Below are 511,918 nucleotides of genomic sequence, written 5' to 3'. Positions count from 1 at the left end.
TGCCATAAAATAACAAAAAATGCTGTCAAAAATGAACGCTTCATCATACAGAAACTTAACTGTAATTGTTTACTACAGTATACGTAGCAACTATGCATCCCACATTTGACGTTCCTCAACGACAGCTTTCAAGTAATTGCACAGAGATTTGTGGAATTCGTAAAAAGAATCTTGTGCTCTCAACAATATGTAATATGTAGTAACAAAAATAGTAATATGTAATCACAACAATTTAATCAATACCACAATACATTTATAACATTTAATGGGGTTAGGTACCTATTTTTGTCCCATTAGGGAGGGTACAACATTATTTCATTATTAATTTTATTATTTCAGCTTCTTTGCTTTGTTATTAGGTTTTTATTTCGATTATAGAGGTTTCAGCCTTAAGGTCATTCGCCTCTTATTAAGAGCCAATATAATAACAAAATTCTCTTGAGAATGGTGAAAATCTTCTGTTTGAGCGCAGCAAAAACTCTAATCGAGTACCCCAATTATCGCAACACCATTTGAGCAAATGCGTTGAGCAAAGATGGCAGACGCTGCTCTAACCAAAGGCTTCAGATGGGTAGGATGATAATAGAAAAAGGGTAAAAATAGGCGTATTACCCTATATGCTCTTTTAAAAACGTTTTCAAAAAATAATCAAGTGTCCCCAAATTAGGGATCGAGTCTCCACTAATCAAAGAATTTTCCAGTTTTTTGTTGTTTTCCAAAAACGCTCATAGCTCATGTCCAGTATAATATTTCCATGTAATTTTTTTATGATTATCAGTCAACCCTAGAAACAATATAAAACTACAAAAAATACATAGTTTTTGTATCATTCCACGGAGAAGGATTGAAAAATAAAAAAGGGGATCAAGTCTCCTCAGTCTCCCCTACAGGATCAACATTAGGCTACGAATTCTACGTTACCTTTTTCGTTTCGGTAGCTCATCACAGTACAGGAGTAAACTCTCTCTCTCTCTCTCTCTCTCTCTCTCTCTCTCTCTCTCTCTCTCTTATATCAAAGAGTTTCCATAGTTATATTTGAGATTAACTCGAAAATACAATCGTTGTGCTTACGAATATGGGAGATAATCAATATAGAACCAGCAATATTCGTATATTCGTTGAATGAATAATAAAATGCATCATTCTTTCTTTCATGAGCCGCTCTTCAAGGTTATAAATTTTCTTCTTGGACAATAACACCTTGCATGCATGAAGAACTAATCTAAATTAACCCTTACATGCCCAACTTTTGAAGTAGAATACTTCGAACGTTTCAATATAGGGGTCCCGTTTCAAAGTTTCTGCTGAGATATTATCCCAGTTTTCAAATGTGAATAACTTCTGTTTTACTGATCGAAATCGCTATATTTTTGCACTATCTGATTCCGTAAAATGAACTGTTACTATGAATAACAAAAATAATGTATTTTGTGAAAGTCGTAATTATCAGCACTGATTGGTCCGACCAATTCAACCAAGCAGCGAGCGTTGCTAGGACCGCCTCTTTGCCATCCAATGAACCGCGACACACATATAAAAGCAGCACATAAAAAACGTCAGTTTGCTTTCTGACCTCGTAGTAGTTGCTACGTTCCGTCAGCTCAAAGCAATATATCCCATGACAGCCGCCAGGCATCATTTCAATAATGTACAGGCTGCATCCGTTCTGCATCATTTATTTAAGTGAAAATTTCTTGAGGTAATTACGATAGAATAAAATGTTGATCGAGTTTTATCAGTTTCCAGAGTAATTCTACAACATGATAATTTATGCCCAACGTCCATTATGCCTAACTTATATTATGCCTAACGTCATTATGCCAAACGTCTTTATGCCAAAAGTCCGCATGCCTAACGTATTTATGTAGGGTGACCATATGAGGCGAGTAAAAAACCAGGACAGTAGAAAGGGGACTCCCTCCCCCCCCCCCCGTTACCTATCAATCGACTGTGCCTTCTATACAGGTTTTCAGCAATTACAAAGATCTTGGGTCGGGCAGGTAGAGCTTCGGCAGTAAAAAAAGTTCTGTGGGTCTGGGAAGAACAGCTCTACCAGAAATTTTTTCGTGGGAATTCGATCACCGTGCTTTTTAAGATCTACACACACACGCGAAGTTCTTGCTACACCTCCACCAGCGAAAGTTTTATGATGTTGTTGGAGAAATCGGAAAACCTGAATTGAGCAAATGAGACGAATTATTATGAGATCATCTGTGCAGGAACAGCCGAGGAGTTTTCAGCACTAAAGCAGAAACATCAACGGTTCCAAGTAGCCATGCCCATGCGCGAAGCCATGTAAATCACATAGTCTGTTTTCACTCGGTTTATCATTTTCGTCCATGCTGTCCTCTTGATGTTGTATGGGTTTTCACGATTACCTGGTTTGAATCGTTTGTGGGACCAACGGGTCACGATCGTGTATCCGTATTTTTGTCATTTACTTTATTGTCGGGGGTGCTGGCAGTTGATTGGTAAGAAGCATCACAATGATTGGACACGCTGTGTGTAGATTCTGTTGTTCTAGCATTTGTTGGTGACTGAGTTGCAACTCCGGTTGTTGGTGATTTAGTTAATGTTGTTGGATTTGCTCGCAGTTGATGTTGTTTCATTAGAGGCTTTCGCACATGGTTTGGCACGTAGGGATCTGTCCTTCATATGTGCACAGCGTGATTTCAGATGTGCTTGCACTTTCTATTTCGTATTGAATGTTCAGGTATGAAGGAATAGGTTACGTAACTCGCATTCTCATGATACGAACACCATTGGATATACCTGGCAAAAAGTTTCTCCAGGTTTCAAACTTTCACCGTTACGTACTTCGACATCAATAGTGAATTTATTGGTTGTACGCGGGGATAGATCGTGCAGACGCGCACCGGTCTTATCATCGTCAATCTAAATGTAATGTGCAACGACGTGTTGCATGCTGTTTCCCATAGCCAAACTTTTCGCCATGGCCAAAGTTTTAAATACTATCAGTACCGCATTACGAGTATACGCCTTTATAAATTGTTCCACTTCCCGAACACAAGAGCGGATTGGACAAACGACCACTGTATTGTATCGAAGATTGTTCAAATTTTCCTTTTTATGAAATGGATTTCCAGTAAAACGAAAAACTGCCACTTGCAAGAGAGCTCCAGAAGAAGCAGAATCGCCAAAACTTCGATGTGTCTTCTTAGAGGTAGGTACTTAAGGAAATTTTTCAGATCCCGGAATCATTATTTCAACGACATTGATAGCGGCCACAATTTGGTCCACAACTGGAATCGGTTCGATGACCGAATGTTTCATAACGCCTCTTTCTCTTTTCAATTTCCATGTAAAAAGTAAGTTGGAAAAAGAAATAACGAGGTATTATGGAGAGATTTAAAAAGGCATCGGATGGTACAATTGAGAGATTCGAGTGTATTAAGTTTTGTGTGTCGTACTCTGGAGCAGAGTGAATAAAGCGAAAACTCAATAATTTGAAATATAACGGGTGCTCACTAAAAAAATGAGAATGATTTCAGTACCTTTCTGTAATTAAAGAAAAGAGCGTAAATTCTTTTCTCTCCAAGAGAATTGCTCTTTGTACTCCCTATAAATGGGAGACATGTTTCTTTTCGCTCGGGCGCTGTCAGTTCAATCGAAGATGGCGCCTCCGCGAGCGTGTTGTGCGGTTTTACGAAACACTTGGCCATCATGGAAAAAAAGTTTACGGTAGACCACTTTCGAGACGAAAACGTGCCCGTGTGTACAGTTTGCCAGATCCTGGCATCCCTGAGCGTGGAGCGAAAGGCCGGTAGCGGCCGCCGGCGAAGATAATGACGAAGAAGAAGAAGGAAGCGTTGAAGAAGCTGTTCGACAACAAGGACGAAACGAGTTTGCGTGATGCCGGCCTTGATTCACCGAGCTCTCAAGATGGAGGACATCATCTGTCGGAGGAAGACTCTGTCCCCCGATGACACGGACGAGCAGATAGCGATCGTGAAATCGCAGTGCCGGTGGATGACGAACAACTACCGTGAGACGTCGTTCGTACTGCTCTCAAACACCCACATTCCAGGAAATGACAGCTACTATTCCAGTGACAACTCGGCCACACACCCTTAAATAAAATATAAGTTTAAGCATAAATTTAAAAGAAATGTTATGCTGTACATCGCCATATCGGACAGAAGGATTTCAAAACCGTGGTTCAGCGGTCTGGCCATTAATCAACAAGTGTACCAGAAGGGGTGTCTTTAGAAAATTCTTCTGCCGTTCTTAAAGGAGCATCATATGGTTGGGAAGTACGTCTTCTGGTCGGACAAGACGTCTTCCCATTACGCCAAGAAGACGCTGAGCAGAAAAATATATCTTACGTGCCGAAAGAGAGACACCCGACTAACTTGCCCCAGTGCCGTCCCATTGGGGTTTTTTTCGGCACCCTCAGTGCTTTTGTGTATAAAAATAATTGGCGAGTCAAGGATATGAAGCAGTTGACTACCAGGATCCAGAATTGTATCCAGAAGAAGGACGTCAGGTCCGTCCAGTGCTCTTGTGAGAGCATCGTGACTAAGTTACGTCGTACTACTGATCAGGGCCCCATCTCCAACATTCATTCACGTTTTTTTGAAGAATAAACATTATGTTTTTAATAAAAAATTCTGAATTCGTTGAAGATTTTTGTTTTTGTTTTTCAACTACATGACTCTTATTTTTATTGAACACCTGTTATTAGGCTTACAGGAGAAGAACCAAGACAAGTCAAGCTTTTGCCACGAATTCCCAGGACACCAGGACAGTCAGTGAAAAACCAGGACATGTCCTGGGAAACCAGGACGTATGATCACCCAAATTTATGCCTAATGGGGTACACCCTTAAGAACAGCCAACCGTACTAGTACTCATAAAAATATCTCCAATTGACCCCCTTAATCTTAACAAAATTCAATCACTACCCCCCCCCCCCCTTGTGTATTGAACGGTATTTCTAGTTTTAAGATGGTTGTAATATTGGTCCATTTAAATTAACATAATGAATTGCTTTCTTGCTCAAATTCCAAACTGTATTACTACACACCAAAAAAATCTGAATTTTATCGTCGACGTAATTGTAAACAAGATACAATTCAACAAACCGTAATTTACGAAATGACGGAACATTACCGTGTTCCGTTTAATTTTACATGAAACATATACTTTACATGCGCAATGACATAAAATTACACTTCCCACCATTCAGAACAAACGCTGTATGTGGAGTAAAATTACATGATTTACGAAATTAAACGTCATGTAAAATTAAAATCAAACGTAAAACTAAGTCATTTTTGATGCTCGTATATGTCAGAGTCAGGAGACGTAAATTTACACTATTTTTTCTAGGTGTGTACTCATAAAAATGGATCTAATTGATGCCCCTAATCTTAATAAAATTATATTGACCCCTCTTGTAAATCGATATGTATCCCTAGCTCTAAGATAGCTGTAAAATTCTCTAAGTTTCATTATAGAAAATCCAGTTTTAAAAAACTTCAAATGTAAAACAAAGAACTTGGCACCTTCAAGTTAACGTAAACGTGCTTCATTAAATAAACGAGTTTATTAAAAATGCGTTTCACAAAACTTTTCCGAAATGTAGTCGTATCAAGATATTCTATAGTTTCTTTGAACAAAAAATACTTTGTGAAATTAGAACCTTTTCATAAGTTTTTTAAAATGATTATGAAATTAGCTGTATATTGCCTTTTCACATCAAGGCGTGCATTCGTCACGTTTGGCGAACACCAAACTCATAATAAAACATCGTAGCTCCCGAATCATGCAACATCCTAACCCTACTTTGTATTATTCAGTTGTGACCTTGTCACCATTTGGTCAGCTGATCGTAGATTCCAATCAACCAAACCTTACCACCCACCGAACGTCGACATTATTTACCCTGCGAATCGAGCAACAACAGTGACAAGACGAGCAGCGCAACGAATATCGTAGGGACTTCACCCGAATGAAAAGAAAACTGGCTCCATAAATATTAAGTGACTGGAAGGTAATTGAGTTTTTTTTGTCTACCGGGCGACACGACCCCCAACAGAGACGATGTCCCCGTAACGTGAGTCCCGTCCGAGTTCTTTTTCGTATACCGAAGAAGGTGGAAAGCAAAAGTTTAGCACCTCTGGGTGGCCGGAACTAGCTTCGCTTCCTTTCGCACAGTTGCTCGATAATTTCTTTCTGAAAGCTTTCTGTATCTCTTTCTTCGCTCTTCTCTGCTCATATTCAGAACTTTATTTCACGCTCGTTTAATTCGTTTTTGAACGCATTCGAGACTAACTTTACGTACTTTCTCATTTCGATCCGGTTGCCTGCGAGGCTCTTGTTTTTAGGGCTGTCGTAAAGTTTTATCACTAGCTCAGCTCAGGAAGTTCCGTTGAATAACTTTCGAATGTAATCATTCTTACACCACCTTTTTTGGCCTGTTCAAGTTTTCCACAGTTCACGATACTCCTCGCTTTGTTTTAAGTTCTTGAAGTAAAAACAAGCTCGTAATGCTCGTTTAATCTTTATATCCGATTTGAGAGTTTTCCTCCTAAACAACCGGCTGCTGTCCTCCCTCCCGCCAGAGCAGTCGTCGCAGTCTGCCAGCTCATTCGGCGGATGGGAGTCAAAACTAGCGCGCGAGAATAATTAATAGGAGGCAAATTTTCTACGGCCTATTGTTATAATTCTTCGGCCGGCTTTCTCGCTTTACGACTTTTACATCGAAAAATACTTCAGTGCCGTTGGTGAGAGGCTTGGTGCCTCATTTCGTCTCGGCTGAAGCAATTACTTTATTCGCTAGAACTGGCCCATTTATGGCGATTTTCCAACTTTTCCCTCCGGATGGCACAAAGCCGGAGCCGTTTAATTAAAGTTCGTTTGCGATTGCTAGACAGCGGGCCTAAAGTCCAGTGACCCAAAAACAATTTGCAAGTGAACGAGCGTTCTTAAGATCGTTTCTGTCCCTGTGATACGGGAGCAGGGAGAGGCAGCTGCTGGAGATGGCTTTACTCTGCCGTCGGTTTCAGTGGTGAGGCATGCGGGGGCATTTGTTGTTAACACGCTCCTGGAACTTTTTAATCCCTATTTGTCAGGCAGAAACTGCGTTTGGAGCTCCGTTTTGCAGAAAAACAAGAAGCTGTTTGTCGGGGATTTGCCATTGAAAGCTGCTTATGATGCAATTTAAGTGAGTTTCAAGGAACTGAACCACAACGAAATTGGATTTATATTTAAATTGTATCACATCTTTCCTGCTGCTTTCCATCGAACTGCAATCGGCAAACTTCAGATAATTTTCTATTTGACAGCTTGATCAAGACAAACGATTTATGTGATCCATTTACGCATCGGGCGAGGCTCGTAAAAACGGTTCCAGCATACACTGCAACAGATGCCTATTGCAGTTCCCAGTACTGCGCGAAGAGAGGTGCCACTCTGCAGCAGCACACACGAGCGACGCGGCGTAACTAATGAACCTCTCCCTTAGCGTCCTCGCATGATATCGCGATGGCATGCATGAGACATGAACCTTTTAAAATTCCATTCTTTTCCCCGGGTCGGAGTCAGTTTGGCTCTGCATGTCAGTCGAACATACATATGTGCGTGCTTGTCCGTCAAAAACGAAATGATCCGCCCTGTTGAACCGATCCGATCCGGACACTATTGCGGTGCCAGTATTCAAGCGAGGAGAAACGGTTAATGAATTGTAAGACCGAACGGACTGTCGGTCGGTAGGAAGGGGAGTCCACCGCTGCTCGGATATCGCCACTCATTTATAAATTAAGATAATAGGCTGATAAATTTGAAGGTGTCCGTCGGTGCTGTCTTTTCCCGCGCTATCACCTTCCACAGTAATAGTTTCAAAGTGCTGATGACATGATGTATTTTTATTCCCCCAAAATGGCATTCGGTGGAAATGTATTATTTTAATGGGTTTAAAATATGTCGCTACGGAACAGCGGTAAAATCTACGTTCAACGGCTACTTTCGGTGGAATTGATTAAGGGACCAGGCCCCTTGTTGCCTAATAAAGAAAATTTAAAGATAAAAAGGTAATAATTTAGGGTTGTTAGAAGCAATGATGTTAAATTCAATGTAGCAACAAGTAGATAAAAGAAAATAAAGATAAGCTTTATTAGTATTGCATTATTAATAAACCTCTTGCTTGAATGTGCATTAATCATTCATAAAATGAATTTCACAAAGTAAATCTCAAAACATATTTTATATGTATTTTGTACTAGTGGCAAAGGAGTCAAGGCACTGATCTCACAACCCTGTCATTGAGTACTGTAGCCCCGTCCCTGGAAGAATTCTCAGTACCGGTTGGTCGGTGTTAAATCAGACGTACTATGTCTCAAAATATCAAAAAGTGAGATAATGATAGCACTGGATAAAGAATTTCTATAGCTACAGATTTGAAATAAGTTGCAATAAGCGAGAATATTTAGAATTATGACGTAAAGAGTGCAGCGATTCAAATTTTAAACTCGTTTTTCTCGAAGTCAATCTAATGTCACTTAGTCCGGTCTGAGCTTTCACCGACCAGTTGATATGTAGCCCTACAATTCTTCAGTTTAGACTATCAGCACCGGGCGTGGGTATAAGCAATTTACTAACCGTCATCATAACACGACACCGCACCGGCGGTTGGTAAACAGGTTGGGAAATGGAAACTTATCGTTTCGGTTTACAGCGAGTGTCTATATTTGGTAACTTCTTCCAACCGACGCCAACGTTGCTATTTGCAGAAAGGAGGCAAAACAAAGGAAAATGTAAAAAATAGGATCTGCGTGAATTTTGATTCGACTCATGAAAGATTTTTATTTTAAATAAAATTATGGATTGAGCTCAATAAATAAAACTATCGGTTGTGAGACAATAAATTATTTGATTGAATTCAATAACATTTTTTTAAAGTTTACAGAAATTAAAACAATTATTGAAATTAAAAGTTTATTGTAACTTTAATGAAAATATACTTTCAAACCTCGATTCACACCAATTATTTTGTCGTTTGATACAATGAACAGTATTTGTTTGTATTCAATTACCCACAGTTTTGATTATGCTGTATGTTTTCTGCGTGGAAGTAAAAATGAGTGCATATAAGCAGCTTGGATTGAACTGGAACACGTAGCATTATGTCAAGCTGGGCATGATGTGTCCCAGGATCCGATTGATGGGATGCTAGCAAGAAGCTGAATTTCATTGGCTTTGAAGCTTGTAAAAGCCCGAAAATTTTTATATGTGGAGGCCAATACGAAAGCTAATGATAGTGTCCAACGAAAATCGAAAATCGCTGCGAACAAATGGTGATGATTGTGGGGACTGTGGAAACTAAGATTCGAGAAGAAAGAAAATGCGTGTATTTTTCTCGCGCAAAGTTTTTAATTCAGGACCAGTAGTAAAAAGAAGATCACAACGATAATGGTTTATCACACACTCTGCAGCGCTTAGTTCAAAAACGCTGGATTTAATTGCTAATAGATACGCATGGCAGGACACAGATCACACCTGTGACATCATCACCATCTCATTTCATCCGGTGGTTCATCATATTTTCGAGGGATAATATTGTGTTGTGGTGTACAGTCGTGATTCGCTGGTTGGACACTTGTTAACTGGACCGCTTTTTAGTTGGACCTCCGCTAGTTGGACCATTGTCCAACTAAAAAGCATCTGAACATACAATCTCGTGCCAAATTTACTTTGACAATCAATCTGACAATATTTAGAGATAAGAACAGATGCATTTACACTGCCAACATCTTCTTTGGAGAGTTTTTGACATTTGTCAGTCGGTCCAACTAGCGAATCAAATTCGTTAGTTGGACAAGGCTGTGGCCCAACCAGCGAATCACGACTGTATACTACCCAAGATCGCTTATTTGCCCCGTTTTCTATGGGATTTCCTATCTTCATGGTAATGACTTACGATCATAGGCAGTATAGTGAAATGCATGAACGTGAATGCACTTGGAATTCAATTCACTTAGTCTGTAAATAAGGGGAGGGCGGGAGTAGACGGGGTTGGGTGGTTGTACTTAACATTTTAACATTTCTAATATTGTTCTTAGAAACAGTAACACGAAATGTTAATTAACTTTATAATTTATTGTTGGACAATGAAATTTCTTGTTTCAAGACGTTTATTATAAATTTACTAGAAGTATTCCTCGTCGAACAATGTGTAAATGTCCTATAATTCTAGGATAGCCACTTTTGTTAATTCGTTGCAATAGTTTTTGACTTACTCCGACAATTTCATGCAAACTGTGGATACATGGATGTGGATTTGATGACCAATTTGGTATGCAGCGAAATTTGGCACTACCCCGCAGGACCGTTGTTTGAAAGCAAGATTCCGTGTTATGTCATTTGCCATACTGATAAATTGGAATCAAATTTATAATTTTTGAGCAATAACTCATTATTTGATTCCATCTTTGGAATTACCGTATCGACGACAAAATGTTGAATTCAGTTAATATATATCTGTATTAACTTGCCACAAATTCGTGTGTACCAATTTGCTCCAGGGTACGCACTTAATGTTTATTTCTTGAAGTAGTATTTCAGCTCCAGCGATACAACCGATTGTAATTAGAATTATTTGTGTTATTGGCGCAGGAATACTACACAGTTAAGCTTTTTCGGGAAATCAGCCGGAATACGAATTACGAATACGAATTAGAACCAACCAGAATTTCCGATTGAACTTTACCCATAGGTGCACGCAAAGTTCATATATCGATTACTGGAAGGCTATTGGCCGATAGTAGCGCCGGCTAGCGGCTACTTGTTGCCAAAGGCCCTGTTTATGTTATAAAGCCTCGCACAGAGTGAACCCAAATCTACCTATCGAACAGTCAGATGGCTACCTATCGTGCAAAGTAAACAAATATTCTTCTTTCGGAGAACATGCAAGAAATGTATTAGTTAGTTAATATCATGGCGAAATATTTCAATCGTCGAAACAAGACACTGTATTCAGTTTATTATGCTTTTTTTGTAACAATGTAAAATAAATTACATGGAATAGTATCAAGAATAAAGTGCTATAAGCCACGAAACAGTGGGTTTTCAATTCACTCCATATTAATTTATTGTGTAACTCGGTTGAAGTCACTCAAAGTTACAGCATAAATTATGGGTGCCAGAAACAAAGAAGGTGGCATCATTTTAGGCAGCGTTGCGCATTCCTCTGTACGGGACTCTATAATCCCACAGACACTAATTGTTGTTTGCTTAAAATGATAGTTATATGTTTTACACATACAATCTGAATTGGATGTCATTTATTAATAGCAAAAGTAAAATTACTTTTGGTACGGGTCAAAATCCACATTGAGGGGAAATTTCGGAGAAACTATTGTTGGTTCAACGCAATTTACAGGAGTCACGAAAGAGTTGACGATACTCCTTTTGTTCACGAGCATTGGATGTGTTTGGTGAATATTGGTGTGGAACTTCCTCTCAACGTGAATTTTGATAATTGTCTTTTAAGCACAAATCTCCGATCAACATGGGGAACATGCTATTTGAACCTGTCGCTACTGATTCCTGATTCTAGTTCTAGGTTAGTTAGATGAGATATGATTACTATAACAACGTGCTCCGTGTATCAACCTAGGAAAACAACGCATTTTACGCAAGTTAATATTATTATCGAAGCCACACATAAAATACAATCACTTAATTATTTTTGTTTTACTGTATACTGTTCTGTCCAAGTTGTACAGTAATGTTTTCATTTCGAATGGTTACAGTCCAGCGTACCAAGTATTCATGAATAAGCGCACTATTCTGCGATTCAAAATTGCCTTTGAATATACTTAAAACCCAGATATGTTTACCCGGCTATGCTGTCTACAATATGACCACAGCTGATGGACATTTGGGTTACAAAATTTATGTAAAAATCAGTGTAAACGTCTATTATCTGGGGTATGGCAGTATTCTCACGTACATTAACGCGCAATTTTTCTCCCATCCGAATATATTTGACTGCAGCGTCTCAAGGACGTACGTCAGATGGCTTCCGTATAATTTGGTAAAACCCAACTTTCTCTGGCTTTTCAATATAGTATTAGCTCCTCTTCAAAGGCTTCGAAATACATAAAAACGATAGCGTATTCGAAACTGATCGTTCGTATAAACTGTTTCCGCAAAACAATCGTTGAATGGTCGTAAAGGTTCCTTCTCCGCAAGTTTGTTTGTAATATCTAGCATGACATCCTTTTCATTACACTCCTGATTCAGAGCGGCCGTAGTATGTGCTTCAGACAATAACTTCTGGGTAAACATTAGATATTAGAATTCGTTGTCCGTTCCGAACCCATAACATTTCTTAGAATTTTTATTACATAGAGAATTTTAGCATATTTGAACAAAAACATGTCTTACTCAATTCAATAATACAATGTTTATTGCTTCAAACGGCAAAATTAATGGTATGAGCATTTTTTTCATTGAAACAATAACTAACTTTTAATCTCAATAAACATTTCCAGTTTGAATAATTTTACAATCATTGCAATAAAATATTTTTAGAAAAGAGAACGATGTTTGTTACTGAAATGGTTTTATTGAATTCAATAAATAAATGTATTTTCTTTCTAGCGATATTTTTTTTTTCGCTGAATAAAGTCCATATCATTAAAAAAACGATTATTTTATTGCATGATTGCAAAAAAATGTAACGTAACTATAATAACAACTACCGGTGTAAAAACAGATTATTATTTTGGCAACCTATTTACCAACGACCGGTGCGAAAACGGGTGTCTAAATAAAATATTATCGTTTAGCGTAATCAAAATACACACGCATTTGCTTACGCACCGGTGCTGATAGTCTTACTAGAATAAGTTGCGAATCCAGAAACGTATTACAAAATCTCACTATGCGATTTTAGTGCCAAGGCTTTTTTACCTTTCTCATTTGAAAAGGTATTGTGTCCACTCTGAAAATTGGCAACTCCGTCCCGGCCCGTCCGAGTGTCATATACCATTCAACTCAGTTCGTCTCGATCGGAAAATGTGTGTTTTTAAGAGAAGAAAAATGTTCAAATACTCACTCAGGGAACGGGGTTGGTGAACCACCTGACCCGCTAAAAAAACTCCTCTTGCGCGGAACCTGATTCTCCCCGGCACTACTTTACCACATTACTTCGGCGAGGGGTTTTTAGGTGCATAGCACCCACTCTAGTGTACCTAATAGGTAAATCAGTCAGCAGGGTTAGAGCACCATTCCACAGTGTTTTTTCATCAAAAGCGTGCGAAAAATTATTCACGCGAAAACGGTAAAGCGTACAGCAATGATGTCTTCTGGAATATTTTATAACGATCCAAGACCTTCATTTTGATGCTATAGTTATAGTGATTAATACCCCTTGAAGTGAGATTTTGGATATAAATTTTTCAAAGTATAAAAAACAAGATAAAGTATTCAAAAATATTGAAGAACTTGTTTTATGTACAGGTATACCTCGATAGTACGTACATCTTCGCTTCGTTTAGTGTACGTACTATCGAAACGTATGTACTATCGAATTACAAAAATAAATTTCAAAATATTACTTTTTATGTTTAATATTGCATGAAAACTTACAAAAATAAGAATCCCCGTATTAGTGGTAAACTGTTCAATCACTGTGTACTTGGTTTTAGAAGAAAGGTTTGCTACAACCAGAACGGTTGAAAATGGCATGTAAAAGCATTTCCTCGGACTTATTCAGTTCCTTGACTACGTAGGATTTGTCTGAATTTCGCATAAAATATTCTGAATTTGTAATAAAAAAACCGAAAGGAATAAGATGTCTCTGAATATTGTAGGATATTCGAGAGTTATTGATAAATTCTTTGAATTTGGTAGCATTTCCGCGAGCGCGATGCCATTAACAACATATTGTTTTTCTATTCCTTTATTTTTTGGTCGCAAAACGGATATTTAAATATATTTGCAATGGCGATTAAATTTTAAATATATTTTATGACAACAAATGAGCTTAAAGATATATAAAGCATAGTTCCCTGTCATACCTTAATCCTTGAACCATGCCAATATGTTGAATACTTCCTTTAATTGCTCGCACAAGTTTCACAAAAGAAGTATAGAGGGAAAAAGGCTCGTTTAGCTGTGTTTGTCCAGATCTGTAAGTCATATTAGTCTCCATCAAATTCGCTGGGCGTACTTGATCCGAATCTTATCCATTCCATTCAAAACATAGTATCTCCTAGAATGTAATGAATTCAGCACTCACATTTTATGTGCATATTATTTGAAAATCAATTAGCAAAAATCGTATTATCATTGCTCTAGATAGTATACCTTAAAAGTTACTAAAATCATTTTTGGTCGTCAGAAAAATTTCTTTGAATTTTACCGGTTACTTCAAAGTTAGTAATACTTCTCTGATACTTGTGAGACACCGTACATAAAGCATGCAATAGTTTTTGGTCAAACTTTCATAATTTTGTGAAGTTAACTGTGAGTTTTAGAAATTTACTTGAAGTTCGTTGTAATTTATTTGTTTGAAGTAATACTGTAAAGCTTGAAGACACCCCTTGATGTTTGATTTTTTTTTCCATAAATCCTTTAAATACTCTTGAAATTTCGTAAACTTTCCAGATCAAGATCGCACGGAAAGCCAAAAATCAGCTCTGCTGCTAATTTAAATTTCTGATTTTAGATTAGTTGATTTCAACTAGAAAATCGAAAAATAACTAATCCATTAGTTGAAATTCAGCTCATTTTTTTCTGAAATATTTTTTTTATTTTCAGGGGAAGCAATTAGTTAAATGAAATCCTAGACACAATCCAGCAAAAGATTAAATAAAAACACTTTTTGCACTTTCAACTACGTATGTTATTAAAACCAGGAGTTCGAATGATGTTTTTAACTATATATCTCTAAAATACTTTTCTGTTTTTTGTTGAGTTGGAAATGCTGGCTGTATGAACACAGCACGAAGATAAACAAATATTTTTGGCTGCTTTTTAACTACAAAAGTAGCTGAAAATAAAGGTACATATAGTTATTCTCTAATGTCAAATCGACAGATTTAATTTTAACGCGGAAGAGTAAGTCGTTGATTGTGCTAAAAATGTTATTTCGAATGTAAATAATAGGTGTTTTGTGTTTGTTTCTAAAGTGTGAGAGTTGCATGAGCTGTAAATACTATATTTTAAATGCAATTTGCCAAAGCAATGATTGGAATGATTTCAGCTAAACAGTGCATTTTTGAACAATTCTGTTTTTACACTAGTTGAAAATATTGGCTGTATGTGTCCAGCACATCGAGAACGATTTTAAATTGGGCTACAACTAGAAAAATATTTAAAACTATTACTGAGCAGTTAACGCTATTACCATATGAGTAAAATTCATGTAAGTGTGATTGCATCAAAAAAGATTTTATATAAATAATGTACGTTTAACAACAAGTAATAAAATAGGTGTGTTGGGAAAACACAATATTGATGTTAAATTACTTAACCCTTAAATGCATACTGTTGCCATTTGGCAACATACTGAATTCTGTGATATAAAGCCTTAACAAGAGGTATATATCGTATCCATCCAGAAAAATGACTACCAATGAAAAATTAATTTCATGCATTTAAGGGTTAAAATTGACGGTAAAGTTAAAGGTTAATAGCATGAAGTTAACGTCAAGTTATTTTTTTATTTTCCTAATACTGAACCTGTTGCTAATCAGCTGCGTAGTGAAGCCATCAGAACAGACCAAGCCTGTATCACCTCGCCTGCTACTGAAAACAGTCTACGATTAGACAATTTCCTGGCAGTTCAGTGGCAGAGCATTCTATCCGAGCCGAGCGGAAACTACATCGACATATTTTATTTATTTTTGGGGCATATTATGTACATACTAAAATACCCCAATGTGTTGCAATATTGCTGATATTTAGCAATAAAATATCGAAGATCACATGCTACTACTACTTCACAGATTCGTCTTGGTGATATTATAACGTAATAATGTTTAGCAAACTCGGTAATAACGTAATAAAACGTATTTCGTATTTTCAGATTTTTTTGTAGACAGATGATTGATGCAAGATCACACAACCAATTAATCAAAGGTTGCGAATTCCATCCAAGATATTGGATTGTACTTGCAGTAGATTTCGTCACTTACATAGTTTCAGCTCGGAGATGGCGTAAGCCGTAAGCTGACCTAGTGGCACAAAATGTTAGGTGGCATTCTTATAAGTCGGCAGAAGCGATCATCATGCAATCATGCAATTGTTCAGTAAGAATAAAATATGTTGGTAAGTCTGCAAAGGTCAAGTTTAGTAATTTGCGAATCGAAACTACAAAGATTTCAGAAACCTCAGACGCATTTTACGAAACACGCCAAACAAGACAATAAACAGGATCTTCTCGACTAGGTTTTGGCCAGAAATCAGGACCGCTTTCCGGGTCGGACCAGATAGAACGAAAAGATTCAACGGAATCCTTATATAATGGCTCCGAACGAACATCCAAAAACGCATCTTTCTGGAACATTTTTACTTTGCCAAATGGGTGGCATGTACGTATGGACGAATTCGATTTGTAGGTAGCTATTGTAGTAATTCGTTCATCTCTGTCTGTGAAACCTGATCGTCGCAGTACACATGATCTATTTACTCCAAAGTGTTGACAACCACTAAAAGGGAATATACAAACTGGTAAGCATTTGTGGATATATCGCGTGGAAATGGCTAAAAATAATCACATTGAATACTCACAACCGAGACCACAAGAGAACTCTTACTAAATATTTCATGTTCTCGCTGGTAGGCATTATATATGTAGATTTTGCAGATTCACTGAAGCCTCATAAAAAATCCGAAAAACTTGCAACTTCGCAGATTATTTTGAATATTGGACAGGGATACCAGATATATTTTTCTAATGTTTTCACATTTAATAATAAATGTCTTCATTTGTCTTCAAGAACCAACACTTTGAATCGGTTACTGCTTTTGAGCAAAAGTTCTGCCAGAATCCAGCCAGATTTTCGAATATTATTCTGAATGGGTGTCTTCAAAATGTATCAAATGTCTTCACATCATTTCGTATGTCGGTCGATCGGTCGGTCGACAAGAGCTCAATCTTATAGTTACTATATTCATAGGTAGGCGGAGACACTGAGCGGAGCCAATTTAACATGTCAAATGCTGGAGCCAATCGAGCATGACGTCACACAACAACATGTTCTCTTTGGATGTCTATGGAAAAGGTATTGTTATTATGGAGACAATTATTTTACTCTTTCCTTGTGTTATCGAACATGGAGAAACGAAAATAAACAATATATTTTCTGTAACAGCGAAAGATATTCGCACAAGTATGAAACCACTTCATATCTTCGTATTCGTTTCGCTTAACGTACATGTCAAGTGCTTACTCAGGACGTCAACAATGAAACTATTAAGGTAGAGCTTGAAGATTTGCATGGGATGTCATTGTTTTCTTCCTGAAATAAATCTGCCAAATTTCCGGCTTTTGTGTCCGTCTAACTATGCATATAGTAACTATACTCAAACCTACTAAAGTTCAGCCGGAAATGACCCGGAATTCTGGTTGATTCTAAATCGTATTCCGGCTCCAGTGACACAACTGATTCTGACTAGAATCGGTTGTGCAATGGAGCAGGAATGCGAATTAGTACCAGCTAGGGTTCCGGCTGAGTTTAACTGGGATGGCAGATTTTTGTATTGATTAAAGGATGCCAGATTTGCTGATATGTTACTATTTTACAGCGAGGCTGCAGATTTTTGGAATAATTAGGTAGTCTCCGTCATTTCCCCAGTAAAGTTCAGCCGGAAATGAACTGGAATTCTGGCTGGTTCCAGTTCGTCCACGGGCTCCAGAGACACAACCGATTCTAACTAGAATCGGTTGTGTCACTGGAGCCGGAATACAAACTGGAGCCAGCCAGAATTCCGGTTCATTTCCGGCTGAGCTTAACTGGGTCTGCCGCACTACAAAGTACCTCAAATCACCCAGTAAGTTCAAACGGGAAATGAGTCGTAATTTTGACTGGCTTCAGTTATTCACAGGAAATTAGCATAAAATGCTAAAAAAACAAGATTGCGAAACTGCTATTTTTTTAAATTTAACCTCTTCAATTCCGCAATGTTACAAAGCAGAAAAATATTGATTAGTTTTCGAACGACTATTGGTCTTGAACCATGAAAAAAGCTTATGAGGATGCAAAGGAATCGACTGGCTTATTTAGGAGACACAATCCCTGTGACAATACATTTTTAATGTGTTTAAACAACAATATTTATATTCATAAGACATATAATAGGATATCAAGACAGTACTGTTCTGTTTCAATAATTTTGTTGTCATTTGTGGCTATTTACAGGTTTGTAGAATTTGTGATGCAAATAAAAGGGAAAGTGAAAGATGACGTCATATGAGTAAAAATCGTCGAAAAAATGACAATTCAGCGAGCTTGTTTACATGGTGTTAGAATTTAAACCAAGTTTCTTGTACTGGGCGGAATCAAAAATTTTGTTAGTCCATGGAAGTGAGGTTATACATTTCCATGCAATGTTCTATACTTACCATTCAATCTGGTATCTCTAAAATAATTAGTTGGAAACCCAGTAAACGAAACGGCTACCAGGCAGGTTTAAATAGATGTCGACGGCCGGAAGGCTGTTGAATCTGTTTTAGGCAGGGATACGAGCTATATTTTTCAAATGTCATTTAATAAAAAAAATATTTTCATTTGTCTTCAACGACCAGGATTCCAGGAATTATTGATTTTGAGCCAGAAATCAGCCAGAATACTGAAAAAAATTCATGGAAATTCAAAAAAATGTCTTCGCAATATTTAAAATGTCTTTAATATGAATACATGTCATAACATCTGCCCGGTCAAACCATTCGGAATTTCATTCGGAATCCTGAATGGAACCAGTATGGATTCCAGCTTAAATGCAACAACCGATTCTGAAACCGATTTGAGTCGGAATCGGTTGTTGCATTTGATTTGGAAACCACACTGACTCCATTCAGAAATCCGAACCGGTTCCGGAATGAGTTTAACTGGGTGGCATCGCTAGTTCTAGGGTGCCCGTCGCAAATTACCGTTTCCTGTAAAAAAAACTGCCCAGTTAGGTTCAGCCGAAAAATTAACCGGAATCCTGGCTAGTTCCAGTTCGTATTCCGGTTCCAGTAACACAACCGATTCTAGTTAGAGTTTCGGCTCATTTCCGGTTGAACTTTACTGGATGAAAACAGCGCAAAAAGTGTAGGAAAGTGTTCGTCGCTATTACAGCTCCTTTAGCGCACGAATATGCAGGAAAACTAGATTTACTGGTAAGATTTCAAAATGATTTTCAATGCATTGTTTTCATAATAAACTTATATTTTAGAACAACTTACTCGACGTGCATCGACCTATGATATCCCAATTCATCAGATAAGTACAAAATATTTTTTATTGTAGGACTGTTTACTTTGTGTATCATTTTCCAGTATAGATGTGTATGCAGTCAATGACCTTGGAGATATTGCAAACTTCATTGACACTTCATTTGTGATGAAACTAGGTATACGTTTCCACTTTCCTGAAAGCCTATGAACCGACTAATTGAGAATTTTTCCTGATTGAGGATCGAATATTTTACGAAATCATTCCGGCACATGATTAGTTATATAGTAAGTAATTATCGATATGATTAAACTGTCACGATATGCATAATAGTTTCACTTACATAGAAAATGGGAGTGCTATAAGTATCACACAGGAAAATGCTTAAAAGTGTACTGTATGGAATACAGAAGTAGGAAATTTAAGATTCTAATCGGTTTATTCATTTAATGCATTTTATACATATAATCCATTTTACTTATTTTATGTTACTCTTTTCATTTTTTGCATTGTAATTCTTACATTTTATTCAGTTTTTTCATTTTATTATTTTACTATTTTTTTCAGTCATTCATGTTAATGTCAATGTATATAACTTTATTTCTTCTATTAATTTAAAAAAAAATAATGCCTTATTTTTCATTTAATGAGCTGAACTAATTTGATTTATTTATGGTAAGAATGATTTATTTATTATTTTATGTAATTGATTTTTTTGCTTTATGATGTAAAAAATTTCATTTGCTTTATTGATTTTATATAATTTTTCAGTTTGTACATGGTTTTATTCGCGCAGGACTTGCTTTATTTGAGTGCCTACTTTTATGAGTTCTGCAAACTAATGAATGATCCAACAGTGATGTATGTAAGAAACGTCTCATCTTTCTGCTAGGTGGATCAAGTTGGTTTTTCTCTATTGATTTTTCAACAATATGATTCCTACTTTTAAGACCAATCAATCGAAATTGATTTTTTGGTGCAAATTAGAATATCAATTCAAATTCCAATTGAATAAAATCATTGTAGAAATAAAGCTCCTAAAAGCAGGAATTATATTCTTTTAAATCAATAAAAAAACGCTACATTCAACCAAAGCTGTCTTATATTTAAAATATTGCCATTCTAAATTTAATTACGAAAGATTTTAAATTTGAAAACAAAATGGTTTAACCTCAAAAATGATATCTGTTGAAATCAACTAAAGAAAAACCTAGATTGAACAAAACAACTTTTTTAAAATTAGTATACTTGTATTAGAAATTCAACTAAATATAGATGTTTTTAAAGCAAAAAAGAACTGATTTTAGGGAATACATTGGTTAAAACCAACAGAAAATAGTACTGAAATCAGCAAAAATTATAGTTGAGAAGATGAAGAATGTGTCTCCGCTAAAAGTGACAGCATCGTTTTCTCGCCAAATTAACAGAAAAAATAGAAATTCCAACTAGCATTTTAGCTCTATTCAGGAGGATCGAAAACAACTAATCAAAATCAGCAAATTGAGGATTTGCTTAGTTGTCCTAAATAATAACTAATTAAATTCAGAAAATCAACTAAGGTTTTCGCATCTGAGCTGAATTTTGGTTCTCCGTGCGTAAAATTTTTTGAAGTTGGCAGAATTACCCCGAGTTTGGTAAAAAATGAGTGAATATCGTCAACACTCTGCTGTTTATGTAAAATGTTTGAGTGCATGAAAATTCTCTGAAGTTTGAAGTATTTTCCTAAATTTCATACAACCGGCGAATTGCCATCCTTAAAGCTCATGTAGATTCTCTGATGTTTGACAAAAAAAAACTATGAATGATAGGAATATCGTACAAATTGTCTGTAGTTCTACGGATTTCCCTGTAAGTTAGCAAGCTCCCAAAAATTTATAAGACTTTCAAGATACTTGTAGGCCGTCCCTAAAGCTCGTAGGATTCTTTTCATACTAGGTAGAATTTCATGATGCATTTATGGTTTACTTAAACTTTGAAATACTTTGCTGGAGTTTGCAGAACTACTCTGAATAGCACAGAACTCTTGACATAACATGCAGAAGTAACATGGAACGAAAAAAAAAATTGTTGGTAGGTGTACGTTAGAGCGCCCAGAAAAATAAAGAATTTTTGAAAACTCAATCGGCCCACCCCTGAGTCGATTCCTAGTCCCACCAGGAGTACTTGCGCCAAATTTGAAGCAAATCGGACAAGTCTAGCTACCGGACCAACGTGCCTGAAGTTTGTATGGGATTTTTCGACAATTTACATGGAGAAAACCCACTAACTCGCATTTTCGCCGCTAGGTGGCACTATATGCATCGTATTATCACTGTAAGTGAAAATAAGAAAAATAATTTAATTGCCTACAACTTTGTCGAAGACTGTTAGTCAATCCGGCTTTGGTAAAAGAAGTTATTAAACTTTTAACGAAGTGATGTCTGAGTCAGTTTTGCATGGGGCCTAGCAGCGCATAGTTGTGGATCGGTACTCGATTACCACCAACTATACATTTTTGTGAGATAATGGTTACATTTAGCTGAATAGTATATTCACAAGAATTGTAGTACATAATACGAGTTATGTTTTGGTTAGAAAATTTTAGTTCCACCTGTAACCGCATAGAGGGCGCCAACACTAACTTTTCATAGGAGTGAGATAGAATATCGAGATGCTCGGAAGAATTATTTAAAAATGCTTGCTCTACAACTTTGTGGAAGACACCTAATCTCTATCTCTTTTCGTTAAAAAGTTAGTGTTGGCGCCCTCTATGCAGTAAAATGTGGAACTAAAATTTTCTAACCAAAACATGACTCGTGTTACTTACTACAAATCTTCCGAACATACTATTGACCTAAACCTAACCATTATTTCACAAAAATGTTTTGTTCGTGCGAATCAAGTACTGATCCACAATCATGCACTGCTAGGCCCCATGCAAAACTGACTCAGACATCACTTCGTTAAAAGTTTAATAACTTCTTTCACCAAAGCCGGATTGACTAGCAGTCTTCAACAAATTTGTAGTCAATTAAATTGTCTTTCTTATTTTCACTTACAGTGATAATATGATGCATATAGTGCCACCTAGCGGCGAAAATGCGAGTTAGAGGGTTTTCTCCATGTAAATTGTCGAAAAATCCCATACAAACTTCAGGCACGTTGGTCCGGTAGCTAGACTTGTCCGATTTGCTTCAAATTTGGCGCAAGTACTCCTGGTGGGATTAGAAATCGACTCAGAGGTGGGCCGATAGGGGTCATTTTTTTCCTGGCACTGTACGTACTATCGAGGCAAAATGTACATACCATCGAGAATACGTACTGACGAGGATACGTACTATCGAGGTATAACTGTATACGTTTACTGAAGACCAAAAATCTCTATTTATAGTACACTCGAAGTTGTTGACCATTGTTTGTGAATGACCCCTGACAAACATTTTTTTCAACATAACTTCTTAAATATCATAGATAAAGCTTCAGTATGTTCGGCAAAGTTGTTCGTATTATTAAGATACATATCTTTGCAGAAGATGTGACTTTCAATGGGAACACTGCTACCACATCCCGATCAGAAGAGCATAACAAAACAATAAAACTATTATAACTATGGTTGATATTTGTAACAACTGGAGTTATATTCAGATAACTGAATTGAAAGTGGATTGCGGACAGTTTTCTATACTATCAATATTTTAACATAATCTATTATGAGACCATCAATTTATGAATTGATCGTTTGTTACTAGGTCACTGTCATTAGATGATTATATCTAATACAGTTCTCTTACAGATGACGTATATACTTTTGGAAAAAAAAATCTCATTTAGTTTTAACTTTGATAAAATCATATCAAATTTTGTTACAATTTTGTTATCATTAGCCAGGTATTTGTTTTATTTTTTGTTATTTTAACAACTAACCAGCCGGATTTATAACAGGTTCTGTTTCAAAATATTTTTGAAATAAATAACTCCAGGTTTTATAAATCAGTTATGCCCTTCTGATCGGGCATCGAGAGACATATGTGCACTTTTTTCGGAAAAATTCGCGAATGTATTCACAGATGAGGCACTAACTATTGAGCAAATGGAACTCGCGGCTAGCAGAGCTCCACTTGTAAGGCAAGCTTTGGGTGCTATCGGTGCAACGATGATTACCAGAGCTTCCTCTCGGCTTAAGTCGTCTTTCAATCCGGGACCCGACAGGTTCCCCTCCGTTATCCTGAAAAGGCACATTGAAGCTTTGATTACTCCGCTTCTTCATATCTTTCGAGCATCTATTGCTATAGGAGTTTTCCCTCTTGCTGGAAAATGCGAACATGTTCCCAGACAAAAAGAAGGGTAATAAACGAGACGTCAATAATTACCGTGGAATAACTTCATTGAGTGCAGTTTCGAAGTTGTTCGAGCTGGTGATTATGGAACCTCTTCAAGCTCATTGTAAGCAGTACCTGAGTGACGATCAACACGGTTTCACGTCCGGGCAGTCAACAGCGTCTAACCTGCTGTGTTTAACATCGTACATAACAGAGAGTGTGGAACGTCGTGCTCAAGCCGCCGTTGTTTACACCGACTTATCTGTCGCTTTCGATAAGATAAATCACGATAACGCAATCACAACAATGGAGAGATTTGGAATAAATGGTAGTGTTTTGCAGTTGTTTCGATCCTACCTCACAGACCGAGAGATAGCGGTTGTCATAGGAGATTGTCAGGCCCCCACGTTTATTTCTACGTCAGGAATACCTCAAGGAAGCCACTTCGGACCGTTGATGTTTCTGCTACACTTCAATGATGTACATCTAGTTCTGAAGATTCCACGATTGTCTTTCGCAGATGACCTCAATATATTCCGCCTAATTCGTTCAATTGAAGATTGCAGATTTCTCCAACAGCAGCTTGATGTCTTTGCTGATTGGTGTAACATGAACCACATGTGCGTGAACCCGAAGAAGTGTTCGGTAATATCGTTTTCACGGAAAAAGGATTCGATTCATTTCAACTACCGTCTACTAGAAACAGACATTGAACTTGTTAAAGATCTGGGAGTGATTCTGGATTCTCAACTTACGTTTAAACAACACATCTACTATGCAGTTGGTAAAGCATCTCGAGCACTGGGATGCATCTTCAGAATAGCCAAAAATTTTACGGATATCTATTGTCTCAAATCGCTCTACTGTTCTTTATCGCGATCAATTCTAGAATATTGCTCTGAAGTTTGGAGTCCAAACTACAATAATTGCGTTGAGATAATAGAGTCCGTTCAGCGTCGCTTTTTACGTTTCGCGCTTCGTGGATTGCCGTGGAGAGATCCTTCCCGACTACCTCGCTATGACAACCGGTGTCAGCTAATTCAACTAGAGCCCATACATGTTCGAAAGAATACTGCAAGAGCCTTGTTCATCGCTGACACTCTGTAAGGTCGTATAGATGCCCCAGCTATTTTGGAACAAATCAACAAAAAGTCGCTCCTCGAACACTACGCAACAACATTATGTTCAGATTACCATTCCGACGCACTAACTACAGTATGTATGGAGCCATCACTGGTCTGCAACGAATTTTTAACCGGGCAGCTTCGGCATTTGATTTCAACGTTTCTCGACAAACTCCGCGTATACGTTTTTCCAGACTATTTAATCAATTAGCTAACAACACTTGACCTTTTATTTGTTTTTAATTATTGTATGACTATTGTTTTTGTGTACTTGATTGTTAGAAATTAGATTAGTATTAAGGCCAACATCATTGGGGCTTTGATATGCCTGTTGATGTATTGAACAAATAAACAAATAAGTACAAATAAGAGATCATCAGTCTATCTCTTGCGACTTAGAAGTGATTGAGTAATTTTTGGTAAAATTAGCAAAAGTTTCAATGATAATAACTTTTGAACGGGGAAAAATGGGCAGCGAGGCTTTAGTTGTAATCAGAAGTTCTACGTCAACGTTGTAAAACTCAATATAGTTTCCTTGTCTATCGTTGTCTCCAGTAGTGTAATAGATGATTTTAAATATCTATTGTTTTTCAAAAAAAACCTGTTACCTGGTTACGTTCAATATAACATTGTGAAAATGTATATAGCATTTTATTTAAATCTTCGGAATATCTTGAGATACAAGCATTTTACAAAAATGTTCATTTTTGCTGTTTTCAAAAATGGTGGGGTAAACCCGACCTTCTATGTTTTGGTTGATTTAGTGCACATATTACTCAAATTTTATGGTTTTTTAATGATAAATCAATGAATGTTGTGTTATTGAATTGTAACATGAAGAAAATGGAGTTCAATATCAATCTTGGAATGCTAAAATCACGAGCAGTAGCACGTAATGATATTCCCATTTGCATCGGAGCAATTGCTCGACGAATACTACAATCATCACGTTTTTGTGTCTTTCGTTTGTAATTATGAACCATTTTGCATAAAAATAAAAAATAATAACAATAAAAATATATTTCAATATGATAAATAAAAATTTTCTTAGCAAAAAAGCGGGCGGATTTACCCTAATATTTTGAGGTCGGATTTGCCCCACCGAGTCCTTTTTCATTACGATGCAATTAAAAAATATATGAAAAAGGTTGAACTAAATTCATCTATGCTCTTTGTAGGACTTAAATCAAAGAATTTAAATCCACTTACATTTATTATATAATCACTTTAAGAATCAGAAATATCCTGTAGTCAATGATGCAAAAAAGTCAAATCAAAAATTGTAAAAATACACTTTTTGTCGTATGAGCATCTTAATGTAGACCAATAAAATGCTGTCATACCACCATTATGATTATTTTCGATGCTCTACACGACAACATTGATATTAGTTCGCGTAGTGCTTCTGATTTTCGGTAACAGAGGGGGGTCGGGTTTACCCAACGGTCGGATTTGCCCCACCTTACCCTACCTTAATCAGCGTAAGTTCAATGTTGTCTTCATGTTAACTTCATGGTGGAGAAGGGAAGGGATATAATTAGTGGAAGGGGGAGAATGCGTAGAATCATCTAACTTATTCTAGTATACGGGGTGGATGAAGGGAATGCAGGAGGGAGGTTGGTCTGAGGGGTGGGGGGTGAGAGAAGGGGAAGGGAGGTTGAGAGGTAGGAGGTGAAGGAGTAGATGGAGGGTTCAACACCGAGCATATTATACCATCCACTAGGTTAGTGAAAATTGGTTCAGTTATCACCGAAGTAGCGTTAGATCTGAAATATTCCCGGGACTTCCGGAATTATCGATAGTAGACAACATAGTCCAATCTTTGATTTGCCATCAGTGATCTAGGCCTGCGAATCGAAGTAATTTGATGTTAATTTCAATAGATTTTAAACCAATGAGGTATTACGATTGTACCGGTTCATATGAGAAATTACTGTGTGACCGCAATAACCAACCTATAAACCTCCCAGTCATTGGGAGTATTATATATTTCATTTGAAATCAAGTTTGTAAAAATCGGTTAAGAGTTTGCTGGAAAATAGGTGTGACATTCATTCGGGAACTTAGAGAGATTGTGGTCAAAACTACTTTGATTGGCCATCAGTGATCTAGACCCGCAAATCCAAGTATTGTTGAACGTGTTTGAATATGTATTACATCATTCGGACAGCATAGGGTTACCAGTTTATGTGGGAATTTGCTGTGTGACCGCACTCTTCAGTCCGTAACTCCGGAACCGAAACTCCGATCAACTAAAAATTCAGTGGAGTCTTATTGGAGCGTTATACCATTAATTTTAAACTAAGTTTGTGCAAATCGGTTCAGCCATCTCTGAGAAAATTGAGTGCCATTATTTGACACACACATATATACACACACACACCTACACACATATATACACACATACATACACACAGACACTTAGCGATCTTGATGAACTGAATCGAATGGGATATGACACTCGGCCCTCCGGGCCTTGGTTGGAAAATCGATTTTTGGAGTGATTGCATAGCCTTTCTTTATATGAGAAAGGCAAAACGTCCAATATCTCCGAAAATACACGAGATGAGAAAAATCATGCGTTAGTAAAATTTGTGTATTTTGCCGAGGAAAATAACTTCGTAGAATATATGAAAACCGTAGGAATGAAAATTGAAAAGATATTTAAAAACATGTTTCTGGGGCCCATGCAAATATAACGAGCTATAACTTCTCAAGCAATTAAAGAAGAGACTTCATGTATTCAGAAAAAATATTCGTGAAAGTAATCTCTACTACTTTTTTGAAGACATTAGCTCATTTCCTTTACGAAACAAAAAAATTGTTGAAAAATCATACTAATAGGAGGATTAAACACGAAAATCATAGCAGTAAATGACAAATCTCGCTATTTTTGATAAGTTTTTTGAAAACACTATTGACGTAAACTCTGACGTTTCCACGTTGATAAGCTATCATCATTTGAAGCACCTTATTTTTAATTACCAAATTACATTGGAAATACACGAGATAATGTTGTAATATAGAAAGTTGTTCATTTTGATAATTCAAAACTTTTTACGGAACATACCGAACTTGTCAAAATGATATTTCAAGAGTTACATTATTGTAAATCTATCTCACTTTTAGGGAGATTAATCAATTAAATAACAAAACAATATGAAAGGACTTGAAGTATAGACAAATTCCTCCGAAGACATCATTGATCCAAATTTAACGATTTAGGCGTAATTAATTTGATTATGGAATGATACGAATTGCGCACGACTTTGACGAAAAAAACACTTCTCGTGCTAAATGGCACCACCTCTCCGTTGAGCTATACAGCTCCCGACTTGCTCGCGAACTACTCCATCAGGTTCCTGACGATGGACTTAGCCTACTCAGACGGAGAATATCAGAACTTCTCCCGAAACCTAGCCAACCAGCCTGGAAATATGTACAACAATTTTGTGTCTAATTCCGTAGTATCTAAAATTACCAGAAATAATGTAAATAATGGATACTGTAAAAGCAGTAATTATCTACTCCATGATTGGCCCGTACAATTCTACCAAACAGCGACTGGAACTGCCTCTTTGTCATCCAATGAAATGCGACACACATATAAAAGTAGAACACATGAAAAAATCGTCAGTTTGCTTTGTGACTTCGTAGTATGCAAACGTTGTATGCTAGACCAAACTCTTCGGAGCAATATGCGTATTCCATGACTGCCGCCAGCAATCGTTCCAATGATGCACAGGCGCGCCAGTTTCATGCATACAATGATCACATACCACAGAAAAAGCGCTGTAGATCGGGTGGTTGGGCGTGAGCAAGGGGTTTCCAACAGCATTGATTACATGTCACTCCCGAAAAAAATTACCTAGATTACTTCATAGTTATAAAGATTACTTCTTAGAAAAACAGATTACTAATTAATTACTCGATTACTGTAAAATTCCTCGATTACTCTGGAATATTTGGAAACAAAGCGAGTTCTTGTTGGAATTACTTCAGATTATTCAATTATTTTAAGCGGAAACTGTTCATGCTTAGCAAATTTATCGCTATTTTATTACATACACCTTTAATACATTCTAGCTCTGCTGGATTATTCTCAGTACAAGAAATCCAAACCATGTGAACCGACTAAAAATTCAAAACGAATATTCGGATAAATAGTAAGCTGTGGTCTGCTTGTTTTTTTATCATTTCACACAATCTTTAACAATTCTTATAAAATTAAAAAAGGCAAGCGGCAGGCGTCTTCCTCTTAGCCCCCTTTTGTACAATTTGCTTGTAAACGACATCTATGAATATCTTGTAAATATTAACACGCTAATGCCACTTGCAGATGATAGAGTGGTCTCCGTAATAGGATCCAAAGCCATCGATCTGCAAGATACTGTGGATAGTTTGTCTGCTTCAATTTTCAACAGGGTTGAAGGTATCCTTGAACAAAACAAAGCTAGCCGTATTTTCAAGGAAGCACTATTCAGCATAAGTACAGCTCCTTTTAATAGGTCAAACTATCGCTGGTAAAATATTTTGTCATCTGGTTCGACTCGAAAACCACATTAGAAATCTGAATTAGAAGTGGCAACATAGGATCAATTTTTCAAGTTTTTTTCAATTCAATAATCAGAATATAGTGGGGTGCTCCGACTCATCAAAACTCGACGAGTCTCCTGGCTTCAGCACATTCAATCAAAATTAACCGCTTTCCACAAACTGCTTCAGTTTATGTCTCAGAATCAGTCGTGATTTGGGATATCCTTGGGATCGTTGACACCCTGCCTGTAAACCATTATTTCTTCGTTACGGATAGTTTAAGATCGTGAAAAGCACTCCTAGATTTTTTTGGGGAAATCACGGAAACTTCTGATTTTTTTTCTGAGAAATCATACCAGATTAGTGCCTTAGTTTTGGCCCCTTCTAATTGTTCCATTCCGGGTAATGAGAAGGCGCAAACTATAGCTAAGGTGAGTTCATTAGAAAGTGATTTTTACGGAAGATCAGTTCACTTCAACGAATTTTACATGTGATTTTCTCTTCACTGGACACTTGAAAGAAGGCAAATCTCGTGGAGCAGTAGAGACTTAGGGAGGTGGCAACATTCTATAATCCCACAAGTGTCCACGAAAGCCTGTTTCAAGGGAATAGATATGGGTTGTAATTTAATTCAAGTGAAGCCCATGCCAAATCATTATACGTTGGATGTCCATTCCCAGCATATTGGGCTTGTAGAGAACGATATTTGAACTTGTGGCGAAGGATTATCACGACATCGAACATGTTGTCTGGTCATGAAACGAGTATTGTGGCGCCAGATCTCAGATAAATTATTTCCTTTGGGTTCTGGATGCGTTTGGCGATAAATATCCAAACACAAGCTATTTCTTCTCTTTTCTCTATCATTCTCTGATCTCTACTACAAGACCAGCAGAAAATCTATCGCTGCACTATTGAAAACCAAATGCAAATAATGGATTGGAAGTCGGGTCTTTAAAAAAGACCAGCCGCGTGCCATAATTGTGCAAGTTTGTGTTCGTCTTGTTTCTGTCATCGTTGTCCGCCCTCTCTTTGATGTCCCTTAATATGCTCTCTATTACTAAATTCCCCGAATGTCGCTCTTGTGAATGACCCCGTTGTGAATTGCAAAGAATTGATCCCCCACGTGAATGTCTTTCCAAAGAATATCTTGCGCGCCTACCAAGAGCTGAAAAGTGTTTTCCTAGTTTCAATTGTTAAGGGGTCTGGTGTAGAGGGCAACAATAATCTACTTCTGTTTTATCCACTTAATTGTTAGTATTGAGTCTCTAGAAAGGTCTCCCGCAATCTCTATGGCCACGCTGAACTTATTTTGTTTTAAACCGCCATGCATTCCACGTGCGTATTTTTATAACACATGCAGATTTCAATCTAACGGCAACAATTTTCGAAAAACTGACAGCGGTAAAAATAGAGTGTAAACAATACACTCTAAACTACTTCTACCCAAATTTTTAAGAGAGAATACCCAATGGGTCATATATCATTTTTAGAGGATATCAAATAATTCGGAAAGATAATGCTGTTATCTAATACGCGAATTATCAGATATTTAAGCAAATCAATACTTTTTATCAAAGGCACGCTAATGGGTATAATTTTTAACATCAGCAAATAATGTTTGATCTCGGGAAATGGTTTGACATGATGTACTCGTTATTTAGCACATAACTGGTGAAAAACAGAAATTTTAATGAGTCGTCCATAATCAAGGATTTTTTTTTAAATTTTGTGTCATTCTGGGTATAACAGACACAATAGGATAGGGAAAGATGGACATATTTCTTGGGTGAAATACTGCAAAATGCCGTTAAACTGTACACCCTTGGGCTATTTTTAAATTTCGAAACGTTGTGATATACCGACAGAAAACTAAATTTATTAGTTGCGAAGCTTTTCACTCTTCCCTTGTCCTATCTTCATCTTTATTAACACCACATGTCCATCTTACCCATGCCACGTGCCCATCTTACCCATAGCACCTTTGAAATGACGATTTTGTTCTTCATTTTCACAACCATTTTATCTTTTAGTTTGAAATTTAACTAGTATCAGTTACTGTGTTCATGAGATATGATCTCAAATCACGCTTGGCGTACAATTTGCGAGCACTGCATCAATCGATGAGTCGCATTTGCCATTTAACCATAAGGTGGCCGTCTTAGGCACAGTTCCCCTAAACCGCAAGTAAAATGTAATGAGAAATTCATATGTGAATTAACCAAAAAATATAAAAAAATGATAGCAAAAATGTGAAAATCAACATAGAACGAGTCTTGTAGTAATAAATTACTTTATGATTATCCGATTACATAGTATTCCTGGTTGATTACGCGAATTATTTTAAAAATACAGACAATTACCCTGCTTATTATTGATTACCAAAGTAATCGACGGATTACCGAATTATTTCGAAAAAGCGAAGTAATTCTTGATTAAGTGTCACTATTTTGGCTCGTTGGAAACCCCTTGGGCGTGAGAGACCCCGCTCTCTTGCTCTTTAAATTATGTGTGGCGTGTTCAGATAAATTCAATATTAATTCATCAAAAGGGCGAAAGTGTTTTTTGTAAACAAACTTGTTTCGCTCATTAGTCTGCTGCAGAGTGGAATTTCAAGAAAAATATGCGTTAATGTAAATTTTTACCCTTCGTAGAAGTAATTTCAATTGTTTTCTGCTTTGAAATTATAGTAAATTAAGAGAAACCTTAAAAATAAAAGTTTGTTTACAAATCTTATTCGCCCTTTTGCAAATTTAATATGGAATTCACCACGGCCCGTGCTCCAAAGTGAACTGCGTTGTATAGACTCATCCAGCTGGGTCGGTATTGTGCCGCTTTGACGTTTAAAGTGGAAGGTAAACAAATCTTTCACACGGCGAATAGTGAAGCAAGCAGTGGCGTAGCCAGGGGGGTTTTGGGGGCTAACCCCCCCCCCCCCAAACCAAAATTAATTGGATTGAAAAAAAATTGATGCTGACGAATTTAATTTAATATTCCACAAAATATTTTTGGAAAAATATTCTCTGATCACTACATTGAGAACTGTGTTTAAAGCGTCATGAGAACTTTTGGAAAATTGTGGGAAGGGGATCTTGTAACTCATCTCTTAGCCAAAATCCCATAGTTGTCAAATTACTTCAATGTGAAATAAAATAACTGTCTGAATTATTATGGGCTCAAAATATGGATTAGAGACAATTTTTCGAATGGGAATCTAAATTTGAATAGGTTGATTGCATAAGCTTGTTTACCGAAAACTTACATACATTTCAACATTTGCTGAAAATGTATTTTTTTAGATTGTGTAGAGTTTAGACAACAATTCAATATGGTTAACAACAAGAATAACATTTCAGAAACTAGTTGAAAGCTGATGTAATTTTGTCTCTAGCAGGTCAGGATCGGTTTTATGAGCATTGGATTTTTGTTGTATTATCAACTATATGAATAGCCTCTTAGCAGGATGCAATGAATGGCGTACTTAAATTTTGTGTGCTACGTACTAGTACTGCAAGTTGTGAGGTTGACTATTGAAGAAAAGTAAAATTAATGCTCGATAATTTTTTAACGGTGACGATCACATTCATTCGAAACTGCCAAATTTCGATGTTAAGTAACATTGAAGAATTTCAAAACGTAAAACTGTTCATCTGCTGATAAAATAATTTTGACGGTTAATCCTCCTAGAAGTAATTAAAGAGAAGAATTACTCTTCAAGCAAATTTGAGTCGAGACTTAATGTCTCCAGCAAAGTTTTCGAAAGTGCTATTTCAAACCACTTTGTCAAAGACATAAATATCCCACATATTCAGAGTATCGAAATATAGTAGTAGAAAACCTTTACAACAAGCTATTCTGTGTTTAATAAATCTCTTCTGCGGTAATTAAATAATAAATTCACATTGCGTTCAAGGTGCCTTTGAAGCTTACAAAAAAAATAAGGGAACTGGATTTAAAACAAATAATTCCCAGATATTAAAAGGACTCAAAAACACAAAGAGTGATTCCATTTTCAGGAGCTAGCATCAATTCGGCGCAAGCTTAGTCCGCCCACCAAGTTAGTGTCGGATTCTGATGAGATGAAGTCGAAACGCAAGTTTCAGTTCCATCCATCCATAATTTAGTTATAGGTTTTGTGTTCTCAACGCGCAATGATTGTTTCAAACAATTTTATTCGTAGCACAGAAAAAAATAGTTTTCACCTAAATTTTTCTTCACTAAGAAGAAATATAGCAGGCCCAGTCCATTTAAATCCCTATATGTTGAATTCATGTAGCCTTCATATTTTCAACAAAATTGTTTGAAATGACATTATCAAAAGCTTTGCTGAAGGCACCATGTCTCTTAATATTTTTGAAAAATTAATTCACCATAATTATCTCTATGAGAGTTAATCACTAAAATTTCTATATCAAAGCAGGCGCTGCTTTATGTTGATAACTTCCCGAAGTTGTCAAACCTTCAAAGTCAAGGATTATTATATTAGGTGATCTTGAACGTTGAAAATTTTTTAGATCATTTATCCCACTTTAAAAGATCGCAATTTTTTACTTCATTGACATATTATACAAGAAAATAATCTATAGAGGTTTGAAAACTGTTCCATGTTGATCCTTCTTGTTTGTAGACTGTAATGACATCTGTTAGACTACTTATGTTTTTGAGTTTTCAATAATTTATCAAACTCATATTAAATTTTAGCATTTTTTCAAAAAAAATTGCGATTTTCAAAACCCCCTCCAAACCAAATTTCTGGCTACGCCACTGGAAGCAAACAAACCGCTTCTGGGACTGAGCGGACGCGCGGCTGTAGTATAAAAATGCGAGATCTCAGTGTGCGTATTTTAAATATCAAATACAGTGAAGACCCGTTTTTATCGGCCCCTTGGTGAATTTTAGACTGATAAAACAGAGACATTGACAAAAATTTTCATTTTAAGAAACCGAAGCTTTTAAAATATTCTTCTTTAGTCCCTAATTGTAGCCTCATAACTTTTCTGATTGTTTAGCTTAAATTTCTCTTAAGGGGGTCAAACAGTGCAAAATTTAACAAAAATATATTTTTTTTGCTTATTTCGAAAGAAGAAGAAATAGATAAGAAAGTTATGCTCAAGAAAGGATTTACTCGAATTTAACTTGGTTCGTCTGCTAGAGCCCATCAACCTACCAACTATCAATTTTCATATGAGGCCGATAAAATCGGGTCAAAAAGCTGGTAAAATCGGGGGTAGATAAAATCGGGCCTTCACTGTATCTCAATACACTGCAGTATACATTGGAGTGCGCTTTTTGGTACGTTTTCTGCTTGCAAGCGATAAGGGCCCTTACACGCTCAATAAAAATGTCATTACTAAGTAATGGCATTACTGAAATTGTATGGGAATTCCGTCATTACTCACCTTACACGATCATTAAAAGTGACATCACTGCTCAGTAGTGACATTACTAGCGCCTCGTGTAAGGGACCCTATAGTACGGGTGCGATTGACGATTTGATTAAATGTGGTACCTATAAATAGTTGTAGCAGATCAACAAACGAGACGAGAAGATCGGATGCAAAAAATCGATGTTTCGAGATAAAAAGATCGATTTTGAAAAAAATCGCATTGACTTCGCCCATTCCTAGGTGGTTACGTTGTGCGAAGGAAATGATGTTGGCTTATTGGATTCTGATATTATAAGCTTCTGCTTATGAAATGATACGAATTGCTTTACGTATCATCGGAAAGTTTTCTAACGATCCGTAGAACCAGATTAATTGTATAATAGGTGCATGTATGACGGGATTTGTGCATCCACGGGTTTATTTTATGTTCGGCTTAATGACTCACTCAATGTTCTTTTACTTACTTTGTTTGTGAATTTCGCGGCTCAAAGTTAAATGCTTTATTAAAAGTAATGTCCTGGTACTACATTCGCTGTCGGTTATTATCATTTGTGATAATTGCAGAGTTATTGCAAGAATTCCACATTCACTTCAATAATCAGGACCGATGGGTAAGGTGGGTAGTATAGACAGTACTACCCTAAAATAACCTAGCGGATTGAAACTTTGGAGCAAGCCTAACAATTGAACTTTGCCACGCATCGCAAGTGATTTATGTGAATGTAATGCAAACATGCGATATATTTCCAGTAAAAACGTACAGGTACCATTATATTTGGATTTCTACAAGAAATACCGAAATAACTGATTTTAATGCAACCATGCAGAAGATAGTAAAAATTGCAGTATTCGAATTAACTGTATAAGTGCATTCTACTTCACTTCGGTTATGTCCCAGACATTACCCACCCATCTTTTACCCTTCGGCTGACCTTTTCCTTAATGGAATAAGTTTCGTTTTCAATTAATCTCATCAGCTTAATCAGGGCTACTTTTCTTGCGGGACATCATGCACGACTAGGAGATACTCAGGAACAGAGGTTAAAATATTCGCTCATTCTCACGACAAGCAGTTTATTGCACAGCTTTTTCTTCCTTAGTAAGCAACTTTTCACCTTTCAAGAAATTGCGAGAATTTGCTGACAATGCAGTATGGAAGCGTGATAATTTCGCAGCTTCGAACCTCGTGATAAATTAAGTTCAAGAAAAAACATTAATATATTACATTATAGAATTTATTTCCCAAAATTATTGCTGTATTTTCATTCTAAGGATCTGTATCTACTCATTTTTGTGAATTTTTGCGAAACCTGTAGTTATTCGGCAGTTTTACATTAGGCGCGAAAATATCATCTTATTATACCGCGAAAAGATGAGATCCAATGCTGTCTTGTCGAGAAAAGTTGGAGAGCAAACAATGTTACATCGTATGTTTGCCTTTTTATTGCTGGTCGAAGTATGTGAAATATCGCCTTATTTTGTTCACGAATGCGAAAATTGTAAACTCTGCTCAGGAACACAAAAAGTATTTTGGTTTTTTGGAACTAATTAGCTTAATCCTGTCACTACGTTAGTGTCGGATTATGATGAGACGAAGTCGAAACCCAAATTATGGGAATTCAAAGACAATATCGCAGAAGGATTCGGCTACGTGCCTTCCTTTTGCCGACTAGCTAGAGCCTGTGTTCAACTAATATTTCCAATCCATGATATTTGTTTTGCAAATGTTTTACATCAATCTTGCACTAGAAAAAACTCACACTTCGCCTGCTAAAATTCCAATTTAAGAATTCAATTCAAACACTAATCGAACTTTGAAATGACTCAATTTTTCCTCTAAACACGTATGACACTGCCAGTTAGTCTTTTATTTTCTCGGTCCCAGCTCCACCATAATACACCACACGTCAACTAGTGGGTGATGTTCAAGTTCATCCTTTGCACGTGGTTTCGAAATCGCCAGCAATGTTTGTCATGACGGTCGATATCGATTCGGATCTGGCAACAATTCAAAAATACACGCTGTAAGCTTACTACCATGCCATGGAAACGATTTGAGGACAGGGAATCACCAGCGTACTTGCTGATACCCACACACCTTTTTGTTCCGGGAATGCTATCACTCGTCATCACATTTTCGTGGCAAAACCATTCCTCATCGAATCGAAAACCTTTATTGATGATGTTAAATTTAATGATTATTAGCGATAAGTCAGCCTTCACCATTCCTCATCGAATCGAAAACCTTTATTGATGATGTTAAATTTAATGATTATTAGCGATAAGTCAGCCTTCACCATTCCTCATCGAATCGAAAACCTTTATTGATGATGTTAAATTTAATGATTATTAGCGATAAGTCAGCCTTCATGGGCGAATGTTTCTTCTGCGAACTGGAATAGTGCGAGTGTCATACGACATGATTATGGGAAAGACATACACTCATTTTCGGCGATTGATATCAAATACTACTGAAAACTGAAGTGTTCGTTTTCGAAATGTAATAAAAAATCATTCTGTCCACAATTGGGTTGCCTTTCCCACTGTTTTATACAGTTGCCATACACCACCAAATGAAGTGTTAAAGCATCGAATTGTTGCTCTTGTGTGAAGCAAACTGTTCGCATCGCTGGCTGCTGATGGGTGGTCTCCGGCATCGATCTCCGTCGTGCCGTAAGAGTTCCCCGCGATAACATCTCAGACTGTGACAGTTGACGCTGGTGGCGTTTCGCAACCCACTCACATCGCGGGTCGTCGTCGTCGTCGTCTAGTGTTGAGTTCGCGGGAAAAAGCTCTCTCAAGTCGAGCTCGACGTTGTGGGTTGAGGTTGAAGTTGGTTTGCCATGACTCGTGACGTTCTCTTTAAGCTTGGCGGGGACCAATTTACTGGGCGATCCACCTGCTGAAATCGATATTTTGTATATTGTTGGTGTAATCGTGACATAGAGTTGGGGTGGCGCTATTGGTGCGCCCTAGGAGCCAGTGAAATTGAAAATAAATTTTAATTCCCCATCCTTAATGGGAATTTAGACACGTTATTAGATTTCATAGATCGCTATTTTATGCTCGCTTTGTGATCATGGTGCTCTCTAAGCCCTGCACACTTTTCTACGGGGCTGATTCCACTTTATGACCGAATGATTGGTGGTATCGAGATATGGTGGAAGTGAATTGGATGTAAAACAGCTTGTTGGTGCCATAATGGGTGCCTATCAAGTTGGCGGATTGGGTGATTTATCGGTATTTGTAAGATGATTCCACGAACTTGTGTGGCGCGCTGAAAGGATGGACTTATTCCTATATCAACATTTGATTTAGCGTAGGGTCATATTAAGAGCTGCAATTTCAGTTCGAGTTATCAGGTTGCCAGAATTTGAATAAACGCTACTGAGGAGGAAAATTGTTTCCTTATCTGTTCTTTTTCTTTTCAATTAAGCTTCTCATAAGCTTTAGCAATTCTTTTGACCAACAAGTCTTCAGTCGCAACATTGATTAAATACTTTAAGCGGCATTCGATCCTTAACCACAAATACACACCGCTGCGCCTACCAAGTTATTTTAATTACAGACAGTCAACAGCCAACTGTTTGTGGCTGTCCACTTGCAGCTGTCAATAATTAAATCCAAACATCTTCACCATAATTGGTGCCCACTCAACGCCAGCCCTGTGTCGAAAAGTGTAAACTTTACACGCACTTAGATGTGCCTTCTTCTCTTTGCACCAGTCTTTGGCTGCTTTTCTTTTCTATACGTATGATAATTCCCGTACCTTCCTCCTGGCGTGGACCGAACCATATTTGCTTCTATCCAATATTTGCTCAGCTTATATCTAAGACGGCTTTCTTGTGCCAACAAACAACACCTTCCCGAAAATAATAATACAAACCGATCCGGGCGTCAAAGCACTCAGAAACGGTTTTTCTATTTTTGTAAAAGAAAACATTTTTTTTTTAGGTGTAAAAGGTACACAGAACGGTCCACTTTACAGAAGGTGTGGAAAATTTATCTTTTCTCATCCGATTTGTACCGTCGAGTTTGCTGAAACTTTGCCCTACGGAATGATGAAACGGTACCCACGGCCGAGCGTAAATGCCATGGCTTCCAGTGCATGGAACATCGCCAACAGGACAAAAGGGCAGGCCATTGAACTGTGGCTCAATAAATGAAAGATTATGATTAGTGGTAGAATGGTGTACACTCGGTTTAGGCGGGCTTCATAACCGTGCAAGTGGGTTCGCCACTTAAGCTCACACCAGAGCCCATCGATTTGTTAATTTGAAATTCATACTGCTATCGGGTCTCGAACAGGTGGGATGCAGGTACGGCACGGGGCTCTCTCTCCGAGTGGCACGGTTCGTCGGGTGGGATGCTGCACACGATGTATAGAAATGTGGCAAACGAACGATGGACGATAGTGAAGAAATGATATTCAAATTGGACTTGAATTTGAACAATGCCAGCGAACAATACAAAGCGGCTCAGATGGGGAAGGGTCCAACGTTGGCTGGGAGAAAGGAACCTGCTGATCTTGTCTACAATGACACCATCGATTTTCGGAAGGGCCTTTCCTACGATATGAATATGTTATGCAGATTGGGGACCAGCGGGCGGTAGAAAATTGGATGTATCAAATGTTTCTGTCATAGACGTAAGATACAAATGGAAACTTCGATGGACAACATTTGGAGAGTCTTGAATTATCCAATCAATCATAAGTATTGATTTCCTTTTAACCATTTAGATCGAAGGGCAAGGCAAGCCGTTTGCTCACAAATAATTATCGATGTGTAATGCTTCCTGAAGCAAAAATGATATATACGATGTTATATTACGAACAGTGTTACGCAGTGAATGGTTTTAATCAATCGATGGCAGCTTTTTGTATTCACTATTTTACCAAGTTTTAGCAACATTGTATGCAATTCCACGTCTTTGTTTTTCGGCGGTGATGCAGCATGTTTACCATAAGCTTATTGAAGTAAACGAACATCCATATACCATGAGAACATTTTAGGGTAGGGTAGTGAGTAAGAAAAACTCCACGCTTGTCCATGGGGAGATAGGAGGGAGTATGAAAATGGTCTGCATAGACTCTTCAGCATAAGACACTCATATATTCGTCTATCTCACAGAAAGAAAGGCTATGCAATCACATCGAAAATCTACTTTCCAACCGAGGCCTAGAAGCTCACCATTCTCGTACCGTTCGATTAAGTTCGTCGAGATTGGAAATGGTCTGTGTGTATATTTTAGGGATGTTCAAGAACACTTTGAACAAGGAAAAATCTACAAAAACCGGAACCAGATTCCTCTCCAACACTACCTTAAATTGGGAATGTGTTTTTGTGTCCGTAGCACTCACTCTAAGCCAGCTATTTAGTATTTAGTTCCGTCAGTAGGGTTACAGCACCATTCACACAAAGTGGCAATTTCTGTATGGTAGCCCTTCGACTTCTTTGTGCCATTCAGCACAACAACTTCTTGAGCCCTTTAACTTCCTATCCGTTGCCATTTAGCATTGCAACTCTTTTAGACGCTTGACTCCCTTCGCGTGTCATTTAGCAATACTCTCATCCATACAGCTCCCGACTGGTACACGAACTACTCGATAAAGTCCCCGACGATGAATCTAGTCTACTCCGACGGAGAATTCCCCGGCGAGAGAAGTGCTTCCAAAACCGAACCAACCCGAAAACAGTTCGGGTATTCCAGTAGAGCAGAGCATCCGGTTCACTGGTGCCCCGATGATCCGCAACTGGTGGTGTCTCGTTGCAACCTGCTCATTCTAGTTCCCGGCAGTGAATCTAGCTTACGTCGACGAAGCATTCCCCAGCAAAAGAAGTTCTCCCAATACCGATTCTTGTTTGATTTCCGCTATATTTTTGTCGGGCCAAGAGGTAGGGTGTCGTGGTCGGTCCGGCAATTTGGTATCCAGTGCGCCGACGCCCCGTCGTCCCATACTCGGTGCTCTGCTACTCGACTAGTCCTCGGGGGCCTACTCCTGTCCGAAGAGTTTCCCGGCAAAGACTCTCCCAAGACCGCTGCTTGCTGTTCCTGACGCCATTTCCGCTGTAGAGTGGTCATGATGTACGTTACCACTCTTTAGAATGCCGTCCACATGTTTACGTCGCTTATCATTCTGTAAAGGAAATCATCCGGGTTGATGCCCGGTAGAACCTCGGACATTCGAAGACCATATGCTACAGTGACGTCATTACACTATAGGTAAGTCCACCTTTCTTTCTCTGTAGTGTACCACATCGTACCGTCTTTCTCACGTTTCTGGCGTTTCATTGATTGTAGCACTAGATATCTTCCGCCAGGGTAATGCAGATGGGGATCATCCCAGCGACAACGCATACTACCTCTAACGATATTGTACTCTAAGCGTTCGTGAATCGTACGGTCATCTACCGGAACGTCCTGTTTGGTTTTTCGCGGTTTCACGGCAAAGGAACCCTACATCGCAGTATCGATGACGAAACACTAGATAGCAGACGTATTATTCTGCTTTCCAGGGCACCGATGTTTGGCATGTTATCGCATTAATTGTATTCGCCAACTTTTCGCAGTCGTAGTCGTCATAGTGGTTCGGTCATCTATTATTACTCCCAATTGCTTCAGCGCACGTTACGATGCAATCAGGTGCCCTTCGACGTCGACCTGCATTTGCTGAAGCGCTTTGCAGTTGCTGGCTATCAACACCTCCATCCAGTAGTGAGCTATCTACAGCTTGACCCCGTCATCCAGCTCTCGATCGCGTCTTTTATCTCCGTCACCAAAACCTCCATTTCTGCCAGTGTCTCATTATTTACCGTTATTGACACGTCGTCCGCGAAACCCACGATTTTCACTTGCCTGGGCAGTCGCAGTGTCAAAACCATGTAGTAAATACATCTCGTTCCAAAGAGTTGGACCGAGAATGAAACCCTGAGGAACGCCCGCTGTGACTCGCATTGACTTCATTCGTATTGTACAGCAGCACTCTGCTCTGGAAATAGCTGTTCAGGATCGAGCATAGATACTCGGGAACCATCAACCTGTGCAACGCTGCGGCGATGGTTCCCCAGTTAGTGCTGTTAAATTCATTGTCCACTTCTATCGCGACCACAGCGTAGTATCGATCTCCTCCTCGGTTACGATTAGATGCCTTCTCGGCACCCTAGAGCGCAATCCGAATTGCATCCACTGCACTGTGGTCCCAATGCTGTATTTAGGAAGACAAAACTGTTTGCACCCAAAGCACTGGTTTTAGATATATGGTATCTTCGGCAAACTTTCTGAGAACTTTTTTGCCGATTTTTTATATTAATTGAATTAGGGTGGTCCTTGTGGTTAGGGTGTTTAAAATTTCAACTTTTTAGATATGTAAAATTCGGCTACATAATGTTCTACACAGTTATAAAACAATTTAATTAAAGCTATTTTGCTGAAGAAAATATATAGCTATCACTAATGGTTTTTGAAATGTTTAAGGTAGGGTGGCTCTTGAAAAATTGGATTTCTAATATTATCTCTTTATGTGTCAATTTCTCGCAAAAAGTTTGTTCTAGAAGTTTTCAGAACTTTTGTAAATGCATATTTTTGCCAAAACAATAAAGTAATTTTCTCATTTATAACTATTCAAATAAATGAGAAAATTGACCTGAACGATTTTTGTTAAAAAATATACCATTTCCTAAACATATTTTTTTATACAGAAATAACGTTCCCGCTGTTTTTATCAGGAAAACTAGAAAAGTTCCAATCTTTCAAATAAAATTAACAGATTGAAAATCCATCCGCCATCTTGGAAGATATATAAATTTGGAATAAAACATTTTTGTTTTAAAAATCGCCTATAACTACGCAATCAAAAGATATTGCAATTTTATCACTTCGACAAAAATGTGCATTTACAAAAGTTCTAAAAACATCTCAAACAAGTATTTGCGAGAAATTGACACATAAAAAGATATTAAAAGAAAACCAATTTTTCAAGAGCCACCCTACCTAAAAATTTCAGACAACAACACACATGAACCGATTGAGATAGCCATATAGTTTCTTCAGAAAAGTTGTTCCTATTGTAGAATTGTAGAACATTACGTAGCTGAATTTGACATATCTAAAAAGTTTATACTTTAAACACTCTAAGCACAAGGACTACTCCAATTCAACAAATGTGAAAAAATCGACAAGAAAACTCTAAGAAAGCTTACCGAATATACTATATATATATATATATATATATATATATATATATATATATATATATATATATATATATATATATATATATATATATATATATATATATATATATATATATATATATATATATATATATATATATATATATATATATATATATATATATATATATATATATATATATATATATATGTATATATATATATATATATATATATATATATATATATATATATATATATATATATATATATATATATATATATATATATATATATATATATATATATAAAACCAAAGGTTTGGGCGCAAATAGTTTTGTCTTCCTAAATACAGTTTTGAAACCATAATGCACTGTCGATACTCCTTTGCGGAATCCGAACTGCATCTTGGACCGTTCACGCCTACTCTCCGTGCATTTTGTCAGCCTGTTAAGGATGATTCTTTCCAGGAGTTTTCCGAGTATATCCAGCAAAGGCCTATACAAGGACGGATCGCCCGGAGGCTACCCTGGCTGTGGCAAGAACACCAGCTTCTGTACCTTCCCCATTTTGAGGAAGCTTCATTTAGACATTTCTGCAGCGCTATCCTGAACAACTCCGGGTATACCAGGATCGCAGCCACGTTTAGTATTCCATCCGAACCGACGCGGCGGCTTTCTTTAATTTCAGTCGCTTCGATGCTTCTACGAGCTCACCATTAGTCATTTGCCGATCGTCCGTGTTGTGTCAGTGTCCAGACAGTTGGATCGTGCTTCACGAAGAGACCCTCGACGATTATCTTCGGCTTACCCGGGCACATTTCAGCTGGAGTCGACGGGTCCTTCATTTTCGCCATCACGATGCGGTACGCGTCGCCCCAGCGATTGGAGTCTACTTCTCGGCACAGCTCCTAGTAGCAATCTAACTTGCTAAGCTTGATCTACCGTTGCGCTCCTCACTATCTGATTCCGATACTACCCTCAGAGCCCATCTTCTGACTCTGAAACAAACAACGCGCAACGTACTGATCGTCTCGTTCCACCAGTATGCTGGACGCCGTCTATTGCGTGGCTCTACAAGCCGTCATAATCCTTCTTGTTAGATCAGTCGCATCCACGTTCTCGGCCCACCGTCCGGCCGAAGTGCCTCAACGACGAAGAGGTCTTTGTTGAAGGCTTTCTTCTTCCACTTCCGCTCGCCGTCCCTCCTTCTCCGTGCTGCAGCAGAGTTCCGTTGGCCGATACGGTAGCGAATCGCCTGGCGGTCGCTATGGGTGTACTTCTCGTATATTTTCCACTCCATATTCTACGCCAGTGAAGGAGTACAGAATGTGGCGTCGATGATAGACTCCCTCCCGTCTCTCCAAAATATGCTAACGGAACCTTCACTTCCCAATTGTACGTCTAACTTTGCTAGAGCTTCCTGCAGGGTAAACCCTCTTGTGTTGGTAACTCCACTGCTCCACTTCGCAGCCCAGGTATTGAAGTCACCACCAATGACTACCGGCTTTTGGACGATCAACCGCTCGGTTAGCTGCTCCTAGTCGAGCTGTTAGTCATGGGATCCTTCTTCAACATCTCACCTCTTTGAGTACATTTGTTTCGTACCAAGTTTTACCCAAATCCCTCAGGTAGGTTTATGAATATTTTTTGTTTTTTAGAGAGCAGAAAAAGTGTTAAAAACAACCTGAGCAGGAATAAAGTGTACAAAAACCAACAACTCAGGGAACGGGTTTGGGTAGTCACCCAACCCGCTAATTCAACTAATCTTGCAAGGAACATGATTCCTCCCCGGCACTACCTTACTTCGGGAAGAGGTTTTTACTCCTATCCAACTACTTAGTAGTTAGTTCTTTCAGTAAGGTTACAGCACCCATCCTCGACACACTACCAGTTTTCGACCATGCACACAACGTGGCAATTTCTGTATGGTAGCAGGAAAGCTAGCTATAGGTCTAGAATTAGTGCTCTTATCCTACGAGGACAATCTGGGCGGTAAACTTCAGACTGTCTAATTTACTGAGCCCTTCGGTTCCCTTGTGCCATTTAGTACCACTTTCTCGTTGAGCTTCAGACTTATTCGCGAACTATTCGGTCCAGTCACCAACGATGGCTCTAGCCTTGTCCGACGAAGAGTTCCCTGCTGAGAGAAGCTCGAAAGCGAGCCAACCAGCCAGGTGCCGAGGTCAGTTAGGTGGTTTCGATGGAATAGTGCGTCTGGTTTGCTGGATCCCCGGTGCGACGGGTGGTGTCTCGTCGCGGTCTACTCAGTCTAGTTTCCGGCAGTGTCTGACTATACGCTGACGCAGTGTCACCGTCAAAAGAAGTTCTCCCGATACCGATTCTTCTTTGGTTTCAGTATTATACCTTTTTGAGCCCTTTGTCTCCGTGTCCGGTTCCATTTAGCACCGCAACTCCTTTAAGCCCTTGAGTTATCTTCTTGTACCATTTAGCAATACTTCCTTGACGAGCCATTCAGCTCCCCGACTTGTTCGCAAACTACTCGGTGTAGTCCCCGACGATAGACCTAACCTACTCCGACAGAGAGGTCCCCGGTGAGAGAAGTTCTCCCGAAGTCCATCAGCTAGGTGACGAAGTCGATTTGGCGATTCCGGTGAAGTAGAGCGCCCCGATGGCCGGCGAGTGGTGGTGTCTCGTCGCGGTCTACTCAGTATAGTCCCCAGCAATAAATCTAGGCTACGCTGACGGAGAGTTCCCTGGCGAAGGAAATTCTACCAATACCGATTCTTCTTTAGTTTTCGCTATATTTCTATTGGAATAACCGGTGGGGTGCCGTGGTTGCTCTGGCGATTCCGGATGGAGCGTGGCGTCCGGTTCGCTGGCGTTTCGACGTCCCATACTCGGTGCTATGTTGCAGTCTACTTGACTAGTCCTCGGCGGTGGATCCAGCTTATTCCTGCGGAGAGTACCCTGGCGGTAATTGCTCTCTCGAAACCGTTGCTCGATGTTCATCACGCCGTTTCTGTTGTAAGACGATCATAATCTACATCATAATTCTGTTGACTGCGTTCCACGTCTTTACGTCGCTTGTCATTCTGCAAGCTACATTATCCGGGTTTATGTCCGGTGCTCCCATTTTAATTAGCTCCCTGCTCGTCGCTTCAAACCTCGGACATTCGAAGACCACATGGTCAAGTGTCTCCTCGACGTTCACACACTCCGGGCACAATGGTGACGTTGCGTACCCGACCCGATAAAGATACTTTCAAAAGCAGCCGTGGCCCGACAGGAGCTGTTTCAGGTGGAAGGTCATCTCTCCGTGCTTTCTATTGACCCACGTCAACAGGTTTGGGATGAGCCGGTAGGTCCACTTTCCTTTCCCTTTCCATATTGTCCCATTCCTGCTGTCACGTCACCATCGAATCGATTCTCATCATCTTCCTCACGTTTCTGGCGTTTCTTTGATTGTAGCACTTTATATCCTCCGCCAGGGTAATGCATATGGGGATCATCTCGGTACGACCAACAGCCGAAACGTCCTGTTCAGCCTTTCGCGGTTCCACTTGGTTTTCAGCGCCGCACTCTAGGCAAGCACCCCATATCGCAGTATCGATAACGAAACACTAGATAACAGACCGACTTTTCGCAGGTATAATCGAAGTGGTTGTCAAAGCTCAACCGGTCGTCGATTATCACTCCCAATTGCTTCAGTGCACATTTCGATGCAATCACGTGCCCTTCCACGGTGATCTGTATCCGCTGAACTGCTTTGCAGTTGATGACAAACAACACATCCGTCTTGTGGCCATCTAAACTTCTGCTTCGAGAAGAGACCCTCAAGGATTAACTTTAGCTTACCCGAGCATATTGCAGCTGGTGTCGACGGGCCCTCATCTTTGTCATGACGACTTAGTACGCGTCACCCAGGGATTGGTGTCAACTTATCAGCCCAGCTACTTATGGCAAACTTGTTTGCTAAGCTTGAGCTCCCGTTATAAAGCGTTCCTACTACTACTCATTTAAACAATAAGCTGCACGCCGCGCCGTCTACTGTATGGCTCCAGTTTTCGTCGCATTGCAACGTCACAAGCAGTCACAATGCTTCTTGTTAGATCAACCACATCAACGTACTTGATTCCGCTGTTCGCCGAAGTGAGTCAACTAAGAGATTTTTTTAAGACTTTCGTCTTCAACTTTAGCTTGGCGGTCGTACTTCTCCGTGCTGCAGCAGGGTTCCATTGGCCGATGCGCTAGCGAATCGCTATGGGGATACTTCTCGCACACTATCCAGCCCAAGTAGCAATTCTAGTTTTATAGCACACTACAAGTGTAATCCAAGTTTTAAGGAGGACTTCAAGAGTGCCATAAAACCTGAAATGTTACTAAAATGATGGTCATGTTCGCCGTCAGTCAAGGACTACAGAATGTGGCGGAATGTCTCCGATGTCCGTTTCGTGAACCAATAAGCTTCCAGTTTTGTCACGATACCAGAGACCATTTAGCTCCCCGCTTCGCTGTAGTTCTCGGCAGTAGACTTTTTTTTTACAATGGAGAAGACCTTTATGTCCTAGTCCAGTACACGTGCTATTGGTAGGGTCCAATCTACCGCACGGGGTGCACTGGGGGCGTGTCGGACTCAAATGGTGACCAGCCATTAATACCGACTAAACTCCATTGGGCTCCGCCATCATTCCTCCCAGGAACTACCTCTCGGTATTACTTCTGGGGGGATGGCTGTACTAAGTGTACTCATTCACTCTCACTCACGCGATCATACATCCTGTATGAGGCTTACTTGGGTGCTCTCTCAATCGCACTTTGATTCACTCTCAAACACTCCCACATGAGGCTGACTTTTGTGCTCACCTTTTACGTTCCATGCGAGGCTGACTTGTGTGCTCACCTTACTCATTCCTTGCTAGGCTTACTTTTGTGCTCGCCCTACCCATACCATGTGAGGCTGACTTGGGTGCTCACCCTATCACCTGATTCACTCTCAATCGTGCCACTCTATTGTACCTTTGTCACTCCCTCTGGCATCCCATGTGGGACATTTTTCTTAGGCCCCACTTCTGACATACCACGCGAGGCTGACTTTTGTACTCACCTTTTTCATTCCTTGCTAGGCTGACTTTTGTGCTAGCCTCTACCAACCTGTGAGGCTGACTTTTATGCTCACCCTTAACATGCAGTGTGAGACTGACTTGGATGCTCACCCTTTCACTCCTCTGCCACGCCATGAGGCATCGATAGCTTAGTTCCAACATACTACGCTACGACCCTCCCGTCTTGGCATGAGGCAGTCCACTTATACGCCTATACACTCACTCTTCTGTCTTGCTTCGGGGTGGCTGGGTTTAACCCTTACGCGGTTGCCATTCGCTGCGCCAACCTACCTCGGCATGAACAGACCATTCACTCTCTTATTTTGCGCTTGGCCTTTTTCGCTCCAGCTCACCAATCACTAGTTAGCCGTGCCCGTCGTCTGTTGCTCGGTTCGCCAGATTACCTGTAGCCTACTGGCAATCTGGATAGTAGCAGCCGAGACTGCGTTCCACTTCTCCATCGATTGACACATCCGCTGAATAAGGGTATCAGGGGTTGTGTCCCAGCCACAGACGTCAAGCATTGCTCTTCTTTCGACGTCGAACCGATGACATACGAACAGTATGTGTTCGGCAGTTTCATCTACACCTGGGCAGTCCGGGCAGACTGGGACCTCCGCGTGCCCGAACCTGTGGAGGTACTGACGGAAACAGCCATGGCCTGACAGGAATTGTGTCAGGTGGAAGTGAACTTCCCCATGGGGTCTTCCCACCCAGCTCGATATGCTAGGTATCAGCCGGTGAGTCCACCTACCTTTCGAGGAGTTGTCCCACTCACGCTGCCATCTGGCGACCGAGGTCGCCCTGGTGCGCTCGCGGGCTCCCCTATTTCCACGTAGTTCAAAGCACTCCTCATCTTCCCGAATGACCAGCCCGACGCAGGATGCATCGTGTGATACCGTGCGGTAGGCAGATATCACTCTGAGGCACATCACGCGGTAGGTGCTCTCCAGTTTCTGTAGGTAACTGGTTACCCTCAGTGCTCTTGACCATGACGGGCCGCCGTACCTGAGGATAGATACGGCAACGCCTGCCAGTAACCTACGTCTACTGGCGCACACCTTTGAGCTGTTGGGCATCATTCTCGATAGTGCCGCAACAGCAGTCGACGCTCTCTTGCACGTATAGTCGACATGGCTGCCGAAGGTCAGCTTGTCGTCTATAATGACTCCGAGAGACTTCAGACTTCGCTGTGAAGTGATCGCGACTTCTCCCACATGGATAACTGCATGTTGTGCCGACTTGCGGTTGTTGACGATAACTACCTCCGTCTTATGATGAGCGAGCTCCAGGCCTCTCGCGCTCATCCATTCCTCCACCGTGCTAATCGCGTGTTCTGCGGTTAGTTCTACCTCAGGAATTGACTCCCCGTAGACCTCCAAGGTTACGTCGTCGGCAAAGCCGACGATCTTGACCCCAGGAGGGAACTTCAGTCTCAGAACCCCGTCATACATGAGGTTCCATAGCACCGGGCCTAGGATCGAGCCCTGCGGGACTCCGGCGGTAATCGGAACCCTTTTCTGACCGGCATCGGTCTCGTATAGCAGTACGCGGTTTTGGAAGTAACTTTCCAGGATCCGGTACAGACCCTCCGGTAGGCTAAGCCGGTGTAACGAGAGCGCGATGGCATCCCAGCTTGCGCTGTTGAATGCGTTCTTCACGTCAAGTGTCACTAACGCACAGTATCGAATACCTCGCCTTTTTCGTTGGATCGCTATCTCGGCAGTATTTATCACTGAGTTGAGAGCGTCCACTGTGGACTTACCCTTCCGAAAGCCAAACTGGTTGCTTGACAGACCGTCCGTACCTTCCGCGTACGGGGTGAGCCTGTTGAGGATGATCCTCTCAAGCAGTTTGCCAGTCGTGTCTATCAGACAGATTGGTCTGTACGCCGATGGGTCGCCTGGCGGCTTCCCGGGCTTCGGCAACAGCACCAGTTTCTGCCTTTTCCATCTATCGGGGAAACGGCACTCGTCAAGGCATCTCTGCATAGCTAGCCTGAACATGTTCGGGTTCGCTATGATCGCTGCCTTGAGAGCGTTGTTTGGAACTCCATCCGGCCCTGGAGCTTTGTTCATTGCTAGGGATTTAGCCACTGCGAGTAGTTCTTCATTCGTCACTGGAGCCACCATTTCGATCGTGCCCGCACTGTCTCGTAGTGCAGGTGGCCAGAGGCTTGTGGCTCGAGACGGGAAGAGTACTTCGATAATCGTTGCCAACCGGTCCGGAGACCGTTCTGGGGGTGAGGAGCCCCCTTTGGTCTTGGCCATCACAATCCGGTAGGCGTCACCCCACGGATTCGCGTTGGCACTCTCACACAGGTTGTCGAAACACGCTCTCTTGCTGCTTTTAATAGCCTTGTTAAGGGCTAATTTCGCAGCTCGAAACACTTCACGGCGGTTCTCTCTTGCATCCTCGGTGCGAGCTCTTTGCATCCTACGTCTAGCTCTGAGACAGGCTGACCGTAGAGCTGCAATCTCGGCACTCCACCAGTATACCGGGCATCTACCGTTTCTTGGCAGTGTTTTCCTCGGCATAGTGGCGTCGCACGCGCGTGATAGAACAGCTACCAGCGCATCCCCGCTTAGACTATCGGTGTTGGCCTCCAGTCCCAGGGCCGCGGTGAAAGCTTCGCTGTCGAAGTGATTGGACTTCCACCCGCGTACCTGACAGGGATCTCCCGCCCTCGGATGCTGCACACCATAGTTGATCTTAAAGCGGATTGCTAAATGATCGCTATGGGTGTAGCCTTCGTCTACCCTCCATTCCATGCCTGGAGCCAGACTCGGGCTGGCAAAGGTCAAATCAATCCACGCCTCCACTCCGTTTCTACGGAATGTACTAGCGGAGCCATCATTAGCTAGCACAGTATCGAGTTTTGCAAGCGCCTCCATTAGCGCTTGACCCCTGCTATTTGTACAGCGGCTGCCCCACTCCACTGCCCAAGCGTTAAAGTCTCCCGCTATTACTACCGGTTTCCGGCCCACGAGGTCCGACGAGAGCCTGTCGATCATCTGGTAGAACTGTTCTATTGGCCACCTTGGTGGGGCGTAGCAGCTGCAATAGAACACACCATTGATCTTGGCAATCGCCACACCCTCGGCGGAGGGGTGTATTACCTCTTGAACCGGGAACCGTCCCGTTGTACAGATTGCCACCATTCCAGACCCGTCCGACACCCAATTGCCGTTGCCGGCAGGGATGCTGTACGGGTCTGATAAGAGGGCGACATCTGTCCTCGACTCCGAGACCGACTGCCACAGCAGCTGTTGGGCTGCTGCACAATAGTTAAGATTTAGCTGTGTGACTCTCACGGCTTCTTCTTATTTAACTCGCCGAAGGGATACGAAGGTCCGCCCATAGCATGTTTATGGGCTTGCTTCTTAGCGGTGCAGATAAGGCACTTATATGCCTTAGTGCACCCCCGCTCTTTATGTCCCTCCTCGCCGCAGCGACGACATAGCTTGCTCCTATCTATGCCTTTGCATTCGTATGCTTTGTGGCCGGATTCAAGGCACCGGTAGCATCTATCCACTGAAGGGGGCTGGGGTATACTAATAGGGCATACCGACCAGCCGATCTTCAGCTTCCCTTTCTCGGTTACCTTTTTGGCATCCGCATTCAGTAGCCTGAGGTAGGCTACTTGGGTGCCAGAGGGTCCGTCTCTCAATCGCACAGAGGCCCGCTCGATTGTGACGCCGCAGTGCTCCTTGACGGCTGCGACGACGTCTTCTGCGGTCGTGAACTCGTCCAAGTGCTTGCACTGGAGAGTTGTTTCCGCACCTAGCGACCTGATTTGGGCGCCCTCACCAAGGACCTCTTGGGCCAAGGCCTTGTATACTGCACTTGATTGTGCGCCTCGCTTCAGCACCAGGAGCATCTCTCCCGTGTTGGTGCGTCTTACGCTACGCACATCCTGCCCAAGGGCCGAGAGGCTTTCGGCCGCCTTCATCGATTTAAGGACATCGGCGTATTTGTCCTTGTCCAGTAGACTTAGCCTCCACAACGAGTCGACCGGTAGGTGTCGAGGTCTGCCGCCAATTTTCACTACAAGGAAATGTTCCCCCAAGATAACCTTTCTAAATGAGAGTTCCATTTAAAATACTAGGCATAGTTTTGTTGAACATATTAATTTTTTTACATTTCTTCGAAATTTTTCGGGGAGGGGGGGGGGTGATGGTCTTATCATGCTATTTCTGGTGAATGGATTCGCCGCGTCTACTCAATGTGTGTGGGTTTCTTTCTTTTTCTCCATTTTGTTGGGTCTCAACTCCGAGCCGGTATCTCCCTTCGTTGTGCGTAGTCACCTCTTATGATCACATGGTTATCTATGCAAGTAGGGAGACCATACTAGGGTTGACACTATCCTTCATAGCGAGTCGAATCGACGTGAAATCGGGAATGTTCCATCCGAACCTAACGGCACCAACTAAATGATGACGAACGTACCCGGAGACCTACCATGATTTTAACGGAACGGCGCCAACTGTGCTGTTGGCCCACTCGCCATTTGATTTCAGTGTCATTCTTTTTTTATTATAGGGGTTTTAACCTTATGGTCATTCCCTCTTTTCGGGTTAGAGAAATCTCTTTCGGAAAAATCTCTAACCTTATGTGCAGGGTTGGGAATCGAACCCTGGTGAGCTGTGTAGAAGGCAATCGATTTACAAACTACACTATACCCGTACCCCGTGTGTCATCCTTTCTTACTCAGGGAGTAGAAGAGCGCGCCTGTCAGCCCAAAGTCGCCGTCCAATTCGTTGTCGGTGTCCTGTCTGTGGACGTTCGCCATGACCATTATGCCGCAATTGGGATGTTGCTGCCGTCGATCTTGATGTGCCGGTATGCAATCCAGTTGAACTAGGGTGCTTTTACTGCTAAGATCTTTGATTACTGAAATCTCAGGATCTTAGCAGAAGCGGCACAAACTCGCTCCGTCGGAGTTATTTTCGGAATTAAGACTTTTTACAGAGGGTTGACAGAGCCTACCCGAGCAGAAGAAAAGAACTCCGGAATACTAAATTCAGGTATTACATACCAACGATTGAAAATCACATACATTCTCCGTCAGATGGTCCGCTCCCAGCATTGGACGCCCAGTAGGCGCAATGATCGTAGAAACAGTTCTTGGTAATGTTGAGCAGGGTCGCCTCTGGGTCTAGATCGGCATCCCAGAACACTAACGATCGCCACTGCAGTACAGAATACCATCAGGTACACATCTTCCAAGGACTGTACAAGTATCAAGTGCATAGGCGGAACATTGTCGTTCTTGATCTGAAGTGTGCAGGTCATATTATAAGAAAACTATAGTTTCGGGAACCTGGAATACGCCGTAAGGAACATGTCATGATACTATGCTATCCCTTTATTCACATTGAAGACCATATTACAGCAACAATGAACCTTCTGGAAATGATTAGACTCCAGCTGTAGGTGCCTTCGACACCACCACAAAGCCGCGGCCTCACTCGCGAATAATACATGGTTTGTTGCTTCTGTTCAGTTTTCTCTGCACCTCCTGTTGAATCAGATCGATCAACGTTTGGGAGAGCATATTATTGCAAATGATTGTGTTTTTTTTACTACAGAGGTTTTAACCTTAATCGCTTCTTTTTTCGGGCTATAAAAATCTCTTATGAAAAATTTCTAACCTTATGTGCGGGGTTGGGAATCGAACCCAGGTGAGCTGCGTGCAAGGCAATCGATTTGCCAACTATGCTATGCTTGCCCCTAATGATTGCGTTCTGATTCAAACTTTCATCAAATTCTGGGTAAGCCTCATCGTATGTATGCATTGCGTTCTATACAAAGTCCAGCAAAAGTTGAGGTGCCCTCTCCGGACGATAACGTGGCCAAAATTTTTCGTGTTCGTAGCTCCATTCTGGAGTTACGGTGATATGCCGCTTCTGGCGCAGAGAGCTCCTACAAGCAAAGATCCACCGGGGTTGAATACTCCATCCTCACCAAGATTACTTGCACTGCAGCCACATGATCTTTGATTCCCCTTCCCGCATCCTTCATCCATTTGAACAACTTCCACTTGTACTTGTGGAGTTCAACCTCGGCCCTGATAGTAGTGCACCAAAGGTAGTTGCCATGGGATGGCTCATGGCCGATACCAGGGATTTCTGGAGAGAGTTTGTCCGAGTGAAAACCGTCGACGGAAGGGTCGTTGACACCTTCATCGTGTACAAGTGACTAATAGCGTCTCGAATTTCCCCATTACAGCTTTACCAACCGGTCACATACAGACACAGGATTAACAGTATCACGCTTGGTCACTAATTGATAAACGTAATTAAAATCAATTAAAGAGAATTCCCGCTCACGGTACATTCTATTGGCAAGCTCGATTTGAAAATAGAGAACGCACAACGCTGAAAACAATATCTAGACTCTTATACTAACCAATTAATTAAACACCAGTTTTCCATCGTCGGTTCCTTGTTCATATTTAGCGTATTGAAACAACACAACCGTCACCGAATTATTTCTGTCAACGGCTGTTCCCATCTTCGTCCGTACAACCATCACTAGCCAGCCAGCGAGCGACATAACAACACAGCATAGCACAACATAAACACCGAAAGCATTCATTATTCACGTGTCTATCAAACTTATACCCGCAACACCGCTGTTGCATCATGTTCCGCTCTCCCTTACTATTTAGCTATTCTGACAGCTTCTGCAGCAATATCAACAGCAACAATAAAAGCAGCATCACAGCAATAATACAAGATATGATTCCAGCGCATAGCCGGAGCGACAAGGGGGAGCATTTGGACACAAAGAAGGAACGCTGAAAAGACGAACGAACGAGATCAAAACAAACACCGGGATTACATCGTGTCTGCCTGCCGTGGATCCCACGCATTCCATCGATAAGCGAGAGAGTGGCGACTGTACGACTATACTCTTTCTCCCGTGCAGAGCTGCAAGCAAAACAACACAAAGTGAGCTACTAATTGAGCTACCCATGTGACGCTACAATACACCTCAAACAGTTGAAGCTTCGGCCGTGCAACACAACTGTCACAACGAATGAAACGCATGAAAGAGATTACGAGGGCACGGTTCGTTCCGAACACTCAGTTGTATCGTTGCTTCGGGAAGGATAGGACGCGAACCTTTCATTCGGCTCGTGCTGTGTACGGTGTTTGATGAATTGCGTGGGCTCAATTTGTATGCTATTTTGCGTGCGGAGCCCTGGTTGGGGTTAAAAAAGGATCAAGTTTGATTTTTTGTTGCAAAAACAAGTAGGCAGGTGAAAGCAGACGGAGGGGCTCATCAATCAATCAAAGCAAACGGACTCTTTTTCGCCGTGATAGCCGGACGAACATGCTGGTGTATTACTGGGCAGAAACTGTGAAACGATAGTGAGCAAAAGGATTGCAGTTAAAATCAACCTCACAGCGAATGGTTTGCCAGCGCCCAGGGACAAGCAAATCATATCGTTTCTGCAGTTAGTGATATACATTGGACGATGGTGTAAAAATCGAACAGGAAACGTGGATCAAAGTGAGCGTTCGTTCCGCCATCCACAGAATCATTTTTCGTGTTGCTATAGTCATCATAGAACTAGTTGCCAGCTGTCTACTGTTCGGACAAGTCCCCAGTGCCCGATAAGAGAGCTAACGGTGAGCCAACCATCAGAATGAAATAGAAGCAGATTAGAGTGAAATTGTCGAGGCTCGTGCCCTTCGTTCTGTTTTTTTTTCGGTTCCACCACTTATACATTTCGCTCAAAACCAACAGAACTTCTCGTTCCAGTGCGGTTAACCCCAACGAGGTCTCCACCCCGGAACTGGTAGACCTACTTTCCTGCACACGGTGACCGAATATGTGCGGTGCAAAGCAAAACTGTAAATAAATCGATGTGGTTACACGTCTAGGACCCGGTGGCAGGTGGATTTTTTGCTATGCTCTACCATTGTTGGCAAATTGGAATAATAATCGGTTTTACAAGCTGGCCAAGCAGTCAAGTTCTGGAGGATCGGTGGCGAGTGCTTTCACACAGGGGAGTACAACGACGCGGTTTGTGAGCCGCTTGTTTTTCATCCGCAAAAAAAAACAACTGAACAATCTGACTCGTCCCACAGAGCGGCACGATACAAATGGCATTATTAATTCCGGAAGTGTTGATGGAGTGGCATTCATTAGTGCTGTGATTTGCCAAAAACGGTACCACTAATTAGGGCCCAATCGAGTGAGGTGAACAATAGGGCAAACAATAAAAGCCATTTTTGTGCGTTTATTTAACTTTTTGCTCCAGTGCGTGTATGCGTGGGTTTGTGACAAATGCTATTGAAACGAGTGGGTTATCATTAGCATTCTCGGTATAGCAACTACAGCGGAATTGTGGAATCAATAAAGCGAAATTACCGGTAAATCAATTCACTGTTATTGTGCTGGAAATTTTTCCGGGAGCTTTTTTGTTGTGGTGATTTTAATTTTAATTAATTGATCTCAAAATAAAGACTTTTTTATTTATCAATGTTTTGTGTTTTATTTCTCGTTATGATTATTTTAATTCGTTCTAAGTATTTTTTAGATTATTGTTCAAATCGTGGGAAACAAAGGCATAAAACCAGTAAATTTGTTTGTGCAATGGAGTTTATATTTGTTATTGCGAACGGTTTGTTGCGTTGCTCCTAAATGCTTTTAGTTGATTATTCCGTTAAATCCTAGTACTTCATTCCGCATCTTAATCGCACATACACATTTTAATTTTTTGTTATAGTTCGGGACAATCGCAAAGCAGGACAGGATCGCGCTGAAATGAAATGTCTAAAAATATGACAGCTCCTTATTTTGATGTGATATCAGAGGAAATAGTGCGAAAATCAAGACAATTTTTTAAATTTTTCTTGTGAGTTTTCAGATGACAATGTGTATTAGGGTGGGACAAAAAATAGATTCTAGCTCCGAGCAACCTTTTTGGTACCATTTGGGTCCTAGAACAACTGTGCAAATTCTTAGCTCAATCGGTGAAACTATATTTTTGCGCCCACTGTTTAAAGTTTACACGGGATTTTGCATGGGAAAGTTAACTTTTACAAAATAATTCCTCCAGGAGTCGCCCATTACTTCCTGAAAATAAATCGTTATGTGGTTTGTATAGGAAATTCAACAAAGAAAAAAAGTCTCTAAAACCACGAAACGATCTGATGCTTGAGAAAAAAGTTATTAAGCAGAAACCGATTGATGCTCTGACGATTGATAAAATATTCATTTTTGCTAGCACCACTGCCGTTGGTTGTCCAATTATACGCAATTTTGTTTTAATCATCTCTTAACGTATCTAAATTGTTTATCTATACTATTTGGCCACTTCGCAAGGTTTTGAGGGATAAATTGAGGCTTCTTTTGTACATAATAAGAGAAAGTTAAAATTTTTGTATATAATAAAACCGTCAAAAGCAGTGTGGAATTTTCATCAATCTTCAGGGCATCAATCGGTTTCTGCTTAAAAACTTTCTCCACAAGCATCAGATCGTTTTACAGTCTTCTAGACTTTGTTTCCTTGACAAAATTCATATAAAAATCACACATCTGTTTATTTTTAGAAGATAACGGGCGACTCTTGGAAGAATTAATTTGCCAAAGACAATTTTCCCATACGAAATCCCATGTAAACTTTAAACCGTGGGCGCAAAAATATAGTTTCACCGATCGAGCTAAAAATTTGCAGAGTTGTTCTGGGAGCTAAATGGGACCGAAAAAGTTACTCGGAGCCAAATTTTATTTTTTTCATGTAACCATGTCCCACTCTAATGTGTATGTTGATGATTCCATCAATAAAAATATTTCGCACAGCGAAATGTAAAGGTCTTGAACGAGATTCTGATTCAGTGAAGGGGGACACCTTCTGCTTTTAATACAATTACTTTCGGTACACTGGATCTAGACAAATGGATTAAACAGCGCATTAGGGTTCGTCGCGGTGCGGATGTGGGCGGTAAATGGATTGTCCGCACCGAAACCGCAAAAAAAAAAATAAAACCGCACCGCTTACCGCAACCGCACCTTATTTACCGCACCGCACCGTGCGGTAATGCGGTAAATGCGGTAAAATTTTTATATTTAAAAAAAATAGTGTTGGAAAATTGTTCATTTGTGTAACAGTATATAAAATTTTTTTTATTTTTATTCACACGAAATTTAACTTTAAGAGACTCCTCAGAATGTAATGTTTATAAAAAAAACAACTTTTTCATTTTCTATTAATAAAATTCCGTTCATTTTAAGGCAAACATTATACATTCAAAAACGTTCTACTGCAGTAATAGGAAAACTTTTATTTTAGCAACCCTTCAGTTAATTGAAAAATGTGGAATAAAAATGTAATAAGAAATTAAGTTGGATATTTTTTTCTTTAAATTTTCATATTTTCAAATTCAAATTCACCAACAAAAATTTAAAGTCGAAATACCAGTACTTCTATACAGTAGCGCATATATTCCAATACAGTGAAATAAAAACATGTTGTATTTCATCAATAAGAACGATTCCATATTTGACGAAAAAAATGAAAAAAATCAGGTGTCCTGTCTCAACCGGTACAGAATTATTGAACATTAGAAAAACTGCAAAAATTGTATGATTTGTAGCATACAGCAGAAATGATTTTTTAAAAATAGGGGGTTTTACGGACAATATATCTCAAAACTCTAACTTCCGCATTCTTCAAGAAACAGATGTATTCTCATTCAAAAACTAAGATTGCTCCCTTTAAAAATGTATGAAGTGTAATTTTCCTAAGGCTAGTTCGAAAGTTCTTGCATTTAATGTATTTTCCTCTAATATTTTTCCAATAAGCCAAAGGCAAAAACTTCAATTGCAGTGAACGGGAGTCAAACTATGTGGTGTTTGCCAAAAAAAAGCTTCAAAAAAGCTACAAAATAGTCTTAACTGAAAAATATTAGGACTTAATTTGGTAGAAAATTATAGTAAATTTGAATGGAAGTACGTGAAAAAAAGTTATGTAGCATACTTTTTGAGAAAGAGTCCATTAAAATTGACTGTAGAAAAATTCACATTGAATTTACACAGCAATCAAAGAAGATAGAAATACGATGCTGATGAACGAATGATAGAATAATCATCCAAATTTGGACCCCTCCTTATTTTGGACACTTTCATACATTTGTATCCTTTACTGCCAATTATTGCAAATTCGTTTGGTTTGACGAAGATAATTATATTCTTTGGGTTGTGTTTAAGTCCCAGCATAATTAGTTCATCTCTAATTCCTTTAAATTAGTCAAAATTCGCAATTGAAAAATTTATTGTTTTTAAATGATCTAATAATTTTGTCTCTATTTGGATCTTGCATTTTATGTATTTAAAATGGTTAGTTTGTGAATTTTTACTTAGAAGTATCAAATAACTAGTCCAAAATATGTCGCAAAAATAATAGCGTCAAAATATTTCGGACACAGCTAGATTTTCTTTTGTAATAGCAGTCTGTTTATCAATTTAGAATAATCAAAATTATCACTTTATCAATTATTTTTTTGCGGTGCGGGTGCGGCAAATACCGCGCGGTTGCGGTAATTACCGTAACCGCGACGAACCCTTCAGCGCATTATGTATTAGTTTATCATAGAAACCTATACCACCACAATATCAGGATGTTTAACAGCATCTTTGTTTATGATAGTGCTAAGCAATTCGGAGCGCCAACAACGAATTTGTCCTTGTTCCGATATTTATAAAGTAGAATACTTCTATCGTTTCAATATAGGGACCCCGGTTCAAAATTTTCGGCCGGAGTTTGTCCGAGTTTTTGAACGTGAATATCTGTTGTTGTACTGAATGAAAATATTGGATTTTTGCGCTATCTGATTGGAAATATATGTATATATATATATATATATATATATATATATATATATATATATATATATATATATATATATATATATATATATATATATATATATATATATATATATATATATATATATATATATATATATATATATATATATATATATATATATATATATATATATATATATATATATATATATATATATATATATATATATATATTCTGTACGATGTACAATTACTGAAAATAACGAAAATAATAGATTTTGTGAAACCAGTTATCTGGTCCGTACAATTTGCTTTCAAGCGAGCCAGATTAGCTTCACCTCTTTGGCGATGGCAGTAGATTATTTTTGTTCAATGGCCGGCCCCTTTGGTTTTAAACGTAAACCGAACTAGATACAAAACCGAGGGTCGTGGCATTATTCGTGTATCTCACTCGTGCTGGCTATACCAGCATGTTGCACAGTGTCGCCTAGCTGGACAAAATCTCAAAATTTTATTTTGCGTTTTTCTTATTTTAACATTTTTCTCTGTTTGTAAGTTGGTAGAATAGAGTCTTCTCAAAATATTTAGTCTTGCGGATGAAAGTTCCATTTTTTTTAGAGAACCTCAAAGGTGAAATGAAAATTCTGAAAAATCTATATTTAAACCTATGTTATTCAAATGAGTATATCTTTTTAGTTAAGATTCCGATTAAAGTCGAACTGCCCTGTTAACCAGGTGTCGTATAACGATGACCAACAAAAATCGTATAAGCATACGATTTTTATCGGAATCGTATAATGGTACACCGTATGTATACGAATTATACAAAATTTATCTTAACTAGTGCGTTATGATGACTCCTTTACGATTCTCGTATATAAGTGCAAACTATGTCTTATAATGTATAACAAGGATCGTTATTAGCGCAGAAACATGACACAATTACGACTTGAATGTGTGTCAGTAATAGCCAAATTAATCCAAGTATTGTACGCCAAGGTTCGTACAGCAAAAAGTGGTGATGCTAATTTCGAATGAAATACTGGTTTGGTACCGACTGTAATTCAATTCCCAAAATAAAATATCAGTTCTGTTAGGTTTAAAAAAATCGAAAATTTTCAAAAAAGGGGCTCCGTTATAAGTTAATATTGCCACCAATTTGTTCCCATGCTAGCATGGTTGCATCGTGCCATAAAAAGGAACATAGAACTATGGAAATATGGGCCTTAAGGTAGGACAGAGAAAGGGTAAAATTCGCAAACGAAAAAAGCAGTTTTTCCCACACCGTATATCAGATCTTCATAAAAATCAATCAGCAGTACTGTAACAACATTCTACATACGCTGATTGATTTTTATGAAGATCTGACATACGGTGTAGGAAAAAACTGCTTTTTTCGTTTGCAAATTTTGCGCATTCTCTGTCCAACCTTAAAGGTAATAGTTAAAATTATGAATTTTCTATATGTTGTTTATCTTCAAGACTGGAGCAGTTACTGACGTTAGCAGAACAATAAATATAAAAAGCGTGGAGAGTATTCGAAGAACTTGAAACATGTTGAAGCTAAAGTGTATCCTAAAGTAAATTTTGAAAACGATAATAAAGTTGACTGAGACATCCTTTTGTTTATTTTTATGATTTGATAAATTTCGCAAACAATTTTATTGAGTTTCCATTGACGAAAAATATCTACGAGGATTTTAAAGCCAATTTGTATGTATGTTCCGTAAGAGAAAATCAAAAGTTAGTTGGTTTTATATAATTACAGTTTATTTAAAATATAATATGCAATTCTTCTAGATATTTTGGCGAAGATTTATAGCTTATTTACTATAATGAACAAATGATCGAAGGACCTCGAAAAATTTATACAAATTTGACCTTTATTGGATTATTATATTTACACAAATGACATATATGTAGGGGACGGTCGGGAGTTGTGAACCATGGGGAATTGTGAACACCTTCAATTCCCGCTAAGCTATAGATGATAAAAATGTGGTAACTACTGTTAAATGTTTCTACTGTCATGACGTCTCTTTCTTATTAGCAAATGTTGCATTAACTCATGTTCCTTATGTTTAGGTAACTAGCGACTAAATATACCAACCAAAAAGTTTTTTACTCGGTTTTATTTGTGGAGTCCCGTTATGTAGCTGATTTCAAAGTAAATTAGTGCAAAACGTTCCTTGGGTAATTGGCTTTCATCAACAAAAAAAACTGGAAGAACCTTTAGTGTGTCCATGGAGATACGTTTTTTCAAAAATATGTAAAGTGGGGAGTTCTGAACCACCCTTAGTGAAGAGTTGTGAACCGTACATTTCAGTGGGTTATAGTATTTTTTAAGTAGAACAGTATCATAATTCGAAAATCAGGGATGAATCATACATATTATGATATAAAAATGTTCAATTTAATGAGAAGAACAGGATTCTGCCGCAATTTTAATTTCGCCGTGCCGCAACCGCGAATTCAAGTGGCTTGGCGCGAATCACATTGTCGCCGACTCATTGCGAATCAGATCACTTTTCCATCTCATCTTAAGTTAAGATATATCTTAAAATTTATTTTCTATAGCCTTAATAAAAATAAATGACAAAAATGTTTCATCTCTTCTACTTTTTGCGATGGTTCACAACCCCCCACCAAACTAAAAATGCCGATTCCTCGCATTTCACGCATTCTGTCATATCTCAAACAAGACAATGATTTTTTTAAATTGCTTCAGCCTGCGGATGTATTAAGGTGTCCTTAACAAATACCAGGTCTGACATTGAAAATCGACCAATATTTATGGTAGTTATGCTCCGAAAACAAAACTATGTTCACAACTCCCCACCGTCCAGTCGTATATCAGAGTATTATAATAATAAGCGTTTTCCCAAGAGTCATTGAGTTTGGCCCGAACTAACTACATCTATCAAATGGTGTATGGGATATGTTGCAGGCACGTAAGCTGATGCTTCGAGGCTCGAGACCAAGTGAATCCATTTTTATGAAAAAAATGCTAGAAACGTTTTAGGATGCAAAAATTTGGAAGTATTTCTCGTTCTTAAAAAAAACAGGCAGTCGAAAGATGTGCCGCCGCCATTCTTAACTTTTATTTTATATTAATTTTTTTCAAAAGTCTAATATAATCGTAGATAGTACTGTTTTGAGTCGTAATAGTGTATAAAAAGTTTCTGTTTCTTGCCACATGGAATTAGAACAAGTATCGACCAGAGTCGCATTTATGGACTTATTTTATCGTATATTGAAACCCAATTATATTTCAATGTAGATATATTACCTCCACTTTTGTCCATATATAGCAAATTTGCGCATTGTATACGACTTACTCTCCAGCGTGACTATTTTCCTGGTTGGAAGGATAAAAAGTCAAAGGCTGTCGCTAAGAAACCGGCTGCGAATATGACCAAAGCTGCTGCTGCAAAGGCGATAGCAGCTGAAAGCCACCAAACCATCAAAGGCAATCAAGTCGAAAATCTCAAAGCTAAAAAAGGCCCATTGCACTGCCAAGAAAGTTACCCCGAAGAAAATCACCGCCGATAAGAAGAAATTTGACACTTCTTCAATGTTGCCAAAACAGTCCTTCTCATGACTAACAAAATCTACTTGTAAAGAATTATTGCTTATTTTTCGTCACACCTATTTCCCATGAATTTTCTAGCTTGAGCAGCAGAACACCCATTCAAATAGTGATAAATATTCTCGATTAGCGAGAAAATTACTATTTAACAATGAGCTGGTTATAAATAAACAAATCAATAATAAATAGGCGGCTTTAGCTATGCTAAACACACAAATAAATTAGTAATAGTCCGATTTTCTGTTTCTTTATCAAACAGCAAATGTATTACTAATTAGCGGATTTTTCTCTGATCAGCAAACATGCGCTTTTTAGCACCAATAAAAAGGTAGCTAGGTAATGTTAGAGATATAACTGAAGTGAAGTAAAATCACCGACGAACTGACGTGCCACATGGAACAAAAAATGCGTCAGATGTTGTCCTAATTGTTTAAATTACAGTACGTTGTTACACTAGCGGCAACTGTACAATGGTTCGCGTGGTAGTCTTCGTCGATAACACAACAGTATGCAAAACACAAGGTGTATCGACGTTGTACCAGGTATGCTAAAACGAACAAACTATCTTTTAGCATGTTGAAGATCGTTTTTCCAGATTTTTATTATCCTATGTATGCACTATTTAACAAAACTGTCTGTTACAAGCAAAAAGGAAAATACAAGCATTTTCAATGAGTTCTGAGTACTATTTTGTATATTACCACTACATACGCAACTGAGGAAATTGCACACCTTCTGTAATATCAATATACTTATAGAGAAGCCTGCCCAGATTCAAACATGGCGAGGGATCTGTCGTAGTTTGACAGTAATGATCGCTTCATTTCAAAACAATCGTTTTTTTTTTATTTGACACTTTTCGAATGCTTCTGTCATGTCGGTTCGTCGGTGGTAGAATACAGTTTAGGCTTGACGTATTCGTATCCTTATTGACGAATGCTGCCTCTTTTATTAACTTCTGAAAGGTTTAAATAAAACCAGTTATTTCGGTATTTCTAATAAAAATACCGAAATAACGGTAAACTTGTATCGAATTTTCTACTGTTGCCGAATGGATTGTTTCACTATCATCGTTAAGGGGGGCGGATGGTGTAAAGTGCTCAATCCGAGAGTTATTTTGTTTCGCGATTCTTAAGGCAAGACAAAATGGATTTTTTGTGTAATATACATATACGAGCGTTCCAAGAGTATACGTCCAACCATTACCACGTCGAGGAGCGTCGCGGCGAACACGATAACTCTTGATAAAATTCAATAAGATTTGTAAAGCTTTGGCTTGTAGTCAAATAACCCAAAACATTAGAAAAAAGTTCGAGTTTCGGAAAATGGCTTCATGAACTGAAACATCTCACGTTTTACTGTAAAATTCGCTCAATTTTCTTCATATTAATAGGGAAAAAACAAATTTTATTCAGTTTTCTGTAGTTTATCAACAAGCTACACATATTGTGCATTCTCGTAAAAAGAATCAAGTCAATTTGTTGATATGTTTTTAGGTAATCGTGTTCGCTAATTTGAAAAACGCGGTTTCGAGAAAAACCCTATTAAAGTTGCCGATAGATTGAAATCTGGGTATGTTACAGTAAATACGTGCGTGGAATGCATAGCTGTTTAAAAGAGGTTCAATACTAACGATTAAGCGAATAAAAAGGAAATCGATTTTTTTTGCAACCTACACAGACGCCCAATGCCCTTTTCAGGGTTACCATACGAGAATCTATATGTTCGAATATTTTGAATATTTTATATTTGTTTATTTATTTATTTGTGAAGCAGGGAAATGTGTTCTGATTTTCCGGCATTTCTATTAGAAAACGTGGATAACTTAGGATGGCCATACATCTTGGCTTTCGACTGAATGTCCTGGTGTCCTGAGATGTCGAGGAAAACAAATCTCAATCATCTTGCAATCCGGGACTCGACAGATTCCCTCTGGTGTTTCTCCAAAGGCACGCTCAAAACTTAGTTTCTCATTAACTTTCAATCATCTTTTGAGAGTGGCATTTTACCATTTGCTGGAAATCCGCAAATATGTTTCCAGTTCATAAAAAAGGAAATAAGCGAGACATCAAAAACTATCGTGGAATGACATCATTGAATGCTGTCTCGAGCTGGGCATAGGGCTTGCAGCAGTTTTTCGATGGATGGGAAAACACAAATTTTCATTGATTCTTGATTAATAATATAAGAATGACAAGCTGCTTGAAAATCAGTCGATCCTTAACAGCCGAACCGGCTGGTTTGTTTAATCGGTGCCCTCTGTGTCGTGAACAAACAATAGCGATTGTTTCATTTACAATAAGATGGCGGTGTATGCGGATGTAAATAAGCATCAAATGTACTTCTCTTTCAGAAGCGACCTTCAAATGGTGAATCGGATAAAACTTTATCCAAAAAGTGCCACTGCTCCTTTTGTTGTTTTATAAGACAACGAGAATCTTCCATAAACGTAATGCAGAATTCAGCTACCCTTCATAGTAAATACAATTCAGTACTCGAAGTGAGAAAGATGACCTCAGAAAAGCTTAAGATCAATCTTAGCAATCGAAATGAAGTAAATGACCTGATTAAAAGAAATGATTTACGTTCAATGTTCCATCTAAGTATTCCAATCGATCTAATCGAATCTGATGGTGTCATCGCCGACCCATACATCTGTATAGCCGATGTTATACGTTTTGGCGTCGGAGTGTTCAAAAATCCAAAGATATGCCCTGTTGCCGTATTGACTGCCCGTCGCCTGGCTCAATATTGCAACGAGAAGAAGCATTTTGTACCGTCGTCCAATATTAGAATAACCTTAAGTGGCACCGTGCTACCAGATTTTCTGCGAGTTCATAGAGTCTTACTACCCGTACGCATCTTCTACCATAAACCTATGGTATGCACACGATGCAAACGATTTGGCCATACAGCAAAGCATTGTAACAACAAGGACCATCCAACAATAAATTCCGAAACTGATCAGAACGGCCAGAAGCGCCTTATGCTCTCACCTTTTTCCAGGAGCGCCAGGATATGGGAGCTCGGCTGTATGCGGCCCATGGGTTGATATGTAGACTTCCTCGCTCCGTAGTGAAGCCGACGGTGATCACAAACCATAGCACTATTTTCGCCATGGTTTCCGTAAACAAAATGATATACCGTCATCACAGATCGTTTCTACGTCAGGTAAAGCCCAGGGAAGCTACTTTCGACCGTTGATATTTCTGCTTTACTTGAACGACGTATATTTAGTACTGAAGACACCTCTCCGGTCCTTCGTTGACAATCTCAAAATATGTGTTTCATCCGTCTAATTGAGGATTGCAAATATCTCCAACAACAGTTTGAAACATTCGCTGATTGGGGTGTATAAAAAATTCGTATGACAATTTTGCAGAGCTCTGCCTATCAGAGCGCTAAAATAACCGACATTGTAGAGTAGGGTATCGCAAAAAAAATTTATGGATCACATGAGAAATGTTTCCATCCTGGAAAAATGGGGGAAGTTGAGGTATTAGGACATATAATCCAAAGAATGTGAACTATAGAGTTAATGTCAAAATTTTTTAGGTTTCTAAATTTTACCGCTAACGAATCCGTTTTTGCTGTATTCCTTGGCATTTTTCACGTTCAACAAGGTACATTTTATGAAAATTGATTGAAGAATAATAGAGATATATGCACGAGAAAATGATAAATGATTTTGGGGCCAAAATGACCCAGTACCCCCCTTTACCTTTTTTTTCTAGAAACAGTTATATATTCATTCAAATACTAAGGTTATTTCCTTTAAAAAGAGGTATAAATTGTTATTTCCTAATTGCTACTTCAGAAGTTATAGCATTTAATATATGTCTCCTTCATATTTTCCCATAGAACCAATTTCAAAAATTTAAGGCGAAGTGGGCGGAAGTCAAGAATTGTCCAAATGACGTGAAATTTGGCATCTGAGCTGACTTTGACATTTATCACAATATGAGAGGGGGGGGCCTTTGAGAATTCGAAAAAAAATTTGCAATGCTTTATTGTGGAGAAGGGGTACACCCCGAGTAACCCGAGCAAACGAAAAGCCCATAATACCCCCATGCTCATGGGGTTTGTCATAGGTGTTTGAAATGGGTTCAACCCATGAAAACACCATCACCATGGTCCGGTAAATCCCATATAAAATACCATATGTTGGTGTATTTATGGGTTATTGAGACCATTTTATGGTGTCTTGATGGTTGTGAATTTTGGTGGTGTTTGAACCCATGAATATTTGCTCGGGAAGATGGTCACGCTCACAGTTTTAGTATAAAGGACGCTTTTCAAATAATTTGCCTAATGGAGTTTAGTTACTAACAGTACACACACTCGTTTGAACCTACATACCTGCCAAAATATCAACAAAAACTACAAAAATGGCAAAATATGTTCGTAAGTCTAATTTTTGTACGTGTTTCTTAAAGTGTGGCGGTTCCAGAGTCGCGTATTTCTATATTCCGTTGATTCTGTTGGATGCTTAGGGTGTTCATTAGACTGCTTAGAAAAATAAAGAAATTTTGAAAACTCAAACGGCCCACTCGTGAGTCAATTCCTAGTCCCATCGAAAATGCTCGCTCCAAATTTGAAGCAAATCGGTCAAGTCTAGCTACCGGATCAATGTGTTAGAAATTTGTATGAGATTTTTCGACAATTCACATGGAGGGAGCCCACTGGTTCGTATTTTCAGCGCTACGTGGTACTGTATGCATCAGTTTATCACTGCAAATGAAAATAAGACAATCCTCTGTTTACGACTGTCGGAGTTTTTAGGGTAAAGTTGTTCGGCATGCATCTAGACAGATTTTCTCTTTCTCTCCTACGTTTCGACAATGTGTTTTTGACTTCCTCAGGAATTGATTGTTTTTTGTCTGTTTGTCTATGATCCTTTTGTGATAATATCTCGATGCTCTTTTCGTTCGTCACGTTTCGACAAACAGACAGAAAACATTCAAACCCTGATAAAGAGAAAAATACATTGCCAAACTGTAGGATGGAAAGAGAAAGTCTGTCCAGATTACTTTAAAGAGACCATGCCGAACACCCTTACCCTTAGACTAAAAAATAGCAAATATATTTTTTAGAATTCAACGGTGATATAACCCTTTAATCGGCTAAACGATTTTGTTAGTCTACCTTGAGTACGGTGTTTTCGTTTTCGGTTTGCGAGGGGATTTGAGCTTCAATTTATGGTTAAGCTGAATAAATACGGAATAAGGTAAAAAAATTCACAAAAGTCGCAATTTATTCTCAGTTACTTGTTGGTGAAATGAAAAGTTCGAACAGTACATTGGCAAAGACATTTGTAAGTTTGTTGCGAATATGAAACATTCAAGCTCACAATAAGTGCACTATAAAGCATATATCTTGTATGTGTACCGTACTCGTTACAACTATAAAACCTCAATAATGATAACAATTTTAATTAACACATGTTAAACTAAATTTTTACAATAAAACTGACGACGTTCTAAACTATATAAGTTGCTATGCAACAGAAGTTATCGCATGTTAACCGGTAGCTACCGCAAGGTGCTCAACGCAAGTTTGGACATGCCCGTTGATCGAGCGCGCGTGGGCTGTGACTAGTGCGTTAGCGTGGGCATCATCGAAATGCGCTGCATGTTGGAAGGTGAACGTTTGCCGCGTCATTTGACATATTTTTTTTTATTTTTTCAGCGCCGAGAACATGAAATTTTTTTAGATTGTATATTAAAAATGTATGTAAAATGCAGCTATTAAAACAAATATTCCGTAAATATAAATTTATATAACAGTGTAAACATCATTTTATAAGTGTGCAAAATTTCATACAATTATCTGAAGTAGTTTTTGAGATATAAGAAATTGAAAAAAAAACACAATTTTACTGTTTTCAAAAGTTCAAAAGCTATTGGCAACAAAAAAAGTAATTTTGAAAAAATATTTATACCAAAAGTTACACTCCATATCCCCTACACAAAAACATATGTTTCATGAAAATCTGTGATTTTTTGGAAATTTAGAAACCCACTTGACGTGGTTTCACTCAATGTTATATTATTATTAATCATATATCCAAACCAAAAAATATACAAGAATCTCTTCTTAAGAAATTTTGGTGGTATCCAACGGGGAAAACAGTTCGAAAAGGTGAGTTAACCGAAAACAATAATGTGAAAATGTAACCCCAGAGGCAGGATTAGAACCTGCAACGTTTGGGACTGCGGTCCAATGCGCGAACCCTTACACACTCAATTTGGCTCGGTAATTTCCCAACAGCTGCGTAGTCAGCAAATTTAGAAACTGATATCTCAGTACAGTGAGATTAGTTTGCTGATTTTTGGTGAAATGTTTTCCGAGTCTCATCACTCAAACGTTACTTTTACTCTGTAAAAAATAATGTTTGCTGAATATCAGCTGTTGAGATTTCGGCAAAAAATTCAAAAAAAGCTAAAATTCGGCAGAAAAAATTGTGTATGCTATCCCTGGGTTATGATGACGTCCCAGGAAGAACGCATGATTATCACATTGACGACAGTTATTGCACCCTGCAAGAAGCGAAATTAATTTTTATATGGACTTATATGCGTTCCCTGCACCGGTTATTCCAGTGGCAGTACTATTATTACTCCAAACATTTCAAAGAGAACTTTGAAATGGTTGGAGTAATAATAGTAACAGGGCAAAAATAGGCTCTTTACCCTATTAGCAGAGTGGAAATTAATCAAGTGGAAGTAGCGAATGGAGCGCCCGTAAATAATAAAACTTTGTTGTGCTTTCCATCGATTCGAGTTAATTTGTTGCTAAGGAATGTTTTCGTCTATGCGCAACAAAACCATAAATTGCTACCATGCACGCATGCAACCGCAAACAAATTAGGTATGCCTTGATATACACACTTATCTGAAATATTGAACCCAATCGAACAGTGTACAGTTGCACAATGCTCGAATCAAACAGCTGTGTGAGTATATCGGGTACGTACACGAATGAAAGATACGCACCAAGGAACGCTAGTGATGATGGGTGGAGTGAAAGAGACAACTAGTGCCACGACGCTATGTTTATCAGGGATGCCAATTATTTTTCCGTAAAATCTAATATTTTTTGAAAAAACTGGAATTATCCGGATGGTCTTAATTTTTTGGGAAAAGTTGATTTATGGCGCACAACTGAAACACCACCAAAGGCGCCAAAAGATTACGCTACGGTCCTGTCAGTCCCATTCAAATTTATATATGGTGTTGATGAAAGGTGCATGAAAATATTGCACACTCGTTTACTCAGTTCCGTTAAAACACAAGTGGGATAGATATGAGGTCATTGGCAGTAAAGCAACTCACCTCCATAAAGTTGTGACAGATATCATGGAGTAAGCTAGATCAATTGTCAGCGAGAAGACAACTCCATGCCGTACCGTGAGTATTGACGTCTTCGCAACGCCGCACGGTGGCACCTGTTCATACAAAGTTGTGACAAAATTATAAAAATTGGTCTAGGTGGCTGAAACTGTGTGTTTAACCCTTTCATGCCCAACTTTTTTATCAGTTTTAAAAATTCCATGTTTCATTTCTTCGACTACTTTCATGTAAACCCATTTGAAGGCGTTTGTCGTCTATCCAGCTATCCAATGCGATTGGCTACTATGATTAACGTCTATATTAGCCCTTTAGCTAATATAGACGTTAATCATAGTAGCCAATCGCATTGGATAGCTGAAATGGTTGACAAAACTAGCAAAAACCACTAAATTTTCAGTAATATGATGTTGTTTAGGCAACCCATTTGTAAGGAGATTTCTGAGCTACAGGGCGTCTCCATATAAGTATTTCCAAAAACATAGATATACCAACTTCGGCGCAAAATTGCGCAGAATGAGGCCTATATATCTTAAAACTACACTAAATTTTGAGAAGTGTAAAAATAAATTACTGATATGATATTAAATTTTTCAATTGGGTTTTATTAATGCAGAGCAAAAGTAAATCAGCATTGCATAAAAATCTCACATCTATAGTTTAGCATATTCATTCTTCTTTTCAAATAACTTAAAATTGCACCAATCGGCTGTGTAATTCTTGAGATATCGCTATTTGTAATTCTAAGGTACTAGCAATTCTAATGAATTGAATTGAACATAAATCCTCGACTTCACTTGCTTCAACGTTAAAAATTCATTTTTTCAGCCGATTATCGTAAAATTTTGAGATGCTTTTAAACAAACTGAGAGAAAAATAAAATAAATATTCACAAAAGAATTACAAGGCATTGATTTTGGGGGTTTTGTCACTCGTCGTGTTACTGTGCGCGGGAGAGAGTTCCATCCCAAGCAACCGAAAGATCGTATAATGAAGCTGCAAACGCTTCTCGTTTTAAGCAATTTTCTATCAAGTTTCAATAAAACATAAGCAGCTTAAAATTTTATAGCGTGCTGTTTTAGTATTTAAGCATTACGAACTTTTGGTTGCTTGTGACAATATCACAAAGTTGCCGGTGATCAACGAGTCATCACTAAGTTGAATCTCTGGTTAAAATGTCACATGAGATTTTTGGTCTTCCTTGAAGAGTTGAACACTCATTGCTTCATCTCTAACTTGTAGGACCAAGAGCTTATTACTTCGGCTTTGTGTCAAAGCATCCTCAAGGTGGTATAATTGGTGACCTCTCAAGAGATACAAATTAAGCCTTTACAAGGAATCTCATCAGCCAATAGCTATTGGGAGCAGTAATAGATGACCCCACATAGATATTACTCCTGGGCTAAGAGAGCATAATGAATAACTGTTGTGAGTGGCGTAGCTCTTAGTAGTTCTGCAAATAATGCTAAGAGCGTTTTTTAAAGAAATGCTTCAGATTCCTCGAACGGTTACCCGACACGAGTTTGAAAAGGTACACAATTTTATTCCGCCCAGTGCGACTGTCATTTAAAATCGTTGCTCGCCGATGGGTCCTTGAAACAGTCAATCCCGTGTTTCAGTAAGACTAACTCGAATCGGTGAATACACTGTCGATCTCAACTTTGTGAGCGGAGATGTAGACTCGGTAGCTCTTCATGAAAGGCTTATCGCCAGTGACGTAATTTGCTTACTTTAGACAGAATACCTCAATTCTGAGCCTATCCGGGCGAACTTTCAAGATATCTGTCACGGGAGATATAATAAATTGAAAAACATGTCAGAGGAAAGTATGTGGTCAGTTATCTTCACTTGATGTATGACTGTATGCTACCGATTTTCTTCGAAACATGTGTAAATACATCCCAAGCAACCAGAAGTTCTCATAATACTTAAAAAGCGCACTATAAAGTTCACACAAAGTTCCTAGAGAGCTTTCAAGCTGCTTAAGCTTTAATGGAACATGAAAGCTGCTTAAGCCGCTATTAGAAAAAAAAAAAAGCAAAATTACTTAAAACGAGAAGCTTATGCAGCTCCCTTATACGAACTTTTGGTTTCTTGAAATTTGTCAGCAATAAAGCATCTTTATTTTGCTCGCATGTGAAAAAAGATGGGTAGTACATAATCGGAATTCCGTTATGGAACTTGGACTAGTGATTTAAATATAATAATTGTCTCCTAAATATACTGGGTTTGATATACAAATATAGCACATGGAAAAAGTGCCTGTGCAAATTTTGTACTCAGTCAAAAACGAGCATTAGCACCTTGAAAAGTTCAGTTTGGCCTTACTAGTTTTTGTGAGCATATTTTGGGGGCCACGAAGGAGTTAACAATTTATTAACTTCTTCTGACAAAGTCGGATTGACTCGCAGCCTTAGATAACATTTTTGACCATTAAGTTATCCTTTTTATTTTCTCTTCAAGTGGTAATCTGATGCATGCAGTGTCACCTGGCGGTGGAAATGTGATCTAGTAGGTTTTCTCCTTGTAAATTGTCTAAGAACCCTATACCAATTTCATGAACGTTTGTCCGGTATCTAGACTTGTCCGATATGCAAATACAGGTAACTGAAACTCAATCAGGAAAGTGTGGAGACTAGACTGCCCAGAAAAATAATGAATTTTTGAAAACTCAATCGGCTCACCCCTGATTCGATTCCTAGTCCCACCAGGAGTACTTGCACCAAATTTGAAACAAATCGGACAAGTCTAGCTACCGGACCAACGTCCCTGAAGTTTGTATGGGATTTTTCGACAATTTATATTGAGAAAACCCACTAACTCGTATTTTTGCCGCTAGGTGGCACTGTATGTATCGTATTATCACTGTAAGTGAAAATAAGCAAGATAATTTAATTATCTACAACTTTGTCGAAGACTGCTATTCAATCCGGCATTGTTAAAGGAAGTTATTAAACTTTTAGTGAAATGATATCTGAGTCAGTTTTGCATGGGGCGTAGCAGTACATGGTTGTGTATAAGAATTCTTATTTTGCACGGACTTCGAAATCGTATCAAAGTTTTGGGATGCCAATTCCATCGAACTACATATTTAATTTGGTAGCATTCTAGAGTTCAAAATAATTCACCAAGAACGCTCTACTACTGAACCCATATCAGACAACACATATTTTGCTTGTTTAATTGATTGTATTTTTGTGCTTCCGATTCCCCGAATTTGACTTTACCATTAGCCAATTTCCACATATTTTCTGGTCGGATTGCAAGCGCAAAAAAATCGTATATTGCGCGCGGTAACCTAGCCCACCGATTGTTGACTGCTTTAATTTGATTGCTTTGCAATAACCTTGTTTTAAAGCGCCGCATTCCAACATTTCCGTTTATTGATCAATTTGGCATGACTTATTTACTTGATTGGAAGTTTGTTCGAAAGTAGTTCCGAAAAGCATCCCTATCCTACAATTACTGACTATAAATAACCCAAGTCCGTACGTGCAAAAATGTAGATTTATCATCGAATCGAATACCTGCAGCAGCAACTATCGAAGGGATGTTTCATTAATTACACTTCACCCATGCATGGCACTTTGCTAGGAGAGGAATTTTCCCAGAACGTGATTCTCCCTGAAAACTCTTTTCCAACCTCATAACCGTTCTCGTTATCCTTCCGCATCATCGCTGATCCCACCACCAGCATCAGCAGTGTGGTGGAGTGTAAGGGGGGAAATTGCAGCATTCCAATAAATTGTATCCCATAAAAACTCATTCCTCTTTATATAGCAGACTCCGGCTACTCTGAACCGATTACTTTACGAAAGGTCCCTTTTTAACCCCAATTCAAACGGACCCTCTTAAGCGCACACATACATATACACACATACTCACAAACATGTAGCAAAAGTTCTCATGTTCCAGTTTTTCCCTCCTCTCCCCAATGGCAGAGCGCGTGCTTCCAATATTTCAAGCCTTACTAAGCCTGATATATTATTGCATGGCAGCGTATCAGACTCCTTCTCAGGGGGTTGTTATCCAGCTTTTTCCGTTTACTCCATGCTGCAGCTAGCAGGATGCTCCAACTGTGTACTGGAGGATAGGGAAAAAAACAGATAAAAATATCTGGGCGAGTGTATGCACAACTTAAGGTAGGCATTCCAGTGAAACTTCGCACTGTTTACATCACACCGCAGGTACGTCTGTTAACCAGCCAGAAGTGGTGGTGCTGGTTTAAGAGAAGACTTTCCGAGCGCTTACGGCTTACAGGTTCCGGAAATCCCCAGATTTTTTCTTGCTTGAGATGCGATAAGTAGCATTGAATTGGGGCCGACCGGGAGTTGTTATCATGGCGAAGAATTTGGCAAGATAAGAGTGTTAAATTGTCATATTAGGTTGGGCTGGTAGCCAAACCGGCTTCAGTATGCTCGAAATGTTTTCCTATTTAGGCTGCGATCAAAGGAGTGGCCTGGTTTAAAAGGACAAATAGTATATGTTCTTCGCGATTTTGTTTTCACTTGGATACGTAAGTTCAAACACGGTCGTTGCTCGCGTTCGATTGCGGTGTTGCGAATATGGAAGTTCTCGCTAGCAGTATTAAAGTGAGCCATGAATCTCTGAATCCCCTATAAAAATTAAAGTTTGTCTTGACGGATTATTGAAGCAGAATTGAAACATACACACTTAGAAAAAATGAAAATTACATTTGACGTAAATAACACTGCGACGTATTTTCCCTATCTCAGTATTCTTTATCTCGATAACCCTCTCTATCTCGATTATTTCGTGTGCCCTTTCAGATTGGCCGTATCTCGATATTTTTTTCTATCTCGTTATCACCCGGGATATTATTACGCGCATCCGACAACAATGATGCGTTAAAAGATTCGAAACCATTCTTATTCACAATGTCCGAAAGAGGTGCTGCGTCATAATGTCCGGGATCTTATGACGCATACTGATATTGGGATACAAGGACGCAGAGGTATTAGGTCATAAAGTATGGGATGATATGACACACTCATAGTTTCGGATATTATGACGCATAGGCACCGCGTCATGATGTCCCAGCTTATAAGGTACCAAAAATGGGTGCATCATAACGTCTGGGACATTGTGGCGAACAAGGGGTGCGCCAATACATCGGAAAACAATTGTGCGCCATAAAGTCTGGGACGTTGTGACGCACATCTGTTTTCAGATGTTATGATACACCCGTTCTGTGTCATAATGTCCCAGACGTTATGACGCCCTGTCGTTTTCAGATTTTATGTCGCAATGGACATCTTGGATACCGTGACGCATTCATAGCGTTGGATATTATGACGCACAATCACAGCGTCACAAGGTCATAAGGTTCTAAAACAGCGAGCGTCATAAAGTCCGGAATACTAAGACGTACAAACGTGACAATAAGATCCGAAAGCAAGAATGTGTCATATGACACAGATCTGTTTTCGGATGTTATGACGCAGCCAGTTCGTCGAGATCGGAAAAAAGTCTGTATGTGTAGGTATGTGTGTGTATGTTTGCATGTGTTTTTATAAGGTTTAAAAAACTTCAAAACAGTGCCTGTAGCCTGGCACTGTGTGCGACTCACGACTCACGACTTACGTTCACTAAAAACACTCCTTGCTCTTTACGCCGTTCTTCCCCACGGAACTACGTCAAGGTATTACTTCTTGGGGGGTTCGTTGTGCTTTCGTCGCACTTCTTTCTTCCGCTCTATCTCGGAGCATCACTCTGTTAAAGAAATGACCCGACCTTTGAGCTTTGATTTAACTCTCGACTCTTCTGTTGTTTCTGTTGTAGTCTCCAACTATTACGTCGCCGTTTACCTCTTGTCCTCATAGAGCCGTTTAGGTTCTGATTCCTTGAGCCATTTAGCTCATGTTTCCGTGAGTCATTCAGCAGCTTTATCACATTGGATAGTCCCCGGCGGTGAACTCATCCTACTCCGACCGATAGTTTCTCGAAGGAGAACTTTCTTCCAACGCCGATACCCGCTTCCTTGAGACATTCAGATCCCAGCTTTATAGAGATCAGCTGGGATATTATCGTACTCCGACTGAGAGTTCCCCGGCAACGGAATTTCTCTCGTTACCGGTGTTTGTTTCGTGAGCCAATTAGCTCCCCTTTTCGTCACGATACTGTCGGGTAGTCCACGGCGGCGAACCTATCCTACCGTGAATTCCCTCGCGGTAGATTGTTCCCGATACTGATGTTCATTTTAGTGAGCCATTTAGCTCCCTACTTTGTCTAATCGGTCTAGTCCCCGGCGGTGGACCTAGTCTACTCAAAAAGCCAGCCAGTAGATGATGAGGTCCATCCAGCAAGCGTAGCTTCCGGTTCACTGGCGCCCCAACGATCCATTGCTAGCTATTCGACATGATCAACTCGGTCTAATCCCCGGCGGTGGATTTAGCCTACTCTCGAGCTACCCGGTAGGGTGTCGAGGTCGGTTCGGCGATTCCGTTGAAGCCTGACGGCCGGTTCGCTGGCGCCCCGATGACCTAAATTCGGTGCTACGTCGCGTATTACTCAATTGGTCCTCGGAAGTGGATCTAGTCTGCACCGTCGGAGAGTTCGCCCGGAAGGTTACCTTAGACCCTCCTCTAACTTCCTCAGATCATGATCTTTAAACGCGTTTTCTGGCTTTTAAGCAGGCAGCCCGGAGGATGCTGAGCCTTTCGTTCCACAGCCTTGCCAGTGCTTCCAATAGGCTCTAACCTCTTAAGTTGATCAGCCTGCTACCCCAATCCAAGACCCAAGTATTAAAGTCCCCTCCTATAACAACTGGCGATCGTCCGACTAACGAGTCGGTTAGTGCGTTTAGCATCCAATTGTACTGCTCTGGTGTTCATTTTGGGGCAGCATAGCTGCTTCAGTCGAATTTACCGTTGATCCTGGCGATCACGAAGCCTTCGTGTGTGTTGTCCACCACCTCTTGGACATGGAAACCGCCCATTACTTGGATTGTCGCCATCCCTGCACTAACCACCACCCAGTTACCATTATCGGGATGAGCACGGTACGGCTCTGCAATAATAGCAACGTCGCACTTCGTTTCTGTTGTTGACTGCCACAAAAGTTGTTGTGCAATGTCGCAATGATTGAGATTAAGCTGGGTTATCTCCATCATCATTTGCTGTCTTTGCCTTTTTGTACACAGGGCATTTGACGCCGCCCGTCGTGTGTTCATTTCCGTCCTCCGGTTTGCAGATCATGCACCTTGGTTGATTCGTGCAGTCTCTAGTAATATGCCCTTTTCATCTGCATTTTCTACACGGTGTAGACCTGTCCGGGCCCTTGCAGTTCCTAGCCAGATGTCCGGGTCCTGCAGTTCGTAGCCTTCAGGTCCAAGCAGCTGAAGCATCGCTCCATCTGCTTGGTAACTCGTGGAACGACTCTATCTTGCTTGTGTCCGTCAACTTGTTGGCAACGGTCACCGGTAGTCGAATGGCCGCCGTTTGAGTGCCTCCATACGATTTCCAAATCGGGATAGTCGCCGGTACTTCTAGTTTGCACTGCTCGATGCACCCTTCAGATCTTTAACGGTCGTTATATTCATTCGACTACGGTTTCCTACGACAGAGCTCTAACGTTCGTTTTGCTGCCCGAGGATTTGGCAACGAGCTCGCGGTAGGTCAAGTTCTTAACGGAAAGATCCTTCTTCAGCTCGAATACCATCTCGTCCTTCTGAGCGTGCTTCGTTTTAACAACAAACTCTCCCAGCTCCTTAAACTCTGGGTCGTCTCTCACTTTCTTGAGACGTAGGACGTCGTATCGTTCACGTCGATGATCAGTGCATCGCCCTTGTATCTCTCTTGAGAAGGCTTCCGTTTTTTTGCTCCTTATGTTCCTTCTTCTTTTCTCTCTTTTCCCTGCTTCGCCTGCTGGCTTCCCATAATGCACCAACCACGGTCCTTCCCAATGTTCCTCTGGTCGCTGCAGCCCTACACCTCGCTCTTCTGCTTTTTCGGGTCCTGTTGCTCCCCTGGCGTGTCCCTCACTCTTTTCACCGAGCGAGTATTGTGGTGACTCTTCGGTATCAGTTTCTGCCATCGCGTATACTTCCATCAGAACTTTTTCGGCTGATTCAGCTCTCAATCAAGAGCACCTTCTGTTCGTGCTCAGTAGCTGTTACGGTCGATTTCATACTCGCACTAGCTGCTTGAATTGGTGTGCACATTGTGCCTGTCCTTCACGAACTCATAGAGCTCGTCGAACTTTTTCTTCACTTCCGTCAAGTACGACTTCCCAAGATGTGAATAATTCTAGGTTTCAAATCGCACAGCAGGGTGAAGAGCGCACGATGAACTTTGCACACAGCCAGGAAACGGGTACAAATTGTACTGGCACCATAAAAATTAGTACACGGCTTAACTGTGTGTAGATTAATACCACTACTGTTGAATATCCATAGCGGTTACCGTTTATTGTATCGCCCGGACGTTATAGTCTTGATGTTGCACGTTTGACATGCAAGCTATAAATGATTCAAACGAACACGTGGCAACTTTATTTTTAAACTCTCCGTATTTGACGGCTCTGCTCGGAATAGACTGACGCATATATGAAACAGGTCTCGTTTTTCGAGAGCTATTCATATTTTACGGGGTTTTCGATACTGCACTACTAAATTAAATAATATAGCAATAAAACATAATTTCAGTTAATTCCGAATTGTTTTGATGAAAAAAGGCGTAAATCCATCCATAATTAACGGAGATATGAGCGTTCAAAATAGTGGCACAAGAACGTCGCATCGATAGATTTTAGGTTTTAGAATGACACGTAAACTCAGATAGAATAGTTATGAAAACGCGAAAATTTAAGTATTTATTATTGTTCTATGCATTCGGTGATCAAAATAATGAACAAAGTGATGCGTTAAGATTTGAAATGGAGCAGGTTTTATGACAAATGTAGGTACACTAAAGTTTTTTCACAAGGTTTTTTGCACGGTTTTTTACACCGCTTTTTCACACGATTTTCACGGGTTTTCGCAAAAGAATTCTAGGTCCTTTTAAAGGCACAAGATAGACGATTTATCATCTTGCGCGGATTTCGTAATCAACACAGTTTCTGCTTTAATTCCAAGACCTTTAGAATGCATAGATTTTGAATTTTTGGAAACGTGGAAAAGACTATCTTGAAGATTCCTTCTGGCACACACATCAACAATCTGGTTGCTTTTGGAACAGTATTAACAAGTAAACGCCAAATGTCCATGTCTGAGGCCATTTTGGAAACCAAAATGGCGTCTTCCGGTTCAGTGGAATTCTCTAAAACCCAATCAACATGGGTATTTTTGGTACGGGATTGATGAGTGGACGTCAGATATCGATGTTTAAGGTCATTTTGAAAACCAAGATGGCGACTTCTGGTTGAGTGGAATTCTCTAAAACGCCATAAATACGGGTATTTTTGGAACGGGATTTTATTTTAGATGCCAAGATGGCCTCAGTCATCTCCATTTGCAATACCAAGATGGCAACTTTCGATATCTTCTATAACCCAGTCAGTATGCATATTTTCAGAGCGGGCCTAATGAGCGCATGATATAGATCAATGTGTGAGACCATTTTGAAATACAAAATAGCGACTATAGGCTTAGCGATACTCTGCATAACTCAGACAACGTGGAGTGTTTTGGAACTTTATTGACAAATATGCAGTGCCTCAAACATCGATATCTGGCATCGTCAGGCCCGTAATGATATTGTTTTGTAATTTAATGTAAACATCCGTCAGCAGCATTTAACTTTAATTTAATTTATAATGTGGATCCCTTAACAGGAAATCTATTTCCACTGGGATTCCACCTTAATTAATTATCTTAACCTAATTGCACATCAATAAATGTCTGTCTCAGCTCAGTTTGTTTTATTTGTTTTGTTTTTTTTTTATTGCCATTGTGCATGGGCTGAGACAAGTTGCGTCCACAAACCAGGGGGCTCTTGTATGAGTTCTTTGGTGTGGGAGAGTGTGGTGGGCAATTTAAAAAAAAGAGAGAGAGGAACACCCATATTAATTGGGTTTTAAAGAATTCCACTGAGCCGTAAGTTCAAAATGGCCTCAGACATCGATATCTGGCGTCTATTCATCAAGCCCGTTCCAAAAATACCCATATTGATGGGTTTTAGAGAATTCCACTGAACCGGAAGTCGCCATCTTGGTTTTCAAAATGGCCACAGACATTGATATCTGGCGTCCACTCGTCAAGCCCGTTTAAAAACTACATATATTGATAAAGTTTTAGAAAATTCCGTGAAGCCGTAAGTCGTCATCTTGATTTTTAAAATGGTCTCAGGCATCCATATTTGGCATCTACTCGTTAATACTGCTCCGAAAACAACCATATTGTTGAAGCGCGGGCCAAAAGGAAACCTCAAGATCCGACGTTTCCACTTTTCCAAAACTCTTCAAAGAAATTAGAATAAAAATAGAAGCCATTTACCTTCAAAAGGAAATTTTTGATAAAACTCCGAAATAACCCCTTTTCCTAAATGCGTCTAAGTCTTTGCATTGAATGTAACGCGTTTTTTGCACGGTTTTTGGAATTACGGCGGTTTTCTTTTGCGCTATTTTCCTTATTAACACGGTTTTTGCCTTTCTCATATAGAAAGGTTATGCAATCACTTTGAAAATCGACTACCTAATCCTGACCCGGAGGGCCGAGTGTCATATGCCATAAGATTCAGTTCGTCGAGATCGGAAAATGCACGTGTGTGCATGTGTGTATGTCGAAAAAATGTTTCGCAGAGATGGCTGGACCTATTTGCACAAACTTAATCGTAAATAGAAGGCGCAACCTTCCCATCGGCTGCTATTGATTTGTTTATTGATTGGATTTCCGGTTCAAATGAACGCCTAAATCAAAACTTATTACAGATTCGAAAAGTAGATAAAATTTCACTAAAGATTTAATAATCATAAACTGAATATACTGGAAGAGGATTGTTTTATGATCGATAATGTAACGTGACGTTACAACGCGTCACAAATTAGAACTTTCAACGTATTTCTATAAAAGTCAAAATATCTGCTCTATAAGATTTTTTATCAAGAACAAATCTTCTATGATGTATTTCTAAATAGCATAAGAATAACTATATGTCATTAAATATATTTTTTATTGTTTTGTTTCTTATTAAGCATCTTCGAACTTTCGTGACGTTACAACGCTCCTTTCTGAGAAAAGCGATATCTCATTGCGTTGTAACGTCACGAAAATCTTCAACAATTCTAAAACTCTGTAAGTTACGCTGGTGCTATTGTTTTAAGTAGATTTTAAATATTTATCAAATTTAGCCATGATTTAATGATAATTAACTCGAATACCAATATGGGGTTGTTGAAAAATCACGATACAGTTTATTTTTTGATTGTAGCAGAAATAATTGATCAAACCAAGAATTTTTTATTCCATATATTGTTGTGGATAGATTTGAGCCACTTGACACATTTATTTATTTGACACGGCTCAATACGGTAGTTTAACGGAGCCAAAATAGCAGCTTTTATCACATATTTCACAAACAAAAATAAATTGGCAGTATTGCTTTCTTTAATTTGGTAAGGAATCAGGTTCCCGATCCGAGTTTATAGCATGATATTTGTATTGTTGAGCGTAAGCAAGAGGATTTAAATGACAAAGCGAGTACAATTTAAGCGCCAGACAATCGACAATGCTAAGTACTCTGAAATATTGTATATATAATAGTTACAAAGATTCAGAGAAATAGAATACGTCACATCGCCGTGATGTTACTAAAGAATGTGTTACATCCAATCGTCTATTCGACGGGATTTTAAATGTCTGCAAACACCAATAAACATCCTTCATCTATCTTTTTTGTGCTCATTTGAGATGAGCCAAAGCCTTTTTATCTGACTCTAAGCAATTGAGACGATTTAGTGCGGTCACCCAGATAGGTCTCTGTAGACCTAATTATGTTTTTGCAACCTCCCGTAAATTCGGATAGATACCCGTCTATATTGGATTTAATACGTCAGGTATTTCGATTATTTAGCTTTTTCGACGATGTATTTCGGCTTGTAACGGAAGAATTGGTTAGTTACTAACTGACGGCACGTGCGACTACAACAGAGGTTGCGGACAACCTTATAACGGGCGTCTCGTCAATGATGGCGAAGTGTAGAATGGTTGATTACTGTGAGGAAAGATATGTTCAGGGAACGCATTATTATTCATGGCTTAATACTAACCCGAGAACAAAGTTCAAAAATTCCATCGCATGTCCTGGACTACGTTGCTGTTAGCGTAATTGCATCGGAACGTGCCATATGACCGGCGCCCAGGAGAGTACAGCGTAGGTGGACTTTTAAAAGAAATATAATGTGACGTTGCTCAACCGTTTATTAAAAATACCTTCTCCAGGGCATTCAAGTGTTGTAGATCACATCTTACATAAAATTTCGTTTATTTTCAAAATCTATAATTAGATTTTATAAAGGAGCTCATTTGAAAAAGTTATAACAGATTTATAGAATGAAGGTTAGTCAAATCGTTGTAACGCCACGAACGAATGTGTCCATGGTGTATAACCCCTTAAGCACTTAAGGATATACATTCTGAAGTTATGAATATCCCGCTAGTATAATTTCCTGTTCAAGAAACAACTTGAAAGCGTTTAAATAAACCATACGAAGTAACATTTGACACTACATCTGATAAATCATTCAAGCGGCTGATAAAAGTTGAATTTAGTGACGTTACAACGCAAAGTGTATTCTGTTGTAACTTTAGTTCCGCACATCCAATAAAAGAAATTGTAAGCTTTTTAGAAAAGTATTTTTAAATACAAAGAGAATCCGGAATATAAATCAGAACAAAATTTTAGCTTTTTAATAAAATTAAAAAATAGGCATTTTTCGCGACGTTACAACGCATAAACAATCAAAACTTCTACTAGTTCAAAAAGTATTAGTGGTCAAATCAAGGAAAAAATCTTTCTAGTTTTATTGCTCTATACTCAATAACGAACAAATTCCTTTGAACAGATAAAAATTTCTATAATAGTTTCATGAAATAGAGCTTTTTTTAGAAGTCAATAATTCAGGAATTATTTTCCGTGAAATTCAACTTCATTCTCTAAATATTTTTCAACTATTTGTCGAAATGCCAATAGTTGAATTACATAACTTTTCAATGGTTTAAACACTGCCGAATCTAGGAAAAAATATTGTGATATCAAAATAAGACAAAACAAAAACGTCCTTCTGGTGTACAAGCCCGCGGAATGTGTCAACTGAACTGAAAAATACTTTCGTAAAAGGAAAATTTCAAAATCAAATTTGTATTTTTGATGCCAAATGACTTAAAAATACATAAAACGTCGAGATTTGATTTCGAAAAAAAATTTAACCAGCGATTGACTTTTTTTGGGATTTGGCACATTTTTGCCTTTCTCATATAGAAAGGTTATGCAATCACTCGTAAAATCGTCAACCTATTTATTTTTACTTATGTAGGTGTTCTGCATTTTAACAGGGGCGTAGCTTGGGGTATGCGATGAGGGGTTGCCTCCCCACATCACACACCACTTTTCGTGAAACCCCCTCCCTCCCATCAAATCCCCACCTGCAAGCCACTCCACCCATAAAGCCACCTCCTTTCAAAGCGCCTCATCAGATCCTACTCAAACGATCACCTCATGCACGCTCTCTCATCCTAATAACCTTCAACTAGTAGGCATACCAAGATAGGCTGAGGGGGTGGTTCGGTTGTGGGTTATATATCCCCTTCACACACACACACACACCCGCATGATAAAATAAGTTTACCGAAAGACGAACATTGAGCTAATGCTAATTGAGCTTATTAAATATTATGCGAACCCTTCGGACCCTCCTCCTGAATCCGCCGCTGGTTTCAAGTATGACTAATTTTGCTTTGTGCTCTGCACGAGCAAAGCAATTTTCTCCTTAATGAAAGAAAAATAGTTTAGTAAATTGCGCATTCCATGAAGTTTTTCGAGCATATTTTAAAATTTTTCAAACAACGAGCTGTTAAGGGTTGCATCAGGCTTGCCAACGTTGTCGCCTAACGGTGGAATGTGTAAAGCAGAAGGATAAAACATCAACCTTTTTTACAGCACATTACCAATTTGTTTGAAATTTATGTTTAAAATTGCTCCCATTTTTATGTTCATAGCACTTAAAAAATACATTTCAGTTTGAACGCTGCCGTCGTTTAATATTTTATCAGGATAATCCCCGAACCGTCCTTCCACTGCTATAGTTTTACCGATAGCTATCAGTAAAACGTTAATCAGGATCGATTAGGAAATATTGGAGCCCACGGATACCAGCCTGGGCAGACCAACCCTCGCATAAATTCACTCAATTGAGCAACCTCCGAACCGGACCGGGGTCCCATCAAGCCTCCATCTTCTGAGTGGTTGGATGAAAATTCCTCGTAACACATTAAACGCGAGCAAGACGCTGACGCTGGCCAAGCACACCGGCACCGGCCGGAAACATTCCGAACCGTCTCGGCAAACGCGAAACGCATACTTATGGTAATGGGATCGGACATCGATTGCCTGCAAGGTTGAGATGCGCATCAAGCATTTCTTTTTAGTCTTCATCGAAGCAACACAAGAGTTTCGAAGCACGATTGTGAAGAGGAAAAGCACAATTTTCCCAGACCGATTACTTAAATTTTAGGCACCCAACATCATACATTTTAAAGGCCGTCAAGGTTTTTACCGTCATCTAGCATTTAGTAATGGTTTTGATGAAGAATGAAACGGTGTAACGAGTTGGACAATATTTTAAAAGTACATAACTATAATACCAACTATGAGATTTTTTTTCAATATTCAGTTTTGAGTTACCAGTTTTCCGATTTCAATTTTCTGTGCTCAGTTTCAGTTTCCCACCTTATCACCTAAGAATTTATCTCACATTTTCCATTCTTGTTTTTCTTTCATTCCAGTGCATCAAAATATTCAGCATCCACACCCAATTGTCATGCTGCTCGCATGAGTAACGTCGAGCCCAGAGCGGAACAACATACCACAGCTCGTCTGTTCGTGACACAATTTCCACGTACTCTTTTTCAACCATCCAGCCCAACCAGAATAACATCATCTCCAGGGTGAAATTATTCTTACATGTGAAAAAAAGCAACCAGCACCGTGTGTCATACACGGATTCCAGATATTCCAACCCACTGTTAAAGGGACCGCCATCCACACACAACAACTAGACATAGCAGAAGAACAAGAGCAGAGGAATTCTTTGACGAGGTGAGGATTTTTTCACTCCCCTCACGGCACTCTTGCGCCACACGACAGTCAGATGCTCTGAAAGGTATGAGTTATAGTATGGGAAAATATTAATAGCACCGATGGTCGTCACACCCGTCAGAAAGCACATTAATTTCCACCAAGCTGACTGTTGAGTAGGACCTGTGCCTTTGCGAACTAGATTGCTGTCGGTCGCTGGCGGGTTCCTCCCAGGATCTGTCAGGACCCCTGAGGGGAAAAAAATTCCAGTGTCTTGGACTAGAAGCGAAGCGAAAAAAGAACTACCGAAGAAGAAGGATATTAAAGCTTCCGCGCGAATCCTTTTCTCACCTTACAAATATCCTTAGGTACGTTCAGCGACAAAAAGGTGCGCTTGTTGGAACTCAGCCAATGTGATTTAAGCTGAAAGCGGAAGAAAATTTAAATTACCTAACACCGTGTAATGATAAGTGATTATTAAGTGAACGATCTCAGATAACACGCTTCTTTCTGGCCCGGCTCTGGGTTGCATCGCTGAAAAGAAGGCCAAACGACTGCTGATAGCGGGAAATAAATTGCTTTTCGCAGTACCAAGCCCCGGCCGCTGGTTGGCTTTGCAAACGAAGAAAAATCGCGGGTTTTCATCGTACTCCGTGTATGTGTTTGTAAACGCCAAGGAGGGATATCTGAGCCTGGCAGTCATCACCGCTCGAAGAAAGGCTAATAAAAGAAAAAAAAGTTCGTACAAAAGCAGTGCAAGAAAAATAAATTAAAAATCATATTCATTGATAAATTACACTTTGTGTTCCGTTGAGCCTCCTCGGTGTTGAGTGCAGCTCAAGTGAAGGTGGGATAAAACTTATTCGCTGACCCAGTTGAAGCCGGTGTAAATAGATAAGGACTTAGTTGCGGAAGAAGAAATACGAGTGGTTTTGCATTTCTACTCGAAACAGATGCATCGGATGTCGGATATAATCAAGTAAAAGGTAGGCTTATTTAGCTTAGCTTGTGGTCATTCAACAATTCACTTCACTTTACACAATGATTGAAGACGGTTCGGTGCACGATTGAATACTATCCGGTTAACTCTTTCATGTCCATCTTTTTTCTAGTGCATATAGGGTTCTAAATCTATTTTTTCTTAAAACTGTTCAAGGTACACAAAACTTTGTTTTGATCAAAATAGGTGTTTCTATCGCAGTTATAGAAGCTACTGGAATTTAACCTTTCGATGCTCAATGTAGAATATTCAAAATAGTGCAATTGGACTATACACTGTTTTAGTCCTTTCCGATGCAGATAAAAATTGCGTAGTCGTACTTTTCTATTATTTTCCTGTACGCACGTCAAAGATCCGAGGTCATGTGGTTAAAACCATTGTCAAATAAGACCGATAGTGCAAAACAACCTCTGACGAAATTTTACATTCTGCGACATATGTGAGAGGAGGAGTAAGCTAGAATACGACGTAAAATGTTTTACTGAAAAAATATATTTTAAAAAAAATCGTTATATACTGGGAAAGAGGCAGCAAAATATTTCTGAAATTTTGTGACAGACTGCGAAGTCAGTAGTGGACAGCTTTTACATTTCGTAATTTATGAATGGTCCCCAAGTAGAGTCGGTGGATCTCTTCAATTTAAAGTAAATACAAAATAGTTGTTCATCTTTTGCGCCCAAAAATCCTATTAAATATTATCAGCGTTGTAAATTAAAGACTGGGTGGTGCAGGGTTATAAAAATAGGGGAAGCCCTATTCGGACCTACTTAAGCAAATCGACATTTAAGGTGAATAAATTTAAAAAAAAAATTACTGGTCGAAGGTCCTAATTATTAGTTTGAAACCTCAGCTACATTTTGGTGCCATAAAAGGTTCATTAGCACCACTCAATGGCAGCGCTAGGCGACGATTTGCAAACCTTTACGTTTTTTCCAATGTCTGGGTAATTCGAACCTCCCTACGGGGCAATTCAGACCGTCATTTTTCTTTAATTTTTTTATAATGGAATTATATTTACCTATATTTCAAAAATTCTTATAACTTTAAAAAGAAAAAAGTTAAGTAGTTGGTGTTTTAAAGCAAATTATGCGCCCTAAAATAATCTTCGAATTGTCCAAAGGGCACTTTAACGTGAAATAAAAACTTCAAAGATTATAGAAATAAAACCGTTTTTTTAAGGAACACCCTAAAGCTTACATTTGAATTTGTCGTGCAATGGAAAATATAAAAGCTAGAGCTTGCATATCTTCAGCAAATTTGTCAAAAATGTGTTGCTCTACAACTTCATCGAAGACAGTAAAGCTCTATCTCAAACCGTTAAAAAGTTCTATTTTAAATATTGCTAAATTTAGAACCACCCTATCGGTTTAAACAAAAAGAAGGGCCTTGCAAAGTACAACAACTTTGCCAAACATGTTGTAAGGCTAAGTCATTTAATTTTTGCAAAAAGTTAAAATTCCTACTAAATTCGCATTCTGGACCACTGTGCAGTGGGGGTAATTCGGACCTCCTCGAATTCTCACAAAAAAACAAAACTTTCTGACTTTCGTACATATTCGTAAAACCGCTATTCTGAAGCATTAATTTTGGGAGATGAATGTGATTCTTTGTTCTTTGTAGAAAGGAGATACAACGTGTTTCATTTTTTGGTCATCCTCAAAACAAAAATCATTATAATGGTAAAACCGTGATGAAAGCAATAAACAAAAGTGAGAAAAATAAAAGGTAAGTGGTTTGGAAAGCTTGAGGCTTGTATTAAATGGAATGATTTTTGTTTGGGTGAAAACAGAGATATTTTCGAGACGCTCACCACTTCTGTGCGAAATGAGCCTACGGGGCTATTTTTTATATTCGGACCCCCTATTCCGTCAACCACCGTTCAGCGGCTTGCAGCTGCGCACACCATTGCACACGCCACAGCAAAGAAAATATATGGGCCGCCAGTCGACTGCTGTGACTTACCGGTTTATGTTTTTGTAAAGCAATTTTTTTTTTGCTTCTTAAGAAGTGTCTCTTATAAATTTAGAATAACGGTTATAGGGTGTTCCTTAAAAAAACGGTTTTATTTCTATAACTTTTGAAGTTTTTATTTCACGTTAAAGTGGACAATTCGAAGATTATTTTAGGGCGCATAATTTGCTTTAAAACACCAACTACTTAACTTTTTTCTTTTTAAAGTTATAAGAATTTTTATATAAACAATATAACTTTTTCGATTAGAATAATCTTCGATTCGGGCACTGAACATTAAATACTGTTGCTTTCATATGAAATAGCATGCTTTGTAGTATAGATCACCAAAAATGGCAAATACGATATTTTTTATATCTTGCAATATTTACTCAAAAAATAGTATATTTTTAGTAAAAAGTATGTATAACTTTCTAATGAGCGAAGCTAGAGGTTCAATATAATAAGATAAATTGTTCTCCTTCTAAATATCTGAAAGTATTTCTAAAGTGATCTTAATGAAAAATCAAAACTGCAAAAGTTATACAAAGAAAACCATTTTTTAAGAAACACCCTAATCTTTTTTTTGGTAAATTTCTTGTAAAATGAGAAGTACACGACATAGAGTTTCAGTGTCTTCGACAAAGTTTTTTTAAAATTTTATTTTCTTAAATTTTCTGGAAGACAGCGAAACTCTATCTCGAACCATTAAAAAGTTAATTTTCTGATTTAAAAAAAAATTAGAACCACCCTACCCATTATTTAAAATAATAGAAAAGTATTGTCAAGTAAAATATTTTATCATGAAAACGAAACTACATTTTTTTATATTGTCCACCGTGAAAGTAATTTAAACATATTACAAAGAGTCAATTCATGAAAAACCAAATTTTCAATATTCAGTTTTCATTTTTTTCCAAACTATCCTTCAGATGTTTTTCAGAGTTTTTGAAGACGAACATTTTCTTCTAATACATCAAAACTCTAGCTTTTATTGTTCAGAAGATATAAGTACTTAATTTTTCAAAAATAGATTTTTAAATCAATTTTATGAAATTTTAAAAAATATCGTTTTCGTAATTTTTTGCTCAAATATAACTCTAATCATGATCTTATTTATAGTTCAAACAAATTAAACAAATTAAAATTATCTTTTATTTTCCCCAAATGAGTGATATTGTTATTCCAACCCCATTTTTGGCGAAAAAGTGCTCATAACTTTTCAACGTAAATAGCTAGATATATGGAGCCATGAAACAAATTATTCGCCTTGAAACAATCTTTAAGTTGTCTGAAGACTGCTTCCGATTTAAATGAATACAGCGAAAGTAATTTGAATAAAACTGTATGTCTAAGAAACACCCTAAGTTACGACTTTACATTTGTTGTAAAATAAAAAGTATAACAGATAGAGCTGACATGTCTTCAGCAAACTTTTCCAAAATTTGTCGTTCTACAACTTCGCTGAAAGTCGTTTGGCTCTATCCAGAATGATTAAAAAGTTAATTTTTTAATCTTGGTAAAATTAGAACCACCCTAACTGTTGTTTTAACAAAAAGAGGGGGTTCACAAACTACGAAAACATCTCCAAAGACTTAATAAGGCTAAGTTGTTTAGTTTTAGTAAAATCTCAAAATTCCTGCTAAATTTGCATTCTGGACCACTGTGCACTGTCGTGATAGCCCCGGGTCCCCCTATAATTATTAATTTACATTTTAACGACATTCAATTAGCTAGAGATTACTGGGTAGGGATCTGTTTACTTCACATCCTTGCTCTCACTTGAGTACTGTGGCTCTAATTTTCATTACTTTCCTTACGCAGTAATCTCTAGCTAATAGAATGTGGTTAAAATGTAAAAAAGAAAATGTGACTAACATAGTCGAAATGAAAAAGGAAAAAATAAAATTATTGATTTGTCCAGTTTATGACTTGAGAAGGCCGAACATGTACTAACTGAAAACTGAATGAAATTTTGATGGATTCCAATGGAAAACAATTCTGAAATAAAAGCAACTGCCAAAGTCCTTATACAGGAAGGTCCTAGCATGCGTCAAAACGAAAACTACCTCTGTGCTCGTATGTGTGACAGTTTCAGTTTGCTTACTAAATAATTTGCTTCGCGATAAATGACGAAGCCTACGCCAAGACCGGTAACTGTCGACTGTTTGTACAGAAATCTTTTTGCGTCAATTTCAAATTTGCCAATCTAGAGCAAGCACGAAATGAAGGAAAAGTCGAAATTTACCCAGATATTTCTAATCTGACAGGTGATTTGCGGATATGCTGGTATTAGAGCTCTCTAAATGGCTTCTAGAATGAAAAGCTGTGCGATATATAAAATAGAGAAGTAGGTAGAATTGTAAGGGTAAATAAAATAAGGGCAAAAAAATCAATACAACTCGAATCTATAAATAGAGATGAGCAGCAAAATAACCAGCAGTGCAATAATTGCAAAGCAGTTTACCGTTTGAATTGCTTTGAGCATTATTGATCGATGTTTAGCGTTAAAATCATCTATTATGAAGTCGATGAATTCTGACCGATTTCTTGCAAGATTTTGCAAGTCACCTTTCCAGAAAATAATTTGTTGACCAGTGAACTGTAAAGTCAAATACGCTGCAGCAATCAAAATGATGCCAAGATCGGCTTTAACTTCGATTTCTCGATCACCTTTGTGTCATGAGACGGGAGGACGCAATGTGTGATCATGCGATTAACCGCTGTTGCGATTCCTCTGCCGAATCCAACAATTCGATCGAATCGATAAATAACAAAATTAGAGTTACTTTTCATTTTAATATTTGCTTTTTAAACATTTTCGATCACAACGGCATTATGTATCCTCGAGAAGTTGAAAAATTCGTCTTCGCACGTTTTTGGTGAGCTTTCTAATTTAATAAATTTAAATGATTATTTGAAGTTAGTATTAAACTTTAACTTCATTACAATTTTTTTTTGCAAATTCCCACCCAGTTCGAAAAATTTCAAACATGTAGGTAGAATTTAGCATTGCCGTCATCAATTGAAACATTGATTTTCGCAAGGAGTTCAAGTTTTCTTCCGTAATACTACCTAGATCTATTGGAGCTAAGGAAGTGTTGTGTGAGAGCGAAATTGTAGGTGTGGTAGCCGTTATGTTGGCCGTGTTACCTGCCACTGAAGCATATGATATCACACCACTGTAGGATGGTGTGACGGAAATAGGAGACCTTGGAGAGGTAGAGAAGTTGATAATCTATTTTGAAGCGGATTAATACGTTTAAAATAGTTTTTCTTAAAGTTTACCTGAAGAAGTAGGTAATTTTTGCCTTTCTTAATAGAAAAGCATTGCAATTGCTCTGAAAACCGACTTTTTAACGGATGCCCGGAGGGCCGAGTGACATATACCATTCGATTCAGTTCGTCGAGTTTGGCAAATGTCTGTGTGTGTATGTATGCGTGTGTATGTATGTGTGTGTATGTGCGTCTGTGTGTGTGTACGCGAACACAATCTCACTCACTTTTCTCAGAGATGGATAAACCGATTTTTACAAACTTAGTCTCAAATGAAAGGTGCAACGTTCCCATAGGCTGCTGCTGAATTTCTAATGGATCCGACATCCGGTTCCGGAATTACAGGGTGATGAGTACGATCACGCAGAAAATGTCGATTTTAATAAATTCTGCAATGAATGTATAATGGTGAAAAATTTTCCAAAATGTGACCACAACTGCTTCGATTTGTAGTACTAGGTCATTAACAGCCATTCAAAGTCTCTTTGGTCACATTGGCCACCATCATCGGTTCCGGAAGCCCCGGCGGAAGTATCCAAATTCAGACTAACAGTCACATCGGTTTCTCGGAGATGGCTAGACCGAATCAACCAAACTTAGTCTCAAATGAAAGATGTTGCGTCCCCGTAAATGGCTATTAAATTTTATCCCCAACCGACTTCCGTTTCCGGAGTTACGGGTTGTGGCGTGCGATCACATAGCAAATTGTAATTCAAACCGATACTCCGATGGAAGCAAAAAAAGTAAAAATTTCGCTAAAATGTCTCTCAAATAACTTAACTTTGCAGTTCTAGGTCACCGTCGGCCAAACAAACTTTCGTTGATTACATTGACCACCATAGACGGTTCCGGAAGTGCCCGGGAAAAGCGGCCATCTTTCAAAATTTACGAACTCACATCAGTTTCCCGGAAATGGTTTGGCCGATTTTCACAAACTTAGTCCCAAATGATAGCTATAATATCCCCACAGATGTCTATAAAATTTCGTACGGATCGCTTATATGGGTCCGGAAATATAGACTAAATCGTCCGGTCACATATGAAATTCCCATATAAGTCGGAACTCTATTTTTTTTTTCAAAGGGGGGACCCCATGAAATTTCAGAAATCGAATTCGTATTTTTGATGCCAAACATCTTGAAAATGCATGAAACGTCGAGATTTTATGTTATCTCTAAAATTTTTTTTTATAAAGATCGACTTTTTGGGACTTTGCCGATTTCGCACATTTTTGCCTTTCTCATATAAAGAAAGGCTATGCAATCACTGTAAAAATCGACTTTTTAACCGAGGCCCGGAGGACCGAGTGTCATACACCATTCGATTCAGTTCGTCGAGATCGGCAAATGTCTGTGTGGGCATGTATGTGTGTGTGTGTGTCATTTAAACTCACACAATTTTCTCAGAGATGGCTGAACAGATTTTCGCAAACTTAGTTTCATCTGAAAGGTATAACGCTCCCATAAGCTGCTATTGAATTTTTAGTTGATCCGACTTCCGGTTCCGGAGTTACGGGTTGAAGAGTGCGGTTACACAGCAAATTCCCATATAAACTGGTACCACCATGATGTTCAAATGATGTAAAACATATCAAAATTGATGTAACATTACTCTAGTTTGCGGGTCTGGATCACTAATGATCAATCAAAGCAGCTTTGACCACATTGGCCACCTATTACGGTTCATGACGCCCCCGGGGAACCCGCCAAGTTCCTAAGCTAATATCACACCCATTCCCCAACGAATTCTCTACCGATTTTTACAAACTTGATTTCAAATGAAAGATACAATAATGCCATTGACTGCTGCTGAATTTAATTCGGTTCTGACTCTTGCTTCCGGAGTTACAGGGGTGTTAGTAAGGATACACTGGAATTTCCCATATAAATATATATGAATATAAACAACGCACACATTCTCGTGATTCATGATTGAGAAAGGCACAATTGCACCGCTAGGTGGATTAAAATAGGTTTTTATTTGTTGTTTTTGTTACTTTGAAGAGCAATTATAATTTTTTTCTCGAATAGGACATGCCCAGAAATTCGATTTATGGTTTTCGCTACAATTAGCGCATTTGAAACTTTTTGTGGTTTCTTTCACTGAACAAGTGTCCTTTATGTGCAATTTATCTCCACAGAATGGAATCCAAATCGCAATTTTTTGTGCCGTGCCCAAAGTCTTGGCTTCTACGACACTGGGTCAGATTTTAAAATCTGCTACCATGTTATCTATAATGTGCTTTTTCCAATTCTTTTAAATTACTAACCTCATATTAGCCAATGAATTAAATAAAGCTCCTGGTTAATTCCAGAGCGTGCTGGCGCGTTAGTATCGCTAAGCTTTCTTTTCATAATAACTTGTGAAGGAGAAAAGCCAAGTGAATTTTTAAATTCGTTGGATATTTCGTCCAAACTTTGACAACACAGCCTTGAATGGTCTATCAGTCCGAATTAAATTTATACAACTTCTCCGTGAGATACTGGAGTAGTCGTTTGTGGCCAATCAAGTCCTCCGCTGTAACTCGACATTCTCCTTTTCTGCCAATCTGAAAAGAGACTTTCACTTCCGGAAGGAACGTCGAAAGCTCAGTTCGAAAGGCTTCGAAGTCGGAGATCATCACTGTTATAGGCGGAGGTGATTACGTTTTCTTCTCATTGGTATTATGCACAATGCGAGGAAATTTCCAAATTTCTTCAGCTTCACATTCGGATAAAACATCGAATGAGTTGCTGCAATCAATTGATTTTCGGGTGGAGAAGTTACCCATTTTCGTTTATTTTTAATATTAGGCACACGGCCTTTCGGTAGGACCTAGGCGTGTTGGAAGAATAAAATATTTCTTTGGGCTGAATTATGCTTGAAAAATGTTTTAGTCATGGAAAAGACCGATCGATCGAAAATATAGGTAGTCTTGAGAAAAATTGTTGCTGTTGAAAAACTCTAGGTAAATCGGTAGTTATCAAGATTTGTGACTGGTTCGAACAAAAGTCCAATCCGATATGAAAATAGATTTTGTATCTCTTCTATTTAAGAACAGCTCATGTTTAAAAGAAGGAGAAATTACCACTGATTTTGTTTTGTATTATCTGATATGTAAGTATGTACTGATCCTAATTATTGAATAAGTAATAAACATACTTTACTTTTTTAAGGAGGGCGTCTGGTGTATAGGGCAAAAATAATCGACCTCTTTTTTTCTGCTTATTTGTTAGTATTGAACCTTTTGAAAGGTCTCCCGCAATCTCGGTGGCTAAGCTGAACTTCTTTTGTTTTGCATTCTACGCGGGTATTTGCTATAACACACGCAGATTTGAATCTATCGCCAACAATTTTCGAAAAACTGGCAGCGTAATCAATACGCTCTAAAATACTACTACCCTAATTTTCAATAGAAAATACCCAATGGGTCATTTTCTACAGCGTGTTTTCCGTGATGCAATTTGATGTGGGGCACCCTTTAAGGCCATGCATAAATGATGCAGCCTTTTGGGGGATAGGGGGGTTTACCAAATTTGTGACGAAGTGTTACGAAAGAGAGATGTTAGAGTCAGTAGTTGTGTTACGTAGCATTAAGTTAAAAAAAATTTGACGGGCATCAAAACCGCTTGATTAAGGGGTTACACCACTGTAGAGCACGAAAAAATTTAAGGGTTGTGTGCAGGATACGACCACGGTGACAATGAAAATATAATTCGCGGCGTCGGCGGTAAAACATGATGATGAGTTATGTTCTATTAACGTCCATGCGGTAAACGTGGGAGGAAAGCCCAACTCCTACCAGCAGAAGGCAATAAATTCCTCACATTTCCTTGCGATCACGGCAATATGAGCGTGCATAGTCCTAGTTTTCTGTGTTATGTTTATAACTGATTCGCTCTAGAATACCTATCATTCAATTTCATTGCTTTCGTTTCTCTTAGTCTTAAATTTGCCGAAAACAGTCCACAAAATCGATACAATAATCGAAATATCGCACGTTTACTCTCTTCACGGATATGGTCGGACAAAGTTTTCATTTTGTCGAACATCAATTAAGTTATTTGATACCAACGAAACGTACGCATATTTTATGTGTTTGGATATATACAATCAAAGGTGGATTAATCTAATGAAATGGAAAACCCAGCGTTATATTTTACGAATACTTGAAACATTTTACATCGTTTATCATCATATTAAAAGTATGTACAGTTTTTCCACACATATATCAAAGCTAAATAGAACTACTTAGACAGTGCGAAACCATGCATATGATAAGCATTTATTTTAAAAAAATTATTGCGTATTTGAATAATTGCTTTTAAACATACTTTTGTTGAGTCGATAAGGTTAAACTTCGAGTTAAATTACAATATATTCCTTTCGTTTTGTTTAAATGACTTAAAATTAACGAATATTTTAGTCACGTTTATATTTTTACATTATAATTTCGATCAATGCATACCGTTTTAAATAACAGCCAGTACGGTGCCAGGGGCCATGTATAAATGACGTAGCACTTTAGGGGTAGAGGGGTGTAGCAAATTTGTGACGATGTATGTCGAGGGGAAATATTGTGACAAAAAACTACGAGGGGGAGGGAGGGATTTGAAATTTGCAGAAAAAAAAGCCATTTGTGTACGGCCCCAACGTGTAGGGTTACGATATGGGTCGAGCTAACTAGGACTCAACATTTTTGATACGCACAAATTTTAATCTTTTATGCGGAACGAGTACCTAAACAAATCGAAATGAGCAAGAGAGTGTGCTGGTGTAAATACACCAAGTTTCAAGGTGTTCCACGGAGCTCAAAACTATCGGCTTTCCAAATTTGAAAACCGTCGATTTGTTTTTGTCAGTTTAAAAACTCTAGTGTCGCAAAAAACAACGCGGTACTAAATTCATCGCAACGGCATGCTGACTAGCACTGACACTGAGTGCCGTAACTTTCCAGTTGTGCGATGCAAAGCAGTACAGAGCGCACTGCATAATTTAAATATATCTGTCGGCTCAGCTATCATTTCCGCTCCGACGTTCGACCAGAGAATGAGCTCACCCGAGCAATGCTGAAAGTTATATATCCGAGGATGACGTCATCCGCAAAATCAATACAGCCAATCAGAGCCATGGCAAGGAGAAAGGAGACATCACGAGCGCTTGGCAGCTGGATGCCTATTGCCTAGACCTATCGTCGTCCCCACCCCCAGCGGTAGCAGTGATTAAATGCAGCACTCATCGCAGCGTATTGTCTATATGCCTGATTGCTGCAGATGTTTATTACGGCCCAACGTTCGACGGGAGAATGATCTCGCTCGAGGAATGATATTCTTCAAACAGCCGAGGATGACGTCATTCGTAGAAGCGTAGTGTGCTGGGTGATCAAATCTGGCGTACGACACGCTATAGGCACGATGTTACTTGTCTGGCAAGAGCGAAACAACTGCACAGAAGAGTATTCGTTTCAAAAAGCTGACCAAAACCATTAATATAATTTGTTGTACGAAAAAGATCCGGTAATGAATGGAAACCAGTGTAATAAGATGTGCTAAGTAGTTTTCATATGAAATTAAATTGTAATTATGTTTGTCTGCTTCTTAAAGTGCGGTTCTAACTTTCTGTAACAGTGCCCGAATGATTCGAATGCGTCGTTTCGAGCAAATGAGACCATTTTGGTGCGCGTGATTCGTGTTCCATCTATTTCGTTCAAAACGTTGTATTTTTACAAATATTTGAAATAAACCGCTCAAATTTTGCACAGATATTCTCAGAAAGTAGGCTAGTAGTTTAAATATATTAAAAAAGCAGTCAATTCTGAAATCGCTTTAATAAATGGTATGAAACTGAATAATTCATCGTTTTGCAAAATGGTTATTGAACCTCAAACTGGCTGAAAGTGGCAGCAAATTTACTCTCGATTCACTTACTGGGACACTCATTAATCTAATGATATTGAAATATGAGGTGAGAAATGGTGAGAACATAAATAAATATTACTTTATAATACCAGCATATTTGGGAAATATTGTACAATATATTCAGCTCGATTATAACTGTCATATTCATTGAAATATGTGATTAATTTCGATTGTATATGCATACCAATGGATTTAGCAAATACTTTAGGACTAGCCGATAGATACTCCTGGTTTTTAGATAAATGAGAGTAAATATCTTGACTTTTTTTACTAGAATTCATAGCTTTTATTTTATTCTAACTCTGACATCTCATGCTGATTCTAAATGAAATAAATAAATCAAACAAGGCTTCCAAATTGCGTAGTAGCTATCTAGGAATCCAGTGATGTTGGATTAGAAGCTATTGCGCGAGTTTGAAATTGTCGCTTTTGGCCAGATTTTTGGGTCAAATACTTCTCATTTATTTATAACTTTTCGTATTCGTTTCAGTCACTAAGGTGCTCCCTATTGACGGCTCTGCAGCGATTGACTGATGTATGGGAGTTTTCACGTTTTCCGAGATCTATTCATTTTTGCTTGTTTTTCAATAATGTGCTATTGACATACAAAAACACTAAAGCAATAAAACATAATTTCAGTTAATTCCGAATTGTTTGGTGATAACCAGAGGGAAATCCGTTCATGAATAACAAAGTCATTGGCGTTCAAAATAGTGACGCAAAAACATGACATCGTTTGATTTTAGATTTTGGAATTACACCCTGCCCTAGATAGTGCAGTAAAACATTTTCAATGTCAAAATAACCATTCTTCGAGAATTTTTCTTGGCGCAATAAAGAGGTAAATTGAGATCGCAATAAAGAGGTAAATTGAGAGGCGCAATAAAGAGGTAAATTGAATTGAGATTGGTGCAATAAAGAGGTAAATTGGGATTAACAACATAAGTATTCAATCACACAATTTTTTTTTTCGAGCAATTTCATCGCAAGATGGCGGCTGTACAGCATTTCCCCCCTGTGCGTTTTTTAGGAAGGGGTCCATGCCTGCAAATATTTCTTCCGTAGTTTTTGACCCCGAGCCAACAACTAAAACTTTTCTGATTCTGATTGTTGGCTTTGCAAAGCACAACAACCTCCCTAAATATATAGTAAGGCTAAGTTATTTAGTTTTAGCAGAAAGTTAAAATTCCTGCTAAATTTACATGCTGGACCACGTGCGTTGGAATGTGTAGAACAAAATCCATAGTGGCCATGGTTTTGTGACATGTGTCCTGTCGCTTCGTGTGAAAACAGCTTTACAGTCTACCCATCCAACCACTGGTAGCACTGATATACCAAATCGTAAATTTTATATCAAGAGCGCAGTTGCCAATTATACTTCATATACTTGAATGTGCCCACAACACATAGGAAAAATATAAAACATAAATATTTTGTGATTCAACTGTGCGGCGTTCCCATTGCTGTGAGACAAAAGAGTTTCGTCACGGTATTTAGGTACCCTTGGTACCACTGTTTGACAAAATAGATTGATTTAATGGGGAATCAAAATATTAAAATATTAAGTCATTCAGCACAACTGAAAATTTTGGAATTGTTTAGAACTTATGAACGTTTAATAGCGTCCTAGATATTGTAGAAAAATATAAAATGCGCGCACAAAATTGAATAAAGGTTAACCTACTTATCATTTTTCAATGACAACCATTCCAACCTGTCTACTTCTACCGCTCGCTGATTGATTCTTACAAACAGCAAAATATCGTTGTAAATGTTAGCACCGCTGTCAATCGAAATCTGGGTTGAAATTCAAACAGTATAATATGCTTCCTTACGCCAACTATCCGCTTCTGTAACAAATTGAGCAAAATATAACCCAAAAGCTTTCTCAAAATACTGGGACGATACATATAGAAAATGAAAAATGTTTCAACAGATCTCAAAACCGAGAAACACTAGACCTGATATCATCACACACCAAAAAATAATGAAATTTAAACGACATGTATATCAATACGAATGTAAGCATACAACGATTGCATCAAAAATTTGATTGAAAATTACGTTAAAATCAATTGGAGCATCAAACAGCATACAATTTTACACTTTCTCTCGTGTAATATTACATGTCATTCATTTTACAGCAGTATTCGAGTAAAAATACATTGAAGTGCATTGGTTTTCCGTTTAAAGAAACTGTAATTTTCAATCAACGTGAAAAATTATAATATTATACGTTGAAAAAAGAACGACAAGTTCTGTGTATTTGTGGTGGACCTTAATTTTACATTTATATTCATGCTCCAAATATGTGCATGAGAATAAATTTAAGATCACAAAATATTTTTTTTCTGCTTATATTGGACTTATTAGGCGGAGTGCGTTTCAATCAATTGGTTAATTTTCCGACGATCGATTAATTCTCGACAAACATATGATTACGGCGTGAAAACAACTGTCAAAATTCCCTTTGAAGGAAATTTACGGACAAACCATTACTAACCAAGCATAGTTAAAAGCAGTTAATGCAAGAGCGAACTTTTCTCGTTGGTTTACTATCAACATCTGTGACAGGCGAGTAATGTTTTTTTTAAATTTCCATTTAAAGTGAATTTTGACAGTTGGCTTAGTTCCTAATCATATTTTTGCTGAAAATTGTGCTTCATTCGGAACGAATATTTTGGTTCGTCTTTAATTTTCAGTATAACAATAATAATGCCGTCTCTCTACTCTTCTCAGCGAGCAAGGTAATACAAAAACCTATTTTAATCCACCTAGCGGTGCAATTGTGCCTTTCTCGATCATGAATCACGAGAATGTGTGCGTTGTTTATATTCATTAAAAGAGTTCGAGTTCTGAAATTTTGAAAAAAAAACAACCACGGTAATATTGAACTGAAAAAAGGTGCGAAATCGGCAAAGTCCCAAAAAGTCGATTTATACAAAAAAAAATTTTTTTCGAGATAACATAAAATCTCGACGTTTCATGCATTTTAAAGATGTTTGGCATCAAAAATACGAATTCGATTTCTGAAATTTCATGGGGTCCCCCCTTTGAAAAAAAAATTTGAGTTCTGGCTTATATGGGAATTTCATATGTGACCGGACGATTTAGTCTATATTTCCGGACCCATATAAGCGATCCGTACGAAATTTTATAAACATCTGTGGGGATAATAGAGCTATCATTTGGAACTAAGTTTGTGAAAATCGGCCCAACCATTTCAGGGAAACTGATGTGAGTTCGTAAATTTTGAAAGATGGCCGCTTTTCCCGGGCACTTCCGGAACCGTCTTTGGTGGTCAATGTAGTCAACGAAAGTTTGGTTGGCCGTCGGTGACCTAGAACTGCAAAGTTAAGTTGTTTGAGAGACATTTTAGCGAAATTTTTACCTTTTTTGCTTTCATCGGAGTATCGGTTTGAATCACAATTTGCTATGTGATCGCACGCCACAACCTGTAACTCCGGAACCGGAAGTCGGATCGGGATGAAATTAAATAGCCATTTACGGGGACGCAATATCTTTCATTTGAGGCCAAGTTTAGTCGAATCGGTCTAGCCATCTCCGAGAAACCGATGTGACTGTTACTCTGAATTTGGATACTTCCGCCGGGGCTTCCGGAACCGATGATGGTGGCCAATGTGACCAAAGAGACTTTGAACGGCTGTTAATGACCTAGTACTACAAATCGAAGCAGTTGTGGTCACATTTTGGAAAAATTTTCACCTTTATACATTCATTGCAGAATTTCTTAAAATCGACGTTTTCTGCGTGATCGTACTCATCACCCTGTAATTCCGGAACCGGAAGTCGGATCCATTAGAAATTCAATAGCAGCCTATGGGAACGTTGCACCTTTCATTTGGGACTAAGTTTGTAAAAATCGGTTCATCCATCTCTGAGAAAAGTGAGTGAGATTGTGTTCGCGTACACACACACACAGACGCACATACACACACACACATACATACACACACACACACATACATACACACACACAGACATTTGCCGAACTCGACGAACTGAATCGAATGGTATATGTCACTCGGCCCTCCGGGCCTCCGTTAAAAAGTCGGTTTTCAGAGCAATTGCAATACCTTTCTATTGAGAAAGGCAAAAAAATTATCACTATAAAACGTGGAGAACGCCTTTTAAACCATCGTACCCACGTGCTCTATCTACGCAACACGCACTCGGAAAACGCGCCTATTTTTAATGATAGATAGAAATCGATCGTTGTAACTGCCTGTTGGCATATCGCACGAAGTGAACGAAATGTATTTTCCATAATGACCGAAACCGTTTATCTGTCTGTTAGAGTTCGAGCTCGTTCTCGTTCCGGGAAAGCGGGGGTGGTAAAAACGTCGGCTACCATCATCATCATCGCAAACGTGCAGGCCGGGGGTTGAATTGGAAATGAAATTGGGCACGAATGATGAATTATTCCAGCTGCAGTCGGGGCTAAGTTATTCACTCGGGGATGTTATTTACATTGTTTGACAATTGATTGTGTTTCAATTTCTGGTCGGGGTTGATGCGGCTGGCTACCGGATGGGATTTTCCCCTATTTGCCCAGCGAAGCCTATTGGAAATTTGGCAGAAAATCCAAGGATGGGGTAAACTTGTTATTTGCTTTTGAAATAATCAGTTTTCATCGTGGAGGTAAATATTAGCAAAATGAGTACTAAACTACCTGTAGGATTATGTTGATTGACTAATGTCATTTTCGTATTCAGAGGTGGTACACCAGTTGTAGTGAAACAAACAGACAAACGTATTACTTTTATGATAAGTAATCGAAGTACTATCGTAGGAATAAGGCTAACAGTGCGCTTTATCGCGAGGCCGGGGAACTCCCATTTGCTCGTGATTTGTTGAACAATTTCACGTTTACTTATGTTGAAAGACAAATGACACGTATTGTAAAACCCTTTTGCCCTTTCTACTTCTTCGCACCAACAGCTATTCTAGTACAAGCTACCGAGCATTCTCGTAGTAAAATCATGTTTTTAATGTATAAAAGTTGTCTTCTTTACCAAAACTCACAGTTTAATTCATGATTATTACAAAAAAAAAATTACCAAATCCATATTAAATTTACAAAAGGGCGAATAAGATTTGTAAACAAACTTTTATTTTGATGGTTTCTCTTAATTTACTATAATTTCAACGCAGAAAACAATTGAAATTACTTCTACGAAGGGCAAAAATTTACATTAACGCATATTTTTCATGAAATTCCACTCTGCAGCAGACTAATGAGCGAAACAAGTTTGTTTACAAAAAACAGTTTCGCCCTTTTGACGAATTAATATTGAAATGTCAATCGCGTGAGATGCAAACCGGTCGGTCAGCTCAGAGGTTAGGGCGGTGGTACCATCAGCCACTCATTGTTTGTTCGAGCCCCAGCTAGGCGGGTTTTTAGTGCACGATGCTATAGCGTCGCTGTTGTGCTATCTTATGACAAGCGCCATTTAGCACATTTCGAGAAAAACGATTTTTAAAGTTTGAGATTGAATATCTTGAAACTGATAAATGGTATAAACAATCCAAAAAAGACAATTGATGCTTCTATCTATTTTGCATTAATCTCTCAAAGATTACGAAGATCGGTTGACTATGATGCGAGTTTTTACTATGAATGTAAACAAAAGTCGTACTCACACGTGTCGTAGGCGTGTATTGATGACAAAATTTGTATGACGTGTCATAATCGTGCATGGAAAATTTTCCATAGAAAAAAATCATCACGTTTTAACTTTAATTCATATCTTTGGGTTCATATGGTCTATAAATATTCGATGAAATGCATTTTAAAGGAAATGAGTCAGAGAATCTAGAAAAAATTGTTATTCTTGATTACAGTGTTGCCAAATATCTTTATTTCCAGTTCAAAACTAAAACTGTGTTTTTCTCACAACTCGTATAATTTTCTTTCGAAAATGTTTATGCCATTGTGTTCCTCAGACATTTTCACACATAAAACCGTCTAAAACTTCATTAAAACTTTAGCCAATCCCTAGATATAGTGATTTGAAGCAAAAAACTCACAATTTCTCATTATGTTTCTAGCTATATCTAAGTAACCAAGTAGGATTTCTAAATTCTGAAAACGCCACTTTGTAGAGATTTTTCAAACAAGTAATGTGGCATATCTAACTCAGTTTACCCCAAAATGGCGTTTGTCATAAGATACAACAACAGCGACGATAGTTCTTCTTAGTGGAGAAAAATTTAGGTAAAAACTATTATTTCTCAACTAAGGAGAAAATTGTTTAGAACAATCTTTGCGTGTGAAAACCCCAAAACCTACAACTAATTTAGTTGTGGAATTTGCTTTTCGACTCCGTCTCATCAGAATCCGACACTAATTTAGTGACAGGACTAAGCTAACGCCGGATTGACGCTGGGTAAGCCAAGCCAAGTTTCGATTTCATTAATTTTCATCAGTTTAATGACAACCTGTTTTCTTGCGGGACATCCCGTATGGCTAGGGCATTGCTCAGAAATGCAAATAGTGGTTTCGTTTTTTTTTGGTGTCAGCTTAGTCCTGCCACTAAGTTAGTGTCGGATTCTGATGAGACGACACCGAAACGCAATTTCCATAACTAAGCATAGCCATTCATATGTAATCCCAAAAGGCTCTTCTCAAATATAGTTATTCGAATAACTCAATTCCATGTACTTGTGTAGGCACTGCCTAAAAACCTGCGTGAGAAAATTTTTAGGCAACGCCGTCAATCGTTTTTTCCGTTTTTCATCTGAAAATATCAGGATGTATCTTTGTTATATATGATAGATATTAAAAGTACTCAAATTTTGAAGAGTTTAAGCGAGGCCCGGAAGGCCGAATCTTATATACCAATCGACAAAGCAAGATTAGTTGGAACAATGCTTATGTGTGTGTTTGTGATGGACCAGCGACGCTAGGCAATCGTTCGTCCCTTTGCCTTTGCGGAAGCCAAATTTTGTATCTGATCGTAAGCCATTTGCTTCGACCCAATTGTCGAGGCGAAACAAGATCATTTTCTCGAACAACTTTCGGATACAAAACAGCATTCCAATCGGTCGATATAAGTTGTGGTCGGCAGTTGGTTTTCCTGGTTTTTGGATGGCGAACAAGGTTACCGCCAAGAAATTTGTTAAATAAATTCATCAAGTGACTCTTGGCATAGTCTGGCAGATTCTTCAGCAAGTTGAATTCGATTCTGTTTGGCCCTGGGACTCTATTGTTACATGTTAAGAGAGCAAGTGAGAACTTCACCATCGAAAAAGGTGTTTCGTTCGCGCTGTCGTGAGGAGATGCGGCGCGGTAGATCTTCTGTCCCGGCTGAAACCCGAAAAAGCCTTCGTGACCTATATGACGAAATCGGGTATCCAACGGCTTGTTAGTATTGTTTTGGTGTTGCATTCACCGGTCCATACCTCAAAAAGTGTCCATGGATGTTTCTCTCGTTATCCGTCAACTAATCGGCATCAGTAGCTACGTATCTATGTAGCTTTCATCGAACTTTTCATTCGCGTTTCTAACATCGCGTACCGTCGATAGCTAGCGTGTAACCCGTTGTCCTGTACGTGGCGGCCTTTTTCACGTACCCGTCTGAACACTAATTAACACACTAATTAACACTAATTAACACTAATTGCGAGATCGTCCGCGAGAGTTCGCTCCTGTAGTCTGAGATGGAATCGCGGTATCGAGAATCAAGCCAGCCAAAAACCCATATTCTTCCTCTATAGGAGGTGTGGACTCGATTTGGTTAGATATCACGGACGCGTAGTTTTTCCAATCAATATTTCGTGTGAGGTCATACGAAATATTGATTGCATTCGGCGGTCCTGAACCGTTAGCAATCATAGTTACGATTGGCAGATGGTCGCTACAGTGCGCTGTGGTCCAAAATGTGAATTTAGCAAGAAGTTTAACTTTTTTCTAAAATTAAATGACTTAGCCTTACAATATGTTTGGCAAAGTTGTTGTACTTTGCCAGACCCTACGTTTTGTTTAAACAGAAGCTAGGGTGGTTCTAATTTTACCAATATTTGAAATTGAAATTTTTAACGGTTCAAGATCTTCTTGACTATCTTCTATGAAGTTATAGAGCAACACATTTTAGACAAATTTACTGAAGACATGCAAGCTCTATCTTTTATACTTTCCACTGCACGAGAAATCCAAATGTAAGTTTTAGGGTGTTCCTTGAAAAAACCTTTATTTCTATAACTTTTGTAGGCTTTATCACACACTAAAATACCTTTTGAAGAACTTGAAGATTATTTTTAGACGCATAATTTACTTTAAAACATTAATTACCAAACTTTTTTTGTTTCAAAGTTATGAGAACTTTTATGTAAAAAATATCGTTTTTCAAATAGAATTAACTTCGATTAGGCCAATTAACATTAAACGCCGTTGTTGTCATATGCAACAGCATGCTTTGTATTATATATTACCAAAAAAATGACAACCACGATATTTTTTATATCTTGCAATATTTACTCATAAAATAGTTAATTTTTAGTAAAAAGTATGCATAACTTTCAAACGAGAAAAGCTAGAGGCTCAGAATATTAGGACAAATTGTTCTACTTTAAAATATCAAAGTATTTCAAAAATGCTCTTAATAAAAAGTCAAAACTGCAAAAGTTATATAAATAATACTATTTTGGTATATTTCTTAAAAAATGAACAGTACACACCATAGAGTTCCAGTTTCTTCGACAAAGTTTTCAAAAGTTTTTTCTTCAACTTTCTGAATGGCAGCGAAACTCTATCTCGAAGCATTAGAAAGTTTATTTTCTGACTTTAAAAAATACCAACTATTTTAAATAATAGAACCGTATTGTAAAGCGCACCGTAAAAGTAATTTAAACATATTACAAATTGTCAATTCATGAAAAACCATTTTTTTTAATATAACTTTTTCAGTATTCATTTTTGAAGACTACTTCAGTTTTAAATCAATACCGCAAAAGTTATTTGAATAAAACAGTTTTTTTCTAAAAAACCACCAAGAAACATCCTAACCTGCGATTTTAAAATTGCTGTAATATGAAAAGTATGACAGATAGAGCTTACATGTATTTAGCAAACTTTTCCAAAATTTGTCGTTTACAACTTCGCTGAAGGTCGGTTGGCTCTAGCTAGAATGATTAAAAAGTTAATGTTTTGATTTCGGTAAAATTAGAACAACCCTAACTGTTGTTTAATAAAAAGAAGAGGCACACAAACTATGAAAACTTCTCCAAGACTATGCAAGGCTGTGTTGTTTAGTTTTAGTAAAATATCAAAATTCTTGCCAAATTTGCATTCTGGACCACTGTGCAGATCAGGGTTGTACCTTGCACATACAATCGAACCGTAGCGATGTCGAGCAGAGGGACAAGTCTAAGGCACTCAGATGCGCTGGAGAGGCCGGAATCCGTGGCATTTCACCCGTGTTCACATTGGTCATATGGAAGTTGTCATAAAGATCGAGGAGTGAGGTAAATCGATCGTCACCATGTAGACAACCTCATGCCGTACAGTGACCTCGTTCGATAAATTAGCCATCGAAGGCTACAATCGCTGAGAGAAGAAGCCATTTTTTAGTAATCTGTAACAAGCATTTTTTTTACTGTAGGGAGAAAGCTTATCAAGAAATTTGAGAATATTTGGGATTTTTTATGTCCAAGGAAGTTCTGAGAATTCCTTTTCTGAGCGTAGATTTCTGAGACCAGGAGCTACTTGCTTCGGTTTTGCTCCAGTACTTCCTCAAACTGTTATTTTCGGGGGACCTTGAAGAGAGACCTTTAAGCCTTTACAGAAAAGTAAATGTTCTTCCTTTTTCTATTGCTTCTAGGCACAGCAGAAGATGCTCCCTCCTGGGAGTCATCAGAATTGCATTCGTTACTAGACAAGTTAGCATAGAAGTTCATAGGGTTCGATAGCGTGGCTATCTTCAGCATTTCTGCAAAAGATAGCTTAGAACGTTTCGGAAGGGAACGCTTCAGTTTCTACTTGCGCTGTTTGTACGCGGGACATGTTGGGAGATCATGTGGATTTGCCCTACAGTGAAGACACTTTACAATACTCCCTTCCATAAGAATCATCCCCATGATTCCCACCACATTTCCCACAAAGAACCTTATTGCTACAATGGGAGACAGTGTGTCCCAGTTGTTTGCAATTAGTACAGTTCATGACCCGCTGCACTAAAAAGCGAACAGGTAGACGAACTTTTGCAAAGATGAGGTAGTTGGTTAGAGCAGACTCCATGTGTCAGCATATCCATGTAATTAAAACTCGAAACGGAGACGACCCCACAGATTTTAACCTGATTAGCTGATACATATACTTCGTACTCCTTCGTAAAGGGCCCATAGCCAGCAATTATTTGCCTGCTTCAAACTATTTACCACCAACCGTTTATTAGGGTGAATTTTCAATTTTTCTGACACGGCCGCATGTCGTTCCGTCAGCCGCATATCGTTCCGTCAGAACTCGAGAAATCTGCAATAGATTTAAAAACTTATTGTCTTTCGCCCAGACGAAGGTCACCTATGACCCGGTCGAGGAACCTGGATAAATCTTGAGCCGAGGAGTCGGTTATTTTTTCGACCTCCATCTCACCTTGAGATGAATCATTGTCAGGGGAAGCCAGTTTTGTACGGGTCTAGGGCCCAGTGCAGGAATGGAATGTAAAATAATGTACGTGTACGAATGGGACTGTAAAATAATAGCGGTACTTAAGTTCAGTCGAATGTGCCATTCGCACTTCACACATCAGCAGCAGATAGAGAAACATCACTGCAGGAAAATCAATAGAAGCAGGCAACTAGAGATGGTAAGGCTCGGGTTTTTAGACCGGAAACCTTGACTCGACAGGTTTCGGGTCGGGCTCGGGTTCTGTAAATTTAAACTTTTCGGGTTCAGGTCGAGTTACGGGTTTTTAAATTTGAATTTCTCGGGTTCAGGTCGGGTCCGAGTTTTTGAAATTTTAAATTTTCGGGTTTTTCGAATTAAGAATTATCGGATTCGGGTCGGGTTCGGGCTTTGAACAGATGCACAACACCCAGTCTCTTTTGATAGTATTTAACTTTACTTCGTTATACGAATGGATAACACATATAACTGTACTACATTTTACCACCTTTGAATCGCTAGAATTCGTCATATTTTATGATGCCCATATATTATGTTTTTTATTCATGTATGTCATGTTCTTCTTTTCAGATTCGCAAACTATCCGAATTATTTTATTTTTTAAACGAGTAGTCATAAGAGAGCATTCAACAGTAAGTGTTTCGCTTATAAAATCATAATGTTTTTTTAAGATAATCAGCAATAAACCAAACCAAAATAAATTTGTCGGAAAACATTGGTTCAAGTGAGTAAAAATCTACGGGAAGTAGAGACGAACTATCAACGATGGCACTCATATGGTAATGGTATGCTAACGCCACTATCAAAACAAAGGTACATATATGAAACAAACACTTTCTGTCAGATTGTCCCAGGGCTGGGCCGTTGCATGAACCGAATTTCTTAATGAAAATACATGAATTTCCACGTCAAAATATTGTGTGTTCAAGCCATGATCGGATTTGTAAAACATTGGAGTCGTTCCGAGAACTCCATTGGAGATGTCGAAGCATCTCTACTGGTGCTCATTCCACACTAGCTAATGATGTGACATCAAGAACGCGTCAAAGAATCTTGATTGACACCCTTCGACATAAGTTTGACCATACCAACCAGTAACGCGGGTGACGTCGTGTAAACTGTCGATAACGAATTGCCAATTGACATGGCTTCATTTAATACATGTAATAAATTATACAAAATTCCTCTTGCAGGAATGGTTTTCGATAAAAATTTAGAAATTTTGGTTAAGTATGACGGGTAAGGTTGTTTAAATCTGTCATCATTATGCCTCTTGCTTCCCCATGCATTAGCCGCCGATTTATCCTATTTTCCGGTTACGATATCGACGATTTGGTCGGTGTTAAGTCAGACCGGACTAAGTGACAATAAATTGATTTCGAGAAAAACGAGTTTAAAATTTGAATCGCAGCATCTTTAACATTATAATTGGAAATTCATTTCTGCCATAATTCTTGTTTATTGTTACATATTTGAAATCTGGAAAAAGTCGATTGTAGATGAAGAAATTCTCTATCCATTGCTATCATTATCTCATTTTTTTATGTTTTGCGACTTAGTCCGGTCTGACTTAACATCGACCATTTATAAGTTTCTCAGAACATTACAAATTCGACGTTCAATAATTGTAAATATAAATGCCAATTCCTTTCGCCAATAATTCGTTTTGCCATAGGCAGATATAACTGAACATGTATGATGCAACTTCAGGTTCGAGTGATTCTATAATTCTATTGGGTGAGTTTTTAATCCAGCTCGGGTGCCTAAAATTAAAAATCTTCGGGATTTTTGGTTGATTCTCCGCATTAACAAGTCCCGTTCGGATTGAGTTTCTCAAATTATAAATTTTCTGGTTCGGGTCGGGTTTTTTAATTTTGAATTATCGGGTTCGGGTCTGGCTCGGATTTTACAAAATTTTCATATCAGGGTTCGGCACAGGTCCGGGTTTTTCAATTTTAAAGTGTTGGGGCCGGGGTAAGGTTCAGGTTTTTTTAAATTTTACGATTTCGGGCTCGGGTCGGGTTCGTATTTTTCAATATTCAAACTCTCGGGTTCGGGTCGGGTTCGGGTTCGAAAAAATTGAAACCCGACCATCTCTGAAGCAACCCAGCTTTTCGTTGTAACACTTCATGCTTGCTGCCCGTTCCTATTCTTGCTTTCATAATTAGCAAACTATTAGTCAAATACCGCTTCAAATTCACTGACTTCAGGTCTGTCGATGGCTGTATGTATGCTAAGCTTCATTTTTCCGTAAATGAGTAATTTAAGCTTTTCAAATATATCTGAAAATGTAGCAAATACCTCGAAAAGCTAGTAAATTTCATCTCCTTTCCAAAAATCAGGATAAAAAGCTTCGTTTTGCTTCCTAAATCAACCCACCTTCGTAGGAAAATCACATGCAATTATAACTTGTATTATAGCCACAAGTGTCAGACGACATCACTTCTTCTATCCCCATGATCTACGTTCGGGCCTGGGCCGCGCCGTTATTAATTATTAATTAACGATTTGATTTTTACAGTAGTTATTCGATGAAATATGACAAATAGTTCCCATGCATCATCATTTATTGATATTCTGCGGTGGCCTAGATTAATAAAGAAGTTATAACCAGGGTTGATTGCAAGACCTCAAGTTCAACCATACTACTATGTGTGCTGTGGAACCGACAGAATTAAAGCAGTTCATTGTGAAGCGTTATAGACTTAATAAGACTCATTCGTCTTACCTAACCACTGGTTTTGGTTTCACTGTCTTCAAAATAAATCCGCTCTAAATCTGTTCAGTGCCGGAGAAGGATGAGTTCTTGTTGGCTCCAAAGGCATACTGTGAGACATGAACGATTTACATTGATGAGATGCCGACTCTTTCACTAGAAAACAAAGGATTAGTTTTAAATATACACCGGAATGAAGAGTTTTACTTCCACAAGCATTCCGGATAAAAACTGCAACCAGCCTCACTTTTCTTATATTTTAATCTCTTTGATTGTATTTTGCACTTCTGCAAGGCAGCATAAAAACAAAATTGTTGTTAACAGATTTATAACCCTTTCCATCAGTCCGAGCTAGCATTCCTAAACTATTCCAATTCCTCTATCTGTCTATGAGAAAACTGCATTGATTCTAGGTTGTTCAGTTCATGCCCCAAGTATTTTCCTCTCGCTAAGCTTTGTTTCATCGAAGTGAAATTTCGTTACTCCGTCCTATCTGTGTTTCTTTCCATGTGATGTCTGCTGCTGTCAGTAGTTGCCCTTATATCTATCTATATTGGAGGAATCTTTCCGACTAGTTGTAGCTTTCGCTTTTTGCTTTCTCTTTACCCGGAGGGCCAATTTGGCGTTCGTCACAAGGAATAAAAGTTCAAATCACAATCAACAAAGCACAGTAAGATTGTTTTTTCCACTTTCTAACCTCATTCTTTTTATGGTAAATTGAGTTACGATTTAAGTCCAGGATAGGACAAATTTTAAGCTTGTGTTCATATTAATTATAATAAACAGTTTTGGCCATTTTGGTTATCGTTCATTATTGAATACTCGTACCATTTTCGGGATTTGTACCCTGAATGTACTGCAGTGTCTTAACAAGCCAAAAAATCAACACAAAGTATCATTCAAAGCCTCGGAGGATTTCCACTGCCGCTTTTCAGGCTTGAAAACAAGAAGGGGAACACTGTCGAGAAAAAAAACGAATCAAAGAATATTATGTTTGCACATCCAGGATTTATTTCCTCGTGGGCCTCTTCCGCATCCCATACCATCCACCGGGCCGGAAAACTTGGCGAAGGGAGCCGGCCTCTGTTTACCCTCCAACAAAAGTTGCACTTTTATACGCATCCTGGGATGTGTCTGAGAGCGATGCCGCTCGGAAGGAAAATATATTGCAGAGGATATGAGTCAACCAGGCAAACTGTAGAAGGAACCCTGCAAATCGTCCCGTTGTATCTTATACGGTATCGAAGTCATGATCTGACGTCGACCAGAGTAACACCCAGTTGCAGGCCGGGCTTGTTTTGGTACACGAAGTTAGTTCCTCTATCTCTGTAACTTCAGTCGGGGTTGGTCAATGCCTCCTTCTCTAGGGAATCCGGCAGGAAATTTATGTTTAGCATCATCTAACGACATAAAACATTATCCGAGAATGCCATTTTCCGTTCGGTTGCAAGTTGAGCTTCCGGTTGAGCAGTGCTTGCGACTTATTCGTCTTCCCGTTGCTTGCTACTGTCTGACTCCGACAGGGGTGGGGGGAGAAAGTGATAGCGATAACGAGAAGATATGGGTTTTCATAGGAGGTGGACGGAGCAAAGTGGCATTAGGACAAATTTAATATTAGCTACTTTCATTAGATTTTGAGGTCGTTAGCCGGATGTGAGTGAAGGCAACCGGAGTGATAGAAGCGGGAAATGACATTTGCCAGTTTATTTGGGCTGCCTGGGATCGTTGGAGAGTTTTACTTGAGCTGATGGCGCTGAGACTGGACGGGCTGATTTACTTCACCCTTCTTCTTGGAAAAGTATTGAATTTCAGCTGAAGATTTATTTATTTTATTGAAACTTATTCCACTAACTGAACATTTGCTGAATTTGAATGGAAATTTGGTTTATTTTTAATTAATTTATTTGACACAGCACAATGTATGAGCTTAACTCTCCGGAAGTCGCGCAAATGGCTCACTGAACGAGCAGCCGCATCTGCTCTAAGACGATTTCGCTAGAGTTTCAGAGCAGCGTGCACTCAGTGCACTAGCGCGACTGGTGGAAGGTTAACGGAGCTTGTCGTTATGTATATACAACTTACAAATAGTTGAACCACCCACATTTATTATGTTACCAGTCATGCAGACACAATTTACGTGCGAGGATTTTATCCGCCGCGGTGTGACGTCTTAAGCATCACCTAGCAACGCTTGACGATTATTAGATTTACTTCCCTGATCAGGGCCGGCGGATGGCATTTGGAACAAACATAAAAGTTAAAATCTGCCACGCATGTATCTTGGTCACACAATGCGAGTGTTTTCAATTCTCGATGTACCACGACTCCATTTGCACAAACGCACCGCAGACGATTTTATGTGAATATATTACAAGAGAGTGTATAGCGATGTGACAAATTCCTATTGATAGACCCCTCACCCTATGCCAACCTTACTACCCATTCGGACTTAAAGTGTGCCGGTCGGACCTGTCCTTGATTATCGGGTGCGTCCTTACTATCATCGTTAATGTTGTCTTGTAGATCACGGTGAATCGTTTTGACGAATCTTAGATTTGCTGGCCACAGCTGTGGAGCCTTCCTCGTTGTCATCTGCTTCTTTTTGGCGATACTGATTCACGGAAACGTTCGTAAATTCATGAAAAAAGATCACGATGTTGTGAACTGAATGATTTACGAAAATCGTGATTAAGTCCCTGTAGCTATGAATAAAAACCTCGTATTTATGAAATTATTTATATTTCCAAAAAACTAGTCCGCCCCGAATTGTGACCTATTTGGCGAGCACGAATGGTAAGTCGTAACTATTATACTAGGTATCGTGAACTAGTTCATGAATACATGAATAGTATTTAATGATTATGAGAACTATTTCACGAGCTCGGATCGTTACTAATATATTAGAAATCGTGAATGATGATGATATGATATAAGATATATGATTTTGTGAACTGTTGCACGAGCACGGGTTGAATTGTGACTAATATATTAGAAATCATGAATTAGCACACGAGGATTCAATGGATTCAGGAATACAGCTTTGAGTTGTGTGAAATAGTTCAAGGGAAAATATTCAGAATGTTTTGGTTTTGTGAACTAATGTTCCTAAATCTATGAATGAATGAAAAAAACTACGTAGGACTATACTACTTAATGTAAAATATTTATTTTCTTAGTACATTTATAGTAATAATAAACCAAATATATTTCTTACGTATGGTTTAATCACAACCAATCAACATCGAATATTACATATTGAGCCAAACTTTTTTGGTTATCAGGTCATTTCATTTGTAGTAGGTGATCGAATCCGATTAAACTTTTTTAAGAAGATCTGAAGAAAGAAAACAGAAAACTGTGACCAAACTAATATCTGAAACTAAATCTTTATAGCATAAGATCAGCTTGTAAAAAATTTTCGATTGTGTGTGGTAAAAAACCCGGACCAGTGAAGAAAAATCAAATTTTAGACAATATAATATTTATTTCATGTATAGACCAAGCATTCTAGTTATATTTTGCTATTATTATAACTTTCCTAAAGTACACATACAAATGTAGCGAATACAAATATACGTTTTTGCAACGGTTTTTCAAGTGGCAGTGCACAGTGGTCAGAAACGCCAAAAACGTGAACTTAATTCACTAGAGGCCAAACCATCGAGTATATTCACAGAGTGTCTTTGGAGGAATTGTTCGTATGTATATTGCCCACAATCTGATAACAATTGAAATTAGGCATGGCTCACTATGATCGAACTAAAAAAAATTAACATTTTATACTGACGACTTAGAATTTTTTTGTCTTCGACAAAGTTTAAGAAATGCTCATAGTGAAGAATTTTGTTGAAGAACTTGAGCTTGTAGGACTAAAAGTTATCGATTTATAAGGCGTTTTCTATGGCAACCCCCTTCAATCTAGTTTTTAATATAACTTTTTTCATTGTGACTTTTCATGCAAACTATGTTCAAGACAAATATGTAGGTATCAAAACTACATAATATTGTCGAAGACTATATGTAAAAATACTCATTCGTTTCAAAGTTATTGAAGATTTTTACATTTTTTTACACCAACTTCTACTACGTATAAAAAAGGAAGGTGCAAACCAAAATGCACGAACTGGCACTTTTTTAACTCACTAAACTATGCACAATAAAGCTAAGAAGCTATTTTATGGTTCAATTTTACATAATCTATGGATCAAATCACTCCTTTTTATGGATCATTCACACTGTTTTATAGATTTTCAGTTTTGTTTTTGTGGAACATAAACAACTTTTTTATGGATCGTTTTTCAATTATTTATGGATCATTTTTGTTGTTTTAGCGGCGCAGACTTAGGGCTGCCATTTCTTACGCATCCTACACTCTCACTCTACTAACTCCCACCCACTCCACTTTCAAACCCATTCCATCAATCTTTTCAAATATAATCACATGAAGAAAACATTGAATTCACGCTGATTGAGCTAGCTAAATATTATACTCTTTTGCTAAAAGTGAGTCAGCGTCTACTTTCGTGATAGTCCTGGAATACGTTCTAAGTATAATAAGAATATAATAGACATTTCCACCATTTTATTGAACATAACCAGCCAATGAATCATAGTTTGGTTTAATGAGGAAGGCACAATCGCACCATTAAAATGGATTAAAAAAGGTTTTTATGGAGTATTTTCAATGATCTATCACGGTGCAACCAAAATATGTCACGGTACAGTTGTGTACTTTTATTGAAGGAAGGATGAAGACAGTCGTACACAAAACCTCATTAATCTGGAAATTAGCATAAGCATAAGAGATCGCCCGTAGTTGCTACTCCGTTATTGACCAGAACCAAATTGCAAAATGTTCATTGGAACAACATGCTTGGGAATAACATGATGAGCCACATTGTACAATCTATTCTGATCCCTGCATGCTGATCAATACCGACGCCGGCCACGTCCGAATGCAGATCTTCTGGGAAAGGAAGGAATGTTAGTCCGATACATGTTGCTACTAGAGACCGAGGAATCCTCTGCATCTCCACATGTATCACGGGAATGGGAGAGTTGTTAGTGTGCCAATAGCGTTATCATGTAATAATTGCTCTGGGCAGCCGGCTGTCGAGAATTTGGGAAATTTATCATGTGTTGTATTAATACGATTAGCAAAATAAGCAACTTGAACTCCGGATAGCCGGCTTATATTTCTTAATAATATTCAATCACGCGACGAATTTTTTCGTGGTTTCTATCGTGTCGGTGATGATTTTACCCGGCGATCGTTTGAATAAAATGAGGAATCTTATACAGAAGGTTCATCAGACTCTTCCATAGGTGTCGCGAAGTTGGTGTTCTAGGATTCGCTCCATTCGACCTGTACATAGTTTATTAGGTAGTAGTTTAGTAAGTTTTCGAGAACACGATCGCTCGAAAAAGAAGATCTTGTTTAGTTTTTGGTTTTTAAACTCTGGGTAGCCGGCTACCGAAAGTATCCTATGTTTTCTAAACAAAAGCAATTTCCACTCCACACAGCCTATCGTGGATGTATTGCCTAGAAAAGCTAATCTTATCTGCGTAATGGGCCGGATCACTATTTATTGCGACATTATTTAGACTAATTTTGCTATACCTTCTCCACGATATGTTTTGTGAAACCTCATTAATCTGGAAATTGAGTATTTACAGGAAATTTCATGTTTATTTTGAAAAAACTTTTTTTTTTTATAAAGAAAAGTGACTAATTTATGAAAAGGTTGATATTTCACGAAATAATACTTCATGTCTAAAGAAAATCGAAAATAACTATAAAACGGCTACATTTGCAAGGAGAATTTTTCTAAAGCATTTTGAATTGCAAAAAATGAAGAACATTCCATAACTAAATTATTTAAAGTTTTTGCAAATTAAATGAATTTTCCGAATATTTTAAAGTTTTTCTTAGAAATTTTTTTATTGTTATTTTCTCTATGCACTGTGTTTTAAAACGTCGTTTTCGTGCTCAAAATTAATAGCGTCTAATCTGTTGACTTTAGAGGTATAGTTTGTTCGGAGAAGTTGTTGTTCTTATGATTGCCCATCCACAGGAGTTTACCGTTCAGTGATTAATTCACCTATAAGTGATATACGAAATTTATTTTCCAAACTAATTAAGATAGAGACTTTCTGTCTTCGGCAAAGTTGTAGCACATGTTACTACAAAAGAAATTGCTGAAGACATAATATATCTAGCTTTAGTAGTTTACGAGTTATGTAACATATTATATAGAAGACCCCTTAAAATTACTTTTTTCATCATAGCTTTTTTAGACATTCTCGTATCTTCTTGGAATCTTCCACAAAGTTGTTTGCAGTATCAAAACACATATTTTTGCTGAACATAGTTAATTCCTATCTGTTGAATTTAAAAAGATATTCCAAATTTTACGATATTTTTGGGGTAACTTCCACCTTAAATAACTCGTTAAGGAGCAAAAAGGAGCAAACAACATCATAACACACTGAAAGTACTAGCTTTTTACTTTTATATAGTCTCCCGATTGTTAGTCGACACGATTCTCCCCGAGTGTTATGTTCAATACAATATGCCATCGCAGTGGTATAAAATGAAATATCCAAGCGCACTGCGGCGAACAGCTTCATGTTTTTGTGGTAAATTGCATAGAACACGTTCGCCTATAACATGTAATGCATATGGTTTGCTTTTCAAAAATCAAAATGTAGTTTTGGATGTGTTGAACAGTGATGTCCCTATCCTCTGTGCAGTAAAGAGAAATTGAAATTGCTCCCCACACTCTGGCAAGCAAAACGAGAGCGCTTCTCTTTCGTTCATATACACCACCGTATTTGATATGTGTAGCGCACGTTGATGGCAGAGGTAAATTTTCATGCACCCAACACTGGAACGATCTAGAGTGTGGAGAAGAGCTCTTGAAATTCTCTGTGGCGCGCTCAGATAAATTCGCCACCGCGCGCGCCCCAGAGTCGCTGTGGTGTATTCACTGGCGTGGTTTCACTGGCGTGTATTCACTGGCGTGTGATCTTTGGTTTGTTTTCGTCTTACAAGCGGCATTGTGGGTGAGTGAATTTGCACAGGTTATTGCGTTGTGTTGTGTGGATGGCGGTATTCGAGCCTAGGGGCAAACAAGGAAAACGTTTTACGTATCAATGTATCGGCTGGTATAAACAAAGTTTTATAATGATCTGTAGTACAGGTCGGACTCGATTATCCGGGGATTCGATTATCCGGGGATTCGATTATCCGTGATTCGATTATCCGGGGAAAATGATTCGATTATCCGGGTGTTTTGAAAAAATTCTAATTTCAACTATAATGTCTTATTATTATTGAGGGTACCATTTATTTTAAAAAGGAGCAACAGTTCATGATTTCAAATTTATTTGAAAATTGAAACTTGGGCTTTCTCAAAAAATCCGCATTCGAGAACATCGTTGTGGTACGAAGTGGAGTGAGTCGTTTGTCTCGTATATCGAATATTCCGTACCGACCTGTGTTTCAAAAAATAGCATCCAATAAATTAATATAATTCAAGTTGTAATGATCCGATCGAAAAGAAATAAATAATTAGACTGTATAATTTCTAAATAATAATTAAGCTTTTTAATTTTAAATAATAATTAAAATCTAATATAATTTTAAAATGCAAAATATTTTTTTTGTCTTGTATTATCTTGTCAAACACATATAACATCTTAGATTCTCTAGGCATTCTAGGCACCGACTTGCGCAGCTAAAGCATAGTTTATGTGGAACACAATATACTGAAGACCATTTTAAAAAAAAAAGTTCGCGAGGGATATCGAGGGAAAACAATATTTAAAGCTAAATTCAATATTTTTAGTTAAATTCTCCGAATAAATATACAAACATACTTATATTTCTGCACGCCATATTCCCCTAAACCGAATAATTATCATTCAATACACAGCTAGTAGTAACGTTGTCTGATAAAAATACTAATATTGGTAACTACAGTTCGAAAAACAAAAAAAATCAGACTAGCAATCGAATATCAATATTATTCAACTTATCGGTAAATAGCGAACTACCCTATGCATTCTTCTACATAATAAAAAAAATCAGTTCATTATTGGCGAAATCAAGTTTGAAATAATAAAACATACATCTATAACCATCTAAACGAGAGATAAAACATGCTTTGGCCGAAATATTTGTTTTGTATTATTGGCCTATGGAGGAACCACTATGCAGCGGCTGCCATAAGCGCGACTTCCGGAGGGTTAAAAATACTTCCCTACCTCTTTATGATGCAATTACAGTTTCCTTTATTTTTAGGCTCGCGTTAACAAAACAAACTTATAACATAATATTTTTGGAATTGCATGTTTTCTTTTTAGAAAAATTTCACAAAAAATTATTCACAAAGAAGAATTAATTCCCTACAACTCACTACTCACTGTACAAATGTCGTTTTTCGAACAATATATTTCGAAAATTGCACTTAATTCAAGATCACATACGTCCCTTTTTATTGGGCGAATGACCATCTGGTTAAAGCCCTCAATAAAAAATTTCAATTACGTCCTTTTTAGTATCACTCTTGAATAAAAATGTTTAGTTTACCTGTGGAAAATTTCTAGTCTCCTATACAGATCAAACTTTTAAAAAAAATATCAGGCTCGAAAATGGTCACCATTTTTGACGTAATTGAATCAATCTTGATGGAATCGCTCTACAGCAGAAAATACAAGTTACATAACTTCAATTGTGTTTTCTCCAAAATGAATAAAAGTTTAAGATCTTCATAATACTGTCTCAAAAAAAAGTCGTAAGATAATATACAGGTTAGACATCCCATGCCTATGGTTGGTGTGGTCCAAAAAACTTGTTCGAATTTAAAATCAGACACGCTAAAAGTTATAAAAAAAATGTTAAAATATGGATTTTATTTGCCTTTTCATCTCCTTACGGTATATTAGTCATTTTCAAGTCGTGCATTCAACAACTAGTTTTAATAAATTATAGGCATGGGAAATTTTTTGAGCTCGCCATTCATATTGTTTAATATTAGAGGATATTTACATACGGAAAAAACAGCTTAGCGCAATAATTGATAAAAAAAAAATTCGCTTGTGTTTACCATTTTTGGATCCTGACCATATATACTTTTTGTGTATGTTACCGACAGTCAGAGTAACTGTGACTACACAAATATCGCATGTTGTGAGCTCCGATATGAGACACGCATCAAAAGCATCATTTGCAAAAATGCATGCACCAGGCATTTCACGTGGTAATTTCACAATAAAGACATTAATTAGTAACTTTCTAACATAGAAGTTTCCTTCATGGAAGTACGATTCTTGAACCAATGCTATGGAAACTTTGCCTTCCTCCATTAGTAGAGATAGATTAATAGTTACTATACGTTACATGTTGGTGATTGATTTGTGCCCTTTTAACCATTGTTGATTAGAAAACTGTGCATTTCATTTCCATCATATATTGCACACCAAGCAAGTTGGGATACAAACGTATGCAACGAGCCAAATCAGGTTTAAATGAGACACGATTACAATGATTTACGAAGAAAATACCAGTCCGCTGTGTCAGAGATTCGTATAACACAGTAAAGGCAAAACCCCAAATGCTCCGTGCGCATCTGTCATATTTTAGACCTTCCAGCCATCAAGTCCTCGGCACGAAACTACATCTTGACTTAGGGGCTCCTGTTTTTGGTCACCTGCTATGACATGGGAGCAGGAACCCATTGGCTCTATTCTTGGCCGAATACCACACGGCATCTGGGCAAGTTCGCACTTGACCTGCCCCCCCCCCTCCGTTCCACCATGAAGCCACCAGTGGGATCTATTAATAGAAGTCGTCAGTTCCTTTGACATGCGATAGAAATACACTGTCATAAAACTTGTTTGGGATTAAAGTTCAACAAACCTTTCAAAATTTTCTATTACCAGTGGATGCACAACTTCACATCGAATAAGTAAACGAGAGGAAAGATGCCGGAACCGGTTTCCTGCTAGTACTCCAAGACTTATCGTATGGGTCGTTTGCATGCCTTAAGTTGCATGCAATTCATAAACAACTATACTGTATTCGTTCCAATTTAAGAGTGAGAGTGTTCGCAACTGCACGGAATCAGATTCCTTTAATGAAAGCATCGTTGTTTTATTCAATCTTATCACTTGGATGAGCACCCCATCAAGTTCCAGTTCTTGTTCTAAGAAAATTCATCTTGGGCTTTCGTTCTATCAACCAGCTGAAGCTGAAGCTGATCTACATCACGCTTCCGTGAAAAAGGCCATCTTTTTTTTTCTCCGTAGAGAAATGGATTTCCAGCTTCAGTGCCTAAATTAATAAATTATTCAAACTTATCTTATAATGGTCATTGAAAATCTATAGATTTTGGTTCTGTAACAGAAACCACACCATCGTCTGCAAGTTGCCTTAGAGTGTAACAACACACAGCAAATAACGAAGCGTCCACTAGCAACTGCAATTATAAGGAAACGCCCAGTAATTTTAGAAGATTGTGCATCCACGATAATAAAAGCTAAAAAGACAGAGCTCTTTAATGGTTAAATTATTTAAGTGAAAAAACTATCTAATTTAAATAATCAGCTTATAGAATCTTTGAAATCAGACGACACCATACGACTATTCACTACAGACAGGTTGGACGTAATAGTCTCTACCAGAGAAAATCTTTAAAGCAGTTCGTTGCTCTACATTAAAGGGTTCGAAAATGATGACTAAGTCGCCATTTCAGCCACGGTAGCTAATAGGTATGTGACACTGCTGGAACGTTGACAAAACGACACGAGCAGTATGTGACCTGATTCCTAGCTCGTCTCGAAGTTGATGTGCTTCCGTCGTCGTTTGTTTCCCACCATAAAAGCATCAGCGAAATCGTTCTAAATCGGGCTCTAGCAACGGTGACGACCAGAGTTAAAAATAATCGAAGCTCTTTATCGACGGCTGAAAATGAACCTGATGCGACTCGCAGTGAATAGAAAAAATAGTCATTCAAATATCCATATTATTCATTCAGTTGAATATCGTACAATATATTCATTTCACTAATTATATAGGAAAATGTTTTCAAATGCCGGTAAAGCATATGAAACAACAATCATCATCGCTTACATTGTGCCAGGGCATACTTGGATGCGTTTGATTCGTTGCTGCACGGCCGCTTCGTGTAATAATCGGAGACGAATGAAAATCTGCATGGATGAATGGGCGGTTTGTTCGTTTGACGTTTTCAGCTGCGTCACTGAATATTGAAAAAGAATGCGGCTGAATATGATCAATTTTCATTCAATGAATTTGAATATTTTTAACTCTGGTGACGACGAACGACAGAACGGGCATCCGAAGGCTCGACTAAAAAGTAACGGAAGAAATTTTCATTCACACCAGCTATGGCGTGTCAGGTATCGTAGCTTTTGGGCAAAGTAGGGAGAATTTTTGCGCACATGGACCATATTTTGAAAGGTTAATATTCATTCATGAGCGAATTTCCTGGTGATATTTTTACATTTGCTAACGAAACGCGGCATTAAAATTATTTTAACAAGCAGCTCAAATTAATAACAAGCAAGAAAATAGCGATTTTTATGTCATTTTATTCAGGGAAAGATGCAAACCTCTGGCGTGTAATTATTTTGGCACTTGTTTCTCATTCACCGTTCGCGTGAGTTGAATGACATCAGCAAAACTTTTGGCATCACGTTTTGTGTGCGGGCCTAGCTAGCTCCACCGGCAAAAATGCAAGGACGTCAACCTCAACTGTTGCAGTGCCTCAATGAACTGACGTCAGTCGGTCGGCGCAGTTGGCAGCATCTCAAGCAGCGTTGTGGCGTCACACAAAAAATGTCTACAAACAGAATATATAGAGCATTTCTTGAGCGTTTTTTCAAAACGTCATATCTGCAATGAGTTACTCTCTGTTTATACTTTCTCTTTCGATTTTTACGGCGTCACTATAACACTTTTCACTTATTTTACAGTACAGATCGAAAGACGGTGGTTTTAACTAGCATATTATGCAAAGAGCTGAGGGATAAATGTTAAAGTGACCGAATTATTAACAGAAGAGAAAGTAAACAAAGAGAGTAACTCATTGCAGATATGACGTTCTGAAAAAACGCTCAAGATTTGTGTTCCGTAGCAAAACTCTTTGAAGCCCCTCCATATAGCCATAACAGCAACGCGTACGGTACTTGTCATATTAGCATGCTGTCAGTCACTCTAATATGAACGAACGGAAAAGGGGGCGAGAACGATCTCGTCATTTTGGTACTCGGCTATGACGTTTGGAAGTCTAGAACTAACGAGTGATGATGAGAAAAAGTTGACTCGAACGAACATCTATATTATATTGCTCCACATTCCGCACTCAGTTTCCCGGCCAATATGAAATAGATCTTGGCACCGTCATGTCAGATCCAGCTATCAAAAATCAATTAAGATGTTAAAGTGAGCATCCCATTCTAACAAAGAGAAAATATAGGAAAAAAGTTCCATGCTTCGTTTTCCACTGTTTCTCGCAATCAACCGCGTTTTGAGTGATGATGGGCAGAGCACCAAATTTCAAAGAACGCAAACTCGTTTTCTTCGGGCAACTTGACGCGATGGCGATGATGATGAGGATGACATGGAAGTTGATCGATTTCTGGCATGGTAGGACACCAACTTTAGCCACCTTCATCATTGCTGTTGACTATGGTGCCCCTTTCTCTCTGACACACGCACGAACACCCGTCTGTTATCTGTCAATTTCCAACGGAGTGCTTCCGGCTTTCTGTCGATCAGCATATTAAGCTGTCAGTTTCTTTGTGTTGTGTTTTTAAATTTTCGGAGATGTTTGTTAATTTTGAAATGCTGCTTCTAATGCATCACAGATTTACGCATTACAGAATTAAAACCCTGAATTCCAGATAATTTCATATTTAAAATTAAATGCAGCAGTACACATGTTACATAGATGTCTTTAATAATGGCTTGAATTGAATCAATTCTGATCTATCTGCTAGGGTTCGTCGCGGTTGCGGTAATTACCGCAACCGCGCGGTATTTACCGCACCCACACCGCAAAAGCTGCGGTGCGGTGAGATGCTTTTTCCGGCGGTTGCGGTGCGGGAAATGGACTTTTACCGCGCGGTAATACGGCAACCGCACTTAAAAAAATAATTGATAAAGTCTGCAGTCTGCATTAACAAGTTAATTAAAACTATGACTTTTACCATTTGAGAAGGACGCAACTAGATTTATTTTCTGAACGAATGCTTAGCAATGTCATTATTAGGAAAATCCCTCTGTCAGAATGTTCGAGTTTTACTTATTACCCTACAATAGAGAAACATAAAAAAACATTTAATTGCTCTAATTTCCATAGACTTGACAATCATTTGAAAAGAAATCCTACTATAATCTGTAATATCACCTAATAAACATCTTATCATTCAAGAGCCTAACGACCTGTTCAGGGAATCATCCAAACAATATATGGAATCGTTGGACTATATGGGTTAAAGTTCGTGTATAACATTTTTTTTATTAGGGTCGCTACTTGATTTTTTACATTTTGGTTATTCTAATATGATAAAACATACTGTTCCAAAAATAAAATCTATAAGCTGTGTCCAATATAATTTGTCACCATTATTTTTACGACATATTTTGAAAACTATTTATTTTATATTTCAAACTAAAAATTTACAAACGAACCTTTTCAAATAAATAAAACGCACAATCCAATCATTGAAAAAAAATTGAATTGTACTGTCAAATCCAATCAAAAAATACATAATTTCTCCCGATTCCTCTTGGCAATCGTGGAATTACGAATCGTTTTCGATGACATTTTCTCAACTGTGAATTTTGAATTATTTGGAGAACTAAAAGACTAACTAATAAAACTTAGATTTAAAAACAACCCACAGAATGTAATTATCACGAATTTGAAGGATTTTTTTTTCGCGTGCGTTCATTGTTCGTCCAACTGGGAATATTTTCTACCAAATTAACAAATAATATTTTTCAGTTAGGTGTATTTTGTGACTTTTTGAAAGTAAAGGTTTAGAAGTTAGTGTAGGGCATTGCGACCTTTTTGTGTTTCTCAAAGCCATCCTTCATATTGTGACAAGTGTCAAAGTTAGCCCAGATGCCAAATTTTGCATAATTTGGACAGTTTTTGCCTTAATTCAAAATTTATATCGAAAACTCAGCGTAGGGGTTAGATTTTTTTTAGATAGAATGTGTATGCAAAGTTTAAAAGAAATCAGTTAAGTAGTTTTTGTATGGCAGGTACCACCGCAAATCGTGTTTTGACGTAGGACTACGTCTTTGTTTTCGATATGGGGGTGCACTCTGCAAATTCTACAAAAATGGTATGTAACGAAAAGTGGTCCAATTTTAAATTTTTTTGCGCAAATCGCCCCGAAATACTTCTAAGAATAGATTCCAATAGATAAACCCAAAGATTTTTGATATCATAGCATTAAAAAATTAAATAATATACAACCTTGTCAAAATATCGCGCATCAACACACAGAAGATAGCGCTTCCCAAGCCCTGTACGACGGATTAGTGTACCTAGCGCGCAACGCTAGCGAAGCAGATCACTGCGCTGTGTTTTTTACAGCCAGTGTAGCTGAGCTAGAAGTCCGTTACACTGGCTGTGGAGGGACGTTACCCTGTGTCGTCCAACAGGCGACCGCTCCAACTGCTTCCTAAATGCCGCTGTAATGTTGACAGTAAATTTTTAGTTTAACTAGCACATGTATTTGCCATTTGCGCTTGAAATTAAGTAATGTAGTGGTAGTAATAAGCTTCCCATATTGGTTTAAACGCAAGGACAGTTTTTAAAACAGGATTTGATTAATTAGTTTAGCTCATCTAAGCAATTTTATCAATTCTGTAATTTAAAAGGAATTTTACGGAACTTGGTGAATTTGGCCCCACTTGCAACTGGTATAATCAACCTGCACAAAGTGTTGCATAACGCAGGGCTGTTTTTTGGAACAAAATCATTCAGCCCTTCGCTATGCAAAATCACGATATTATGACAGATGGGCTAAGCGCGGCCGTTCCTTTCAATCGAGAAAGGCCGCGTGGAATTTTGGTGAAACGCGCTAATAGTGTCGTAGTGGTACTAGTTGTCTCTTTCGCTCTACCCATCATCATCAGCGTTGACTTATTTTGCATTGTACGCTTGGGTTCAATGTTTGGGGTGAATGTGTTGGTAGGTAGGGGATTTGGCGGTAAAATGAACACGTTAAGCAAAGTCATTATTTTCTAACTAATAAGTGAATGAGATATTACACCTTATGTTTCTTGTTAGACATGTTTTGTACATATCTGGTAAAAATACTTCGTCATAAACACATTTTTTCAAACATGATTCTTGATTTATAAACATGTCCAAAAATGAGACATGTTTATAGCGAGTGGGTAAAATGAACATGTGTCGGTAGTAAAATGAACATCTTCTGGTGACCTGCAAAATGTCCTGTATGTATGCAATGCGCAGCGTTGGAAAGCATTTTCCGATCAATGCTAATATCCCAACAAATCATGAGCTTTGCATACACACAGGGCATTTTGCAGGCAAAAAAAATTGTCACGGAAGAATTGAATTTTACAATCCTGTGGCATCGAAACACATCTACAAACTTGGGGTTATTCATGGGTGTTTGAACTTTTAGGATCTGTTTGAGAGCAACTAGAAAGTTTGTTCTATACATGAGATGTGATTATATTGTCTAAAATTTGATTTTCTTCACTGGTCCGGGTGTTTTTTCCCACACACTAAGTACTAAGAAAATAAATATTTTACATTAAGTAGTATAGTCCTACGTCTACAGTTCGTGCAACCCCTTAGGGCTGCCCCTTGTAGTTTTTTCAGAGACTTTCTGCAAAAAGTTTCGTCACCGAGTCGTTTGTCGATATTTTTGCATGGAAAAATTACAGCATGTTATTGAAATGATATACTATAATGTACAAAAGCTTTTATCAATTCGCTTCACGAAAAGTTAAAAAAAAATAACAAAAAAGTGTTTCTTTTTGCGCCAAAACCCTTACCCCTCTTAATAAAATTTGCAAAGTTGAATTTTTTCATAAACGTTACATTATGAGGAGTCCATCAAAGTTACCTTGCGTGTAAATAAGAATAACATTTTGTTATATATGGCTTAATTTTTAAATATAATATAAATAATTTTTAAACATACATGATTTTTACCGCATTACCGCGCGGTGCGGTGCGGTAAATGAAATGCGGTTGCGGTAAGCGGTGCGGTTTTATTATTTTTTTGCGGTTACGATGCGGACTATCCATTTACCGCCCACATCCGCACCGCGACGAACCCTACTATCTGCGGTCAAACAATTTGTTTAAAGTCAGTTGTATCGTGATCGTGATTCTCTTTCACTGCTCCAGGTCTTCGCGTCACACATTCGAGCGCTATGTTGAATCGAAAATGCATCACCTTTTTTCAATCGATTCAACGTCACAAACGGTGCGGATAATTCTTTGGGAGTTTCATGTTTTTTTTTACTCATCTAGCGTCATACGGATCAGGTTAATCAAACTTATCACTAAGCTATTTTCAAGCTTTATCTGCCATAGTTCGATTAGTTTCATTTGGTACATTTGGCGAATTTCCCTAAAAACCTGGCCATAAGTCGAAAAAGGTTTTGATTGACCTGCAAAGGTACACACCAGAATTTTTTGTGGCGCAGATTACGATTTTGATATCAGATTTACAAAATTCAATATGGTGGATACAAAATGGCCGACATTTTACTCTATACATAAGTAAATTTTCACGAATGAAGATTTAATGGTTCCAGTTTATACCAACAACGTTTATAATGTATCGAGTTAAATGGTGAGTAGTTAAATGATAGAATTTGTTGATTAGCACGCATTGAGATGTTTGGGTGACTAGATGATGTAGATTTAATCAGAATTGCTGTTATTAGTCATTTCAAACTATGCATTTTGAAATATTATGGAACATGATGATGATTAGGGTTCGTCGCGGTGCGGATGTGGGCGGTAAATGGCTTGTCCGCACCGCAACCGCAAAAAAAATTAGTAAGACCTAACCGCGTACCGCACCTTGCATTCTTAAAGCATTAAAATTAAAGTTGAAACACCGGTACTCTATAAATTACCTTATATATCCCAACAGTGGCGTGGTAAGAAAATTTTTCGGGGGAGGAGGATTTGAAATTTTTTTTGATATATATGAAAAAATGTTCAAAAACCAACAACTCAGGGAACGGATTTGGGTAGTCAAGGTAGGAAAGCTATCTGTTGGTATAGAATTAATGCTCTTCCCCTACGAGGACAATCTGGGCGGCAAACTTCAGACTGTCTAATTTACTGAGCCCTTCAGTTCTCTTGTGCCATTCAGTACCACTTCCTCGTTGAGCTTCTGACTGGTTCGCGAACTACTCGGTCTAGTCCCCGACGGTAAATCTAGCCTACTCCGACGAAAAGTTCCCCGGCGAGAGAAGTTCTAGCCAACCAGCCAGGTGCTGCGGTCAGTTCGGCGATTCCGATAGAGTAGGGCATCCGGTTTGCTGGAGCCCCGGCGCGACTGGTGGTGTATCGTTGCGGTCTACGCGGTCTCGTTTCCGGCGGTGAATCTGACTGTAAGCTGACGGAGAGGTTCCAGACGAAAGAAGTTCTCCCGATACCGATTCTTATTTGGTTTCAGTACTACAACTTCTTGAGCCCTTTGGCTCCGTAACCGGTGCCATTTAGCACTGCAACTCCTTTAAACCATTTAGTTCTCTTCGTGGGCCATTTAGCACTACTTCCTTGATGGTCCATTCAGTCGACTTGTTCGCGAACAACTCGGTCTAGTCCCCGACGATGGACCTGACCTACTCCGACAGAGAATTCCCCCGCGAGAGAAGTTCTCCCGAGATCGAGCTAATCAGCTAGGTGCCGAGGTCAGTTCGGCGATTCTGGTGAAGCAGGGTATCCGGTGCACTGGTGCGCCGATGACCCGCGACTAGTGGTGTCTCGTCGCTGTCTACTCAGTCTAGCCCCCAGCGGTGAATCTAGCTTACGCTAACGGAGAGTTCCCTGGCGAAAAAAGTTTTTCCAATATCGATTCTTCTTTGGTTTTCGCTATTTTCCTGCCGTGGTAGGTCTGGCGAATTCACATGGAGCGTGACGTCCGGTTCGCTGGCGTTTCGACGACTCATACTCGCTGCTCTGTTGCAGTCTACTCGACTAGTCCTCGGCGGTGGATCTAGCTTATACCTCGGAGAGTTCCCTGGCGGTGATTGCTCTCCCGAAACCGTTGTTCGATGTCCATTGTGCTGTAATACGGTCATGATCTACATCAGCGTTTCTCAACCTTTTTCGTACCACGGACCCCTTGGATATCACACTGGGTTGCTACGGATTCCCCATAGTTAAACATCAATTTTGTATGCTATCAATATGTTATTTTCAATTTGTTAGGAAACAAGATTTGAAATTTCATTATGCACTTGGAAAATATATTTTTCTTCGCGGATTCTCAGCAATGACTTCGCGGTACCCTAGGGGCCCGCGGATATGATCTATATGATATGATATGATCTACATCATATCTCTGTTTACTGCGTTCCATGTCTTTACGTCGCTTGTCATTCTGTAGGCTACATTGTCCGGGTTGATGTCCGGTCCTCCCGTTTTAAGTAGCTCCCTGCACGTCACTTCAAACCTCGGACATTCAAAGACTCTCCTCGGACATTCAAAAACGCTCTGGTGTCTCCTCGACGTTCTCACACAGGCACAGTGTTGACGTTGCGTACCCACACCGATGAAAATACTCCTTAAGCAGCCGTGGCTCGGTAGGAGCTGTTCAGGTGGAAGGTTATCTCTCCGTGCTTTCTATTGACCCACGTCGACAGGTTTGGATGAACCGGTAGGTCCACTTTACTTTCTCCGTATTATCCCATTGCTGCTACGTCACCATCGAATCGATTTTCATCATCTTCCTCACGTTTCTGACGTTTCATTGATTGTAGCACTTGATATCCTCCGTCAGGGTAATGCAGATGGGGATCATCTCGGCGTCAAGGCATACTGTCTCCGGTACGCAATCGCCACTCGTACGACCAGCAGTCGAAGCGTCCTGTTCAGCTTTTCGCGGTTTCACTTGGCTTTCAGCGCCGCACCCCAAGCAGGATCCCTATATCGCAGTATCGATGACGAAACACTAGATAAAGACCCGACATTTCGCATGTGTAATCAACGTGGTTGGTGGAGCTTACTAACCTAAGCTTACTAACCAGAGCGCAATAGAGAGATTTTAAACAGTATACGTCCTTAAAGTTCTTCGCTATTCAGAAGATGAACCCAAGCTGTCTTGATGCCTTATCCACAATGGATGATGTATGTGGTTTGAACGTTAGTGCCGAATCCATGATGACTCCGAGATCCTTGACGTTGGAGTGTCTTGGAATACTCCAGTCGAAGAGATGGTAGTTAAACTGAATCGGATGGCGTTTCCGCGTGAACGTAACGATTGAGCATTTACTCGAGTTTAAAACTATTCTGTTTAGATCACACCACGGACTAAAGCTCTCCAATTCACTCTGAAGAAACTCGGCATCGGTTTTAACCCGTATTTGTCGAAACATTTTCATGGCGTCAGCAAAAGAAAGGCGGGGTTCTTGTAACTTAATGTTGACGTCATTAAAGTAGAGGAGGAATATCACTGGACCGAGATGGCTTCCTTGTGGGATGTAGCGAAGAATGATGTAGATAGACAGTCCTTAATGCTGATTTGGAGTTGCTTTCCATCGAAGTAGGAACGAAACCAGCGCAGTAGTTGTCCATGAAAACCGAGTTTATCCAGCTTCGCTATTGCGATATCATGATTGATTTTGTCGAAAACCGCAGAAGTGTACAAAACATGACGTAAAAATAACAGTGTTAAATTATTTTGGACATAGCTAGATTTTCTTTCATAATAGCAGTCTGTTTATTAAGTTAGAATAGCCAAAATGTAAAAAAATCAAATAGCCGTAGGTCGAATGCAGATTATATTCGGAATATTTTTTCTCAAATCGTTAGCAATCCCAATGGAAATAATGATAATTCAATGTTTTTATGTTTCTCTATTGAAAGTTTAAAAGTAAAACTCGAACGTTCTGACAGATAGATTTTCCTAATAATGCCGTTTCTAAGCATTCGCCAAGAAAATAAATCTGTTTGCGTCCTTCTCAAATGGTAAAATTCTAGTATTCATATAATTTTTAATGCAGACGTGAGACTTTATCGATTATTGTTTAGAAGTGTGGTTGCGGTAATACCGCGAGGTAAAAGCTCATTTCCCGCACTGCATCGGCGGGAAAAAGTGTCTCACCGCACCGCAGACGAACCCTAATGATGATGATGATGATGATGTATTGAAGCCACCACCAGTGCAAGGGCTACACCAATGGCTTCAGTTGCTTTTAACAACAAGGACAAAAGTATGCTAGCGAACGACCTTCTGTTTATCGCTGTTTGAAGGGTTACAAAGATACATATGTACATATCGAAATCATGAATAGAAACATAGTTTAGTTGCGTAAAAGGAACGTCATCTGCCAATTTAGTGAACTCATTTCCGGAATATCATGGATTTATTCTTTCTCTTGGTGACATTCACCATTTTCGGTTTAAGTTCGAAGAAAAAAGAGAACAACCCTCCAAAAAGTCAGGAAACTGAGATATAGTAGGTCGACAAAATTACATGCTTAAGTTCACTAGCACCTCCTAGTGGAAAAATCCCATACTATTTGATATACCACCTCGAAGGCTTTGATCTCGTGAGCAAATTTGCCGAATGCCCTGACTCGTTAAAAAATCAGGAAATTGATACACATTAGGCTGAACAACTGACATGCTTACTAGCGCCACCTAACGATAGTTTTCTGAAACTTCCGTTATACCACGTCATATAGGTTTTGATTTGCTTAGCACCCTCGTCGAAGATACTGACTTTTTAAAAAATCTAGATCTTGAGATACAGTAAGCTGAAAAAATAACATGCTCACTGGCGCCACATAGCGGCAGAATTTTATTTCAAACTATATTATGTTCCATTGACTAGCTCTCGATATTCTGAACAAGTTTGTATGGGGGTGAGCGTAGTGTATTGATAAATCGATTGCCTTGGACGCAGCGCACCTGGGTTCGTGTCCCGACCCCGCACATAGGGTTAGAAATTTTTCATAAGAGATTTTTCTACCCGGAGAGGCGAACGACCTTAAGGTTAAAACCTCTATAATCAAAATAAAAAAAACAAGTTTGCCGAAGGAAATAACCCTTCGCATGGTCGAGATCACGAGATATATTGAACAGAATATCGTTTGGTCGAACCTACCACATCGCGCGTTCTATTCAGGGCCGTCTTAACTCCACTCGGGGCCCCTGAGCACTACTGAGCTAAAGGGCCCCTATAATTGAACAAGTATAAAATACTGCAGGGTAGGAAAATTAAAAATGATCCCCAGCATCCCGGAGCCATTTCTACTCCATGCCAGCCTGTGACAATCAAAATATGTAAGGAAAAACACGAAGTAAGATTTCAATCATTTTAGATATCGCTTTAATGTCTGACTGATAGTGGCAAAGGGCCTAACACAATGTATGCGGAGGTGGAAGTTTGAACAGAGTAAGGGACCACCACCAATTAAGTTATGCTCTCCCCGGGCGGTGTAATCTGATCTTCATAGTTGTAAGACGTTGTTTGAGGATGGAGAGTGCCTCTGTCAAGAAGCAGGAATGGTGGAGTAGGGCGAATTAAACGTCTATTATTTGAATGCTATCCAGACTAATATATCTTTGTACATACTCCATACCGTGTAACTTAAAGCGAATTGCACTCCTGCTAATATTTTGAGGAACACTGAACAAATCTGATTTTCTCAGCACTGAAGCCATTTTATTCCAATTAATTATTGATCAAATTTCGTTAATATATGGACATAAAATATTGTAATTGATACGTAGCTGTCAAAGTTTAGAAACAATAATTTTGACCGTTTTTCGTTTATAGTATCAACACATTTTTGAATATCCCTTGGTAATAAATGTCAAGAAATATTCATGATATAAATCACAACAATGTAAATGACGATTCATTTGATATTCCTGATACGATAAAACTGGAAAAAGTCTCTTTCGAAATTTAGAAAAAGCCATATTTTTTCTTTCAATCACCATTCCAATTTCGTTTACAGATGACAATATTGAGCATTGCAGCCTTAAAAATCAATCGATGTGTGAGTCGCCTTGAGGTTCATTCATTTTCAATGCTCGCATTTTTTGCTGATGGAAAAGAACTGACTATTCTTTGAAATATTGTCTCTTTTTGTACGAATTTTTGGTGATGTAGATTCTTGTTATATATTCTGATAAATGTTTATTGTGATCGGCTCGGGAAGGCGAAGAAAGCAAACATGTGCATTTTAAATAATCCATGTCAACAAATTGGTATTTCGAAAACGACGCTGGTCGTTAAGTGGCAAGTCCATGGTTCAGACGAAGGAGTCGCCTCTCTGGAATTAAATTTGAATAATAAAATGAATAATGAAAATAAATTTGAATAATACCTAAAATTTTTACTATTCGAAAGTGAAAATGTTCAATAGCATAGTTGCTACGTAAACAAATTTTAAAATGTTTTCATAACGAAACATCAAAATTACTCGACCCTATAAATATGAGTGGTAAAATTCAGTTCCTCTTTAAATATCCCCAACTACATGCGGGGAATGGAATCGTTTCCATTTGAGCCAATATATTCCGATTCCTGACTTTGATTCTTGCGCGCTCTGTGACGCGTAATATGCTTCTGCGTTTGTCATTTTACCGTAAATCGAAATTTTGAATTGAGCAGAGCATAACTTAATTTCAAATTTAAAATTTTTTACTTCGGCGGGACAAGAATTCTTGTGGAAAAAATATTGGAACCAATCGACAAAAAAATTGTGCACACAACATAGGTCACCAAATACCCGAGGTTAATCAGATATGTTGAGAGGTACGCACATTTGCTTTGACTCCGATGATCAGATTTAGGGTAAAGATCGGGTTAATTTGTATAGACTCACACAGATCACACTTTCATGAAGGCATTTTAAAACTTTTTTTGCGGCAAAACGGCATGTCTTCATGGCGGCCCAATTTTTTTTTTGTATAGCAAAGAGTAATAGAAAAATAACATTATTGTTTCTGTACCTCAAGAAGTCCAGAAGTCACTGTTAGAACCTTCCATATATATTACCGTTCACAGTCCCACACATCATGAATATTTGACACATCCACAAATCGCTTGCCAAATAAGGATTTTGTAGTGAATTTCGACATAATCTTCCTCCACTTTCCCTTGAGCTATACCCTTGTGCAAATTCTGTCACCATGTTATGGTTATCGCTCCTGCTTGGTGCCTTTCTATCTTTGTATACGTGTTGTAGAAAACATTCCAATTGTTTTGCTCAAAATAAACTTGAATTGACGCGTACACCATCCTGGTCATGCAGTGCCTCGTTTTCTGCCGCTACCATAATTCCGCTTGATTACCTGCTCTTTAATCACATGGAAAAGGTGCAATGTGCGATTCTGAGCTCCTACTGATCCATTAATATTGACTCAGTAGAGAATTATAAACAATTGAATGCGGCTTTTTTTGGAATGTAGCCTTTAGAATTATTTTTTAGTCCTACATTGGGGCCCCAAAATCCCGGGGTCTCTGGCCCTGGCCCATTGTGCCCGTCTTTACGGTACTGGTTCTATTGGTCTTGTTTTATCAAATAATTTCAGATTGTTTTGTTGCTTTTGAGGTATATCAGTGCACAAAAATTGTATCTTGTCCAAACCATGAATTCTGAAGAACACATAGTGGTTTGGCATTGATAAATGTCTTTGCCACAAAATGATAACGAAAAATCTCAAAGTGTTGCACAAAGTACAACAGCGCGAGTGCTCGAGGGTTAACGAATTATGTATTTTTAGACAGAACAGATATACGACCATATCTGTGAGAAAAGTGTTATTTTTTTGTAAAATTTTTCAAGAGATCTGTTTTTTTCACCCTCGCTTAACTTTTTACCCAGTACCTTTAAACTTGGCTTAAGCGTTAAGCGAGGGTGAAGAAATCGGCCCTTAGTCTCACAAAGGCTAATAGACTAAATAAGTGGCTTTCGCAATAAAAATACTTTCAAGTCAGTCCTCTTAAAACTAGCTTCATTTAGATCTTAAAACTTTATGTCACAATATAACCTACAAATATCCCAATCTATCAGGTGAAGCAACCTCGTGCTCATCTCCTCCATCCCTTCAACAAACAACAAACCCAAAACGCTTCCCTTCACCAGAAATTGGATTATATTTCCCAGCCTTCTTTGATGGTCAAGTTTCGCTATAATCCCGTACTAAACCTGAACCCGGGCAACCATACCACTAATGTTCATCTTATCAAAAGAACGTCATCTTTGCGAAAAACGTCGCTCGGAAGCCACCAAGGAGCCCATTTTCTCAAAAGCGCCGCCGTCCCCGCAATATCCATCGCTCAATATTTTTTTTCGTTTCTCCACAAACCGAAGCGGAAAGCAAATCGAAAGCACTAGGATTCTCGAGCAGCCAGGATATGCCTTTCATATTACTGTCAATTTGGGCAAAGCTTTCCGCCAAAAATATGGCAAAAAATCTGAACGTAGCTCACCCACTCCACCTTATTCCTACAAAAAAAATGAACCATGGTTGGGTGAAAACCTGGGTACTTTGTAAAAATCAGGTTCAGTAATCGGATTTCCTCCCGCTTCCCGATTCTCCCGTTGGCTCTCGGTTCGGTTAGTGTGCCACCAACCACTACGCTCTTAAGCCGGTTGATTGGAAGAGTTCGTCGTTTTTCTCTTTTCTTTTCCTTTTGATAGGTGAATGCAGAACCGAAAATTCAGGTTCAGATTTAACTTTCTTCGAACAGGCTCCGGCTGGTGGTTGAGACGGGCAGGATGCACATGAGGAAGTCACTGGATACTTTGATATGTTTTTTTTTTCGCTGTGTCCTTGCCTCCGTTGCACGGATTCTTATAGCTTCTGCATATAGATGGCTGAAGAGATGGTTCAGATTTAACGATTGAGATTTGGAGCACGGTCCAAAAAAAATCGAAGGATTTTGAGGAATATGTACTGCCACCGCTGGGCGATTATAGGACGGTTTTGACAAAGAGTTTAACCGAAATATGATGAAGGGAGTAGTGGGATGCCAGGTAGGACATGGAGGAGATTTTCGTTACCGTAACCTAGATTTCCAAGATAAAACGTTCTTTCCAGTGCAAGTGGAGCAAATTTCGTTCGGTGAATGAGGTTGGCTTTCCATCTAAGGAACGGGATGCAACCATGGGTGAAAAATGGTTATGATTGACGGTTTCTATTTTTAGCTGAAGTACTTTCTCGCTTGAGGCTATCGAGTGATGGTTTTTGCAGTGTTGAAGTAAAATCAATTGATTGAAAACGAACGAACGATGAAGCATACTGGAGGTTTGCAAACAATTGAAGTTCGATTTGGAATGGTCGAATCAGGGGATGCAAGAGATTTACCAAACGATTGAACAATATGTATGTGAATTGTGCTGCATAATACATGGTCGTTTGACTGCTGAATCTGTTTGTCGTAGCAGTTAGCTGATGATATTTATTTTGAAATTCTCACCCACTACCCGAGTGGCTTGTCCACAATTTACTTGACTCGGCGCTTTTGTATGAAATATTAATATTACATCCTGTTCACCGGTCGATAAAACCGTCAGAATGCGACAGCCCAGGCTGCGAAAGACAGCAATAATTAATTACTAAACTGGCCGAGCAACGATTGGAACAGCATAACGACCTGGGTGCAAATGAGAATGAGATTGTTATGTCCCATCTTCCCAACCATACCAACCTAGGTGCAGAAGGACGTTGATGATGAATTTCACCCTGGTCGGTACGCATGGTAGGTTTCTCTCCCGGGCACCATACGCCACCCACTGGACGAATGGCACAAGACACTGGTTGCTGGTAGAAGTGCGAATGACGTTTACGCTTCAATTTAAAATTAAATTATTTAATTAATTAACTCATGATTGGGCTGCAGCTAGCGCACTGAAGTTGCTCGGTCAGTCAGTCAGTTGGTCAGCTACGCTAATTTTACCCCGTTTGACGTTGATTGAAGTCACTAGCCTCGGTTGGCTCCTGCGTTCCTGCGCCGGCTAAATTGTTTGTCGGTACGGTAATGTTCTGCGACACATGGTTCTGATATTGAGTTTGTTCATTTTGAACCACATACGTGGCGCTGAGAATGAAAAACCACGGGCGATAGTTCTAGTTTTGGAGAAAAAACGTCGGACTTGAGGATTTATGTATGTATGCATATAAATGGGTTGGTTAGTAAACTTTAACTGAATATACTTAGCAGCTATTATATAACTCTAAATAGAAGGATTAATTTGTCAGCTTGCAGAGAAAACTCTTAGAACAATCATCCTGCTGTTGCTATTTAGCCGAGCTAGCTAACTCTAAAGAGATGAAAAATTAGTTAATCCATTCATAAGAGACGTTAATCAACTGGGAAACACTTTTTTTGTACAGTTCTGTTATTTTGACGCAGCACTTTGCTGCAGGCGAATGTACTCAATTAGTTTTAATTCTGCAAACTAGGGTTTTATAATGCGAAATTATATCAAAACAAACTAGGGGGAAATATTTTAGGAAAAAAAAACTTTAAATTAGGTATCAGTTCGATATCCAAAGGGGATTAATTGAAAAACTAATTTTAGTATAGATGAACACATTAAATGTTTGTATTATGAGTAAAAAATATGCGTGAATTAATATTTTCTTTTCATTTTAAACAAGGGAAATCTTTTAAATTAGATTGGAACAAGGGAATGTACGCACATTCGTTTTCGAGCGCTCTAGCTAGATACAAGTGTTTTGCTTCCAGTCCGTGCGACAAATAAGAGTGCTAATCCGCTTTCAAGGTTATCTTGTGCATACTCTGCCTCTTCGAGGTTTTGGACTTTCATCTTCTCTAGTGCGTGTGTTAACCGTTAGGCCGCATTCCTCAACCTTTTGTTCGCAAAGTGAGGATTTCACAATATCCAGCTATATAAGCTGAACTGGTGCGTCGTGGGAAACAAATATACAGATAAGTGAAATCTACCTTTTTTGATACATTTACGACTTTTTCCCGTCTGCGCGGGTGCTGACCCCGCGCGTTGGCAGTGTCGATGGCTCCCTCCCCGGATGGCCAAATGGCTGTCCAATCGACTCCCAAGGCTCTCCCCCCAACCAAACAATATCCAGACCTCTCGACCGGTCCCTTTATGGTCTTCTTTCGACCCACGACAAAATCGCTGAATCCATTACAGATTTCGAAAGACCTGACGGAACGATTCTCGGCTGTGACCGAAATAAAAAACCTATTTTAATCCACCTAGCGGTGCAATTGTGCCTTTCTCAATCATGAATCACGAGAATGTGTGCGTTGTTTATATTCATTAAAAACTTTTAAATGCATATATTACATTTTATTATTATACAACACATGACAACTATATACAAGAAAATAAATCATTATTCGAGTTCTAAAATTTTGAAAAAGAAAAAACAGCCATGGTAATATTGAACTGAAAAAAGGTGCGAAATCGGCAAAGTCCCAAAAAGTCGATTTTTATAAAAAAAATGTTTTCGAGATAACATAAAATCTCGACGTTTCATGCATTTTAAAGATGTTTGGCATCAAAAATACGAATTCGATTTCTGAAATTTAATGGGGTCCCCCCTTTGAAAAAAAATAGAGTTCCGACTTATATGGGAATTTCATATGTGACCGGACGATTTAGTCTATATTTCCGGACCCATATAAGCGATCCGTGCGAAATTTTATTGACATCTGTGGGGATATTATAGCTATCATTTGGGACTAAGTTTGTGAAAATCGGCCCAACCATTTTCGGGAAACTGATGTGAGTTCGTAAATTTTGAAAGATGGCCGCTTTTCCCGGGCACTTCCGGAACCGTCTATGGTGGTCAATGTAGTCAACGAAAGTTTGGTTGGCCGTCGGTGACCTAGAACAGCAAATTTAAGTTGTTTGAGAGACATTTTAGCGAAATTTTTACCTTTTTTGCTTTCATCGGAGTATCGGTTTGAATCACAATTTGCTATGTGATCACACGCCACAACCTGTAACTCCGGAACCGGAAGTCGGATCAGGATGAAATTAAATAGCCATTTACGGGGACGCAATACCTTTCATTTGAGGCCAAGTTTAGTCGAATCGGTCTAGCCATCTCCGAGAAACCGATGTGACTGTTATTCTGAATTTAGATACTTCCGCCGGGGCTTCCGGAACCGATGATGGTGGCCAATGTGGCCAAATAGGCTTTGAATGGATGTTAGTGACCTAATACTACAAATCGAAGCAGTTGTGGTCATATTTTGGAAAAAAAATTCACCTTCATACATTCATTGCAGAATTTATTAAAATCGACATTTTCTGCGTGTTCGTACTCATCACCCTGTAATTCCGGAACCGGAAGTCGCATCCATTAGAAATTCAATAGCAGCCTATGGGAACGTTGCACCTTTAATTTGAGACTAAGTTTGTCAAAATCGGTTCAGCCATCTCTGAGAAAAACGAGTGACATTTTTGGTTACATACACACACACACATACGCACATACACACACATACATACATACACACATACATACACACACAGACATTTGCCGAACTCGACGAACTGAATCAAATGGTATATGTCAGTCGGCCCTCCGGGCCTCCGCTAAAAGTCGGTTTTCAGAGCAATTGCAATACCTTTCTATTGAGAAAGGCAAAAAGGTTCGCTCAGACCGGCTTAGGGTCGTGTTGACTAACTCAAAGCAGGCATACAATATTGCTTGCTGCGAGCACTTTACGAAGGACTATTACGTGTATATTCCAGCTGTAAAAGTACAGACTGAAGGCGTTGTCACCGATGAGAGTTTGACATAAGAGGATCTGCTGCAGTACAGGGTTGGCCGTTTTAGAGACCGCTTACTTCAGCCAGCGAAAATACTAGAGTGCAAGCGTTTGTAATGAGTAGTACCTGCGAGGGATGGTTAAAAAACGTACCCCCAATAAATCGGGTTGCCTTTGCCGAATTACGTCCTCTTGCACAAGGTTCGTCTGCCTGTGCCTCTGTTTGTACCGCGGGTCATGAATTGCACAAAGTGTAAACAGTTGGGTCACACAGCCACCCATTGTAACAATAAGGCCCGCTGTGTAAAATGCAGTGAGCATTATGTGGATGATTCGTGCAGTAAGAATGCTGAGAAGTGCCCTTACTGTGCAGAGAACCTGCATGATACCTCGGCATGTCCCGCGTACAAACTACGCGGGGATGAACTAAAACGTTCCCTTGCGGGACCATCCGAACGTTCTTGCGCTGAAATGCTAAAGAAAGGTACGCCGCCATCCTAAACAAACATCTATGCTCACTTGCCTCCCGACGAGGGCGAGGCTGATGACCCATAAGAGGGAACATCTACTAGGGCGCCTAGAAGTTATAGGAAGAGGAGGAACATTTCCTCTCCTAAAGTTCGTTGTAAAGGCCAGAAGGTATCCCTTGACGGGACTCCGAAAGTCACATCTATTGGAAGTGTTGCAACCAAACCGAAGCAATTAGCTCCTGGTCTCGGAGGATTAAACTCAGAGAAGGAGTTCCCAGCACTTCCCGGAACATCAAAAATCCCAAGTGTTCCTCTGTTTCAGTTCGAGAATAATCGCGGCACTGGAATTACCAAACTCTCGGACATTGTGGACTGGATAATAAAAACTTTCAATATAACTGATCCTATTAAAAGTCTTATGTTAGCTTTTCTCCCTACAGTGAGAACTTTTATGAAGCAGTTGACTGCTAAATGGCCCCGCCTTTCAGCGATTGTATCCTTCGATGGCTAACTCATCGAACGAGGTCACGGATTTGATCACTGTTCTACAGTGGAATTGCAGACGTATCATCCCAAAAATCGATTCCTTCAAAATTTTAATAAATAATTTGAGTTGCGATGCATTTGCATTATGTGAAACTTGGTTAACTTCCGACGTAGATCTCAACTTCCACGACTTTAATATTATTCGCCTGGATCGAGACACCCCCTATGGAGGAGTGCTTTTGGGGATCAAAAACTAAAACTATTCCTTGTACAGAATTAACCTTCCCTCGATAACAGGTATTGAAGTTGTCGCTTGTCAAGTAACAACCAAAGGCAAAGCTCTTTGCATAGCTTCCATATATATCCCCCCCAACACCGCGATTGGGCATCGCCGGCTACATGACATCATAGAATCCCTGCCTGCACCGCGACTAGTTTTAGGAGACTTTAACTCTCACGGTACGGAATGGGGTTGCCTTTATGATGATAATCGTTCTTCTTTAATTCACAATATTTGCGACAGATTCAATATGACAATTCTAAACACGGGAGAAATGACACGGATTCCTCCCCCACCAGCGCGGCCAAGCGCATTAGATTTATCCCTTTATTCGACCTCGCTACAGTTAGATTGCGCGTGGAAGGTAATCCCTGATCCCCACGGTAGCGACCATCTGCCGATCGTAGTCTCAATCAATAACGGCTCAAGGCCATTGAAATCAATCAATATTTCGTATGACCTCACACGAAATATCGATTGGAAGAGCTATGCTGCCGCGATATCCGACAACATGGAATCTACTCAAAAACTTCCTCCGGAAGAAGAGTACGGCTTTTTGGCTGGCATGATTCTCGATAGCGCTAATCAAGCACAGACAAAGCCATTATTCGGCGCGAACATACAGAAACGTTCTCCTAATCCCTGGTGGGATAAAGAATGCTCAGACGTGTACGCAGAGAAGGTCGCCGCGTGTAAAACCATCCGGAACAACGGGTTACCCGCTAGCAATCGACTATATGAGACGTTATAAACGCGAATGAAGAGTTTGATGAAAGCTAAGAAACGTAGTTACTGGCGCCGGTTCGTTGACGGACAAACGAGAGAAACATCGATGAGCACTCTTTGGGGCACGGCCCGGCGTTTGCGAATCCGAAACAGTACTAAAGAGAGTGCAGAATATTCAAACCGTTGGTTATTCGATTTTGCCAAGAAGGTTTGTCCGGATTCCGCCCCGGCACAGAAGATCTACCGCGCCGCGTCCCCTCAGGGTAGCGCGAACGAAACCCCTTCGATGGTGGAGTTCTCACTTGCTCTCTTGTCGTGTAACAATAAAGCCCCAGGGCCAGACAGAATCAAATTCAACTTGTTAAAGAATCTGCCAGACTCTGCAGAGACGCTTGTTGAACTTATTTAATAAGTTTCTTGAGGCTAACATTGTCCCACACGATTGGAGGAAAGTGAAAGTCATCGCCATCCAAAAACCAGGAAAACCAGTCTCCGACCACAATTCGTATCGACCGATCGCAATGCTGTCCTGTATCCGGAAGTTGTTCGAGAAAATGATCCTATCCCGCCTCGACAATTGAGTCGAAGCAAATGGCTTACTGTCAGATACACAATTTGGCTTTCGCAAAGGCAAAGGGACGAACGATTGTCTTGCATTGCTCTCAACCGAAATTCAAATGGCCTATGCTAGCAAAGAGCAGATGGCATCAGTGTGCCTAGATATTAAGGGGGCTTTTGATTCAGTTTCGATCTACATTCTTTCAGAGAAGCTGCACCAGCATGGTCTTTCAGCGACCTTAAACAACTTTTCACTAAACTTGCTGTCGGAAAAGCACATGCATTTTTCAAATGGTGACTTATCGACATCACGATTTAGCTACATGGGCCTTCCCCAGGGCTCATGTCTAAGCCCCTTTTATACAATTTCTATGTCAACGACATTGATGAATGTCTTGACAATTCCTGCACGTTAAGGCAACTTGCAGGCGACGGCGTGGTTTCTGTAACGGGACTCAAAGCTGTCGACCTACAAGGACCATTACAGAATACCTTGGACAATTTGTCTGCTTGGGCTATTAAGGTGTGTATCGAATTCACCAAGGAGAAAACTGAGCTAGTTGAATTTTCTAGGAAGCGTGAATCAGCACAACTACAGCTTCTTTTAATGGGTCAAACTATCGCTCAGGTCTCCACAGTACTTAGGGGTGCCATATTCGGTATCTGAAACAGAAATGCCAACAACGGATCAACTTTCTTCGTACAATAACCGGAACATGGTGGACTGCCCACCCAGGAGACCTAATTAGGTTGTATCAAACAACGATACTGTCGGTAATGGAATACGGATGTTTCTGCTTTCGCTCCGCCGCGAACATACATTTCATCAAACTCAAAAGAATTCAGTATCATTGTTTGTGTATCGCCTTAGGATGCATGCAGTCGACCCATACGATGAGTCTCGAAGTGATGTCCGGCGTTCTCCCGTTGAAAAATCGATTTTGGGAACTGTCACATCGATTGCTCATTCGATGCGATATCTTGAACCCGGTGGTGATTGAAAATTTCGAAGGTCTTGTTGAGCTCAATTCTCAGACCCGTTTGATGTCCCTGTACTTTGACTACATGGTGCAGAATATTAATCTTTCTTCTTAAAATCCCAACCGTGTGCATTTCATAAATACTTCGGAATCTACTGTTTTCTTCGACACATCCATGAAAGACGAGATCTGTGATTCCGGAACCACATACGCCCACAAGTGGTTCCAAACATTTTTTATAATAAATTTCGTGAAGTCGACTACTCTAAGCTGTTTTATACTGACGGATCAAACTTCGAAGGGTCCACTGGGTTCGGAATTTTCAATCAAAAGTTCACCGCCTCCTACAAACTCAGTGACCCTGCTTCTGCTTACGCCGCAGAACTAGCTGCTATTCAGTATACCCTTGGGGTCATTGACATACTATCCGCAGACCATTACTTCATCGTTTCGGATAGCCTCAGTTCCATTGACGATATTCGCTCGGTGAAACATGGAAAGCACTTCTCGTATTTTTTGGGGAAAATACGGGAGCTACTGAGTGCTTTATCTGACAAATCTTTCCAGATTACCTTGGTGTGGGCCCTTTTTCATTTCTCCATTCCGGGTAATGAGAAGGCGGACTCCTAAGCTAAGGTGGGTGCCCTAGAAGGTGACGTTTATGAAAGACCAATTTGCTTCAGCGAATTTTTCAGTATTACTCATCATAGAACCCTCGAAAGTTGACAAAACTCGTCGAGCAATGGGGAGCTAGAAAGGTGGCTACATTTGATAGTCCCCAAGGTATCGACGAAACCTTGGTTCAAAAGGATGGATGTGGGTCGTGACTTCATTCGTGTGATGTCCCGACTCATGGCAAACCATTACACGCTGGATGCACATCTCCGGCGTATCGAGCTCGTAGATAGTGGTATCTGCGCTTATGGCGACGGCTATCACGATATTGAGCACATTGTCTGGGCGTGCACCGAGTACAGTTCCGCCAGGTCTCGGCTTATGGACACCCTCCGGGCCCGAGGAGGACCATCCAACGTCCCGGTTCGAGATGTTCTGGCAAGCCGTGAACTCCTCTATATGTCCCTAGGATACACCTTCCTAAAAACCATCGATATACAAATTTAACTGCCCCTTTTTCTATCATTCTCAGAAGTGCCTTTTTCTGCCTGTGCCATACATCCACGAAGGTTTGATGCGACTCCAAAGCGACACATTCGTACAATCCACACTCGAAACTCGAAGTCTTTCCGATCCGCGTCTAATCCGTACAAGGAAATCGTCTGGAGGAATCCCTGCCGACTCGAGGAGGAACACCCGGTGTCCCAGTACATAATTCTTCCTGATGAAGACCACCCGAGTCAGTAACCTATGCCGTTGATCTCCCGATGCCTGAAACTGAAAGTTAATAACTTTCTCCCCTTCCATCTTTGTCCACCTTCCCTCCCCTGACTCTTATACCCAGAAGTATCACCCCCTACCCCCTCCCTCTGCCTAATATCTTCCCGAAGCATTTAGCTCTTCCTGCCTCTTCTAGTTCTAGCTATTATATTATATAAACTCATTGAAAATGCCCAAATCTACTACCACAAAAAATAACTCTTATTAATCTCCCCGAATCTTTACAAAATTAAATCACGCCCTCTAGTTATTCCTAGTTTTAAGATAGTTATAAAAATTGTTCCCCTTAATTAAAAAATTATTTGCTTCAATAATCTGCCTACTAAAAATGTCAAACCATATTGCCATAAAAACTAAATGACCCCCTTAATCTTACGAAAATTATATGACCTCCTTGTGTATATGTATAAGATAGCTATAAATTCTCCTTAATTTCATTTAAAAAAATCAATATCCAATCCCCTAGTTTTAAGTAATTTAAAATGTAAAACAAAACAAAATTGGTACCTTTAAGCTAACGCAAACCTGCCTTATCAAATAAACGAATTGAACAAAAAAGGGAATGTACAACATCAGACCGGGGACAATAGCAGACCACTGATAGGAAAGATAAGTGAGCTGCAATGGGAAAACAAAATGCATACGATGCTCTCTATTTGTAGCTTCAGATTTTCGGTAATGGCGAGGTCGACCGAATAGCGCTTTTTCTGGTATGGATTAGTACCACACTGTGTTGTCAAGATGGTGCGTATATTGTAGAACTCGAGTTTGTTGGCTCATATCTGGAAATTATCTGTTCATAAATTTATGAAAAAACCAAGATTTCGTGAACTGAACTGTTTACGAAAATCTCGATTCAGTTACTGAAATCATGAATAACAAACCTTGTATTCATGAAATGATTTGTGTTTTCAAAAAGTTAGCTCACGCCAAAACTATACATGGCGTTAATTTTGAATGTTTAGTTGGGTTTCTGCGGTTGTTCCCTGGACATATTTAATTTTTTTATAGGATTAGTGTTTATAATTCTGTGATTTTTGAGCGACTTAGTGGAATATTATATTAATCACTTCATCAATGTTTGTGTCAGTATGAAGAAAATTCCCTCTCTATGGGGAAGCTGCTGTCAAAGCCTATCGGCAGATGGTAGCGACAAATACAGCCATTGATCCATCCAGGGCGGTAACGATTTTTTATAAGAGACATTGGGATGGGTCCATTAGTAGGTTTTAGGGCTGTGATAGTGATCACGATACTGTTTGGGAACCTGTGATAACATCATCACAGATCCTCTATGGTGGAGTGGTTAATGCAGCCAACTAGAGACTGGGAGATCACAGGATCGATTCATGCTTGAGGACATATCTTTTCTCAGTGTGTCCAATAAAAGGTGAATCTGACACCGCTCCGGTTTTTTTCTCTGTCTATTTTTAATTGGTATTTTTCAAGGTGTCATCTGAAGATTCACTGTCACTCGCCCAATTTTCAATATTTTGAAATGAAAATTTGGAGAAATATTGATGTATTATAAAATTGCCTGATCGGACAAATATTTTCTTTAACGCAAAAAAAAATCGTTAGCGATATGACTAAAACCCACCTCTCCCCGCCTAAGAAATCTAGTACCCGGCTGGGACGACACATGACAAACAAACAATCCGCTTCCCACGACAGTGGACTCGTACCAAAGTAACCGAAGTAACGAAATTCCCGTAACAGGACAAAAAATTCAAAACCATTTTTGAAAGGGTTGATCCACGTAAACACAATATTAAAAGAAGCTTCTTACGTTCTGCAACTACAACTACAACGAAGCCGTTTCGGCGTGAATGTTTAATTGATTGTTTAGAGCAAAGAAGCTCTATCAATCGATCATATTATGTATAAACGACATTTTAAAACTATTCGTTCTGAACGGGAGTTCAAAGTACTGCTAAAATAATTTTCATCAGCAGTAATCGAACTGGAGAAAAACAGTTAGTGTTACTCATCGGTCTCCATCCTCTTTGGAAATATAATGCAACATCATACAAAATAACTTCGCTTCGATTACCCCCGCACCCGCAGCGTGGAAGTAATTATGGAACCCTCGCAAACAAAACAATCGATCGCTCAGCCCCAGTCCTAAAGGAGCAACTCAGACAAACGTCAAACAATTACAATTACCGAATGACTAAAGAGGTCTCATTTACCCAGCCATTAATCAGAGCTCTCTGCCCCAGAGCAAAAGTGGTCCTCTGCTGTCAAAGCCGATAAACGATAGTGCTGAACCCATGCCAGGAAATGACACAGAAAGTTGACGTGAAACAAGGTTTACTCATTGTCGACGGCTAGGGCAAAAATTAAATAGCTCAACAATAATAGAAATGTTGCCTCAATGCTCCCCTCGTCGTCCCTTCCGAGCAGGACCACATTTTGCTTCAACAGGAGCGTCTGTCAATCTCTCCCTCTCTCTCACTCTTCCACTGTTACGAACAACCTTAACACCTACCCCATCAATCGCTGTCACTGTCATCAATCCGCCGGGTAGCGAAACGCCATGGAACAAGGTGGGGGGGGGGGGGAAATGCCGCACTCCGCTTCAACAAAGAAAAGACTGATGATTTCTTTGCCCGGCCGTATCCGTAGCCGTGGGGTTGGAAAATTGCGCCCCGTTCCCTGTCGTCAAAATGTTTGCTCTTCGTTCGATACCTCCCCAGTCCATCCAGCAATTTTGTTTTTCGCTTTATTGCACAACCCAGGAACCACTTTGATTGGTCTCTGATGAGGAATTAAATGATGGAAAAGTAAAACCGCAAAATCGATTTCGGAAAACGAGCAGAAATTGAGTTTATCGGCTGGTGGGGGAGGATTCGGTTCCCTTGACCAACTGGTGGTCTGGGTCATAATTGTATCAGTATCAATAATAATAATTATAATAATAATAGTAGTAGCTGAAATATGAAATTATACTTGGTTATATGACTGCGAGGGACAGCTGTGACGATTCGTGCCTACATACCGTGCTGAATCATATGCCGGACAATGGAATAGCGAGAAAAGTAATATTAAGCTCGTTGCGTTCGTATCTTACAAAAGTTATGCGTTAATGTTCTAGTCAGATTCCGGGAATATTTAGCGTTAAATCATCAGTGCCCGAGATTTGCAATGTGGGACGATGTATAGGAAGTTGAATAATTGAAATTTGGTCGAGTTGCTGCAAACGACTGGAAGAGACAGATCGTTTAGGAAAATACGGCTTTATTGATTGAGCTGGTAATCGAGCGAGTAAATCTCAATTGGCCAAAAAGCTTGCCGGGCAAAGAATCATTGAAACGAAAGCTGTATTCCCAATTGCCTTTGGAATAAATGCCGTTCAGTTAAAGCGGTTGCTTTGAACGATTAACTGTGAAAACCCAGATGATATCGTGCGTAATTTGGTAAATTCAGTTGATTGATGGCGCTGTACAGCGGCATCTCTCCATACAAAGTTGTGAAAAAAATATTAAAATTGATTTATATGGCTAAAATTTGAATTTTTAGCGAATTCTGGATTACAATGTCCATTTCAGATACCAGATTTAAAATTTAAAAAAAAATCTTTTTTTCGATAATTTTTATGCAAATCCGTTTGAAAGCGGTGGACTTTAAACGGTTAGTATACACCTGTATAATAGTTACCCATCAAATCTAATAACAGAAAAGGTTTCTAAAACTAGTGAAAATCAATAATTTTCCAATAATATGGAGTAGTTTGGATAACTAATTTGCAAGAAGATGTATTAAATACAGGGCGTCTCCATAAGGCTATTTTCAAAAACATGTGTACAAAGTCTTTGACGCAAAAATGCGCGATGAGATTAATATATCCGGGGACAATATGAAATTCCTAGTCGGATTTATAATAAGTGATGTATGGAAGGCCATCTCAAAAATTGTAATGCAGATGGATATGAATTACTGATAACCTAACTGATAATTCTCTTGGGTTCAGACACTATACAGCCCTTTAAAAAGACTATAAATGTGATTCGTGTCAAATTTCACAACCATCCAAAGTCCATGAAATGGCCTTAATGACCCATAAATAAACTTAAATATGGTTTTTATATGGGATCTACCGGACCATGACGGTGGTGTTTTTATATTTTTTGTTCTTTTTTTTTTTAATTTCGACTAATATGTAGTCACATTCACTTTTTTACTTTTTAACGACATTCAATTAGCTAGAGATTACTGAGTAGGGAAAGTTATGAAAATTTTGAGCCATAGTACTGAAGTGAGAGCAAGGATGTGAAATATACAGATCGGAAAACAAGAACAGGCCAAAATCTTTCGGACTAATCTTTTGTCTTCTGCTGGCAGGAGTCGAGCTTATTATGAATCGCTCAAGTCTACCAACATGTATCATGGCAAAGACAGACTTGTCCCTTTTTACCATGAGAATCGATCGGTGTTTTTATAGTTTCCAAATGCTGCGAAAGCACCATGTAGTGGGAATGAATTTGGACCATACGCATCCCGATCAGAAACACATAACAGAAATATTTCATAACTATATCTCGCATTGTTACTTGTTATAAATTTCTGTTATTTTAACTACTAACCAGACCTAATTTATAACACAATATGTTACAAAAATTGTGTTCTGTTATAATCTTGTTATTTCATTCTGATCAGGATGGGGATATTATGGGCTTAACGTTTGGTCGGGAATGCATTCATTTTCTCAACCGCTTTGTCTTGATGCAAAACTAACGTAAATGATTTCTGTGCGAAACAAAATTGAATCTACAGTTCTCAACAATCATGCTTCTATCTAATGAACAGAAAACCACTCCAATCGGCTGTGTACTTCTTGTTCTAGAGTTATCGTCATTTTAAGTTCGAAGATATTAAAAATTCATGTGAAATGAATTGGTTATCGTATCGATTATCGTAAAATTTTGAGATAATTTCATTCAAACTTAGTAAAAATAAAAATAAAACATTTGCCAAAGAATTCATAACTTTGATTATTTCGGTTTTGTCACACATTGGCCTACTTTTTGATGGAAAATAATTACAACTTTTGAAAAGTTATCCGTGTTTTATCTGGTTTCGAGTGTCGACTCCGCACATATGGTTAGAAATTTTTCATAAGAGATTTTTCTAACCCGCAGAGGCGAATGACCTTAACGTTAAAACCTCTATAATCCAAATAAAAAAAGACATCTTTGTAGAAAAAAATTAATTTGGTGCAGATTTTAAAAAAAAGTGCATGACACTACCCCATCGAAATTTGAGGGGGCGCTGTGGTGCATTATTTTTCAAGTGTAATTGAAGCACCAAACGTGTTGAATCTGTGATTTGATTCAAGGCAATACAGCAAAAACAAATAAATGCAATTAGAAATTAAATAAATACAAAAAGAAATTTTCACTTATGTAGAACGACATTTTTATAGTATTGGTGTAGATTTCAGAAGAAGAGAAGTGCACGACAACAGTATTTTTTAAGTTAACTTCGACAACTGAGTAAAAAACAGAAGAAAACCCAAAACGGCAGGAGTTTTTACTTAGAAAAAGGGACCTTGAATATTTTTCTGTGAGGCAAGTACATTCCCATTGTCAAAAACACCTCTGTCGTTCCAGAAACGTGTAGTATACAATCTGGTGCCACACCTTTACTAACGATCACAAAAAGATAGCTATTATTGTATGCATATGCTCCGTCGATCACAAGGAACGTACTACCTTACAGACAGCTAATGAATCTTTTTATTTCTTTAATCAAAAAAGTCAATTCCTGGTATTACCCCTTGCGCGATACACTCGTATTCTTTACTATCAACCAGGAAGCAATTTACGAAGCCAAAATGGATCCATGAATATTATTAAAAATTTGGATAAACGATAGGATCATACTTAACTGTGCATACTATATGAGCAATATCATAAAAGTGAAAAGCTATTTTATGATTTTGTGAAAGAGTTCACGTGTATGAATGTTAAACCATCGCCAATATATTGTGAATCAGCTACCAGTTCATTAGACATAAATACATTCGTAAACAATATTCTAGAATTTGTCAAATAGTTCATGAGAATTTGATTTTATGAACTAATGCACCACCACGAAAACCTACACATGATCAAAATGTAATGCATGATGAATCAATTCACATCGCATAATCGGACCGCAAACAATGTTCCTAGATTTATGGATGAAATCACGAGTCAAAATTTTATTTATTAATTATGTTTATGAAGTTGTGATCTAATTCACGGACAGATTTGTTAATGACATAGCGGAAACCAAGACTGCAGTTCACAAAGTATGTTTGATGAAGAGTCTACTACTATACCAACGACTATACTTTGAACTTTAAGTTGTTGGGATTAAAGATGTGAGAGAATATTTATAAAATCTTCATTCGCAGGGTGACATCTTGTAGCGATAAATCGATCCGTGCAGTGTAATGCTACATATAATAGTGGAAATAATCTATCAAGGTTATCTTTCGCGTCCTCAACTCTTCAAGGTTTTGGTTTTTTTTCCTCCTTTGTGTATGCGCGTTAACCGTTATTCGACCAGTAGAGCAGTAGCAGTTTTTCGATTCTTGTGAGCTGCCTGGATACCGTTATCCAATATAAGTACCACTATCATATTACTAGCCCTATTATTGTCTGTCTTACCAACGTGCACTGGACAATAGGTCCGAGCAAAAATGACTTCCCTTGACAGTGGTTCGTCTCAAGTTGAGATGAATGTCGAAATAAAATCGACTCCACGACTTAAGGTTCAAGTTACCTTTTTGCCTTTCTCATATAGAAAGGTTATGCAATCACTCTGAAAAACGTCAACCTAATCCCGGCCCGGAGGGCCGAGTGTCATATCCCATTCGACTCAGTTCGTCGAGATCGGAAAAAGTCTGTATGTGTGTGTGTATGCTTGTATGTATGTGTGTGTATGTGTGTGTGTATGTATGTGCGTATGTGTCAAATAATGTCACTCATTTTTCTCAGAGATGGCTTGACCAATTTGCCCAAACTTAGTCTCAAATGAAAGGTGCAACCTTCCCATCGGCTACTATTGAATTTTGGATCGATCGGAATTCTGGTTCCGGAATTACGGGTTTCAGAGTGCGGCCACACAGAAATTTCTCATAAAAACTATAGGAAAAATTAAAAATAGAATTTTTATTTTTGATGCTAAATGTATTCAAGGTGCAAACACGAAAAAAAATTGACGAAGATTCACTTTTTTGGATTTTGCACATTTTTGCCTTTCTCATATAGAAAGGTTATGCAATCACTCTGAAAAACGTCAACCTAATAAAAAAAATTTTCGACTCGCATAAGGTTTCTGGATTTTAACAGGGGCGTAGTTGATGGTTTACGGAGAGGGGTTACACCCCCCCCCCTCTACTGTTCACTCTCCTCCTTTAAAAATCTCCTTAAATCACCCCTCAGACCACCACCTCATACCCCTCCCTTTCAACCCCATCATCTTTAAACCACCAGTACATTACAAAGCATACCAATTTAAGCTGGGTAGTCGTTCGTTCATGGGACTTTCGCCCTCCTCACATACCCATCCCCGCATGACAAAATGAGTTTGCAAGCAGATAACATTGATCTAATGCTGATTAGGCTAATGGAGTATGATATTTTTTTGTTTCACCGTCGACACGTAGCTCATCAATTTCGTGGCTGGCATGCCATTGTCTATAAGTGCAAAGTGTACTAAGAATGTAATGGACATTTCCACAATTATGTTGAACATAAAAAGCCTCCGTGCCATAGTTTAGAGAAATGAGAAAGGCACAATTGCACCGCTAGGTGGATTAAAACAGGTTTTTAAGCATGTGTTAGAATTGAACGCTTGGAAGTGTGTGTAGGAAAATTTGTGTTCAGCTTTGCCACCGGATTATCCATTTAAACCTTTTTAAAACTCTAAAAGAAGAATATCAGTCGATTTATTAGATCATCACGATTCAATTCATGCATAATACCTGCTGGAAAAACCATCGGCTTAGCTAAATGGTGCTTTTGAAAAAGTGGCTGTGGTTTTTTCATTGCGCAGTTGTGTTGCGTACCCCAGCTCGGTGTGGTAGTGTGATAAAAAATCACAGCCACTTTTTCAAAAGCACCATTTAGCTAAGCCGATGGTTTTTCCAGCAGGTATTTTGCATGAATTGAATCGTGACGATCTAATAAATCGACTGATATTCTTCTTTTAGAGTTATGAAAAGGTTTAAATGGATAATCTGGTGCCAAAGCTGAACACAATTTTTCTTACGCATACTACCAAGCCTTGAGGTAACTTGAGCCTTAAGTTGTATCCATCCTTCCCCACGGGGAAGGATCGTTATCTTTTTTCCGGACTAAAGACAAAAATGTTTGAATTTATTGCCGATTTCTCGAGTTCAGACGGTGTGATTTTCAGCCATGACAAAAATATTAAAAGTTCGCACAGATAAGTTAGAAGCTTGCAAATGATTTTACGAAGGAGTACAGAGTACCACCTAGTTGGGTTAAAGTTGACGGGGTTGAATCCGATTTGAGTACGAAGTGTGCGGATCTGCTGATATATGGAGTTGGCTGTTTTGAAGACCACATACCTCAGCTAGTCAAGATACTGGACAGCGAACGTTTGCATTCGGTATTAGTCACGACTTTTGCCGGGTATGCTCTACCTAAGTAACTCCTCTTTGACAAAGTTTTCGCCTGTTTGTGCTACGAGTCATGAGCTGAACTAATAGCAAAGAACTGTGACAAACAGCCAATGTATCCATAAGGTTCGATGTGGGAAATGCGGAGGAAAACATGTGGATGACTCCTGTGGAAGGGATGTTGAAAAGTACTGTGGGGGAAAACCACTTGCTCTTCCGACATGTCGCGCGCTCAAACAGCGCGTGGAATATCTTCAAGGACACTCGAAGTGATCTTTTGCAGAAATGCAAAAGATAGCTCCGCCACCGGTCTCTACGAATATCTATAGTAACTTGTCTGCCGACTCGGATGCCCCAGGAGGGAACATCTTCTGCGACGCCTTGAAGGAATAGAAAAAGGAGGAAGATTTTCTCTCCTAAGTTTCGTTGAAAAGGCCAGCAGGCGTCTCTACAAGGTCCTCCAAAAATAACAGTTCGTGGAAGTAGCGGTACAATACCGAAGCAAGTTGCTCTTGGTCTCAGAAACTTGAGCTCAGCAAAAGAGATCCAACCACTTCCTGGGACATCGAAAGCCTCTAGTATTCCCATACCTCAACAAAGAAAGAAACTAGCGCTGGCCCAATAAAATCCTCTGATATTGCGGATCATATTTTCACAGCACATGGGGTTAAAAAAATTTCTTATTTTTCTAACCCGAAGAGACGATAGACCTTAAGGTTAAAACCACTATAATCGAAATAAAAAAGATCCAAGCATTGATATAAGTTATTAATAAGAAATATATAGTTTTAAAAGGTGTCTATAAGTTGCATACTGAAGAGTTGGAATAAACAAATAAATAAATAAGTCACGGTGGTAGAACAACTTTATTCGAAAAAATCGGCATCGCTAAAGCTTCAACATGTGATAGAATGGACTTTTCTCTTTCATTTGAAAATAAAATTAAAATATTCTGTCGGGGGCTCCAGAACAACTTTTTATTTTAAAGGTTTTTTGTTTGAAAACTTTGATTTTTCAATGAAACTGGTTCACATGTTTGCCCCTAGGTAGTACTTTAGACATTCAATCTGATAGACAATTTCATTGTGTACAACTTTGTAGAAAACTACATCGCGTTCTAAAATCGCCAGAGAAAGCTATTAAATTTTTATCAAAGTTTCGCGCGGGGCCTATTGGTTAAGAAGCTTTATTCCAAAAACATTTTTCTTTGTAAAAAATGGATTGTCTTATTTTAACAGTGTTCTCAGAAGAACCTGAATGCTAGCAAAGTCCCACATTTAAGCGTAAAAATCATAATTCCAGATTCCACCGTTCTATGCGCACCAATGATATTTTAGGAGCATGGAGCTATAGGGAAGAGTAGATGAAATTTGAACGAAATTAAGACTCTTTTGAAAGATGCTGGGTAATGCAACAGAATGAAACAGTTTTTTTCTGTCACAGATATATTTGTTTCTTCTTTTTTTCTTCGCTCATTCTGGAGTATGCTTGATGTAATCTTGAATCAACGTTTTTGCTCGTGACCATCTTGTTGGATATATTTGGCCTAAATTTTAACTTTATATTTGATCAAACTCGATTAGATATTCAGTCATTTGATTTGATTTCGATTGAGAAGCCAGATTGACAGTTTCATGAAGGATAGAAAAATAATTCGATGAGATTTTTGTTCAAGTTTGTTAACTTTTGGGAATCGCTGTACATTGAACAGAAATCGCAATAGTAAATGAGAAATAAAGGTTTTGTCTATTGGACGAAGATAGCGATCTCAATATAAAAGTAGATATAGAAAGTATCACCTTTACCTGAAAGACGTGTTTCTGTTAATGTCTCCAGATTCTGAACTGAACTGGCAACTCTAACTTCTTGATATGTTGTCCTTGCTCTTATCCCATATTATGAGGGAAATCTTCAATAAACAGACTTGTATTACTTTGAGAATTTACTGAATGTATGGTCCAGCCTGATATTTTCTTGTTCGTTTTCTGTTGTCATCCGTGTTCAACGAGTAATGACTCCGGAATTTCTTCTTAAAGGAAATTATGAAATTTGGTAATTTTTCTAAGATTGTGTGAAGTGTGTTCGATTTGGAAATAAAATTTGAGGACAAGCAAAAATCTGCATCTATAAATTCTGATGAAATTAATTTACCCCAAAAGATAACAAACATGGATCCAAAACTCGAAGAGCTTTTTTTCAATCATCTTTCTTTTAATGTTGATAAAGACAAACAGGATTCTCAACCCAAAATTGCAATAAAATCCGTTTATTACAATTACTCGAACTGTCTACTTTAGTTCATTTAAATATAGAGCTTTGAATTTAAGCCGATTGTATTTTACCAGGCAGAATAGGATCAGGAAGAACGGTCATTCTAGTTTACATTAGTTTTCCCCTAGAGCGAGAAAAGAAATGAAAAAGGGATGATAAAATCCGTTACTACATTAATCATCATCTTGAAAAGGTATAAGATTATCGAATAAATTTGGTCAACACCTTTCTACACCTCCTTGTTCATAATTCATTTTTGCCCAAGACCAGGAGAAATCTGAAAATATATTTTTTCTGCTGAGAATGAAACTTTGTATACTTTGAAATTTATCTGAATTTACTGTTCATTTAAACCCAACAATTTTTTGTAAGTCCTTGTTAATCCTTAGGCACCGCGCACACCTAAAGCTGGTAAAATTGTAATAACTTTCTCGGGTGATTTTATATCGATTTATAGCATTCTACGAAGTTGTAGACAATGGGATTGTTCATCAGATTCTCACTTTTAGTATTTTTTTAATGCCTATAGTACCAATTAGTAGCAAAAATGCGATTTAATTTCATTAAAAAACTTAAGTTTTCAATCAAATAACTTTAAAATAAAAAGTTGTTCTAGACCCCCCGACAAAATATTTTCATTTTACTTTCAAATGAAAGGGAAAAGTCCATTCCTTCATATCCCGAAGTTTTACAGATGCCGAATTTTTTTGAATAAAGTTGTTCGACAAAGATATCGTGAAGTATGCAACCAAACAATTCACACGAACGTTGAGCATTCAAGGTGACTTTAGAATAGCATACCCACATCGAACAATCTGCAAATATTCAATAACACTCGGAATGTTCGGTCACGAATATGGTAATATTATCAATATTACTAACCAAAGATTGGGATCGTTGTAACGGAACGGGAATATACACCAACAGTAGCTTATGAAGACACTGTGCCATCGTCGTGTATAGTGGATATACAAAGATACATTCAAATAAATTGACTTGTTTTCAATACGATTAAAAGAGTATTACCGGGAACTATTAACTTCACTTGAATTTTTCTATATAATAATATGCTTCGGTAAATATTCTAAGCTAAACTCTAGATAATTATTAAATCAAACTGTTAAATCAAGCAGATAAATTGAAAACAGTTAAAATACCAAACTTTTACTTGCGAACGCTTTGATGACGCTGTTGAACTATTGGAGGAATTTGAAACAAAGTTTCCCAGCCACGGATCCATTTTCTCCACCTATACCTTTCGTGTAACTTTTCGGATCAATAACCAAATTGCTGCTAATGCATACTTTCGAAACTGGGCACCATCTCCGATACCAATATCGATTTAAAACTTGACAACCAATTCGCCTCTCGTTGCCCAATTTTGCTCTCCCCCGTAACTCCGTCCTTTGATTTTCAATCTTTCCCATTCCAGGCTCGCTTCAATTAAATTACAATACACCTTCATCCTCATCCCACTAAATACCTTCGGCTAGGAGAAAAGAATCAATAATAGCTTTTCCCGTCTTGTCACCCGGCTCTGCTCCGGTTCGCCTTCCGCTTATTTAGTGCAACAAAAGACAATCCTCCTCCTCCTTCCAAAGTTTCAAACTTCCAGAAACTTGAATTTGAGCCAACGATCGGTGGAAAGCGGAAAACCGAAATCCAGTTGTTTCATAGAATTCAATCGACATAAAGGTGAACCTCCCTTGCCAGACTACCGCTGTATAAATGGGAAAGGTACTGGCGAGGGCGTTTTAGTGAAGAGGTGGAACTTTTTGGCGCGCGACATCATCTTCAAGAATAACATTCCAGGATGTCATTTTCTCGTAGGTGCTAGTTCCATCCCACGAATTTGCGAATGCCGCTCTCGGAAAGCTGCCGGGAGGTGGAGAACCGGAATCGTTTTAAACTTGACAAGGACCGACGATGGATGCGAATTGGAACGGGTGAAGAATGAATAAACGAACAAACGAACGCGACATTCGAATCGACTTTCCTGGCTGGAGCGGGCGAATTGAACTTTGTAGTGAAAGAACCTTCGCCACGCTCGCCCGGGGCATTGTTGAGGTTGCGACGATGGAGAAGTATCCGAAGGGCAAACTGACTGCCATGAATGAAGAAGCAAAATTTAATTTACCGAATTCAGAAAAGTCGCTCATGCGAAACATTGCAAGTATGTAGTTTAAAGATGGTGGATCTTGTTTAATTTCAGTGAAGAGATTTTGGTGCACCTGTTCGAAGCTTGACAAAGCGTGATGAAAGTCTATCAAAAATCAATCAATCCGATTTGAAGGCGAGAATTGATTGGATGAAAGTGGGTGATTTGTAACCTAGCTAATGGTTAAATTGAGCATCATACAAAGTAACACCTCAAAAGTGCTACTCAACCTTCTTTGATCATAATCCACTCAACCGAATCAAGCTCGTTATGCACCAAAAGCAAAGGGCTGAATGCAAAAATCCTAACGAAAAACAAATACACACAGAAAGTTCTGTATGGAAACATTTGCAACCTCAGCTCTTCTTTTCCATACAAATGGTACACAGGCTAGAAGGCTGACGAAACACGGCTGGGAAACCCCAAAAGTATCAATTTTCCTGTACCGCACTTCGCACACATGGTTTCAAGTGCAAATAGGAGCCAACACCGCACCGTCTTCGAGAACATCGTCGGAGGAGCCAGTCTGAGGAGTGCAAAGGTAAGCGGCATTCTCCAGGGCTGCACCCTTCTCCCTCCCCCAGGCAGGCGAAAGCCATTGCCGAGAAATTGTAGCATTTCCTTGATATGCGTCTGTCTGGGCTGATGGGAGAAAACGCTCGAGGACTTGGCCACAGTCGTCGACATCGTCGGTGTCGTCATAGCCAGCGTCATCGGAGGCAAGAACTAGCAAGGAACCATCCATCCGAACACCAGCACCGTGAGGCTCGTTTGTGCCGTCATTCAGTAGCAGAGTCGGTCATGGTGGTGGTAGTGGCCTCAGTGTGGAATGCCAGGAAGTTGTTGAGTAGAGACTTGCCACCCGGAAATGGAGTTAAGTTTTGCTATAATATTTACATTCACTTTTCACTGCAACTAAGTGGATCGGCGGAAGTATGTGTACGTGCACCGTCAGCCGTATAGTTGTGCAAATTCTGATGAAAGCAGGGCCGGGGGATCTGATGGGTTGCTATTTTCGTTCCCTTGGCTGGAAATCAGAAATCAAAGTTTTCTGCTAAATCAAATAGAAAACTATTTCGGAAGCACGCTTCAGCTGCCATGGCTTTGCGGGGCTTTCGCCCGGTGGAATTCGAACAGTTGAGCAATTCGGTTTCTGGTTAGACGAGGCAAGAGTTTTGTATTATGTGTAAAGCGTTGTAAAGCGATGCTCATTTTGGTAATTGGCGAGGGTTCTTTCGAATTGCGATGTTTGTCGATATTCACATGAGCAAAGCAATATAATTATGTAGCTGATACCTTTATGATGATATATACAGTAAATTAAAGATTTGTTCAAATTTTTGCAAACAGCGATCGTGTATTATTTGATAAAATATGTTTGAGATGTTTGTGCATAGGAACAAGGGATAAAAGCCTTGGGGCCACAGTCTGCTTCCTCATCTAGTACAGATCAGAAGTCAAAAAGCCGCTTGCGAATAGCATACAATCAAAAAGTATTGCCCCCGCCGCACTGCTCTTACGAGTATATGTGTAACATATACATTAGGGTGGGACAAAAATTAGATTCCAGCTCCGAGCAACTTTTTAGGTACCATTTGGGTCCTAGAACAACTGTGCAAATTCATAGCTCGATCGGTGAAACTATATTTTTGCGCCCACTGTTTAAAGTTTACATGGGATTTTGTATGGGAAAATTAACTTTTACAAAATAATTCCTCCAGGAGTCGCCCATTACTTCCTAAAAATAAATCATTATTTGGCTTTTATAGAAAATAACAAAGAAACAAAGTCTCGAAAACCACGAAACGATCTGACGCTTGAGAAAAAAGTTATTAAGCAGAAACCGATTGATGCTCTGATGATTCATAAAATATTCATTTTTTCTAGCACCACTGCTGTTGCTTATCCAATTATACGCAATTTTGATTTAATCCTCTCTTAATGTGTCTAAATCGTTTATCTATACTATTTGGTCACTTCTCAAGGTTTTGAGGGATAAATTGAGGCTTCTTTTGTACATATTGAGAGGATGTTAAAAATTTTGTATATAATTAGACCGTCAGAAGCAGTGATGCTAAGAAAAGTGAAATTTTCATCAATCTTCAGGGCATCAATCGGTTTTTGCTTAATAACTTTTTCCAAAATCATCAGATCGTTTTGCAATCTTCTAGACTTTGTTTCCTTGATAAATTTCCTATAAAAATCTACTTATTTTTAGGAGATAACGGGCGACTCTTGGAAGAATTAATTTGCAAAAGACAATTTTCCCATACGAAATCCCATGTAAACTTTAAACCGTGGGCGCAAAAATATAGTTTCACCGATCGAGTTAAAAATTTGCAGAGTTGTTCTGGGAGCTAATTTGGACCCAAAAAGTTACTCGGAGCCAATTTTTTTTTTCATATAACCATGTCCCACTCTAATATACATACTCACAGAAAAGTTCTGTTACCCCCAACTGCGAGTAAACCACAAATAAAGTTCGCCAATTACGAGAGATCCCAATCGCGATTTACTTTTCGCAGACCCGCCTTAAACCTGCAGAGCGCGATGTGGAACAAGGTGAAAATGGAACATGTGTGTTCGGGTGTTGTGAATATACATATACCGTCTTTCTAGACTGTCGAGGGCAGATCTTCTCAAGGTGTTAACTGCATACAAAGAACCCAATGCACATACCCTGGGCAAACGCCCACATTCCAATTCGGTAACCAGACGGTACACTATGGTAAGCAATGCGCCAAAACAGCTAAAGAAAACTCATCTATAACCAACACCACCAAACAGCCTTCGACATTTTTACACCACACCACAGACAGCCGGCCGAAAAATAAATGCCGGACAAACAATATTGCACGGTATCCCCAAGCCTATAGCTAAAATACCTAAGGGAGAAACAAATAAGCAACAGGACAGTTATCCGAATGTCGCTCGCAAAAAGCACCAAACATTTAACAGCAAAAATCAAAGCTCCAGCGACGACGACAGGGATGCAAACACAAGCGGAGGAGATGGTAGCCGGAATGATCAACAAGCGGCACAGGGTAAAGTTGTCCATTGTTCATGTTGATATTTATTACTCTTTGTGTTATCTTTATGATATACCGATCAGGAATCATTGCACAGTGGTCCAGAATGGAAATTTAGCAGGAATTTTGAGATTTCACTAAAACTAAACAACTTAGCCTTATTAAGTCTTTGGAGAAGTTTTCGTAGTTTATGACCCCCGTATTTTTATTGAAACAGCAGTCAGGGTGGTTCTAATTTTATCAAGATCAAAAAATTAACTTTTCAATCATTCTAGCTAGAGCCAAACAACCTTCAGCGAAGTTGTAGAACGACAAATTTTGGAAAAGTTTGCTGAAGACATGTAAGCTCTATCTGTCATACTTTTTATTTTACAACAAATTTAAAGTCGGAGTTTAGGGTGTTTGTTCGAAATACAGTTATATTCCAATAACTTTTGCTGTATTCATTTAAAACTGAAGTAGTCTTCAGACAACTTCAAAACTGTTTCAAGGCGAATAATTTGTTTTATGGCACCATATATCTAGCTATTTCTATTGAAAAGTTATGAGCACTTTTTCGCCAAAAATGGGGTTGTTTAGAATAACAAAATCACTCATTTGGGGCAAATAAAAGATAATTCGTTTTGAACTATAAATAAGGTTATGACTAGAGTTATAATTGAGCAAAAAATGGCGAATGCGATATTTTTTACAATTTCATTAAATTGATTTAAAAAAATCTATTTTTGATCTGAACAATAAAAGCTAGAGTTTTGATGTATTAAAACGAAAACGTTCGTCTTCAAAAGCACTGAAAAACAATCCAATCCAAAAAATGAAAACTGGAAAAGTTATATTAAAAATTTGGTTTTTCATGAATTGACTCTTAATAATATGTTTAAATTACTTTCACGGTGAACAATATAAAAAATGTAGTTTCGTTTTAATGATAAAATATTGCACTTTACAATGCTTTTCTATTATTTTAAATAGTGGGTAGGGTGGCTCTAATTTTTTTAAATCAGAAAATTAACTTTTTAATGGTTTGAGATAGAGTTTCGAAGAAAATGAAAATTTAAAAAACTTTGTCGAAGACACTGAAACTCTAGGTCGTGTACTTTTCATTTTACAAGAAATTTACCAAAAAAAAAATTGGGGTGTTTATTAATACATGGTTTTCCATGTATAACATTTGCAGTTTTGATTTTTCAATAAGATCACTTTAGAAATCACTTTCAGATATTTTGAAGGAGAACAATTTGTCTTAATATATTGAACCTTTAGCTTCACTCGTTTGAAAGTTATATATATATATATATATATATATATATATATATATATATATATATATATATATATATATATATATATATATATATATATATATATATATATATATATATATATATATATATATATATATATATATATATATATATATATATATATATATATATATATATATATATATATATATATATATATATATATATATATATATATATATATATATATATATACTTTTTCCCAAAAATAAAGTATTTTTTGAGTAAATACTGCAATATATGAAAAAATATCGTATTTGCCATTCTTTGGTGATCTATACCACAAAGCATGCTATTTCATATGAAAGTAACAGTATTTAATGTTCAGTGCCCGAATCGAAGATAATTCTATTTGAAAAAATTATATTTTTTATATCAAAGTTCTTATAACTTTAAAATGAAAAAAGTTAAGTAGTTGGTGTTTTAAAGCAAATTATGCGCCCTAGAATCTTCAAGTTGTCCAAAGGGTACTTTGGCGTAAAATAAAAACTTCAAAAGTTATAGAAATAAAACTGTTTTTTAAGGAACACCCCAAAGCTTACATTTGAATTTCTCGTGCAATGGAAAATATAAAAGCTAGAGCTTGAATGTCTTCAGAAAATTTGTCTAAAATGTGTTTATTTACAACTTCGTCGAAGACAGTATAACTATATCTCAAACCGTTAAAAAGTTCTATTTTAAATATTGCTAAATTTAGAACCACCATAGCATCGGTTTAAACAAAACAGAAGGGTCTTGCAAAGTACAACAACTTTGCCAAACATGTTGTAAGGCTAAGTCATTTAATTTTAGCAAAAAGTTAAAATTCCTGCTAAAGTCGCATTCTGGATCACTGTGCATTGGAATATTAATATGATATTAATGTACTCATACAACGATGATGTTGCAGTAGGTTATATATTCTTTCACAATTATCTTTGAACGCTAACGGTTACACAAATTAATGTCTATTTGCTTATTCACTGAAGTCTCTTTTTATGCGTAGTAATTCAACTTTTTAAAGCGAATTTTCGAAGTTTTTGATTTTTGATTTGCGTTTTCCACATGGATTTTCAGAATTCCGTTTTGAGTATAGACAAATTTTAGATACAAGTGGTCGCAGAACTTGTCAGGTGAGATGTTTGATTGACTTACTTGGTTTCAGATGGACTAAGAGATGACATTACCTATTTTCTGAGACACTCGTCTGACACACAACTTCGAATCATAAAAAGCTTTGGAATCGTGAAGTTATCAAAGAGCTTTTCTAAAGATTATAATTTTCCTATAAAACTGATTTCAAAGAATATGCAGGAAGTATCAAGCAATCCAAATGAAATAAATTAACGCGAATTGGAATCAAGAAGCATTTTTAAACTAGTTTTTCATGACTTAGTCAAATGAGTATACAATAAATTTTCCTCTAACCTATGCTGCATATTGCGAAAACGATTTTTCAGGTCACAAAATACTATCTGATATATTATACCGATCTCCAAAATTTTCGTAGTGTATTTTGAGGATCTTGATAAGACTTACAGTGCAATTGCTCCAATTTATGCAGGTTTTTATGAACATTTCAAACTTATCCAGTTTGTGGGTTTCTAATTCGTGCGTTTTTTTAATTTTTTAAACTATCGCCTATCGACTTTTTTATTTTGTCCTCCGCATAAAGTGTTTGAGTTTACTTGAGTATTATATCTTTTCATTCCCCGTAAGATAAGTTTGATATTTAATGGTTGAACTGACAAGTGATTTGAATGAATTTTAGATAATTCTTGAAAAATCTGAAAACTTTAATGCAAAAATATTTTAATTTCCTCCTTAAAATATATCAAATTTAAAAAAATGTGTCTGTTACACTCAAGAAATATTCAAGAATTCGTCACATCGAAGAAACATCAACAATTTCTCGAATTTTCTCATATATCTGTTATATTCGCAATTAATAGATATAACTTCTGTGAGAGATTTGCATTTCTAGCAATTTATTAGGTGCGAGATGATTTTACTGGTTTGTTTAGTCTTCCCCATATCAAAAATGTCAATAACAAATCCCCAAAAGAGACTTATTTTGAAATCTCAAAACTCATTTGTTGCTTTGAATCTATGCGGAATCCTAAATAAGATCTGTCGTATTCTCCGTAAAATAATGTACGTAAAATATTCGCTCAATGTTACTATGTCGCATCGACATTATTTCTAAAACCATGTAAAACACGTTAACGTACAAGAGAAGCGCCAAAGCGCACTATTTAGAATCTAACAAACGCCTCCTTTCCTAATCTGAACAGATATTATAAAGCTATTCAGTCAATCGTCATATGGGCAGTTGTATTAGTGAGTAAAACTGGATAAAAACAAAGCGAATGACACCAGGCTTGGGCAAAGTTCAATGTGTGTGTTCTGGAAACGTCTTCTGCATCTATAATCGTTTTTGCCCTTGACAGATGCGTGGAATATTATGCTAACATTAAACATCAGTCGAAAACAACGTCGTTGGTTCATGCAGAAAGTTTCCCCATCAAACTCAGAACACCCAAGTTCAAAGCGGCAATATCGACAAATAATAATCTACGTGTCATACATTCATGCAATCATTTGGCAATGATCCATAAATGACGTAGCATTTTTTGAGAGATTTTAACACCCCCCCCCTTTCTTATCGTAGCATTTCGTCACAAACCTCTAAATACCCCCGTCGTTATTACGTAGCTTAACGGTAACCCCCCCCCCCTTTGTCACCATAAAAAATTTAAAAAAATCGATGTTAGAAGAAACGGGTAAGATTGATGTGACATCCTATTCCCCTTTAGAAAAGCTACGAAGCATGACATGACCCTCTACCCCCTATCGTCACACATCATCACAAAATACAAAACTCCCCCTCCCCCATATAATGCTACGTCAAAAAGCTTCTGCTGCATGAAGCTTTTTGCTCCCAAGCAAAAAGCGCCCTAATGTATGCTTTATTTTTATCGTATTCAATTTTTAGACGTGCACGCTAAAATCGTTCATATTATACAATAAGTAATACAAGCTATGTTGGGGTCAATTATTCTGTCTCAAGTTGTTATGATCGTGTTATATTGCTATCAACGTTTGTTATAATTGTAGAGAATTTTTGTTAGAATTTTTGTTATTTTAACACCTAACGGTTTCTACTTTGTAACAAAATTTGATAGAAAATTTTTCGTAACAAAATATCAGCACGAGTTATAATTGTGTTATTTCCTTCTGATCGGGTATAAAAGTATATTACTCCTGTAGATATGTCCATACAAAGTTTGATAAAAAATGTTTCCTTTTCCATTATTATGTAGTATGCAATTTGGAGCATAGTCTTAAGGTGAGAGGCGGGGTCCTACCAGCAGAAAACAAAAGATTCTTCACATTTCCTTTGTTCGATCATGTCCATGAGCCGGCCTAGTCCTAATTTTCCGTGCTTAGTTTATAACTGATTCCCTCTAGTATACCTAGTCTTTCAATTTCATTGCTTTCATCTCTTTTATTCTTAAATGTGCCGAAAATAGCCAACAATATCGATACAGTAGAACCTTGCGGCAGTTAAAACATAGTAACAAAATACTGAATGTCTTAGTTACTCTTGCATTCAGCAACAATCCTGCTCTATTTCAAAACTCAGAGTATAGCTTCGTTTCAGATATGTACGAAACAATACGTTGTATTCATATTTTCAAGGCATCATTAAATTTTATCAAGATAAGTACAACCCTTGACAATGATTTGGGAACAACGCAACAATGAACACAAACAGTACCGCATTAAATGTTGGCTCCTGAATGAAGTATTTATTTGAGTTCTTCCGTGATTCATATTTTTATTCAGATAGTTTATTTGAACACCTAATATTTTATTGGTTTACAATTTTAAGTTTTCAAATCTGGGACGCCACATTTTATTTGAAATTTAAATTATTTTGATAATAATGCAATGGCCATTCTAAAACTAGGAATATTGATAATACACAAAACTTATTAATTGAATTTCGTAAGACCCAAGGTATTAACTGAATTCTAAATAAGTAAAGCAATTAAGAACATTTTTGAAGACTTGGAATACAATTTAGAATTTTAACAAGAAAGACTCTGGTTTAACAATTAAAACTAGGAGAAATACTTTTTTGATAACAGGGAGAAGATGAACACAAACTTGCACCATTATAGCACACGAAAGACCACTCGGCTGATCATTTTTTGGTGCCAAACGGTCCGGCCGTTACAACATTCGGTTTCCAATAGTGATAATTATCGCAAGCACATCCAGAATCTAAAAGAAGTCGTTAAGTTGAGATCTCGTCGCTGTTGTGCTATCTTATGACAAACGCCATTTTGGGGTAAACTGAGTTAGATATGCAACATTACTAATCTGAAAATTCTCTACAAAATGGCGTTTTCAGAATTTTGAAATTTTGCTTGGTTACTGAGGTATAGCGAAAAAAGTGATGAGAAATTGTCAGTTTTTTGCTTTAAATCACTGTATCTTGGGATTCGCTTAAGTAATGTAGAAGTTTTAGATGTTTTTATATGTAAAAATGTCAGAGGAACACAATGGCATAATATTTTTTAAAATAGAAATACATGTATTGCGAGAAATATGCAGTTTTACTTTTAAATTGGCAATCTTTCATGTTTGGCAACACTGTTAATAAAAATTACTATTTTTCTAGATTGCTTGCCCAATTTCCTTCAAAATGCATCTAATCGATTGTTTCTAGGCCGAATAAAGCCGAAGATATTAATAAAAAGTTAACAATTGATGCTTTTTTTCTATGGAAAATTTTCCATGCACAATTATGACACGCCATACAAATTTTGCCATCAATACACGCCACCAACACGTGTAAGTGCGACTTTTGTTTACATTTATAGTGAAAACTCGCAACATAGTCAACCGAACTTCGTGATATTTGAGAGTTTAATACAGAATAGATTGAAGCATTAATTGTCTTCTTTGAATTGTTTTTACCATTTGTAAGTTTCAAGATATTCAATCTCAAACTTTAAAAATCGTTTTTCTCGAAATGTGCTAAATGGCGCTTGTCATAAGATAGCACAACAGCGACGATCTGGCAATACAATACTCGTCTCATGTTCGATGTCGTGATAATCTGTCGTGACAAGCTTAAAAATTATTCTCCATAAGCCAAATATGCCGAAAATGGTTTTCGTCGTTTTGGGACAATGGAATATTTACACCTTTCTTAGTATATATTGCTCCACGATACTTGCCTTCTTCAATTGTATCCTTTACGAGAAAAATAAATTCGTTGAAGTTGAAGGTCTTTCATAAAAATCACATTCTAATGCACTGACATTAGCTAAAGTTTGCGCCATCGGGAGTTTCTGTGGTTACCCCAGAAAATACGAAGAGTGCTTTCCACGCTTCATCAAACGGATTGTCTCTATACAACTTAGACTATCTGTAATGATGAAGTAGTGATATTCTTGCGGGCCCGATGTTCCACTGGCTGGCTGCTTTCTTCTCACAAAAAACGTTTTTCACCGGAGCTTTCTTCATTCCTTTAGCGAACTCGTTCATCTTGAGGTTAGAATCGCACGTTTTGATGAAAATCGTAGATTATTTGAAAATGCCAAAATTTAATATTTTATAAACTATTGAAAATTCAGAGCCATAAGTAGTCTAATAAACGACATTACAGTCTATAAATGCAACTTTTAAAGGAAAATAAATACACTGGAACCTCCATTTACGAACCAAACCGGGGGTTCGTAAATTAGTTCGTAAAAAAGTGTTATTTGGGATTTAGTTCGTGAAAAAGTTTGCTTCACATTTTTATTAAAATTCGTTGGTTGAGCAATATTCACGATAACCCTAACAATATGGGTATTTTTGAAATGGGCTTGACAAATAGATGATGACAATGGACAATTGAAACCTTTTTGAAATCGAAGATGATGACTTCCGGTTGAGCAATATTCACGACAACCCTAACAATTTAAACAGGAATTCGGCATCTTAAGTTTAAAAATAACTTCAGATATCGATTTTTGTCAGGTACTAGTCAACCCCGTTCTGAAAATACCCATATTGTTGAGGTTTTAGAAAACCTATCTAAACCGGAAGTCGCTATCTTGGATTCCAAAATGGCTCAAGATATCCATTTCCGTCATGAACTCGTCAACCCCATTCCGAAAATACTCATATTGTTGAGGTTATCGGAAATTTATAGAAAACCGGATGTCGCCATCTTGGATTAGAACAGGCTCAAGACATCGATTTCCGTCATGCACTCGTCAATTCGATTCCAAAAATACCCATATTGTTGATATTATAAAGAATTTTTCTAAACCGGAAGTCGCCAACTTGGATTACAAAATGGCTCAAGACATTGATTCCCGCACTGCACTCGTGAACCCCATTCCAAATATCGTTGAGGTTATAGAGAATTTATCTAAACTGGAAGTCGCTATATTGGATTGCAAAATAACTTCAAACATCGATTTCCGTCATTAACTCGTTAACCCCCTTCCGAAATACCCTACTTTTATTAGTAACAGTTAGCCAAGAATACGTAAAAATGTTAAACAACTTCTTACTCAAACTTTTTTTACGAACTTGGTTCGCTAAAAAAGAGTTCGTTATTTCGAATTTTGTTCGTAAAAAAAGTTACGTAAATCGAATATTACGTAAAAAAAAGTTCGTAAATGGAGGTTTGGTGTATTCGAAAAATTTTTCAACGGTCAAGATCACATAATTTCGAAATAATCAACTTTCAAAGTTTAACAACTTCGAAGAAGTTTTCTTGCACAAAACAGCACATTTTTTATATTAAAATTTTAGTGATTAATTCTCCTGGAAGTAATTATGAAAAATGAACTCTTCAAAAATAATAAGAGACTTTGTGCCTTCAGCAAAGTTGTTGATAATGTTATTTTAAACATTTGAAAATATCGAGAAATAAAACAACATTTAGGAAAAATTTACAAAACCAGTGCTCTTCGATAACTTTTTTGTAAGCTTAAGAAATTTATAACTTAAATGCAATGTGAATTTAGTTGTTTAAAAATCGCAGAAAAGATTTATCAAATACAGTAATATGAGAATAACTCGTTTTAAAGGTTTTCTTTTACATATGGTTGGTGTTAAGTGAGACCGGACTAAGTCGCAAAACATCAAAGAGAGACAATGATAGAACAGGATAAAGAATTTCTTCAGCTAAATTAGACTTATGACAGATTCGAAATATGTAACAATAAGCAAGAATTATGACGAAAATTAATGTTTAATTACAATGGAAAGGATGTTGCGATTCAAACTTTAAACTCGTTTTTCTCGAAATCAACAAATTGTCACTTAGTCCGGTCTGATTTACCACCGACCACATAATCTGCCATATTTCGATACTCTGAATATATGGCGTATTCATGTCTTCAACAAAGTTGTTTGAAATAGGAATTTCTAAAATTTTGCTGTAGACATTAAGCCTCGAGCTAAATTTTCTTGAAGAGTAAATTCTCTATAATTACTTCTACTACCGCCAAAATTAATATACTTTCATAAAAACGATAAATATCCCAATTTAGCACCTCTCTTTTATTTCACGTTTTTAGAAGTTTCCTCCTGCTTTATGGAACCGATCAGCTCCAGAGTGCCACTATGTAACCGCCGTCGCCCTTACCTCTACAGAAACTGAAGCGAGAGCGACTCGAGGTCCAATGACTCTTGAAGGATTCCCCGCGGGTCCGAAGTATACCAACCGCCAATCCGGTACACGACGACTTACTAGACTGAGGCGCTAATTTGTTTCGCTGATCTCCCGTTTGCCCGAACGTTGCAAGTTTTGCTCTTCTTTCCCGGTCACCATATACGCCTTTTCTCACCTGTCCTTGATACAACTGCTGCTACACTGATATATAAGCCCCCTCTGAATATCTTGACCAAGCATAAGTCTTCGTTAAAAAAATCAAATTTGTATTCTGTATTCCTAGTTTTAAGATAGCTGTAATTTTTACTCTTTGTTAAAACTTTTGTCCTTCATCTTGTAAATAGAATTGTATCCCTAGTTTTAAGACATCTGTGAAATTTCTCATCAATATTTGTTCCCCCTTTTGTGTACCAAACTATATTGTTAGTTTTAACTCTTAAAGGCGCAAAGCAATTTTTGTCAAATTTTCTGAAAATTGTCTCACAGTTTTAATACGTCACTATGATAATTTTGAGATGGTTTTCACAATGTTGTTTTAAAACAACACTGCGCATTTAAGGGTTAAGATAACTGTAAAATATTTCGTAAAAACTACTCCCCCTCTTGTATATCAAACTGAATTCCTTGTTTAAAAATTTTTCATGAAAAAAAAATCTTTTGCCCCCTCTCTTGTATATAGAATCTTATCTCCTCTTAGTTTCAAGATATCCAAAATGTAAAAAACAAAAGAGTTTGGTACCGCCAAACTAACGCATTTGTTTGATGGGCACAAACGAAATGAATAAAAAAAACCGCCAAAATTATTCTATCAAAAAATGTGCTGTTTTACGTTGTAACACCCCCCCCCCCCCCCCCTCTTCCACTGGCTACGCCATTGTCTGGCACCCATGCCGTTTGATTAACCTTCATGATGTCCTTTAAGTATTTTTGGCAACTTTCATTAGTGAAATTAGGATAGTACTTGAGCGTGCGAAGGATTCAGTGCTCCGAAATTTCAAATTTTCTATTTCTACTTGTATTTACCGAAACCAACATTCAGATTCACCGCCTCTCTCATTACTTTTCAACTGACTAAAATTTCATTCAGAATCGAATGCTTGAGTGCAGGGGAAATATGAATTCCTTTACCAACGAAAGCATTCATTTCATATTATGTGGACAGTTTGAAAGCAGAAGTTGGCATCTTCTACCTTTTTGAGTATAGGTGAACTGCGTAATCTATATCTAGTGCACTTTTGCTCAAAAATCCCTCTCAGAGCAAGCATAGAAGCCAAATTCAGTATGCTTCTAAAACCGAACGTATCCGAACCTTAAATGCGCTGTGTCGGGAGAACGAATAACGAGGGAAACGAAACAAACATTTCATTCATCGCGGCGGACATGAATCGATTTTCGTTTCTCTTTCAAGTTCACGCAGCGTTGTCAATTTTTTTAAGCTCTGGAAGGATCAATTTCTTGGATTTTTTAAATTTGCATGTGTATTGTTCTACAAAATTATGAAACAATTAAATTGAAGTAACTTTGCTGAGTAAACTATGGTAGCTCTGGAAAAATTAGTTTTCATATACTATCTTTCCATGTGTTAATTTCTCGCAAATGCTTTAATCTAGAGACTTTTTGAACTTTTATTGAGCCATTTTTTGCCCAGGTTATCAAGTCTCTATCTCTTTTGTTTGGACGATTGCAAGGGACTTTCATAATAAAAATCAAATTCAAATGTCTTCAAGGATTGCTAATGAATTTTTAATCTGTCAATCCCATTTGAACGATCTAAGGTTCATTAGTTTTATGTAAAACTAAACTTATGTTATGTAAGAAACTTTTTAAATTATCCGGAAAAATCTAACACTCAAAATATAAAAACTATAAATATTTATACCTACCGTAATATAATGCCACATTTCTCTATTCTCATTTCAGGTAGGCATCATGCACACAAAATACTGTGAGTCCTGTTAATTCCAGAGAGCTTTCAACAATTACTACATGCTGTTTGATGAATGCAACATCCTAATACGCACAAACCGCTCATTATAAACGAATTTGGTGCTAATAGACCAACTGCCACACATTCGCTCTGTCACCATATTTCAATTTCAGGGCCCTACCGCATGGATGTCGTACTGCCAAGTGAACCGCCCATCATATTTCATCGTGGAGTAGCGTATCGCAGCGCGTAACGGCTTTCACTTTAAAACACTGCTCATTTTTTCGAGACCCTTTATCACAGCGTTCCAGTTTCAGTCGGCTGTCAAATTCACATAAATCAAATCTAATATCTTAATATGTGTGTTCGGTTTGTTCCATCGTAACCGATGAGAGCAGCTTAGTAGTGGTTGGAGATGTTGGTGGGAGGCGTACCGAATAAAAAATTCCTAACAACCACTAAGTTGATGGCTGTCTAGGGAATACACCCTCGCTCCCCAGATATGCACGCTTTCACCAACAGTCCACACATATGGTTCCGGTAGGTATAGTGAGTGGTGGGGCATCGGACTGAAAAAGGCTGGAAAATACAATCACCGAAAGCCAGTGGGTGGGTTGTGGTGCGGCGGAAACTTTTCCGGGTTGGAGGAAAAATGTTGCTGAAGACCACATCCCAACCTCCCAAATGATGGGCTCTCTCAGAAACACTCATCTGGTTTTGATAATCCACATTATGGTGGTGCCTCTCGGGGGGCAGAGTTGGACCGATTTGTTGTTGGAGGAAATTTCACAGTAGATTGTTCTGCAAAGTTTAGCTTTAACTCCGACAATAGTTCGATTTGGATTTGGAACATGCTTTTCAAAGGCTGAAGATGTGGGTAATAAACAGGTCTAGCAAATTGAACGAACCCTAATTTGAAAATCCCTCCCTGAACTCTATAACAATGCCCCCAGTGAAAATTCGTTCATGTCAAAGTTTTGCGCCACATTAAAGGTTTTCATTCAGGCGAAGGGAATAAACATATTTAACCACTTTCTAACGCTAAATTGTAGTCACACAAGGGGCGAGCAGTTTTCGGGAGACCCCCGTCAAGACGATAAATTGCTTATTTATGCCGTTGGGTATGTGAGATAAAAATGAAAAATTATTGTTTTTAATCTAGTTTTGTGTTAGCAGTTTTTTTTTGTCGTCCTACCGACGCATGGTTGGTTCTCGGTTTCATGTTGGTATCTATACATGTTTCTCTTCTATCTCGATGTCATGTCTAATTACAGCGATAGGAAAGGCGTGTTGGGATTTGAACATTCAGCCGGAAGTTTCAAGCGAAAAACGATGATGTCAGTTTGTTCGATTTGGGGTAAATCTAACATTTCGAGATGGGTCAGAGTGGGCTAGATTTCGAAAGTGTTTGGATAAGGTTGTATACCATGCTAATTGGGCAATGACATGGGTTTAGGGATCTAGGATACGATGAGAAAAAGTTTGTCTTGTGACAAAATGAAGACAACTTTGAATGCTGGTAGTTTACTAAAGGGAACCCTGAATCGGAGTTGTAAGGAGATCGAAATCACTTTTTGACTGCAGAGAATGAACCCGATGTGATCGTGCTGAATGGAATATTCATTACAAAATCTGTGTGATTCATTAACCCTCCGGCACTCGCGCCGTTGTATTTAGTGTACCACGTTTAGAAACTCTAGCGAAATCTTCTTTCAGCACCAGCGGCTGCTCATTTGGGAAGCCATTCGCGCAAGTGCCGCAGGGTTAAATAATTTTTTTTACGATTCCATTTATTTAACTAAATATCTAGAAATATATTGCTAACTAATTTTAAATCATTTAAAAAATAACTACAACCGCTTACATTGTGTCAGGGTCTACTTTGAGTCGGTTGATTTGTTGCTGTATGTTCGCTACCTGAAATAATTAGACACGAATGATAACTTGTATTTAATGATAGCGCGGCTACTTCGTTTGACATTGTCGAATGCCTCACTGAATATTGAGTGCTAGGCGAATATAATGGAATTTCATAAATTGAACTACGATTATTCGCAACTCTACCCTGATGCGCCAAAAGATATTAATTTTCTTTTAATTCATCGATGGATTAACATTAATAGGAAGTGCCACAGCATAGTAAATATCCGAAATTTTGTAACTTTTTTCAGTTTATTGTCCCTTGGTCATGTCTTCCTAGAAAATCTTGGTCAAGTCTGCCCAACATTAGTTATTGCGTTCAATGTCGTGCAAATTTTCGTAATAACTATTACAATGTTCCGATTGGTATAAAATCATATCGCTACTTCATAGGAAATAAGATGATATATGAATACTTTAAAAGTATTTATTAGTCGAGTAGATATGTCTATACAAAGTTTGATAAAAAAATACCCTCATTTAAAGCATATTTGTTAATTACGCCATATTTTCTATAAGGAAAGGATTTAGCATTCCAAACTTTTAAAATTACCTTAAGAAATCTGGGCGGCCAACTATTCACTGAACCCTTTGGCTCCCTTGTGCCGTCACGACTCTATTGACCGCATTCGCCGTGATCACCTCGCTTGTCGTTCTGTAGACGACATTATGCGCGTTGATGTGTGTCCCTTCGAACTTCGGACATTCGAAGACCACATGCTCCAGTGTCTGCTCGACATTCTCAAACTCCGGGCATAACGGTGGCGTTGCGTGCCCGAACCGATGAAGATACTTTCTGTTGCAGCCGTGGTCCGACAGGAGCTGTGCCAGGTGGAAGTTCACTTCTCCGTGTTTCTTATTGACCCACGTCGACAAGTTTGTTATGAGCCGGCAGCTCCACCTTCCTTTCTCCGCATTCTCCTATTCCTGTTGCCACGTCGCCAGCTAATCAATTTTTCTGTCTTCCTCACGCTTCTGGTGTTTTTTGATTGTAGCACTCGATATCTTCCGCCAGGGTAATGTAGATTGTAATCATCCCGGCGATAGCGCATACAGCCTCCGATGGTATTGTTCTGTACGCGCTCGGGACTCGTACGACCATCAACCAGAACGTTCTGCTCTGCTTGGTTTTCAGCGCCGCATCCCAGGCTGACCCCCCATATTGCAGTATCGATGACGAAACACCAGATAGAAGACGCCTCGTGCTGCTTCTTGGGTGAACTACTTTTGGCATGATCCTCGCTATTCCGTTCGATGCCTTCGTTGATCTTTCGCAGGCGTAGGCGACGTTACTAAAACTCAAGCAGACGTCGAATATCATTCCAAATTGCTTCAGTGCACATTTCGATTCGATCATGTACATGTGCCTACCGAGGTGGTCGATCTGCATCCGCTGAACTGCTTTGCATTGGCTTACCAACAACACCTCCGTCTTGTGGTGAGTTATCTGTAGCTTGACCCCGTGCGTCTAACACTCGATCGCACCTATTGTCTCTATCGCCGACGCCTCCACTGCTTCAAGTGCCTCCCCCATCAACGTTAGTGACATGTCATCCGCGAAACCTAACAGTTTTACTTACCTGTGTAATCGCGGTGTCAATACCCTACCGAACATCCCGTTCCAAATAGTTAAAACCATGCGGAACGCCTGTTGTGACTCGCATTGACTTCTGCCCTTCGTTCGTCTCGTACAGCAGCACTCTGTTCTGGAAGTAGCTCTTCAGGATCTGGCATTGCACTCTCGCGCATTGTCCGAATTGCCTCCACTCTCGATACTCCTTTGCGGAATCTGTAATGCATCTGGGACAGTTCACGCTTCTGTGAACTCGTCGTTAGTCACTTCCCGATCGTCCGTGTTTGTTCTTTCTTCTTCTTCGCCATATTGTATCGGTAGACGGGTAGTTGTATCGTGGTTCGGGAAGAAACCCTCAACAATAATTTTTAGCTTACTAGGACACATTGGCGCCGACGGACCCTACATCTTTGTCATCAAAACTTAGTACGCGTCCCCCAGGGATTGGCAGCTACTTCTCGGTACAGTTTCTTACGGTAAAGGGGATTGCTAATCTCCTGTTTCAAAGCGACCCTAGCTTCCCGAAACGCCGTCTTGAGCTCATCTCCCTTTCTCCGATCCTGCTCTCCAATCCAGCCTCCTGGTTCTGAGACAAGCAGCGCGTAGTATGCTGAGCGTCTCGTTATTCCAGTAAGCTGGAGGCCATCTATTGAGCGGCTCCTATTTTCGCGGCTTTGTACCGTCACAAGCCGTCATAATCCTACTTATTAGATCACCCGCAACCACGTTCTCGGCTTAGTTGATTGGCCCAAGTGTATCAACGAAGAGGTCTTTATTGAAGGCTTCCGTCTTCCACTTTCGCTTGTTAGTCGTCCTTCTCCGTGCTGCAGTAGAGTTCGGCTGACCGATACGATAGTGAATTGCCTGGTGGTCAATATGGGTATACTGCTCGCACACTCTCCAGTCCATGTTCGTCGTTATGGAAGGACTGCAGAATGTGACGTCAATGATAGACTCTAGGGTTTATTTTTTTATGAAATACATGTAGACCCTATTGGTGGACCTGTTTCCAAATATCGGTCTGCAAGGTGGCTTTTAATTATTATGAATTATATTCTACATAAATCGTTCAGCTTACGCCTTTGTGGGGAAATAAGGTGGGACCATCATCATAATAATTCTACACACCTAGAAAAAATCGTGTAAATTTACGTCTTCTGACCCTGACATGTACGAGCATCAAAAATGACTTAGTTTTACGTTTGGTTTTAATTTAAGATGACGTTGATTTTTGTAAATCGTGTAATTTTACTCAACATATGGTGTTTGTTTTCAATGGCAGTAGGTGTAATTTTATGTTATTGCGCATGTAAAGTATATGTTTCATGTAAAATTAAACGGAACACGGCAATGTTTCGTCATTTTAAGAATTACAGGTTGTTAAATTGTGTCATGTTTGCAATTACGTTAATAATAAAATTCATAATTTTTTGGAGTGTAGAAGTTAAACATTGCTAGCTTCCGTTGTACTGAACGATATGTTTATATTTCTACACTATTTGGTTGAAATAAAATTTCAACCACCTTGTACTAAATTTCAAAGTATTCACATAAGAGACGTGAAAAATTGTTTTCATTTTTTTATTAGCCGCATTCTGATTGGTTCCAATTATTTACTGGGTGGCGCATAATAAAACTGTGGCCTAAGCCATATTTGTATTTAGTTTGCGCTTAAACCTTTATCTATAAAAGAACGAACAGCGATTTAGTAACTAACAATTTTGGACTTGCTGAACAGCTTCAAATGGGATGATTTGTAATCATTAGTTATTGGAAAATTCAGCAAAATTCCATAGTTAGCAGGAATTTCGGAGTCTTATTTTGCATAAAAGTCAGCACCAATTTACAGCAAAACGATAATGCCGAGAGAGAATGCAACCAACGTACCCGGATTTACATTCTCATTTCGATTTACTGTTGATAATAGGGTTTCTTACATTTACCATACGTTGAAGTAGACGAAAGTCGCACCGCTTAGCAGTTATTGAATTCAAAGTGGTCTAGATCTCGAAATAAAAGAAGGTGCCGCATTCAAAAAATACCTGCTGCTGCAATGAGACATCAGTTTGAACATTCAATTTCACTTTGAAACGTTTCTAGAAACTTTTGAAAAAATATTCGAGTACCGGTAACTTACCGGTACTGGGGGGTTCAGAACCGCTCCCTCCAGACTCTCTGAAATTGTCTAACGGCACCTTCATTGCACAATCAGACACCTAACTTGGTTTGAGTTTGCTGCAGGATACATCCACGAAGTCACCACCAATGACTACCGGCTTTCGGGCCGAACAACTACTCGGTTAACTGTTAACTATTTTGACATTCGGCTGAACTGATCCACTACTCACTTTGGAAGTGCACAAAAAGATGCATTTGCTCACGAGTTTTCAGCAGTTACTTTAAGTTGTTTGATGACTGTTGTTGATTATTCTGAGGATGTTATTGTCAAAATAAAATGGAAAACCGAAGTATTGCTTATTAATCCGACAGTTAACTCAGAGCCTCTCGCTTGATCCATGAAATGGCACTACCATTCATCAATGTAGTTCTCGACATTCCTCTTTCTCTTCAACATTCTCTCTATCCTCTGCGTACTTGAGCTATTTTGCCCCGAACTCCACTCAGATATTACACAGCAATAAAACTCCGCAAGCCATTTAGCTCTGGTTTCTGTGAGACGTTTAGCGCTCATTTTCGAGAGCTATTTTGGACTCGTCTCGATGAGCCATTTAGCTTCTGATAAAATGAGCTATCTTGCTTCGGCTTCCGTGAGCCATTTAGTTTTCAGCTTTGTCGCGATCTACTTGGATAGTCCCCGGCGGTAAACTCACCTTAATTCGACTTCCAGAATTTATCGAAATCTACTCGAACATTTCCCGGTGGTAAAACTACCCTACTCCGACTGAGAGTTCCCTGGCGGTAGAATTTCTCCCGGTACCGATGTCCGTTTCCAATTAGCTCCCCGTGTCGTCGCGATCTACTCGATATAATCCTCGGCGGAAGAACTAGCCTACACATAGAGCCAAGTGGTAGGTACCGAGGAAACTACAAGGAAATATTCTCAGCAGATAACTTTTGAGCTACAAAGATGAGATTTTTTTTAGGTGAAAAAATTCTGTGGTCACGTCTTCCTTCAGAAGGGAAGTAAAGCCGTTGGTCCCCGGTCCATGAATATGATGGATCGATATCAATTCCAGATAGTCACCTCTCTGGTCTTTGGCTATGAAGAAGTAGAACCAAACTTCTATACTCTTACTAACAAATATTCTCCTCCCGTGATACTTGTGGAGTGCGCAGTAGTATATACGGCCTGTAGCAAAAGCAAGTATCGGACTAACATTCCTTCCGTTTCCTTCCGCGATCTACGTGCGGGCCTGGCCGGCACCTGTATTGATCAATAAACTTTTGTAGTTGCACATTCAAAGATATTTCGCTACTCCCAAGCATAATTATCTACTGATTCCCTGTGCAACTTCAGCTAGTACAGATCGATAAAGGAGTAGCAGTCAGGGGTGGTCGTACAAGCTTAAGCTCAAGCTCAATATTGCGTTTAATGATGTTAGCGGGGAATGAATAAAACATAACAACCAGCATAGGCACGTGAATGTATGTATAGCACGAGGTGATGTGATTTTTTATACTGCAAAATGGCAGGAGATGCTAAAATTAATTGCAATAGATTGTTGCTAGCAATTATTACACGATATTTTTCTTTGTTTTGATATTTCAAACTTCATTTTACATTCAAAATTTCTTAAAACGCGAGTGTTAAAACCTGAAATTATGCGAAAACTACGTTTACAAAACAAGAAACTATTTTTAGACTACACACTAATTTTTTCTTGAGTAACTTTCTTCTGTTGTGTACAGGGTTCCAAAACTATTTTTCCTTGGAATTGTTGGGATCATGAAACACGAAAAAAACTGTTTTGATCAAGATATGTGCTTTTTTCGCAGTGCTACATTCTATTCAAATATTACATTCCAGTTCTCAATACACTTCTCCTGCAATATTTACTATAATCAAATTGCATGAAAAAGATAGAGGAGATGGTCTAAATTGATAGGCATTATTAGTTTTCATAAATATTGTTTTTAACTTTAACTGAAGCTGTCTTTGGTAATACTGCTCTAATGAAATCCAATCAATTCTTTTGCAATAACTTCAATTTTGCTGATTTAATTAGCAAATCTGAATGCTCAAATGAAAGCTGATAGCCCCAGTTATCAAACTTATTTGTTTCTGTAATAAAATCTTGGCGGAACCAACAGTTATAGCTGTTTAAAGTTATGGTGCTCTACACCATAAGCGGGAAGGGGTTAACACTACATATAACGTGAACAACATCGCATCGTAATTTCACGCTGAGCATAGGTTTTTATGTGTTTTAAGCAGTAAAATTGGGTGCCTCCACTCGGCGAGCTTATGATAGATAGCACTCAACTGAAATTCATGTATACCATTTTTCGACCAAACATCCGTGTTTTGTACACACACAGAAATATTTATTGAATTTAAAATTTGAGCCCAAATGGAATCCAACAAGTGAGTCCTTGTGCCACAAAACTTGTCGCACGACCAGACAACATGCTCAATGTCGAAATAAACATCACAAGCGTATATACCACTGTCCACAAGTCCAATAAGCCGAAGATGCGGATCCAACGTGTAGTGAATTGACATAATTTAGGGTATTTATCATCAACGAGCGCAACCTCAAACCCCCACCTATCCCCATAACCCAAGGCTTCGTTGCTACCTTCGGAACAGTAGAGTGTAGTCAACAACCATGCTTTCTTTTCTCCATGAAGTCTACAGATTTTCGTGTGTCCGCTGGAAATGAGAAATGCCGAAGAATATGTGTAAGCAAATTGATCATTCCTACGCGTGGGCTGTGAAGAAGTTACCTTAGTGAAGAAGTCGACTTCTTCATTATCCGGGATGGAGCAATCAAGTGGCGCCCGAACTACGGTAATTAGTTAAGATTCTTTAAATACACCCAGGTTTTTACGCGGTTTTTTGTGCGATTTTTTACGAGGTTTTTTTACGTGGATTTTCGAATTAACGCGGTTTTTACGCAGATTTTCGAATTAACGCGGTTTTTTATGCGGATTTTCCAATTAACGCGGTTTTTGCAAAAATATTCAAAAGTCCTTTTGAATGCAAAAGACTTAGAAGATTTTCGGAAAGATGGCAGAGACGGGTCTGGAAGATTCCTTATGGCCCGCACCGCAACAATTTTCGGAATGGTCTTGAAGAGTAGGTACCAGAAATTTATGTTTGACGCCATTTTGAAATCCAAGGTGGCGACTTCCGGTTAAGCGAAATTCGCTATATGGGTATTTTCGGAATGGTCTTGACGAGTAGGATACAAAGATCGATGTTTGACGCCATTTCGAATTCCAAGATGGCGATTTCCGGGTTAGCCACATTCACTATAACCCAGTCAATATGAGCATTTTTGGAATGATCTTAACGAGTTGGTTCCAAAAATTGATTTTTGACGCCATTTTTAAGTCCAAGATGACCATTTCCGATTTCGCGAGATTCGCTGTTACCCAATCAATATTGCTATTTTTTGAAGTTGTAGTACAAATAGTTTTAATTAAACAGTTGAATTTACTTAAATTTAAGCAATATGTTTAATTTGAAGAAATTCAAACCCCCAACTCACGCCAAATGCGTCTCTTTCTTCTCTCTCTTCCATTCCGCACTCTTTTGGATGAACACATAAAATTTTTTTGCATTTTGCTGGTTTATGATTAGATCTTATATATGAGGGTGATTTAGATGATTGCCTAGATTTTTCATGCGAGAATTTCGGTAAACCGGTAGTTGCCATCTAGAATTTTAATATGACGTTTGTCTGCTACTCGTCAAAACTATTACAAAAATACTCATGTTGATTGAGTTGTAGAGAATCTCGCAAAGCCGGAAGTAGTCATTTGGGATTTGAAAATGGCGTCAAAAATCAATTTTTCATGGAAAACCTTGAGGGGAAGGTGCAGATTTATTTATCTCTGGCACCTACTCGTCAAGACCATTCGGAAAATATCCATATTGATTGGGTTACAGCGAATTTCGCTAAACCGGAAGTCGCCATCTTTGATTTCAAAATAGCGTCAAAAATCAATTTCTGGCACCTACTCTTCAAGACCATTCCGAAAATATCCATAACCCAAGAGCGCATAAGAATGTATCATGGTCGGTGGTATAGCTGTGTTCAGCATTTCTGCAAAAGAGTACTTAGAGCCCGTGCTGAGCTCCATCACGGTACTGATGGCAAACCTACTAGACAAAAGAGAATGAAACGGTTAGCTGTCAAAACAGTAACCAATGCCTAATGAGTTACGGCTCTCACTCCAATGAATTGACAACAGTAAGACAGTTCTCTTCTAAATCTCTCACTCATTCGAATTATTACTAAGAGGAATAGAAACTGATCATCATTTTATCTACAATATAAATACGGTTATGACGGTCATCTTGTTACAAACAACGAGCTAGTATCATCAAACAGGGGGTTCCACACAATTAACTTTGCATACAAGAAACAGAAAGGTGGAGGAAAAATCGTTAACCATACCAATATAAAATAAATGGTACTCAATATGTCTGTCACTTCAATACACTCTACCTCGCATGGCTTCTGTGAGAGATAGTTAACTGAAACACTATGCGAGGAAAATGGAAATGAAATAACGGTCATTTTAGTGACACGAGCAGCGGGTCTTTAAAACTGCCAACCTCGTGCGCTTGCCGATCCATGCATGTCAAACTCAACTGGATGGCGTTGCCATTGATCTCTACTTGATAGGCGGTTACATAGATACGGAACTCTTAAGAATATTATCTCCAGTAATGTTCTTTTCTTACTTTAGACTGGAAACCATTGCCCTTATATTCCACTTATACAAATTTTGTAGAATATTTCCCCGTAAATAAAACTACATGCGCCAATTTCCTTACGCAGAAAACGAATATGGGAGCATTCACAAATTACATAACGCTTTTATGGGGGAAAGGGAGGTGGTCCGAGAAATTGTGACATATTGTTACATATGGGAGAGGGGGAGTAAACTAGAACGTTAATTTCAAGGAATTTGTTACGTAATAAGAGAGAGGGGATAGAGAAATTTGTGACAATTTGTTACATGGGGGAGAGGGGAGTCAATTTTGGGCAATTTTTGTGTTACGTTATTTATGAATGGTCCCTATCAAATGGGTTTTGCAATATTCGGCAGTCGAAACTGAAAATACACAGTTGGGCAATTCGGTAAAGCTGGCATGGGATGTTAGTTTGAACTAATTATAATAAAGGGTAAGCCGATAATCATTTCAATACTTAATATTGGTTGGTAAATCGGCTACAGTTATTAAAGATAAGCCATAGTTTCACAGTAGTTCAGTATATGTATATATTTCAGCTTATATACGTCGGTTAAATTTTGGGATGCAAAATGCCCGAAATTTGCGATTAATACCCGCTATCAGAGCCTGTGCAGTTGTTTCCTGTTCATTTTTATCAGTATTTTTGCCACATCAATATCTATAGTGCTGTCAGATTATTGGTGACGGTTAGTACAGCTAAATTCAGGGGGTACATTCTGTAGAAATAACTGTGTGCACGTGCACAGTTAAACTAAGCGATGGAACTGAGATGTATATCTGAAATTCACCCATTGTAGTGATAGTTACTGACTATTGGCGATAACTCTTGATACTAACCCTAGACGCTAACTCTAATGCGTTGGTGGTTTGAACTATATGTAGGCTGATACAATTATTAGATGAACACAACTGTTGAGTTCAGGAAGTGAGAATCTTTTAGAAACCCAACTGCGATTTTGTTAACCAAACGCAACAAACTGTTCCGCCACGCTCAGCTACCTGACTCGTTGAGATACCGAACTGTCTTGTACCACAGTGAAGCCTCATTTCCTCGCATAAATACAATCCTTTAGCTGGCGCAAACACTTGGCAGTTTGACCGCTTCGCCTTTAATCTTTTGCAGTTCGCTCTTCGAACGGACAGAGCAACTGAAGTTTTATGACACTTTCAGAGGAGCTCATAAAACTTAGATTACTCTGGTAGTGTGCTATAAAACTTTAAAAGTTACTTGGGAGTTCCGGACAGTTTTCTGGGTTCATTTCGTTTGGCACAAAATTCGAGGAATTAGCTAAGTAAATTAGACCAAACAACGGTTTTAGATCAAGCTGTCTCAACACGGCAACGACAAATGGTTCACTACGTTTGCTACAAGTGCATATGGCCTGCCAAATCAGGTACGTCGAAGCGAATTTTGACAGCGACCGAAAGTTTTCGGGCGCGGGAATTTTTAGAGGTGTATATTTCTGGTAAAAATGTTATCAGATATATGCAACATATGCAATGCGCGTGGTATTTGTATCTCATGCATCCCGTTCAAAATACAAGAGAGATCTCTTAGGACATCAGTCCTGATGGAACATTAAACACAACAAAGGAATGCAACAAAGTTATTAGCCTTTAATAAAAGATGAACCAATATATAAATATAAATGTTGATTATGCAAACGGATTTTTTATTTTTCCGAAATGAGAATATAATTGAAATGGGATTAGAAGAGTTGATTGATTCTTGTGTGTCGAAACCTTTGTTTGAACTAAATTTTGAAAAGTGTCCGAAGCAATTTCGCAAACACGCAAGTTTATAGGAATACATCATAATATAAAAATGTTATGAATGCATATAAGCACAACTGATTTAAGACCCATCCATTATGATACGGTGTTAGTAAACGTTACTGTAAATTGAGTTATAAAATTCATACACACCCCATCGGCCATCACTCATCATCTCACTTTGCGGTTCATGTCGAAATCCTATACTCTTCACGTAGCAGTTCATTTACGTCTTCGTTCGTTCGGCACGAATCAATACCTCAAAGATGAGCCAATAATCGCGGGCCATAAACTGGTGCTACGAGCAGAACAAAAGTATACCGCATAATTATGTTCGAGCATGAAAAAACGAAACTTGTCTCGTCATAAACCACAATAGACCGTAAATCTTTAAATCGGTGACACTTCACCCGACAAAGCTGATCATCATCAGCAGCAACAGCAGCTACCGTACTTCAAAAGCCGAAACATCACACGCAACATAAGCTAGCTACCGTTTTCACAACCACAAGCCACCCCACCCCAACGAATTAGCCGTTTTTCCACTCATTTGTGTCTTCCTCGAGGTTTGCTGCGTTCCGACCGCAAGCCGACTTTATTGTCTTCAATTTCCATAACCACTCCGAAAACGTGTCACTTTCCGCGCCTTTTGGTTTATTTTAAGCACTCAACCGTCAGGGACAATAACAACGACAATAGCAGAAAGGCAAGAAAGTGACTGCATTGTTTTATTTAGATTACTCCAGTGAAAACATAAATTTGTTAAAGTGGTGTTTAATTTTGGATTCGGTAATGATCGATTGTGAGATTTGAAGAACTGTACGATTGTTTGCTTGTTTAAAAAGCACATGCAATAATATTTAATATTCTAATATCCTCAATCGACCACGAAACACGACCAAGTTAAGACATCGAAGTAGTCTATCCGTTTCCCACAGTCCTCGCATCGCTGTGGTGTGTGATGAAAAGTGTTGTGACGACCAAGAGTGGCATCATATTTATAGCAGCACACTTCAAAACGGCAACGCGTGACAGCATTTTCAATAGGAAAATTGAAACCGTTCAGCAACTTCTACTTCTATACATACTGCGGTTGCTAGTAGGGGCGCTCGGCGGGATGAGAATGAAAACCACCGGATAAGCTGGAGGGCGGGAAATTCCGTTCAACGTGGGAGTATCGAATATCAAAAACAGTACTCCATACGCGATTTACGACTGGGAAAGCGAAAGGCGATAGAGTTTAGCCAGTGTCGGCGTTGTTGCTAGCCTCGGTGTTTCACAACCGGAACATTACACTACAGCCACTGGAATATATGTAGGTATATAGGACGTTCCATACGGTTTCTCAATTTTTAACTTCGGTTCAATGCTTTCATAAACTTTTGCTCTTTTAACCCTGTGAGAATTTTCGCTACAAACGGAACACCCACAGTGGGTAACCAATAAAAATTGTTAAATTATTTCATAGGAGAGATGGTGATTCTAGCTGCAATCTCGGAATTAGCTTTTTTCGCTTGAACGAGGTCAAATATAGATACTGATACCAAATCAAAAGTTGATCGCTTTCGATTTTAACTATCTAGACTACAATACTTTTTACAGTTGTTCGAGATCATGTAAATGATCTGATAATTCTGATGAAGTACAGGGGATGTCTTCTCGTGGACTATGGAATCGACATCAAAATGGATTGCAGGCAGATTGCTGTACAAAAGTTCATCTGGCCACAGAACGAAGTAATGTCCTTAGAAAAATCAAGTTTATTTTCATCGATAAATTAACCCATGAAACGGTTGATCTAGCAAGGAATTTGCAACTACAGGCGCAAAATCAAGCACTCGTCACTAACAAAATGATGGACTCGAAGCCTGCCGGGAGCAATGTATAATACCTTTAATTAAGACTAAGGCCGATGACATGCTTACGCGATTTGCGAAGCGGTAGCGGTAAGCGAAGCGAATGCGTTTGACCTATCTCTTTGGTGTGTGCATGTAGAACGCGTAATACTGTCATAGTAAAAGCGGGGCGAACGTGGCAAAACACTATGTAAAGTGCTCAGACGCGTCCGCAAACGCTTCGCTTTCCGCTTAAGCTTGTCATCGGCCTTAGGCCGCAGGTCAAACGCATTCGCTTCGCTTACCGCTACCGCATCGCAAATCGCGTAAGCATGTCATCGGCCTAACACAGGTCCAATGAAGATTTGATAAACTTTGAGAAGCTGTCTCATGAACTTGTTTCGAGCTCATACAATACGAAAGAGGTTCGTCATCAATAATTATCGTGAGTTACTATACAATCTTGAGCTGGTTATTATGGGACCACTACCAGGCTCAATGCTAGTAGTATCTAATCGACGACCAACATGGCTTCACTCCCGAACATTGAACAGCGACTAAACTGCCGCGTCTAACTTTCTACATAAAAAGAAAGTATAGAACGTCGCGCTTAAACTTATATTATTGGCCGCTTTTGTTAATTGACCCTCGCAACAACAATTGCTTAAACAGAGATATTTAGAATTAACAGTAGTTCTTGCAGCTATTTCGATCGTCGTTTACAAATCGAGAGATGATTGTGGTCATAGGAGATTGCCAGGCACCCATATTTACATCTACGTCAGGAATAGCGCAAGGAAGCTAGTTGGGACCGTTGATGTTTCTGTTTTACTTCAATGTCATGTAATTAGTGCTTAAGATTCCTCACCGGTCCTTCGCAGATGACGACGAGTTTTTCTCCAACAACAGGTTGATACTTGCGCTGTTTGCGCTTATAAGAAGAACCGCATCTGTTTAAATCCTAGAAATTTTTTATGACTTCCGAAAACGGAAGGAAAATTTCGCCACGTAGGAGAGTGGAGGGAGACCCCTTTTGACTGTTCTGGGGTTTTTCTCGCCTGATATGGTCACCCTAGTCATGAAGCTCCAGTTTAAGGAACAATTGTACAAGCGAATCGTCAACAGGTGTTGGATCGACGAAACTATGCAATGCAGTAGATACGGCGATGAGACCTTCCGCGTGATTTACGGCTGTTCACAAAACTATATTAACAGCATATACATCGCCAAAAACCTGACGAGAATGAATCCTACCATCTAACCAGGTCTCGGTGAGAACAATTTTGTCGTAATGAAAAGAAGAGATTGCTAGGAAAACTTCATCGATTTATGTGCATAGGCCTCGGACGTTCTGGGAATAAATCGTTAGTTTACCATTCAAGTCTGCGATAAGATTTTCCTGTGATTTTACGATTCTTGATTGAGTTTTTTTTTTTCATTCATTGCGAATTTTCACGCATTCGGACAATACAATGTGCTACTATGGACAATTCATCTAAACTAGGCTCAACTAAATCCCACCTGATTCTGCTTTTTTTTCCAACAAATTTAGCTAAGATACAAAGTAGATGTCGTGGATGATTTCCGAGAGTGATTGGGATTGAGAAAGCGAAAAACTTTCGCCTATTTATTTCGGATTACGTTCAATTTTTCCAGACACGAACAAATCGATTATTTCGAAAATGCATCAAATAGAGGCCCCTTTTAGATTCGGTAATTGAATCATTAGGTTTTCTTTTACTCACATTCCCTCTAACAAGTAGAAATAATAATATGCATTCTCTCTAACAGGTGGAAGTTTAAGTATGTATATACTTTTTGTTTCATTGGTTTAGGAATTGTCTAGTTTTACTGGTTAGATTCAATAACGATCTATTAATTTTTGCCTACATAGATCGTAAATTTTCTATCTGTTTTCAGAACTGCAATATTGTTAACTATCTATAAGGTTCTCATACTTATCTAATACTTACACTTCCTTATTATAAACAGTCGTTATCATAACAACAAGTAAGTCATGCACAGGAACACATTATAGAGCCTTTTAATGGAACGATCTCCGCCAAAAAATTAAAAGTCAACAGATTTCACAAGAAATTCACCCAATCAATTAGTGAGCTATTCGGAGTTTAAGTTGATTATTAATACAACAAATGATAAATCTCCAAAATTCTTGGCATCCGGCAACCCAGAGCAATTATTATTTTATAACACTATTTGCATACTTACTAACAAATTTCTCCTTCCCGAGATACATATGGAGATGCATGGGATTCCTCGGTCACTAACAGCAACATGTACCGGACTAACATTCCTTCCTTCCGCAGAAGATCTACATGCGGACGTTGCCGGCGGCGGTGTTAATCAGCATGCAGGACTTGACTAGCATTGAAAATATGCAATTTAACTTTACATAAGAATAAGAATTCCCCCCGTGGTTGTTACTCCGCTATTGACCAGCACCAATTAAAACTGAAAAAAATTAATTGAAACAACACGCTTGTGAATAACACGATGAGCTACATTGGTAACTGATATTTTTTATGCTAGTCAAGTCTGCTGTCCACACTAATTAGACAAAATTGAAACGATAATCCCTTACTAAAAGTTATGTTTTTTTTTAGAAATGGGAATTGAAAGTTGGTTCTAGTGCTATAAGACATTTCTTATTGTAACTTACAGTGATAATACGATGCATACAGTGCCACCTAGCGGTGAAATTGCGAGCTAGTGTTTTCTCCATGTAAATTGTCGAAACAAAATTTCAGGCACGTTGGTCTGGTAGCCATAGGCGGCTCCAGCCGGTTGGCAAAGGGGGGACACACCTTTCTGACAAAAAAGTGTCGAATTTTGTAAAATTAATTCTTAACACGGTTCGAACTTAGAGATATTCGAATTGGGCGAATCACATCATCCTTGAATGCAATCACTATTCTTTTTTCTCTACTAATCGTCAGGGAGTCCATTTCGCTATTGATTTTGTTAACATAAACAACACGTGCTGAATATTTTTGTTTTCCAGATAGTCGAGCCCAATTTTACACAATCGATCAGGATACAATGGGTGATATGAAGGGTTTCACTATATCAGGTCTGTTAGCAATACAGACTCAGAAAGCATTTACAGAAAAACGAAATAATATTTTAATATTAGCTTCAAATTTAAATACCAATTTAATTTCAGTTTATGATTGACATATCAGATATCGAAGTTTGTTCTCATTTTGTTGCGCTTTTTTTGTTTATTTATTTTTCCTCGGCAAAACATCAAATTGAATACTTGCTTGGTTATCAATAAGAAATTTCAACATTTCAATGAATTTTCAGCTTACTTTCACTGATTACACAAATAGAAATTCTGTTTGATGTCATGGGTAATTTTTCTGACCAACATCGCCCCAACATTCATATTGGAGCTAGTATTTTCAGAAAAACCGCAGAAAACGAAATCAGAGACCAACTAGCACAAGTTCAAGTATAAGTGTTGATTCAACCAGATTCAATGAAGGTCAGTCTGTTGAGAAGCGTCGATTCTCATTCGTTGGCCATAATTGATTAAAATCCAATATTTAAACGCAGCCTTTGAAGGGTTAGAGTAACTCGATTAATCTCAGTTGAAATACCTATAGGTTTCACTCAAGGAAGTCACTTAGGACAATTGATTTTTAGTTTATTCGTTAAAAATCTATGCCATTACGGCAAAAAACTAAACACTGAACTGTGCGGCGAATCCGTCTTTGAGGAAGCTACAAATGTCACCGAGCAAATAAACGACCTAACAGTAGCCCCAAACAACAGAAACTGGCCAGAACCCGGGCCCGTTAGCTGTACGACCAAGTGCTGGCGAAATTTGATGGATGTGTATTGATCGACAATGAAGTTTATGCGACAACCCATTTCAAATAAATCCAGGGCTCGAATTTTACAAGGCTGCTCACGGTTTCTAGTAGATAAAAATTTGTTCTCGAAACAAATGGTTTAACAAGGGAACTGTTCTTGTCGCAAGAAAATCAGCAGTTCCATGACGGCCCAATTACTTGATGGCCAAATCAAGCCAGCTGTCATAACAGCAAGGACTTGTTTCAATGGTCGACAATGGGGGTCTGTTGTATGTGTGTTTTTTTTTACTTTGTGGTAAAGCTCTTACGCCGACCCAGCACACGTTCAATACTTCGACCATACTACCGATTTCGTCCATTGCACAGTGGTCCAGAATGCAAATTTAGCAGGAATTATAACTTTTTTGCTAAAATTAAATGACATAGCCTTACAACATGTTTGGCAAAGTTGTTGTACTTTGCAAGGCCCTTCTTTTTGTTTAAACCGATGCTAGGGTGGTTCTAAATTTAGCAATATTTACAATAGAACTTTTTAACGGTTTGAGATAAAGCTTTACTGTTTCCGATGAAGTTGTAGAGCAACACATTTTAGACAAATTTGCTGAAGACATTCAAGCTCTAGCTTTTATATTTTCCATTGCACGAGAAATTCAAATGTAAGCTTTAGGGTGTTCCTTAAAAAACGGTTTTATTTATATAACTTCTGAAGTTTTTATTTTACGCTAAAGTACCCTTTACACACCTTGAAGATTATTTTAAAGCGCATAATTTGCTTTAAAACACCAACTACTTAACTTTTTTCGTTTTTAAGTTATTGGAACTTTTATATAAAAAATATAACATTTTCAAATAGAATTATCTTCGATTCGGGCACACAACATTTAATACTGTTGCTTTCATATAAAATAGCATGCTTTGTAGTGAAGATCATTAAAAAAAGGGCAAATACGATATTTTTTGTATCTTGCAATATTTACTCAAAAAATTGTTTATTTTTAGTAAAAAGTATATATAACTTTCTAACGAGCGAAGCTAGAGGTTCAATACATTAAGACAAATTGTTCTCCTTCAAAATATCTGAAAGTATTTCTAAAGTGATCTTAATGACAAATCAAAACTGCAAAAGTTATACAAAGAAAACCATTTTTTAAGAAGCACCCTAATTTTTTTGGTAAATTTCTTGTAAAAAGAAAAGTACACGACATAGAGTTTCAGTGTCTTCCACAAAGTTTTTTCAAATTTCATTATCTTCAATTTTGTGGAAGACAGCGAAACTCTATCTCGAATCATTAAAAAGTTATTCTTCCGATTTTAAAAAATTTAGAACCACCCTACCCACTATTTAAAATAGTAGAAAAGTATTGTAAAGTGCAATATTTTATCATGAAAACGAAACTACATTTTTATATTGTTCACCGTGAAAGTAATTTAAACATATTACAAAGAGTCAATTCATGGAAAACCAAATTTTTAATATAACTTTTTCAGTTTTCATTTTTTACAACCTATCCTTCAGATGTTTTTCAGAGTTTTTGAAGACGAACATTTTCTTCTAATACATCAAAACTCTAGCTTTTATTGTTCAATAGATATAAGCACTTAATATTTCAAAAATAGATTTTTTTAAATAAATTTTATGAAATTTTAAAAATATTGTATTCGCCATGTTTTTGCTCAATTATAACTCTAATCATGACGTTATTTATAGTTCAAAAAGAATTATCTTTTATTTGCCCTAAATGAGTGATATTGTTATTCAAAACAACCCCATTTTTGGCGAAAAAGTGCTCATAACTTTTCAACGGAAATAGCTTGATATATAGTGCCATGAAACAAATTATTCGCCTTGAAACAATCTTAAAGTTGTCTGAAGACTACTTCAGTTTTTAATGAATACAGCAAAAGTTATTGGAATAAAATTGTATTTCGAAGAAACACCCTAAGCTCCGACTTTAAATTTATTGTAAAATAAGAAGTATAACAGATAAGGCTTACATGTCTTCAGCAAACTTTTCCAAAATTTGTCGTTCTACAACTTCGCTGAGGATGGTTTGACTCTAACTAGAATGAATAAAAAGTTAATTTTTTGATCTTGGTAAAATTAGAACCACCCTAACTGTTGTTTTAACAAAAAGAGGGGGCTCATAAATTACAAAAACTTCTCCAAAGACTTAATAAGGCTTAGTTGTTTAGTTTTAGCAAAATCTCAAAATTCCTGCTAAATTTGCATTCTGGACCACTGTGCATTGTATGCCAGAGTGAGGGACTCTAAACAGAGAAGATAACTGTGAACCCTACTCCTCAAACCTCTACCAAGGAGTTCGACATTTACCTGAACCCCCGGATTCCATTTGAAATGACTAGTTCGAAGGGAGTTGGATGCCGTGGTCGATCCAGTGATTCTGTTTGGAGGGTGGCTTCTGATTCACTGGTACCCCGACGACCCTATAGTGGTGGTTTGTCGTTTTCGGTGGTGAAGTTAGCCTCGGCGGAGAGTTCACCGACGAAAGAATGTCTCCCGCAACCGTTGACGAACGCGTTATTCTTGCATTCCGACAGAAGGCTGAGGCCAATCCAGCGTTTCCGGATGGATGATAGTTCCCCGACGATTCAAGCCGGCGATTCGGTGCGGACTATTCGGAATAGTCCCCGACGGTGGATCTTTCCTACTCCGACAAAGAGTTCCCCGGCAATGGAAGATCTTCCGAAACCGATGCTACCCGGGCATATTCCGAGGCCGATCCTGTGATTCTAGGTGAGGGGTTAATTTCCAGTTCACAGGCGCTCTGACGACCTTTTGCCGGTGCTACTTCACGATCTACTCGAGCTAATCCCTGGCAGTGGGCCCAGCCTTCTCCGACAGAGAAATTTCCCGACGTCGAAAATCCTCTCGAAACAGGGTCGATTAGATTCCAAGGTCAGTCCTGCGATCTATCGTCGAGGATGCGTGCGCTCAGTCTAGTCCCCAGCGGTGGATCTAGCCTACTCCGGTCGCGCCTGCCTGTCTACCTTCTCTCTCTTCAGCAGACTGACTTGTCGAGTGCCAAGGTCGGTCCGGCGATTCCGGTTGAAGTGTAACTTTCGATTCATCGGTGCCTCGATGATCCGAAGCCGTGTACTGCTACGTTGCTGGTCGTTGCTCCTCTCACTATCTTCGTTGCAACACTGACATGATCTGAACAACTGTTCTGTTCTTCGTGTCCCATTTTTCTTTGTCCGCGCACATTCTTTGAGCAATATTGTTCATGTTAACGTCCTCATCGACAATGGTTCTCATTTCGTTTTGCTCGTGCTCGAATCGCGGGCATTCAAAGACCACGTGCTCAGACGTTTCCTCTGCATCAGCGCGCGCGATGCAGTATGGCGATCTCGCGTGGCAGAACCTATTTCTTGAAACAGCCATGCCCAGATAAGAACTGTTCACCCACTCCGAAAGGGATAGACCTAGTCGATGTGTCCATCTACTGTTTACTACGTTATCCCACTGAAGTTGCCACTTGTTTAAGGTATCAGCTGGGGCTTGTTTACAGACTCCTCTCGTGCCTCGATCCCTTTAACACTCGCTACCTTCTTCGAATAGAAGGTTTATGGGATTCGTTCCTGCTATCACGTAGGCTGCCTCTGACGAGATAGTTCGATACCGCTAGGCAGGGCCATCAGCCTGAACGTGCTGTTCAGCAAAGATGTGTTCCTCTTCGTCTGCAGTGCCGTTATCCATGCAGGTCCTGCGCCAGTAGTCGCTTTTTACTGCCGCTGACCGCCCAATTTTTGGGCATGATCCGAGGTAGTGCCGAGATCACTTTTACGGCCCTTCCGCATGAGTGATCGATGTGGCTATTAAAGCTAAGTCGGTCGTCTATCATTACTCTTAGTTGTCTAACTTCCCGCTTTGAGTTTATGATACACTCTCCGGCCGAACCCTGCTACACTACCTTGCGGTTGCTTATCAACACCATCTCGGTTTTGTGGTGAGCTAACGTCTGCTTTTTCTCGCGCATCCAATCTTAATCTTCCACAGCATCTAACGCCTCCGTTGCGAGTACTTCCATTTCCTATAGTGATTCGCCGATAGCTTGAAGCACCACGTCGTTCGAAAAACCGACAATATTCACGCCTCTGGGGAGGCTCAGCTTTAGCACTCCATCGCTTGCCGGTTCTGAAAGTAGCCTCTCAAAACCCTATAGAAGTACTCGGGAACTCTCAGTCTGTGCAGCGCATCAGCGATTGTAGCCGAACTATCACTGTTGAAGACGTTTTCTACGCCCAGTGTAACTACTGCGTTGTTCTACTGATGAGTGTGTCATTTAACTTCAATTATCACCGGATAGATTTCTGGAGGCGATGGCATTTTGATGCTCGTCAAATTTTTACTCTACGTTGGTAATATTGGACCAAAACGAGCCCGTCGGGATTCCCGGATTTTCGGTAGGGGAATTGTGGGAAAAACCGACACTGTGGGTAAAATCGACACCCCACAACTTTTCCTAGAAATCAAATTTTTATTCATTTCATAATGATACAATATTATTAGTACGTTTATTTAGAGCATTTGAAGAAAAATTGGATTTACGGTAGTGCGCCGAATGCCATAAAAATTAACAAAACATTCGACAGCAGCGTTCATACTCGTCTGGATGCAAAATTTCGTTGGTAGATTTTAAGGTTTTAATCGAACGAAAGCTTTTCAAATCACCCCATTTTTCAGTACCTATTATTATAGGCCTGTCCTATGATCAACTAGGTGCATTGAAGACGAGTTTGAAAAATTCAATATTTTTAATTGCTTTTATAAAAAAATGTGCGCTGTTGGGGTAAAACCGACACCCTATGGTTAGGGTAAAACCGACACTCTGTTAAGATGGTTGTGTATAGTTGCGATTCATTTCAAAATACTGGGGATCTTTGTGACACTTCAATTAGCCTCTTAGAACACTATAGTATTAGCAGAAATACACAGAAATACTTTTATTGTGTTTATTTCTTGTAAGTCTCTTTAAAAATCAAAGATTGGAATTTTTGCTTATCTGATTCTGACGAAGCTTTTGCTATTTCTGCAAAAAGGTCATCAAACCGAATTTCTAGTGTTCTCTTGGTTTGTCATAGACGAATTTTATCACAATGAGACAATGATATTATGTATACCCCAATAGATCGTTGATGATCAGAGTCCGAAAAATCAAATCTGAAAAAGATAGTTTTACTAAGAAGTGTGTGTGTCACTTATAAGTGAATGAATCCAATTAGCAGAACGTAGAGCGCTTGAAAATCTTCTCTTATGAAATAAAATGACACTGGAGGTTGCAATGATGTACGCAAGGATTATTTGGAAATACTCATATCAATAAATAATCCTATAGCATAAAATACTCTTATTTATAGTACTACGCTTTCGAACTTTCTTCCCCTCACTACATGATGAAGCAATAAAAAGCACATATTTGCATCATACATACTCACACTTTATTAATCACGCATATATCTCATTTTTAATAAAGATAAAGATTTTAATAAAGTGGAGAGAAAATAACTTAAAGGGGGTGTCGATCTTACCCCTATGGGGTGTCGGTTTTACCCGCAGTGCTTACAAAAAGTCACTTTGTTTTCCAAGTTTTACAACCAATATTTTTTAATGAAATTAATTTTTTGAAGCGCTGAAAAAATTAAGTCTTGTTAAGAATTTTCTGAAGAAGAATTCTGCATAAAAATTATAATTTTATTGGTTTTGTGGCAACTTAGAAAAAGTGTTAAGCTTAAGGTGTCGGTTTTAACCATAATTTCCCTACCAGTACCACAACCCTAGTAGAACTATACTTTGCTTGTTACTTGCAAAAATTCGAAATTTGTTTAATACCAAATTTAATTGTCTTTTACTTGGTTTTGTTACAAAGAACAAAACAAACTGATCACCTTGTTGATCACTCCTAGAATATTAGCATGTCGAAGTAGGAAAATGCAATTATCTTTTTACCAAAACAGTTTCTGGTCGAATAGGAGGGGGCACGTGCCGCCAGTGCCGCTAGCTAAACTTGTCCGATTTGCTTCAAATTTGGTGTGAGTACTTCTGGTCAGACTAGCAATCGACTCAAAGGTGGGCCGATTGAGTTTTCAAAAATTCATTTTTTTCTGGGAAATCTACTGGACACCTTTTCGAAGTGGTCTTCGGAATAAGTTATGTAAATGTCCAATAACACCTTTAACGTTATTAAACAACTATGATATTGGTTCAACATAAAAAACAAGTACTGTTCGATTAATTAAATCATCTCAACTGGGCTTAGTACTTTGTTCGGCAATCTAAATTGTGTATCATTTATACTAACAAGATAGCTTAGAGCAGGAACACATTTTGGATCTTTTAGCTCACTCCCACCATTAAACATCACGTTCCACGATCAAAACAAATGAGCTGTTGTAGTGACTCGCTTAGCCTTTGACTAACCCGTAAAATCCTCACAAGCGCTTGACTTTCGCACTCGAAATCCCCCCTGAGACTGTTCACAATGTGACAGTCTTGTCATATTTCTAAATAAACTAATATACTAATGAATAGTGGATGATTTACCCAAACCGACCACGCAGCTGTTCGACCGTAACTTTTGTGTCAGTCGGTTGGTCGGGCGAAGAATCACACTCTTTTTGCGTTTTCTCCGCTTTGTGAACAAACTTCTAACGATTCACCTCCCACCGTGATTCTTGGTAAAGTCGAAACAAAAAATCCGTTGACTCATTCTATGAACCTATCCAGGCTATAAAAAAGCGTAGCGTCAGGCGAGGAAAATGTCACGATCATTTCCCAAAATTTGCCGGTAATTTAGTAACCAGCGGTAAGTCGCCTCGTGTGGGCCTACATATAATGAAGACGATCCAAAATTTTCCTGCTACGCTTGTTCGGCACATTTTTAGAACGAATCGGCGAACCGAAACCTGATGGGCCTGGGCCGCGGCGTGCGACAAATGACAAAATGTTACCAAATTAGCTAATGGGACATCGCCTCGCCGGAGCACATGTGTTCCCTATTAAATCAAACATCTCCGGGTGTAGTGCGGCTGACGAGACTTCCTCGTCGTTGGAGCACCATGGACAACAGTTTGCCATTTGACACAATTTGTGTGCTGGGTTCAGAAATACTTTTCATTGCCAAAACAACAGAGAGACAGGGAGAGAGAAGTGCGTCAGATGGGTCGTAAATATATTTACAAACAAGACTGTAATGATGATGACATACAATTTTGAGAAATTGCCGCAGAAATCTGCGGTAGGTACTACGGTGATGAGTAGTCGCGACAGTGAACTAGGGGGGTAATTGCGTCTCCGGTTTGCTTGTTGTTTTAGAAACCTCTGGTACTATGGACATTTGAAGTCCATAGTAATGGAAATCCATGCAAAAAAAATGAAAAAATGTCAGAAACTACTTCTTTTCTTGCATTCGTTTTTTTTTTTTGATGGGCCACGTATCTATTTGTAACTTTCCTTTTGAGACTAAGAGGAACAATTCTACAACTACCTTTATGCTAGGAATTGATAGATATAAAAGGATAATTGACTTTTATTAAGAGCATGGCGAAGGGGTCAGTTAGAGCTATTTTTATAAGTTGTACAGTTTAGCATTTTTTTTTTTTTGAAAGAAAGATTTTTGAAGCAATTGGCTGTATCAAACTACTGGGACTACTACTACTACCTTGGGCTTTGGTGGTGAGCTTCGGCATTGGAATTTCACCTGGAATCAGTTCCATGCCTGAACTTCCAAAGATACTATAGGAGTAATAGGATTCTGGAAGCCTTTGGGCTCGTACGTCTACAGTTGGTACCGTAAAACGGAGGAACATTGATGATTTCCCAAAGAGTTTACCAACAAACTGTTTAGAAATCAAGTAGTTGTAATCGTTTGTATTTATAGAACAAGTATTGGTACCAACAAATGTAGATTTTCAATTTTTGCTGTCAACGAACTAGTCACTTTGATCAGGAGAATCATTACATCGAAAAGAGGAAGTAACTTCATGCTCATCATTGTCACGTTCCAACGTATCTCCATCAACAACAATAGGTTTTTCAAAATGCCAATAACATTTCCTATAACTTTCCCTTTGACATCAAAGCGAAATTGTAAACCATTTGAAAGCTACATGAAAACAACCAAAATATGATTCAATCATAAGACCCTAAAGTTGAATAATATTTTGATTGTTTTTGAATAGCTTTCAAATGGTTTACAAAACCGCCTTGATGTCAATAGGAAAGTTACAGAAAATGTTATGGGCCTTTTTAAAAACCTATTGTTGCTGATAGAGTCGCAAGTCGCAATAAAACAAAATAATTGTGTTCTTAAAACAAAATTTCAAATATCTCGAAAACTGCCACGTTTCAGAAATTTTTTTATGAGCATTTTGATTTAAAATGGCGTTAAGAATCTATTCAAAAATAAGAAGGCGTTAAGAATATTCAAAAATAAAATTGTATTTTTGACTGCAAATAGTATGAATTAGAAAAATATGTAAAAAGTTATTGTTAGGAAAACTTTTTATTGAAAGCTTCTCCATGATCCAAATACACTGAAAAGGTTTCTTTGACATTTTATGAGGGGATAATGTGAATAACTTTTCTAAAGGGCATAATCACACGAATTAATTGTTTTTGTAGGAGCAAAATTCCAAATATCCCGAAAACTATCGGATTTCGGAACATTTTTGTAAAATGCGTGTCGATTGAAAATTATCCTTAGAATTATACAATTAGCATGAAATTGAAAAACACGTATAAAGTTATCTTTAGAAAAACTTTTTACCGATAAGTTCTCCATCATGCAATAAAAAATGGCTTTTTTGCAAATGAAACCTTTGATATAAATTTTTGTTTTAGTGAAAAAAATACATTTTTTCAGTGTATATTTTTTTCGTATAGACGAATATCGCGCCAACTCGACAAATGTTGGCAGCACTCTCTTAGATTTTAATGAAACTTTCTGTACATGAGAACTTTGTCACAGAAAGGCACTTTGCATACTTTGTTTTTTCCAAAAATTATCTAGACTGTCTTTTGAAAAGGGTCAAACTTTTTTTTTTCCATTTTTTTTCAGATGGCTTAAAATGACTAATCCTACAAAAATGTCGTAGGAATTATTTTTACAAAATTAGTCAAATTTTTGAATAAAAATATTTAAAAAATTCTTCGTCGACTCCTACACTGAAAAAGAACCGATTTTAAAAAATTCAATTTACATAAAAAAACATTTTTGATTTGGATGAAATTTTGTTCCAAGATAGGTAATTATGTTCCCTTCCTACCGTCAATACTTCAAGGGGGGGGGCACTTCTAAGGAAAAAAAAGTTATTTGAAAAAAAACTTTTATTTGCCCAAACTGATTTTTTTCATTGTATTTTTATCGAAAACTAAACCAATGAAAGTCATAATCATCCAATTTCCCAACTGCTAGTTGCCTGATATATAATAAAGAATCAGTAACGAATTTGGTATATATTCATAACAAACTTGAATGTAAACTTTCAAATGAGCAAAATAATTTTTTAACACTAATAGGTTTCTACTTTTACGTTTTTTAAATATTTAGCACGATGACGAAGTCGACCAATAAATCGACACATAATGACCACCACAGCGAGCCGTGTTAAACAACCCCCCATTAAGCTGTGGGATAATGCTTGCAAACACGGCCCACAGCAAAAATCAATTCGCATAGACCTGCAAGTCGGCCACGCCAGCGCGCACAGACCAGTGGTCGTGCGGTGTATGAAAAAACACCACACATATAAAAGGCCCATAAGCTCTCTCGGTCTCCTCGATGCAGGATAATGCAATAACCATCCTAACCCTCTAAAAGGCAACGAGTCTCAGAGGCCCGGCTAGTTACAATTCTCCAGTTTCAATGAACTTGTAATTTGATTTACAAACGATCTAGCGTTTTCGGGCTTTCGATTCTATCACTGATAAAATGACAAAAAAGAAGCTGAAATCATTGGGTCTTAAGAGCGATGCTTCGTAAGGTCACAAGTAAAGCTTGTTCATGCACTGAAAGAACGTCGAGACTATGCTATGATCTCGTTCCTAAACGATATCGTCATACAGCGTACTGACTCATCTTATATATTGTCAAAATTAAATTAATATGTTCCTATTCGTCAATTACGCAATAGAAATTTGTTCGCGATAGGTCATCACCGTACAGATTACGCTAAATTCGGACCACTAAACCGGATGATGGCTATATAACGAGCATTGTGAAAGTATTGACTTTACCATGCTCCGAACAAGTTTGAAACAATTTTTCAACTCTGCAAAATTATAATACTGTATCGATTTTGTTGGCTATTTTCGGCAAATTTGAGACTAAGAGAAACGAAAGCATGAAATTGAAAGACGGATAGGTATTCTAGGGCGAATCAGTTATAAACTTAGAACGGAAAACTAGAACTAGGCAGGCTCATATGGGCATGATCGAAAGGAAATGTGAAGAATTCTTTGTCTTCTGCAGAGTAGGAGTTGGGCGTTGCACCCAAGTCTACCGCATGGTCATCATGTTTTACCGTCGACGCCGGCGAAATTTATTTTTTGAGCCGAAATCGCTGATCTTTGGCAGTTTAACTTCAAAATTAAAATTTTTCAACTTTTCAATATTGTAACCGTAATTGATTAACTCAATATGTTCTACATACTTGTAGGTGCGTCTAAAATAAAATATTTTGTTAATAGCTGATAGTACATATAAATTAAAAATAATATAAACACATTTTTATGTTATAAACTGTCGTGCATGAATGCTCACCCAAACAATGGGTCACACTATATTCTGTTCCTAAGTAATATTTAATTTATTCTTTGAATAGTAGAGTATCGGAATAGTTAAAGTTTGACTGCTCCAAATTGCACCTGAAAACAGAAATCTTTGATGAAAAGAGTGCAAATTTATATGAAAAGCATTTTTAAAAGTCAAAACATTATTTTGGCAGTGTTAATTCCTTCAACAAAAAGTTGTATTTTTGTGATACTTGCAAGTTTGTAGAACATAATAAATTAATCAACGTTTTAGCAAGGAAAAGACGGAAATACTGATTTTTAGATCATATTTTAAATAAACAACAATTTCGCCTCAAAAATTGGGTCTGATGTCTACAGTATCTTCGGCGAAGTTGTTTGAAACACAATATTCTATAACTTTGCCGAAGACATCTACCCTCTAAAAATATTTTGAAAAAAAAATAACTTTAGTTTTATCAAAAAAGTTTTTCTTTACATAGTTGCGGAATAATATCATCACGAAAAAATGTTGTCTCAAAAATGACAGCTAAGGCCTAACGGTTTTGCCCCACCTTTATTGTATTGGTCCCACTGTGGTGCGCTCGTCGTAATGTTTGGCAATTTATTGCTTTCTTTGAAAATGCTGTAGTATATTCCGTCGATTCAAGCAATAAAACTCGGTTTTTTGACCTTGTACATTAAATAGTCAACTCCCTTAAGAATGTTTATTTTAACAAACGTCAAATATCGCATAAATTTAATTTAAAATGCCTCAATTTTTTCCCGCTTTCACCATGTAAAAATTTTATAAGGCTAAGAACTTACTATTATTATTGCGAAACTTTTTGCCCATTTTTCGTCCATTCAGTTTTAATTTCAATTAAAACTACGGGCCCAAATAGGATCCGGGCCCCGAGTCAATTGCTCCGGCTAACTTCCCCCCTCTCATATCGAGACTGCATCCGAGGGTTAATTCGAGAGTTCGATAGGTTAGCTCGTAGCGTCGCCAATTTGACAAAATGAGGCATTTTAACACAGGCTAAGAAGACGATTATTAGGATGCGGCCGCCTCCTTGACCAGACTCCAGTATTTAGTCTGTTCAGCTACGTGCTAGTAGCTGGGGCTAATTGGAAAGAAATCTTCCACTCGTAGATTTTTTTTCTTCACCAATTGAAAAAGCTCTTATCAGCGCTATCCAACCAGTCTGAAAAATGAAAATTAGAGATTCTTTTCCTTTAGCTATTATTTAGATTTTAGTTTTTTGGAAAGTAATATACACGTGCGCCGCAAATTTCGAACTAAATAAATTGTGAAATCAGTCGAGAGCTACTGTTAAAACTTTGCTATAATCGGTTGACGACCTCTACCAATCATGTGAGAATCGCATTCATAAACAACATAAGAGCTTCAAAATTTAGTACTGCATTTAGTAGCATCCAATGTTCGAATATGTACAGCGAATCACGCATCAAAACCAACGCCAACAGCAAGTATTCTGTACAGATCTACTAAAATTATCATAAAGCCCCTCCGTGTGTATGGTCATTTTATGGTCTTTCAAAGGTTGTGAAATTTGGCGCGGTCTTTATTTATGGTTTATTTAACCCTCTACCGCCCATTTTTTTGTTTTGCTTAAAAAAGCTATTGTACATTGTTTTTGTAATAAGAAAGCCGAAAAACATATTGTCAGCTCACGAAAGCAACGAATTTTTCATTTGACTCTCAAAAATGTCCTACATGGCCGTTTTACGAGTCATGATTGTATTGCTAATAACTTTTCTTTCTGAATCGTTCTCAGCATAATTTCACAGTTACAAAGGAGTACGATAAGCTAGCAAACCTAAAAATATTTATTTATTTTCTCCAAAAATTTAAAATAAGCATTAACATTTTTAACTAAATTAATACAGAAAATAGTTTTTTCCTCGTTTTCCTCTAATTTTCAACTTTTAACGTTGAATGTATTCAACATAGTGATTTCAAAATGCAAACAATGCTTTTGTATGATAAATGGGAATGTTGTGAAGAGGTTTTCGTAGTGGTGACAATACACAATCGTGTTTTGAATATTCTTCAGCGGTTTTCCCGTAACCCGCCAAAAGGCGGGGTTGGGCGGCAGAAGGTTAGAGTCCTAATGCTTTGTAAACACACTAAAATTCATGAACCGGATTTCCTAGAGCGTGTCTCAGTGCTGGAAGGTGATTTGTAAATTCCAATAAATTCATAAGAATATAGTTGTCAAACATATTTCAAATGTATAAGAAATTTGTTTCTTATCGTTACTGGACCATCAAAATTGTAGGCTTGTAGCACTATCTTACGTACTTTACAACTTCAGTCGTAGAATATAAATAAACTAACATTAAGTAATGAGTATGCGTCGAAAGCCGTTTCGAGTAGGTGGTGTGTTTTACTATATTAGATTTCGCAAGTCATAAAACTCGCAAAGTAGTTCTGTAATCCAACCACCACTGATCAACAGCAGTAATTAACCCCGGTCAACCCCAGTTTATCCTTCCAGTCAACAACCATATCCATTAGTCTTTCACGCCTTTTTCCCTATAATCCGTTAAAAGAACAACGTCCAATCCTTCACACCGCCTCAGCCACCCTTCACCAGAGCACCGACCAACTCCCCCTCCATTATAAGCTAATTATCTAATGTCTCATATTTCAATAAATCATAACTATAGGGAAGTCTCGACCCCGCACCATTGCCCGCCCTTCCTGTTACATCGTAGCACGTCCGTAGCTTCCATCACCCCGCACCACCCCCGGTCACCGAATGGATGCTTCAGTTTTCCCAGAGGGAGATTCCGGTCGTGAAAAACATCAAACTCAAATGTAACCATTCATTATCCCATTAACAGTCAGCCGCTGCAACCGACCGAACGTACGGATGTGTACGAAGCGTAAACTATGATTGGTCGCGGTTTACAGCACCGACGGCGAGTGGGAGGATGGGTTGTGAAAATAGTGTTTTTATTACGCTCACTCTAAAAGTTTTTATTACTCCCACTTTTTTTCGGTCCAACGCGATCTCTCCACCCTTTCTACACCGACGTTCCGACGGTTTCACTGATCTACTTCCAAAGATTCGCTGGCCACGATGGCATTGCCCAGCATTTAACTAACGTCTCCCGCGCGGATAAGCGGAACGCTTGTCTGATGCACCCAGACTGAGAGCCGTCTAGGAGCGGAAGTGGAAAGCGCACTGCTCGGGAGTTTTAAAATATTTTGACACAATTTTATTTGCTTTTGCCGTCGTCTTCACTGGCATGCCATGCCATGTACTGTTGCTTTGTCCCGTTGGGAAATTGTAAACCATACCGCTATCCCGGGCCCTGCCGTTGTTTCTCCTGACTGGGGTTTACGCTGCAATGCGGTTTGCTGCAAGTTCCTGCCGCCTGGCGTGATTTTTCTGGCTTCCAAAGATAGCGTTTTGAAGCGGAAAGAGAGCAGCAACTGTAAGTCGTTTTGTATATTTTTGTTTGTACATTTATTTGGCTGAAGCTTTTTAGTGAGAATTTACACAGTTTGCTTATATAAGGTAATGTTGAGATTTTCGAAATAATTGCCTAGTTTTACCATATTAGGAAGCGTGCCTCACTATTTCATTAATAACTCGACCTGTAATCTATGGAACACGTATAAATTGGCACCAACAGCTTTGCTTTGTTGCTAAGACAAATATAATTACGCAAACGCCACGAATATGGTGAAATGCTAGTATTTGAGCACAACGAAAACTCAAATCGAATGCCCCAATTGTCGCGCTACCATTTGACCAAATGTGTTGAACAAATATGGCATACGCTGCTCTAACCAACTGCTTCAAATGGGTAGCATAATAATAGAAACTGGGCAAAATAAGCTCATTACCCTACATGCAAAACGAATGATGACCTGGACCATAACGAAAATAATTACTAGAGACCCCATTGCACAGTGGCGGATCTTCGAACAAAAGTCGGACAAAACCTGAAATGTTGCCTAATTTGGCTGAAAAACACAAGTTAAGTTAATTTTGAGGAGCGGAGCTTGTTTTTGATGTCAATAGCCATAAAATATTAGATTCATTTTTCCATATAGTGTCATTGAACCATTCTTATGACTATAATTTCATTTTTATGATAGATTTTCCGTTACTGTTCACCAATATCATAAAAAATGAAGAACACTATTTTAAATCTATTATATAACGTGCTAGATTGCTGTAGATTTTCAAAATATCTTGCACAAAACACCATGCGTCTCCATATCAGTAACACAAATTATAAAATGTCCTCACATCCGTTTTCGCAACGCGGCGCAGAACGAGACCATGATAAAACTGCTGATGGCATAAACATCAATCACATCCCTCCACGTTTCAAATTCGATAGTAAGCTCTAGAATAAAATATTATGATAATGTGCAAATAAATTTCGAAAACCGTGACTATGGTCCTAAAATCAAAAACATAATTCATGACAAAAATAACAAAAATCGTGTCTAAGATCCTGAAATCATGAACATAAATCACTCTACTCGTGACTAAAACAACGTGAATAAAATTGCGAAAATTGCGACTTAGATCCTGAAATCATGAATATGAAACACATTATCCGTGAATAAAATATCAAAAATCATGACTAAGATCCTGAATTCATGAACATAAATCACTCTACTCGTGACTAAAGTGCCACGATAACGTGAATAGAAATTATAAAAATCCTGACAAAGATCCTGATATCATGAACATAAATCACATTATACACACAAAAATCCTGACTAGTATCCTGAAATCATGAGCATGAATCACTATACTATACTATGTTCAAAATACCACGAAATAGAAAATAAGAAAATCGTGACTAAGATCATATAATCATGAACATAAATCACGCTACCCTGTCAGAAAATTTCCGGTAGCAAACTCATGAATAAAATATCACGGTAACCTGATGAGAAATCACAAAAATCGCGAATAAGCTACTGCAATCATGCAATCATCGTTTAACTGTCGGCTGTATATTCCCAAATTGTGAACAAGGATCACAACAAAAACTGAACATATCCAAGGAATGACCACAGTAACCCTACCAAACATTCGAATGTAACGCCATGTATACATTCGACGTGAACTAGTTTTTTTGCAAACACAAATAGTTTCATGAATACGAGGTTTATTATTCACAATATGAAGAACTTTGTCACGGTTTTCGTAAATCCTTCAGTTCACGAAATCGTGATCTTGTTTTCATGAATTTATGGACGGATTTTTTTCCGTGTTCCTACTATGGTTGAGTAAAATGAGCAGGGACTGTTATTTGCTTTATTGTGGCCGCATTTGCACACCCATTAGTCATCAGATAGCGCTTTATGTGTCACTGAGAATTCGTTTGAAAATCAAAACAATGGGGTCTCTAGGTCCATGATCTGAAAATTTTTGCGTAAGCGTTTCTACATGTAATAATTTCTAAAAAATGGTTCGATTATCGCATTTTAAACAAAAAAACTATCTGAGAACGAGTTACAGGGGATGAATACCTATTTATGTACGAAAAAAATATACACTGAAAAAAATGTGTCATTTTTCACAAAAACAAAAATAAAATTTATGTTAAAATTGCAAAAAAGCTCATTTTCTTCATTTATTATATTTTGTCAACAAAAACCTGAAGAGACAAGAAATATTTTGAATATGATTGCATGATGGAGAACTTATCGGTAAAGAAGTTTTTCTAACGATAACTTTATACATGTTTTTAAATTTCACACTAATTGACATACAAAACTGTAATTTTATTACAGAATATTCGATTCTAATTATCATTTCAAATCAAAATGCATTTAACAAAAATATTCCAAAATGCGATAGTTGTCGAGATATCTGGAAGCCTCTCTAAGGAAATTAATTTGGTAATCAAGTGACTAAACGTTGCTCCAAAAAAACCAACTATTTTATAACGGGTAACATTGAATATATTTTAATACAATATACAATTTTTTTAATCAGGGGCGGCGAAAAACTTTACGCCCGAGTAGGTAGAAAGCTTAGGGTGAGGGGTCCATTAGTAACGATTTTTCCCATTTCGCAATGCACACGCTTACATTACATTCACATTAAATCACGTTCGTTTATGCAAATGGAATTGTGGTACATCGATGTTTTCAAATGTGTGTAGTGCGAGATACATGCGTTGCGCATCTAAATTTTTTGAAATGGTTCAAAATTTCGAGTGGGTGATTACCCACTCGGTTATTTTCGGTATGGGTAGTACTACCCATACTACCCACGCTTTTCGCCGGCCCTGTTTTTAACGACATATTCAGGATATCTGAGTCAAATTTATGCATAATGCCAAACTGAAATAATTGTTGGAAACTTTGCTTGCATTTCATTCCAAACCGTTCTCCTTGGCAAAGATCAACAACAACTCGGTTACCTTAGTCACATCCCAACTATTCTCCTTTGCTGGTAGAACGAAGAACTTACTCACCTTGTCAATTGCTTAAGTTGTGCTAAGAAATTACTTCCAGGTCGAACCGGTCATTAACACACATGCCAAAATTAGACCATCCAACTAACGAGTCAATTGAGGAAAACTTTCCTTCGACACAGATAGGATGTAGATTGTATAAGTCCAGACCGAAACTGACCAAGTGTATCAAAAGTTGTGTCATGTCTTCTGCAGTGGAGAACGAAGAGGAAGGCATTCCAAAAAAAAACACCTGTACAATTTTGTCCGGTTATTAGGTCGTTCTGTCTCGACCGGGTCGTAGACACCGTAAATAAATAGGTTAGAGCAGCAGCAATCTGAGCTCAGGCACACCACACAATAATTAGGGCATCCGGAGGCTTAGTTTTTCATGAAAGTGGAAATAGCAGGCTTTCTGTTCATTTTTTTTCGGTTACCATGAATGTCTTGCCGAATGAGAATATGTATCCAAACATATTTCTAGTCTATAGGAACAGAATTGAATCTAGTTCAGTTCAGATAGGTTTCACTGTTATATTCCTAAATTTCTGCATTGGCGTAAGCCGTCGAAGATGCCAGTTTATGTAGTTCGCAGCCGTGTGCTGGATGTTCGATGTTGGAAATATATAGGGTAGAAGTATCATTTTTATTTATTTATTTATACTGGTCTTCGATTTTCTCGTACAGACAGTTCCTTAATTAATAATAATTCTATGTTTAAAGGTAGTCTTAGTAATGTTAAAATCATACTTGTCAGCTACATCATTAAAATTACGACAGCATACATTGAACGGATTGTTTTGTGAAAAAAGAGTACGATACATCGGTAACCGAAAGAAATCAGTTCGTCTGGTGGGTCTAGGTGGTACGTTGAATCGGAGCTGGCTCAGCAACTCTGGGCTATCTATATTGTTTTCCAGAAGATCGAACACGAAGAGGCGTTGCAGTATTATCCTCCGACTTGCAAGAGTTGGCAAACGTAGAAGATTGCATCGATGTTCATAGGGCGGTAGACGAATAGGATCAGTCCAAGGTAGTAACCGCAGAGCGTAACGAACAAAGTGACGCTGAATTCGTTCGATGCGATTAATTTGAACAGCATGATAGGGCGCCCCCTCCCTAATTTTCGCCCCCCTTGTGGAACAATCACAAATAATTCTATCTGCTTTACGATCTAGACCTCCGCTTTCGACTATTATTGAAAAACAAACTAAGACGAATAAAATGTGAAAACTGCCCTAATTTAAACAAAAATATTTCATAACGTATTTTTAATCGTAAATATAATAATACCTGTAGATCACTTATTTTTCCGACTATTTTAACTAAAAATGGCGACAATTTTAATCGCGGGGAAAGTTATGTAAATTTTGTGAGTAAGAGTTAGAATATTTGATAGTAATGTTTTAGAGCATTACAGGAATACATGTCAACTCACATCCGCGTTTATTACCTTTATTTAATTAAGTTTGAACAATTTTAAAAAGTGGCGAAAATTAACGCAAGATGAAACTCAATTCTAATCTTCGCCCCTAGCGAAATCCCATATAGCGTTCTTTTCTTCGTATGGGTTTCTATCTTCGCCCCGTTCCACAGTGGTCCCAAAGTAGACTATTGATTTTAGCTATGCGATGTCTTTGAGGAAATTTCTTGAAATAAAACGCTTCTTCTTTCAATCACATCGGATCATTGACTAATCCCCTTAATAGTGAGTTACGAAATTTATTTTCTTCAATCATTCAGATAGAAAAATACTCATTTCAATAAAGTTGTAGAACAACTTACCAGGAAGATTTCTTTCGAAAACTCTTGGTTTTCGAGATACAGGGCGTTGTTTGTGAAAGGCCCCTCAAAAACAGTTTTTCCACCACAACTTCTTTTATGGACCTTCAAGCGATTTCTAATGTTCTAGAAAGTAATATAGATGGCTGAAATAGATAATTTTCTAAAATACCATAACCTTTTTTCGCTTCGATTTTCGCTATTTATAGAGCTATTCACTCTTTCTAAGGTCAACATCTCTAAACCGAGTAAAAAAGGATAAGCTACTTGGTAACTAAATGAAAGTTACCTTTTTTATATACTGGAAAAATAAGAGCGCCCCAAGAATGCTCTCTACCTATTCAGTTGCAGATTTTGGATTTCACAACTAATTTACGACAATTAAGCGACAATTAATCCATGAGTCATACTTCACTTTTTCGAAAGTGGTAGTGCTAACTTTATGCACATTCTCATATATATATGGGCGATGCGATATTCGTGAAAAAGTAAATAAAGCAAAATGCTGTAAAGCTTCGGTTTTACTAAAATGCGAGATCATGTCAAGTTCTTACCCTGGGTCCTAGCAAAAACATGTCGCTCATCTCCACTAGACAACACAGAGTTCCTGGACACATGACCAGGAACTCTAGTGATAAAGGGAAACTCTCCTCTAGCATCTGAATCGAATGTTGAAAGTTAAGCATCAGATTCACGGTCCGCGCGATCATTCTAGAACACACACGGTTATGCTGCGCTTGAGCTTCGTCCATGCACAACTACACCCGCGATCTCATGGCGATGAACTGAACGATTTAACACTTATGAACTCATAATCATGTGTCATGAGTTGGTTTCATCCGAAGTCTCTTCTCTCAGCCCTAGTAGCGTAGGGCGATGCTTTCAGTTAGACTAATCATTTGTGAAAAAAGTAAATAAAACCAAAAGTTGTAAAACTGCGGTTTTACTGAGATGCGAGTTCATTTACCCACGAATTAAATACACCCGTATATTATTAATTTTGCTGGTATGACGAAACGTACACAACAACCATAGGACTAACAGTAGTGATTTTTTCCATTCTTTCAATCGGATGCCAATTGTTGTAAAAACACATATTAGTCAATCATATAAGTAAGTATCTATAAATGATTGCTTCCAATTTTCGTTCTTAGGTTAGGTCCACACGATGAACTAAATGTTGCAATCAGTAGCACCATTTTAGTTGTCTTCAATGGTTACCAATAACTGTCCATGTTTGGAAGTGACGCGACGATACAGCGAACAAACATCAATAGGAAGCGAATGCATCGCATCTCAAGCTATTTATTAAAATTTTTAAAGAGTCTATTTTTGGAATAATACTTCTGCAATTCCACTGTAAAACAGTGATCAAATCCGTGACCTCGTTCGATGAGTTAGCCATCGAAGGATACAATCACTGAAAGGAGGGGCCATTTCGCAGTCAACTGCTTTAAAAATGTTCTTACTGTAGGTAGAAGAGCTAACCACAGACCTTCAATAGGATCAGTTATGTTGAAAGTTTTTATTATCCAGTCCACAATGTCGGACATATACTTTGATAATTCCAGTTCCGCGATTATTCTCGAACTGAAATAGGGGAACACTTGGGGTTTTTGATGTTCCTGGAAGTGCTGGGAACTCCTTCTCTGAGTTTAATCCTCCGAGACCAGGAGCTACTTGCTTCGGTTTGGTTGCAACACTTCCAATAGATGTCATTTTCGGAGCCCCATCAAGGAACACCTTCTGGCCTTTCCAAGGAACTTTAGGAGAGGAAATGTTCCTCCTCTTCCTATAACTTCTAGGCACCCTAGTAGATGTCCCCTCTTTGTGTGTCATCAGCCTCGCTCTCGTCAGGAGGCAAGTGAGCATAGATGTTTGTTGAGGATGGTGGCATAGATTTCTTTAGCATTTCTGAAACTGTATTCAGCAAAATTTTAGGGAATATAATAAGAAACAACTTTGCTGAAGAGACTATGTATGTATCTTTTGATTTTAATACACATTTGTGAAGTTTTCTATCATACACCCCTGAAAATCACTTTTTTCAATATAACTTTTCTGGGTGATTTTTTAGAATTTCTAAATGTTCTAAGATTTTGTTTGGCATAAGAAAATACACAATTTTTGTTATACAAGTTTATTTCTATATCTTATATCTGTTGAGTTATCGAAATTTTTAATGCAAAAAAGCAACATTTTGGTATGAAAAACACTCCAATCCGCAAATTTCCGCAGACAAAGCCATATTCATTCGAATCTATAAAGCAAACGCTATCGAATCCAGCGATAACAATTTGTCGCATGCTGTCTCTTGAATGCAAAATTATATAATCAAAAGATGACTAAAAAACCCTTTTATAAGGCCATTCAAAAATTACATCACTCATTTAAGGGTAAAAGAAGGATGTATGAAGCATGTTGTTACATGGTGGAGAGGTAGGAAGTGGGGAGGGGTTAACATAGCTTACCAACTACAAAATGGAATTAAATATTGAAAATATATCAATACAATGTTTTCAATTCTAAAATCTTTTAGTTTGGATTGAAATTATAATAAAATGTCTTTCTGTCCACTTGTGTCGCTTTCAGTGACTGTGTGATCACCTGGCCCGACCAAAAGATTTTTCGCATCCTCCGATGACGGAGTATTGTTCTTCGGCGGAAATCCTCTGATCTATGAAATTAGGGGATCAGATTCTTCAACGATCGGCGTACTAGATCTGTGTTGGTTTCTACTCTGGAGGACTTTGGAGTATGATCCTCTCTGTAATTTCGTGAGGCTTCGTTCATGGATTGTGTGGTTTCTTATGAAAATTGACCAAAAGGAATTGGGAAAGCCGAGCTCACTTTGGCCCCATGAGTAACGATTTTATGTACCGACGCTGGAAATCATACAGGTCAATGATAATTTGTGAGTTTTAAACGCATATTCACCAAAAAATTTACGATTTACTTAAGGTACCATGAAAAAGCTCGTCGTTGCCACCAAGGCTTAGCGTTCTAACTATGTGTTATTTCATTTCTTTTTCCAACAGCAAAAAACTTGATAAGCTATGTTAACCTCTCCCCCCCACCCCTCCTACCTCTCCACCATGTAACAACATGCTTATACTTCCTCCTTTTACCCTTAAATGAGTGATGTAATTTTTGAATGGCCTTATAAAAGGGTTTTATAGTCGTCTTTTGAATATATGATTTTGCATTCAAGAGACAGCATGCGACAAATGGTTATCCCTGGATTCGATAGCGTTTGCTTTATAGATTCGAATGAATATGGCTTTGTCTGCGGAAATTTGCGGATTGGAGTGTAATTTCATACCAAAATGTTGCTTTTTTGGCACTAAAAATTTCGATAACTCAACAGATATAAGAGATAGAAATAAACTTGTATAACAAAAATTGTGTATTTTCTTATGCCAAACAAAATCTTTTGAAACGAAAAACAAAACATTTTGAAATTCTAAAAAATAACCCAGAAAAGTTATGTATCATAGAAAACTCCACAAATGTGTATTAAAGTCAAAAGATAGATACATAGTCTCTTCAGCAAAGTTGTTTCTTATTATATTCCCTACAACTTTGCTGAACACAGTTTTTTATTATTTTCATAAATGACCAAACAAAAATTTTCTTCTCAGCTCAGGGGATTAATCACCAAACTAATACTTTAATGAGATTGGGAATATTTTATAGACAAACTTTGCTGAAGACACTATAGCTCGAAAATCGTTTTTTCGTGGTCAAAACTATTTGGAAACACTGTGCAGTGGCTGGAGGCTGGCCAAAGCCTCAAAAATTTATTTTTGAGATATTGATATTTTATAGTTTTCCTAAATTGCTCATTTATTGAATTATATATATATATATATATATATATATATATATATATATATATATATATATATATATATATATATATATATATATATATATATATATATATATATATATATATATATATATATATATATATATATATATATATATATATATATATATATATATATATATATATATATATATATATATATATATATATATATATATATATATATATATATATATATATATATATATATATGTTCACAACAAGTCGTCGTCAAGTTCGCACGCTTTTATCGTTCGATCCAGGTGCCGTGCGCGATATTTCATTTAGTTTTTTATTAATTCAGCTTTTCGTGTGTGTACATCAATCATAATGAGTTGCGAAATTTGCACTTTCGACACTTCCGCCGATACAGTTATGTGGACGTGTATAGGTTGCCCAAGAAAATTCCACGCCGCTTGCATTGGAGTGACTATTCCGAGGGGATCACTGCGGAAGAAGGACAAGAGGGTGGACATCAACTCGTATCTATTACCGTGCTGTGAATCATGTCAAGAATTGATGCAGGCCAAGATTGAGTTCAAAGGGCTTATTGAACAACAACAACTTCTGGAATCACAACTGCAAGCCAATACGGAAGTAATGCACCGGCTCGCGTTTCAACTGGAGAAGCCTAACATAGTTCACGAAGCGATCGATGGCCTAGAAATTTTGCTTACAACAATAAAACAGGAATTGATAGCAATAAACAAAAACAGCAGTTTGACTGGAAGTGTTGTTGCCATTAAAAATCACATTACCTCGCTATTCGATACAGCAATGACGACAACGAAAAATAATGTCTATAGCACGCTGAAAACGGTAACGTCAGAGCTATCAGCTGAACTGCGCACCATGAATGATGAAATAAACCAGCTTAATCAACTGTCTCTGGACACAGCGGCTAGTATTACTATGACGTCAAACCCGACGCTGGGGATTGATATTCTTGACGAGCTTAAGTCTCTGTCAGCGAACATATCCAGCAGTCAAAACTTCACAAATTCTGCGCTAACTATTGATATCCTCGACGAACTTAAGGCGCTTTCATCAAACATAACGGCAAGTCAAAACGCTACATCATCGCTTGATTCATGCCCCAGTTTGGAAGCCGAATTAAATAACGACAAAAATATCGATAACTCAGGTTGGCGCTTTTTGGGTACAAGGAAAGTATGGAAAGCAGACTGGAGCGATTACGATGCACGCAAATTAAGAAGCCTGAATCAGCAAAAACAGGCCGAAAAGGCTAGAAGACGTAAAAAAAGATCGAGGCGAAATAATAATAATAACGTTAATGAAAAAAACAAAAGCACCACAAATTTTCCTCGACCTGATCAAGAGCAAGCAGCGCGCCACTCACGACAACCAGTTAATAGTAACCATACGAGTAATACCAATCGCAGAATCACATTTAGGGCCGGCAACACCCACTATAACAAAAACCATATGAGTAGTCACTACAACAATAGTTTCCTGCCACCGGATAGAGTGCTTCTTGCGGCTGCAAAAGATCATTTCTCAGGACCCCCCACGAACTATAGGCCAACAATTCAGTTTCAAAGAGGACCGACATTGAATCCCTATCCAGTGGATGATTTACCACGGTCGACGATGCAAATGCACCCAACATCGGAGCGCTTGTCAACAGTTTTGTGTAAGGCGTGCCATTCTCAACATTCGTGTTTTCGACGACATTGACGCATTCCCTAGAAGAAGGAAATGACGAGGACACCGCAGTTTGCCAAGATTCGACGCCATTTGAACGACAACAAAAAGAGGTAATCTCGATTCCTCAAGTAGAGTCGTCAGTAGAAATTTTAATTTACTGTCAAAATTTTAATAGAATGAAAAGTGCATCGAAAATGAATGAAATTCACAAGAATATTTTAAGTAGCTCCTATACAATTATTTTGGCTACAGAAACTAGTTGGGACGAAAGTGTTAGAAGTGAAGAAGTTTTCGGGAACAGCTACAATGTGTTTAGAGCTGACCGAGACATTCATATGTCTGAAAAGAAGTCAGGAGGGGGAGTTTTAATAGCAATTACATCAAAATTTAATGCAGAAATCATTACTACAAGGAAATTTAAAGAATTTGAGCATGTGTGGGTTAAAACCCATCTGGCAGGTGAAACACATATATTTGCCTCTGTGTACTTCCCCCCAAATAATGCCCGCAAAGATACATTTGAAAAGTTTTTTCTTATTGCCGAAGACATTATAACAAAGCTCCCCCCAGAGGTAAAAGTTCATATTTATGGTGACTTCAATCAACGAAGCATTGACTTCTTTCCAGACACTGAAAATGAAAGCATTCTACTTCCAGTCGTTGGGGATAACGAAACTCTGCAGGCCATATTTGACAAAACTGCAAGTTTAGGACTTAACCAAATTAATCATGTTAGAAATCAGCAAAACTGTTATTTAGATTTATTATTCACAAACATTCTTGAAGACTTCTGTGTCACCGAATCATTAACTCCACTATGGAAAAATGAAGCGTTTCATACAGCAATAGAGTTTTCTGTATTTGTACATGATAACAAAAGACCCGATGACTGCGAGTACGAAGAGGCCTTTCAATTTCAATTGGCAAATTTTGACAACATAAAACAAAGACTAAGCAGTATAGATTGGCAAACGTTGTTTAGAAATGAAACAAGTATCGAAAATTCAGTAGACGTCTTTTACACAAAATTGTTTGATATAATAGTTGAACAAGTACCACTGAAAAAAATTAGGCGACAAGGCAACACAAAATATCCAGTTTGGTATAACGAGCAAATTAAAAATTTAAAAAATCGTAAACAAAAGGCCCACAAAAAGTATAAAAAAATCAGAAATGAAAGGAACTTATTTAACTATTTGGACATTTGCGATCAACTAAACCTATCCATTAAAATAGCATTTGAAGAGTATAACTCAAAAACCGAACTTCAAATAAAATCTTGCCCAAAAAATTTCTTTAATCATGTTAAAAATAATTTAAAATCGGAAAACTTCCCTTCAAAAATGAAACTTAAAGAAAATGTCGGTGTCAACGCGGAACAAATCTGCAATCTTTTCGCAACCTTCTTTCAAGACATCTATACCACATTTTCTGAAGAAGATCGTGATCGCGAATATTTCGGTTTCTTCCCAGAATTCACCACAGACATTGGCGTCAATCATGTCAGTGTGCAAGATATTATGGAGGCTCTAAACAAACTAGATGCCTCCAAAGGTTCTGGACCTGACGGGATCCCACCCGTATTTATGAAGAACTTAGCGTTGGAACTCACAGCTCCTCTGTTTTGGCTTTTTAACATGTCGCTTGAATCTGGCATTTTCCCCAATTTATGGAAAAGCTCGTACCTGGTACCCATTTTTAAAAGTGGCAAAAAATCTGACATATGTAACTACCGTGGAATTGCCATTATGTCATGTATGCCTAAACTCTTTGAAGCAATCGTTAACGAAAAACTATTCAATCAAATCAAAAACAGAATTACTAACATGCAGCATGGGTTCTTCAAAGGACGTTCAACTAATACAAATTTACTAGAATTCGTTAACTACTCATTGATTGCAATGGAGAATGGAAACTACACTGAAGCTCTTTACACGGACTTTAGCAAGGCATTTGATCGTATCGACATACCCTTGCTATTATTCAAACTGAAAAAATTAGGAATTGAATCAGGTCTTCTCAAATGGCTCGAATCATATTTAACTAACCGTCAACAAATAGTTAGATTTAAAGGGAAGAAATCGAATCCCATTCAAGTCACATCAGGAGTTCCTCAAGGCTCCCATCTAGGCCCTCTTTTGTTCATTTTATTCGTAAACGACATATCATACATTCTCAAAAACATAAAAGTTCTTATCTATGCCGACGACATGAAGCTCTTTTTAGAAATTAGGAACGAACAAGACATAAAGATATTACAGGAAGAAATACATATGTTTTACCTCTGGTGTAACAAAAGCCTTCTGCAACTAAACGTAAAAAAATGTAATGCAATAACTTTTAGTAGGAAACGAAATACACCTGACATTTCAATCACTCTAGGAAATCAAGTGGTACAAAAGTGCGAAAGAGTTAAAGATTTGGGAGTCATTCTAGATTCAAAATTAACATTCATTGACCATTACAACACAATCATCAATAGAGCAAATAACATGCTTGGATTTATAAAGCGTTTTAGTTACAATTTTAAGGATCCATATACAATTAAAACATTATACATCTCGTATGTAAGGTCAATACTGGAATATTGTAGCATAGTTTGGTCACCTTTCTCAATCACACATGAAGAAAGAATAGAATCAGTACAAAGGCAATTTTTATTGTTTGCACTTCGCAAAATAGGTTGGACACGATTTCCTCTCCCATCTTATAAAGCTCGCTGTATGCTCATTAACATCCAAACACTAAAAGAGCGCCGAGAATATGCAATGGTTTCATTTCTAAACGATATAATTTCGTGTCGTATTGATTCAGTCGAACTTCTATCTAAACTTAATTTTTATATACCTTCCCGGCAGTTACGAATCCGAAATACATTTATGACAAACAATTATCGTACAAATTATGCCAAGTTTGGACCATTAAATCAGATGATGGCAACTTACAACAAGCACTGCGAAGCTATTGACTTAACAATGACAAAAAGCAAATTAAAAAAATATTTCAATTCTATTCGCTTATAAAGAACATCCTAAAGTAGTGCTATGTAAACCAGATAGTGTTTAGTTTAGTTATTAGTATTTTATGTTTTAAGTGTATACTATATTTTATCGTTGTAACAAAACGGTCTACTCTTGTTTGACGACAATAAATAAATAAACAATAAATAAATAATATATATATATATATATATATATATATATATATATATATATATATATATATATATATATATATATATATATATATATATATATATATATATATATATATAGATCATTGGATAAGAACACGATTTTTAACATGAGTTTAAACGTGGCAAAGTCCGGACTTTTTATTAATTTTCATTTCCGAAGCCACACACCAAAAAAATCTGAATTTCATCGTTGACGTAATTGCAAACTTGACACAATTCAACAAACCGTAATTCACGAAATTACGGAATATTACCGTGTTCCGTTTAATTTTACATGACATAAAATTACACTTCCTACCATTCAGAACAAACGCTGTATGTGGAGTAAAATTACATGATTTACGAAATTAAACGTCATGTAAAATTAAAATCAAACGCAAAACTAAGTCATTTTTGATGCTCGTATATGTCAGGGTCAGGAGACGTAAATTTACACTATTTTTCTAGGTGTGCACCATTGCTCTGTTCACTTCAAATGCATGTTACTAAAATACATTCGGTAAATATGCTTGGAACTATGACTTTTTCGTTTAAATATGTTTGAGGTGGTAAGATCAAAAATACTTTTTTCACTAATGTATTCTGTACAAATTTCGGAATCATTTCGGATCGGTCACGTAGTATACATTCTATGGGAAATAATTTCTACTTTTCGAATATCATAGTCTCGTTCCGCGCCTAGGTGCGCAAAAAGGTTTAAGGAGATTTTGAAGCTTAGTTGATGATATGGAGGCACATGGTGTTTTGTGTAAAATAGTTGGACAATCTACAGTAAACCAACACGTTATACAATGGATTTAAAGTAGTGTTCTACTTTTTACATTTCATTCAAAAGAAATGTATAGGATTCGCTCAAACTTTGAAAACTTTTTCCGAGGCCCGGAGGGCCGATTTTCATATACCAATCGACTCAGCTCGACAAATTGAGACAATGTCTGTATGTGTGTATGTATGTATGTACAAAATGTCATGTAATTATCTCAGCAATGGCTGAACCGATCTCATTGAAACTAGTTTCAAATGAAAGGCCTAACGCTCCCATTTGACACTATTATTTTTGTTTTTCGATATGTTGTTTACTTTCTGAGATATGGGTGATTTTGTCAAAACAGGGCTGGCTTGAAGCGAATAACATTCGAAAAAGGCAACCATATCGTGAAATAAACAGAAACAAAAAGCTTATGAAAATACCTTTCTTACAAGCTATAGATTGTCAAAATCTGTTCACGAGCGGCGGAGATATTAAACATTTTGTATTTTCATTCTTCGCTGACCAATTTCCACTAACTAAAAATGAGACGGTTCCGTACAGAGTATTGCTTTACTGGTTTTTTAGGGTCAAAACTAAACCGAATATCCGAATAACCGAACTAAATGAATATCCGGGTATGCAAACACATCTACGTGATTCAAGGATTTTGATTCCGAAAACATTTTGTGAATTTACTTAATAATCAATTACCTATTTCTCAAAAATTAATAAGCAAGTTCATTTCAAAGACAAAATAATGTGTAAATTCACTTCAAAGTGCAAATTTGTCCAGAGTTTTTTTTTCGATTATAGAGGTTTTATCCTTAAGGTCATTCACCTCTTCGGGTTAGAAAAATCTCTTATGAAACATTTCTAACCCTATGTGCGGGGTCGGGACTCGAACCCAGGTGCGCTGCGTACAAGGCAATCGATTTACCAACTACGCTACATCCACCCTCATTGTCCAGAGTTGATGTATTTATCTGTTGAATTGAGCAATGCGTTCACTCGTGAGATAGACGTTGGATGGTATATGAATACATCAAGTAATCCTCCTAGTAGTGAGAAAATAGATTTCTAATATAAATATATGATTATTTCATTTAAAAGATTTTTTTCATTTAGCATTGTTTTTATTTATTTTGTTTATGTGACCTAATTTTATCTATTGTATTCATTTAATTCATTGTAGGCATTCCGACCAGTTTATTATCTTATGAATCTTATTCGAATTATTCATTTATTTTATTTTATTCACTTTTTTCTAATATTTTTTTCTGATATTTTTCCGGTTCACACTTTTATTCATATTAATAATCTGACTAATTTTGTTCAGTCATTCACTTTATTCATTTCATCTAGAACATTTTTTAGATACAATATAATTTCTGCTATTAATTCTATTACTTTTTAATATCGCTGATTTTTTCATTTGAATAATTTAACTGCTTAAAAACAAACAAAATGAAAAAATGATAAAAAGACAGAAAAGATTTTTATTGTGATAAAAAATCTTTATTTTGTTCATATTATTCATTCCATTCATTTTATTGATTTTATTAACTCTCTGTTTATCCTGTTATTTATGAACAACATTTTCAAATAGCTTTACTGCCCATGCTCGCAAATCAGTCCCATAAAGACAAATATGCATTCATGGGCAGTATAACTTTGGGCTTGGACAAGATTTCTTCACAAAAAATTAAAACTAATAATTGTTACAATCACCGTTTATTTGAGCGCTAATAGTTACAAGAAAGATCCGTAAAACTCAAGTTATTGCAATTGCTTTGATTGGATTTCACTAGAGCAGTGCTGCCAGAGACATTTTCAGTTATCGGTGAAAAATTATATTTTGATATATCTTCGTTTTCTTCAAATATTGTTGAAAACTGATAAATCTTATTAATTTGGACTGCTTTCGGCTACCTTTTCTGCCCAAACGAACCATTGAAAACTTTGCAGGAGATGTGTATTAAGGATTAGTATGTAAAAATTCAGCAGCTTCTAACACTGCTAGAGAAGCATCTATCTTGATCAAAACAGGTTTTTCGTGTTTCTTTACTCTAACACTTTTAAGAAAAACGGTTTTGGAACCCTATATATGCTACAAAATAATTAGGTATGAAAGAGTTAATTTAATCCATATTATTCATATTAGGTATTTATTTTATTATTCCAATTTTTATGGTTTTATTCATATTATTTATTTCAATCATTTTATTAAATGGTTAGATTTTCCCAGAACACATATTTTATTCTGTTTCTTAATTTTATCAATTCGGTTTAGCCAGTCCTTTATGTTATTGTATGATAGCTTGTTATCCTGAAACAATTTAATTTACTCTCTTAATTTCATTACGTTTTAATATCGTCTGATTTTAATTTGAGCTAATTTGATTTATTTATTTTATTAATTTGATTTATGTTAATCATGTGATCGGCAAGCTAATGCATAATACAACAGTGATATGTGTAAGAAATGTCTCATCTCACTGATAGGTGGATTAAATCGGTTTTTATATTACTGACGTTGGTGAACAGTAACGGAAAATCTATCATGAAAACGGGATCATAGTTATAAGAAAGGTTCAATGACACTGTATGGAAAAATACATTTAATATTTTACTATTTTATTTTAAAATTCGCTTAAATTGTGATTTTCAGACAAATCAGATAACTTTTGAGATTTTGTCCGACTTTTGATGGAAGATCCGCCACTGTGCGATGCACCAGTCCAATTTATAGCTGGCACCAGTCCAGTTTATAGCTGGCTATTGTCCAATCCTCACTATGCGAACAAAAGGCTGATCCAAACTTCGAGAGGCAGAGAATGCGCAAAATAACCTTGAACGCGGATTAGCACTATTCTTTGTCGCTGTATATTTACGGACTGGAAAAAAAACACTTGCGTCTTGATCGAGCGCTTGTAAACGAATGGCAAGTTACAATTCTTGAGTTTTAATAAATTCGTAAATATCAACAGAAATGATCGAGCGTCCTAGTGTTTTCCATGCTCTCACTGATAAAACGTCAAAAAGCTGCTTAATTTCACTATGTCTTGTTTCACGACTTAACTTACACTTACGACTTACTTACGATTTTAACTTACATTTTTAATACTTAATTGAATTAGGGTAATGGAAATCACTGGTCCGCCTTTTGACACCATTGTTTCAGGAATAGAAAAATTCTCCTCAACAATAAAAATCAACTTGCGATATTTTTAACTCAAAAGTTCAGTAATATATAAAGTAAATCAATTTCATGGAAAATGGAAGGATCTGAATTTATAAAAAACCAACTTGTAACTTGAAGGATTATCGCGTGATGCCACAGAACTGGTAATAGCGCCAAGACGCTAGATCAAGAAAGTAAGAGTTGAACCGTTTCTCCGTATCTACAAATCGCCTACCAGATCAGAGGTTTAAGGACAAATTTCAACATTCTCTGGGACGGTAAACTTGGACTTGTCACACAGGGAACATTAGGATTTAGTTTTTACTGCCATAGCTTGGAGATTATTTTCGCTAAGAACGTTTCAAAATTTGATACAGTTTCTAGTGACTAACTCAAGTCATCATAGTTAACCCTCCGGCACTCGCGCCGTTGTCCACTGGGATAATAAGAAGATATATCCGCTTTTTTCACATAGTCGTAAGCCGACGTTAAAACTCCTCGCTATTAGGTGATATGAAAAGTACCTAACTCCACTATCATTCATGGGCGATTTTGAATATTCCATATACACATGTCATGAAAAGTTAGGCCGTAGCAGCCGCTGTTCTGAAAGACTATTTCGTTAAATTTTCTGAAGGTGTTGCACTACGCACAACGGCGCGAGTGCCGGAGGGTTAACTATGATGACTTGAGTTAGTCACTAGAAACTGTATCAAATTTTGAAACGCTCTTAGCGAAAATGTAGAACTGCCAGACTGGACATTGTCCAGTCTGGCAGTTCTACATTAATACGAGTTGGCTCAATTAGCCTCGCATACCTCTAAAATTACTTGACTATAAAGATTATTCTAAAGTATGCCGGAAAAGTGGAAAAGTTTTCCTGTAAATTTTATTTCTTTCGATTACCTTGAAGTTGATATCTCCAACGCTCCGATTATCTTTCTTATTTCAACGAAACCCCTTGCAAACTTTCATTCCAAACCGGCCTCCCCCGGAACATGTCTTGAAGAGCATATAAAACTACCCCTTGTTCCCTAGGATACCCAGTGCGTTCATCGTAAAATCCTTTTAACTGCACCCCAACTTGGATATTGTTCTGCATTATCGAGAATGAACGTACTTAGAGACCGTTCAGAAAAAAAATCCCGACCATCTAAAACTTCCAAGCATTTGTCTGGGAGAGAAAATACCTAGCCTCTTCGAAGAACCTTTCACCAGTACGAGCAGTCTTGACAGCGTTGAAGCTCAATTTAAAGGTTAGTATACGGTAAGTGGCAGCCAAAAACGGAGAAGACGAAAAAAAAGTCCGTCTTGGGAAAGGACATGTCGTCTGGCTCCCGTTCGGAAAATGGACCGTAAAAATGCACATCGAGAAGGTGATATTTTCCTGTACGATTGCTTTGGGAGAGACCCAGGTGGCTAGTGTCGAGAGGTCATCTCCAAAATAATCTTCCGAAATGGCGGCACGCGGAGGACGAAACGGACGACTGGTCTGGCTTGGATCGGTAGCTCGGTTGCGCCAGGAGGAAAACCTTCGGAGAGTTGTAGCGTAGAACGTGAGGATATTACTTTGCCATAATGTTGAATAATCCATGTGGTGCCAGGGACGACAGGCGGATGGATGGCCTTTGAATCGTTTTGGCCGAAACGACCGAGCCCGGAACGGCTGCTGGCGTGCACTACGAGCCGCTCTGTGGAAGTGGCCATGGAAATTTATGTTTGTCTTGAGAGTATTTATAATTCTATTTCAGGTGACTTCGTCTTATTTCCTTCCGAGTAGTCCTTGCTCCGCTTGGCTAGAGTATGTTGCACAGTAAAATGCTTGAATCTTACCATATATTTTGTAGAAGATTTGTTTCGAGAGAGTCAGGCGATCGTTTCTGTCTGAATCGAACCGTCAGATGAACAGTAAATTAAAAGAATGAATCCGAAGTAAAAGCTAATAGACGATGTTTTCGCTACCGTTCTATTCGTTGTTTCGCAGTCAGACACCAGGTTCAGCAATAAAAACCAGTAATAAACGTTTCCAGCTACAAAGAACAATTTGTACACTTCATTGAGCAACGAGATCGTTTTTTTCCAATAAACCCAAGTTTTGGCAGCCATTAAGGAGAACAACCGATAAATAAAACAAGACCAGCTTCGAAAGATAGTAAAACTGAAGCACCATCAGTTTAATGCTCGGCTATGCTATCTTCTAGTCTATCTATGTGCAGCAAAAGCGGAAGAATTTTCATCAAGATGGAAAATTTACGCACTCCTTAGTATCCTCACCGGTTTTTCTTCCCCTCCTGATCGCAGCCGATGTAGCAATAAAAACCGAACAAACTCCTCCGCTCATTATTATCCAATTCCCAGGACGAGACTTTCACCAGTTGTTCGAAACCTTTGCCCAGCCAGTTAACTGTCTAACGTTTTGCTATCCGAGTCGGGAAAAAAATCAATTCCTACAGCGTATAACTTGGGGCAGAGCTGTGAAAAGCAAATTAATAGCCTCTTTTCTCAGCAGATCTACTTTATTCGTGCTTTCTCTGTCGGATACCTAGATACATACCTATAGCGCCGCAGCCACCGCTGCAGGGGAGAATTTTACGACTAGTGCTAGTACCAGAACCGTCACCTATTCTCGAGAATTGACCATTAATTAGAGTTCCGGTGAAAATTGTTCGGTGGATAAGTGTTATTCGGTAGGGATTGAGTAAACGTCGATTATTGTCGATTCGCGTTGCCTGTTGAATCACTATTCCATAGCTATAGTTTGACTACATTTAGTTTTGGTGGATTGGTGTCTTTACTAGATATTTATTTCAAGGATTATTAGATATGCATTTCAAGGAGATCAAATTCTACGAGTGGGAGCAAGCATGCAGCAGGAATCAGTACCGTCTTTACGCATGGGCACACTGGGCTGGGGGCAGGGGCCTCGGGATTTTGGAGGCCCGTACAGAGGATGGATATAAATCAATAACGAACGTTAGTATTAGAAAAGGTTGATTATTTGTAAGCTTGTTTGCTCTTTGAGCATATATATCACATGGAATATGGATGTGAATCACACCCAAACTGCTCTGCTACTGATGCATTGGAATATGTATTTATTTATTTATTTATTTATTTATTTATTTATTTATTTATTTATTTATTTATTTATTTATTTATTTATTTATTTATTTATTTATTTATTTATTTATTTATTTATTTATTTATTTATTTATTTATTTATTTATTTATTTATTTATTTATTTATTTATTTATTTATTTATTTATTTATTTATTTATTTATTTATTTATTTATTTATTTATTTATTTATTTATTTATTTATTTATTTATTTATTTATTTATTTATTTATTTATTTATTCATTTCTCATCTGACCTCCATGGTCTACATGAAATATAGAATGAGGAAAAGCCCATTTGGAGTAAGTGCATCGAACACCCTCCAAATGCGCGTAAAAACCTAATTACCTTTTCTCCTATACATATTAAACAATATTGTACATAACATTACATTGCAATATACTGTGTTGAATTTAATAATACATCAAACGAATTAACGTCACTATCCAAATCTTATTCACTAAGTTAACCGTTTACGCCTATTTTAAAAAACATCACATGATGCAGAGAAGTCAACACATTCATACACATTATTAAAGACCCTACACATCGCCCTTATGGGTTCGTTCTGTCCACAATCAGTACTTTGATAGTCAAGTCTTGAAAAAATCCCACGATCTTAAACTTCTGGGAGGCACATTTACATTAATCTGAGATAGTATATTTGGGGAATCTTTTTTCGCCACAACTTTTCCTACGAACACGGCTCTGCAGGACCGGCGGAAAGCGTGGGTAGTATGGGTAGTACTACCCACTCGAAAATAACCGAGTGGGTAATTACCCACTCGAAATTTTGAACCATGTACCGCAATTCCATTTGCATAAACGAACGTGATTTAATGTGAATGTAATGTAAGCGTGTGCATTGCGAAATGGGAAAAATTCCTTACTAATGGACCCCTCACCCTATGCTTTCTACCGATACGGGCGTAAAGTGTTTCGCCGCCCCTGCGGCTCTGGATATATTTCGCCTTTTTGAAAAAGGGTCCATTTCAAGCAGACGACAGTGTTCAATCTAAGGTGGCTACTCTATCGGGTTACGCCATAGCAGGGTTTTAAGAGCATATCGGAGAAACCTAACTTGTATAGATTCAATTCTGTTAATCCAGATGTTCGAGCACGGGCACCAAATGATAGCTGATGCTTCCAAGATGGAGCGTACAAGAGAGAAATACTTTCAGGCAGTATGGATCAGTAAACTCTTAGGTTATTCTAATAATAAAACCAAGGTTCCGGTTGGCATTCGCAATGATGTGGGAATAGTGATCTCTAAACGTCAATTTAGAATCCTGCTGTACACCAAGGTCCCTGACAACTGACACTCAATCCGGTAGTTTCCCTGAGATAGTAAAATACCACAAAATAGGTTTTTTTCTCTTTGCATGAAAGAAATTACTGAGCATTTGGATACACTGACAGTCAATCGATTTCGAGTACACTAGTTACAAAATTCATCTAGTTGTCGCTGTAGTTAAATAAAGTCCAATTCAGATCGCACAATAAGAAACAGTTTAAGGTCATCTACATGAGGAAGTGCATTGCAAACGTCATTGAAGAACAAGGAGAACTACAAGGGTCCAAGATTACTACCCTGTGGCACATCTGATAAATTTATGAAGTTATGTGACTCGACATTTCCGAGTTTGACAGATAAGGTACGGCCAACAAGGTATGATTTAAGCCACTTAGTGAAGTGGAGTGAGGCATCCAATCTTTCTATGTTCGCCTGTAAGAGCGAGTGATCAACACGATCGAACGCTGCTTTGAGATCTGTATAAATAGTGTCTACTTGTGCTCCGCATTCAACACTTTTAATAAAATTTGAAGTGAATTGTGCTAAATTCGTGGATGGTGATCTACGATAGATTAAAAATCAGTTTTAGAGGAGCGGAAAGGGTATGCGCACATCTTTTTGCCTTTCTCAATAGAAAGGTATTGGAATTGCTCTAAAACCGACTTTTAACGGAGGCCCAGAGGGCCGAGTGACATATACCATTCGATTCAGCTCGTCGAGTTCGGAATATGGTTGGATGTGTATGTATGAGTGTGTATGTGCGTCTGTGTGTGTACACGAACACAATCTCACTCACTTTTCTCAGAGATGGCTGAACCGATTTTCACAAACTTAGTCTCAAATGAAAGGTGCAACGTTCCCATAGGCTACTATTGAATTTCTAATGGATCCAACTTCCGGTTCCGGAATGACAGGGTGATGAGTACGATCACGCAGAAAATGCCGATTTTAACAAATTCTGTAATGAATGTATAAAGGTGAAAAAATTTCCAAAATGTGGCCACAACTGGTTGGAATTGTAGTACTAGGTCACTAACAGCCATTCAAAGTCTCTTTGGCTACAGTGGCCACCATCATCGGTTCCGGAAGTCCCAGCGAAAGTATCCAAATTTAGAATAACAGTCACATCTGTTTCTCTCATTTTAATGAGTTTATATTAAAAAATTCTCGTGTTCATGATTAAGAAAGGCACAATTGCACCGCTAGATGGATTAAAACAGGTTTTTAAATAATGCCAGGAAGCCCATCTGGACCAGCCGATGTCGAAGATTTCAATTTTTCAATAGCAACTACAATATCTTCTTCCGTAAAACGGATGTTACCTAGGTTCATCACGCCCCTTGGATCCTCTCGTAGCCCGATTTCAACCTGTACTAGAGTAGTCGGAACTGTTTCAAATGCACTCGAAAAATGTTTTGCAAACAGGATACAGATGCCGTGAGTCGTGCTAGAAGTTTCATTTGCTAAAATCATATGAGAAGGAAGTCCACTCTCTGCACTCTTTTCATTTACAAAAGACCAGAAACGTTTAGGATTTCACTCAAGGTCAGATTGCGTTTGTAACACATGCCGAGAATAGAGGAAGCTGTTGTAAGCTTTGTAATGTTACTAGGATATATGAATTCTCGCTTTGTATTGGGATTTCATCGGTTGGTGTAGTGCCGAAGCGCGGTTGCCCTCCGTCGTTTAAGTTCTTGGAGACGTCAATTGAACCATAGTGGTTTTGGTATAGGACGCGGTACTGGAACATATATTTCAAACAATTGTGTCAGGATCGATGAAAACTTTTCTACTGCGTCATTTACATCGGTTGCGCTATTCAGCAAAGTTACCCAGTCAATCGTTTGCAGTGAGTTGGTGAGTCCAGGAAAATCGGTTTTTGAGAAATTATACTTCAAATCGTGAAGACTCTCGTCAAAAATACCCTGCCCAAGACAGGTCTGCTCAACTAAGAGGGGAGGATGATGTGAATCTATTTCAACAAGTGCTTCATCTGCACGACACACAGGGCAGTTCTTGTATGCGTAAGCATAACTAGGGTTGCCACCTCTGGAGAGGCTTTGACCCGGAGATTTTCACTGACCTAGGGGGTGGTGGATTTTGAGTGGAACTAGACGGAAAGCGATTGCTCGGCATTTTAGAGCACTTTAATCGTTATTTATTACTACGTTAAAGTAAAGCTGTAAATTTTAACGTTTCAGAACGGTTTTATCGGTTTAATCTGATGTAGCATTTCACTTTCCCGACTGAGTGTTAAGAATACAAAAGCACCAGCTACTCTCGCTGTGCAGGATAAGTCGAACGAGAATTGCTCTCCAACGGAAAAAGAGCAGATGAGGCAGGGCTGCGGCATCACATGGGAAGCACTATGTGGTGTCAGTTATTCATCACCAGAGGTCGCAACAAAGGGCAAACATACCTCCCTAGCCAACAGTTAAGGGTCGCTTCAGGAGTAGCAACAACACCGGAAGAACTCGTTTGATGTTCAGCTAGTCAGTCGGATTAGAACAAAGCTGTCATACCTTGGTGTAACAGTGAAGTAATTTGGTAAAATTGCAGCAAAATAACTTTTTACACCATTTTGAGCGACTTAAATAGTGCTGCTGTGTGGTGTCCGGCGGGCTGAAATCTTTTTGCACTATTTCAACCAAGAATAGAACCTCTGGGAACTGCTCCCATGTCGTAAGAGGCGACTAACAACATGCTAGGAGTTCCTAGGCCGAGGTTTTGCTCCGTACCGAAGACTTAATCTGGACGGACCTTAAGGTTTTACATATTACCCTCTTTCCAGTCTGTATTTAGTGAATCACTGACATATACTCACCTTTTCTGATTCGCCTTTCTTGATTGTGTACCAACGTTTTAAGTTTCTTCTGGCGGTTGTATATTAGCCGTAAATGACGAAATCTAATTCTACACTAAGTAACAGAATATATTAATATACCGGCACTTCCACGCCAAGGTTTAACTTCCAAAGCTTTGGTTTAAAAACCGTTTTTAAAAAATGGAAACTTTCATGTAGGAAATTTATTGAATTGGCCTAAGATGGAGCTGTCGAATTTCACAAAAAGCTTTTTATGTTGCAAGTGATCTGTAGTTGTGTTAAATTAGGTATTTTTCTATTATATTTGAAACCGTCTACCGACAAATCTACATTTACGAATACCTCCAAAAGTGACTTCTTGAGGTCTCATGAAGGCCTGACACTAGCTTTATGATACTTTTGCTTTTCTAAACAGTAATAAAAATCTCAACATTCAAGAACTTCACTTTGTCAGAAAATGTAGGGCCATCGGAAGCTAAAACTTCGTAAAATCGCACTCCTGGTCCTTTTTTCAGTGCAGTACTCTACGTCACTCGTTCAAATTTGCACCGCTCTTATGGTAGTCGGTATTTGCTAGTATTACTGTTCTCCCATCCATTCTGGTAGTCAAACGGTGGGATAGCAAAATTCTTACAAGTTTCCTATCTCATGCCTCCACGCGAGTCTAAGTCTATTGATGACATTTGGTCCTTAGACCGCAGAATGAGAGGGTGCGAACAGAATGAGAGGGTGCGAACAGATCTAGTCGAAAAAACATTGCCGTAAAAATGAATAGTTGATCGGAAATTAGCCCCAATACGACTAATCTGACTAGTATCTATGAACACGGGTCAATACGTATTGAAAATTCGCCGCGTCTGTTTTTATGAACCTAATTTAAAGCTCCGTTATTGCTAACAAGCCCGTGCATCAGGTTAACAATCCTTTATATTTCCCTTCAGTGTTCGGTATTATCGCTCGTATACTTGTATTCCACAAACAATCCGATATGGAAAATAAGAAATACTTTCCTTGATTTATAACATCTCGCGCTATTTAATATGCTGTCACTTGGTAGTTTTCAAGCCAATAAATATATCGTAGAGAAGAAGTAGCGAGTTCTGTCCAAATACTGTTGCAATAAATAGTGATCCGGCCCATTACGCAGATAAGATTAGCTTTTCCAGGCAATATTCCCACGATCGGCTGTGTGGAGTTCAAATTGTTTTTGTTTAGGGAACATGGTATACTCTCGGTAGCCGGCTGCCCAGAGTTTAAAAATAACCAAAAACTAAACAAGATCATCTCTTTTTCGAGTGATCGTGCACTCGAAGACTAACTAAACAACTACCTAATAAAATATGCTTTACAGGTCGCATCGTTTGCTTGGAGCGAATCCTAGACCTGATACCCTTCCAAACCACCAACTCCGCGACACCTATGGAAGAGTCTGATGAATCGTCGTCCTTCCGTTAAGTAGGTGGAGCATCAACACTTCCCGTCTACCTTATCCTTTATCCTTCCCCGTGAACGATGGAGATGGGGGCGGCCGGCAATGATGGCTATCATGCTGTTGAGGTTTTAATATGGGTCGGATTGGTATGAATTCCTACTTACCACTTCCTAAGCAACTCTTATTAGATAATCAGCAGTCAAACATGATGAAGTCAGTGTGCAATCCGCCAAAATCATCGTCACAACGCAACGCAACGCAACGCAACGCAACGCATTTTGAGCGACTTAAATAGTGGGATGCAACATTTCAATTGTAACATATAGCGAAATATTACTTTTCTTAATTGATAGTAAATTTGATTTGTTTTCATTGCTTTGTGGAAGAAGTCAGCAATATTTGGTGAACTCATCTTTGCCATCTTAAAATCACAAAATAAATCTGAACCAGAGTAATAGTTAACTTAGACTTTTTAAATATTTTGTAAAGAATCAGTTAATTCCATAAAAAATGAAATGATGCTTCTTCCCCCCAAACCCGGAGAAATTGATGTAAAATCCGGAGGCCCGGAGATTGCTCCCGAAAACCGGAGTCTCCGGGTCAAACCCGGAGGGGTGGCAACCCTAAGCATAACCGAAAGGAGTAGTTTTCCATACAAGACCGGGCTGGTTGTAATCTCCAAATAAAAACCTGTTTTAATTCACCTAGTGGTGCAATTGTGCCTTTCTCATTTATCAAAGCTATGATTTAATAGCTGGTTACATTCCATATAACATTGTGGAAATATCTATTACATTCTTATTACACTTGGTAAGTATATGTAAGTGCACGACTGCCACGAACCTGATAAGCACCATGTTGACGCTGACACACTAGAAACAACCAAAAATATAATATGTATATAGCTTAATCAGCGTGAGTTCAATGTTGTCTTCATGTTAACTTCATGGTGAGAAAGTGGTGGGAGAGGGAGGATGCGTCGGGAATCATCTAACTTATTGTAGTATACGGGGTGGATGAATGGAATGCATGTGGAGGGGTAGATGGAGGATTCAATACCGAACTTCATATTATACCTTCCATTTGAGACTAGGTTAGTGAAATTTTTTTGTCATCGCCGAAGTGGCTTTAGATCTGGAATTTGCCCGGGGCCCCGAGACTTCCGGAATTATCGATGGTGGACACACGGTGTGTTTGGTAGAACAATTTTATTCGAAAAAAATCGGCATCGCTAAAATTTCATCATGTGATAGAATGGGCTTTTTCCTTTCATCTGGAAGTAAAATTAAAATATTCTGTCGGGGGCTCCAGAACAACTTTTTAGTTCAAAGTTTTTTTGTTTGAAAACTTTGGTTTTTCAATGAAAATGGTTCACATTTTTGCTCCTAGGTAGTACTTTAGACATCCAAATATTACCAAAAGTGAGAATCTGATGAATAATTTCATTGTGTACAATTTTGTAAAAAACTACATCGCGATCCAAAATCGCCAGAGAAAGCTATTAAATTTTTATCAAAGTTTCTAGATTCGCACGGCGCCTATTGCTTCAGAAGCTTTATTCCAAAAACATTTTCATTTGTAAAAAAAATGGTTTGCCTTATTTTAACAGTGTGCTCAGAAGGACCTAAAGAATGCTAGCAAAGTCCCAAATCTAAGCGGAAAAAACATAATTCCAGATTCCACCGTTTTATGCACACAAATGATATTTTAGGAGCAAGGAGATATAGAGAAGAGTAGATAAAATTTGAACGAAATTAGTACTCTTTTGAAAGATGCTGGGTAATACAGTAAAATGAAACAGTTTTTTTTCTGTCACAGATATATTTGTTTCTTCTTTTTTATTTCTTCACTCATTCTGGAGTATGCTTGATGTAATCATGAATCAACCTTTTTACTCGTTAGCATCTTGTGGGATATATTGGGCCTAAATTTTAATTTTATGTTTGATCAAATTCGATTAGATATTTAGTGATTTGATCTGATTTCGATTGAGAATCCTGATTGACAGTTTCACGAAGGATAGAAAAAATAATTCGATGAGATTTATGTTCAAATTTATTAACTTTTGGGAATAGTGAACACAAATCTCAATTGTAAATAAGAAATAAAGGTTTTGTCTATCGTACGAAGATAACGATCTCAATATAAAATCTCAACATAGAAAGTATCACCATTACCCGAAAGACGTGTTGCTGTTAATGTCTCCAGATTCTGAACTGGCAACACTGTATTCTTGACATGTGGTCTTTGCTCTAATCCCATATTATGAGGTAAATCTTCAATTAAAAGACTTGTATTACTTTGAGAATTTACTGAATGTATGGTCCAGCCTGATATTTTCTTGCTCGTTTTCTGTTGTGAATCGTGTTCAACAAGCAACGTTTACGGAACTTCTTCTTAAAGGAAATTATGAAACTAAGTTTTGTTCTTTTTTCTAAGGTTATGTGAAGTGTGTTCGATTTGGAAATAAAATTTGAGGACAAGCAAAACTCTGCATCTATAAATTCTGATGAAATTAATCCACTCCAAACGATAACAATCATGGATCCAAAATTCAAAGAGCATTTTTCTTTCAATAATCTTTCTTTTAATCTTGATAAGAACAAACAGGACTCTCAACCCAAAGTTGCAATAAAATCCGTCGTTTATTACAATGACTCGAACTATCTACTTTAGTTCATTCAAATATAAAGCTTTGAATTTAAACCAATTGTACTTTACCAGGCAGTATAGGATCAGGAAAAAGGGCCATTCTAGTTTACATTAGCTATCTCCTAGAGCAAGAAAAGAACTGAAAAAGGCATGATAAAATCCGTTACTGCATTAATCAACATCTTGAAAATGTATAAGATTATCGAATATTTTTTGCCAACACCTTTCCACACCTCCTTGTTCATAAAGTGCCGTCTTCGCCCAAGAACCAGAGGTATCGAAAATATATTTTTCTGCTGAGAATGAGACTTTGTAAACATTGAAATTTATCTGAATTTACTGTTCATTTAAACCCAACATTTTTTGTAAAAACTGATAAAATTTTAATAACTATCTCCGGTGATTTTACATCGATTTATAGCTTTCTACAAAGTTGTAGGCAATGAGATTGTTCATCAGATTCTCACTTTTAGCATTTTTTGAATGTCTATAGTACCAATTAGTAGCAAAAAAGCGAATTAATTTCATTAAAAAGCTTAAGTTTTCAATCAAAAAGCTTTAAAATAAAAAGTTGTTTTAGACCCCCCGACAGAAGATTTTAATTATACTTTCAAATGAAAGGGAAAAGTCCATTCTTTCATATCCCGAAGTTTTACAGATGCCGATTTTTTTTTAATAAAGTTGTTCAACAAAGACACCGTGGGACTATACATCCCAATAATTTTTGATTCGCCATCAGTGATCTAGGCCTGCGAATCGAGGTAAATTGATGTTTATTTCAATAGATTTTAAACCTATGCGGTATTACGATTGTACCGGTTTATATGAGAAATTCCTATGTGATCGCAATTACCAACCTGTAACTCCGAAACCAAAAGTCAGAACTGAATGTAATTCAATAGCATTCAATGGAAGTATTATATCTTTCATTTGAAATCAAGTTTGTAAATATAGGTTAAGAGTTTGCTGGCAAATAGGTGTGACATTAGCTCGGGAACTTGGCGAGTTCCCAGAGGGCATCAAGATCCGTCATAGGTGACCAATGTGGTCAGAACTACTTTAATTGGTCATTAGTGATCTAGACCCGCAAATAAGTAATGTTGAACGTATTTGAAGTTATATTACATTATTCGGACATCATATGGTTACCAGTTTATATGGGAATTTGTTGTGTGACCACACTCTTCAACCCGTAACTCCGGAACCGGAAGTCCGATCAACTAAAAATTCAGTGCAACCTTCCCATCGGCTGCTATTGAATTTTGGATCGATCGGAATTCTGGTTCAAGAATTACGGATTTAAGAGTGCGGCCACACAGAAATTTCCCATATAAACTATAAGAAAAATTAAAAATAGGATTTTTATTTTTGATACTAAATGTCATTAAGGTGCATGAAACGTCGAGATTTGATGCAGACTCGAAAAAAAAATTGACGAAAATTCACTTTTTTGGATTTTTCCATGTTTCTGTCTGGATAATGGCATCGTGCTCTGCGTCGGATACTGCTACGAACAGCTCATCGATCTTTGTGCGTAGTCCTCTCACGTTCTGGTAGTATCCCGATCAGAAACGCATAACAGAAATATTTCAAAACTATATCTCGCATTGTTACTTGTTATAAATTTCTGTTATTTTAACTACTAACGAGACCTAATTTATAACACAATATGTTACCAAAAGTGTGTTCTGTTATAATCATTTTATTTCATTTAGATCGGGATATCCTGAGCCGGGAACGGGAACTCATTTCATGGAAGGCAGTATCTGATATCTAGCTTCGGAGGAGCTCGGTGTCTTCATAATTTGAGTCACGGATGGCTAGGTGGATGTCAGCTACGGAGCCGGAAGTATGTTGTCCAACGATAGACTAAAACCGAAAATTACTTCAACCCGATCAGAATGAAATAACAAGATTATAACAGAACACCATTTTTGTAACAAATTGCTTTACAAATTAGGTCTCGTTAGTAGTTAAAATAACAGAAATTTATAACAAGTAACAATCCGAGATATAGTTTTGAAATATTTCTGTTATGTGCTTCTGATCGGGAAGGGGGTGCAGTATCAAAGGTAGCTTCCAGAGGACATATCGTCGCTGTTGTGCTATCTTATGACAAGCGCCATTTAGCACATTTCGAGAAAAACGATTTTTAAAGTTTGAGATTGAATATCTTGAAACTTATAAATGGTATAAACAATCCAAAGAAGACAATTGATGCTTCTATCTGTTCTGCATTAATCTCTCAAATATTACGAAGATCGGTTGACTATGTTGCGAGTTTTTACTATAAATGTAAACAAAAGTCGCACTCACACGTGTCATAGGCGTGTATTGATGACAAAATTTGTATGACGTGTCATAATCGTGCATGGAAAATTTTCCATAGAAAAAAATCATCACTTTTTAACTTTTATTCATATCTTTGGGTTCATATGGTCTATAAACATTCGGTGAAATGCATTTTAAAGGAAATGAGTCAGGGAATCTAGAAAAAATGGTTATTCTCGATTACAGTGTTGCCAAATATATTTTATTTCCAGTTCACAAGTAAAACTGTGTTTTTCTCACAACTCGTATAATTTTCTTTCGAAAATGTTTATGCCATTTTGTTCCTCAGACATTTTCACACATAAAACCGTCTAAAACTTCAATATAACTTGAGCCAATCCCTAGATATAGTGATTTGAAGCAAAAAACTCACAATTTCTTATCATGTTTCTAGCTATATCTAAGTAACCAAGCAGAATTTCAAAATTCTGAAAACGCCACTTTGTAGAGATTTTTCAAACAAGTAATGTGGCATATCTAACTCAGTTTACCCCAAAATGGCGTTTGTCATAAGATAGCACAACAGCGACGATATACCCTCTTCGGCTTTACCTGGAGAAACAGTCGTGAGGTCATCATAATTTGAATTGCAGATGGTTTGATGAATATTAGCTACGGAGCCAGAAGTATGTTGTCCAACAGACGACTGGAACCAAAAATTATATTGAGGGGGTGCAGTATCAAAGATAGCTTCGGGGGGATATAACATGACATAATGAAACAATGCCAATATGAACATTCAACAATATTCCACTTTCAGTTCAAATTTCTGCCATTTCTAGCAATGCCCTAAAGACTTTGAAAGAGCATCAGACTACCAAGCGGAACGATTCTAGTGGCAGTATACGCGGCACAAGAAAGCCAGAATCGCATTGGACCAATTCAAACGTCACTCAAACAACAACGTGTGGAAGGGCTCTAACCAGTGTGACAAAGTGAACAAATCTGTGTTTGGCAAACATTTGGCAGATGTGACAAAATGATTCCAGACATTACATTCATATTAATGACCGTCAATTTTCAATCCTCCACTAGTTCTGAACCAATAATGTTGTTTTTTGAACTAAAAGAGATCAACCTTCAAACAGTCCAGAACTTCGCCGTATCAAGAAAATCTGTCTTCAAGCCAAACCTAGGAAAAATTAAAAAAAGTTTGTTATTAAATTGTTCGGCACCTCCCCAATAGTGCCAAACTAGACTAATTACTGTTTAGATTTTCAATATATTTGTTCAACGTAATTTCAAATTACTAAATCGTGTAGAGTAACCTTTTTGAGGACATTATCCAAAAGTTACACACTAGATAACAAGGAAAATATGTTTAGCAACCATAATATATTTTTTTTTTTTCTCTTCTCGTTACAGGTAGGCATCTGTCTCATACACAAACACGACACATCGTAAGTCCCGTAAATTATAAAAAGAACTTTATTTATGATTTCTACTATAACGTTCACAAACACGATTGAGCATATAATGTTAAATAAATCGAATTATGTTTTGGCGAATGACCCTAAGATTAAAACTTTCATAATGTAAACAAAATAAAAGTCAACCATGATGTGGCAACATTCAAGCTACCACAAGCCGATTAATATAAATGTATTTTGTGGTTGTAGACCAACCTATCGCACAAAAAAAATTCGAAAGGGGTCTGAAATTTCGATTTTAAATGAACATTGTACAATTCGTAATACTTAATAACCTTATTTAATGAATATCAGTTTTGTTGGTCCATCATCAGTTTGTTGGTGCTTGGAATGATTTTGAGTTTGAAACTAATATAAAACTGAAACTAATTTAAAATTTCTCAACAAGTAAAAAATTTCGGAGGAGGTCCGGACCCCCAAGACTCTCCCTCTGGATCCGCCACTGTTATCACACATTCCTTTCGTCACCATATTTCATTTTTTTTTATTTACACCTGTGTGATAGACTGCCACAGAGAGAGAGAGAGAGGGAGAGAGAGAGAGATCCCATCATATCTCATCGTGAAGTAAAGTTTTCAGTACAACACTTATTTTTGCCCTTCTCAATAACAATCAACCTGAAAATCGACGTGTTAAACAAGGTCCGGAAGGTCAAGTCTCATATACCATTCGACGCAGCTCGTCGAGATCGGCAAATGTCTGTATGCGTGTGTATGCATTTTTTTAATGTCACTCACTTTTTTCTAGAGATGGTTGAAACAAATTGCACAAACTTAGTTTTATATGAAAAGTACAGTGCTCCCATAGGCAGCCATTAATTTTTTTCGGACTTCCAATTCCGGAGTTACGGGTTGAAGAGTGCGGTCACCCAGCAAGTTCCCATATAAACTGGTACTACTATGAAGTTCAAATGACGTAATATATGTTAAAATGGGTGCAATATTACTTGGATTTGTAGGTCAAGATTTTCGACGCATCTTCCATCATTACGTTATACGCCATACTAAAAGTGACAGAGTCAGTTTGTTTGGCAACTACATTTTCTTCTCGTCCAATTTCAACGCGAGAAGTTTCAGTTGCCAATTTCCTGTTACTGTTGTTATCTTGTCTAAAATTGTAGTCTTATCAAAATATAAACAAGTTCATTTTTTACAGATCCTTTGGGAATCACTCAGTATCAGTCTTTTTCTTATTGCAGAATCCAAATACTTCAGCTTCCCTTCTATCTCCATTTTTACTGCAAACTACAGTCTCGAATGAAAGCTATTTAATGCACACACACTTTTATCTACATGACTACATAACTACACACCAGACATATTAATAATTGCTTGAATAAATGGGAAAGGCACAATAGCACCACCAGGTGGATTCAAACAGGTTTTTGCCTTTCTCATACAGAAAGGGTATAAAATTACTCTGAACATCGCAAACCTAATCACGGCCTAATAATTGATGTTGTCTAAGATAGGTTTTCTGTAGTTAGGGCTATGCGGTGAGATATTGCCCCACCCCACATATTACACACCACCCTTTCCTAAATCCCTCTCTCCCATCAAGTCCCTCCATCAAGACACCCTACAGATCCTCCTCAAACGACCATCTCATCCACCTTCCACCTACCACGCCCCTCTCAACCAAAATTACCTTGTCCCAGTAGACATACTAAGATAGGCTGGGGGTGATTCGGTAGTGGGATATTCACACTTACACTTTTCACTCACCCTTCACACTCACACTCCCTCATGATGAAATAAGTTAGCCGAAAGACAACATTGAGCTAATGCTAATTAAGCTAATTAAATATCACATATATTTTTTTTTTCAAGCAGAGGCGGATCCAGAACAAAAAAAAATAGTTGGTTTGAAATTTTGATTGTGAAATGAAAATATTTCGTAACACACAATAACCGCATTTCATAAAATTAAATGAAAAATTTGGTTTGAAAAAATTTACTGCACGTAATTTTCATTCACGTTATCGTGATATTTTAGTCATGAGTAGAGTGATTCATGTTCATGAGTTCATGATCTTTGTCACGATTTTGAATATTTTTATCAAGAGTTGTGTAATTTGTGCTCATGATTTCAGGATCTTACTCGCGATTTTTGTAACTTCTGTTCATGTTATCGTGATATTTTTTGGTCATGAATAGAGCAATTCATGTTCATGATTTCAGGATCTTTGTCACGATTTTAGATATTTTTGTCACAAGTTGTGTGTTTTGTGTTGATGATTTCAGGATCATAATCACAATTTTCGTAATTTCTGTTCATGTTATAATGATATTTTATTTTAGAGCTTACTTTCAAAGAGTAATGTAACTAATGTTCATGATATCAGTGGTTTTATCATGGTATTCGCAAATTCTCTTCGCCTTATCGTGATCTATAATTTTTTGTTACTAATAGTTTTTTACTCAGAATAACGTGACAATATGAACTGGATCATTAAAATAAGACTTATTCGCGATATCTGGTTCTATATCACGCACACTATTTGAGGTTCACTATGCAGTTTTCGTTTTCTGTCCGAGCATCACAATGAACCATTTCAAATGAATAACGATGTTCGAGGTTCTAATATTTTTTTATATCTACTGCTCGTACCTATTACTGATCGCTAGCAACTGGGTATTTCATTAAAAATTGTATGGAACAAAAATTATTGCACGAATAATACTCCAACTTTTGTGATAGAGTTCACGTAAAAATTTCATTACCATGTTGCATTAAAATTGCAAATGATTGGGGATATCTTCTAAATATCACAAGCACACAAATAGATACTAGATAGTTTGTAAATCTTGTACTAGGAATCATGAACCAGTTCACGAATACATGAATAATATTTTATGATTTCGTGAACTTTTTCACGAAAACTAATGATAAGTTGGGGCTATTAAACTAGGTATCATGAACCAGTTCACGAATACATGAATAATATTTCATGATTTCGTGAACTATTTCACGAGCACGGATATTGGATCGTAACTAACATATTATAAATCATGAACCAGTTCACGAATACATGAATAATACTTCATGATTTCGTGAACTACTTCACGAGTACGGATATTGTGTCGTAACTAGTATGTTGGGAATCATGAACCAGTTCACGAATACATGAATAATATTTTATGATTTCGTGAACTATTTCACGAAGACGAATGGTAAGTTGTGACTATTATACTAGGTATCATGAACCGGTTCACGAATACATGAATAATATTTCATGATGTCGTGAACTATTTTACGAGCACGGATATTGAATCGTAACTAATATATTAAGAATCATGAACCAGTTCACGAATTCATGAATAATATTTGATGATTGGATTGGGACTAATATATTAGGGATCATGGATTAGTTCACGAGAATTGAGTGGGCTCATGCATAAAATTCCGAATTTCGTGAAATAGTTCACGTAGAAATAACCAGAATATTTCGATGTTGTGTTCTATTGTTCCTATAACTATGAAAAAAAATCATGAGTCAACTAGTTAGTTCTAACTAGTTCGTGACGGAAACCGTGACTGAAGTTCACAAAACAAAATCAAATATTCCCATAAATGAAAGCGTTATGCGGGCGTTACTGAAGGGAAATTGAACTTAATTTTAAAAGCCATGATTTTTGGTCATGGTCCTGTTTTCGTAACGTAAAAACGTGATTGTTTCAGAATTCATGGCACTTTATTCACGATTTTGGGAACATTTTTTACCGTATATGTACAAATCGTACTGAATAAATAAGAGACATTTCCACTATTATATTGAATATTAAACATAGCCATGCAATCCTAGTTTGTACAAATGAGAAAGACACAATTGCACCACTAGGTGGATTAAAATAGGTTTGATATTTGTTTTCCATCGACCTCTGTCAGCATTGAGTGCCTATCAGCGACACCAAAGAGGTGACTCCACCATTTGGATCCTAGATATCGGCCCATCAACACATCAACGGCTTCACTTCCCTTCCGAATGAAGATGTGACCACAAATTTCTCACCTCAGAAAACCCAACAATCTTGTTAATCAATTTCATAAAATGGCAAAGCTATGAGTTATTCAGTGAAGCAACTCATTTTTAGCAGGGATTGGTACCACTGCGGCCATTGAGCTGATCAATTATGGCGTCAACTAGATACTGGAATACCTTAATTGTGGAAAAAAGTGCAGCTCAAAATTTAAAACAGTGGAATATCCAACATATACATATTCAACATGAACCTAAAAAATGGAAAACTGTGAAATAGTAGCCATTTTGAAGGTTTTTTGGAAATTGCGTGTTTTGAGGTAAAATTTTGACTGTTACGTGCAATAAAACTATTGAAGATCGATTTCTTAGTAATTTATTATTTGTTTGTTAGTTGTTGTTTCTGCTCAAAAGCTTGAAAGCACGCGTGTTTTTTTTTGAAAAGTGCCAATAAGCAGAACAATAATGAGTTATTAAATGTTCAAAGAATGAAAATGTTACTACCAATTTACTGCCAAGAAAGTTTTTCAGGGGGGAAATATAAATGAGTTACAACTAACGTAGTCATGAGAGAACATGGTAATTTATGATTTTTAATATACTACTACTGATTGTTTTCGGAAATAATATTTTATCTTTAAAAAAATCTATGGCTACTTTATACTGCTTCAAAATGCATAGTTATTTGAAGATTAATAATCTCAGTAAACTACTTACTATGGTTTACAACGTGAAATGCTGAGAGTTTAGAAGTAATTTTTCTTTGAATATTTTCTTGTAATTGATTGGGTCTATTATATTTTCTATAATAATAGTTATGTTTATTAACAGATATCTTGTTTACCAAAAAAAAAAATAAAGCAAAGAAAATCGTGCTATAGAATCATATACACCAAATTAATCGGTTCTGTCATGCCTATCCTACGGTAGTCCATTACTGCTCGATTCTTCCATTCCAGCCATTAATTTCGTTAGATGTGCAGACAACGAAATTTTCCTTCGCCGGAAAAGTACCGGGCAGGAGGATGAATATTAGAGCCAACCGAGTACAGCCGAAACGCAACACTCACTAACCAGTTGCACCGGAATGTGATCTACTCCCAGGGGACATCGCATAGCTCGTAACGTCTATCGGTGGGCTATGGCGATCCGGGTTGATGGGCCAAATGGGCACGCCTTTACTGCGCGGTCGGTTGCAAACGTGTCAAAGAGGCAGCTCGGCATCAGTAGCAGCACATTAGCGTGTTAGATTTATTGCCTTCCTTAGTGGGCAGACAAAATATGGTAATATTTAATCAAGATTTACACAAATTTTGTCACTTCGCTGCAGTATGACGGCGTTATGGATGAGGAGACTTAACCGAAGTGCGGTTGCGGTTCATCGTGTGATGAACGGTCGGTTTCAGCGAACAAATTAATTTTTGTCTCAAGAGCAGCTAACGGATGGACAAAAAAGTGAAACTTCAGCTGGGAGTGAATTGTTTGTATGTGAGTTGCATCAAACCACGAAAACTGACAGAAATAAAAAAAATCCGGCAATTAATTACCAACCAAATGGAAGCAAACAGATTCGACGCCGCACCGCTGCGAAATGAGTGACGAGGAATTGAAAATTTGTCTGACACCAGTGTCGGCAGTCATGGCGCGGTATTTTGCGAATGGAATGACAAATCGTCTTAAAAGGCATTTGCTTCAATCTGGAAATGCAGAATTCCCTCCGGAAAATTTTCAACATATTTATACGAGAAAAACGCAACTACGTCTGTGATTGCAGCAGACTGGAAAGTGACACAGTTTATGCAGCAGCAAAGAAAAGCTACGTTTCACGAGGGTGCCGAGGGGAATTGCGGGGAAAATTTATGCTGTCTTTTACAAACATTGCTGTGATAGTTTCCATTTGGCGCTTCGTTTTTGTTGCTCTTAGCCCGCAGTGAGGGTAATTATTCATCGGTTGTTTTGGCGTTGTGAAGCAGAGAAAAAGAAAAACATGACACAGCACACACAGGAGACATCTGCAGCTAAAGAATGCTGAGCCTGGCTCGTATTCACGCTCTATGAAGCTGATGAAGATTGTATTTTTAATCCCAACCGAGAACAACAAGAATTAGGCGGGCTAATTTTGAAACATGGAAACCTGTCAATGCGATTTGGTCCGAGTGCCGCTCAGCGAGGGAGGAGTGACGACATTGAAGATTCTCACATTGTCCGGGCCGAGCTGCTTTGGGGGTGATGGATGGTTAAACAACAGCTGGGAGAGCTAAGAGCGCTTCTGAACAATAAATTTCGATGCCTATTTATATTTGAGAAAGTGTAAAGTAGCACGTGCAAAAATAAGAAAACCAACTATTCTGATTATCCGGTAAAATGTTCTAACTATAGTACTCAAGCAATAGCAATAATATAGCGGACTGCTTTTATTTGACAAATATACTTGCAATCAAATAAGTACACTATAGGTTTCAATATAGAAGGCGGAAAAATGTAACAGAAACTAGACTTTAGACTTAAGTGTATGCAACGTTGAGCAATCATTTTTAAACTTGAAAACTATTACTTGGTTTGTATACTCCATAGTACTTGTAGATTTTAATCAACCAGATAATAAGAACAACAAAACAACTACCAGTATATTTATCTGAACTGAACTATTTCAGAAGGATTTACCTTAGGACACGTATCTGAGTGAAAATAGAAAGATATTTTCCAATATTTAGTCAACTAGACGACTTGGATGACATTGTGGATACGACAAACTCGTTCATACACAGCAGTATTCTACAAACAAGCTTGTCCACTTCGTACTGTAATATCGACTTGGGAAACACCCTCGGTGGAGGGCTGAGCTTTAAAGAATTAACAAGGATATGAGAAGGAACCGGATATCAGGCATATCAAGGAACCGGTGAGGGATTCCATGAGAAACCGGCCGACCGCAAAATATGACCATCGTCGATTCGAACGAAACTTTGCAGGTGTGTTTGCTGTATGAATCTCCATGATATTCTCTGGCAATTGGAATATTTTGATACAAGAGTAATTTTTCAAAAGGGCGTAAGCGTTTCTACGTGCATGAATTTCAAATTTTTTTTGTTCGATCACTGTATTTTATACAGCAAAACTTTCTGAGAACAAGTTACAGGGAATGAATACTTCTGTCCGAAAAAAATATACACTGAAAAAAATGTTGTGTCATTTTTCAAAAAAAACAAAAATTTATGATAAAAATTTAAATTGCGAAAAAAACCATTTTTTTAAATTTTTTATATTTTGTTACCAAAAACCTAAGAGAAAAGAAACATTTTGATTGTGATTGCATGATGGAGAAAAAATCGGTAAAAAAGTTTTTTTTAACAATAACTTCGTACATGTTTTTAAATTTCATACTAATTGACATACAAAATTGTAATTTTATTACAGAATATAATTCTAAGCACCATTTAAAATCAAAATGCATTTAACAAAAATCTTTCAAAATGCGAAAGTTTTCGAGATATTTGAAATTTTGCTCCTTCAAAAACAATTAATTCGTGTAATTATACTCTTCTTAAAAGTTATTCGCGTTACCCCATCAAAAAATGTCAAAAATTTAATGTTTATCGTTTTAAAGACGTAAAAGCAACTTTTTTAGTGTATTTGGATCCTGGAGAAACTTTCAATAAGAAAGTTTTCCTAACAACAACTTTTGACATTTTTTTATAATTCTTACTATTTGCAGTCAAAAATACAATTTTCTTTTTGAATATGATTCTAAACGCCATTTTAAATCGAAATGCTCTTAACCAAAATTTTCTAAAATGTAGTAGTTCTCGAGATATTTTAACTTTTGTTTTAACAACACAATTATTTTGTTTTATTACGACCTTTTCATAAGTTAGTCGTATTTCTCCATCAACAATAATAGGTTTTTCAAAAGGCCCGTAAACTTTCGTGCAACTTTCTCTTTGACATCAAGGCGATATTGTAAACCGTTTGAAAGTTACATGAAAGTAACCAACATATATTTCAACCATACCCTGGTAACAATTTAGGTTTTATGGCGGTTTTATAGCCACTCATAAAACTTAGATTGCACTTGTGCGTGCTATAAAACTTCAATTGTTACTTGGGTAGGGTCTGTTGATTAAACTATATAGCTGAATCATATGTTGGTTTACTTTTTTATTGAAAGCTTCTCCAGGATCCAAATACACTAAAAAAGTTGCTTTTACGTCTTTAAAACGATAAACATTAAAATTTTTGACATTTTTTGATGGGGTAACGCGAATAACTTTTAAAAAGAGCATAATTACACGAATTAATTGTTTTTGAAGGAGCAAAATTTCAAATATCTCGAAAACTATCGCATTTTGGAAGATTTTTGTTAAATGCATTTTGATTTTAAATAGTGCTTAGAATTATATTCTGCAATAGAATTACAATTTTGTATGTCTATTAGTATGAAATTTAAAAACATGTACGAGGTTATTGTTAGGAAAACTTTTTTACCGATTTTTTCTCCATCATGCAATCACATTCAAATTGTTTCTTTTCTCTTTAAGTTTTTGGTAACAAAATATAAAAAAATTAAAAGAATGGGTTTTTTCGCAATTTAAATTTTTATCATAAATTTTTGTTTTTTTTTTGAAAAATGACACATTTTTTTCAGAGTATATTTTTTTTAGACAGAAGTATTCATTCCCTGTAGCTCGTTCTCAGATAGTTTTGCTGTATAAAATACAGTAATCGAACAAAAAAATTTGAAATTCATACACGTAGAAACGTTTACGCCCTTTTGAAAAGTCGCTCTTGAGTCAAAATAATCTTATTACCTGTGCAAAATATTTAGTCTTGCATGACGGTGAAACGTGTAAAGTTTCTTTGGAATCTAAGATGGTCGGTCACGATTTTAAAGATTTTCGGACGGATCTTCGTGCAATTCCTCCGGTATCACCGTGATGACTTCAGGTCATCTCGTAGTGCATAAAAGAAATGTCTTAGATCTGTAGAGGGGCTGGTTGGCAAAACTTATGCACCAATATCTCAAGCCAGCACGAGGTTTGAAGGTTAAATAAAATTCTCTCGAAATTGAAAAATTTTCAAATGAGTTACTTAAAAACCAAATACGATGTTTATGTGACGGACAAAAACAATGTTCGCAATCAGTGATGCGAAATGGTATTTTCAAATGCCAGCAGATTCTTTAGCTAGGATGACAGAACACCACTCTGAGGATATCTGCAAATACTCCTCTTCCTTATCCTTGCCTGTCTCTGTAACGTGTAAATAATACGGTTAGTAAGCATTGCGTTAATCAAATCCAAGATACATGCAGATACTCCATGTTTGCGTGTCCTTTTTACAATAGAGTGTCCTTTCAATCATACGCACCATCAATATCTAGGAATACACCTAAGCTAGATTGCTTAAGCAAGAAGGTCTTTTCAATGTTTTAAACAACATCGTGTAGCAGAATGATCGTGGGTTTCCTACGCTCATGGGTACGTTTAATTTTGTGTAGCTCAAATAAGCTCACATTCCTAGCTTGTGATCGATTTCACGGTGCTACAGTGACTTTTTATGTTTCAAATGCTCTTGTATATGTTGTATGTCTCATCAAATGCAACGCGAAACAATGTTTGAAAAATGTTGTATATTCTCAAAATCTTGATTTATGCAAAAAAAACTTTAAAGATTTCTGCACTATCAAATTCAATCCGCTGTACGCTGTCAATTTTCCAACTGGTTTTGGATTTTATAACGATCCTGGACTGCATAGACTTGTCAAACCGTATACTATGTTCTTTTGTAGAGCCATCTTAAGATAATATAGGGCTCTTGGACATTGTCAAACCAAGGCGCCTATAATTCAGCAGGTATACACAGATGTAAAGTTACATTCGATAAAAAGCACACCACAGAGATTTTTTTTCCAGTGTAATCTCAATTGGAAAGATATCAAATGGCTTGAAATACCTTTGCGTACATATCTCTTAACTGCAACAAGATATTAATATCCGCAGTTTACAGCATACCAATAGAATTATCGCGTGATAATCTACGACAAAGACAGACTTGTCTGTCTTTGCCGCGGAACATGTTCGTTGTGTTGAGCGATTTGTAGTAATCAGGCATTGTAATTCTCTCTCACTCACGCGAGAAGAAGCTTATCCGATGTCCAATTTTTCCGAGATAAGATGAGTCGCAAAATTCTTTGTCTCCACAAATAGCGTGAGGAATAATACTCCGGATAAAATTTATTTTGTTTTTCCTTCTCACCGGAGAAGGTGATAATATTTTAATTTCGCGGAAATCAATAAAAGCAATCAAAATATACACTCAATTTCAAAGAAAAGCGGCAAAGAAGTAGGATAGACTTGTTTTTTCGTGTTTTGGAGCAGCAACAGCAAGGCAGCGAGCGCAAAAAGGATACCGTGATAAACTTATTCGCTCATTCTCCGGCGGTTTTATTTATCCGGAGAAATAACACGTTGTATTTATCCGGAGAAGTTGTGTGAGTGCCAATAACTTTTCGTGTGAAAATGTGAGTTTTTATTGTCGCAGTAGCAAATTATCCGAACGCATTTACTCATACGAGCGATAGCGCCTGGTAGTAATGCAGCTTAAGCTCGACTCCTGCCAGCAGAAGACAAAAAATAGTCCGTAAGATTCTAAGCCTGTTCCTAATGACCCTGACACTTCTATTTTTCCGATCCCTATATTTCACATCCTTGCTCTCACTTGAATAGAGGAAACCGAGGTGATTTCAAACTAAAAATACTTTTGTTAAACATATAGGAAAGATGTACTACAAAAGTGCTTTGGCCAGATTTCTAACGGCATGGTTTCACTAGCATTGAACTCTCCCCTGCTTCAACTCTCCTCAGTCTCAAGAATCAGGAATCAGTAGCGTCTGACTGAAATGGCACGTTCCCCATGTTGATAAGTAGTAAGTGGTAAGGTTAGGGGTAAGGAAAATAACGACACAGTACAATTAAAACAGAGCATTCTGCACCCCCGGAGGGATGCTGAACAATCTGCAGATGCTACAATAGCAGGAATAAAAATTCCAACCCCCGGAATGGTTTAGAATTTTTCTTTAAGCAGTGATATATCAACACTCCCGAAGAGATATTGTCATTCAAATACGGCTTAAACTATAGCTCTTTACTATACTGGGTTAGGAACAATAACAAATCCTCAAATTTCAGCTCTCTGTACAAAGGTTCATCTATGTATGGAGAACCAAAAATCCGGATACGCAATTGCATTACTGCAGGGCATTTGCATATCAAATGATATGATGTACCGTAATCGGATTCACAAAGATCACATGAATAATACTCAGCGCGCTGAATAGCAGTCATGTGATAATTGAGTTTGCAATGTCTAGTCAGTGCCCTGACTATAATACTGCAGTTGTACTTGGAAAAATGCAACAAATTCTTTGACATTTTCGGACTCACATCCGGCAGAAAAGTCTTTGTTTGAACGCAAGTTTGCAACCCACGCCAATGGTTGGCATGTTCGAATGCAGCCCAAGAGCGAATCTTGTTCTTTATCCAATTTATCGACAGTGGTAGAACTGGTTCTGGACCAACGAAATCAGGCACAGCGCCAGCTCTAGCCAATTCGTCCGCCCATTCATTTCCAGTAATACCGGAATGACCAGATACGCATAGAAGGTAGGTAGCATTTGAAATGCTAAGTTCTTCGATTTGACATGCGATTACTAATATCGATCTCGAATCTGCGAATCTGCGAAGTGCCGATTGTACGCCACACAGAATCGCGAAAATTTCTGCTTGGAATACGGTACAAAGTGTGTGTCAAAAAGACAGTTGAGTACTACAGCTTCGTCAGACGAGAATTCACCATTAGCAGTTCTAATCAAACTGACATGAAAGTCTTTCGATTTCGAAAGTAACTTATTTAATCTACTGGTCTCGTTGAGACTTGAGACATTTGCTTTTCCAACCACTTCGTTCAGAGGATCGAAGGGCTTTTCTGTATGCTCTCCTTCAACTCTCCTCAGTCTCCCTTTCCCTACTCAGTAATCTTTAGCTAAGTGAATGTCGTTCAAAAGTAAATGAAGTATGCTATATCCACATTATATTCATTACTAACAAGGCGTCTGCAACTCAATCCTCTTAACTTAAAATCTGGATTCCTACAAGAGGTGCTAAAAATCCTACACCCCTTTTTAGCAACGAATCTGACAATGGGTGTTGCTGATATGAAAACTAATTTTATTGGCATGTCTTAATGTTAGAGCATATTAAGGTAAGATAAATCTAGTCTGACAGTTAAGTGCAACCGTCAGACTGGATTTAGACTAAGCTGATCAACTCTGACGAAAATCTGTGCACCATCCATCAACGAATCCTTATCGTACGCACATTTTTTATTGTTTTCTTGCAGATGCTAGTGCTGGTATGATTTTATATACCGTCTTATCGCATGGGCACACTAGGTCAAGACTAGGGCCCCAAGATTCCCGCGCTCCTGGTCCTGGACTACTTTACCCATGCGATAAGATGGTAGACGGCCGAAAATCTGTTTCAAATTCAAATTCAAGGAAAAATTTAACAATTTTGTGAACTTGACGATTTACGAAAACGGAAATTAAGAATAATAAACCTCGTATTCATTAAACTATTTGTGTTTCCAAAAAACTGGTTGACTCCAAATATATACATGACATTAGAATCAAACGTTTGGTTGAGTTACTATGGTTGTTCCCTGTACACGGCTAGTTTTTTCGTATGATACTGGTTTATAATTTGGGAATACACAACCGACAGTTAAACGAAGTTCATGATTTCAGTAGCCTAAGCACAATTTTCGTAATTTCGTCATGAGTTTACTGTCAGATTTTCCTGTCAGAATAGCGCGGTGTTTTATGTGTATGATTTCAGGGTCTTAGACGCGATTTTCGTAACTTCTATTCACGTTATCGTGATATTTCAAACACGAGTAGAGTGATTTATGTTCATTGATCTTAGCTACAATTTTTGATATTTTTGGTATCAATTATGATCATGATTCCAGGATCTTCGTAATTTACATGCACGTTATCGTGATATGTTATTCTTGAGCTTACTTTCAAATTTGACACGTGGAATGATGTGATTCCTGTTCGTGATATCAGCAGTTTTATCATGATATTCGTAATTTCACATTATAGTGATATGTTATTTTTTGATTACTATCGAATTTTTGACTTGCAGTAACGCAACAATATTATCTGGATCATAAAAGTTTGACTGATTCGCGGTATCTTGTTCTGTGAACTATATCACGGACACGTTTTGTAACTCTATAATATTTTTGGTGCTCACCGCAGATTTCGTTTTTGTCCGGACATCACACTCATAATTTGGTGAACTGTTGGATAGTAAGGATATTGAATCGTAGATAACATATTAGAAATCATGAATTATTGCACGAGGATTGAGCGGATTCACGAAAAAAATTCCGAGTTTCATGAAATAGTTCACGAGTAAATATCCAGATGTTTTAATTTTGATGTTCCTAAATCTATGACTAAAATTATCAGTCACCCTTTGATTTCATGAATAATATTCATTAAGTTCTAAACTAATTCACGCACAAAAACTCGATTTGGGAGTAACATAGTGGAAACCTTGACTGAAGTTCACAAAACAAAAACAAATATTTCCCCTAATAGAAGCGGGCGTTGCTGAAGGGAAATTGAACCAAAATATAAAACACATGATTTTTGTTCATGGTACTGTTTTCGTAACCTAAAAACGGGATTATTCCGAAATTCATGGCACTTTATTCATGATTCAGAAAAGAGTTTCTTTTCTGTGTATAGGCATTTCCCTCGGATCAGTCATGCCTGCCTTTTTGTAGGCAATGAAGGCGGTGTTAAGAGGAGCGTCTTGTATAAAGTGCTCAAAACAAAAGTTATGTTGTTTTACGATTTTGAAGGCACGGCAACAATGGATCTTTTGTGTAATGTTAGGATCGTTAAATACATTCATTGTGCATGAAAGAAAATATTTTCAGTCACACACTTACGAGCGTTCCAAGAGTAGACGTCCAACCATTTACAAATAGAAGAGGGCCGCGGCGAACACGATAACTCCCGATAAATAGTCTAATACGGGAAATTCAATAAGTTTTGTAAAGCTTAGACTTGTAGTTAGTTGATGAACCACAAAAATAGAAAAAAAGTTTGGGTTTCGGAAAATGGCTTCATAAAAACCGACAAATCTCATATATTACTGTAACATTCGCTCATTTTTTTTCAAAATAATAGGGAGAAAAATTTTTTTACTCAGTCTTCATTGTTTTATTATAAAACGAAAGGAAAAAAGATAATCTAATATGAGATTCTAAAATGATGTTGAAGAACAATTTCCATCGACTGCCGGATTGTTTACCAACAGAGTTCCGCAAAATCATAACACGAACCGGATAGCTTACTACAAAAGCATATGTTACTTCTAAGTGAATGAATCGTAGTAACAGGGGATATATTCTTCTTGCACAACGGTCTTACTCCTTAGAATGGCTTCACTAGCGATAATAATGCTTTAAAAGATTAAAAAGGAAAATCTTTACCATAATACAAACCAAATGTTGAACGTTATTTATTCACACCACACATTCGTATGCTCTTCTTCTTGCTACGCAATGAAATTCCAGAAAGTATGAATTTGCATCATACCTACTCATATACACATAATTACATTTTATCACACATAAACAACACATTTTTAATGAAAAAACGCTTTTAATCCACCTAACAGTGTGATGAGACATTTCTTATAACTCTTATCACTCTTTTCGGATATTATATCGTTTGAGAACATTTAGAACTTGATGCTTCGCGATGTTTTTGATAACACATACTACATGGGAAAGTGGCAGGACTCAGAGAATCGCTCAAATCAGCATAGGACAACATCAGTGCTAGAAATCTCAAATCAAATCAATGGGAAGCGAAAAAATGGCCCATAAAATAGACATAGCTACGAATTATTGTTAATGCTCTGTTAATAAAATATCTAAATTGTGGTGGGAAAACTGAATTTTCCTAAAGGGGTTATATATTGTACTGAGCCAAAAAAATCGCATTTTTTTAATCGATTTGAAGTTTATACTTTACTCAAATCACCAACGCGACTGAGAACTAAGAAATCAACGCTTTTTCTTGAAAAGGGCGATACTAGCAGTGACACCATTCAAAGAAAATTAACAGTGAATATTTCCAGACTTGGTTTTATTTCCTATTTAACAACTATTGTGTTTTTTACATCCTAGATTGCATGATTCAGTGATCGAAACCCAAAACTTCATAAAGTATTTGAAATTATTAAATTAAAATTTGTTTTTGCTATTGAAATTTACAAAAAGATGGTATCGCCCCTTTGGCGATTGTTTACTTTTTCGGTCCCACCTATCAGCATTGAAGTATCGTTCTTACGTTTTTTTACAATAACTACCGTTCTACACCACCGATTTCGTCCGGGTTTTTTCTCAATAGCGATCATTGTTACTATTTACACCTGGTATCAGCTTGATAATCCTAAAAAATACGAAAATGACAGTTTCGCTTCTAAACTGCTAGCAAAAAAAGTATCGCCCTGTTTGTTTGCATGGAGCATGGAGGGCGAAACTTTAAATAAACAAACAAAAATACAGTTTCGCCCGTTGTATTTTTTGCTGTAGTTTAAGAAAGCAATATCGTAGAATCAAAATTTTAGGTTAATTGGTTGCGTTTCAAAGCCCTCATTCGCATGTATGAAAAAAGCCTTATGTTTACATTTGTAAGTATCGCCATTTTCACAAAAAAGGGTTGAAATGAAATCGCAGCTCCGGATATCACGCTATCTCTGAAGTGCATGCGTGCATAGTTCCAAATTTTACTTCGACATCGACTTTTTCTAAAGGTGACTTCCCAGTAGTATCCTTGATTTGAATTATTATCGCTAATCCTAATGCCAAAGAACAAATAAAAACCTCTCGAAAACGAACCGTTTGGGAAAATCATCATCATTACTGGAATTTTCATTTTCACGAAACTTTTCGATAACCTTCCGTCACTTGCGTTAATGCACTGGGTGCACAGTGCTCTGAAAATCTAGCGAAATCGTCTTAGGGCACCAGCGGGTCTAATTCAGAGCTATCTGCGCGGCGAGTAAAGTAAAGAATACCAAAAATTAATTTCTATTCCATAATTTTCAGTTCAGCAATTCGAGAGATCGTGCTCACCGCAAGCCATGAAAAATAGACTACGTTGTGAAGCGATGGTCACTACTTATTAAAAAATCACGGTTAAATAAAAAATAAAATTATTAAAAAAATTTCAAATAGTTCATAATTTTCACAAACTTATTAAGAAAAATTGTTTAATAATCTTTCGTAATATTGTGTAAGAAAAAAGCTGAAAATTTCAGTATTTTCTCTATCTGCAACATATTAACCCTTAAGTATACCAATTAATTGGTATACGAATTGGAATAGGTTCGCCAAATTTTTGAAGAAGTTTAAAAAAAACCCCTTGAAAATTACCTAAAAATTGTTGTAGTTCGATATAATAAAAAATCCCCAAAAATGAAATGTACCTATTAATGTGAAACACAGTGAATAATACATACAATAAAGACCCATTTTTATCAGTCTCATGGCGTATTTTAGGCTGACAAAATGGGGACATTGACTAAAGCGGGCAATTTTTTTTTCTTTATAATAAACTAAAGCTGTTAAAATATTCTTCCCGTCCCTTGATGTAGTCTGGTAACTATTTCTAATTATGATGAACTTTTTATTTTTGCATATTTCCATCTTCATGATAAGGAAAACATGTTCAAGAAAGGATTTACTCGAATTCAGTCTTGTTCGTCTGCTAGAGCCCATCAAACATATGTTCATATTTGGCTGATAAAATCAGGGTTTCAATGTATTATAATAGATATTCAGCGTTCGAAGAAGTTTCTTGTGAACGAGTGTAGAACGACTTTGTTTCTACTTACTTGAAGTCAGCGGCGTAGCCAGAAAATCGGTTTGGTGGGGGTTTGGTGAAAATCGATCATACTGTCCAAACGGCATAATTCCGAAACCGTAATTTTTGAAGTTTTAAAATTATGCAGAATTAATTTTTCAGAAAATAGTAACAGAGTTCGTGTCTAGCGAATTTGTTGAGACTTTATTGTAGTCATGAATATTAACCTGAGAAAAATCACCATAAACACTTCTTGGACGATATACCGTCAAAATTATTTTATCAAATGATGCGCTGTTTAACGTTTGTAAAACTCATCGAAGATACTAAACCTCCGAAGTTGGCGGTTTCAAAATGATGCTATCTTGACCTTAAATTACTGATTTTAAACATTTGACCTATACATATAATTGGTCATACAACAAAAATCAAATACTCATCAAAATCGATCAGAACCTGCTAGAATCGAATGGACATCGTTATTTTTCATAAATTTCTCTCTACATTCGGAAAGTGTTATCCTCGTTATTAATCATATTACGTTTTCGTCTCAACTCGACCCATTCCCAAAAAAACCTGTCTTAATCCACCTAGTGGTGCAATTGTGCTTGTCTCATTTGTCCAGACTACGATTCCATGGCTGGTTATGTTCAATACAATGGTGGAAATGAATATTACATGTTCAGTACGATTTGCACATACATACAATGGATCGACAGCCACGATCTAGAGATACTATGTGATACTGAAACATCGCTTGAAACCAGCGGCGGATCATTTCAACTTGTTAAGAAATTTTAAACTAGTTTTAATTTTAAAGTAGCAACCCCTCACTGCATACTCCCTCCGGGCCGGTATGATTGACGATTTTTAGAGTGATTGCATAACCTTTCTATATGAGAAAGACAAAAATGTACCAAAGTCCAAAAAAAGTCAATTTTTGTCAAACATCTCAATGTTTCATGCATTTTAAAGTCATTTGGCATCAAAAATACAAATTTGATTTTGAAAATTTTTCATTTCAGTTTATATGGAAATTTGCTGTGTGATTGCACTCTTCAACTCGTAACTCCGGAACCGGAAGTCCAATCAATAAAAAATTCAATAGCAGCCGACGGGAAGGTTGTTCATTTGAGACTAACTTTGTGCAAATCGGTCCAGCCATCTCTGAGAAACAGAGGTCACATTTTTTCCACATACACACATACATACACACACAGACATTTTCCGATCTCGACGAACTCAGTCGATTGGCATATGATACTCGGCCCTCCGGGTCGGGATTAGATTGACGAATTTTAGAGTGAATGAGAAAGGCAAGAACACTTTTAGCAAATGTTGAAAGTTATGCATTTTTTTGGTGAGCAGTTCTATGTTTCATAGACATTAAATCAATTTTAACTTCTCTTCCTATTTAATAAAGACCCTTATTACAGTACATCTCTACAAAAACGAGATCAATTTGAAAATAAATCTGAGGACTATGATTGATTGCAGAACTCTGTAATTTTCTATTGGAATGTTTTCAGGCAGGAATTTGATATTGATGCTATTAGACAACTGTGAAATCAAGATCAGTTACATATCAGGACCCCATTTCGACAATTTATCAAAAGTCCTCATGATGTTTACAACAACAGGTTATCAATCTACGGATCAGATAATTGTTATTGTAATATTGAATTAAATCAGTCTGCATCAATAAATTTTCAACTTCAATCCAATATTTTTTTTGGGTGTGGTGGGGGGGGGGTTGGCTAGCGTTGTATGGTGGTCAACCCCAAAACCTTCTCTTGGCTACGCCGTTGCTTGGAGTTATTTATTTCGCTTCTCATTTTCCGATATGTTTCAGATCGATCCGATGGTTATAAGTTAGAAAAATTGCAGTCAGAAGGTTCGCACAAATGAACATTTTTGCACTGATAAGTTATCAAGTTCCTTCCAGACAACTTGGAAGTGTTCGGTGATTATTTCTAGCGGTTGTAGATAGAAAAATAAAATACAAAATTCGATTTGTCGAAATAATGTTTGGCTTATTTCAATGGATTATTTCTATATTGAACAATAAATAGGCGACAAAGAGTAATCCACAAACAACAAGCCATAACTTTTAAAGTATTCAAAATAGATATTTGAAGTCTTCAGTAAAGTTATTCGCAAAAGTAAGAGCTACAAATTTGTAGAAGGCATCATTTCGATATAATCACTTCCAAGAAAATTTGTGAAAATATCTCACTCATAGGGGGATCAATCAGCAAAAGCTCAATACCAAAAGAAAGGGCATATTTCCTCCATTAAATTCTCCGAAGATACTATTGACCTGAAATAAGCCGTTTTGGCGTTAATAATAGATTACATGTTTTTGGTCATATTTTTGGCAATGGGAAATGATAAAAATCTTTCGTCCGCATTTAATGTTAAATATCTCTTTTGATAATAGTCCGATTTCAACAATCTATAGCTTGTTCGAAAGGTATTCGTTAAATCTGTCTAAAAACATATAAATTTTCAATCTATATAGTTAATTTCGGCAGATAATTCAAAAAAACTGCAAAAAACGTCATTTTTACGCATTCAAACATTCATATCTTGGAAACTAAACATCAGAATCAAAAACAAATTAATAGCGTTCATACTGTTTTTTAGTTCTTTCATTTAAAATTCGTATGGATAAGATCGGTTCAGCCATTGCTGAGAAACACGAATGAGAATTTGTCCGTTACATACACACACACACAGACACACACACACAGACATTGTCCCAAATCGTCGAGCTGAGTCGATTGGTATATAAGACTCGGCCCTCCGGGCCTCGGAAAAAATCTTGAAAGTTTGAGCGAATTCTATACATTTCTTTTATAAGAAATGTAAAAATTGGACAAAAAGAAAGCTAACAGGGCCCATGCCACTTCTAGGTGTCGGTCTTATCCACAGCGTTTTCTAAATGTTATTTTTCTCCATTTTTTGACAACCAATAATTTTTAATGAATCCAATTTTTTTAAAACGAATTATATCTTGTTAAGAGCTATCTAAACAAGGATTATGCACAGAATATAAAATTTTTAGAAAAATGATTGCGGTGTCGGACTTGCCCCCGGTTCCCCTATCATGTTCACAAATTTGAAAAAAGCGGTTTCGAGAAAAACGCTATTCAAGGGTGTCCCACATCAAATTGCATCACGGAAAAAACGCTGCAGAAAATGATCCATTGGGTATTTTTCTTGAAAATTTGGGTAGAAGTAGTTTAGAGTGTATTGTTTACACTGTATTTTTATCGTTGTTAGCTTTTCGAAAATTGTTGCCGATAGATTGAAATCTGCGTGTGTTACTACAAATTCGCGCGAGGAATGCATGGCTGTTTAAAACAAAACAAACTAACAAAGGATAAAACAGAAGTCACTACACCAGACGTCCCTCTTAGGTAATTTTCGAATAGAGTTTTTTAATGGAACTAAGGTTCTTGAATCAATGTTATTGAAGCTTTACCTTCTTCGGTAGGCTGAAGATTGATTTGTGCTACACTAACCATCCTTGATGATAAAGCTGTACATTTCATCTTCAACAGATATGGCACAACAACTAGAAGACACAGGTTGTAATAGCGAGCAGGTCTATCAGGTTTAAATGGAACACGATCGTAATTTGATTCCAGCGATTTGCGATGAAAATAGCGGTCCATTGCGTCAGAGATTTGCATAACACAGTAACGGCAAAACCCATAATGCCCCTCGCTCGACTAATATGTTTTAGACCGTCCTGTCATAAAGTGGGACTAGGAACCCGGAAGATCAATTCTTGACCAGATGCCACGCGGCCCCTAGGCAGGTTCGTTTACTCACATCGAAATTTTATGATTGCAATTCTTAGTTGGTTAAATTATGCTGGTCGGAGAGAGAAGCTGACATTGAAGGACAGCTGCCATAGATGACAATGTAGCCTGTAAAAAGATATATAGTTTAAATATTTCCTTATAGTCCCCTAAATTTTGAAAATATTTTTTTGAAACATTTTTCTTTAAAAAAATTCCCGCAAATCACTCAAATTTTCAGCTTCCACACTAGGTAACCCCTTAAAATGCCAATGGTAATATATTTATTCGAAGCTTCAAACTGTGAATTCGAGAAAACTCCTTGATGCTTAGCAGTTGTGTAAAATGTATGAATCATGGTTTAATAAAAAATAAACAGCTGTACAGAAAAATGGTTCGAAGCATTAAATAGGTAATTGAGGTAGATGGGGATCACTGATATGCAAATACTTATGGCATTTTCGTTTTTGACAGTGCACTACACCGGTGTAGTCGATGCTATACTCATTCAAATTTGGGTATAATCAGTCTTTCCCTTTTATTTGCACTACACCGGTATAACATCAAGAAAAAACAAAAACGCTATTAATTTCAAACCCGAACTGGAAACATTCTTTCGCGAGTAGTGGAACATTATGGTACTCTGCATTAGAAGAATGCAAGCAGCTATCTTTATGAGGAAAATAAACAAATAAGCACCGTATGCATCTCAGCGCTGATAATTTCCCTCGAGTCCTGTTTCTTTTTATGCAGAATGAAATATGATGAAACACTATCTTGGGTGAAGGCGGGCAACTGACACGGATGGTTTATATGGTACATTTCAACTATATAGGGGTTTTCGAGGAAAACAAACAAGGTTTCGAGATATTTTGGGTACAATTGAAAACAATGCTCATGGTTTAATGGTAATTTGACAAATTTCTTTCTACGTTGAGTATCCTGCACAAAATAGCTGCAGTACACATAACCGATCTTCATGAATTTTAATAAATTTTGAGGGAATTATCTGGGGCTAGTATGCATTAATTTCAGATTTTGCATCACTGGACCATAAGACTAACTCGCAGTTGCCTCATTATCTCCATTTAGGCTGAGCGATTCATGGGCGATGTGTGAATTGCAATGGTTGCTTTAAGATCTATATTGCTTGGGATTTTATACATAAAATTTGAATTTTTGTGGTTCAAAACGGGGATTGACTCAAATCACCCTGATATTTTAAGTGATTTTTTGTAAAACAAAGCGAAAACGATGACGATGCAAATGCTAAAATTAAGATATGCTCAGTTAACGGAAAGCGCTACTTTAATTGTCAAAATAAAATCATAGCGCCTTCCGTTCAGAAATAATAACTGTCCTAGTTTGCTTCAACAGCTTAATTTAAGAAACTTCCCCAAAACTGCTTTGAAACTCAAAAGTTGCGAATGTAAAAACAACCAAAAATAATTATTATTGGCGACTCTAGACAATGCGTCTAAAAAGAGTTAATACCAAGGGAAAGGAACCGAGAAGTGGTCAAATCAACACGAAAACTAGGCTTTTGATATAGATGAATAATTTCTCCCGAAGATGGTTAAATCCGAAAAGAATAACAGGTTTAAAATTTTTTTGGTGATAAGCGTGTAATATGCAATTATGCATATTTTTTGCACAGAATGAAACTGTACTATATAGTTTGAGTTTTCGGTTTGGTACTATTTTTGGCTCCCACCTAATTGATCTCACATATGCACGCTCATTCACAATAACCCAATATATGGTTCTTCACCCAGTTCTGTAAAGAGTAAATGAAGTGATGGCATTTTTTTAAATTAAGTTGAAGTTTTTGAGCTTGGGAATATAAATGACAACATTAAGGTACATTTTGCTAAAATCAGAGCAACAAATACTCGAATTCAGCGTACAAAGTAACTTAAAAATCATGCCAAGCCTACCTGTAATTTTATGAAACTTACTCGAAGTTTAGTTATTGTAAATCGGCGTGCAATAATGTAATCAAGCATGGTTCTCTCTTCGTTCAATGTGAAATTTGCTACAATGAATTTGTTATGAGAATTATTTTGCGCCAACATCCTCTAAATTTAAAACTTTAACCTATAGTTACACATGTTTCACTATAATCTCATGAGTCAGTGGTATCAACATACTGATTCCCCTGCTGGCAACATTCATTCGGTGATGGCAACTTACTCTAGTAGAGCCACAACGTTTCATAAACCTAGGAATAGCCGTGGATCGCCAAGTCACTTTAACACCAGTCTCGCCAATTCCCCAGCAAGGACCAACCTGCATGGTGCAGCAACCGAACCGAGGTACTATTCTAATTACGAATCCGTCAGACACGTCGAGCATCGGATGACGACGATGCTGAGACTACGGATAGTGTAAGGCTGCTGCATGTAAGGGGTAGCTTGTTAATTTTATTTTCTCATATCTCATTTAAATAATTTGCAAATGAATTCTCCAAGCAACGACGTTGCAACACCCAATGGTGCAGTTTTTCTTTCGCCGCTGAGCACTCACTGAGTGCTACAAACAAGCGAACCGACTTGCGATACACTGCAGCAAAGCTTTTGTTTTACGTGGATGAAATCTCAAGTAAGGTGGATGTACCGGTGATAGTGGAACTAACAAAGAACCACCATAGTAATGAAGTGCAATTTGAGGATGCTGCGTAATATTTTTAAAACTATATGCATTAATGAAATATGTGTACGCAAAGTATGATAGGTCGAAAAAAGAATTACCTTCATTCAAAAGGACTGTATATAAAATAGAAAATGAATATTTTGGAAGGCAACTCGTGTTTCTATAGTTGTAACTAATATGAGCTGCAACTAGTATGAGCTACAAACTTTGTGCATTTCGAATTAGCGTGAATAAATCACCAAGATCACATTGCTGTTTGTTTAATAGTCATGCCCATGGAGTAAACAAAGATCCTTCGAGTGGCTCATTTGATCTTTTAATGATTTGTCAATATTAACGAAGGTTACAATATGCAAAGCACAAACAAATTATTAATTAATGCATAGGCCTGGCCAAGCCCGAGGTCAGGGAAGAAGGGTTCGGTTGATTTACATTCTACATCGGTATAGAAATAGCAGAAGCCATAATTAAGCAATCTGAATATTGTGACTTGCAGGTAAAACATTCGAAAGTTCGTCTCACAGCGCACAGTGGCACGACGAGTGACAAAACCCCAAAAATCCATGTCTTGTAATTCTTTTGTAAATATTTGTTCTATTTTTCTCTCAATTTGAATAAAATTATCTAAAGATTTTACGACAATCAGATAAAAAATGAATTTTAAACATATCGTTGAAGCAAGTGATGTCGAGGATTTCTTATCAATTCAATTCATAAGAATTGAACTTCGAATGGCGATATCTCAAGAACTACACGGCCGATTGAAGTAGTTTTGTAATTTTTTCGAAAGAAGAGTAAATGTGTTAAACTATAGATGGTAGCTGTTCGTACTGTATCAAGAAAAGCAATTGAAAAATTGCACGTCACATTAGTATTTTATCTTTATTCGTCTTCCAATTTTTGTGATGGTCTCCCATGGGTCACTTATTATGAATCTGACTCAAAATTTAGTGTAGTTTCGAGGTAAATATGCCTCACCTTATGCATTTTTGCGCCAAAGTAGTTATATCTATAATTTTGAAAATATCTATAAGGAGAATGTAGCTCATAAATCTGCTTACAAAATTGGTTGCCCAAACACCATGATATTACTAATAAAATTAGTGATTTTTACTAGTTTTGTCAATCATTTTTGCTATCCGATGTGATTGGCTAGTTTTACGTGTATATTAACCCTTTAACGACCAACGCCTTCAAATTGGTTTAAACAAAAGTTGTCGAAAAAGAGAATTATGGAATTTCAAAACTGATAGAAGAAGTGGATTCAGTGGCTCAAAATTAGTTAAAAACCCAATTTAGCCACATAAATATTTTTTTATAATTTTGTCACAACTTTGTAAGACCAGCTACCACTGTGCAGCGTTAGACGCGTGGCAGACATCTACGTGAAATTACGAGATGTGTACAAATAAGTTCATTTAAATTTGCCAATAAATAAAGCTATTAATCAAACTTAGCTAGCTATAAACAATTAACATTGATATAAAACTCAAACGATGAAACGTCGTTAATAATCTCGATAAATCTTCCAGATTTTTTTTAAACAACGTAACAGCCTGAGAGCCTCTCTTTGTGTAAGTTGCGATGCTAATATGAAACTTTTCTATGATTTGCCAGTACATGTCGAAATCCGATGGTTTTGACTGCCATCCTAAACAAAGAATTAATGAACAAATGACCGAGTTATTAAAGAAAGAAAGGGCATCTCTCATTTGTAAAAACATAATTAGCAAAAATTGTGGTAGAATTTTTTGAAAATCGTCACCTAGAAAAATTGTGTAAATTCACATCTGCTGACCCTCCATATACAATAATAATTATTACATAGTTTTACGTTTGATTTTAATTTTTTATTCATTTTGTTTATTTGATAAGACACGTTTGCATTAGCTTAAAGGTAACAATTCCATAACTGTTACATTCTTAATTTCTTAAAACTAGTGGATTACATATTGAAATATTTGTTTTCATAATGAAATTAAGGAAATTTTTGAGCTATCTTACAAGTATGCAAGATGATAATGATAAGATGATAATATAAAATTTGTACGACTAGGGAGGTTATTTAGTGTTATTTTTCATTGCAATTCAGTTTATGATTTTTAGCAAGAAGATTCTTGCAGCAATTAATTACTAACTAAGGGGAACAATTTTACAACCATCTTAAAAATAGGAATAACTAGAGGGAGTGTTCGAATCTTATTAAGGTTAGGGGGGTTAATTAGGGCTATTTTTATGATTCGTAGTACAGTTGGGTATTTCTTACCGAGGTTATATAATTTAAGCAACCCAACTCAGAAAAGCAACCCAATGGGGAATAGAAGTTAGTATAGCTAGTAAATTTCTGACGATGGCTGAAAAGAAACAGTAGGCCGAAACGTAAACCAATTAACCTCTTTCCGTTCATGTTCACCGAAAAATATCAATTAAAATCCGCCAAAATAAGTTCACGGTGATCTAAAATCGATATTCATAACTTAACAAAGCTAGAAAAGACAGCTAAAATCGATATTCATAATTTAACAAAGCTAGAATATGGTTCGGGAAGATATACAGGGGAGGGGTGTGAATTCCTACATCTGGGAGCTAAAGACACGGGGAGAGTGTGGACAAACATGGCAGGTAGGATAAAAATAAGAAGTTTCAACTTCAGGCTTCGGGAGATCCAGGGCAGTGTTTCGACCTCGTCTTATCAGAATCCGACACTAACTTTTTGCTGAAATAGATTAGTGCCGGATTGACGCTAAAACCAAAACTCAAGCCTTGACTTTAATAAGTTAGAATTTATGCCCTTTACGTAAAAAAAGGGTGGTTTCACCAAAAATTTTCACCTTTGTGAGAAATATTGGTGTTAACGTAATTTTTCCTCCTTAGGGAGGAATATAGCATAGATCGGCAGATCAGCGGCATGGATTACAGACTCGTACAACCTTTATCATGTACTAAGGAGTCGGGTCATCCTCTTCAAATCAGCAGGAGTTCCGCCAGACGACTTCGTAGTACGGCTCCGATGCGGATCGGCAACACACCGAGTTGAACGTGTGATTTTCGTGCTGTAGGTCCCGTGGAACTTGACTCGTTCGACGGAGATGTTTACCTTGAAGTCGTATCAAACCATCGTTGGTGTACGGCACAAGCGGAAGAGGGTACTTCGGAGAATGATAAGAAAAAAAACCTGTTTTAATCCACCTAGTGGTGCGACTGTGCCTTTCTCATTTATCCAAACTATGATTCATTAGCTGGTTATGTGCAATATAATTGTGAAAATGTCTATTACATTCTTATAATACTTAGCATGTGTCTTAGCACTCATCCCGCATTTTAAAAAACTATAACATTTAATTAGTTTAAGCAGCATGAGTTCAATGTTATGGGGGTGGGGGCTAGTAGAGTGCTAGTCGAGAATATGTCAGAAATTCTTTATCTTATTTCGGTATGCTGGGTCGATGAAGGGAATGCAGGTGTGAGGGCGATCGGAAGGGGCGGGCGGTTATTGATTAAGGATGGGGGGGCGTAACACCCCACTGCATATTATATCTTCCATTTGAGACTTGGTTTGAGAAAAATGGCTCAGTGAACACCGAAGAATCGATGTGATTTTAGCTGGGGATTATGCCCGGAAACCGGGACTTCCAGAATCTTCGTTAGGGGAGAATATGTTCAAAGAATGTTTGAATGTCAATCAGTGCTCTAGACCTGCGAACCGTTGTAATTTGGTGACCATTTCAATAGATGTTTAGCCTATTATTACGGTATTACGATTGTAACGGCTCATTTGGGAAATTCCAGTGTGACCTTACTAGAGATGGGCGAATAAATCACGAATGACAAACATTGAATACTGTTTGTCTACACGGAATAAAACATGAACAATACAGCTGTTGCATCCAACATAATGGTAAAATGTGTGCTCCAATCAATCCTCTCATGGTTTCCAAACTGGCACAGCTACTGCTAGATGGAGCATTTGTAAAGATTTTGACAACATCGCATCTAAAAGGAAAGTCTCGCCAAATCGAACGGTTGTAGCTAAATTTGAGATTGTCAAATAATAGCAGAACCTCTTCCCACATTCACAAGTGATTCAACTATTTGATGGAAGGAAAGAAAATTAATTTACCCCACTCTTTTGGAAATTATGCGCATATACGTACCTTCAACGTCAACATTCTTTCTAAATAGCATTTGAGAAAAATAAAATGAATTAAGTTTATTATTGAAAATGGAACTATTATTTTCAATTGAATGAACGCCATAGTATTTTAATTTGAACTCTGTTACTGTACTCTCTCAGTCAGTATTTTTATTCTTGACTCACTGAACCAATATGTAAATGTTCCCTACAGGAATATTGAAATAACAATTTAAACTTTACCCCTCATAATTTACCCCCTACATTAGTCAAATGCACCCTTGGGGGTAAATTCACCCCCGACTGAAAACTACTGCTATAGAATGTTGAAATCGGGCTATTATCAAAAGAGATATTTAATATTAACCCATTCTTGCCCATGTTGTTTGTGGACAACAACGTTTTTAAGCAGCTATAACTTTTGATAGAGGCAAAATTTGCTCACAAAAACAAGTAAGGCTAATAAATGTGCCTTTCATTTGATTACTAACAGTTACAAGGATCAGCTCTAGAACTGAAATTATTGCAGTTAGTCTGATTGGATTCCAATGGAGCAGTGCTGCCAGGGACAGCTTAAGTTGACAACGAACAATGAATTTTTCATATATCTTGGTTATTTTGCAATATTATTGAAAGTTGATAAAACTTATCAATTTAGAGTGCTTTTGGCTCCGTTTTTCACACAAGTGGATTATTGTAAATATTCTAGGAGAATTGCATTGAGCATTTGAAATTGAGCAGCTTCTAGCACTGCGAGGGAAGTTCCTATCTTTATGAAAAATGGCTTTTCGTGTTTCTTGGTCCCACCGTTTTCAAGTAAAAATAGTTTTGAAATTCTACATACACTAGAAAAAAGTTAGGCATGAAAGGGTTAAATACGGACAAAGGATTTTTATCAATTCCCATAGCCGGAAATAAGGCCAAAAACATGCAATCTATTATTAGCGCCAAAACGGCTAATTTTAGGTCAACAGTATCTTTGGACAATTTAATGGATGCAATATGTCCTTTCTTTTGGTATTGTGTTTTTGCTGATTAATCCCCCTACGAGTGAGATATTTTCATAAATTTTCTAAGAAGTTATTATATTGAAATGACGCATTCAGCAAATTTGTAGCTCTTACTTTTGCGAATAACTTTACTGAAGACATTAAAGATCTATTTTGAAACATAACTCGAAAAATGAGAAACGAAATCAGAAACTCTAAGCAGCGGCATAGTCAAGGGGGGTTGTATTATAATACAGTGAAGGCTCGATTTTATCAGCCCTCAACTGTGTCTGCCCCCGATTTTGTCAGCCTCGTATGAAAGCAGACAAAACAGGCTGAATTCGAGTAAATACTTTCTTGTACATATTTTCCTTATGTTATAGATGCAAAAATATAAGATTCAATTTTTTTATTTTACGCTGAAAGGATCCTTCAAAGGAAATTTATATTAAATAATCAGAAATGGTTATGAGTCTACGTCAAAAGACTAAAGAACAATATTTTAAAAGCTAAAGTACACTTACACCATGAGGTCGATAAAAACGGTGTTCACTACATGTTTCATTCACTGCGTCCCACATTGAAATTTTACCAACCTACTCCCATTTGTGCGTTTTCTACGATAGTATACATATTTTGAAAGGGTATCCTAAATTAATCGGTACACTTAAGAGTTTGTATATGCAGCGGTTCGAGAAAATACAGAAATTTTCATCATCTATTCAATATTACAAAAACTTAATAAACAAACTTTCCCTAATAAGGTTGTGAATATTACAAAGTATTTGAAAATTTGTATCATTTTTAATGAACGGAGTATTGCTCTACAATTTAGTTTATTTTTCATGGCTAGCGATGAACAAGATGCTAGGGGCAGATCACTTGTGATGCATTTTTAAAAATCAGCTAAATTAAATGCATTTTTTTCCATCAAAATAGAAATTCGTAATGCATCTTGCGTTGCGTGCAATGTATTTTGCGTTGCATGTATTTCGTCAAAACCCTACAAAAACAGCCCTACATTTAACAAAACATCGAACAAAGTGGATCAGCCTAGGACGATTGTTAAGTAATCTTTTCTGCGAGGGAATGCAAAGTTGATGCAAAAATGGAAATTAAATGCATTTTTTCTAAGTTGATGCAAATTTGTTATACATTCCTAGAGTGATCTGCCCCTAGACAAGATGTCGCGAATTGTTGAACGAAAAACTATAAAATAGACGTTAGTTTTTAACATTCCTTACTGATTTAGCCTTTCGGAAGACTACATTTTAACCTTCCAATGCTCAATACAATTCTCCTAGAATATCCACAATAGTACATTTGCATGGAAAACGTAGCCAAAGACAGTCTAAATTGATTAGTTATATCAGTTTTCAATAATATTGCATCATAACGAAGATACACGAAAAAAAATTCCGTTGTCACCGTAAACTGTTCCTGGCAGTACTGCTCCATCGGAATCCAATCAGACTAATTGCAATAACTTCAATGCTAGAGCTGATCTTTATAACTGTTAATACTCAAAAGTGAGTTTTTGTGAGCAAATCTTGTCTCAATCAAAAGTTATAGCTGTTTTAAAACGTTGTTGTCCACAAACAACATGGGCATGAAAGGGTTAAATCGATGAAAATTTGACTACACATTTCCTATTTCTTTTTTTGAATAAATGAAATTTATGTTTAGATAAAACTACGTAACTGCGTAACTCTAGTAGGGTGATGAGCCCATTTTCGTCATGTTTCTATTGTCACCCTACCCATTTGAAGCCGTTGGTTAGAGCAGTGTCTGCCATCTTTGTTCAACGCATTGAGTAAAATGATGGCACAACAATAGGGTCACTCAATTCGAGTTTTTGTTGCGCTCAAACACAAGAGTTTCACTGTTTTCAGCGCATTTGTGTTATTATATTGGTTCTTAGCAACGAAGCAAAGCTTTTGATGTCATTTATTAGGATTCTATTGATTGTAGGCCGAGAAATGAATGAATTAGTGAGACACTCTGCTTAGTATGGCGAAAATAGGCACTTTACCCTTAATTCGATTAATGTTTTCTGATCCGCCTTTGAGTTACGATGATGGGATCAAGTCTCCCCTACTACATGTTGCAAATGTTCTGTACCAAAAATGAAACAAAAGACAAAAAATCGCTTAAACAGGTCTAAAGGGTTCTGCATTAGTTTCCCAACTGAACTAGTAACTTACCTTCAATATGGTTATTGGAAAAACAAAGAATGACGGTTCGAAAGTTATTCATTCCTGACAAAGAGTGAGTGTCCCGTCGTTGGTATGCTATTAGAGAGCTGAAATCATAGAATCCATTATACACGCTCCATTATTCAACAAACAACATCAAACTCATTTGTTTATCGAAGCATTCTAGAACTCGCCTCAATACTCCAACAAGTACGAAGTCATCTGAAAGTCTCATCGTCAGGTCAAGTTGATTTAACTGCGTCTATTCAGTGCGTACATAAAATGTAGTTCAGCTCTCTAACTGGGCGTAAATGCAGATTGTCCTGCTGAATGCATCTCATAAAATACTCATCAAAGCGATAAATTCCCGTAACTCTGGAAAACACGAGTTCCCACACTTTCAGGATTCAGATCAGGATGCAGATTCGCTGTAGTGTTTCTATTTAATTCATATGCGCTGTTAAGTTATATCGCACAGCTCTTATCCTGCGCTATACGCATTTGTATAGATCCGTCACTATCATATCCGTTCGTTCGTAATGCAGAATTTCATTTCACAGTTGAAGTTCTGCCCCACCACGGCTGCCAGATGGGAGGCGCGCTGCACTGGGTGGAATTATTCATCAATCGAACATAAAAGCGGCCTGGCTTGGCAGTGCAGCTGGCGGCACACTGTCAGTGGGGTTGGCCGATCGGATTTCGGTGGTGGTGGTGGTGGTGGCTGTGGTGATACAGAGTGCATTGCGGAAATTGCAATCCTATCCACCAACCTATTATGGCACTGGATTCTAACAGCGCAAGCAGGACTAGTCGAGATGTATTCGCCGGAGGCAGAATGTTATCGGGAAACCGCCATAAAAGCAGCAGTTTGAAAAATTGAATCAAGCAGGAACAAATCGATATAAAAATAGCTTCTTTGTTTCTATTCGTTCTCTGTTCGGCATTTATTAGTAATAGTATTTTGATTCTCTCGAAAATCAAAGCAATTCAAATTTGCCTGAATCGATATGACGTATGGTTCATCGATGAAGATGAATCGTCAGAATAGGGAAACTTTTTCTGATTCAATACAAAGTACTAAGGGTCGATTCCTTCACACATACTAATCTTTTAAACCAGGTTAGACATACCGGTAAACCTAGTTTAAAAGTAAAACCTTGGTGAAGAAATCGGTCCTTGGTCCCTGCAAAAACTGTAAATCAATGAATGAGATGTTTTCTTTGTAAAATGGTCTGCCCAGAAAAAAAGTAATTTCCAAGAATCAATGGGAGTACACCTGAGTAGATTCCTAGTTCGACCAGAAGTGCCTTCACTATATCGGACGCGTGTAGCTACCGGATAGAAATTTGAACGAATTTTTTTGCCAATTTACTTGGGGAGCTAGCTCGCAATTTCACAGCTAGGTGGAATAAGAAAGAGTTTATTGAACGCAACTTTGTCGAAGACTATGAATAAATATAGCTATATTAGGAGAATTTAACAAACTTTTATCGAAAAGATATCTTAGTCAGTTTCACGTTTAACAACGCATGGTGGTAAATCAGTAGTTTTTTTTGTTTCGATCACAGAGGTTTGAACCCGAGAGTCATTTGTCTTTTTTTGCAAATTAGTAAAATCTCAAATCCTATGTGCGGGGTTGGGAATCGAACCAACTACGCTATACCCGCCCCGCCTGACCAACTTTATTTTCCCGCAAAAAAACAGTTTGAGTATCCAGTATGCGAACAGAAGATGCTTCTGTAGACGCTCTTTGAGATAGATTCTCCTTTTACAGTTACGAACGGCGCACTCCGTTTGCTACATGAGAAGATCGCTTGCAAATCATATGTTTATTGGCAAACTTTGAAAGTTTCGACTTCCTTGCTTCCTCTGTAAAATCAAACTTGTGCTGGGTGATGAAGAACAGTAGTCCCGGAAGCTGACGGATGTCCACCTTGACGCAAGTCTCATCATCCATGATGAGACAATGAGACTTCGTCAGCATCTGGGTGTAAAGTTTCAGGGCTCGTGACTTTTCCACCGTATTTAGCCATTCATCACGATTTAGAGGAACCTTCTACACTTTATACGTATGAAGTCTCTCCCGGTCCTTGGCTCTCTGGACGAAAAAGTTGGACAGATTAAAGGTTTTGGCCACATCCCTGACCGAGGTATTCGGATTCCGCTTAAACGCTTCCACTACACGATTGTGATCAGGGACGGCGTCACACTTCTAACCCGAGTGCATAGTAAGCATAGGGTGACCGGCCTATAACTAAGGCTTTGTCCCATTTTAGGAATACACAAGCTTGCATCAGATCACTTGCTGTGCGTTTGTGCAAATGAAATGGTGGTACACCGATGTTTTCAAATGTGCGCAATGTGTGACTGAGATGCATGCGTTGTAGGTTCCAAAATTTTACATCGGTCCAAAATTGCGAGAAGGGTAATCACCCACTCAGTTATTTTCGACTGGGTAGGACAACCCGTACTACCCACGTTATCCGCCGGCCTCAGCTTGTGATCCTGATCACTGATAGAATAACTATTCTGACCGCATTTCTCCTTCCCTTCGATGCTCAGAGTTTGGTACTAACGTATAATCGAACGACTCACCGTTGCCTGCACGATTCCGAGTTTTTTTATTTCGATTATAGACGTTTTATAACCTCAAGGTGATTCACCTCTTCGGGCAAGAAAAATCTCTAACCCTATCAGCAGGGTTGGAATTCGAACCCAGGTGAGCTGCGTACAAGGCAATCGATTTACCGACTACGCTGTGCCCGCCTTCTCGATTTCCAAGTTGTTTCCGATGTCCCGATTAGAGAGTTGAGAATTTTCCAAGTGATAGCGCCAGATCAAATCGCGACGTTGCTTTTCGGGTGACGCTATTTTTTCAAATTTTCGAAAAACTGACAGCGATAAAAATACAGTGTAAGAGTAAATACTCAACGGAATATTTTCTACAGCGATTTTCCGTGATGCAATTTGATGGGGCACATCCTTTATTACCGTATTTTACTTGATTTAATTAATTCGATTTCAATTTAAAACTGATCAAACAAGAATGTGCGTAAATCGGACAAACTTTTTATTTGGAAATTGAATTATGTTTTTTTGCAAGTTCAATTTATACAGAAATAATATTCACTCAAGCTTCGTTTTCAACGAATTTCCGGGTAATTTGCTTGACTCCTTCCCTCGAGTTTTGCACAGCCTGCTTGGTTCCCGTCTTTCGCGCCATCTACAGGTTCCGCTTGACGATTGCTGAATAATTTTCGATTGGACCGAGCACTGACGCGTCGGGAGGGTTGATGTCACCTGAGCGTTGTTCACGGCATTCCACTTCAGGGCCTTTTTCCGTAATGGCAAGATGATAAATCTGGCCAAAACAGAACGGAACTATTATGTTGCTTGAAGAAAGGACACAGACGTTTGGGCAGGCACTCTTGCACATAAATTTTCTGATCTATGGTTTCGGTTGCGCTGTGAATGTCGCTCTTCAAGCCACAGGAACAGATGGCCTGCACCATGAGATATTTCTTTGCAAACTTCGACAGCTATATGTGTTTGAAACTCCCCGCCAGCTTTTCTCTTCCAGTCGACGTGTAATATTCCTGTCCAGGAAGCTGTTTAAAGTCTGCCTTGATGTAGGTTTCGTCAAAGATAAGCAACCGAAAGGCAGTGCAGCAGGTAAGAATTTCGGTCGTATCATCAACTCAAAGCGGGAAGTTGGACAACTGGGAGTGATGATAGACGACCTGATAAGCTTCAATAGCCACATCGACTACGCATGCTGGAGGGCCGTAAAAGTTATCTCGGTACTATCTCGAATCATTCCCAACAATTCGGCGATCACCAGCAGTAAAAAGTGACTACTGGCGAGTGTCTCCACATCGGTGCTCAGATACACTGAACCTGCTTGGGTGGCGGCATTGCAGACGAGGAGGAACACATCTCGGCTGAACAACACGTTCAGGTTAAGGCAATGCGGACGTCTAGTGCGTATCGAACTATCTCATCAGAAGGTATAAAGGTCGAACACGAAATTATTGCGACACATTCAACAGGGCATAACTTTTTTACCATTGGGTTAAAATCAACCAAATTTTGCACACTTTCTCATTGATGTGTATTGTTTACATGCTGTCAAATTCGAAGTCGTGTTTTTCGATTCAACGAAAATGGAGGTGAACCAACGCGAGTCGAGAGAACAAATTCTTTCCAAACACCTGGAATTTCCCAACCTGTCGCATCGGCAGTTGGGAAAAATGTTGAACATTCACCATTCAACCGTCTCCAGAGTGTTGAAGCGGTTCCAGGAGCGGTTGACGTTGGACCACGGCAAAGGAGCTGGAAGAAAACCGGGACCGGAGAACAAAAAGACGGAGGGAAAGGTGAAGCGGATGATTAAAGCAAATCCCAACGTCTCAAGCCGTGATTTGGCTAAAAAGATCGGAATGTCGCAGAGCTACGTCCAGAATGCAAAGAAGAGAGCTGGACTACATACATACAAGGTACAGAACTTTCCAAACCGCGATGAGCGGCAACAATCGACGGCTAAAACTCGGGCACGGAAGCTCTACGAGAAGATGCTGACAAAATATGGCTGCTGTGTGATGGACAACGAAACGTATATAAAAGCCGATTTTAAGCAAATTCCGGGGTTGGAGTTTTTCACCGGCAAGAGCAAGTTCTATGTGGACGACAAATTTAAGAAGAAGAAAATGTCGAAGTTCGCCTCCAAATATCTCATTTGGCAGGCCATCTGCTCTTGCGAACTGAGGAGTGAGCCTTTCGTGACAAAGTGCACAGTAAATGGCGAGATCTACAAATCTGAGTGCATCGTCAAGCGCCTTTTGCCGTTCTTGCAGCAGCACGACGAAGCTCCGCTATTTTGGCCAGATTTGGCATCATGCCACTATTCTAAAGGTGTCCTGGAATGGTATGAGGCCAATTCCGTCCAATTTGTTCCAAAGGACATGAATCCGTCAAACTGTCCGGAGCCACGCGAGATCGCCATTCTGCATCGTATACGGTGATGCAGAGGAAACGCCTGAGCACGTGGTCCTCGAGTCCCCGAAATGAGGACCATTGTCGGTGAGGACGTTAACATAACCAATATTGTCTAAAGAATGTGCGCCGACAAAGAAAAATGGGACGCGGTGAACAGACCAGTCGTTCAAATCATGTCAGTGTTGCAAAGAAGCTGGTGAGAGGAGCAACGACCAGAAACATAGCAGTACACGGCCTCGGGTCCTCGAGGTACCGACGAACCGGAAGTTACACTCCAGCTGGAATCGCTGGACCGATCATGGCACTTGACAAGTCAGTCTGAGGAAGAGAGATAAAGTAGACCACTGGGCGCGACCGGAGTAGGCTAGATCCACCGTCAGGGACTAGACTGAGCGCACGCATCGTCGACGGTAGGTCGTCGGGACACCTGAGAACCGGAAGTCATCCTCCCCTCGGAATCGCAGGACTGGCCTCGGCACCTAACCGACCGGAATTGAGATAACGGTTTCGAGAGAAATTTCAACGTCGGGAAATTTCTTCGTCGGATTTGGCTAGACCCACCGCCGGAGACAAGTTCGAGTAGATCGGGAGGTAGGACCCGCCAATGGTCGTCGAGGCGCCTGTGAACTGGAAGTCACCCTCCACCCAGAATCGCAGGACCGACCTTGGCATCTGCCGGGGTAGCAGGCTTTCGGATGATCTTCCACTGCCGGGGAACTCTTAGTCGGAGTAGGAAAGTTCCACCGTCGAGGACTATTCCGAGTATTCCGTAGCGAATCGCCGCCTTGAATTGTCGGGCACCAGTAAACTGGACGCAATCCTCCATTAAGCTTGGCGTTCTGCCGGATTACAGCGAAGCAAGAATAACGCGTCCGTCAACGGTTGCGGGAGACATTCTTTGGTCGGGGAACTCTCCGCCGAGGTAGGCTAGCTCTACCGTCGGGGACTACGCCGAGTAGCACCGAACGCGACAATCCACCAGTATAGCACCGTCGGGGCACCAGCGAACCGGAAGCCACTCCCTCCAACCGGAATCGCTGGATCGACCACGGCATCCAACTGGTCAATGTAGAGAGGAAAGCATGTACAATATCATTCCGTGCAGGACTGATATGGCGATTATAAGACCAGCGAAATCTAGCACGACCAGCTAGACCTGGAATCATGCGAAGTGCATTAGCACGCCTCTTCCCCAAGTAGTCATTTCAAATAGAATACGGGAGATCAGGCAAATGTCGGACTCCTTGGTGGAGTTTAGAGGTGTAGGGTTCAGAGTTATCTTCTCTGTTAAGAGCCAAAAAATCAAAAAGTGTTTGTTCTCAGCATAGAGTAGAATGGTTATTAAGGCTGACAAAATGCTCCAAAACTCCAGCTTTCCCTATTTTTAGGAAATGAAGATACTTTCAGTGACATGCTAAGATTTATTCTTTAGAAAAAGGTATAAATTGTAATTTTTTGAGTGCTACTTCAAAAGCTGCAACATTTAATATGTTTTTGCTTCTTATTTTCTCATAATGTCAATGTCTAAAAGTTCAAACGAGGTAGGTGGGGGTCTAAATCTGTCCAAATGATGTGAAATTTGGCATCTGAGTTTACTTTGATATTGGTCACAATATGAAAGGAGGGGCTTTTGAGATTTCAAAAATGAGTGTTTTTTTGCAATGCACAAATTTATAGTTTCCACTGTCATTCGCTGGCATTACATTACCTTGATGCATGGTTGTAGATGACAATCCCAGCTTGCTTACGACTACTCGGACGGCGACGTTGGGGTTCCGCTTTAATCAGTTGGCCACTCTTCCTTTTCGTTTTGCGGCCTCTCCCGATCTTGTCTACCTGTCTGTCAGCAAACGCTTTCAGTATACTTTTATTACAACGGTGACAGATGATTTGCCTACAATCGATGTAACTAGGTATGCGACTAGTTCGGATTTTCGCGATGCGCGAGCAAAAATTTTTCTCCATTGCACAGTGTTTTAAAAGGTTGTGCTCGTGCTCAAAATTAAAACCGTTAACTTTATGAGTGTAGTTTGTTCGCAAAAGTTCTTGTTTTTATGATTGCGCATCTACAGGAATATTCTTCTGTGAATAATTCACCTATAAGTGATATACGAAAATTATTTCCTGAACTAAGTAAGATAGAAACTTTATATCTTCAGCAAAGTTGTAGGAAATATTACTACAAAAGAAATTCCTGATGACACCATGTATCTAACTTTAACAGTTTTCGAGTTATGGAACATGTTATATGGAAGACCCCTTAAACTTAGTTTTTTTTCATGATACCTTTTTTAGTCGTACACAGAAAAAAATATGCTGTAATTTTAAATTTATTTTCATGCATATATTTGGAGCATGAATATAAATATTAAATTAAGTTCGGCCACAAATACACACAACTTGTCGTGCTTTCTTCAACGCATTTTATTATAATTTTACATGTTGATTGAAAATTGCAGTTGAATTGAACGGGATACCAATGCACTTTAAAGTATTTTTAATCCAATATTGCTGAAAAATAAATGACATGTAAAATCACACGAATAAAAGCGTAACATCATATGCCTTTTGATACTCGCATTGAGTGCATCGAATTCAACTTAATTTTCAATAAAATTTTTGATTCAAGCTTTGCATGTTTACATTGATATTGATTTACATGTCGTTTAAATTTCATTATTGTTTAGTGTGTACTCCTACGTTATTGGAATATTCCATAAAGTTGTTTTCGGTGTCGAATCACATTTTTTTGCGGAGCTAAGTAACTTCATATCTGTTGTATTTAAAAAGATATTCCATTGTTTTGTTTGTCGACTCGATTCTCCCCGAATGTTATGTTCAAAACAATTCGCTGTCGAATCCAGCCAATAAAAGTGCTGCTGTAGAAAAATGAATTGTCCGCATTCGAAGTGTACCTTACTTTACATTCCATAGCGGAACTATACCTTCTATTACTACATCAATCGCACACGACAATTGAGGCCCCAACAAGATGATCCATTACTGATGCCTTTAAATTGGGCCTGTCGTCAACGAAGAAGTTTTTTATCGGTTGTGTATACGACTGTCGGATTTTTATGTATAAGGGTTTTCGGCATGCAGTCTTTAAAATACTGTGGACAGATTTTTATCTTCTCTCCATTGTGATGTTCTAACCGATAGTGTAGCTTTATTATAATGAGAAATAAATTCACAATTTTAATGCAAAAATTCAGGTGTGTGATCGACATAACAGCGTATTTCTAAAAAAGTAAGCATAATTAATAAATAACATTAATTACAGTAATCAGATGTGCAACAGAGACAAACAAATAGAACATTTATATATTTTCACAAAAAGATCACAGACAAACAGACAGAAAACATTGTGAGTAGACAAAAAATTAGCAAACATATTTCAAACAAAACTTAAAAACGATCGTTGTAGCAATCCCTGAGGAAGACAAAAATACATTGTCGAAAAGTAGGAGAGAAGGTAAAAATCTATTCACAGCATTTAAAGACTGCATGCCGGAAACTCTTATACATAGAAGTTTTTTTATCTGTTCGGGTCTTTAGCGCTCAGGACAGTTTTAGAGCTAGTGGTGCGATCTTGCTGGTACTAAGAACCGTTCCAGGTTCGTACTTATAACGACTGTGTTCACGCACTTCACAACTCTTCTTACTTACTGGATCTTTAGAAAGTTTCTTCTGCTTCCACTGCACCTTCCGCTGGAGATCGCGCGCGAGTTAAACGGGTTGGTAAGGAACTTTGGATATCGCGAAATGAATAGAACTCGAAAACTATTTTTCTGCGACCGACACCACTGATTGCTTTTAACTATCTTTATTGTATGCTTTTTGTGTACATTTGTCTATGTGTGTTTTATGCTGCGGCTGTTTGACAGCTATGTTATTGTTTGCAGAATCCATTTCTGCTTAGGGTTTGCACAGTGGGCTGACTGTGCGAATCGTACGGTAAGTATTTTACATTGCATTTTGTTTCTAAAATTCTATGATTAGTTCACTTTTTCTTAGGGCTAGGTGAGTATTTACAGGTATGTACAATGCATAAAATTTCATTTCAATTCAGGTTCATGTTGTGGTGGATTAAAGGTGAGTATTGAACATTCCGGCCGCCAATGAAATTTTAAGGAATTCAACGGGCATTAGCGGCGGAAGTTCGAGCTTCTTGCGATGACTGACGTTCAACGGGATATGGAGATTTGGATTCGTCTTGCCGGTACAGGCCTCCTTACAGCTTCCAGGATGATTTTTCGAGGTGCGTCGGGTCCGACTGCAGGATACTGTCCAGGAGTGGTGTGCTGTAAAGGAGGAACATCTGTACGCGAACTGTTGGTTTAACAAATTAGGATGGGGTCCTTAACTCGAGTCAAGTCCCAGCCGGGGGTTCTAGGAACCCACACGGCGAGGCTTGGTTCTTTACAGGTGAACCACGAACCGCTCGATACCCCCGAGCTTGGGCCAGGATCTCGTCTGGCGACTCATTTCCCCGAGTAGGGGCCGGGAGCTCGTCCGGCGGCTCTGTACCCTGAGCAAGGGCCGGGATCTCGTCCGGCGGCTCTGTTCCCTGAGCAAGGGCCGGGATCTCGTCCGGCGGCTCGGTTCCCTGAGCAAGGGCCTTCATTTGGCGTTGCTGACGTAGGGCTGCTAGTTGGTGCGGGACTCTGTGCTACGATGGGTGGCGCTACTTCAACTGGAAGTAAGCAGAGCTTCGGGATGGCGCGTTGAACGATGCCGAAGGTCGACTTCACGGTGGCGACACGAACAAGCCCGTCAGGGCCGGGATGAACGCTGAGCACGCGTCCCAGGGGCCATTTGAACGGCGGTGCTCTCTCATCTTTGAGAGCGACGATGGAACCAACGGCTAGATTGTCCATGGCTTCTGTCCAGCGGTAGCGACTTTGCAGGGTGGCGAGATACTCCTTGTGCCAACGACTCCAGAAGTGCTGAGTTAGCTGTTGTACTTGTTCCCATCGAGACAACCTGGATTCAGGAACTTCACGGCAATCTGGATCAGGTACCGCATTCAACGGACGACCAATCAGGAAATGTCCTGGAGTCAGAGCAAGCTCATCGGATGGATTGTCCGGCAACGGCGTGATTGGGCGAGAGTTTAGCATTGACTCGACCTGAATCAATGCGGTTTGCAGCTCGGATTCGGTTAGGTGGGCATTTCCGAGGATTTTGCGAAGCAGGGTCTTCACGGATTTCACGCAGGCTTCCCAGATTCCACCGAATGTGGGAGAGCGAGGTGGGATGAAGTGGAACTGTATTCCGTTGTCTGCGCATTCGTTTGCTACGGCATCTTGGTGAACTTGAGTTCGGAAAAGCTTCCGCAGTTCTTCCAGTTCTCGCTGTGCTCCAACAAAGTTAGTGGCGTTATCGCAGTAGATATGCGCAGGCTTTCCTCTACGGCCAACAAATCTTCGCAGGCTCGCAATGAATGTGCTAGTGGTCAGATCCGACACAAGGTCCAAGTGCACGGCTTTGGTAGCCATACATACGTATACGGTGATGTAGGCTTTGAAGAATGGCGATCTCTTATTTCGGAGTGACGTTCTCACGTACATTGGCCCAGCCAAGTCAACGCCAACATTCTGAAACGGGTACGCCTGGTTGACCCGAACAGATGGCAGATCCCCCATCAGCTGCTGCAACGGCTTGGGTTTGGCACGTGCGCATACCATGCAGCCGTGAACAATGTTGCGAACCAAGTTCCGTCCGCCGAGGGGCCAAAATCTTTGGCGCAACGAGGATAGTAGTAAGCTGGGACCGGCATGGAGCGTCTTATGGTGTTCTCTCGTGGCGATCATGTCGGTGAGACGATGTTTGGGGAGGACGATCGGGTGTCTTCCGTCGACAGGTATCGCTGCATTGTGAAGCCGGCCGCCGACACGAATAATGCCGTCTACGAGTGTCGGGTGCAGATACCGTAGCTTGGATTTACGGTTTACTTTTCCGACGGTTTCAAGTTGGCGTATCTCGTTGGCAAAGTACTGCTGTTGTATGCGACGGACCAGATTGAGCAGAGTGCGATCAATGTCAAGAGCCGTCAACGGGCCGACAAGAATAGGCTGGTGATTCTTACGGTGGAGACAATTAGCGGCGAAACGTCGAAGAAGTGTGCCGATCCGAAGTAGCTGACGAAGACTGGAATAGCGATCGACGATATCTGACGGTTCTACGCTCATGACCGGAAGGGCAATAGTCTGTCGGACCTCCGGTTGGTCTGAGTTTGAGGTCGCTACGACGTACTTCGCTGGCCAAGGACCGAATATTAGTTTCAGCCACTGCGGTCCGTTCCACCACAGTGCACTGGCAAGGAGTTCATCGAGGTCCATTCCTCGAGAAACGAGATCAGCGGGATTGTCTTCGGATGGGACGTGATTCCAAACGGCGTGAGACGTCAGCTCTTGGATTTCAGCCACTCGGTTGGCTACGAACGTTTTCCATGTCGATGGAGTTGCGGATATCCAGTTCAAGACGATGGAAGAATCGGTCCACAGATATGTGGTTGCGGTGATGTCGATGCTGTCCTGAACTTGTTTCAGAAGTCTGGACAGGAGTTGAGCTGCGCATAGCTCGAGGCGTGGAATGGTTTGAGTCCCCATCGGAGCGACCTTGGACTTAGAAATCACCAAGCGAACTGTACAAGGGCCCTCGGCAGGTATTGACCGGAGATAGATGCATGCACCATATGCAGACTCTGAAGCGTCGCTGAACCCGTGAATCTCCAAGCGGTCGTAACCCGGACGTAACACATGGCGAGAAACTCGAAGGTGGGCAAGTGCTGAAAACTTATGGTGAAATTCCTGCCATTCGTGAGCGAATCCGTTAGCCACGGGTGTGTCCCAGTCGAGATGGAGCTTCCAAAGACTCTGCAGCATGATTTTCGCCTTTGCAATGGTCGGTCCAATCAAACCTAAGGGGTCGAAAAGACTGCTGATCTGAGAGAGGATCGTTCGTTTGTTCAGAACCGTGCATTCCTTCCAATTCGGTGTCTTGAACGAAAGAAAATCGGTCGACGGTTCCCAGCGGAGGCCAAGCGCAGTCACGGAGGACTCGTGGTCCAAATCGAGTAGTGTTTTCGTCTCTCGGAGCTCCAACGGAATGGTATCAAGAATAGCTTGACAATTCGAAGACCATTGTCGGAGAGGAAGTCCTGCGCAAGCGAGCATTGCAATGAGCTGGTTGCAGGTAACGGCGAGAGATTCAGCCTCGTCAGAACCGGACAGCAAATTGTCGACGTAGAAGTCGTGGCGGACAGCGGGTTCCGCCAGCGGAAAATGTTGCCCTTCATCATCGGCGAGCTTCTGCAGCACCCTAGTTGCCAAAAATGGAGCACTGCTTGTGCCGTATGTGACGGTGCGGAGCTGGTAGCTCTTCAGTGGAGCCTCGGGTTCGTCGCGCCAGAGAATTCGCTGCAGCGGTTGGTCGGTGGGATGGACCAAAATCTGCCGGTACATTTTTTCAATGTCCGCAGATATCACGAACTGGTGGATTCGAAAACGGAGGACAATCGTCACGAGAGTGTCCTGGATTGTGGGACCAGGAAGCAGGACGTCGTTCAGCGAGATACCGGACTTCGAGCGGCATGATGCGTCGAATACGGTACGAAGCTTTGTAGTGGTGCTGTCGAGTTTCATCACAGCGTGGTGTGGAAGGTAGTATTGCGGTTGCGCGTCGATTTCATCGGGGCCAATCTCCCGCATATGTCCCAATCTCACGTACTCGTGGATGAACTGCTGATACATCGCCTTCTTATCGGGACTCGCACCGAGTGAGCGTTCTAGAGAGAAGAAGCGGCGGGTGGCGTTGTATTTGTTGTCCTTTAACTGCCAAAGCAGCTCGTCACGCTTGGGAAGCTTGACGACGTAGCGGCCTTCGGAGTTGCGGGTGGTGTTCTTCAAGAAATGTTCCTCACAGTATCGTTCCGACGGAGACCATCCCTTTGCATCGTGGACTTCTTCGAGCTGCCAGAATCGGTTGACCAATTCATCGATTGTGCAGGGATTACTGAACTGGCACTTGCGTGGATCGCTGTGATCGTGGTTTTCCAATAAACACTCTCCGGAGACGACCCAACCGAACTCTGTGTTCTGCAGAAGCGGTAACTCTTCCCCGAGCGATATCCTGCCGTATCGAAGAATTTGGAAGAAATGGGCGGCACCCAGAATCATGTCGATGTCGCCAGTAACAGCGAATGTTGGATCTGCAAGCTCCACGTGCTTTGGAATCGGCCAGTGGCGGGCTTCTACCGTCGACTGGGGCAGCTTGACGGTAATGGAAGGCAGAACGAGCATGGAGCATTGTACGGAGAAGGGAGTGACTCGAGAGAAGATGGTTATCGTGGCCTGGTATTCAACCAGCGTTGTAGTGTTTCCGATTCCGCTTATCGGGATAGCATGCGGCAATCGGATGCGAGGAAGCTGCAGTCGTTCGCAAAGAGCCCCAGAAACAAAGTTGCGTTGGGAAGCACAGTCCAGCAAGCAACGAGCAGTGACGATGCGACCTCTACCGTTACGGATATTCACTAGCGCCGTCGGAAGGAAAACGGTTCCAGGAATCACTTCACCAGTATGTGATACGAGGGCAGTCTGAGAACTCATGGAAGGCGCATGCATGTGGGATAAGTTTGCGATTGAGGTAGAGGTAGACGGTTGCTGGATGGGAGCTTGCGAAACAGACTGGGGTGACAGTGAGTTTGGAGCATGCAGCGCAGATGCTGCGGTGAGAGTCGGCTGGAGGGCAACACAGCAAGTTGATCCGGTGGCTTGACCAGAAGCGGGATTGTCGTCAGAGGGCTCAGTATGAAGAAGCGTGTGGTGCTTCTTGGTACATGTACGGCATCTTGACCCAGAACAGTTCCGGGCATAATGGGAACTCGATCTCAAACAGTTAATGCAAAGGTTTTTCTGTCTTACCAGGTCGATCCGTTGGCGAAGGTTGAGTTTCCGAAATTCCGGACAGCTGTACAGGTAATGACTCTCACCGCACTTGTCGCACGGCTTCGGCTTGCTGGCGCTGGAAGAGGGTGTACTGGATACTGCAGTTTGCTGTGTAGCTGCGACTGGAAAGGCTGCTAGCTTGGATGTCGGATTTGGCTTGCTGCGAGGAGGAGCGGTGTTCGAAGTGGCTGAAGAAACTGCTTGCAAAACTCGAGCGTAGTTCTGGAGGAAGTTTACCATCGTCACGTATGATGGCATTGAAGTTGACGCACCAGTGCTTGTGTCCTCTGATGTGCCGGCGGTTCCTCCCAGAACCGAAGCGATGTTGTCAGCATCGAGTTTGCTACAGTGGTTCTCCCATTCCCGGAGCGTACAAGGATCGAGGCGTATAGATAGCTGGTAAACCAGGATAGAGCTCCATCGGTCTGCTGGTTCACCCAAGCTCTTCAGAACGGAGATCTGCTGCTCGAAGCGATCGATCAGCGCAAGCAGATCTTCAGCTGATTCCTTGCGCATCGCTGGAGTGTCGAAAAGCGTCCGAATGTGACACTTGATTAACTGCCGGTTGTTCTCAAAACGCAGCCGCAACGTTCGCCAAGCGTCCTTGTAGCCCTGCTCGCTTATTTTGATAGGGTCGAGAATGCGCGCTGCCTCTCCTTGAACGAGGCCCTTCAGATAGTGCATCTTCTCGACCGCACTGATGTCGCTCCGGGAACCTACTGCGGATTCAAATGAATCGCGAAAAACACACCAGTCTTCCAACTTACCGCTAAACTTGGGTAGGTTAAGCTCCGGAAGCCTGATGTTCATTGGTCTCGATGGTGCGGGGTTGGCAGAAGGGGGAGAACGTATTTTCTTCGCCAGTTTGGCCAAGTAGAAGGACCGAAGAGCATAATAGCGACCGTCGAACAACTGCCGTTCCTTTTTCAGGTCGATTGGCTCCTTATCGGTGGAAAACATCTCCAATTTCACCACCGTCCGGTGAAACTCGTCGTAAAATTTCTCCAACTTTTCCGCCCACGCTTCTACTTGGCCCGCAAACTTACTGTCCTTGTCGAACTCCTTCGCATAATATTCCAACAAAGCCATTGAATCGACAATATTCTGCTTCGTCAGCTCCAACTCACTGAATTTCCTCTCGTCGGCCATTTTCTTCTTCGGTAGCGCCGTATTCCCGTTCACTCACGCACTTTTCAACCTCCAAGAATCCAAAATGCACCCGAACAGTCAATTTGCAAAATAAAAATTTCACCGCGAAACTTAAAAACTTTTTTGAAAATATTCCTTCAGAAATCTTTATGTTCCAGCACGGCGCGCACCGTTCAGGCAATAGGTAAACAATGCACACTACCTACGCTATCGTCAGCTGGCTGTGTCTCGCACGCACTACTCGTTGTAACGATGTAAATATTCTGCGATGGTGGATTCTTGGAGGGAACACTATGCGGTTTTGTTTGCACTACCGCGTAAAATGGCTAGTTTGCCGCTTGGGGACGCTACCGAAAATCACCTTTCGCGCACTTTTTCTGGCTCTACCCGTCTTCAGCGGGGCCGTTCTTTGCGATTTTTTCGCCTATTCTGGGCAATTTACAATCACTTTTTGCCTCTTCTGGGCACCTTTCGTTCACTTTTTGCCTATTCTGGGCAGTTTTCTGTTCACTCGCGGGCACTTTTTCTTCAAGATCCGGCTCGAAGGACCAAATTTATGTTCACGCACTTCACAACTCTTCTTACTTACTGGATCTTTAGAAAGTTTCTTCTGCTTCCACTGCACCTTCCGCTGGAGATCGCGCGCGAGTTAAACGGGTTGGTAAGGAACTTTGGATATCGCGAAATGAATAGAACTCGAAAACTATTTTTCTGCGACCGACACCACTGATTGCTTTTAACTATCTTTATTGTATGCTTTTTGTGTACATTTGTCTATGTGTGTTTTATGCTGCGGCTGTTTGACAGCTATGTTATTGTTTGCAGAATCCATTTCTGCTTAGGGTTTGCACAGTGGGCTGACTGTGCGAATCGTACGGTAAGTATTTTACATTGCATTTTGTTTCTAAAATTCTATGATTAGTTCACTTTTTCTTAGGGCTAGGTGAGTATTTACAGGTATGTACAATGCATAAAATTTCATTTCAATTCAGGTTCATGTTGTGGTGGATTAAAGGTGAGTATTGAACAGACTGCTTTATGAGACCTTACCTATTGTACTACCCAAAACGAGTAAAAGTTTTAGTATGAACATCAATAATTTCGTTGAAAAAAGTCGAACAAATTGGTTCACAGTTGGCAGCAATTAGTGCTTCAAAGGGACAAAGATCTAACAGCCAATAAAAAATTTACGCTCAAAACAACAATCATATGGAAATAAGTTCAACAACTATATTCCCTTTGATTTCTTAAAAAGGCACTTAACAACAAACGGTGCAGTTCAACTCCGCACTGAGTATTTCTCAAAGTATGTACTGCTTGGCGCTATTGTACCAGCCAACCAGCCACCAACCAAACCAGGGGGCTCAGGAGCAGAGCAGTATCAAATTACTTTCCAATGCTTGGTTAAGCAGATAGACGAATTAGTAGCACAAACATATGGCATAACAAGTACCTACCTATGTATGCAAGAGCCCCTGTTCCAGAAAATTTCGTAATCGCATGTTCCCGAGTTGTACGTGTTGCCCACTTTCCGGGCTCCACCCGAGTACGTACGATAAAGTCTCCGCTGGCAATATGAGAATGAGGCAAAATCTCCGGTCCTTTCTTGTAGTAGCTCCGGCGGCAACAGCTGGAACTGGCACTGGAACCATCAGAACGACCTGGGAGGTGCTACGGCATAAACCGCCCTAACCTAATACCTACCCATTTAGACGGGCGGGTAGCGTTGAACGGTGTTCGTTGTGGGCCCACAATTCCGTGGAGGCAGGTATTAATTAAAATGTAATTTAGTTTACATTTTACTGTAATGCTGGCTGGCATGGAAGTTGCTGCTGTTGCGCCTATGTTCACACCAGCAAACCTGCCGTTCTGGATACGTTCGAGAAGTAGGCAGCCGGTTGCATTCGCGAAACGTGGTAAAGATGTAATTCGAGTGAAATGCTTCTAGAGTGTTCGCAAGTAAATACCAGATAGACATTCATGTGAGAAAACATGCGAGGTATTTAGCGGAATTTATTATGGTCATGCTTTGCCGTTCCGATTGTTTGGATAACATTTTCATTTTCATATTCATGAATCGTGAAAAGCTTTGTACGACTAGAATCAATTTGAGCAAACACAGGTTTACAATCTGGTCGAACACGGTTGCTGAATATTCGGCATTCTTTTATAATTTGTTTATTATAAAAGGTCCGATGCGTTAGTTTAGCCGTGAGTCTTTCAAATATTTATAAAAAAATCAATAAATGCGGGTCCATCGTATTCTTTGCATGAGGAGAATTCGTTGCTGTGGTGGAGAATTGTCAGCGTCGTCTGATAATGGCTGAGGATCATTCGCTTCGTTGGTTGTCGTTTTCGTCCATACTATCATCACTGCGGCTGTCTTGGGGGTTGTCAATTTATTCAATACGTTTCATAGGTTTGCATTGGAAAATCATCGATTTTTATAAAATGCTTAAATTTCATGTAAGTTTGATAAATTATTGAAAGTTCAAAACCAAAATTAGCCTAACAGATGCCTTTTATAATTTCTTTTATAATACGTCAATCAAGTAAAAGTATGAAAATAGAAATTTCCCATATAAACCGCTACAATCGAAATACTTCAGAGGCTAAAGACTGAAATGGTCACCAAATTACTTCGATTCACAGGTCTAGATCACTGATTGCCATGCAAACAGGCTTTGGATATATTGTCCACTATCGACAAACCCGGAAGTTCCGGATTCATGGCATATTCCACAATTAAAGTCACATCGGTTCTTCGGTGATGATCGACCCGATTTTCTCAAACCAAGTCTCAAATGAAAAGCAAAATATGCAGTTGAGTATGAATTAAGGGTCCACCCTCCCCCCCTATGCTTACACTACCATCCTTCATCACCTCCTCGCCCCCCCCCCCCTGACCGCTCTTACACCCGCATTCCCTTTATCCACCCCGTATACCGAAATAAGATGAAGGAATTCTGACATATCCTCGACTCTCACTCACTCTACTAGCCCCCACCCCTTTCCCTTCCAAACCCATTCCTCCAGCGTTCCAAAATATTATCACATGAAGATAATATTGAACTCATGCTGATTAAACTGATAAAATATTGTACTTTTTTGTTTAGAGTGTGTCTGCGTCGACTTTCATGGTAGTTGTGAGATTCCTGATAAGTATAATAAGAATATAAAAGATATCTTCACAATTATTTGTATTTGTAAAATTTTTATTCATCTAACATTTAATGTCTTAATGAAATTTCCTAAAACTAGTGTGATTCAATTCATCTTCTAAATCCAGATGCGGTGAGGTTAAAATCAAATAGTTCGGAAAACTCGTTGAATCTCCGAACCATTGCGATGACAGGACAGCATAGTCAGTAGGTCTCATTTCAGGAACAAGCATAACTCTTTGGCGAAGAGTACGAGTAAGAGTAGGACAGGAACATCGCATTCATCCAACAGTATTTTGTCCACAAAGACTGCAAGCGATGTCATTCTCCTTTCAGCAAGGGTGTGCAAGCCTAACAAACGACAGCGGTCTTCATACGGCGGCAGGTTCTGCGGATCACTCCATGGCAAGAAACGCAGAGCGTACCTGACAAACCGTCTCTGAACGCCTTCGATCCTATTGATCCAAACAGTATGGTAAGGATTCCAAACGACATTGCCAAATTCTAGCATCGAACGCACTAATGAACAGTAAAGAGCTTTAAAACACAAAGGATCACGAAATTCGTTGGTTATCTTCAACATGAATCCCAGTTGTCGATTGACCTTGTCGATTGTAGCAGAAAAGTGACGATGGTAAGTTAGCTTATAATTCAGTATTACTCCAAGGTCTTTGATGTAGTCAACACGTTGTAGCTGATTTCCAGAAATATTATAATCAAAAGGGATGGATGGTTGCGATGAAAGCTGATGACACTGCATTTGGGAATGCACAAAACCATCATATTCCGCACACACCAGTCGTCAAGAGTATACAGAACGGCTTGCAACACCAGGCAGTCGGACTGATCACGAATAACGTAATATAAGTTAACATCGTCATCGAAAAATAGTGTGCCACCCGGATTTAAAATACCAGCAACGTTGTTAATAAACAGCGAAAATAGCAGCGGTCCGAGTGTACTGCCTTGAGGAACTCCAGAGCTGTTCGAAAAGCAATCAGACTGAGCAGTACCAATACAAACAGCAACTTGACGATGCACGAGATATGATCGAAGCTACTCACAACACCTAGTCGTGCTGCCAAGTTTTTTCAGTTTGGCAATCAGGATATCGCGATTCACTTTGTCAAAGGCGGATTTCAAATCTGTATTTATCGCATCCACTTGAAGTTTTTTGCACATATTATCCATACAAAATGACTTAAAGCTCACTATATTGGTTTCCGCCGAACGGCCAGGATAGAAACCATGCTGACAGGTGCTAATATAGTGTCGGCAGGAAGCAAATAGTGTTTCGTTAACCAGTGACTCAATCAGTTTTGATTCAACTCCAAACGAAGTAATTCCACGGTAATTTTCAACGTTACGCTTGTCGCCATTTTTGAAAATAGGGATTAGTGTCAAACATTTCCAGTGCACTGGAAACGTTTGCTGCTGAAGCGACATATTAAAAATTTGCGCGAGTGGTGTAGCCAAGTTGTCCGAGCATTTTTTCAATATGAATACAACCAGCTATTGAATCATAGTTTGGATAAATGAATAAGGCACAATCGCACCACTAGGTGGATTAAAATATTTTTTTTATTATAAGGTTCGGAGACTATCTTGAATATAATGTGAATTATATTGTTTATACACAGTAGATGAGATTTATCAATTACAGTAATATCTGAATAATTTGTTTTAAATGCTTTCATGCACATATAGTCTAATACAGCGGTTCTCAACTTTTCTCGTACCTCGGACCCCTTAAAAATCACACTGGGTTGCTGCAGACCCCCACGGATAAACATCGATTTTGCATGCTATCACTATGTTATTTTCAGTTTGTTAGGAAACAAGACTTGAAATTTCAATGTGTACTCGGAAAATATATTTTTCTTCGCGAACCCCCAGCAACAAATTCCCGGCACCACAGGTTGAGAATCATTGGTCTAATATATTTCGATATTCTGAATACACGGAGTATCTATGAATTCAACAAAATTAGTTATGCAATGGCCTCAACAAAGTTTTTTTTTATTTTGATTATAGAGGGGCTTTTTTCAGGTTAGATATATTGCTAACCTGGTGTACGGTGGTTGGGAATCGAACAACGGTTAGATGCGTACAAGGCAATCGACTAACCAACTAAGCTATGCCCTCTCTATTCAACAAGGTCGTTTAAAATAATATTTTCGAAAACTTTGCTGAAGGCATTAAATCTTGAACTAAATTTGTTTGAAGAGTACATTTTTTATAGTTACTTCTGGGTGAATTGACCGCCAAAATTATGTTATTAGATGAGTTGCTGCTTTACGTTGTAATATTGTTTAAACATTCTAAACATCCAGAATTGACAGTGTCAAAATAATGGGATCGTGACCGTACACAATGTTTTCGATTATTAATTTTACTTTTCTTCACTATAAAACTCACATCTTTAGAACGAGTCCTCGTGTACAAAAATTTATTACACCATTCAATTCAACACTCAAATGTACACCATCATTAGTCACTTACTTGAAACATTTTGAAATTATTATTACTTTAAGCCTGCTTAGAGGCTATTTATAGAACTACAAAAAATGCTCATTAAAACCGATCCTGGCCTGCTAAAGATAAACGGAAAACGTCTTTTTCCTTCAACTTTCCAAAATATTATTGTCGTTGATAATCACACTGAGTTTTTGTCTCAACTCTATTCGCATTCTCAAAAAAATATACATTTTTAGCGAATATCGAATTGTATACAATTTTTCGGTAAGCAAGTTAATGTTTATAAACATCAAACTGCGCTTCCCATTCAAATCACTGTTCCTAATCCGTATTCCGGACCATGGAAGAGGGAAACTACGACAAAGTTATTTCTATGGAAAGGAATATAACAGCGTGAAGTCCAGGTTTGCCGTTCCAGAGAAAGTTTGAAGGATTATGTCAAAATTTGCTCTTAGTCTGTATCTGATCTGGCAGGCGATTTGTAGATGCAGAGAAACGCAATTTAAATATAACTTTATTCAAGGCTTCTGTTAACCTTTACATAAAATGTTCGGAAATATTGTCAGACAAATGAGAACAACTATCTATTTAAAGGAATTCAGATTCTTCCACAGATCATAATATTTTTAAAAATTGTGCCCGTTTATATCACAAAACTTACGGATTAAAAATAACGCTGATTGTTTTCCAAATTCAAAAGAATTACTAGGCCTCTGATATAAGGCAAACAATACTTATTTCTCTACAAAGCAAGAATAAGGACTGTAGCTCTATTGACTTTGAACAATTTTGCAAAACCGTTGGGACTAGATAAGTTTACCTATATAAGACAAATCACTTGGGCAAATGAAGCTTCTAGTTTTCCCAACGTATTAAACAACAAAAATATTTATTTCGGAGTTCATTAACTTTTGAGCAATGCAAAATACATATTTCAATGATTCATTCAATTCCTGTAAAACTTTTGCAAATTTTTTGTCAGCGGCAATGTGTATGACCAACTTTCTAACTACTTCTGGCAGTGCGATTTGCTATGATTTTAAATTACACTTTTAAATCCATTCATCAGTTCGTTAAACAAATATAATGACACTAATCTGCTAAGTAATTGTTTTGTTTTTATGAAAAAATTTAATTTGCGCTTGATTTTTTTCACTATCACCATCAAGATTGGAAGAGATGTGCTTTCGATAATTTCATTTTATTCAAACCGAAATGAAAGTATCACCTAATGAAATTAGATTGAAAACTTTCTCTTTTTGTTTTTATTTTTTGATACTAGATCAAACTGCAGTTCCGAAGCATTGGTTTCGAGTTTACAGCAAATATAGAATTGCCATACTTGAATCGATTTCAATTAATTGATACTTGTTTTCTCTGTTCTCCCTAATTTCAGATCATTTCTCTTTTTTATTCCATAACAAACAAAAAAGAATGAGAGACTGTCACATACATCGAACCGCTAATCACAAATCATTGATTTACAGATTCTACTAGTCACAACATTTTAGTCGCTATCCGTGATTGTCCATTGATGTCTGATCGCTGTATCGTCACGTCGTTTTCAAACAACCATGAACATTAATTGGAAAGCATAGCAAGCGACTCAAACCCAAGTACACAACCATGCTACTTGCAAAACACGAACTGACGATACGTGCGGTGGTCAGAACATATCCAAGATAACACTATATTCGAATCCGTCCGAAATAAACGTAGACGTACCAGAACCGTGCCACTCTCGATGGTAGATGACAGTAGTGCTGCCTCTAGTACCGCGGCCAGCATCGTGTCATAACGTCCAAAGGCTGCGTCATAACATTCCTAAACGGATGTGCATCATAATGTCCCGGACTTAACGTCACACATTAATTTTCGGATCTTGTGACGCATCCTTTGTGCGCTTACATTTGCGTCATAACATTGCAATATCTGTGTGTGTCATAAGATCCCGGACATTATGACGCAGGACTATTTTTGGACGTTGCTACACAAGAACGACCTCGAATGATATGGCGCATTTTTGCTTTCAGATCTTAAAACACACTCTTGTACGACAGTCTATCTTTTGAAGAGGGTCAAATTTTTTTACCATTTTTTTTTTCAAAAGGCTATAGTCTAAAAATGACAAATGCAGAAGGGATTTTCACCAAATTAGTCAATTTTTTAAATAAAAAAGAGAAAAAAATCACCATCGACTGCTACACTGAAAAAAATCGATTTTAAAAATTTAAAGTCGATTTACAAAAAACCCTATTTTTGATTTGGATGAAATTTTGTTCCAAGATAGGTAATTATGTTCCCTACCTACTGCCAAAAATTCAATTTGGGCACGTTCAAGAAAAAAAAGATATTTGAAAAAAAATTCCTTACCAAACTGATTTTTTTTCAGTGTAATTTTATCGAAAACTAAACCAATGAAATTCATAATCATCTCAGAATTCAATTTCCTAACTACTAGTTGCCTGATACATGCAAAAAGTATCAGTAGCGAATTTGGTATAGTATCTCAGACTAGACTGGAATGAGGCCGAAGAAATTCATTTAACGGAGATCTGGTACTAGAACACTTACGCACGACCAGACAACATGTTTAATATCGCGATAACCGCCACGACAAGCGCAGAGACCGCTCTCCACGACCACAATACACCGGAGATGCGCATTCTACGTATAATGATTGAACATGACCCGAGATATCACCGGAATGAAGCCATGACCCTCCTCCATTCTTTTGGACCAAGGATTGTTGATACCTTTGGGATTCCTGAACTTCCATTGCTCAACGAAATTTGCCAATTTTCGAGCGTCCTCTGAGAAGAAATATTAAAAAACTCGTCTTCGTCTTCGCTTTCTCGTCAGCAAACCAGAGCTGTATTTGCTTCCCGGAACATCACTCGGGACATGTGGCTTTAGGCGTTCACATATGTCGTGTGAACTGTTTGGAATTTTTTGTGTCTAACTAGTGCTAATTTGGGTACTAGTTTAGATACATCGTCTAACTAGACACCCAGATGGTGCTAGTTACTGACGAGATGAATTCGAAACACAAAAAAAACAAAACTTAATTAAAATTAGGTCTTGTGCCCTTAACGCGCAAAACGGTTAAGTCCAATTTTTATTGCATAATTTAAAAACTCGTTAGAGATGCGCGATCTTTCATAAATATCACCTTGTAATGCCTAAATGTCCATCTTCTCATTATCATTATGATTCAAATGTCTGCCTTCTCATTAACCAGAATGGAGCACTGCGAAAGAACTCAAACTAAGGTAATTTGCTATGATTTTTCAGATAAAGTAGGAAATACAAAGAGTGCTTTCCATGCTCCATCAAACGAAGAGCCTCCCGTAACTGTAACGATGTGGGCATGGTCGTTGATAGTTAAATATAATACCATCAGTTTTGTGGGGAGAATGTTGGGAGCACAGCCTCTTTTATGATTGCACTCACCACTTCTATCATAATAATTAGCATAAAAGCGATGCATAACTGTCATCATATGACGAACGTTCCGTGTATTCCAACCACAGGATAAATCGAATACACAACGTAGGCCATAGCCAGCAGACAAAACATTGTTTCTCTGATGATCCGTCCGTTAATCCGTCGACGGATCGGTGCCAATAATCGTGTTTTTTTAGCTTTCATCAAGTTTTTCATTTACATTTGTAGCGTCGCGTATATTGGGAAAAATTCGGGCGATTCGACGTTCAAAAGTCCCTTTCGTGTATAATTCTATCCAATCTCTGTTCACGGTTGTTCGCGTCGGATACTTGTTTCATCTGACCTTTGATCGTAATGCAAATGCATTGTGCAAAACCTGTGGGAAAATGTAGGGACTGAAATATAGGGACACTTGGGGTTTTTGATGTCCCATGTGAAAACTCCTGCTAGTTTTTAAAGATTAGGTGAGACTGAGGAGACTTGATCCCCGGGGAGACTTGATCCCATCATTGTAACTCAAAGGCGGATCAGAATACATTAATCGAATATACTATAAAGTTGCGTAGTTTTATCTAAACATAAATTTCATTAACACAGAAAAAAGAAATTGGACTTTTGTGTAACCGATTTTTTACCGATTTAAAAAAAAGTCTCAGAAGAACTGAAGAATATTTATTTTCCAAATTTTCAAACTTTTATAAAATTGATAAAATCACCCACTACATACTCTACTTTTGCATACAGAATTACAGGAGAATGTCAATTATATGAATACGTTATGATTGAGCTGATTCTTTTGTTCAACTATATTTTTACTAAAGTTTGCTCAAATAGATGCTATGGGTTCACTTGATCCCTTCAAATTCGTGGAGATTTGATCCCCTTCGCCATACTTCATACACACCACTGAAAATAACCAAATTCACACCAGAACAATTGAAGTCATTATTGTCATAAAAAATGTCAAAAATGAACGCTTCATCGTAAAGAAACAACAGAACAGTATACGTAGCAACCATTCATCCCACATTTGACGTTCCTCAACCATAATAAAGACAGCTTTCAAATAATTGCACGGAGATTGAGGGAATTCGTAAAAAATCAGGTGAGAGATGCGTAATATGTAGTAACAAAAATAACAATATCTAATCATAACAATTTAATCAATACTACAATCCATTTATAAAATTGAATGGGGTAATGTACCCGTTTTTGCCCTATTAAGAAGGGTACCACATTATTACTACAATAAATTTATTATTTCAGCTTCTTTGATTTGTTATTAAGGTCCATTTTTTTTTATTTCGATTATAGAGGTTTTAGCGTTAAGGTCATTCGCCTCTTATTAAAAGCCAATATAATAACAAAATTGTCTTGAGAATGGTGAAAATCTTCTGTTTGAGCGCAGCAAAATCTCTAATCGAGTACCCCCATTATCGCAATACCATTTGAGTCAATGCGTTGAGCAAAGATGGCAGACGCTGCTCTAACCAAAGGCTTCAGATGGGTAGGATGATAGTAGAAACAGGGCAAAAATAGGCTTATTACCCTACATGCTCTTTTAAACACGTTTTCATAAAGGAATCAAGTGTCCCCAAATTGGGCCCTGTTGGAGACTACACCATCATAGTCTACTTCCCGGGCGGGTACATAGACACGATACTTCTTCGTATACGGTAAAGTGGTATTTAGTTAAATCTCGCATATATCGATGATGTTAAATGGCTTATCTTTGCCCTCATTCAAGATTGTTATGAAAAGATACCTAATTCGTTACTGATACTTTTTGAATGTATCTTGCGGTTGGGAAACTGGATTTTGAGATGATTATGACTCTCATTGGTTTTGTTTTCGATAAAAATACACTGAAAAAAATTCAGTTTGGACAAGAAAAAGTTTTTTTCAAATAACTTTTTTTCCTAGAAAGTGCCCAACTTGAATTTTTGAAGATAGGTAGGAAACGTAATTACCTATCTTGGAACAAAATTTCATTCAAATCAAAGATGTTTTTTTGTAAATCGACTTTAAATTTTTAAAATCGATTTTTTTCAGTTTTTCAGTTTTAGTGTCGATGAAGAGATTTTCAATATTTTTATTCTAAAATTTAACTAATTTTGTGAAAATCAGTCGCACAACATTTTTTGTAGGATTTATCATTTTTAGACTATAGCCATTTAAAAAAATGGGTAAAAAAAAGTGTTACCCTTTTCAAAAGATAGTCTAGATCTTTTTTGGAAAAAACAAAGTATACAAAGTTGCTTTTTGTGGCAAAGTCCTCATGTACAGAAAGTTTCATTAAAATCTGAGAAGGTGCTGCCAACTCCGAATACGATTTAGCGCGAAATTCGTCAGTTCCTCGATATCAGAGGAGTTAACGCACCCAACTAGCGACTGGGAGATCGCAGGTTCGATTCCTGCTTAAAGACATATCTTTTCTCGGTGTTTCCAATAAAAAGGTGAATTTTCATCGTTTCCGCATTCTCACCGTTCCGGTCATTCTTTCTCTATCTGTTTTCCAGTGGACACGTTCTCAAAAATACATAAAATTCATATGTTTGTGAACTGGTTCATAATTCCTAGTATGATTCTCCCCTCTGACCATTCATGCTCGTGAAATACTTAACAAAATCCTAAAATATTCTTCGTGGAGTCGTGAACTGGTTTATGATTCGTAGTACATGATTCACGATCTATCTTGAGTGCTTGTGATATTTAGAAGACATCCGCAATCATTTACAATTGCATGCAGCTCTATCAAAACTATCGGTGTACTCTTCTCGGTGTCGTACCGAATGAATTTAATATTAAAAATCTCGCTCAATCAACTATATCGCGTTGTTCATCATTAGAAATCATAATAACACAAGCATTCTTTGTAGCAATAACGGTATATTTTGTTTAATCGCTCCACCTTTAAAAGGTTCTGATTTTTAATTGTAAATGCAATGTACACGTGGTAACGACCACCAAACCTACCGTATCCGAAACCATCATGGAATGTCTAATTTTTCACAATTACAAAAGTCACCTCTATAAATAAGACCACGCTTCCGGCACTCTACCGGGAATCGGTATTAAATGATGGTATCTCCCGTTTCAAGCAATTTGGCAATAGCACTTCCAACCACGCTATTAGCCTCTGTCGAGCAATAATTTTCCAAAATGAGTATTCGTTTCAGCACATCATCGTCCTGACTGCTACTGCCGCTGTAGCTGCAACTGCTCTGGGCGATAATCATCTTTCTCATCTGTCACGATACTGAAGACTTCCCTGGCTCCTTCGGGGAGAGAACGTAAGCACCAAAGCATTAACCTGTGAGAGAAAAGAAAAAAAATCTTACTAACAGGAAGTGTCTATGTCACTGGCCGAGCGAACGGCACGCATCAAAACATTGCCCCCATGGGTTCACTTAACTGAATTATGAAAAGTTGTGTGCACGTTTCACGACGATTTTCAGCCAGAGTTATGATTACGAAAGGAGCCCCAGCCCGGTGTTTCGGGTCAAACTTTCCGTCCCAACACAATTTCAACGTGATTAAAGATTTTCTCGTTTATGGAGCTTTTGGCCTACGATGAACTTTTGAGATACGCGACGTAAAGGTTAACACCCCGCAGGTGTTATGTCGTCAACACGTGGAAGCTGTCGACGTTTCACGCCCGGATCGGAGTGATAAGAGAATATGTTTTGAGCATAAATTCCACGCTCTTGAGAATTCTTCAAGCAGAATGTGCTGATGAAAATATTTAAGGCCCGCAATTTTACAATAGTTGTATAAAAAATGGTGATTACGATGGGAAGCACTTCCAAGAAAACAACTCTTGTCGCTAGGATGTACGATTAGCACGTGAACAATCAATGAACATGGGATTTTTGCTGCCCGTGTTCCAATATAGTCAATCTAACGAACCTATTTTTTATATTCCTCTGCCATAAAGCAAACAATCTCGATTCTAACTAAATGAATTAGCTCCGTTCGTACGTCGACCGACTGCACGCAAATATGAGATAGGCGCCCACTGAGCAAACACTTCATTTAGCCTGCCATTCAATACTGAGCGTGGATTTGCACTTCCGCTAGGGTGATTCAAACTGGCGAATGGGATCAGTTAAATATAATCAATGATTCGCGCATACTTAGACATGCCTTGACCCAAATCTTCGAGTTGAGTCGATTGATATATTAGTCTGGTGCTTGGGAAAAAATACACAATTTTTCATACAAAAAAAATCATCACCCTATTCGCTACAGGATCTACCCAAGAAACGCATTTCCATCGCGATGTTTCCATGAGCTGATGTTATTGTTTTCCATCCCCTTTGTTTGCATCCCCACGTTGACTGCTTACCGGTCAGATTGAAGCATCGATTCCATGGGGGAGTGTGGGAAAATCAGTTCTCGTTTCGTACTGCGCTATCCAAACTAGCTATAAATAGCCCATAGACTGCAAGCCGGCCGGCCGGGCGATGTGTGATTATGTGGTTGCACTGAACAGCAGCAACCAACCGACTCTCGCTTTTCTCCGCACTTCGATCGATGACTGGCTCTGTAATTCTAGACGGATCCTGTCGATAATTGCTGATGGTTTTGCAACATGTAGACCGATTACTTTCCACCAGCGTGCATGCCTAATGGAAGCATCGCTCGTGGGTTCTGTTTGTCTGTTTTGTTTATCAATCGGGATCAGAGATTAATCATAACATATACAACAAGCCCAGTCGGGTCAGGCTCGCCTTTGGTTGGCACACGAGACTGAAGGCAATGAACTTGTGAAAAATTGTTTTTTTTATCATTATCTGCTTAGCAATCTTAAGATGGTCCTCTACTCTCGAATTAGTTTACAATCATTTTAAAAATTGTATAATTTAAGCAATGAATCGCCATTTTTTTTAATTTTTGTGTCATTTTTGACATACTAGACACTGTAAGAGTGGAACAAAATAAAGTTTTACAAATCGTACACGAGGAAGCTTATCAGTATGTTTACTAAATAATTAAAAAAATATTGAAATCGGACCAACATTAACATCAATGTAATCACTGACGTTGCATGGCAGCCTTTCTTTTTTAAGTGGTCTTATAATTTAAATTTAAAAATCGAACCATGTAGCTTCAAACCAAAAAATAAAATTTCCAGATCTATTTAGTAGATACTTCCTAATTTAATTCCAATTTTATGGTAAAACAAGCTACTGTTTGACTTACCATAAAATTCAAGATGAAATTATTGTCAATAACTGTAAGAATTTATATTATTATGACCAGTAGATATCATCCATTACTTCATCCATTTGAACCAAAAAAAAACATTGCTTTCGGACAATATTTATCTACCCTAATGACGACAGAACAAGATTTTATTCCTTTAAGAAAAGCTGCTGTGTACAGGATTCCACCCCACCAGTCCCATTTATTCCAGCATCTGCTTATAACACGGTGCTACAAAAAAATTAATTACGCACCCAACGACATCTTAATCAATGGTCGAAAAATAGAGGAGTTATTCAATTTTTCCCTAATTAGAAATTATCTCGCGTGGCTCTTAAGGGTTTTCTGTGGCATTGCTAGTATGCTCAGCATTGCACCACAGTGGTTATTTTGAAAGTACATTTTTCGCCTTAAAATTCCTTGCGCATAAATTCGTAATTAAGAAAAAATTGAATGACTCCGCATTTTTTCACCGATTTCTAAGATCAACATATCGTCGGATGCGAAAAAAAGCAAAAACGAGAAATTTCCATTTTGTTGTCCCACACTCGCACAATCAATATTTCTTACAAAACAGCATAATATAGCATACCGTAGGGATACGTTTACTTTATTTCTTTCCAGGACTGTTAGAAAATCAAAAATCGGCTGGAAATGACAACGCAGCAAATGTTTTGGTTCCGAAGCTCCCAAAAATAGTTTTTGGCTATAAATCAAGCGTTTGAAGAAATACAACATTTTTCAAACCTTGTTTTGCGATGCATTTGACTAGACCTACAATTTATACTAGTTCAATCAAAAAATTCAAAATCACTGCAGCACCGTGTAATACGAGGATGAATCCTTGCTCCATTATTACACATAACACATCCCTTCATATCGTTCTGGTTGAAAAAGATTAGACGACTTACACTCCCCCAATGCACTGGTTAATAAACACGACAATACCCTTAATAAGAGGGGTGGGTGTCCCGATAACACACAATAAGTACTGAAGGTATTTGTCTTTCCGAAGAGTCCATTTTATTAAAGGGGTAATATTATATAATCCATTACCAATGAATGAAGGCAGCTCAATCAGTGACGTGCCTAGGGAGAGGGCCACCAAGCAAAATCTTTTAGTTAAAAAAGTATTACATCCCGATCAATTAAATATTATATTAATTAAGTATATTAATTATGCAATTGTGCAAATTTATTGAAACAGCATGCATGAAAATAAATATTTGAAAAAAAAATCCCGCAATTTTATACAAACCATCATCAATGGTTTTCGATTTGTGTTAACCTTCGATTTTTTTCGGAAGCTAAATGAGAGATAAAGATTTGAATTTAACCCTCTACCTCTCAACCCCGCCTTTTGGTGGGTTACGAAAATCGCTATATAGACACATTCCACGCACCTGTATCACTTACCTCATTAAAATAAATCTGTTAATGTTGGTAAAGGTTTAAGGTTCTCAACTCATAGACATGTAGAAATTTTTCAAAAGAATTTTATGACGGCCATCAATGAAAACCATTTATGACTCGTTTTTAATAATTAAATTGATTTTTTTCGTACCATACCGGTAGGTTTGTACTAAAATAAATTGGACTAATCTTAAATGGCATTTTATTGTTTACATGTTGTACGAAGATATCATCGTTGGACGCAGATTTATTGAGTGAATTGATCGCCGGATAAAAGGGGACGAAAATTGACCATTTTTGCGTTGTCCCCCAACGCAAAAATCATATTTTAAAGTAGAATACTTCTAATGTTTCAATATAGGGGTCCCGTTTTTCGGCCGGAATTTTACCCGATTTTTTAACGTGAATATCTGGCATTGTATTGAATGGAAACATAAGATTATTGGAAATATGTACAACAATTTTGTATCCAATTCTGTACGATGTACAATTTCTAAAAATAACGGAAATAATGGATTTTATGAAAGTAGTAATTATCTGATCCATGACTGGTCGGTACAATTCGCTCAAGTAGCAAGCGTTGCTAGGGCTGCCTCTTTTTCATCAAATGAGCTGGGACACATATAAAAAGGGAACATAAGAAATACTCGTTAGTTTGTGTTCTGACGTTGTAAACGTAGCAGCTGCTGCGTTTCATGTCAGCTCGCATCCTTCGGTGGTAGGTGATACATCTCATGACTGCCGCCAGGCGCTGTTGATAGCATTCCATTCTAAGGGCATGTTCAGGAGCGTTTTATTTTATATAGGAGTTTCAAAGTAGAACTGCAACTGAAACATTCACATCCCCAGCAAAGCGTATTGTTTTATTATTTCGAACAGTTTTGTTTCAAAATTTAAAACTGTTATACGAGGCCGTTCTATTTGTTGCTGAGTTTAAAACACGTTTAGAACTGTGTTTTAAATGCATGCAAAGTTTTCAACACAAACACTTAGAACCGATAGACTGGGGAAAAATAAATTTGAATGCAGTAACGCTGAAGGAAAGGCGAGACATGAATTTTAAACTGAATAGAACACCCGCTAAAACTGCTGCTGGGGACAGCAAGTTCTAGTTTTAGAATTTTCAGTTTTATATTATAGAACTGTCAAAATTTTGAATCTGGAACTGAAACAGTCCTGAACATGCCCCAATGATGCACTGGCGTTCCAGTTTCAATACACGGAAGATACAATGATGACACACCACAGAAAAAGCAGAAAGCTCTTTCTTTTGGAGCTGAATAAATGGATTGGCGATTGGGTGGTTTGGTGAGAGAACCGCACTCTCTTGCTCTGTAAATTATATGTGGCGTAAGGTGCGTGTACAGATAAATTCACCATGGCGCGCGTTTCAGAGTGCGCTGTGGTGAATACAACGAAGTTGTAACTAGCGTATGCTCTTTGGTATGTTTTCCTCTGGCAAGCAGTAGTGCGATTGCGATTAACGATTGGATAAGCACTGGTTGTTTCGTTGTGTAAAGGAGATGGTATTTGCGCAATTACGTGGCATAACTAGTAGCGATCACAACAATAAATAAATCGCGCCCGGAATCGTTTGCTCAGAATCGGCACTCTGTTATACTAATGTTACGGAAACAACTCAGCTTCCATTCCTGTTTTCATATTATTTTTGCAGTATAATATTAGTAAAAACTCCTCTTACTACGAAACCATTACACATACCCAATACCAACTATCTACAAGAATATTTAGATGAACACAAATACCGCTTGTATAAGTTTCCGCATTTTATTCAAACGATCGCCGGGTAACATCTGCACCGACACGATAGAAACCACGAAAAAATTCGTCTCGTAATAGAAAAGTGAAATTTACCGATTTATTAAAATATAAGCAGTGCTCCTCATAGTCGGCTATCCGGAGCTCAAGTTGCATATTTAATAAGACAAATGACAAATTCCACAAATTCTCGGCAGCCAGCTGCCCTGAGCAATTATTACATGATAACGCTATTGGCACACTTACTAACAACTCTCTCCTTCCTTGGATATCCATGGATAGTGTGAAGATGCAGAAGATTCCTCGATCTCTAGCAGCGGACATGTATCGGACTAACATCCCTTCCTTTCCCAGAAAATCTGCATGCAGGGATCAATACAGATTGCACAATGTGACTCATAATGTTATTCCCAAGCATGTTGTTCCAACGAACATTGTGTAATCTCAATTGGTTCTGGTCAATAACGGAGGAACAAATCCCCGACTACATACGGGGAAGGTGCCATTTAAGCCAATATATTCTGATTCCAATAACGGAGTAGCAACCATGGGCGATCTCTTAGGCTTAAGCTTTGGCGCTGCTCGTAAAAACTTACATATTGTACACGCTGGATGCAAATTCGAGTAAGGGACGCGCTTAGCGAATCAAGAGAGCATCTCTCTAGCGTATAAAGAGCGCATCTCATGACATTTATTCTCTGGATTATGGCAAAAGAACAAACTTTTTTTCCAGATTACTGGGCATGCTTTCCGCGAAATTTATATAATTTTTTTTGTGTGAATCGTGCTTTCACTTTTTAATAACCGCTACTGCGGCGAACTATCCATTATATCGACGGCAAACCAACCTTGTCCTAAAAAATGTTACGGATCGAAAGATTTTCACTCAACCATATACAAATGAATCAGAAACTAGTATAGATGAAGTAAAAATAGAAACATTCAGCCAACTGAAACATTTCTAATTTGTCTAAAATTGTTACAAACTACTGGAAAATTTATCTCAATTCAAGGCTCGTCTTCCCATTCAGTAACAATTTATGCGTAACAACCAGTGAACCAATAAATAAGCACAAAGACACTTAATATTTACTGTAATTACTGTCAGATTAACTTCCACTTTCTCTATCAAACCAGTTCAATTAGCAATAAATTCCATCCTATTGTCTACACTTTGTAATCGTTTTGCGCTAAAATGTTCGCTCGCTCTTCTGCTCCAGCAACTGTCTGCTGGCGGCGAGAGGAGCATCACATTCCATAAATCACAGGCACATTTAAAACCAACTAAATAACCAAATTATCGCTTCGATATTACGAAAATGACTCCAATAAATCTTTCCCTCTCTTATCGTTCGCAGGTAATTATCAACTTCGACACCTCTCCACCATCGTCACTCCGTCCTGTGCCGATGACAGATTCGGAACGTTAGCTCATTCCTCGACCACGCAACAATGCCCGCAGCAAATAACCACTGATCGATCAGCGTCTCACCTCAATCAAATTTCCAAGGTGTGTAGCTATAAACGGTTTACCCAGCATCAATATGCGAATTGAAAATGAACCCTGCCATCCTCCATTCAGCATCAGCTCAGAATCCACTTCGAACCGAACCACTTCTTTCCGCGTAATGATGGAGCACTACCGCAAATTGCCAGAACCGTTGCGTTCGAGAGGAAGTGGAAAAACAACAAAATTCCATAAATCACCAAAAAATTTCTTCGCAACTTTAAATTACCTTAGAAGAGCAGCGACCGACGTACGGTCGGCCGGTCTCGCAACCGGACAAAGTTGCTCGTTTCCTTCTGGGTTTCATTCATCTTCATTAGCGCGCACGGAGAAGTGGGTAGAGAGCTACAGACGGTAGAACTTGAAGTTGAGGGGACTATTTCGAGCGTAGAAAGCAAAGGGAGCACGATATTTGTTTTAGGCTTTTACTTACCGAAAGCGTTTGACGTGGTCCGGGAGCATTGCACGGGGAGGCAGTGTTTGCTGTGTAAAGAAAATTGGTCAAAACTTTTGAACCGAGAAATATTACGGCAACCATATTAATGCGAATCTCTATCCCTCAGAGGGTTCGAAAATTGATCGAGGATCGAAATGACGTAGTTTCGATCAAACTTTTAATTTGAATTGGCAAATAGAAACGAGCGCTGAAGAAAATTCCTAAATCGACAGTAACTTTAATTTTTAGGGAGTCGAAATATCTTCGAACATAGACTAAAACGGAATGACAAGTGCATCGGATAATCAATAGCTTTGGGTACAATTTTTCCAAAATTACAAACTTTTTGAGTGACTTAGTAGAATGTCACAATTAAACCTGTTATGACAGATGTCTTCCGTTTAATTTCACTATAATAATAATAATGAAAAACTGCTGCTTTTCACCATCAATCAGATACTAGCATTTCAACTAATACGTATAGTCTTCTTCAGTGTTCATATACAGTTTTGGGAATTTAATACATATATGAAGACGAAATAACCAGATTTTTTTGCTCAATTTCACGAAACAATTAAAAAAAGTGAATTTAATAACATATTTTCTTACTTCAATATATATATATATATATATATATATATATATATATATATATATATATATATATATATATATATATATATATATATATATATATATATATATATATATATATATATATATATATATATGTATATATATATATATATATATATATATATATATATATATATATATATATATATATATATATATATATATATATATATATATATATATATATATATATATATATATATATATATATATATATATATATATATATATATATATATATATATATATATATATATAAATTACAAACTAATAATCGATATCAATGATCTTGGGCGATCCAAAAATATTTAGGAAATCCATAAGCTAAGATGGTAAAGTTTCTAACATTTTTGGTGCGGGATCATCGTGCTGATAAGTTTAATATAAGTTTAATTGTCTGAATTTGCTGGCAACACCACACAAAGTGTTAACGGAAATTATTTCCATTTTGGTTTTAGAAGGTCGAAATCGAAATCTCGTGGCTACAATATAGTTCGCATATGTTTGAATGATTCCCCGCCCTAAAGTTCAATATTCTGCTCCGTTTTCAAATACCACATTTCGAAAAACTATAATTTTCCCCGACCGTTACTTCCTTATTCATTTCCCATCAGCGCGGCGCGACAACGGACATAAAAAACAAGAATTTACACTCTGCAGACAGACAATTTGACATCAATTTTCTTCGCTGACATTTTATAACGGGCGGATCTTTCATTGACCGAACAAAAGCAAAGATGGAAAAGAAAAGAAAAGGAGTAAACTCGTCCGACGAGAGCAGATTTTTCCGAACTTTTCCAGTTTTCCGACGAGTTCCTTTTTTCTCTGGTTTTTGTCGAGCTGCACATCCCTTTGGTCGCTCAACCTACCCCACAACCGGTTTCCTCCACGAATGGTACCACCATAGCTGTTTGCTAAAGATGCTGCATATTAACTTTAATATTGACTTCGTCTTCTAAGACTGTGCTATATTGACAATGGGCTGGCGGTGCTCGCGACGACAGGATCGAAGGCGAGAAAATGATAAGGCGTGTTTTGCAATTTATAGTTTTCGTTTCGCTGTTTGCGATCGGGATTGTCGGAACTGTTTTACAAGAGGCTGCTGTCATCTCAAGAGCTTCGGGGTTGAAGTTCATTTTGTTCGGAGTCATCGATTTTTTTTTCACCGTCTTCTTCCTTGGAGACTTAGCAAGTGTTGGAAATTATTTTTCTGTTGGGGAAGTCCTACGGGGGATGATGTCCTTGTGTATTTGGCAGGGAATAAAAAGTCGGAGAGATGACAAGGGATTTTTTCTCGAAAAAGTCACGAAATTGCATGAGCTGCCCGATTTATCTACTAAGTACACATATTTTATATTATTTATATTTGATTGAAAATTTATTGCGGTGTGCATGTTTTATTGCACAAACTTTGTTACTTACTTGATACTTGATGGGCAACAATTCGCTTCGTTGAATCTAAGCCGAGTGCAGAATTACTCCACTGGACCCGGTCCTGGGCCAATCTCTTCCAGTCACCCTGGACATTGAGTGCTTTTAGGTCCTCTTCCACTGCAAAGAGCCATCGTGTACGCGGCCTGCCACGGAATCGTCGGCCTCTTCCTGGTACTCTACTGAATATTATCTTCGCCTGTCGTTCTTCCGGCATTCGCGCCACATGACCAGCCCACCGCAGCCTGCCGTTTTTTATTAGCTTGACAATATCCACTCCTTTATATACTTGGTATAACTCGTGATTCATGCGACGCCGCCAGATGCATTTTTCTTCTTTACCGCCGAGTATTGTTCGCAGCACCTTACGTTCGAAGACACAGAACGCTCTACGATCAACTTCCTTTGACGTCCACGTTTCATGGCCGTACAAGGCAACCGAAACTATCAATGTCTTGTACAACGCGAATTTTGTCTTCGTCTGCAAACTACGGGACTTCAGCTGGCTACGAAGTCCCTAAAAAGCCCTATTTGCAGCTGCAAGACGCCTTTTCACCTCGCGGGTAACATCATTATCGCACGTCACTAGAGTTCCAAGGTACACAAATTCTTCCACTACTTCAAATTTATCACCACCTAACACCACTTCACCACCAACATCACTATTGGACCCACGTATTCTTCCAGCTATCATGTACTTCGTCTTACTGGTGTTGATTGTGAAACCAATTCTTGCTATCTCCCTTTTAAAGGCCCGAATGCCTCTTCCACGGCTCGGCGGTCGATTCCAATAATATCAATATCGTCCGCAAATCCTAGGAGCATATACGACCGAGTGACGATGGTACCGTTCTTTTGCATGCCTGCTCTCCTGATGGCACCTTCAAGAGCAATGTTGAACAGCAAGTTTGACAGCGCATCACCCTGCTTCAATCCGTCTAAGGTTACGAAGGACGTCGAAATCTCATCCGCAACCCGAACACTTGAATTCGATCCATCCAACGTTGCACGAATCAGCCTAATCAGTTTCGTCGGAAAACCATGTTCTACCATTATCTGCCATAACTCGTTTCTTTTCACTGAATCGTACACCGCTTTGAAATCAATAAACAGATGGTGTGTCTGCAAATTGTATTCCCGCAATTTATCTAGGATCTGTCGCAAGGTAAATATTTGATCCGTTGTTGATCGGCTTTCACGAAAACCACCTTGGTATTCGCCGAGGAAAGACTTTTTCAACGGCCTCAATCTGTTGAACAGAATACGTGACTTAATTTTGTACGCCGAATTTATGAGCGATATTCCTCGATAATTGGCGCACTCCACTCTCTATCCCTTTTTGTATAAGGGACAAATGAGGCCCTCTAACCAGTCAGCAGGTAGTTCTTCTTCTTCCCATACCTTCAAAAGAGTACGGTGAAGTATTTCGTGCAGCTGCTCACTACCGTGTTTGAAAAGTTCGGACAGGAGCTCGTCCTTTCCAGCAGCCTTACAGTTTTTCAGCTCTTTGATTGCCTTTTTCATCTCTTCTAGCGTCGGAGGCTCCACAGCTTGTCCATCGTCACTTATCCCTATTCCGTTCGTTGACGCGCTAACATTCTCTCCATTTAACAATGTCTCGAAGTGCTCTCTCCACCTGGCTGCTACCATAGTTTTATCTGTCAGCAAGTTACCTTCACGGTCATTGCACCTGACGGGAGACGGCGCTGTTTTTCTCCGTACGCCAGTGACAGTTTCATAAAATTTCCGCATATCATTTTGTTCCATACTGTTTTGCGCCTCAGTAATGACGTTCTCCTCGTACTGCTTTTTCTTTCTGCGGTTAATTCTTTTTTCGGCTCCTCTTGCTTCCTTGTACCGCTCTCTGTTCTACCGGGTACCAGACACTAACATCCGGCTTATGGCAGCATTTTTCTCATCCGTCACTCTCTGGCACCAATCGTTTCTGGGTCGTCTCTGAGCAGTACCTATTACTTCTCGCGCTGCTGTGCTCACCGCTCCGTGGATTGACTCCCACTGATTGCTGAGGTTGTCGTCTACGTTGATTCCTCTTATCCGCTCATCAAGCTTCTGGCGGTACTCGTCCGTCACACCTTCTGCTGAGAAGCGCTGGATATTGGAACGCAACGGTCGCTGAGTTCTTGAATTCGCTGCGGACGACGAGATAGTGATCGATGTTTGGACCTCTGAAGGTCCTCACATCTATAACATCCGAGAAGTGTCGGCCGTCTACCAGGACATGGTAGGTAGCGCGACCCCGGTAAGGTAGTCTACCGAACCCTCCCACTTACCACGAAAAGTGCAAACTTTGTTAAGTACACATTAAATTGAAACCTTTAAGACGTAGTCACGAAACTTCTTGCAAAAAGAGTTCTCCAGAAAAATCTTGAACTCAAGAATGATCTAGTAAAATGATTTATAAAAGCTAATTTTTGACCAAATATTAAGTATTATTTATATCGCTGCAAAAAACTTTTTTTATCATGTCGATGAAAACATGAACTTTATCATCGAGTACGCTTTTCTATGGACATCACTTCACATGATTCACAAAAATAAAGTTAATCTCAAATAACTGCCTAACCTATTTCGCATGCACACCATAAAGTAAGTTTTCCGGTCGGAACAAAAATTGAAACATCATTCAAATAAAAATATTTTTGCACTCCAGATATAATAATGAACGACGGGTAAAATAAAAAAGTTGAGTGATAGCGTGGCCGCTTCCCACGCTAAGGCGTTTGGGTACAATCCCAACCGAGGTCGTTGAGATTCCCTGGGGGGCAAAATCTGTGCTTCTGTCTTCCTTTGGGAGCGAAGTAAAACTGTCGGTCCCGGTTCATGTGTTGATGAGCCGATATCTAGGGTCCAGATAGTGAAGTCACCTCTCTGGTGTCGCTAATAGGCACTCAGTGCGAAAAGAGGCCGACGGAAAATAAACATGAACAAACAAAACAAACTGAAAAAAATTACAAAATCATCGATAAATTTGTGGTCGTGGTTACCGCAAAGCAGCTTTCCGAGAAAATCGATTTTTTTTAATTGTGCTAAATTCAATTGCAAAGTTTGTTTTTCTTCCTATTAACGTAATCTACACACTCAATTCGGCTCGGTAATTTCCCAACAGCTGTGTAGTCAGCAAATCTAGAAACTGATATCTCAGTGAAGTGAGATTAGTTTGCTGATTATCGGTGAAATATTTTCCGAGTTTCAGCACTCAAACATCACTTTTACTGAGATCTCAGCAAAAATTAATGTTTGCTAATTTTCAGCTGTTGAAATTTCGGCAAAAGATGCAAAAAAAGCTGAAATTCGGCAGAAAAAATTAAGTGTGTAAAGTAGCATTTTGTGCAATTTTCTTTCAGCACAGTTTTGATATGTAGGTTTTGCGACAACGTAAATTTATTCGAACGATTCTTTTATTTGGTTTTAATACAAATTTTTTAAACGATATTTTTGTGTTCGCGAAAAATTGCAGTTGTTGAATTGACAGAATTACCAATTTGACGAAATGGTATTCACTGAAATGACTCGCTATGCCAAATGGCTGTTAACAAACTTAACGTTGACGAAGCAGCATGATGTGAAAAAATCCTCCGCAACAATATTCGTCTCATGTTATGTTATTTATTCATTTTATTGCTTTCTTATGACCAATCGTTTAAACGTTACGTTAACCCTCATACTCATGTATCGCTTCAAATTGACAAAGTACAATATTAACGTAACACAAAAAAAACTCGTTAGTAAAATAAACTCTTCACTATCACAAAAAACATGCTCTCCAAATAAAAGAAACCATCCACCGCCTATTGCAAAAAACACAGTCCCCATAAAGGAAAGTAACGTTATCGTTTCAATAACATATGATTATTTCCCATCTCAAACAGCGCTCCTAATGACTGTTCGTGTCATCCTAGGCATTCTTTTCCGGCTTCTAACAGGGTGAGGAAAGCCAACACGGCCTTTCCCCCAAGAGCACCCTCTTGAGAGAATAAAGGAGCAAAAATACCGTAGGGTGGAAAAGTATGCCTGTACATTCCCATCAGCTAACAAGCCACCAGCTCTCATCTCGACTATATGCGTGTATACCATAGGCATGATAACATCGACTTCGTCTTCCTCCGTCACACTCGAATGTAACTCTTCGTTTATCCAGTTGTCACTCCCGCCCAACCCAGAAACGATGCTGGTCGATGATGAGCAACCACACTAAAGTATGAATATACATACGTACAATCTACGTACATACACACACTCGAATCGGGAGCATCTCGAAACGATGTCAAATATCTATTGAAGAATGAATATTACATGATATATCACCAAGTCATCAAGCTCCGTCCACTCCCCTTCGGTTGAGTACATTTTTTTTCTATTCAGATTCGACACCATCCTACGATAGTGGCGCTACACGTGTTTTATCACAGCCTACTGATGACCTGCTGGTAATCAGAGATTGACGTACCTGGTATTCGTAGTCTATTGTGGAAATAATTTTTATTTTGTAACTAGTGAAAATAATGTAAACAAACTGCTTTTAATGGTTAGTCATAGAAAATCACGAATAACAGTCTTATAAAATTCCAAATATTTTCGAAAATTTATACTCAGTTCATAATTTGAAAACTGGTATTCAAAATAATTATTTGTTCGAGCGTATGCGCTGACAGCATATCTACACTTAGTAAACAAATTCCATTTTGGCTTCGATTCCACACTTTCGCTCTTCTTAGATGTAATAATTGGCAAATAAAAACATTTATTTCTTATGTAATTATAATGATTATATTACTATGTACCTCTTACTCTATGCTTGGCCCTTGCTCTAATCTTATCTGCAATTTGAACTTTATTTGTTTGCCTATGAATACAAGTGCATTTTCAATTTAAATATAGCGTTTAACTGGTTACCAAGACTATCTGCTAGATACTGATCATCTCAACTTTTCGAATTTCAAAGTCTTATTTTGCCACTTTCGACATTTTTAAATGTTTCCTAATTTGAAACGTAAACAAACAGAGATTGAAACAGGGCCGGCGGAACACGTGGGTAGTATGGGTAGTACTACCCACTCGAAATTTACCGAGAGGGGAATTACCCACTCGAAAGTTTGGAACAAACCAAAACCTGAAATTAACTACGTATGCGTCTCGCGCACATTGCATGCGTCTGAAATTCTCGATGTACAACAATTTCATATTTTTAATCAGATACAAATGTCTTTCCTTTACAATTTAAATTTCTTAAAATATGGAAAAATAATTAGGTTTTGTTTGAAATTTGAAAATGTGTTTTATATTTACACTAAAGGGAATACATTTTGACACATCTACATCTTAAAACAAGATGTTCAGAATGAAAAAAAATTGTTCCGAATTGCCTTCAGACTAAAAGATGCAGTTAGAAATATTTTTAAAGACGAGATACACATTTTTAAATTTTGATTCGACATTGAAACAAGGAGAAACACTAGTAGGCTTTTTATACGGATGCCAAAAGACATACACAATAAGGATTGATTCCAACATCATTAGAAAAGAGCATATCAGAAGAGGTGAGGAAAGGGCGGACAACAATGACAGGAAAAAATAGAAATTAAATTTGCAGTATTTTGGTAAACAGAAAAACACAGTCAGTACATCCTGAACCGGATCGTCGGCTGACCTCCTTGAATACGTAGGGAACTGTTGGGATCAAGTTTCCAGGTAGCTGTTAGCATGTCAACCAAAATAGAGGAGATGCTAAATTTGGATATCTATCGTCTTTAAAAATATGTGCATGGGAAATATATAGGAGAGATCGAGAATAACCAGCAAATCTCGTACTGGAACGAGGTCGAAACGATTCGTTTAACGGAGATATGGCGCAAGAACATTTGACGTGTGACCAGACAACATGTTTAACGTCGTGATAACCGTAACCACAAGCGCAGGGACTGCTCTCCACGACTACAATACTCCGGAAATGCGCATTCAACGGATAATGAATGGACATGACCCGAAGGAAGTCACGACCTTCATCCATACTCTTTAACTAAGGTTTGTTGATACCTTTGGGATTCCTAAACTGTCATTGTCCCACAAAATTTGTCAATTTTCGAGTGTCCTCGGTCTAGAAATACTGAAAAACTCGTTGAAGCTACACGATCTTTCATAAATATCACCTTCTAATGTCAAAGTGTCCGCCTTCTCATTATAATTCTAATCCAAGTGTCCCCTTTCTTAATAACCGGAATGGAGCAATGTGAAAGAACTCAAACTATTAGTTGTATCTGGTAATTTGGTAAGATTATTCAGACGAAGCACTCAGGAACTCCCATATTTTCCCCAGGATAAACAAGGAGTGCTTTCCATGCTCCATCGAACAGAGAGCCTCCTTGGAACTGTATCATTGTGGATAGCGCGCATCACCTGACAAACGTTACGATGATTTGCCCACTACATTGCTTAGCACAAGCATATTTGCTGTGAGATAATTTTTTGTGTTTAGAGAACAATCATTACGTTTATATACAGTATTATCATCTCATCGCGAAACGTCTACCGTTTGAATGTCTCGATCTGCATGGAATGTTGTTGACGTCGAAAAAATATTCTTGATTTCGTGTATTCAGATCAAAGGTTGTATCGAATACACAACGTAGGGACTAGCGACCAGTCGAAATATTGTTTCTCTCCTTAATACCTCGACGAACCGGCGCCAATTACCCCTTTTTCTGCTTTCATAAATTTTTTTATTTGCGTTCCTAACGTCACGTATATTCAAAAAAATTCAGGCGATCCGTCGTTCAAAAAGTCCTTATAGGACCTTTTCGCGTACACTTCTGAGCACTCTCTGCCCACCACAGAGTGAGAGGCCGTCCACGGTTGTTCGCGCCGGGTATTCGTTTCGTCTAGTCAAGCTAGTCAAACGTTCGATTGTTTCGGATATAGTGAACGCATAGCTCTTTCAACCTATGGGAACACTAACCACTTCTCCGTATTTGGACATGCGTTTTTTAATATACTCGGAGCTGGTGCGCGGTGCCAAATCATGTAAGCGCATTTCCGTAAAATTTTAATTGATATAAACGGGAAGCTTGGATTTAATGTTTTCGTATTCGATTTCGTACTGTATGTCATTCATCATACTAAAGAAGTCTGCTCCGTATAATCTGTATGATGTAGCTGGAGGTGTGTAACAGCCGTAAGATCAAGACACATGATCACGTTTATCAACTGTTTCACCTCACGCACTGTAGGTTTTCTTCGAGTTTGCGCAAAATCGATCACAACTGCACTGCCCTTGTATGCAAAAGTGACGTAAACGTCATCGAGGATATTATTCAGGCAATCAATGTTTATCTTGCATGGTGCGGGTAAAAGTATGCTTTCGTCATTTCGTTTTTCACGTTTCACACGGTCATTTTTTTATTTTTATTGGAATTGCTTACACTGGAAGATCCGGATTTTTGTAGTGAACTTAAAAACATAAAAAACGAAATTTGACCAAAGTGGCGTTTATGTCACTTTTGCATACAAGAGCAGTGCAGGTAAAAACTATTATTTATTCAACTAATCGTTAAGGTACAAGGAATACTCATATACTAATGGATTTTTTTTTGAGTTTTGGGATTTTAGTTGATCTATTGGTCTTCAATCGTGAGTTTCGGGGAAAAAAACATGACTCCGCCAATTATCAATACATTTTTATAAACTCATGCTTATTTATTTCACTGAAAAATGTTCTTCCAAAATGCTACAAGTTTGATGTAATGAAATCATTGCTTTATGCTTTTACGAAAATTCAAACTTTCTTGACATCTTTCTCACAAAAAGGTATGTGACCCCCAATACATTGCACTATGCGCTGCATTTGAACACCGCAACCGTATGCATGTGCTTAAAACGACACTATACCGGTCAGCTAGCTATGAACTATGCACTAGCACACATTGGAACCGGCGTTTCACATAAGTCAAAAGCATCTCATCCACGTGTTTCAGCTGTAGGGAATGCTTTGAAATTTGTACACGTATTAAAGCGACTGGTTTTACTCCCGTTTGCTTCACGTGAAGTAAAATTAAATCACACCTATTTGGTTTACACGTATCAAGGATGTTGAGTCGTAGTTAATTCGGTTCTTCTCGTTTCCCTATCCATTCGAAGCTGTTGTTAAAACCATGTATGCTATTTATGGTCATCATGTTTAGTCAAATGGTATCGGATTTTATCGACTACTGCAGCTATGGCCTCAAAATGAAAAAAAGTCAAACGAAAAATTAGCGACAAAACGATAAGACCCGATTTCAGCACTATAACAGATGAATCAGATCAGTTAATAATCCAGTGTGAAGATTTTATCATAAGTATTTAGTAGTATCGTCATTGTGTTTTACTAATTCTCGGATTCTACTGACTGAGTAAAAGTCGTAATTACGATGACGGACCATGCTCCATGTATCATTTTGTATTATTCTTCATTATTTCGTGGTTTTCCATGGTTAAGATTCTTTAACCATCTGCCACAAGTTTTTATTTGGGTTTAGATCAGGAAATTGAGCATAGTTGTTATAGCCAACCAACCACATTTTAACAGTACGAGATACATTCTTCGTTTTATTATCATGCATAATTTGACATTTCAAAGGTATTTATCACTCAGCATATAAAAGTGTTAAATATTTTAAGTTTGCCGCATAAAACTATTGGGCTGTAACTCCTTTGATCCTGCAAATTGGACCAATTCCGTACTAAGGGAATCAGCCTTCAACCATAATATTCTCTCCTGCAAGTTTAAACGGCTAATGTTTAGAATTTTTTGAACTTCTAACCAATCATTTCCCACAAAATCCAGCAATTTTACACCTTTGTCTTATCTGACCATAGGATTCTCAGCAATTTTTTACCTGAATTTTCGAAAAAAATCTACGCAGAAAAAAATATTTTGTGTTTTTGAGTTTGTTTTCATGCACATATTTGGATCATGAAAATAAATGTAAAATTAAGGTCAACCACAAATGCATAAAACTTGTCATGCTTTTTTCAACGAATTTTATTATAATTTTGCACGTTGATTGAAGATTTCAATTTCATTAAACGGTATACCAATGCACTTTAATGTATTTTTAATCGAATATTGCTGTAAAATAGATGACATATAAGTCTTTTAAAATGGGTATCACAAACAGCGGAAGATTTCTCGGGCCTCTAGTCGCCATATGTACGTGGTTTCGGGTCATGGCGAATACTGAAAACATGCTGTTGGGCATTCTAGCAGAGAAATATCTTGCTGTGGTTTTCCCTCTTTCTCCATTTCTTTTATCAAAATCTGTCACTTATTCGAAAATAATATCTGCGACCCTTTTCTCTCTGTAAGCTAGCAACAAATTCATTTAAAACTGGTTATTAATGCAATATTCGATGTTTCTTCTAAGTTTAGTATACTCATAATAATATATAAACTGCAAAAATTTGGGAAATAACGAAGTTCTGATCAGGGTATCAATGTAGTCCTATTTTTATGTCGCATTAATTTGATGACATTCACGCTAAATTGTCAATTCTATTTCTATTGCATTGCTTTTCCAAAATAATAAAAGTTTCGTTTTTTGATCTGCGGGACCTGAGGAGACTTGACCAAAAGAATTTTGAATAATTTGTACAATAAATAATGGCATAAAACAGGTTGGAATCATTTTTTCCTTATTACCGAGGACCTTGGGTGCCAGTAAAAAATACGAAAGAGTACAATTTAAAAAATTTGGATTTTTAATGCATTTCAATTTAGGGATGAACTGTACTGCTTACATTGGATGTTAACACGTCACAAAATCAACCATATAACTGCTAACTTTGTTTTCTAGTACTATAATGATATAGAGTAGTGTTTAAGTTGAGATTTTTTGTGTTGTGATTAACATTAACAGCAGCTAACACAGAATGGTAAATATTAGAAATTTTGTGCCTTTCTTCAGTTTCTTGCCACTTGGTCAAGTCTCCCCAATATTAGTTGTTGCGTTCAATGTAGTGCCAATTTTAGTAATAACTATTCCAATATTCCGATTCATGGATAAATATTTCACTATTTTGTAGGGAATGACATGATATATGACTTGCTCAAAAAAAATTAATTACTCAAGTAGATATGTCCATACAAAGTTAGATTTAATTTAGAACATAATAGAACACATCATTCCCAATTGTAAAATCTCACTCGTGGTCAAGTCTTCTCATAATTCCCTAACCCAACTGATTTTTAATTTTTAATGGTCTAATCAAAATACTCTGTATTTAGAATTTTTTACCTCAACAGTTCGTACAATCCCATTAAGCTGCCTCTTGAAGTTATTTTTATAATTGATCACAATTAACCAAATTTTGTCAAGTTTCACTATGGAATGTATTGTCCGCTAATTCTTTACAACCCTTCCAAAAATGTTTTAAATCGTGACCGACCATCTCCGATTCCTCTGAAACTATACACGTTACACCGGTATGGAAGACTAATCAATTTTTACAGTCAGTCAGGTAATTTTGACTCAAGAACAATAATAATTAATAAGTAGAAGTTTTTGCCTGCAGCATTTTCAAAAAGTTCGATTACCGTGTTTTGAAGAGTAAAACTACACGAGAAAGAGTTACAGGGAATGAATAATTGCCCGCGAAAATAATATACACTAAAAACAAGTTGTGCCAAAAATTTACATTCAAGTATTAAATATAAAATTTTTGTTTTTTGTCACCAAAGTTTTAAAGAGAAAGAAAATGTTTTAAATGTAATTACATCACGGAGAAGCCATCACTAAAAAATTCTATCGATCATTTTCAGTATGTTTTTAAATTTTATACTTATTGCCAATTTGGCTCAATGTCATTTCAAATCAAATTGCATCCAACTAACATCTTCCAAATTGTGATAGTTTTCGAGATATTTGGAATTTTGTTTCAATTAATTAGTGAAAATATGCCCTTTTTATAAGTTATTAGTATTTCCATCATGAACTATCTTCAACCAATCATTTTAAACAAGAATGATATGGTTATTAGTGTATTTGCATCAAGGAGAAGCTATCAATAGGAAAGTTTTCCTAACAAAAACCTTTAACATATTTTTATAATTCATACTGTTTGCAGTCGAAGTACAATTTCCAATGATACTAAGTTTGAAATATTAAATCAAAATGCTCATATCAAAAATGTTGTAACATGTAATCATTTTCAAGTTTGATTCTTTTAGAAGTGGCTGATAGATCGGTAATCAATGCATCGGATTGCAAATCATATTCGAACCTTACGCAGATGAAAGAAATGAACGGTAATAGATTCGTTACCAGAAATTTCGGTGACAAAAATGCTGAAGAATTGGGTGGCTAACATTTTGCAAATATTTACACTACTACTTCTCCGAATTGTTACACATATTTTGCAATTAACTCACGGAAGATATGCGGTGATAGGTCATGTAGTCCTACTTCTATCCTACATTTCCCATACACACGAGAATCTTATTTCATACACTGTAGCTTTCAACCGCGTGTTTTAGGTTATTCCACAGAAGGAATCTTTCTGTTTGGTCTGACACATTGAATGATATAAGTACTTTATTGCGCAAGTTATGATACTGAAAATAGACGAGATCCTTAAGCTTTCACCATAAGAAAATATTCCGCTACACGAAGACTAAGTCGTAAAGAACAAAATTTGAAACCAACGACAGCGGCGCTGGGTCGAATCAACGCCTTTTCATCAACTCCTCTCAAGAATAAATACAATGTTGCCCTTGTTCTTGAGACAATGCACACTAAATCGCGAGGCTGCTAGCTCTGACTCGGGCAAAAGTAGAAAGTAAACCAAATGAACAGAGATAACGATCGAAAACTTTGTGGAGGTATCGCTATAAAATGAGAAAAAAATATATTGGATTTTTTCGCCTAACATAACCCTCCGGCCTTCGCGTCATATTTAGGTGACCGCCTGAAGCTCTAAGATAATTTCGTTTGAATTTCATAACGTTCTATACTGCGCGGCTTTCATACGGATAAGTTCAAATTCATAAAACAATTGAACAGGCTATTTTTCAGACAAAGAGGTGGAACAGGTGACACTTGGTCTGCTTATCGATCCGTTCGGAAGGATCCCTCTTAATTCTAAGCTTACATTAAGTGTGATGCTTACAGTTAACTGATCCCATTTGCCTGGCTAATGGAAATGGTACCATAAAAACGACGTAGCTCTACGTTTTGCAGCAATTTTTCCTCTGCTCCGTAAATGTCGCATTAGAGAAGTACCTCGCGGAAAGCCATTTTTAACTTTTGTATCGCTTATCGGGACTCACCAGTGGAAGACACTACACTCGAGAAGGAAATAAATAAAACATAAAAGTGTGCAATAGCATCACACGGCAAACTAAAGTGACTCGCGAATAGCTCCCGGGGTTCAGTTTAAGCAGTGAGTGGTTCGAACGTGGCGTAGGACGTGGATGGCAGCAGATGGGAAAAGTTCTCGAATGGTGGGAAACTTTTTTCACGGGCAAAAAGCAAGCTATTAAATTTTATCACTTCCTTTCACTCTGCAACGATGTGCTTCCGGATTATCAGAGCTTTCTCGATTTAATGCGATTCTCCGGCGACGTGAACGTAGTATAGAACTTGTTGAAATGAAACAGTGTCTGCCAGCTGGCGAGGCGAAAATGCCGTAGCAAGCAAGGGAAAGATATTTGTCAAGTGTTCAATGTATTGAAATATTGTGATATGGGTCAATCAAAATCCAATTTCTTCCACTCGTTGTAGAAAGCATCAATCAAACAACAATCTTTATACAGCTTCATAGACCCATCTCATCGCAAACCGTTCAGAATTTTCCCAAGAAGGACCAGAGAAGTAGAAGCAATCCGTTTCCCCCCAAAACGACATCTCTGTTGTTCAAGAATCTCGTTGTTTTCTCAACCAGAACACCAGAATAAACAACCTTGACGGAATGGAAACAAAAATCACTTAACGCTATTTCTCGATATTGTTTTCCTTTGGCCTAAGATGGTCAGATTGTACGTGCTGCGGTTTTTCATCCAGATCAGTGAAGTAGCGGCGAAGGAAAGATAATGTTCCGTTGTCGGTGTGAATGCTTCTGACTAAAAGCAGGGAGTATGGACAGAAAAGCCACAGTTGTTTTGGTAGGCAAGGAGAGGCGCAAAAACCAACAAACCCAGCAACAAAAGCAAAGGCAAAATTTAAATATTGGAAACATCTGTAGGACAGATTCTGGGGAGTGGTGAAAAGATCTATCACGGACACTGCCAGGCTGGGTTGCATCCGATATGAGGAAACCTCGGTAAATTCGATTAGGCTGTTTGGTTGTGAATGTAAATTGTTTTAGTTGGTACTATGTCGATACGATATAGGCATTATCATATTCGTGATATGTAGAATTATGTTAACAGGATATGTTCAACGACTATTAATCATTCGTTATCGAGCACTCAGTCGAGATAGAAGTCTTTTGTCATCGGTCCGTACACTCTATAGCGACAAATAGTGTTAATCCGCGTTCAAGGTTATTGGCACACTCTACGCCTAGTTGAGGTTTCATTATTTTTCCCTTCTTTTGTGTTTCTGAGTACCGTTAGCCGGTCAGTGAAGTGAAGCAGTGTTCATTTAGTAAGCCGTCTGGATACCGTTACCAACACAAGCTAAGTATTAGTTTTCATTTCCCCTTCTTGGCTGTCTTAATAACGTGCACTGGGCAATAGGCCCGTGCAAAAATGACTTCCCCTGACGGCGGTTCATCTCAAGGTGAGATGGACGTCGAAATAAAATCGGCTCCCCGGCTCAAGGTATATCCGAGCTCGGCCACCGGGCCATTTGTGATCTTCTTCCGGACCAAAGAAAAAAAGTGTCTGAATCTGTTGCAGATTTCTCGAGTTCTGACGGATCGGTATTCGGCCGTGACAGAAATATCGAAAATTCGCCCTGATAAGCTTCGGGTGGTGGTTAACAGTTCTGCTCAGGCAAACGATATTGCTGGCTACGAGCCCTTTACGAAGGAGTACAGGGTTTATATTCCAGCTAGCAGGGTTGAAGTCAGTGGGGTCGTTTCCGATTCGAGTCTGAATTGCGAGGACCTGCTAAAATATGGGACTGGCTGTTTCAAAGACCCCATGCTTAAGCCAGTGAAGATACTGGAATGCAAACGTTTGCATTCAGCATCAGTCGCAGCTGACGGTAAGAAAATATACGTCAACTCAGACTCTTATCGGGTGACCTTCGCCGGCTCTGCCCTGCCCAATTACCTCCTCTTTGACAAGGTTCGTCTACCTGTTCGCCTCTTTGTGCCGCGGGTCATGAACTGTACTAATTGCAAACAATTGGGACACACAGCCTCCCATTGTAGCAATAAAGTCCGCTGTGGGAAATGCGGTGGGAATCATGCGGATGATTCCTGTGGTAGAGATGTCGAAAAGTGTCTCTACTGTGGGGGAAACCCACATGATCTCCCTTCATGTCCCGCGTACAAACAGCGCGAGGAAAATCTTAAGCGTTCCCTTCAGGGACGCTCTAAGCGATCTTTTGCAGAAATGCTTAAGATAGCTACGCCACCTGTCTCTACGAACATCTTTACCAACTTGTCTACTGACGAAGGCGACTGTGATGAACCCCAGGAGGGAACATCTTCTGCTGTGCCTAGAAGTAGTAGAAAAAGGAAGAATATTTCTTCTTCCAAGCTTCGTCGTAAAGGCCAGAAGGTGTCTCTTCATGGTCCCCCTAAAATAACTACTCAAGGAAGTACTGGTGCAAAACCGAAGCAAGTCGCTCCCGGTCTCAGTAACCTGAGCTCAGAAAAGGAGTTCCCAGCACTTCCAGGAACATCAAAAACCCCAAGTGTTCCCATATCTCAGCCAGAGAAAGAAAACAGTGCTGGCTTAATAAATTTCTCTGACATTGTGGACCGTATTCTTATAGCGTTAAACATTTCTGACCCCCTTAAAAGTATCTTGATAAGCTTTCTCCCCGCAGTAAAAACATTTTTGATGCAGTTCACTGCGAAATGGCCCCTTCTTTCAGCGATTGTATCCTTCGATGGCTAATTCATCGAACGAGGTCAAGGATTTAATCACTGTTCTACAGTGGAATTGCAGAAGCATTATCCCGAAAATCGATTCGTTTAAAATCTTACTAAATAATTTGAAATGCGATGCATTTGCCCTATGCGAGACATGGCTCACTTCAGAAATAACCCTACACTTCCACGATTTTAATATTATTCGCTTGGATCGAGAAGACTATTACGGAGGAGTACTTTTGGGGATCAAAAAGTGCTATTCTTTCAATCGGATCGACCTCCCCTCGACACCAGGCATTGAAGTTGTCGCTTGCCAAACCAGAATTAAAGGCAAAGACCTTTGTATTGCTTCCACCTACATCCCCCCTAGAGCCTCAGTTAGCCACCGACGGCTTTGCGATATTGCGGAACTCCTCCCCGCACCGAGGCTAGTTTTAGGTGACTTCAACTCCCACGGCACGGCATGGGGTTGCCTTCATGACGATAATCGATCTACCCTACTCCATGAGCTTTGCGACAACTTCAATATGACTATTTTGAATACGGGTGAAATGACACGGATTCCTGTCCCTCCAGCGCGACCGAGCGCCTTAGATCTGTCCCTCTGCTCGACATCGCTGCGGTTAGATTGCATGTGGAAGGTAGTCTCTGATCCCCACGGCAGCGACCATCTGCCAATCGTAATTACTATTGCTAACGGTTCAGGGCCACCGAATACAATCAATGTTTCGTATGACCTCACACGAAATATTGATTGGAAGAGCTACGCGTCCGCGATATCCGACAAAATCGAGTGCACTCAAGAGCTTCCTCCGGAGGAAGAGTACGGGTTCCTGGCTGGCTTGATTCTCGATACCGCGATTCAAGCTCAGACTAAACGCGTACCAGACGCGAACTCACGCGGGCGTCCTCCCAATCCATGGTGGGACAAAGAGTGCTCAGACGTTTACGCGGAGAAGGCCGCTGCATATAAGACCTTCCGGGACGACGGGCTGCCAGCTAGCTACCGACAGTACGCGATGGCGGAAACGCGCATGAAGAGTTTGATAAAAGTAAAAAAACGTAGCTACTGGCGCCGGTTCGTCGACGGACTAACGAGAGAAACATCGATGAGCACTCTGTGGAGTACGGCCCGGCGCTTACGAAACCGAAACAGTACTAATGAGAGCGTGGAATATTCAAACCGTTGGATATTCGATTTTGCCAAGAAGGTTTGTCCGGATTCCGCTCCGGCACTGAAGATCTACCGCGCCGCGTCCCCTCACAATAACGCGAACGAAACACCGTTTTCGATGGTGGAGTTCTCACTTGCTCTCTTATCATGTAACAATAAAGCCCCAGGGCCAGACAGAATCAAATTTAACTTGTTAAAGAATCTGCCAGACTCTGCCAAGAGACGCTTGTTGAATTTATTTAATAAGTTTCTTGAGGGTAATATTGTCCCTCATGACTGGAGGCAAGTTAAGGTCATCGCCATTCAAAAACCAGGAAAACCAGCCTCCGACCACAACTCGTATCGACCGATTGCGATGCTGTCCTGTATCCGAAAGTTGTTCGAGAAAATGATCTTGTTTCGCCTCGATAATTGGGTTGAAGCAAATGGCTTACTGTCAGATACACAATTTGGTTTCCGCAAAGGCAAAGGGACGAACGATTGTCTTGCGTTGCTCTCAACAGAAATTCAAATGGCTTATGCTAGCAAAGAGCAGATGGCATCAGTTTTCCTAGATATAAAGGGGGCTTTTGACTCAGTTTCTATCGAAATTCTTTCTGAGAAGCTGCACCAGCATGGTCTTTCACCGACTCTAAACAACTTTTTGCTAAACTTGCTGTCTGAAAAACATATGCATTTTTCGCATGGTGATTTATCGACATCACGAATTAGCTACATGGGTCTTCCCCAGGGCTCATGTCTAAGCCCCCTTCTCTATAACTTTTACGTGAATGACATTGACGAATGTCTTGTCAATTCCTGCACGCTAAGGCAGCTTGCAGATGACGGTGTGGTCTCTATTACAGGTCCCAAAGCCGTCGATCTGCAAGGACCATTGCAAGATACCTTGGACAATTTGTCTGCTTGGGCCCTCCAGCTAGGTATCGAGTTCTCCACGGAGAAAACTGAGCTAGTCGTATTTTCAAGGAAGCGTGAACCAGCGCAACTACAGCTTCAATTAATGGGGCAAACTATTGCTCAGGTTTCAACTTTCAAATATCTCGGGGTCTGGTTCGACTCTAAAGGAACCTGGGGATGTCACATTAGGTATCTGAAACAGAAGTGCCAGCAAAGGATCAACTTTCTCCGTACAATAACCGGAACATGGTGGGGTGCCCACCCAGGAGACCTGATCAGGCTGTACCAAACAACAATATTGTCGGTGATGGAGTACGGGAGTTTCTGTTTCCGCTCCGCTGCGAACATACATTTCATCAAACTAGAGCGAATCCAATATTGTTGTTTGCGTATTGCTTTGGGTTGCATGCACTCGACACATACGATGAGTTTAGAAGTGCTGTCGGGCGTCCTTCCGCTGAAAAATCGATTTTGGGAACTCTCATATCGATTGCTCATCCGATGCGATATCTTGAACCCGTTAGTAGTTGCAAATTTCGAAAGGCTTGTCGAGCTCAATTCTCAAACCCGATTTATGTCCTTGTACTTCGATTACATGGCACAAAATATCAATCCTTCTTCATACTATCCCAACCGTGTCAATCTCTTTCATGCTTCTGATTCAACTGTATTCTTCGACACATCCATGAAAGACGAGATTCGTGGAATCCCGGATCACATACGTCCGCAAGTGATCCCAAGCATCTTTCATAGTAAATTTCGAGAAGTCGACTGCAACAAGATGTTTTACACCGACGGGTCAAGCCTCGACGGCTCCACTGGCTTCGGTATATTCAATCAAAACCTCACCGCCTCATTCAAACTCAATGATCCTGCTTCAGTTTACGTCGCAGAACTTGCTGCTATTCAGTATACCCTTGGGATCATTGATACTTTGCCCACCGATCATTACTTTATTGTCTCGGATAGCCTCAGCTCAATCGAGGCTCTCCGTTCAATGAAACCTAGAAAGCACATTCCATATTTTCTGGGGAAAATCTGGGAGCGCCTGCGTGCTTTGTCTGTAAGATCGTACAAGATTACCTTAGTTTGGGTTCCCTCGCATTGCTCCATTCCAGGTAATGAAGAAGCGGACTCTTTAGCTAAGGCGGGCGCTTTACAAGGTGACGTATATGAAAGACCAATTAGCTTCAGCGAATTTTTCAGTATTACTCATCAGAGAACCCTCGAAAGTTGGCAAACTTCATGGAGCAATGGTGAACTGGGAAGGTGGCTACATTCGATAATCCCTAAGGTATCGACGAAACCTTGGTTCGGGGGGATGGATGTGGGTCGGGATTTCATTCGCGTGATGTCTCGGCTCATGTCCAATCACTACACGCTGGACGCACATCTCCGGCGTATTGGGCTCGTGGATGGCGGTATCTGCGCTTGTGGCAACGGTTATCACGAAATCGAACATGTTGTCTGGGCATGCGCCGAGTACTGTTCTGCCAGATCTCAACTATTCGATTCCCTTCGGGCCCGAGGAAGATCACCCAATGTCCCGGTTCGAGATGTACTAGCAAGCCGCGATATTCTCTACATGTCCCTTATATACACGTTCCTCAAAACCATCAATATCCAAATTTAAATGCCCCTATCTTTTCTCTTATTATTCCCAGAAGTGCCCTCTTACGCCCACCGTACCCCAACGATGGTTTGATACGACTCCAAGACGAGACAAAACATCTGGCGAATGAACCAACAACACGAGATCTACAGTACAACATCACACGCGCAGCGCGGTGTGTTCCCGATCCGTATCTGAGCCGCACTACGAAATCGTCTGGAGGAACCCCTACCGGCTCGAGGAAAACCGCCCGGCGTCCCAATACTTGATACATCCGTTCGAATCTGTAATCCTGGCCGTTGATTCCTGATGCCGGAAACTGAAAGTTTATATCCCCCCCCCCCCGTTCAGCCTTGTCCACCCTCTCTCCCATGTCTCTGATACACAGATGTATGACTTCACCCCTTCTCCCCTTGAATATCTTCCCAAAACTTATGTGCCCCCTATCTTCTAGTCCTGATGCCGGAAACTGAAAGTTTACATCCCCCCCCTTCAGCCTTGTCCACCCTCCCTCCCATGTCTCTGATACACAGATGTATGACTTCACCCCCTTCTCCCCTTGAATATCTTCCCACAACTTATGTGCCCCCCTATCTTCTAGTTTTAGTTGATCAATAGTTAATCTCGTTAAGAAATGCACAACAGTACCACTACTTTAAAATAGCCCTAATTAATTCCCCCTAATCTTGAACTACTCTCTCTCTCTAGTTATTTCTAGTTAATAAGCTTCTAAAATGTTCCGCTTAGTTAATAATTAATTTCTCCTACAATCTCCCTTCTAAAAATCATAAAGTGAATTACTATAAAAAGAACACACAAAATGACCCGTCCCCCAAATTTTACGAATATTATATTATACCCTCTTTTATATGTATAAGTTAGCTGTAAATTTTTTTTTTTAGTTTCATCATATAAAACAAAATAATATTGAAATGTGTAACCCCCTAGTTTTAAGAAATTCAAAATGTAAAACAATGAAAAAATGGCACCTTTAAGCTAACGCATACGTGCCTTATCAAATAAACAAATTGAAAAAAAAAACGACTATTAAACCCAAAGGTAAAGATCCTACATTCAGAATCCTAAGACCAGAGAATCAACTCTAGAATCATGACTTCAGAATCCGGAACTCAGGATCCCGTTTACATACTACCAGCTTCAGAATTTGTCGTTAGATTCCCGACAACAGATTCCCGTCACACAATCGTCTGAACTCTCGATCGAAGCAGATCGTTTTCTTGTGCTGTGCATAGAGTGGATCAATATAAATATATACATTGTGAAGGCCAGTCATTGTTTGCGGCAGGCTTTGTTCGCCGGTGCCTAGGTTGGTGAAGTGAATAGTTCAATAACCGGACAAGCCGCTATATAAGCTAAGTATCTTTTTTTTCTCATTTCCCTTTCCCCCGATCTGTCGCTACTTCTTAGATCCCTTTCCCCTGAATATAAGTTTCATCTCTCGTTTACACCACGTGCTATCCTCGTGCCTAAATGGCCGAGGGCGAAGTAACATTGGATGGGAATGATATTCCCATGGATATACCGGATAAACCCGAAATTACTCCCTCCCCTGATTCCCCCAGTCCTCCTCGTATTAAAACATACCCACCCAGTTCAACTGGGCCCTGGGTGGTCTATTTCCGGCCCATTACGAAATCGCTTAATATTTTAGAGATCTCACGGGAGCTGACTGCTAACTACCCGGCCGTAGCTCAGATAACACGTGTTAGAGCTAATAAGATACGCATATTAGTGAATGACCTCGACCAGGCAAACCAGATTGCTCGCAGCGAGTGCTTTAAAAAGCAATTTAAGGTGTATATACCTTGTTTGGCAGTGGAGATCGACGGGGTCGTTGCCGAACCGGGTTTGAAGTGCGAAGACGTGTTGAGGTGCGGCAAATGCGAGGGAGAACATGAGGATGACGCATGCAGTGGAGAAACTGAGAAGTGTATTTACTGCGGGGGCCTTCCGCATCATCTTAAATCATGCCCCGCGTACAAACAGCGCGGGGATAAAATTAAGCGCTCCCTTAAGGAACGCTCGAAGCGCTCTTATGCAGAAATTCTTAAGAATGCTTCGCCATCTGTCCCTTCCGAAAATTCCTTTGCTCTTTTGGCTGGCGTTGAGCAAGAATCTGACGACCCACAAGAGGGAACATCTTTGGTTAACCCAGGGGAGTCCAGGAAGAGGAAAAATCAAGCTTCCCCTAGATTGCCTCGTAAGGGTGCCAAGGTGTCGTCCACTCAGAGTGCGCCAACTACAATCAATAAATCCAACGGAAGTGATGCACTAAAGCCGAAGCAATTTGCTCCAGGACTTGGAAATTTTAATTCTAACAAGGAGTATCCACCACTTCCAGGGACACCAAAAACCCCAAGTGTTCCCTTTGTTCAAACAAATACTCAGTCCAGTAGCGGACTAATGAAATTTTCTGACATAGTGGACTTAATTTTCACAGCTTTCAATGTTACTGATCCTCTTAAAAGCATTCTGATACATTTTCTCTCTATGGTGCAAACATTTTTGAAACAGTTGACTGCTAAATGGCCCCTCCTTGCAGCGATCGTATCCTTCGATGGCTAAGTCATCAAACGAGGTCACTTATTCGATCACTGTCCTACAGTGGAATTGTATCCTCCCGAAAATCGATTCCTTCAAATTCTTACTAAACAGTTTAAAATGTGATGTTTTCGCATTATGTGAAACTTGGTTAACTTCCGATATAAATCTCAACTTCCACGACTTTAATATAATCCGTCTGGATAGAGAAAACCCTTATGGAGGAGTACTTTTGGGGATCAAAAGGTGCTATTCTTTCAACCGAATTAACCTCCCTTCGACACCAGGCATTGAAATTGTCGCTTGTCAAGTTCTAATCAAAGGTAAAGACCTTTGCATTGCTTCCATCTACATTCCTCCTAGAGCCTCGGTAGGGCACCGAACGCTTTGTAATATCACGGAATCCTTACCGGCTCCGCGGCTAGTTCTGGGAGACTTTAACTCGCACGGTACAGTATGGGGCTGTCTTCATGATGATAATAGATCAACATTAATCCAAGATCTTTGCGACAATTTCAACATGACCATCTTAAACACGGGAGAAATGACGCGGATTCCTACACCACCAGCACGCGCAAGCGCGTTGGATTTATCGCTATGCTCGACATCGCTACAGTTAGATTGCAGGTGGAAGGTGATCCCTGATCCCCACGGTAGCGATCATTTGCCTATCGTGATTTCAATTGCTAACGGTTCAAGACCATCGGAAACAATCAATGTCTCGTATGACCTCACACGGAACTTAGATTGGAAGAGTTACGCGACCGCGATATCCGTTAAAATCGAATCCACTCAAGAACTTCCTCCGGAGGAAGAGTACAGGTTTTTGGCTGGCTTGATTCTCGACAGAGCGAATCAAGCTCAGACTAAACCAGTACCCAGCGCGAATACCCATGGACGGTCTCCCACCCTGTGGTGGGATAAAGAGTGCTCAGAGCTGTACGCGGAAAAGTCCACTGCATATAAGGCCTTCCGGGAAGACGGGTTACCCGCTAGCTATCTACAGTACGCGTCGTTAGAAAGGCGAATGAAGAGTCTAATGAAAGCCAAAAAACGCAGTTATTGGGCCGGTTCGTCGACGGGTTAACGAGAGAAACAGCGATGAGCAGGGTTAGACAGAATCAAATTCAACTTGCTGAAGAATCTGCCTGACACTGCAAAAAGGCGCTTGTTGAATTTATTTAACAAGTTTCTTGAGGGTAACATTGTCCCTCATGACTGGAGGCAAATGAAGGTCATCGCCATCCAAAAACCAGGAAAACCAGCCTCCGACCACAAGTCGTATCGGCCGATTGCAATGCTGTCCTGTATTCGGAAGTTGTTCGAGAAAATGATCTTGTATCGCCTCGACAATTGGGTTGAAGCAAATGGCTTACTGTCAGATACACAATTTGGCTTCCGCAAAGGCAAAGGGACGAACGATTGCCTTGCGTTGCTTTCTACAGAAATCCAAATGGCCTATGCTAACAAAGAGCAGATGGCATCAGTCTTCTTGGATATTAAGGGGGCTTTTGACTCAGTTTCTATCAATATTCTGTCAGAGAAGCTGCACCAGCATGGTCTTTCGCCAATTTTAAATAACTTTTTGCTAAACCTGTTGTCTGAAAAACACATGCACTTTTCGCATGGCGATTTAACAACATTGCGATTTAGCTACATGGGTCTTCCCCAGGGCTCATGTCTAAGTCCCCTGCTCTACAATTTCTACGTGAATGACATTGACGATTGTCTTGCCAATTCATGCACGCTAAGGCAACTTGCAGACGACGGCGTGGTCTCTGTCACAGGGCCCAAAGCTGCCGACTTGCAAGGACCATTACAAAATACCTTGGACAATTTGTCTGCTAGGGCTCTTCAGCTGGGTATTGAGTTCTCCACGGAGAAAACTGAGTTGGTTGTTTTTTCTAGGAAGCGTGAGCCGGCGCAACTCCAGCTTCTATTAATGGGTGTAACGATCAATCAGGTTTTCACATTTAAATATCTCGGGGTATGGTTCGACTCTAAAGGTACCTGGGGATGTCACATTAGGTATCTGAAACAGAAATGCCAACAAAGGATCAATTTTCTCCGAACAATAACTGGAACATGGTGGGGTGCCCACCCAGGAGACCTGATCAGGTTATACCAAACAACGATATTGTCGGTGATGGAGTACGGGTGTTTCAGTTTCCGCTCCGCTGCGAAAATACACTTCATCAAACTGGAGAGAATCCAGTATCGTTGCTTGCGCATTGCCTTGGGTTGCATGCACTCGACCCATACGATGAGTCTCGAAGTGCTGGCGGGCGTTCTTCCGCTAAAAAATCGATTTTGGGAACTCTCATATCGATTGCTCATCCGATGCGACATTCTGAACCCGTTGGTGATTGAAAACTTCGAGAGGCTCGTCGAGCTTAATTCTCAAACCCGATTTATGGCCTTATACTTCGACTACATGGCACAGAGCATTAACCCTTCTTCATATACTCCCAACCGTGTTCGTTTCCTAGATACTTCTGATTCTACTGTATTCTTCGACACATCCATGAAGGAAGAGATTCGTGGAATCCCGGACCATATACGCCCGCAAGTGATCCCCAATATATTTTATAATAAATTCCGAGAAGTCGACTGTGACAAAATGTTCTACACTGACGGATCAAATCTCGATGGGTCCACTGGCTTCGGTATCTTCAACAATACTATCACCGCTTCATTCAAGCTCAATGATCCCGCTTCAGTTTACGTCGCAGAGTTAGCTGCAATTCAGTACACCCTTGGGATCATCGATACTCTGCCCACAGATCACTACTTCATCATTTCGGACAGCCTCAGCTCCATCGAGGCTCTTCGTGCGATGAAGCCCAAAAAGCAATTCCCATATTTCCTGGGGAAGATACGGGAGTCCTTGTGTACGTTATCTGAAAAATCTTATCAAATTACCTTTGTTTGGGTCCCCTCTCATTGCTCTATTCCGGGCAATGAAAAGGCCGACTCATTAGCAAAGGTGGGCGCATTAAATGGTGACATATATGAAAGACCAATCTGCTTCAACGAATTTTTTAGTATTTGTCGTCAGAGAACACTCAGCAGTTGGCAAACCTCGTGGAGCAATGGTGAACTTGGACGATGGCTACATTCCATTATCCCAAAGGTATCAACGAAGCCTTGGTTCAGGGGGATGGATGTGGGTCGGGATTTTATTCGTGTAATGTCCCGACTTATGTCCAACCACTACACCTTGGATTCGCATTTGCGACGTATTGGGCTTGCGGAGAGTAGTCTGTGCGCTTGTGACGAGGGCTATCACGACATCGAGCACGTTGTCTGGGTATGCGCCGGGTATTTGGACGCCAGGTCTCAGTTAAAGGATTCCCTTCGGGCCCGAGGTAGACCACCCAATGTCCCAGTCCGAGATATGCTGGCAAATCGTGATTTCCCCTATATGTCCCTTATTTATACTTTCATAAAAACGATAAATATCCCAATTTAGCCCCTCTCTTTTTATTTCTCGTTTTAGAAGTTTTCTCCTGCCTTTTGGGACCGATCAGCTCCAGACTGCAACTATGTAACCGCCGTCGCACTTACCACTACGGAAACTGAAGCGAGAGCGACTCGAGGTCCGATGACTTTTGAAGGATTCCCCGCGGGTCCGAAGAATACCATCCGCCAATCAGACGTACTAGACTGAGGCGCTAATTTGTCTCGCTGATCTCCCGTTTGCCCGAAAGTTGCAAGTTTTGCTCTTCTCTCCCGGTCACCATCTACGCTTTCTCTCCCCTGTCCTTGATACAACTGCTTCTACAGCCCCCTCTGAATATCTTGACCAAGCATAAGTCTCCGCTAAAAAAGTTCAAATTTGTATTCTGTATTCCTAGTTTTAAGATAGTTGTAATTTTACCTCTTTGTTAAAACTATTGTCCCCCATCTTGTAAATAGAATTGTATCCCTAGTTTTAAAACACCGGTGAATTTTCTCATAAACATTTGTTCCCCCTTTTGTGTACCAAACTATATTGTTAGTTTTAAGATAACCGTAAATATTTCCTAAAAAACTATTACTATTGAATTCCTTGTTTTAAAATTTTTCATAAAAAAAAAATCTTTTGCTCCCTCTCTTGTATATAGAATCTTATTTCTAGTCTTAAGATAGCTGTAAATTTTTTCTTTAAAAAAAAAATATTTCACCATTGTAACCTCCTAGTTTTAAAATATCCAAAATGTAAAAACAAAAGAATTTGGCACCGCCAAGCTAACGCATTTGTGCCTATCAAATAAACGAAATGAATAAAAAAAAACGGATTCCCGAGTTCAAAATCACATTTTCAGAATTTCGACTTGAAAAGCTCTTGTTCCGAATCCCTAATACAGAATCCCGACATAAGAAACTAAATTTAGAATCCTGATTTCATCTACATTTATTTCGAGAAAGGCCTGAAAAATAATTCATAGATGAATTAATTCTGATGACCACTAAAACTGCATGTACTTTGGTAAAGTTCTTTGCAAAAACAATTCCAGAGCTAAGGCATTATAATCTAAAATTCCTAAAAATCTGTTCACATTTATTTGAAAGGCTGTGATATACCGCCGAATTATTGATTTTAAATTTTATTATAACTATTTATTTAAGAGTGACCGCTTATTCCAGTTACATCAATGAATTCAATGTATTTAAGGGTTTATGAATGTGACAATCTCTGATGGTGATAAAAAAGTGTGCCAGACTACAAGTTTAAAAGATATAGAAAACGGCAAATCGGAATAAGCAGACAAATGTCATCCGAAAAACCCGTCTTACGAAGTTTTTCACACATTTGTTAGTCATATCGTGTTCCACCATGATGGAATTTATCATTTCAGAGAATATTCGATAGAAGAAAAAACGGAATCAGACATGGGACATGGACATTTTCGCTTGATGCCCTCCATCAAAGTCTTTACAGTGTCATCCGGTACCAGTTTCTCAGTTTTTTCCATTTTCTTAACTTGTCCTTCCCGTATTTGACTGTCTTCTTGCTCTTCCGAAATTCCCGCTTCATCATTGCCCAGTACTGCACCACCGGGCGGACAGTTTGGCGGATTCTTGTCCTTTGGGACAAAATGGACAGAATTGGCCTCATACCACTCCAGGACACTTTTAGAATAGTGGCATGATGCCAAATCTGGCCAAAATAGCGGAGCTTCGTCGTGCTGCTGCAAGAACGGCAAAAGGCACTTCTCGAGGCACTCAGATTTGTAGATCTCGCCATTTACTGTGCCTTTTGTCACGAAAGGCTCACTGTTCAGTCCGCAAGAGCAAATGGCCTGCCAAATGAGATATTTGGAGACGAACTTCGACATTTTCTTCTTCTCAAATTTGTCGTCCACATAGAACTTGCTCTTGCCGGTGAAAAACTCCAACCCCGGAATTTGCTTAAAATCGGCTTTTATATACGTTTCGTCGTCCATCACACAGCAGCCATATTTTGTCAGCCTCTTCTAGTAGAGCTTCCGTGCCCGAGTTTTAGCCGTCGATTGTTGCTGCTCATCGCGGTTTGGGAAGTTCTGTACCTTGTATGTATGTAGTCTAGCTATCTTCTTTGCATTCTGGACGTATTCCTACCGATTAGTTGTTTACATAAATCGCTCCAACTATTTTTACATTTTGACGAGATTTGTGAAGTTTTTATCGTTGTTTGTCGTGTTAATCGACTCAGTATTTTGTTTTTAACATTGTTATTGTGCAGTGTGAAAGTGTCTCCTGTTTGCTTTTGTGTTGCGAAAAAATCAGCGAAGAACGTAATTGAGTGAACTTCTGTGACTTAACCACCAAACTTTCCACCGACCGCAGCGCCATCTATATTTCATTGTTCGCATTCTCAGATCGGCACGCATTATGGCAAGTGCATGTGATCACTGCGCGAAAACCGTCAAATCGGATGACGACTTTATTGAATGCATGGGTTTTTGCAAAAATGTGGTACATATGCAATGTGGGAAACAACTTAACAAGCCGTTTTTGAAAAAACTTGCGGAAAACCCAAACTTATTTTGGATGTGCAATGAATGTGTCAAGCTGATGAAGTTTGCTCGCTTTCGCGACACCGTTTCTTCACTTGGATGTGTTATCGTTGCTATCGCTGGGAAAACGGATGACGTCTGTGCTGAGCTAAAGGCCGAGTTATCCAAAAATAACCAGCAAATTTCGCGCCTGGCTAGAAAGGTTTCAACAGCTACTCCAGTCCGGCCAAACTCCGGTACCTCTCGACCACCTCAGAAACGTTGTCGCGAGGATGGCCCTGATCCGAGCAATATTCTTGTTGGTAGTCGAAAGCTAGTCGATAATAGCAACATTTTTACGGTTCCACCTCCCGCGCCGTTGCTCTGGATGGATCTTTCGCGCTTTCATCCTAGCGTTAGCAAAGAGACTGTCGAAAAAATGTCTAAAGAAGGACTAAATTGTAACGAGGAGATAAAGGTTATTCCGCTTGTTAAAAAAGGCATAGACGTCAGTACTTTGAACTTCATATCCTTCAAAGTTGGAGTTCACCCAAAGTACCGTGATGCAGCTCTTAATCCTGACACATGGCCGCAAGGCATACTGTTCAGGGAATTTGAAGACAGCCGTACCCAGAACATTTGGAGTCCGCCGACTGATTTTCCACCGCCTCCAGAAGAAGCATGTACCTCTCTAATGCAACCCGGCCCATCAATGGTCCTGCAGAGGACTCCGCAACGATTGGCCATGCCACTATACCAAGCCACACCGCCCTTGTGAAGGAGTATCGATGCCGATCGCATACTGGGATGCAACGCAGTTGGTACTATGGAAGCCCTGGATCCCCCCTCTACAGTCGAGCCCTTGCCGCCAGCGTTCATCAGTCGTCCCGGTCCTGTATGTGTGGGTGGGGAAAGGGTCTTCCAAGCCGCCTTTCTCGGCAAGTATAATAAAAATTGTAACGATACAACGGTTGAACGGATTCACGCTTCTAGCTCATCGTACGAATCTCGCCGCAAGCTGCTACCACCCCGTTCCTGCTCTCCGCATTCCGCCATCGGGTTCCAACGCATACTGGGACGCACCGCAGTTGGCACTATGAAAGCCCTCGATCCCCCCGCCACAGTCGAGTACTTGCAGCCAGCGATCATCAGTCGTCCCGGTCCTGCGTGTGGGATGGGTGAAAGGGTCTTCCAACCTGCCGCAAATGGCAAGTATACATCTGTTCCGAACACTTCAAGCGCTGATGTATTCTTCGCTTCCAGTTTTTTGCCTTTTGCTCCGACATCTTGTTATCAGATGCCAACCATTTCTCTCGACGACAACGATAGTCGTATTTTGGGGCGCGACGCAGTTGATTCGGGATGCCTCGAATCCCTCACCACAGTCGACCAGGCGACCGTGAACCGTTCCGATACTGTTCGTGAGATTGACGAAAGGATCTTCCTACACGGCAACATGGCTTCGCTCTCTGCTGTACCTGATCCGTCCTCCAACAACATCGAGGTTTACTACCAGAATGTTGGTGGCCTAAATTCATCAACGGACAGCTATTTGCTCGCGACCACGGGTTGCTGTTACGACGTTATCGCCTTGACCGAGACGTGGCTCGACAACCGTACTCTGTCTCGCCAGGTATTTGGTTCAACATTCGATGTCTACCGCTGTGACCGTAATGCCCTCAACAGCCACAAGACATCAGGCGGTGGTGTGCTTATCGCCGTTCGGCGTGGTATAAAAGCCCGAGTGATCAACGATGACCGGTGGGCGAGCTCCGAGCAAGTGTGGATATCAGTGAAACTTGCCGATCGCAATCTGTTCCTGTGTGTTGTGTATTCTCCACCTGACAGAATTCGTGATTCCAGCCTGATCGATGTACATCTTTCCTCCGTTTCTTTTATCGCCTCGATCGCCGCCCCGTCTGATGATATCGTTATACTGGGCGACTTCAACTTACCTGGCTTGACGTGGTGCCAAGCAAGTAATGGTTTTCTACGATTGGATATCGAAAAATCTGCGCTTATTAACAATGCCAGTTGTATTTTGGACAACTACAGCAGCGCAACTCTTCGGCAAATTAATAATGTCACAAACGAGAATGGACGTACATTGGACCTCTGCTTTGTAAGTGCCCGGGACTGCGCTTCGTACTGCTGCACTGCACCGACTCCTTTAGTCAAGCAGGTGCGTCATCATCCCCCACTACATCTTGTATTCGCTGGTAACTTAGGAGTGAATTTTGAAGACGTCTCAAGCTCTATCGTCTACGATTTTTAAAAACGCTGACTACGACAGCATCGTTGGCACGCTATTGGATATAAACTGGGACGAAAATATTAACAATGACGACGCGAACGAAGCAGCGATGACGTTTTCTAGTATTCTTAACTACCTTATCGACCGCCATGTACCAAAACGAACAATTAGTACCGATGAACACCCTCCCTGGCAATCAACCGTCCTAAGACGTTTAAAATCTGCCAAACGAGCTGCATTTAAATAATTCTCGAAGCATAAGACACTTGCATTACGAAATCACTACTTTCAACTCAACCGCGAATACAAACAACAAAGCAGACGCGCCTTTTTTAGACACCAGCGAAACGTCGAGCGTCAACTGAAATCCAAGCCCAAGTCGTTCTGGAAGTATGTTAACGAGCAGCGAAAGGAATCCGGTTTGCCATCTTGTATGTCGTTTAATGGAGTTTTAGGCACCGACACTAAGGAAATTTGCCAACTGTTCTCCGACAAATTTTCAAGCGTTTTTTCCAACGAGCGCTTGCCACCACAACAAGTCGCTGCCGCCGCTAATTTAACTCCTTCTCTAGGACGAACCATCAACCGAATTTGTGTCGATAATGCTACCATTCTTGCAGCAAATGCCAAACTGAAAGCATCTTGTTCCCCAGGTCCAGATGGTGTCCCCTCGATTTTTGTCAAAAAGTGCATCAGCGGGCTTCTTGAACTACTTCGGCGAGTCTTCGAGCTATCACTCACTACTGGTACATTCCCTTCCTGTTGGAAAGCAGCGCACATGTTTCCAGTTCATAAAAAAGGAAACAAATCGAACATTGACAATTATCGGGGAATCTCGTGTTTAAGTGCTGTATCAAAACTGTTCGAGCTGGTTGTGTTAGATCCTATTTTCTTTCACTGCAAACACTACATTGCAGATGACCAACACGGTTTCATGCCTAAACGATCGACAACGACAAACCTGCTCTCGTTCACAACATATGTAATGGATGGATTCGCTGACGGTTTGCAAACCGATGCTATTTATATGGATCTATCTGCGGCCTTCGACAAAATCAACCATGATATCGCAATAGCGAAGCTGGACAAACTCGGCATTCATGGACAACTTCTGCGCTGGTTTCGTTCCTACCTCGATGGAAGGCAACTCCAAATCAGCATTAAGGTGCGAGTCTGCATTTCCGCGCCAAGAGGGCAGCAAATCGGTACCTTTTTGCCTTAATCTCGCAATATCTTTGGAAATAGAGCAAAAATAAAAAACAAAAATGGTATCCAGTAAACTAGGATAATTACCGAAGACATTGGTGAAAAATTTATTTCAAATTTCCAATTACTTCCAAAGTGATCGGTAGTTTTAGTAGAGAAAATCGCGAAAATTTCGAATCCTTTATGATTCCGCTCCCGAAAACAAAATTGCCTCTCCCATTTCTCTGCATTCTCTGGTTTCCACCCCACCAAAACCAGTGTTGTATCAACAAGGATTCCGTCCTATTCCTTCGTAGTATATTACAAGTTCATTTATGGATTATAACTGTTTGTAATCATGTGGATTACCAAAAGATGCAGAATACGATTTTTGCATTGTTATGCGTTGAATAAAATACATTCAACGCTTGCAAATACATCTATTGATCGAGAATTTCTTTATTTGCGGAAGCGCACGCTACTACGCAGTTACACCACTGTTAGCGCGCCTGGGTCAACGTGCATGTGTATGCGAAAACCTCGGCTTCCTTGCTGCTACCTATAGCACGTGGATACATCTATAGCTATAGCAGCACGTGGATGATCGGAGTAATGAGTGAAATGGACAACTATTATTTCTAATTACCAAAATAATCTCTCATACTAGTTCCAAAAAGTTTCAAAGGTTCAGGTTTTCCATACTATCGCAACATATCAATTTGCGCCTGAGATATTGAGGCACAGGTTCTGTATTAGGAAGTTATTTGTCGTCTATATAAAGGTAAAAGAGGACATCATTGTAATTTTTTCTGTATCTGTATTTTCCGGAGGCCATTGTCTGCGAAAATTTTCGGAAACTCAAATGTACATAGTAATAGGACATATTCGAATGAGCTTTTCTCGGAATATGTTTAGTACTGTAAACTGACATGTTGAAAACAGGCGCACAACTAATTCGTGATCCTGCGACTATAGCGAAAATGTTTTCTAATCTGAAATATAAAAAGTATTCAAATTGATCGAAAATGGAAGCGGTGATGTTTATTGAACAACTCAGGAAATCCTGAGATTTACTCTAACTTCAATTTTCTTGTGCGTATTCTAATATGTCCCAGTTTACGGAGTGTAAAGATATTCTTTCCCGACACTTTGCGCAATTGCACTTTGAGAAAAAAAAATTTATGGGTTAAGCATGCGAATTCATGACAATACGTTTTTTTTTTTAAATTGAGAACAATTTTACGTTCAATAAAACCAATTCAACCCGGCTACCATTTTGACCTTCTATCCGAAGTTTGGATTACTCAGTACGATGTACCATTCGACTCAGTTCGACGAGATATGGCATGTGTGTTTGAGTAAGCATTTTTGAATATAATTATGGGATGAGGAATAAGTATAAATTGCATAACCTATTTGAATGGATATAAATTACTTGGATTTGGTGGTCTAGAACATTGTAGATTAAAAATAGTTTTATTTGCTACAAGGTCACTGCTGCCGGCTTCGATTTCTCAGAGGAAGTGAATGAAAATTTGCTCATTCCAAAATATTCAACGGAATATCGACTGACTGTCTGGTATAACGCAGATAGCTGCAATTCAATTAGTACATTGAATGAGACGATTTTTTTAAACATCTAACAATCACAGGAGCGTGGTTCGAAAATATCTTTTCAGTTGAACGAAATTCGGAACACAGTTTTAGAAAAGTCGATTTTCTCACATTTTATCACAAGTACCTGTTGTGGCATCTTGCTCAAGTGGTCTTCGATTCTTCGATTTTGTCTGAGTTACTTGACGTCAAAGCCCTAAGTAATATAATTATTGGTAGTTTTCATAGTAATTCATATCATGTTTACCTTATGATGATATTCAAAGCATCTATTGTGCTACGCATCCGCATATTTGTCTACATTTCGACAAACAAATCACTAGAATGTGCAAAATTGCGCTTATATAGTTTGACGGATAATTTCACTTGTAAACAAAATTTGGTTAGTTTGCTAACATCGAACATTTGTTTGCACATTTATATTATGCACAATAAATACTAACTCTTAGTTTGATTTAAGCTACTCAATACTGTCCCAATTACTACTAGTTATAGAAAGCGGGTATTCATGGTATTATGATTAAGCCGGCTATTCCCCACATTTTCCTCTTGTCTGAAAATGCGAATACAGTCCAACCCTAATTCGACGATATCTTTCGACGGAACCATAAAAATATAAAACCTCAGAATACGAAGCTTTTGAAATACGCAAATGAGCCACCGAGGAAGAATTCATAATCTAATAAGAACTCAATCGTTCTTCGTTAGGATTCGAACACTCAGATTGGGGGAACAGTATCATAATTCCTGTATCATCAGAATTGACAATAGAATTTTATATACGAATTGCTACTACTTTTCGCGATTGCTAGTTTAAAGATTAGCAAAGAACAAAAACAACAGACTCATAGTGTAGATCAGAAACAAATCAACGGCCAAACATCGATTTGTTTCGTTTCAGATACTGGAAGGTTCTTTTATTCTTTATCTATAATGGAGGTTACCAAATGAGTGTTGGAAGTAAATGACGAAAACCACATGTATGGTTGAGCTTTCGTAATATGTAACATAGTTAGATATTTTGTGATAAAATTCCATTTTTAATTGTGCAAGTACTTTTTCTTAAATTGTTTACGTTCTTTTTAACTTTTTGGTGATACGATTTTGTTTTGATGAATAATAGTGCATTTCAGCTCGACGTTATTCCTGGAAATTGCTAGTTCTAACGGAATTGTGAAACAGAAGGATGAACTAAGGTTTTATTTTAATCAAGGATATAGTTGCTCGGCCAGATAAGTTTCTCGATTTCTTCTATACATGATCTTATTAAAAAAATTTAAACTATATCATTCGACTACAATAAAAGCTTTGATTGGAAATACAATGTCGCTCGATAGATCTCTGATACTTAACAGGATGGGTAAAATTGCAGATTTTTTTTTATTCATTTCGTTTATTTGATAGGCACAAATGCGTTAGCTTGGCGGTGCCAAATTCTGTTGTTTCTACATTTTGGATATCTTAAAACTAGGAGGTTACAATGTTGAAATATTTTTTTTTACAAAGGAAAAGAAAGTTTACAGCTATCTTAAGACTAGAAATAAGATTCAATATACAAGAGAGGGCCAAAAGATTTTTTTATGAAAAATTTTAAAACAAGGGATTCAGTTTGATATATAAGAGGGGGAGTAATAGAAAAATTGCAGATTGATTTGAGTTACATAAGCAAAGTACAGTTTATCATTTACAATGATTGCAGTCACAAAAATTAGAATTATGTCCTGCTAAGCTCGAAATAAACATTCTCGAGTTTATCTGATACAGTGCAAGATGCAAAATGAATGTTGATGAAGGTGTGACAAAATTGCTAGATGCTTGTGAGCGCTCAGACATGTACACGGAGATGGCCGACGGGCTACCAGCCAGCTGCCGAGAGTACGCGATGGCAGAAACGCACATGAAGAATTTGATGAAAGCCAAAAAACGTAGCTATTGGCGCCGGTTCGTCGACGGGTTAACGAGATAAATGTCGATGAGCACTCTTTGGGGCATGGCCCAGCGCTTACGAAACCCAAACAGTACTTGCTCTCTTGTCATGTAACAATAAAGCCCCAGGGCCAGATAGAATCAAATTTAACTTGTTAAAGAATCTGCCAGATTCTGCCAAGGGACGCTTGTTGAATTTATTTAATAAGTTTCTTGAGGGTAATATTGTCCCTCATGACTGGAGGCAAGTGAAGGTCATCACCATCCAAAAACCAGGAAAACCAGCCTCCGACCACAACTTGTATCGACCTTTTGCAAAGCTGACCTGTTTAAAAACAGGGGGGCTTTTGATTCAGTTTCTATCCAAATTCCTTTCTGCACCAGCATGGTCTTTCACGGACTCTAAACAAAGTTTTGCTAAACTTGCTGTCTGAAAAACACATGCATTTTTCGCATGGGGATTTGTCGAAATTACGAATTAGCTACATGAATCTTCCCCAGGGCTCATGTCTAAGCCCCCTTCACTACAACTTTTACGTGAATGACATTGAAGAATGTCTTGTCAATTCCTGCACGCTAAGTCAGCTTGCAGATAACGGTGTGGTCTTTGTTACATTTGTCTGCTTGGGCCCTCCAGCTGGGTATCGAGTTCTCCACGGAGAAAACTGAGCTAGTCGTAATTTCAAGGAAGCATGAACCAGCGCAACTACAGCTTCAATTAATGGATCAAACTATTGCTCAGGTTTCAACTTTCAAATATCTGGGGGTCTGGTTCGACTCGAAAGGTACTTGGGGATGTCACATTAGGTATCTGAAACAGAAGTGCCAACAAAGGATCGACTTTCTCCATACAATAACCGGAACATGCTGGGGTGCCCACCTAAGAGACCTGATCAGGCTGTACTAAACAACGATATTGTCGGTGATGGAGTACGGGATTTACTGTTTCCGCTTCGCTACGAACATACATTTCATCAAACTAGAGCGAATCCAATATTGTTGTTTGCGTACTATTTTGGGTTACATGCACTCGACTCATAAGATGAGTCTAAAAATGCTAGCAGGTGTCCTTGCGCTGAAAATGGATTTTGGGACCTCTCATATCGATTGCTCATCCGATGCGATATCTTGAACCCGTTAGTAATTGCAAATTTCGAGAGGCTTGTCAAACTCAATTCTCAAACCCGATTTATATCCTTGTACTTCGATTACATGGCACAAAATACCACTCGTTCTTCATATTATCCCAATCGTGTCAATCTCCCCCATGCTTCTGATTCAAGCGTATTCTTCGACACATCCATAAAGTGCGAGATTCGACAAATCCTGAATCACATACGTCCGCAAGTGATCTCATGTATCTTTTATAGTAAATTTCGAGAAGTCGACTGCAACAAGATGTTTCACACCGACGGGTCAAGCCTCGACGGCTCCACTGGCTTCGGTATATTCAATCAAAACCTCACAGCCTCATTCAAACTCAACGATCCTGCTTCAGTTTTCGTCGCCGAACTTGCTGCTATTCAGTATACCCTTGGGATCATTGATACTTTGCCCACCGATCATTACTTTATTGTGTCGGATAGCCTCAGCTCAATCGAGGGTCTCCGTTCAATGAAACCTAGAAAGCACATTCCATATTTTCTGGGGAAAATCTAGGAGCGCCTGCGTGCTTTGTCTGTAAGATCGTACAAGATTACCTTAGTTTGGGTTCCCTCGCATTGCTCCATTCCAGGTAATGAAGAAGCGGACTCTTTAGCTAAGGCGGACGCTTTAGAAGGTGATATATATACAGGGTGTTTGGTTCATGGTTAAGAATCTCTCGGGGGGTGATAGACTGCCATATATGAAGAAAAAAATTGTTCAACACATACCATCAAATCTCAACCGTTACAGAGTTACTGAACTTTTTGTGTAAAAAACTTATTTGTCTTAAAATACCTCTAACTTTAAAAGTATACTTTGTATTTTAAATGTTTTAGTTCCATTCGAAAGGTGAGAAAATTTCGCATTGAGTGATGCCCTCACATGTTTCAGCTAGTGAGTTTAAGTAGCCATTTCAAAGTAATTTATTGAAAATTAAACAATTTTAAACGATTTTTTGTTCATTTCTTGAAAATCCTAATAGTTAACCTTATCATTTTGATAATTCAGATTGTTAGTCTTGATGAGCTGCCTTATTCGTTCTTTGACATGATACACTTACCTCTTCTTATTTTCATGATTTTGGGTTATTCAACTTGGATATTTTTATCGCATTTTCACTAGTACCAGCTCTAATTGAAAAATTATGGCACTCATTGTACTTTTCTTCTTTTCATTCGAAAGCCAGGAAAATTTTACAGTGAAAAATGTATTAATACCTTTCAGTTAAGTGAATTTAGTATTCTTTTAAAAGTAAATTAGTTTAAAGTTAGTGCTATTATTAGCATTTTCGTTAATTTTCTTAAAATAGTAAATAATAAACATCACCATTATTATCATGGAAATAATGTATTTTAGCAAGTTCTACAGTTCTTTCTTTGACTCCATTCAATTATCTCTTTTGGTTTCGACGCAAAATCGTTTTTATCACATCGTTTCATATGCAAAAATAACGATTTCGAGCCCACTACATTTGTGACGAGCTCTTGCTGTGTTAACTATTAAATAGCAGCAAAATGAAAAGAGATATGGACAAAGTGTCTAATAAAAAGTTATAGAGAACATTAAGGGGCATCAAATGAACAATAGTAACGATAAATTTTGTTGATTAATAATTAGAATAATTAAAAAACTCTTCAAAAAACACAAATTTTGAGTAATTTCGTTAGTAAAAAATCATTTAGTACACTTAACTAAAAGATATTTGTACATACACTGATCGAACATTTTCTCAGCTTTCCAATGAAATCTTGTAAATAACGATATAAATCATATTTTTTAGATTAGAGTCTTTTAAGCACTTGCAAGTCGGTTACAGGAAAAGTATAGTAATGAAATTACAAAGAAATGAGATGAGATAGAAATCTGACGTCCAAGAACAAATTATGAATCGTCCTAAAACCCAACGTTTGGATAATGGATATTGCTATAATCATACTTCATTATTTCGAGAAAATTAGCAAAAACCTCCTCAAAAACACTAACTTTTAACTACTTTACAGCTAAAAGGCAATTAAAACTAATTACTTAAAAAATATGAGAACACCATTCAATAGGAAATTTTCTCACCTTTCGAATGGAACTAAAACATTTAAAATACAAAGTATACTTTTAAAGTTAGAGGTATTTTAAGACAAATAAGTTTTTTACACAAAAAGTTCAATAACTTTGTAACGGTTGAGATTTGATGGTATGTGTAGAACAATTTTTTTCTCCAAATATGGCAGTCTATCACCCCCCGAGAGATTCTTAACCATGAACCAAACACCCTGTATATATGAAAGACAAATCAGCTTCAGCGAATTTTTCAGTATTACTCATCAGAGAACCCTCGAATGTTGGCAATCTTCATGGAGTAATGGAGAATTTAGAAGGTGGCTATATTCGATAATCCCTAAGGTATCGAAGAAACCATGGATGTGGGTCGGGATTTCATTCATGTGATATCTCGGCTCATGTCCAATCACTACACTGAGCTCGCAAAAAGCGGTATTTGCGCCTGTGGTAACGGTTATCACGATATCGAACATATTGTCTGGGCATGCGCCGAGTACTGTTCTGCCAGATCTCAACTATTGGATCCCCTTTGGGCTCAAGGAAGATCACTCAATATCCCGGTTCGAGATATACTGGCAAGCCGCGATCCGCTCTATATGTCCCTCGTATATATCTTCCTAAAAACCATCAATATTCAAATTTATTTGCCCCTATTATTTTTCAGATCATTCTAAGAAGTGCCCTCTTCCGCCTACCGTACTGCAACGATGGTTTGATGCGACTCCAAGACAACACAAAATATCTCTGTCGAATGACCCAACAAACACGAGACCTACAGCACAACATCACACGCGCAATGCGCTGTGTTGCCGATCTGCATCTGAGCCGTACTACGAAATCGTCTGGAGAAACCCCTACCGGCTCGAGGAAGACCGCCTGGCGTCCCCATATGGGAACTGTGGGTAAGACGGACAGGTGGGGTAGGACGGACACATGGTTATTTTAGGGATATAACATTAAAACTTCAATTGTATTGTATGTGTACTCTATCATTATGGGTAACCTTGAATTATGAAACACTTAGTAGGCCTTGAATACTGCTAAAAGAATACAATTTAAGCAAATATTGATAATCGGTAGTGCTGTTTTGTGCGGATGTAATTTTAAAGTTTCCGATTTTAAGGTTTATCGATGAAAAAATCAATTCTTTCGCGGAGTTTTTCCTTTGTTTCGATAAAGTAACTTTTAAGTGACATCTTCGTGGAAAATAACAGGTAAGTTTATTTATGCGTGAATAGGTACAAACGTTTAAAAAATATGTATACTGGTGGGGCAAGACGGAGTCTTGATTAATTCTATTGATTCATCCTTATATGAATGTCTCGCCCGTAGAAACGAAATACTAGAAGTCAAACGTGGAGAACCATCCAGTTAGCTGAAGTCTCACATGCAGTAGGCTGCAGGATGTACGTTAATGTGACCGAGGTTCAATACGGGATTCCTAGAAGTCTCATACTCTAGCTGTGTGATCGAGGAACTGATGTTACCAATTACGCATTTAATATATAGCCTTCCAGTTTTGTATAATTGATTGTGACTTATCGAATGATCCAATGTTGGAACTGATTGTGTTGCTCTCTTTATGACAACGGCAAAAACGATATTAGAAAATACATCATTTGCTTCAACTCTAAATCGAACACCAAAACGTCGTTTTTCACCTCGAATTGAACATATATATTAAGAAGAACCACAATCTATTCAAAACATCCGCTTAATATTTTGCATTGATATCCTTTCTGCCACATGTCCGTCTTACCCCTACTATATGTCCGTTTCACCCGCAGTATGGAAAAAGTGCAGATATTTCTTCGTTTTCCAGTTCTTTAAAAACTGATACAAAATGATTTTTGTAAAATAATCCCCCTGGGCACTCGAAAGCCAACATAAGGAGCTAGAACATAGAGTATTACATGGTGACAAAAACATGCTCTTACCATGTTATATTTAAGTATATCCTTAATATGTCCGTCTTACCCCCAGTTCCCCTACATGATGCATTCGTCCGAATATGTAATCCTTACCGTTGATTCCCGATGCCCGATATCTACCCCCAGCTTTGTCCAAAGAAAAGGCAAACGTGCCTTATCAAATAAACGAATTGAATAATAAAATAAATAAAGAGATTCATAGGCTTCAAATACCTAGAGCAGGAAAACACAGAAGTGATACAAGTATTCAACAAGGAGTGGCTAATGTGGTGAAAAAGGTGCCTGGAGCGGATAGAATCCCTAATGTCGCACTGATAGTGGTAGTCCCGGCATTTCCGAACATGTTTAAACTAGTAATAAGAAAATTACTAAATGAGGGGCCCTTCTCTGATCGATGCCGAAGCTGGTGTTATTGTCAAAGCGGGTAAGCCGCCTGAGAATCGCTTACTGGGTACTTTCAGAAAACTCTTGGAAAGGCACATCCTGAACAGGCTGACACCATTTATGGAGAGCGATTATAGGTTGTTGTAGAAACAACACAGAAGTCACGAACGGGGAGCATTCCATAATCTCGAAGCAAGCGCTGAAACAACAGGAAGTGACGATCGACGACCGACTGAATTTCAACATCCTATGTCGATTATATCTGTGAGAAGGCGGTCAAAGCTATGAACGCATTAAACAGAAATATGCCGAACAGCGATGAAGCAAACAGTAGCAAGAGGCGCCTTCCGACTAGTGTATCATCGTCTATTCTGATGTATGGAATTTCTGTCAGGGTCACGGTGCTGGGGACACAGCGTAATCGAATGAAACCAAGCAGTACATTTAGGCTCAAAACCATGCGAATCACAATCGTGTACATAACTATTTCATCGGATGCAGTCTGTGTCGTCGCTGAAATAATCACTATCTGCATCATTCTAGTGGAGGATAGCGAGTGTTATATATAGAAGGAAACTACGGAAAACACTGATATCTAACTCGATGACCAAGTGTAAACAAGAAGGGGATTTGGCGGATGATTGTTGATGAACACACAGACTCATACCGGTTATCCCGATCTGGCTGAATATGAATTGGATATAAGTAACCTTCTAACTCAGCGATTCTCAACCTGGGGTCCACGGACCCCTAGGGGGCCGTCAAGTCGTTGCTGGGGGTCAGCGAAGAGGAAAATCTTTACCGGACGAATATTGAAACTTCAAGTTTTTTTATCGTATCAGACTGAAAATAATATATACAGCATATAAATCGATGTTAAGCCGTGGGGATCCGCAACCGCCCAGGGTAATTTTGAAGGGGTCCGCGACCGCCCAGGATAATTTCGAAGGGGTCCGCGATAACCCAAGGTGATTTCGAAGGGGTCCGCGGAGCAAACAAGGTTGTGAACGGCTGTTCTAACTGATACAATTCCTGGTTGGTCATGATCGATTCAGATCGTACCTACGATCAGTAAGTTAGCAATACTAATGAACCGATGGATGTGGATGAATGTTGGAGACGTGGACATCCCTACAACTCAATAGGAATTGCTGGGCTCACTGGTGGTAGAACGCCTGTCACTCAGTTGACGCACCGAACAACATCCGGTTAGCTAATCAGAATATAATAGAGTTCAGTAGCAGTAACACGCGTTTTTATCACTCTGTTTTGTCCGCGTTATATTTTAATAAAGTATATATGTTTTAACGTATGGGTCGTGTAATCTTCTCTATCGGTCACCTCCGAACACGGCCCACAATAATGAATAACTCCAACTCGGTTAAAAATCCTGCGAGGTTTACGGTACGAACGAAATGAGAGAGTGCCACAATCAGCGTAAAACCCTCGTAATTCCACATACATGCCTATAGACACATATTCCCGCAGATACACACAGAGAAGTAGCCTTGGAAGTAGAGCTAGAGATTACAATGCGGAAGGGCTGGGATTACAATGAGAGCTTATGCATTGGACAGATGATCTGACTACATTAATGCCATTCACATACTGTATAGCAACAAACGCCACTAATTTACAAGGTACCGTTTTTATGGTTAACGGGACCAAAAATTCATTTATTTGCAAATGACTGGAACGATATATCGCCAACATAACCTAGACTTTACACACTTCTCTATGCAAATTAATACTTTTAAATATATACTTACCTGTCTCATTCACGAATTGCATTCTCTCTCTGACGCACTGTGTTTGATGGGTTTGAAAGTTCATGTGACCGTATCTCTCTATTTTTCAATTGTACGTTAAAATAATGGACCTGAAAATTCTATTCTGCGCGAAAATTTTTTTTCCGGTTTTTAAATAACTAATTGAGGTCCATCAATTAAGCAAAAACATCAGATAATCTTTAACGACGCCGCCAAGGAAAGAAGAACGATAAGGTCAAAATAAAAAAGGATGGAAACACTAGAAAGTGCGTTGTATATTAATTGTCATTTTCAAATAATGGATTTTTTTAAAATATTTTAGAACTTTCCGAAGCAATGTTTCTCAAACTCGTACAATTCGTTTTACTTATTCATTTTATTATGATTGAATTTTAAAAAATGATTTATTCAGGAATTATGAACCAGTTCACGAATACATGAATAAATCATTTTTTTAAATTCAATAATTTATTCATTTCATGGATTTTATTTGTTTTGTTTATTTTATTCATTTTGAATACTTGACTAATTTTAAATATATGATCATTTCATTTCAATCATTTATGTAATTTAGCATTCCTTTTGTTCATTTTGATCATTTTGGTTCATTTTATCTATTAATTCGATTCCTACTTTGGATTCATTCTGATCAGTTTATTAACTTCATGAGTTTATTCATATCATTAATTTAAATTATTTTATGCACTCTTTTTATTCTATGTATTATATTTATTTTTGCCTTGTATTGATGAAACTATTTGTACAGTCGAACGATATTCATGATTTCAGGCGTTTATTCACAATTTTTGTGAACGTTATCGTGATATTTTAAATATGAGTAGAGTGATTCCCTTTCATGATTTCAGGATTTTAGTCACTATTTTTTAATATTTTAGTCATGAGTATTGTGATTTATGTTCAATATTTCAGGAACTTTTCCATTATTTTCATAGTTTGAATTCACGTTGTCGTGATATTATTGTCACGAGTAGAAATTTATGTTTATTAATATTCATGATTTCAGTATTCTAGTCATGATATTTTTGTCACGAGTGTGATTTATGTTCATGATTTGAGGATCTTAATCACTATTTGCGTAATTTCTTCCAGAGCTTACTTTCGAATTTGACACGTAGAGTGATGTGACTCATATTTATGATATCAGCAGTTTTATCATGGTATTGGCAATTTTTCTGTCTTATCGCGATCTAATGTTTTTTTGGTTATCATCGGTTTTTTTACGCGGAGTAGCGTCACAATATTAACTGTCATAAAAGTTCGACAGATTCGCGGTATCTTGTTCTGTGAACTATATCACGAATATGATTTGATGTGCTCAGCGCGTTTTCTATCCAGGCATCACACTGAACTTTATCAAATGAATAACGATGTTAGAGGTCTTAACAGTTTTCTCATATCTACTGTTTGTACCTATTACTGCTCGGTAGCAGCTGGACATTTCATGAAAAAGTGCATTGATCAAAAATAATTCCACGAACAATACTCCAATTTTTTTTAAATAGTTCACGTGAAAATTTCATTATCAAGTTGCATGAAATTGACAATAATTAGGGATATCTTCTAAATATCACAAGCACGCAAAATCAAATGTAAGTCATGTTTAAGGAATCACGGATCATGAATAATATTTCATGAATATGTGAGCTATTTTATAATCCGACGTGACTATTGTTCTAGGAATCAAGAACCAGTTCACGAATACATGAATACTATTTTAGGATTTCCTGAACTATTTCACAGGAATGAATGGTATGTCGTGGTTATTACACTAATGATGAACATGAACCAGCCCACGAGAAAAAATAATATTTCATGATTTTGTGAACTATTTCACGAGAACGGATTTAAGATCGTAACTATTATACTAGGATGCATGAATCAGGTCACGAATACATCAACAATGTTTCATAATTTTGTCAACTAGTTCACGAGCAGGAATGGTCAGTCATGATTATTGTATTAGGAATCATGAACCAGTGCACGAATACATGAATATTTTATAATTTTGTGAATTATTTCACGGGCACACACGGTCAGCCGTGACTATTTTACTAGGAATTATGAACCAGTTTACGAATACATGAATAATATTTCATGATTTTGTGAACTATTTCAGGAGCACTGATATTTGATCGTAACTAATATATTAGGAATCATGAATTAGCTCTCCAGGATTGAATGGATTCATGAATAAAATTCCGAGATTCGTGAAATAGTTCACGAGAAAATATCCAGCATAACTACGAACAAAATGTCTCCTGGTAAAGATAAACTTGTCCCTCTTTACTGTGAAAACCGACGGGATATTTTATTCTTGTGACTTATGTTCATGATATCAGCAGTATTATAACGATATTCATAACTCTTCTTCGCTTTATTGTGGTAGGTTATTTGTGGATTCCTATTGGATGTTTAACTCGGAGAAACATAACAATATGAACTGGACCAAGTGTAACCAATTCGCGGTAACATGTTTTGGGAAATGTGCTGCTAACACGATTTGTAACTCAATAGTTTATTTTGACCGATCAACTCAGTTTTCATTTTCAGCTCGGACACCACATTAAACATTATCACGGGAATAACGATGTTCGAAGTCCTAATAGATTTCTTACATTCACTGCTCGTATATATGGCTGGTCATTACCAGACACAGACCATATTGTATTTCATCATAAATATTTTGGAATAGTTCACTCAAAATTTTCAAGATCATATGTAGAGTTTTATGAAAGTGAAAATGATTATGGATATCTTCTAGATATTTCCAAGCACACAAGATAGATCGCGAATAATGTGCTATGAATCAAGAACCAGATCACGAACGCCTGTTAATTTATGATTTTGTGAACTATTCCACCAGCACGTGGTGAGTCATGACTACTAGGAATCACGAGTCTGAAAATAATATCTTGCGATTATGTGAACTATTCCACGAAAACAAATAGTGAATCGAGGCCTTCTAAAAACTTATTGTTGTTGATGGAGAAACGCGAATAACTTCTGAAAATGTCGTAATAAAACAAAAGAATTGCACTGTTAAAACAAAATTTAAAATATCTCGAGAACTACTTCATTTCAGAAATTTTTTGTTATGAGCATTTTGATATGAAATGGCGTTTGAAACATATTCAAAAAGAAAATTGTATTTTTGACTGCAAATAGTATGAATTATGAAAATATGTCAAAAGTTGTTGTTAGGAAAACTTTTTTATTGAAAGCTTCTCCATGATCCAAATACACTAAAAAAGTTTCTTTTACTTCTTTAAAACCAGAAACATATGATTTTTGTCATTTTATGATGGGGTAACGCGAATAACTTTCAAATAGGGCATAATCACACGAATTAAATGTTTTTGTTGGAACAAAATTCCAAATATCTCAAAAACTATAGCATTTTGGAAAATTGTTGAATGCATTTTGATTTAAAATGATACATAGAATTATATTCTGTAATAAAATTACTGTTTTGTATGTCAATTGGTATGAAATTTAAAAACACGTATAAAGTTAGTGTTAGAAAAACTTTTTTACCGATAAGTTCTCCATCATACAATCACATTCAAAATGTTTCTTTTCTCTTTAGGTTTTAGTTGAGAAAATATAAAAAATAGAAAAAGTGGGTTTTTTGCAATTTTGATTTTTAACACAAATTTTTGTTTTTGTGAAAAATGGCACAACATTTTTTTCAGTGTATATTTCTTTCGTATATAAATGTTTATTCTCTGAAACTCATTCTCAGAAAGCTATGCTGTATAAAAAAATATTCGAGCTAAAAAAATTGAAATTAAGGCACGTAGAAATGTTACGCCCTTTTGAAAAATCGCTCTTGTATAAAAATATTGCAAGGTTCAGAGAAAATCATGAAGATTCATAAACTGAACACAGCTTCATAGTTTCGTTCGAATCGACGATGGTCATATTTTGTGGTGGGGCCGGTTTCTCATGGAATCCCTCATGTGTCAAATGTACTTTTTTATTTAAAGGTGAAAGTCACTTTTTCACTCTAACTCGAATACTGTTCTACTTTAAATTTTTTGGACATCATTTTCGGATTCAGCACACGATTTTACATTGAAAATGGAGGTCACATATTGAAGCTAATTTTTTTCTTTTATTTTGTATTGGTGGATGAACTCACAAATATATAGCAATTTTGTCACACCCTCATCAACATTCATTTTCTTCGTACACTGATAATATAAATTCGTAAATATAATGAAATCGATCATGCAATGCACGAATTCATTCGTTGTTTTCTGCAACGAAGTATTTTCGTGCATTGTAAATAGTGCGTTTCGTTCATTTCAAGAAACAAGAATGCCTGCTTGGTGAACGAAAGCTTTCGTAAATTTTACACATTTAATGTACACTGCACGAATATTATCGTTGATAAAAACATTATTTTTCGTGAATGAAACGAAATGTTTTGTTTATTTTAATAAGCGTTTGTGTATATTACGTTGGCGGCAAGAATTCATTTCGTTTATTTTAGAAAGGTTTTCGTATATATTAGCATCTTATTGTTTTCAGTCGATCATTTGGGATCGGGCTTTGACAATATCGATTTTTGTAATTTAAAAAAATCGATTTGGCCAAATCGATTTTATTGTGGTACGAAGAAATGGCCGCTTGATGAACGAAAGTTTTCGTAAATTTTGCTTATTTAGTTTACATTGCACGAATGTAATCGTTGATAACAACATTATTTTTCGTGAATGAAACAAAATGATTCGTTTATTTCAATAAATGTTTGTGTATATTACGAACAATCTCGTTGGTCGTACGAATGCATTTCCTTCATGTTAGAAAAGCTTTCGTATTTAATAGCATGTTGTTTTGACTTTGCTCCGGCAGAGAAAAACTTAAACTTCTTCATTCAAAACCAACGAGCAGTTCGCGATGGCTCAACTGAATCCGTACTGCTCCGGATTCTGGATCAAGCGAAAGAGGTTCAGGAAATCTTCCTGAAACCGGCGGACACGGATACGGCTACTAAATAATCAGACCGAGACCGTCGTGATGATCAACAATCCTCTGACGTATAGCAACAATGACTCCATATTGAAGCTCTTTTGACGTTGACGGTTTGACGAATGGTGCTCGTAAATATTAGAAAGATATTCGTATATAGCAGCGAACAATTCGTTTGCCGAGTAAAGCTGTTTCGTAATAAGCCATCGAAAGTCGTTTCGTGATTTTCACGAAAAACTCGTAATAAAAAATTAAAGTGTTTCAATAGAACTACGAACGATTGATTATATGTACGAAAAATTCGTATATTTTATTAAAATTTTCTGTAATTCCTAGCGATTTACGAACATATTCTATCAGTGTATACATTTGCATCTTGCACTGTATCAAATAAACTCGAGAATGTTTATTTCGAGCTTAGCAGGACATAATTCTAATTTTTGTGACTGCAATCATTGTAAATGATAAACTGTACTTTGCTTATGTAACTCAAATCAATCTGCAATTTTTCTATTACTCCCCCTCTTATATATCAAACTGAATCCCTTGTTTTAAAATTTTTCATAAAAAAATCTTTTGGCCCTCTCTTGTATATTGAATCTTATTTCTAGTCTTAAGATAGCTGTAAACTTTCTTTTCCTTTGTAAAAAAAAATATTTCAACATTGTAACCTCCTAGTTTTAAGATATCCAAAATGTAGAAACAACAGAATTTGGCACCGCCAAGCTAACGCATTTGTGCCTATCAAATAAACGAAATGAATAAAAAAAAATCTGCAATTTTACCCATCCTGTTAAGTATCAGAGATCTATCGAGCGACATTGTATTTCCAATCAAAGCTTTTATTGTAGTCGAATGATATAGTTTAAATTTTTTTAATAAGATCATGTATAGAAGAAATCGAGAAACTTATCTGGCCGAGCAACTATATCCTTGATTAAAATAAAACCTTAGTTCATCCTTCTGTTTCACAATTCCGTTAGAACTAGCAATTTCCAGGAATAACGTCGAGCTGAAATGCACTATTATTCATCAAAACAAAATCGTATCACCAAAAAGTTAAAAAGAACGTAAACAATTTAAGAAAAAGTACTTGCACAATTAAAAATGGAATTTTATCACAAAATATCTAACTATGTTACATATTACGAAAGCTCAACCATACATGTGGTTTTCGTCATTTACTTCCAACACTCATTTGGTAACCTCCATTATAGATAAAGAATAAAAGAACCTTCCAGTATCTGAAACGAAACAAATCGATGTTTGGCCGTTGATTTGTTTCTGATCTACACTATGAGTCTGTTGTTTTTGTTCTTTGCTAATCTTTAAACTAGCAATCGCGAAAAGTAGTAGCAATTCGTATATAAAATTCTATTGTCAATTCTGATGATACAGGAATTATGATACTGTTCCCCCAATCTGAGTGTTCGAATCCTAACGAAGAACGATTGAGTTCTTATTAGATTATGAATTCTTCCTCGGTGGCTCATTTGCGTATTTCAAAAGCTTCGTATTCTGAGGTTTTATATTTTTATGGTTCCGTCGAAAGATATCGTCGAATTAGGGTTGGACTGTATTCGCATTTTCAGACAAGAGGAAAATGTGGGGAATAGCCGGCTTAATCATAATACCATGAATACCCGCTTTCTATAACTAGTAGTAATTGGGACAGTATTGAGTAGCTTAAATCAAACTAAGAGTTAGTATTTATTGTGCATAATATAAATGTGCAAACAAATGTTCGATGTTAGCAAACTAACCAAATTTTGTTTACAAGTGAAATTATCCGTCAAACTATATAAGCGCAATTTTGCACATTCTAGTGATTTGTTTGTCGAAATGTAGACAAATATGCGGATGCGTAGCACAATAGATGCTTTGAATATCATCATAAGGTAAACATGATATGAATTACTATGAAAACTACCAATAATTATATTACTTAGGGCTTTGACGTCAAGTAACTCAGACAAAATCGAAGAATCGAAGACCACTTGAGCAAGATGCCACAACAGGTACTTGTGATAAAATGTGAGAAAATCGACTTTTCTAAAACTGTGTTCCGAATTTCGTTCAACTGAAAAGATATTTTCGAACCACGCTCCTGTGATTGTTAGATGTTTAAAAAAATCGTCTCATTCAATGTACTAATTGAATTGCAGCTATCTGCGTTATACCAGACAGTCAGTCGATATTCCGTTGAATATTTTGGAATGAGCAAATTTTCATTCACTTCCTCTGAGAAATCGAAGCCGGCAGCAGTGACCTTGTAGCAAATAAAACTATTTTTAATCTACAATGTTCTAGACCACCAAATCCAAGTAATTTATATCCATTCAAATAGGTTATGCAATTTATACTTATTCCTCATCCCATAATTATATTCAAAAATGCTTACTCAAACACACATGCCATATCTCGTCGAACTGAGTCGAATGGTACATCGTACTGAGTAATCCAAACTTCGGATAGATGGTCAAAATGGTAGCCGGGTTGAATTGGTTTTATTGAACGTAAAATTGTTCTCAATTTTAAAAAAAAAACGTATTGTCATGAATTCGCATGCTTAACCCATAAATTTTTTTTTCTCAAAGTGCAATTGCGCAAAGTGTCGGGAAAGAATATCTTTACACTCCGTAAACTGGGACATATTAGAATACGCACAAGAAAATTGAAGTTAGAGTAAATCTCAGGATTTCCTGAGTTGTTCAATAAACATCACCGCTTCCATTTTCGATCAATTTGAATACTTTTTATATTTCAGATTAGAAAACATTTTCGCTATAGTCGCAGGATCACGAATTAGTTGTGCGCCTGTTTTCAACATGTCAGTTTACAGTACTAAACATATTCCGAGAAAAGCTCATTCGAATATGTCCTATTACTATGTACATTTGAGTTTCCGAAAATTTTCGCAGACAATGGCCTCCGGAAAATACAGATACAGAAAAAATTACAATGATGTCCTCTTTTAGCCTTTATATAGACGACAAATAACTTCCTAATACAGAACCTGTGCCTCAATATCTCAGGCGCAAATTGATATGTTGCGATAGTATGGAAAACCTGAACCTTTGAAACTTTTTGGAACTAGTATGAGAGATTATTTTGGTAATTAGAAATAATAGTTGTCCATTTCACTCATTACTCCGATCATCCACGTGCTGCTATAGCTATAGATGTATCCACGTGCTATAGGTAGCAGCAAGGAAGCCGAGGTTTTCGCATACACATGCACGTTGACCCAGGCGCGCTAACAGTGGTGTAACTGCGTAGTAGCGTGCGCTTCCGCAAATAAAGAAATTCTCGATCAATAGATGTATTTGCAAGCGTTGAATGTATTTTATTCAACGCATAACAATGCAAAAATCGTATTCTGCATCTTTTGGTAATCCACATGATTACAAACAGTTATAATCCATAAATGAACTTGTAATATACTACGAAGGAATAGGACGGAATCCTTGTTGATACAACACTGGTTTTGGTGGGGTGGAAACCAGAGAATGCAGAGAAATGGGAGAGGCAATTTTGTTTTCGGGAGCGGAATCATAAAGGATTCGAAATTTTCGCGATTTTCTCTACTAAAACTACCGATCACTTTGGAAGTAATTGGAAATTTGAAATAAATTTTTCACCAATGTCTTCGGTAATTATCCTAGTTTACTGGATACCATTTTTGTTTTTTATTTTTGCTCTATTTCCAAAGATATTGCGAGATTAAGGCAAAAAGGTACCGATTTGCTGCCCTCTTGGCGCGGAAATGCAGACTCCCACGTTAAGGACTGTCTATCTGCACCATTCTTCGCTACATCCGGCATACCACAAGGAAGCCATCTCGGTCCAGTAATATTCCTCCTCTACTTTAATGATGCCAATTTCACATTACAAGGACCCCGCCTTTCTTTCGCCGACGACATGAAATTTTTTCAACAAATACGGGATAAAACCGATGCCGAGCTTCTTCAGAGGGATCTGGACAGCTTTAGCACGTGGTGTGATCAAAACAGAATGGTTTTAAACTCGAGCAAATGCTCAACCGTTACGTTCACGCGGAAACGCCAACCGACTCAGTTTAACTACCATTTCTTCGGCTCGAGCATTCCAAGACACTCTCACATCAAAGATCTCGGAGTCATCATGGATTCGGCATTAACATTCAAACCACATACGTCATACATCGTGGATAAGGCATCACGACAGCTTGGGTTCATCTTCCGAATAGCGAAAAACTTCAGGGACGTATATTGTCTTAAATCGCTTTACTGCGCGTTGGTCCGCTCAACGTTAAAATATTGTTCAGCTGTTTGGAATCCGTACTACCAGAACGGGATTGACAGAATCGAGGTTGTCCAACGCAGGTTCATACGCTTCGCCCTTCGTCATCTCCCATGGCGAAACAGATTTCAGCTGCCGAGCTATGAAAACCGTTGCCAGCTTATACACCTCGATACACTCAGCATTCGGAGGGACTGCTCTCGAGCTCTGTTCGTCTCGGACTTACTCTCTGCCAGAGTGGATTGCCCTACAATCCTCGGACGTCTGGATCTTCAAGCCCGCGTTCGAGCTCTACGTAATAACTCCCTTCTGCGAGTTCCGTTCAGGAGAACCAACTATGGTTGCCAGAGCGCTGTAACCGGACTCCAACGAACTTTTAACAGTGTGGCGACGGCCTTCGACTTCAACCGGACGCGGAATGCTATAAAAACGAAAATGTTGTCAATTTTAAAATGTAATTAGTTTAAGCAACCACCATTGGGGCCAAGGGGCTTGTTGGTGAAGGTAATAAACATAAACATGCCGATCTTTTTAGCCAAATCACGGCTTGAGACGTTGGGATTTGCTTTAATCATCCGCTTCACCTTTCCCTCCATCTTTTTGTTCTCCAGTCCCGGTTTTCTTCCAGCTCCTTTGCCGTGGTCCAACGTCAACCACTCCTGGAACCGCTTCAACACTCTGGAGACGGTTGAATGGTGAATGTTCATCATTTTTCCCAACTGCCTGTGCGACAGGTCAGGAAATTCCAGGTGTTTGGAAAGAATTTGTTCTCTCGACTCGCGTTGGTTCACCTCCATTTTCGTTGAATCGAAAAACACGACTTCGAGTTTGACAGCATGTAAACAATACACATCAATGAGAAAGTGTGCAAAATTTGGTTGATTTTTACCCAATGGTAGAAAAAATTATGCCCTGTTGAATGTATCGCAATAATTTCGTGTTCACCCTTTAACTGTGAATCACAAAATAACCAAAATTTTGTACTCACTAATTAACCATGAACAACGCACCAAGGGAAAAGTCTGAAACCTTCACAATATACAATGAATAGCGAAACAGCGTCAAATCTTCGCTCGCGAATGTTTCTCACATAGCTTCGCAAAGCTCACAAAGGTTTCTTGATGTATGAATAAAACATACAACCTATTTTTACTGCATTTTTGCTTACAGAGCGCGTTATGAATAGTTTTGTGATGCACTACAAGAAATTTTATCTACTGAAGTTCTTTGCCCATTTGTTAGCGGGTTAGCATTGTTGCAAAATTTGAAAAACATTGATTATCAGCTAATCTCAAAACTAATATCGAAATTATTAATTATATCCTACGAATATGAAAATGATATAAAACTGTGTAATAAAAACCCTATGCAAACCACAAACCGCTCGAGAAGAGCTTCGCGAACGAAGCCATCCGCGTTGGGGAAGGACAGAATAAAGACGCAACTGATGTGCTTCTTCGTTGGTTGTTATAGCTTTGGCTCGCGTGTATCCGTAGCGACAGGTTTCTAGGTAAGGTGATGAGATTTTCACCATACTAAGCAAGGTGCCTCATTAATTCTGTAATTTCTTGCCTTACAATCAATGGAATGCGTAAAAATTGACATCAACCGCTTTGCTTCGTTGTTAAGAACCAATATAATAACACAAATGCGTTGAAAACAGTAAAATTCTCGTGTTTGAGCACAATGAAAACTCGAATCGAGTGCCCCTATTGTTGCGCTACCATTTGACTCAATGCGTTGAACAAAGATGGCAGACACTGCTCTAACCAAAGGCTTCAAATGAATAGGGTGATAATAGAAACATGGCGCAAATAGGCTCATCACCCTATCATTTGCGAAGCTAACAGAATGCATCACAACTGAAGAAAGCTTGCTTGTGAAGTGCGTACGAACGGTTCGCGATGCGATTTTTCCCATGCTTGGTCGGAATTTATCATCAAAGTTCTGATCTAGCAGAAGATTTGTAGGCGTGAAGAAATGGTTGAACTCTTATTTATATGTAATTTTACCACTATTACCAGCTTTAATAACTATGCTCAAAACTAATGTGTATTTTCACAAAATGTGTTCGGCAGCCCTTTCACAGATCTTAATTTTTTCATGAAATTAATGCATTTTATATCACTGAACTTACGAATTAAATATATCGTAGACTGATTTGTCTAGTTCAGAAACGTAACTTAATTCTTGAAACAATGGCAAAAACCAACTATTTTCTTCATTGACATGTTCAGTAAAATTCCTAGTGTGTCGATGATGACGCAAAAATATTTAAGGTGATAAATCAACATTTTTTGGAATGCAGTGGGAGTGTTGAGGATTATAAGTATAAAAAAGAATGCGAGGGTGGCCAAGTTGGTGAAAATGGATTCAGTTATCACCGAATAACCGATGTGACTTTAATTTTGGAATATGTCTGGTACCCGGTACTTCCGGAAATGTCGATATATTCAAAGAATTTATAATTGGCCATCAGTGATTTATACCTGCAAATAAAAATAATTTAATGTCCCTTTTGATAACCTTTGAAATATTACGATTGTATCAGTTTTATGGAATCCTATGTAACCGTACCAAACGTCAATCGGGTTGACTAACATGTTGTTCAGAAAGCAATACATGTCATACAAGTTTAGGAACGATCTTATCTTTTGTTCGGTACAAAACTCGAGTCCATTTGGATGTTCAAATGAAGTCGGGTGTTTGATTATTAAGTTCTAACCCGCCCTGGCAGTGGCGTAGCAGCGGGCGTGAGTACTAAGAAGGCATCTTAACAGAAGCTAAGAGGAGATCGGTATTGCGCTGTAGTTACGATAGATGTAAAGAATCCGGTCAACAGCATCAGCTGGGAAGCCATTGTCGCAGTGCTGAGCAGAATAACCATGTCAGATCCTGAAGAGCTACTTCAGGGCTCCACTCTCGGTCCAACTTTTTGGAACGTGATGTACGATGGGGTTTTGTCATTATGGCTGCCCAGGAAATCGTTGGTTTCGCGGACAACGTGTCGCTAACGGTGATGGGTGAGACACTATATAGAGTTAAGGTGTCGGTGACGGAGACAATAGACGCGAACGAGAACTGAATGACCGGGGTCAAGTTGTAGATACAGATAGCTCACCACATGACGAAGGTGTTGTAGGTCATTAACAGCAAAGCGGTTCAGAGGATTGACGTCGGAGGGCACTGAAGCAATTGAGAGTCAACCGGTTGGCCTTTATCAACCACGTCGACAACGAATCATGCCAGACGTCAGCGTACCAAGCAGCAGCACGAGACGCTGCTATCTAGAGTTTCGTCATCGATACCGCGATATGGGGTTCCTGTCTTGGTTGCAGTGCTGAAAATGAAGCAAGTCGAACGAGTCGCGAGCGCCTACAGTATAATGGTGTACGTTATCGCCTGGATGATAGCCATTTGCAAATGGCGGAGGATATCGAGTGCTACAATCGAAGGAACACCAAACACGTAAAGAAGATGGTAAGAATCTATTCGATGACGACGTGGCAGCAGGCATGGGACAATAGGGAGAAAGGAAGGGAAACCTATGGGCTAATTCCAAACCTGGTCACGTGCAGGGAGCTGCTTGAAACGAGAGGACCGGGCATCAACCCGGATAATGTCGTATACAGAATGACAAGCGACGTAAACACATAGAGCGCGGTCAACAGAGCACAGTGGGGCCGGGCCGGTCAAAACCTCTAAAATTTATTGTCGATTTTCGTACCTTTTATATTTTTTTCTGAATGTACATTACCTAAAGCTGTCTTCGCAAAATTTTTGAGTCAATCGATTCCAAAATATAAGTGTCACATTTTTTTGAGTCGTGCAAGGTCTTGGAAATCTGCAAGAATTCGAGTGACAAAAAGGCGTTTCTAATAGAAAATCATCTCAGAAATTCAATGGTGTATTTCGATTTGAGAAATAATGAGTATTTAAAAAGTTACCAACAAAATCATTATAACTATGTTGTTTAAATCGGACTTATTTACATTCAGAGTGTACTCTCTTTATCGGTAAAAGCGCGTTGAAGGATCTCATCTAGTACAACTGACGTAGAATTTTATCAAGTTTTCAAAAATCATAGTGCCATGATACGCCGTTTTGCGCCGAAGGTTTGGTGGATATTTGTAAAATTAGTTTTATCATGGAGACGCATGGTATTTTTTGATTTCATAAAGTTTTGCATTATTATTCGCCAGTGGATTTCTTTCTGAACGCTGCTTGTAAATTCAGGGTTTGGGGCGATTTCCTTGATACAAATATAAGTATGCCTTAACCGTCTTGCAACTATGACTCGTGTTTCTACATTTTCACAGTTATCTGCAGTATAGAAAAATTCAAATAAATACAAGCCAACGAGGCTAACTAACTGAAACTATTATTATATCTTTCCATGAATCCTATCTCTTTGGTAGGTATTGGTCGTTAGCTTTACTGGTGACCGATGTAAGGTAAACACGTGAGTGCGGGAAGTGTTCTTTTTTACCCGATTTTTAGTTATTGGCTAGTAATGCAACATTTATTTTCAAGTGCAAACTCCCTATTGAATCTATCACAATCAACAATCAAATTCAAAATCTCCCTCAATAATTAACTTCCAAATTGGTGAGAGTTTCAAAACATACACATACAGCGCAAAGTATGTTCAGGATATTTTCGTACGAAAAACCAAGTCAGTACCCACAAGGAGAGATATTCATATCATCATTGGAATTAAAAATCACTGGAAAATTATTAAGCGGCTTATCTGCAGTATGTATCGTATGAGCAACTGTGAATAGAGCTTAGTAGGGCATGATTTGAGATATTCATCAAAATCAAAAAAACCGGTCTTTTAATAGCTTAAATAAATAAATAAACCAATAAAACAAAAATTTAACGCATTCTATCAAACACCTTAAGATAAGCTATCTTTTATAACTATTCTAAACGCATATGCTCATAAATTAGTACATGAGGATTACATATCTCTTAATGAGCTATGAAGGGATGATTTTTTCTACGATGGTATTCAGATTGGGCTGAAGATTTACAAACAAATAAATAAAATTACATCATTTTATATTCACCAGATTTCAATAAATTGGAACCACCCCAGCTAACTCGTTACTAAGGACTACCCTAGTAAATCAAAATGTTTCTGTTCACTTACGAAGTATCTGTTTTGAGAAGTTAATAAAATTCACTTTTGCGAAATCTAAAAAAAAAACTTTTAGAACCACCCTAGGCTGTCTAATTTTTATTTTAGCGTCCAAATTTAATCAAAATCGAATTCAGCGCACCAAAATTACCCTTAGATGATATTTTCAGACATTTTAAACTGTGCAGAGTGGTGATGCTGATTAGGATCACCTTACAACGGAAATGGCGTGATGAACAGCGAGCAACGGTTTCGGGAGAGCAATCAACGCCGGGAAACTCCGCAGGATTAGAATAGATTCACCGCCGAGGATTAGTTGAGTAGGCTGCGACAGACCACCGAATATGGGTCGTTGGGACGCCACGCTCCATCCGGAGTCGCCAAACTAACCTCGGCACCTAGCTGATTGGCTCGGTTTCAATTCTCAATTCTCAATTCTCAATTCTCAATTCTCAATTCTAAATTCTCAATTCTCAATTCTCAATTCTCAATTCTCAATTCTCAATTCTCAATTCTCAATTCTCAATTCTCAATTCTCAATTCTCAATTCTCAATTTTCAATTTTCAATTTTCAATTCTTAATTCTCAATTCTCAATTCTCAATTCTCAATTCTCAATTCTCAATTCTCAATTCTCAATTCTCAATTCTCAATTCTCAATTCTCAATTCTCAATTCTCAATTCTCAATTCTCAATTCTCAATTCTCAATTCTCAATTCTCAATTCTCAATTCTCAATTCTCAATTCTCAATTCTCAATTCTCAATTCTCAATTCTCAATTCTCAATTCTCAATTCTCAATTCTCAATTCTCAATTCTCAATTCTCAATTCTCAATTCTCAATTCTCAATTCTCAATTCTCAATTCTCAATTCTCAATTCTCAATTCTCAATTCTCAATTCTCAATTCTCAATTCTCAATTCTCAATTCTCAATTCTCAATTCTCAATTCTCAATTCTCAATTCTCAATTCTCAATTCTCAATTCTCAATTCTCAATTCTCAATTCTCAATTCTCAATTCTCAATTCTCAATTCTCAATTCTCAATTCTCAATTCTCAATTCTCAATTCTCAATTCTCAATTCTCAATTCTCAATTCTCAATTCTCAATTCTCAATTCTCAATTCTCAATTCTCAATTCTCAATTCTCAATTCTCAATTCTCAATTCTCAATTCTCAATTCTCAATTCTCAATTCTCAATTCTCAATTCTCAATTCTCAATTCTCAATTCTCAATTCTCAATTCTCAATTCTCAATTCTCAATTCTCAATTCTCAATTCTCAATTCTCAATTCTCAATTCTCAATTCTCAATTCTCAATTCTCAATTCTCAATTCTCAATTCTCAATTCTCAATTCTCAATTCTCAATTCTCAATTCTCAATTCTCAATTCTCAATTCTCAATTCTCAATTCTCAATTCTCAATTCTCAATTCTCAATTCTCAATTCTCAATTCTCAATTCTCAATTCTCAATTCTCAATTCTCAATCTCAATTCTCAATTCTCAATTCTCAATTCTCAATTCTCAATTCTCAATTCTCAATTCTCAATCTCAATTCTCAATTCTCAATTCTCAATTCTCAATTCTCATTCTCAATTCTCAATTCTCAATTCTCAATTCTCAATTCTCAATTCTCAATTCTCAATTCTCAATTCTCAATTCTCAATTCTCAATTCTCAATTCTCAATTCTCAATTCTCAATTCTCAATTCTCAATTCTCAATTCTCAATTCTCAATTCTCAATTCTCAATTCTCAATTCTCAATTCTCAATTCTCAATTCTCAATTCTCAATTCTCAATTCTCAATTCTCAATTCTCAATTCTCAATTCTCAATTCTCAATTCTCAATTCTCAATTCTCAATTCTCAATTCTCAATTCTCAATTCTCAATTCTCAATTCTCAATTCTCAATTCTCAATTCTCAATTCTCAATTCTCAATTCTCAATTCTCAATTCTCAATTCTCAATTCTCAATTCTCAATTCTCAATTCTCAATTCTCAATTCTCAATTCTCAATTCTCACTTCTCAATTCTCAATTCTCAATTCTCAATTCTCAATTCTCAATTCTCAATTCTCAATTCTCAATTCTCAATTCTCAATTCTCAATTCTCAATTCTCAATTCTCAATTCTCAATTCTCAATTCTCAATTCTCAATTCTCAATTCTCAATTCTCAATTCTCAATTCTCAATTCTCAATTCTCAATTCTCAATTCTCAATTCTCAATTCTCAATTCTCAATTCTCAATTCTCAATTCTCAATTCTCAATTCTCAATTCTCAATTCTCAATTCTCAATTCTCAATTCTCAATTCTCAATTCTCATTCTCAATTCTCAATTCTCAATTCTCAATTCTCAATTCTCATTCTCAATTCTCAATTCTCAATTCTCAATTCTCAATTCTCAATTCTCAATTCTCAATTCTCAATTCTCAATTCTCAATTCTCAATTCTCAATTCTCAATTCTCAATTCTCAATTCTCAATTCTCAATTCTCAATTCTCAATTCTCAATTCTCAATTCTCAATTCTCAATTCTCAATTCTCAATTCTCAATTCTCATTCTCAATTCTCAATTCTCAATTCTCAATTCTCAATTCTCAATTCTCAATTCTCAATTCTCAATTCTCAATTCTCAATTCTCAATTCTCAATTCTCAATTCTCAATTCTCAATTCTCAATTCTCAATTCTCAATTCTCAATTCTCAATTCTCAATTCTCAATTCTCAATTCTCAATTCTCAATTCTCAATTCTCAATTCTCAATTCTCAATTCTCAATTCTCAATTCTCAATTCTCAATTCTCAATTCTCAATTCTCAATTCTCAATTCTCAATTCTCAATTCTCAATTCTCAATTCTCAATTCTCAATTCTCAATTCTCAATTCTCAATTCTCAATTCTCAATTCTCAATTCTCAATTCTCAATTCTCAATTCTCAATTCTCATTCTCAATTCTCAATTCTCAATTCTCAATTCTCAATTCTCAATTCTCAATTCTCAATTCTCAATTCTCAATTCTCAATTCTCAATTCTCAATTCTCAATTCTCAATTCTCAATTCTCAATCTCAATTCTCAATTCTCAATTCTCAATTCTCAATTCTCAATTCTCAATTCTCAATTCTCAATTCTCAATTCTCAATTCTCAATTCTCAATTCTCAATTCTCAATTCTCAATTCTCAATTCTCAATTCTCAATTCTCAATTCTCAATTCTCAATTCTCAATTCTCAATTCTCAATTCTCAATTCTCAATTCTCAATTCTCAATTCTCAATTCTCAATTCTCAATTCTCAATTCTCAATTCTCAATTCTCAATTCTCAATTCTCAATTCTCAATTCTCAATTCTCAATTCTCAATTCTCAATTCTCAATTCTCAATTCTCAATTCTCAATTCTCAATTCTCAATTCTCAATTCTCAATTCTCAATTCTCAATTCTCAATTCTCAATTCTCAATTCTCAATTCTCAATTCTCAATTCTCAATTCTCAATTCTCAATTCTCAATTCTCAATTCTCAATTCTCAATTCTCAATTCTCAATTCTCAATTCTCAATTCTCAATTCTCAATTCTCAATTCTCAATTCTCAATTCTCAATTCTCAATTCTCAATTCTCAATTCTCAATTCTCAATTCTCAATTCTCAATTCTCAATTCTCAATTCTCAATTCTCAATTCTCAATTCTCAATTCTCAATTCTCAATTCTCAATTCTCAATTCTCAATTCTCAATTCTCAATTCTCAATTCTCAATTCTCAATTCTCAATTCTCAATTCTCAATTCTCAATTCTCAATTCTCAATTCTCAATTCTCAATTCTCAATTCTCAATTCTCAATTCTCATCAATTCTCAATTCTCAATTCTCAATTCTCGATTCTCAATTCTCAATTCTCAATTCTCAATTCTCAATTCTCAATTCTCAATTCTCAATTCTCAATTCTCAATTCTCAATTCTTAATTCTCAATTCTCAATTCTCAATTCTCAATTCTCAATTCTCAATTCTCAATTCTCAATTCTCAATTCTCAATTCTCAATTCTCAATTCTCAATTCTCAATTCTCAATTCTCAATTCTCAATTCTCAATTCTCAATTCTCAATTCTCAATTCTCAATTCTCAATTCTCAATTCTCAATTCTCAATTCTCAATTCTCAATTCTCAATTCTCAATTCTCAATTCTCAATTCTCAATTCTCAATTCTCAATTCTCAATTCTCAATTCTCAATTCTCAATTCTCAATTCTCAATTCTCAATTCTCAATTCTCAATTCTCAATTCTCAATTCTCAATTCTCAATTCTCAATTCTCAATTCTCAATTCTCAATTCTCAATTCTCAATTCTCAATTCTCAATTCTCAATTCTCAATTCTCAATTCTCAATTCTCAATTCTCAATTCTCAATTCTCAATTCTCAATTCTCAATTCTCAATTCTCAATTCTCAATCTCATTCTCAATTCTCAATTCTCAATTCTCAATTCTCAATTCTCAATTCTCAATTCTCAATTCTCAATTCTCAATTCTCAATTCTCAATTCTCAATTCTCAATTCTCAATTCTCAATTCTCAATTCTCAATTCTCAATTCTCAATTCTCAATTCTCAATTCTCAATTCTCAATTCTCAATTCTCAATTCTCAATTCTCAATTCTCAATTCTCAATTCTCAATTCTCAATTCTCAATTCTCAATTCTCAATTCTCAATTCTCAATTCTCAATTCTCAATTCTCAATTCTCAATTCTCAATTCTCAATTCTCAATTCTCAATTCTCAATTCTCAATTCTCAATTCTCAATTCTCAATTCTCAATTCTCAATTCTCAATTCTCAATTCTCAATTCTCAATTCTCAATTCTCAATTCTCAATTCTCAATTCTCAATTCTCAATTCTCAATTCTCAATTCTCAATTCTCAATTCTCAATTCTCAATTCTCAATTCTCAATTCTCAATTCTCAATTCTCAATTCTCAATTCTCAATTCTCAATTCTCAATTCTCAATTCTCAATTCTCATTCTCAATTCTCAATTCTCAATTCTCAATTCTCAATTCTCAATTCTCAATTCTCAATTCTCAATTCTCAATTCTCAATTCTCAATTCTCAATTCTCAATTCTCAATTCTCAATTCTCAATTCTCAATTCTCAATTCTCAATTCTCAATTCTCAATTCTCAATTCTCAATTCTCAATTCTCAATTCTCAATTCTCAATTCTCAATTCTCAATTCTCAATTCTCAATTCTCAATTCTCAATTCTCAATTCTCAATTCTCAATTCTCAATTCTCAATTCTCAATTCTCAATTCTCAATTCTCAATTCTCAATTCTCAATTCTCAATTCTCAATTCTCAAATTCTCAATTCTCAATTCTCAATTCTCAATTCTCAATTCTCAATTCTCAATTCTCAATTCTCAATTCTCAATTCTCAATTCTCAATTCTCAATTCTCAATTCTCAATTCTCAATTCTCAATTCTCAATTCTCAATTCTCAACTCTCCATTCTCAACTCTTCATTCTCGATTCTCAATTCTGAACTGTCAATTTTTAATTCCTCAACATTTTCGCTACTAAAGTTGATTCAGAATCAAATTTGATGAAGCGAGGCCTACGTTCTTATTTTTATTTCATGCAATCACAAGATCACAAATGAGTCAATACAGCAAATTCTTCCCCATCACCTCATCACCGCATGTGATGTGGGTGGATGGCCCAGCAAACACCATCTTAATTCCACCAATCACGTACTTAATTATCACGCCGGAAACCAAAAGACAAACACCGGGATTGGATTCAACGCCAGGCGGGAACCCATCTAGGGCACGTAGGACTAGCAAATATTGAGACACCGTCGCTTAATTAGGAGTCGCATTTCGCAGCAGAACGGAAACGTTGATTGAAAGAGGGCCTCTAGTTAACACATTTTCTGGAGGGTTTAAGCGAAGGAATGAGGGATTAACTACAGCAGGAAAATCGATTTCCTTTCGACGTGGTGAGCGAAACAACGGATGTTGGTTGGCTGAAAATTAGCGCAGGTGATGTTTTTATGCGTGGTAAAGCTTTTGCTGACTTTTTTTTCTCTCGCAATATGCCGTAAGCTGAATCTGATGGAATCTGGCAAAAAACGCGAAATGTTAATTAATTATTATTAAAATGTAATTATCCGCTAGAGAGCTGTCCGTGATGGATGGTGATGTTCGACTCACGAAAACGAAAACATTATGAGGAACGCCGCAAAGGAGATATTGAGACGCGAATTCTGCAATAAGAATAAATTTGGGGGTGGAGAAGCAGGTTTGATCCCAGTTAAGGTTTTCGTACGATATTGCTAACCAAAAGAATGCCTTCGGGCAACAATCCCTATATGAGACCATGATTTTAAAAACAGACAGATTTCGCAACTGATAAGCAAATCGTAATGCAGGCTTATGAGATCACCAGTCATAGGTGACAGCTGAATATTTACTGTAATCGCTATCCAATCAAAAAATATTAATAAGTCTCGAGTACTTTTTAGGATATAACCTGTGGGAAATAAAGACTATTCACAGCTAGAAACGTACTAAGATGACTAGAGATGGGCCATTCGTTCGCGAACGGTTCAAGTGAACTGGTTCTTCGAAGAGAATGAGCGAACGGAAGTTCTTTTTAAAAGAACGGTAGTTCTCAATTCTCTTCAAAGCGAATGAACTGAACCTGACCTAAAGCCGTTTGGCGAATTTCTCGGACCGATTTTTAGGCGAACGAATGAAAATGAACCGACTTGCCGTCCCACAAACCGCTCTCTGTGCTCTCCCAGAATGGAACCGGCGAAGAACGACTCATCACATTCTCTATTTCTCTAGTTATACATCATGAAGAAATCGCTACCCTTGATGAACTTGTTAAGCATACAGGGGTATAATAGTTTGGGCAGCATCTGTTTGGTTCCTCTCCAAGAATCGAATGTTTTGAGAGACATTCGCTAGATACAAGTAAATTATCAGCTGAACGGAAGAACGGTTCATCTGAACTAGTTCTTTTTACAGAACTGTTCAGTCGGGAATGGTTCTTCGAAGTGAACTGTTTCGCCCATCTCTAAAGATGACCCACCCTAGCATACACCTCATGATTACCCTGTAAGAGCACTCTTTTACTCTGTACCTATCCGTTCTGAATAACGAAAGAAGCTTGTTACCAGCTGCACGAGCCGGTAACCGATGATTGAATGCCAAACCGACTGGCAAAACGTCACGACCGGTCATCGTTCGTTCGGGCGGGTCAGTCAACATCCAACCGGAACAAACAGGAGCTTCAAATGGACCGGAATGAATTAATTCGCTGGTCGTGTGCAAAGAAAGTGGAAACGGGAGAGAGAGAGAGAGAAGATCCCGCTGTCGAAGCCTTCCAGAAGACTAGCGAATGTGTGGAGTCTGGGTGAGACATTATGCATATTCAGTAGCATGCGGTAAAGCAGGCCGGCTGGATTCTGAGGTAACTAGGTCTGGGTGAGTTGCAGTTGGTTCTTTACCCACTGGGGCTGAGATTTCTGGTTCAAAAGAGAAAAGTGTTGCCATGATACTGACCTTGGTTCAGCAGACTCAAACTGTCACTGTTTCTTTTTCAAATTGGTCGTGACAGTGGTTTCAGAACACTATGCTAGGATTATTCCAGTTAATTTGTTTGAACCAGAATGAGACCCAAACCCGAAAATTTAACTAAATTTAACTTAACTAAACCCGCACACAAAAGTATAAAATTCGGAAAACCCGGACTCAAGAATTCTAAAACTATAACGTAGCAGGATCCCGCAAATCTAATTTAGAAAAACAGGAACCCGAGAATAAAATTGAACCCAACCTAAGCCCGAATTTGGAAATTTTAGTCCGAACTCGAGAATTCAATCCAAACCCCCGAAGATTTTGCCCTGAAATATTTCACTTCTGTCTGGCTTACAGGGTGGACCCAAATAACTGAAACAAACAAAATGAACCAGACTTTTCAAGCAAAACAATAGATTTTATTATTTTGTATTTATTCTGCTGTCTTTTTCTTGCCTCTTCGCTTTAATTACATATTTTGTTGAATCATGATTCACTTTAACAATTAGGAATATTCACTAGAATCTAATGTGGTTTTTCGTTGCAAACCACCAGGGTAGTTAATTGCAATGCATTTAATAAATAATTTAAACTCCACGTATTTCATCAAGTAATTTAAAAAATCGGAAAGCAAAGAGTACCTCCTCATTATCAGTTCTAAAGTTATATTGTATTTCCTACAACTATTCTACACCAAATACCACAACTGGAAACCCTGGATGGACCCAACAAAGCCAGCGTCCATCAATACCTGTCAACTCGTTGTTTGCATCTACTGGTTGGTAGACTTTCCACCAGCTTTTTCCGTAAAGGGTAAAGCATTAAACATCCGGGATTCTTGCATCCCTATTCCTCGCCCTGCTTTTCCGTAGGCTTGTGGACGCTGCAGCTTCGTGAGGAATTTAAATTGTGTGCTTCCCTCGGTGCCTCATATAGCAAAACCAGCCAGGAAGGGAACCTATTTTTTTCAACTTTTCGACAAGCTTCGAAGCATCTACAACGGCCGACTTTGCAAACCACTATCGTACCGTCATTCAGTAGGTACAGGCTGCACGCATTGCAAAGGTGCGCCAGGTGTACCGACCGACCGACAAATAGACAGGCAGACATCTAGCTCGTTCAACTCCGACATGCTGAGACGTTCCGACGATGGAATGTTTAGACCTTCTGCTGGACCAGAGTTTCGGTGATGCTTGTGCCAGCCGCATCCTGTCGATCTGTGGTTAGTACGAGCATAGCAGTTCTTCACGTGTGTTTGTGTATGTCCGCTGCATGCTCAGGTTCGACAGGCGAGATGTGGGCTACGTGGTCTGATACGATCCAGCAAAGCATTCCCCATCCAGACAGTGAGTCGATGTCACGTCGAGGAAGTGAAGCTAGAGTGAAATTTTAATAGAATATAGATTAAGTGCTTCTCCCCGGATAGTCGCCTCTTTTTCAACAGACCGTTGATTGACTGCAGCTGAGTGAAATTTTTCGGAAGTACTTCGAATTTACTTCCGGTTGACTTTTGGTTTTTCATGAGAAGAAAAAATCTTAAAACTTTTAGAAAAATAAAGTATAGACTATGTGTATTTTACTAACCTTCAAAATCGAAGTTATACAAAATGTGACGAATTGGGAGATTAGTGACTAGACTACATTGCACAGTGGTCCGAATCCAGAATTTAGGATGACAAAAACATTTGTGACTAAACTACTGGTTCTAGAGATTTCATGTCTTCGGAACAAATAATCTGTGTCAATTGGGGCATCTTTTGAGATGGGTGCTATTAGGGTGGTCCTTATTGTTTGTACGATCTGAAAATTATTTTCGAAATAAGAAGAGATAGAACAATTAAGTGTTCCGCAAAATTATAGTACAACCTTTTTTAAGCAACTTTGCTGAAGACGTCATATTTGTAACTTTAATGGTTTTAATTTTACAGCTATTAAAATGTTGTGTGATAGGGTATCCCTAACAAAATCAGTTTTTTCGTTATAACTTTTTAAATAATTTTTTTCCGTCAATAGCGTCTTCACAAAACTTTTTGAGCTTATTGAGACGAATATTATTTACATAGACATATTTGAGATAGCTCATTTAGTTCAAAAGTTATGAGCATTTTTAGCAAAAAAACACAACCTTTTCAAATGTTGATATCTTAAAATGGAGTAAGTGAAATTGATTTCTTCTTTTTGCATTCGAAAGACCACAATTGATAGTATGTTTTATGAAAAAATCTCAGAGGTCATTTTTGTTTAAGTCATTTTATTTTAGTTTGAATAATGAGAATATTACTACTATTTGTAGCATTAAAAGTAAAACGGTCAGTGTAACCTAGCAACTATTTTTAAAATAAGACCCGATAGATAAACATAAATCTCCAATAAAACTGGCCGAGTGTGGCATTGTGAGACAATTGGAACTAGATTAAAAGATGATAGACGAACTGGTGGTAAACCCGACATCTTAGGCGTAATCATTTATATAATATACCATAAAGCTGCTAGAATTATATATTTAGTGCACTATCCTTGTTTACACAATTCTTAATTCTTTGTTTTTTTCAAAAAAAACTATCTCATTAAAAATTATCGATTGTTAAAATATGTAGAAAAAATGACAATTTTCAAAACAACAAACGTTTTGCTAAGAAATGTATCGTTTGTGTATCATAAAATATACTTACAATTACAGCATGTGTGAACTAAGTATATGCTTTCTAAAATTTCATCTTTTCAAATACCGGTTTATTAATATGGAAATGCTTTTTTTTTTGAAATTTTTTTGGCACTGATCCACACGTTAGCCTAACCGAGCCGTGGATCTTTCACGTTTCACAATCTGTTAAAATAAAAAAAAACACAAAGCTACTGCCTGTCCATCGGGTCTTGTTGCCGCAGCTTGCTGCTACGTGTTGAGATCCTTTTTCATCGCGGTGACACATTAGCTGCGTTGTCCGTCTGCCTGGTTTCGTGTTGTCGTTGACGTCCGTATCGTCATCGATACTGCCTTCATGTTGTTCACGGCCGGAATTTGTTTTTTGCTTACGGATTGCTGTTGTAAATAAGGGATTCCATGAGAAAGTTGCCGACCATAAAATATGACCATCGCCGTTTCGAACGAAATTTTGCAGTTGTGTTCGGTTTATGAATGTCTTGATTTCTTCCGGTGGGACCTTTCATAAATTACGTAACGCTTTTAGGGGGAAGGGGGTATAACAAAATGTGGCATGTTGTGGGATATGGGAAAAGGAGAGTTTTTTTAACGCTTTTGTTACGAAGAGTTGAGTGAGGTCAAGTAGGTCAGTTTTTTGGCGAACTCCTGCGAAGTTGTTTTTGCACTGATTTTGACAAACAAATACTTGTTAGAAAGGTTTTTCATCTGGAAACGTTTTCGCAGTAATGATTTTATTCATAACTAAATAATAATATAAAAAATCTGCGGTTCAACTTTTATTTGAAGAGTATGAATACTGCAGATTAATTAAAAATTAATAACACAAATAATAAATCCAAACCATTGACGTCATTCAGGTAATAAAATGAGGATATGGCAAATGATGTCAAAAATCATGAAACCGTGGAAGGAAATATTGAAAAACGTGTTTTTTTCAGCAGCTGCGTCTGGTTTTGTACTTGCAAATGACTACTTCGATGTCCTCCTCGTCGCCAGAGTGTGGAATTGAAGTTGTGCATTCCGGCTAACGCGGTTGCTTACCTGTGCGACGATCATGTTTGCGTTTAGTAGCATTTTTTGGATTCCCTTTCCTTCTCTTTTTCGATCATGCTTTTTTTCAATTATCTACTTCAACAGCACTTTAAATTATTATATTGCAAACTCACGCAAAATATTTGACGCACTTTAAACACACTACTAACTATTAAAACAAATAAGGGATGTCTTCAAGGCGGAGCTCTTTCACTTTTAGTGTGGTCATAAGCTTCAGACGAGCTACTGAAATCACAAAGTGATTGGATTTGCAACTCCATGAAAAAAGTTATCTCTCAGAAATTTGTACTATATAGTAGAATTGTTGCTTTTCGAAAAGTATTAGATACGTATTTTTTATTTCGTCATTAGGGTGTCTCTTTGCACGTTAGAGTGATCAAAAAATCGTGATTTTTTTAATGTTGATTTTTTTTTAAATTCATGTGGTTTCAAGAAAAAAAGCAGACTTTGAAAAATATTAGGTTTTGTATGAGCAAAACACGTTTTTTGATTTTCACTGCAAAGGGCCTTAGCTACTCCATACTTTTATATTTTTATTTGAAAGATCATTCAATTCCACACAACATATCCAAAAAATAGACTGCTAGATATAGAGGTTTTGGAGATACAATTTTTGGAAAATAAAAAATCTATGTGTACACCCCACATGCATGGACACAATGAAACCGCATGGTAGTTCACCATACATCTCCAGCGAGTCACAGCAGCTGTGAATAAAGAAGTTGAGTTACTTACAAGCTGGGTGCAACATTCGATTAAACCTGGGGGCGGTCTATTTACCACGTAGAAAAAACTCAGACATTACAGATCCTGCCATCCCCTCGCGTTCAAAATATTTTTTTAGAATTGAATGATCTTTCAAAACAAAAAAATAAAAGTATGGAGTAGTTAAGGCCCTTCGCAGTGAAAATCAAGAAACACTAATTAATACGTATTTTGTCTATACAAAACTCAATATTTTTCAAAGTTTACCATTTTTTCTAGAAACTATACTTAAACACCTTTAAAATGATCTATAACGGGTAAAAATTGGTCCAGCAGTTAAAAATTTATGAATTAAAAAAAATCAACTTCTGAAAAATCACAATTTTTTGCACCAGTCTAACGTGAAAAGCAACACCCTAATGATGAAATAAAAAATACGTAGCTAATACTTTTCGGTAAGGAACGATTTTACCAAATATTACAGATTTCTGTAATATTGTAATCCTCGCGAGGGCAAAATATGACTATACTAAACAGAATGCAACTTTTATTGAACTTCACTTCGAAGTTGTGTAAAAACAACATAATTGAACATAAACATAAATCTCTCCAAAACAATCATAACCCCATTTACTCGAGAAAGTAAATATTCCTTATCAACACTTTTACTCAACCGAGTAGTAATTATAATGTGCTCTGTGGTAAAGCATCTGGGGTTGACACTTCCTAAAAACTAAACTGTATTGCACACATATCTTTGGGTGTGCAGTAGGTAAAAAGTGAGATATCATACCAAGTATGGTTTACTGGTTATACTCTACAATAGTCAAACCAAGAATATCATTTGCCTGGCTAGTATGGTGGCCCAAAACAAATGAGACATTTCGTTCTAATGCTCATTCTGCCTAACCTAGCCAAATGTCAATTTGGCCTAATATCCCTTCGGCCTAATGTCCATTGGGCATAACGTCCATTCGGCCTAATGTCCATTCGGCCTAATGTCCATTCAGTCTAATATCCATTCGGTCTAATGTCCATTCGGACTATTTGTAATTAGGCCTAATGCCCATTCGGCATAATGTCCATTCAGTCTAATATCCATTCGGTCTATTGTTAATTCGGCCTAATGCCCATTCGGCATAATGTCCATTTGGTTTAATGTCCATTCGGTCTACTGTCCATTTGGTCTACTGTCCATTCGGTCTATTGTCCATTCGGTCTACTGTCTATTCGGTCTACTGTCCATTCGGTCTACTGTCCATTTGGTCTACTGTCCATTCGGTCTACTGTCCATTCGGTCTACTGTCCATTGGGTCTACTGTCCATTCGGTCTACTGTCCATTCGGTCTACTGTCCATTCGGTCTACTGTCCATTCGGTCTACTGTCCATTCGGTCTACTGTCCATTCGGTCTACTGTCCATTCGGTCTACTGTCCATTCGGTCTACTGTCCATTCGGTCTACTGTCCATTCGGTCTACTGTCCATTCGGTCTACTGTCCATTCGGTCTACTGTCCATTCGGTCTACTGTCCATTCGGTCTACTGTCCATTCGGTCTACTGTCCATTCGGTCTACTGTCCATTCGGTCTACTGTCCATTCGGTCTACTGTCCATTCGGTCTACTGTCCATTCGGTCTACTGTCCATTCGGTCTACTGTCCATTCGGTCTACTGTCCATTCGGTCTACTGTCCATTCGGTCTACTGTCCATTCGGTCTACTGTCCATTCGGTCTACTGTCCATTCGGTCTACTGTCCATTCGGTCTACTGTCCATTCGGTCTACTGTCCATTCGGTCTACTGTCCATTCGGTCTACTGTCCATTCGGTCTACTGTCCATTCGGTCTACTGTCCATTCGGTCTACTGTCCATTCGGTCTACTGTCCATTCGGTCTGCTGTCCATTCGGTCTACTGTCCATTCGGTCTACTGTCCATTCGGTCTACTGTCCATTCGCTCTACTGTCCATTCGCTCTACTGTCCATTCGCTCTACTGTCCATTCGGTCTACTGTCCATTCGGTCTACTGTCCATTCGGTCTACTGTCCATTCGGTCTACTGTCCATTGGGTCTACTGTCCATTCGGTCTACTGTCCATTCGGTCTACTGTCCATTCGGTCTACTGTCCTTTCGGTCTACTGTCCATTCGGTCTACTGTCCATTCGGTCTACTGTCCATTCGGTCTACTGTCCATTCGGTCTACTCTCCATTCGGTCTACTGTCCATTCGGTCTACTGTCCATTCGGTCTACTGTCCATTCGGTCTACTGTCCATTCGGTCTACTGTTCATTCGGTCTACTGTCCATTCGGTCTACTGTCCATTCGGTCTACTGTCCATTCGGTCTACTGTCCATTCGGTCTACTGTCCATTCGGTCTACTGTCCATTCGGTCTACTGTCCATTCGGTCTACTGTCCATTCGGTCTACTGTCCATTCGGTCTACTGTCCATTCGGTCTACTGTCCATTCGGTCTACTGTCCATTCGGTCTACTGTCCATTCGGTCTACTGTCCATTCGGTCTACTGTCCATTCGGTCTACTGTCCATTCGGTCTACTGTCCATTCGGTCTACTGTCCATTCGGTCTACTGTCCATTCGGTCTACTGTCCATTCGGTCTACTGTCCATTCGGTCTACTGTCCATTCGGTCTACTGTCCATTCGGTCTACTGTCCATTCGGTCTACTGTCCATTCGGTCTACTGTCCATTCGGTCTACTGTCCATTCGGTCTACTGTCCATTCGGTCTACTGTCCATTCGGTCTACTGTCCATTCGGTCTACTGTCCATTCGGTCTACTGTCCATTCGGTCTACTGTCCATTCGGTCTACTGTCCATTCGGTCTACTGTCCATTCGGTCTACTGTCCATTCGGTCTACTGTCCATTCGGTCTACTGTCCATTCGGTCTACTGTCCATTCGGTCTACTGTCCATTCGGTCTACTGTCCATTCGGTCTACTGTCCATTCGGTCTACTGTCCATTCGGTCTACTGTCCATTCGGTCTACTGTCCATTCGGTCTACTGTCCATTCGGTCTACTGTCCATTCGGTCTACTGTCCATTCGGTCTACTGTCCATTCGGTCTACTGTCCATTCGGTCTACTGTCCATTCGGTCTACTGTCCATTCGGTCTACTGTCCATTCGGTCTACTGTCCATTCGGTCTACTGTCCATTCGGTCTACTGTCCATTCGGTCTACTGTCCATTCGGTCTACTGTCCATTCGGTCTACTGTCCATTCGGTCTACTGTCCATTCGGTCTACTGTCCATTCGGTCTACTGTCCATTCGGTCTACTGTCCATTCGGTCTACTGTCCATTCGGTCTACTGTCCATTCGGTCTACTGTCCATTCGGTCTACTGTCCATTCGGTCTACTGTCCATTCGGTCTACTGTCCATTCGGTCTACTGTCCATTCGGTCTACTGTCCATTCGGTCTACTGTCCATTCGGTCTACTGTCCATTCGGTCTACTGTCCATTCGGTCTACTGTCCATTCGGTCTACTGTCCATTCGGTCTACTGTCCATTCGGTCTACTGTCCATTCGGTCTACTGTCCATTCGGTCTACTGTCCATTCGGTCTACTGTCCATTCGGTCTACTGTCCATTCGGTCTACTGTCCATTCGGTCTACTGTCCATTCGGTCTACTGTCCATTCGGTCTACTGTCCATTCGGTCTACTGTCCATTCGGTCTACTGTCCATTCGGTCTAATGTCCATTCGATCTAATGTCCATTCGGTCTAATGTCCATTCGGTCTAATGTCCATTCGGTCTAATGTCCATTCGGTCTAATGTCCATTCGGTCTAATGTCCATTCGGTCTAATGTCCATTCGATCTAATGTCCATTCGGTCTGATGTCCATTCAGTCTAATATCCATTCGGTCTAATGTCCATTCGGTCTAATGTCCATTCGGTCTAATGTCCATTCAGTCTAATGTCCATTCGGTCTAATGTCCATTCGGTCTAATGTCCATTCAGTCTAATGTCCATTCAGTCTAATGTCCATTCGGTCTAATGTCCATTCGGTCTGATGTCCATTCAGTCTAATATCCATTCGGTCTAATGTCCATTCGGTATAATGTGTAATGGATGCAATTTTTTTTTCCGATTTTTCAATGCAAAAATGGTGTAATATCGAGCAGTACACCACAGTCAGTGGGCATGAGTATGATGTCCGTGAAATTCATAGTTGCTACTCCGTGATTGACCAGAACAAGCGACATTGCACAGAGAATCAACAAATGGGGCATGGGAGTAGCTATCCATTCTTAATGCGCACGTTGCGAAAGTTCTATACTTTGAAATGCCAATAACGACGCCAGCCACGTCCTTACAGTCATCGGCGAAAGGAAAGAATGTTAGTGTAACAAACGTTGTTATAGAGACCTTCACGTTTACCACTGAAGGAAGTTTTCGTTAGTACAAATCTGGATTCACCTTGATGAGTGCTACGATCTATGCAACTCTCAGTAGTCTTATCATGTATTTATTGCTCTGGGCAGCCGCCTGCCGAGAATTTATGATAAATTTATCGTTTAAAAAACTCGGTTTATAAAAAATCAACTTCAGCTCCGGGCAGCCGGCAGTTGTGAGTATTGCTTATTTTTAATTGAATCAAATGGCAGGAATATGATTTTATTATTCCTTGCTCCTTCATTCCGGCTACATACGGCATTCCAAAAATAATACAATATATTGAAAAGCGATTACTTTTAGTGTCTCGAGACATTTGTCGATATATCTATGTAATTGATGATTTCGTAATACACAGATTATTTATCATGTAAAACTTTTGGTATTATTATTAATGATAATTATTCACGCGTTCACATGTTATACTTATTCACGCGTTGTTATACTATCTGAAGGACATTTTAAACGGTAAAAATAAGCTCTACCGAAATACCTGAAACATTTGTTATTTGTGCTGATTTGACTGCCGAAAATACTGTACCTGGTTTTGAATTCTTCTCGCGAATTGTTAATTTTCAACCCTCATTTATACCCAGTGGGTTAGTTTCCTAGTTGGTCAAATAACCACTGTAATAATAATAATAATAAATAACCACTAAACAAACAAAGAAATTAGTTTGCTAAGCCTAAAGAAATGTCAGTTCGATTAGCATCAACCGACGGATACGTGTTACCTTTCAATGCCATCAAATCAAAGAACATTTCAAATTACATACGAAAAATATGTGCAATTCAGAATGTAACGAAATAAGATCGGAAAAAATTAGTTGCATAACCGAGGTGGTTCATTTTCAAAGATAGCACTGCTGATGAATCGCTTTATGAAAAATAAGTGATAAGGCACGCGGACGAAAATAGCTGATCACCGCCCGATGACAACACTACAATCACTAGCATTCAAAAACTCTACCTGCTGTTTCATCCGAAAGTTTTAAAAGGGCCCCAATATTGGAAAGTATGTATTAGTCACGACAAAAACAACAAATAAATTCTCTAAAACATGACTCACAAACAATTTAAAAAATTGCAAAACAAGAAGTGGTTCACTGTTGATGGTCCTTCCCCAACTGTACAGTGTAAAATGTCCAGCTCCAATGCAAACAATGCAACGACAAGAATATAACTTCTATACACGTGTAAATTTTGGATGAAACATAATAAATAGCAGATGAGTGTGCACCATCCAAGCGCTGGAGTACATACCTACGTGAGAGTACCCATAAACTTCCATGAAAGACACTTCACACAGTCTAATGCTCCCCGTGCAAAACATGTATGCTTCTTCGGAGAAGTGAGGATAAGAGTTTGATGTTTAGAATGCTGCAGCTCTACGACTGCTACTTTAGCAACGTAGCAAAAGTGGTAGAACAAACTAGGAGACATGTCATTCTCTTGTAAAAATCCAAATAAACAATCGCTTATGAATAATGTATCAACCAGGTAGAAGCAGGACCGCTCGCAAGTAACAGTCCTAGTAAGGACAAGAAAACCAAGGGGAGGCATGTCGGAATGGTGCAAACTAACTGTGGTGACACGGATCCGCTGTCTTGCACATCTTCCTGTAGTTCAGAATAGAGCATCCTAGCTGCAGCCTGTAGACTTAGATTGTGCCTTCAGTGCTTTTTATTTAAGTGATGAAATGTCTGTAGACGGAGAACATTCCCTTTGGGGCTACTTTGATGTGGTGAGTTCTGGTTGTGCAAGTTCGATATATGGAACAGGTTTTTAGAGTTATATGACTGTTTTTTATATTTTTTATGGATACTCTAAGACACTATATTAAATTGATCTACATAGCGAAAGCAGCTGAAATAGTTTGTGCTACTTCTAACATTTAGTCGAAACTTGAACAATTCGCGACCAATTTTTTTTTTCATATTCCCTCTGTGTGCCGCGTGTCGCTCCCGCCATGAAAATGCATTTAACCATTTCTGTGTTGAAACTAGCTATTCACGCTGTATGACTCAGCCAGCAGTCAACAGTCGGCGCAGGTAAAACGATATGGTACGAAGTTATTAAACATTCATGATAACATTATTTACGGTGCCCTTTCATCGAAGCTTCTAGCTTACAGTTCAGTAAAGACTAAGTAGACTGCAAACAGTTTGAATGGCTTTATCGCTGAATAGAACGGTAGATTTTATATAGCACTCAGCTAGGGTTAGAGACGAGCTAGTCCATCCATAAATAATAGAGCTATTTGCAAGGACTCACTTTATGAGCAGTTCCTTTCATACACAGGCTCTTTAGAATTCCAATGAGTTTGATGTTTATCTGCAAATTCGTCTATTTAAACTTCTAAGCAACTGAAGCGTTATCACAGCTTGGTGTCACCGTTTATCTATCATCGCACTGACATCCTGCAAGTTTTTCCCACCCCTCACTTGATCGAATAGCTTTTCAGCGTAGTACCAATTTATATCTGCTCTTCGGCAGGCCTTTGAAACTGATCCTCTTGTGTTTTTGTCCTTCGACATTTTTCTTGTTTCAAGTTATTATTTTTTCACTTCCAAACAGCACCTCCAATCAAATGCTTAACCACGTTCAAATGATAGGGCACACACAGGACGAGTCATTCCCGCCGAACAGGATCATAGCCAAAGTAGCGACGGAAGAAGATAGGTTTACGCTGATAAACGACCCGTTTTCCACCCACAACATCGCTGGTATTACATGCATATATGAAGTGTACTCCGGTACGTGTGAATAGGGGCAAAGGAAAAAAATGCCCAACATTGAATACGAGGTGGAAAAATTCTATTATGACACCCATAAATTGACACGGTATTGAACGAAGGGCAAATCATCCATCCGATATGACTGGGTTGGGGTGAATGGAGCAGCATGAACCATCATCGCTTCCGTAGCAGTGACATGAGGAGGGCGTTGGCCGGTAGGAGCGGTGAAGTAGGAGGAAATAATAACACCTATTATTAAACCACAATCACCGTGGCTTTTGTGGGCTTTCCCCGCAGAAACCACTGTGAAGCAGAGATTCGGTGCAAGTGCTGGAAAAATTGGAAAATGGGTCTTGTTCTTCAGGTAGCGTTTACTTCGGTGAGTAGAGTGAAAATCATCCACCAAATAATTGGATTGCTTGGGCGGACTTGGGACTTGGTAGTGGCAATAACAATAAAACGTTGCATGTGTAGAAAATTTGATAGACTATTAGTAGCGTTCGGAAAAAAATGGGTGGCCTTATGTTATGTCATGAGTTTAATAGCGGCATGATGGCAATTAGTTACGGAGAAATGTTTTATTTGATGGTAATTTTTTTCCAGTGTCGATTCAATTATGAATATAATAAGTTAGGTATAAATTTGAATAGATTTTTTTATGATATCTATAAAGCATATAAAAACTTGAAACATTCACGGGAAATTCGAGGATAGCGCTAATACAACACACCTGCCTTGGGCAGCATTGGCAAAAAGCCAACGCGAATATGTGGGGATACGCTTACAGAGTCAGCATGGCGAAGCTAAAATACATAGCTGTACCTTCTGAAAAGTACCCGGAGAAGATGAAGGTCATCATCGAAGGGATTCTCCCACAGCATGAACCAACGATCTCCTTCCACCATAAATTGAGACAGATAATAATGAAAAAGAAGCCCGAATAATCAACAAAGAGCTGATCGAGATGGTGAAAGCCATGAGAGTGAAGAAAGCCACATGACAAGACGGAATTCCAAAACTAGTTGGAGTTAGTTAGAGAGAGAGGAATCCTGAACAAGCTTACCAATTACACTAAAGTTTTTTTATACGCGATTTTTTTTTGCGCGGTATTTTTTTACGCGGTTTTTTTTACGCGGATTTTGAAATTTACGCGGTTTTCATTTACGCGGATTTTGAAATTTACGCGGTTTTCATTTACGCGGTTTTTGAAATTTACGCGGTTTTCATTTACGCGGTTTTTGAAATTTACGCGGTTTTCATTTACGCGGATTTTGGAATTTACGCGGTACCCATCAATGAGGTTCCCTTTATCGCGGATTCTTAAATTTAAGTGGTCTTCATTTACGCGGATTTTGAAATTTACGCGGTTTTCATTTACGCGGATTTTGAAATTTACGCGGTTTTCATTTACGCGGATTTTGAAATTTACGCGGTTTTCATTTACGCGGATTTTGAAATTTACGCGGTTTTCATTTACGCGGATTTTGAAATTTACGCGGTTTTCATTTACGCGGTTTTCATTTACGCGGCTCGTATCCCCCGCGTAAAAAAAACCTGAGTGTACACGAAGAGTGAGAACATACAGTTTGGTTTCCAGAAAAGCAGGCCTACAGGGGATGCCATTCGAACGGATTTAAAAACTGAGGAAACAGCACAGAAAAAATGGTGTTTATCTTAGACGTAAAGAATTTCTTCAAAAGTACTAGTTATGAAGCAATCACCAATGCCCCCTGTAGGATATTGAAGAACTACTTTCCGAAACGAACTCTGATCGACGAGACAGACAAGAAAGATAGAACAAAGATAATATCGACCGGTGTTCCGCATGACTCTATCCTCGGCCTAACTCTGCGGGACGCGATGTACGATGGAGTATTGAAGCTGAACTTTCCTAGATTGTCTGTCTCGCGGATGATGTCGTGTCCTACTGTTCAAGGAATATCTAGAAGAGGGGGGGGTACCTGTCACGAAGATGATAGATTCAGTGAAAGACTGAAGATAACTCATCAAAAACAGAAGTGGTGTTCATAAACAATAGAAAGGTAGTGCAACAGGCAAAAATCATGGTAGGAAAATATACAATCGACTCCAAGAATGACGGAAAGCAATTGGGCGTAATAATCGACGACTTGCTGAATTTTTATAGTCACGTCGATTATGCCTGTGAGAAAGTGGCAAGAGCGACCACAGCTTTGGCGATAAGCAGCAGCAAGACGAGACCCCTTGCAAACGTAACAATGTAAATTCTACGGATAACGGAGTCATTATGCAAATTATGTCGGTTTTACAACAAAAATGGCTGTATGGTTTTTTAGTGTTTCAGATTCTCCTCGTCAGTAACTAACATCAACTTAATACTAGTTAGATAAGTCCAAACCAGCACCAAATTAGCGCTAGTTAGACCCAAAATCCAAAAAGTCACACGTCTTGCGTGAACACTTAACAACTAACTGGTACCGAGTGATGTTCCGAAAGTAAGCACAGAAGTTCTGTTTGCCGTCAAGGAATGTGAACCGAAACTGTCTTTTGGTGAAAGAACCAAACGCCTGATATTATGCAAAAAATTCCGAAGAGAAAAAAGGACACAAGACCTAACACAAAGTATGGGTTTTTAGTGTTTTGTATTCTACTCGTCAGTAACTAATATCAACTTAATGCTAGTTAGATAAGTCCAACTCAGCAGCAAGTGGCTGGTTAAGGGGGTCCTCTACTCGCGAGGCCTAGAATTAAGCTCTTTTTTGGGAATAAATTGTAAGGCATCTACTCAATAGATTTTGAAACTTTTTTTTTTAATTTGAAGATACATGTTTTAACTTTTCAATTTTATATTTGAAGTGGAAAAGAAAATTCTCTCGCGACCTTGAAAATTCATTGATGATATCGATGTTGAAACAGCATGAGTCCCGCTCAAGTAAAGTTTTGGCAAATTGGGTAATCTGTAATCTGAAAACTCATATTTGTTATAGGCATAGCCATGTTGGCTATGTTTATACGAGAGGGATTTATTTTATTTTATAATTTGTAAAAGTTAAGTAACGATTTGTGAAAATTTTCAATATCTGCGTTATTTTTTGAAACACGGAAAGCCTTTTTTCATAAAGATAGGTACTTCCCATGCAGTGCTAGAAGCTGCTCAATTTTTTCCTTCCAATGCTCAATACAATTCTCCTACAATATTGACAATAGTTCAATTGCCTGGAAAACGTAGCCAAAGACATTCTAAATTGATAAGTTTCATAAGTTTACAAAAATAACGATAACGAAGATATATGAAAAAAATCTTTTTCCGGCGTCAACGTAAACTGTCTCTGGCAGCACTGCTCCATCAGAATCCAATCAGACTAACTGCAATAACTTCAGTTGTAGAGCTGATCCTTGTAACTGTTAATGCTCAAATGAAAGGCAATAATCAAATTTCTTAGTCTTACTTGTTTTTGTGAGCAAATCTTGTCTCAATCTAAAGTTAGAGCTGTTTAAAAACGTTGTTGACCATAAACAACACAGGCATCAATGGGTTAAGGGCCATAAAAATGAAACAAATTGACATTTTGAAAATCCCTCCGCCAGGGACTATCCGAATAGTTCGCGACAATGCTGGGAGCAGGGATGCCAAAGGTACTGGTAAACTACATTTTTTTCGGTATATTTACATTTGCACAAGCCGTACAACCCGCTACAGCGACGCATCACTACAGCTCTTGCCAGAACGGTAGCCAAACCGAGTACATTTTCACGTACAGCAGTGGAATACATTTTTGTTTTGCTGCTATACTCCGACTGCTCGGTGAGAGTGTGGCGTAGTAAAGTTTGTATTCTCGCTTTGTATACTTTGTACTGCATAGTCAAAGGGAGAAGCCCGCACACGAAAGCGTTAATGCCGGTCGTGGCGTCAACGAACCGCATTTATTGTCGTCGTTTGTGATTAAAAATATTAAAAAGTGTAAAATAAGGAAAGAGAAGCTGTACCGCTCGCGTCTGGTGGCTGTACTGGGGGCAGTATTTCTTTGTCATGTTACTGCTTTGCTTACAGACTGCCGTACAGCGCTGGGCGTCCTGCAATAGCGAACGACAGCAGCGACGAAAAAGAAATGAGAATGTAGGCAGAAAAATTACAGCCGCAGAAAAGGTAGGCAATTTGCATCCTTGGCTGGGAGTAAAATGGCTCACGGAAACAGGAGATAAATGATTCATTCACACGGGAGTTAAATGGCTCGCGGAGGTCTGCCGGCTGGGACTACTCGATTACATGTTCGGAGCTAAATGGCTCAAGTACGCAGAGATTCTAAACGCTCTAATTCAGAGGTTAATGGAGTAGGTACTACTAGAGTGCAATGGTTTACGAACACAGGAGCTAAAAGACTCGCGGAAACTGGAGTCAATTGGCCTGCGGAAATTTACCGCTGGGGTATATCCGAATGGAGTTAGTAACTAAATAGCTCAAAGAGGCATAGCATCTAAACGGCAAAGTAGATGGCGAGAACTACAGAAAGAAAGAGGAAACTCGGGAGCTAAACAGCTCAAAGGTCGAGCCATATAAATCAAGCGAGGCTCTGTTAACTCACTCGTGGCTCGTGATCAAAAGAAAGAGGTGCGATGAGGTGCGAGCCCCACACGAAGTAATACATTGATGTAGGCCCAAACTAATGAGACACCATTGAATCACTGCAATACTCGCTCGGACAAAAGCATGAGGGACACGCCGGAGGAGCAAGTGGAACCGAAGAAACAGAAGAGCGAGATAGAGTCCATCATCAGAGAAGAATAAGGAACAATAGAAGAAAGAAAAATGCCAGCCTCATTAGTATATATTAGGTTTTAAGCGGACCCTACACGGGACAAGAATATTGTCAATAAAAGTATTGTCAAGACTGCTTCAATACGTCAATCCCATTTGATTTCTACATGATCAATATTTTCAAGATACCCTTACACGATCAATATATTGATCAATATTCAATTTATTGACAATATTTCTACACGTGTAGGGTCCGCTTTACACCAACCGACATAACCCCACAAAATAAGCAGGATGAACTTCGTTTGACAATTCTCGGTGGTTTGTTTACATGAGAGTTAAATGAGGTCGAATGTAACAGATGAGTCGCCGTTTCACTTGAACTCACGCAACTGGCAAAGTAAATAAACCACCGAGAATTGTGAACTTCATTCATCCTGAGTTCATTCGTGTCATCATCTTGTAGAACAAAATACAAAAGCGATTCCTTGATTATTGAAACAAACGAAAAAAAAATCGCATTCTCAAGAGAGCGAGAGAGGACTCGGAGCTGAAGGAGGTGGTAGTGAACGTCGTCAAAACGAAGCGCTCTCAGAAAGGCGAGCTGATCTTCAAGCTTAAGATTCTGCCATCCTACAGCGAGCTCGTTGGTAAATCCTTGGGCAGCGGTTTTTGTCAACATTTGATTAACGGTAATTTAAGGTCAAGATCACATCATTTCGAAACCGCCAATTTCGGAGGTTTAGTATCTTCGATGGATTTTACAAACGTTAAACAGCAGCAATCATCGGATAAAATAATGTTGACGTTATATCCTTCAAAAAGCACTTATGGAGAAATTCTCCATAAGACAAACAAATTTAGTTCGAGACTCAATGTTTTCAGCAAAATTTTCGGGAATGCTATTACAAACCACTTTGTTGAAGACATGACGGCTCCATGTGTTCAGGGTATCAAAGTATTTAGGCTATTTGTATTAACCTTTAAAATAAATAATTACGATTTTGCTTGATAAATCGTTTTACTTGATAAATCGCCCTATTGTTTACAAAACAATAAAATTTACATTTTATCAAAAACTAAAGTTTGTAAAGCTCACAATTGAAAGCTATTTTAGAAATAAAAGTAGACTTAAGAATATTTCGTATATATCATGCCATAGCTCGATTTACTCACTACACGTAGTATTCATGCCTTCAATAAAGTTGTTTTAAATGATAGTCTTAACAAATTCGCTAAAGACACAAACTCTGTTACTATTTTTTGAAAAATTAATTAATTATTCCATTTGGACAGTAAGCAGAACGATTCATCTGGAAGATAATTATTATAATTAAAAGCCACCTTGCAGAACGATATTTTGTAATGGGTCCCCATAGGGTTGCATATATTTTTCATGGAAATTTGTGTATGGTACCGAAAATACCGGTGCTGGCTTTTGTTCAGTACTGGTATTACTGTACCACAAACCCTATGCACTACTCACGTTATTAGAAAACTTTAATAGACATCCATTTTCTACAATGTTTTCGCAACGTTCTCTTAAGTTTGCTTTTCAGTATGATGAACCAAAAGGAAGAATATTTTTAAATTTACTGTAATTGACTCGCTCATTTTGCAATATAATGAATACTTTAACTATAACGCAATTTGGATCTCACACGATATGAATAATGTTTTACGAAAATTACCTTTAGCAAGTCTCGAACATTGGTATATTGCATCTTTTTTCACGGCAAGTGTTCTACTTTTGCTGCCTAGGCTATCTTGCATATGTTCGTACGCAACGAAATATGTCGATATAAATACCAAGAGGAGGTGCATAACAAGAAAACCCACTGCACTGCATTGCCTTAGCATTATATCGTCTTTATATTTGCTCTATAATACCACTAAATGCATATCTAAAGCCTACATGCTTTAAACACCCTTGAAGCATGTATGCGCTAAGAAACCTTTTAATACGCATATGACACATTCTTTCGTGACGCAACAACGATTTGACGAATCTTCATTCGACAAATATGTTTTAACTTTATCAAATGAACGCCTACAACAAAACTTATTACAGATTCAGAAAGTAGACAAAATTCAACGAATGATTCAATCAACATTAACTGAAGATACTGGAACTGGAAGAGGATTGTTTTATGACCGATAATGTAATATGACGTTACAACGCGTGACAACTTAGAACTTTCAACGTATTTTAATAAAAGTCAAATCGTCAAATTCTAGTATATTCAGTTTATGTTGATTGAATCTTTCGTGAAATTTTGTCTACTTTCCGAATCTGTAATAAGTTTTGATGTAGACGTTCATTTGATAAAGTTATAACATATTTGTCGAATGAAAATATGATCTTTTCTGATAGCTCTAGTTCACACATAAGAGGTTTCACGTTTCAATAGTAATATATATGGAAACTCGGAAATAAAAACTTAAATCCAATAAAAAATCCACAGTAACTCTGCATACCTCAAAACATATGGTTGCGTAGTTTATTTTATAACGAACAGCTTTGTTGATGGTTGCATATTGATTGGAGGTTCCCCGACAAAGTAAATTAACTTTGAAGAGCAACTGATTTTTTTGAAATTTGCTATTCTAAACATCTGAGTGAAAAAGAGGCAACACAAAATTTTATATGAGAATGTCTTTTTACTCCAAAATCGGATCAATTTGCAGTCTACGGCAATGTTGATCCTTACACTTTAAGCTATATACCTGCAGATTTTGGGATGTACAAGATCATACTGGCATTTTGTACTGCATTGATTGTGTCTATTGCTTATTTTTTATATATTTTCACAAGCAAACTTGAAAACTCTTGTGAATGAACTAGAGTTTTCGGAAAATGCTCATATTTGTCAAATGGAATGTGAAGCCGATTATCGTTTGATTTAACAGTGGTCCGAAAAAAGTCAAAATTGTTGCCGGTCTAATGCTTAATCGTCGGTAGTAAAACTGCAGCAATTGCGGGTAGTAGACTGAACAGAACTTATTTTCGAATGTCACGAAGTAAAAATAAATCTTAGTAAAACTTTCAACCGAACGTTTTTGCCTCCAATCGTCGAAGAACGATTTTTATAAACGATTTTATAAAAATGTAAATTTTGATGAAGGCCGTACTCAACAAATTTGTAAGAAATGAATTTGAACGAAATATACGAAAAAATGAAACATTTTCTATAAGCCAAGGGAAGAGAGGGGGGATGTCTTGGTAAAAGTTACGTTGGTTCAAAAGAAGAGTTTTGAATTTTGTGATTAAATGCTACGAGAGGGGAGAGGGGGTCTAAAATCCCCCATAAAAGCTACATCATTGGTGTATGGACCCTTAGTATGCCTCATTCTCTAGGCAAACAGAATAATTCATCAGTGAAGAATTATTTCTTGTGAATGACGAACGGACGGCTCGTGATGCTACTTTTCCCATGTTTGTAGAAAATCCCTAAAATCTTAAAAATCGATAAGAAACTTTGCTGAAGACTTCGATTTTGAATACGAAGTATTTGAAAATACTAATTTCGTATTTTACTCCTAGAGTAATTAATAATTTAGCTGCCAACGAATAGTCTTTGACTATTCATTACCAGAATTTTCGTTTACGCGAACATCGCTTGTACAAAATGCAATATTCGTGAATTATTTCCTTTTGTTTCACTACGTGTCGGTCATCTATCATTCGAACCATTTATGGAATTATGCCCATACTTAGGATCTCCTCGGTGTGCCAATTCAGAGAGGAAGGCGCTGGTCTCATAAGCCCAACGTCGTGTGTTCTAATCCCAGCCAGGAAGTATCCTTAATGTCATATAACAATAACACTGTCTCTGCAATTACATTCTGTACACTAAGATTTGGTCGCGAAACAGTTACCCAACGAAATGTAGTATGATGCTGCGGAACAAAGCAAACTTATTGACACTAATTTAGATACCTGAGGCTGTGTTATGAACGAATGAGTGCGCCACCCTCCCTAATAAGGCGATAAGAGGCGCATCCACCCTAGTACATTTGTCTTTGTCCCTTCTGGATTATAAGATGTATAGTGAAATACGTTGCCGCTTGACATAGCAAAATGATACCACAAAAGAGTAGCTCATCCTATACGCGCCCTTCATCAGCCGTGCAAGCTGGCGTTCCCTGTTGGTGTCGGACTGCGGAATAAATGCTACAAACTATTATTCACCCCTGGCTGACAGTAACATGGGAGTGATTCATCTGTGCTCTGAACCAACACTGGCAACCGTCACCTCGCTGTTTACTATTATGTACTGCCGGTGACACACAACAAGACAATCTGATTTAATTACTTTCATCTCGTGGATGCTTGTTCTTCAACTCAAATTTGCGGCTGTGAGCAGGCCTAAATGACCAACTGCTAACAATAAACGCGTTCGGGCAAACAATGAGTATTCTCACCAAATGCCACATGCTTCTTGTTTCATTTCCGGAGAAGAAGCATAATGAATACCGCTAAATCCCCAACAGAACAGCCGTCAGTCAAAATATCTCAGGAACATATCGTGGCAGCAGGTTTTCTACATTTAGAAAGTGAAAAGATTCACAATACTCGGAAACACCGAGCTCGGTAGGTATAGTCTGTTCCGCATTCTCGCCAGCATCCGTGGTGCTTGAAAGATGTCTCGGTCGCAGTTGATTTTAATCTCTTTCTCGCCATTTTGGATTCGGAGTGTGTTGGGATGTTTCGGAGCAAGTGATCCGATGAAAGAGAAGTAGGTATGAAGAAATTAATTTGTGGAATTCAAACACCTAATCCGAGAACGTGGAGCTTGGCTTTGCATTAATCTGTTTTTGTAAAATATGTTAAAATACCCGACGCTTGTTGTAACAGTTTACGAAAAATTGAAAACAGTAACGTTGTCAGTGATGTGATTGATAGCAAAAGTTGAAAAGAGTCTATGGATCTTTCGAAGGTTTGCAGTTTAAGCGTCTGTAGAGATGGGCGGGTACGGGTATTTTTACCCGATATCTGACCCGAACCCGTGCCCGTAGGAATCGGGGCGGGTTCGGGTTTTGCTATCACCGGGTACGGATCGGGTCGGGTACATTAAAAAATATTAATTGCCGGTACGGGTCGGGTCGGGTTTTTTTTCGCAAAATTGCGCACTTACCCGTTTTTGAATGTTTGGATGACCTTTTCCGCCAAAATCAAAAATGATTACTTATCCTCGTAGAAAATATTGAAACAAGCATAATTTTCCATTTTGACATGCATCCTTCCTATAGGGGAGCGTGTATCGAGTGAAATGATGAACTTCCAGCGAAAATCCATAGATATTGAGCTGGAAGTTCACCATTTGGAAAATGCTCATTTTACATCGAATCAAGTCGTTTTATATACCAAATTAAAGGTTTGACTCCTATATATAGCATTTTGTTTGAATCTTGGGAATATCTTGTGATACAAGCGTTTTACAAAAATGTTCATATTTTCTGTTTTCAAAAATGGTGAGGTAAACCCGACCCCCTATGTTTTGGTTGATTTAGTGCAGATATTATCCAAATTTTATGGTTTTTCAATGATAAATCAATGAATGTTGTGTTATTGAATTGTAACATGAAGAAAATGGAGTTCAATGTCAATCTTGGAATGCTAAAATCACGAACACACTTTTTGTCGTTTGAGCATCTCAATGTAGACTAATGAAATGCTGTCATACCACTTGTTAATTGCGCTACATCGACCGACGAGCCCGTACGCCCTATCAAGAGAACGGCAACGACAATACAACGATCAGTCTAAACAAATCGTGCCCGAAGGATCGCTAGCGACGTTAGAGGTGACCCACCATACGGCATGTGATCACATAGTAAAGTGGAGACGAAGAAAACGACAATTGTCTATTGAACACGAAGCGTGCTGGATTACTTTCCTAAACTAAATTTAATTCTAAAGTTAATACATCTAGTTACAAATCGAACTTACTTTTCTACTTATATGTACTTCTAAAATATTCTTAATATCTAATAAGTTGAGAAACCTAATACTAGAGCTTAAAATTATGAATTAAAACGATATCTTAACCTAAGGTAAAACGATAGCATAGTACGGAGCGAAAAAGCGTTGAAAAGTACGCGAATTATAAAAGTGAGCATTTTATATAATCATTATTGTGCTGAGTGAAACGATAAAATATTTAGATCACTGCAGGATTAAATGCCGCAACTTATCCATCTCAGTACTAAACGTTAGTTCCCACGTAGATTACCTTTACCAGGTGAGCCACCAGATAATTAATAGACCAATGTAGAACTCACAACATATGTTTCTGTAGAATCCAGTACTGCGTTGATCAGGTGCAAAGCAAGAAGCTGTCGCATGAAACGTTGCACGATAGCGAGAAACATTAAACGTAAGATTATAGAATTATATGTAAAAATCGAGACTCATACTTACCCTCTCACACACAGGAATTTTATAATCCTAATAAATAAAGTGAGGATTCATAAAATTTAATTGTTCCTGTCGCTGTCGCGCAATACCACCATTATGATTATTTTCGATGCTCTACACGACAACATTGATATTAGTTCGCGTAGTGCTTCTGATTTTCGGTAACAGAGGGGGGTCGGGTTTACCCAACGGTCGGATTTGCCCCACCTTACTCTATGTAGTGTATGACTTCTGTTCAAGAAAAATAGTCTAAATTAACTACCAAACACCAAAAATTGTAGATTTTTTTTGGCTTTATTGACAAAAATGTTTGGCGTTACTACATAATTTATTGATAAGTTTAATTGAAAAGCAATGTTCACATGTACATATATGCGTAAATGAGATTATTCCAATTAATCTAAAATATACTGATAAATTGTACCTTTCTTAATGGGAAGATCACTCTTTAAATTACAAAAATAATCGTGACGGACAGGAGTTGAACTTGTTTAGAATAAAATTGAGGTTTGTTTAGATGATTTTTGGAAGAATTGATTTCATCGAAAATTAACTAAAACATGTTTGATATAAGCTCAAATAAACCCCGATTTTACGGTAAAATAGTTTCGGAAAAAATGTCCTCACACCACGGATGTTATAAGACACTAAGTAAACATTGGATCTTTGTGATTTTCACCCAATCGAACTTTCGGTCGAAAATAAGATTTTCCACTTGAACGTTTTCGTATGTGTTGAATTGAATATTCTCAGAAAGCCATGCACAACAAAGTCGAGGATGTTATCAATATATTTGTAAAAAAAGATATTGATATAGAAATCAATCTCAACTCGTGTTCATCGAATCCTGCGCACGCAATTTAGCCCGAGCCTAATTTGCGGAAGGCGTAAGTTGGCAGAGTTCCTTTGGCTTCGTTTGTATTAGACATCTCTCGTTTTTACCACAAATTATGTAAAATATGTTTTCATATGTTGCATTTCATTTTGTTTTGTAAAAATCTTGGGTTACAGTTTTCGAACGTAATAAACGAATTTCCTTAATTTTATTACGTGAATGATAATATTTTGCAATAGTACACAATCTACTTAAATAAATGAAATTTCCGTCAACTAGCACCGGGTTTCCCTACTCTTTATTTATTTAAAATCGCGTTCGGGTCGGACACGGTTTTTAATTTATTTTAATTTGGGTGCGAGTCGGGTACAGGTCGGGTTCGGGTCGAGTACGGGTCGGGTTCGGATTTTTTTTACAGGCCCGGGTATGGGTCAGGTTCGGGTTTTGTGTTTTAATAAAATCCGGGTACGGGTCGGGTTCGGGTAAGCTTACAAAAATAACGTTCGGGTTCGGGTCGGGTCCAGGTACGAAAAATTCCATACCCGCCCATCTCTAGTCTGTAATTTAGTTTGGACTGTCAAAAATTTGTCAGAATTTTAAAAACAACTTTTATATGAAAAGCATTATTGTATTAATTATTGATAATCTATTTGGGATATTTTTTTATGCTTTTGAAAATAGGTAATCTAAGCAGTCTTAACTTTTTAGCGGGACTTTGAATACACTTTCAAATCTGAATACACACTGAAACCTCCATTTACGAACTCTTTTTTACGTAATGTTCTTTTTACGTAATATTTTCACGAACTACGTTCAAAATAACGGACTCCTTTTTACGAGCCAAGTTGGTAAAAAAAAGTTTAATTGGAGTAAAATGGGGCCAAATAGGTAAGGGGGTATAATAAGTATAGGGCATTATCTTTGCTATGTTATTGCAGAGGTCGCTCATGTTGCGTCAATTAGATACACGGTAGAGAACATCGTTAACGACTATCATATCGGCTGTTACAATAGATCGACTATAGTAGTAGCGGTGTCGTTTAATTTTTCACGTGTAGTTCTACGAAAACCCAATGTAGAAAAATGTCAAGAGAGTTTTTTGTTACGTCATAATTAATGCTGATCGTATTGTGTTGGATTTTCGCTACATTTTCTTTTGAAAAAAAATACGGGCATCAACATGAAACATACGCTTGGGGGCACAATAGGTCAGCCGTTTGGGGTCACTTCAATTAATGTAAAATGTCAAGTAATTGATTTCAATTGAAGACTTTCTTCCATTTCCCAAAGCTCCACTGCGTAAACCATCGAATCGATACCAAAAGCGACGTAAAGCTGCACTTCTCACTGATTCAGTGCTGCTGGAGTCTTTACAAGCTGAGCAAGCAGCTATAGCTCAAAAAAGTAATTCTCCGAAGCTAGAAAAAAATTTGCCGCCATTTATTATTTGCGTCATAATTTTTTTAAATATCTGCAGTATTCATACTCTTAAAAAAAGTAGAACTGCTGATTTTATAGGCTTGTATATCGTTTTGTTTAACCTCGAATAAAGTGACTTATCGTACCTCCAATTTTAATAAACGTCGAAAAAGTACCTTCGCCTTAATAGATTTGGCTTGAACAATATTTAGCCAGGTATAATACGATTATTGCTAAAACGTTGCCAGATGTATTAACCTTTCCAAACTAATGCTTATTTGTCCAAATCGGTGCAAAAATACGAGCCCTACAAGGAAAACTGACCTACTTGACTCCACTCTACTCTACAAACAGTACAGTATGAGGTTGTATATTATGTTAAGCCATTTTGTAATTCGAGAGGGCGACTTCCGGTTTAGACAAATTCTCTTTAATCTCAACAATATGGGTATTTTGGGAATGGGGTGACGACTATATGACGGTAACTGACGTCTTAAGTAATTTTGAAATTCAAGATGACGACTTCCGGTTTAGATAAATTCTCTATAACCTCAACACCTTTTTCCGGAATGAGGTTGATGAGTGTATGACGGAAATTGATGTTTCAAGCCACTTTGAAATCAAAAATGGCAACTTTCGGTTTATATAAACCCTCTATAATCTAAACAATATGGGTATTTTCGGAATGGTGTTGACGAGTAGGGGAGCCCGGGGCTAGTTGGCGGTTGGGGTAAGTTGGCGGAACCACCTTTTCTCCGTTTCTATTAGACATAAAGCGCTGTCTCTTGTTGTGTACCTCAAGTAATGTGAAACGCATTATCCAATGAATTTTTGTTGCGAAACATTATGTTTTGTAGAAGCTGCGGGCGATATTGTGTTTTTGAGCATACTTTGTAAATTTTCATAATTTTAAACATTTTGTGTTACAAGGTGGTTTTCATTCTATTCCCCGAACGATTATATTTTTCGATAGTGCGTGAAAAAAGCTTTCAGCATCCGTATAGATATTATACCTATTCATACCCAAAAACAATTTTTTAAATCCTTTTTTATAAATTATGCGGTTGGGGTAAGTTGGCGGTAGCGCACATGGGGCAAGTTGGCGGTATTATTTATAGTGCAAAAATAGTCATCATATATTTTTATTTCTGGAATTCACTCTAAAGTAAGAGAAACTTTTTCTTATGTCTCTCGTCAACGCAGGGAACAATTATTTCAGCCAATCGCCTGAAGAATTTCGAAAATTTGCTTTTGAATATGGAGTACGCGTCGATGTCAAAATGAAGGGGGAATTAAGACTGAAATATAATGAAAAGTGTCGAATACTATACAGTTTGATTGAAAAGACAATCGGCATATTTCATATGGACCACTTATGTCATTATATTTCCATTAGATTGCTTATTTTTTGGCAGTCCGCAAACTTGCCCCATACATACCGCCTACTACGGTCCTTTCATGCAACGAGTTCTAATTTGCAAGATCTACCAAAATCAAAGCGGTAAAAAATGAAAACTGAAAACACCGCTAACTAGCCCCGGTATCCCCTACATGACAAAAATCGATGTCTGAAGCAATTTTGAATTCCAAGACGGCGAATTCCGGTTTAAACTCTCTATAACCTTAACACATGGGCATTTTCGAAATTACGAAAAAATTGAGTAAATATAGATACAGTGATTAGTGATGATATGGTTATATAAAATTTTGCTCAATCGGAAGCTGATCTTGGCCTTCAAAATGACGTCGCTTATGGATATCCGTCATTTCGTTGTCAACCCCGTTCCAAAAATAACTATATTGTTAGGGTTCCAAACATTAATTGTCTCAATTTACTCTTTAAGCCCGACCCAAAAATACCGATGTTAAGGTTACCGAGACTATTGCTCAACCTAAAGTAACATTTATGCTTTTCCCATATAAAGAAAGGCTATGCAATCACTGTAAAAATCAACTTTTTAACCGAGGCCTGCATGGCCGTGTCTCATATACCATTTGATTCAGTTCGTCGAGATCGGGAAATGTCTGTGTTTATGTGTGTTTTCTCAGAGATGACTGAACCGATTTTCACAAACTTAGTTTAATCTGAAAGGTAAAACGCTCCTATAAGCTGCTATTGAATTTTTAGTTGATCCGACTTCCGGTTCCGGAGTTACGGGTTGAAGAGTGCGGTCACACAGCAAATTCCCATATAAACTGGTAAAACCATGAGGTCCAAATGATGTAAAACATATAAAAATGGGTGCAAAATTATTTTAGATTGCAGGTCTGGATCACTAATAATAAATGAAAGCAGCTTTGACCACGTTGGCCACCTATGACGGTTCATGATGCCTCCAGGGGGCTTGCCAAGTTCTTAATCTAATATCACACATATTCCCTAACGAATTATCTATTGATTTTTACACACTTGATTTCAAATAAAAGATTGACTGCTGCTAAGTTTCATTCGGGTCTGACTCTTGGTTCCGGAGTTACAGGTTGTTTTTTTAAAATTTAAAGTTTTATATGAAACGGCTTTTTTACAATAAGTAAAAATAAAAAAAAATTCTAAGAATGTCGGTCTGCCAGATCTTGTTGACGCAGTTTGCTGCTGCGTGTTGAGATATTTTTCCTTGGTGGTGAAGCCGCATCATTCAGTCTGCCTTCTCTCGCGTTATCGTTACCCGTCCATGTTGTCATCGCTACTGCTTTCTTGCTGTTCACGATCAGATTTGTTTCTTGTTACTTGTTACGGGTCGCTGTTGTATATCCGTCTTCATCGGTATTTGCTTCTTTATTGGCGATGCTAGTTGTTGGTTTCGGGTTGCATTATTGGTTAATTGGATTGTTGTTTTTGGTTTATCTGAAGGTGTCGTTGGCTGCTTGTTAGGCTTGTTGGCTGTAGTAGATGAGTTTTGACTAGTTGCTTCGGCGTATGTTTTTCCGTAGTGGGCTGTATGGTTACAGAATTGGCATGTTGGGGTCCGCCCGGGATATGTGATTAGCGTTGTTTGCTTATAGGTCACGCCATCCTTCGATGATTTGCATTCGATAGTCATGTAAGAAGGTATTGGTTTAGTCGCATCCTCACAATACGAACGCCGTTGGGAACGCCGGTGAAAAAATTTCTCCAGGTGTCATTCGTAATAGATTCTACTTCTCCATATTGCGACATGATTCGTTTGATGAAATCTTCCTTCGTGCGCGGGGCCAAATATTGGATACGCACGTCCACCATGTCATTTTCCATATGCACAGGGATCTTGATTCTGGTGTTATTAAATTCGACCTCGTGTTGCATGTTGTTCTTTGCACTGAAATTTTCGGCCTGTGCTAGGCTTCTAAACGTGATCAAAACACAATTTTTTACGTGATGTTGCTGAATGTACGTAACTTCAGCGAGATTAAGCTCCATTTTCACTTTAACTAATTGTTCCACTTCCTGAACTGTGGGTCTAACACGAGTTTTATTAAAGTTGATCGAAATCGTGTTATGCCCTTTTGTTTCATTTGGCAAACTCATTTCATTCCGCAGCCGGGGGCAGCGATACAATTTTTATGTGCACTGATATAGAACAATAGCTAGCTTAATTCACTGGTGCCTATAGCCTGCTATAGCGTAGTGATTTTTTTGCTTCTGCTTTGTGCGACGTCAGAAGGTAGACTGAGGTACAGGTTGGTTAACAAGGTTACACTAGAATTTTCCATACAAATCGGTATACTCGTAATACCTTAGAGGCTAAAAACTATTGAAATGGTCACCAAATTACTTAGATTCGCACGTCCAAATCATTGATTGCCAATCAAACATTCTTTGAATATATTGTCCACTATCAACGGTTCCGAAAGTATTCCGGGCATGTTCCACAATTAAAGTCACATCGGTTCTTCGGTGATGACTGAACCGATTTTTTCAAACCAAGTCTCAAATGACAATGCAGTTGAGTATTGCGTCGCTAAATTATTACATGTAGGTATTATTTCAATTGCTATCTTGTCAAATTTGAGTATCAGTCAGGTTTATGAAAGATTTGTGAAAATTGTGAGATTGACCTTCACCAAAACAATTTTTATTCTGAACCCCACATAAAAGAACAGTCAAAGCCGTTAATGCAGACGACGTTTTAAAACAATCTTACCCAATCGTTTCCCGTTTCAGTAATATTCATCATTTTCCCTTAATTAATATCAATTCTAATAATCATTTTTTACTTTCTTTTTTATTGTCAACAGATTTCTGCCCTGACATGAGATCGACAGTACGGTGGTCTTAAACCGAACCAGATTCTTCTGGAGAAAGTGAAAGCTGAGCTACGCTGCTACCGATGATGTCCGTACGGTACCGTTCACAACCGCCTGACAGACATGAACACTATCACTAGATGTCAACCGGGTATAACATCTGCCTCACGCACAGACTGCCAACGTATTGTCACGGATTTTAATTAAAACTTTCATTTTACTCGTCCGGATTGTCTGGCTCCCTCGACCAGCCAGCAGGATTGACTTTCCATCTACCGAATGACCACCAATATTTACAAAATGATGACAGGATTAGTACGACCGGCAGCAGTCAGCTGTCGGATTATCATCTATTCGACGACGCTGATTCTGTTGATGTTCCTGCGGCAAGTGTATTCGTTCTGTCCATCGATATGTACGTGCGAGGTGGACCCAAATGCGCGCACGTGGTGCATCGGAGCTGGGTTGGATGTGGTCCCAATTCAACTAAATCCGGATGTTCGCTTTATCAATCTCACAGCGAATCACATAACGAACGTTCATTTTACTCTGAGCTTTTATCATAAGCTGGAAGTGCTCGACATTTCGTTCAACCGGATCGATACGCTAGGATCAAGAAATTTCGACACACAGGAAAATTTAAGAGTGCTGAATCTTAGTGACAATGCGATTGTGAGCATCCCGAAGGACGCATTTAAAGGTTTAAAAAGGTTGCAGATCCTCAAACTGTGCAACAATCGAATAGAAACCATTCATCCGACGGCATTCCATGATCTACGAAATCTCATCGAGTTGGATTTTGCAAACAATGCAATCATCTCACTCGATCACGGCGTCTTGCGACATCTGTACTCTTTGGAGGTAATCTCCTTCCAGAACAACCAACTCTTGGAGGTACCGTACGAACACAATCTCGAACATTTGTTCCGCCTCCAGTCACTCGATCTGTCAGTCAATCTAATAGAGTTCATCGCAAACGACAGCTTCGTAAGTCTGCGTGAATTGCGAACACTCAAACTGGGCGGAAATGTGCTCACCGAACTGGACTACGGTGCATTCCATGGTCTGAATGCACTTCGAGTGCTAGACCTAGCTGACAATAATTTTACGGTAGGTATATTCCACTGTACACCGCAAAATCTATTATTTGGCCTCAACCTATTCCCATTTCTCTCCACACCATTAAGGCTCATAAGAATTTTAAACTAGCAGCAGCGGCGTGACATAATTTCCCTGCAGTCGGAGCGCGGTGTTTGGTCATAACTAACACTATTTAGCGGGCGCACGAAGCGCTCATTAAATATTCAAATTCATTCCATTTACATAAATCATTTTCGAATAATTACCTCACGATATGGCCGATGAAATGGACCACCGGGTTGGCAGCAGCAGAAGGCAGGTGTGCGTGTGTGTACCTACATTACAAACCAACAATTGCACACGAAACGCAACACCACACCGGCGGTGAGCCGGAGGACATAATTTAGCTTTTCGGACTCGAAGGCTCGTCGTCGCTCCCAGAAGCCCTGAAGCCATCATCGGTTTCACCCAGGAAGGAAGTTCCAAGTAGCACGGACCGGGTGCTACCGTAGTATATTAGTGCCAGAGGTGCTACCAGCCTCCAACCGATCCAGCACTGCACCAGGCCGCGCGGACATGGACTAATGAACACACTGAGGCGCGCCAAATGTCGGAAGCTGCACAGTGGGAAAAGTTTATTATTTGCAGAGGATTTATGAATGATAGAGTAATTTCAGGAGAGATGATGTGCATGATCTAATATCGATACAGTATCAAGGAAAACAAGTTAATAGCTGATTGTATATTTTTGCTGATAGTTAAACGACGAAGAAACCGAGACTAAATACGAATAAAGATAATAATATCAATTGAATAAATTAAACGAATCAGAAAGATCAAAACGAATAAAATAAACAAAGTGGGATAAAGTGAACAAAAGTAATAAAATGAATAAAACGAAAAAAAGTAAAAAAACTAGATAAGATTAGAAATATGAACTAAATCAATACAATGAAAAAAATGAATAAATCAATTCAATACAACAAACGAATGGAAACAATTAATTAAATTACTTCATAAAAATTAAACTCGTGGAACATGCCAAAAAAGAATGAAACAATGAGTATGTATGAAATGCACAAATGTAAATTATTAATGAATGGCATGTAAGAATTAAAAATGAATCAAACTAATAAATTAATAAATACAGGTCAAAATCGATTATAGGGCGATCGAAAAAAAATTAAATAGTGCAAGATACGACCTCGGTTATATTGGAAATGCAGCATTTCTAGCGAATACCATGCGCGAATTTCAGGTTTATGGATTATCAATAATTTCCAGTTTTTCTGACATATTTGCACAGATTATTGTTTGATTTCACCATCTCACAAAAGAGATTATTTGACCTAAAACACATTTCTATGTAGCAAAATATACAGTGGAACGGAACAAATGTTGATATATATATTTGTCTTCCAATTAATAATTTTCGTACAGACGGGTTATTCTGGCCGTACTGCGTGCGATGAGTAGAGCGCCGAAAGAAATCCATTCTCCGCAGAGACCTACCAGGAACGGTGAAGTCCAGCTTAGCGAGAAGCAGAGGGCAGTCAATGTTGTCAGCGAGAAGATCGAACACAAAAAGTCGCTGCAGAAAAACTCTCCTGTTTCGTAGCGTAGGCAGGTTGATAAGAGCACAACGATGCTCATACGGTGGTAGTTCAAATCGATTTCGCCAGGGAAGCCGTCGAAGGGCAAACCGGACGAAGCTCTTTTGCACCCGTTCTATGCGATTAATGTGTACGGTGTGATACGGGGCCCAAACGATAACTCCATACTCTAGAATGCTGCGTACCAGACTGATGTACAGTGCCTTCAGGCAGTAGACGTCGTTGAAATCTTGGGTGTTTCGTTTGATGAGTCCTAGTACTGCAAAGGCTTTAGCAGTAACTGCATTGAAGTGTTCGATGAAACGTAGCTTACGGTCAAGTGTAATACCAAGGTCCTTGATTGATGAAACTCGTTCTACTGGGGCAGCACTCACTGCATACTCAAACGTAATTGGCGAGAATATTCGTGTGAATGTGATTATGTTACATTTCTGAATGTTTATAGTCATTCCGTTTCTATCACACCAACTCATGATCCTATCTATGTCCATCTGAAGTGCACAACAATCTACCAGAGTTGTTATGATGCGATAAATTTTCAGATCATCTGCGTACATCACCTTACACGATGTCAATTCGCTGCAAATGTCATTCACAAAGAGCACGAAGAGAAGAGGCCCAAGGTGACTCCCTTGAGGTACACCCGATGTGATGTCGAATGGGTCTGAAAGTGTAGTTCCAAGTCGCACAGATGCACTGCGGTTTGTAAGATACGAGAAGATCCAATTTGTCAGCCAGTCCGGAAATCCGATTCGCCTCAACTTTTAAACAGCTAGCTGATGAGGAAGGCGATCGAATGCTTTGGAGAAATCTACATACACTGCATCAATTTGTTGTCGTTTCTCTATTTTATTAGTCAGCGTTGACACGTAGCTCATTAGGTTCGTCGTTGTTGAGCGCTTTCTAACAAACAAATGCTGATCTGTAGTGATGATGTGTTTTACTGCAGGGTAGAGAATATCTAACAGCATACTTTCAAAAACTTTTAGAAGGCAGCTCAGGATTGAAATTCCCCTGTAATTTATGACGTCATGGACGTTAGCGGCTTTATGAATTGGTGTCATTAAAGCCTCCTTCCACTTGGCGGGAAAAATACTTTCACCGAGAGAGCGATTGAAAAGCATGGATATCGGTACAGCTAACGATGAAGAGCATTCCTTGACGAAACACGGTTGTATTCCGTCCGATCCTGGTCCCTTTGAACCGACAACGTCAGATTGGTGTACACTTCGCGTTCGGTGAAAGATGTTACAGGCAAATTCAAGGAGAACGTCGGCAGACTACTCAGGTACGATTCAGACAAAGGTGGTGGGTTATTACTTAGCACACTTTGAAAGAAAGACGAGAATAGATTTGCTGACTCCGCAGGTATCGTTGAGGTTCTGTCACGCTAGTACACGTTTTCAGGAAATCCACCGGTGGATGTTTTGTTCCGCAAATAAGCCCAAAATTGCTTCGGCTCGTCCTTCATGTTACTTTCAAGTCGTGAAACGTATGATCGAAAGCAAGATGTATTCAATGATTCAAATTGTCGCTCTAAATCTCGCACAAACGATTTATCATCTTCAACTCTTGTCCGGAATGAGTGAAAACAATCTGACGACGACACGCATTTTGATTCAGTAATTTTTCTATTATGGTTCATCACAAAATAAATGTTGAACCGATTAATTACTGCACAATGTTGATACACATTGACACGCAACGAAAAAATCCACCTCAAATTATATCTAAATCTTTATACAAAACTAAAGAAAATTTAAAAAACAGATACTTCACGTATTCTAATAATGAATCAAGCATTCAGGAAAAGAAAAGAAGAAATTTTACTTCATTTATTCGTAAAGTCACTTTTTGTAATGTTTCGAAAAAAAAAATCACCTAAATATGATATGACAAGAAAAAAAATCCGATTCGTCCATTCGAAACAAAAAATTTGCGCAATATCGCTTTGCAATCTATAGTACCCAGTATGCCCTCCTTGAACTTCGAGCACCTTCTGAAGACGATTCGGCATGCTATCCACCAAATTTTGCAGATTTTGAGGGTCAGTACCATTCCTGGTCACGAGACAAGGCTGAAAAGTACGTGTACACGGCACGAGACTGAAAAGTACGTTACACCGGTCTTATCCATTTTATCATCGAATATTACCCATAGATTTTTAATAGGGTTCAAATCTGGACCTTTGGGCTGGCCATTCCAATGGATTAATCCGTGTAGACTTGAAGAAAGCCTTCGTTTTCTTGGTAGCTTCGGATCGTTGTCTAGCTGGAATATGTAATTTTTTTCCTACTCGAGTTTTTGCCACGGATTCCCAGAGATGTCGATGTAAGCATCGGCGTTCATTATGCCATTGATCCGTACCAAGTTTCCTACTCCATCCCACGCGAAGCATGATGCTCCCACCACCCACCGTATTTTACGGTAGCCTGAAGATGACGATCTTGTAAGGCTTCATCTGGTTTTCTCCATACTCTCAATCGATATTTGCGGGTGAAGAGCTAAAACTTGGGGAGTGGGCGTAGCGTATTGGTAAATCGATTGCCTTGTACGCAGCGCACCTGGGTTCGAGTCCCGACCCCGCACATAGGGTTAGAAATTTTTCCTAAGAGATTTTTCTAACCCGAAGAGGCGAATGACCTTAAGGTTAAAACCTCTATAATTGAAATAAAAAAAAAAAAAAAAAAGCTAAAACTTTAACTCGTCGGTCCACAAGACATGTTTCCAGAAAACCAGAGATTTATTGATGTGCTTTTTGATGAACTCCAGCCGTCCTTTTTATTCTTGGCACTGATGTACGGCAGCTTTCTTGCGAATTTGCTTTTGAAGCCTCGTTCACTGATCTTGCGGCTGATTGTACGATCGGATACCAAAAGCTGGAGGTTCTCCATGATCGGCCGAATCGTTACTGAAGGGTTTTTCCCAATCTCTCGAATGATCATTGCATCAGTTCGACGATCCGTTCTGCGCACGCCTCCCCTACCTGTACTATCAGCCACTGATTTGGTCTCTGGATATTTCGCCCAAATTTCCTGAACTGCTCATCGACTAATATTGTACTTTGCAGCAATTTTCCGTTGTGATATCTTGTTTTGACAGTCTTTGACTACCAATTTTCGGACAGAAATCGAAATTTGTTTGCCAACCATGGTTATTCAACGAGACAACACTGTTTTCCGCGATACACAAGTGACAGACGACTTTAAATGACGACAAAGGAAAAATTTTGATGTGTACTTATTCCAAAACAAATACCTAGGGGTACTTTAATGTTTCGTGATGGCTAGGCGTATTATTTTCATACGGATTTTTGTCCTTGTCTCTCTCATTCTGACGAATTATTTTATAAACGCTAAGAAATATGAAAATATCAATTGATTCTGGATTGAATATTCAGGTTTTCATTGATAATAAAAGGATCTTCCAGATGAGACATTCATTTGAATTTTTAATGTCCTGCTCCACATTTTCATACAAGAAATCCGTAAAAGGAGCAGGTGATTTTTTTTGTTGCGGGTCACTGAAATTTTCAAACATTATTCGCAAATGTAAACCAAATTCATAGAAGAATTTTTCTAATTCAATTTTTTCCAATTATGTATTCACCCTAATAATTCACCATCTCGCTTCTGTTGCGCCATCATAGTTTGAACCAACGAACATCAACATCCTTCCATTACACACAGACGTACATTCCCCTTTCCGTGGCTCATGTCAAATGACAACTTTTGAAACAAAAAAGCCTCTTATTTAACGTGCGATGCAGATGGAGGACCCACCTTTAGCACCATAAACGAAAATATTTTCATCATTCTTTTTTATGTGGCTTTTACTTAGTGGAAGGGTTGCTACATTCACTGATTTTCAAGAAGGTTTTCGAAAATTTCGTGTTTGTAGAATAATTTGATGAAGCTAGGGCCGGCAGAGGGCGGACAAGAATGACAGGGAAAAAAGAAATTAAACTTGCAACTTCTTGGTAAACGGAAAATAACTGTCAGGACATCATGAGCCGGATGGCCGACCGGCCGCCTTGGATCCGCTGAGAACTCTTGGGATCAGATTTCCAGGTAGCTTTTAGCATGTCAACCAAAAGAGACGAGATAACTAAATTTGGATATACATCGTGTATAAAATATGTATATGAGATGGTAGATCGGGGATAGTCAGCACATCTCGGACTAAAACGAGGCCGAAGTGATTCGTTTAACGGAGATCTGACGCTAGAATACTACGACACACGACCAGACAACATGTTTAATGTTGCGATATCCGTCACTGCACGCGCAGAGACCGCTCTCTACGATCCCGAAACACCGGAGATGCGCATTCAACGTACAATGATTGGACATGACACGAGATATCACCCGAAGGAAGTCACGATCCTTATCAATCCTCTTTAAAACAAGGTTTGTTGATACCTTTGGAATTCCTAAACTTTCATTGTCCTACGATATTTGCCAATTTTCTACAAACTTTACGGTGATATGCGTACTACAATGTATAGTGCGAGGATCTTTGTTGTCAGCCAAATTTGCGTGTTTACAGAACAACCGTTACATTTACATGCAGTAATATCATTTCATTGCGAAACATCTATCGTTTGAATGTGAATCTACATGGCATGCTGTTGTTGCCGAAAAAGTGCATTGGTTCTGTGTATTCCGATCGATGGTTGAATCGAGTACACAACGTAGAGCCTAGCCACCAGACAAAATATTGTTTCTCTCGTTAATCCGTCGACGAACCGGAACCAATAACCGCGTTTTTCAGCTTTTATCAAGTTTTGCATTTGCGCTTCTAACGTCGCGTATATTCGGAAAAATTCGAGCTATTCTACGTTCCAAAAGGACTTGTATTGTATATATTGTCTTCGATTAAACATATTTTATCGCGTAACTATAATCTAACTATTTTAAATTAGAGTGATTCTTTGCTTATACTAAAGTCAAAAAAGATGATAAACGTTGTTGAAGAGCTGGAAGCAAACATCCAGATGATTATTCTGGCTGTATAGCGTGCGATGTGTTGAGCGCCGGAAAAAATCATTTCTCCGGAAAGACCTTCCCGGAACGTTAAAATCAAGCTTTACTAAAAGCACAGAAGAATCTATGTTGTCTGTAAGCAAGTCGAAGATGAAGAGTCGTTGCACAAAAATTCGCCTATTTCACAACGTGGGGAGATTGGTGAGAGCGCAGCAATCTTCATATGGAGGTAGCAGTAATGGATTTTGACAGGGCAGCCAACGAAGGGCAAACCCGATGAAATTCTTCTGTGCCCGTTCGAGACGATTAATGCAGACGATGTGATACGGGGCTCAAACGGTAACTCCATATTCCAGAATACTGCATACCAGTGCGATTTATTTTATACAGTAAACATCGTTGAAATCACACAGAAGAAACATGTGCGGTGAACCATAGTTTACAGTCGAGAGTGATACCCAGATCCTTGACGGATGCGACTCGTTGTACAGGAACAGAACACATCAGGTATTTGAAAACAATGGACGATTGCGCCCGTACGAAAAAGATTAAACTGAATTTCTGAATGTTTACACTCGTGCCGTTTCTGTCACATCAATACATCCCTTTCGAGGTCCATTTGCAAAGCACAATAATCCTCCATAGTTGTTATAATACGATACATTTTCAAATCATCTGCATACATGACTTTGTACGACGACAATTCACTGCAGAGGTCGTTCACGAAGAGTACCAAAAGAAGAAGTCCAAGATGACTTCCTTGAAGAACGCCCGATGTAATATGGAATGGATCTGAGGGTGTAGTTCCAAGTCGCACAAAAGTACTGCGATTTGAAAGGAACGATGAGATCCAACTCGTCAGCCAGTCCGGAAATCCATTGCGCCTTAGTTTTTCCACAGCAAGTTGATGAGGAACACGATCGAAAGCTTTCGAGAACCATACACCGCATCGATCTGTGGCCGTTTGTCAACCTTATCAATCAGCGTCGATACATAGCTCATCAGATTAGCAGTTGTCGAGGGTTTTCTTACAAAACTATGTGCGAAGAAGATTTTTGGGAGGAAGCTTAGAATTGAAATCCCTCTGTAATTTGTGACATAATGTACATTACCGGTTGTGTGAATAGGGCTAATCAAAGCCTCTTTCCACTTAGTGGTAAGACCAAAATTGCTTAATGCTTGTCATCCTTCATGCTGCATTAATTCGGGAGAATTACGAGTGAAAGTGAGCTGCGTTCATGAGTTCGAATTCGCGTTCCAAATCGCGCACGAACGAATTGTCGACTTCGTTTCTTGTTCTGAAAAAACGTTTTCGAGCCTTTCTCAGTCTATTCCGAAAAATCCGTAGCTCTCCAGTCCACCAAGGTCGTTTGTTATTCGGGCGGCGCATACGTTTCCAGCTAGGGACAAATTGATGGAAAATTGAATCTAGCTCGCGATAAAAACTATTCACACTGCCCGTGCTAATATCTCAGTCCAACTGACACGTGAAATTTTCCCATTCAATTCAGCATGATCGCATCGATTGTATTCATAAAATAAATCGGCATCATTATTCACAGCCACGGCGAACACAAGGTCGATTTTCAATACAAACTGATTGCGATTGTTCCGAACAGGCAATAATTGGAATAAATTGGAGTAAACATCCAACTTCGTCATCGAAGCTCCAACGTAGTAAAGGTAAAGTGCAGTCGCCTAAAACCACCACCCGATCGTTTGTATCAATTCGATCATACAGTTGATCAACACAGGCAGCATGCTGTTCATACAAAGCAAGATCAGAATTCGGTGGAAGGCAAATCGCACAGACAACGAGAGACACTGCCCCGTAATATATATGAGCGACTACCTGCTCTAGATGGTCGGCACCCTCGACAATTACAATATTACTTCGATTTTCTGTTTTGACACAAATCATTACACCACCACCACGAAGGGCACAGCTAGTGGAGCTATTTTGATCGCATTGGTATATCACGTACTCATCGGTCTGCTCTGCATTGAGCAAATTCTGTTCATACTACTACATCATAGTCAGAAGCAGATAGCACTGCAAACAATTGATTAGTCTTAGTCCGATACGACTTATAGGACTTTTGCTTGTACATTTCTGCGCGTTATGTGTCCACCACAGACTGGGACACCGTCCACGGTTGTTCGCACCGGGTACTCGTTTCATCTGACCTTTAATCTCAGTGTCAAGAACCAAGCCAGCCAAAACCTTGTATGCTTCCACCGAAGGAATTTCTTGTTTTAATTCGATTGTTTCGGGTATAGTGGACGTTTAGCTCTTTCAATCAATGGGCGCAACTGGGATAAATCTAACGCCCTTGGCCACGCTGGTGGAGTAGGCATTCATGTCATTTCCACATTCAAGTTGGTCAAATTGAAATTGTCGCGAATATCACGCAGTAAGACATCTTGAAGTCTTCTAGAATCAGCTGAGGTGGGATGTATATGCAATCAAGGCCAATAAGTCTTTGCATTCGATTCTAACTTGACAAGGGACAATTGTAATACCGGGTACCGAGCGAAGGCTAATCCGATTGAAATAATTGCACATTTAATCCCCAAAACGCTCCAATGTAGTGTTTTCTTGGCCCTGGCGAATAATTTGGAATTTGTGGAAGATTTCAAAGGAAGTTAACCAGGGTTAACATAGTGCAAATGTATTTTGTAAAACCAAGGAAAATAATAACACTAACTCACTTATGTCGGTTTTGTAACAGCACCCATCAAGGGAAACTCAGGCGTTTACGAGGAAGCTTTGGAGAGGAAATGATTCTTCTCTTTTGAAAATGTATAGGCACATTAGAAGATGTTCGGGGTTGTGGGCGATTACCTTGTACGCAGCGCACCTGGGTTCGAGTCCCGACCCCGCACATAGGGTTAGAAATTTTTCATAAGAAATTTTTCTAACCCGAAGAGGCGAACGACCTTAAGGTTAAAACCTCTATAATCGAAACAAAAGAAAATAGAAGATGTTCCCTCAATGGGATTGTCAGAATCTCCTTCTTTAGTGAACAAGGAAGCGCAAAAATTAGTCGTGGCCGGTGGCGTAGCCTTCTTTAGCATCTCTTCTTCGAGCTTTTTTTTAAAAAGAATGCTTCAATTCTTCCCCGTACTTTTCATGGTTCTCTCGCCTTTTCCACACGTTGCCTTGTTTCTACAATGTGTAACTCTATGGCCTCATTGTTTGCAACGACGGCAGCTCATACCCCGAGGCACAATAAGGCGAACAGGTAGATGAGCGCCGTTTAATAAACAAAGTTTGGCAGATCCGGCGAAAGGTTCAACGTGAAGCTGATGGAAAATAAGTTATTTTCCTATACTCCTCGATTTTTGCTGAATGCATAACAGAATTTTCACTGACTGAATTGCAAGGTTCTAGAAAGAGCCAACCGTTTATTGCGCAATTAAGGTCCCTCTCTGAGACTATACCATCAATCTCTACTTCCTGGGCGGGTACGTAGACAAAATACTTATTCGTATACGCCCGAGTGTTGTTTAGTTAGATCACGCGATATATCGATGATATTAAATGGCTTATCTTTGGTCCAGAAACGGACCATCCACGGACCAGTTGTATTAAATGGATATGGTGTGCATTGAAAAGGAGACTTGTCGGCAATTTTTTTTCCATCGGTATTCATATTGACTTCCACTTAAGCCTGAAAGGATATCGGTCGTCGGAGATACCTTTCCATTGGTCAACACTACCATGTGGGCTTCAACGACCAACGTCGATTCTATCGCAAGAAATGGGAAATGAATGCAACGGAATGTAGTAATTATTACATACCTGTACAAATGTTCCATGTAGTATCAGTAATCAATAAACACATTTTTGCTGAGCTATCGGTAATACAGTCCGTTAACAAAGGTTGTTTCCAAATGGCTACCAGCTTAATATAAGAGAATTTTCATCTAAGACAAGACGTGACAATAGAAGAGGCTGTTTTTGTTCCAATTTTACGTCAGAATGGTCCAACTCCTGATTGGTTGATTCTGACTTTTTGCACCGTACGCAATGTTACTGCAGGGATAGCGAAATGATGTTTAGCAGTGTTGCTAAATTTATAGGAAAAGATTGTCATTACTTTTGACAAATAAAATTACTATCGTTAAAAAAGTTAAAAAAGTAAAATGGTGGTTGATTAACTTTAACAAAAATACGACAGAAACCACACTATAATCTATTTTTTTTATGGCTTCTTCAAACCTTACTAAACACCCATGACATGTAAAAACGGTGCCCTTCATCAATATAGTGGATTTGAGATACAAAATATTGCCGGCATAAAATAAATTAACAAGACTCCATTTTCATTAATAAAAACACCAACACTGTTCGGAAGATTTCGGCAGGGTGCAAATGAAACCGATTGTCTTAGATTTTCATTTACATTTACACACGCCATGTCTGAACTTTCGTCAGTAGGTTAGAAATCACTCCGAATCTTACTACCCCCTCGGGAAAAAAGTGTTTCGCCGGCCCTGCTATAAATTTATTACAGGAAAACTGACGCTAAGCATAACAAACGAAAAAAATAAAATCAAAAATTTCTTTAGAATGTTTTAACCTATAGCATCCATGATGTTGAAACCTTGAATCATAAAAAATGACCACATCAAACCTGTCCTTTCCAACTATGCCCGTAAATCATGACCAGATATAGCGTGGAGAATGTTTAATTAATAAATAATGCATGCAACTAACAACTGTATTTGCGCAACAGAATCCTTTCGCTGTCCCTTCCATGTCTGTAGTTTCACACAAGGGCCCTCCCATCCCCCCTCTCACACTATAAATTATCACATTGGTACAGCCGATCGTTTTTGCATTTGTACACTTCCAGGTCGTGCCAACACTACAATTATCAAAGCTGTGTAATCTGACATATTTATCGCTGAGTGGAAACAATTTCGATGCACTGCCAGCCGTGGCGTTTCTGAATCTGTTCCAACTACGCCAGCTACACTTGGACCGATTGGATCGGCTAGAACGGATAGATGTGAGGTAAGTCGTCGCGGGACGGGTGTTGACAATGCAATGAATGGTTGAAAATTAAAACGTAACCGAGGAGGGAGCAGGAATGCAATGCACAAAATGCGCTAAAGTGCCAAATTTTGGCAAATATCAGACAGTTCTACGAAGTCAGCCATATTTTCTGGAAATTGGGGCTCATTTGAGATTGTTAGAATTAGTGAAATATATTCATTAACAAAATCCACGTAACCTTTTGTTTTTTTGTCAAATCCTGGTTTTATAGTACGGAAGGTAAGGCGCTGGTCCCTTGGACCAATCGTACGATTTCGCAAGGAATTGTACAAAGTATTTGCTTTTTATATAATCAAATAAAGTATCCACATAATTAAATTTCGAGCCACTTTATTCTACCTTCCGAATAAAGAGAGTGCACCGTGACAAATTAGTATCCATGGCAAATTTTTCCTGAGAACAATGTTTAACAGTGCTATCTAACCCCATTCGATGTTGTTTTATTGGGGAAAAAATTGCAGATTGGAAACCATACCAAAATCAAAACTCCGAAAATGTCAACGTTGGAACCAAATACGACAGGAACAACATTGCTTCGATCCATTTTTCACCTAGTCTTTGTAGCAGTTTTCGTACAAAAAGTACCTACCTGGAAAAATTAACGAGCATACCGGTTTCTACTAAGTCAATAATACATCTTCATTTGCGTTAGTACAATGTTATGTTTTTCACCCGGTGCCAAAAAAACCCACAACATGTGGAAAATTGTAGCAGGCTACCAACACCGAGCGTAGAATTATGGAAACCTTCTATTGAATTACCATGGCATATGTGGGCGGATAATAGCATCACTCGAATGGATTTGTCCGAAATCAGAAACCCGCAAATGGATGCTCGAGTAATTAAAAATAAACCGTAAAACGAGAACTAGATGATGTACAACCTAGTATTTACAAATTCGGTTGAAGGCGGCTATTATAAGCGCAGTGAATTCTGTCATGTTGAGAAGTGGGCGAATTTCGGTTGTTGTTGGTTCACCTGTGAAATAAATTAATGAAATTTGAAAATCGTCAACTATGAGCTGCACTTGTCCGCGTATGAAACATAAATATAATGAAGGGTGATGATGATGGGCAAGCTGTGGATCCACCCACGCTTCAGGAAGTACGAAATGCCACGCAATAAATAAAAATCGGTCGCGGGGAACTAGGGAATCCGGCATGAATTTCTAATACTCGGGATTGACCGGCTGTGCGAAGCAATCCACTGCCTTTGACCGTTGTTTGTGAACGACCCCTTGAAAAGCTTTTATTCAGCATAACTTCTTAAATATCGAAGATATTTAAGATAGTTCGACAAAGTTGTTCATCTTTCAAGATGCATATCTTTCCAGAAGAAATCATCGGTCAATCTCTTGCGACTTAGAAGTTATTGGGTAATTTTTGGTAAAATTAGCATAAGTTTTAAAAGCAATAACTTTTAAACGGGCAAAAACAGACAGCGAGCTAAAACTGCAATTAGAAATGCTACATCAACATTATGAAATGAAATAGATATGTCTCTCGTTGTCTCCAGTAGAGTTATAGATGATTTGAAAAAAAACTAACAAAAAATGTCAAATATCTCCGAAAATATTCAAGATAAGAAAAATTGTGTGTAAATAAAAATTGTGTATCTTGACGATTGAAATAACTTCGTAGAATATATGAAACCCGTAGGAATGATAATAGGAAAGATAATTAAACAAATATTTCTGGGGGCCATCCAAATATAGCGAGCTACAACTTCATAAGCATTTAAAGAAGAGACTTCTTGTATTCAGCAAGGATATTTGTATAAGCAATCTACACAACTTTTCCAAAGACATTAGATCATATTTTTTACTAAAAAAATTAGTTGAAAAATCTCACTTGTAGGAGGATTAATCACGAAAATCATAGCAGCAAATGATAAGACCGTTTTTTAGTTAACAACCAATCACTATTTGAAACATGTTAATTTTCAAAAAATGTCGAATTACTGACAGACTGACTGACTGACTGACAGTTTTTCATTTCGATAATTTAAAGCTTTTTACTGAACATCCCGAACTTGTCAGAATGATACTGTAAAAGCTATATTATTAAATTGGGTTTGGGTTCCACAAACAACCAACCATAATGTCGAAGATATTGAAGATAAAGTGTCTTCAGCAAAGTTGTTATTAACCTATTGAATCAGAATATATTTGTGCCTTTGAACCTTTTCTCTCAACTCTACGCACTCTCAAAAAATACTCAAAAACAGAGCTCATGGTAATTGAAACAGTTGATTTATTTTATATTGATGTAATTTGGCAACTACGGGATTACAACCAGGCTTGTTATTTGCTCACACAATGTGCCACAAAGAGCGAAATACACCGATGAAAAAAAACGAGCAGCGCAAAAACACTGCGATGTGCAGAACGACCGCACAAAGAGAAACTCGAAAACGAAAAAGAGAAAGATCTGTGCATCAAGAGCTGCACAATTTCGTTCAAAGAGTCACCATGAAGAGCCACTTTTTTGTGCCTCCCTTTACTGGTAAGCAGGTAGGAAGGCGAGTCAAACTACAATTCAGATAAAGTTTGATCGGAAGAACGTTTTTAAAATGTTTTTTAGTTGCCTTCTCTGCTTCCGTGCGCGTGGGACCAAGATTCACACTAAAGAGCCTCTTTATTTTTACTCTTTGAGGTGTGCAGTCATGGAGTAGAATGCACGTATGGGAGCAACCACATCGGAGTGAAGAGGTTTAATTTGTAAGAGAAGAGCGGTGGTCCGCATGAAAAGTGCAAAGAGCGTTTTTTATTCTTCTCTAAGGTGCATTACATCCCTGATCACGACTAAGAGATCAGTTACCCATTCCTACAACTATTCAATAGCGCTCACGATGCTTAAAACAATAGGTTCTAAATGTAGAGTTCGGAAAAAATACTTCTGAAATTATTTTGTACAATATTTAATTAAATTTGTCAGCATTAGTTTTTTTTTTTCGATCCAACTAATTTTGGTTTGGGAGCAGGGGGTTAACTCCTTCTCTGGCTATGCCACTGAATTGAAGCATTTATGAAATAATTTCTGCGTTCAAGATTTCTTTTCGCTGGTTTCATACCGATGCGCATCTCTTCCGTACACAAAAGTAAGTACTACACAGGTACTGCGGCGTCATTGCATTCAGTATTCTGGAGTGTTATATTCAATACGTTGCTGAACTGACATCCATTGTAAACAATTGAGCATTAAATGACGCGTAGTTAGCCTGTCATATCGTTGTAACAGTCGCATTATCTTGTTTTGGAGGATCTGCATTCGCAACAGAAGAGCAGAACAGAAGCACAATAATCAAAATAAGGACCTGAAATGGTCTTGTAAATAGCTTCCTTTGATTCCAATGTGAGAAACCCAAAAATTCTATAAAAACGCTAAAGTTTCAAGCAGTTTTGTGGATTGTGTAGTTTTCGTGCTCATTAAAATTTAGTTGCAGTTATTTCAAGCATATCTCTATTTCTTTCGACTGTGTAAGTACTTTCCTTCATCCGTCGTGTAGTTACAACCATATATTTGGTCTTGGAAATGTTCAGTTTGAGCTTTTTCTACTTCCACCAATTACTAAATTTTGTCAGTTCAAGGTTCGTTAGCCTGATACACTCATCGAAACTATTGCCGATGATAAACAGAACTGTGTCTTCGGCAAACAGGTTTATATTATTTCTCATGTTTTTAATGTATAGGACAAACAAAAATGGTCCTAGTACACTACCCTGTGGTACAGTAAAGTTAGTTTCGGCTTCCGATGATGTAGTGCGGTTGCGCACTAGAGTGACAAGAATAAAATAACCCCCATCGGCCCATTCCTAAGTCGATTCCTAGTCACACCAGAAGTACTTGCTCCAAATTTAAAGCAAATCGGACAAAAAGAAGCTACCAGGCCAACATACCTGAAGTTTGTATTGGCTTTTTCGACAATTTACAAATAGTTTGCATTTTTACTGCTAGTTGGCGCAGTATTCATCAGACTATCACTGAAAGTGAAAATAAGACAGATAATTTGGTTGTCTACAACTCTGTCGAAGACTGCAAGTCAATCCGTCTATTAAAAAAAGTTATTAAGCTTTTAACGAAGTGATGTTTGAGTCAGCTCTGCATGATGCCTAGCAGCCATTTTTGTGAATTAATGGTTAGGTTTAACTAACCTTAACTGTATGTTTAGAAGAATTTAGGTACATAATACGAGTCATGTTTTGGTATGAAACTTTTAGTTCCATCTGTGACCGCTTTGAGGGCGCTAATAGCAACTTTTCAATGGAGAGATATAGAAATTAGGCGTCTTCTACAAAGTTGTAGAACAGACATTGTTCAGTAATTCTTCTGAACATGTTGATATTCTAACTCTCTTCCTTGAAAGGTTAGTGTTGGCACCCTCTAATCAACAAAAACTGCAAATAAAACTTTTACATTTTCAATGACCCATCCTCATTTCAACAATAATAATTATAATAAGTATGAATTCTTACATACTGTTGGACTTTCCGCATGCACTCGTGATTTCTTGTATTTTCAATGCTTTAAAATACATTAAATTATATAAGCAAAACTTGATATAAAAATTATCTCTTCAAAGTTCATTTTAAATTACATTTTGAAAAACAGCAATAACATGACACAGTTGGAAACTGCTTATTTAGTAAAACTTTCTTCCGACAAATGATTCAACGAAGTTGCAAGTTCAACAATTTTAAATCTTTGAAAATGTTGTGTCCGTTATCGATGGTTGTTGATTTTATTATTATTTTTGCAGAAACTATCAAAATTCTTAAAAAGTTTCCAGCGCCATTAATGCAATTTCATTGTTCCGCATGATGTAATTCCATCTATGACTAACACCCCTCCCTTCTCTTCCATCCTCCAGGGCCTTTGTCGACAACACCAACCTACAAACTCTCACGCTAGACGACAATCCATCATTTGCGAGTCTGCCGCTGCGACTGTTCCAAGGCAACCCGCACCTGGTGGAAATATCCATGCGCCGCAACGTCCTCGTACGATTGGAAGCGGTACAATTCCCACTGGATCGGCTGCATCGACTGCGGTTGGCAGGAAATCCACTGGTGTGCAACTGTTCCCTGCTCTGGCTGTGGCGGTTGGTCAGCGATGCCGATTCGGATGATGAATTTCTGCTGACTTCGGCGGCTCTCACCAGCGCCAGAGTTGCGATTGATGAAGAACCCGCCTCGCATCCGCTACTGATCGATCGGGACGAGCTGGGCTGTGATCTGTTCGAGGACGGTCGTAAGATTCGAAGAACGCTCAGAACAATGACGGAATCGGACATGAATTGTCCAACGCACGTTGTAACTGTGATTAGTGCCGTGTTCAGTCTCCTGCTTCTGATGGCTACCGCTGCCAGTGTGCTGTACTTCTTCCGACTGTCGAAACGGCGGAAAAAGTTGCTTCATGAGCGAAAGAACGCAAACGATTTGATTGTGCCACAAAAAGTAGATAAGTTAGAATTAGAACGCTATCTGGCGCAACAGAGCGCAACCAGTGAGTACCGACCATTACGCGGTGGACCCTGGGAAGTCACACCGATGCTGAAGGACGATCAGTTCCAGTATGGGAACACGATACACGAACCGGAACACTACGAAAGCTTCGAGTACTATCAGCAACAACCGGTAAGCAAACAGCATCAGCAGAAACGGACGCTCGTTGCGAGGCCGCACATTGTGTACGTATGACTTTAGACCGGCCGAAAAATCTGTAGTAGCAGCATTAGGAAAAATTTCGGTAGCAACAATAGGAGCACTAAGAGCAACAGTGTGCGGCCGCTCATCGTTGATAGTGCCGTTTGAGGATAGGTTCTCCTTTTTTTCTCTTTGCGTTCGACTCGTTCCACCCAGGTGATGAAGGCGGAATCACAGCTAGGTTTACGGTAAGGGAAATCAAATCGCTGTATAGATTTACATAAAATTAGGTACCCTAGTCCCACTTCCAAAATTGTAGGTATTTGTTGGAAATGTGTAAATAGAAGGAAATGTGAATAAAGCTAGGATAGTAAAAAGAAGGATACGTATATATTATGTAGAATTGAGAAACATTATGAAGACATGAATATTTACAGGAGCTGGGAAATGTGGGTATATTTGATATTAGGCAGATAGGGTAGCATACAAAAGGAATAAATTTGAATTATTACTTCTCGCAGGGGATAACCCGTGACGGATTGACGGGATAACGATTTTTGATTTTTTCTGTTCGGAAAGGCTGCGCCCAACTACAATTCACTCGATTCATTGAGTTAATATGGTTGAATTCACCAAACTGGGATTCATGGTAATATGCCTCTAACTTTAGTTTTAATTTTCATTCCTCTCCAGATGATAACAGGTAGTCATACCAATTAAGCTTGATAACAGAAAATGGTAGAGTAGAGTGGGGTCAAGCAGGTCAATATTTTTGGCGATCTAGTGCGATGGCGTTTTTTCACTGATTCTGACAAATAAGTACTTGGTGGAAAGGTTATACAGCTGACAACATTTTGGCAATATTGATTTTACGTCTGGCTATATATTTTTCAAGCTAAATCCAATAAGGCGAAGGTACTTTTTTCCACGTTTTTGTAAATCTGGGGGTAGAATAGGTCACTATATTCGTGGTTTAATAAAGCAAATTACACGCCTGGAAAATAAGCAATTCAACTTTTATTTGGAGAGTGTGAATACTGCAGATTATTTAAAAATTAATAACAGATGGAAATGGAACCTATTGACGTCATTCAAGTAAGACAATGAGGAAGTGGCAAATGATGTGAAAAAACATGAAACCGTGAAAGGAAATTTAACAAAATAAGTGTTTTTCAATAGCTGCGTCTGGTTTTATACTTTCAAATGACTTCATCGATACCCTCGTCGTCGTCATAGTGTGGAATGGAAGTTGTGCATTCTGGCTCACATGATTGCTGTTGGATGACCACGTTAGCGCTTCGGAGTATTTTTTTATTTCTTTTTTTCCTTTTACGATCATATTTTTTCGATTATCTACTTTAACAACACCTTAAATTATTATATTGTTAACTCACGCGAGATATCTGACGCGCTTTCATTGACGACGATCACTTTCCTTTCATAAGAACACGCAATATCGTAATCGTTTTCTTACTTTTTTCCCTCTTCTTAATTTAAAGGTAACAATATGTTTATTAGTCGCAGTTTTGACATGTTTTGGAAATTTCTGGACTTGGGTAATGCTTGCACCCGTGCTTGATTGTATTCACCAGATCCGATCATTTGATTGAAGTTTTACCTTACGAAATTTATTCAAAAACTTGTCCTTATACATGAACACACAAAGTTAGAACTAGTAGCCGCAAGATTGCAACCGTTCCAGGTTCATTTTTGGAGAAAAACAGTAATCCCCATTTGATCAATTCAGTAGCTAAAGACTTTATGAACTAAAGCCCTAGAATCAAAAGTTACCAAAAATAACTGAGATAAAAATTAATCTGAGAAGTACATTCTTATTCGTAGAGTATTCTTTATTTGCGATTTTTATAAAACAAACATGAAATTTCTCCGATTGCGAAAGCAATCTATTTACTATTCCCGATTTTTCAGCATAGTTCTATGGACAGAGTATACTTCCAAGGGCTATTCTAGTCGCTAAGTCCTCCATGTCTTCTATTTGGGACTGTTAAATATCCTAATATCTACAGAAACTTTAAATAGATGAAAGGAATATTTGTGACCAGATAACGATGGTTCGAGCTCGTACAAATCAAGTCAGTTCAACAATTCGAACGATATTCTGTAGGAGCAGAGGGTTACCATATTCAAAAAAAATTAAACCACTCTCGTAGCAAAATGAGTTAATGTTTATTATTTTTGACACAATCGTTCAAAGATACGATTTTATTTGCATGTTTTATTTTTTATGCACTAGATCATCAGATGCATTACAAAAATATTTACATTTTTCTTTTTGTGAGGTTTTATTCTATTAAACATAGTAGTAAACAATGAAACGGCACAAAAAAGTATATCCACCCTAATATACTTAGTCACTTTTAGGCGTACATGTATACAAATTATTGTTATTTTATTCAATATAGACATTTTACATAATAGTTATATCATCACTGAGATTGTATAAACACATCAAATTGATTCAAATTTCAGCACAAAATACTTGTGCTAGTGTCCAGCACAAGGTCCAAGCTAGTGATCGCATGCCGAGCCCAAATCGTTCAACTAAGCATTATCAACAGTATCTAGCTTATCTGGGTGCCCGAACAGTCCGATATTACTGGAAATGAATGGGCTGACGAATTGGTCAGGGCAGATGCAGCTGTTGACTTCGTTGGTCCTGAGCCCGCCTTGCCAAGTTGCGCTACTGAATGTTGAAAATGAATGCGGCTGAATACGATCAATTTTCATTCAATGAATTTGAATATTTGTAACTCTGGCTGTAACACACGCTGATTTGAATCTGTCGGCAGCAATTTACGAAAAACTGACAGCGATAAAAAATACAATGAAAATAATACACTCTAAACTACTTCTACTCAAATTTTCAAGAGAGAATACCCAATGGGTTATTTTCTACAGCGTTTTTCCCGTGATGCAATTTGATGTGGGGCACCCTTTAATAGCGTTTTCTCCAAACCACGTTTTTCAATTTGGCGAACACGACAACTCATAAACTAATCAACGAATCGACTTGATTTTGAATGCATAATATGTGTAGCCTGTCGATGAAGAACAGAAAACTGAATAATTTTTTTTCTATTATTTTGCAGAAAAATTAGCGAATTTTACATTACAATATGAAATTCATCGAGTAACTAAAAGTCTAAGCTTTACAAATCTCATTGAATTTTCTGTGCCAGACAATTTTATCGAGAGTTATCGTATTCCCCGCGCTCTCTTCGACGTAGAAATGGTTGGACGTATACTCTTGGAATGCTCATCGAAAATATTTTTTTTCTTAGACTATGAATCTATAAATAAATCATAACGTTACACAAAAGATTCATTGATGCCTTGCCTTCAAAATTGTATAACAAAATAAATTGCGGTCACGCAATCTTTCATTCATATTCTACAAATGTCATATCATCTTTGGAAATGCAATTGCAATACATCTATTGTTGAAAATTTTGGATTGAGACTTTGTGGTTTGATGATTTATCATTTTAACCCTAGAACGTTGCACTTGCGTTTTCCACCCTAGAACGTTGCACTGGGGTACAAACGTACCCCACGCATTTGATCGTATTTTTTGCAGGTAAAAATGCAATCAAAGTAAATGTATAATGCATTATTTTCTTCGATTTTAATGGCCAAAACAGCTGTGTAAGTAAAATGACGGAATTTATCGAATCAGTGATACAAAAATTGGTTTAAGCTAAAAAAAGAAAGAAAATGTCGCGGTTTTGACTTTTTTAACAAAAATTACTATAACTCTGCGCATTTTCAACCGATTTAAAAAAAATCAAATTATTCTAAAAGTTGAAAGAATGGAAATTCAATATTTTTGAAAAAGTGCAATTATTTGGAAGAGGGAAGATTAAAAATCGGGTTTTGGAAAATACCACTAAATGGGGTGGAAATTGAAATGAAAAAAATATTTCTGGCCAGTAATACATTGGTAACACGTAACGTTACTGTTACAGCAGTAACTGTGCGCAAATTATACTTGCGAGCCATTATTTTGAAAAATTATAAAAATAAACAGTAAAAATCAGCAAAAATGAGAACATTTTTTTTCTACTTCAAAGTTAAATTAAATTAATTGAATAATTGAATAAACGATTATATAATACCACTAAGAACTGACACACAAGTAAAGTTTTCAACTTGTGTAAGAAATTAAACTGTCGCTATGAAATGACAACAGCAAGTAGCAACTTGCCGCTGGTCGGCGCTTCGATCGGCCAGCAATCTCTATACGGGACTTGTATGTAAACTTGGATACAATGGTGACTCACCGATGCGAACCTGTATGCGATGGTGATTTTCAACGTATTTTCATGTAAATGTTTACACAGGTTTTTCGGGAAAGTTTGTTCTAGCTTATATGTCTGTTCTCTGTGATAATACTAACTGCTACTTACGTAGTAAAACAACCAGTATTTAAACTGATATTGTCACGAGTCACATTTCCACTGACAGCACGAAACCTGACGAAACGCTTACGGCAATGGTACACTGGGGTACAAATGCACCCCACGCCAACCTTGACACCTGCTTCCACGAAGGCTATAAGCAAACTGGCTATACCATCTTTTGCTACTCTTACTAGAAACTCTAAATTGAAGTATGGTTAGGGTCCCAGGTCGGTAAATGCCGCATTCTCGTCTTCACACGGCTCCAAAGAAGGCGTGGGGTACATTTGTACCCCAGTGCAACGTTCTAGGGTTAATCACGGGATTTTGATTTGCCTTTTATTTTGGAATCCTGCGCTTGACAGAATCACTTTGTTTCCATTCATCTTTCGTGTATAATGTGATAAGGTTCGGAATCTAGAACCATGTTTTTTCTCCATAAATATTCATGATTTTTCCAATTTAATTGTTGGCCTTGCTTGCGACATCTCGCACGGAAAGGTTGAGATTCCTCTTAAAACAGCTGGCCACTCTTTTTGTAATTTTTGCGGCGTCCGGATTTCGATTTTCTCCCAATTCAGTATTCCTGGCTGTCGACAAACGTATTTCGCACACTTTTATTTTGTTAATGACAGATGATTTAGCTATATTCAACAATTTTGTCAACTTGGCGTGCGGGTAGTTCGAATTTTCGCGATGCGTGAGCAAAATTTTACTCCCTTGCTCCTCTTGTTTCGTGGTCATTTTCACGATCGAAGAGCAAATGTCCAAATCAACCAGTATGTATCATGCACACATACATTAATAAAATGAGAAATTCGCATGTTTTAATGCACGATGACAAAAATACATTAAGTTGAAGTTGTCCAATTTTTGATCACCGTACACGTACTGTGAATAATGTGGTGGAATATTGATGATATTGATGTTCATTAAATTAACTCAAAATGCTGATAATGCTGAAAAACCATACTATTAATAGATTTGTATTCATTGACGGATGATGGTAATCAAACGGTAATTTTTAATGCAACCGTGGACGTACACTACCCGTCGTAAGTCTGGAATCGTTCCAATAAGTATTGCAACACCCCCCAAAAAGTTTTGCATCATCTAGGAAAGGGTCAATCCATGAGGCTGTATCTCGAAATCCTGAATGTCTACATATTTGCTTTCTTCAGGAAAGATGTTCTTTAAGTCAGTTAAGGATTAAGCATGTGAACATTTTAGTTTGGAATTATGTCACTGTATGTCGCTAGTGTACATGTTAAGTTGTGCACTTTTTTCACATTTTTCTAACGACCTAGAAGGCTCGTGTCTTCTAAAATTCCATCCAAACGATTATAACCATGCACATTACAATCGTTTTAATTTGGAACTCTGTCACCATGTGGCGCTAGTGTACATACACTACCTGTCAAAAATGTGAAATCGTTTCAATAAATATTGCAACACCCCCGGAAAAGTTTAGTATCACCTAGAAAAGGGTAAATTCATGATGCGGTATCTCGAAATTCTGATTAGTTACATATTTACTTTCATCTGCGGGGTTGTATTTCAGTCCAAGGGGTCTGGTAGGTAAACATTTTAGTTCAGGGTTACGTCACCGGATGACGCTGGTGTATGTGTGAAGTAGTGGTTTTTAACTTGTTCCATCTCGTTTTTTCTAAAAGCCTACATTGTTAGACTGTGGGCTTGAAAAATACTGCTATGCGTTCCACTCTACATATGGCAAAATATTTAGGATTGGGTTCTGATTTTTTGTAATATATTCTTAGATTGTTTATTTTTGAAATAAACAATTAGAAATTTTTTTTTTCATCTTGTGAAGCAGCTCACATCCTTGAGCGTACTCCACTCGAGACAAGAATAATGTCAATAATTGACATTGACAAAACTGTTTCAATACGTCAATGCTAACATATTAATCAATAATCGGATTATTGTGATAGAATATTTGCTAAATGTTTTTTTTCTATGCAGTAGCCGTGCATACAAATGATTTTCACTATATTTTTTGCCTTTCTCATATAGAAAGGTTATGCAATCACTCTGAAAAACGTCAACCTAATCCCGGCCCGGAGGGCCGAGTGTCATATCCCATTCGACTCAGTTCGTCGAGATCGGAAAAAGTCTGTATGTGTGTGTGTATGTGTGTATGTATGTGTGTGTATGTGTGTGTATGTGTGTGTGTGTGTATGTATGTGCGTATGTGTCAAATAATGTCACTCATTTTTCTCAGAGATGGCTGGACCGATTTGCCCAAACTTAGTCTCAAATGAAAGGTGCAACCTTCCCATCGGCTGCTATTGAATTTTGGATCGATCGGAATTCTGGTTCCGGAATTACGGGTTTCAGAGTGCGGCCACACAGAAATTTCTCATAAAAACTATACGAAAAATTAAAAATAGAATTTTTATTTTTGATGCTAAATGTATTCAAGGTGCATAAAACGTCGAGATTTGATGCAAACACGAAAAAAAATTGACGAAGATTCACTTTTTTGGATTTTGCACATTTTTGCCTTTCTCATATAGAAAGGTTATGCAATCACTCTGAAAAACGTCAACCTAATCCCGGCCCGGAGGGCCGAGTGTCATATCCCATTCGACTCAGTTCGTCGAGATCGGAAAAAGTCTGTATGTGTGTGTGTATGTGTGTATGTATGTGTGTGTATGTGTGTGTGTGTATGTATGTGCGTATGTGCCAAATAATGTCACTCATTTTTCTCAGAGATGGCTGGACCGATTTGCCCAAACTTAGTCTCAAATGAAAGGTGCAACCTTCCCATCGGCTGCTATTGAATTTTGGATCGATCGGAATTCTGGTTCCGGAATTACGGGTTTCAGAGTGCGGCCACACAGAAATTTCTCATAAAAACTATACGAAAAATTAAAAATAGAATTTTTATTTTTGATGCTAAATGTATTCAAGTTGCATAAAACGTCGAGATTTGATGCAAACACGAAAAAAAATTGACGAAGATTCACTTTTTTGGATTTTGCACATTTTTGCCTTTCTCATATAGAAAGGTTATGCAATCACTCTGAAAAACGTCAACCTAATCCCGGCCCGGAGGGCCGAGTGTCATATCCCATTCGACTCAGTTCGTCGAGATCGGAAAAAGTCTGTATGTGTGTGTGTATGTGTGTATGTATGTGTGTGTATGTGTGTGTGTGTGTGTATGTATGTGCGTATGTGTCAAATAATGTCACTCATTTTTCTCAGAGATGGCTGGACCGATTTGCCCAAACTTAGTCTCAAATGAAAGGTGCAACCTTCCCATCGGCTGCTATTGAATTTTGGATCGATCGGAATTCTGGTTCCGGAATTACGGGTTTCAGAGTGCTGCCACACAGAAATTTCTCATAAAAACTATACGAAAAATTAAAAATAGAATTTTTATTTTTGATGCTAAATGTATTCAAGGTGCATAAAACGTCGAGATTTGATGCAAACACGAAAAAAAATTGACGAAGATTCACTTTTTTGGATTTTGCACATTTTTGCCTTTCTCATATAGAAAGGTTATGCAATCACTCTGAAAAACGTCAACCTAAACCTAATTTTTTTTTCGACTCGCATAAGGTTTCTGGATTTTAACAGGGGCCCTCCCTTTCAACCCCATCATCTTTAAACCACCACTATATTACAAAGCATACCAATTTAAGCTGGGGAGTCGTTCGTTCATGGGACTCTCGCCCTCCTCACATACCCATCCCCGCATGACAAAATGAGTTTGCAAGCAGATAACATTGATCTAATGCTGATTATGCTAATGGAGTATGATATTTTTTTGTTTCAAGTGTTTCACCGTCGACACGTAGCTCATCAAGTTCGTGGCTGGCATGCCATTGTGTATAAGTGCAAAGTGTACTAAGAATGTAATGGACATTTCCACAATTATGTTGAACATAAAAAGCCTCCGTGCCATAGTTTAGAGAAATGAGAAAGGCACAATTGCACCGCTAGGTGGATTAAAACAGGTTTTTTCCAAATGTTTTGTGTCAACAACATTTGTCGAAGCGAGGTAAGTATTTCGTCGGAATACTTGGTTGCCTTCCTTCCTGTCTATTGCTTCGACATCTCCCCGTATCCAATTGAGGTTGACCCAGGAGAGTTTCTGTAAATAAAGACTTAGATTCCTGAAAGGAGATACATGGCATTGCCAACTATGCGGTTATGAAAGAAAAGTACGCTGAAATTTACGTACTATAATCAACTCTATCGATCCTAGAAAGTATCTGAAAATTGCAATTGCCGAGGTGGACTGATGCGCGACTTTATAAAACCTTAAAAATATAAGATCCCTTCCATGAAAAAATCTTTTGCTTGCGTTTATCATAAATATTTGTTTTCTTGCTTTGAAAAAATGTCTTAGGTGAGTAAAAAAAGAGAAATAATATTTCACTTCTATCGAGAGTGTTGTATCTTTCATTATATAAATTATACATATTTGTTTTCATTTGTTTTTCGTCGTTGCGTATGTGTTGTTTTCCCTCAGATATTTGTATTATTTTTTCCATGTGTCTTTGGTCGTTGCATTCCATTTGTCATTTCTCTTTTGTTCAGTTTGATTTAGTAATCGTGTTTCCTTATATTCATGTTTTAATCCCTGTCCTATAACATGTTTTCAAATATATTATTTCTGCAGTGTCTGTCTCGACTGCAATTTGTGATAAATTTACCGCTTCTGGCATGTTTTTCCGTTTTCATAATTTTTTTTTTATAGATTGTTCTAACTCCAATCTCTCAATGATCAATATTTTTGCTCTTGCTCTGGTTCTCTTGACCCTGGCTCAGGCTCTCTACTTTCATTTCGGCTCTGGTTCTATGACTCAGGCCTTCTTATGTTTTCATTTTATACAATGTGTTCGGCTCAGGTACTTTGACTCTGGCTCCTCTGTTTATTCATAGTTCGGTCCAGGTTTCTCAGACTCTGACCATATCTTATTCGCAACCTTCCCTTCGATTGCTTTTTTCATGTATTTAAATTATGCGTGTACTTAACGTTGCAAAATTTATTTTAACCCATATTTTCTATGACTGTCTTCTTGATTCTTCAATAATTAAAAGATTTTCCACTGGCTTTATATTTTAAATTGCTCTTTTTGACAGACACTACTCTTTTTTGCCTTTCTCAATAGAAAGGTATTTGCAATTGCTCTGAAAACCGACTTTTTAACGGAGGCCCGGAGAGCCGAGTGACATATACAATTCGATTCAGCTCGTCGAGTTTGGCAAATGTCTGTGTGCGTATGTATGTGTGTATGTATGTGTGTATGTGCGTCTGTGTGTGTACGCGAACACAAGCTCACTCACTTTTCTCAGAGATGGCTGAACCGATTTTCACAAACTTAGTCTCAAATGAAAGGTGCAACGTTCCCATAGGCTGCTATTGAATTTTTAATGGATCCGACTTCCGGTTCCGTAATTACAGGGTGATGAGTACGATCACGTAGAAAATGTCGATTTTAATAAATTGAATGTATAATGGTGAATTTTTTTCCAAAATGTGTTTCGATTTGTAGTACTAGGTCACTAACAGCCATTCAAAGTCTTTTTGGTCACATTGGCCACCATCATCGGTTCCGGAAGATCTGGCGGAAGTATCAAAATTCAGAATAACAGTCACATCGGTTTCTCGGAGATGGCTAGACCGAATCAACTTAACTCTGTCTCAAATGAAAGATGATGTGTCCCCGTAAATGGCTATTAAATTTTATCCCGAACCGACTTCCGGTTCCGGAGTTACGGGTTGTGGCGTGCGATCACATAGCAAATTGTGATTCAAACCGATACTCCGATGAAAGCAAAAAAGGTAAAAATTTCGCTGAAATGTCTCTCAAATAACTTAAATTTGCTGTTCTAGGTCACCGACAGTCAAACAAACTTTCGTTGACTACATTGACCACCATAGACGGTTCCGGAAGTGCCCGGGAAAAGTGGCCATCTTTCAAAACTAGCAAATTTATTTTATTTTTCTCGGAAACAGTTGGGCCGATTTTCACAAACTTATTCCCAAATGATAGCTATATTATCCCCATAGATGTCTATAAACGCACGGATCGCTTTTATGGTTCCGGAAATATAGACTGAACCGTCCGGTCACATATGAAATTCCCATATGAGCCGGAACTCAACAAATTTTGGGGGGGACCCCATGAAATTTCAGAAATCGACTTCGTATTTTTGATGCAAAACATCTTTAAAATGCATGAAACGTCGAGATTTTATGTTATCTCGAAAATTTTTTTTTATGAGAATTTACTTTTTGGGACTTTGCCGATTTCGCACCTTTTTGCCTTTCTCATATAAAGAAAGGCTATGCAATCACTGTAAAAATCGACTTTTTAACCGAGGCTCGGAGGGCCGAGTGTCATACACCATTCGATTCAGTTCGTCGAGATCGGCAAATGTCTGTGTGTGTATGTATGTGTGTATGTGTGTGTGTGTCATTTAAACTCACACAATTTTCTCAGAGATGGTTGAACCGATTTTCGCAAACTTACTTTCATCTGAAAGGTATAACGCTCCCATAAGCTGCTATTGAATTTTTAGTTGATCCGACTTCCGGTTCCGGAGTTACGGGTTGAAGACTGCGGTCACACAGCAAATTCCCATATAAAATGGTACCACCATGATGTTCAAATGATGTTAAACATATTAAAATTGATGTAACATTACTCTAGTTTGCGGGTCTGGATCACTAATGATCAATCAAAGCAGTTTTGACCACATTGGCCACCTATGACGGTTCATGACGCCCCCGAGGAACCCGCCAAGTTCCTAAGCTAATATCACACCCATTCCCCAACGAATTCTCTATCGATTTTTACAAACTTGATTTCAAATGAAAGATACAGTAATGCCATTGACTGCTTCTGAATTTCATTCGGTTCTGACTGTTGGTTCCGGAGTTACAGGATGGTTAGTAAGGTTTCACTGAAATTTCTCATATAAATCAGTACAATCGTAACACCGCAGAGGTTAAAAACGATTGAAATGGTCACCAAATTACTTCTAATCGCAGATCTGGATCACTGATTGCCAATCAAACATTCTTTGAATATATTGTCCACTATGGACGATTCCGGAAGTCCGAAATTCCGGGCATATTCCACAATTAAAGTCACATCGGTTCTTCGGTGATGACTGAACCGATTTTCTCAAACCAAGTCTCAAATGGAAGGCAAAATATGCAGTTGCGTATTGCGTCGCCTGTGTGTATGTATGTGTGTATGTATGTATGTATGTATGTATGTATGTATGTATGTATGTATGTATGTATGTATGTATGTATGTATGTATGTATGTATGTATGTATGTATGTCTGTATGTCTGTATGTATGTATGTATGTATGTGTGTGTATGTGCGGATTTGTTAAAAAAATGTCCACATCGGTTTCTCGGAGATGGCTGAACCGATTTTTACAAACTAAGATTCAAATGAAAGGTATAATATTCCCATAGGTTGCTATTGAATTTCATTTTCAACCGACATCTTGTTCCGGATTACGAGTTGAAGGGTATGGTTACAAAACAAAATTTGTTGATTTGTCCACATCGGTTCCTCGGAATTTTCTGAACCGATTTTGACAAACTTGATTTTAAATGAAAGGTTACAACTGATGAACTTGTAGATGTAGGTCACCAACAGTCATTCAAAGTCTCTTTGGCCACACTGGCCACCATCGACGGATCCGGAAGCATCCAAATTCAGAATAACGGTTATATTGGTTTCTCGAAAATGGCTAGACCGATTTGATCAACTTAGTCTCAAATGAAAGGTGTTCCTCCCCCGGAAACTGATATTAAATTCCATCTCCATCCGACTTCCAGCTCCGGAGTTACGGGTTGTGGAGTGCGATCACATAGAAAACTCCGATTCAAACCGATACCACGATGAATGCAAAAAGGTGCTCTTATAAGAATAAAAGACATTTCCATAATGTTATATTGTACGAACCAGCTATTAAATCATAGTTTGGAGAAATGAGAAAGGCACAATTGCACCTCTAGGTGGATTAAAACAGGTTTTTAAGCGTTTCCAGAACTTAAGATCTGAATCATTCAATGCTCGAGGGGTTTCGCTTAGATCCAATTCGTTTAAAATTTGCAACTTATTTAAAATTTCGTTTAAAATTTCGCACGAACACTGATGCAACATAATGACCGAATCCCGCAAAAGATCACATTACGCACGACCGAGGGCTTTTGAACAACCTTGAACTGAAGACGCGAACTTTCTAAATTTCCAGGTTCAACAAAACAACTTTAAAAGTTTATTATGTCTCATGTACATTAGCGCCCCATGGTAACAGAGTTATGAATTGAGAAAATAACTATCCATGCGACTTTAGCCTTCCTTCGATTTTATCCGCAACATTGATCATTCCGGTTATGGATCATCCATAAATGACGAAGCATTTTTTGAGTGATTTTTAACACCCCCCTCCCCCATCGTAGCATTTCGTCACAAACCTCTAAATACCCCCTGGTAATTACGTAGCTTGACGGTAGCCCTGCCCCCCTTGCCACCGCATTTTTTTTTAAATTCTATTCTATTCCCCTTTAAAAAAGCTACGTAGTATGACATGACCCCCTACCCCCCTGTCGTCACACATCATCACAAAATACAAAACTCCCCCCTCCCCAATATAATGCTACGTCATTTATGGATGATCCCTTAATCACATATCAAAAAGTGGAAAAACGTGTGACAGAGTGTCGAACCAACATGACTATCATCCACACGACCCATTTTGAGCTTTGCAAAAGACACTATCTCTGTAGGTCGCTATGAAAGCGAGATAAAACAAGTTGAAAACTTTACATGTACACTAGCGCCACGTAGTGACAGAATCATGATCTAAACTGTTCACCTAATGGACTCCATTGGCCATTAGAACAACTGCGCCAAAGAGAGTAGTTATTCAGATAACAAGAATTTCGAGAATGAGCGTCACTTTTAGGTGATGCTAAACATATCGAGGTGTTACAATATTCAATATGGGCGTTGCAATACTTATTGAAACGATTCCAAACTTTTGACGGGTAGTGTAACTTGTACTTACTCTTATTTTTTGGCTATCATTGCGAATGAGTGACGCCCATCATCGATATTCGAGCAGCTACAGCAACACTATTCAAGAGACTATGTGCACTCCTAGAAAGTTAGCCAAATTGGCAAACTTCGTTTCAACTACATTTTCAAAACACAATAATATTCACCCTGCCGAACAACACGTTAATGACAATAATTTCAGTTCCTTCGGCGTGACTTTAATCCGAGATAACAGTAATGGGAAAAGTGATAAACGAAACCCTCCATAAGAAAGTGTTCCCCAAGGAAATTCGACTAAAACAGCATCGTTTCTTCCCGAAAACAAGTCCGAAACAAAACAGAAATCTTAAAAATTCACCGCAACACAACCACACGAAAACTTCAGCGTTATCCCCATTCATTTAGCTTTCCATTAACCACAGGGCTGTTCCGGTTAGATTTCCCACAAGACTAGCGACGCGCACGCATCTTTTTCATTTCAATTGTGCCAAACCAACGTCTGCCTCCCACTCGCTCGACTCGATTAGAAACTCCGAAAGAGGAATGGCTGACAATTTCCTCTGTTTCGGTGTGGGGTGCCTTTCTGTTTTGTGTAGCCGTGACATTTTTATAAGAAGCGTTTACCCGTACCGCGAAGGCTTCCTCTCAATCGCTATGTCACACTATATTGAGCTATTACTGGCAATCCACACAATGTTGTTGGATTTGGTTCAGATACAAAATTGAGAGCTTTATGCCAGACAGAGTTGTTTTGATTGTACCATGGTAGCTACTCGTCTAGTCTATCTTCTTAAACTAAAAGATTTGAGAAAATTCTATTATAAAAAATTAAATAAACAACAATTGCAATATTTTTGTTTTCTTACGAAGTTCAATTCAACTACACTGAGGATGCCTGTAAACGAACCCTGTTTCACTCCTAACTATAATAAACGTCTGAAATGATTGATTTTTTAAGCAAAAAAAACTGCGAATCTGTCAAACTTCGTAAAACTACGATGAGTAAAAAAGGCAATTTCCATACAGGAACCAAGAAAAAACTGAACGAAATAATCTCCGAAAACCCCGAACAGGAAACATCAGTAATCTGCTACATTTACCTATGGATGCTGCAAGGCAGTAACTTTCCCTAAAGCTGACGTCAATCCAAGCAAGCGTTATTCCTTGGCAGAAGAAATAAACCAAACTCATCCGCATTAGACATAAAGTAATGAAGAAAGATCAACCGCGCTGTCATAAAGAAAAAAGTAATTAACATTAATGGATTCTGTACATTGCGTGTCGAAGGACGAAGTGATCCTCAAATGTTCACCGGAAACATGAACTTGTTTTCAGTTTGTTTTATAGCATTATATTGTCAGCTGTAGATAAATACGGAGGTACCGCATCTAACAATGTTTTGTAATGTAATTATAAGGTAAGAACACAAACGAGACAACAATAATCAAAATACAGTAATTTTACAAATTAAACAATTTAGTTGTAAGCTTCTAACGTGCGAATACATACCGCTAGGTAAGAGTTTGTAAGCTGAACAAAAAGTTTAAGAAATGTATTAACCTTAATTGATGGAATATACTTTTTTGTAACTGCTTAATATAAACGACTAGGTACTAGAATGGAAGAATAAAACAACCACGCGTTTCGAAAGATGAAAAATACAACAAAACAAGCAATAAAAATTAGTGGAACTTAATGAATTGAGGTAAGACAATTGTAAAACGGAAACCAAAACACAAATGAAAACCACAATATATAAAGCACAGCACCTGACGCACAAGGAGAAGTACTCATAACCGCGGTCAGGAAAGTAAGGAAATTTAGCTAAATGAATATTTTGGTAATAAAACGAAATGCGCGAAATAAAAACGTTAATGAGAATTAAACATCTGGCTTGGGTTTAATTCCATGCTGACGCTCATGGCAGCAAATGCAATGATGACAGTTCCTAAATGTCTCGAACAAGCAAAGGTGAGATTCACACACATAAATTGCGCAATTGCTATCAGTCGATAGAACCAATTCTATTAGGGTTCGGTTGGTAATACGTGTGCAAGTAGCTTTTTTTGCGATTTTTTTAGAACTTTGAAACGAATTGATTAAAACTTTTGTTCATGTACGTTGAGTTTTTGCGATAATTTTTCGATTAAGGGGGTGTTTACTAGAGTGACAAAAAATGACCCCTTTCAGCCCACCCCTGAATCGATTGCTAGTGCCGCCAGGAGTACTTGCACCAAATTTGAAGCAAAAAAATCTATTTCTGGCAACTCGTCAAGACTATTCCGGAAATACCCATATTGATTGGGTTATAGCGAATTTCACTAAACCGGAAGTCGCCATCTAGGATTTCAACATGGCATCAAACACAAATTTCTGGTAGATACTCGTTAAGGTCCTTCCGAAAATACCCATATTGTTGAGATGCGGCCATAAGGAGTCTTCCAGACCGGTCTCTTCCATCTTTCCGAAAATCTACTAAGGCTTTTGCATTCAAAAGGACTAAGAATATTTTGTTTGCAAAAACCGTGTTAATTGCGAAATCCGCGCAAAATGTAAAATTCCATAATTCTTCTAAATTCTTTGCATTTAAAAGGACTTAGTTTTTTATTCAGAAAATGTCGAAGCCTTTTGCATTCAAAAGGACTTAGAATATTTTTGCAAAAACTCCGTTAATTGGTTAATCCGCGTAAAAAACATCGTGTGAAAACCGCGCAAAAAAACCGTGCAAAAAAATTGCGTAAAAAAACTTGAGTGTACCCATATTAGTTAGGTTATAGCGAATTTCAGTAAACCAGAAGTCTTTCCAAGTAACAAATTTAGTTTTATGGTACACTTGAAGATATCTTCAAAATTAGCTCCATAAAACCGAACATAAAACCAATTACTCTACAACACTGCTTCAAGACAACCATAAACCCCTCTTAAGACGAAAAAAGCCCATTCTTAAGAAGGTTCTCAAGAGTATTTTCCAAGGTTTTCTTAAAACTTTTAGATCTCATCAATACATTCTTATAGTGGTGTTCAAGAGCTGCTTAAACTAATAAAAGGCTACCATAAGTCTTGATAGTTTTATGATATTCTTCAAGAACACTTCTAGTGCGCTATGAAACTGCTTTATTAGATAGAGAGGTTGGTGTATAGATGAAAAGAATAAGCTTGGGAATCCATCATATGATGTTCCATTAAGTTCATTCCATTAAGTGGCCAGCTTTTTAAGCTCATAATTGAGAAAATTTGCATGCGATTGTCAGTTTTCCGATAATATGCAATATAAAAGTGCGCAAAATTCAACGCGCCGTCAAACAATATCTAAAACATTGATTTTTATAGGAAATATTAAATCGTTTCGAAAATTCAATAGTATGTGTAATTGTTCATAATTGTCATATTTTGGATTAAACGCGTGCATAAACAATTTTCTAGTTCAGAAATGCATTTCAATCAGTTCAGTATATGAAAAAAAGTTATTATTTTGATTCTTATTCTAAGGGCTACCATTTCGAAGCGGTCAAAATTATCCACGACGCCATTACTTGTCATTGGATTAAACTGAAACCGCCATAAGATTTTATTAAAACTAATTATTCTTGATGAAGAGTAATAGGAGTTTTTCAAGATCGTGATAAATTCATTTTTATTTATGATACACTTGAGAAGAGCTGTTGGACTTGAATAAAACTAATAGGAATTCTTCAAGACAGAAAGGTTAGATGGAAGATAGCCATTAAGACAGTCTATTTAACATTGAAAATGTCAATGTTGAAATATAAATGCCTATGATTAATTATTATGGTAATCACAATTCCATCTATTCAACATGCGTTGTTGATTTATTTCAACAACGCATGTTAAATAGAGCTATATGAACAACTAACGACATCTCGCTATATTGCAGCACCTACACTGCCCATGATTGCATATCAGTCCCATAAAGATAGGAAATCCCATAAAAAATCATGGGCAGTACAGATTTGCAACGTTAAATGATTAATTTATAATCATCGAGTTTGCTGCTTATACATGATTGAGGTACATGTCACGTCTTCTCCGTTGGGATACGTCACATATTCTGTCAGTCGTTACAGTTTGTTTATTATAGAACGCTCTTATGCAAGAGTATTTTTACTTCGTCCAAAGCTTTATGGAGGTTTTATGGTAGCATTCTTAAGATACGTTATGCTTCAACAAGAATGTCATAAAGCTATCTTTTGGTTTTAAGAAGGTTGGAAAGCGATGTCATAAGAAGGGGCTTAAGATTCTCTTAAAACTGCTCATAAGACTAATTACTCTTATGAAAAATGTAGTTTTATGGATATTTCTTCAAGAGTTCTTGAAGCACTCTTAAACCCCGTCAAGCATATAAAACTAAATGCCCTTTTCATAAACAATGTTAAAATCAGATTCACTATGTAATGCCTTGATAAAACTACCATAAAAGCTAAATAAAACCAATTAGCATTTGGATTATTACTTGGGTTGTTTATGTTTGATACCATCTTGGATTTCAACATGGCATCAAACATAAATTTCTGGCACCTACTCGTTGAGACCATTCCGAAAATATCCATATCGCATGGGTTATAGCGAATTTCGCTAAACCGGATGTCGCCATCTTGGATTTCAAAATAGTGTCAACCATAAATTTCTGGCACCTACTTGTCAAGACTATTCCGAAAATACCCATATTGATTGGGTTATAGCACATTTCGCTAAACCGGAAGTCGCCATCTAGGATTTCAAAATGGCGTCAAAAATCAATTTCTGGCACCTACTCTTCAAGACCATTCCGAAAAAAAAACAATATTGTTGAGGTGCGGGCCACAAGGAGTCCAGACCTGTCTCTTCAATCTTTCCGAAAATCTACTAAGTCTTTTGCATTCAAAAGGACTTACAACAATTTTCGCTAAAACCGTGTTGATTGTGCAATCTGTGCAAAAAAACTTCCTAATCTAAGTAATTTTAGTAAAATTTTATTCCAATGTTCGGATTAATGTAGAATCGTTTCACTACCTCATAAGGAATAAGATGTGATATAAGTATGTACTTTAAAAGTAATTATTAGTCGAGTATATATGTCCATGCAAAGTTTTAAAAAATTACATTATTTAACTCAAATTTATTAATTACGGAATATATTCTATAAGGGAAGCGCTTTTCCATTCCAAACTTTTAAAATTACCTTAAGGGAAAATTTTTAAGAGCCTGATAGATTACGTCATAACCAAAACTAGAATTCTGCGCTTGGTCAAGTCTCTTCATGTTTCCCTACTTCAAAGGACGAATCATGATTAGAATTATTAGCTTTTTTTCTCCAAGTTGACTGGACTTGCCAGGAGTGGATTCATCCTTTTCCAATAAGGATGTTGACGGATTTTGTTCCGGATCCGCTCGATCAGTTACCAGCGATGCACAGTGGGACGGAATCAACGGCCTTATTCTGCGCGACGTGTGACGTGAGACGACTAAACTCACCTCACTTTGTGTGACTTTTCTCACCCGATTCTGAGAGTCGACTCGGGTGAGGTGAGATTTCCCATTGCGGTTAAATGGGCGTCTCACGTCACCCGAAGTGACTCTCCAGAATTAGGTGAGAAAAGTCACGTAGAGTGAGGTGAGATTAGTCGTCTCACATCACACGCCGCGCAGAATAGGGCCACAAAAAAGCCGGACATTGATATTTGCGACGAAACTATTGGTTATGGCACTTTGGTGTCTTCGGAAAGGTTTCTTTATTTTTGAAGCAGTTTAATATAATGTTGGAAAATTTTGAGGGTATATACGCAGATAAAAAAATAACTAGGTAAGTTGTTGCCAAAATTGATAGTCATGTATGGAAAGTTTTTAGACGAATTGATTTTATGAAACTTTGTTGAAGTAGCGAAATGGCTATCTGTTAAACGAAAAAAGTTATTGGGTGAATTGAAATACATGTCGGAATACCCCCTTCAAAAGTGTTTTTATTGTAACATTTTTATTTGATTTTTACAGTTTTTCGATGTTCTAGAAAGTTGTAGATGCTTTGAAAACACACCTTTTTGCGGAATGGACCAACTCACCATCTCTTCGTTTTTTGGATGCATGCCTGTTTTTTTGGCTAACTTTAAGGGGCAATGGTATGTAGAGTAGCAGGTAGTAGCAGCTAAATTTATTTTTTGTTGTGCAGAAAGAAATACCCTATTGATGAATATATAAATCATAGGCGGATCTAATAAGATATCCTTGGAATAATGTGGGGTAAAATAGACTAGCGTTTCAATAAATTTATTGAAATTTGTATTAAGAAGCATGAAAAATAAACTATTATGCGAAATAATAAACATTTGAAATATTATAGTTCATTCCATATATTCCGACATTCGAAGTATTTTTTTTTATATTAACATGCTCATAAGTCATCAGTGTCGTGCCAATCATCTTCTTCGTCATTGGATGAACAAGGTATTTCGTTGCTTAGAATACTCGGTTATATTAATTATATTAATTATATTAATTATATTATATTAATCGCGATGGTGCAAAAGAATTCTCATCAAACATTTCATGATCACAAGGCCACAATCCAGTGTAGTGGTGTAGCAGTTTTGAGAAACGTGGTGCCCATTAACTGAGCTACTTCGTGAATAATAATTCGTCCAGGATTGCTGTGTAAGAACATCTCAACTGCATTTGCCATGGGGCCATGAAGGTTACATCCCATAGCTGAAGTTTGTTGCTACAATGATGAGGTAGAACCAAAATAGTTACATGAAGGTCTCGAGCTTTATTTGTCACTGTCAAGTTTTTTGTATGAGATGAATGTCCATTTACGATCAACAGCACAGGAACTTCAGCCGTTGGATGAACATTTTGTAAAAAGTGATCAAACCAAGTATTAAATATATCCACAGTCATGTGTCCGGAAGGGTTGCACGGAAATCCTGTTCCAGCGGGAGCCCCGCTCTTCATTGATTCTTGTAGCCGTACTCTTGGAAAAATCTTTCAGCAGAAGTGTTACTGCCAATTTGCTTATTTCCTTTCAATGCCGCGATTTTGGCCTTCTTGTTGAGTATCTGAAAACGTTCCAACGCATATTAAGATATAGGCCTTTTTTAAAGATATTACATTTACCGTAGATATAGCTGTCTAATCAGCATTATAAATACGAGAAACTTGAAAATGTTTGGTTTTCGAAATGTTCTCCAAAAAATTGAAAAAAAGTATTTACTACCGGCTTATTAAATCTTCTGGCTCTTTCAGCTGATGTAGCCAGGTTTACGGAATGATAGCTTCGGAATTCGCTCTAGAAAGCCTTTTAACCAATGCCACCCAGCAATTTTTTTAATCTTATTGAAAGGATGTTATATGTTATTTTTCCAGCTAACTGGAAAGCCAAACAACGGACATCGGTCATGGTGATCCCATAAAAGCGACTCTCAAGCTCAAGCAGATGATGAACCAATCCTTTCTTCTGGTCTGGTGTAAATATACCGGTTTTTGATCCAAGCTTAATGGAGTTTCTACCATAAATATGTCCAATGAGTGTCGATGCCATACTCCTTTACTGCTTTCTTTATTGCACTTTTAGCATTATTCAGCTGGGTTAGGATCCAGTTCTGCCGATTATTTTTGCAAACATAATACCGTGGCAACTTTAAGAAAAAAAAAGGCAATAAGGTTAAGACATATCCTGTTTCTGGGGCATAAAGCAAGTATTGAATTTACCCTGACTGTAAAACTCACATTTTGAATTTATCACAAATGACCTTGAAATATATCAAAGTTTCTGAGTGTTAACAACTGAAAAAATGGTCCACCTCTACATGGAGTCAACAACACGATAATTATGAAGACCTAAGCACACATCAATTGCCAAACTAATGATAAAATTTCTGTTTAAAACAGTTAAATCCCAAAAGCGAAAAATTACAGCGATTAGTGTTTTGATTTTGACTGCATTTGCTTTGTTGTTTATTTTGACAGTAGGTAATTGAATAATAGAGTGATCGTCGATTGATCTCACGAACACTAATGCAGTTTCGTGGTTTAGAATAATACCGTTTGATTTTACCGTCTTAGTTTGTTGTTTTCTACCACATTTCAGTGTAGCATTTTGTTTTACCATAGTGGAATAGAATCAGATTTTTTTCTTAAAATTTAAATTATACATACACTAAGCCGCTCAGTTTTCAAGAGACTCGTAAAAAAGAGTTTTTGTGCATTATTACTATTACCATAATGTGATAATAGTGTAATGGAAAGATTACAAATATTCTCAACCATTCAGATTAATTACAAATATATCCAACTATCTAAGCAGTATGTCGCTTTTACCATCATATCGGTTTTACCACAACAGCGAACTTTTTTTTAAAAAAAAAAACAGGATTAATAATATTGAATGGTTCAAACTCGTCTTCAATGCACCCAGATGATGATATGACAGGTAGGTAAGAATGTGTAATAAAAATGGCGATTTTAAATGCTTTCGTTCGGTTAAACCTTACGATCTACAAACAAAAACCAACATTGAGGCGAGCACGAACATTGTTTTCGTATGTTGTGTTTATTTTCATGACATTTGACATTCCAATGTAAATTAGATTTGGCTTGAAATGTAATTTGTAATTTGTGATTTAATAAGCAGAACGAAACTGATACAGAAACTTTGTATCAAGTCAAGAAAAATGTTTAAAAGAGTCTTACTAATAATATTGAAAAGTCATTGAAAAGTTGATAAAAATTTTATTTCTGGGTAAAGTTTTACCCATAATTCTTCTACTGCAAAAAAAAAAATGTTTCAGAATCGTTCAACATGGGTCCAACGATGGACGATTTCGAATTCAACCGTTCTTAGCGAAAAACCTTTTCCTTCCTTAAATCGGTTCGAAATCATAAACATACTGCGGACACTTTATTCCAGATTTACTTTAATGACCATGTAAACCACCATCAGATATGAGTCCCACCAAAATACTTGCAAGCCAGAAAGCATCTAGTAATTTCTCGTTCCTATCAACTCTAACCGTTTCCCCCACCGAGAGAAAAGGTAAGCCATATCTCAAAAGAATAGCACTTGTTAGGGAACCATAACCGTATCGCGTGACTGAAATTGTGATCACCGAATAGGCGCAAACTTGACCACCATCATCCTCTGTCGGGGAAAAGAAGGCAACATAAATTTCAGTAACAATCCGGTGGGACCAGAGACCTTTAGTGGCGGTAGACGAAAAGATGAAGGTGACAATAACGAGAAGATGGCTTTTTTCTTTCAATTTCAGGGGATTTCAGTGAGCTGGACTACCTACCACACGTGCGTGTATGAGTTTCCTAGAATAAGGATTTACTTCAAAAGAAGCCTTAGAAATAAATCGGCTTGATCAGAAAAGGATAATCATTTTGATCAGAAATTATTGCGTGGGTTGCTTCCGTTTGAATGACCTTTTACGAAGGTTTCTTCGAAAGGCGAATGATTGCAAAAGATAGTTATGTGATTTGGTTGGTTGGTCAAAATAAAAAAATAGACTACCTAACACGTGCGATGTTAAGCACTCTAAGATTGACAGTCTGATCCCACACAAATTCATTTGTTTTCACTTATCCACAAAGAATTTCGTCAATTATCTGATTCCCGCAGTTAATCCCACGTGCCCGACTGACCACTCAACATTTTACCACCCACACCGCACAAGACATAGAAACAAATCAACAACCAGTAAAAGAACAAAAGAATATGATCAATTTCAGCACATAACATATGTCAGTTAGAGAGGATTATAGTCCTGATTCAATTATCGTCCATTTCTCATCACGAATCTATCGCCCGTTGCTTGTTGGCTCCGAGGATCTCTCTCTGTAAGTGCCATGCTTCATACGCGGGTCAGAAAAAAAATCCCCACAGTCCAGAAGACCACGAGTATTTCATTTCGGCCAAGTAGACACGTTCATCTTTTTTTGCCACGTTGAAATTTCCTATATTCGTTAGATTGCTTTTTTCGGCCTTCATCCCCAATATCGACCCAACCCAGCGCCGGACTCATCAAGACAAAACCGGAAGGATGAATCTACCCATGGTGGAGGGATGCGAAAAAACAAAAGTGATACAAATTGAATACTGAGCAGATCAGAGGAAATCCTAGAAACTCTGTTTGCGTCCGATGTGAGCGAATAGGGAAAAAATGTCTTTCCTGCCGACTGGCTGGACTTCAGTCGATTTTGCGATTCAGGTTGGCGAAATTGATGATGCATGAACGCGAAAGACTGATGTGCGGCCGGAATCAAGCGGGTAAATGTTCGCCCGCTGTAAATAGTGAAGGGCGGAAAATACTGGGCACAGCTTTTGGGATAACTTTTTTTAAATGCCTGATTGGTAAATAATAATGAAAATCCATTTAGTGTTTTAATTTAGAACTGTCATTTTAGCCTTCTCGTATTACACTGCTCGGGAAAAACACTATCTTGAGGGTGCTAAGACCACTCATTGGAATATGTAAGGAAAATGATGGAATATTGCGTTTTGGGGTTTGTTTCCTATAGGTTTAAAATAATTTTTATGAGCATTTGAAGATTTTACGTAATATCGACTATATAAATAGTCACCAAGTGATATTGAAAATTAATACTTCTACTGCTAAATGAAATCATTTAAAACTTTGTTATATTCGAAACCTCAGCAAAGGGACTAACGACAATGCGAAAGCAAAATAAGAGCTTCGACAACACGCAGTCGACGTGCTTCCTTTTCCTTCTATCACATACGATTGATTTTCGAATCGCTTATCAACGAGATGCTGTTTTCTGCTAGTAAACATTACATAAGCACTTGTCAGCATGGATTCTTTCCCGGTCGATCGGTGGAGACGAACCTGGTCTCCTTCACATCCTTCTGTACAGAACCAATTGTCCAAACAACTGCAGGTGGATACGATCTACTCAGATCTTAAGGCTGCTTTCGACACTGTCAACCATGAGACACTGCTAACGAAACTTGATAAACTTGGATGCACTGCCCGATTCTGCCGTTGGCTTCGATCATACCTTGTTCACCGTGAAGTCGTTGTTCAAATTGGTGACTCTGTGGTGAATCTGAGCCCTTTTCCAACCATTCTGGAGTTCCTCAAGGTAGTACGCTTGGTCCGCTACTGTTTTCACTGTTCGTGAATGATGTGGTTTTCGTCTTAATGCGTGGAGGGAAACTGTTCTTCGCCGACGATTTGAAAATATTTCTAGTTATAAGGAAAGAAGCCGATTGCCAAGAGCCACAGTATCTCGTTGATATCATTTACAGTTGGTGTAAAAGAAATATGATGGTTCTTAGTGTTGCTAAATGCTTTGTTATCAGCTTTCAACGAACTAGAAACATCTTTACTTTCAACTACAACATTGCTGGAACGCAGCTACAACGCGTTGACCATGTAAAAGATTTGGGCGTCATCCTAGCTGAAAGATCATTACTTCTCAGCGAGCATTGACAAAGCGGGAATTCCGGGATCCTTTGTGCTTCAAAGCCATGCAACTTGGAGCCAAGGAATTGAAACCGTCCAGCGCAGATTCATAAGATATGCGTTACGTTAATCGCCATAACTCCACCAACCTTGAGTTTTTTTTTAATTCAACTTGTTTTTTCGAACTGCGATAGTACTACTAACGAACTGTTTTTCGTTTTTTTTTTCAAATAAAATTTGCATAAAACACTTTAAAAGAATCCCGAGCTTACTCACTTTTTCGCCACAACTTTGTATATAACCCCATTGACTCAAACTAACGAATTGAACAAAATAAATAAATGGAATGACTAATATTGAAATAAATAAAATCAAAGAACTGAAAAAATGAATCTAATGACTTAAATGAATCAACGGAATCAAATGAATCAAATAAATCAAATGAACCAAATGAATCAAATGAATTAAATGAATCAAATGAATCAAATGAATCAAATGAATCAAATGAATCAAATGAATCAAATGAATCAAATGAATCAATTGAATCAAATGAATCAAATGAATCAAATGAATCAAATGAATTAAATGAATTAAATGAATTAAATGAATTAAGTGAATCAAATGAATCAAATGAATTAAATGAATCAAATGAATCAAATGAATCAAATGAATCAAATGAATCAAATGAATCAAATGAATTAAATGAATTAAATGAATTAAATGAATCAAATGAATCAAATGAATCAAATGAATTAAATGAATCAAATGAATCAAATGAATCAAATGAATCAAATGAATCAAATGAATCAAATGAATCAAATGAATCAAATGAATCAAATGAATCAAATGAATCAAATGAATCAAATGAATCAAATGAATCAAATGAATCAAATGAATCAAATGAATCAAATGAATCAAATGAATCAAATGAATCAAATGAATCAAATGAATCAAATGAATCAAATGAATCAAATGAATCAAATGAATCAAATGAATCAAATGAATCAAATGAATCAAATGAATCAAATGAATCAAATGAATCAAATGAATCAAATGAATCAAATGAATCAAATGAATCAAATGAATCAAATGAATCAAATGAATCAAATGAATCAAATGAATCAAATGAATCAAATGAATCAAATGAATCAAATGAATCAAATGAATCAAATGAATCAAATGAATCAAATGAATTAAATGAATCAAATGAATCAAATGAATCAAATGAATCAAATGAATCAAATGAATCAAATGAATCAAATGAATCAAATGAATCAAATGAATCAAATGAATCAAATGAATTAAATGAATCAAATGAATCAAATGAATTAAATGAATCAAATGAATCAAATGAATTAAATGAATCAAATGAATCAATTGAATCAAATGAATCAATTGAATCAAATGAATCAATTGAATCAAATGAATCAAATGAATCAAATGAATCAAATGAATCAAATGAATCAAATGAATTAAATGAATCAAATGAATCAAATGAATCAAATGAATCAAATGAATCAAATGAATTAAATGAATCAAATGAATCAAATGAATCAAATGAATCAAATGAATCAAATGAATCAAATGAATCAAATGAATCAAATGAATCAAATGAATCAATTGAATCAAATGAATCAATTGAATCAAATGAATCAAATGAATCAAATGAATCAAATGAATCAAATGAATCAAATGAATCAAATGAATCAAATGAATCAAATGAATCAAATGAATCAAATGAATCAAATGAATCAAATGAATCAAATGAATCAAATGAATCAAATGAATCAAATGAATCAAATGAATCAAATGAATCAAATGAATCAAATGAATCAAATGAATCAAATGAATCAAATGAATCAAATGAATCAAATGAATCAAATGAATCAAACGAATCAAAAAAATCAAATGGTTCGAATGAATTTAATGAATCTAGTGAATAAAATTAATCAAATGAATTAAATAGATCAAATGAATAAAGTTATTGAAATGAATGAAAAGAATAAAATAAAAAATAAGAAACAAATTAATTGAATAAAATGAATAAATAAAACAAAATAAAACGAATAGGATTGATAAAATTAATAACAAGAAGAAATGAGCAGAACAAAATGATATGATTAATAAAATGAAAAATTTAACGATCGTGAAAAGTTATAAATTAATAGAAAACCTGTTTTAATCCACCTAGCAGTGCAATTGTGCCTTTCTCATTAATCCAAGCCACACGGAAATTTTTTTTCACAAAATCGTGATATCTAGTATAAGTCACAACTCACGTTCATTTTTGTGAAATAGTTCACGAAATAATTAAATATGTATTCGTGAACTGGTTCATGATGCCTAGTACATGATTGACAATCTATTTTGCGTGCTGGTGATATTTAGAAGATATCGCTAATCATTTACAATTTCATGCAACATGATAATGCAATTTTCACATTAACTCTATCACAAAATATGGAGAATTATTCGTGGAATCATTTTTATTACATTCACTGTTTTATGAAATGTCCAGCTGCTAGCGACCATAGTAATAGACACGAGCATTAAATATAAAAAAACTATTACGACCTCGAACGTCGTTATTCGTTTGATAAGGTTAATGGCGATGTCTGGATAGAAAATGAAAACTGTGCTGAGAATCCCAAATGGTGTGCGTGATATAATTCACAGAACAAAATATCGCGAATCAGTCATATTTTTAGGCGAAGAGAATTTACGAATACCATGATAAAACTGCTGATATCATGAACATTAGTCATATTACTCTTCGTGTCAAATTTAGAAATAGAAATAGGTGGGGTGGGCGTAGCGTATTGGTAAATCGATTGCCTTGTACGCAGCGCACCTGGGTTCGAGACCCGACCCCGTACATAGGGTTAGAAATTTTTCATAAGAGATTTTTCTAACCCGAAGAGGCGAATGACCTTAAGGTTAAAACCTCTATAATTGAAATAAAAAAAAATTAGAAATAAGTTCTAAAATAAAACATTACGGTAACATGAACAGAGATTACGAAAATCATTACTAAGATCTTGAAATTATGAACATGAATTACTCTATTTATGACTTAAATATTACGATAACATGAACAGCAGTTACAAAAAATCGTAACTTAGATCCTGAAATCATGAACATGAATCACTCTACTCATAACTGAAATATCACGATAACGTGAAAAGAAATTACAAAAATCGCGACTAAGATTCTGAAATCATGAATAATAATCCCGCTAGTCAAATGCGATAGTAAACTAATGAATAAGAGAGCACAATCACGTGATCAGAAATCACAAGAATCGCGAATAGACTCTTGAAATCATGAACATCATTTGATTGTCGGCTGTGTATTCTCAAATCATGAACTAGAATCACAACAAAAACTTAATATGTCCAGGGAAAACTACAGTACCAAAACCAAACATTCTAATGTAAGCCATGTATATATTCGGGGCGAACTAGTTTTTTGAAAACACAAATAGTTTCATGAATTCGAGTTTTATTATTCATAATTTCAGGAGCTAGGTCATGATTTTCGTAAATTATTCAGTTCACGAAATCGTGACCTTTTTTCATGAATTTATGATATGATTCTATATGAGAAAGGCAAAAAAGTAAAGTGAACTTGTAAATATGGAACATCACTTTTTTCACTTAAACTACCATAACAGACAAACAAAACGCACCAGGGCTTCTAAATTACGAGAAACATCGTTGATTAGGCTTCAAAACAAACGCTAAAAAATGGTGCAATTTGCTTGAATGGAAAAAAAGTTATTCTGGAAAATTAGGGTGAATGTATAAATGTGGGACACACTGTATTTTCCCATGGAACTAATGTCAAAAACTTCAAACAAAGTGGGCGGAGGTAAAAAATTATCCAAATGATATGAAATTTGGCAACTGAGTTTACTTTGCTATTTGTCACAATAGGAGACCTTTGAGATTTCAAAAATTAGTGTTTTTTTACAATGCCCTAATGCGGGTGCGAGGGTGGCCACGGGAGGGGGGGAGGTTGATGAAAGGTGGAGATGTTAGGGTAAGTGGGGGGGGGAGGGAGACAACACCAAACTGCATATTATACCTTCCATTTGAGACTTGTTTTGAGAAAATCGGTTCGGTCATCTCCGAGTAACCGATGCGCAATTGTGGGTCACACACATACACATAGATATACACACATACGATCAAGCACGTTTTCCGAACTCAACAAAGTGATTCGAATGGTATAAGAGTGTCTGCCCACAATTTCAAGCAATTTGTAACTCAGTTTCTTTATTTTTGAATCATTTATACATATATTGATTACCGGTTTATATGGAAATTTCGCATGTAGCCGCATACTTTAACCCGTAACACAGGACCAAAAACTCCGATTCAAAAGAAATTCAGTAGCATTCAATAGGAATATTCTAGCTTTCATTTGAGACTGATTTTGTGAAAATCGAGTCAGACATTTCTGAGAAGCAGGTGTGAATTCAATTCAGGAAAAAACAAATTTCCACTTTCCCGAAGCTTCCGGTTCCGCCGAACGTGTCCAATGTGGCCAACGTGGATCAGTGAGCTGATACTATAAATACAAACATTTTCGAACACATTTTATGTAGTTTTGCATCTTTTAAATACCATGCTGATTCCGATTTATATGGGAATTTCATGCGAGACCCCACTCTTCAACGTGCAACTCCGGAACCAGAAGTCGGAATTGAATGAAATTCAATAGCAGCCTATGGTAACGTTGTACCTTTCATTTGAGACTAAGTTTGAGAAAATCGGTTCAGCTATCTCCGAGTAACCGAAGTGCATATTTTTGGTCACATACATACACAGACATTTGCCTAACTCGACGAACTGAGTTGAATGGTATAAGAGACTCAGCCCTCTGGGCTTGGCTTAATAAGTCGATTTTCAGAGTGATTGCATAGCCTTTCTATAGGAGAAAGGCATAACGATACACCTTATATCCCTTGCAAATGGCCTAAACCAAAGGCCGAAACGTCGGGCAGTAAAAAAATTTCGTTTTGCTTGTAACAAGACTGAGAAAGCCGTCCAAAAAACCCTTAACTCCAATCCTGTCACTTTCAAAAACGTGCTTTAAGTTGTTCTGAAAAACTTTCTGCTTTTGCTAGCGTGTAGAATGATATCAGGGGCCCTATTCTCACAGTCACGTCACCTACTGACTAAACAAAATTGTCTTCTGATAACTAAGTGACGTGGCTGTGAAAATAGGGCCCCAGTAGTGAATGGCTTAGGTGATGGAACTGAATAAAGACTAATTATGCCTAAATTTCATTTTCACCTTCAGAAAATATTCCTCCTAACGAAGAGTCGGTCATATAGCACAATATTTGAAGTCAACGACCGAAAAAAGTTAGGGTATATTAAACTAATCAACTAATAGTATTAATAGCCTCTGTTCGCTTACCAATAAATACCAATTCTGTGCTAATTTTTCTACAATCAGAGTATTCCACCGAAACACAAAAGTGCCGACAAACGGAAAATCCTTCAGCATCAGCCTCGGTCCATGTAAAAGTAGCAGACAAACGGTCTTTCATCGGAATTACACAAATTAGTATCGCTCTAATTCAATATTGAATCATCGGAAGGTGAAGTTTTTTGCTTCTATCTCTACAGAGGGGTAAACCTGCCGCTGTTTTGTTGCCGCACCGAATCAACCGAATTGGTTGGCTTTTGGTAGACCATAGTCTGCCCATCACCACGCTACGACCAGTGATGAGTTCAGTGCCATGGTTCACGGACCTCTCGTTGCTCGGACCAACAGACAACAGACGGATAGACAGTGGCAGCTGTTGGTTGACCGACCGCCGGAGGGTGGCAGCTGGGGAGCAACATTTTTACGATCCACCACCAACTAATCGAACGCTCGTTAAAGGCTGCTGGCCGTTTCGTTTCAGGAAATGAGACTACGGCTGAGGGCACATGGAGCAGTATTCATCGCTACGACGCGATGAAGTTCGATGGTAGGTACCTAATATCCCGAATTGGAAACTGCTGATGCGAGAAAATCACGAGATGAGGGACGACTTGATCGGTTCTAGAAGAATGCAACCTCACCGTTGTTTCTGGCGGAAGTTTTTTTTATTAAAAACTATCCAACTCACATAAGAATTAAAATCGAAAAAAAAATTACTCCAAGCTAAAGTGTTTCTATTGAAAATGAACAACTTGAACCAAACAAAAATAATTCAGTACACATATTGTTTCCGAAAGTTTCAGCATGAAACTCCGACACAAGGTAGAAGACCTTTTCCGTGGTATCAGAGCAAACAACGAGCTGCAGCGGGTAGGAAAATCATAAACAGTTTCCAAATGTTTAACTCACTGGACGAAGTCTGAATTATTTATGCCACGACAGACCCAATTCACTTGACTTGACGATGGATGGTGATAAAGGCACTCCCTCCCCAGCAGATCTTCTAGCGATACATGCACGAAATTGGGCAAGCGAAAGAAAAATTGTTTCGGACAGAGCGAGATTGGGGTTCAAGTTTTTTGTGTTTGACCAACACCTCATTCCTCCGATATTTGCGTCCGATACGCTTTTATATATATGTAGGTGGACATCAGCAAACCGGAAAAGCAAACTTCGGAAAACCGTATGTCAGATTGTCGCTGATGCCAGCAGCAGGAACAGACTGCTTGGCGACAATGGCACTTTCTGATCCGGACGGGGGAGTGGGTGACGACGAGGACGTAGGTACTTCCGAGGCTAAGGATATGAGCAGCTGCTAGGATATCCGCTGACAGATGAAAACTTGGACACGCTTACATTCTTGATTTGAGTTTAATTTGAGCCGATGGTTGTCGTCTGCGGAAAAGCCTATTGAAATGGACGGTCGCTCTATAAATCATCGTTACCTAGTAGTTTCTTTTCGGTTCGCTTTTGCTAACTTACTATATATCGCCTGTTAGCATTCGCAGAGCTAGAACCGACTGCCATATGCGGAGAAGAAAAAAAAGCTGAACAGTGAGAAATGGCCCCCTAAAATAGGACCATGTCAGACGCTAATGGAGATGTGTGATATATTGCAGAAGGTGACCTGTAAGCTAATGGCAAAGTCTCGGGATTGGTAGAACAGGTTTTGTGTAGTCGGGTAAACGTTGGCAGCAACAATGTCGGTGAATTTGGAGTAGAAAGGTTTGCTGAATGTCGACGGATAATGTTGGTTGAAAAAACATGAATGTTGGGTGAACTAGATTGTTAGTATAACCGCAAAATTGTATATCTACAAATTATAGAAAATAAAAACAGCAAGCGCGGCTAAAAATTGTCACTAGACATTGGTCTTCTCGTACAACTCTAGCACGTGACATTCCTATGTTAAATCTAATCAAATTTTAATTTTGAATTTCTTATCTCCTATTGTCATTGAATCAAGTATAGGGGAACTGGTGGTAAAGTGAACACGTTAATCAAAGTCATTGGTTTCTAACTAATAAGTAATTGAGATACTACAATCACCTTATATGTTTCTTGTTAGGCATGTTTTGCATATATTTGGTGAAAATACTTCGGCATAAACGCATTTTTTCGAAAAACATTTTTGATTTCAAAACATGTCCAAAAATGAGACACGTTTATAGCGTGAGGGTAAAATGAACATGCGGTGGTATTAAAATGAACACCTTTTAGCAACCTGAAAAGTGTCCTGTTTGTATGCAATGCGTAGCGTTGAAAAGCATTTTCCGAGCAATACTGATGTCCCGGCGGATCATGAGCATTGCATACAGACAGGGTATTTTGTGGGCAAGAAAAAACTTGTCACGGAAAAATTAAATTTTTATGACGTAATATTAAGGTTCAAGTTACCTTTTTTAAGCATGTGTTAGAATTGAACGCTTGGTAGTGTGCGTAGGAAAATTTGTGTTCAGCTTTGCCACCGGATTATCCATTTAAACCTTTTTAAAACTCTAAAAGAAGAATATGAGTCGATTTTTTAGATCACCATGATTCAAATCATGCAAAATACCTGCTGGAAAAACCATTTGCTTAGCTGGATGGTGCTTTTGAAAAAGTGGCTGTGGTTTTTTCATTGCGCAGTTGTGTTGCGTACCCCAGCTCGGTGTGGTAGTGTGACAAAAAATCACAGCCACTTTTTCAAAAGCACCATCCAGCTAAGCCGACGGTTTTTCCAGCAGGTATTTTGCATGAATTGAATCGTGATGATCTAATAAATCGACTGATATTCTTCTTTTAGAGTTTTGAAAAGGTGTAAATGGATAATCTGGTGGCAAAGCTGAACACAATTTTTCTTACGCATACTACCAAGCCTTGAGGTAACTTGAGCCTTAACCACATCTCCTAACTTGGGGTTATCCATGGGCGATTGATATAGCAACTTAAGTTTAGCGTTCCGACTAATTTTGAGGCTTGGTACTTAGAGTGGCAAGATGGTTAATATTGCCCCCACTACAACCTGTTCATTTTATTTTCAAACAGCCGTTCCGATTGAGCCATTTTGTCCTGATCCCTGCTTATTGCGGTGAAATATCTACAAGAGGCTCAATTACCGTAAACCGGGGTGACATTGATCACTTTTCGGAGTAATCATTACATATTTCTAGACGCAACACATTTTTTTCAAGTTTAATATTTTTAAACTATGTACTGATGTATGGAGAATAAGATTGGATGGTTTTACCTAAAATTGTCCGCTTTCAGCTATTTTTCCAAAAATGATTTCAAGTTGAAGTCCGTTTTCGTATTCCGGGGTGACTTTGATAACCTGCATGTTCACCCACATTAAGTTATCATTTTCAATGTTTTTCATTCAAATGTTTGTTTAAACTAATTCTGGAAAGATACTCATTGTTAAATAGATGTTAATTGGTATTATACAAAGTATTTCAATGTACTGTGAAATTCGAGTAACCAAAATTCCTATAATTCGTGTCCAACTAGAATAAAAGATTCTGGAAACCTTTAAAACTGCTAAAATTGTTTTGTTTCAGTGCTTTATCGATGTACAAAAAGTTTCATCCATTCTAACACGTTGGAATATTGAACAATAAAAAAAATGTTACGAATTTTAGCTTAAAATAATTTGAAATAATTTCCAATTAGTTTTACAAAAATTGTATTTAAAATAAACAAACTCTTAAAAATAAATTTGGCGCATCCCACTCTAAAGGAAAATAAAAACTCTCTTGTAATTTATTAGTCTTGCTCAAATCTGAGATTTATTTGTTTTATAAAAAATAGACACTTTACGAAGCTTCATAAAAATAACGTAAAGTCAAATTTCGATATTTTGTAGTTTTTGTACCCAAACACCGAACAATTGTAACAGGTCACTAAAGGAACCGTGTTTCAGGGGTTGAAACTGCCTTCACTTCGCGCCAAACAACGGGATGAATCCCAATTGTATGTGAAGCAGCAAGATTTCGTTTGCCCGGCGAGACTCAGGGCGAGTCCATCAAATTCCCCGAATTACTTCCCTAGTTACTCCGCGAACACATCAGCTGCCACCCAACACCAATATCGTGAAAAAACCTTGGAAGACGGTAATCATGAATCGTTTTACACCCCACCAAATAACTACTCTCTCTTTCTTCTCGGTAATACCATAAAACTGTATTTGGGCTTGAAAGGGTTAACATCGATCACTGTTCTACTCGTAGAACTCTACTAAACCGACCTATACCACTATCTATTTCCAAGCGCTTGGATTTTAAACTTCTCTATGGCACTAAACGTATTCTAACAACACCATTGATATTTCTTACTGCTATATTTACAAAAGTTTTACAATGTGCAGATCTGACCTTATTCGTCCACGGTGATTTCCTTCAGAGTTGAGGCGAGGCGGCTGTAATCGTTGTTACCACATTGACACCGATGCTGTCAGTGTCTCGACTAACTGCTATGCTGAGCGGCGGCGAAAATACCGACTTATCATTCCGTGCCGGCGGCTCAATCGGCTGATCGTGATCACGACGCTTGATTCCTGCCTCTCGAGAGGGTGTTGCTTCGAGGCTATGTGGCTGATGCCCGACTTGTGGTGGCCGGTGAATCAGCTCCAAAGGCGTGGTTCTCCTTTGGGTGGCCCGCAGGGCGAGGGAGTCGAACACTGGCCCGACGGCGAGCTAGGCTACAAGCCGGCAGGCTTCGGGAACGTCTCCAGAGACAGCGTGGCTGGTCGCTATCCCCTACTCCTGCTTGGGTGCTATAGCACCCGGACGGAACACCTTCGCTTGAAGGATCCTTCAAGCGAGAACATATAATGTGCGCATTAGTTAGCGGTAGGGTAAAATGGCGTATCACACATGACGATGGTTAAATTACCTGAACCTCGAGCAAAATTGCTATTAAGTGCTGGACTTAATTGGCGGTCCTTAACACTGTGTAGGATTTCATCTAGCATTTTGAAATAAATACTTATTTAGAGATTTCCACTGTTATAGACATTTTACCGACTTACAAAAGGAGCTACACTATCCCGCACATGGGCCTGTTAACTTCCACTTTTTTCTCTTTTTCTCGATCTATAAGTTTTAAAATATTAACTTGATACAATCTTGCTTTTTTTAAATTGAACTTACGTAACGAATTCGAACGGTATTCCGTTACTTCTAACCGATAGCTTCTCCTAACTTCACTTTTTTCGCAGCTTAAAGCCGTCTTACTGGTACGCCGAACGAATCGAGAAAGAATAGCTATTCAGACCATAGAAATCTTTTCCTATTTCACCCATCACCTATTCGCATTCCCACCAACACCAATTCGCGGACTCATCATGTCCAAAGATTTTTTTTAAAGATATGACCATGAGTACCACCTGATGCATTTTTTTCTCGCGACTAAGAGGTGCAATAGTTCGACTATTAGTCGCATATAGCGCTACCGTCACACAAGGGCTAAATATTGCTGCTTTACACATTAGCGTGATCGAGCAACTTCAGCCATTCAACAGGCTCTATCTGTAACATCGTTACATTATCCCCAACTCAATTTAAAAAATATTGACGAAGGCAATATTTTTATTTATATTTTTGCTGTGTTTTTCAAAATATTGTTAAGGTATTTATATTTTATTCCTTACTGCTATTAGCTTTTACTATATTAAAAAAAATTACCTTTTCTTAATTATCCAAACTCGTTCCATTTACTTTTATTCCTTTTTGCATTTTCATCATCTATTCCGAACGAAGGTGATTTGATTTCACTACACAAAATCATTATTTTATTCCTTGCTTGTTATGATTTTAAACAAACTTTTCTATGAACTTATTTTATTCTCATCGGATCACTTTTCCACTGATTTCCCCCGTACGATTCCACTTTCCTTCTTCTTATTCTTCTTCTAAATCTTCTTCGCTTCTTAGCTTGCTCCGATAACAATCTCGAGCCATATTACACCAATAAGAACGGAAGCCTTGCTTCCTTCGTCAAATAACAATTCGACCGCACTACGTGGTTAACGCGCCGACGAACCAACTTAAACTGGAATAAATAACTATTCCTCGCGTTCAGGTTACAACCCGAACAGAATTCTCAAACCGATCTCTACATCGCATCCCTAAACTCCTCTACAATTTTGCTGATCCCTTCTTTGAAAAATGATCCGACCTCTGCTAATCCTGACTGTTCCCGATATCAAACGATTAGTCTTCTACCTACGTTCCAATACATGATCGAAATGTTGAACAATCCTTTCAGTTTCCCGTCGCGACTACTACTCGATTGTACCCTTGGTTAACCTAAACCGAACTAATGTGTGCTCCGCGAAAACTAGTCGGATATTTTATAGACAAAATGCAACGAATCATGTTGCATCGCCTGTACTACCTCGAGATGTTTATGCATCTTCAAAGTATCGTATGTTATGCATAGTAGATTTGATTTTGTATCCTATGATAATCTTAGCTAACATGTTTAAATCTGCCTACAGAATGTGTGTGTGCTATTGCTTTCAATGCTTTGTTGAAAAAAAATCTAGTGTGTTGCTTTCTGTATGTGCTAGTGACCTTCTTCGGGCTACTAATAACTATGGAGCAAAACCGGTTTTGAACTTTATTTACTATTTACCGCAAGTGAACTTGAAAGTGCTTATGTGTCTGGCGTGGATTCGAATATCTCGTTATGTATTAACCGTCTGGCTCGACTTCAAGTTTGTTTTGACTGGCATCTTCTTAGACTTCTTATTTATGAATCTAAGCGCCACGAAATATTCTTCCATTTCAAACGATCCGACTCAGATTTCTATTTTTTTTTTTTTATTCAAATCGTTTATTTGATAAGGCACGTTGCGTTAGCTTAAAGGTGCCAATTTTGTTTTGTTTTACATTTTAAATTGCTTAAAACTAGGGGATTACATATTGATTTTTTTAAAATGAAACTAATGCGATTTTATAGCTATCTTATATATCTACACAAGGGGATAATATTGTTTTCGTAAGATTAGGGGGGTCATTTAGTTTTTGTGGCAATATGGTTTGACATTTTTATCAGTGAGATTATTGGAGCAAATAATGTTTAATTAAGGGGGACAATTTTTTACGACTAACTTAAAACTAGGCATAACTAGAGGGCATGATTGAATTTTGTAAAGATTCGTAATTATAGTTATTTTTGTGGGTAGTAGAGTTGGGCTATTTCAACGAGATTATATAATATAATAGTTAAAACTAGAAGAGACAAGAAGAGCTAAATGCTTCGTGATGATATTGGGGGGGGGGGGGGGTAGGGGTGTTACTTCTGGGTATAAGAGTCAGGGGAGGGGGGGGGGTAGACAAAGATGGCAGGGAGAGAAAATTATTTCAGTTTCAGGCATCGTGAGATCAACGGATGGATTACAAACTCGAGTGGCCTTCATCAGGGGAATCATGTACTGGGACGCCGGGTGGTCCTCCTCAAGATGGCAGGGGTTTTTCCAGACGATTTCGTAGTACGGCTCAGATGTGGATCGGCTACATTTCGAGTTAAGCGTGTTATGTTCGTGCCGTAGGTCCCGTGTTTGTTGGCTCATTCGATACAGATGGTTTGATACAGGTGGAAGAGCGTTCTGAGAATGATAAGGAGATAACAAGGGGCAGTTAGACTTGTATATTGATGGTTTTCACAAAGGTGTATATAAGGGACATATAGAGAACATCGCGGCTTGCCAGCACATCTCGAACCGGGACGTTGGTTGGTCTTCCTCGGGCCCGCAGGGTATCCATTAGCCGAGACCTAGCGGAACTGTACTCGGTGCACGCCCAGACAATGTGCTCGATGTCGTGATAGCCGTCGCCACAAGCGCAGATACCACTATCCACGAGCCCAATACGCCGGAGATGTGCATCCAGCGTGTAATGGTTTGCCATGAGTCGGGACATCACACGAATGAAGTCACGACCCACATCCATCCCCTTGAACCAAGGTTTCGTCGATACCTTAGGGATTATCGAATGTAGCCACCTTCCCAGCTCTCCACTGCTCCACGAAGTTTGCCAACTTTCGAGGGTTCTCTGATGAGTAATACTGAAAAATTCGCTGAAGCAAATTGGTCTTTCGTAAACGTCTCCTTCTAAGGCACCCACCTTAGCTAAGGAGTCTGCCTTCTCATTGCCCGGAATGGAGCAATGAGAAGGGACCCATACCAAGGTAATCTGGAAAGAGTTGTCAGATAAAGCACTCAGTAGCTCCCGTATTTTCCCCAAAAAATACGAGGAGTGCTTGCCTTGTTTCATCGAACGAATAGCGTCAATGGAACTGAGGCTATCCGAAACGATGAAGTAATGGTCTGCGGGTAATGTTTCAATGACTCCAAGGGTATACTGAATGGCAGCTAGTTCTGCGGCGTAAACTGAAGCAGGGTCACTGAGTTTGTAGGAGGCGGTGAACTTTTGATTGAAAATACCGAAGCCAGTGGATCCTTCGAGGTTTGATCCGTCAGTATAAAACATCTTAGAACAGTCGACTTCTAGGAATTTATTATAAAAAATGTTTGGAACCACTTGTGGGCGTATGTGGTCCGGAATTCCACTAATCTCGTCTTTCATGGATGTGTCGAAGAAAACAGTAGATTCAGAAGTATTTATGAAATGCACACGGTTGGGATTGTAAGAAGAAGGGTTAATATTCTGCGCCATGTAGTCAAAGTACAGGGACATGAAACGGGTCTGAGAATTGAGCTCAACAAGCCTTTCGAAATTTTCAATCACGACCGGGTTCAAGATATCGCATCGAATGAGCAATCGATATGAGAGTTCCCAAAATCGATTTTTCAACGGGAGAACGCCCGACAGCACTTCGAGACTCATCGTATGGGTCGACTGCATGCACCCTAAGGCGATACGCAAACAACGATACTGAATTCTTTCGAGTTTGATGAAATGTATGTTCGCGGCGGAGCGAAAGCAGAAGCATCCGTATTCCATTACCGACAGTATCGTTGTTTGATACAACCTAATTAGGTCTCCTGGGTGGGCACCCCACCATGTTCCGGTTATTGTACGAAGAAAGTTGATCCTTTGTTGGCATTTCTGTTTCAGATACCGAATATGGCATCCCCAAGTACCTTTCGAGTCGAACCAGACCCCTAGATATTTTACTGTGAAGACCTGAGCGATAGTTTGACCCATTAATAGAAGCTGTAGTTGTGCTGGTTCACGCTTCCTTGAAAATACAACCAGCTCAGTTTTCTCCGTGGAGAATTCGATACCCAGCTTAATAGCCCAAGCAGACAAATTGTCCAGGGTATTCTGTAATGGTCCTTGTAGATCGACAGCTTTGGGTCCCGTAACAGACACCACGCCATCGTCTGCAAGTTGCCTTAACGTGCAGGAATTGTCAAGACATTCATCAATGTCGTTGACATAGAAATTGTATAAAAGGGGGCTTAGACATGAGCCCTGGGGAAGGCCCATGTAGCTAAATCGTGATGTCGATAAGTCACCATGCGAAAAATGCATGTGCTTTTCCGACAACAAGTTTAGTAAAAAGTTGTTTAAAGTCGCTGAAAGACCATGCTGGTGCAGCTTCTCTGAAAGAATGTTGATCGAAACTGAATCAAAAGCCCCCTTAATATCTAGGAACACTGATGCCATCTGCTCTTTGCTAGCATAGGCCATTTGAATTTCAGTTGAGAGCAACGCAAGACAATCGTTCGTCCCTTTGCCTTTGCGAAAGCCAAATTGTGTATCTGACAGTAAGCCATTTGCTTCGACCCAATTGTCGAGGCGGGATAGGATCATTTTCTCGAACAACTTCCGGATACAGGATAGCATTGCGATCGGACGGTACGAATTGTGGTCGGAGGCTGGTTTTCCTGGTTTTTGGATGGCGATGACCTTCACTTGTCTCCAATCGAGTGGGACAATGTTAGCCTCGAGAAACTTATTAAATAAGTTCAACAAGCGTCTCTTGGCAGAGTCAGGCAGATTCTTCAACAAGTTGAATTTGATTCTGTCTGGCCCCGGAGCTTTATTGTTACACGACAAGAGAGCAAGTGAGAACTCCACCATCGAAAAAGGTGTTTCGTTCGCGCTATCGTGAGGAGACGCGGCGCGGTAAATCTTCTGTGCCGGGGCGGAATCCGGACAAACCTTCTTGGCGAAATCGAATATCCAACGGTTTGAATATTCCACGCTCTCATTAGTACTGTTTCGATTTCGCATACGTCGGGCTGTTCCCCAAAGAGTGCTCATCGATGTTTCTCTCGTTAATCCGTCGACGAACCGGCGCCAATAATCGCGTTTTTTGGCTTTCATCAAACTCTTCATTCGCTTGTCTAACGTCGCGTACTGTCGAAAACTGGCGGGTAAACCGTCGTTCCGGAAGGTCTTAAACGCGGCGGCCTTCTCTGCGTACACGTCTGAGCACTCTTTATCCCACCAGGGATTGGGAGAACGTTTTTGTATGTTCGCGCCGGGTACTGGCCTAGTCTGAGCTTGATTCGCGCTGTCGAGAATCAAGCCAGCCAAAAAGCTGTACTCTTCCTCCGGAGGAAGTTCTTGGGTAGATTCGATGTTGTCGGATATCGCGGCAGCATAGCTCTTCCAATCGATATTTCGTGTGAGGTCATACGAAATATTGATTGATTTCAATGGCCTTGAACCGTTATTGATTGAGACTACAATCGGCAGATGGTCGCTGCCGTGGGGATCAGGAATTACCTTCCACGTGCAATTTAACCGCAGCGATGTTGAGCAAAGGGACAAGTCTAAGGCGCTCGGGCGCGCTGGAGGAGCAGGAATCCGTGTCATTTCACCCGTGTTTAAAATTGTCAAATTGAAGTTATCGCAAAGATCCTGAATTAAGGAAGACCGGTTATCATCATAGAGGCAACCCCATGCTGTACCGTGAGAGTTAAAGTCTCCTAAAACTAGTCGCGGTGCTGGCAGGGATTCTAAGATGTCTTGTAGCCGTCGGTGCCCAACCGCGGTGTTGGGGGGAATATATATGGAAGCTATGCAACGGCTTTTGCCTTTGGTTGTTACTTGACAAGCGACAACTTCAATACCTGTTATCGAGGGAAGGTTAATTCTGTAGAAGGAATAGCACTTTTTGATCCCCAAAAGCACTCCTCCATAGGGGGTGTCTCGATCCAGGCGAATAATATTAAAGTCGTGGAAGTTGAGTTCTATGTCGGAAGTTAACCAAGTTTCACATAATGCAAATGCATCGCAACTCAAATTATTTATTAAAATTTTGAAGGAATCGATTTTCGGGATGATACTTCTGCAATTCCACTGTAGAACAGTGATCAAATCCGTGACCTCGTTCGATGAGTTAGCCATCGAAGGATACAATCGCTGAGAGGAGGGGCCATTTAGCAGTCAACTGCTTCAAAAATGTTCTCACTGTAGGGAGAAAAGCTAACATAAGACTTTTAATAGGATCAGTAATATTGAAAGTTTTTATTATCCAGTCCACTATGTCCGAGAGTTTTATAATTCCAGTGCTGTGATTACTCTCGAACTGAAACAAAGGAACACTTGGGATTTTTGATGTTCCTGGAAGTGCTGGGAACTCCTTCTCTGAGCTTAATCCTCCGAGACCAGGAGCTAATTGCTTCGGTTTGATTGCAACACTTCCAATAGATGTGACTTTCGGAGCCCCCTCAAGGGACACCTTCTGGCCTTTACAAGGAACTTTACGAGAGGAAGTGTTCCTCCTCTTCCTATAAATTCTAGGCACCCTAGTAGATGTTCCCTCTTGTGGGTTACCAGCCTCGCCCTCGTCAGGAGGCAAGTGAGTATAGATGTTTGCTGAGGATGGTGGCGTAGCATTCTTTAACATTTCTGCGAAAGAATGTTTGGATCGTCCCGCAAGGGAACGTTTCAGTTTATCCCCGCGTAGTTTGTACGCGGGACATGCCGAGATATCATGCAGACTCTCCGCACAGTAAGGACACTTTTCGGCTTGCCTACTGCACGAATCATCTAGATGATTCTCCCCGCATTTTCCACAGCGGGCCTTGTTGCTACAATGGGTGGCTGTGTGACCCAGTTGTTTACACTTTGTGCAATTCATGACCCGCGGCACAAACAGACGCACAGGCAGACGAACCTTGTGCAAGAGGACGAAATTTGGCAAAGCGGTACCAGCGAAGGTCACCCGATAAGAGTTTGATTGGGGGTACGTTTTTGAACCATCCCCCGCAACTACTACTGAGTGCAAACGTTTGCACTCAAGTATTTTAACTGGCTGAAGTAAGCGGTCTCTGAATCGGCCAACCCCGTACTTCAGCAGATCCTCGCACGTCAAACTCTCATCGGTTACGACGCCTTCGGATTGTACTCTTACAGCCGGAATATACACGTTATAATCCCGCGTAAAGTGCTCACAGCAAGCAATATCGTTTGCCTGCTTTGAGTTGGCTAGCAACACCCTTATCTTGTCCGAGCGGACCTTTGAAATTTCGGTCACAGCCGAGAACCGTTCCGTCAGGTCTCTAGAAATCTGAAGAAGATTCAGTGATTTAGTCTTGGGCCGAAAGAAGACCACAAATGGACCAGTTGAGAGTTCTGGATAGCATTTGGGCCGGGGGGGAGCCTTAGAAGTTGAACCCGATTCAACTTCCATTTGACCATCCGGAGAGGGAACCATAGAAAACGTCAACGCACGGGGTCAGCGCCCGCGCAGACGGAAGAAAGCAATAAATGTGTTACAAAAGACAAAAACCACTTAGCTTTAAACTGGTGTCCAACGACGAACCGATCCAGCTTATACAGCTGGCTATTGTTTAAGCCTCACACGCGAACAAAAGACTGAGGACCGAACCGAACTGGCAAAATAACCTTGAATGCGGATTAAAACTATTCTTTATCGCCTCACACAGCACTACGGACTAGAAAAAAACAACCTCTGTCTCGATGGAGAGCTCGAAAACGAATGAGATTTCTATTTGTTCTACCTTCTCTATTCTAATATTACTATTCCTATTTTATTTACACTATATACATTGCCATAACGGCCATCCAAAACGATGTTTTGTGTTTCCGTGTCTCCTTCGAGTTCTTCGTTTATTGTACATAGCTTGACATTTTTACATTTTTATCCGCTTCTCGAGCCAGATGCGATGGTGAGTCAACATCGGCGAGTTGGCAGTTACTCGATTTGGGTTTTGAACTACAAAGGCAATTGTCTACCCGTCGAATTGTTTCGGTTGCCATCTGAACCCGGTCATAATCTGTTGCACATAGACTCACGCTGGATTCCATTTACTGATTGCTCTCAATGTGCCGAAGCGCATTTCTCCGAATCTGTGTGTAAAATGGTTCATAGACAGCGAGGCGAGTGGAACCAATTCACGTTTAGCAATTCGGCTTTGTGCTCCTTGGTTTGTTACCCTTGTAAATTATGCCGCATTATTTTGCTTGTAAGTCGGCGGCTCTGAAAATACCCAACTTATTCCCATTCAAATCTTCTAATGCATAGCAGTGAGATCCAATTTTTTCTGTTATTTTCGCATGTGAGTAGGTGTTAGCCAGTTTCGCGTTAAAGCCCTTTGCTTTGTTCGATAGGAAATGATTTTTTTTTAATACTATGTCTCCTACTTTATACTGAACCGATGTTGCGTTAGCTCTTAAATTATAATATTTCCCATATTTCTCATACGCTTTTTTCAGGTTTAACTTCACTTTTTCAAAAATTCCTTTCATTTCTTCGTTCAGTTTCCCCGGTTCGTATTCTAATTCTTCTCCTGTTTCTCTAATTCGCGAGTACTCTTCCCCAGAACTTATGTAGTTCCTTCCGTAGTTTATAAAATACGGCGTAAACTCCGTAGATTCGTGTACCGCTGTCCTTATAGCCATTGCAATTTTTTGCAGATTCTCATCCCACCCTTTCTGTTCTTCTCCTTTCAAGTAGGTTCTGATTGCTGCAACTATAACGCGATTTACTCGCTCAGTTGGATTGTTGGCTGGATGATAACTGGCATTTTTCCAGTGGTTAATCTTGTATTTTTTTATCAATGAAGCAAACACGGCCGATTTAAACTGGGGCCCATTGTCGGAGATAACAATTTCGGGCACGCCAAATAAAAGGAATATCATAGATTCTATGAACGTTGCAACCGCTACTGTTTTGGCATCCCGCATTGGTTGAATGATGACAAATTTGGAAAAATGGTCCGTTATGACCAACAATACTGTATTTCCCTTTTTGGACCTTGGGAACGGTCCCACAAAGTCTAACGAAATCACTTGCCAAGGCATGCTAGCAAGTTTCGGACGCCCCATCGGAGGAACCCGATTGGTATTTGGGTGCTTTGACGTTTTGCACGTGTCACATCCTCTACAGAATCGTTTTATCTCGACACTCATGCTCGGCCAGTAATACTTCTCCTGAACCTTCTTCAGAGTTTTATAGTACCCGAAATGCGCAATGCTGTGCTCCGCCTCCAGGATTTTTATGCGGTCAACTTTAGGTGGAATGTACTTCCACTCGTATCGAGGATCTGCCGGATTAACGCTAGGAACATATTTATACACGTTCCCTCGGATGACTTTGAAGTCTTTATATTTTGCCTGGTCCCGTTCGATATTCCTCTGTAACTTCTCCAGATCCAGATCAATTGTAAGTATATCTTTATCTTTTACCGCTCTTGATAGTGCATCTGCCACAATATTCAATTTACCCTTCCTATATTCCAGGGTAATGTCATGTTGCTGCAGCTTCAACGCCCATCTTACTAATCGGGCGGAGTTTCCTTCGACACTTACTTGGTTTAACCATTTCAAGGATTGGGCATCGGTAACGACTGTAAAGTGTGTGCCTTCGATGTAATGACGGAATTTTTCAATCGCCAAGATTACAGCAAGGCATTCACGCTCTGTTGCTGAGTACTTCTTTTGCGTGGCCGAAAATTTTTTTGAAAAGAATGCAATTGGACGTCTAATTCCTTCTTGGTACTGAACCAGTACTGCACCTGCGGCGACTTTTGATGCATCGGATTCTACGACGAACTTTAGCCTGAAATCTGGATTAGTCAAAACTGGTGGTGACGTGAGTATATTTTTAACATTGTTGAACGCCGCTTCGGCTTCTTGTGTCCAAATAAGTTTCGATTTTGACTTCTTCAATAGATCAGTAATAGGTGCCAATATAGTACTGTAGTTCGCTATAAACTGTTTGTAAAATCCCACCATACCCATTAACCTTCTTACCTCCTTCAATGTGGTTGGTGAAGGGTAACTCAAAATCGGCTCTAACTTCGAGCTATCAATCGATAGTCCCTCTTCTGACAAAATGTAGCCAAGGTATGCAATCCTCTTTTGACAAAATTTTGATTTGTCGATGCTTATCGATAAGTTTGCTCCTTTCCACCGGTCTGCTACCGTCCGCAGTAACCTTAAGTGTTCATCCACCGTTCGAGATGTAATGACAATGTCATCTAAATAGACGAAAACTTGAGGCTTGAGGTCGTATCCTAGAACTTTGTTCATCAATTTAGTTTGCGTAATCGGTGCTCCAGTCAATCCAAAGGGCATGACTTTAAACCGGTAAAGCGATTTTCCTGCTCTAAAAGAGGTGTAATCCTTACTTTCTTCCGCCAGCGGAATTTGCCAATAAGCCTTGGACAGATCAATGATCGAAAAGTACTTGGCCTTCTCTATCCTCCCTAATATTCCGTGCATGTCGGGGAACGGGTAAGCATCTTTTTTGGTTACCTCATTAATCCTCCGACAATCGAGACAAAGTCTCCATTCACCTGATGCTTTTTTCACCGGTAATAAAGGGTTGCACCAATCAGACTCCGATTCTTCGATCACGTCCAATTCCTTCATTCGTTCAATCTCCTTCTCCATTTCCTTCTGAATTGCAGGTGACCATCGGTATCTTGGGAGTTTCTTGGGCTTTTGGCCTTCCATGATTTCAATTTTGTGGTGTAATAAATGAGTTCTTCCTAGTTGGCCATTTCCTTCCAGAATTTTAATGATTTTCTCTAATTCCGCTTTGTCTGTTGTGGAGAGTTCATGTTCGGTTTCAATATCTGTGGTTCTTCTAACCGATGGATTCTCTACGGATGGCAACTCTAGGCTCACATCTTCTTCTGTCTCGGTTGGTTTAAGAACCTCCTCGGTAGGTTCCAAGATAATGTTAACCTCAGTCGTTTCGGCTGCGAAGTAATCTTCAACGAAGCCCAATGTTGTTTCGTCCTTTTCTATGCTACAAACATTTAGGCGGGTTAGATTTCCATTTTCCTCTACTGCCGGTTCAATTCTAAACGTCTTCCAAAAATCACTCCCCAAAATAAGGTTTTTCGCAAGGTTGGGAACATACAGTGTCGGTACGACCTTTGTTGTTCCTCGGAACGTATACGGGATGTATACAATACTGACACACTTATGAGTCGTTCCATCAGCTGTTCTGATACGTAAATTCGATGAGTTTTCCGTAAAGTTATGCTTTTCAAGCAAACTACGATCGCTTATTATGCTCACTGCCGCCCCTGAATCGAGCAACCCTTCCATCACTGTTCCTAAAATTGTTACCGACACATGTGGACATCTGTTAGCGCGGACATTTATATTCATCACCTCTGAGAATTTGCTGTAGTAGTTTGATGTGGGAGTAAAATTATCGTTGCTAGAAAGGATCCTCCCTAATTCCTTTCCCTGGAGTCGTTTTTTTGGTTTAATGGTCTCATCATTCTATGGTTGTTTGGGCAGTTGTACGCTACCGCCTCTGCTAATCCACAAATATGGCAGAATATTCTTTTTCCCCTTGTGCAATTTCTCCAAAAATGGCCGAATTGCTTACAGTTCCAACACAATACATTATTTTCGGAGTCATTAACAGGCTCTGCAATTGTTTTGTGTGGATCAGCTATCTTAGTGTCCTTGTTGGGTTTGAATCGACTCACCGCGTTCACTTCGTCCTCATCCTGTTCTTCGCCATCCACACCTTCCAAATTGTTAACAGCATAGGGTCTGATCCTCGGAGCGTAAGATCGGTACACCGACTTATCGAGTTCGTAGCAGAGACTACAAAGTGCTTCTACATTTAATTGAGCGATATTCAAAAACGCGAAGTGAGGACGGTACCAGTCCTTCATGTTTTCAAATAGCACGTCCAACTTTGTCTTTTCATCTATTGGTTGTGACATCTGTTGACAAAGTCTTTCGATTTCGCCTAAGTAGGCGACGAAAGTTTCATTTGGAAGCTGTTTTCGGTCTCTAATTTGTCGCTCTAGTACTTTATCTTTGTTCGGCACTTCGAAACGTATCCGCAGATGATACTTAAGTACTGCCCACGAAGTAAATTTGCTGCTAAATGTGTAATACCAAATCTCCGCTGGCGATTCTGGTTTAAACAAAAAATTGGCCTTGCTCAATAATTCTGCATCAGAAATTTGATTGTTTTTAGCTAGTATTTCCACCCTTTTTACAAATTCTTCTACTGTCATACCTCTCTGTTCACCACTGAACCGAATTTGCCATTTATTAATTGGGGTTCGGAAGCAATTATTCATTTCCATGCCCGCCAGATTATTTGTCCTATTCCGGGTTTGTGACTCATTTCCTGAAAAAAAATCCCCTACGTTACGAGGGGGTACCCCGTCTCTGCTTCCCTGAACATTCTGTGCCACTCCTGGATTGGGGATTGGCCGCTCCAATTGCGGTGGTACGGGCGGATTGGTAACCATTGAAAAATTCATTCGGTCACACTCTTGTAGAAATAATCGGTCTCCATCGTTTCTCTCTTGTGCATCTATGTTACGTCTCCCCTGGTTCGTCAATAAGTTTTGCATACTTTGCCGAAGTTCTTCCATCCTTTGTCCCAACTGGTTTGAGAGTACCTCCTCTACGATTCTACTGACGTCGGCTCGAGACAAGGCGTGTTCGACATCTTCCGATAAGGGAGGTAGCTCAGCGCTTCCTTCACTTACAAGGTCTTGGTCGAGCTGACGTTGACCGCCTATCGCTGCAGTTGATAATGGGTTCTGTCGAAAGTCCCGAAAAACAGTCTCTCCAGGCTGGTTTACAGCTAGAGTGCCCCTCTGTTCTTGCCTTGGTAAGGGTATTTGGTTCTGTAGTCGTCGTTGCCGATTCTCGTTTCCTTGATGATTTCGGTCCCGCGCTTCCTGTTCATACTGCAGATGGGGTATCCGTTGGATCGATTGCTGTTGTGTCTGATCCTTCACGCCATCCTGAAGTAGCGGTAGTTGTGGTTGTCGTGGGTTCTGCAGTTGCCCTTGGATGCTTCTGGATTGACTTTCTTGTACTTGTTGCTGTCTCAGTCCTTGCCCTGGTGGTGACATCGATGTGCCAGTGGGAGTACCTTGTTGTCTGTTGAATGTTATTGGATCACAATTTGCTATCGGTCCGACTTCCGTGGACCGGGGGACCTGTGGCGGTGGGGGAAACTCAAGATATGGGTCTCTAGGAATTGTTCCTAGACTGACCGGTAACGATCTCCTTCCTATGGTTGATCTTCTGAGTTCGGAAATTTGGTCCTCCGAGGTTGCAAAAACATCGTAAATTAGCTCCACCTCCTCGAGTAAATCCTCCTTAACCTTAACTTGGTAACTATCCATCGCATTTGAACGTAAAATACGTAACCGCACATGCCTCAGTCTCGACATTAGCTGTCTCGTTCGACCATATATCTGCAGCTCTTGCCGTACTGTAGTAAGTTTTATTTGTATTACGGTAAGATCGTCCATCACGGTTTTATTGGAGTGAATGACTTTCGAATTATGGATTTCATCCAATTGTGCTTTTCGCAAGGCTTGCCTCTGATCATCTAAGCTATATGCCGATAAGTTCAAGCCTCTGAGATTAAGCTCATAACTGATCTCATCCGGCAATAAATCGTTGGGATTTAGGTAGGTTCCCAGACCTACTTGATTCGTAGCATACGCCATTTTTCCAAACCCAATTCCAAAACCAATGTATATAATATCAAATTAAGTGAGTTACAAGTTCTTATTTAAAAAAAAAAACACCAATTCCAATAGTAACTCGTGTGCCTAACACTAATGTCGGTACTGCAGTGAGCAAGAAAAATCGAATAACCTAAATTATATCCAATTCCACTAATTTTCTACAAATCTAAATTATACCCAATTCTACCGAATAATTCAATTAAATTTCTTATTTCAGATTTCAATCCAACTTAATACTCAATCCTAAACGTAAGTAGAACCTTAATTTGATTACCAATTGTACAAGAATTTGAAACAACCGCAAAATTCTTCATACGATTTACTTTACCCAGCCCCACGTTGGGCGCCAAATGTAACAGGTCACTAAAGGAACCGTGTTTCAGGGGTTGAAACTGCCTTCACTTCGCGCCAAACAACGGGATGAATCCCAATTGTATGTGAAGCAGCAAGATTTCGTTTGCCCGGCGAGACTCAGGGCGAGTCCATCAAATTCCCCGAATTACTTCCCTAGTTACTCCGCGAACACATCAGCTGCCACCCAACACCAATATCGTGAAAAAACCTTGGAAGACGGTAATCATGAATCGTTTTACACCCCACCAAATAACTACTCTCTCTTTCTTCTCGGTAATACCATAAAACTGTATTTGGGCTTGAAAGGGTTAACATCGATCACTGTTCTACTCGTAGAACTCTACTAAACCGACCTATACCACTATCTATTTCCAAGCGCTTGGATTTTAAACTTCTCTATGGCACTAAACGTATTCTAACAACACCATTGATATTTCTTACTGCTATATTTACAAAAGTTTTACAATGTGCAGATCTGACCTTATTCGTCCACGGTGATTTCCTTCAGAGTTGAGGCGAGGCGGCTGTAATCGTTGTTACCACATTGACACCGATGCTGTCAGTGTCTCGACTAACTGCTATGCTGAGCGGCGGCGAAAATACCGACTTATCATTCCGTGCCGGCGGCTCAATCGGCTGATCGTGATCACGACGCTTGATTCCTGCCTCTCGAGAGGGTGTTGCTTCGAGGCTATGTGGCTGATGCCCGACTTGTGGTGGCCGGTGAATCAGCTCCAAAGGCGTGGTTCTCCTTTGGGTGGCCCGCAGGGCGAGGGAGTCGAACACTGGCCCGACGGCGAGCTAGGCTACAAGCCGGCAGGCTTCGGGAACGTCTCCAGAGACAGCGTGGCTGGTCGCTATCCCCTACTCCTGCTTGGATGCTATAGCACCCGGACGGAACACCTTCGCTTGAAGGATCCTTCAAGCGAGAACATATAATGTGCGCATTAGTTAGCGGTAGGGTAAAATGGCGTATCACACATGACGATGGTTAAATTACCTGAACCTCGAGCAAAATTGCTATTAAGTGCTGGACTTAATTGGCGGTCCTTAACACTGTGTAGGATTTCATCTAGCATTTTGAAATAAATACTTATTTAGAGATTTCCACTGTTATAGACATTTTACCGACTTACAAAAGGAGCTACACTATCCCGCACATGGGCCTGTTAACTTCCACTTTTTTCTCTTTTTCTCGATCTATAAGTTTTAAAATATTAACTTGATACAATCTTGCTTTTTTTAAATTGAACTTACGTAACGAATTCGAACGGTATTCCGTTACTTCTAACCGATAGCTTCTCCTAACTTCACTTTTTTCGCAGCTTAAAGCCGTCTTACTGGTACGCCGAACGAATCGAGAAAGAATAGCTATTCAGACCATAGAAATCTTTTCCTATTTCACCCATCACCTATTCGCATTCCCACCAACACCAATTCGCGGACTCATCATGTCCAAAGATTTTTTTTAAAGATATGACCATGAGTACCACCTGATGCATTTTTTTCTCGCGACTAAGAGGTGCAATAGTTCGACTATTAGTCGCATATAGCGCTACCGTCACACAAGGGCTAAATATTGCTGCTTTACACATTAGCGTGATCGAGCAACTTCAGCCATTCAACAGGCTCTATCTGTAACATCTTTACACAATATACTCAAAAAGTATAACAAATCAGTATTTTATAAGTCGAGAGTAAAAATCAGTTAAAATTCAAATGATTCGGTAGATTATTCTGGTTTAATAGGCGATCTAGGAAAAAAGTTTCGAGTGATCAAAGTCATCCCGCTGATCAAAGTCAACCCGGTTGACGGTACCATGATGAAACACCATTTTCAGAATAAAATTAAAATTCACCTCAAAAGATCTTATTTTCTACATTTCGAATTTAACACCAGCGATAAATATGAACGCCGATTTTGGTTTTTATCGTATTTATTTCACATTCAACAGCTTTTTATCAAAAGAAATGGTTTCAATGTACTTTGAATACTTGACAGGTCAGGTTTCTGTGAAATTTGCTTTAAATTTAACAAACATTGACTTGATTTGGCTACCATTTTACCCACAGTTTCCCTAACATTATTTTCATTCATTGCGCAATGCGCATGAAACTGAACATAGATGAGTCGGAAGCATGGTGGCATCTGCTAGGCCGCAATGTCTTTGAGGCCAAGATTTCAAACATCACGTTCATGTCCATCACCAATTGATAAAAACGATTCCTTGCAACACGACCTTGTGATGTATGGATTCACTTGATTGTTGATGCACCATAGTGTGAAGTGTTTGTAGTGCATCGACATACCATAAACAACATTATTCTTTATTTTTGTAGTCAACATATTCGTTATCTAAGAAAAATCCAAAGATCGAGTTGTGCCGTATCGTGTCTGACTAGGGCCGATATACGTAGCTTATAGGATGTGCATATGTATACCGTTTGATCTAAGTACAACTGTAGCGCTGTTCTTTATTAATGGATTTGGGTCCCTTATCGCCCAATCGATTGAAAATTAAAAATTGATTGCAATTTTATTTTGGTATTTCAACTATACACAATTGGAAAATCCGTATTTTTGTAAAAAAATAAACAAAGGTTAGATAAAAAATCACTATTGATGCGCTAGACCAACACAGACCTTATTCGCACACTCATAACTGTGCGTATGAACCGTGTCGACAAGGTTGGAACGACTGACGATGTCGACCGTTTTTGCGAACGCACGAACGGCTGCTGATTTCATTTCACACACTGCTTTTCAGTGTTGCCACAATTAAATCTGTACCGGGAGTTGAAAAATCTTTTCCATCTGTACTCTTCCATAGAAAAATCTGCACCGGATTCTGTACCCAAACAATAAGGTTGTTTTAAAAAAATCATTTTTCTTATAGATATTTTTCATTTGGGAAAATCAACCAGACATTCTGACTCGGTTGTTTTATTTGAGCTGGAATTCCGCAAGAAACTAATTAGAATTCCGAATGAGTTTGATTGGGTAATGTCAATACAGCGCAAATTTGTTAGTTCGTCGCTGTTGTGTTATCTTATGACAAACGCCATTTTGGGGTAAACTGAGTTAGATATGCCACATTACTTGTTTGAAAAATCTCTACAAAGTGGCGTTTTCAGAATTTTGAAATTCTGCTTGGTTAGTTAGATATAGCTAGAAACATGATAAGAAATTGTGAGTTTTTTGCTTCAAATCACTATATCTAGGGATTGGCTCAAGTTATATTGAAGTTTTAGACGGTTTTATGTGTGAAAATGTCTGAGGAACAAAATGGCATAAACATTTTCGAAAGAAAATTATACGAGTTGTGAGAAAAACACAGTTTTACTTGCGAACTGGAAATAAAATATATTTGGCAACACTGTAATCGAGAATAACCATTTTTTCTAGATTCCCTGACTCATTTCCTTTAAAATGCATTTCACCGAATGTTTATAGACCATATGAACCCAAAGATATGAATAAAAGTTAAAAAGTGATGATTTTTTTCTATGGAAAATTTTCCATGCACGATTATGACACGTCATACAAATTTTGTCATCAATACACGCCTATGACACGTGTGAGTGCGACTTTTGTTTACATTCATAGTAAAAACTCGCAACATAGTCAACCGATCTTCGTAATATTTGAGAGATTAATGCAGAACAGATAGAAGCATCAATTGTCTTCTTTGGATTGTTTATACCATTTATAAGTTTCAAGATATTCAATCTCAAACTTTAAAAATCGTTTTTCTCGAAATGTGCTAAATGGCGCTTGTCATAAGATAGCACAACAGCGACGAGTTGGGTCACGACTGCGCCCCAACTAGCGAATCGTATCCGTTAATTGGGGCAGCTGACAGCTGGCAAATATTACCCGAGGGAAAGGCTGATTTTTTGTTTTCTTTCAATAAAAAAACAAACTGAAATATTTTACGGTACACAAAAGTTGGGTGTTTCTTTTCAGTTTAAAGTTGATTTTTGTGACAAAATATGTCATTAGTGTTCTTTTTTCCATCAATTATTTTTTTGATAAATTCCTTCACATAAAACAGAAAAGCCGATAAAGCGCAAGCTTACTACGTTACCACTAGCTAAAAATCATTGGATAATGTGATTGAATACATCAGATATGACCGTCAAAAGTTAGTAAACCTACCTCTCTGCGACACAAACTAATTGATTCTAAACGGAAAAAGCGAAACATTCAACACATTTATTTCACTAAAAACATTCCGGAATATGAATTCAAAAAAATAATAAAATTCCATTGAATTTCAAAGTATGCTTTTTTCCTAGATCGCCACAGAAATCAACCAATAAGCCCCTTGAAATCGATGATATTCAAACGTCAATCAGTTTTTGACTGTTAGTTTCGACATAAGAGTGTCGTAGTTGGGGCATGCCCTAGGGATGTGATGCATTTTTAAAAATCTGCGAAATTAAATGTATTTCTTTCCATCAAAATAGAAATTCGTAATGCATTTTGCGTTGCGCGTAAGACGTCAAAATCCTACAAAAAACAGCTCTACATTCAATAAAACAAAAGCTCAAATTCTCTCTGCCACTTTGTGTGCAGTGGCGGCGAGAAGCTGAGACGGGGCTGGTAATATATTTAAATAGGATGCAAGAAACCTGCTTGCAGGAATTCAAATAAAGCAGGTCAGAGTAAACGTAGGTACTCCGAGAAAATTTGCTCGGTTTTCACTTACACATCATCCTTTTGATTTGCTGGAAGCAGATTTCTCGCATATCACATTCTAATGTCAGCTTTAGTTCAAGCTCAATACCAGCACCACTTCAGATTCGTGCCATCACTACTGTCTAACTCAACGTATACTTGCTGTTTACCGGGATTCATCGCACGGTTAAAATATTTTACCTTGCTGTCATGTAAAAAAATCTGTACCAATCTGTACTTTTTTACAAAAATCTGTAATCCTTACCGTACAGAATCTGTACCAAAAATGCTTAAAAAATCTGTACCTTTCTAGATAAATCTGTACTTGTGGCATCACTGCTGCTTTTTGCGCTATCCTTCGTGACGTATTCGATCGAACCAGTGGGGGCAGTATGATCATCCGAATGAACACCATGTTCGGACGAGATTCAAAAATTTCTATTGCAGTTTGAAGCTTTCATTGGATTACGTTCTCATAATTGATGTATCGATCAGTACTCCCGCTCGTTCGTAGTTATATGAATACAATGTGGCTTGACACGTTGATTTAAAGTTCAGATGAACTTTTTTACTACAGGTTTAGGCTGCTTTTTTCAAGATTGGTACGCATGATCGTATGGATACAATCAGTGGCGGCGCGAGGTGTTTTGCCGCTCGGGGCAAAAAATTAAATTTGCCGCCCCTTTTATAATGAATTTTTAAAAGAGTTAGATTTTATCCCACCTATATGAAACAAATATGATAAAAGTATTAGAAAATGTCTACATGAAAATGAACTTTTTCACATTTTATTGTCAATATTTTTTCATGGCGGCAGTGCTGCGCATAAATGCCCTCGCGAAAGGTGGCGCTACGACTCCGCTCACATGTTCGCGTCGCGCTATTGGTAGATCCTCTATAAAATATAAGATATTAGTTATAATTACCCTAAATATAAAATCAAAGTATGAAATTTAAGTGCAAGAATAAATAATTTTAATATTATGTAAAGACAAAAAATCGCGAAGTTACTAAAAAGTTTCTATTGAATACATCACAATTTTTTTAAAAAATTAACGTGTTTAACGTCAAAACTTACATATTTAAAAACACTGATCAAAGAATGGGACAAATCATTTTAAAATATAATTCTTGTGAATTACTGGCGATCAACTGTCTTTTTTTAAATTCTCTAGCTTAACGATCAGAGAAACTTTAAATACCTTTAACCCCATTAAACCCATTTCTATCTATAACTATAAGTTTTGGCTAAAGCAAGACAAGTTTATAAAATTTATTATTGAGATTATTAAATTTCGTTTGAGCACTACCATATATACGTATTATTCGTAGAACTGAAGTAAGTGCAATTTCTCTGGCTAGATCCCGCTGAAGCAGTTCTGACAAGGACAGTTTCTGTTAAGGGCGTAACATAAATTTTTGATAAATTTATGATGACTCGAATTATTATTGAAAACTGATAAACCCTATCAATTTAAGCTGTCTTCGACTACTTTTTCCATACAATTTGATTATTGTAAATATTGTAGGGAAATTGTATTGAGCATCGGATGGTAAATTTTGAGTAGCTTGCAGCACTGCGAAAGAAGAACCTAAATCAGATTTTTCATGCTCCTTGATCCCCACAGTTGTTTTGGAGCCGTATATGCACCAGGGAAATGTCGGCCCAGAATGGGTTAATGTGTATTATATAAATATTAACTTTTCATACTAAATTATCACAATGTTCACTTTCTTCTTGCCTTTGGAGTATTACAAATAACACGGTACTATACTGCCCATGATCGCATATCAGTCCCATAAAGATAGGAAATCCCATAGAAAACGGGACAACTATGCGATCATGGGTAGTATAGTGATTTTGTACGTTTCAATTGACCTAGAATAGGTTGAAGATCTCATCAAATGCAATTCAAAATAATGTATAAAAATGCTGTATTCCCTCAAAATCTACACTGTTATTTTTTAACCGATTTTCAAATTCTGTGGTCTGAAAAAAAAACTTTTCCAACGGTATGCTAAGTTATGTTCTTTGGGTTAAAATACTCTGCGAGTTTGGGACAACAATTTGTAAACAATCAATATTTTGCGATTTTTTCGTGAACATTAGGAAAATTACTCAACATTCTTATTTTATTAAAAATTTAGAGTGATTTAATTCAGCATTTAACGATCTGTTTATCTCCAAATACGGTTAAGAATGATAAAGTTAATTTTTGTTTCTCCAAATTAGATACTTACTTGCATGAACTCTTAAGGGATTAGTGAGGCATTGCGAGAACTATCGGATTCTATAATCATAGCTTCCGTTGTTTTTCCGATTTTTTGAAAATTTTATATGAAACCCTTAAAAGTTCATGCGATCAAGTTTATAATTTGGAGAAAAAAAATGAATAACACTGCCATTTTTCAACTGATTGTTATGAAAAATACCGCATAATACTTTTAACACAAGAACAAAACAAATGACCACGTAACTAATTTTTTAGACCCGAGAAATAGTTTTTTTGCTATAAATCAATGTTTTAAGGGTATATTAATATGATCAAACGTAGGTTTGTATTGTATTTGACCAGACCTGCAACCTTTTCTGGATCACTTGAAAAGTTACATTCTTTTTTTTTATTTTGCGGCACCGTGTAATTATTCATTATGGTACTAGAGTCGACAATTTTATTAATAGTATTTGTAGTTTTTTTATACTAATAACAAGGTCGCCGAATGATGAATACTTACCAGTATTCGCCAGTTTCTAGCTCGTGCCTCAGCTCCCAAACGTCCCTCGGCTCTCAAAGGTTCCTAGGTGAAAAGGCGGCCAAGATGCGTCTGTCATATTTTCGAATTTACACAAACAAACTAACAATCGTCATCATTATCTTAGTGACCTAGTGATCGAACAATCCGGATAATCCGAATCATAATTGAATGTATTTTAGATTTCCAGGTTTTTCGATCTTGGACCGCCAGTACCATGGACGCCCACCGCACGCGCATCTTCCTCAATTGTGCACAGCCAGCGAGAGCGGGGTTTGCCCCGAAGTCGACAACCTCTTCCAGGTCATAACTTTAACTGGTTTCTCCTTCTTCATTCCGCACTACAAGCCCAGTTCACTGTAGTCTGCCAAGTATACAACCACGCTGATAGCTTTCCAATGTCAGCATGGTTGTATACTTGGTACAGTTGCGGGTTCATGCGTCTGCGCCATTCTTCATTTTCTACTGTGCTGCCGGGTATTGAACGCAAAATTCTTCTCCCAAACAAACCGAGCACTCGATATCCTGCTTCCTACAACATCCATGCCTCATGGCAGTACAGAGCGACAAGGAGTATCTGCGATTTGAATAGAGCAAATTTTGCGCGCATCCTTAGGCTGTGAGACTTTAGCTGACTACGTAAACCATATTCGAAGTAGCAACATGAATTTCTCCTTCGCGGCCAACATCGTTATCATATGTCACAAGGGTTCTAAGATATATGAATTTGTGGTAGCGTACCTCATCGATATCTACCTAGAACCCAACACGACTGCACGTTCTCTACCAACTACCATGTACTTTGTCTTGTCAGAGTTTATAGTCAGTCCGATTCTTGCAGCTTCCCTTTTGAAATGCAACAATGCCTCTTCCACTGCACTGCAATCAACGCCAATGATGTCGATATTGATCGCAAGGCCGAAAAGCATGTGCGATCTCGTTCCTTTGTATATCAGACCTTCGCATCGCTTGATTTTATCCCATCCATCGTTATACGAATTAGTTTAATCAGTTTTGTCGGGAAACCATGCTCAACCATTATCTGCAACAGTCCATTTCGTTTTACTGAATCGTATGCTGCCGTGCAATCCACAAACAGATAGTGAATCCGCAGTTGTATTCCCGCAATATATCCAGAATTTGTCGCATTTGGTCCGTCGTTGATCGTCCTTCTCGAAACCCACTTTGATATTCGCCGACAAAGTATTCAGCTAACAGGCGCAGTCTCCTCAACACAACACGAACAATATACTGGATTCTAAGGTGTGGCAATGCTATATTGATCTCTCGCTCAATTTCTGTAAATTTATTACGTAATAAATTTCGACTACATATATTTTCCATATATCCACGTTCTTTACAGAGACCGAGCGAGAGAGCAATAACATTGCCACACTTTAGAATCCAGCACATTAGAACACGAGGACTACCTTGTAGGCGGCACACAGTGGGGCAGAATGCAATTTTCGACGCTCAAACCCTCTAGTATTAAACAAATAAACAAATAAGTAGAAACCGATATAGATCAATTCTATCTTTTGACAGAGGCGTTCTATTCAAAAACTGTCTTCGGCAAACTTGTTTGTTTTGATATTTTTAGCATATGTACCAAAGACACTTTTGCTTTATAACCTATTGTTGTGACCGGTAAGTTAGTTTTCCTTATGGCGGCACCAGGCGCAGTAGGTGGCAAAGGATTTCTTTGAGGACTCACTAGGTGTTACAACGGTACGTAGTTTAATGCACCTTTTTTATTCTTCTCCGTATCGCAGCTTTATTACTCGGTGGCTCAACTAGAAGTAATTGTACATGACAGTTCATCCCTATTCTATGCCAAAATTCAATGTATGTGCAGCGGTACCCAAGGTACCAATGAATAAAAAATGTGCAGGGCTCGCTATATCGTTAGTGAAATCTAGTACCTTCTATAATTAATACTACCCTGAACATCGCCACCACCTTGAAATGTCAATTTCAATTAATCATAACTCAAATTTGATATTCAGAAACTTAACGCTAACATAATTTATAAATTCAAACACTTTTAATTCTGATGCGATTATAAATCGGGGTTTCTGCTCAACGGTGTCGTCGTTTCCTGATGAATCGTTTCTAGCATCGTTTCAGGATTAGTCGGTTCAGCAGGATCTATCGGCAACAAACAAATTTTCACGATCGGTCGTTTTATGATTCCTTTACTGGTTTTCAGAGTGACTACACGAGTCAAATCGTCTTCTCCTGGGTGGATCTCCAAGATTCTGGCAAGCGGCCACTTCAGGGGAGCCTGACATTCGTCCACGATGAGCACCAGTCGTCCCGGGAGAATTTCCGTGTTTGCATTGCAAATTTTATGGTCCCTTTGAAGCTCCTGCAGGTATTCCGTTCTCCACCGGTGCCAAAATTGTTGATGTAGTTGCTGAATTCGCTGATAGTGATCTAAACGGCTACTGGCCATGCAGTGTATATCGGGTTCTGGAAGTGCGTGCATCGAGGATCCAATTAAAAAGTGCCCTGGGGTTAAAGCAGTGAAATCGCTCGGGTCCTCAGACATCGGTGTTAATGGTCGCGAATTCATACTTGCTTCGATTTGCGACAATACTGTGGCCATGTCTTCAAACGACAATCGAACATTTCCTAGTTGGCGTTGGAGATGTTTTTTAGCAACTTTGACTGCCGCTTCCCAAAGGCCTCCAAAGTGAGGTGCCTTTGGAGGAGTCATGTGCCAGGTTATTCCTTTATTGGACAAATGCGACTGGATCGCTTCCATCACTCGATCATTCTGCAACATCAGGTACAAGTCCCTCAGCTCATTTCTGGCACCTTCAAAATTTTTGCCGTTATCGGAATGGATGTGCTTTGGCAATCCACGGCGCGAAATGAATCTGCGAAGTGCAGCCAGAAACGCTGACGTTGTGAGATCAGATACGAGCTCAATATGTACCGCTTTTGTGGAAAAACATACAAAAATGCAGATGTATGCCTTAGTTGGGGCAGCGCGTTTGTGGGGTGGTTTTAAGTAAAGAGGTCCAGCGTAGTCGATACCAGTTACTGTAAATGGCCTGCTCGGAGTGACTCGGGCTACGGGTAGCTGACCTGTCTGTTGTTGGGCTGGGACGGGATTAACCTTTGCACATGGAAGGCATTTTCTAATGACGCTGTGTATTAATCGTCTTCCGTGCACAGGCCAATATTGCTCACGCATAGCAGCAAGTGTTAATTGGCCGCCACCATGTAACATTTTCAGATGATAATTTCTGGCAATCATCTGGGATAGTGGATGGAAGCTGGGTAATAGACATGGATGCTTACTTGAAAAGGTCTGGTCTGAAAATCTTAACCTCCCCCCTACTCGTATCGTACCCTCTTGGTCTATAAAGGGGTTCAGAGATCGTATTTGTGAGTGCTTTGACACATATTTTCCTACTTTCAGATCGTTTATTTCCTGCTTAAATGCGTCGATTTGGGCGAGCTGAATCAAGCGAATTTCAGCATCACTTAATTGTTGAGTCGTCAATAATTTACCGGCGCCTTGAACCGTACTGTCCTGAGGTTGCGCTCGCGCCTTTTCGCGAATATTACGAACAAATCTGAGGCAGTGGGCCGCTACACGAACGAGTTTGCTGAATGACGAATACCGGCAGAAAATTGGATTAGTGAATGGTTTGGTGCGTAATATAGGAGCGACGACTCTACGAATTTCGACGTTATCTAAAACCGCAGGAATAGGAGCAGTCTCCGGCCAATGCTTTTCTGAAAGTCGAAGCCATTCTGGACCATACTTCCAAAGGTAACTTGCAAGAAATTCCTCCACACTCATTCCACGGGAAACTAAATCAGCTGGGTTTTCGTTGCCAGCTATATGGCTCCATCGATACCCATGAGTGTTGGCTTGTATCTCAGAAACTCTGTTGGCGACAAATGTTTTCCAAGTATGTGGAGGCGCCTGAAGCCATTGAATTGTTATCGTCGAATCGGACCAAAACCGGGCATCTGAAACTTCCATTTGTAGTGCCTTCACAACGTGCGAGAAAAGCTGAGATCCGACGACGGCTGCGCATAGCTCGAGCCTGGGAAGCGTGATGCGTTTTAAAGGTGCCACGCGAGATTTCGATGCTAGCAGTTGGACCCTGATATTACCGTGATTGTCGATGGACCTCGCGTAAACGCATGCTCCATATGCACTTTCTGAGGCGTCCGAGAAAGTATGCAGTTGGACTTTCGAATTTGGCAGGAATGCGTAGCGATCTACTGTGTATTCAGCTATCTTAGGAAGTTGTTGCTGATATTGGTTCCACTTTTCTTGCACGATATCTGGTACAGAATCGTCCCAATCGCAGTGCAGCAGCCATAATTCCTGCATTAGCATTTTTCCTCGAATTACTACTGGAGCGATCAACCCCAGTGGATCAAATAATTGTGAAATTGATGACAAAATTTTTCGCTTGGTGTCAGCTACGGCCTCTCGATCAATTTTCGAATCAAAACGTAATTTGTCGGTTTCCGGTTCCCATCCAATGCCTAGGGCGCTTATTGATTCTTCTGGTGCAAACATTAGTGCGGATTGTGTACCGATCTGGTCCGGTTCAAGTCCTTGCAGTATTTCGAGCTTGTTAGATGTCCACTTTCGCAGAGTGAATCCGCCTTTGGTGAGCAAACTGTCCAGTTCCTCTCGTAATTGCAAAGCTTCGTCGATTGATTGGGCACCTCCTAGACAATCATCCACATAGAACCCCTTCTGGAGAGTTTGTGCAGCCATGGGATATGCAGCACCTTCATCCCGGGCTAATTGTTGAAGTGTACGAGTTGCCAAAAATGAAGACGGGGCGAGGCCATAAGTTACGGTTAATAACTCGTACGCTTGAATGGGCCCTGAATCACCAAATCTCCAAAAAATGCGCTGGTATGGAGTGTCATCCGAATGCACTAGCACTTGACGGTACATTTTGGCGATGTCTGCTACAACTGCAACTGGAAACGTTCTAAATCGAAGAACAATCGAGAGTAGGTCGTCCTGTACAACCGGTCCAACGCGGAGTGCATCATTCAGCGAGAACCCCGTTGATGTCTTGGCGGAGCCATCGAAGACGACGCGTACCTTAGTCGTCGTGCTGGAGTGTTTGATGACTGGATGATGTGGAAGGTAAAGGCATTTATTAGCAGACTGTTCGGACGGTTGCAGAAGTCTCATATGGCCCAATGTGATGTACTCCTGCATAAATCTATGGTATTCGACTTTTAATCGGGTGTCACGTTCTAGCCTCCGTTCTAACAATTTGAATCGTCGTAGTGCTGATGACTTGGACTCTCCTAGCATTGTATCGAAGTCTGGATGGCGCGGAATACGCACGGTATAGCGACCAGTACTGTCCCTTTCAACAGTAGATGAATAGTGCTGCTCGCACTCCCTTTCTTCCATTGAGTAATCGGATCGCGACGGCAATTCTTCAATGTTCCAAAACCGTTCCAAATTTTCCTCCAGCGTGGTTAAACACACGGTTGTAGTGTGGCATTTTACTAAATCTGGAGTAACGGAAACCAAATCACCGGAACCAGCAACAATCCAACCGAAAACGCTGTCCACCATCTCGGGAAGGTCGTTCGATAAGCGAATGCGAGCGGGTGTTTTGAAACACGCAAAAAAGTGAGGCAGGCCGATGATCATATCAATTTTTCCTCGCATGTAGAAATGCGGATCCGCCATAAAAAGATCCTTAGGAATGTTCCAATCAATAACAGGTACATCTTGCTCTGGCAGATCCGCTGTGACTTGGGGTAACACTAGAAATTCAACATCACGGGTAAAATCTTCCTTTCGAGAACGGATTTGTGTGAATACTGTATCAGAAGCTCGTATTGCGATTCCTCCAGGTCCCTGTAACTGTACATTCACCTTCTTACGCTTAAGTCTTAGTATCTGTGCCATACGTTCCGTAATGACATTTGGTTGGGAAGCAGAGTCGAGTAGTGCCCTGGCTAGATGCTCCTGACCGTAAGCATCGACGATGATGAGAACAACTGTCAACATGAACATATGGTTCGTCCGCATCACTTGGGCTGAAAATGTGGATAGCTGTACATCAATAAGACTAACGTTGCAAGCTGTCGTGACATTCGTTTGGACTATGGACTGCAAACGATTTCCGGTTGCAATTGAGGTCTGTGCTGAATTACTTTTAGACGGGCATTCAACGTAACCAGGGTGCAGGGTAGTATGATGACGCTTCTCGCAGGTGCGGCAGCCGATTTTACTTGGGCAGCTTCCAACATAATGATCGCCGCGTAAACAATTGAAGCAAAGACGTCTCTGATTGACCATATTCAACCGTTCTGTGAGAGACATTCGTTTAAACTGACGCCACGGAACCCCTGGACGGTTGACAGCATTCACCTTTTCTGTAGAGTCTTCAGTAACGGCGTGGGTGGCCAATTTTAACGGGTAGGCCCTTTTTTGTTTACCAAAGGGACTAGTGTTTGGTGCTGATCCTGAAATAGAGTGAGAGATTGCCAAGGAAGATACTGAATCATGATTCACTGAAATGGATTCCAGCACCCTCATTCTTCTCTGGAGAAACTCTACTATGTTCGTATAGGTCGGATTTTCTAATTTAGAAGCGTGGTCCTCCCATAACCGGAGTGTTTCGTCGTGAAGCCTTGTACAAAGCAGATGCTCTAGCATTGTGCTCCAGGCATCGGTCGGCTCACCTAACTGCTTCAACACTTTCGTGTGCCTCTCGAACTCGTCCACAAGTCCATGCAAAGCGACGGCGGATTCTTCCCTCATTCGCGGCGTTTCAAGCATGGCCTGAAGGTGGCGTTTCTTGAGAAGATATTCGTTTGAGTAGCGTGATACGAGAGCCTCCCAGGCGAGGCGGTAATTTGCAGCACTGATTGATATCGATTCGATCACTTGAGCCGCATCACCTTTCACTGCAGCACGCAAATAGTGAAACTTTTGTATATCAGCAACTTCAACGTTAGAATGAATCAGAGCATGAAATGTATCATGGAAAGCGAGCCAATCTTGGTAGTCGCCGGAGAATTCTGGCAACGCAATCGTAGGTAATTTCAGACCAGCCAGACCAGACCCAGTTCGAGTAGGGGGGGTTTGAGGGAGATCAACAGTCGAAGAAGTTGGAGGAGGCATTTTAGAAAGTAAACCAGCCTTTATTCTAAACAGTTTCGGCTCAAATTCCGCACGAAACTGCAAGTTTCTTACCATCCCTTCGTTTGTGGTTTCCAGCTCCTCCAGCTCGGCTTGTGCTTCTTCCAGTCCCTGCCACAACACTTCCAGGTTTTCGATTCTCAGATTCAGCTCCAAAACATCCCGGTCGGCTTCATATCCTTGGAGGAACTGATCAGCTCGGTTGATCGAAGCGAGCAGAGTCGTCCTTCGCGTGTTAAGCTGTTGCATTCTTCTGTCGTCCTCCATTTTGTTGAACGAAGCGTGGAGCGGTGAAGAACCACCACTGTCCTAGCGATGTCAATGGAACGGCTCGAAAAACGTCGACGATTTTGTCTGAGAAAAAAGGACCAGGTAGCACTGGCGATCGAGGATAGAGAACTTGGAAAGGTACTAACCTTGTCCAAGGCTTGAGCGTGCCTTGTACGAAATAGAATCAGCAATCGCCAACAGCAACTCACATGCACGTTGCGTCAGTCCCGTTGTAGAACCCGTTCCGAAATTGCATGCAGTAGATAATTAGGTTGAGTACATGCAGTTTTGCCACCGTGATTGTGATCAGCCTCACAGTCCACCAAAGTACAACTAATCGACGATAAATTGAGCTACTGGCCTAAAGAACTAGGCCTTGTATGATTTAAATTGCGGCAGTAGGATTGCTGGATCTGTCCAGATCGAGCGTGATGGCGGTCGAAAAGAATTACAGATGATGGCGTCCTGTGATGGCGGTCGTATTCGCAGAAGGATCTTAGTACGGTAATCTAAGCGCAATGGCGCCTACCTTAAACACGTTTCGCAAGCAACAGATTCCCACCGGATCCTGGTCACGGCACCAGTTTATGTTGTGACCGGTAAGTTAGTTTTCCTTATGGCGGCACCAGGCGCAGTAGGTGGCAAAGGATTTCTTTGAGGACTCACTAGGTGTTACAACGGTACGTAGTTTAATGCACCTTTTTTATTCTTCTCCGTATCGCAGCTTTATTACTCGGTGGCTCAACTAGAAGTAATTGTACATGACAGTTCATCCCTATTCTATGCCAAAATTCAATGTATGTGCAGCGGTACCCAAGGTACCAATGAATAAAAAATGTGCAGGGCTCGCTATATCGTTAGTGAAATCTAGTACCTTCTATAATTAATACTACCCTGAACACCTATATAGAAAAAAACTCGAGAAAATAATATTTTAACATTTTTTTATCAAAAAATCTCTGGATTAAAATATTTTATTTCCAAATCTTTGAAAATATACAATATTTAAAAAAGTTTTTTAGAGTGATAGATGTTATCATGACATTTAAAGGGTGTTTTCATCATAAATATTAAAAAAATATGTTCCACAAAATTTTTAATAACCCATGAAGCAGCAGATGGCGGCAGTAGAGAGAGAGACAATCAACTTTATAACCACGATGAGAAATAAGTGGGCCAATGTGGGTCTTTTTTGCTACAGACACATAAAATAAGTAAAAAATAAATAATTCATGTGAAATAATTCTAGCCCGCTTGAAAATTTTTGAGTAGTCTAAAAATATGCAAATATTTTCTTGTTTTTGAATTCAAATATGATATTTCAGACTGATAATAAATTTATAAAGTAATTTCTAAAGAAATTTTATTCAAACGCCGGGTGCGTCTTGTCTTCCCAACGGCCTTATCGTTTTTAAGCTCTCGGATAATCTTCCGTCTAGAAATCAGTGAACAAAAAATGTTGGTTTGTTAATCCCTTGCTAATCGCCGGTTCCAAAAAAAAACCATTCGGTCGAAAAACGTACGCTACCGCACGAAACTAACCTTCTATAGAACACTTATTAGACCGGTTGTCTTATCGGCTATGCTGGACCAACTTACCCGTTACACATAACAGGAAAGGAACCATCTTTCCAATGAATTTAAAAGATTGAAAACACAAAGTATACTTTTTGAGTTAGAGACATTATCGTTCCGCCGAACGATCTTTCGCCGCAGAGGGGGGTGCTGGGTCTAGTTAGAAGCGTCCTGCGGTACAAGCCACTTCTAATTCTAGACTAAGTATAGTTTGTGGCACCTGCGTTACAAATACCACACGCTATAGCTTAATAAGCCGGGAATTCCTCGTCCAGTTAGTATCGTTCTGCGTAACAAACCAATACTAATTCTGGTCGTAAGACAATTTGCTTCCCCGCTTGCGTTACAAACAAGGAAGTAATTTGACTTTGGATTTAACAAGGTGGAAAAACCAACGAAGAACTCCAGGGTCTGGACACGAAGTAAAGGATTTTCGACTGAGTGAAGTGGTACTTTCGACTGCTCGATTTCAACTTGATTTTATTATACAATTTTTTGGTTTATATACCTACTTTCCTAAAGCTAGCTATTTACAAATAATCGATTTTTGAATCGATTTTATTTGGATTTGTTTTGGTACAGAATGTTAACAATGAATATTGTTGTCAACTCTGCACAAATGTTTTATTATCCAAGCCACCGCGCGAAGTCAAATATCGATATAATTATCGTCTTCGAATGCGCTGTGACCGGCAGTGGCACCGAAAATGCCGATGAAGCATATATGACCCTTGCGTGAGCGCGCATTGACTCATCATTGGGCGCACTTGAATGTAATTTGATTTTCCTTCTGCCTCTTTAGGTCAGAACGAACTGTTCTATGTTGCGGTGGTTTGTTTTGATTCTGCCGAACGGTTTTCTTGTGCTCGCTGCGAACAGCTGTTTATGATTTTGCGTCGGCGACATATTGCCCCCCGTAAGTCTATCCCATAGACCTTACGAAAAACTAGCCGACGCGCCGATGGTCATCTTGCTTGTCGAGATTTTCGATGCCTATTTGATTATAAAGGTTCATATAATATTTACTTTTGTTACCTACTAATGATTTATGTTTTTGGAGCCTAGTTTAATATTTAATAAATGATAACGTTCCTATCTTTCAAGTTATTTTTTAATATTTGTTTAAGTTATTAATGCACTTGCTTTAAATTTGTGTAACACTATTTGCAGCTGTTGTTCGTGGAATTATTCTCGGTGGTCGTCTTGGAAGTGGAGTTGGTCTGCTCGATGTTCTAATGGTGTAACGTCGACTGCCTTTCTTATAGTAAAGGGCGCTGATTATCGTGGCCACAACAAGTACTGATGATACCGCTGCTACTATGACCGGAACATGATGATTTATCGCCTTTGTTTCAGGATCGTTGTGATAGGATGAATGGGTTGCAGCTATCGGATCAAGTTCTGTTGTTTCCCAAGTGTCTTCTGACGCATTGAAATTGTCGTTTTTCCATTGAGGTATTTGATCGTGGCGTTTGAAGTATATTTTTTGTTGCTTTGAAGTTCCGCCAATGCTAGCGTACGTTACGCTGTGCTTGGTTCGTATTTCACAACCAGGATCTAATTTTACAACCGCTATGTTGTATGAGGTGAAATTCAATTCCTTATTGCAGAGTATCGTGATTGTATTTGGATCTTTTGCGTAGTATAGTAGTGTGTTTGGTTGTGATAATATGATTACTTCCGCGTAATCGGTGGGCAGGTTATCGAAAGTTGTAATATTGCAGTTTCTTACGGGACGCTTGTGAAATATTGCTGCTGGCACGCATGACATTTCCATCTGTATTGTTGGCTTGAAGCAGAGGAAGTGTGTTTCGTTTAGTTTCCTTGCCTCATTAGAGGGATAGAAATACTGGTTGTGCTGATTGATGGCGATTCTTGGTTGATCAACATGAATTTTTGTTCTGTTTTCAAAGTCTGGTATAGCTATAACCTTGAAATTTTCGAATGATTCTCTTAGTATCACAATAGATCTCATCGTGATGTGATACGAATCATTCTTTATTTTGAGTTTATAATGGGTTGCAAACTCATCCTCGGGTATGTAGTGATTTGCAGGAAGTCGCAGGTTCGCTTGTTGGATGAATTCATTTCTTTCTTCTATGGTGACGGGTATACGTTTCAATTTTCTGTGACGTGTGAGAATACTCTCGATCAGTTGTTTAGCCACCATTATTGTGTCCATCAGATGGTTGGCTAGAGTTTCTGCATAGTTCATCGCGAACTGTTTGTTCAAAAGTTTGATTCCATCTAATGCGTGGTGAATCCGTTGTTCAAATTGATTGTTTTGTTGCAGGGTTCTTTCCCTTAGCTGATTCATGCTATGTGTGACGTCATGAATTTTTTGTTCTTCGTTCATTCGGATAGCCTCGATTTGCTCTGTCAGATCATCGCCTCCGAATAGTATGTCTTTAAGGAATCCAAAAATTCCCTTTCCTCTTTTTACTCGAGCTGGTTCCAAAATTTCCTGCTTCGCGGCGTAACACTGTTGTTCAATCGAGGTAGCCAAGTCGATGAGTGTTGGATTTTTTATTTTCTGCTTTAGTCCATTTATAGCGTCTTCGATGTTTCTGTGTATCGTGTCAATGAGTTTTACATCGTCGGTGGGAGATATGTTTGTAGTAATTTGTGTGTCCCAAATTCCGGTTTGTATTAAATAGGTAGCTTCGTGATCGAATAAAAGTCCCGCATTTGGTACGGGTTTGATGGTCATACTAGACGTTGTATTTAAAGATAGTACTGCTGCTGTAGTGACGAGCATTTTTGCCCACATGTTTGGCCTAGCTCGAATAGTTTTCTTTTTCGGTTTGGTTGGATGAGCGGCTTTGTGCTTTTCTGCTAGTTGTTTTACTAGCTCTATGTCGATTTTTTGTCGCTTACCCCAATCTGTCATATTTGCCTTTGCATTTGAGCTACTATTTTGCGGGAAGACGTCTTTTCGTTTTGGTGATATTTCCTGTATGTGACCGGTGAATACCGTATCTGCCTTTACGTCTAATTTGGCCAATTTTACAGTTGGCCTAACTAATTTAGAGTTTTCAGTGCGAACGACCGCAGACCTTGTTTGGCCATCCTGCGCCTTCCTTACTTCGGTTATAATTCCTTTATGAAACTTCCCTTTCCGTTGTTCGTCTGGAAAAACAATGACATCATCAGGCTGGAGTGGTTCTGTGTTCTGTTTCCATTTTTCTCGTTTGTTCAGTTTAGGAAGGTATTCTGTACTCCACCGATCCCAAAATTTAGTAGTTGCCATTTGAGCCTTTTTCCAGTGTTCTCTTGTTGCCTCGGCTCGCGACGTGTCGTCGAGTGAAGGATACGTTCCTCCTGCGCATCCAATCAAAAATGATTTGGTGTCAGGGGTTCATCATCGTTGGAGCTTAATGGTATATGTGTTAACGGGCGACTGTTCAGGAGATGCTCTATCTCGATTAGAGCATTCCTAAGTACGCTCTCCTTGGGTTTTGATACTGGCCATAACTTTTCATTTAGTAATTTTTTAACCTCTTGTATCATACGTTCCCATGCTCCTCCAAAGTGTGGAGCTGATGGTGGAATAAAATTCCATTTTATTCCTTCGATCGCTGTTCTGATTTCTAATTCCTTCATCTGATTACTTGCGCCAACCATATTGGTGCCGTTATCGCTGTACATTTCACAGACCTTGCCGCGCCTGTTTTGTAAGTTTTTTATGCAGATGAGAAGCGCGTCTGTACTTAAGTCGTCTGCTAGTTCCAGGTGTATAGCTCGAGTAGCCATACAGGTGAAGAGTGCACCCCAGCGTTTTTCACATCTTCTTCCTACAGTAACTTCCATTGGTCCAAAGAAGTCTATACCGGTGTGTGTAAATGGTTTTAAATTTGGAGTGGTGCGGCAGCTTGGCAATGTGCCCATTTTTGGAGGGTGAGGGCTTGCCTTCTTGTTTCTGCAGAGTTGACATCTTGCATTCACTCTTTTTACTGCCGCCCTAATCTTGATTATCCAGAAATGCTGTCGTATTTGAGCTATAACTGCTTCTGTTTCACGGTGTAGAAATTTCTCGTGGTATTGTTTTATGATCAAATTCGTTATATGTCCCTTGTTTGGTAATAGTACTGGAGTCATGTTTTGTATTCGTCCGCTGATTCGGATGAGACGGTTTTCATCTAATGCAAGCTCGTGATCTGCTACAGAGCTGTTCTGGTAAATACCTTCGCCGTTGATCAGAGCCACTAGCTCGGATGGAAAAGCTTCTTGCTGTGCTTGTTGTAACAATAGGATTTCTGCTCGCTTATAATGATCAGAAGTAATTGTCTCATCATATCTGGAGTTTGATACTTTCGTCCTCAATTTTTCCATGTATTTGAGCCAGTAACAAACTGCCTTCTTTAGTCGTCCCCAATCCGAGCACCAAGTTGTGTGCATAATAATGTTCGCAGGTTGTATTTCTTGAACGCTGCAAACCCTTTTTTCTTCTGAAGTTTCAATGACTGCACCTTTCTCCTTTGGCCATGATTCCACTTTTGTATTTAGGTACGTCGCTCCTGTATACCATATAGATTCCGTAGGTTGGATGTTCCGTGTTGCTTCGTCTGCCGGATTCATTCCTGATGGTACCCACCTCCATTGGGAGATCGTTGTGTCGTCGAGTATTTCGCTTACTCGGTTGGCTACAAATGTTTTATACCTGCGATGGTCACTTCGTATCCAGGAGAGTACAGTGGTGCTATCTGTCCACATGGTTACGTTTGTAATATTCAATCGAAGTTCCTTTAAAACGGTTGTTTTCAATCGTGTGCCTAACACCGCGGCTTGAAGTTCTAGCCTTGGAATTGACATGGCTTTATTTGGTGCAACTCTCGTTTTTGCTGCTATTAGGCTTACGTCGTATCCATGTAAGGTTTCTGCTCGTATATATGCTGCCGCGGCGAACGCTGATTCTGATGCATCAACAAAGATATGCAATTCCAATGATTTTGCGTCCGGTATGTTGGGAGAGAAACACCTAGAAATTCTCAGATGTGATATTGTGGATAGTCTATTTGTCCAAATCGTCCAATCTTCCATTAATTTCGTAGATATTTTCTCATCCCAGTCTATACCTTCTTTCCAGGCTTGTTGCATTAGTAATTTACCTCCAATCGTAATATGCGCTATTAATCCAAGAGGGTCGAAGATTCTGGCAATTGTTGAGAGGACTTCTCTTTTGGTCGGTATGGCGTTGGACTTGAAGTCTGCTATTCTATACCCAATTGTGTCTTGGGTCGTGTCCCAGTATACTCCGAGGACTTTCTCTGATGTTGCAGTTTTTTCAATAAATTCCTTTTGGGTGGATTGTCTCGCGACGTTGCGTTCAGGTAGGACGTCCAGCATGTCGGCATCGTTTGAAATGATGTTTCTTAGTGTGAAGTGTGCAGCTTCATGAATTTTTATAACTCCGAACGTAACTGCACTGGCTTCCTCCGCTGTCGAGAAACTGTCCAGATAATCGTCAACATAGTGTTGTTTTATAATGGCGTTGGCTGCCACCGGATCGCAATCTCGGTAGTTCTCTGCGTTTGCATTCTTTACTGCTTGGGCACATGCAGGTGAGCAGGTTGCTCCAAACGTCATTACCTGCATTACGTAGTGTCCCATGGTATTTGAAGCCTTACCGTCCCTCCATAAGAATCGTTGAGCCTCCTGGTCCTCTTTGCGTATTTTAATTTGTGAGAACATCTCTTGGATGTCTCCTGCTACTGCGTACTTTCCTTCTCGGAATCTCAGTAAAATTCCAAAGAGCGATGTCAAGTTATCGGGACCAGAGAGTAATTCAGTGTTGAGCGATAATCCTTGTACCTTGGCAGCTGCGTCAAATACAAGTCGCGGTTTTAAAGGTGTTTTATTAGGATTTACGACAGCGAAATGAGGCAAATAGTATGTTTTATCGGTTGTTAGTGTTATCTCGTTTGCTGTTAATTTTCGTGCGTATCCCTTTTCAACGTATTCCTTAATTTTGTCCGTGTACCATTGGGCAAACTCAGGGTTTTTCCTCATCTTAGTCTCAGTGTATTCTAACCTCTTTAATGCTCCCTTGAAGCTTTCTGATTTTGGCATTATGGGCCTGGCTTGTTTCCATAAAAGGCCAATTTCGTATTGACTCCCGTCATACTTCATTGTTTCTTTTATCAATTTTTCAGCTCGTCTATCCTCCTCGCTCTGTTGGTTAGTGGTGCTAACCTTAACGCCAAACTCTTCCGTTGAGAAGTATTTCCTCATTTCTTCTCGTAGTGAGTCTTGCTCCTCTACTACACAGGAATATATTTCTCCTTGATGTCGGGAGTTGGTCCTTCCGTAAATGACCCATCCTATTGGTGTTTTAGCGGCAACTGGACCGACTTTGCTTGCTCTCTGTTTTGTTGCTGTTAATAGTCGGGGATGATCAAGTCCAATAAGTAATGTCGGCTCAGCATTCTCGTATCCTTGAATAGGAAGGTTTTTAAGATGGTTGTAGTTGTCATGAAGATCCTTGTAGTCAAGTGTCTGTCGTGGCAAGGATAATTTTTTTACTGTACGTACACTTTCCATTTGGTATCGAATTTTGTTGTCGCCTGATATTTTGAAACATACGCTTTGGCTTTCGTTATCTTCGTGTACGGAGTCATTTGTCCATTTTATGCATAATGGTGATTCTGGCCCTTGCAAACCTAAATCTTTGGCCAAGTCGTCGAGAATTAGACTGTTCGATGAGCCGTGATCCAAAAATGCGAAGGTTTCTAATTGTCTTCCTTGCGCATAAAGTGTAACCGGCAGTATTTGGTAGTAGACCTTATTTCTTTTGGTAGCGTGTATGTTAGTGCGCACATCTTCTTGTTCCTTCGAGGTGGACGATGTTGGAGCTTGCGCATCTATTTCTTTCACTTCCTTCTTATCTTGGTTCTTCTTGTTGTCTTTTGATTGTCCTGAAGGTTCCTTGATTTTTTGTTTTGTTTCCTCCTTTTGGGAGGCTCGTTTTTCATCATTTGTTTTTGGTCTGACGTGAAGAAATGTGTGATGATATGCTGTACATCCTTCTGTTCTGCAGTTTGGCCTCATTTGACAGTTTCTAAAGGAGTGTCCTTGGCGTAAACAGTTAAAGCACATGCGTTTCTCTAGTGCCAGTTCTCGTCTTTTTTCCACACTCATCTTTTTAAAGACCGGGCATGCTACTATCCAGTGTTGTTGACTACAACAGGAACATTTGGCTTGGGATCTGGATGTTGTTTCAGCGTGCATATTGACTCTTGATTGGCGCTCATTTTTCGGGTTTTCCTTCTCAGATTGACACACCTTTTGTGCAATAAGAAGTGTTGCCCTTTGCTGTTGCGGTTTCAAAAACTCGTGTAATTCCTTTAGTGTGAGTTTTTGCCGTGGTCGTCCTTCTTGCGGAATCATTGCTTCTGCTTCCTTGTCCGCCCATTGTTCTCTTAAGTTCAGTGGTAAGCGGCAAACAAGTTCAGCCATCTGCAACGGATTAGTTAAATAATCCTCGCACTGTATCATGGACATGTTGGACACCAAATTTCCGAGAGTCACTACGAAGTCCACCATGCTTTGAGGGTATTCCATGCGTGGGTTCCGTAACTTTGCCAAATCCTTCCATAGTTCGTTGTATATAGCCAACGGTTGTCCGTAAATACTATCCAGAGTTTCTACTACATGTTTCTCGTTTCCTGGATCCATCAGCAAGGCACTTACGTGTACCTTTGCTGCCTTGCCTAGACTTGCCATAAGTCTGTTTATATTGTCGGTATCGCTGAATTGACCTTCTCGTTTGCTTTGTTCGTAAAGCCGTTTGAAATTTGGCCAATCCTTGTAATTTCCGTTGAAAACTGGGAGGGGTGTTGCTGTTTGCCTCCTCAGTAAGTTTGTAATTTCATCCGGCAATTTGATTGTCGGAGCCATTTGTTGTCCCGCTTCGGGGTCCATTTTTACTTGGTGCATTTTGGTTGCCATCTCAATCATGGCTTTTTGAAATGCCTCATCACGCAATTTTTGGCTTTCCATTTGTGCCTCAAATTGGCGTCTTAGCAGCTCTACAGTGTCTGCTGGTCCGCGTTCCTTGGACACACTCCTGGTAGTCTTCTTCTTTTGATCCTCCAGCTCCTTTCTTAGTTGCTGGAGCTCCATTATTTCCTCTTTGCACTTTGGGCAGTGCCAGAGGTCCTTAGTGGAGGGTCTTTTCTCAAGTTTGGTGCAGGTCATGTGGAACCAGTTCCAACACTTTGAGCACTCGACCATCCATTCGTCCGCGCTGTCCTTATCCTTGCACAGGCGGCAATTCCCATTCGGGTTGTGCGCGTATCCTCCAGATGCCATCCTTTAGATCCGCTTTCTCTTTCGGCTTGTTTTAGATTCACTAGTGATATATCGCACGGTGTGATATATATTGTGATATCTTATTCAAGCACTGTTTGTTTTCACCGAATCCGCTATTGGCTGCGGATACGCCTTATTAGCGATTTTGTAAGTGACGCGTATTGCAATGCGTATTACTGTCCGTTATAAGCTACGGACACGCTGTGTTTCTAGCGTTTTTCCACCACAGTTTGTAGGTGTTCGCTTAATGTTTATGCCTTTTTCCACTACCGTAGCTTGGTCAGTGTAGGACTTAGTAGTTTTTCTTTACTTCGTGCCTTCTGTGGCGAGAATTGTGAGGATAAATCCTCTCTGGAGCCACCATATATCGTTCCGCCGAACGATCTTTCGCCGCAGAGGGGGGTGCTGGGTCTAGTTAGAAGCGTCCTGCGGTACAAGCCACTTCTAATTCTAGACTAAGTATAGTTTGTGGCACCTGCGTTACAAATACCACACGCTATAGCTTAATAAGCCGGGAATTCCTCGTCCAGTTAGTATCGTTCTGCGTAACAAACCAATACTAATTCTGGTCGTAAGACAATTTGCTTCCCCGCTTGCGTTACAAACAAGGAAGTAATTTGACTTTGGATTTAACAAGGTGGAAAAACCAACGAAGAACTCCAGGGTCTGGACACGAAGTAAAGGATTTTCGACTGAGTGAAGTGGTACTTTCGACTGCTCGATTTCAACTTGATTTTATTATACAATTTTTTGGTTTATATACCTACTTTCCTAAAGCTAGCTATTTACAAATAATCGATTTTTGAATCGATTTTATTTGGATTTGTTTTGGTACAGAATGTTAACAATGAATATTGTTGTCAACTCTGCACAAATGTTTTATTATCCAAGCCACCGCGCGAAGTCAAATATCGATATAATTATCGTCTTCGAATGCGCTGTGACCGGCAGTGGCACCGAAAATGCCGATGAAGCATATATGACCCTTGCGTGAGCGCGCATTGACTCATCATTGGGCGCACTTGAATGTAATTTGATTTTCCTTCTGCCTCTTTAGGTCAGAACGAACTGTTCTATGTTGCGGTGGTTTGTTTTGATTCTGCCGAACGGTTTTCTTGTGCTCGCTGCGAACAGCTGTTTATGATTTTGCGTCGGCAACAGACATTAAAAGACACGTTTACGGAAAAAGTTAAATAATTTTGTAATATTTGAGATTCGATAGATTTGATAACGATGAACCAAACACCCTGTATATGATAGAGCTTCCTGGTTTAATTCCAGCAAGTTAGTCTGCATACTCCCACGACTCCAAGTGCACTCGGAAACTCATCTCAGTTGAATCTTTTGAGACTGTGAAATATGTGTATAGTTTTGTTCGATCGCATCCGTCAGTCCCGATCCCCTACCTTTTCAATCGTCAACTGACGCGAAAATAATGTACATTCAAGCGTTTCACCCGCACTTGATTTTTATCGAGATTAATGAAACTTGAACAATTATTAAAATATTAAAATTTGTTGAGCAGGAAATGCCGCCTCCTGATTTTGCCGCTCGGGGCGCTTGCCCCTTTCGCCCCCCCCCCCCCCCCTTAGCGACACCACTGGATACAATGACAAAGTTTTTACTTATAATAATAATCCTGAAAGATTTTTCAAAAGTATTCGAAAACGTATCATTGTGGTAAAACTGTTGAATAGAATAACTAATGGTTTTTTTTGCTGCAAAATAGATTAATGGTCACGTGGAGATCAGCGCGTGGTTCGCACTCAATCAAGACGGTAAATGATTTGTCGGTGGGTATTTTAAAAAATTATGGTTTACAGTAGTTGCATTCGTCTAAATAAACGATAACCTGTTCAAAGGTCATTAAGTTCGTATTGCGATTGGCAATTTATCTTCGTCTCACAACTTCGTTTGATTTTTTATCAAAGTTATTTGACGAAAAGAAAAAATAATATATATATATATATATATATATATATATATATATATATATATATATATATATATATATATATATATATATATATATATATATATATATATATATATATATATATATATATATATATATATATATATATATATATATATATATATATATATATATATATATATATATATATATATATATATATATATATATATATATAAGTTAAAGCGACTTTTAAATTAATAGTTCTTTATGAAATAACAGGAACTTCTACACTCCAGCAGATGAAAAAACATCACACGTCGTTTGGGAATAGTGAAATTTTAATGTATGCTAATGGCTTAAACGACTTAATATTGCTGTCTTGTCCAAACTGATCGTTATTTCATACACATTATAATGATTCTACAAATAGGTTTGATACCGTAGATAGAGAATCACCAAAATTCAGATTAGGACATTTATTTACGACGTTCTACTGCTAAAATCAAATAAGCTGATGTTTCAGTGCAACATGGCCAGTTCTAATTACGTTGAATATGCCCCTTGAACCAGATGAAACAGAGCTTTTGAATGCTGTTTTATTATTGAATGTAAAAGTCTAATCATGCTATAGGTACTATTGCACCAACCCATGATTAGAATAAATTAGTATTTGTTATGCTGTCTTCGTTTATCTAGTATGGAAAAATCCCTGGGACATTCTCATTACGCTGACGAGATTCAACGCGTTTAGGTTGTTGTGCTGTGTGTTTTATTTGAATCTCGTAGAGAGAAATGGCTCACAAAAAAGAAAAGCGATCGTTCCGTGACTTAGAGGAAGATTTTGTTGAAAAAAAAAATGAATCAAAAGTACTCTGCAAAATAAGTGCCAAATATTGCAAATATGTGCAAAAGAAATTTGATACAGGAAACATGATATGACACTTTCGTACTGAAGACGAAACTATAACCGGAGAAGTGCAAAAAAAAAATTTATTTCGCTGAAAATTGACTCGGCATAACGAGTTGGACGACATATACTAGGTATAAACGCTCAATATGCAGTAAACGACGTTCCAGTCATCAGAACTATGGGTAAGTGACGAATGAAAATAATTGCAACTAACTTATAAATAAATAAAAATTTTACTAATCAATGATAAAATTAAATATTCATATTTTTTCTTATTATTATTTATAATTATTAATATTACTAGTGTTATAATTTTTCTGACAAAAAGTTCTAAACAGATTTTCCGAAACTGCTTAATTCTATCATAGCTACTGAGTGAACCGGGAATAAATAGATATTTCCATTAAAACAACACAGTAATTTTCAATTTCGACTATTCGGTAAGGGTTACACCAATCGAATTGTATGTTAAGTAAGTGACAACAACTGGTTATCTTGCGAGCTCCTTTTGGTATAGGTAATGATCAGTAGTACAACCAGTGCTGAGCTCCATCACGGTACTGATGGCAAACCTGCTAGACAAAAGAGAATGAAACGATTAGCAGTTAAAACAATAAGCGATGCTTATTGAGTTACGGTTCTCATTCCAATGAATTGACAACAGTTAGACGGTTCTCTTCTGAATCTCTCACTCATTGGAATTATTATTGAGAGGAAGGGAAACTGACCGTCATTTTATTAACAATATAAATACGGTTAAGACGGTCATCTTATTACAAACAACGAGCTAGAATTATCAAACAGGCGGTTTTACATAAATAGCTATACATAAAAGAAACAGAAAGATGGAGAAAAAATTAACAAAGCACCGCATGCTGCCTGAATACAATACACTGATAATATTTCGTTTACGATACCAATACAAAATAAATGGTACTCAGACTGTCTGTCATTTCAAATAGTTCTCTCTCTCACGGGTTCTGTGAGAGATAGTTAACTGAAACACTATCTGAGGACAATGGAAATGAAATAACGGTCATTTTTGTGATGATACGGTCACTTCATAGTTACCGTCACAATTCAAAGACCATCGTGAGATTGCACAGCACTGAGTACAACCCTACTACCCAATCACAGTCAGTGATGGTGATTGATGAAAATATTGTTGATCTAAAATTATACATATCAACGTTGAATGTTGTATACTCATCCAATTGTCTTTGCTTATCAGGTCTACCTATTTGTAGTAGGCGATAAAATCCAAATGCATAACGCGCCAAATAGAACTCTTCATTCGTCAATAAATGCTATACTACCAACGTGTTGTCAGAGGCAACTCAGCATTGAGTGAAGATCGGGCCAATAGGGATATTTTCTCATCGTAATCGATAACTCTCGATAGGGTGGGTGCTCCTATAGTTGAGGTGTACCAATAGTTGCAGTAGTGGGTTATACGCCTAACTAAGGTACCAACCATCAACAAATATTTTTTTTACGATTCATCGCACTAAAATTATGCGACAATAAAACTGTTATCCTTGAAATTTGCTCAAATAACTATTGAAAAAATGATTTTCTTAGAATTTTGAGCTCCCTTGCACCTATAGTTGATGTAGTGTACCTATAGTTGCAAGTCCCATAAGAAAGCAATGGGATTTGCAACAATAGGAACCGAAATTAGCGATTAGAGCCACTATTGGTACATGTGTTCCTATAGTGGTACAAGCGGTTTTGAATACATAAATCGGTTATTAAGCCATCTTTATATTTTTCCTATGAAGTAGGGACTGAAAGCTTTCGTTTGATGTATTATCATTGCCCATAGGTCTATTAATCGATTTTTTATCAAAAGTTTTCCTTAAGCATGCGACTATTGGTACATCCACCCTACTTGATGAATGAATCAAATATCATTCGTTGCAATTTGTTTGGGCATGAAAATGAGGATATTTTGGCATCAATCCGAGGCTCTAGTACCATAAAGGCCCGTAACTATAGGTTTCAAATGCTTTTCTTATGCATAAGAGCGTCAAAACTGTCTCAATCACTTCGATTGAATTCGAAAAATATGGATCTAGTGCCTCACTTCTGAATGGATAAGAATCAAACATAGTGAAGCATACTCAAATTGAAAAATGATCACGCGGAATGAATGAATGGAGAGAATGCAAACAAGCGAACTTGGTTACGCATTTCATCGATACTGATTTGTTTGCAACGTGAAAATAGATTACCATGGAAGGTTTTCGTCTGTACAAATATTCGTGCATCGAAACTATGGATTACTATCAGGTTTGATTTGGTGATGAGTGTTAATTTTGATGAAAACTGGCCTCACTGATCACAGTTACTTTCTATAGTAATACACACACATGCCTACTTTTACATTAAGCTTCCTGCCTTCGTTCAATAGAGGTGCCATAATCTCTGTCGCTTCTCATTTGTATAGGGAAAGGAGATAAATGTTAGTCTTGTTTAGTGTTCAACTCAACACATATGAAGACTTTTTTTCAATAGGTCCAATCTACAAAAGAGAGGATTCGAGTGTGTATCTTCGTCGCGAGCGGTTGACTCTCGTAGAGCTCCCTTCGAGTCGGTTAATTTTCATCATTTTCGGCACAGTTTACTGCCTCCCGGTTGTCAAAAGTGTGAATAACGGTGCTATTTAACGATTATACAAAGTGAAGTGATTTATAAACGCATTTTTCGGCATATTTTCGACTGACGCGAGTGGTGACAGTTTGTGAAAATCGAATTCCGGCAAATGAAAAAAAATCTTTTCCCCGCAAGGACAACCAAAATGCACAGAAAACATCTAGAAACACAGTGTACATTCTAAAAATAGTAAAAATGGTTTTTCAGAGAAAAAAAATTCTTCTTAAAGTTTAATATTAATAAAAGCCTCTCTTACTACGAAATCATTATACATGTGCAATTCCAGCTATCTACAAGAATAGTGCTCGACACAAGAAAAAAACGAAGACGCAGGCAAATACCTTCTGTATAAGATTTTATTCAAACGATCGCCGGGTAAAATCAGCACCGACACAATAGAAACCACGAAAAAATTCGTCGTGTGATTGAATATTATTAAAAAATATAAGCAGTGCTCCTTATATCCGGCCATCCGGAGTTCAAGTTGCTTATTTTGCTAATCGTATTAATACAAGAAATGATAAATTTCCCAAATTCTCAGCAGCTGGCTGCCCAGAGCAATTATTACATGGTAACGTTATTCGCACACTTACTTACAACTCTCCCCTTCCCGTGATACATGTGGAGATGAAGAGGATTCCTCGGTTTCTAGTAGCAACATGTATCGGACTAACATTCCTTCCTTTCCCAGAAGATCTGCATTCGGACGTGGCCGGCGTCGGTATTGATCAGCATGCAGGGATCAATATAGATTGTACAATGTGGTTCATCATGTTTTTCCCCAGCATGTTGTTCCAATGAACATTTTGCAACCTAATTTGGTTCTGGTCAATAACGGAGCAGCAACTACGGGCGATCTCTTATGCTTATGCTTATAAGCTAATAGGTCCAATCTACAAAAGAGAGCCTCTCTTTGTTTACTTTCTCTTCCGCGAATTACTCGGTCACCATTCTGATTTCTAGTAAAAACCTTTCTATTTCGAAACATACTGATAAATGTTCGAAAAGTTTTGTGGTTTTGCAGTAATAATCGAAATAGAAAACGAAAAAAGAGGGCAGAGTGAATCATCATTTGTTTGAACGAATCATCATTTGTTTGATAATGTGAAAGTGTTGATTTAAAACGTTTTCCATGAAAATTTAACAATAAGGTTTTATGACACCCTTGAATCATATTTTAATTTGTATTGTTGAAATGGAATTGGGATGGTATGTCCGAAACTAACGGTTATACTAACATTTTAGGAAAATAATGCATAATATTTTGGAAGGGTTTTATAACTGAAGTTTTTAGCAGAGCTCAGCGTTATTCTAAAAATGTATGAATGCCGAAAATGCGAAAGCTACATCACTGAATATGAATATACTCAAAATAGTAAGGATATAAAAAATCTGTCACTGTTCCAAATAAATTTTGGCATTTTGACTAAAAAACAAAATAAATGTGTTTGTTAAATTTTCGATTACCGATATTTCAATAAATGATAATAAAATATTACGTCAACTACGCATTTTGGAGAATATAATATAAGTTCCGTGAATAAGAGAATCCTTTATTTTTTATTAAAAAAAACATTCTATGCATTTAACCAAAGATTACAATAAAAAGAAAGACACTCAACTTCTGCGATAAATCGAAAACACAGTTTTAAGCCTTCAGTAGTTGAATTTTTGTACACCGCAGCGCATAACCTAAGCTCTTGTTCAGGTGATTTGACATATAGTTTGCCAAAGAAGCGAGTCTTTGCCAAACTCATTCAGAAATAGCCCACTAGTATGATTTTTACTCAACAGATGGTATTAAGGTTCAACCGAGAAAATTTTGAAAAGCGGCCATCTTGAAAAACGAACCTCACCTGGGTTCAATTCTCAACCCCGCCCATAGGGTATCAGATTTTTCTAATCAGAAAAGAGGCGAATGACCATAAGGTTAAAATATCTATAATTTAAGTTTAAAAAAGTTTTTTCTCACACCGTTGAAAAAATCTTCATGAAAATAAATCAGCAGTACTCTACCAATGCCTCGTATACATTTATTCATTTTCAAGAAGTTTTTTCCAACGGTGCTAGAAAAAATTACTTTTTTCGTTTTCCAAGATGCTCGCTTATTGGGGCGTTCTCAGTTGAACCTTAATGGGCGATAAAGGAGTTTCTTCAATTGAATGTATGGAAAATATAGAAGCGGGTCCTTCTTGATATTTTTGATTTGGCTCTATCATTACATTTGTCGTAATTACACTTCTTACTAAATATACCAGTGATATGTGAAACAGATAAAGATAAAGATTGAATTTAAATTTTAAAATTGTATTGTTAGGCATGGTTCAACTTGGTGACATGCATACCGGAAAATATTTAAAAACGAATGTTTTGGAGATCCTTACGGAGTATGATGGAATTGGAGTAGAAAATGTATTCTCTATCACATGTGATATCGGCGCCAACATGTTGGCAACTGTAAGAGAGCTGTAGAAAACATACGAAATGAACTTGATGTTGGAAGAATGCTGATGGAGGTCCAAGAAGGGCTACATTTCCTCGCGAACATCATTATTGAGTTTAAAAATGCGGTGAAGCTAATAAGATATGCGGTTCATACGATGCAATTGTCTGTAACTGGCATAATAAAGAGCAAGAAAAAAAAATTCATGAAGTCGCAAAAAACTGCGGAAAAAAATTCGGATAAACCGATTTTGACAAAGGGACGCATGCGCTACCACCTTTATATGCAAAGACTCGCTGAGCTGAAGTTTTTCTCATCATACAGCATTTTAACGAAAGGTCTGCATTTTACTTGGAGATGGGCGAAAAGCCTCCAGAATTATGTACATATATTTATGAATAGATCTATTACTATTTGAAGATATTTTTTATCGTTTCTAATCTAGATCTGACTGGTAGTTAATTCGCGATTTCACGAATGCTTTCACAACGGTATACATAACAACTAAAACAATGCAAGATGCACATGTTGGATTAACCGACTTTTATCTAATGTGGTCATTTCAAGGGAAGATTGCGCTATTTTTGAAAGTGTTTGATATTTTATTATTAGTTCATACATCTATTGAGAGTTTATCATGTTTTTGCATTTCTCAATAGAAGTGTATAGAAATTGCTCGAAGTTCGGAAGGACGAGTGTTATATTCCATTCGATTCAGCTCGTCGAGTACAGCAAGTGTTTGTACCTGTGTGTATATGACCAAAAATATCACTCACTTTACTCAACAATGGTTGAATCTATTTTCACAAACATATTCTCAAATGAATGGTTGACAGATTGCAATAAATATAAACAACGATGCAATCCTAGTGTTCATGATTGAGAAAGGCACAATGGCACCGCTGCAGCTGGGTGAATTGAAACAGGTTTTTTTTTAAAATAATTTTTGAAAATATTTGTCATCGATTTGCACTTGAGTCTGATGGGTCGTCCTTGCTTAAATTAATGACATTGTATGGAACATTGGACGTATGTCAATGCCATTTTCTTTCTGCATGTTACATTTTGTTCCAGTTCCAGATTTTTACTGGATTTTGAGTTAGTAGGTACCAAAAATGAATAACTTATAGAATCAGTAACATGAAGAATAACAATAACATTTATATTTCTTCAACTTCCCAAATAATGTTTAGGCATTGGTTAGGAATCATATGATTATTCTGATTTTCATTAGTCAGTCTCTGACTAACTAGGATTATTATTCTCTGCATTGTGTCAAATATACTTGTATATTTGAATGAAATTGTAAATGTAAATGATCCTTAAAAATCGCAAAAGAAAAGAATTTTGCATGAAGTAAAAGATTTAGCAAATAAATTTGATAAACCCTTTTTTGGTCGGGTAAAAATGATCTGGGGAAACTCCGGGTAAACTCAAAAATAAATACTCCCGCTGGTACATCACTAGACACATGAGTGGTTGTAAATTTTAAATCTCCGAATAACATGAAGAACGTGCCAATCGAACCAATATTTTCCGATTCCTGATTCCTGTCATGAGCGCTGAACGTTTCTCTTTCGATGCGATAAAAGTAGTTGAGCAATTGGTGAGTCTTGTAGAAGGTTAATTTTCAAAGTGTACGTAACGCTGAAAAATTTCAAATGGCACCAAGTGCCGAATAAATTCTTATACTGACATCAAATATCCTTTACAGAGTTACCATATTAGAATCTAAACAATAATTTCTATTGCCGAAAACTTTATTAATATCTGATGTTTACAGAAATACCTAAGCAATTGATACACCTTCAATCAGTCAGAAGAAAAATTACTGTATTCGAATTAATAAATGCATTCTTTTTCACTCCGATTATGACTCTTGCATTACCCAGCCATCAGTTATTCTTTGTTTTATTATCAACATTTCAACTAAACAAACTCTCATTCCCTCAGAAGACTCTATCGCACGATAAAATATTTACTCGTTATCCTAAACTGATTCAGATTAATGCTTCAATTTTTCAACCGCGCCAACAATCTGTGAAGTGGAAGACAAAACACGGTCGCCCATCAGTACCAGGCAGAACCCCATTCGAACGTCCTTGCTCTGCTGATGGTAGGCTCAGTAGGAGCGACAGCAGCACTTCAGTTGGAGTATATGTGCCGGGCCACTCCATCTCATTTAGCAGAGCCTACGAAATAATAATAAAAAATACAATCAAACCGGAGCCGTGGCGCGGGAAACAGACTCTTTCTTTCAATTTTCCACCCAGTTTGAAAATCATAAAAACATTTTTGTTTTCGTCATGTAACACACATGCTTATTTATATGGGATGTGTGGGATGATGAAGGAAGACAACAGTCGAAGGCAGACTTTGCGATGCGAATGAGGGCCATTTGCTTGAAGTATAACTTTTTCAAGGACTATAGTAAATATATGAAGTACTTATAACAAGGAATGAAACGACCTCTCGACAAAAGCCACGTAGAAAGATTATTTACTCAAACACAAAAGACGATCATCAATCAAAACATCTTCATGACATGTAAGCTCTATATTATTAATGGATTATACCGTGGGTGAGTGTTGAAAGATGGCGAGAAATCGAGATTAAGTCGTAAAGTAGCAGACCAGATTGTAGCTTTTTCAACCATTGATTGTAGACGAGAATTAAAGATGCTGTTTTTCACAATTGTGTTACTTTTCGTAAAATATTGCAACACTTATAACCGACTGTAACTTTTCTCCCACGCCATATATTTATTGGGTTGGAAAATTTCCGCAAGCTAACACGTAAAATGAAGAAAAGGTGATGGTAGTGCGAAATGATGATCTGTATTAATCCACCTGCATAAGCAATTGCGCCTTTCTCATTCATGAGCTCTAGGATTTCATGGAAGTTTAGCATAAGTTTGGAAATGTTCGGCATCTATAAATACAATAAGCAAAATCTATAATGGAGTTTGGAAAATGTGATATAAGTTTTCTAGGCCTGCGAATCCAAGCAAGTTGTTATTAACTTCAACAGGTTTAAAATCATTTTGATTCGGCAGCATTGATAGTGTCTCTTGCATACACAGCCCCCTGCTAGGCAGCCATTTTGTCACAGACAACATCTGCCTTTGTTAAACTCAAAACAACCCAATGCTATTGCACGGGCGACATGGGCCTAGATGCAGCTAGGCCCATCATATGTTGACTACTGTCAAAGTTTGTATATCATAGCGGATGACAGGAGTGACACCCGCCTGTGTTTACATAATCGGAACTCCGTACGAAAGGGTTCATAATTATAATAAAGATCGTAGTCCTGGGTCAAATCAGAATATCGAACCGTCTTAACCGACAAGCGGTTTGAGGCTTGGTTTGCCGTTTGGCCGCCGTGGTTTGCAAGTGAAAGCTACAAGAATGATTCTTTACGTCCATACCCAAGTAACAATTGAAGCTTTATAGCACGCTACAAGTGCAATCTAAGTTTAATGAGTAAATATGAAACTATCATAAAACCTCAATTGTTACCAATGTAGGGACATAGCACAATGATAACACCAAAAACCGACGTTTTCGAACCTTTAACCAGAGCAGATCGTTTTTTTTGTGTTTTACTCGGTGTATTTTGTTGTTTTTAGTGAAGGTTTAATTTTTGTTCGTTTTGTTGGACGAGTACATAAAATGTTTTCACTGAAGCAGAATAATCGTCGTTAGTAGAGATAAGTAACAGATTTGTTTTCATTCTCCATTCCCTCTTCTTACATTTTTGCTGACACACCTTCTATGAATGATGAGTGGCAGCAGTGGTGAATCGCCCGGACGTGCTGTCGTTAGCGTCCAATATTTTTCAAAGTTTTTCTGTGATATATAGTATATTCAACAGGAAAATGAGTCAATCGTTTGGTAGGTAGTTTTTTCTGTTGAGTTACGTGATAGTAGGTTGAAATATCGCGAGAAAAGTATGATTGTGCATTGACATTTATCGTCACAACTTTTCCATTGACGTATGTGAAGCAAGCCGCGAAAAAATACACCCGTTTGTTCCGCTTAGCGCCTACAACGCCGCCTGGACCTGAGTAGCCGATGCAACAATTTCGCGTACGCAGTAGAATTCTTCATAGAAATCTCATGAATTTATTTATTCAGAGCTAGTGAGATCGTTTCATATCATTTTCAATGCTTGTCTACCTTCATATTTCTAAAGCATCTACGCTCTTAGGATTCATTACTAAAGACTTTGTCGATATTTGTTTAAAGGCTTTTTAGAACTTCAAACGGTGAGAGTCTTCTATCTCATTCCCCCACGCGAGTCTAAGTCTATTGATGACATTTGGTTTTTAGATCGACGACGATTGGGTACTATCGGATTTCTGCCGCTAGTAGCAAGATAAAAGGGTACGAATAGATCTAATCGACAAAACACTACCGTAAAAATGAATAGTTAATCGGAAATCAGCCTCAATATCTTGCGCTATCGTAACTCTTTGTCTGTATAACGTGTTATCACCAGTAGTTTTCAACACAATAATTATATCGTAGAGAAGAAACAGTGAAATCTGTCTATTTACTGTGGCAATGGAAGTTGTTCCGGCCAAGGATCCGGCCCATTATGCCGATTAGACTAGCTTTTCTAGGCAATACTCGCGCGGTCCATTTAGGGAGCTCAAATTGCTTTTGTTTAGGAAACATAGGACATTCCCGGCAGCCGGTTACCCAGAGTTTAAAAAGATACGAAAACTAAACAACTACCTAATATACTATGTGTCTTTTCATCATTTCCTGAGCGAAAGGGAAGGAGAATGAGGAGGGAGGAAGTAGAATTGAAAGGGTGTGAAAAATAATAACAAAAACAAACAGCAGGTAAGTTAAACTTACAAGTAGTTCAACTCGCCTGCGAGTAAGCCTAAAGCTCTTTACCACATTGAATAAGAAACCTTAGTAGGTCTTTGAGTTTCAGTCGTCCAAATATGGTGTCGTCTATGTAAGGACGGCCGAAAATTCGTAGTCGGATTCAAAAAGATCACACGAAAAAGTCTCAGCGCGCTGAATAGTTGCCATGGGATAATTGAGTTTACAGTTGCCGGTTAAAGCCCTGGTCAGCATGCTGCAGTGGAGCTTCGAAAATTGTAGGAGATTTTTCAAAATCACTGGGCACAGTTGTTCCAGAAACGCCTTTATTTGGCGACACGTTCGTAGATTTTTCCAATAATTGTGGTGCTTAGACGAAGCCCAGGACAACATTTTTTCTATTATTCAACTTGTCGAAATTGGCCGGGCGAGCTCAAGACCAACAAAGTCAATCACTGAACCTGCTGTGACCAATTTGTCAGCCCGTTCAATTCCAGTAATGCCGGAATGTCCTGGCACCCAGATAGGGTAGATAGTGTTGACAGTGCTAAGTTCTTCGCGATTTGGGTTCGGCATGCGATAGTTCGGACAGTGATGTGTCCAAGCTAAGGGCCTTGTTTGCAGCCTAGCTATCGGAGTAGAAGTTTATAACTTTGCCGAACAAGCTGTGTTGAAGGGCTTATTGTACCCCGCACATAATTATAAAGATTTCTGCTTAGAATACAGTACAGTATCTACCTAGTGAGTGAGTGGACGTACCATTGACATGTAAATCCAATTGATTCATTTAGGTTTCAGACCCCAGGTCTTTCCCAAAGTTCGTGTGCACTGCTTGAAAGACATGCACGTTTTCGTGACTCTGAACTCAATGTGAGCAGACCAATGCAGTTTGCAATTCAATATAACTCCAATGAATTTGACTTGATCTGCACACAGTAGCTCATAATCAAAGAAGTGCAAGAAACGAACCCCAGTTGTTCTTTGCTTGATTGTGAAAAGAACAATTGAAGTTTTGTTTAGATTAACTGATAATTTAGAACTTGTCGACACCACCGTTCGACAGCTCTTAATTATATTGAGTCAAAGATAATTCTGATGCAATGCCCAGTAATAAGTAATTGTCAGCAAACCCGTAGGTTGGAAATCCAAGCTCGTTGAGTTTCTTCAACAAGCCGTCGGCAACCAAGTTCCATAACAAAGGTGACAGAACGCCACCCTGAGGACAACCGTAAATACTCAACTTTCGTATCTCAACCTGTTGCAGTGACGAACAAAAAATGCGGTTACTAAGCATTGCGTTTATCCAAACCAAGATATATGTCCCAAGTAACAATTTAAGTTTTATAACAAACTAGAAGTGCAATCTAAGTTTTAAGAGAGACTTCAAGAGCACCATAAAACCACAATTGTTACTAGAGGTAGAAACCGCGATGGCCACAGGTCGATTCTAAAATAGACTGGAACGGCACATTATTAAGAGCTCCTACGATAACTAGGAATACACACAAGCTATATTGCTTCAACGAGAAGGCATTCTCAATGTTGTAAACAACATCGTGAAGCAGAGTGATAGTGGATTTGCCATACTGATATGCATGTTTCATTTTATGCAGTGGATATTCAACTAAACTAACGTGCCTGATGTGATGATCGATTATCCGCTTCAAAGCTATTTGCAGAAAAGAACTTAAGCTGATAGGCCTAAAATTTTTGGCGTCTTCATAGTATGAGCGCTCCCCTTTGGGAATAAATCCAACAGTTATTTCGCGCTATGCTACCGGGATATACCCGGTAGCAAGACTGGAAAGCATAAGCTTTTTCAAAACATGTTTCAGAATATCAAATCCCTTTTGCAGTAGCACTGGAAGTATTCTACCTTTTCCGGGCGATTTGTATGGAGCAAAACTGTCAATTACCCACTTGACCGATTCAGTGGTAACCAATGTGCGTGCTACCGCCCACGAGTCCGCATCACCAGAACCGTTGTAGTTGTAGTTGTATTTGTAGTTGTAGTTGTAGTTGTAGTTGTAGTTGTAGTTGTAGTTGTAGTTGTAGTTGTAGTTGTAGTTGTAGTTGTAGTTGTAGTTGTAGTTGTAGTTGTAGTTGTAGTTGTAGTTGTAGTTGTAGTTGTAGTTGTAGTTGTAGTTGTAGTTGTAGTTGTAGTTGTAGTTGTAGTTGTAGTTGTAGTTGTAGTTGTAGTTGTAGTTGTAGTTGTAGTTGTAGTTGTAGTTGTAGTTGTAGTTGTAGTTGTAGTTGTAGTTGTAGTTGTAGTTGTAGTTGTAGTTGTAGTTGTAGTTGTAGTTGTAGTTGTAGTTGTAGTTGTAGTTGTAGTTGTAGTTGTAGTTGTAGTTGTAGTTGTAGTTGTAGTTGTAGTTGTAGTTGTAGTTGTAGTTGTAGTTGTAGTTGTAGTTGTAGTTGTAGTTGTAGTTGTAGTTGTAGTTGTAGTTGTAGTTGTAGTTGTAGTTGTAGTTGTAGTTGTAGTTGTAGTTGTAGTTGTAGTTGTAGTTGTAATTGTAGTTGTAGTTGTAGTTGTAGTTCTAGTTGTAGTTCTAATTGTAGTTGTAGTTGTAGTTTTAGTTTTAGTTGTAGTTTTAGTTTTAGTTGTAGTTGTAGTTGTAGTTTTAGTTGTAGTTGTAGTTGTATATCGGATATAAACTGTGATTTATTATTCATCCCACCTTTTGGGCCCCAAAAAACACGAAGACCCTGGCCCTGGACCTAGCCCAATGTGCCCACTTCCCATGCGCAAAGGCGGTACAGGACGATATTGTCGACATTTGGGAGATATCTAGTCGACATTTGAGGTGACATGAAGATGATAGAAAATATAAATAAATTATCAGAAAGAGATGGTTCAGATTCATTTAAAATCTGCCAATTGCCCAGCTCATATGAGACTCTTTCAGGCCAACGTGTATATCCAGCACTCTTCCAGACCTCACAAATATTGGTTGGTTTCCTACACTAAGAATGTGTAGATTTATACTACTTAGCTACTTCGTCAGCTCAAATCCTCTACTATTCACAACTGGAGTCCCACTGTAACAGTCACGTCACCTAGTGACAAGAAGGAAATTTCCTTCTGCTCACTAGGTGACGTGAGTGTGCTGCTCCAAACAGTGCGATGAACATTTGCATAAATGCCCATTATAGGAGAAAAACCATTCCTACTACAGTAGGGTATAACCTTTTTGAAATCATCAGAAGAGGATGACTTCTTATGTAACAAACATGCCGAACAATTGATAGTATATGCATATGATATCAATCTTTCGGGCAATTGTCACACACAGATATCGCGAGTTATGAACTCCGATAAGAGACACGCGTCAAAACTTTAATTACAAGAATGTATGCACGAGGTATTTTACTTTATGGAATTACGGCTCTTGAACCAATGCTATGAAATCTTTGCCTTCCTACATAAGTCGAAATATATTCATAGTTGCCGGTCATTTATACTATTGATCTCTGTAATTCTAAACATTGTTAATAGGAACACTGTACTAGAAGACATGAAGCATGTTGGGTAGTAAACGCATATAGCGAAAATAGCACGTTTGAATGGGGCACGATTATTATTTGAATCCTATGATTGTCCACAGGTCTACTGTGTCAGAAATTCGTATAGCACAGCATTCTCCATTCGAGAAGAATTTTTATCATCCGAACATAACCATATGTTAAATAGGTATTTCAACACCTCGTCATCGAACCTAACTGAACAGCAATTCGCTGAATATTGCTACTCACAGACCCAGCAAATTTCGTGAAAATCCAGACTACCTAACTAATATACAGTCGAATCCAGAAGCTCCACTCAGAAACCACCTGCAAACAGCTAAAATTAACAGCCCGACCGGAAGCTGTGATACGACAATCGGTGGCTTATTCCGGAAAATACAACCTCCAATTCCTGCCCTTCCATTCGTACGTAATGATCATTATCGGATCGAAACAGGATGAAAATAATACTTCATGCTCAATAAATAAATTACAATGATTTAATGTATTTATTACAAATAGCAGTATTCTTGCTGTGGTTTGCTACTCGCAGCGATTTACGTTTGCCATCAGGTCTTGCAACGAATAAATTTCCCATTCGCTCTGCCGCATAAGTAATGCAATCCAACACTCAGGAACATAATCCAAAACCGACATAGAGGGGTATGGTGGGGGCCTCTGCCTGCTGCAGTGCGACAAACTGTACGAGAGATGAAATTGAATGTTCGCCTTGTGTAGAGTGTAGCGATAATATTATTATTAACGGTACCGCCTTCATTTGCCTATCGAGTGCCTACAAACGGAAAAGCTAGATAATCTTGTGCGAAATGAAGTCGGGAATAATTTGAAACGACTTGTTCATATCAAGGTATCTGGCAAAGGACTTCAAATGTATTAGGTCGGAAGCATATTCAATAAAATAAATCATTATTCAAAATATTGCTTCTGAGCTATTCAATTTAACTTTCTTTCATTGATAAGAATGCTCCCTTTTTCCTATAAAAATTACAATCTCGATTGAAACCGCCGAGTGACTGAAGTTCTCATTATTACCGATTGATAAAAGCAGGCTAAACCATCGGAATATTTTCAAATTTCGGAACTCGATCAGCTTGACAATCGTTAAAGAATGCCGCTTTACTTGAGCAAAAGAGGTGCTAATACTGCAAAACATTCTCCATTAAACCTGACCAGAATCGGTACAAACAGAAATATTGTTCTTCAAGAACAAATGTTGCCATCACTTTAATCAGAAATAAATTGTATGTTTTACCCATCTATTACGTTTGCTTCCACAAATTTCTCCGCATATTTTTCCACCCTACCAAGTTTTTCCGTTTGCGAATACCCCACCCCCTTTCCTCACTTTTCTCCCGTACTTAAACACTTCTTCTCGTATCAACTCCAACTCGATCTCCTGTCCATACATCCCATTTTCCTCCAGCACCATCCATCGCGCTTCTCATTCATGTCTGCTTTTCGTACGTATTCCACCATGGTGGATGCTGTATTCCTCATTACACTTAACTTTGCATAAATTTCCGTCAGGCTTTCCTTCCGTCGCCGCTTCGAGGCAAAAGTAAGCCCGCTTTAGCACTGGAAGCCACAGCACCAGCAGCAGACTATGTGTCGGAAACAGTACTCCCTCACCCAATCAGCTGCTTCATCAACTACTCCCCTTTTCCTTCGCTTGGTGCTTCCATCTGATGAATCACACACACATAACAGCGCAGTGCGCACCATGCTAGAAGGAGCTTCCGCAAATGCCGAAGCTTTCTTGCACAACATTATTGGAGGCACGCTTTGCGAGGGAAAAAACATAGCTAAAGGAAGCCCCATTATCATCAGCGCCGTCATTCGCTTGGATTATCCGAGACCGAATCAACGCTGCCACCGCTGGCTGAAGAAAATCCGCACCAAACGAGGGGTGAAATGCATGGGTTTACGACAAAAAAATGAATAATGATTAACTTGAATCGTTCTTTACAGAAATTAATTCAACATATTTTCCTCTGAAAATGGAATTAACTCCGCTCCATTCGCTTCTGATATTTGTGATTGTTTGCAGGACATTTCAGTTCCTGTTTGAAATTGACACTAGGGAATTAAATAATGGAAATGAATAAATTCACTAGGCAGAAGTGTTACGAGTTTATGCACCAGTAGTCACTGGTTGAATAATTTTATGTATAGTAAGAACTGAACTAATTCAGACCACATTAAAGCTAAAGGAGCTTTTTGCTGTAAAGACTGCTTCTGTAGTTGAAATTTGATGATGTACATAAATATTCTCCTTGCGATCCTCGCGAGATAGAAATGTTTGTATTTCTTTGGAGAATATTTAATCATCAAGCAGGTCTTATTTAATCTAGCTTCTTCTTTTTAATCTGTATTTGAAAAACCTGTTTTAATTTACCTAGCGGTGCAATTGTGCCTTTCTCTTTTATCCAAACTGATTTAAATTTAATAGCTGGTTACGTTCAATATAACATTCACAGAAAAAATATTTTGTAATTTTAAGTTTATTTTCATGCACATATTTGGAGCATATATAAATGTAAAATGAAGTTCCACCACAAATACACACAACTTGTCGTGCTTTCTTCAACGAATTTTATTATAATTTTACACGTGGATTGAAAATTACAGTTTCCTAAAACGGAAAACCAATGCACTTCAGTGTATTTTTACTCGAATACTGCTGTAAAATGAATGACATGTAATATTACACAAATGAGAGTGTAAAATTGTATGCTGTTTGATGCTCCAATTGATTTCAACGCAATTTTCAATCAAATTTTTGATTCAATCGTTGTATGTTTACATTCGTATTGATTTACATGTGGTTTAAATTTCATTATTTTTTGTGTGTTGTCAATTACATTCTTATTACATTTGGTAAGCATATGTGAGAGCACGACTGTCACGAACTTGCTAAGTAACATGGGGACGCTGACACACTTGAAACAAACAAAAATATAATATTTAATTGGCTAATCAGCGTAAGTTTAATGTAGTCTTAATGCGAACGCATATGATTTGAAAAGTTTTGTTGTGGGTTTTCCATACTTGTGTTCAATTTGTGCGTAGAAAGATGTTTTTTCTTTGGTTGCCGTAACACAATGTAGATGTGAATGTTTCGACTGGACGTTGTGGAATCTAGCGTAGGTTTCGGCAATACAGTCATAACTGAATTGCGTCGATTGCTTGTTATCTTCGCCGACGTTTCGACACTTGGTTTGGGTCTTCTTCAAGGCCTATTTTATTGAATGACATTGATAGAACAGCATATAAACATAAAAACATGAAAATCCTACTCACTTGACACAAATCAACAGAGTCACAGAGCGTTTGGTGTACGGGTACCTGTCAGTTTTATGAGGGTAAACATCTGATATTTTGGCTACGGGAATTAAAATTAAGTGGATGTATAATGTGGCACGGGTACACCCGTTTGTCCATAATCACTCGTTCAGAAGTTATACCCTGTTGAAAGCTGTATGTCTGGACCTCTTGAAGTCGCGCGTATGGCTCACTAAACGAGTAGGCGTTGGTGTTCAAAGACGCTTTCGCTTGATTTTCTGAATGGAGCGCACTCTGTGTACTAGCGTGTCTGCTGGAAGGTTAACATCGATATTGCTTGATATTCTAACGTACAATTCCATTTCCGTCCGGGTTACCGTATGAATGTTAGCTTTAGGATAAAGAAGATGCACAAAATTGCTGCATTCACCACGGCATGAAATATTTGAAAACATTCAGCCGGTTAATGCAGCGATTATATGGAAAAAGTGTATCTTTTACCTCTTCTTCAATATCCAGAAACTAAAATTCATTCGATTAACTGGAAAAGTACATCGCCCGCTAGAAAATCATTTAATATCGGTGTTAAGCTTCCAACAGACGCGCTAGTACACAGAGTGCACGCCACTCAGAAGAACAAGCAAAAGCGTCTTTGAACACCAGCGCCTACTCGTTCAGTGAGCCATACGCGCGACCTCAAGAGGTCCAGACATACAGCTTTCAACAGGGTATAACTTCTGAACGAGTGATTATGGACAAACGGTTTTGCCTTCGTTTTGTAGGTGAAACCCAGTCCTATTAGAATAATTGATAGTATAATTACAGTTTTTGCCGATAGGAAAGTTACACGGGTTCAAAAACAGGGTAAAATAAAATCAAAATCAGCCATAAGTCTTTATACAGCATCCACAGCTATTTTGTTTCTTCGAAAAAGTTGTGTGTTTTGTAATGATAAAAAATAACTTCGAACATTATTAACGCGAAAAATCAGAAACAAAAAAGTTATAAGTAAAAATAAGAATTGTAGGACTTCATCATAGAAAATGTCTTATAACTCAATAACGGTGAGTGACCGAGACAACATGTCTTCTTCAAAATTTATGAAAATACTCTCCTCTACAATTTTGTCGAAGACGGCCAAGCGCTATCTCTTTCGGTTCAAAAGTTAAATTTCTTATAGCCTACTATGATCAATTTTTTAAAACAACAATGCTGCCAAAAGATGGCGCTTTTTACACACACAAACATTTTAGAATATGTAAAATCGCTAATATGAACAGTTTTGACTCCAATGAATTAAGTACCTCTAAACACTGTTTTGAGCCACTGTGGGGTGGTAGGTTCATCGAAAAATACTGGTGCTCGTTATCTACTAGGGCATTGCAAAAAAAATGTTTTTTGTATTCTCAAAGCCCGCCCCCCCTCTCATATTGTGACAAATGTCAAAGTAAGCTCAGATGCCAAATTTCACATCATTTGGAAAATTCTAGACCCCCGCCCACTTCGCTTGAAATTTTTGAAATTGGTGCTATGGGAAAATGTGGAAGAAAAATATATTAAATGCTATAACTTTTGAAGTAGCAATCAGAAAATTACAATTTATACCTCCTTTTAAAGGAAATAACCTTAGTAGTGGAATGGAGATATTCCTGTTTCTAGACAAATACGGGAAAGTGTGGTACTGGGTTATTTTGACCCCAAAATCCCCCATTGTTTTGAATTTTTCTGCTCCGTTGTGCAAACCATACATATTTGCAGTTTTTCTAATGTGGAAAAATCTCAGAAATCGAATGGAACCTTTTAGACCTTTGTCCGAATATAAGAAGTTGGGGTTATAGGGCCTTTTGTCATTTATATTAAATATTATCATTTTCTCGTGCATATATCTCTATTATTCTTCATTCAATTTTCATAAATTGTACCTTGTTCTTTCCACGTTGAACGTTCCATCCTTAGGAACGAAATAAAAATAGATTTGTTACCGGTAAAATTCAGAAACATCAAATTATCTGACATATAGTCTCGATTTCACATTTTAACATTTTAACACAACAATCTTTTGTGAATATTTACGGCTTTCTCAGTCAATTTAGCTTGAGCAAACGAATTGTTTTTAAAACTGCCCGACGTTTCGACCGTTTTTGGCGGCCTTTTTCAAGGGAAACTAAAATAATCGTTTATTATGAGTGAACAGGTAAAGCATAGTAAAAACATATATGGAAAAGGTACGAAACAAAAACAAAATTGCAGTGCTGTGTGACTCACTTTAATCGTGTCGTTTTTGTCGTAGTCGCTGATTGCCAACGGTGGGAGGTTGGGTGTTTTTGCACTGGCCGAAATGGTTGTGGAGATGACGATTTTGTGCTGAAAAAGTCATCTGAAAAAATCTTTGGTACGGAGCTCTATGTATGCACGAAGTGGTCCAACGTCTGGTTTGAAGATGGTGACCCACTGATTGCGTATGGAGGGATTGATAGCAATTGTGAGCCAAAACAACTGTCATCACTGGTTTCTGTGTTTCTATTCCTTCGAGTGCTGGTCGTTTTCAGTGTGTGTAGGATGCCGGCGTAGGTAGTGTTGAGACCATCTACATCGGTGCGATGGTTGACGGTGTTGGCGGTGTTTGAGATGTGGCACATTTCAAGTATTGGT

The 511,918-nt window shown here is 38.5% G+C and overlaps 3 protein-coding genes and 1 long non-coding RNA gene across 4 annotated transcripts; 2 read left to right on the top strand and 2 right to left on the bottom strand.

Annotated features, from left to right (window-relative positions):
• The first annotated feature begins 55,096 nt into the window (after window positions 1-55,096).
• On the top strand, window positions 55,097-421,976 carry LOC131692150 (toll-like receptor Tollo). The gene is made up of 5 exons (XM_058979029.1): window positions 55,097-56,383; window positions 85,720-86,997; window positions 396,940-398,058; window positions 409,489-409,649; window positions 414,561-421,976. Exons 3-5 carry the CDS (start codon window positions 397,228-397,230, stop codon window positions 415,387-415,389), a joined length of 1,821 nt encoding a protein of 606 aa, XP_058835012.1. The 5' UTR covers window positions 55,097-56,383; window positions 85,720-86,997; window positions 396,940-397,227; the 3' UTR covers window positions 415,390-421,976.
• LOC131687166 (uncharacterized) lies at window positions 277,153-282,768 on the bottom strand. The gene has a single exon (XM_058971220.1). The coding sequence runs from the start codon at window positions 282,766-282,768 to the stop codon at window positions 277,153-277,155; it is 5,616 nt and encodes a 1,871-aa protein (XP_058827203.1).
• A 38,045-nt stretch (window positions 421,977-460,021) lies between the features above and the next one.
• Window positions 460,022-465,379, top strand: LOC131693468 (uncharacterized). Its single transcript, XR_009306259.1, has 3 exons — window positions 460,022-460,700; window positions 464,804-464,835; window positions 464,919-465,379. It is a non-coding gene; the product is annotated as an uncharacterized LOC131693468 (long non-coding RNA).
• Window positions 465,380-474,434: 9,055 nt separating this feature from the next.
• LOC131687165 (uncharacterized) lies at window positions 474,435-479,804 on the bottom strand. The gene is made up of 5 exons (XM_058971219.1): window positions 479,592-479,804; window positions 479,078-479,177; window positions 475,800-478,858; window positions 475,725-475,744; window positions 474,435-475,257 (listed from the first exon to the last, which is right to left on the bottom strand). The coding sequence occupies exons 1-5, from the start codon at window positions 479,802-479,804 to the stop codon at window positions 474,435-474,437; spliced, it is 4,215 nt and encodes a 1,404-aa protein (XP_058827202.1).
• Window positions 479,805-511,918: the final 32,114 nt, after the last annotated feature.

The sequence above is a fragment of the Topomyia yanbarensis genome, chromosome 3 (genome assembly GCF_030247195.1).
Source record: "Topomyia yanbarensis strain Yona2022 chromosome 3, ASM3024719v1, whole genome shotgun sequence".
Classification (NCBI taxonomy): Eukaryota; Metazoa; Arthropoda; class Insecta; order Diptera; family Culicidae; genus Topomyia; species Topomyia yanbarensis.
This window is presented reverse-complemented; position numbering and strand designations above follow the sequence as displayed.

Excerpts from the sequence above, each read along its gene's own strand:
- LOC131692150 (XM_058979029.1), top strand. The coding sequence starts at position 397,228 with ATGACCACCAATATTTACAAAATGATGACAGGATTAGTACGACCGGCA. Across the intron at positions 398,059-409,488 it reads TAGCTGACAATAATTTTACG|GTCGTGCCAACACTACAATT; the intron begins GTAGGTATATTC and ends GTACACTTCCAG. Across the intron at positions 409,650-414,560 it reads CTAGAACGGATAGATGTGAG|GGCCTTTGTCGACAACACCA; the intron begins GTAAGTCGTCGC and ends TCCATCCTCCAG.
- LOC131687165 (XM_058971219.1), bottom strand. The coding sequence starts at position 479,804 with ATGGAGGACGACAGAAGAATGCAACAGCTTAACACGCGAAGGACGACT. Across the intron at positions 479,178-479,591 it reads AAACCACAAACGAAGGGATG|GCCATGCTTGAAACGCCGCG; the intron begins GTAAGAAACTTG and ends CGCCACCTTCAG. Across the intron at positions 475,258-475,724 it reads ACCAAGAGGGTACGATACGA|ATTCATTTCGCGCCGTGGAT; the intron begins GTAGGGGGGAGG and ends TGCACTTCGCAG.
- LOC131687166 (XM_058971220.1), bottom strand. The coding sequence starts at position 282,768 with ATGGCCGACGAGAGGAAATTCAGTGAGTTGGAGCTGACGAAGCAGAAT.